The sequence below is a fragment of the Penicillium antarcticum genome (assembly GCF_028974205.1).
Source record: "Penicillium antarcticum strain IBT 31339 chromosome Unknown utg000003l_segment0_segment0, whole genome shotgun sequence".
In the NCBI taxonomy this organism is placed as follows: domain Eukaryota; kingdom Fungi; phylum Ascomycota; class Eurotiomycetes; order Eurotiales; family Aspergillaceae; genus Penicillium; species Penicillium antarcticum.
Genome location: NW_026695301.1, coordinates 1 through 430,488, shown reverse-complemented (window position 1 = coordinate 430,488; position 430,488 = coordinate 1). Strand labels below are relative to the sequence as shown.

Below are 430,488 nucleotides of genomic sequence, written 5' to 3'. Positions count from 1 at the left end.
TCAACCACTCTCAACTGTATTCATCCATTTATTTCACTCAAAATCTCGATACTCAATAAGACCTGGCATTAAACCTGAAGAGGAAAGCTTCTGGTCTCTTTCGTCAGAAGATGACGCTTTCGAGCTTGAGAAAATACGCTCCTAGGTAGTAAAACTACACCCATATGCTCGGGATGTTGTCAAAATTAGAGTTGGATACAGCTTACCGGCGTTTCCATTGTATGAACAGGCTTACTAGTAGCCACTCACTCGTTGTCCCCAAGTTGTAGGGCATCTAGGCCTCAAACGACTGAGGTACGTTGGTTACAGGGATTCGCCCTTGCTCAAAACATCGGCCGCCAAGTGGATCTTCTCAGCTCTTTAATTGAGCTGGTTTGGTAATGGCGATACTGTATCAACAACTGTATTAGGGGCTGTGGCGTGGAAAATCTCACATCGTTCAATATCCACTTTGCAAAGGTGCAAACAACATAAGATTTTCTATTATACTACGTGTATTTGTATCGAATCTACAGAATCCTCTAAGAATGTCTTATTGACAATTGTAGAGGCATATAAAACGTAGACAGAGGCAATAAATGTGGCTGGTAATACCGCGCCCCAAGCACATTTCATGCTTCTTACATGTCCAAGCCTCGTTTTAAGTGCTTCTATGCACTATGCTGCGATATGGAGCAAGATAAAAGAATTCATTAAAGTATGAGTACCGATATCGAAGTCTCAAATCAAGCATCTGTATTGTGTCAATTCAATCTAAGGACGTACCAGACTATAAGGTACTATAAATTTATCATTTGTATCCACGGGGTGTGCAACATATCATTACATAGTATGTATGCGTATCTTTATATCTGTTTGATCATGCTGTGATGCCCTCCTTTCTAAACCGGACGATTGTTTGCTAATTCCAAGCCAGAATCTTGGGGCCACCCAAAATATAAAGCCTGCCTCCTGCACCCAGCACACTCTTCTTCTTGATATCCCGACCCTATCCCACTTTTATAGACATGTCACACTTCACTTCATCGTCTTAACTTGCAGTTTGAATTTGCCGTACAGATGATCAGATATGGGCTTAGATCACATCAGCGATATCAATGTCGTTGAGATTCTCAAAATCCGCTCACATTCTGCGGCACTGCTTTCTCGAGGAAGGTGATTTTCCCAGGATGAGTTTGTCAACAAGGGCATGAAGGACGGTCAAGAGAATCGCGGGCCTTCTGGAATTGAGGAAATTTTCCCAAGTCATCTCTGTACTTGACACCGAAGGTGAATCTAGACAACTTTCTGGCCTCTTTAGCTTGGTGCGGCCCGATTAGTCAGTATATGAGGATGTTAGTAGAATCCTCTACGCTTTGACCGACGCACGTAGGTCCTGGAATCGCCTCGGTGACGACAACCGTATTTCTCAAGCAGACAATTTCAGAAATCGCTCTTCATCCATGCCAAAACACCCGCCAAGCCCCTTCAGTCCAGCCTACATTTCTCTAGCAATGATTCTCAAAACAGGTGAATAATACTGACAATGATCTGTTTCATGGATGTCTAGGCTTTCGAAATCATACCTCAACGTAATTGGGAATGCTTTATGCCGAGGAGAGAATGTCGTGAGGTTGTAAGCAGAAAGGTGTATGAACGCATTACCACGCTGGTGAGCTGGATGACACTAGATCTGATGAGGCGTAAAATAATTACAGAGCGTAACATGTTAGTTAACTTATATGTACGGGCCTTACATAAGTTGACTTTGATATATCAAAAAAAAAAAGCAACTAAACTAGATCCAGTGGGTCAATTTGGGTTCGATCACTACAACAGCGAGGCATAACAACAAATGAAGTCGACAGTAAACGAGAGGACAAGTAAAGAAATGCAGATCGTAAAAGTCATCAACCAATCTGAAGTCGGCAAATCCAGAAATGGCGCCATCCGAACTAAAGTGTTCTCACGAGAAGCGGTGAACAGGGGAAATCTGGGGTTGAGACGCTCTTCCCCTTCCTCTTTCCTCTTCTCTTCTCCACATCCTTGATACCATGAGAGCCCATACTACGGAACTACCTCACCACAACTGTATCCAGTCTAGACCTTCACGGCAAATGACTTCAGATACAGGTAGTCGGCCATGGTGTCATCGACAGTCTGGCGGATAAGAGCTGCATGCTTCTCGCCGTACTTTTTGACCCATTCGGCATCAAATTCTGCCTCGGTCTTGGCGGCACGTTTCTAAGTCAGGTTAGCAAACCTACTCTTCTCTCCCGTCACTATCAGTTTTAAAACTCACATGCATACGCTGCTCCAGAGCCTTCGACTCAATAGCATCATTATGGAAGCCACGCCACTTCTCAAAAGCAGCCCGAGCAACCGCATGATCAGTCTCAGTATCCCACTTGAGCATCTCAGGACTATACGGCAAGCCAATACTATTACAGAAAGCCTCCATAGTCTTAGCAGGCTCATCGAGCATATCATCAGCATCGATGACGCAAATCTCAACAGAACCAGGAGCAACCACGGCGTCGCGAGGGCTAAGCTCCGGCCGAGTCGAAACACGCGGCCCAACCAGTCCTGCCTCACGCAGGTAGTCGAAGTGACGGCGCAGCTCGTCGTATCCGGCTTCGGTGGGGTCGTAGTTGTGGAATCCAGTCACGTCGTCCAGTGGGGGAATCGTGCAGCGCAGGTACGAGGGCACGCTGTAGTGCGGGTCGCGGATGAGGAAGGCCCAGTGGAACTTCTCTTGCAGTTCGCGGGGCATTACGGTTGGGTTGCCTGGCTCTGCGGGGGTGTTGTATGGATATGGCTCTTTGTGGCCGTTGCTGTGGCCGTTACTGAGACCGTTCGTGTGACCGTTGGTCTCGCCGGTACCATTGGTATAGCCATTTGTGTGGCCGTTCACTCCGTTGCTGTGACCGTTGGTACCGTTGCTGTGGCCGTTTGCGTGGGTGCCGTTGACAACGTTCACACCGTTGGCCTGGCCTTCGCCATTCGTCTCGTCGGTGCCGACGCCGCGTTTCAGGCGCAGCAGGGACGGAGCTAGGCTAGCGGGCTTGCCACTCGGGGGAAGTAGGTAGTGGTCGATATCCTTGATGAAAATTCTCTTTCCCTGTTGCACGGTAAGTATCCCCTCGACGAAATGCGTGTTTTCTATTCCGCACTGCGGATCCTGACTCATCAGAGGATTCGGTGCTCGGTTTGGTTTACAGGTGTGCAGAGGGGAGGATATATGGCACTGGGCCAGCACACTAGGCGCAAAAGAAACGCAGAGGGTGTAAACAAAGCTAGGGGGTCTTCCCTCGTGTTCGATCCACAGACGGAGAACACGAGGAGCATCAAGGGGAATTGGCAGAACGCAATGAAGGACAATCTCGCAGAAAGAAGGGTCGGACCTGAGTAGCTTCTCGTTCGAGTCTATCCATCACGGTGCTGTACGTAGATTCGCTGAATCCACTCTCCAGACGAGCTTGTTCGTCGTCTGCGAATCGGCCCGAGAGGCGCTCCGGGCCGTAGTAGAAAGCGTCGCCGAATGGCTCGTGAACACACTGAATGGTGTCACGCTGAGTCATGAAGACCTGGGAAACGTCAATTTCAGGTCAAATATCAGATGTGGATGTCTCCACTCACGCGCTCAAAGGCCGTCGAGCATGCTCGCGGATGCGTAGCCACAAAGATCGGCTTGTTCGACATCCTGGTATGTAAATCTAAGATGAACGGGGGAACTGCGTTTCTGCACGATTATCCCAGATGAAAATTCAAGTGTAAAGTCAAGTGTCGATAAACTTGAGTGGATCAAGTCGATCAATTACAGCAAGAGTAAATCCAATCTCGGCTGGTATAACCGTGGCGCGAGAAATCTCTGATCTGACTAGTCAAGGGTATCCAGTCAAGGCCCTCAGCAAATGCGAGTGCAGCTTGATGGTGTCAGAGTATGCAATATGGTGTGAGAATTATGAAGGATGCAGAGATGGGGCCCGAGAACTCTTTATATGTCTACATCCACTCGGGTTTCCAAGATTAAACCGGGTTTTTCTTTTTCTGGAGCCGGGAGGCGGAGAGCTTACCACTGCCAACCATGGAAAATAAAAGAATTATGGAGATGTGAATTTTATGACTTTCGTTATCGAGGGAATTAGGATCTACTACGGGTGAGGGTTACTTTTGGGGTATAGGGTATAGCCATGGCCCCTTCTCTCTGACAGTAGTATATGTGGTAGCGCATAGAAAGGTTAGTCTCGACCCCGTGCCCAGCATTAGCTCACGCCCAGCTGGAGATGTCTGGAGTCGAGAGGCAAATCATAAAAGACATAAACTATTTTGCCCCTCTCCTCCGCTTGCCCCGCCGAACCTTTCCGCTTCTATTTTTCCTGCCCCTCTTCAGGCGCCTCCCAGGTCAAGCCAAGGCAAAAGTCAAAGGCAGAAGTAAAACATATCAGGAGGGAACCCACCTGGGAAGCCAATAGGCTCTCGATTAGTGGACAACCGGAGGGATTGATCTCCATGTATGGAAGCGTCGTCTCGGAACTGCCCCATGGTCCACTGTCTGAGGTCCCAACCTGAAAGTCCCAGGTCATTCTCCGAGGCAGTGTGATCTCGATTCCCGGAGGGGTAGCATGCATGTCAAGAAATATCAACACGGAAGTCACTGGAGGGTCTGATCCCAGTCAAGGTTCATCCAATGCTTACTCGGATTCTCATTGCTCTAGATCGCCCGCTTTGACGTCATTGACTGGGTATTTTCCGTCGGCTATCGTGGAAGACCAGTTAAGTGCAAAGGCATAGCAGCCGTGTCTTGACCAGTGCCTGTGTACACACAGGGTCTCTCGTGAAGAATCGGAGCCGTGCCTGGGCTGGCGTCAGTGGCACATCGTAAGGTCGAGAGTCTTGATTTTCAACCCAGTGTCCACTTTGTTTCAATGCTCCACTGCAAGGCACGCCGGTACGCAAGCTCCAGCTGAGAACCCACCAATGAAGGCGTCAGGGTCAAATCATCTCTCCAACGTGGGGAGCTTGGAGATCAAACCCTCGCCGGTTTTGCGCGATTTATCGGGTCACGTGCGATGAGGTCAGCAGTCACGTGAAGAAATTGCTCAACCCTCTCGTAATTCCGGTGTCTCACGTGGAGCTCACGTGGTTTGGCGGTGCTACACGGCAGATTGTTTGTTCCGTTTGGTTGGGAATAAACTATAAGCGTCAATCAAGAAATGTACCGTAGTTTGCTTGATGATTTTACCTGTTCGTGCGAGTCAAGAATTACATGTCATCCTGTCATTCAGTGGACCTCCCCACCATTCCCTACTTTTCCTTATCATTCATGAGTGTTGACATCATCTTCACTATCCAAAGTGGGACAATACCCATCTGACAGGCCACGTGATCGCATCATCGGGCTAGACCCGGCAGCTTCTGGAAGGCGGTGGAAGCTGGTAGTGGCGTCATGGACCTCGAAGCAGCTTCGGGCAGCCCACGCTTGGGAGTATATCAACTTGCAGCCCGCCTTGAAAATCTGCCACATCACTATATTACCTGCTCACATACCAACTTTAGTATATTCCTTGACAACCTTGTAGTCATTTTTATCTACTATTCAAACCCTCACTGATCTCACCCCACTATCCCGTTCAAAATGAACGGCGCCCAATTTACAGACCGGGCCAACAAGGCCTTGCTCGACTCCAGCGGCCTGTGTGAACAGTACGCTCACTCCCAGATCCTGCCGCTTCACCTGGCAGTCTCCCTACTCAACCCATCCCCCGATGAGTCGGAAGACCAGCAGCCCGTGGGTCATGCATCTCATGATGGCGCTGCCGCACCCCTCTTCCGCCAGGTCATCGAGCGCGCCCACGGAGACTCCCAGCTTCTTGACCGGTCGCTTATGAAGTTGCTCGTCCGTCTCCCGAGCCAAGATCCTCCACCGGAGAACCCCAGTGTTTCTCCTCAACTCGCGAAAGTCATTCGATCCGCCACCGATTTGTCCAAGACCCAGAAGGATAGCTTTGTCGCTGTTGACCACCTGATTCAATCGGTGTGTCAGGATTCGCAGGTCCAGCGCGCGCTAGGCGATGCCAACATTCCAAACCTCAAGTTGATCGACACTGCTGTCCAGCAAATTCGTGGTACGCGCCGCGTCGACTCCAAGACCGCCGACGCTGAAAGCGAGAATGAGAACCTTAAGAAGTTCACCATTGATATGACCTCGTTAGCTCGCGAGGGTAAGATTGACCCTGTCATTGGTCGGGAGGAGGAGATTCGACGAGTTATTCGCATTCTTAGCCGACGCACAAAAAACAACCCTGTGCTAATCGGTGAACCTGGTGTTGGTAAGACTACCATTGTTGAAGGCCTGGCCCGCCGCATTGTCAATGCCGATATTCCTGCCAACTTGGCCCAATGTCGTCTTCTGTCTCTTGATGTCGGCTCACTTGTTGCTGGCAGCAAGTACCGTGGTGAGTTCGAAGAGCGTATGAAGGGTGTTCTCAAGGAGATCGAGGACTCCAAGGATACTATCGTTCTATTCGTCGATGAGATTCACCTTCTCATGGGCGCCGGATCCAGCGGTGAGGGCGGCATGGACGCTGCCAACCTTCTCAAGCCCATGCTGGCCCGTGGTCAGCTCCACTGCATTGGTGCTACCACTCTCAGCGAGTACCGCAAGTACATCGAGAAGGACCAGGCCTTTGAGCGTCGTTTCCAACAGGTTCTGGTCAAGGAGCCCTCTGTTACAGAGACCATCTCCATTCTCCGTGGTCTGAAGGAAAAGTACGAAGTCCACCACGGTGTCAACATTCTCGACGGTGCCATCGTGACTGCCGCCACTCTTGCCTCACGTTATCTGACCGGTCGCCGACTTCCCGACTCTGCTGTCGATCTTATTGATGAAGCAGCAGCAGCTGTCCGTGTCACTCGTGAATCCGAGCCTGAAGCTCTCGACACACTCGAAAGAAAGGCTCGCCAGCTGCAAATCGAAATCCATGCATTGGAGCGCGAACAGGACGAAGCATCCAAGGCCCGTCTTGAAGCTGCCAAGCAGGAAGCTGCCAATGTTGGGGAAGAGCTCCGGCCCATGCGCGAGAAGTACGAAAGCGAGAAGCAGCGCAGCCGGGAAGTTCAGGATGCCAAAATCAAGCTTGACTCCCTTAAGGTCAAGCGTGACGAAGCCGAACGCTCAGGCGATACCCAAACAGCGGCCGATCTCGAGTACTACGCCATTCCAGAGACCAAGACCCTCATTGAGCGTCTCGAATCCGATCGCGCCCGAGCTGATGCCGAACGCCGCGCCAACTCCGGCGATGAAGGCGAGGCACTTCTTGCCGATGCCGTCGGCCCCGATCAGATCAATGAGATCGTCGGCCGGTGGACTGGTATTCCTGTCACCAGACTCAAAACTACCGAGAAGGACAAGTTACTCAACATGGAGAAGTCCCTCAGTAAGCTCGTTGTTGGCCAGAAGGAGGCCGTGGTTTCTGTTTCCAACGCCATTCGTCTCCAGCGCTCTGGTCTCAGCAACCCCAACTCCCCTCCCAGCTTCTTGTTCTGTGGTCCCTCTGGTACTGGTAAAACACTCCTTACCAAGGCTCTTGCCGAGTTCCTCTTCGACGACCCCAAGGCAATGATCCGGTTCGACATGTCCGAGTACCAAGAGCGACACTCCTTGAGCCGTATGATTGGTGCACCTCCCGGCTACGTTGGCCATGACGCCGGTGGTCAACTCACAGAATCTCTACGCCGCCGCCCCTTCTCCATCTTGCTCTTCGATGAGGTGGAGAAGGCCGCCAAGGAGGTTCTCACCGTCTTGCTCCAACTTATGGACGACGGTCGTATCACCGATGGCCAAGGCCGCATCGTCGACGCAAAGAACTGCATCGTCGTCATGACGTCCAACCTGGGCGCTGAGTTCCTCGCCCGCCCTACCACTAAGGACGGCCGCATCGACCCACAGACCCGCGAGATGGTCATGGGCGCTCTCCGCGACTACTTCCTGCCAGAGTTCCTCAACCGTATCTCCAGCACCGTCATCTTTAATCGTCTCACCAAGCGCGAAATCCGCAAGATCGTCGACCTGCGCCTCTCCGAAGTCCAGAAGCGTCTCGATCACAACGGCCGCAATGTCTATATCGATTGTTCCGAGGAAGTCAAGGACTACCTTGGTGCGGCTGGTTACTCTCCCGCCTACGGTGCCCGTCCTCTCGGTCGTCTCATCGAGCGCGAGGTTCTTAATCGTCTCGCTGTTCTCATCCTTCGTGGAAGCATTCAGGATGGTGAAAATGCTCGTGTCATCATGCGCGACGGCCGCATTGAGGTCCTGCCTAACCACGTCCTTGGTGAGAGCAGTGACAGCGATGATGACATGATGGACTCGGATGACCTTGAAGCCGAGATGGAGACTGACATGCCCGATCTGTATGATGATTAGGTGGCATGCCAATCTCCACTTTGGAACATGAACAAAAAGCTGAGCATATTGAGCGATGAATGACTCACGATTTTATTTCCTTCTATGTTTTGGCATGGCGTTGGTCCTAGCATTTTACCACCTACATTTCTTTGCCTTGTGTCTATCTTTTATTTTATTTTTATTTTTTCTTGTCGCTTTCTATTTTTTGCTTGTGAGCACGAGCACATACGACTCAATGGTCACTATGACTATGTTAATTAAAAGCAGGTAGGAACTGTGCATAGCTTTGAGGCTATACATGAATTGACTCCATCTATGAATACATATTCTTCCATTTGTTTTATTCACTTTTCAATTGTAGACATGCGGTAGAATCAATAGTGTCGCTAATAACGCATTGAATACAATCACACCAAAAGCCTCGAAGTGAGTATATTGTTTGATGCAGTGTATTGTTTCTTCCTTGATTTAGCGCCTCTGGTTTTGGTCGTTCCCAAATGCTATGTTGATAATTGTGTGGAAATAGTGGTTTATTCATACAGGGCCATGAATACTATAGAGGGTGCATTGGAAATGAATTAATTTTTGCCCGAAATGGTCATATCCTATTCTATTATAAAAAAAACGGAATTTGCTCAGGCCCTTCTCCTCCTCCTCCTCCTCCTCCTCGAAAAATCGCAACATGGGTTCCATTTTTCATCCCGAAATGACTTCTCTGGAGTCCTTGAGTTGTTGATCAAGATGACTGTTTCAATTACTGTTTCAATTAAGTTCCCAACTGATCTTTTCCCCGGTTCCCTTCTAGCCAACGATCCTCATGACCGGGGCTCTTTCGCTTCCGTGAAGCATCATCGTAATTTGAAGGTTGGACACTTCCAATGGCTCGTAGGTGAAATTGACGTTTTTAAATGTGGTGCCAGGGTAAGACTTGTAGATGGGGGCGTGTTCGATGAGGCTCTACACCTGTTTCTCGAATTTTGTTTGTATTCAAGGAAGATGACCTTCATGCGATGTTCGCTTATTGGGTACTTTCCATTGATATTGCGGAGAAAGACCGATGCGTTACCGGGTTTGGTCTCTGACGCTCTTGTTCCCGTTGTGAAAAACACAACACATCTTTGTGTTTCTTTATTTTATTTTGATCACCGTCTTCTGCGAGATAATTGATCTTTTGTAGATAGATACGTGTTAAGTAACTCGGCGTAGACACCGGTGCTCTTGTGGACCAAGGGAAGGTTGTAGGTGTCGTTGATGTTGTGGTTGTCTTGCAGAATCACCGCAGCCTAGTAATGGTCTCTTTAGTGAGCTTTTTCGGAATGATAAGAACCGATTTCTGTACGTACCTTGACTACCGGTCAAGTGTAAGGATGGTTTGAAGTTTGCTCACCATGGAAGGCATGGACGACACTGTGGCCCGGTTTAGAGATCAATGTTGTGGATATCAAAAGCGGAGAGATAGGTGAGAGGTAAGTGGGATATATAGTGAGATAGGGAGAGAATAGGAGAATTAGCTTACCTATATCTCTTACCGAATGATCCATGGGGCTTGTCTTTTGTTGCAATGCTAATATAGTTCGGGGGTTCGGGAGAGGGCTGGTGGGGGTGATAGTGATGATGAAGATTAGTGTGAAAAAGAAAGAAGAGTAACAGGATGATATGCAGCTGTTTAGGACCTACAGCGACTATCCACCACTTACGTTCTCCAAGGTGGGAGGCATATATCTTCACTATACTCCGCTGTGTTTACGGTCCTATAGGAGATGGCTTTATATACACGCATCACATAGAAATGATTCAAGAAACAAGAGCGAGATATGAACCAATTTTTCTTCAGCAGGACATCTAGAGTCTTAGTTATCAAAGGGAGAAGTACAACAAAGAATCACGGAAAGCCTAAGGGTGCTTGAACAGGGGGAACACCATAACTCCTATCTACTGTTCTTGTTCGTTTCCTTTATCGTGTTGGCCTCTTAGGGATATTCAACGGTATCAAAGTGGCGTGACGTATGTTTTGGCGAGCTTCTACCATTATGTTGCTCTAGAATTGCGTGTCCGATTCTAGAAAAAAAGCTGTATTGAAATTTCTTAGAGATCTTTCATAGTTTGCTGCGGTGAGGATAAGAGCAGTCATCTTCTTGATCTACCTACAAGGCCTGATTTTGTCTTGTTCATTGGCTATTTTGATGGCATAATTTATGTAATTGCGTCCAGCTTCAAATACATAATCAAATTTTGATTGAGAGATATTTGCGGTCTGCCTGGGCTTGCGATCTCGACTGAACGCCCACATATATTATGGGACTGCTAGGTAGCTTATCGTATTATTTTGTCTATTCTGTAGTCAATAGAACATGGGTTCGTCGCAACCCTTGAATTCTGTGCCTGGATCAGCCAAAGGTTGCATTCCATTGCTTTACACCTGCATAAGTCTAACCTTAAATCCAGGAGATATGTCCGTAATCCTACAGATACCTCGAATCATTTCCACTACCTCCGTTGATCCGAAACAACCTCCGTATTTCCTTCTTCCAAATCGAATCCAATTCCAAATCGGTAAGAAGTTCCGTACGCGGTTGAGTTTCAAAGATGACTTCGAGGCTGCGCCCTGTGGGCTTGAAGTGTCTGTGTGGCGGACCGCGGCCAGATCGCCCAGACAGGATGTGATCAAAGTTTAACAGTGACCGGGATCTGGTTAAGATTCAATAGTCTGAGCGTATTAAATTTCTCGGGATGTACAGTTGTTGAGTGAGTATATTCATGCACGTTGAGGTGGTAATGTAAAGGGAATGAATATCAAAATGAACAGGTTTGTCAGTATGAGGCAAATACATCATTGAGCGAAGATTCTTAAGGGATTGTACTCGGTACCTCACCTGACTAGGGTACCTGCATAGAACTACAAAACCGTTTTCTCGAATGTCTCACTCTAGATCACGACAGCAAATCAAATGCACCTCCTTTGTGGCAATCGGACAAACTACGAGATACAGCTAGATGCGACATAAGCCAGCCATACAGAAAGCCCATGCCATGACCAACCGAAAATAACGCCAAAAGACAGAGAAGCAATCCCAAAATGTAGACTACTCCAATCCCACATGAACTCTGAACTTCGAATCCAGCACAATAGGGAGTCATATCCCACAAAGGGACAATATACCCGAGCCCGAACTAGTCAAACGAACGCAGGTCCGAGCCCCAAATCCCGGTGCAAGTAGCAAAGCCAATCGCGTCTAACCCCAAAGCATAAAATTCCATTCCGTGAAGAAAAACCAGCACTCGGAAAACCCTTCGTACTCGGAACACAAATTCCGCCAGGACGACCGACCACCAACCAGCGGGGCGAGGTTGCACGAGCCAACGCGCACAGGCAAGACTGCGATCCAAGAGCTCGAGTATTGCTTCGCAACGGGGATGTGGCCAGAGAAGGATTAGATCATCATCCAGTACAACAGTGCATTTACATGGGAAAATGACAGAAAGGGAATAGGGGGGTGGAATTCGGGGTGGCTTACCACCATCCTGACCGGGCAATGATAAGCGTGCCTCGATACTTGCATTTACAGTCTCCGTATTGGTTGGGTTTTTGCTTGCCAAGGGCTGGGATTAGGGGGTCCACTTGCTTTACAGTGTACTTGGGGGACTTTTGCTTCTTATTGGCTTGCGTTTTTGTATATTGTCTTCGCTTACATTGTCGCTTCCCAGGGTTGCATGTTGCACTATTGATTGCCTATCCATGGGAATGGCGATGATCTGTCGTTCCGACTCTTGCTTGAATGGGATGATCGCCTGCCGGGATTGCCGCACTGTACCTGTATACTGTGTCAATATTGTACAGTGTTGAAGAATAAGGTCAAAGACAGTATGAGGCGGACCGTGTGGGTCGCCGAAACTCTGCTTAAACTCTGATTTAGTGTGGTTGCGTGGCCAGTGAGACTGTTTTAGATGCTTTCATTTACTGTAGTAGACTACAATATACTATACCTTAGCGAAATTGAACAATATATGTGAATATAAAAAGTTGCTATATTGGCCGACATATGACCGATGGATATTGATAATACTCCATCCAGACTTATCATGCCTCTTCGGTCGATCCCGCGAAAATCCCAATCCCCAAGTCCAGAGAGAGCCAGTCCATGGTACCCAAAAAATGTACCGGCAAGGCATCCGTGGCTGTTGATGCCAGTTCATTCCATGGTCATGGTCCCCGGTGGAGTTCCGTTACATGCAGACAGGCCAATGTCAATTTTGAAATTTTCTTACAAAGTCACCGATGTCGGTGTCTGTGCCAAGACCTGGTATAGGAAGTCGGATAACGGCGATTTCCTTATTGAGTACTGTAAATGGCTTAGAACGGTCGAAGGATCAGCCATGGATTATTTAGACCTAGTAGAAGTGGACTGCTATGTGCAGGGCGCATATGCAATCTCCAAGCAAGACATCCCAAGCCAGTGGCTTGGAGTCAGGGGTGAGCTGAGGTCAGCTCAGGTTTTCTGGAATGGTTCCATAGGTTTCACCTATCCTTGGCTTGCAGGGATTATGTTCAAACCAGACACAAGATGTTCGCATAATGTATTGACCAATCGTCTGCTTGGGACTACGTCCGATGGCGATAAGATCAACAATTGACGCAAGGAGGCGGGAGATCGGCGGGTCGCAAGAATCTTCTGCCTTTTTGCCTTTGCCTTTGTAATCTCAAAATTGAGTCTCTTTGCTTAAGGATTTGGAACTGGTGGTGGGGGTGTGCCGAGGATTATCCAAACTATATACTTCTAGAATGCTGGTAGAATAATTGTAGTTGTATTCAGATTGCATCTTCAAAACTCTATGTCTATGAACGCCGGTGTCCACCGAGGTCCAATGCCAAACGCACATCTAGAAGTTAATATATACAGGAGAAAGAAATTAGAGGGTATCAAGTCCTCCCGGACTTCGTGGGATCGTAAACAAATAAAAGAAGATAAAAAAGACTTTTCGACCAAAGTGGATTAGACTTCCTCGTGGGCCCTGTGGGCGACGTGAGAGGAGTTTGATTGATACTCCATCGGCCGAGAGTCGTGCTGCACGGTCACCGTGATATCTTGACGAATGCGCAAGGCGCGTGCTGATCCATCGTCGCTGCTGGCATCGCGCTCCTCACTGGGTTCCAAGCTGATATCCGATGCAGTGGCCTTCTGTGGCGTAATGGTAGCACTGCGCTGGAAGTCTTGCATGCTGAAGTCGCCTGATCGGAGATGGCTCGGTGGGCCGTATGGTGGTAGGTTGGAGCCGCCCTTGCTGGTCCAGGGCCCGGACTTGTAGCGATCGGTTCCGCGCTTGGAGCCTCCGGTCCAGCTCTTGAGGGCGGGGAATACGTCGCGCAGTAGAGACCAAATCAAAGGTAGGTTGGTGACAAGGATGGCGACTGTGGCTTCGCGGAAGTACCAGTTCATATAGACGTAGGAAATCAGTGAGGGAACCAGGCAGTACACCTTGTTCAGGACGGCGGCGACAATGACGAATACTCCCATTCCGAAGAGGATAACGAGAATCAGCTTCTGCTTAAGCGGGACGCGGACTTGGACGAGCATTGGGATGGCGATTAGAAGCATGAATATATCGGCGGAGATAGAGATGCATCCTTGCACAATTTCGTAGTATTGGTAGGATGAACATTGATAGTTGTCTGTTGGGACGGCCCAGTATTGTGTGATAGGGCGACAGATGAGGAAGAGTGATAGTTCCGTGGCGATGAATCCAAGGCCAACATAGATGGCGATGTAGTTAATCCACTTTCTTTGTTTGAGTCCCTCACTGTTGATGTTAGTTAGTGTAATGGAGAACGGGACTTGGTGACATACGTGATACGGGCATAGATCACCAACATGCATGCCTTGAGGCCCCATACACAGAGAACAAAGGAGTGTTCCGAGACGAAGACCCATTTACTGCCACTGATTCGCTCGGCCGTGGTTTTCGGCGTCAAGTTTCGTCGGTCATCGTCGGTCATCAAATTGGATCCTCCACCAGAAGCGACTTGATTTAGAGCCACACATAATAGTGTGTACCAGACCACCGCGAACATCATAAGATAGTCATCAACTTGGAGGCTGCGAACGCCGAGACGTCGAATACGGGCGGTACTATCAAGGAAGGGACTGGTGTTAGTGGATGACCTTCCACATTGAACGGTGTATACTCACAATCGCAGGACGGCGCCCAAGACGCCGACGGCATATAGAGCCCATGTTTCGCGGGCGAACTTCACCGCAAAGTCACCACCTAGACCTGACATTGCCTGTGGCCTGTTCAAGGATTAATGAGAGGATAAGGTATGCAAGTCGAGACACGCACATTTTATAAAATCGGCCGGGGGAGATGAGCTGCTAAGTATTAAGATTTTCCGATAGGCTCTTCATCTGCCGAGGATCACGACAGGGGCGGGGGGGCAGAGTTCAAGCCCCAAAACGTATGTGATAGGTACTATTGGAGTGAAGGATGCAGGTGTAAGAACTGTGGAGGATAAAGGCTTATCACTGGCGAACAAGAGAGATCTCCGGTGACAGAGCAGAGCCAACGAAAAGATCGGGGTGAGGGTCCTCATCGACAGCAGGTTCCATGGATGAGCCTGCATTTCCCTGGATCGGAATTGTTTGGGAAATTGATCTGATTGCGCTGCTCTGATTTGTACCTGACAGCAATTGTGCTACTGACCGGTCCACATTTGCCCGGGGCGAACCAGCTTCAGCTGTGCCTCCGGAGGTCACTCCCATCCCACCACCAGGTCCGTAGGTGTTTTGACATTGTCAAATGCCTAATTGAGCATGGACTACCGAAACTTTACTGGCGAACTTGGCAAGAACACCTTACTACACTAAGCAGGTGAAATTAGGGACCTACGTAACCTAGCCTCATATGTTCCCAAAGCGAAGACAGGCTGTGTGTGGTTTCCACAGTGGAGGCTTAGGCGAGGATAGGCAATTAATGTGAGATATTAGGCACTCATTTGCTGATCCGAAACCCAAACTGACAGGGATTACGGTCATCGGCCAAGATCATTACTCGATGCGGGATAAGAGCCTGCAAAGTTAGGTGTCGAGCTCTAAGTTTGCCACTAGCCATAGGCGTCTAGAGTGGGGTTACCATTTCCGGACGCTGAGTGGTCAAGATCTTGGATGAGGTATTTTAGAAAGTGGATCCGAGGATCTTTACTCCGGCGGTCCCGTCTCCAACCATAGAGAAAATGGGTCTTGGGGATGGAGTAGACGGGGTATGAGGGGAGATACTGTATGCCTCAATTTTGGACTTCAGGAAGTGCAGCGAATGGATTCATAACCAACTTTGAAAATTATGAAGCGCAGAGTACAGAGAAGAATGCGTCATTTACGTAGAGTTGTATCGGAAGCTCCGAACCAAAAGGGAAATTTAAGATTTCTAGTTTATTCAGTCTCAGTCTCGCATTTTAACCCAATTTAATAAATTTTGTACACTCACAAGTAAATTGTACTGCAAATTGTACTTTGCGCTATCTTTTAGTGCCAAGTTCCCGACTCCCAGTCTAGATCGGTGCACACGCCACCTTCTAGATCTGAGGCTAAGGAATTCATCCACCGGGGCCAGGCTGTGGCCACGCCACTTCAGCTGAACTATAGATTTCTGGACCTTCGATTAATATACTTAGCGGCTTGCATCTCATTTATGGTTTTCACTTGATGAAGCCATCTGGACTTGATACTTGTTTGGGTATAGTCGCAAACTGCATGGTCTTAACTTAAGACCGCCCCCAAACTTTCAACGCCCGGTCGCATTAGTCTTCCAGACATAGATTAACTTATTGTGTCCACATTGATTGCTACTGTCTCTTATGACTGGATCGCATTGTTAATAGAAAAAAGGTCCCACTATGCTCCGGTGCGACCATATGCCCGTTGAGCTCCAGTAACGATTCAGCTAGCCCACTATGAGTATAGGTCCTCCGGTTTACATTGGACTTGTTTCATCCATATACCTTTCTATTGCGCCTTGAAATTAAGACGGAATGTCGGGGCCGAGGACGGAGCAGGAGTACGTACTGTAGCTTGTACTATGTGGAGGGTCTATAGGGGAAGGGGAAAGGTGGATGTGGAATAAGTCTTGCATCTATGCAAGTGCATCGAATATCTCCGAGATGCATCGAGTTCCAGTTTCAGTCTCACTATGCTAAGCCTAAGGTGGACATTGGTTTAAGGTATTGGATACATCACGACAATGCAATGGCCACAGTTGGGGGGTTCGCACATCACCCCCACCAAACAAAGTGCCCCGGAATCGTCAATCTCCCGTTGAGTAGACTCGAAAAGGCAAGATACAGAGATGCCAGTCTGAATATGAGTGTGCCAAGAACAGGCTACAGTGATGGGAAAATTCTTTCTGCTGAAGCTCCCCTTCTAGGTAAAGCGCAATGCACACCCTCCGCGTTCCAGCAGACTTTCCGTTGGAGTTTGGCTCCTTTGCCTCCGATTTCGCCCAATTGCATTCTCGGGGCGACCCACTATGAACAAGTTAGCCACCGAATGATGATCATTGCGAGCTGCTATTGGTTGGAGATTGACAATATAGGGGGTGGAGTCGGGATGGATTACATGGTCGCGACAAGCCGACTGTTCGGCTCATGCTTGTCTTGTACTCCCCATATATCCACGGGGTCCCTTTTGTTTTTGATTCTTGCACTCCGACCCTCCATTCCATACCTTTATAACAGGAGAGCGACCGGAACTCTTGACTTTCGCTCACCGTTAATTTGGAAAGGTGTATTGTGGACTCAAGGGATATATCAACTCTCGACATGTCGATCGAAATGGAAAGGTCCGACAAGCAGGCCTACTCCGGCCCTGAGAAGGAGGTGGCACCCTCTCCGGATCACTCCTACGACCATGATGCCCAGGATGGAGAATTGGTGAATGCTTCTGGTCATCGCCAGGAAGTTGAGCGAAACTTCAGTCTGATCAGTATTTGTGCTGTGGCCGTGACGACTGGAAATACCTGGATCGCCCAAGGTGGTAGTGTTACCGTTGCCCTGACCAATGGTGGACTTTCCGGAACTATTTATGAATTGTATGACTTCGCCCCAGCCATACTATAGCGACATCTAACCTTTGCAGTATTGCCGTCTCTTTCTGTTATTGGTTGGTCGCCGCGTCTATTGCCGAATTGGCTTCGGGTATGCCCTCATCTAGTGGTGTCTACCACTGGGCCACTGTCACCGCTGGCAAGTACGGTCGCGTGTGTGGTTTCTTTGCAGGATGGTGGAACTGTCTCGCATGGATTCTTGGTGCAGCCTCGATGTCTTTGATCATGGCTCAGCAGTGTGTGTCAATGTATATGATGACCCACCCCGACTTCACACCTTCTACGTGGAATACTTTCCTCGCCTTTATTCTTTGCACGTGGTTCTGCTGCTGCATCGTGCTTTTCATGAACCGCTTCCTGCCATACATTGGTAATCTCGGCATGTTCTTCATTCTCGCTGGTGTGTTCATCACTATCATTGTGTGCGCCGTGATGCCTCATGTGAATGGTACTCCCTATGCCACCAATCACCAGGTGTGGGCTGAGTTTGATAATGGCACTGGCTACACTCAGACGGGCTTCGTTTTCGTCGCTGGTATGCTTAACGGTGCCTACAGTGTCGGCACTCCTGACTGTTCATCCCACTTGGCTGAGGAGATTCCCAAGTCAGTATTCCTTCTATATCCCTTGATACTCAAGCTGACTTGATTTATAGGCCAAGCCGTAACATTCCCAAGGCTGTCTTCGCCCAAATGGGTGTCGGTTTCGTCACTGGTATCCTCTACATGGTCGCCATTTTTTACTCTATCAATGACCTTGAGGCTGTCACCGGCTCCCCGTACAACTTCCCCTTGGCTACGATCTACCAGCAAGCCACCGGTTCTCGAGGCGGCGCTCTTGGTCTCCTGATTGTCGCCTTCTTGCCAACCTTGATTACCGCCTCTGGTTGCTACATCACCGCTGGCCGCACACTGTGGACCATTTCTCGTGACCGCGCTACCCCCTTCTCTGGCTGGCTCGGACGTATCAGCCCAACCTTCGGTAACCCCTTCAACGCCACTTTGACATGCGGAGGTGTCGTCACCATTCTGGCTTGTATCTACCTCGGCTCGCAAACTGCTTTCAGCGCCTTTGTTGGTTGCTTCGTGCAGCTGTCCAGTCTGTCATACTTCTTGGCCATCTTCCCTCACATTATGACTCGCCGTTCGTCTTTCGTTCCTGGATATTTCTTCATGAACAACCTTGTCGGTTATATCGTCAACACTCTCGCCTGTATCTATATTCTTGCCTTCGTCGTCATTTTCTGCTTCCCCTTCGCCAAGGAGGTCACAGCTCAAAACATGAACTATGCCAGTCTTATGACTGGTGGCTTGTCCATCCTCGTCGCCATCTGGTGGTTCATTCACCAGGGCTCATACGAAGGCCCCAAGTTCGTCCCCTTGACTGACAAGGCATTGGCGGATGATGCGAAATAAATCGACTGGGAATAGAGATTGAGAGGATTGTTTTCATATACCACTTTGTTTGACATACTTTTACTTCCCTGATGATCTTTGCACGATCTGATGCTCCTTTTCATGATGCGCCATTGACGTTTGATACACCCCTTTGTACATTTCTAATTGTGTAGAGTTCGACTCTATACTTAGCTAAAAAGCATAATTTCCATACATTTGACTGAAATACACTCTTTTAGTCTGAATATCCACTTTCCATGCCAAGACTTGTAGACTCCATCTTAAAGAGTTAATTCTATCAATCTGGTGCTGTTCTAGACCAGTCAGTCCCTTGCAATCCGAGATCTATTAACATGGCACGTGACCACGCGTCCCGCGACTTCGCGTTTCCCGACGCAATCTTCACAAAGACAGTACAACCATGGTGTTCAAACCCTTTAAGTCTCCTTTGATTAGGCAACCAGTCTCAATTACAACAGAGAATATCGACGAATCCGTCCCTCCCGCAAAAAAGCCCCGCCTGCTTGGCGATGAACCCACATCCGACCCAGACGCGAAATCAACACCGCTAGTCAGCCGGAAGCCCCTCATACAAGTCAATAATAAACGAACAGGCAGCTCAGCATCATCTCCGGTAGAGTCGCTTAAAGACGAATTGCCAGACGAAAAATATTTCAATGTCCTTTGGTAGGTCTCAACCCGCCGTAAAGCCATGGCCACCACCACGGGTCCAGCCCCCAATATGGAATCGAGCTAACATATTCAGGCGCAAACCAACCGCTAAGAAGCACAAAATATGGGATGGAGATGGAATTCTGTCTGCGCGCGGAGGATTCGTCTACCTACGAGACGCAGCAGGGAAGGAGATGGGACGCAAAATGCACGAATCCAAACTCGGGCCAGGAACAATGCTTTCGATCTCCGGAAAAGAAGTCGAGATTGATTGCGAGATTTCTCGCTCGGAATACCTCTCTGGTAGGGGTTTCCTAGAAAGCAGCAAACCGGAACCAGCGCCTGCACCTACACCTGTGGCGGCGAAGGTAGAAGCACTTCCTGCTCGGAAGAAGAGTCAGGCGCAAAAGCATGTGCTTACTGCCGCCGAGCGGACTCAATCTCTCAAGCGTTCATTGGCATTGGTGACTAATCCCTCTGCGAACCCTGGCAATGCACCGGCAGCATTTTCGGCGTACAAAAAGCCGTTGCTTCAGAATACGGTTGTTCCCAAGGTTGCTGGGAAAGTCATTCCACGCCATGATCCTAAGGCATCTGGCGCCTTGGTTATGCCGCGGCCGAAGTCTGTGCCTAAAGGGAGACAGGTTGTCGACGTGGTTGTCGACCCGATTTTGTGTAAGAACCTACGACCCCATCAACGGGAGGGTGTTCAGTTTTTGTATGAGTGTGTCATGGGTATGAGGTCTTTCAATGGTGAAGGTGCTATCCTTGCTGATGACATGGGATTGGGTAAGACTTTGCAGACTATTACGCTGCTTTGGACTTTGCTTAAGCAGAATCCTGTCTTTGAGGATGCACCTGTCATTAAGAAGGCGTTGATTGTCTGTCCAGTTACTTTGATCAACAACTGGCGGAAGGAATTCCGCAAGTGGTTGGGCAATGAGCGCATTGGTGTCTTTGTCTTTGATGACAAGCAAAAACGTTTGACCGATTTTACGAAGGGACGCGCCTACAGTATCATGATTGTTGGATATGAGAAATTGAGGACGGTTCAGGAAGCTTTGGCCAATAGCTCTGGAATCGATATCATTATTGCGGATGAAGGGCACAGACTGAAGACGTTGCAGAATAAGAGTGGTCAAGCGATCCAGTCACTCAGCGCTGCGAAGCGTGTCATTCTATCTGGTACACCTATCCAGAACGACCTGAGAGAGTTCTTTGCAGCCGTGGATCTAGTCAATCCGGGCATTTTGGGCAATTTCAAGTCCTTCATTAAGGAGTTTGAAACGCCAATCGTTCGGAGCCGACAGCCAGAGGCTACAAGCAAAGAGATCGAGAAGGGAGAATCCAGAGGCGAAGAGTTGAGAGAACTCACTTCCAAATTTATGCTCCGTCGAACAGCAGACATTCTCGCCAAATACCTCCCACCGAAAACGGAATATGTCTTGTTCTGCAAGCCAACCCGCCCCCAAGCAGCTATTTACAAGAGCGTTCTCGCCTCTCCAGTCTTCCAATATGCCATGGGCAACACAGAGAGTGCTCTGCAACTGATTACTATCCTTAAAAAGCTGTGCAACAGCCCATCCCTATTGACATCCAAAAATAAGGACAATTCTCCAAACGAAACAATCTCTACCCTACTCGAATCTATCCCCCCAAACCTGCATCGACACCTCTCTCCTTCTGCTAGCGGGAAAATTCGCGTTCTGGACCAACTCCTCGACAGCATGCGCAATACAACAGACGAGAAGATTGTCCTAGTATCGAACTACACCTCCACACTCACTCTCCTCTCCACTCTCTTGTCCTCTCTCGGCCTCCCCTATCTCCGTCTAGACGGAAGCACCCCTGCGCAAAAGCGCCAAGGTCTAGTCGACGACTTCAATCGTCTCCCCGCAAGCTCCTGTTTCGCATTCCTCCTCTCAGCAAAGGCGGGTGGTACAGGTCTGAACCTCATTGGTGCAAGTCGTCTCATCCTGTTCGACGTCGACTGGAATCCCGCAACGGATATTCAAGCCATGGCTCGTATCCACCGTGACGGTCAGAAACGGCCGTGTCGGATCTACCGCGTTCTACTGAAGGGCAGTCTCGAAGAGAAGATCTGGCAGCGACAGGTAACGAAATTGGGTCTTGCGGATAGTGTGATGCAAGACAAGAACAATAGTGTTGCGCAATTCTCTGCGGCGGAGCTGAAAGATTTGTTCCGTCTTGATGAGGAGAGCCGCTGCCAAACTCATGACTTGTTGGGCTGTGATTGTTGTGGGAAGGGGCTGCCTCCTGCTTCTGGGGCTTCTTCTGGTGCTGCTACTCCTGCCATTGGTGACGGTGATGGGTCTGAGCTGTCTGAACTTTCAGAGCCCCCGTCTGATGATGACTTTGACTTGCCCGACCCTAGTACCCTCCTCAAAGCTTCCGAGGTTGATATGGAGAAACAGGAAAAGGCAATCCGAGATCGATCCCGGAAGGGAACTTCTAAGGACGAGAAGGGGACTGGCAAATCCCGAAGCCAGAAAGACAAGATGCATCAGTCTCTTGCGCAGTACTCGCATATCGATCCCACTTTACTCTCCGGTGAAGCTGACGCTGCCGGGGTTGATGAGGATCTCGAGGCTGCTGTTGATGATGATGTTCTTGTTTCTTTACTGAAGGACGAGTGTAACATGATTGGGTATGTCTTCAAGAAGACCAATGGTGCGGAAATCAGTACATAATGTTAAGTCAGTGGGATTTCATGGGTATCGGCATGGGTGTTTTGTTATGGCTGTTTCTGCATTTAGAGATTATTTGTATAGTTGATATACAAATGCAGATTTACATCAATAGGATTACAACAGGGGCCATAAATCTGTTCACAGTGCCATGAAGCATTAGGCAGGTTCTATTCAAATACTTCGAAGCGAATGTACTTTTTGTTGCATTTTTGTGCCTTAACTTGACCTCTCTTTTTTGATCTCTTTTTTGGCCAATTTTTGAGTGTCTTATGTCGATCATCTACATTGTTTAGAGGTGTGGGTTGCGAAAGGACTTACGGCCACCGTCGTATCTACAGTCAACATTACGCTTACTGCATGGAAAGTTTTGGGCTCTCTATAATTTAAACTGCAATTTTGTTGAAGCTATACAAATATTGCGTACGACCTCGAGAATACAAGTCGCAGTTGATCATGTTGGCCCGGTTTCAAGATCGAACTTCACAAGAGATACCCACTGATCGCTACTGTGTGTCATCAGTCGGGAAATGCAATTGGCCGGGTCGTACCAAGGGCTGCTTTTGCTATGAACAGTGATAGCGGTTTCGATGGTCCCTCCAGGCCTAGGACGAATATTGCTCTTCACATATCTAGGCTGTCCACACTACACAAGCAATATTACTCTTCGGTCTGAGGAGGGAAAGTTGTATACAGTTGACGGGGTAGAGAATGTACACAGCATATCTAAGAAAGATCCCTGTATGGGGCGATATAATATTTATGAAAGAAAGAAGCCATTAAGTGACTGACGATATACAAGAGTGATAAAGAAAACGAAATAAATAAAGGAAAGATCAAAAAGAAAGAAAGAGGCCAGCCAACAGTCACAATACACCACCCAAATACAAATCCATACCCATATCCATGTCCATATCCACATTCACACATACACATTCACTGGATCATATATCCATACCAGACTCATCTACCGTCTCCGCTAATACCTAAGCTTACCAACAAGCCCAAAGGTATAAGCTGCTTCAGCTTCACTCTTCATTTGGATCATGAAAATTTTGCCAGAGCCCGTAGCAACACCACCCTTCTTAGCCACGGACCCGTCTTCATTCTCTTCGCGAATGGAAACAGCAATACCCGTACGAGCAATACGCTCAAAGGCACTTTCACCTAGACAGACATCTAATAGAGTCTCGCCGCGAGTCTTGCCACGAATGACAATACGCCTTTCGGTCTCCATGCCGCGGCGTGGAGATGCTGCGCCGGAAGCTGGTGGCGAGCTGCCACTCGCACCGTCTGTATCACCCCTCTGCAAACTGCTATCGCTGCGGCCACTGACGGCTGTACCCGGGCGGGATGGGTTCTTGGGTGGAGCAGGCATGATTGTCATACGGGCGGCGCCCATGTCGCGCCATTTGGATGCGGATTCACGGGCGTACAGGCGGATTTTGGCGTTTGAGAGACCGATACCGTCGGCACCCTTGATTGCTGCTGCTATGCGGCCGATGCCTGAGTTCGGGGATGGGTTTGTGCCAGAGTCACCGGAGCCGGAGTGGATGCTGTCTTCGCGGCCGGTGCGGGATTCGATTGTTGAGCGGGAGATGTTGAACATCTTGCTGCCGGCGCCGAAGCGCTTCAATGCGGAGAAGGCGCTACTCATGGTCCCTACGCTGCTTTCGGACCCTTCGGCCAGAGAACGGGGGGAGCTGGAGGCACGGTAGCTTTTTCTACGGCGGGGCCAGCCGAAGAGGCCTCCGCCGGTCTTGGTGGCGGGCTCGAAGGATGCAACAGGGTGACCGTTGAATGGTCCGCGGGCGTTTTGGAGAGCGATGTAGGTCGGGTTGTTGATTCTTGCTTGGTTGATGAGGCCGTACAGGGTATCACAGTCATCAGGGCTATGCGAGCGGAACATAATGTTATTACTGGATGTGATCTTGGACCGCTCGGTGGGAGGAGAGCGAATGCTGATGTCAATGGCAGTGCCACGACGAATAGGAACGAGTGGTGTAAGTTCGAGCGAAATAAGCGGTCTTGATGATGAATTGGGATCGGATCCCATCTTGAAGGCTTCGATCAGACCAGGACTGACAATAATGTCGCAGTCGTCAGGAAGCAGAGTCTCCCAGCTTCCTTTTTCGGACCAGGCAAAGACACCGGCAACTGTTTTGGATGTCTTGGTTGGCTGCAATGGCACAGCACGGTACCCACCTTGTGAAGCAGAGTTGGAAGGCGAGAGAGAGCTACCCTCGAGAGTGGATTCGGCCATTCTAGCCTTGGGGGTGTCTTCATAATCTTCATCTTCGTCAGATACCGATGAATATTCGTCCTCGGAATCAGATGAACCAGCGGATCGAGAGTACTCCGATGAGGAGTATGAGTAGTGTCGGACAGTAGACGCGTCCGAATCAGTCTCTGTGTAGTCCGAAGCGGTCGAGGGCTCATATTCGTGCTTCAGGGGAGAAGAGCCGCGACGCTTGAGCCCACCATTGCTAGAAGTGAGGACTGGAGTACTCGAACGCTTGCCGGTGGAAGGGCTAGGGGAGCGATGAGGCGGGGGGGGGGGAGGGCTGTCATCAGATGACTTGTGCCTCCTGCGAGACTTCTTTCTCTTGGATCTTGTCGGGGTCTCTGGGACATCGCGCTCTGGTAGAGCATCAAGCGGTGGATAGTCTTCTTCATCGTCGTCGATGCTTGTGGGAGTAGACAGGTGGGTCTGGCTACTGGGAGTTCGGATCTTAGGGATAAGAGGCAGAACTGCCGAGGGCACGGACGATACCCTTGGGGATTCAGGCTCGGGAGACTCTCGAGCAGGTGTCTTCTGCGGCGACTTCTGTGGGGTCTTCTGGGGGATTCTCGACGGCTTTTGGCTTGGAGAACTCGCGTCCGCAGAGTCAGACTTCTCGCCACCATAGAATCTGCCCGCCGTTGGTGTGGTAGCAGCCGGCGTGCTTGGTGCCGGTGTAGCTACTGGTGGAGACACAATGGGACTGTCATCGGGCTTGTCAGATACGACAGTCTGTGGGCATGCAGTCTCTGAAGCTGGGCTTTCGCCATAGCGAGAAAGTCTCTTAGCCTTGGATCGCTTGAGTCCTGCGGAAGACTTTTCGGGGCTAGAAGGCGAGTTCCGGGGATCTGTGGATGGAAGTAGAGGCAGATCAGACCGGGATGGCTTTGCTGACAACTCTGATTCTCCCGTGGTATAGTCGGTTTCCCGGGTGGCAGAGGAGTATATGGAACTTCTTGCGTCGGTAGCAGAGCTGACAGTACTGGGCTCAGAGTAGTGCTCCTTTGGAGTCAGTGAGCGACGTCTTCCGGTGGCCTTCTCGCCAATTGGAACATCAACATCATTGGGATTTGGCCTAGGGGGAGAGCCACTGGCAGTAGGCTTGCGAGCCCTATTCTGCTTGGCTCGGCTGATGAAGCTTTGGCTTCGACAGATTGATGGTGGAATAGGATCCGAACCAAGCAAGTTGATCCATTCAGCTCCGACCTCTTCTTCGTCAATGCGAAGTGAGATCAGTTCTTGCCAGTACTTGGTGCTATCCCCGGGCGCACTGCGCAGCATAAGCACAATCTCGTGTTTTGATTCTCCCCTGCGTGCTGAAACACATCGCACATCCATGGGGGGAAAAGCAGCCAGCGATCAGAGTGGTCGATCTCACAAATGAGCAGATCACCTCCCGGGCCTTTGCTCGGGGTGTTGTCTCGATACAGCAGCTCGGCTCGGCAATCTACCAGCTGACCACTCGAGTGGTATAGAGATAGGTTAAAGAAATCACGAGCTCGGACACGGCGGGTCTGATCAACAGCTATACCCCGAAGGACACCCAACGTCATGGGGTCTCTGGTGCGGGTAGGATCAATGCTAGCAGCGGAGTCATCTTCCAATCTGGCTCTTTCGTCTCGAACACGTTTGCGAGCATCGTAGACCAGACTTTGGTAGGCGTTGGCCATTTCCTCAGCTTTGGTCGAAGGCTCCAGCACATTGATACCCTTGAAACTCTTTGCCAAATACTTCAATCGCACTAAGGGTCTTTTCAGAAGATAGGCGACATCGACCTTTTCTCCATCACTGTCGATGATATCTCCATTCTCATCCCGCTCCAAGCCTTCGTCTAGACTCTTAGTGTCCGCATTTTGAGAGGCCTCGTCCTCCTCAAGAGGAGCGAGATTGACAATGACATCCTTGAACCCAAGTCTCCATGCCTTCAGGTACTCGCGGTAAACTCTCTGAGCACCCTGCGCCCAGGTAAGCAATGCATCCGCGTTATCCTGTGGAATCCGCTTGTGCAGGTTCTTCAAGCGCTCGATAGCAACGCCCATGTTGACAATGGGCTTCGAAAAGTTTACATCATCTTGAGGATCAAGAGAAGGGCGGAAAAGACCTGCAGCAATGGCCGAATCGGATCTGGAGAGCACACAAGTCAGGAGCACCGGGATGACACCACCGACCAATGTCTTCAGTTCCCGCATATACTTTGTCTCATCGCCCACGAGCTCTTGCAGCAGGTCGTCAACTGTCGCATGGGCCAGGCGGCTCTTATTGGTACGGATGCTGCGGTTAGATCGAGTGCTTCCCCTTCGGGATGTCGAAATTGATAGAACAGACATAAGATCATTGTGAGTTGTGAGCCGTCGTTTCAGCTGTGACGACACCACAGGGAGGGATTCAGGATCAAATTGGTCGTCCTTCTCCGCTTCTGCTGCTTCTTCCGCTTCTTCATCGATCTTCGACTGGCGCTTTTCGGCCGCTGCCTTCTTGGGTGCGGGTGCAGTTGCATCTGTGAGGGTCGTGCTGAGGGTTTCGACTGAAGCAATCGTAGATAGTCGATGGTAGCCGGTGCTGGGGAAAGGTTTGCTACGGCCCAGTGGCACAGGTGCATTATGGCCCGAAACTTCAGAGTCTTCAGACAAGGGCTGTGTTCCGGACTCCGAGGGTACGATGCTTTCCTCGTGTGGTTTTTCCTGGACCGGCTTCTCTTCTTTGCTTTTGGTCGATGACTTTGAACTCTTGTCTATGCTTGATCGTTTCGACTCGTCACCTGTATCAGGCTCTTGGGACTTTGAGGGCTTATCGCTTGAAGAGATGCTCTCCTTTCCTTTAGAGTGTCGGCTCTCGGCGCTCTTCGGGCGAGACTCGCTAACTACAGATGGTTCAGACTCAGTGCCAGCCTGAAGCTCTCCATCTGCAAGTCTCTTGGACCGCCTTGCTCGACCTGATTTTAGATCGAGGGGGGCTGGCAAATCACTCTTGTTCTCGACTTCGTCCAGAAAAGGGTCTGGTGTCTCAGACAACCACGCCTCGATCTTGGCCCCACGGCCTGTGGTTGGAGTAGGCGTAGGTCTGGGTGGTTCTGGCTCAGGCTTCCCAAACATCTTCTTAGACTCATCGATCATATGCGCGAATATACCCCCTTTTGGCGGTTTTGGCGCACCGCGAGCACGTCTCTTTGACAATTCGGAAAAGTCTCCTTCACTCGCTGCCCATGCATCCTCAGGAGGAGGCGATCGGTTCCTGTGCCTTTCTGAGAGTTCTGAGGCCGCCTCGGGCCTGCCGTTGTCTGTCTCATAGTCGCTCTCGGTGATTATATGGATATTGCGAGTGCTAGGCATGGAGTCTCGAACCGGAGATCTGGGGCCCGCCCCAGAGCTTCGCTTTGAGAGTCGAGGTATGTCTCGCTCGTCCTCGCTGTCGTTGCGTCTCGATCGCGATGATCTCGGCTGTCCATCGTTCGTGGTGTATTCGGATATGCGCTTGGGTGGAGGTAGGTTACGCGACGAGGATTGTGTCGAGGCTCGATTCCGTGTCTTTTTCCAGTGTTCGTCGCTGACCACTCGTTTGCGCGGCGTGCTGTGGCTGCGCTTCCTTACCGCGGGGGAGTGTCCTTCGGTCGCTCTAGCCTTTCTGCCTTGGCTTTGGCTGGCTTTGGCTTTGGCTTCGCGGCAGTTTCATCTTCATTCGCGCAGACGTCATCGATCGTGATCACTCCGCCGCCTTGTTGCTGCCATTTCCGTACTCGAGATCGAACGGTGTTTGTGTCGTGGACCCCCAGCGGCTCCCCAATGTCCAGTGGCTTGGCTTTCGCAGTGCCTCCACTGTTGGGGGGGCGTTTGGGTGTCGCAGGAGACGGCATCGGTATCTGTTGGAGGGAAAAGGTCAGCAAAAGGTCGAATTACCCGAAACGCGGTTTGTTGACATCCACAGATGCGACGTCACTGTTTACTTACCAGGAAACCTGACCCCAAGTCTCTGATCAATCCAGATGGGATCAGTGAAAGTCAAGCATTTGACGATCGCAAAGCCTTCAGGGATCATAAACAAAGTTGGAGCTGACTCGATAAGCCCCTCTTAACTGGTTGCTGGGAAACGGTGATCGATGCCGAGCACTGCCCAACCATCTCTTAAGCAAGGATTTGCACTTTGCACCTGACAGCTCTCAAGTCTGAAGACTCGATCTTCGATCACAAGAGGAGATCACTCGGATGTTTAAGGAAAATGGATTGCGCGTCAGGTGGTTCTGCCTGCAGCGTCATAGGTAACGTACGCGTTGCTCTTTGTACTGAGGTACTGTACTATTGTTCTTTTCTCGTTCTCCCTCTTTCTATTTGTACATGTTATTTATATACATATTACTTTATCGCTTGAACCTCCCACTACAAATCTGTATTATATCCAACATTCTCTCCCCCTTTTCAGCCTAAGAATTCACAATAATCCTTTTGTGCCGCTGTTCTGGCCCAACCCTGCTCCACAGGGCGCCTCCGCAATATAAGCTATGACGAAAGAGAAGCTACTTGGTCTTATATTCTTCCGGTTCTTGTCGCTTAATCGCAGCCGAGATAGTGGTGATGCTGACATACAGGTAGTCTATAAAAGTCAGCACTCGGGAAGGGAATAACGGTCTGCTGCACAACATACAGAACGGGACCACAATCCAGATGAAATTCATAAAGAAATAATACAGCCAGAAATAATACTGCTCCGGTCGGGAATACGGCCGTCCATGGGCATGGTCAAACAGACTGGTCGCATAGTACAGCGTGTCGCCGTAGAGATGGCTCATGCACACAATGACCTGGATCGGGTGGCGCAGGGAATGCCTGGTTGCGGTCAAGTATGCAACAGCAAAGCACAGGGGTCCCCACAGAAGCTTGAGTTGAATCAGCGGTGAATCGGTGAATCGGCGAATCGTCGTGTTGGTCTAACTCACCACCGTCATGGTCTCCATGCAGAGGACCAACGTGTCCGAAGTCATATATCGGGAATCCGACAGGGCATATTCTTTCCACAGTTGCCCGAACAGGTCTTGGGCAGATGCCATGTGTTCATGGTGGACTATGAAATAGCCCTCGAAGAAACAGTGCAATGTTCCGGCTAACCCTATTGTCAGTGTTGATTCTTCGGGGCTGCAATTGGCTTCTTACAGAGCACAAACCACAGGATGGCGATTCGATCTGCCAAGCGTAAGGTCGGTCTTACATAGCTGGCCAGTGCAAAAGTCACACCGAGGAGTACAGTACAGGCTCCACCGGCAGAGAAGAGGAGCTCCAAGACCGGTGTTTGGTTGGGCTCATAACCCACAATGTTGGCGTCAAGGGGGTAATAGGGGTGAGAAGAGCTCTCATGCATTGTGTCGAGTCAAGATGACAGAGTCAGGTCTAGACCAAGGACTCGAGATGTATAAATCTCAATATAAATATAGAAAGTTAATGGGAAAGTGTCAAAATGCTGCTCGGCTGGGCGGTGGAGAGTGGGAACAAACAAGCTCAACCACAGCTTGGCTATGTAGTAAGGTGAGAATATTGGACTAATCAAAATAGATATAAGAATTGACCCTGAATGCTCTCTGTCTTCTAATCTCTTTTGACTACTTCAAAAAAAAGTTGAATTGTGACATGTTTATCACACAGCTAACCTGATATAAATTATGTATAGCTACAGTGTGTGTTAGACCAAGTCACTGAAACAAGATTGAAAACCGAACCAACTCGTGGGTGCTTCATTTTTCCTAAATTTGACTATTATACTAAATTTCTTATGCATCATAGCCACAAATCAACAATGAAGTCGATCATAGCAAAGTATAGATCCCGAGGTTCTGCCTTAGGCACCCTATACAGGGACCTTACGAGGTTCACCCCTCTCATTACCGTGATTCTCCGACCTCCTTCAATGGAGTCGCGCTCTATGATTTTTCCTCACAATGGCTTCTGAATCTAGGCCCTTGGCCATTGACGTCCACCGTTCCTCCATGGAGTCACCCCCCGGCATCGCTGCCCTGTTTGTGATAAGCTTCGACATCAGGACCGGGTAATTTTTACTCCTCCCCTAGGATCGCAGCTACAGCTTGGGAACTCATCGCTAACTGGTTGCGAAAATAGATATGTGGTCTCGTGGAAACGAACTGCTCCTGGAGGTGAGCAATCAGCCATCTAACCGAGGTCGGCGCGCATTACTGACTTGTCCGTAGTCGAGGTTGAAGGGGTAGTGGAATACAAATCGCTGCCATCGGGACTACACAATGTGACAGAGGACCTGGTGTACGTCCAAAGATATCTCACGGCTTCTTTTTATGGGCCTACTGACGCGCTCCAGGTACTTCGTCCATGAGCAATGTGCCGGCATCAGCGCGTTCCTCAACTATCCCGCGACAGAGGCCGAGCGCAATGCGAAGATGTTCGCTATCGGCGTGCTTGTCCCTCTCAGCACAGGAAGACTGGGCAAAAGTTGGCGGCACGCCCCAAAGCTGAAGGAGCTTACGCAGTTCGTATCTCCAGACACCTGGCGGGTGGGGATCCCGACTGACACATGTGCTTGATAGGAAATATGCCGCGAACATGGAGGACATGCAGCCTATGTCTGACTACTGGGAGTCATATCGGATAGGAGGACCTGACTCTTCAGCCCCCGACTCCCCAATGGACTCTCCTTCGAGTCTCCGATTCCGGCCCGGCGAGCGGCCAGATAACCCGAATCGCACCCGCGCCTTCAGCGATGCAATGGTGTTGGAGACGTTCAGACCGGCCTTGACGCCATTCCATCCTGCTTCATCGCTTCCTGGCCTAATGGATTCCTTCGGACCCTTGATTTTCCCTCTGTACAGAGCAGCTTTGCTGCGAAAGCGCATCCTCTTCATGGGAGAGGCTCCCGTGCATACACCATGCAACTATGGTAAGTAAGCTTCCTAAGCTTTATGATACCCATCAACTGCTAATCAGCAGTAGTATATGATCTATCTCTCCTAGCCTCATTACCGAACTCCCTTCTCCAGCTACTCCCCTCAGATCGCATCCCACCCCTCCGTCCACGCCCCCTCTTTAACGTCGGTATCCACGACATCCCCTACCTCTCCACCTTCGACCCGTCCAGAAGCATGATAGACCTGGAAACAGACCCAAGCTGGATCGCCTGCTCAACAGACACAGTCCTAACAATGAAACCGGACCTCTTCGACGTTCTCATCACTCTCCCCGCACCATACACACAACACGCCAGCGAGCGAAGCTTCCCCAAGATCTCTCTGGTCCACACAACAGGTCCAAAACCAAACCAAACCCAACATATCCCCCTGAAAGCAACGCAGCGCGACGCCCGCCGCTTCTCCATGCTCCGCCGGGGTCTCCGCCAATTCTCCAATAGACCCACATCCCCAGATTCAGACCCAGACGCCGACTCAGACTCCTCAGACGCAGACTCAACTTATTCCTCCAGCCCAGTCGTCGAACCCCTCTCCTGGACAAGACTAGCCTACACCTCCTTTATCTGGTGGGCGTCCGCAGGCGAGAACCGCGACGGCCTCTCAGAGGAAGAAGAACAACAACAAATAGAACAAGATAGCCGTCTCCTCGCCAGCGTCGAGTCCCTCGCTCACCCCTCTGCCAATCTTCGCTCTTTCAACCCCGAAGACCCAGCACAGCAACCGGTAGAAGTTGCACTGGTGGCTTACTTCCGCCGTCTAACTTCTCAAATATTCGTCACGCTCGCCGGCGCAATCTCCCGCAATGATAGTGAAGTCCGCGGTGACGAAGACGACGCTTCGTACAATGATGCGCCGTACATCGATGAACCCGCGGAGGATGATACGGATCTATCGCTGTCCATGTCGCGCCAGTCCATCTACGGCGATGGTGGATACAGCCCACTGCTGCGCCAGCGGTCTGGTGCGTATACTTCTTCGCAGGCTGGTTCTAGAGCCAGTTTTGAAGATCGTGGTAATGAGTTGGTTACTATCACTGTTGCTGATATGGCGGAGATGGGGCTTGATGTTTGGAGTGCTGCTGATCGTATCTTTGTTGAGGAGTTGGTTTCTTTGTGGTGGGGTCGTGCGGCTAAGGTTGATAGTGCTAGGATTCGTTGCTGTGGTATTTCGATTTTGTAGATGAGCTGGCTCTCTATCTTTGAATATACCCGTGCACTTATGATTTGATATCTTTCGATTACTTGTTGGTTAGGCTTGCAGATATCGTACGGATTTACCATGCTGGTATCTCATTCAACATGCACAGCAATGTGTGGACCTCAGGTTATGGCATGACGGGTGATGGAGACAATGCTTTGGAAGTAATGTCCATGAGAGGAAAGAATTTAACCGAATAGTCTAGAGTAAAGAGTATCCACAAGAAGAGAAATGACACATAGGAAAGACAAAAATGAAAGATACTCAAGCCGAAATGCATCGAGGGAAGGAGAAAAATTATGGAGAAAGATGATCAATCCATGTGAAGTGTGAAGTATGAAGTATAGTGAGACTCGTGAAGCAAGCATAAGACATCCATAAGACCAAAACAAAGAAAACAAGAAATAAGATTGCTTCCAATCGCCATGCAAATGAAACACAAGCAAATTATGCAGCGCCGGGGGGTATTGAAAACGAGAAGCACCGGCAGACTATGCAAAAGTGAAGAAAGACATAACTATGCATCCTGGACACCAGGACATCATTAACGTCGGAACATCCGAACAGGAGCACTCATATCTCGGCGTTCGCTAACATCGTTTTCGGTTTTAGAATCAGGCCGGAGGTTGGGAAGACGTCGAGGTCCCCGAGTCGCACTGGGGTTTGTACCGGCGGAAGTACGAGCTGCACGACTGGCCTCGGTGGCACTGACTGATCGTTGCTGGCTACGAGCACGGCCGCGTCGAGCTCTGATCTGAGCGAGAGCCTCTTCGCGGTTGATGGGAGTGTCAGGGATACCGGGGTGAGAGGTGCGCTGAGACTGTGGCTCTTGACGACTGGGGGCTCTCTTGACGGGCTTAGGGTAGGGTTGAGACTGCTCTCTCTCGACACGTCTCCCAGGCCTAGCTTCCGAGGGCAAAGGTGCGTTCGAGCGATGAGCATGCGCGTCTCTTTCGACCCTGCGTGCCGGTCTGGCTTCCGCAGCTTGGGGTGCTGTGGACTGATTTCGGGAGACATTGGAGGGTGGAGCACGGTGCACTCTCACAGGGGCGGGTTCTCCAGATGGGGTGAAGGACTCGACGTGAGGGACCGACGCCGAGGGATCAATGTGCTCCTCGTGGGAATCCTCCTGCGGCTTGGGAAGATCAGGCGTGGAATCAAATCGTAGGGGTCTGACATTGTCTCGAATAGGCGATGGGAATGCCTTGAATGTGCCGGTCTCGGGTGAGAATGTAATCACAGGCTCCTCGGGCATAGGCATCTTTGGAGGCTCCGTGGGTTCAGTCTTCACGGCAGGTTCGAAGTGCTGATGGACCGGTGGAGTAGGTGGCTCATGGACGGGAGTCCGACTTGGTTCTTCACGCGCAGGAGGCTGAGGAGAGATAACCTGGTCGATGCTAATCTCAGCGCTGTTTCGCTGAGGAGTCACTTCGCGGACAGCCCTGGCCTTGGCTTTTTCGGCCGCCTCAATTCGAGCCGCTTCCGCCTGGGCAACTTTAGCGGCTTCAAGACGAGCAGCTTCAGCCCGAGCGATTTCAGCAGCAGCAATTCGGGCTGCCTCTACCCGAGCAGCTTCAGCGGCTTGAATGCGAGCAGCCTCAGCCCGGGCCGCCTCGGCCGCCCTGAGACGAGCAATCTCGGCATGCGCAGCCTCAATAGCCTCAATCCTAGCAGCCTCAGCCTGCGCATCTTCGGCAATCCTAACACGGGCAGCTTCAGCTTGAGCAGCCTCGGCAGCCTCAATCTCCGGCTTTTGGAACTGGTTGTAATAATCCCGATCGTAAATGTAGCGACGACCCTGACTCTCAGCAATGCGGCAAGAGCAGCGTTCGAATTGACATTCGATGTTCAAGAAGTGGACCATCTCTTCTGCGGCAACCCTGCGGCGGCGCTCGAATACAAGGTCTTCCTTCAGTTCTTCCAAGACATCTTCGTCGACCTCAACGGGGGCCGCTTCGGAGGGACGTTGCTCACTCTTGGTTGCAACGTCAGACAAACGTGGGCGCTTGGGAGGTGTAGCTTCCGCTTCGTCTTCTTCTTGTTCAAAGGCGGGGGATCGGACAGAGCCTGCAGCGGCACGCTTAGGTCTCCGTGGTGTAGTCAAAAAGGCGAGGTCGCCCTCTGCCAATGACATTCTGCCGAAGTCTTCTCTCCGAATCTCGTGGGCGCGGACTTCGAGGTTGCTAGAATGGTTGTCCGTTTCCAAGGACCGGAGTTTCCCTTTGAGAACTTCAAGTTCCTCGGTCAGTCCAGCGAGGGCGTAGGCGCGTTCGAATGCCTCCTGTTTGGCTTTTTCTTTGGATTCTCGTTCTAATGACACTTCGTCTTTGAGTGTCTTGACTTCTGATTTTGAATGCTTCAGTTCCTCCTGAAGTTTTACCAATGTCGATCCGGCCCGGAAGGCCTCTTTGCGGGCCTTTCGAATTTCTTTTTCGAAAATTGATCTTTCATGTCCCTGGCGTTCTTTCGTTCCGTGTAATTCCTCTAGCAGGGATTCGAGGCGTTCGCTGATTCGGCGTTCTCGCGATTCGGCTTCTGATAATTCTTCCTGCGCGGTGGCTAGGGCTGACTCGGCCTCCTCGCGACCGAGGATAGCCCTCTGGATGGCTGCATTGTTGGCAGCAGAACCACCAGGACTAGCGCCCCGCGATAGACCGTTTAAAAAAGCCACTTTTGCTTGGACTTCTGAGACGCCTCTGGCGTTTTTGTGGTGTAGTGTTAGGAGGTCGGCTGGTAGCGAAGGCGATGCGGGTATGGTTTGTTGATTCATGCGTTCCGGCGACAACGGATGGAGCGCCTTTGAGGGGCTCGGAGGAAGACGCGTTGGAGACTCCATCGCAGATTCTGAGTTCGTAGATCCAGCCGATGAAGGTCACAGTGTCAAAGGAGCATCACAGGAACGAGAAAATAAGGATTATGCCACGGGGGAAAATCACTGTGGAGTTTCAAGAAGTGACGCACCCACACAAACATGTTTATTGCCCTCTTTGGAAGGTCATGTGATTGTTGCTGTGGTGACAACCTGCCCCTTCCCCAATGAAGTTAGTCTCTCACGTGCAAACCGCACCCATATCGGGTCTAGCGCCCATCGTCATGTCTGTGCGCCGTTGACTCGCATTGCCAATATCAAAATTTACAGACGGACGACCCTGGACAGTGTTTATTGCTTGCATTAAGATGCATGAAATCGTCACTCTTCAGCTAGGCCAGCGGGCCAACTATCTGGCCACACACTTCTGGAACTTACAGGTAATGCCAATCTCACCTGGTGCCCAACTTTGGTCTAATCCATATCAGGAATCATACTTCACATACAATGAGAATGAAGAGTCCACCGTCGATCACGATGTCCATTTCCGACCGGGTGTCGGTGTTGATGGCTCTGAGACTTACACTCCTCGGACAGTAATCTACGACCTCAAAGGTGGTTTCGGTACCTTGCGCAGATACAATGCACTCTACGAACTTACCGAAGACTCTAATGCCGGCCAAGGTCTATGGTATGTTGTGCAAGTTGATGAAATAGATTGATGTAATAACCAAGCTAACATTTGACAGGGATGGTCAAGAGATTGTTCAAAGACAAACTCCAATTCAGCCTAGTGATTACCAGAGAAGCTTGGATTTGGGTACTCAAGCTCCTCGTCTAACATCGGAGTCTGTACGCTACTGGTCGGACTACAACCGAGTGTTCTACCACCCACGCTCTATAGTTCAGCTGAACGAATACGAGCTGAACTCTCAAACTATGCCTTTTGAGGATTGGAACGTCGGAGAAGACCTCTTTCATAACCTTGACAAGGAGCATGATCTGATCGACCGTGATGTGAGACCTCTTCTTGAGGAGTGTGATCAATTACGAGCACTGCAATTGTTCTCCGGGTCAGATGATGCCTGGGGTGGATTTGCGGCCCGGTATATCGAGAGACTCAAGGACGAATACGGAAAGAAGAGTATTTGGGTTTGGGCTATCGAGGATGGTACGAGGTCGCAGAGGGTAAGTATCACAGAAGTGCCGTTCCAAAGAGTTGTTAAGTTGGTTGGCTAAGTTTTGAACTTTGAACAGCATCACCAGTTCAAGAAAGATACGAACAAGGCTAGGTCGCTGTACTCGATCTCACCACAGGCATCCCTTTACGCCCCAATTATTGACCTACCACATAAGCTTCCCAGCTACCTCAATGTGGATCGCCAATCAGAATGGCAGAAGACGGCCCTGATCGCTTCGGCCATTGAGACGGTCACGCTGCCCTCCCGGCTGCGGCCGTACCAGCATTTCGAGGCCTCTCTGGCAGGCGAGGATGGCACGCACACCATCTTCGAGTTGCAAACATCGATCAACAAAGTCAATGACGGTCATACTAAAAAGTCCTCCAATGAAGAAGGATCACCTAAAGCTGAAACTGAATTCGACATTGACTTCGCCTATGACGGGGAGCACCAGGGCGCCCACATCTTCAATCAAGTCCAGGTAACCCGTGGGAATGAACCGGAACAAGAGGGAGAGCCCACTGGCGAGAGGGATATTGGGCACCTCAGGAAACTCAGGCTCTACAACTCCGAGGCCATGCTCCAAATGTAAGTCCTTTTTTGGCCTTCGCTTCCCAGTCATTGTCTCAGCGGGGAAAAAGCTCACGCTGTATATACTCAGTTACCACACGCCACTCAGCCTGCCTATGCTTGACAGCTTCCCTCACGATATGTTCCCCACCCCCAAAACAGGTACTGGTATCGACGTTTTTTCCGCATTGACCGCCTCGACCCGTACAGCCCAAAGAATCAAGGCCCTTTCGGCAACTGCCGCTCGCATGGTCTCCGTTGATGAGCGCGAAGACATGATCAACGGTCTCGGTGAGATTCGAGAATTCTACGAGACCGGGTGGAGCAGTGGCTCGGACGATGAGGATGACTGAGTCCACCATGTCCTTATCCATGACCAGTGTTGATATCATTGCAATTAAATAAATGCCAGGGTATAGCCGGCTTCGGTCGACTATCCCATTATGTCTCTATTTTCCCTATTTCCTCCCCGCTAAATGCCCCATTCCTCAGGACCAGACCTAGCATGGGTGGCTTACCATATTACTCCAAATTTAGTATCTACGCCCGTTATGTGTGGGTTGGATCCCGGGGGGGGGGGGGGGGGGGGGGGAGGGGATATGTCCGTGGCCGTGGCGTTGACTAGGAAAATGTGACAATCCCGGCCCAGCCTCCCGAGAATCATTATTCGCTGCAGATAATAACGGTTAGCGTCTTGTAAACCCCAACATGTGGCGGCAGAGTTTGAGACATCACAATATGTAAGACAGAATCATTGCCCTGGGAATGTGACTCCCCGCATTTACCGTCTGACAGGTCCCCTCTGTACTTGCATGTATACTGGGGAGGTCTAAGGAGGCTGGTTATTGCTGTAAAGTACCCCGCCATCTTATGTACTCTGTACATTAATGTGTTTTCTTTAGGGATCATCAGTCAAATTGACAATTCTAGACAATAGTACGAAGTATGTGTTGTACTCCAGGGCAGTAGTATCACGAGTTCCGAGACATTGGACAAGGCCAAGATGGAAGACAAAGACATCATGTAATACTTAACAAAATAGAGACACATAAAAAAAAATAAATAAATAAATGAAAGACAAAGAAATCAAGAAATCAATAAATACAGTACTGTAGAGAAACCGCTGACATCATCGGACGAGGAAGTTCCTTGGGGGGCAAAAAACCCTCAGGGGAATTCCACTCCCAGTCCACTCTCCTGCATGCTCGGCAGTCATGTAACGTCACCATCTGTGCCGCTCAGGCACACTTGTATTCCACTTCCAAGTTCTCTCTATATTCTGTGAGGCACATTCTCATCGAATATCCTTTCCACATCAGCTCCGATCGGTAATTTCTTTTTGACCCACCGTGGACCCTGCACACTGAGCAAGTCCAGACCAATGCACGGGAATCACAAAGTTCCGTGTCTTTCCCGGACCCTGCGATGGGTCCTTTCTTTACAATTGACTTCAATTCGGTAAAGCGTGGTCAATGTCCCGTGGAACGAGTCGCCAATTTTCATTCTCATTTGCGAGGTTTCCCCACACATTTTCTTAACACATGGAGAACAGGGACCGAGCTCCAGGTTATTCTTAGGATGTGGAAAAGGGTTCCTGGATTGACCATGGAACTGGATGGATCCCAGCATCATCATGTTTCTCTTTCCACTTGGTATGGCCAAGAAGCTAAGTAAAAACATGAATGAAAGGAAAATTCTGAGAGGCCCGCATCGGGTACCTTACCAAACATGGGTACCATGACTGTCAATCGCAGAGCTACACATCGCTTCGCCAAGGTCTAACCTGCATCGACTTCTGTTCCGCTTAAGCGTCGGGCTCTGAAAGTCTTTGCCTTTTGCCATTCAGGACCCCGGTCGACTGTTGACGAACCAGACGCCATCTCTGAGACCGAGTCAGCTGTTCATTGGTTCAACCCCAGTACCTGTCGTCTAGTCAACCGGGCCCGTGTACATGCACTAGCTCCTTCTTGCACCCGGCAGTACTATACCCTACCTCATGGCCCAGCCTCTGCGCTGGAAAATACGCGGGTCGACCGCTTGATACCGATCGTTCATGCTGGGTCTGGTTGGCTTTCCAAGATCAGGCGCCACTTTTCATTTCCACCCTGGTCTGTTTTTAGTGCTGCGTTGTACCGTCGGTCCCTACCAGGGAAATGGCCGGGAAGCGGAGTCTAAGTGAGTCAGGCAATCAGGATTGGCATCCTGATCGTCCTGCACCAGATTGGGCTCTTGGGGGGTCCAACCCAGAGGACATAAATTAACCCACGCCTCCCCCCGTCGTCCTAGCTCGCTTCTGAAACGATTTCGATTCCATATATTGCCCGTTTAGGAACTCTCTCGCTACGGTTCCTATCGTCTTTCGTTTCAAGGGTCCTTTCAGCCCTATCAAAACAAACGAGCCCTACTTTTATATCAACCACTCGTTTGCTAGCCAAGATGCGAGGCGCTCCAATCGTTCTGCTCTACGCCGCGACCCTCGCGTCCGGCATGGTCATCACTCCCCGAGAGGCTGAGGCTCGCATTGCCATCCGCGGCGGTGGTGGTGATGAGCACGGCGGTGGTGGTGGTGACTGGTGGGGTCACGGTGGTGGTGATCATGGAGATCATGGAGACCACGGTGACCACGGCGGCAACCCGGAGACTACTCCATGCGAGACCGAGACTCCTCCTCCCGTAGAGACCTCGACTCCATGTGAGACTGATACTCCTACTCCTCCTCCGGTTGTCACTCCCACCTCCACCCCGTGTGAGACTGATACTCCCACTCCTCCCCCGGTCGAGACATCTACTCCTTGTGAGACTGATACTCCTACTCCTCCCCCGGTTGTGACTCCTACTTCAACTCCTTGCGAGACTGATACCCCGACCCCGCCGCCGGTCGAGACTTCTACTCCCTGCGAGACTGATACGCCTACTCCTCCCCCAGCGTCATCTACTCCTTGTGAGACTGATACGCCTACTCCTCCCCCGGCGTCATCTACTCCTTGTGAGACTGATACTCCCACTCCTCCTCCCGCGTCATCTACCCCCTGTGAGACGGAGACTCCTACTACTCCTCCCCCCGCTAGCTCGACTCCTTGTGAGACATCGACTCCTGTCGTTCCTCCTCCCGCTAGCTCTACTCCCTGTGAGACCGACACTCCTACCGCTCCTCCCGCTACTTCTACTCCCTGCGAGACTTCTACTCCTGTCTCGCCAGTCTCGCCCCCTCCTGCTAGCTCCACCCCCTGTGAGACTTCTACTCCAGTTGTCCCTCCTCCTGCTAGCTCCACTCCTTGCGAGACAGAGACTCCTACTGCTCCTCCTGCCAGCTCCACTCCCTGCGAGACTGACACTCCCACCGCCCCTCCCGCCTCGTCTACTCCCTGCGAGACTGACACTCCCACCGCCCCTCCCGCCTCGTCTACTCCCTGCGAGACTGACACCCCCACCGCTCCTCCCGCCAGCTCCACTCCTTGCGAGACTGACACTCCTACCGCTCCTCCCGCCAGCTCTACTCCCTGCGAGACTGACACTCCCACCGCCCCTCCCGCCACTACCACTCCCTGCGAGACCTCCACTGTCACTCCCCCTCCTGTGGTCGTGACAACTACCTACACCACTACCACCTGCCCTGGTATGTAAACTTGAATGATTGAAGAAAGACAATTGCTAATTATATCAGTGACCTGGTCTACCGTCTCCAGTGGTTCCTCAACCTACACTCACCCCGTGACCCAGACTAGCACTCTCACTGTCACCTCTGTGTTCACCTGCACCGAGGGTTGTGAGCAGCCCACTTCTCCCCCGGCTGTCCCCACCACCCCTGTTGTTGAGCCCACCACTCCTGCTGTTGAGCCTACTGCTCCCGTTGTGGTGCCCAGCTCTTCCGTCGAGGTTCCCCCCAAGGCTACCTCCCCCGCTCCTCAGCCTTCTGGCGTTGAGCCCACCGGAACTAGCCCCGCCCCCGTGGAGTCCTCTTCCGTCCCCGTCAGCTCTTCCACCTCCGCCCCTCCTGCTTCTTCCTCACCTGCTTTCAACAGTGCTCCCGCTCAGTTCCAGAAGTCCATCGTGGCCTTCATTCCTGGTCTGGCCGTTCTGTTCGCTCTGCTTTAAGCGATCACCAATGAAGCCAACCTGCCCTAGGAGATATATCATCTCTACGGACAGCGGCTCAATGGAGATTGGACAGACAATTTCGAAGAAAAAATCATCATGAAAAGACTAAAAAAAATTGTATTCTGGATATCCGGTCTTGGGGGATGCTTGAGTTTTTATTTTAATTTACACGAGTAATCTGGCAGGACGGTTATTAATGGGTTGACGACTGACGCTCCTTATCCATGAGTATGGAACCCTAATATAGTCATACATAAATTAGTCAATTGATATTTATTTCATAATTACACTCTGCAAATCCTTCGACAGGCTGTAGCAGCTCAAATATAAGTACTTTGTGAACAATGCCATTCCGCCCTGCGAGTGTCGAGTTAGGGCTCTTATGTAATATGATAACGATAAGCAGTGCAAACATGCCAATGTTTGCATGATGACCCGTGTCCTCATCCAACAGCTCTTTCAGGCTTCACGTTTCAAGTGGCCACAGTATCCCTTTCCGGATGGCTTAATCGCTCTGACTCAACTGCTTTCTCTCCCCATTCTCACCAGTCGACCTCCCTGACGTCTCCTCCATCTCGACGCCGAACTCGAGCTCTTCCATAGCTCCATACCTCTGGCGCAAACCAGCGTCCCACTCGAATCCCGACACATCACTCGGCAAGCCGGTGGAACGTTTAGATATTCCCTTAGACACCATTATAAACGTGCTCGAAGTGGGTGACCTGCACCATCTATTGGAATCCGCAATCCCGAATCATCAATTTGGCTGACTCCCGCAGCCGGAGCACGAAAACACACATCATGGCATTCAATCGCCGACGATTATCTAGTTCCCCAATGATATCCCTCATCGTCCTCCCCTTCTTCGTCTTCCTTCTCAGCTTTGCTGGGCCAGCATCAGCCGCCGGATCGGCCGTTCTGGGCATCGACGTTGGCACAGAATATTTCAAGGCCGCACTAGTGAAACCCGGTATCCCGCTCGAGATCGTCCTGACCAAGGATTCGAAGCGCAAGGAGTCCGCCGCGATCGCCTTCAAGCCTACACGAGAGAGCGATGCACCTTTCCCCGAACGGTTCTATGGTGGTGATGCGCTCGCCCTGGCGGCTCGGTACCCGGATGATGTTTACATCAATTTGAAGACGCTTTTGGGTGTTCCATTTAACGATGGAGCCGATGAGACTGTCAAGAGCTACTGGAGTCGGTTCCCCGCATTGAATTTGGAGACTGCGCCTGATGGCCGTGGCTCCGTTGCTCTCCGCAGTAACCGTCTCGGTCAGGAGCAGAAGAAGGAGGCTTTCTTGGTTGAAGAGGTTCTTGCCATGCAGTTGAAGCAGATTAAGGCTAACGCTGATACTCTGGCTGGTAAGGGCTCTGATGTCCGTGATGTCGTCATTACTTACCCTGCGTTTTACACCGCGGAGGAGAAGCGGAGCCTTGAATTGGCTGCCGAGCTTGCCGGGTTGAAGATCCAGGCTCTTGTCAGCGATGGACTCGCGGTTGGCTTAAACTACGCCACCAGCCGTACCTTCCCAAGTGTTTCTGATGGCGAGAAGCCCGAGTACCATGTTGTTTACGATATGGGTGCTGGATCGACCTCCGCTAGCGTTCTGCGGTTCCAGAGCCGCAAGGTTAAGGATGTTGGCAAGTTCAACAAGACTATCCAGGAGGTTCACGTGATTGGTGCTGGTTGGGATAAGTCGCTTGGTGGTGACTCTTTGAACGATCTTATTGTCAACGATATGGTTTCCCAGCTGGTCGAGGACAAGAAGCTCAAGGACAAGGTCACGGTCGCTGAAGTCAAGGCACATGGCAAGACCATGTCGAGACTCTGGAAGGACGCAGAGAAGCTCCGCCAGGTTTTGAGCGCCAACACCGAGACTTCCACTAGCTTCGAGGGTCTGTACGACGACGATCTCAACTTCAAGTACAAGCTCAGCCGGGCCAACTTTGAGAAGATGGCCGCCGAGCACATCGCCCGTATTGGAACCCCCGTCGAGCAAGCCTTGGCTACCGCCGGCCTAAAGTTGGATGACATGGACTCCGTCGTTCTCCACGGTGGAGCCATTCGCACTCCTTTCGTCCAGAAGCAGCTTGAGAAGCTTTGTGGCTCTTCCAAGAAGATCAGAACTAATGTTAACGCCGATGAGGCAGCTGTCTTTGGTGCTGCTTTCAAGGGCGCTGCCCTTAGCCCCAGCTTCCGTGTTAAGGATATCCGTGCCAGTGACGCGGCTTCATACCCTGTCTCCTTGAAGTGGAACTCTGACGGAAAGGATAGAAACCAGAAGCTCTTCACTGCCACTTCTCAGGTCGGCCTTGAAAAGCAGGTCACCGTGAAGAATCTGGAGGACTTCGAGTTTAGCTTCGCTCAACACGTCGCCGAGAATGAAGAGCAGGCTATACTCAGTGTCCAAACTCAGAACCTCACTGCTTCCGTTGCCAAGCTCAAGGATACCTTCGGCTGTACCACTGCCAACATCACCACCAAGTTCGCTATTCGCCTCAGCCCTGCTGACGGTCTCCCCGAAGTTGTTGGTGGTAACGTCAGCTGTGAAGTTGAGTCTGAGAAGAAGGGAATTGTTGAAGATGTCAAGGGCTTCTTTGGTCTTGGTAAGAAAGATGAGCAGCAACCCCTAGTCGATGAGAATGGTGAGCCGCTCGAGTCTATTACTCTCGAGCCTGAGACCGAGTCTGCCACCACAACCTCCGCCAGCTCTTCATCCACTACCACTACCAAGGACGCCAAGGCTACCCCCCAGATCAAGACTGAGATCATTCCCATCAGCTTGAAGTCGACTCCTCTTGGAACCCCAGCTCCCTCGGCCGCAGAGCTCCTTCGTATCCACGCCCGCCTCTCTGCCTTTGATACCTCCGACAATGACCGCATCCTCCGTGAGGAGGCTCTCAACGAGCTGGAATCCTTCATCTACCGCAGCCGGGACCTCGCCGACAACGAGGAGTTCGTCAAGGCTGTCAAGGCTGATCAATTGACCCTCCTCTCCGAGCGCGCCTCCAAGGCCAGTGACTGGCTATACGAGGAGAGTGACAATGCCAAGACCGCCGAGTTCCAATCTAAGCTCAAGGACCTCAAAGACATCGTCAACCCAGCATTGAAGCGCATGAAGGAGAGCTCCGCTCGTCCTGCTCGCGTTGAGCTGCTCAAGGACATGCTCAAGAACGCCGAGTCGATGAAGGAGCTGATCAAGAACCAAATCGAGAATGACGAGCAAACCTACTCGTCTTCCCTCTCCGCCTCGAGCGCCACTTCTACCGAGTCTGAGACCAGCACCCCCACCCCAGCCGCCTCCGATGAGGGTCTCGATGACCTCGATGAGGACACCTACTCCACCTCCACAACATCCACCAAGACCGCCGCTACCGCCAAGCCCACTGGCCCCAAGTACTCCCTCTTCACTCCCACTGACCTTACTGCCCTCACCCAGGCCTATGAGTCCACCGCCCCCTGGCTGGATACCCAACTCGGTCTTCAGGAGAAGCTAACCGAGTCCGACGACCCAGCCCTGACTCTGGTGGAAGTTGACTCCCGACTGCGCGATTTCGAGCGCATCCTCAACCGTCTCTACGAGCGGATGACCGCCGCGGCGGGACAACAAAAGAAAAGTTCCGGTAGCAAGGGAAAGAAGGGCAAGTCCGACTCTGAGAAGAAGGCCAAGGCCAAGGAGCAGCCCAAGAAGGAGAAGGAAGACCTTCCCAAAGATGAGCTGTAAAATATTCATCGATTTTGTTTTCTTCTTCTCTTGGCCTGTTCTGCATTTCCTTTTTGTCTATGTTTTATCTTAAAACGCGCAGAGCATTGTCATTCTAACGCATCCCATGCATCATGCATCCTACATCGAAGATAGAGAAGAATAGCAATGGAGTTTGGGATGAGCGCCACTTTCCCGTTTAGTACTACTTTGACTAGCCTTGACCCATTCCATTTTGTTAATGTATAACCCCACAGAAACGACTAGACATGCCACATCCAATAGCCATGTCATATCCAACTCAACAAAATCAAATTTACCATCCACCCTTGCCCTTCCCTTTACCCTCTCCAGCACCGGCACCTGATCCGGCTCCAAGACCAGATCCAGATCCTCCACCAACACCACCTCCAAATCCCCCGGAAATGCCAGTTCCAATGGTTATGCCGCCACCGCCACCGCCCGCAAGGCCTGATCCAGAACCACCACCTGCACCGAGGCCGCCGCCGCCTCCTCCGCCCCCGGGGCCGGTATATCATTCCTTTGTTAGAAGGGTCCTATGCTTGCTTTGGGTGTGGTTCTGTATGGAATGCAGGTGTTACGCACTAGTAGGAGCGGCCATGGCGGTGAGGGCCATGCCGAAGAGGACGACGATGTAGTAGGCTTTCATTTTGGGGTGCTGTAGATTGGATCGTTAGTTTTGTTGTTCTAAATGTAGGTGGCAGGGGATATGCAGAGAGAGCTTGTATAGTTCAATGGACAAAGGGCTTACCGGATAAATTGAGAGGCAGCTGGATTGGATTGATAGAACGATTAACTAACGCCCTGAGCACCTAGTGTATGTCTCCAATTTATACCCCGGACTCGGCTTTAGTTCCTTCGTACATTCTCCGATTAGATGGCCTCAGGTCGGAGATTGAGTGGATTCCCCAGAGTCAACTGTAATGTTTCATGCGCATATTCCAGTCAGCTATGTTACCCGAGCGTTGGATTTTGAATTTGTAGGGGGTTGTGCTGCATTTTGCATTTTATTTGCTTGTTCGGTTGAGATGGTTGAAACCTACCTGGCAGCTGGTAGTCATAGCTTGAAAAGCTCCAATGCCGCATGGAGTGATCATAGACTTAGACCTCGGCAATTGGCCGTCACAGCCTTCTAAAACTCACAGAGCTTCTTGTTTCCATCCTCCATGCTAAACTCATCCCTCAACCGAGGGATGAAATCTCAGCCGCACTGAGCTCCCTTCTATCCTTTCAAGTTAGCCTGGCTACTTTGAAAACAGGCTCCTTAATCTGAGGTAAGCTCATGCAGTTTGATCGGGAGACGCGTGGCCTTCATTTTCTGCGGGAGGTTATCCCATTTGCATTGGACAGTCACTTAGATCTTTAAAGGAAATTACAGCCAATGCCAGACCTGAATCTTGGCTCTCTCATGCTAGAAATGTTAATATATAGGCTCTGCACTGCTCATAACAGATTCAATAGTAGTAAATATCCTAGAAAATGGGTCTGAGTAGCTTGAGATGCACGCTTTTGGCCTGGTTGAATATGACATTGTATCTGAAACCCACCCAACGAGATAATTGTCGCATTGGTATTCTCTCCGGGTGGCTGTTCTATAATACCCTTCGCCCTAAATGGCTGTATCTAAGCTTCAGCTCTGGCGTCTCGACTACCGTAGACCTCTCTTGTAAAAATCCATGGTGGTATGCACAAAATGATACTAGGCCTACTCGGCCACTGAGATGTTTACCGCATACACAGTCAAAGTTGAAAAATGATATAGAATTCTCAAGTAAATGTGTATGCTAGACATGGAACTGCTCATTGTAAACTGCAGTCACATCAGCAGCGAGCCGTTATACCAAGCACTTTGTCGAAATGTGCTATGACTGATCAGGAGTCATTCCCAACGATACCAATCTCAGACCTAGCACTCCCCAGTGGCACTTCCGCCTACACATGGAGTACCGGTGCAATTGAATCCAATTGGATTTTCAATGTTCCCACACAGATGAGCCTCCGCCGCAGTCCCATTACTAAGGAGAAGGGCAGTGTCACTGATGGTGATGTTGGTACATGGCGCAACAGCGCTGCACTGCAGGCTTGCAACCCGTGTTGACTTGCTAGTACCAGACAGACCGTGAATCTCCACCTTCTTGATCTGGAACTCTGAGTTTGTACAGTTGCCCTGGCCTGGCGCGCCAGAAAATCGCGTGCACTGAGAGATTGCGAACGCAGCTCCACGGAGTCCTGTCGTGGTGAGGTTTGTGAGTTTCATATCGGATGCAACTGGTAGATGTGTAAGCCAACTTGAAAGCACAGCATAAATAGAGCGTGGAGACGGATCCAAGAAAGGCTCGGGAGGTGAGCTTACATCCGAGTCCTCCACCACCGCCGTTCGGTGGGTAGCCATTCTGGTCGGCCGTCCAGATCTTAATATAGAACTACAATATTCAATAGTTAGTATGTCTTTCTTATAGTAGTATTACTCAGTGGTAGTTCTAGGGCACTGTTCACTTACGGCATGTAAAGTGTTGTAGTATTCAATGTTTTTGGCCGTCACCCTCTCAATTGTCTCGAATTGGTCTTTATATTGCCCAATGCTTCCCATGGCAATACCTAATCCATTGTAGAACTTGCTGTTTGTGATGGTTATGTCAGTGCTATTAGCCTTCATGGATAGGCTGTCATCGCCATTGTAGACGGTCCAGTTATTGAATGTGATGTGTGAAGATCGGATGGTATCAGCCCCATCGGTATTAGCTGCGGCAGGTGAGCGTTCGCGTTCTTTGCGAATGATGTCAACTTTGATCAAATTACTTACAGCTCTGTGCCCAGTTTCCGGTATTATTGACGAGAATACTGTCCAGCAACACGTTGTAAGATTCAATGATTGACATTGTCCTTTAGAATTTTTGTTAATAAAACAAGGCAAACTAGGTAGTAAAGACACTCCGCTGTTCACATACCACATCTGACTCCTCAGGAATGTGAGGCCACGAACCGCCGAGTTTTTGAGGTTACTGAAGGTCACAGCGTGCGGCCGGCCTGGGTAGTTGGATGTGTTTGGTTGCTGTCTGATCCATTGATACCAATAGTCACCATTGCCATCAAACGTGCCCTTCCCATATCCGTTGATTCGGACATTATTACCACCTAGTCTCAAGGCTGTTGATTGATTTTGATATCCAACCTCCATTGAGTTGTTCAGCCAGTATGAGATATCAGTGCTCCACTGACCAGAGAGATAACTCATCAGCAAATCCGTCTGTCAGGGGGTATATTCAATAATATAAAGTCTGAAGAGAAAATATTCATATACCAGAAGAGTACCGTGAATGTCAATATCGACATTTTCAAGCCAGGAAACGTTCATAGCCGAGTGGACATAGTATGTTGTAGGCTCGAATACAACCCTTCCATTTTGGCCGCACTTTTTGAATGCTTTTAGAATTTCTGGGGCATCATCGGTCGCATTGCTCCCGCCACTCTTGATTGTACAGCTCTTTTGGGGGTCTTTGGCGGCCACTGGGCCGAATGAAGCCACCAAAACGGCCAGAATAACTGGGATTGACTGCCACATGGTGAAAGCTAATCTGGATCTGTAATCTCAATTTTTCTTTCTATCGCACTATTTAATATGCCGGTTCTGCGAGATAGCATCTCTATTTTGATCTGTCTTCGTCCGACTTGTCATTGCCCGTGCAGAACGACACAAACAAAATGATGGCCAGTTAAGTCCCTGAACAGGCATATTTTTCTGGATTTGACAACAGTAATTTTGCACCAATGAATGATAGCTCACTATAATGCCATTTCGGTTAAGCAATGTATGCAGGAGGTCTCTCAAATGGCCCACGCTGTCGGCTCCATTTTAGCCGAAGCTATATAATCTCCGGCGCGGGATATTATTGCGGGGGTGCTTGGCATTCATGGGCATTGTTCCACGCTCAAAGAAAATCATACTTAGATTTCTAAAGAGCTTGTTTAGTTTTGGCCAGATAGAACTTATCAAGACCATGAATAACCGGAAAAAAAGCGTGCCGCCAAGTACCTACTCTAATTTGCATTGCAAGAATGTATAGTGTGAACTATACATTCTATATTCAAACAGACTATCTAACATACACTCACTAACCCAGTCTTTCCGACATATAGGCAGCTGTAGCGACTTTTACATGCGCTTATCGAAGCTTGTGACAAGAATCTCATTACGGTTTATCCGCCGATCGATCTTCTATTGTATTTGCTTTTGCTACTGAGACCAGCTTTCGCCTCCGCTTTCCAGAAACCTAACCCATACTGCAAGGGGCTTCTGTATATTATCAGAACCAAGCTACTATAAGTCATGCGAAGTGCACGCACCTAATATTCTTCTTCTACCCCGCATTGTCGGCACAGCAGAGACCGAACGTTGAATGACAAGGGCTAGCTTATAAATTTAACCCTAAGACATGATAGATCCCTGTTATACCGAGCCAGGATTTTCATCGGCATAACTTACACCGCCATGATGTGGGCATCGTTGGCTTTTCTTACGACCTTGGTCATCTCGGCAAAGGGCAAGTATATTGTCCCTGGAGGTAGATGGCAAGACACAAATGGCTCATTGATCAACGCACATGGGTCTGGAATCACTTTCGATCAGGGATCAGGCCGCTTCTGGTGGTTTGGCGAGTACAAAACAGAAGATCAGCCGGAAGGCGGAGGCGTATCCGTCTATAGTTCCGAAGATCTGAGCACCTGGACTTCTGGGGGACTGGCATTAGGTACATGTTTGGACTACAAGATTTGATTGACAGCGAAAGGAAGTTGACAGTTGAAAATTCATAGCTCCAATTGAGGGACACCAATATATCTCTCCCGGTAACATTATTCAGCGACCTAAAGTGGCCTACAGTTCGGAAACAGAGGACTATCATGTAAGAACACCGTTCTCCTTACGTCGCATGAACAGACAAATCTGATCAAACAGATGTGGTGGCATGCTGATAATTCAACATACGGGCTTCTTCTGCAAGGCCATGCGGTGTCTTCCAAGATCGGCGGGCCATACAGCTTTGTCGATGCAACCGCACCCCTTGGAAACTGGTCACAGGATTTTGGCATGTTTACTGACTACAAGGACGGCCGATCCTATGCTCTATACTCGAACGGTGATAGTGTAGATGGGCGAGATGTATACATCTCAAGCATGAATGACAACCTAACGGCACTTGAGAAAACGGTGTATCGATTCCCCAAATTTGATCTTGAGGCACCTTCTATCATGCAGACAGACAAAAGCTACTGGGCATTCATGAGCCACAAGACTGGTTATAGGCCTAACAGTGAGAAGACTCATGATATCCCATGTTTTACAAAATACTTAGCTGACGATGCAGACGTGGTGGCATTCCGCGCCGATTCACTGAGCGGTCCCTGGTCCCAGCCGTTCATTATTTCAGCATTGAATACACGGACTTTCAACTCGCAGTCCGGGTTTACATTAAGAATAAAGGGAACAAAAAAGACAACATACCTCTACATTGGTGACCAGTGGGACTCGAACTCTGTCTGGGATAGTCGCTATATCTGGTTGCCGATTCAAGTTGACGAGAAAGGCAAGAGTGTATCGGTAGAATGGCACGACGTTTACGATCTTGACGTGTATGTCCTCCTCAATACCTGGAGCAGACCTAGTCCACTAACTGGATATTAGGAAAACCGGCGAATGGAAAGCCATCAAGGGCAAGACTTATAGTGCCAAAGATGCAAAGACGCAAGGTGGGGCTTATAAGCAGGAGGCTGTGAGTACATCCATATTCTGTATGCTCAATACTTGATGGCTGACTGTACGAAAGAACTTTGCCACCGACGGAGTCATCCTCACCGGAATATATGGAAATGATAGTACGGTCACGTTCGAGAATATTGAGGGCTCTGGCAAACCACAATGGGTCTCATTTTACTATCAAAGTATGTTTGCTTTGTTCCAGTGCTACTCGGAGGATTCTGACTTATTATTAGACACCGACGATATGGGCTTTGGTGATCAACGTAAGTACACTCAATATGTAGACTTAAAACAAACTCAGTTCTAATGCATTCAATAGCTGGAGGTACCCCAGACAGAATCGGCGGTTCGTGGCAGCTGCGTCGGATTAGCAGCGTGGTGGTTAACGGAGATTCGACAAACATCGAGACTCTGTACCAGAGAGACACACACAAGGGGATTATTCTCTCCACTCCAATCCAGTTGACATTGAAGAAGGGAAAGAACAACAAAATAACCATCGGAAGTCTTAACAACGGGTTTGATAATAAGGGCGCAGATCTGGATCGGATAGTTGTGTATCCTGCGGAGGATTAAATACTCATACAACCTAGATCACTCTAAAGTGACGTATTTGTTAGAAAGATCTCAAACTTGAGGAATTCTCTAGATCAATCTTATAGATGCAGTTGGAAATACTTCCGAATCAGGTAATAGGGCTTCCCCGCATTGGCCCTACCGCGCTATCCCCAATCGGTCAAGAAAAGTTCCTGGAGCTCGACCCTGTATCTTCCTCCAACCCCACCCTCTCCAACCAATTGATAATGGAGAAGCACGATCTCGTGGAGTCGCCGCGCAAGCGCCAAAAGACCAGCGATGCTAGCCCAGAGAAGATGGTGGTTGCTGGTGACGGCGCCGCAGATGTCCCGACCACTACCGCCGTGGTTTCGGACGCCCAAGGTGTCAAGGAAGTCGAGGTCGGAATCACTGAGTTTGTGAGCTCTGACAATGAAGGATTTTCGGGTATCTTGAAAAAGAGGTGAGATACTAGTTGTTGCGCTTTTTGGGGCCATGCTGAGCTTTGCGCAGATACACCGATTTCATGGTCAACGAGATCACGACCGCCGGCGAAGTTGTTCACCTCCGCAACACGAACGCACCGGATGCCGGTCCCAAACTCAAGCCTGTTCAGAAGGCCCCAGAGACGGGGGTCAAAGCTACGGACCCGACTGAGGAAACTCAGCCAACGGCCGAGCCAACGGCCGAGCCAACACCAGTCGAATTCCAAGTGTCGGATGAGGACCGCGCGCTTCTGAGCGAATTCTTCGGCGCCGAGAATGCCACCACAATCATTACTATGCACAAGGAAGCTATGGCTAAGCCCAAGGCCCGGCCCAGCGAGTTCGGCAAGGTCACAGTTGCTATCTCTGACCGCGACCTGCGCACCAAGATTCACCAGAATATTCGTCGCATTTTCAACTCTGAGATCGACTCGACCACAGACCAGGATGGTAACATGGCTATTACCGCAGCGAACAACCGTTTCAAGCGTGCTCCGAACAAGGGAGGACGCGGCGGCGATAGCGGAGCCCGCGGTCAGGGCCCCCGTATCAACTGGGAAGAACTCGGAGGACCCTACTTGCATTTCACAATCTACAAGGAGAACAAGGACACCATGGAAATCATCTCCTTTATCGCTCGTTCATTGAAGATGAACCCCAAGTCTTTCCAATTTGCCGGAACCAAGGATCGCCGCGGCGTTACCGCGCAGCGTGCTTGCGCCACCCGTGTTCTTGCTGAGCGACTTGCCAAGTTGAACCCGACTCTTCGTAATGCTACTCTTGGTGACTTCAAGTACAGCAAGCAGGGCTTGGACCTGGGAGATCTGCTGGGCAACGAGTTCCATATCACTCTGCGCGAGTCTGATATTCCCGGTGTCAACTTGAGTGACCCCGAGAGCGCAGTCGCCAAGGCCACTGAAGTTGTTGGCACTTCTCTGAAGAACCTCCGCGAGCGCGGATACTTCAACTACTATGGTCTTCAGCGATTCGGAACCTTCACTACTCGGACTGACACTATCGGTCTCAAGATTCTCCAGTCAGACTTCAAGGGTGCCTGCGACGACATCCTGTCTTATAGCCCTCACGTTCTCGAGGCAGCAAATCAAGGCGATGCCTCTACCATGAACATTAGTAATGATGACAAGGCTCGCGCTATGGCCATCCATATGTTTGAGACCAAGATTGCGACCGGGGCCAAAACCCTCACCAACGACATCTTGTCGAGACTTCCGCGCAAGTTCTCTGCCGAAAGCAACATCATCCGCCACCTCCTTAACTCACGCAATGATTACTTGGGTGCCCTGCAATCCATTCCCCGCAACTTGCGGTTGATGTACGTTCACGCATACCAGTCCCTCGTCTGGAACTTTGCTGTCGGTGAGCGCTGGCGACTCTACAGCGATAAAGTTGTAGAGGGTGATCTTGTTATTGTCCAAGAGCACCGTGACAAGGAGACCGAGGCCCCTGAGACCAAGGAAGAGACTGTTGATGCAGACGGAGAGATCATCATCGTGCCTCAAGGGGAAGACAGCGCCACCGCAGCGGAGGATATGTTCACCCGCGCCCGGGCTTTGACCGCCGAAGAGGCAGCCAGCGGCAAATACACTCTGTTTGACCTGGTTCTCCCCCAGCCTGGATACGATATTATCTACCCGGCCAACCAAGTGAAGGACTTTTATAAGAGCTTCATGGGCAGTGAGCAGGGTGGTAAATTGGATCCTTTCGACATGCGCCGCAAGTGGCGTGACGCGAGTCTGAGCGGCAGCTACCGCAAGATCTTCAGCCGCATGGGTGACGACTACTCCTTCGATGTCAAGATGTACTCCAAGGATGATCAGCAGTTTGTCCCCACTGACATGGACAAGTTGAAGCAGCGGGAAGCCGATATCAACATCGCCACAGATGAGCAGCCCGATAAGCTGGCTGTCATTCTGAAGTTCCAGCTTGGATCCAGTCAATACGCCACCATGGCTCTTCGCGAGTTGACCAAGGGCAAAATGACTGCCTACAAGGCGGACTTCGGTGGTGGAAGATAAACGAGCACGATTCATGCACCGTCCATCGCCTTACATAAGCGTTTATGTGAAATAGCATTGACCGGAATGATATTCTGGTCAAATTGATGTAATCCAAGCAGATAGTGGATAATAAACATCTATACTCTGAGATACCAGTCCAAGTAAATCGGCCCTTGCTGCCAATAGAGTCACTCCTTGCTATCTCCGAAGCGGTGCGGGGAATCTGCCCACGGTTGTCCGGCTATACTTAACCTTAGCGAATATCGCGCAGATATACCGGCAAGTCTTAACCTAAGCAATCATCTGGTGTCCACGGACGGTTCAACATTTGATCCCGGCTATTTCCTTACCTTTGCGAACATCGCCGCAGAATTTCCAGTACACATTTAACGGACTGAGGAAATACTATCTCAATCTTTTCTAGCCATATACACTGCGTTTTACTTGGGACATATCTTACCACTGCACCGTTTGCAGGAATTCCTTTGCGATCCTTCCTTTCATATACTACTATATCTACCAGCTCATGCTCACTATGTCTACCATTCACCCTTTCGATCCTCTGTCCCCGCGGGAAATCGCCAAGGTTGGGCCTTTTGATTCAATCTTCTGTCCATTGCTTACATGATGGGGGAAACAGGCTGCCCAGATTGTCCGCCGAGAATTCAACGGGCATGATCTCAATTTCCGAGTGATCACTCTCCAAGAGCCGCCCAAACAGCAGATGGTTGCTTTCCTTGCGAAGGAGCATCTTGATGAGACCCAAACATCGCATCCCCCCCGAGCTGCAAGAGTTCAAGTCACTATCCCATCTGCATCGAAATCGTATGAGTTCGTTGAGCTTCTCGTGGATCTTGATTCTGCAAGGCTCATAAAGAAGGACCACTTGGTGGGAAAGCATCCCTATATCGACAGCTCATACATGCAAGCTGTTGAGAAAGCTTGCAGAGCAGATTCAAGAGTCCAGGGAGAGATTCAAAAGCTCAAATTGCCCGAGGGCGCGTCTGTCGTTATTGAACCATGGGCCTACGCAACGGATGGCATGCGAGACATGGCCGAGCGAACAACTATGGTATTTATAACAACTCGATATTCTTCGCTGTCATGTCTAATGGCAGCTTCCAGTGTTGGTTTTATATGCGTCTTCTTGACCACCCCGATGCAAACTTCTATGCCTACCCCCTTGATCTCTGTGCCGAAGTGTCGGAGAAACTTGAAGTTACTCAAATCTACCACTTGCCATCCTCCGAGAAAGAGTGTATTCGCGGACATGCACGACCGTATGACCATGAAAAAGTCCACTCTCCTGAATTGAGCGAGTATCATCCTGATTTGCGACCTCCACCGCGCACAACTACGAAACCCTATCAGGTCATCCAGCCGCAGGGTCCATCTTTTCAAGTTGCCGGGAATCTGCTAAGCTGGGAGAAATGGACGATGCGCGTGGGCTTCAATTACCGCGAGGGCTTGACACTCCATGATATTCGCTATGAGGGCCGAAGCCTGTTCTATCGTCTGTCTTTGTCCGAGATGTTTGTGCCATACGGCGATCCACGATCTCCATACCCCCGGAAGGCAGCCTTTGATCTTGGAAATGATGGTGCTGGTCTCAATGCAAACAATCTACGCCTTGGATGTGACTGCCTTGGCCTGATCAAGTACTTTGACGGTTGGCACAACACTGCCTCTGGTGATCCTCTGAAGCTTCCAAACGTGGTCTGCTGCCATGAACAGGATGACGGTATTTTGTGGAAGCATACAAACCACCGAACACAGAATGCTGTGGTCACTCGCTCACGGATTCTGGTGTTGCAAACGATCATCACAGTCAGCAACTACGAATATATATTTGCATTCCATTTCGGTCAAGAGGCTTCAATTCATTATGAAGTGCGAGCCACTGGCATTTTGTCAACTTGTCCAATCAACACCAGTGACAAGGTCGGCTACGGCACGATTGTTGCACCTGGTGTCCTTGCACCATACCACCAGCATCTATTCTCTCTTCGAATTGACCCAGCAATTGACGGAAATGAGAACTCGCTGCAAGTCGAGGAGTCTCATCCCATGCCAATTAATGACCCGAATATTCACAATCCCTTCGGCGCTGGTTATACAACAAAGTCAAAGATCATCACTGAAGAAGGTGGCCACGATCTGGATTTCGCGACTAACCGCACTTTCAAAATGATCAACGAAAACAAGCTCAACCCTATCACAGGAACACCAGTTGGGTTCAAACTATTGCCATGCTATAGCCAGATGTTACTCGCCCACCCACAATCATACCATTCGAAACGATCTGAATTTGGCAGCCATGCCGTCTGGGTGACTCGCTACCAAGACGACGAGCTCTTCCCGTCTGGTCGGCATACAATGCAGTCTCTAGGCGGCGAAGGGATCAATTCTATGATTGGGCAGCGCAAGAAACATCCCAATGGCAAACCGGATGTCCGCAATGAAGATATTGTCGTCTGGCATACATTCGGGTCTACACATAACCCTCGCATTGAGGATTGGCCCGTGATGCCCTCTGAGAAGATGATCGTGGGCTTGAAACCTATTAATTTCTTCACTGGCAATCCTGGTCTGGATGTCGCTGTCTCAAGCCAAGAGAAGAACCGAAGTGTCCTTGTTGAGGATGCTGCAGCAGGCAACTCGGTTGCTTACTCGCATTTGTAGATTTTTCAAGAAGACATTCCTTAGACAAACATTGATTGTAGCCGAACTTTTCTTGCTCCCTTGTTCAATGGCAGAGTTCGATAATCCCCATTCGCAATTGGCAACACTGATTACTCTGATCAACAGCTTAGCGTGTAGTAATTCTCTTAATTGACTGATTTGGTGAAGGTGGCACATGCCGTCACCTCCAATCATCCAATGGGACGATAACTCAGTTGGGAGAGTGTACGACTGAAGCTTAACTCAGTCCGAATTCGTAAAGTCGCTGGTTCGATCCCGGCTCGTCCCATCACATTTTTGATGTTTTTTGATGTTTTTTGATGTCTGTTGGTGCGAAAGGTGGCGAAATGGGGCATTTACAGACGGGAAGTCTCGAAGTGGGCCGTACTCATTTCATTTATTTGACCCACAATCACGTTTTCGTATGTCTGTTAATTGCGCAATGAATTACTACTCGCAAAGTGTCGTCTAGCATTTTATGAAACTAGAGTTCCATTGGAGAAAGGAAGAGACTTGTGAGTTGGATTGTAGGTAAATGAGGTATGATGTTGAGAGTGGTGGTATAGTTGGAGTTGAAGGGATGGATATCGGGGTTGTAAGGAATTCTATCCAGGCATATAGAATGAAGCCTACTCGTGCTGCCTGATATGGATAGAGGCCGTTTAGCTATCCTCATTTGATAGTCGATGCGTGACAATAAAGAGGATGAGGGATAGAGTCACTCTAGCACGAATGTAGTAAAATGTGTGAGTATTGAAGTGTGCAGCATGTATTTAATTGTACACTGAACATAACCAGTTGTAGTATAATCCAAATACCAGACCAAAGAAACTACATGAAACTACCCTACTTTCAACGCCTCGTTATAATCATCCCATCTATAAATACCCTCAGCCGTTCCCAATATTCATCGATACTGTCTCCTTTCTCCACCCCTAACTGGCGAAACAGTGCCAAAGGATGAGACATCTGATACTTCATCGAACTCTGTATCCCGCCGCCCACCATCCAAATCCGAGACTTCAGAGACAGCATCGTCATCCGGAGCATAAGAATTGTCAAATGGCATTCGAGCCAACTGCATCGTTCCCCGCGACGGCAACCTGAAATCTTGCTCTGTAGCACTCCTCTGGTGATCTAGTGGAACAGCAAGGGCAACTCCAATCTCGGTCCTGGAGTCATTCGGCCCAGAAACCCGAGATACCGACATACGGCGCGTAGAGCTGGGACTGGGAGTTGGATCACGACTTTGTCCGCCTGCAGAGGAAGGCGGAACATTCAGGATTGGCAGTCTAGATAGAGATACTGCTGCTGCTGGTGTCTGTGGCTTTGGCGAGACCATTAGCTCTTGGGTTGAGACGGCTGTTGTTTGACTCGTTGCCATATCATAGGGTGGGGGCAGATTGTGGCGTTCTTTTTCGCGACGGCGGCGTCGTGTGAGGAACAGTATCAGTGTTATTATTAGGGCTAAGCCTATTATTGACACTGGGACTGCGATTGCGATTTTCGCTTTTGTCGAGGTGCCGCCTGAGTAGGAGCCTGGTTCGCTGATTGATGTGTCTGATTTTGTCTGGTCGGTTGTCTGTTCAGGTGCTAAGGAGATCGTGGTGGAGTATACAGCGGGGGTTGATAAGGTCGGTCTAGAAGACGAACTTGTTGATATTGTTGAGGCTGTCGTTTGAGATGCAGTCGTGGTTGATGGCGTCCAAGGCGTTGATTGGTCCACTATGGTAATTTGTTCTTGCGTCGGACTACTCTCCGCGCTGGTCTCCGTAATTGAGGTTGAGCTAGGTGGAAGCGCAGTCACAGGCTCACCAGCAGGAAAGTTCTCCTCGCTTGATGGTAAGATACTGCTAAGCAAGGCATGATCTGGTGCCACAGTCTCCGTTGACGCAGCCATATTGACATATTGATCAACCGATGTTGTGACCGCCAGGTCTGTCACTGAATTCACAGATTGACCGGCGGATTCCCCCTGTTTAGATAAGTTTTCGATTTTGGGCTCGTAGAACGTGGGTATAAATCTCACCATCGTTGCTGGTATAGTACGTTGGGCAGCGCAATTTCCCGGTACGGTGAGTTTATGTGAGGACTCGAAGGCGAATCGGACAAAGAACCACCACCGGAAAGAAGGCAAAAGCCAAGTGGTACTCGATATATCCCATTCACTACCACTTTCAGTAATGCCAGCCGTACTTTCAGGCCTTCAAGCAAATAGTTTCCAACGGATGCGAAAGATTACAAGTGAGAGATCAGGTATGGGAGAAGTAGATTGTAAATTATCGCAGAGTCGTTCACAGTCCACCAAATTCCTTAAGGCTCCAAGGCGGGGCTTTACAGGAAGCACTGCCCTCAAGGAAACCGGGGTCCAACAAAGAAGCGCTACGAGGCGCTTCGGTCGGCGTCAATGGACCTTGCAAACTCGATTCTTCTTGAATGTAATCTCTCCAGGCACCGCTCTACAAAGAAGGATACTTGGAATATTTAGAATGAATACTCACAATCTTGAAGACACTGAGAAAATAACTCTCCATGAGGCTCAGATGAAAATGCTATTTTTATGACGTTCGCGCTAAACTGGGGCCACGTAGGATCGGCGTTAGCCCTAACTATTTTGCGTTTGGTTGCAGCGCGAAGTACATGTAAGGCATACGATGTCGCTATTATTATTGGATTGTGACTGCTTTGACGCTTACGGATACACGAAGACATGAAACCCAATTGATGACTCGGGTTCACAGATCCTGGGCCATCATCACAACCCTGCCGCAGCTCACCCTCCATTGTTAGTTTTTTTTTTTTTTTTTGGAATTCCAATTATGCCATAGATTCTTCCTTCTATTTATTGATTGAAGGTACTCTCAAAAATTAGAGGCTAATCCATTAAGTATCCTGTAGAATAACCGGTAAAGGTGAGAGTTTCCAAGTGGTACCTTGGATCCTGGGTGTCCCGGTGCCCAAGCCCAAGCCCAACCGCAGCTCGACAGCTGGGCACCCCCGAAGAAGCATCAGGTGCCTTAAAGTTTAGGCACACTGAAGTTTCGGTTTCCCCATAGTTCGTACCGGAAGCATGACGTTATTATGTATTTCCTATCCACCATTACCATTTCAATATCCGTGTCATCAGTTTCCTCCGAAGTACATGTTCTCTGTACGCATTCGGGCACTATAATTGTTGATCCTCCAGATCCCCAAGGTCTTTCGGACTGAGCGCAGCTCTACTTAACGTTTCACAATTCTTTCCCAACGCTCAATTCCGGGGTTTGATGGAAAGGACTCCGGACAGTTGAGCGACTTGCAGGGTCAGACATCCGAACGGGACTCGGAGAGCATACCCTGTCGAAATGACCAGGCTTGGTGAGGTATCTTCTGAATTTCTGACTGCAGGGGCTAAGTTGTATTCAGTGATCGTTGTAGCAAAGTGAGATACATCACAACCATTCTTAGTCAGTCTGCTTAGTAGATGTTCACGAACAGGAAAAAGATAAAAGGTGACGGTTCTTTCCCCACGGGAGATTGCCCAGGACAAGAGCGAAGTTGAAGACGAGAAATGTTCAACCAGATCGATGAGTTAGTAATGCTGTCAGAGTTGGAGATCTATCTATTGCTCCAGGACATCGTACTTAACTGGGTTAGTTATGACCAAATACAAGAAGTTCTTCGCAGAATTTTCATGGTCAACCCCAAGATTCTGAACGAGTACTGTTAAGTACGACAAGAGATCTGTCCATATTCAAGTACAGAATATATCAATTTTCACGGAATGTGTCCAAGTGTGTCTCATGTGGCAACGGTAGTGTACCATGCCCGGGCCTATTTCCTCCAAGCGCCCGGGACAAGGCCTTATTCCGTACAGCACATCATATCTCAATTCGGCCCTCATGTATGCCGACGAATTATCTAATAATGAGACCGGCTGATAGAACGGGCTAGAAATCTCTCTTTACTAGTTTATCCTACCGATTATACCTCATCCGCCCATGGCTGTCTCCGCTCTCGAGTAAGGTCCTCCAGAACTCACTAGACATGTAGGGTTCAGGCTAACATAAGTGCAATAGTAATGACCGCCTTGCAAATGACACTGACATAGTCGGGTTTCCTGTATTTCCGTTCATTAAGCAATTGGTCGAACGGAGGCCAGAGCATCTTGCTATGTATATTCATTGGGGAGCGACAACACAGGATATCATGGATGATGCATCTATGCTTCAGATCGGGCGCTGTTTTTCTGGGTGGAGAGAGAGAGAGCTTCATACTCTGAAGGATGTTTTGAAAGGGCTGGCAAATACCTACCGAGATACGTGGGTTGTACTTGTTTGCTGTTTTATATAACCTGGATGAACAACATCTCCAGGCCAATGGCAGGCCAAACACAGTTGGAACATGCGCTTCCCTGTACCCTCGGATACAAGTGTGCTGTCTACCTGTCTAATTTCCTTCGTCGAAATCAAAGAGCGTTGCTTGCTTGTTCAATTTGGTGGTGCCGTGGAAACCATCGCGTCACTAAGATCTGATGAGACAGGTTTTCAGGTACGGGAGCAGCTAGCTGCAGAGCTTGGCTTGAAGAATTCAGGTATCAGTGGGCATGTTGCCCGAGACAAAATTGCTGAGATTCTATTTACCTTGGCTCTTGTGGTTAATAAATACGCTAAGGAAGATCGCATTGGACTTCATGATAATGTTCTCGGACGAATTGAACGAAGTATCGAGGCCTTTGTTCCCCATCGCGGGACCTCCTCAACTATGCCGCAAAAGCGCAATCATATTTCAAGCGAAGTGATTCTTGCTACGTCCAAAATGCTATTTGCGAATGCCTCGTTAAGCTTGGACGCATTCATAACTCACTTTGAGCGTGCCTCTGGCCTGGCATCTTGAGTAGATGGCAGTACGCTCACGATATGGCTTACGGGATTTGCAAATCTGCTATCGAGAACAATCGCAACTTGTTCGATGTTCTAATAGAGACACCTGCTTTGGATGGTATCTTGACACCAGAAAAAATTGGCGAGCTTTTGTGACCCTCTTTAGTATATGGAATGAGCTAATTGAGGGTCGATCAGATAGAGCGGGCTACTTATGTCAACTAATGCAGTTTTCACATATCCAAGTTTTCCTGAAGTAAACGTGCGCCAGAGACTCAAAGTTTCACGGATAATCAGCTCTGGAAAATCAGTCAACCCCGATTTGGCCCCAAGTCTAGACTTCAATGATCTGCTTAGCGCCTTCGAATCTTTGGTTTCATGGGGCCAAAGGATTGCGAGTGCAGTGTGAATCCTCCATTCTCGATGAAAGGAGTGGATACTGATACGTAATCAGCCCCAGAAAATATTGATGCAGGCCAGTAAAGTTGACGTTCGAGACCGGGGTGTGATCGGGGCTGTACTTTGGTCATAACAGGCAAAGAAAATCTGATCACTGTCTCTACCCAGCATTCGCCTGGTGTAGAAAGTCAATAGCAGAACGACAGTACTCAGAAGGCTCATATTTAATGGGATATACAGCACATTTGTGCTTGTTTTCAACAGGCTTGTTGGGAGGTCTTTCTCGCACCGGTTTGGTAGCGTGAGTCAAGTGCTGCGTCAAGGTCCACACCGACAATCTATACACGAGAATCGACTACTCAGTCGTTCCAAGTTGATTGGTCCCCTTTCCGCCCCGTTAGCTTGATATGCCCGTGTAATGGTGGTAAGACAATATGTTTTAGCAAAGTCCAGGCCAAACAAGAGGGAAAGCAAGTTGCTGTGGGTCATGAATTGATCGAATAGGAGCCTCTTTGCCTGATGCGCCACCCCTAGAGCCTGTTTAAAAGGACTTCCATTCCCTGCCCCTCTTGCTTTCTTTGGGAACTATCCCCATTCCCACCCCCTACCTATCATTGTTGTAAGCCTTTTACCAACAATATGATTGAGATTCAAGATTACACCAAGGCCCTGGAAGTGCTCAAAGAGTATCCTTCCGGCGATGGCCTCCACGTCGACACCCTCCTCAACTCGGACGGCCATGGAGCCTTGACCTACAATGACTTTCTTATTTTGCCGGGATCTATCAGTAAGGCAATCGACGGCGTTACTGTAGTCGCTAGGTCTAATCGCATCCGTCAACAGCTTTCCCAGCATCCGACGTCTCTTTGGATACCAAAGTGACTAGACGGTTCACCATCAAGGCCCCTCTCCTGTCCTCTCCTATGGATACTGTTACTGAGCACAACATGGCTATTCACATGGCTCTTCTAGGTGGTCTGGGCGTAATTCATAATAACTGCCCGCCAGAAGAGCAAGCTGAAATGGTGAGAAAGGTGAAACGCTATGAAAATGGCTTCATCCTGGACCCCGTTGTTCTGTCTCCCACGACGACAGTTGGAGAGGCAAAGGAGTTGAAAGCGAAATGGGGATTTGGCGGGTTCCCAGTGACTGGTGAGTGAAGTTTCTTAGTTTCTCTTTGGAAATCATTATTTCTGACCTGTGATATACTACAGAAAAAGGCACCCTGCACTCAAAGCTTCTCGGTATCGTCACGAGCAGAGACATCCAGTTCCATCAGACGCCCGAGGACACTGTCACGGCCGTTATGGCAACCGACCTCGTCACCGCGCCGGCAGGCACTACACTTGCCGAGGCCAACGAAGTCCTCCGAAGCTCAAAGAAAGGCAAGCTGCCAATTGTGGACAAGGACGGATGCCTGGTTTCATTGCTGTCTCGGAGCGATTTGATGAAAAATATCCACTACCCCCTGGCATCAAAGCTGCCATCTAAGCAGTTACTGTGCGCAGCAGCCGTGAGCACGCACGAGGCAGACAAAATCCGACTCCAAAAGCTTGTCGATGCGGGATTGGACATCGTCATCGTGGACAGTTCTCAAGGCCACAGCACATACCAGATCAATATGATCAAGTACATCAAACAGACATTTCCCGATATTGACGTGATCGCGGGTAATATCGTCACACGGGAGCAAGCCGCAGCCTTGATTGCTGCCGGTGCGGACGGGCTGCGTATCGGTATGGGCAGTGGATCTGCTTGTATCACTCAGGAGGTTATGGCTGCTGGTCGTCCTCAGGCTGCTGCTGTTCGTAGCGTGTCTGCATTTGCTGCCCGATTTGGCGTTCCTACCGTCGCCGACGGCGGTGTTCAAAACCTGGGTCATATCGTGAAGGGTCTTGCTCTAGGTGCCTCGGCTGTGATGATGGGCAGTCTGCTCGCTGGTACGACTGAGTCTCCTGGTGAATACTTTGTGAGCAATGGCCAGCTGGTTAAGGCTTTTCGCGGCATGGGCAGCATTGCTGTCATGGAGGATAAGGGCAAGAGTGTTGGCGGTAATGCCGGTGCTTCGCGTTATTTCTCTGAGAATGATCAAGTTAAGGTTGCGCAGGGTGTTGCTGGGTCAGTTGTTGATCGAGGATCTATCACTCAATATGTCCCTTACCTTGTCGCTGGTGTGCAGCACTCTCTTCAGGATCTCGGCGTCCAAAACCTTGATGCGCTCCATGAAGGCGTGAATAACGGTTCGGTTCGGTTTGAGATGAGAAGTGCTAGTGCGCAGACTGAGGGGAATGTGCATGGCTTGCACAGTCATGAGAAGAAGCTGTACTCTTCTTAAGGAGGATATCTGTCGTCTTACCTTGTCTAGAGGTTCACCTATTTTGTATAGAAAAGCATTTCATGTCACACAATACACTCACATAGTTCTTTGCGATGCACACGATCGCACATAATGTGTAAGAAATGAGGTAGTCACCGAGCTGCTCCTAACAATGTAGACCAGCTCCTTGTGCTTCGGGAGGGCTCAGTAAAGGTTCAATTGCATGACATAGAACGGACAGATTAATAGGACGCCAAAAACGATGGTTTACACAGTAATTTTGTGAACTCGTTCAGCAGAGATGTGATACTGGGCAGAGAAGACAAAATGTTGCTTGGAAATGTGGAGCATTCCTAAATTTGAGCTTGGTATACAGTAGTGTTGAAGATATATCCAATCAGATTACGATGCCTGTAGGTCTGACAGTTTCACAGTTTCCCCACTGCCATCACAATTGCTCTACATCTATGGAATACATATACGCCGTACACCTCTCTGCGCGATTAGAATTACTATTATATCGACTTCTTCCATCTCTTTCGATTCGAATATCTTGCCCAATCGGGGCACCACGTGACCGAGTGGGGATATTGTCGTCACAGCTGCGCGGCCACCTGGAGACTCTCACCCCACACTCTGCAGCACAATGAGTGGCTTTCGCAATGTTATGAAGGATGGCTGGCATCCAAAGGGCAAGGAAGGAGGCAAGGAGAGCTGGCGCGGTGATTTCAAAGGACTCAACCAAGTGGTAAGCCAACCCCTCTCTTGCTTGAATCTCAGCCATTGACGTTCTGCTAGGCTGGATGGATGGGAAAGGGCAGAGACCCTGACTCCGAAGGCTCCGAACATGTCTCTCAGCCTCTGTCCGCCCTGAAAGATCCCTCGTCATTCGGGCCTCCCCCAAAGCATATCAATTACCACGGCGCTGCCGCAGTGCCAAACGAGACGACACCCGATCGACGGGGTATGGGAGCTCCGCTGTCCCAGGATCAGATAAATGCCCAGAATGCCCACCACCAACAGGCAGTTCAAGAAGAAGAGGAAGAGGCCCAGAAGCCCCCACCGCCTCCGGTACCATACCGTGTCAACACCACAGGCCTGTCTACAGACAACCTCCCCCCACCGCCCGTTCGCCGAATGGACTCACCTGCAAGCTCGACTACCAGTTCGGCCTCGAAGCCGAAAGCACCCCCGAAGCCGCCGCCCCGACTTCCCGCTCGCAACGGTTCCCCCGCGTCCCAGAGCTCCGACCCACCCCCAGCTTATTCCCCCGCACAGCAGCCGCTTTCACATGATTATATCAACCAAGATGCTACATCCCGTCTCGCAAACGCTGGCGTTTCGGTTCCCGGGTTTGGCATTGGAGGGCAGGGTGCTCAGCAATCTCAAACGCCCGTTAATGAGTTGCAATCGAGGTTCTCCCAGATGAGAACAAACTCGGGGTCCCCCGGGCCTCTCCCGCCGCCCCGGGCATCAACAAACTCGACAAACCCAGAATCACCTGCAAGTGGTAACTCTTCGATTCATAACTTCCGCGACCGCCATGCAGATAAGATCGATGCTGGCAAGCAGAAGTACAGTAACTTCCGCGAGCAGCATGCCGACTCTATCGATTCAGGGAAACAGAAAGTAGGCGACTTCCGCGAGCGCCACGCTGATACCATCGACTCGGGCAAGCAGAAGTACGGTGATTTCCGTGAGCGCCATGCCGACAAGTTCGATGCTGGAAAGCAGAAGTATGGCGATTTCCGTGAACGTCACGCCGACTCCATCGATGCCGGCAAGCAGAAGATGAGCGGTGCCGCGTCCAGTATCAGTTCCCGCTTTGGTGGCTCGTCCGCAACTCCCCCGCCGGCCCGGGCCTCGACGGATCAGGGCATGAACCTGGAGCCGGCGGAGCCCGCGCGGGGCACCTCTTCTGTGCAGAGTTTCCGTGAACGCCACGCAGACAAGATTGACATGGGCAAAGAGAAGTGGGGCGGTGTCACTTCGCGATTCAACACGTTTGTCGAGGATCGCAAGTTTGACGCCAATGCAAACAGGCGTGTCCCACGACCGCCTTCGCACTCTATGGCCCAATCGCCTTCCCCTGCGCCATCGCCTACAGATCCAGATATTCAAACTCAGGCCCAGCGCAAGAAGGCCCCTCCCCCGCCTCCACCGAAACGAGCGGAAATTCGTGCGCCAGCTGTGGACTCCCCGTCATCCCCGGCGCCTCCCCCGATTCCTCATGGCACCAAGCCCCGCTGAGAATGTACTGTTAGCTGTAAATACTTGGCGCCGAGATCTTAGATAGGAGATATGATACAATGGCGAACTTGCCAATCACCAGACTCTCACATTCGTACAACAGTGGCCAAAATTCCTCCCTTTCCCGCCTCCCCACATATATATGATCTGCATTGCTCTCACCTGAGGCACTTGAAAATGGACAAAAAAGACGTGTAAAACGAGGCGAAAGAAGGGAGGCCAAATACGGACACCAATAATGCATGTAATGGCACCCTCTCCTTGAGACATTTGTTCTGAAGTTTTACAATACTTGATAGCACCGTGAATAGACCTAGTTCACGCAGCCCTATCTTGGAAGTATGACCGAGGCTACATGTGATGATCCGCTCCTCCGATCTCATGTCAATGCTGTTGGGGAATGGCCAAGACAATCCCAACAAGATGATCCTGATCGGCTTCGAGTGCATTAACTTTCGAGACTGTGTTTACATGCATGGACTACGGAGTGCAGGGGCTGTATAGTCCAGTGCACGATGGGATGAGTCAGCAATTCTCCCCACCTGCACCTGCTGGTGAGGAAATTCTCATGTTGCGCAACTATCTATTCCGATCATTTGGAGATGCGGAACATCTCAGTTTGGTTGTTTTCTGTGTTGCATTGACGATCCGTTCTACATCCCTTGAATCAACGGTGTGGTTGACTACGGCAATGCCTGATTCAGCAGTTGGTTGAGTCGCGTGGGTCTGGGGAAGCGGAGAGAAGACGTTATTCACCATACACCACCAGTGAGATGAGAGAGATGAGAGAGATGAGAGCCGAGAGCTGAGACATGAGATACCAGGATTCGAGAATACCCTGATATGATTCATCTCTCGAGTACTATACAACTAACTGGATGAGACAGCCTCGGCTCACCAAAATCCCAACAAACTCGGGGCTCCACCGGGATCGGCCGCAGATTGCCTTGTTGAGAATTTAAACATGGCAGTTTGGCTGGTGGATCCTTGGGAGGCGGTTTTTTTGGTCTTTGGTCCTTTTGCTTCCTGGCTTTTTCTCCCTTTCTTATATTCCGTGCAACCCTTCTCTTCATTTGAATCCTTATACGCGCGAAAGGCTCCGGAGAGGGCATCATGCACGACTTCCACGTCCCCACCGAGATGGGCCAGGCCACCGTTCGCATCGGCCTCCCTCCTGCCTCCCTCCTCAATTTTCCTCCCAACGAGCTCCCCGTGACAATCCCCGCGCCTCACGCTGCTGCGCCGACCTGGAAGCAGCCCTTCAACATTCCCAATGACCTCTATAACCAAGTTTTGGACGTCCGGGTACCAATCACAATCGCCACCGTTTACGCGCTGACCGTGGTTTTGGTCAATCGCATCAACAAGAGTCGCGGATACAAGCCATATGCTTTCAGCAACACACGCCTATTCAAGCTGTTCGTCATCCTGCACAATGTCTTCCTGGCCGTATACTCTGCATGGACCTTCGCAGGCATGCTCCAGGCGTTCAAGAGCTCCTTCCCCGACAGCGATGATCCCCACGGCCTGGTTGGTGTTGTGGACTCGCTCTGCAAGATCAATGGTCCCCGCGGCTACGGCAATGCCGCTACCTACAGCCCCATCACCAACGAGTGGTCTATTGCCAATCCGGCTTTCCACCTGACCAACGGTATGCCAGACTCGACTGATATTGGTCGCCTGTGGAACCAGGGCCTGGCTTACTTCGGCTGGCTCTTCTACCTGTCCAAGTTCTACGAAGTTGTTGATACCGTGATTATTCTGGCCAAGGGCAAGAAGAGCTCCACTCTTCAGACCTATCACCACGCCGGCGCAATGATGTGCATGTGGGCCGGTATCCGCTACATGGCAGCTCCCATCTGGATCTTCTGTCTGGTCAACTCGGCTATTCACGCGATGATGGTAAGTCGAAATGTGTGATTAAACAGTAATACTGCATACTAATCTTTTTTTTACTAGTACACTTACTACACCATTACGGCCTTGCGCATTCGTGTTCCCAACCCCATCAAGCGTAGCTTGACCACTATGCAGATCACCCAGTTCGTTTTCGGAACTAATATGGCTGCTGCATACCTCTTCGTCCACTACACTATCCCCTACCCCTCTGGCAGCCCAGCTCTGAGCCAGCTGACCCAGGCAGCGGCCTCCGCTGCCGCTTCGCCCATCGAGGCTGGCATGGTCCCTTGGCTCAAGAAGCTGGCTTTCCGTGCTGCCGGCGCCGAAGGTCTCGCTGAGAACGTCGGTACCACTGGCACCGCACCCATCCAGGAGTCTGGATACTCTCACCAGATGGTTACCTGCATGGACACTACCGGCCAGGCATTTGCTATCTGGCTCAATGTCTCCTATCTCCTCCCCCTGACCTACCTGTTCGCGCGCTTCTTCGTCCGCTCTTACCTGAACCGCAAGGACACGGCTGTGAAGCAGCCCACGCACATGGAGGCGGCTGAAAAGGCCGGCATGGACGCTCTGAAGAGCCTCAACCGCGAAATCCGTCGGGCCGCCATTGAGGGTGACAACAGTGAAGTCACCACCGATGACGAGGTCATCAAGGCCCAGGTCCAGAAGATTGTGGAGAAGTCCGTCACCGCGGACTCACCGGTTCGAACTCGCTCGGCTGCTGCTACCAAGGCAAAGTCTTCCTCTGCTTCTTCTAGCCGTTCGGAGTCTGAAGAGGGGTTTGCTACTGTCCCTGCCAAGAAGGGAGCTAAGAAGCAGAAGTCTGAGAAGTCATCTGCTCCCAGTGCCCCCGAGACCAAGGGTGAGAACCCCTTCGGAGTTCTTGGTAACAATGCTTAAATGCCTTTTGGCTAAGCATTGCTTTACAGGACCGCATGACTTTGGAGTTTGGGTAGGGGGTTAAAAAAATCACGATCTGATGCCCAGCGTGGTGGGACTATGGCTTGTGCTTTCGGTATCCCGTTCAGTGATTTCCTGCAGGTTTATGGATCTCACTGCATCGTACTTCGCCAATGACACGCCTGGAAACTGGTCAGTGTCTAGGCAATTTACAGGGCAATGTCTTCTCCCGGAACTAGCTTATCCCTGGTTTGTTAGATTTGTCAACGGCTTTTGGAGGAATTGATTGTTTTTCCAGCGTGTTCTGTCTTTGATGTTTGGATATATCTGTAAATCGTTTATTAGCAAAGGATCCAGGTTGTACATTATAGGTAAAAACCAAGAGTGACTCTCACGAAATTTTCCAACCGATCCATTGATCCACAGGGGCAGTTAGCTGCTTCTAAATCGCGCAACCTGAATGGAGGAAAAACCCCGGAATTAACACCGGAAATTCGACAAATGCAGCACAAGAGGGGAAGACATCTTGACTCTAGAATCGAGTGGCTGATTTTGCATATACCCTTGCTGAGGCGAAAACAATCCCAAATCCCGGAGTATAAGTTGAGCCAGCATGGTCGATTCAGTTCCACTCGCCATCGCAGTCCCAGCGGTGCATTGGCTGAAATGGCACGCATCCTCAATTGCTTGCTCCTTCTTCTAGCCTGCCTCGGCACTTCAATTCAAGCAAAAGACCAAGATGTTTCCCGATGGCCCCTCCAAGACAACGGACTAAACAAAGTGGTTGAATGGGACCACTACAGCTTCCAAATCAACAACCAACGCATCTTCATCTTCTCCGGCGAATTCCACTACTGGCGCATCCCAGTCCCAGAATTATGGCGCGACATCCTGGAAAAGATCAAAGCGGCAGGCTTCACAGCCTTCGCCTTCTACTCCAGCTGGGCCTACCACGCCCCAAACAACGCAACAATCGACTTCACGACCGGCGCTCATGATATCACTCCCATCTTCAGCCTCGCTAAAGAACTCGGTCTCTACATCATCGTCCGTCCAGGTCCCTATGTCAACGCCGAAGCCAGTGCTGGCGGTTTCCCATTGTGGTTGACAACCGGCGACTACGGCACGCTGCGCAATAATGATACCCGCTATACAAAGGCCTGGACACCTTATTTCACTAAGATGTCTGAGATCACTAGTAAATACCAGGTTACTGATGGACATAACTCGATTGTGTATCAGATTGAGAATGAGTATGGGAATCAGTGGGAGAGTAGTGCTTCTCTGCGTGTGCCTAATGAAACTGCTATTCATTATATGGAATTGTTAGAAGCTAATGCCCGTGCTAATGGCATTACCATTCCTCTCACGGCGAATGATCCCAACATGAATTCTCACTCGTGGGGAAGTGACTGGTCGAATGAGGGTGGGAACGTTGATGTTGCAGGTGTTGATTCTTACCCTTCGGTCTGTATCCATTGCTCTACACCAACAAGAGAAGAGAAAACGAAGTTGCTAACACGTCCCAGTGCTGGACCTGTGATCTGAGCCAATGCACCTCCACCAACGGCGCCTATGTCCCCTTCCAAGTCATGGACTATTACAGTTACTTTGAAGAATCCTCACCCAACCTGCCAAGCTTCATGCCCGAGTTCCAAGGCGGTTCCTACAATCCCTGGGGCGGACCGGAAGGCGGCTGCCCAGAAGACATCGGCGACGATTTCGCTAACCTCTTCTACCGCTGGAACATCGGCCAACGCGTCACAGCTATGAGTCTGTACATGCTTTTCGGCGGAACGAACTGGGGAGCCATTGCCGCGCCTGTTACTGCCAGTAGTTACGATTACTCTGCTCCAATTTCAGAGGACCGTTCGATTGGATCGAAGTACCATGAGACGAAGTTGCTCGCTCTGTTTACTCGCTCTGCGCGCGATCTTACCATGACTGATCTCATTGGAAATGGGACGCAGTATACGGATAATGCTGCGGTCAAGGCATTCGAGCTGAAGAATCCTGAGACAAGTGCTGGTTTCTATGCTACGTTCCATACCAACACTTCCCTCGCGACGAATGAGGCTTTCCATTTGAAGGTTAATACATCGGCTGGATTGCTGACTATCCCGAAACATGCCAGCTCTATTCGTTTGAATGGGCATCAGTCCAAGATTATTGTTACGGATTTCGCTTTCGGGGAGAAGAAGTTGCTTTACTCTACTGCTGAAGTTCTCACATATACCGTTTTCGACAAGACGCCTACTCTTGTGCTTTGGGTTCCTACTGGCGAGTCTGCTGAGTTCTCTATCAAGGGTGGGAAGAGCGGCTCTGTTAAGAAGTGCCAGGGTTGCTCGAGTGTTCAGTTTTATAAGGAGAATGGGGGTTTGACGGCTTCGCTTACTCAGGGTAAGGGGTCGACTGTTTTGGATGTTGATGGTGCGAGGGTTGTTGTGCTTGATCGGACATCGGCTTATGAGTTCTGGGCTCCTGCTCTCACTGATGATCCTCTCGTTCCGGAAACTAAGGCTGGTATGTATTTGCCTGTCAACTGTGATGTGTGAATGCTAATCAATGGTATAGTTCTTGTTCAAGGGCCTTACCTTGTTCGTGGAGCCAAGTTGACTGGTTCCAAGCTTGCTATCACCGGTGACATCGTCAATGCGACTACACTAGAAGTTTTTGCTCCCAAGGCTGTCAAGTCTGTCACTTGGAATGGAAAGTCGGTTAAAACGAAGTCGACTGAGTACGGCAGTCTCAAGGCCTCGCTTGATGCACCGGAATCAATCAAATTGCCATCGTTCTCCTCGTGGAAGGCAAAGGACAGTCTGCCTGAACGGTTCGCTGATTACGATGATTCAGGTGCGGCTTGGGTTGGTAAGTTACCCTTTTAGGCGAAAGTCACTGGCCAAATCATTCATACTCATCATTCCTAGATGCCAACCACATGACCACACTGAACCCTCGAACCCCGACATACTTGCCCGTTCTCTACGCAGACCAATACGGCTTCCATAATGGTGTCCGTCTCTGGCGCGGATACTTCAACGGAACAGCAACAGGGGCATTCATCAATGTGCAAGGAGGATCCGCCTTGTAAGTTCCACCCCACACCAAGTCCAACATGGCAACCAACTAACATCGAACCAGCGGCTGGTCCGCCTGGCTAAACGGCGTATTCCTGGGCTCCTACCTCGGCGACGCCAACACCGCCCAAGCAAACCTAACTCTCTCCTTTGCCAATGCAACCGTCAACAAAAAGGCCCCCAACGTTCTCCTCGTCGTCCACGATGACACAGGCCACGACGAAACAACTGGAGCCCTCAATCCGCGCGGAATCTTCGACGCCAGCCTCACTGGCTCCACGTCAGGCTTCACGCACTGGCGTCTGGCCGGCAACGCGGGAGGTGAATCAAACATTGACCCAGTCCGCGGCGCCTGGAATGAAGGTGGTCTCACTGGTGAGCGTGTTGGATGGCATTTACCCGATTTCGATGATTCAGCATGGAAAACCGCCTCTTCAAGCAAGAACAGCAAGGGAAAGAGTATCCTTTCCTTCGAGGGTGCCACAGTCCGTTTCTTCAGAACAACCATTGACCTTTCTCTCCCATCTGAACACGATATCTCGATTTCCTTCGTTCTCTCCACGCCATCGGGAACGACGAATCTATACCGTGCTCAGTTGTTCGTTAATGGGTATCAGTATGGTCGTTACAATCCCCACATTGGAAATCAGGTTGTGTACCCTGTTCCTGTTGGTATCTTGGATTATACTGGGAAGAATACTATTGCTGTTGCTGTTTGGGCGCAGAGTGAGGAGGGAGCTAAAATTGGTGTTGAGTGGCGGGTTGATTATGCCGCGGAGAGTTCGTTGGATGTTGCTTCCTCTAAGACTGGGGCATTGAGGCCAAGGTGGAGTGAGGAGAGGAAGAAGTATGCTTGATTTCGGGTTGTGATTAAAATGGAGAATGAGAGGGAATTCCTCTCAGTGGAATCATGTCTCAATTTGAACATATCATAAATATATAATCTTTGGATTGTATAAGTGATATAAACCATGCTTATGTAGGCTCCTGTATGGAGATTACTATGAAGTGTCATAAGAAAGCTGCTCCGTTCTATCTAGACAATCTAGTCCTATTCTTATAATATAGGTTCTGAGCATGATATGAAATAGGCTTGTCCTGCAACGAGACAAGCAACAATGAAACACAACCCAAGTTCTCCATAGACTATAGCCATAAGTCCACTTATACCAAGAACCGGAATCCACGACGACTCCCCTCACCAGGAACAGCCCCCTCAACCTCCTCACCGCGATCAAGCTTCTTATTAAGACGAACCAACATGAACCTCAGCACCGTAGCAGCAACAATGGCAATAAACGCCGTGGCGCAGTTGACAGACATGGCAGGCACTGTAATCAAAGTCAGCAATCAATCGCCCAAAAGGGTCAATTTCAAGAGCAACACATACCAAACCGCGGCTTATCACTATTGGGATACATGTAACTAGCATAGATACTGCTAGCATTGCTAACACAATTAATAGCCGCAAGCGCAGCAGCACGCTTAGCAGCCGGACGAGGCAAAGTATTCGAAATCCACCCAAGAGCAACAACATAGCCAGAATAGAACGACGGAACCATAAGCATCATGGAAAGATATCTTGGCGCCGTCCCCATCGTCGTGGCTGCAATGATGAATGCCACGACCGAGAGGTAGAGAGGCAATGTAACATGGAAATAGCGCTCGCCGGTTCGATCGGCGTGCCAGGCATTTGCGAACGCACAGAAGACGGCGAGACAGTATGGCGGGGCTGTGAGGAGGAGAGTCTCGATTTTGCCGTAGTTGAGTGTTTCGACGACTGTTGGGAAAAAGTTTGTCACGGAGGCTGAGGAGACGATGCAGAGGATCATCAGCATCAGCACCCAGGTTTTTATATCTGCGAAAGCGAGTTTGGCGCCGTGCAGGAAGGTCTGCTGTTCGCTGTCGACCCAGTCGTCTTCGCCGATATCTTCTTCGAGGCGCCAGACGGCGAGTTCTTTTTCTTCTTCGCTGAGCCAGCTGGTTGTTCGTGGGAAATTGGGCAGTACGAAGACTGCTGCGAAGGCGATGACGATGGTGATTGCGCCTTCGATTATGAAGAGCCAGCGCCAGGCGCGGAGACCCAGGACGTGGTCCATGTTGCTTGTTATTCCAGCTGCGATCAGGCCGGAGAATGCGCCTGAGAGGAGGGATCCTGAGTATAGGGCTGCGGTGCGGAAGCCTAATTCCTTGCGCGTGTACCAGGCGCTGAGGAAGTAGAGACAGCCGGGGAAGTAGGCCGCTTCGACGAAACCGAGGAAGAATCGGATTACTACCAGGCCGGCGTAGCTTGATGCTGCTGCTGTTGCTGTAGAGATTATTCCCCATAGCATCATTGCGGTTGGGAGGTAGAGGGCTGGTTTGCCAAATTTGTTCAGCATTAGGTTTGAAGGGATTTGCATTAGCAGGTAGCCGACGAAGAGGATGCTGACGCAGGTTGCGAATTGGTTTCCAACCAATCCCAGGTCTTCTTCCAGTCCTGCTAGGCGGGCTGAGGCGATGTTATTTCGGTCGAGGTAGTTGAGGATGTACATGAGGATGATCATGGGTAAGAGGCGGATATCGATCTTGCGGACGAGGGCTTTCTCTGCTTTGGTACGTTCTCCCGGTGTGAGAGTGGCCACCGAGGCCGGGGCTTCCTTTTGGGGGTTTGGCTTGTCGGCGTTGGCGATGACTTCGACATTGTTGGCATTTGCCTTGTCAACATCACCGACCTCGATGTCTGAGTTTCTGGGAGACATCATGGACCAATACTGCTCTAAGAGCAGGAGAAAGGCAAAAGAGAAAGATATGAGTAGTAAAACACCCAACTAACTCTCTGGAAGTATGGACAAAGTAAATAGCCAGATACCAGCGAATGCAAGGGGTATAAGAATGAAAGAAAAATGGCCGCAAGAAGGACAAACCCAATCTCGGCAGCAACTCGGGGTGACTTGCACCCTCAGACTACTTGACTCCGGAAGTATAAAGACATGTGGCGTGCATGGCCAATAGCCTGGAGCAAACACCGGGCTTGAGAGGGATGGGGGACTGGGGATCGGAGAGAGTCAAGACTGATCCCGGCTATGGCATTGCAACCTCGGTCTTGATAACGCCCCAGACCGGGCTCGATTCGCTCGGAAAGACGAGCTAGTCTGTTGAGGATAGGGTCATGCAACGCAGGGCCAATGGCTACGATACCCCGGCATAGAGTGGGGATCAAAGACTGGGGAAATGCAACCCCCAGATATAGCCCAATTGTACTTTTTGCGGGGGGGGGAGGGGGGGAGAGAATTGGAAACATGGGTTGATGAAGGAAAGATCACCCCGCGTGGGGGTTACCGCTTGTCTTGGTATCTAACCGTGTTGTTTGAGGCTTGACCTGTTGTAGGTAGCATCTCAGCCAGCGTGGGGGTCCTGGAACCGGACAATTATTCTCTTCGGGTTTGTTTCTGGAAGTTCAAGGCGATGGAGATGAATGGTTTCGACTGAGTTGGGAATGTTGGCATGGCATCTATGTTAACAGGAAGTATAAACCGACGAGCAACCGACATGATCCAGACCCAGACTACGAGTATGCTTTGCAGTCTAGGTGCATATTGGTATTTGTCATGGACTTCATTGTGAGCAGTCAGTCCAAATAGACAGCAATCAATGTAAAAATGAATTAATGTTATAGATGGTCAGATACTAACTTATTTTCATCTACTTATCCAAAGTTCAACTAACAAGATACATATACTTCCAGCACAGATCTCAAATCCAACCACCACGCATTCTATCAGAAGTATGCAAATACTCCCTTCAAATAAGGACTAACCCGTCGATCATGCCAATCACAGGCATGAATGACAGATCCCCCCGATGTTTTGCCGATATTTCGGTTTCCCGATCCCTTCATTCCTTTCGGGACCTTTCTTCATACCTTCTTCCTCCGATGTCTCGGGATATTCGTGCCAATTATCTTGGAATAGGCACCAGGAGGGTAAGAATCCTGCGACATTTTCTGTTTCTGTTTGGATTTGAGGTATGTATGTATCACACTTTTTTCATGGAGGGTATGGGTCTGGGGTAATTGTGCAAACATTATGTTTTGTGAAGTTTACACCAATACACACGGCAAATGGCAAACAGTAACTGATAGAGTATCTACATTACGTCTTGACTCGACTACAGTACAAATGGACGGAGAACAAGATCCATTGTCGATAGTCACCGAGATATCCGCCCATTAAAGACAATTACGAAACAAACGAGACAGAATGCAAACGAAATGCAAGAAAAGGCTCAGATGTGGATTTCAAAGTAGAGCTCAAGAGGATAGATATGAAAGGGCCCAGACATGACCATGACAGGAGAAACAATGTGCTAGAAGACAAGAGAAAGGAGAGAGAGGATGGAAAATGAAAAAGAGAAAAGAACTGCCCAGTACCCACGCTCCCAATATTCAATGACAATGATTCAGATGCACGATGCAGAAAGAGAGGAATGAAGTGAAATAGAAAAGGAAAAGGAAACAGTGAGGAACGAGGACTGCCACGCCGATTAGATGGCAGGAAGTTTCATTAGATCAAGATCACCAGGAGGCGAAGCTCGAGGTGAACAGTCCTGATATTGTTTTGGTGCTGGTACATGCAGTAGAGACCATTAAGATTCCAGAAAGCCGCACCGTTTTTTGTTTTGTTAGCGGGTTGCCGCCGAAGTACGATTGTTATGGTCAAATCGCTAGAGTGAATCCTTGGAATCAGTCAAGACCCGGTCGGACCATCTCATGCTCGCGAGAAAAAAAAGCATCAAACACCATTCGCCGGAATTAATGCATGTCTATGGATAGATGCGAGCTCGGTTGCTGCCTGAAATCGCTTGCTGGACAGTACCGAGCCATGCAAAGAAACTCCCGCCCAAAACTTAAATGAAGTGCGTGTAGATCTTGGAATTCTCATGAACTTCCATCTCCTGCGAGGTTGTTAGCATGCAATATAAGCAATATGTAATTGCACTCACCATTTTGAAGTTGTTGATCTCCTCCCGAATCTGCTGAGCAAGTAGGGGAGTGAGACGGTTGCACGTCGCAATCTCTCCACGACGGTCGTACTCGCCGCTAGGCCAGGTCTCGTGAAACTGAATGCGAGGGCTGAAGACAATATTTCTACCAGCAACACCTTGTGGGGTGATAGGTGCACTCTTGGCCTCGGAAGCCGAGAACCGCCCTGCGGTTGAGAGGAAGTAGTCCTCGCCGGCGATCTTGACGGAATCGGTCTGGTGAGCTGGGGAGCGAGCGGCCTCGTCGGGTGTGGGGGGAGCACTGGAGTGCGGCGAGTCACTGCCGTTGAGTGCATGTGAAGGCGACGAGACACCGAGGTCGGAGTGAGTTTCTATTACATGTTAGTATATCACTCAGGACACTGAGGATTGGAATACATACTTTTCAGAATACCCTTGTGGACAGCTTTCAGGATCTCCGCACGCTCGCGTTCTCCTCCCACGATGCTCTTACGCGACTGGGAGTTCTCGGATGCGGCTCGTTCCCGGACGGAAGTAGACCGTCGGACCTCAGAAGCGCCCTCAACTCTGGGGAAGACTGTACCTCCCCGGGGCATCTCCTGGGGATCTGGGTTGACAGCGACACTCTCCCTCTCCGCCTCAACGTTCACCACGGTGATCTGCGGGGGTGGAGTCTCGCCAGCGGGGGCCTCGACGGAGCCGATGCTGGCGACCGATTTCGGCCGGAACATGCCCACCAATGAACGGGTTGACCGTTTCATACCCTTGCCCATTTTACGAAGCATCATGGAAGCAGATGAGGCGGTGGATGAGACGGAGAGGTTGTCGGTAGATCCAGTGAAGAAGTGGCCTTGGTTGGAATAGATGCTGTTACCCAGTCCACTCAATTCCTGTTGCTCGGCAATTGCGGCCTGCTCAGGTCCCAGCTCTTCCTTCAGAGCTTCACGGCGCTCCTTCTCGAGCTGAATGGCTTCTCGCTTGGCGGCATTGGTTTGTGCAGAGTTTTTGAGGAGCTCAGACGCACTACCAAATGAGAAGGCCCGTCTCAGGCGTGATTTCCCGGGGCGCTTCGATTCATTTTTCAGATCATTGAGACGCTTCGCAGCGGGGGAATCTAATGGTGGTGTGGTTTTGCGTGTGTCGGGTTGAGGAGTAGTTTTGGGGGGTTCGGGTTCAGTTGAAACGGGTTGTGACAAAGGCGATGGCTTAGTCGTTCGTTTGTCGTCGGACTTTCCGGTCTTGCTTGTCGCAGAGCTGGAGTCTGGCGTGCCCTCACGGGTCTGCATAAAACGTTAGTAGGGGTTCGTTTACACTGCTGCGGGCGAATATTCCTACCGAGGAAGTCGATGATTGGGCCGAGTGATTACTACCGAGGCTGTCCCGGTGAGAGTGTGAAGACACTGGCCGTTGGTTGGTGTTGGTGTTGGTGTCAAAAGCAATGAAATCGTAGGGCCCTGAGGCAGGTCTCGATGCAGGTCCCGATGCAGGTCCCGATGCAGATCCCGATGCAGGTCCAGTTGCAGTCGACTGGAGGTCTAGTTGCAGGTTTGGATACGCAGAGGAGTCCATATTGCCCAAGCTTCGACGCCGATAACGTTCAGGTTGTGTTCTCTCGCCATGTGACACATCATCTACACTGGCAACTCGACTGTGCATGCTCGGTCGAGGCACGGTTGGAGTGCTGTGATCATCAACCACCACGGTCGGAACTGGAGCAGAAGTAGCAGCCGATGCGGCGGCTTCAGCCCGTTGGTTGGCACGTCGATACCGGTTCGGAGAGGGCTTGGGAGAGTTTATGTTCATAACGGAAGGGGGAGGGAGGTTGGCGGTGGATAGGGGGCGGAGCGGCTGATCGCTCCTCGGTTGCCTCGAGGGAAGTGCACTGTCGTCCTTGGAAACATGGGAACGGAAGGAAGAATTGGAAGAAGAGGAATTCGATACAGAGCCAGCTGCAGTATGGGGGTTTCGGGGGGTGGCGTATGCCTGATTCCCGGGGACTTGGGGAGAGGTAGGGGTGGAAAAGGTGCGATGTTCTGGGCGGAGATGGGGGGACCACGACTGGCGGTTTTGGGAAGATTGCCCCAGGTTCGGATAGGCGTATGGAGCCACTACCGGATGTCCTGCTCGATAGTTCCCAGAATTGCCATTGAATGAAGTCCAAGACATGCTCTGGATGTGCGAGGCCTGATTTTGGCTGAAAGTGCCGGAAGAAGAGGAAGGACGCGTCTGGAGCACAGGTACCGTACTACTTTGCGGAATCGTCTGAACCAACGCGGCCATATTGTACTCTCCACCAGTATGTCAAGGAATCACGAATCACGTCCGGGAGGCGTGATCGAGGAGACAGGAAAAGACCCGAAGGAAAAGGTGATCTCGTCAAAGGGGAACCGAAGGAACAGGATGCTACCATCAAGAGAGCTGTCAGAAAAGAGAAGGGAAAAAAAAGAACGTTGACAGGTGGAGATCAAAGAGAAAAGGGATGCAGGATGAAGACCGACCGCGTCAGCCAAGGGGCCATACCTGTAACGACATAAATAGTGGTACAACGATTAAAATAAAAAAAAGGACGCTGGAGATGCAGAAGGAAACTCGAAACCAGACGAGGAAGAAACGAAAGTCAGGCTAGAAAGCCATGAGAGGGAAGAAAAGTGAAGGGGGAAGGGGGAAAATAGGAGGGGTCTGAGGTTGAAGATTAGGGGGATGGATCGGGAATTACGGGCAAAACATGCGTTATATCGATTACTAGTCCTGTACAGAGTATTGCTTTATTTATCCAGTTCTATTCATTCTATTTTATTCTATGATATGTATTCTATGTTTTGTTTCTCTAGATGTTGGATGTTCTTTGATCAGGGGCCATACCACATCCCTTCACTGTATTAGACATAAAGTCTCTTGAGTCAGTGCACTGTATTGTATATTCCTGCACCGTGTGCACATGCGTTAGTCTAAGAACGTGGAGGAGAAGAGTCCGATCGGGCTAGCACTGCAGCCAAGTGCAACTTTCCAGCACGCCACGTCTGCCAATTTGAAAGATAAAGGTGGGAATGGATAACTTCTATGTCCATACCCCGTAGCTGTATAATGTTCGTGGGATATCTGGAGAACTGTTGAACCTTGGAACTTGGAATAGGGCACGGCCGAACAGAACCACGGTTCAGTTAATCCATGGCCGGTGCATCTGAGACACATATCTATCTTGACCACTAACGTCGCATGAGGCTCATATTCTCTAGTAGCTGACCGGTGCACAATATCTGACTGACCTTACTAGTGTACTATGACGACTCGCTCACTTTGCCCTTGACGTGCGAGTTCGGGGCTTATCGGTGCCATCCGAGTACTGCGATTGTACTCCTATAACTGATCTGTACGGAATAACTTATATGCACACTGTACTGTACTATATGCACAGTCTTATCTATCTCCACGTCCCCTCTCGATCCACAGAGTTCCCGCGTGATCGACACACGCCAAACCCGTTCAGCAGGCTGTGCTTCACATATAATTCTCTCGCATCCATATCCAATCAAAGAACCATCAGTTTGCCGATCGCGGCTCATTTGTACGTTTTACACTTATACTTACAATTACAACAATATGTATATGCATCCTTAAACATCATACCATGAATGGAGACTCGGCATGATAGACCCATCCGGCATTAGCGCGCTGTTAGATTGCATAAGTCAAGCAAATCATCAATCCGCCATCCTTGGTTTCATTACCCCAGTACAAATGCCTGTGCGTAGACTATGTTCCATTTTCCCTTCCCCTTTTTGTCTCTGGGCGTGTGCACGGAGCTATGTGGCTGATCCAGGGGGTTACTAGGATACATAAAGAAAGGGAAATGAAATGCAATGGAACTGCGGAGAAATTGGCTCACACGTGGAGTTGAGTGCGCTGATCCTGTCTACGGTGTTGATTGTCCTGTAGGGATTTCCAAATCCCGAGTCTCATGGTTAGATGCTCTTCCCGCCTATTCGTGCGGATCTTACTCCGGACTGTTAATGCACATGTGCTTCCAAAGTACAAGCTTGGTTTTTTCAGGCTGCACCATTAGTACCTACAGTAGCATGGTATTGGCATACATGGCACACTAAATTTCGCAAGGTACATTTTCTGCGGGGAATTGTGGAGCCTCGCTTGTGCCATCATACCATCAACGGCAGTTAGAACTTTTAGCAGATCTCATTTACTATTGAAGACTTTGAATGTAAAGAGTTTGGTTCCGGCTGTTTGGGCTTAGTTTCGAGTTCGAGAGGCATTTCCTGGATCGGATTTATCTGATACACTCGAGCCGCGGTGGATAACTTACATCTTGAGAGTTCTTCTTTGAAACGCTCCCCACTAGATTTCATGATCGACTCATTGCTAATTCAGAGGTCAATTAGTGTTGTGGTATTTGCTCGACTCTACGATACATATATTTGGGAAGAGCCTAGGTACTAGAGTATTTAAGCACGAAGGCTCATCTGTAGGACTACCGATGAAAATTTTCACGTACAGTGTAGACCTCAAGCCTGGTGGATACGAATCTTGAAACTTATACGAGCTGCCCCAAGTATGCGAAGAATTCGTATTTCACACCAATTGCCCTATCCATATACCCGGTGAGGAACTACGGACACAATCTTAAAGCTACACCAATTATGACAGACACAGGGGTATAAGTAATTCTATTCTTTTTTCCTTGTCATGAACACATATCGAAAGAACTAAATCAAAGCCCAAGGAAGTCACCCGGAACATCTACTGTATGTAATATTCAGTAATCATAGCTCGTCCTGGTCATCCTCGAAATCGTCATCCATGTCATCATCAAGACCCTCGAAGACCATGAACTTTTCATTCTTGGCGTCCGTCTCATCAGGAACAACGTTTCCATCTTGAACCTCGCAGTCCTTCAGCACACATTCGCTGCCGATCTTGGCTCGTCGGCCGATAATGCATCCTGTAAGAACTGCCCGCGGTCCAACGGTGACTCCGTCCATCACCACACAACGGGTCAATCGGGCACCGCTGGAGATGTGGGAGTTTGCTCCGATCACACTCTCCTTGACTACGCACTTCTCCTCGATTGTGACGTTCATGTCAAGGAGACAGTCGCTCTTTGTGACAGTGCAGCGCTGGGCAACACCAGCCGGGTAGGAGACCTTGTGGTTGTGGGCGAAAGCAGAGGCGGACGAACGACCGACTTCCTCGGTAGATTCTAGCTTGGCAAGGCGGAGAGAAGTGGATAAGAGCATAGCTGACGAATCGACACGTCGGACAAAGGGCGCTGAGCCTCTCTGGACATACGCAAGCATGGGTGGCAAAGAGCTAGCCTTCAAGCTTTGAGATGCTGTCGGAGCCTTGACGCGAGAAGCGTATTGGGGTTCTGAATTCCGTGTTGACTCGGCGATGGCCGATGTGGCCTTGGTAGTGCTCATGCTCTGTAGATCGATTTCCTCCTCGAGTGATTCGCCGTCGTGGCTTGCGTCCTCACCGGAGGGTAGAGAGTGACCCTGTCGCTGGAAAATCTCGTTCATCTTTAGTTTGGCGCCGAGTCCTTCTTGCCACTCGGCCTTGGCCCACCAGCCAACTAGATCCTCACTGACGGACTGGAATTTTTCGTTCAGACGGGCAAAATCCTTAACCCAGTAAGGTAGGACGTAGAGGTGTGCATCGCGGTAGCTAGACAACATCTTAACCTGTGCGTGCTTGTCCACGAGGGAATGACGCACAAGAAATCCCTTGTCGTTTTCCATCTTTTCCTTCAGTGTTGACATTGGCATAGACATGACCAGCTTGGAGAGGTCTTCGGTGTGTCCGGCGGGGGCTTCGTCCTTCTCCAATGGTGCGATGGCCACAAAGTCAGTAGCCTCACCCTTGACGCTCTCCTCACGTCCTTGCGTCTGATAGAAGACACTTAGACCACCGCGGCGTCCACCCTGTTCACCACCAGGCCCCGAGCTCGTGGGGCCATGCGCATTGCGCCCTTCCCGAACTGTGCTGCTGCCGCCGAGAGCGCTCTGGAAGATCATCCACGACTCCAACAAAGTCTCGCCGGGGATTTCGCAGATAAGATCACAGGGAAGAAGAAGGAAGTCGGACTTGATGCAGTTTTGAACTTCGGGGAGGCGGAGCAGTTCTGCGGTTCCGGTTGTCATGTCTAGGTCCTTGGGGGCAATGACTGAGGGCGAGGGCGAGGGTATCGAGGTAAGGTGAGGGTTTTGTCGCAGAGCAGCCTGGAGAGGTGCGAGGGACGAAGGAGGAGTGACCAATATGATATCTATCAAGGTTAGTCTTTCATCGCCCAGCGATCAGAGGAAGCTCGTACCAGTAATTCCCATGCGTTTGCAGAAGTCGATAGTATAGAAGATCATGGGCCGATTGGCGACTGGAATAAGACATTTTGGGTACCTTTACCACCATATGTTAGCGAGAATTGCGCGGTATGGACAAAATATTTGAGATACTGACTCTTCGGGATTTGAAGTGAAGGTGTTGAGCGAGACACCGGGGCCACAAAGGACCAGGGCTTGAAACCCAGTGTGGGGTACTGGAAGAGGCATTTCTTTTCAGTTCAGACCGTACACCTCATACACCTGGGGTCTTGAGAAGTTATGAGGGCGAGCTATGCGAAGTGTCGAAGCGTGAATCACATAGTGGGACAAATTATCTGCCCGGTTGACCCGCCTTTGATTCTGCCGGTACTATCAGACAAGAAGTAAATCATTACTTTGACCGGAAATTGTGTTTACTTCTCCTAAGACCTTATAGCCGGTAGTAGCCTACTAATTACAATTATTAACCAAAGCAGCTACACCCAGCTTAAACTAGGCTTTGCAGCTTCATTTGACTACCAGAAATGATGTTGTACTGGTACGTTTATAATAGGCGGTGTGTGCAATCTGCGAGCGGTGAAATATAGAGACTAGAAAATGAAGTCTTCTCCAGATACCTGTCTGATGATATCAAGCATTTAAAGCGAAAATGACCTATTTAGCAGAGTACTCAATTGGCCTGTGTGATTGTCTACCGCATGTTCCAGGGCTAAGATTACATAATCCCAGCCCCGGGTCAGCCCCCAGATTTATCGGACGCAAACAGGACAAACAGGAGTAAACACCGCGGTAATGCTCACCAGCCACATGTTTCTGGGCTCCGAGGGCCAGGGACTTCATCCTTCCATCCCCTTTCCCCACCCTTTTCTTTATCACAAATGATATGCGACCTGCAAGTCATTGCGATCCCGATTAATTGATGTGCCACCTCTAATCTACACCGCAATGTCTTTCCCCCAGGATCCTCGGCAGCGCCGCGGCGGAGCCGGGAGAGGCTTCAGCTCAACCGGCGGACGAACTGCCATGGGATATTGGTTACCCTTGGCCTTGACCGCTGGAATTGCAACTATCAGCATTGCCGCTTGGATCTGGAGCGAACGAAACGACGATGACGACGAAGACGATCAACCCCACGACGGCGATGTCCCTTATCCTCCCCCTTCTGTTCCGAGCAGTGACTTCCCCCCACCTGCATATGGCGCTGGAGATTATGCACGAGGTACAGGTGCAGAAGTGCTCCCCGGTGATGCTTCGTATGACCATGGTATGATGGCGCGCATGCAGGGCGCTCTGCGCCGCACCCCAAGTCCTCAGCAAATCTTCGATGGCGCCAGCAAGAGAGTTGTAGCAGGTGTTACTGCTGCAGGAGCTTTCGTTGGTGGTGCCCTCACCTCTATTCGCGAAGAGAACAAAGGCGACTTCGAGGACCACTCCAGATGGTCGGAAGAAGCTCAAAATAGAGCTCATGAGAGGAGTCAACAAGCAGCAGTCGCGCCAACTATGAGTGGTGGATTGCCTAGTCGTGGAGTCAATGCAGGCCAGTCCTTCGAGAAGAAGAAGAAGACTGTTGCGATTGTTGTTTCCTCGCTTTCGCCGGCTGAATCCGATGACTATGCCTCTGAGCATGCAGTAAGCTTATCCACCCGTAATATTTACCCAAGCTTTTCTGACAAACACAGTCTATCCTCTCACATCTTCCTGAACACATTGACTTGGAAACCTCCAAGGTATTCATTTTGATCTACGCTCCGGACTTGAAACACGCTATCAAGCAGGGAGGCTCCTCTGGGCCCACGCTCTCTCTCGCCTCGTCTTATTCGAATATTGCCACGGAAGAAGCTGCTTCTTCTGGAGAACTGGCCTCCGGCGAATTGGCTGCCGTCGAACCTCGCGAAGATGGCTTGGAGGGCACAAGCCACTTCTTCAAGACACTCTACACACAGGCCCAAGCGCTGGTTGAGAAGGAGACTATGATCATGCCCTTCAGCACAGCTAGTGGATATGTGCACCTCGTCCGACACCTGTCTCCCGATCTTGTCTATGTTCAGGAGTCTCTGACCGGCAATGAAGGCGATGCAGTCCAGCACATCTCTGGATGGGTTCGCCAGGTCATTGTTGTGGTTGGGGACGAGGGTGGCCGAGGTGGGCTCATCGACAGCGATGATGAGTCTGCTCTTGGTGAGAAGGGAGAGAAATGGTGGCAGAAAGAAGGCACAACAGGCATCGGTAAACGTATTGACGTCGTCGATGTCCTCCGAGTAGGCGATGACTGGCGACGACGCGTGCGTGATCTGGACTAGATTCCGAATCGTTGCCCCATGACTTTGATGTTGTTGATGTTGATATTTGATTTTTATTTTCCATGTGTATACCTGTTTCTCTACTGCCCTGATGATTGATTGACCCTATTCCCCTGTTTGATTGTTCTACTTGGATTTGATATGTTTGTTTTCTGACAGCATAGAGCTTTATTGTCACGTGCGGCAATAAAGATATCTCACAGAATTAATTTGTTTTTCCTTGACTTCAATAGACCATTCATAAGCATTATTCTGTTGAGCTGTATCCCAGCAATAACAGAAACTCACGGAAACAACCTCAGTATTGATCTCATTCATGTTGATCGTATGTTAGGGCAGAGCTGCTAGTCCTATTGCGGGAAGCTTCACGTGACTTATTGTCACCGCGGCTTGGCATCATTCACCTCCCTCTGTAAGACCTCGCCCAGCGTCTTCTCCGAGCCTACCCCTTCCCAGCAGCATTATCGGGGCGCTTTCATTCTTTCATTCTTTTTACCCATCTGGCTTGTCTCGGCCAACATTTTCGCATTGATTCCAGCTGTGCTGGTGACCGGTGCTACCCTATCTATCCCCACATGTCTCGCGCATCGACCCTAGTCATTTCCCGGCTTCCATTCAACATCATCAGATCGGCATCCCGATCAGTCGCATTCCTAAACTACTAGTCATACCGAATTTGCGCAACCGGTACAGACGACATGGCGACTGCAATTTCCAAACCGACCTCTCATACCCCGAAGATGAAGCGGCCGCCCCCGCCTTTCGGCCAGGCCGCGGTCAACGGGGTCAAGGGCCAACAACTTTCATCCTCACCCACCTCCGCCTCTAAACGTCCTCCGACAAGCGCTTCTGTAAACGCGAATTCCAACTTCACAAATGGCGCCGCCAATGTGGCGAGTTCGCTCAAAGGCCCCCTTAACCGGACCCGGAACCAGTCGCAAAGGCCCGTTGATCAGCTCTCGCGATCTGGCCGGCCAATCACGAGAACAGCTATGATGGACCAAGCTCACAGGGTTGGGAAAAAGGCACCAGAACCATATGGTAAGAAATTGCGCGCTGTCTGCAATGGCAATGGCAACGCGCGAACGCTAACTCGCCCGGCATAGTGAAAACTACATCATACATCCTTAAGAAATATTCAAAGTCCCCTCCATCTCTTATTGTCCATTTGCATCCCACACATTTTCGATTTGAGCAGCAAGATGGCAGCTTCCCCTACAACTCCGAGATGAAAGTCATCATTGAACACATTCGCGCTGGAACTGTTCCACATGATCTGATCGAGGAGCTATTACGAGGCGGAGTGCAGTTCTACGAAGGTAGCTTCGGCAGTGATTACTTGCCAACTGATTCTTTGCTAATGTTTCTTAGGCTGCCTCATCGTCCGCGTTATTGATCACAAATCCGTCTCCGCGCAAGCAAGGAAGACCTCCGCGTCATCAACCACCGAAAATAATACGCCTTTCTCTCTTCACAATTACAACGAGCACGTCACACCATCGGCCTACGTTCCATACCCGAAGCAGAATCATCTCACCTCCGATGCACAAGGCGCGAAGACCGATGGAACGCCAGCTCCAAACCAACAAGATGGCCAGGCTGCAAGTGAACAGGAAGGTCAGAACGGCACTCAATCGCAAAAAAGTCCTCCGTCTAAGCCTCGAGTGTTTACTACCGTGCTTCATCCAACCGCGCGAACTTTGCAAGCGGAATTGACACTGCTTGTCACGACTCCTGACCCAAGAGCCAACAAGGTAAACCAACAGGCCTCTTACGCGACAACCCAAGGAGGCCTGCAGGCAGATCGTGGACAAAGTGCGAAGAGACAGAGGACTATTGTTGCACCGGAAGATCTCGTCGAGTGCGAATCCAAGATGATCCAGGCGATGGCTCCCCCACTTTTCTTGGAACCTGTGCATAGCCTGGATGGTGCACAGGGATTACTCAAGTTCCTTGAAAGTCCATTGCATTGCGATCCGCCACCTTCGCCCAAGCGCCGCAAGAGAACCATCGCCGAACTTGCCGCAGACGAGGCATTGGCAGCCGAAGAAGAGAGATTCATGCTCATTATGGACGAGCGTTTGGAACCTACAGCTTCTGGTACTGGTGCGTCGAAGGCAGCTGTTGTGGATGACACTGGTGGCGTGGCACCATTCGAGCCCCGATTCTCTCGATTCAAGACGATCGAAACTATTCGCATGCAGCATGAGGAGAAGGCCAAGCGCGAACACGAAATCAAGTTGAAGCAAGAGCTGGCAAAGAGACAGCAGCAAGAACAGGAGCGAGATCGACGCCGCGTGGTCGAGCAGCGACAAGCCGATGAACACGCAAAAGAGGAAGCTCGCAGACAGCAACTGGCCGCCCAACAGGCACAGGCTCAACTCGCTGCACAGCAATCAAACAGACATGTTATGGCTCAAGCCAATGGCATGAACCAAGGACAGCAGTCTTCGCCTGTTGTACGCAACCAAACTCCGCACGTCACTTCTTCGCCCCTCGTTGGCAACACCATGCCGGCACAGGCCGTCCAGATGACCATGTCTCAGTCTGGATCTGGCAGTCCGCCACGACCACCATCTGCCTTGCAACATGCGCACCCCATGGGTCACCCGATGGCCCCTTCGCGAAGTCAACAAGGTCCAAGTCGACACGGCACTCCCCAGATGACCCAGGGTACGCCGGCCATGTCGCACGCAACTCCCATTATGCGCAACGTGACACCGACCCAGCGGATGAATCATGGTAGCCCCAATCACCCGAACATGGCTCAGACCCCAATGATGAACCAGGGCATGGGTATCACACCACAGATGAACGGCGCAAACATGCAACACCTTAATCCACACCAACAGCAGCTCATGTTGCAACAGCGACAGCAGCAGTTGCTCGCACAGGGACATCTTGGCCAAAACCAAATTACGCCTCAGCAATTCGCCCAAATGCAAGCCAATGCTCAGGCCAACGCGCATGCGCAGCACAACATTCAATCGCATCAACAAATGCTACAGGCTCAGCAACACCAGCAACAACAACAACAAAACAATCAAAATGCCCAGAAAGTTCCCCCGCAGAATCAGCAAGCATACCAAGCTGAACTTATGCGTGCTCAATATGCGCAGATGCAAATGGCCAAGCAACAAGGCCAGCACGCACAAATGCAAGGCCAGCAAAACCAGCCACAGCAGGCTAGATCGCAAATGACAGCCCAGCAACAGCAAATGCTAATGGCCGCCGCTCAAGCAAATGGTGGCCAACCTCCCCAAACCCAGCAGGCCATGCAACAACGATATGCCACGCTCTACCAACAGCGACTGCTTCGCCTTCGACAAGACATGTCGCAGCGACTTTTGCCACAGTTTGGCCCACCGAGCCAGTATCCACCCAACATTGCTCAACAATACACCGCCGGACTGGAAAAGACTGCCAAAGCATGGATTCAAGAACTGATCCGACGAGAGAGAGAAGGTATACCGATCGGTCAACAAGGTCAACCAGGCCAGCCAGGTCAGCAACGGATGAACCCGAACCAGGCTGCTATAATGCAAGCTCAGCAGGCTCAGGCTGCCCAACAAATGCAACAACAAAATTCGATGCACGGCATGAATATGAACAATTGATGCCAGTCCGACTGCTGGCATTAATCGCACAACTAACATACAAGATTGATGATACCCGGTATGGCAGAGACAGATTTGCAATTTACTCGATGGACAATATGGCGCAAGACTGATTCACGTTTTGACATTTACGCGGCCATGTGACTGGCTGTTAACAGCTTGATTTGCAAATTATCGCTGTTTAATATTGCCTTTTTGAAATTTTCCTGCACTTTCTATTTATTATTATCGTCCTTTTCATATGGGTTTTGGAGATTTGTACAGGAGCCTGGCATCGTGGAGATGAAAGGTCGGCGTCTTGCAATTTTTTTTTCTTCATTTCTGCGATTTGTACTATCTGGGCACGGTTTCGGCGGGAAAACTGGGATTTATCAGACTCGATACCATTCTGTACAGGAGTTTCTTTTCTTTTCTATGAGTCTGGGGGCTTGGAATAATCTTTGTGGAAATTTTACAATGCAATGACAAAATGCAAGAACTGTTTCACTGTTCCTTCGAATTGCGAAGATAACGTGCGTAGTTATCAGTCGCAGGCTACGAGTATGCTTTGAGATTATTTATACGACTTGCTAATCGGATCACGGAAATGAAGAGAGATATTGAAGAGAAGTGCATTGTAAAAGTCTAAACTATGTAATAGACAAAAACTCTGGTAATCCTGAACTCAGACTGTTGAGCTTGATATTTTTGAACACTCATGGAGAACGTCATGTCAATTTAGAAAAGGAGATCATCACAGTAAAGGAAGACCAGAGTTTGTCAGTTTGTCCTACGAAATGGCAGAGAACTGAGATAGCAAAAGCAAAATCAGACAACATGAATCCATTGAGCAAATGCTTTCAAACAGCCCGACTGCGAAGTGCAGCGGCGCGTGGCAGACTATGCCCGAAGTTATGGGGTTCTCGCTGGGTAACTTGCAGAGATTGACGTGTTGAATTTTTTATGTCGTGTGATTATGTAAGGAATCTGTCAGCGCGGCGTTGGCCGGGCCGGGGTGTGGCTCCATGCATTGCCTATTTGGGACAATTATCAACAGTGAAGTATAGACTACCATTGAAGGGTGGAAAAAGACTTAGATTTGAGGAGGAACTAGCATGTATGATATACCCAGTGGGTGATAGCAAAAAGTAGTAGAAGGGCCATGGATAAGACCCATGAGCGGATTGCAAAATGGATTGTAAACTTAAATGTCTCGCACGCGATTCTCAACATGCGTCACGGCCCTCAAAAGATATTCGAAAGAGTTCTCAACTTGTACGGCAGCTTGATACGGTATCGAAATATTGTTGCCATAGCCATGACATTAATCCCGGCTACATCTTGGCCCGCAGTTCAATGACATGGGCCCCGGGCTCGACTTTGCTGCAAACTTAGGCGGAGAGGCTATTATACCACAACGCTGATCTGCGTATCCTAGTATCAGCTTTACGCAGAGGGAATAAAACTCAGAGGTGAATCATCATACCCTACACCGTCTATCTTAGTACCTCGGTCTCCGGACTCAAGAAGGTGCCAAGTTTGATTCCCAACAGAACACAAGGTACTATATCATCGTGCTTTCCAATCATATGCAGGTCAAATGTGACACTGCGTGGAAAGTCTGCATCGAACGAGTACGTTCTAAATCCAAATTTAAAGACAGGAACAGGGATCATGATCGCCGTACATCACCGATAAAGTTAGCAGGGAACACCTAAACTCAGTTCTGACATGACAGCAAAGTATGAAATCAAAGATCTTTAATAAATGTACATATGCACTGCATCGCACGCTAATGAATAAATGGCTCATACTAATCCTCGAGGTCCTAAATCTAATGCAGAATTGATAAATAGAGCATTTTCTCAAAACTTGAGTACCACATTCCAATGCATGTAGCCTCTACAGAGTACAGTAGTAAGCACCCATTAATGTCAAATTAGTCCCGATGCACATAAAATGTCTGAGATTTTAAAGAAAAACATTGACTTCGACGCTCAGATGACTGAAAGTCCATGCAGTTATGCAGTTTCAAACTTTGAAAAATGTCTCATTCACCCAGTGTGTCAATGGCTAAATGTAGCTGTACAATGCGCTTAAGGACTAATGTCCATGCGCACAGACATGCCAATGTAATGAGCTAAAGCGATCTTCCTACTGGCAGGAACCTTCTCCCTGGAATGTTGGGAGATGTTGAGGGTACATGCATGCTGCGTCATTGTTGTAATTCCGGACGCTACTGTAGCGTAGCTACTTTGACCGAGTATGAACGAAGAAAATGGAATAAAAATACCAACTGGGAAAGTATAAAGGAAGATGGAAAAAGAAAATTAAAATGTAGAAATGCAAGAGAGAGGAAAATACGGAACTATTAGCCACGCTGAATGCATGCCGCTTAGCCACAATGTACAGTATCGTCCCCAGGAACATCACATCGCACCCAGCGCACATCACACATGCAGTACAACTGCCTCGGAGTGAATGATGATGCCACGACACTGTAGAAACGGCACAGAACCCAACGACTCGGGATCCAGACACGAGAAGAGGAAAAAAGGAAAGAAAGTGGCACATGAACAGTGCCTGATTGGATGCATTCTAGAACGTTAACTCATATCTCACAACTCATGTACGGTGATATGGAGAATTCCGAGGCAGCAAAAGAAATTATTGGATATCACTTTCAGATCACCCCACAAGGGTCAAATCACTTCTCGATTCGGCCTGCGTGGCATATACCTAGCATAGAGAGCGCGGTGTGACAAAATCATCCGGCAATTGGTCAAAGACCGAGTTATGTCAACGTCGTGCAGAGTGTACATGTACATGATCGGGTTACTTGTGAGTAGCGGTGGACCGGATGATTTGTCACTGGCATTTGAAATTGGGGGATATTTGAGGGGAAACGAGAGCGACAGAAAATGGAATGGGTGAATGTGAGGTCTAGACTTGACTGCTTGAATATTCGAATTCTTCAGTGTGGACAAATGGTGGCGGTGGGATTGCCAATGATATGGAAATGGTATAGGGAAATGGCTTGCCGAATCGCGGTGAAGAGGGAACTCAGCCACCACGACAACTACACATGTAGGTATGCCTTAGGCTGGGAACTACAAGAGGCGCAGGCTTTGACTGATATTCCATGCACGAAGATCACTCGGGAAAGCTAGAAGGTGCTGCCTAGAAGACTGAGGTCGGGAAGGCGGGAAAGAAGATAGCGGTGATAGGCGTTCGTTAGATGATCTCACATACTGCAGAAATAGAAAACAAAAGCAATAGAAAAAGCAAAATAAGGAACCACTGAACGCCCTCAAGCCCCAGTGTCCAAGTTTCCCAGTTTTCAAGTTCCAGGGTCCGGGAAATGGGGAATGGGGAAGACGGAATGGAGGTACAGACGCATTAGACCCGATCTCGACATTGTGGCGAGAGTCCAGGCACAAGTACGCCGCTCTTGGCGGTTGTATAGTGTGTAATCTTTGCTTTTTGGGTTGTTTTTTTTTTTAGTCTATGGATAGGAGGTAACATTGTCTTTGCACCCATGTTGTAGACTCCACATGCTTCAAAGCCCGTGTTGCGCTGTCGAAAGTGGCGTGGCGGAGTTTCCTCTTTGGGCTGCATGGTTCACGGTGTTGCAATGCAGGACATGAACGTATGTGCTCGGGAGTTCGTCCACATTCGCAACTGGGTACCGGATTACAGATTTAGATACATAGAGAGATTATCAAGTCGATACTTGGGAGTAGATCATGACTCGCGTTTCGGAAACAGGGGAATTGCGAATAGGGAGACAGGCTGTGGGTGGAATGTGGAGAGTAGAGTGTAGAGAGGAGTAAATAACAATTGTATGGCGCGCGTCTGGCGTCTCTGATTTGGCCGGAGGTCGTTCCCAGGTCCACTCAGCTCCACTAGAGCAGATAGATCTGTTGGAGAGATCCGACTAGACGCGAAGTGATGTGTAACCTTTCGAGTCTCCACGGAGCGCCCGGGGGGTGGAAAACCAAGGGAGAGGTGAAGGTAGGATTGAAAAGAATTCAATTAATGATATTATAAGGGTATAAATGCTTGTAGATGCAACATCGAATGTAGATCTTTTTGTATATTATGCCACAAAAGTGCTAATGGGTGGTGGTACAAGCGGAAGAAAAAAAAAAAAAATAACATCACGTTGTAGCGGATTGTACACGATCGCCCACCCCTGAGGGCTATTATGAACGATCCCAACCTGTAAAAAATCATATGCAACGCCAGATAAACACCGACGTTCAAAGTGTCCCTCCCCAACCTGTGGCACCGAACAAATTATGCAAGAGAAAAGGAAAGAAAGGGGGGAAAAAAAACCAAAGTCTCCGATCAAGAAGACATGTGCAACGCCGTAGTCAGAGGTCAATCTGGCCTGTAATGCCTCTGCCCTGTGGGCAGCCGATCCAGAGACGGGGTATCAAATATCCTGGGCCAATGTTGGCGCGTTTCTGTTTATAAGAATCCATATTTTCTTTTGGAGTCGCGTGGAAAATACTTTTTTTTTTGTCGTTTTCGTCATTTTTTGCTTGGGTTTTCTTGCTTTTCTTGCGTTGGGACTAGTCATCCCAGCCATCGACGCTGAGCTCACCGCAATCGGGCATAGAATCTTCAAGTTTGCTTCCGTAGATGGGGCGACCGTCAGGAGTCAGCTGGCCACGAAAGTCGGGATCATAATCTTGACTGGTATCATCGAGGGTCGCGACATATCGGTTACGACCCCCCGCTTGCTGTGGGTCTTGGTGTAGTGTGCGTTGAGATTGTCGCTGCGGGAGAATGCGCGATGGCAGCCAGGGACCCAGCAAACATGGGGCTTCTCTTTGGAGTGGCTCTTCATATGACGCTTCAGGTGCTCCTGGCGCTTGAAACGACCCTTGCAGCCAGGCTCCTTGCACTTGAACTGCACCTGCTTAATAATGGATGGCAGGTTCTCGAGGCTGAGGTTGGATCGAAGCAGCTGCTTTTTCGAGGACTTGCGAGAGGGCTGACGGTGGCGTTGGATCAGACCATCGCGGTAAACAGGAGAAAGTTGGAATTCTTCCTGGTAGTCATGTCCGGACATCCGGCTCACTGGGGTATCGGTGCCCGTAGGTGTGCCCAGTGAGACTGATCGGACAGGAGTAGAAGGAGTGTGGGTTTTAAAGGTAGGAATGTTCGTAGGGAATTCGGAGTAAGTGGAAGCAGGAGGCGTAGCAGGAGGGTGAGGGAAAGCCTGGGCTGGGGTAATAGTCTGGGGTACCAATGACTCGTGCGATGGCATCCAGGGCATCATGTTGGACATGGAAGCCGAGTTGGGCATCCGCTCAGCGGGCTGGTTGAAGATCGGGCGAGAGAGACAAGGGTTGGAGGCTGACTCGGGCAGATATCCAGCCTGCTGGGGACGGTGATAGTAGTTACGTGCCATTTGGTTGTACTGAGGCATCGGGGCCTGGTAAGGGAACGATTGTTCATGGTAGGTCTTGGGCACATCCTGAGGAATCCAGAACTGCTCAACATTCTCATCGTAACCCGGCAGGTACTCGGAGATGGGCATCTGTTCCTGGCGATCCATGTTGCCGCAAGGCATACCCATGCCTTCACCGGAAGTGAGATCGGCCATCCGGAACGCGCTGCGCAGTGGCGTTGCTGAAGTCCGTCTTTCCATTGGCATGGTGTGGTAGTGCTGGGCTTCGTGCCATCCGGGAGAAGCCATTGAGCCTTGGCTGTAAAGACTGGTTGGGGTTGGGGTTGGAGAATCCAAAGGAGAAAAGCTCGAAGTCATCGAGGGGCATTCACTGGGGCCCAAAGAACGGCAGTCAACCTCGACAGTCAATTGATCAGAGATTTGCTGTCCGTGAGGTCTCATGTCGTCAATATCTTCTGTCTTGAAAGATCGTGGTGCAACAGCGTCGATAGTTTCGCCTGTCCAAATCACTTAGCGTTTGAAGCAGATTGAATGATAGAACAAGGTCAAGATAGTAGAGTAGAGCGAGGGACGATGAGGTCAAAAGAAGGAAGACACTCGAGGGAAAGAAGGAGAGAAGGAACACGAACGACAAGGAAGGAAAACGACACAAGAGAATGTATTAGGAGTATAGGAAAGGAAAGAATGTCTGAAGGATGGGAATGGAGGACAAACGGGCAGAAATAAACAAATTGGTCGAGCATAGAATCCCGAGGGGGTGGGGATCGGACTTACAGCTATACGCCATGGTCAATGCTCAGATCAGATCCTATGGTCTGATTAGAGGCGCGACGCGTACCTAAGCAAGGCCAGGAATGCAGACTATGGGATCCTATGTTACCACAGCAAAGGTCTGCGGCTGGATCTGGGCTGGGATCGACCGGTAATGGAAGTAGTGTCGCAGAGTGGTGGTGTTTCGCGTCAGAATGGAGACCCAGATTGCCAAAATGGGACTCAAGGACCGTGGCTGGATTAGAACACGGTCGAAGTAGGCGTTATTGGTGTCAGATGGCCCTTAGACGCGCTACCTTGTTACTGGGAAACGAGGTGCTGGGGTAGCAGAAGGGGAGGCTGGTCTCAGTTTGATTGAGTGGACCGCAGGGGGAGGGGAGATTATAAGAACAGGGCTCAGTAAGGAGGAGAGGATAAGAGCAAATCGAGGGACGGTGTCTTACAAGATATAGGAAGTGGAAGCTTGTTCCTGGTACCTTTTTGGGGGGAAAAGAAGTTGATCGACACGATTGATTGCCTCATCCCTCACTTTTCTTTTTTTCGGATTTTGCTTATTTTCTATTCGCCTCTGCCATTTTTCCTTTTTTGACTTTATTTCTCAATATTCTCTTCTTCATGCATCTCTCCCGAACCATCCACCGTCTCCACCATGGCCAATCTGATCTCGCAGGTTGAAGCATGCAGCATACATTGGAATGTCTAGGCGGCTGTACCACTTGAGTTCCGCACAATGTGAGCGAAGTCTATTTGCCATTTGACATGCAGCGCGGATCCTAGCTGATTCCCCGGACTTTCTGGGTTTCGTCGATCACACTAACCACCTGAGACCCTGATCGCCCTCTCCACTTGGGGTCTCAGGTCAACTTAGACATTGAGAGATTTTATTGTGCTATGATCATGCGTACACTTCATAATGTGTAGCTGAAAGACTACAGAAACCATAAATCGGCAAAATATGAGCTCGCTCGGACGGTGGAGGCTTGGATCGATCGCATCTGTACTTTTGCGATAGGTCAGACGTTGGCCTCAATTGGTCTGTGCGAGTGATCTTCGGATCCCCAAGCATCCCAGATTCCATTTGTACATTCTCCTATTACTTCGCTTTCTGAACGCTATGAATAGTGTACTTTTTGAGTGATTGTCGTATGATGTTCGATCTTCGGTGCTCGAGTGAACTTCCCCGTGCCAAGATTAGCCCTAAGTCAGACCAAGTCAGAAAACACGTCACCAAGAATGCGAACACGCACTTCACTTCCATACTTCTGGGACCCAACGGCTCGGTCGTGCACCTGCGTCTGATCCATCACGGGTCAGTCGAACCTTTACTGTTTCGCACTGTTTCGCACTCAGTTTCGCACTCTGTTTCGCATTCTTCGTCTGTACCCGCCCAGATAGTGATCGGCCTGAATGTCGGGCCAGTCTATGATAAGTGCTTTATGCAATTTAGATTACTTTCACCGATTTGATTATATTCTTACGCATGAAATTGGGACTGGAAACACTGAGTGGACTATACTAGATAGTCGAGCGCTTGGACCGAAGCGGCGGATTTCTGACAGCTCTTACTCTAGAGCCGCTCTTGTTCGTAAAAGAATAAAACACTACTCTGTAGCCATTAAGTTCACCCGAGTCAATAGCCAGAAGTCCGCGTATCGTCTACCGTTGTCGATCCTACCCACAGTCAGATCTGATTTCACTCTTGCACTCTGAAATCGCATGCGTCTCACTATTAAATATCTCCCACGTGAAACATTCACCATCGCGCCTATTGATTTTGATGCATGTGTTTCTGCCATGAGCAAAACCGGTTTTAACGTGCTTCTTCAGATGCATAGCTCTCAATAGTGCTGTTCTCAAACCCCTGGGGATTACCCCAGAGTTCCTGGGTGTTTGGTGTGACTCCCATGTATAGTTCAACCTTCCGTACGGCCTCAACCTCCAGATAACCAACTCGATCCTTTTTTTTTTTCTAGTCATACGTCAAGTGTGGAAAATTACTTTAATCTCTTTTCTGCACTTCTCGCTGGTCAATTTCTTGAAGCACGGACCGGAAGCAGCAAGGGCCATCTACAAATCCCGACCACCACAAACAGACCCCAGATCTCGGCAAGCCCCTGCGTTTCAAGGGATGACTTTCACCTGCGTATATGGCTAAATTTTCCCACGAACTTGCCAAGCCAAACCTATAACTCTTCCCGGCGCTACGGACCACCATTATTAACCAGGATCCTCTTGGGGTTGAGAAGGATCCGAGATCTGAAATCAAATCCCAAGCTCATACCTGAAGAGCTCAGACGCTGCGAAGTATCTATTGACTTAAATGCCATGATCGTCGACCCTGGAAGGTTTCGATAGTGGCTTTGGGTTCCAGGTTTTGTTGCACTGAGTCATGCCACAAATTGTGCCACCGTAGCTCATACAAGGTCTCCGCCACTTTGATCTGGTGGCGCGAACTGTGGCTTTTGTGGAGTGATCGTCCAGGCATTTATGATTTACATGCCGCCCCTGTCTGGGCTCAATCGGTTGTCCTCAGGGATCTTCATCCTATCAGCTCGCCACTCAAACGACCTGCGGGTCTTTTGCCTCCAATCCCATGGCAGGCGAACTTGAAACTACAGTAGCTCCTGACAGCCTCTTTTATCTAGTATTGCCACATAACTTCATTTCAGCAAAAGCCGGTGGCGACTGAAACGCTTAATCTTGGATGCTCGAACCCTGCAGCAGGGAGCACGAAGAGAAATAATCAAAAATAATACCACACTAGTCCCCGGATAATCAATCTACTATCCTCAACATAGCTAGATAGACCAGTCACTTCCAATTAAACCTTATCTTACCTCAATGGTATGGCTGCATTAGCACGACCGCCATTGATCAGGAGCCAGGTACTCGGGGTCAGCAAACGAAGCTATCAACCGTTCAAGCTTCTCAGATCCCTGTTTGTGGCATTCCACCAGCTTGGGGATTAGATGCCCAAGAGTCCCGCCCACAGCTCCAGGATCTTGACCATACATGTAACCCCGCCCAGGCCAGATGATCAGCAAGACATGCAAGCCACGACAAATCCGTCAGTTCAGCGGTTTTGCGGAGTGCTTCTAGAGTGGTCTGTTCATGCAAGATTGTCCACTAGACCTCAGCCTAGCATACCTGCCTGTACTATTGTGCTAGCCTATCCTCACCGATAGTCACTGACATTCCTCGGTATGCACCGCTCAGTTTCCGGTCCGAGCTGTTGATCTGGTCGCCGCTGCAGTCTTGCAGTGATGTGGTGATACAGGGCTGCAGGTCCGTCGTTCTGTGCTCCGTGCCACTGACGCAACTGCGAATGCCATTCTTCGTGCTAGGCGTTCGTCGTTCATGCCACCTCTCCTACTCACCATTGCCCGTACTCTCCTGAATATGGTGCCACCTACTGTAATCCCCCCACAAAAAAAGAAACGGCCAAAGCGTTTATCGCTATGCTTATGGTCTGGTCTCACGTCCATAGACCAAAATATAAATCTTATGTCAAACCCTACATGAACCTGAAAGCCAGCTCCAGCCAAAAATTGTTCGACTCGGTGGAGAAATCCGCCGATCGACTCTTTCTCTCTTCAGTGAAGCTGAGGGTAAGCATCGATTTGGACACCCGCAGACAATGATTTGTCTCAAAGCTTCAGTATCTTCGCAATGTACCTGCAGGGACGAACTGACCCACCAATTAAAAAGTCCCACCTGAGCAGATCATCGTAGCTGCAACACACGGATCAATAATAGCGACGCTGCACAAAACCCGAAAAGGTACGGTGGTTCCTGGGCCTGGTACCTGAGCGCCTCTCCACCCCCTTGCATATTGCAAATCTTCGTCCTTTTGGCCTTTTGTCAACGGTTCTGGCTTTGGCGTGGCTTTATCTCATTTCTTTTTCTTGTTTAGCATCCTGATAAGATACCTTGGAGCAGAACCTTTTATTGCTTTTTTTAGCCACCGGTCACTGGGCGGTCGCTTTGTCCTTGACTTGCATTGCAGCGCGTCACATTGCCTTGCATTGATGAATCCCGACTTCCAGGTTCTGACTGTTGTGGCAAAAGTTAATGTTCCGCCTTACTACCCCAGGGAGGATTATTTGATCTACGTTGTCACTGCGATCAGTGGATCAAGGATACCGTGTTCTCATATTTGGCCTGTATACCTTCAGGGGCTCCCCAAGGCTTGCCCTTTTGCCCTCGTGTCCTTGTAACTAAACATGTCAATCTGTTTACAGGAGCGCGATGAGTCGCGAAGAAGGAGAACACGCACACGCAGAGTTCTCCAGATTCCTGAAACCAGTCGCGCCTGAAACCAAAAAAAATGCCTTACGTGTTCAATTTCCTACTACGTTTAATTCTCATTACGATCAGATTGAATAAGCTCTAAAATATAAAATAAAATTCTTTTACAGTGTCGCACACTGACAGCGTTGCAATCAATCCGCCGTCTCACATACCAGCGCAAGCACAGCGGCGGCTACGCACTCACCTCTTGGCCCGGACTATCTAGACTATTCCAAATGAACTAAAAACATAATCTGCCATCTAACTGGCTCAACCATACATGAGCCTAGCATACTAGCAAAGATGGACAGCCTTAGCCCAGGATCGGCCCTGCACATCAGGGCATCCGAGGAATGTCAGACACGGCTGATTTGCAGGAAGCGGAGCCCCATGCACAATATAAACCTTGTCTAGACTGTGAGGCGGGCGGTTGCTAGGATGCGTTGGAGTTGACGTAAATCCGACTGATATCATATTATCGGACCCTTGCGCCTGGTGTTCTGGCTAGGCTGGCGGGTGATAGGCGTTCACGTACTTTGGGGATCATGCATTTAGGTCATTGCGTGATTTCAATCTTATGCTGGCTCTGCGCGAGCTACATAGTATTGGGATGTACGGGCCGTGATTCAATATTGGTATAGATTAGTATAGTCTTGCTGTACGTTACAACGCATTCATGGTGTGGGGTAAGGTTATGCTCTGAAGCATTGTGCTGCGCATGTGCTTGAGAAGCATCAATCATCCTGTGACGCGGATCATGCTGCTTGCCAGAGACATTTGCTGTTCACTGCGACGCGGATCATTGAGACATGCTTGGTCGACGCCATCCGCCCGAGCTCCATGATCCGCGACTTGGGCGATCAGTATGTGCCCCGTGCGGGACCGAGTAAAGAGCACGGGCTCTCCAAGAAAGGGATTGCTGTGGCAAGCTCATTGTGTAGGTTTCTTGGCAGAATGGGCGTTGATTTGGAGGAGATAGTGCGGAACTCTACGGGGTGGCGAGGAACGCTTTGGCAATCTAGACTTGGGCAAAGGCGAGTGTTCTGTCTGGGCTATTAGTTTGAAGCAATAATGCTGAACTAGGGACTCGAGGACATGTAGTAAGATCTGATGTAAGCTGATAGCGTAGGCCGGGGTAGTTCTGTGGTGTATACGGCGTACAGAGTAGTTAATCGGGTATTGGCCAGCATGGCCAGCATGGCCTATTGGAGTTGAGTATGACTCATGCGTATCTAAAGAGCGGTAAATGTGATTTCGGTGCGGTTAGAAAAAGCATATAGTCTTTGTCGCTAATATGCGCCGTAATCTTGCTTTTTTGTATATTTATTCCGCGGATATATATCCTGGTGTGATGATAAAAACCGACACCATCATTGAGCATCCATAATGGGAGTTGTTTCCCCCAAATATATTACCGAAAAGTATAGAATTTGGCATTGAGTTATTCATGTTTGTTCTAATAGTGCCGACAGTTCATCGTGGTCATGTCTTGCGGAGGTCCCTAGCATGGACAAAATGGACGGCTAGACATCTATGCACCTGGGACCAATTCCCACGTTTTGAATATGAGCATGGTAAGCAGCGAGCATGACACGAGCTGTGCATGTATGAAGACGAGACACGCGAGATGCTGTCCCACCAGCGATTTTGCAACCTACCAGTCAGTGACACCATAAACTGCGAATGTCCAGCTCCCCGATTGGCCCAAGTACCTTCATCCTGACCTGTATGTATGCCAACCACAGACGTGACACCAAGAGAAAACAGCAGGAACAGGTTGTACGAATCCCTGAAGCAGCCGACACTGACAAACACCTACCAGCACCACACGAGGAACCAAGACCCCTTGGCAAGCCATCAGCTCAGATAGAAATCTTTCCTCCGAGAGCAAGCCCAGCTCCGAACACGGCGGACGCCACGGCATGGTCGCTGGATCCGTTTCGTGAAACGGAATCCTGCAGATGGAAGCCACAATCCCCGAAGAAAATCCCCGGTGTCGCTTTAGGTTTCCAAATTGCGATTTGGACTCGCCGGGTTTTGAATCGGACTGTTTGGCTTGAGATCCTAGGGTAGAGATTCGGGTTGTTGCAGGGGTCTGCTTTCTGTGCAAAGAAAGACTAGACGGGTAGTTGCAGGCTCGTCTATGTTGGTCAGTTTGCCATTGTCAGCTGCTGGTTCTTTCGTCGGGATATGTATCATGTCCGACCGAGCGAAATTTTGCGCTGATGTTCTTTGGAGACGCAGGTGGTTGCCTCGATGTTGGAGGGTCAACTGATTGACGCGTCATGACCAGTCTGATAGCAAGGGCAGCACGAGTGCGGATCTGCGCTTGCAGATTCGAAAAATGTAGTGTACAAGGAAACAAGTTGGGTGTGGCTGAGCGCGTGAGTCAACGGTTGAGCTCCTTGATGCCACGTTGCTAGCCAGAAGTGGTATATGATGTAGCGCCGAATAGAAGAGCGTCATCGTACTCTCCAGTTTTTGATTGCTTTCAAGAGCTCCGAAGTCTGAGATGACATCAAAAGGAGACTCGATCAACTTGGAACACGTCAAAGTTGAACTCCGAACTCCGAGGTCCGACCTGGAGATAGCGAAAACATCAAAAAATGCTCTCATCACAGTCAGGAAAAGAAGCAAACACAACTAGATGTGGGCATGTTAATAGCTTAATCATTCAATTGAATCATCTAGTTGGAAGAACCGTGAATAGTTGCAAGAACAATGCAGTGAAGTTATATTGTCGGAACAAAGAAAGGATTTGGCAGGGGGAACAAGGATCAGTCTGATTGAACGCCGACGCCCAACCGTTTAGGGGCTCTGATAAGCAGGCTGCAATTTAAGAACTCAAGACTTCCAACATTCCAGATGTCTAGGGAGATTCTCTCTACCTCGTAACGTCCACACATCCATCACCATGACCACCAGCACGCATGAGACGGAGCCGCTATTGAGCGCGGATCCCACTATTTCGCCCACACGCAAGTCAAAGAAAGTGTTGATTCTGATCGTGTGCGCTGTCTTCCTCTTATCGGCAGAGTTTGGATTCTTTATGTCAACCGCGCCGCAGACTGCTGTCTTTGAAGATATCATCTGCCGCAACTACCAAGCTGGGCTGCACGGCACGGAAAATGCCACTCAGCCAGATCTCAATCCTTGTAAATCAGAAGCTGTGCAGGGCGAACTAGCGATCGTCATTGGCTACAAGGACACTTTTGATACAATTCCGAGTATGTCGCCCGCTGATAGGGGTCTACTATATGCTAACGCGGGACATTCTAGGCATCGTGCTGTCGCTTCCATATGGGATTCTTTCCGATCACTGGGGGCGACGTCCTGTCCTGTACCTCAGCATGCTGGGTATAATTCTGAGTGAATTCTGGATTAGGATGGTTTGTGAGTTGATTTCCCCACCAGTTTGACTTATACTGACCAACTTCAGGCTTGTGGTCAACTGTCTTTCCCCTGAGGATGGTCTGGTTATCATCTGTCTTCAGGATCATCGGTGGTGGTGATTCGGTGCTTACCGCCATTGCTTTGGTCATTGTAGCCGACGTCTTTTCGGAGGATGAGAGGTACTGTCCATTCCCCTCTCTTGCTGATACAAGTCTAATAACTGCAGATCAACTGCCCTCTTTCGTCTTCAGTCCTGCGTGCTCCTCGCAGAGATCCTGGCTACTCCCTTGAGCGCCTACATGATGAGCTTCGGCCCCATGTTCCCCTATCTCGTGAGCATTTGCCTCATTCTTGTAGGATGCATCCCGGCGTTGTTCCTCCCCGAGACTCTTGAGGATGCAAAGGCGAAGCCATCATTACAGACCCACTCAGAGGAGCACGATGAGAATGGTCAGCCAGAGCGAATGGGGAACAAGTCCTTCTTGGAAGAAGTGAAACGGCAAGCTCGCGAGTTCAAAGTCTCAACTCGGTTTATATGGACGGACTCCAATGTCTGCATTATGATCCTCGTGTTTTTCGTCACTATCATGACCCGACAATCGACGAACCTGCTTCTGCAGTATGTGTCGAAGAAATTCGACTGGAGCATTGCTCGCGTATGTCGATGCCTTCTCACCATGGATATCAGTCACTAACAGCGCTGCAGTCCAGTCTGCTAATCTCACTGCGTGGGATATTTTCCATGGTAACCTTCATGGTCTTCATGCCAGCGTTATCCTTCCTAACCGCCAAATACTTCAATCTTCACGGTAAACAAAGCGACCATGTCATGAGCAAAGGCAGCGGAATCCTTTCAGTCATCGGTTTCGCCGCCATCGCCCTCGCCCCAACACCCGCCATCCTCATCTTCGGCCAGATTATCCTGTCAATGGGCATGGCGTTCATGGTGAACACTCGCAGCCTTGCCACTGCGCTTGTACTCCCCGACCATGTTGGCACCCTGTACTCGGCACTGGCCATTACACAGTCTGCGGGTATGCTGGTCGCAGGTCCGTTGTTCGCCAACCTCTTCCGGTTAGGTATGCACCTTGGCAACGCTTGGTTGGGTCTTCCGTTCTTGCAGGCGTCGCTCTTTTTCGTTATTGCCGTGGTGGCTGTTTGGCATATTCGACTTGGACCGTCTCGGGTTAGTGACGAGGAGCAGGAATCCTCGGCTGAGTAGTTTTTGATTTTCCTCTTCTTCTTCTTCTCTTTCATCGTCGTCCAAGCATTTCACCACGCGTGGGCCCAAGTGGAGAATCTCCTGCAGCAACTAGCAGACCTAGAATGCCCAGCAAGATACAGTATAGAGGCAATAATAGCTGCAGGTTCACAAGTCCAAGCATTGAACGTTGTGGTCAGCGGATTTCATCTCGCGGGGTTCAATCATATATCGGAGATCCGGCGCAGGCCGATGCAACCCTAGAAATGAAGCATATGAAGCATTTCCCCTATTTGCGCTTTATTTGTTGCGACGGTTTTCGTCGGTCGTTCGCTTAGCTTGAAGGACGCATCTCGTTTCATCAGTAGACACCATTAAATCCCATTCGTCTCGGCTTCCCCGGTCGGGGATCGTCCCTCCACTATGCCCACTTTTGGCCTCCACTTTGCTGCACTACAAGGCTCAAACCTGCCCTTCACGCGATGATAGGCTGCAAGCACTTGCAAGCACGGCGACATCCGATCCGCAAAGCGACAAATCAGCTCTCTCTTATCGACGCATGTGCTGCTATCGATCACTCGTGCCTGAAGATTGTCGATGCAGAATTACGGGGCTTCATCTGGGCTTCCCAGACTTAAAGCGTCGCTGAAATCCGCTCTTGTAGATTCTCCAGACTCAGTCTTCTTTCTCTCCTCCCAATCGCCACTATGTTCCAGTCCAAGCCTTCAAAGGGTATGCTCGCCCTGGCGGCGATGAACTTCATCACTGGCACCACTGCCAACCTGAAGACCTGTGCCGCCAGCTCAGGCTTTAGTTGCCAGAGTTCCTCTTCAACCCCGACTTGCTGCTTCAACTACCCCGGTGGCGCATTCCTGCAGACCCAATTTTGGGATACCGACCCCGTCACTGGTCCCTCGGACTCGTGGACGATCCATGGACTGTGGTATGTACTTGCTCTCCACAAGGAACATGCACCGTGAACTATGCACCATGAACTATGAACTAAAGATGTCTATCCCAGGCCGGATAACTGCGACGGCACATACGAGGCCAACTGTGACTCGGCGCGCGCATACACCAACATCACCGAGATCCTGCAGGCCCAGGACCGCTCCGATCTAGTCTCGTACATGGACGAGTACTGGGTCGACATCGATGGCGACAATGAGTCGTTCTGGGAACACGAGTGGGCCAAGCATGGTACTTGCATTAACACCATCGAGCCTAGCTGCTATACCGGCTATGAGTCCCAGGAGGAGGTTGGCGATTACTTCGAGAAGACGGTTGAGCTGTTCAAGGGGCTTGATACCTACCAGGTATGTGTTCTGTGCTTGTGGCTGTGTACCTTGGTGGGATGATGATCTGACCGTTTGATAGGCTCTTGCCGATGCTGGCATTACCCCTTCCAACTCTAAGACTTATACTAAGAAGGCCATCCAGGCCGCGCTGGCGAAGGTGCACGATGGTGCTGAGGTTTATATTAGCTGCTCCAGTGGCAAGTTGAACCAGGTTTGGTACTTTTTCAATGTGCAAGGTAACATTATTGATGGCAAATATGAGGCTGTTGACTCGCGTAAGTTGCTCATCCGTTTTCATTGGCTTTTCTTCTGACGATCTTTTTACTTTAGTCACCACCTCTGGATGCTCGAGCTCTGGCATCAAGTACGTGCCCAAGTAAATTCAGAGCCAGGGAACTGGGTTAGGAGGAGCTGTTCTTCGGATGGCTTGTCTTTGATGCTTAAAGCATGCTGATTTGCACACTGAGTGTGTCGCTGGATTGGTATCTCTGAATTAAGTTATGGTACATATAGATATGACAGGTTAGGTTCTCATGAATGAAATGAGGCAGATCGATTTGATCACCAATAGTGTTTCACTGGACGTAAAGGTCGACATGCGATTTCACATAATGCAGAATGAAGTTGCGAACCGCTTGCTCGTGTTCGCATGCAGCCTTGTGAATTGCGACAGGTAATTAGATGGCTGCTCTTGAGTGCTAGCCATCGACCTTAGTGACCAGGGTGGAACCCAAAGTTGAAGATCCATGGGTGGATAGAGCTTGGGCTCCAGGAGCTTCCCGTTCTAACGTGAGAGTGTGCAGATGAAGAGCAGCCTAGGGCGAAGCTCAGGCTCTCACCAAGCGAATGTATATGGATGTTGATCTTGGGGAGCATGCAGCGGGCAGTTGAGCACAACTGATAGTACCAGTAGCTTGAGATAGTGGAGATAACACTTCACATGCCCTTGAGTCGTGCGGCGCGCCTCTCTTCCTCCCGCTTGTCTTCCATGCGACCCAGGAAATCCATACGGCCCATATAGCCCTCCTTGGCTTTGCTGTGGGTACGAAGCTCGTCTTTGATACCCGCCTGGTCGACATAATTGGCCCAGTCGAGCCTCGATTTCTCCACCGTATTGATTTTGGGTCCGCGCGCATCGTTGTCCTCTGGAACGAGCTGCTTCTCCCAGCTTTTCTTGATCGTGCCTGTTGGGTTGGGGTCGAACCTAGAGATCTTGCGAAGGGGTCGGCGTAGGTTTAGGGCGGCTTTCGCTGTCGCGATATCATCGGCATCGGCATACTCGACATTCTCCCCACTCGATAAGAACGCCTTAGCCTCTGCTGAGTGTTTGGGTACCACCTTCTCCTCTGTGATCCATTCTCCGGCAAACTTGTAGGTCCGCTTGATCTTGATCATCTGATCGGCGTGCTGTTCATGACTTGACTTGACTTCCGTATCCGTGATATTCTGGTCCTGCGCTTCTGTACTCGTGGTTGGGTTGGGTTCGGGTGTAGGATCGGCTTCGGGGATTTGGGATGGCTGTAAACCAAGCTTGCTGTCAGGGGCGTTCATCTGTTCCCACAGGGCGTTCACATCAACGGTCGCGCCCTCGATCTGGGCAAGAGGTTTGCGTTCCGCTTCCTCTTCTCGCCTGTTCAATAGCAGGCATTAGCATCTGGCGTAAAGAGGCATTACAACATCCGAACGTAAAAACTTACGTGTGCTTTTTCATTGCGCGCGTTCGCACAAAGCCCCCAGATCCTCCTTCATCGTCATCAAGATCAATGTCATCGTCCTCATCGCTGTCGCGCGCGCGTTTGCCTTTGGACTTCTTTCCTTTGCGCTTCTTGTCTTTCTTCTCTTTCGCTTTGCGGATTGTGGCTTCATCTCCAGAATCGAGTTCCTTGTCCTCTGGTATCTGAGATTTCGTAGTTGTCTTCCGCTTCTTCTTTGCTGGTTCCGCGGTCTCGTCAGCATCGGAGGATAGGTCGGAGTCGTCCTGTGCCACATCTAGCTGGAAATCTTCATCTTCAGCAGAGTTGTATTCCTCATCATCTGGATCCTGGATTGGCGCTGAGTTGTTTGACATTTTGAATCGCTTGCGTATTGGTGAGAAGATGGACTAGGGCGAGACGCAGGTGATACAGTTATGCCGGGCGGTGTACAGAGTGGATCCAGACTACATAGTGTTTCTATACATATAGTTAACTTAAGCTCAGTCAACAAATGTATAAATTGATATCAAATACTTGTCAATTAAATATTGAGAAGGATCACTAATACCTCATGCATACTAATAGCCACTACTCTGTAGATATCTAGACAAGCTAAGTGTGTTCAATTTAGTCGCTAAGCAAAACGGATTAGCAGTGACAGAACATACTCTATTGAACAGGCTATGAAGATAGAGAATTTCCAAAAATCATTCCAGAGTCCACAAAAGAGCAGTTATCTCGACATAGCTGCTAACCGAAATAGAATAGGAAACAGAAGCACGACATGACCACAAATGAAAGAAAGAGCACACCAGTATTTCTCAGAATATTTGCGCTCAGAGTCAAGCTTATCTCAAATATCTTCAAAGATTTGACAGATTTTCTCATACTCCTCCGTGCTTATCCACTTCACACAGTGAAGTCGCCTATAGAGCTCCATTGTTTGACGCTTCCAATCTCATTCCTACTGCCAGGCCGTATTTTCAACAAATCTCACTCTCGTGAGAGGGGAGAGGGTTTGCAGCTGATGCCCTATACATGTGTTAGAAGAAGTCTCGTTCTCTAATCTGGGCCATCGCATGGGATGAACTCATCCGGTTTGGAAGATGCTGACATGAAGTAGGCTCGACTGATCCATCAGGAAAATGCAGGCACATATGTGTCATTCTTCTTTGGGAGACTGGAGTATGACTTATAAAATATTAAATCGACAATATAGCAACAGAAATCGGTCAAAAGAAAATAACATTAAGAACTGAGATACGAAATAAACGCCAACAACGAGTTATGCCCAGCTTAAATAAGAAATATACATCATTCGTTCATACGCAGACATCAATCCAACAATACCACGCTTACTCAGCATATGTTCCCATCATGAACATCTTTGAACTCATACACTCAAGTCCGAGAATTCTTGGTAGCAACCTCCATCTTCTCAAGCTGGAATTGGGCTGCACGGCGACGAGAGACGTCCCGCTGGAACCATGTACCCAGAGCAGCAACGACACCCATTAAGACTTCCATCCCGACCAGCACGCACAGCAAAACAAATGCAGCGTGGGTATTGATACAGTCACGGTCAAAGTGGGTGGGGGTGTTTGTGGTGCTTGTTCCGGTCTTCCATTTGCAGGTCCAGCTGTGGAGGGTTTCGTTTTTGCTGAAACCTGCTGGGTAGTTTGATGATGGGAGGTATTTGATAAAGAGAATTCCGACTAGAGCTGTGACAAAGCCTGCTAGTGCTGAGGTTGAGGCGTAGATGTTTAGTGGCTTTATGCGGGAATAGGGCTATCTCTGGGTTAGCGAGTGTGTAGGTACGGGGTGGGAAAGACAAAGACTTACCGATGGTAGAAGGGCAGCTGTAATGTATACCAGATTTAGTACGGTGACTATTGAGCCACAGACTAAAGCTGCGATGGATGGGCGTATGTCGAAGTTCAAAGGCCACAGGGCAAGGCCGGCACTTGCCCACTGGGAAGTCCTGTTGTAATGTCGCAAGGGTGGTGCTTCACAGGCAACGACAGCAATTGCAACACCAAAGGTCAAGAATGATAGACCAAGACGAACAAAATGGATGACCCGATTGCGTTTCAGGAATGTTGATTCCTCCATGTCTGACGAATAGGCACGGCCTGATCCGGCGAGAGACGAGGTAGAGTTCATGATGGGAGAAAGAATGTCGGAACGCGTGAGACAAGAGGGGAGAGTGAGCGTATGTAACTTGTATACCTCGCCGGCAAGGTCTAGAATATCGGTATGGAAATCGAAACCCCTCAGGGGCGATCAAAAGAAAGAAAGAGTAAGACAGGAAAATGCGTCAACTTCGTCTCAGAAAGTAAGCAACGGAGACAAGGTGGTATATCTATATTCATAGGCAGATGATGCTGGACTAGTCCAGGGACTGTTTTAGCGAGCGCTACTATCACAAACGGGGCCATCGAATGACCGTCGTTCCTGAAGACGATATTCCACTTCGGTTTCCACATAAAGCCATGCAGGGCGCCTCGACGGGCCCTCGTCTGTGCTGATTCGCCTGGGGTGCAGAATTAAATTCTCAGGACTGTCAGTGCAGAATTGTAAACTATGGGCTTGCTGGCTTGTACAACCCCGTAGTATGAAAGTCTCGGCGGGCGCCAGCTTGCAGACTTGGCAGAGACTATGGGTGGACAAGCACCGACGAGCCGCCTTTCAGAGTCAAATATAGACATCCGAGCGGGGTCATGTCACTGGATAATGGTCGATGGGCTAGTTTCATTGGTCTCTGTCAGATTTGGGTTTCTGAGGGTCTGGCGATCATGCTGTGTGATAGGACGCGCCGAAGCGCCCGGGATTGTGGCAGCGAGCCACCGGCGGTAAATTTGATAGTCCAGGCACAGTCGTGATGAGCCTGCTTACTAGAGGCGTTCCTGCAACCGATGAAAAAGGAATCTGGACCTGGATGATATGTATCTATTTACTGTAGAGTGCTCCCCGAGTACTACCCCGGAGTATATTCGGGCTGTTTTTTCGGTACTCCCGATTAGGTGTATCGAGAGGGCTCGTCGCAGAATGATTCCGGTATCTCTTTTTAGACCAGCCTGGCTTCATATCTCCCAAACTCCCATGTATACTTGATACACTGAGCTTGAAGATATGTGATGTCTACGAAGGAAAGATGGCGGGGATTATCGGACGGAACGGAACCGGGGTCACCGCCCGCGGCAGAATCTAGAAAAATTGGCGGGGCAAAGATCAACTTGTGCGTTCGAAGTGAACTTGATGGATTTTGCAATTGGCAAGGGTCTCTCGAAATAACAAATTACAACTCACAATGCCTCTTTCCAAGTTGCAGGGAGTCAAGCTCCCCGCTTCGGCTGACTTCCACGGTACTGACCATTCCGGGGAGAGGACTGCATGATTGATATCGAGATGCATGGAGCTGACCAAGGATAGTCCACCTTCGTGATGGCCCTATGATGGAGCTGGTGACTCCCACCATTCGTCAGGGAGGTGTGAACACCGTTTTTGTCATGGTAAGGGCATTTGCTATTCAAACAGGTTCATTCATCTCGAGCTCTATCTAATACAAGTGATAGCCTAACCTGGTACCACCCATTACCACCGTCGACCGTGCCTTGGACTACCAGAAGACCCTGCAGGCCCTCGAGCCTAATGTCAACTTCCTCATGTCGCTGTACCTCCACGAGACCGTGACCCCGGAAACCATTGTCGAAGCTAAGAAGCGTGGCATCACCGGTGTCAAGAGTTACCCGGCCGGCGTGACCACCAACTCCTCTTCCGGTGTCGTCGACTATACCCAGTTCTATCCCGTGTTTGCAGAGATGGAAAAGCAAGAGATGATTTTGAACTTGCATGGCGAAGCCCCCTCCGGCGAGGATGTGACCGTGTTGACAGCCGAGGAGCGTTTCCTCCCTAAGCTCTTCGAGCTCCACGAGAAGTTCCCCAAGCTGCGCATCATTCTGGAGCACTGCACCACTGCTGCGGCAGTAGAGGCTGTCAAGAAGTGTGGACCCACTGTTTCCGGTACCATCACAGCCCACCACCTCTCCATCATCATTGATTCGTGGGCTGGCGATCCGTTCTGTTTCTGCAAGCCTGTCGCCAAGACCCCCGCGGACCGTGACGCCCTTCTCCGTGCTGCTGCCTCGGGTAACCCCAAGTTCTTCTTCGGCTCTGACAGCGCCCCGCACCCTGCTGCCTCCAAGCGTGGAGGCGAGAAGATTGCTGCCGGTGTTTTCACTCAGCCATACACCACTCAGGTTGTGGTCGATGCCTTCGAGCAGGCCTGCGACAACGGGGTCCTCAAGGAGGAGGATATCACACCAGAGATTGTTGAGGGCTTCATGAGCAAGTTCGGACGTGCCTTCTATGGCCTGCCAGAGGAAAAGAAAGAATTCATCACCATCGAGAAGAAGGGCGAGAAGATCTCAGCAATCCTCGAGTCAGACAAGATCGACGTTGTGCCCTTCCGGAAGACCCAGGAGACCTGGAGCGTCTCTTGGTCTTGAGCGACCATGAAATATCCAAATAATGAAGTTATAAACCAAGATACATCTCACATACACATCATCTTACACAGACTTGTCTTGCGTAAGCATGTTAGCCACACTTTCAAGGGCATGGGCTTCGCGGATGTCAATTCTGCGACCTGCGACAACAGGATTACCGTCGTCACCCATGGCAAGCTGACCGGCGCGCTCGAGGTGGAGTCGAATCCGGCTTTCGATGTATTCTTTCCTTTCGACTCTCTTAGACTTAGTCTCCATTGCCACCGTAGCGCCTGGCAAGGTTGCCAACTTTGGCCGAAGCTGCACAAGTGTGGCCTGCAATGCAGGAAGCTGAGAGAGAATAAAAGTTGTGTTTGTTGTAAGGGGCGTTGATTTGGCGTTGGGTCCGGGATCGACGCCGACACGAAGCTGGCGTGCGGCTGGGCTGGAGGTCAAGAAAGACAAATCCAGACTATTCTCAGACGCGCCAGAGCCATTTGCCTTTGCTGTTTCCACCTTCGACAGAATAGACCGTAGTTGTGAGATGACCGCCTCGTTTCGACCGCATTCATCTTTAAGAGAGCGGTTCAGTTTCTTAGTCTCGAGTAATTTCTTGCGCTGGATGTGGATGGATTCGGGCGTAGGTGTATCTGGCGAGGCGCTGAAAGAGAGACCCTATAACAAAGCGCATTAGTATACCGCTTTTTCCCGCGGGTTTAATACGCATTCATCTCGCCCAGACAACTTCACATACCTCGTAATGCTTCAATCTCACCCAAGAGAGCAAGTCCTCCGGCACCGTGAGGATGTTCCGCAATACGTAGATCTCAAACTTGTCAAAGGCTTTATCCACATTGGCCTCAAGCAGTGTTTCCAACTGATGCAATCCATTCTCAATCTCTAGCTTGGCCTCCGGGTAAATAACGTTCCCATCCTCGTCGGTCTCGGGAATAGTAGAGCCGTCGTTGCCATGCGCAAAACCAAGTCGCTCAGGAGGCGTAGCAAGCAATCCAGATTCCAAGCTCGAGATCGCCTGGTATATTAAATTGTTGATCGAGTTGATAATGTCATCTATGAGAGACTAGTGACCTGTTGTTAGCGATATGTCCACGAGGTGGGTCCCGGTCGCAGGTCGCGCGTGCAGCGCGAGTCAATGCGCGTCGGGGAGATCGCGATACATCTTACCAGGGGGGTGTAGCTGAAATGCTCAGTGAGCAATGAGGTCGTCGCATCGTTCATCGCGAGAATGTTGGTTCGAGTTGGGGTGACGCGCGCGCTGGAGAGGAAGCAAAACACGGGGGAAAATCCGATGTTACCGCCTTCTGTCCCACTCCCACATTCCTTGCCCTGTTTTGTATAAGTTATACATGCTGACTTCACGTAATTGGATTTGATACTCCGATGTACCAGGTTGCACGGAATTCCATGTCAGACTAGAACACGAGTGCCATCCCGACTTGACCTAATCACCAGGTACCTACGTCGGCAGCTGAAGTCCACTCTACATGTACACGCCAGCCTCAGATATGAACTGTCACGCTGTGGCAGATGACCACCGAGGATTGTTTTGGTTTTGACCAATTGTTTTAGTTTTGACCAGTAGACTGTTGGCCCATTGGAAGGTTCCCCTCCGGTCCAGGTAGACCCCGAACCTCACCCAATGTGGTTTTTCAATCCATGTGTCTTTGAAATGTATAGAGGCTGTAAAAGAAAGCCATATAAAGCCTCTGCCGGCAAACTGTAGAAGTCCACAGCTGTAAGCGTCTTTCAAACAGAACATGGAAACGAGGTCACTGCCCCCGGCTCAATATTCTTATTGCTCGGTATGAGATCCCCTGGACCAGATATATATCTTCAAGGGGCTTGTCTCACATCTCACATTTAAAGTCACAATGTCAAGAGTTAATCCCCTTCGTGTGCTGGTCATTGTTTCCCATCGGAGTTCCCGACTACCCAAAGCCCAAACCAACCCAGAAGCCCTCTTCCCAAAAGCCTTCCGCCTCCTCAAAACAAGCCATCTCTACACTCCCCAAGAAACACGCCCAGCAACAAGACTGGTAGCAATGCAGAAGTGGCGCACACGGGTGTTTTTCGTCTTCGACATCTGCCATACAACCTACGACGCCAGGCTAGGCCACCTCCCTGAACAAAACAAACTCCCTGTCGTGGTCGTCCACCTCAGCAAGAAGAACACAGCATATCCAGCTAACGCTTGGCTAGCCAAGAGGGTGAATCGAGATATTGCACTCTTCCACAATGCCCATGGCTTTGATGCCGTGCCACCTTTTGTCGAGGATCATAGGTTTGGAAAACCACCGGAGTATGTCAACCCGAGGGATATTGCACTGGTAAAAGCGACCTGTCTTTGAAACAAATATTGCTGCTTGTTTTCCGCTGCTATGGTATCTTGAACAAAACAATAAATCTTAATACATGAGTCTGATTTCGAACGCTAGAAATCCATCGTAAGTTGTGGTGCCATCTTCTCCAGGTCTTCGACCTATGTTGTCGGTTAGTATACCAGAACGGCAAGAGTGCTGCGAGGATAGATGGACATACCTCAAGGAAACCGTCCCCAACACGTCTGCCGCCAGAATTTCCATCCGTCTCTGCCCTCTCATATGCAGCTCGAGCGATAGCCTCCCGCACAAAGACATCAACGTATTTCGCCACGACGCCATTGGCATCTTTGGCAACCTTCGTTTTCTCGTTTTGGAAATGTTGATGTAACAGCCGTGTGAGCAATTTAGAAGGTATCGTCGGTTCACTAGAAGTTACATCTTCCACCGGATTTGAATGTGTAATTTCAGCGAGAATGTAATCCGGTTCCTGAGAGACGGAGCGCGAGCGACTTTTGCTCGATTCATCAGATCCAGACTCTGAACCGGATTGTGAGGCTGCATCGGATTGGGGAGATTCGGCACGGGGACGTTTTTCAGCAGCTGTAGATTTGCCTTTGTATGCTTTTGAGGTGGATGTGGGTGCTTTCGTGCTAGTTTGTTTGGCTTTGCCTTTGGTCTTAGGCGCGGATGATGGCCCCGCAGTGGCAGCTGTGCGACTGGGAGGTTTGAAAGGGAGGCGTGGGCGCTTTTGTGCTGGCTGAGATTCAGCGGCCATTTTGTGTCCCGGATTCAGGCGTGGAATTGCGGATTGGAGGAAGTGGTGGTGAATTTGGGATTCGGGGATTTGGTTATCGCGAATCAACACGCCGGATCTACGCGTTGTCAGGTGACGCGCTGGCCCTAGTTTATTTCGAACATACACCTCGTTAGTAGATACTATGTAACATCGGATATGGTGATTTTTGACTTATAATCCCGGTCATTGATACAATAAAATGTGCTTCTATTTTTGTAGCATCGGTGCAAATATTCTACATCACGCCTAGTTCACGAAGCCTCTCTGTTCTCTTTGTTAATTACATCTAAGACCGAACCAAGGAGATCCTTACTCGGATTTTCTATGCCCGTGGCTTCACTTTTGTGATCAAACTCGTGTCATATTTGCTAGTGGGAGACTAGATTAGCCTCCATCCACCCCCCTCCTTTACAAATTGCTTGAAAACATGCTTAGTTATGCCCAGTACTCTGGCCACGGCGGCCACGGCGACCACGGCGCACACCTCCACGCATACTCCCACATACACCTCTGCGAGAAGCATAGGCCATTCTTCCCGGTGCATGCACCACCATTCGAATGCTCATCTGGTCAATCAAGCGGCGGGTTCTAGCCCACGGCACGCCAAACAAGCCGGAGTTGAAACGGCAGGCATGTAGACCCTGAATCTGCCCCCCAGGGCCATCATGTTGGTTAATCTGGTACACTTTCCTCTGCATATCATGCAGGGCTGACCACGTCGCGTTCAAAATCATCTCCCGCGACATGGCGTGGCGGCCGTAGCCATGAGAAGTGAACAGACAAACGATCCAGTGCCGACGGCCATGGATGGTCATATCGCTTTGTTGGGGTAAGATAATGAGGGCGGTACCAAGAGGGCGACGGACCTCCACAGTGTTATTCTCACTGTGAGAGTCGATATCCATAATGAGGTAGGTCTGTCTGTTCTCGGCGTGTTGCTGGCAATGGCTGCGGTAGATCTCGTAAGCGGCGGGGTACTAAGAGCAATATTATATAAGTATAATTCTTGATGCTGAACTGTAGCATGTGACATACTTGATCTCGGAACTCACTGGCGATACCGGCACCCCACACTCCCTTGCAGTTGCAGGCATCTGATACACCATGTCAGCTCGTATTATTCATTTTGCTAGACTAGATATACATACGGATAAGAGCGGAGCCATCTGGCGCGGTAAATATATCACGGGAGATCTCGGTCACAACGCTGGCTGCGTATGGGACCGTAGAGCTCAAATTGTCTTGGCTTTGGGCGGTGGTACTGGCAATAACATCGCTGGGAGGAGGAACTTCGCTGTGTCCAGACATTATGGAAAATGGTGAATATGGGTATTGGCTTGAAGGAAACGAGGCGGCGATCGAAGCCGCGCGTGAAAATGGGGAGTGGTGTTGGGAGGAAGAGGAGAGAAGGGTGGTAAAAGTGTGAATAAACAAATGCTGACGAAGAATCAAGATTTTGAAAGTGCGTCCTGTGGTCGATGCTCCTCAAATATATCCTCTCTATTAACGTGGGATATACCCCAGAGATACAGGATAGTTATATGGATCGCGAAACGAGTTTCTGTCGAAATCGAAAAGCACATGTTTGAGCTTGAGAGTCGGATCAGACTATCTAGCAAACTCATTTTTAGGTTTCCCCGCATATCTCTACGAAAATATTGTACAAAGCAAGGTATATGAGGTTTCATGTTGTCAAAAGTGGCCTTGAGGCTCTTAAAAAACTTCAATTTGTGGGAATAGACATCATGGTTCAGTGCATGAGCAGGCTTCAGAGATATGAAATGCAACGCATTCATGCTACAACTAACATACAGGAGTAATTTTAATTAACAATATTCTTCGACTCGAAATCAGTTTTTCTTTCGCTTGGGTGTGGGTGTAGAAGCTCCTCTTGGACCAGTCAATTCGAACAAACGGCGGTTGACAAAGCTTTTCAGGCTTTCTCTCTTCTTCAAGTTCTGCTCTTTTTTGTCGTCCTTGGAAGACACCTGGTTGAGAGCTTCCTCGTTGGAAGATGCGAAGTTGAGAGACTTCATTGTTGGCGACTCAGCATTCGAGGTAGCTTTCCTTTTTGCAGTATCCGACTGAGAAGATCGGAGTCGAATGGCGTCAGGCAGATCAGAAGAATCCTGAAAGGTGGTTGGAGATCCAGCACCATCGGGGCTAACCATAGTGCTGAGAGCAGCGAGGGACATCGGAGCACTGTTGCCACTGCTCGACTTCAGATGGCGACTCATCGATCGTGAGATGCTCTTGAATAGACTGGGGCTGTTGCCGTGATCAATTCGTTCAAGGCGACTAATCTCTCCCCTGGCAGTAGCCCCGTTTGTTGCAAGATTGTCTTCGCCCACCGCGACAAAAATGACGACACCTCGGTCTGGTGCAATTCCAAGATGATTCAGTAGTGCTGTTTGGATGAGGCTTGTGTTACGTTGATTGGTGAGCGGTGCAATCAGACTAGGAAGAGCGGAGATTTTGATCAGGTAGGCCGAGTCTGGAGTATTGCCAAACGTCAAAAGAGCATCCTCGCTGAAAGCGACCAAAACCGAGTTTTCGGGACACTGATACGTCTGGGCAAAAAAGAGGGCTAGATCCGACAGAAGTTTGGGTGTCTTCTCCTTTGCCTGAGAGTTGATTAGCGGAAACCCATTGACTACGACACGACACACACCGTGATATTGGTTTTGAGTTCCACGACGACAACTGAATTCTGAGAAACACGATCTTTTGGGGAATGGCTTGGGCCACGGGCTGTGAATGCGTCGTCGTAGTACTTTGTCGTGATGGGCTTTGCAACAGGCGAATCGGGCACACTTTTCAGGGCAAGATAGACGGGCTTTGGCTGTGCAACATACGCAGTAGGTGCCACATTCTCTTCTTGGTTGTCTTCTGCGAACAATGATGGGCGAACCGGCCTCTCGGGCATGATAACCGAGGGTATGTTAGCATTTGGGAGGGTCTTGGATGCCAGAGGGTTGGGAACTTGTTCCAGAGGAATGTTGGTACTCAGACGAGGCAAAGGGGGTTTAGAGGAATCCATTTTGTATTGAAGTGATTGGGAATGGTGAGATGAGAAAGGAAGAAGTAAACAAGCAAATTTTGTAAACAGGGAAGGTATCACGCAAGAAAGGCAAGTTCGCTGAACGCCGAGTTTCCGCTGCTGAAGATCTTGTCAATCCGTCTCCTCCGGTCCCACACGATTTCGCCATTTATGTGTCGAATATAAAGCACTCGATGTTGCGGGATGAATTCCTCATGAGTGGTTTCTTTCTTCCAACTATCCATGCCGACCTCCAGTTGACCTTCAAATCGATCCACGAACCCGATGATATAGTTGTTGCGCTCAAAGTCCGAGTCCCAGGTTATACGGTTGATAATGTCTGATCTTGTCAGGCTTGATACATATTCAAGGTGGTATGTTACTTACCTCCTGCCGGGCGAAGTCTGTTTTCGCCAGCCTTGGGGTCATATTCAGGTGATGGGCTCCGATTTTTAATCTCTAGGGACTTCGGCGAAACGGAGACTTGGTTCTCTACGTTTTCGCAGGTCACATCTGTTTCCTGCAGGGGTAACGCCATTGCTGACTTGTAAAAGGGGTTGGATATGGTGGTAATTTGCTTTGCCAATGCAGATATATATTTCCATCCATCTGCATCCTTTTGTATTATTTTCTACATGGCAAGCAATCTGAAGCTAAACAATCGAATTGGAATGATTCATGTTCAGTCATAGCAGAAACCCAACAATAACCTAATATGACTCAAATCCGTGTTATTCAGCCTTGTTCAGCCCCTTTGTGACTCATAGGGGGCTTACTAGCCCTATACAGTGTTGGCGCTAAGCCACCCAGTGCGACAGGGGTCATTTTGCATTTGGTATTAAATCCTCACTGTCTGAACAAAAGTCTACGATAAAAAAAGAACTTGACAATTCACCTAAAATTTACTTGAATGAAGATTCAAAGTTCAAAAAATAAAAAATAAACTCCGATAGGGGGAATCGAACCCCCGGCTGTCGTGTGAGAGACGACGATGTTAGCCACTACACCATATCGGATGATTGGATAAAATGTATATACACTTAGTGTAATATGAACCAGGACAACAAGTTGAATCTTCAAACCCTGCATGTCAAATCTCATAGATGTCGCAGGGTTCCGATGGCAGACAATAATGTCTTCTCTTTCCCTATCTTTATAGTTGAGACCAATCAAGATAACACACTGAGACAGTAATGAAGGCGAGGATGGATGACTCAGCAGGACTCAACAGCTCCATAAATAACTTCCCGCGATGAAGAATCCTCATAGAAATATTGGTGAGAAAATTGACTATCTCTATTTCCCATGACTTCAAACCGGCCCCTGCCAATCTCCAGGGCGTGGGAGCACCCAGATGCCTACATAGAGGCCCTTCTCGGCTTCTCTACCACGTCGGTGCTCTTTATGAATCTGTGCGGTAGCGTGCATATGGTCGACTTTCTCACCAGGGAGCCCGACCTCTATACAACAATTCTGCCAAAAGATTGGATTTTTTTCTTCGAACAGCATGGAACTCAAGATATTATCCGTCTACTCCTACGAGAGGACATCGAACACTTACGAGGCGCCGGCAAGCCTTCCGTAGATCAAAGCAGCCGTACTTGGAATGGAGGAGCATTTCCCCCCAGAGCCTCTTGGACTACATTTTCAACATCCGTCGACTGACACTCCAACGAGAAATGTGCTCCTCATCTTCAGAGAGCATCCAATTACCAAAGCAAGTTGCTATGCATATGAACCGAAAAAAAGTACACGAGGTTGAATGCATTTCTCAACATGTCGCATCTCTATCAGCCACTGTCAGTAAGCGCCGAGGTGAGCCCGTCACTCATATTGTGGATTTCGGGTCTGGGCAGAACTATCTTGGACGAACGCTGGCCAGCTCGCCTTACTACAAGCATGTCATCGCAATTGAGCGTAGACATCAGTTCATCAGTGGTGCCAAGAGCATGGATGTTCGAGCCAAGTTGGCAAAAGACCCCAAAGCTCAATATTCCCGCAAGGGAAAAAGTTCATGCGATGGCTGCACTGGAACTCCGGAAGTGACTGTCTCTGAAACGACGGGTGCCTCTCAACCAACGATAGAGGGCTCGCAGGTTTCAGATGCCCCCTTTGTCGAGATGCTGGGCGATATGAGTGTTCAACCTGACGAGATACTCGCATCCACCACCAAATGCCCACTACAAGAAAAGATACCCAAGTCAGAAATCCATACCCGCGGTACTCTCAGCTATGTTGAACATGAAATCCAAGATGGCTACTTAGAGCCCATTATTGACCACGTTATCCATCCGTCTCCTGCTGGAGCTTCTGGTAGGAAAGACAAAGAAGAGAGCGATGCTAGATTGATGGTCGTTTCCCTTCACTCTTGCGGAAACCTTACCCACCATGGTCTACGATCCCTGATTCTAAACCCTTCGATTGTGGCTGTCGCTATGATAGGCTGTTGCTACAATCTTTTGACGGAACGCCTCGGTCCAGCTACACATGGCCTTCCTATCCTTCAATCCTTCCATCCTCGACTCAAAGAGACTGGCACATCATATGATCCGCATGGGTTCCCCATGTCGAAATACTACGAGAATTACCGAAGTCCCGGAGCAACAACAGGCATGAAGCTTAACATCACAGCCCGTGCGCTGGCAGTGCAAGCTCCATACAATTGGGGCGTCAATGACAGTGAATCATCCTTTACCCGCCACTTCTTCCGTGCTCTTCTCCAGCGTATTCTCGTTGATCGAAATATTCTTGCTAAGCCCTGTGTGTCAGAAGACGCTTCCTCTGATGGAGCTTACCTAGAAGCTAGAAATAGCTCTATTGCCATGGGAAAATTGCCTAAAGCTGCTTTTAAGTCTTTTACTACATATGTTCGTGCTGCGACGATCAGGATGAGTCGAGACCAGATATATGGTTCCAAGGTGCAGGAGCATATTGCTGCCATGACTGATGAGGAGATTCAATGCTACGAGACTCAGTACTCCCACGCGAGGAAACATATGAGTGTTGTGTGGAGCTTGATGGGATTCAGTGCTCAGCTTGTCGAGGCTATCATTGTTGTAGATCGGTGGCAATTCCTTCGCGAACAGGACTTGGTCAAAGACTGCTGGGTCCAACCGGTGTTTGACTACAGTGAGAGTCCGCGTAATTTGGCGGTCATTGGACTCAAAAAGTAATGAGATACGGAAAGATAATATTTTTTGATGTGCATTCAACTTGAATTATGTGTAGGTACATACATAGGAGGTCATAGCAGCAAACCAAAGTCAGGTGAAAAATAGTTCAATCATCATCGACGAGTAACTACCTCAGCGCAAGCTAGAGAGCACACACTCACTAGCTCCTAAATTGATATAGTATCGATACTTGCGCAATACTAACTTGGTTATAATGCCTATGTGAAAAACGCCTACCCTCAGGACTTGTATGGTACTTTTTTTATTTTGTCTTCTCTTTTTCTGTAAATACACAAGCTTGATATATGTTGATTGTCACGTCTTTGGGGATCATTTATTCACCTCGAGGCCTCAGAGACAGGATAAACTACTGCAGTGAGGACTGTCTAACAAACCCTTCAACATAACATTTCCTCAAAGACATGGCTAGAAGAGCAACTTTCAGAACCGCAATGGCGCGAGATTCGGTGAGGCGGTAGTAAAACAGTTATATAGGCAGTCAAGCTAAATTGGACAGAGATCGTTCAAGGTCCAGAGGCCTCTTTAAAGCTCAAACTCGTTAAGGCTCGGCCACAAGCAATGCGGGTTGTGGCTATGCTTCAAGACACGAGCCTGCTCGTGAGTGATATAGAGGGGCTTAGTAGTTAAATAAGGGCCACCGGCGGACCTAGTCAAGGCCTTGCCTTGGGCAACTCGTCAATCCTGTTCACACATGAAGGACCAAGCTTGATTCCTAGGGAGAGACAAATAACACTGCCGGATATGGGTAAATAAGGGCGTTATACAAGACACGGCTGGCATGGTAGATGGAGAACTCCTCAGATAACGCGAAACAAGAGTGGGAGCTCTTGGGGAGCGTGGTAAGCAATAGCAGCCACTGTGACAGGCTGGGGCTTATCAAAAGATTCTCTGTATGGCCCGAGAGGATGGATACGCTTGTTGGTGCACAATGAGCCGAGACTCAACTACCTCACTCGCACTAGAATCCTGAGGCTGGTATTGATCGATTGAAGCGGTGTCGTTCTAGTTGAATTGCCCGTGATGTGTGCTTAAAGAGCAAAATAAGAGAAATCCGGGGTGAGAGGCGTGGTGAGCCTCAAAAGACCAGAAGCCTCAGTAAGCGGCTTATGCAAGTAGGCCTGTCGAAGCTAATTTATGTCTAATGACCACACACCGTCTCGCGAGCCATGATGTTCCAGACTGTGCTGGACTCCGCCGAGGCGTCACAGCGGTTTCGCAGTCGCGCGCCATGAGGGCAGCCTAAGAATTGGAGCGGCAATCTGGTCACAACTGGCCTTGGCGAGACTCCAAGTTCGTTTTCCGGAAGTGGTATACTCGACTTGTACGTATATGGAGGTCTATACTTGCTGCATCCTGCATGTCGCATTCAATTGCGAGGGGTCAGGATAAGTGGGGATTATTTACATAGCTGTATCATTATCATAGGCTGTTGGCTTACTTGTGACGGGCTGTGTTTCCCTCTCATTGACAGTTGCCATAGGTGTCTGTACTGGAGCATTATCAGGCGTTCGTACAGCAATTTCTTGCCTCAGTTGGAAAGACGCGCCGCCAAAAAGCCATCAAGATACGAATCACACTCCAACAGGCCAATAGAACTTTGATTGACTGATTGGGTGATTGACTGATTGATATATTAGGCAGTAGAATTAAGTTAAAAAGGTTTCGAGCTCGCTACAAGTTCCTGCGAATTTAACATGACTGGGCGTTGTCTTCCTATATCAACTGTCATACGGAAGTTCGAGGACTGATACCAAATTAAAGAGGGTCTCAGTGAAAGCAGAATTGGCCCACCATTTGCTTTCAACTTTCATTCACTTAATGGACCAAATACATTTGTCTCTACCAAGGCAGAGTGATGGTGAAATGAACAGAAGATCCCCCCTTTACATCGCGTACAAAGTCATGAAAATCAGAACATCCGGGGCGAGAACTCAGTTCTGGACAGACCCAAAATTTTCGCAGTAATATCCTACCTTGTGTTCCTGCTGGAGATTGGACTCTAACCCTGATTTGGTTGGAAATTGCAAGCAAACCTACTTTGATATCGCCATACGGGGTAGGAACAGTTGATTCGACCTCATCCAACCCAAATCCCACATATGCCGGTTCAACGATCCATGATTTGTAGCCAAATTCGGTTGGCCTTATTCCCATCACATTTTGGGTCAAAGCGTATGTAGCAGCACCACCCCATGGGTGACTGAGTGAAGTATACTGGCCTAAACCTGGATTGCTTTCCTGGTTCACATACTCCCAGCTTGCACCTGAGTAAGTGGCATTATTGGATACCATGGCACCCCAAAGATTCTCTAGAAGGAAGCGTGCTTCTTCGGATTTCCCCAGCCGAATCAATGCCGGAAGCAGAAATCCATTAGTGTTAGGAGACAAATTTGCACTTGTGTCGTTTGGTTTGACCGTACTAGCGTCTCGATAGCCTGGTCCAAGTCTCAAAGTAGAGATATGTTCAAGAGAAGAAAGAGCCTGAGACTTGTTGGCAACACCGGAAGAAATTGCAAATGCTATTCCAGAAACGGAGAAATCATTCGGGTTAGAAGGAGCTAATGAGTAGACTCCTAATTCTTTATTCCACAGGTTCGCATTGATTGCAGTCTTCAATGATGCCGACATAGCTGTCCATCTAGCAGCAGAAGAATTATCCCCCACAGCAGCTGCTACAGAGGACATACCGCTGAAAGCTTCAACTGCAGCTGCGTTGACAGCAATTCCATCAGTTGGGCCCAGAAAAGCGTTCACATAGCTCGAAAAATCGATCAAGCCAGTCTGATTGTTGAGTTGGGCAGATAACCATTTCACAGCATTCTGTAAAGAAACCCAATTCTCCTTTGCGAACTGAATATCATTCCAGGATTCCATGTAAGATACGAAAGATATGAGGGCCAAGATATGGTAGTCTGGCAAAAGATAGATGCCAGAACCAAGGTTACCGCCAACTGCGAAGGTTTTTGGAACAATGAGTGGTGAGTACCCAAGAGACGGTGCCATCGGAAGCTGGCCAGTTGCGAGCTGATAAACGAAGAGTTGAGAAAAAGTTCCTCGTATGTGATCTGTTCGGCCAGTTGTGACCCCGACAATCCGCACTGTGTGGAGAAAATCTCCCAGCCATACCAGTCGGTCTCTTCGGGCACCATCAACACAGGTGGAATAAAAGTTATTACCCACACCATACTCGGATAGGACCCGTGAAGCATTTGTGAGGGGATTTTTGTAGATCGGTCTTCCCGTTGTATCAAGGGCAACGACATTGCGGATTAGACCGGACTGGTCCTGCCAAGCGCCAAATCCAAATGACCCATCAGTTGAGATTGAACGGCCACTACCAACGTAGTAGTTGCTCAAAGAGACATTAAAAATGGTATGATTGTGAATTGACACAGCCAATCGTCCAGCTTGGACAGTGCTTGAGATGCGATACCAGACTCCTTCTTGGACGTCAAATGTAACGGGGAATGTATCGAGAACATAAGATGTCAGGGTCGTTTGATTCACAAATGCCACGCCATAGCCCATGACAATCGTTGATGGTGGAAATAGTGTTTTGTTGGTGTTTGCAAAAGTGGTCTCAACAGGATAATTACCTGCCAGGTTCAATTGGATTGCCCCCCGTGAGCGGATGCCGAAATTATACCCCACGGACCACTGAATGCCACCTCTTAAGACTTTCGCATCGAATTCAAGAGTATATTCGGTGAAGTTGTAGGCCTCTGCTGTATAGCTTGGTACGCTGCTTGTGACCAGTGCACCGTTACCGGAAACATCCCATATCGACTTCTGTGTCTCTGCATCAAAACATGCAAGGGACACGGCGCGAGCACCCAGATTCCATATATTATCATATAGAGCGTTTGAAGACTTGAATGTTCCCGGAAGCCGTGAAATGTTCTTATGAGCGACGGTTGGCTCAAAAGATACAGATCGGATTGTCACAGTCCCATTCGTTATCAGGTGCACCGTCTGCCAGCGTTGTCCTCCTTGAATCAATGTTGACCGTCTATGTCCAGGACTGGATACATTGAAAGTCTCGATGCGATAAGAATTCGCGAGGCTTGACACAAAAGTGCTTGGTCCATCACTAAATGATTCGTAGAGACCTGAGAACTGCTCGCTGTACTTCATCTCAATCTGACAAGGGCCAGATAGAGAAGCAATCTCAAATAACGGTATGCCCGCTGCGTGAGTTTTATAGTCCAAGGTTGCCATAGGATGATTGGCGTCGAGAGTGAACTCTTGGAATTCGCGGGTTGGCATCTTCGGTACGCTTCCAACATGGAGAGTAGCTGGCAGGAACCCGGCATCAGAAGAGGACCTGAAAGAGTATCTGTCATTAGGTTATCGAACCAAATAATATAGCAATTTGAGATAGATACCTCTGTTGAGATGATGCCTCATCCGCCCAAGCGATTCCTTGACATATATGCAAGTATATGAAAAATGCCAGCATTTTCGTTCATAGAAGTAGAAAGTCAAATAGATAATAATGAACCTAGTTGTGGGCCAGATTTAAGAATGAACAAGATTTGGCTTCCCAGCAGGATTCTCGTGGTTATTTATACCTTGCGATACATAGCTCAATTAGATTTTCGGGTTTTCTGGGGCTATTTTACGAGAATATGTCATTGCCCCCGCATTTGAGGCGAAAAAGGAGCAAATCAAATCTTTAGCTTATAGTCATATCCACGTATACATTGAACCTCATCAGGAACTACCTTCATCTGTCGGCCTCTAATGACCCGAAAGTTACATAATTTATCAGGATGATTTGCCGTAAGTATTCATCTGAATTATTGTGTAGGACCTGTCCACAATTAGGATATAGATACTGTGTTCCCAAATTTTTAAATCATTTCCTAAGCGAACTGCATTTTATAAGTTTTGTTTGCATATTTACAGCAGTGCAAAGATATATCATTCAAGTTTTGTCAGACGTATTTGGTGCGCATTTTTGTATACAGATGACCCCCCAAAAAAGACCGTTATCAAATAGTCATCAGATAACTTCCATGGTATTTGGGTTTATGCATGATCTTACCCCCTCGAACTCATACACACCAGGCCGACCAAGGACGAAAGCCCAGACTTATCTCGGTCTCTCTTCTTCCAGCTAAAATTATTCTGTACCACAGCCCCACCCAAGGATCTAAATCCGGTCTTTTAGCTCGGAGACAAGGGTCGCGAGGTTCAGCTAGCCTATAGGTAGTCATTACCTCATGGTAATATTTAGCGGTATTTCTACGGGGGCATATTACATGTCCCGCAGAAAGCATAAAGGTAAGCGCCTGCTCTTGTACGGCATCTCGGATGAAGGCCACGGAACAGGGTGATTTTCGGATTGTATCACAAAATTGAATACGCCAGGAAGTCCAGAAGTAGATATGGAGTATTCAATTTCAGAATCTTGAAATTAACATTTGAATTTGGGCGAGCCGGAACCTATTATGACTCAAGGTTGGCTCCATTTCTGAGATCAAATCGCCTATATTATTACAGTAAAAGGTAGAAAGATAGAAATCTCTTTGCTTCTCCCTAAGTGCTCGAGAAAATCAAGTATCAAGATTGGGACTAAGGGGCGCCCGGGTCCTTGAGGTCGACGCATGTTTGATCAGCATCGATCAGTTAAATGATGAGCTGGTAGAATCGACAGTCTTATCGACAGTCTTGCGGTAGGCGGCCTCGAAGTTTCGAATGATCGTTTGGTAGTTTTTCCGACCTTTGCTTGAGTGTTCTGCTAGGTACCTTCCTTCTTGAATTCGCGCCTGGAGAATGCGCTTCCGTGTTTTGGAGTGCGTTGCAGTATACAGGCTTTTCATCATTCCATGGGCAGGATAAGCCACCAAACCTAGCGCGGCTGCGATCTGTTGGTTAGTATTTCCTATCTGGAATCGGCGACTTCAATACACGTACCAGATGAAACTTTGGTCGTCACGCCAAGAGTCCCCTTGGCTAGTCCCTTCACCACACCCTTTGCCCCTTCTTCCTGACCACCTTTGTAAGGCTGAGTGAAGATGTCGCTGAAGCCGTCTGCCATCCCATGAACAAAGTTCTTCCCTGCAAAAGTAGCTCCAGATTTCCAATCCCGAACGGTTCCGTGATCTCTGACTTCATCGCCGTATAGCCGGGGTACAGCTCTGAGACCATCACTCACTGCCAGAGGCATGTCTATGAGCATGCCTTTGTACCAGTAGCCAACAACCTTTCCTAAACTTTTTGCGGAGCCCTCTATTGCGACGCCTGTAGACTTAAGTTTCGAAGACTTTTTCACACTGGAAACGGGCAGAGAAGATGCGTCTGTTGAAGAAGCAATGCTAGGGGATCGAGAGCCAGACGGAGATGGAACAGCAAGCTCTGGTTGGCTTTTGGGGACACGACGAAATTGCTGGTATGGTTTGTAAACAATATCACCTGTCGCTTTCAGCATGTCAGTGCCAGTACCTATCAACGAGGAAGCTGTGCCTGTGACTGGATCCCATCGCCGATTTTGAATGAAAATTGGTTGAACAAGGTAACTGCTTCTTGTTATTAATGTTTCAAACTAGGAAGGTACCTTGAAAAGTATACTCACGGTTGAAGATCATCGTATTTTAAACGATGATGTTCGATTAGAACCTCGGCGGCAATTTTCGATAGATGGATTGAGCGCTTGGAAGATTTCCTGAACTGCCACACCGCTGGTTCTGAAGGAAGAGCATTGCATTGCATATCATTCACCGGTAAATTATGATGGAACGAGGCAACTGCGGCGGCAACGCCATTCTCGTGGCTCATTCGGCTTGCGACATCATGAGCTGCAGACTGCGCGTCAGGTTGCAAACAGAATTGAATAGCTTCCGCCAAATTCTGTGAAGTCAGAGACCGATAGGGAATGGGCCGAGGTCCTAGTCCACAAGACGCGACCAAGTTACCCCAGAATAGTTGACTGATACACATTAGTATAGCTCATTAGCTTGAGAATAGTACCAGAGAATTCATACTCTCCAAAGAACGGAATGATAGTAGTAGTTCTTCCAAAACGTAGGCCACATGCCGTGGTCCCTGCACCTCCATGATGGACAACAGCGGCGACGTGTTGGAAGAGCCATTCGTGCGGGCAGTCCCCAAGATAGAAAACCTGATCATTGGATGAAGCTTCTCCAATGTTACTCCAACCACGAGATATGATTGCGCGAATACCAAGTGATTTGACAGCATGGAGGATCATATTCGTCATAGCAACCGGATCTTCGATTACAATGCTGCCAAAGCCAATGTAAACTGGAGGGCTACCGTTTCGAAGAAATGAATTGAGATCAGGGGGTGGTGTATAGTCTGGGAGCGCACGAAAGAAGAAACCACAGACATCTATGTTTGATGTCCAGTCTGATGGTTTCGGCATAAGACTTGGAGACCAACAGTAAGTGAAAGGCACTTTCAGAGTCTCAGCCAGACATGGCCCTTCCGTCCCCGGTATAGGCTCCAAGCCAAGCGAGGATCTCCATTCATTAATGACATCACCAAGTCTAAGTTCAATTTAGCATGAGTCCAGGCAAGAATACTGAAATCGAGTGGAATATTACCCTTGCCATGTCATCCATTCAACAACACCGTAGGATATGTAATTGGCCATTTTCGGCTCCGTAGTTGAGTACTTGAGATTTGCCAACGGATGCGGAAAAGCACGTGTGCTGCTCCATGGCATAGTGAACATGAGGTGCAAGGGAATGGACAAGGCTTGCGCACAGTGAACGTGGGCAAAGCTGGGTGGGTTGGCGATGATAGCGTCAGCGACAAAAGGCGCTTTGCTGATTGGATCATCACTGATGCATGAATCCCAACAACCCTGCAGCATTTCGGCCACCATAGCCCGCTTGCGTTGAATCTCTCCGCTTCGCAAACTTTTCATTTGAGGTATCAAGCCCGGGTTTTTAACCATATAGGCCATAAGCTCGGACGGGTCACCTCCGATAGGATAGAATTCTAGACCAGATTGAAGAACGAAAGACTCGAATACTGGGTGAGTCGCCAGTCTTACACGATGGCCATAGAGTTGAAGCTCATTACCCAGTGCAATAAAGGGCTGGACATCGCCTCGACTTCCAACGACCTGGATAACAATGTTTAACTGAACATCACAGGTGACAGGCTCTGTATAATCCGAGACCGACGCGGGTATTTGCTCCTCGTGTGGGATCGGAATTAGCTTTGCGACAGTCCTACAGACCTTGGAGTCAAGGTCGACCTCAATGCGACCATCGTCTGCCAGAAATCAGCAATTTATCTTGTGGCAGGGGAAAAGAATGTCAGTGATACCGTTGACATTGCCTCCTTTCTGAAACCAAGATTCATCTGACCAGCCAGCGGCCTCCAGCATGGAGTACCTCGGAGGTTGGTCTTCCATGAGGATTGTGTGGAAAAATTGCCACTGTGAAAAAAGTCAGGGTCAAAATCAAGCCAGCTTCGGATTTGTCCAACCTCTTCAAAGTATTCGGAACCGAAACTACTAAAAGTTGGTTTCTCACGTCCGCAGTCGATGGAAAGGAACTTGGACGAGTGTGAGGGACTATGACGCCTATTGTAAAGGTAGACAGAATTATGTAAGCAGCCACTGCTGATTTTACCGCCAATCCAAGAACCGCCAATTAAGAACTCGAGGCAGAAGCAAAACTCAATAGTCAATTTTCAGGAACTTGAAGGTCCACGAGTTACGGGCTTGGCGTGATTATAGGTGTGAGGTATTGGCCCACCCAGGCGTTTCGGCTGATCCGGTATGTGTATTGTTAGGAGACAGAACCAGTCTATACGGTGAAACTAGCACAAAAGAAATTCTATTCAAGGCAACTCAGAACCCTTTCGTAACAGAAATAGATACGAATACGCTAAGATATTACAGCAGGATCTGAAGAGTGATTCAACCACCGTATCATCTTTCCATATGAATGGGCAGAAAGTAACCAGCCGTAACGCACGACCCACTACTGAACTCTATCTGATATACGCGTATAGTCGCCGTTTTGATTGGTCGCTCTAAGTATACCGGTCGGAATCTCACTAGCCACTCCGCCAAGGTAAATTCGGAATTTGGTAGCTCAATCTTTTTGACTCAGACCAAATTAACAAATGTGGGGCTCATTTGGGTCTACTTTTCCTCATTTCTGGACCGCCTGACTAGATTATGTTAAACGTTGTCTCATATTCTCAAGGCTGAAAAATAGTGGGAAAACTTACATCGGGTCCACATCTTAACCTGGTTCTAATTCTAGTTTACGAAAGCTATCGTGTTCGGGTACTTTCGACAGCTACTCTTTTAGCTTCTATTTGTGGTCCTTGATTCCTTGTTTAGTTGCGTGTTATAGTGCTCTATCGTTTGCTTCTTCTTTGACACCTCAGTCAAAACGTTTGGGTTGTTCGAATCGAATAGATCACCTGGCTCAAAGGAAAATACGTTGGAATCTAAGACTGTGACGATGCAGCCGCCATCGAATATAGAAATCATGACCGCTACACCAGTTGTCTCAAATCAGCCCGTAAGAGCCCACCTTATGATCCGATCATTCTAATTGTCACACACCAGGGATGAGATCAAACATTTATGCTGATAAAGAAACAGGGTCAGCCCCAGTCAACGGACGTAAATATCCGCGGAGGAGGCGCAGGTGAAATATGCTGCGGGGTGTGAGTCTTCTCCTAATCGATTAGGTCTAATTTTAATCTGATAGCTTTAGGTGTATGGGCCTCGCGTGCTTTGAATGCTGTTGCTGTTGCTGTTGCTGTTAATAGCGATTTCAGTTATACTGGTCTTAGATCGGTTGAGTGTGTATAGTTATTGGACCCTGATTTGATGTTTTTCCTTGTCAGTGAATGATAGATAGGTTTTTAAATTACTATGTTTTCATTGATATTGCAGACGTGTTTATTGTCCTTTGGCTTGGAAATATTCTCTACTGCTACATCAACTCCATTGAATAGTATTTATTTGCTTCATCTCTCTATTGAGTCTTCATCTAGCTCTAGACCTGCCCCGTCCGTACATCTTCTGTCGTGTATGCGATATTCCCACGAAATTCAAGTGAAACAATTCGGTACAAATAATTTACAGCGTGAAGAGTTTTATTCTTAGATTTACCTTTCGTGAATAAACTGGGTCTTGGCTTGTCAGTAATTCTTTACCTCTCGGCACCATGGTGTTTGTTCTCTGTATGCTTATGACATAAATTAGTTTTAATATCACAGCAGTTGAAGTGGAAAAGTGAATAGTGGGGTTCAGAATGATTCATCTTTGTATATGCACATGCATTTATTCTTTTCCTAGGTTTTTAATGTCGAATACCCAGTTTCCTCGGTTTAGGATGTTTTCCCTTGATTTTGATGTTCACCTTTCCTTCGTCATGCCACCATAATAGACACTGTATCCTGACAGTATTGAACTCTTGTTCGACAATTTCCCATTCCCCCTCACTCACTGTGACTGCGATATTCCCGACTTCAAAGTGAAAATGTGGAAGATAAATCTCACTTGGAGAATGGGGCACCGTGGCCTTCGCAGTCATGGCCATAGTGAACGTGCATTTCTTCAAATCAAAATCATAGCTGTGCAATTGGCCTCTGACACGGATGGGACTGGGACGGAGGTATGCCTCTGCTGCGCGGTAGCCTCGCCTCCTAGTACTGACATCCTCAGACTGATCACAATCGCTTGACGTGTACCCCAGAGTCAGAAGATCTTGGACATGCGGATCGACTTTCGTACTTTGCTCAGTATCATGATCCTCAGAGAGAGTCAGGTACCTTGAACTAGTCGAACGCGAAGTGATATTCTCAGGCAGCTCCAAATCATCTAGTGAGAATATTGAAAAGTCCTCACCATTCCATTGATCGCCATATGCGTGATCATTCTAGAAAGAGTCAGCACAGTTCTCCTGATGAAATTTATGATGCGTACCTCTGTCATGTAGGCCCACAAGGTGAATCCATTGGCGCTGCTACCTTCCAAAGCGAAATGGTTGGCGTCCATTGCTTTAACTTGACTCCTGTAGTCTCCAGTCTTATAGGCATGTTTGTTATCTAGGTCATATGGAATCCCGATCTCCGTAAAAATAAGAGGATGGTTTCCAACATTCCTCAAGCTTTCGTCACGGATAAATGTAAGCTGATTACGCAGTCCATTACGAATAGATGTCTCCCCGAACTTGACCGCCAACACCGGTAGGGAGTGCCTGCCTCGAAGAACGCCAATCACATCGATATTTAAAAAGCGACTCCTGCGAAAATTAGATTTGCAGCTAACAAGCGGTTTAGTGGTACTTACCAGTGTTTCCTCAAAAGTGTCAGACCATCGTAAAAGTGGACAGCATGAACCATATTTGGATCATCATCGGGAGTACCTTTTATGCTTGGTGGTACTTCCATGACAGGAGGTTGGCAGAACATGATCGTGCCCGCACAAACACTGCGAATTGCGTCTCGGTAGGCTCGGTAGTGTGCGAGAAAATAGGTATTGGTGAACTTTTCGTAATCTAGCCCTTCATTGGAGCCGGGGCTTTTTGAGAAGTAGTCCTTTTGTAACAGGTCATTGTTGGTCGGATCCCAAACCCCATGCTGCGCCCAGAGGCATTCCCCGAGTTTCCAGCCAGGATCTCGCTTCCAGCCATATTGGCTACACTCAGATTGTAGCCAGACCGACTTGCTCGGATTTATTAGCTTCTTACCAGTCCGTCGAGGCCCAAATCTTCCAAATCGCCATGTCATTACTTCACAACCCCTTCCGACGCCGAGAAGCATACCCTGAAAGGCAGTTGGGGATGTTCCGAGCTGAAGATGCTGCTCTTGTGGAACTTTTGAGATATCCTGGATACCAACAAGTCCCTTGTGCGGTTCATTTAAACTTTCCCACCCGATAACCACATCGTGTTCGAGGCCCCCTGCATCGTGGATTTTTTGCGCGAGATATTTGCACGCCGCAATGAAGTGGCCTTGCAAGAAATCCTGAATATTCATGCCATCAATGACTGCCTTTGGCGCAAAGTCTCGACCAGCCCAAAACAAGGTGAACATAGTCTGACATGCCAATCTTGTGTAATTGGTACACCAGAGCATCTTGGGAAAGTCTGCGGGGTTTTCTGACGTATGATGAGAAAGAGCGGCCTCCGTATTCTGGAAGCATCTTGGATTCAGCCCAGCTGCATAAAAGGTCCAGGCAGGGGCCCCTGAACCTCCGGACAGTCGGGACCACTTTGAACGATTAGCATGTAACCCGGGACAATTTGGATGTCTCAAAGTTAGTCTTACCACGTCTTGATGAGGATCCATAAATATATAGAACTGATACTTCTTTGCGATGCCAAGTATTTGAATAGTGAAATCCACCCATTCCTCGTCGTAGACACCGGGGCCAGCGTGTTCAATGGCCTCCCAAGTAAAGATATATCGAATGGCATTATATCCCCATTTTCTAAGTCGCTGGAAGTGGGCGTCGGCGTGCTCTAGAGAGAATGGCCGTCCAATAAATGAGACATTATCCGCGTTGAAGAAATCCTCGGGATCATGGGATCCCAGGTTTAGCACTTTCGGATATTTTGCGTCACCCGCCACGTTGATTCCCCTCAGAGTGACTTCTCGATTCTGGGGATCACGAAATGACTGCCCCTCGACGCGCAGTCGTAGTTGAGTCATGCTGATATGTGCGAACTTTGGCCACAGTCAAAGTGATTGATGCAATTGAGCCGAGCACGGTGATGGTGGTCGAGAAAAGATTGAATATGAAGGAAATACCGCAGGATGCGGATGTCTGAAGTAAATTCTGAAATGAAAGGCAAGAATGATTGTATCGATTGCAAGAATCTGGGTGCATTTGTTTAAAATACGCCTGTATGTCCATGACGCCATCAACCTGAAATCGTCTCAGCGACTAGGATATAAAGCAATTAACGCCAAGCCAGGGACCAAATAGGTGTCCAATCATCACCTCAGTAGTACGCGTACACGATGCTGGTTACGCCACTCAATTGAGGTCGCTAGCGCCTACAGTACCAAACTAAGTTGACGATATACTTTGTTTGATAAAGATTGCGGGGGGGCACCGACGAATCACAGATGGCAGTATCCGCGTACAGCACGGGCCATGGAAGTCCCATTTGTTTTGGGGGTTTGGACGGACCCACTACTCGGTACGAGTACGAGTACGCGTACCGCAATCAACACGATTGGTTTTTGAAATTCAAGTAGGATACTCCATTCGATATGGCTCCACCATGTTAAAATTCACCTTCACATTAAAGGTATAAAATGTTTCTTAAGATATCTTTATGGACTATTCATTGCAGTCTCCACTGATCATATATCATTTTATCACCTTCAAATACTTCAAAATGGCAAAGCTGGAGCCTTTGAAGAGCGGCTACTACGTCTGGCAATATGTCCCCTCGATGGTTGCGGCCGTCATTTTCTTGGTGGTTTTTCTTCTCGCGACTTTTTTTCATTTCTGGAAGATTTTCAGGACAAGGGTACGATTTACACTGCCGTTTGCTATTGGCGGCGTATGTAAGAGGTTCCCTCGACTATATCGCGTGTTTCGCTTGTTGACCTGTGTCTTTAGTCGAGATCATTGGCTATGCGACCAGGATTGATTCTCACAACAATACTGGCAAGCTGATGCCGTATTGTATTCAGGCAGTCTTCATTCTCCTTGGTCCCGCCCTTTTTGCTGCATCGGTCTACATGGTGCTCGCCCGCATAATTCGCAGCGTCCACGGAGAGACAAAATCTGTCCTGCCACTGAACTGGGTGACTAAAACATTTGTCCTGAGTGATGTTGTCACATTTGTGGTTCAAGCAGGCGGATCGGGCATGATGGTCAATAGCAGCCTTACCAACATCGGGCAAGGTGTGGTTATTGCTGGCCTATGTTTGCAGGTGTTGAGTTTCTGCCTGTTTATAATCACTGCATATGTGTTCCAGACACGTATGCGTCGCAATCCGACTGCAGAATCACTTGATATTGGTATCCCCTGGAAACAGCACCTGTATAGCCTCTATGCTATCAGTGGCTTAGTGCTCATCCGATCCGTATTCCGAGTTGTGGAGTACGCTTTGGGCAATGAAGGTTATTTATTGAGCAATGAATGGACACTTTATGTCTTTGATTCTGTTCCCATGTTTGCCGCCATGGTGATTTTTGGAGTCTGGTATCCTAGCGATTTGAAGCCTTTCCTGGGGGATAGAGCTTCTCAAACCAGTCAGACCATCGAGAGCAAGGCATGATTATGAAAAACACATTCACGCTAGGCCGATTCCAGCGTTCTTGGTCTTTCTTTCTTTTTTTATTTTATTTTATCTTTTTCCCTTTGTGATTTTCTCACTTGATCGCTTTGCTCGTCATTGAATACTACACATGGCAGTATGTTACGCTTATATACGAATTATCTTCATGTTATATAGAATTATCTAGTTAACCCACACAGTTCCTCTTTATATTAATTACCGTTCCATGGATGTAGTAATTTTCATTAGTTATATTGGACGCAAAATATACTGGAGTCTTGCGTCTTCATATTGGCGGCTGGTCCTAGATGCTAAGAGCATACATTCTCCACGGAATGCAATGCGAAAGACTATGCTTTGTCAGCTCTAAAATATTAGAGGAACTGAGGTAATTCAGTCAATCTTCTAGATTTGTGGAGCTTTGGGACCTGGGCCAAATGATGTTGAGCTCGTTATGTACGAAATCATGATCTCGGAGACATAGGCAGCAGAACACGAATGTGGGCCCCAGAAAATACTTTGCGGGGCTGGTAAATTGGAGCCCGCCAAGGAGCATGGGACCTCCACACTGATAGAACGTATTCGTAACTATGTAACTCTCTTAGAACCCCTTTTACTTCCCTGCCGAGGCTGATCCGAGCATTAAATAGCCCATGATGTATCCAACCAAATACACACTATCTTTCGCCTTCGAACTCTCTCTCAAAAAATCATTTCAAGGGTGAACAATATGTTTTTCACACTTCGAGCGTCGATTGCGACTGCTTTATTCGCCATCAGCATATATTCTCAGGAAGGTTTGGCTTATGATGCTGGTAGGTCCAACGAGGTTATATCCTCAGTCTTGACCAGCTAGACATTCCGAGCTAATTCTGATCGGCAGGAGACGATGCGGTCCATGCCACCAAATGGGCTGCAGCAACCGCCAGAGCAAACCATTTGATAGCCAAATTGAATTTGACTGAAAAAGCATCTATGGTGACTGGAACTGCCAACGGACAATGCATAGGAAACATTGCGTCAATTGAACGTGTCGGATTTGGTGGCCTTTGCTTATCGGACGGCCCCCAAGGCTTGCACCTTGCCGACCTTGCAAGCGTCTTTCCATCAGGCTTGACTGCGGCAGCAACATGGGATCGAGACTTGATCGCTCGACGGGGTGCCGCAATGGGTGCCGAATTTCGCGGAAAGGGTGCCAACGTGATGCTAGGGTTAGTTCTTCTCTTCTACATATAGCATTTTTCACAGACTAACATCGTCCCCTGCTAGTCCTTCCACTGGGCCACTTGGCCGTAGCCCATGGGGTGGCCGCAACTGGGAGGGATTTTCTCCGGATCCTTACCTCTCTGGAGTTGCTATGCAAGAAACGATTCGGAGTGCTCAAGCGCTTGGTGTGCAAGCTTGCGCCAAACACTTCATTGGGAACGAACAAGAAACCCATCGGACCAGCGAGAAAATAAAGGGCGTTGAAGTGGCTGGAGTTTCAGCCAACATCGACGACCGCACTCTACATGAGCTCTATCTCTGGCCATTCGCGGATGCAGTCAAAGCTGGTGTGGCATCGTTCATGTGCAGCTACAACCGAGTCAACATGACATACTCCTGCGAAAATGCTCCGCTTCTCAAGAAGATTTTAAGAGATGAGCTCGGTTTCCAGGGTTATATGATGTCAGACTGGTTCGCAACACATTCAGGCGCCCGTGCGATCAATGCCGGTCTTGACCTGAACATGCCAGGCTATCTTAGCGAGACTGACTTCACTAATTCATATTTTGGACCTAATGTGGTCTCTGGTGTTCAAAATGGAACCATATCTGAGCTCCGATTGAACCAGATGATCAAGCGAATCCTTACGCCGTACTTCTATTTCAATCAAGACACTGACTACCCCTCGATTGACCCATCTTCATACGCCGTGAGCGAAGCTACTTATGGTCTGCTTTCTGTTGGAGAATCCACTCCGGCAGGTCGAGATGTACGTGGTAATCATTCAACATTGATTCGAGAAATGGGTTCGGCTGGCACGGTTCTCCTCAAGAATGTGAATAACACTCTTCCCCTGAAATCACCCAAGGTCATCGGAGTTTTCGGAAACGATGCCCCAGATGTCTCCGCGGGTCTCCTCTATCCCAGCAACAATGCCGGCTTCAAAATTGGGACCCTCACAGTCGGCGGTGGCTCCGGTAGCGGTCGCAACCCGTACGTTGTTTCTCCCCTCGATGCTATCAAGGCTCGTGCGGAGGATGACGGATCCCGCGTGGTGTACCTCACAGACAACGACATGATTGCTGAAGGCGATTTCAAGAGTATTTATCCTTGGCCTGATATCTGTCTTGTTTTCCTCAAGACTTGGGTTCGCGAAGGAATCGATCGAACCACCCTCGAAGCCGACTGGAACTCCACTCAGGTTGTCAATAATGTTGCCTCGATCTGTCCTGGAAAAACTGTTGTAGTTACCCACACTGGCGGTGTCAACTCAATGCCATGGGCGAACAATGACAATGTAACTGCCATTCTCGCTGCGCATTACCCTGGTCAAGAGTCTGGTCATTCGATCGTGGATGTTCTGTGGGGTGATGTCAACCCATCTGGAAAGCTTCCTTACACTATTGCCAAGGAAAGCTCTGATTATAACACCCCTATTCTCAATGTTACTGGTTCAAGCGCCACTGACTCTGCCGCATGGCAAGTCAATTTCACCGAGGGCTTGATGATCGATTATCGGCATTTTGACAACCAGGAGATCACACCATTGTACGAATTTGGCTATGGTCTCAGTTACACTTCTTTCAATCTCTCCTCGAAACTTTCTGTGCGGTATCATGACCATGCTAAGAAAGAAGTGTCTGCGCTGTCCCTTTCCAACAAAACGACACCAATTGGCGGCAACTCCGATCTTTGGAACAAAATGATTGAAGTTACTACAACTGTGGGTAACACCGGTAATGTGTCTGGAGCCACAGTTGTCCAACTCTATCTTTCTTATCCAACGGACTCGATGCCATCGGGAACTCCTGTGAAGGTACTTCGCGGTTTTGAAAAGGTGACTTTAGACCCTGGAGCTCGCCAGAACATTCGTTTCTCTCTTCGACGTCGGGATCTCAGTTTCTGGGATACCGAAGCTCAGCAATGGAGAATTCCTCACGGTCGTTTCCACTTCAGTGTTGGCTTCAGCTCCCGAGATCTGCCTTCCTCCGTTTCTGCGCAAATTCTGTAGGACTGATGGGCCGTTTGTGTGTGACATAGTTTTTTTTTATCAATTTGGATCGTTGAACCTGTCACTCTGTCTCTTGTCTTTGTGGTTTCCTTCGTTATTTCTGAAATAATTTATAATCGTGAAGAACAACGAAATTCAACTTCGCCATATCATTGGTTTCTGACTATTGCCAACATTTCCAGGATCCGAGCCATTGTCATAGCACCTGGTTTCTCGACTTATAGAATGCTTTTTTCTATCCCGAGCTGTATTCACATATCGTATAGTTTTCTAAAAATTTCATGGCAGTAAATAAGCATGCTTGTTTCAAGGTGGGAATTACAACTAGAGAATCCACAGAAAATAGATCTATCGATACCAAGTGCAAGGCTCAGGACAATCCTTCGGCGTGCCCAACCCAGACAGGAAGGGCCTAGTCCCTCTGTTCCACTTTAGCAATAAAACGGCGTAATTCCAGGAGTTCAGATACCCATGAACGCGCCAATCATGGGCCATTTGGTCCGCGTATTCGGGTAAGACTGACCAATTGAATCCTTTCCGTTCCACGTATATGCAGCCTGAAATCTTTTGGTGTACCGTCACAGGTCATCGAAATAGCATGCTTGAAACAGTATTGTGGTGGATCATCGACACAGCCCTTAGTCTAGCAGTCAGTCTTCCTAACGTGCGGTTCACGCTTCTAGTCCACTTAATGGCTGCCTGCTGGATCATCTCCAGCTTGTGGGTACGTATTAAACTAAATATAAAGCTATATATGTATATAAATATTCCCTTCTACACAAATCAGTTATCCCCATTCTCGACTTTCGACAGTTCTCTCTTACGCTCTTTGCCAGAAATTCGATCTTTACCTTCACAATCTTTTCTTTCCATTTACTCTCCCCTCCTGCGAGACAATCAAGTATTCAGTTATCTTTTTGTTTCTTGTCGAAAACTGGCCCAGGACGCTACGGTGAGCGTCCTTGGACACAATGGCGTCTTCAGGCTACTACCCTTATGAGCCTAGTAATGCAGGTGCTATAATTGCGATGCTGTTGTTCGGGGCAAGTGCATCTGTTCATCTTTGGCAAATGATAAAGACAAGAACGTGGTTTTTTACCGCTTTTCTCATCGGTGCTTTTAGTGAGTACTCCCCTTCGCAAAAAAGAACCAGAAACTTACTAATGTATCACACCAGTGATGACGCTGGGCTATATATTCCGATTAATCTCCGCACGGAACGCGGATAGCCTTGTCGCCTACATCTGCCAGTCCATGTTCATTATCCTCCCTCCGTCTCTTTACGCTGCCACAATCTACATGACTTACGGTCGGATTGTCACATTTGTCGGTCAGCCTCATCTATCCATCGTGGCACCTCGCAAAGTGACCAAGATATTCGTTTCGGGAGACACTACTGCCTTCCTCCTGCAACTAGGTGGCGGCGGTATGCAGACTATCAATAGTATGCGCAACATTGGACAAAAAGTTCTAATTGTTGGACTGATCGTTCAACTAATATTCTTCGGATTCTTCCTCTACGTCTCTGTTGCCTTCCAGCGTCGAATGCGCAAGGCTAATCTCAACATGATCGGTGGTCCATGGCGTCGTCTTCTACATATCTTGTTCCTTGTATCTGCACTGGTCATCGGGCGATGCGTATTTAGGATTATTGAGTACGTCGGCGGAACAGATGGATATGTGTACTCGCATGAGGTTTATATGTATATTTTCGATGCGATTCCGATGTTCGTTGTACAGTCAGTTTTCCACTTTATTCACCCGGGCAAAATCCTGGTGGGCAAGGGCCCTGTCGTTGATGACTATGTGAACCTCCAAGATGTGTGATTGGAAAGGATGCCCATGGGAAACAAAGTGATCAACGCTCAAATAGATGAGCCGTTTCTGGTTGAAAACTACAAACTCACAGCTACCAGACAGTGATATTGATCGTTCAGATAAAGATACTTTGTTAATATATTTTTGTTACCATGGAAACGAATATTAAGGTTGAACCGGGCACAGGAAACTTCGCCAAGTATTTCTGAACGAAGAGGCTTGGAAGCTGGCTGAGTCAGCAATGTAGGCATCATACACGGTAAAAAATTTCAGTGGCGAACGGTGGATGTTATCCCTTGCCAATACCAGAAGCCTCCAGGGCTGGATCGCTCGGTCATACTCACCCCGTTTTCTATGGTCGAAGTTAACTCACGTACTACATTTCCCGGATGCTGATGTCCAAAACTCAAAGCTTCCCAATTCGATTTCAGCTGGGAAGAACAAGAGTATGATTCAAGCAAGAAAGGCGCACAAGAAATCAAGGAACGGCTGCATCGAGTGCAAACGTCGCCACGTCAAGGTATAGTACCCTATCACCATAAACAAAACATCGGCTGGGCGATAGCATGTCCAGGTGAACAAACTGTTCTAGGCTGACCTGTGCGAAAGTGCGATGAGACACGCCCAAAATGTGTCAATTGCCATGTTTCAAAGCGTCACTGTTCATACGAAGATATGGTGTCGAAAGCGGCTGGTTTAGTGCCGATTTCACGACCGAAGTCAAAGCGCACTGCCATGAACAATAAACTGTCCCCGAATTTTTCACATGTTGCTGATCCCGGTGTCACAAATGACAGTCCTCCGGTTAATAAACTGCATCTAGAATTATTCCATCATTTTGTCACCGACATTCTGACGTTTCTTGGCCTCGACAAGTTCTCATCTGAGGGTTCTGCTATCGACATGACTAAATACGTATTGTCTGCGCCATTTCTTATGAACCAAATCCTTGCATTCGCTGCATTGCATCTCAGCGTCGTTCACCCGGCAAGACGGGAGTTCTATCAATATCATTCGTCCCAGCTTCAAACACACGCTCTTTCTGAATTTAATGGCGTCAAACTGGACGTATCCGCCGACACTTGCGTCCCCATGTTTCTTTTTTCTTCATGTCTTGCGATGCATGTTCTCGCCGACAAGCTGTTGTTTCGCCCAGATAGCTTCGAAGAGTTTCTCGATCACTTCATTCAATCAATGAGGATGCATCGTGGCGTCCGTGCAGTTACCAGTCAATCGTGGCAACTGCTTTTGCAGTCACCGCTTAAATCTTTGCTTGAAAATGAAGGAATGATATTAGATCAAAGTACGTCCGGCAATGAGTGTCTCGAGCTCCTAGCTCATGTGGATGCTATGTTTGACCCAGCGATCAGCTCTATCTACCGACAGACGATTGAGGACTTACAAAAAGCTTATAATGCGAGTCGCTCCCCTTTTTCGAACTTTTCCAGAATTGGCCCAATCATTTCCTGGCCAGTCATTATTTCTCCAGATTATATAGATCTGCTTTCGGCCCGTCGACCAGAAGCACTTGCTGTTTTGTCTCACTTCGGAGCCCTTCTGCATATGCACAATGAGATGTGGACTTTTGGTGATAGTGGTCTTTATCTCATTTCTTCTATCAATCATTACCTTGGGCCAGAGTGGGAGAGTTGGCTGCGCTGGCCGAATACGTTGATTCAAGATGGGTGATGAAAACACACGTGCTCCGCGTTTCTATTCCCCTGAAACAACTTCCAATGTTTTTTTTTTTTTTTTCGCACCAATATTGTATTGTAACTGATGTGAGGCTCGTGAGATAGTATGCAAAACCTGAATCACAACTCAACTTAAAGACTATTTCTCAAATGTCTGTCAAAGATTTCAACGTTCGTCTGATAAAGCGACTGTGTTGAGATAGATTATGAGAGCGGCAACACAGAATGTGCAACAGCAGCATTCATGTAGGTCGTAACCTGATTGAGCTGGCTCACAGTAGCGGATGTTGCTCCCACGGAAATCAAAATTGCCTTTACTATCACGAATACGTAACTGTAAATCCGAAAGTTGTAATGCTATGAAGATCAATCAACGCTCAATACTAGTATAGGAATCACCAGTACCATTTAATGTGGGGGACTGGGTATTTCCCTTCAGGCTGATAATGAAGGAATAATTCTTCTGGTTCAACAATACGAGGAAAATAGACATCAATTTTGTTGACTTAGATGAGGTAATAAGATTCTTTGCCTTAGAATTGCAATAACTAAGTTAGTAGTCGAGTTATTAAGTAACTGAATCTAAACAATATCGTGGGTCTCGGTATTACGATAGGTAACAATGCCGAGATGCTGATCAGTCAATTCGAAACCATAAGTTCCGCGTATTTGGGACATTCTGATTGGAGGATCAAGGCCAAAAAATGACAGGTTCGTTTCGCTAGCTTGAAACTTTACTGAAAGAAATGGCCGCCAAAACTCAAGAAACCGGAGTTTCTTGGTGTATATTTGGAAGTCTTGACTAATTTACACAGAAAGAAATCTGACCGAAACAATACGTATGAAGCTGCTCAACGAGGAGGTCTTTTTTTCTCACAGATGAATATGGAATGAGGTTGGTCCTGGCCCAAGTAAATACAGAAACGGACGTAGCGCATCAAGACAGAGCTATTGCCACCATCTGATTCTCGTCTACCTCGGTGGCTTCTTGGAGGATTGGGCCCTCAATCAGCTTTACTTTTCGCCCCTCCCACCAGGTCAAAATCCCTGCCAGGAGAGAGCTAAAACAGCCCAGACCAATAAAAAGGCCGACTCCAAAGTTCGGACGAGTATGTCGGTTGTATTCCCACATGAAAGTCGCCATGCCAATTTGGAAAAGGCTGTTCAAGAGCATGTTGATCACAACGAAGTCCATTTTCCACGTCTTGGTTGCCGGTGCAGATTTGCCTGTCAGGGTCTTGCGAGACGTAGTTTCGTCGCAGCTTCCGTCTATATCACAATCAGGCAATCTAAACCAACTTGCGTTTCGCTTTGCAAGCTGTCTTATCGAACTTTGTGATCTTTTGCCTGATCCAATCCGCCACATCAATAACCAATATGTGTCACGGATCCGCCAGGGTGCCAGTCCCCAAGAAGTTAAACAGAACAGCCCATTGAGAATCTGCGAGTCGATTTCAATCCAAACTTCCTTTCGCTCTTCGCTCATCCGACCAACCTTCAGCAGAAGAAAAAAAAGCATGGCACCCCAAGCAATCACGTTGCAACCGTAGAGAGTTATGAAAAGCCCTGTAGGTGTACGGATGAAACGCCAGATCGCAATGAAACCTTTTTTGAAAGCTTTTCTCTGAGAACGTTTTTCGCAAATTTCTTTGGAACTCCCAGCATGGTAATACTGAACACCAGAAGGTAAATCATCTGATCGACCGGCTTTCTCCTTATCTTCCGAGCTGTGCGCCTCAGACGCAGGCGCAATTGCGCTTTGGGACTCCCTGACATCACTCGCAATCTGAGTGCTCACTCGACGTATAGTTCGACCGTACACGTCAAATTGTACTGCGCCGGGTGATCTCAGGTCTATGATGTTGGGAGCATGTGCGATAGCAATGCCGGTCGCTTGCCACATGCCGTTTGCGGGATTGTAACCGAGCAGTCTTGTGGCAGTCGAGACAGAGGCGGAGCGAATCGTTCGTCCCGTCGTCCGTAGAATTGGCAACGTACCATCCATTTTGTCTTTGATCTCGTGCACTGGCCGCCCAACAGGCTCGGTGCTCATGTTCTGATGCTGAATTTTCAAGTCACCGTATCAAAGAACTTCAAAATAGGGTTGAAAGCAGGAATAAATTTCTTAAATAGTAATTTCCATTGGGTCTGTGGATGGCCTTCGTGAATGTAGGGCCCACAGTGGCAACCCAGCGGGCGAAATCTTGGGGTTGAATTTGTATTGACCGGCAAGAACCAATAATTGGATGCGCAATGGGATAACTTCCCAAGGTGCGGCCTACAACGTCGTTGGATTGGATGCTTCCCTTGAACTATATTAGCGTTCACCCTTTCCGAGCAAGCCTTGTCTCAGACACGCGATCTTCATGCTACCTGTACTTGTTTGTCTTTATTAGTATGATTATGATTATTAGTATTAGTTTCTTTGCAAACCAGATTGACAAAGTTAAATTTGGCTCCTGCCTGCCAATGCAGGTCACCTAGTGAATCACTCCCTACAAGTTTAAAGATCAGATACCAGTGATTGTTATATAAAGCCTCAACTTCTTCGATCCTAAAGTACGCATTCAGCTATATATTTGCATCTCTTTGAGTAAAACAAGAGCTCCTCAAAATGTACACATGTTGAGTCGTTCTGAACGTAAGAGTTCATTTGGCTTCAACATTTCGTTCCCATGCCCAAGTATCAAAGTCTAAATCACGATGCGACCCGGCATAGCAAACCAGAGTTCAGATCATAATTCCACAAGTCGCTACCAACACCACTCCAGACAAATAGGCTTTCGCTAGGATCAAACTTGCGTTTAATGGCAAGGAGTTTCCCGTAGTTCTCACCATAGAAATCCCTCTTCCAGGTACTACTGAATGGGTTGCCTTCGTTCATGTAGGACCCGGTGTTAGGGGCCCAATTTCTCCAGACAGGCTCTTTATTAGCCTCATACCAATCCGCGGCAGCTTTCAGGGACTCGCTGGCATCACCTGTCGTGTTGACTGATGCACCCAGGGTGAAAACGTGAGCGTAGGCGGTACGCCAAGCAGGAAGAACACTTCCATGCATATGCATTGGGACTTGTGCAGGCCCGCGGCCGCCTTGCAATCCAAACAGTAACATTGTTCCAGCTTCTGGATTCTCAGAAACCAAAGCTTGTCGAAGATATTCCGTTAGGTCGTCCCGAGAAATGTCCGATAATTCCCTTCGGCCCATCAGGCGGCTGGTCATCAGGCTGAAAGCTCCAGCAGAGTTACTAGATAGCGGGTTCGGCTTTACAAAAGACCAGTAACTCTGACTGAGCGTCTGTTGCAGAGAGATGTTTAGATAGCTGCCGTGGCCCATGGATGCAACTCGGGCGGCGAGCTTATTGACGATATGATCCATGCGATCAGTCGTCATGTTTAACCCAACGAGACCAACCACTGTTGCAACACCGGGCGGTGCTTCCTTGAGACCCAATGCCATTGCCCGTGTCTTGGTATATGCGGTGATGTTGCCATTCAAACCAGCGTCCATTATGTCTGGTATCGAAGAGACCACTTCCGACAGTGCATTCCATGAGGCAGTCTCGCTGATTTTTGACGTGTTTGCCGCGTAGAAAGAAAAGCCACCCATGGCCACGTTTGAAGGAACAGGGTATGTCTTCAGAATAAACTCCGTTACCACCCCATACTGGCCTCCTCCACCGCCACGAATAGCCCAAAAGAGATCCTCATTCTCCACACTGTTTGCAATAAGATGTCTACCATCGGTGGTAACAACTGTGACTTGGTAAACTTGATCCGATGCAAGACCGTGGTGGCTGGACAAAAATCCATGACCGCCATTTTGGATTAGACCTCCGAGACCAACAGTAGCATCTTCACCACCAACAACAGTCCTGTTCATGCGATGAACTGCAGTGTAAACAGAGCCCCAATTGTTACCGCTCCCACAAATAACAACATCGTCGGTTTCATTGCGACCTGGCAATTTCCAAGCACGTCGCCGTTCGATATTATTGAAATTGTGTGTCCAAATAGAAAGCGCAAACGCTCCAGTTGATCTATACAAAGATTAGTAACTCATGCGGAAAACATAATCAACACATGATCACAAACCGGCCGTTCAGGTCATGCCCGGTCCCTTTCACAACAATCCGAATCTTCCGTTCAGAGGCCCATTTCATTGCTTTGGAGATATGTTCGATGGTCGTAGCATTCACAACATACTGTGGCAGTCCACCAACACTGCAGCCTTTTCCCTTAACGTAACCAGTGGCACCCTTGGGAACACAGGAGTTATTCGTGTAGATTGGATAGTCGATGCTCTCGGGCCAGACAGCATGGTACGCCGCATAGGACCATTTGTCTTGTACGCTGGTACAGTCTTCCGGCGAGTCGAACGGATTGCCAGGGTAGCAAGATGATGCAACGGGGGAAGTTTCAATCAGAACTCCGTCGATGGAACGATTGAATGCAGACCATTGGTTCGCCGAGGGCCATGCTGAATCGGTAGGTGAAATTTTGCATTCCAGGTTTGCATATGAGATAGCGACGAGAGCCAAGAGCCAAAATATGTAGTTCGGTAAAAGCATTGTTTTGGTATTGCGGTCAACAAACTTGCAGCATTGAGGTAGAGACTGTTATTTATAGGGATAAAGGGGATGAACAATACGAACACGATTTAGTGTGATGATGCTATAAATGGCACCTGATCATTGACAACATCATTTCTGTGGAAAATTTACGACTATGTAGTTATCAAAGGCTTCTCAAGTTTACCGTTACAATCGTACGCATGAATGACCCGTCAGGACCTGTGGAGACGAATTTTAAAAACCAATCAGCACTCGAGAAGTCCGCGTATACAGCGACTGGTATGTGACAGTACACCGCCGTTGTTTACCAAGACAGCTCTGTTGTCGATCTTCCGTATTTCGTCCGCCCCTTTTCGTGCTTCCAATCATAGCGCCACAGAAATAGTGTCTCTCCGCAAGAAATCGGCCGTGACATAATAACCCTTTGCTTGGCGAAAACCACAAAAAAAAAAAAAAAAGAAAAGAAAAGAAAAAAAAAAAGAAATTAGCATGTCAAAGCAGCTCGGAAAAAGAGGAAGGGATTACGTCGTGGTGCTAATGTAGCAAATTGTTAATCACATGAATTTCCGCATTCAAGCCAAAGACTGGGTCAAATACGCTAAATACGCTAGTCTAATGCGCCGCTTGAAACCAACTTTCCTCCATGTAAACTACTCTTTACAAAATTAGAAGAGGGTAGAAGTGAGAGAAGAAGTGAGATAAGATTTAAGATTGGCATTTTCTAAAGCTAGTATTACATTGCATTTAATATAGTTCAATGACTCGGTAGAGAGTGAGTATCATTTATAGCTTGTACCGTGATCAACTTTTGAGACCTAGAGAATTACATATCATACGTAACTTTGATACATAGGCATAGTAATTTGCCGATCGATTACTAGCAGAATTCATTCTGAGCCCGAGGCCGCATCAAAATGCCATAGCCAAAACTCTCATGGCAGTTTCACCCATGAGTTTTCCGCGTATTACGCACACTTGCGTATACGAAGCTGGACTATACAAAGTGCCACTCGACACTCCAGAGCGGCTACTTCGTTACATATAAGTCCAAGCTTGTCTGTACTCTTCGCTTTAGGTTTCCTTTCTCTCTCATCGAAGTCATAAAGCCTGCGAGCGAGTTTCGGCACAGCGCAGTACATATCTCACACAAGTTCAATCTTTCTTTGGTTATTGTGATACCTCTACAAATAAAATGACTACGATTACGAGAAAATCTCACAAGAAGTCAAGAAAAGGCTGTGTTCAATGCAAACGCCGACACATCAAGGTATGTTGCTTCTTCCAAGAAAGATAGACGATGATAGCAAGATAGTCAAATATTGACATTACCTATCAGTGTGATGAGGGTCGTCCAGTCTGTGGCTATTGCAATATCATCAAGCGTCACTGTTTTTATGAAGAAGTACTGGCGTCACAGTCCCATATCTCCGGGTGTGCATCATTGCCAAATTCATCCAACACCACGATCACAAGTGAGCATGATGGTGATGCAAGCTTTTCTAGTGGATCTACTCCAGACAGCCATTATGGCGGTCCACCGGTCAATATGCTTCATCTTGAGTTGCTTCGACATTTGATCAACAAAGACCTGGCGCTCTTTGGTTACGATAAATCCAACTTTGGAACTTTTATTCCGGAAACCATGGACATATTGTTTACCGCACCCTACTTGATGAGCCAAGTTCTTGCGTTCGCGGCATTGCATTTGAGCGTCATTTGCCCGACCAGAAAGCAAGAATTTCAAGATCACGCTACTCAGCTTCGAGCCTATGCTCTCACTTTATTCAGATTGGAGGAACCAATAAATGATATCGAAAATTGCCTTACCGTCTTTCTCTTCAGGTCAATTAATGCTTTTCATGTTTTTTCCGAGAAAAGCACTATTTGCCGAAAGAACAGTGACGAATTCCTCGACGATTTCATAGAAATATTTCATTTGCACCAACATGTCCGCGAAGTTACCAACCAATCGTGGGATTTGCTTCTCAAATCACCGCTCAAACCACTTCTGGAACTAGAAGCAAGCGCTTTGATGCAGAAAGAATCATCTATGGAATGCTCGGAGCTGTTAGCACTGGTGCATTCGGCATCAGTCGACCCCTCGGTTAAGAACACCTATCTGGAGGCGACCAAGTCTCTCCAGGCGGCTATCGCTGGAAGCCAAAACAGGTCCTCGGGCCAATCTACAATCGGATCAATCATCTCATGGCTAGTTGTGGTGCCCTCCAGATACATAGATCTTTTGGCAGAGAAACAGCCCGAGGCACTTGTTATTCTTGCCCATTTCGGTGCCTTGTTACATTTACATCGTGGAATTTGGGCACTTGGAGACAGCGGATCATATGTTATTGATTCTGTTTCCAGCTACTTGGATCAAACGTGGAATATTTGGTTAAAGTGGCCGAAACACGTTCAAAAAGCGGTCTAACGAACAATCAAAGACCCGGTTGCCCTCGGTCGATTGCGACATTTACGACCGAAACACATAAGATGGCCTTGTCAAAGTATCAAATCAAATTTTGTTGTATGGGGCAACTTACTGATGGACAACCGCGAACCAACCGATCTATCTGAGACAGGCGCCAGTTCCAGTCGCCTTTGTACCGCTCCACCAAGATTACACCACTGCTCTAGGTGATGATAAGGCTATTTCCGGTCGACGACTCATTATGACAAAGAATACCACACTATCCTTTGAGACGACAACCACGTGATCATGCAAGTACTAAAAGGTCGACAGTCAACGAGTAGATCTCGGCAAGACAAATATACTATTCTACTTTTTACGTTCTATTTATCTATCATAGAAAGACTTAGATAGATACATTCATTCATATATCTAGTTTGGTTCTTCGTGTTCAATCCTTATATTTTACTTATGTTTCCCTTTTGGATACTCGGTGACTCTTTACTCTAGTATAACTTAATAACATTCACAAATAGACTAATACCCCGGTATAGGCCTCGTCAACTTTTCCACAGGCTGCTACGGCTCGAACTCGCCTGTTGCTGCTAGCGATGCAACAAAAGGTATGTCAAGAAGATCGCGTCTGCGGTTAACCCTGTGAGCATGATTATAGCTTCTCTTCAACGACTATTCCAGCATTTTCATGATGTCTAATTCTTCGGATCTACTTCCACTCAATCGAGTATCCTAGTCATCGCAAAGTGTTTAATTTCTCAGAGCGTGATTCATTATGCTAATCTGGTGTTGCAAGGCACCATGTGAGCAAACGGAAATCACCATCCCGTCAGGTAGCCTCCGGAGTAGGAGCAGCAAGTCCCGACGAAGGAACTGCCGGAGTAGCCAAGGACTTGCTCGCCTCCGCCTTGTCCGTAGGTTTGGACTCAATGCTACCGCTACCTCCCAGAGGCACTAGACTGACCGGTGGGATATACCAGGACCGGTGACAATTGGTCCACAGAGGATCAACCTGCGTCATAACATCTGGGATTTCAAGCCACGGAAGATAGTCATCGCGAATCATGCTGCAACCACCACCTCCGGACAAACACTGAGACCCGCCAAGGTATTGTTCCCATGGGATGAGAGACATGGTATAATTTCCGACTTGATGCGGCTGATATTCAGCCAGATTGAACGGATATGCGGTTCCAATCGTGGGATATTTCGCGTTGATATGGTGACGGAATGATGTAATCGCTTCTGGGGCAACAGAAACAATCACATTTTCGTGGTCATCGCCACAGGGGCCACCAGGGTGGGCACGCTGGTTACTGCGTGCGTAGATGCTGGTAAAGGAAAGGTAAAGGCTTGGAGAAATAAATGTTTTCCCGTCGACAACGGCGGTATTGGGCCCATCTCCCGTTGGTGTGGCAGTGACGGTGGTTCCGCTTTGCAGACATGTTTCTCCAGTGGTCGTCACTGGCCAGTAAAAAAGAGTTGCTGTATCCGGGAGGTAGTGGCAATTATTGCATACATCAGGATCAGAGTAGTCTCGTGTGGTAGTTGGGCAGCTTTCTGGTCGGATAGGACTGTGAATGTCTCCAGGTACTTCAGTCGTGATAGAGGAATAATAGGCACTCGAAAGCTTGCTATAGGTCTTCCAGATGGGGATACAGTCCTGGGTATTTAGTTTACATCCAGGAGTCGCTGCAGGCGATCGATAGACTAATGTAGTTGTAGTCTCGGTGAGCATGTAGGAACTACAGGGACCTGTTCCCGGCCAGTAGTAGGTTATAGATTCTTGAGGGCCTAGAGCGCGTGTCACTCCATCACAGAGAGTCGTAACCGGGCCGGTATGCGTATCATGTAGATCTTCGCCCCGGACTTCAGTGTGACAAGCTCCGGTGCTGGTGACATAGGATGAATAAACCGTGGACGTGGATGTTGCACCTAGGGACTCTAGTTCACTAGCGCGCCCATTAAATTGGACCCATTTAGCATTACAAGTGACGGCAGACGCCTTAGCGCCTTTGGTCGGGCCGTAAAAGTAGTTTGTCGATGTTGGCCAGAAAATAGTCGTGTCGCAGATGCTCAACCACTGGCTACTGGTCGAGCTGGTGCATTTACCAGGCTTACCAACCTGGGCTATGGTGGTAGTAGGAGTTGCATCCTGTCTTGGAATCACTGCGGAATTTAATTTACATGTGAATTGAAGGATCATAGAATGAAAACATACCTGGATTGGCAGAGACCCCTATCAGAAGAAGCGCTATCCCGAAAAACATCTTACTCAAAAGCCTATGTTTGATAAGAGTAAAAAGAATGAAGCCGATTAATATCAGGCTGTTACTCACATTCTTATATTCTGAGCAGTGGAGGCTGTCCTTCAGGGCAAAATGCTAATGAATTCCCCGCTTAGCTCCCGAAAATCCGGCTATACGAAGCAATCGGCAGCCATTCGCTTTGTTTCAGGTAAGCTGCATGAGCCCTGCAGATTCCCCATGCAAATGTTACCCCAGCAGAGCTGTAAGCGACGAGTCTCGCACAAGATCCCAGGCACCTGGCGTACCTGCTGATGCAACGGCGGGATAATTATCCACAGATGCCAAGAACCTTCGGTTTGAATACGAGGATCATTGTTGCGCACACCGAATCTCCACGCACTGAGTACTGTTCAATTTCAAACGACTTTCAAAGAGAATGTTAAAACAAGATTGGTGACGTATTCAAAAATATGTCCTGCCAAACGACATATGATCAGAGAGTTAAGCATGAAAGCCCCGCTAGCCAAGGCGATAAAAAGCCGCATTAGACTTGGCGAAGACTGATGAAAGCCAATTAATTCTGCTACATTCCTCGTTCCCCAACACCACATTGCCCTTCCCCTGTTCGGCTCACTGACGGCATCGTATGTTGGATAGAAAGAGCTCAAGCCCATTGCATTATGAGTCAAAGTGAGTTGGATGGCATGATTTGTTTGATCTACTGCTTTTAATGGTTTAGCATCTGCACTGTAATTGCTATCTGCTGGCCAGATCCTCCGAGGCTGTTACTGCATCAGGCTCCAAAGCCATGGATTACGAGCGACATGATATTTGCACCGCTGCCCCTTAGTAGGGAGACACATTGAAATGAGGCCTTTCAGGTAAGAGAAATTACCGGAGGTTATTTAGGTCCCCAGACAATACGGGGTCAGATCAATTGTATTTGTACGTCAAGGCTTGAACCAAGTGTCTTGGCTTCAAGAGCTTCCGGTAGCTCCAGGAGACAAGACCCTGTTGAATTCAGCCAGCATGCTGCGGCTTAAGTAGCCTCAAAATCCCTAATAGTGGACACGGTCAAAAAGCTCCGAATCGTTGCGGTCCGCCAAGCCAACATTATTCCCGAAAATCTCATGTACTTTGCTCCGGGCCACCGTTCAATGTGAGTACTTCAGTATACCTTTCACTAACTCAGCAGATCCAAAGTATCTCATAATGCAAGAAAATAGTTGCTGCATAGAGAAAGTTTTAGAGAATAGCACCTCTCCTTTTTCACATGATCCAGATACGTTTTAGTGGTTGAAAAGGTAATCGAAATTGGATTATTGATGAAGGTGCATTATTTCCGCCAGTCATTTCCACAGACAGACTATGCAAAGTTTCATGTGAATGATTGTTCAATTAGAAGGTCTCTCATAGTATTGTTGGTTTATTATTCCCGCTGATTAATTTAGTAGTCTCAGGTATTATAAAATATAGCATAATTGATAAAGCAAATGCTTTTCTCCACTCAGTCAAGAGTATCAACAAACTCATGGCAATTACCGATGCAGCCTTTTGATGACCACTAGTCACTTACAGCACATGACCAGCTGTTATGGGAAGCAGTCTCATCAAGAGCCCGACCAGAAACGTAAAGACCGGCTCCGCACTAAGAAATATTAATATTTAATGAAAATTTCAAGGTCAATATGGAGACAAACCATGAAACAACCAATTGCAAAGATGACAAGGTTGAGGATAGTCAGACAAGACTTCGTCATTGTGGAGAAGTACCGGCCTTTGTTCATATAGAGCCAGAAGATAGCGGGAAGTGCGACTATTTGAGATTGTAATGTCAGCATGACTTCGTGGTAAGACAGCTGCGAATGGGGGATCAAACGTACAACTAAAGATACTTCCAAACAGTGCACTCTGTTGAAAAGTCAGCAGGGTAAGCTATCACGCAAACGGGCGAAACATACGACAAAACTGAGAAGATTGTTGAATCCGGGAATTGACTCGGCAATAACCCAAGCAATTACCCAAAGAACGCCTCCAATTCCAATCCATGTTCCAATGCCCACGAAGCTTCTCTTGTGCATGTGCGCAGATCCACGCAGGACCCTGACGTAGACATATTTACAAGCAACATGACCAACAACGATACCAGCAATGAAAACCTGTATTATATTAGTAAGACCCAAGGTTTATCTTCATCTGTGGCAGTGGGACAAGACAAACAGTTGGAATTGCGAGACCATAGCAAATCTTCTTCATAAGCGGACCTGCCGAGGAAGGAGCAGGAGATTTGACATCTGGGCCAGCAAATCGATAGATTATTAAGCCAGAAACAAGGTATAAGACACCATCTGTAATCTGAAGCATAGCCAAAGATTTGGGGAAGGTTTTCGGGTCTTGTGTTTCTGAAATCAGAGCGAAAAAGGTCACATGCGCAACTGATCATTGAAGATTAGCCATTCTTGTGCCTGTCAAAGAAAGGAAAGAAAAGACATACTGAATCCAAACATAATATTGCAGAACGCCAGGAATCCTTCATAAAAGCTGACCTGTCGGAAGGCATGAACTTCAACGGGATCCTGGGATTGGACTCCGATGCTGACCATAGTTACGATTGTCGTTGTAAGGATGCTTGCAAACGCTAAATTCCAAATAATTAGCGAGGCTGGTTATGTAAATGATAATATTATCCCGTAGTTGAACTCACAGATAAGTGACAGCCAGTACACTTTGGCCATTGTGCGTGGCAGCGCACCCAGGAAGCAAATCATTAGCGAAACAACGCCAAACACAATGCCACAGGCACCGTTATCAGTGATAGTGCTGAGAACGATTGTTCCGGTCAAGATGTGACTTGACATGACAAAGACCAACAGTAAAAGCTGCCCGATCTCCAGCACAATGCGTCCGGCGCGACCGAATAAGATTTCCCCGGCATCGCCCATACTATGGACATGCGGGAAACGAATCTTGAACTGACCAATAACATAGCCAGTGTACCAGGACAGTGTCGATAGAAACACAAGCAAGATTGCAGCGCTGTGATTCCGAGTTAGTTGTGCATGAATGCTGCTTAAGGGTACATAATACGTACGGAACCATTCCTAAGACTGCAACAGTCGATGGGATGGAGAGAATTCCCAAAGAAACATTCTCAGCGATCATGACTACAAAGCAGTGTTAGAAAGTAGCATGACTGTTGAAGACATGTCATCTTACGCATTCCACATTGCCTGTTTATTTGTTAAATCTATACTGCAGTCCTCATCCATGGATAGGACTAAAAACTTACCACCAATTCATCGTCCGATATTTCACCTCGGCGACTTCTTCAGATCCAAACGGGTCATCGCTTACTGGCCCTTGGCCTTTCCCCTTCCTTTTGGTATCATCTTGTAGATCTGAGCCATTGAACTCGACATCAGAGGACAGCACGCGTGATTCCCGGTCTTCACCCATTTTCCGTGACTCAGAATGAAAGCGAATAAGCTTGGTGAATGCGAAGGAGAGAATGACTCGAAGTTTTCTGCTGTCAGGGTTTTTTTTTTAATCTGAGTGGACCTCTCTACGAACACCTAGGCTATTTTTTTGATCGAGTTAAGTGGGACATCTCCTCACTGTAGATCTTTATTGCTAGGTATTCTTTCACAAGTACGCTCGATCTTGTCAACAAAACTCAGAGCTGCGACTATAGTCTCTCCACCCTATCAAGTAGAGCTTGTCTGACTGGGCTACTGGATTGATTAAGCATTCCACAGTGGTCTTTCGGCAGTTTGTCTCAGTTTCAGAGATTTTTGTACCGTACCATGTTTGGCCAAGCCATCTGCCCCTTTCTGCCGATGGGGTTTTTTACCAGAAGTAGCGCCATCCAGAGGTCAATAAGGTATGTGTGACTAATAAATATCACGTACTAACTTGATTTGACCAATGATATTTGGTCCTTTTGTGGGTATATTTCCAGTGGCAATGGAAAACACGATCCTAGCGTGGTGTCGCGGTGGAGAGGTGAAGAATTGGTGCGTCTTGGCATGCCGATCCTTAAAATTCAGGCCTGAGGCATCATTTTCGCTTCCATGCTCGACATTGTATGTTTCAAGATTGTTTCTTGATAAGATGCGGAGGAGATATCGTTTGGAAGGGTCCAAAGGGTTATTTGTGCCATTATGCTACAATTGACGATCTCCTACCCGTCTTGTTCTCGTTTGCCAAATTGACCTACGGTGAAGTGGGAAATATAGACACATATTTCACGCAGAGTATGTTGAGAGAAAGTATCTTGCACAGCATTGTGCTCTAATCCGACTATTCAAGAAGCTGGAGCTAATGGTTTCGAGTAAAGCTTTGCTTATTGCGACTCAGCTGCAGTGCCCGCTGGGACTGATCTTAGGATTTGTTGTGATCAACTGTCAATTAACCGATGACTATTCCCAGACACCAAAAGATCAATGCACGAACCTGCCAGACTCAATCGAGGCATGGGCCCGTACCAGTATACAGTGTACTGCGACTATATCGAAAAGTGTGGCCATGGCTCTGTTCCAAATTTGAGAATATATTCTCATCTGTCAGTTTTGGCACCAGAAGAGCCCAATTTGTCTTTAACTAAGCTGGATAAAAATGCGTCTCGGTTGCTTTCAACCTCTTTCAAGTCAATAGTTGATACCCATCCATTCACCTTGTCCTTGAGATCATTGACCGCCTCCTGTGAGTCAAAATTGAACGAATTTTGATGCATGTCATCAAGCCAAGTCTTTAATGCTGGACCCAGATGGTTCATGAAATGGCTGAAATTTCCACCTCCTCCAAGTGTGTTTGTCATAATAGGTCCCGAGAGTGCCCAACGAAGGCCAAGGCCAGAAGTCATTGTTTTGTCTAGCCAGTTTAGAATGTGTGCTGCAAGGTGTCACATGCGATGTACATACCAAGATCTTCGGCTGAAACAACCCCCCTCGAGACAAGGCTGTATGCCTCAGAGCAAACGGCGGCCTGGAGTCGGTTGGCGATGAAGCCGGGTGTTTCTTTCTTGACAACCACAGGGTCTTTATCCAAATCTCTGTAAAATTCGCAGGCAGCAGTCACGTATGCATCACTCGTCCCGGGATGAGGAACTACCTCCACTAGAGGCACCAAGTGTGGCGGGTTGAAAGGATGACCAATCAGAATACGGGATGGGTTGTTCTTGCATTTAGTGATAAAAGCTGAAGAAGGTAGGCCCGAAGAAGAAGATGCAATGAGCACATGACCGGGGGTATTTGCGTCTAAGTGAGCAAATAAACGGCGTTTAAAGTCCACTCTTTCCGGTCCATTCTTGAATCGGAAGTCAGTACAAAGTGTAAAGCTTTTTTGAAGGGTGAACTGACCTCCTGTATTAAATCTATCTCTCCAAGATAAGGGTCGAGATCTCTGACAAATTTGAGATTTTCCAAGAATGAGCTTGTTGTCAATTTTGATTTTGGGACGGAGGAACCGTTCTTCTGCAGATATTCGAGCAGCTTGACCTCAGCATCTGGTGCTGGATCGGTCGCAATGACCTTTAGGCCCTTGGAAAGGAATAGTGCTGTCCAACTAGCGCCAATGACACCAGTGCCGATGACACCAACAGTTTTGATGGGAGATGGAGTCATAATCGATGACTTGTGAATTTTGTTCTCAAACATGGAAAGCGATCCCTCAATTTATATACATGCACACCGGTCCAAGCAGATAGTCTCAAAGCTTAGCTCACTGAATCAACAGCTTCGGAACAGGAGCCCAATTACCAAATGTGGAAAGAAACACCTCGGAACCACACCGACGACAGTCCGTGCCGTGGTCAACCGGTTGCTTTTGAGCCACGTACGTCGGTAAAGTCCCGGAACTTTCTCGGGTCAGGCCAAATATTATGGCTTTTCTGGCTCACCAGTTTCTACCCACCGTTATCAGATCCATATCCCTGGGTTCCGTGACATCGGCTTGCCGAATCGCGGCTTCTCGGGATCCCAATTAGGAAATCTCGGAACCAAAACGGACCTGTCGATCTTCGGCATAGATGTTTCACGTTTTGATAGGTATTCAATTTCCGGTATACATGAATCTCAGAACCAACGGATGTGGCGACAATCCGATAAGTTGCTTGCTCATACTGCTTCTACATCCAACCCTAATCTGCGACACTTTCCCACCACAATGTCTTCCCACGAAACTCTCCCTGGGACGGACATCTACGGACCTGGTACATTTGTGGATAAAGAGTTCACTCCATCACCCCAAGATGCTGGTCGTATCTTCGAGTATATTGCCAAGGGCACTCCTGGTTTTACCCAGGACCAAGAACTTATGGAACACAGTCCAGTTTGAGGGAACTTCTCTACCTATCATTCCCGGTCCAACAAAAGCACCTCTCATCGCAGCTGCACTTCATGCTATGTGCCCTGAGGTAGCCCATGAAATTGTCGAAGATCACGATGGCACACCGGCGAAATCCCAAAACGTCACAGTGAACACCGACCATGCCGCTATCTGGCTTGAAACTATCTTCACGGCTTCCATTTAGGGCATAGACATGTCAGAGCTAGTCAGAACACGTCCGGTATCATCCCTTTTCAAGGGAGCTTTCGAGGGCGACTTCATGTCCTCCCCCATGAGACAACGGACCACTGCCCTGTACAAGACCAAGACCCTGGGCGTTTGGTACCAGCTTCACGGCTCCTTGAATGCTGCTCCAGTATTGCAATCTATGAGTATGGATCCAAAGTATCCTGCAAAGACAGCGGACGAGGCCTATAAATACATTGCCCACCATGTTGGACAATGGACTGCAGATGAGTTGGAAATGCACAATGTCAAGAACGGCTTTTGTGGTAGTATCTGCTTTACTCCCCAGGGGTGGTCAGAGACATTGATGGGAAAGCGACTTGCGGATCACCCGCTAGTGGGCTATGCGCAACAGTCGCATGCAATCCCCACCCCTGCTATCTCATTCACTCCAATCCCCAGCGATAAGTGACCTCTCGCCGGTGTCAAGGTCGTGGAGCTGGTTTGTATCATTGCTGGTCCTGTCATCGGTTCCACTCTCGCTGCTCTCGGCGCGGATGTAATTCGTGTCAATTGTAGTAGCTTGACGGATCTGAACGTATGTATCAGGCTTCCTCCTTGCGTTGAAATTGCTTTGTGCCAAGTAACCCCGATCAGATTACAACTCGATGCACGGTGGTTCACTTGTCGTTGTATCTTTCAATTCCAACGTTTCCGTGGCTAAGATACCTTCTCTGTACTGCAGAGAGTGAATTATGTTGTTAAGTTCACGAAGTGGCCTTTTGTTATATTTGGATGATATTTGGTGAGATTCAAGACTGAATATACATGAATCATCTCACTGAGTGAATTTCACATCGAAATTCCCCATCCGTCAACGGGACTTGCTGTGTTGTCCAACTGTGCAAAGAAAGTTGGCCATTCGTTCCAATCAAAGGTATAGTTCTCAAACCAGGACAAGTGACCCGTCGCGTTTTGAGGCTCTTGTTGTATCGGTACCTGGTCCTGCATAGTCGTGTAGTCATTGTCACTGGCGCTTTGCCAAGTTTCAACGTGGCCGGCGTCTCCCGATCCACGCCTATCGATATTTCTCTCAATGAGTCCAAGGACAGAGCTGCACCGCGACGCCAGGGTAGTATGCTGTTCATAGTTCTTGAGAATGTCACGAGCCTGTCGCAGAAGGCTATCCAGGCGAGCCCGGGAAAAATGATCCACTATCCACGCTGACATTTTGGCTGCTAGTAAGACAGTCACAGCCATGTATACGTCTTTTGAAACCGTTAGAAACAGTATTTTGATCTGTGTATAAGATGACTCACATGAGACAGTATACCAATTTGATGGTAATATGTGGGCTTGTGTTCGCTCCGGCAAATTTCGTACGATGAAATCAATTATGTCGGCAGCGGCTTGGATGCAATGGATTTGGCATTGCGAGACAACATGGGGTAGTAATTGTTCATCTCTGTAAATACAGGCAGTTGTAGCAGTATCCAAATTATGCTGCTGGATTTGAAGGAGAAACGGCCTGAAGAGGAGGAGTCGAACACAGAGATACCTATAAGGGGGATGAGCTCATGTTTCAATTTTACAGAGCCATTGTACAAACCTGGCCCGTAAAACGTTTGCCTCGCGAATGATATGCTTGGTGGGCGTCGGGTCCGCCGTGTCCGAAGGTGATTGAAAGAATGGGTGGAGGCTACCCGCCCAGTTGTTCAAGTCTACCTCAAGTCTGAACAGACTAGCAAATTTATCAAACGATAGTGATGATGCCAAGCCTATTCCAGTGAGGCTTTTGTCAGGACGGCAGTCACTGGGGGATGTATAAAACGTTTCCAACACTTCACCGATGATGTGATGCAAATGACAGAACGATATATAGAAATTCACATTGGATGGCAAAGCTGGATTGTCAGAGCTGTCTACGCGTTCTGTAGAACTGAGTAGCAAGGATTCTAGTCCCTCTTTTGCAACAGCTTGAGAAACTTTGAGCGAGCAGCCAAACGTCATTGAGGCAATCCTAGGGGGTCTTAGTTTGGGAATGAGCACGAGGTTATCTCAACATACCTATCCATGATAATACATCCATTCCAAACCTGACGAGCAAGACCTCGTTCACGTGGGTCTCTGATAGCTTCAGTTGTTTCACGAAGATGCAAACCCAATTCTTGAGCGATATGAATTGCCATTCCGATGTTTCTGAAACATTTTTGAGGTACCCTTTCATGTTGAAGATATACCGCAGTGAGCAAAAGAATCTGGATAATTTCGAAGTTATAAATGCTCATCAGCTCGCAGGACATGAGTTGCTGAGCCCGGTCAAAAAAGACACTCGAGGACTCATAGCGAGAAGCAAGGGATTGACCCTGAGAGGCCACACATGATGTAGCAAATATGAGATTGAGGATGCAATGGAGGGCTCGCTCATTCATAGGCACTTCTCCATCCTTTGTCCATAGCGTCTCGTACGCACTTTCTATAGAAGGTCGGTCAAGCCATGGGTATGCGCTGTCCACATAGTCCCAATATGAATTCAGCATCTCATCTGCTATTTTCCTTGGGGGGATGGCAAACTGCATATCCGAGTCTTGTGCCAAGTGCCGTTTTCGTAATTTGGGTAGCTCCTTGGGTGGTTTTGTCAGAGCTCCAGCACCTTTATCTGTTGTACTATCAAAGAAACTTCTCGAAACTGTGGTTTTTTCAGTCAATGGTATGATGTGCGCGCCACTAGATGCACCGAACAGACTCCCGGTGGGTACAATCTCTTGGTAAGAGCGGGATTGTTCTGCGCGGGCTTTTGGAGAAGTTCTAGGCAATTCGTTGCTATCTCTTAACTGGCCTGCATCTTTGCCAATAGTCCTTCTGCAGTCAGAAAAGTCCCAATCATAGTATGAGTCATTTTGGATCAAGTGAGCAACAAGAAATGCTCAAGTAGGATTCGGGCTTGGGAAATTTCGGGCACTCACTCTACACCCAAAGGTGAGGCTTCCTCAGCTTCACGATAGATGCAAATCTGTTTCCTCTTCGAACAGGCACCACACACTAAATTGGAAATTATGAGCACTGTGTCAATCACATCATAGAGTTGACCTTTTGGCTAACCTGGTCTGACACCGTCACATTTTGTCTTTCTGGCCTTGCAGATGTTACAGGCTACGCTGATCTTAGCACGCTTTGCTTTGGGTTCTCCGGATTCCTGCTGTCGGGCCGGCTTGCCGATCTGGAATGATAGCATCATCTTGCGGGATGAAGATTGCTGGATTGAGAGCTCCCCGAGCTCTTTCCGAACGTTGTGTTCCCGAGGTCGGGACTTCGGAGCGGACCGGATTATGTCATCAGTTGTCCCACTTCAGTCTTCGGAATGAGATCCGACACTCCTGATTGGGAAATCTTCCGGTGACCGGAAAGCCGACTCGGGCCGTTGTAGTTATAGCTCCAACGTGATCATTTGACTGGTTTAAATGTACACACAGGCTACTTACCGGGGCTTCCGGCTGGCCTGTACCGAATATCAGCCAATTTCCCTTTTTCCAAGACCCACTAGGTGATGTAGGCAATGCCAAACTACTTAAAACGAATGCTGTAGCCACTAAACAAAGCTTTTAGCTCGCTCATCCAAAAACCAAATCACTAATTCCCTCTTCTTTCGATATTGACCTAAATTACCCAAAATGATTCCGCCTCCTTCTCTGGCATCTGCCACAGGTCGACTCTATTTCCTCGATGTTGGCATCTCAACCTCAGACCTGAATGGCCGGATCCTTACCTGTCAGCCCGATGGCTCCGATTTGCGCGAGCTCATTACACAAATCAGAACAATGCCTGATGGTATCGCTGTCGACAAAGCAAACCAACACATCTACTGGACGAACATGGGGTTTCCCTCTGCCAACGACGGAGGTATCCAACGCTCTGATTTGTCCGGAAGCAACATTGTGACAATTATCCCCAAAGGCTGGACACACACACCCAAACAGCTGGTCATTGCACCAGGATCAAAGAAGCTGTATTGGTCCGACCGAGAGGGAATGAGAATCATGCGGGCGAATCTGGACGGCAGTGACATCGAGCTGCTCTACCGGGCCAATCCCGGGAATACCAACAAGCAATCTTCCTTAGATTGGTGTGTAGGTATTGCCGTTGACGAGGAGTCCAACACTATCTTTTGGTCGCAGAAAGGACCGTCCAAGAGCAACGAAGGAAGAATATTTCGAATGGGCCTCGACTTAAAAACCGGTGAAGCACCTGGGAACAGATCAGACGTTGAGTGTCTCTTGGACAACCTTCCAGAGCCTATTGATTTGGAGTTGGACCACGCAACATCAACGCTATATTGGACGGATCGGGGTGATCCACCGTTTGGAAACACGGTCAATTCGGTTGTTCTTGCCGATCTGCCAGTGAGCGAATTACAGCCAAAGATCCTGGTTCGCAAGCTTCACGAAGGTATCGGAATCTCGTTGGACCTGAAGAATGGACGGATGTTCTTTGGTGACCTTGGGGGATCTTTGTACAGCTCCAACTTGGATGGATCGTGCAAAAGCACTTTACTACACGACATGGGAGGTGCGATAACTGGAGTGGCCTACGTTGAGCTGTAAGTAATTTGGACTTGAAACAAGGACCTCTGAAACTTGTCTGTCTCTGTATGATCAATAAATCACATTCCATACACACCTTATAATATATAATGGTCTACCTTGGACCCATCAAGATGATGTAATTTCCATCCCCCTTGTATAAACGTCACAGAAGTCATTTTATGCAGATGTATATGCAGATGTATTGAACTTAACGGAGTTTCTCTAGGAGCGAAAACATTTTGCTAGTTAAAGTGGAAGCTGCGTATACAGGAAAGCGGAGGGAGAGTATGTTTATGCAGAGAGATGCTAGGACGAAGCGCCTGATTTGAATTGCCAGGAGGAAAGTAGAGCTTTTACCTACCCCCAAAGCGTAAATATGAACTTTGAGTCTGCTTGCCGTAAAGCGATTATTGATGAAATACGGTGAGTTGTTCGAAACCATAATCACGACAATGTTCTGGAATTTTTTATCCCAATTCAAGAGTATCCAGGGGCTTGCCGGTTTAAATATAACCTCTAAAGTAAGCCATGCAAAAGCATATGATTTCCCAAGGGCATACACACTGGCCTTTTTGTGAATTTTTTCTCCTTTCTGTCATAAGCCAAATTAATGCTTCTTTAAGTGCAGGTGATGGTTTTGCATTGGCATGCGCGGATGCCCATTCCATCTCTGTCTGAGCGCTCCATTCTGATGTAGCACAGGGAATTCGAAGATGGATCTCACCACACACGACAGCGGGAGGATACTTATACACAACTGCCAATGTGTGACTAAAGCAAAAGCCAACGAGCTGGGAGCGGCAGCTGCATTTTGCTTTTGCCTAAGCACCCCAATCATTTGGGGTTAAGCTGATATCATTTTCTTTCATACCGATGGTTTGCAGGCACTCGATGAGCAAACCCTGGATGCATATCCGCGAAATTCTGCCATGGAGCAGTCTTCAAATTGTGTTGTGGGGAGAAGGGTGAAGGGCATATGAGGTTGAAATCACTCCTAAGAGAGTGTGAGATATCTTGTCAAAGCATGGCGGGATGGTAGAACAAACTCCGGAATAATCTCGTTATGTTCCCCAAGCGATATTTACGTCTTTCTGATATATTGTAGAAGGGCGAGCGTGAAGTTGTTTGATGGGGGGAGTGACAATCGGTGACAGACCCTAAAACATGGCCTCCAGCTGGAGCTGATGGTAACTAAGACCCAAATGATGATCCGTATCGTGTATCACCTTTCTGCTCATGGCATTCTGTGTCAAGTTGGCCGTTTAGCTCAGGGTTGTTATTGAATAAATGACATGGTATGAAATCAAACTCGCAAGGATCGAACTTCACGTATTATCGACTGGGACCTGCATGTGCGTTCTCTTTATATATACATTTCTTGGCATTTTCGTGGTCACGACTATTATGTGGAATTGCATGGATCAACCAAACTGGATTTGTCAATTATGGCGCCAGGGATAGTGTATCAATATAATCAATAATAAACGCTATGCAAACAAATAATCTATCAACATTTCGCTGTTTTGTACAACATTTGTCATTCACTTGGAAGAAAAAATGTTTCATATGCATCGATAATTCAGCGACTTCATCCGCTCACAATGCGATCCGGAGTGAGCGCCTCAGTTGGGTTGACAGTACCGTCGCCAGGGGTGACTGTGCCCTCGGAGGTAGAAGCGTTGGCATCTCCTGATTCTTTGGCTTCTTCCTTTTCGCCCTTGGAAACAGGCTTGGAACCCTTCTCTCTGAGCGCTCCAGTTTCGAATGCTTCCTCCGGCAGAGGACGAACATGGGGCTGGCAGACCCACCAAGGCCGTCCATATTCAGCAATAGTCGCTTTCGATCCTTTCAAAGTCTCGTTTGGTTTGGCCTCAAACTTCTCCGGACATGCTTCATACTCCTGGAGGCCACCTTTGATCGCTTTCTCTAAGACAGTAAGAGTATGCTCGAAAGCCGCCATGTCGCCCGGTCGTGATCTCGCAAGCGCATCGCGGACGTCAGTGTGAGTGGCAACCATGGGGCGGAGAACCTGGAACAGATGTGGCTGCATGAATCCAAGACTGGCAGAGTTGGGCCTCTTAACCTTGTCAGCTTTGCTGCGCTTTTGCTTCTTCTTAAGGGGACCGTCGTTGTGATCATTATCTTCCGTCTCGGGTTCCGCAAATTCGTCAACCGGGTCGGATGGAATGTACAGAGGCTTCCGTTCTGGGACAGGCTGCTCCAGGACGTATTTATAGATGATGTCGAGGTATCGTCGTAGAATGGCATCGATGCGGTAACCACCCTTGCCATCCCGCCCCCGCCAGTATTCTCGTCCTTCGCTTCCAACTGGGGGTGGCTTGCAAAAAATCGAAGGGTCTGAGAGGTTTCCTTCCGCGCTCATGACGCCGTCAGCACCAGTCGCTTCGAGGCATTTGTCGATGTCGTCGTAGTTAAGGATATTGCCATTGGCGAAGATCACAGTCTCTGAGGGTAGGTTGTCTCGGAGATAGCGCAGGTATTCCCAGTCTGCCAGTCCAGTCATGTGGCCCTTCTGTTCCCGTCTGCGTCCATGAACGGTGATAATGCTAGCGCCAGCAGAGAGAATCATCTTGGCGTATTCGAGGGTCTTTTCCTTGGTTTCTTGGATACGGAATTTGGCAGTGACGGGGATTGACAGCTCCCTATGCAAGCGGTTAATGAGCTTGTAAATCAGATCCCAATCCTCCTGGAGGAAAGATCCGTAGTGTCCCTTGCGCGCAATACCCTGAGGACATCCAAGGTTCAGATCAACGGCATCACAGTATGGTGCCACATGGCGAGCGGCTTCAAGAAACTCATCGGGGTTGTTTGAGCAAAATTGAACGAAGAGCGGGCGGTCGATCGCGGGGTTTCCATCGAGGTACAGATCTTCCTTCTTTCCTCCGATGATCTTGCGAGTGGGGTGAAAATTCTGGTTTCGGACGCGCTCTTGTTCGCCAAACAGCCGAGCATGGTACATCGGCGAGTATGCGAGCATTGGCTTGGGTTCGTCTGGGGGCATGAAAGATCGAGTGAGCATGCGCCATGCCTTTGTAAAACATTAGTGTTGGTCCATAATGCTGGCTTAAGATGACTCACAAATTCAGATCTGTCGACCATCGGCGCAACGACATATTTGGGGCTGCCAATGCTCTCGTAAAATTTCCTGCCGAACAGCTTTTCCTTCTGTGGAGTGGGTGCGGAGGTCTGCTCGCCGGATTGCGGAGGGGTGTCGGAGGCCATAGTGGAGGTGAAGCGGAAGGAGCGTCGGAAAATATGGCCCAGTGAAGGGCTAAAGTACTTCAAAATACCTATTTTGACAGCTGGAAGGAAAATCCAGGGACTGCTCATGGATCGCCTCGAGTCGCAAAACTTCAAAGTCGCAACTTTCTGAAAAGCGCATTATCGCGGAGCGGATATACCTTGGCCCGTCTTATCTTATCGTCTCTATAAAAAACCATATACAATGACTCAATGAGGACTACTCTAGACTCTTGATAGACTATTTGAAGTAGGTTTCTGATATGGGTAAAAATATATATCTAGACTAGAGATATTTTATTGTTGGGTAACATCGAGGTATTACCTGTACCATCCTTGGGATAAAATAAGGACTCGTGTTGTTGAACTCTCCTAGCTCTCTTTCTGACTTTGTTTCTGACCGTCTTTCTTTTTTTTCCCAAGTTTCTATAGACTCATCTTCTAACAACCACAGTGCAGCCACGAGCGTTTATCAACATGACCGACACAGAGGCCCTCTTTTTGCACTGCCTAGGTACGAAGCTATTGATAAAATTGATAGTACAATCCACTCCTTGCAAAATGTCTTCAGATACCTTCCTTCTTCTGAGGGCCGAACAAATCTCACGAATGATATTACCGCTTTTCCTGCAGATACCCGCCAGCTGGTCAATAGCATCTAGACTGGTCTTTTACGCCCTTTGCTTGGCAGGAGTCAGACTTCCTCGGTTATAGATGATGGTTCTTTCAATAATACCGACAGATCTCTCATTGATTCGGCTACAACCCTTAAACTTGCCTCCGTCGGGATGGAGGAAAGTGTGCCATAACCAAAGCATATGAGATACTGTGGGACTATCCTTCCGATGCACTCACTGCTCATAATATGTGCTGCCATATTTTACTTCGCGCTCTCGGTTCCTTGCCCAGCGAAGACAAATTATCTAATTTATGGGTTAACATTTTCGCTATTTCCCAAATGTGAGACTACATCTTGTAGCGGGATCTATAACCTGCGTAGACAATATGATCACGCTCCGGGAAGACTTCGGTAAATATTTCAAGACGTTTCGATTTGTTCTCGGGACCACTTCCACTCCACATATCTGTATGATGGAACGATTTCCTCATTCACCAACGATCCTGAGCTCATATTGCTCGAACAGCAGCAAAATTACACTCAAATTTTCCGATTCAAGTTACTCTTTAGCAAACCCGGTGTTTTTCCAATTCCATGTGGCAATTGGTAACATCTTGTCTTCTACCGGCGAAGGACAGGTAGTTCGAAGATTACTTCAAGAGTACGAAGATTTTCCCGGACGACTCGCTCAAAATTGCAGTACAGATATAATGAGTCTGCTCTCCGTTAGTCTCTTGTCCCTCCTATCTACCGATTGGAGCCCGCTTCCAGCCGAGATGCTCGATTAGCTGAAGCAAACTACAACAGAGACTGTCAAGACAGTCTCAGTTTTTGCACAGACTTATTATTGAAAAGTATCCGGCATCTTGTTTAAAAAAAAAACGTAAAGCATGCCAGCCCGCATTGGTGGCTTTCTTTAGGGCTGATCTCGAGCTCGCGGAGATATTATGTAATCTGATATGAGGCTTTCGAGAACCCGGGCCATTCAAACACAACACTTCAGATCTCATGAATCTGCACGCTACGATATCAGTATAACGAATTATGGTCCATTAAAAATCTCTACCTCTCATAGAATACCGTTTGTTTGGATCAAATCCCCGCAAAGCATTTCATTATCGACTGTCAACAATGGACGCGTCAACGGGAGCAGGAGGTAGATTCGCGAAATCTTCCCTTTGATCAAGTCTAACAACATGCTAGGTCCCTTGAGCTTTCATTTATCCGAAGACGGTCTATATGCTAGCCATGTAAGCGGCAAGGCCCTGGTTGTTCACTCAAAAGCGGCCTCGGAGCACAAGGAAGTCCAGATCGCAAGGATCAAAGAGACTGCGCTCAAATTTCTCAAATATTCTCGTTCACAAATCAAACCTGGTGCTATGACTGAAGAGGATTTATCCCGTCGGCGTCTTCTATCCGCGAACGATAGCAGAATTTCAGTCTGGCAGCTCAACCCACTAGAGATACTTGCCGAAATCGAAAATGTCGAGCCTGGCTCATTAGCCGTGGAGTTTGGTGCTGATGAGAATGAAGTGCTAGTGTTTCACTGCTGGAACACCAAGCTGAGCATCTACTCACTAGACACGGGCCGCAGTTCGGTGATTAAATCACCAAAACTCGCCCATCATCTTGGCTTTGGCTATCGACTTAAAACCAAACAGCTAGCCATTCTCCTCAAGCCAGAAACTTCCGATATCTTGACTGTCCATGAACCCCGATCTTACGAACTTCTCAACCGAACTGTGCTTCCCACTATCGATGCACAGGGTTTAAAATGGAGCCCGGATGGGAAATGGATTGCTGTCTGGGATATTGCTAGTGCAGGCACAAAGGTGCTGATCTTCACAGCTGACGGTCAGCTTTTCAGAACCTACTCCGAGCCATCTGGAGTGGACGACACTTTCGATTTGGGAGTCAAACAGATCGAATGGAGCTCTTCTAATCCCCAAACTGGTGTTTGTGAAACACTAGCTGTTGGCAAAGTAAATGGCAATATTGACTTGCTCCGAGCCCGCACCGTGAGTCTCACATATCAAGATACGCTTGATTTACTAACTAATTATGGCAGTTCTCTTCCGCTACAACCCTCTCGCACATCTTCCCACTCGACCAGCAAGCCCCCACTATGTGGCGGGAGAGATACATCAACGCAGATGGTGATGCCGAATACGCCGAGGCATCAAGCTCCTCTGCACTCAGCATGAGTCCGGAGTCGGCAGGGTCACCACGCGGTGTCTTGGTCATGGCTTTCAGCCCTGACGGGCATCTTCTAGCGACTGTCGATACGATGCGGCAGAATGTCGTTTGGATCTGGTCCCTCGAGGTTACTCCAAAACTCGCATCTGCTCTAGTTCACGAGCAGCCTGTTCGCCAGGTTGTCTGGCATCCTTCGACGCCACAACTCTTGATCAATACCATCACGAATACTCTACCTGCTATTCGATGGTGGTCACCACAGGATCATCCTGTTATTGCTCGTGTTCCCGTTGACCGGAGCGAAAGTGGGAAGTATGATGTGAGGTGGGAAGGTTCTGACGCTGATTCAGCGTTCTGGTTTGGGTCTGCAGAGGAATATGCCATTGGCTACCTGTCTGCTGGGGACAATGGTGTTGAGTTCGAATTGCTGAATTCAGTGAGCAGCAAATCTGGAGGTTGTGGAGCCAGCTTAAGCCGGTAGTCACACTTATGATACCTTGGGCAGTTTTGAGCTTATTTGAAATCACTATAACTAAGTCTTCTTTGGAAAACCGTAAGCCGAAAAATCTCATTTCGCGCTCCTGCATAGCCCAGAACATTTTATTCCATGTTGACACTCAATTAGATTTCAATGTCAGCTCTGCTAGCCGCTGCATCTCCAAATAAACATCTGCAAAAGAAAGCAATTAGTCCAAAACATTGACCCTCCGCTGATGACGCCGAAACTGAATCAGACTTACCTGCAACTTCCCACCTACTACTAGCAGCGTGTAACATATCTTCGCAAATAGACTTGCTCTCGTTATAACGAGGATTGCCCGTTTCCACTGCCATCCATAACATGTTAGACGCACAGGTATAAATGCACTGCAAGACCAATGGAGAAACATTCTCCAAGTCATGCGGTGTAAGACTCTGCTCAATTTCCCTGACACACGATACAACCTGGCCGCAGAGCTCCTTTGTCATCTCGATACTTTTCTGCATGCACTCACGCACACGTGGTGCAATCTCAGGGGCCATCATTTGGCTGTCTTCTATTTGCATATCGCAAGAGTGGTGATTTGCTAATTACAACAGGGCGCTGTTTGTCGTTAGTGGAGATTGGTATAGAACATGCGATTGAGGTTAGCGTTATCACCTGAAACATATTGCTGTCGCAGCATTCATGTCGCTAAGCGTCGCATCTTTCCCGGTAGCTGACAATTCTAAAAGAGACTTCAAAGACCGTGAGAGAATCTCGAAATTTCCGAGCACATATTCGAGGTCCATGGACGTGTCATTGCAGCGTCTAATGACAAGGCCGAGTAGATTAGATGCTTGCGCCATCCGAGCGAAGCCACTAACTGTGCTATTGGTCCCTGATGAGAGTGAAACACGTTCTGGGGACATCATTTCCTAGAATGGTAAGAAAGAATGTTAGATTCCAAAAAGCAAGGAACGCATCTTCGAGCCACTCACCACACGCGCTGCCTCTCTTCCCAATCAACCCAGCTACGGGGAGGTCCAGCCGATTGAGGTGCCAACTTTTTGTGTAGACCAAGGACAATACCTTGTCTCGCACAGTAGCTGATATTGAGGAAAGCTGCGGGGAAGATTCCGTGTCCCAGTTCATAGACAGAAAGAAGAAGCCCGGCTTGAACTGTGCGGAGAGTGATGACGCCTTTCAGCTCAAGCTCTTTGCTAAATTCTTTTGCCGTAGTATAGAATGTGGACGTTCTCGCAGACTGCCCGTATGAATAAGAGAGCTTCATACACAATAGCAAAAGCACAGTGTCCGCTTTCAGAGGCCCCGTTGTACTTTGAGTGAGTCGATTAAAGCGTAGCTTGCTCACGATTAGCATCCAAGAATGTATGGAAGAGAAATAGCGGAGCTTGAGGTTCTCAATCTCGACAAAGGTACCGACAAGAGATAATATTTCCGGTGGAGCGTAGACAGGGTTTGGATGGTTCGGTATATTGCAGGAAGACCAGACCTCAGAATCAAGATAAGATGCCAGAACAGATATATTTGCGATGGATGAATATTGGTTATAGTTGCTGTATGTTTCTACAATGAAAGCTGGGTACGGTGGTGGATTGGGAGACGATGCAATCAATTGTTCCAGCCTTTGGAGTCGACTGCGCAAATCGACAATCTCATCTTCTTGGCTGGGCTGCGAGGATTCTGAGTAACTACAGATTCGGTTAGATCTGCCAGTCAAGAATCGTGGCGTGAGTATAGCGGCTCGAAACATCGAAGCTGAAAACGTACCGAAGGCACAAGTTACAACTGGGTAAACTTTTGTCACAACGCCGTTTATTCTTTCTGCACGATGCACAGGCTCGCGAAGCGGTCATATCCATTGAATCCTCCATGGTGTTATGAAAAAGCCGAATTTAAAGATAGATGCGGAGTCGAGGGCAGAAGCGTGAGGGTTGAAGAGGCCGCAAGTACGAGCGGAGACTAGCGGGATGCCTGATCATTAAGTCCGATTGTTAAAATCCGACAGTCCGCACCAATCAAAAGCAATGAAAAATATGGGCGAAGAAGTTGAAGTGCGGATTTTGCGGCCGCAGCGCCCCACTAGTCCGCTAGTCCGCTGCTGACGTCGATGTATAGATTTGTTATGGCTACTCAATTGGACGGCTTTATGTATAAATGGGAGCAGAAATCACTTTAATTCTTTCATCTCAATTCACATCGAGTTTTCCAACCCTCTTCTACTATTTTACTTCTCCCTCGCAATGACCAGAATTTGGTTCATCACCGGCTCGTCTCGCGGTCTTGGCCTAGCTTTTACCGAAGCTGCTCTCAAAAATGGAGATTCTGTGATTGCGACCGCTCGCAAGCCAGAGCAGCTCAATCATCTGCTGGAGAAGTATGGCAGTGATCGCATCCTGCCCGTGGCTCTCGATGTCACAAACAATGACCAAGTCCTTCACGCCGTCAAGACAGGCCATGTCAAGTTCGGCCGCATCGACGTTGTCATCAACAATGCGTGATATGCCAACATGGCTGCCGTTGAGGACATTGATGTTCAAGACTTCCGCGCCCAGGTTGACGCCAATCTCCTGAGTGTAGTCTATGTCTCCAAGACCGTGCTCCCTATCCTTCGCCAACAAAAGTCTGGTCACATTTTCCAGGTTTCTTCTCTAGGTGGACGTCTTGGCGCCCCTGGTCTTTCGGCCTACCAATGTGCAAAGTGGGCAGTTGGTGGTTTCTCGACCGTCCTGGCCCAGGAAGTTGCACCCCACAATATCAAGATCACCGTGCTCGAGCCTGGAGGCATCCGAACCGACTGGGCTGGCTCATCTATGCAGACTCCTGTGGTGAGTGAGCCTTACCAGCAGACTGTCGGCGCTTTCATTGAATTCTTGCGGAGCTCTTCTGGAAGCGAGCCGTCTATTCCAAGCAAGATTGCCGACATCGTTCTCAAGTTGATAGATGAGAAGGAGCCCCCTCTACGTCTCTTGATTGGACCTGATGCTGTGGAGTATGGAGGCAAGACTGGCGAGGCACTGACTGCTTCTGACAAGAAGTGGCAACCGTTGAGTCTTTCTTCGTCCTGAAACAAAGGTGTTTCTTTGGATAAATTCTAGGGCTACATCATTCCTGTGTAAGATAATTTTCATAGAAGCTTGAACTCTTTGTGATGTCCTTGATTTAACGGTCAAACTAACCGATATTAAGAATATCAAGAATATCAAGAATATCGATGGGGTCACAATGGAATATTTGCTAAGGCGATCACTGCTGACATAATCTTGGATAACCTCGCGATAAGACGATAAGGGATCGGCGATACTCCGCCTTTGACACCTTCTTTTCCTCCTTCACACTCTGCGAACTCGTCTTTTCTAAATCCTAATTCCTCCAGAACGAGAAATCTCGGCTTCCTTGACGCGCTAATTGTGCGCATTGCACTGCTGGTGCCGATCGTGCATTGCCTTGCAGCTCCGGGCTCCAACCCCCGCATTCCGCATCGCAGGGTAGCTCAGCACCCCCGACCCTATTCACCGATTAAATTCTGAACCCCTAGGAGGATGATACAGGCTTGACTGCAGATACCCAATTTGTGCCACTATTTGTTCAACCGGGATCTGTACCGCTTGCTTCTTGGTCGAGATCAGCACATGCGGATGTCAACAGTCAGTCGCCGTTAAATTGAGCTCGTCCAGTTCATTTTGCCATCTTCCTTTGTTATTGCGGATAATCTGACGGTTCACAAGTCCGCTCACCCCTGTTAATACAATCACACAGTGAGTATACCACCCATTGCTATGTTCACACTTGACTTGAATTTTAACCCCCCGCATCTAGATATTTGCCGATCCAATGGAGGTAAGAGTCTTCCGTTTTGATTATGCCATACCCAAACGATCCCCTCGCGTATACTGCCCCAAGTCACCCTCATGCTATTCTGTGAAGCTTGGCTGCCCCGTGCCGCTGCAGCCATGCACGGGCCGTTGTGAGACTGCTGCTTGGTTCCGGGCACTTTTTCTTCCTCGGCAGATAAAGAAGCCCCGAAGACCTTTCCAGGCTGTCAAATGGGCTTCTGTAATAAGCAAATAACTGCAATCTCCAACCTGTGGGTGTCTGCTATTGTTGCTATCTGGATGTGTTATCACAAGATGGGACTGTACTGAACCCCAGGAGCTCCCTGGATATTGCTCAACAGCCTCAGCCTCAGCTCGTTCCTTTTCTTTTTCTGTTCCCCCTAACGATCTCAATGTGATTGGGCTCACTGTCTGCCCAATGCAATTTTTGTATCCTGACCTCTGTCATCTTTGACCTGAACCTTTGGCTTCACACTTGTCTTTCGTTCTTCTATTTGCTCCCAATATGCACGGCCCTTTTCATTGATCATTCATGTTTCATCCACCAATTGGCCGCAAGAGTCGACCTCATGCTCCTTTTCTTGGGCGTCAGGTCGACTTCTTCGCATCGCGTGACCATCCATGGCAAAAGGCTGGCGCAGAGCTAAGTCTTGTGAACAATTTACAGGGAAGCAATCAAGTTACGACGTCCACTCAGGCCAAATCGGCCGAGGTGCCGAGCACCAAAGGCCCCGATGCTAAACCCCGTCTCCTTCTAATGGGACTCCGCCGGTATGTCCTTCCACCACTTCTTGAATGAACGAGAAACCGACTTTTCTTAGGAGTGGAAAGTCATCCATTGCGAGTGTGGTCTTCCACAAAATGCCACCTAACGAAACCCTATTCCTTGAGTCTACCACCCGGATTCAAAAGGACTCTATCCAGTAAGTATTTTATATAGACTCATTTGTACGTTCTCTGTCCACCTAACATCTGCAGCTCTTTTATGGATTTCCAAGTTTGGGATTTCCCCGGTCAGCTCGAGTATTTCGAGTCCAACTTTGATCTCGAAGATATCTTCGGCAGCCTGGGCGCCCTAGTATGGGTCATCGATGCCCAGGATGATTATCTGGACTCGGTCGCGAGACTTAACCGCACCATCTTGACCGTGCAGCAGTACTACCCCGGAATCAATATCGAAGTATTCATCCATAAGGTTGATGGATTGTCCGATGAGTACCGCACCGACACTTTCCAGGACATTGTGCAGCGTATCTCCGATGAGCTCAGCGATGCTGGCTATGAGAACGCGCCCGTCCACTATTACCTCACCTCAATTTACGATTACTCTGTCTTTGAGGCATTCAGCAAGGTCATTCAGAAGCTTATCCCAAACTTATCCACCCTCGAGAACTTGATCAACACCCTCGCCAACAACTGCGGCTTTGAAAAGACTTATCTGTTCGATGTACTGAGCAAGATCTACATCGCATCTGACACCCGTCCTGTTGACATGGCGTGTTATGAAATGTGTTCTGACTACATTGATGTAATTGTCGATGTCTCTGAGCTTTATTCATGGGACCACCCACAGCGGAAGGCCTTGGGCGATCAGATCCAGGAGGCTGAAAGCCATGTGGTATTGCACGATCAGACCATGATTCACCTGATGGAGATGAACAAGTATGTACCTGTGACCCGGGTGACTCCATATATCCAGCTAACATGTCTTGCAGATACCTCTGTCTAGTCTCTGTCATCCGCAACCCCGAAGCAAAGGACAAACGGGGTTTGATTGATATGAACTGCCGCACTTTCCAGGACGCCCTGAATGAAGTGTTCTCGCGTAGCTGGGAGCAGGAAGAAGCTGCCCAGCAGGAAGCGGCAAAGAAGTGAGATATGTGAAACAGATATATTAAACCCCCTGCGAGTTCTTAACTTGCTGGAAATGACCCAGATGGGAAACGAGAACACATTCTCGGCGATTACGATGCTTGATTTCGGTGAAATCCAATCGAGAAATGAAATTCAATTGTATCGTCTCAATGCGAGGGCTTTTGATGTTCTCCGTAGCCATAATTGTTCTGCGCCGTAGAAGAGCAGAGCGCAACCCCAGTATAGGATACCATCACGTTTGTAGACAACACCATGTCTAGATGCAGCGTAAGCCCTTACAACCCTAGCCCTCCTCCCGTCTGGCCCCATATTTTACTCCATATATCGGATGACAGGCAACTAACTAGCTAACCATGCGACGATATACTCTTGCGCTAAGACACAGTATGCCCGAGGGTTCATCAACATGACAAGTCGGTTCGTTAGTCATTTAGCTGACTAGTTCATGCATGAAGATTCCCAATGTTGTCAGAGATTAGAGGAAGCTCAGCACTAGCCACGGATAAAACCTTCTCACGTTCCTTGGAAGGGGAGCATGAGATATATATAGCCGTTCAGGCACGGGATCCAGCACAAGATGCTTAAATTATAGCACTGTATTGTCATCACCATCCAATTGATTATATGTGAAGAATCTAGAGCCCGATTCTCATTAATGTTAGGGATACCTATGTTATATACTTCGATCGTCGAGGATCTCGAACCCCAGATTTGTCAGCGGCTCTTGAGCCCCAACAACAACATTTCAGATGGTCATCTAACCTCACTCCTTCATTCCCACAATTAACAAGGATGCCAGAACTCCGCCATCGACAAACAGCTGCAAAACCTGAAAAGGTAGAGTCGCCGCAGCGCAGACGGTCATCCGACAATGACAATGATGAAGGCCGCGGTATAAGCTTGCTGGACATGATCCGGGTTGTTGTGACCCTGATCGTAGCTTCCTGTGGTCTGTCTTACTACATGACCTCGACCGAGTCCATGCTCTGGGGATATAGACCGTGGTTCACACGGTGGCCAGTGGTGAAGCAGTGGGTGGTACGCACATCCCCTCACAATTTGATCCCCCACAATATGCCTACAGAAAAGGAAATCAAGGTGAAGAACAAGAAAACTAATGTATACTCGATGAAGAATGGCCCAGTAAACCTCACACCAGCTCAATTATCCCTCTACACTGGGACAGACGCTACACTACCCCTCTACGTCGCCGTCAACGGGACCATCTACGACGTCTCCGAGAACCGAATGATCTATGGACCGGGTGGGAGCTATAATTTCTTTGCTGGGCGCGATGCCACGCGCGCTTTTGTGACGGGCTGCTTTAAGGATGATCTTACGGCTGATATCCGGGGCGTGGAGACTATGTTCGTGCCGGTCGATGATGTCGTTGATGAGGCTATTACATCTGCGCAGAAGAAGATCCGTCGGGAAAAAGAACTACGGACTGCCAAGGGGAAGGTCGAGGCCACTGTCCAAAGGTGGCAGAATTTCTTTGCGAATCACAAGAAGTATTTCGAGGTCGGAAAGGTGGTTAATGGGACTGTCGAAGGAGAGGAGTGGCCGCTCTGTGCAAGTGCCGAGAAACAGCGACCGAAGAGAAGTGCGATGAAGGAGGAGTCGTAGACTACTTTGTATCTGTATCTGCATCTGCATCTGCTAAATAGTCGAGGCCAATTCAAAAGCAATCTACGAATCGGATCACGAAGTTCCTTTCAAGAAGTTTTGTAGATTTTTTGATTCAGTTCGCACTACTTGGAGTAAACCAGAAGTGCGAATGTTCCACACTCTTCGAGAGTCAGACGTTAAACCACTATGCATCACGCCCAGCCGAGCTTCCCATGGTGAAATGATATCATTCGTAGCAAGGAAAAAGAGAACCGCGAGAGAAAAGACGAGAGACGAGACGTTTACTCGGCGGTGACGGCGCGGGCTAATCAAAGTTAGTATTGTGGCGTCGAGGCGGGGTATGGAATCTGGGAACGTACTGTAGATGTTCATGCTAGAGTGACCGACAACCTTCTTGATCTGACCGTTGGCCTCAAGGTCAGCAAGAGCAGCGCGGGCAAGGCTGCCGTTGATCTTGAGACGGTCGACAAGGGTGGCGACGGTGATCAGACGGTAAGACTGAACATCCTTCTGGAGCTTCTCGGCGGTAGGCTTGTCGAGAACGACGGCGTGCTGGGCCTTGTCCTTGACTGTAGGCGAAATATAAGTCAGTACACTGTTCTGTCGTATCCCACGATTCCTCTGGTCGATGGATCGCGAATCGTCACGGTCGCATGGATGGAAGTTGCGTACCCTTGCCCTTGGACCACTTCTTCTTTTGCTTCTTGCCACCGGTAGCTGCTGCGGGCGCCTGATCACATTTCCATTAGCTGTGTTGGTTGGTATATTGGGTTCTGGGTACTCACCATTTTGATGTTTGGGTGGATGTTCAAAGGAAGAGAGCGACAGCCAGAAGCCGCTCAAGTGCGAAAATGCAGTGGGGCGTGACTGAATCGAGCCCTAAGCCCTTGGTCGGTTAGTGTCGGTAATTTGATTGGTGACTTACTGATTATGTCATGACTCGATGTCATCCATATTTCCTGCCTCAGGTATCCGATATGTTCAACTCCTATGAACATCATCCCCTTGGGAGTTTCTAGTTTTCGTTGGAAAATTATAGTAATTGAAGGACTTTGCTTGATACTCAATTTTGAACAGATGTCCTTTTTCCCTGTCATGTAGACAATGGATACCAATCGCCTTGAATATCATTATCATTTGTGTCTGAAGCTAAGAACACACTGGCTACGTCAATTGTGGATTCATGGAGAAGAGTATCGAATCCACATGTGTTTCTACTGAGCTTTGGGAAAAGTCATAGTGAATGATGCTTGAGGCTCCTTTGATGGCCTTGTTCCGAGCCAAAGGACCTGGAAGATGGTTAAACGGCCTTGTGATACGGTAGGGCAGACTGGACTCGCGCGCATCTAAGAGTCTCTGATCTTCATTCAACTACAGGTTACAAGGCCATTCATAATTCTCTTTGTTCTTGATGTAGCTCCCACGTTTTGAGCCGCAGACCATGCTATTGTGGCTGTCAAAGGCTTTTGTTTGTAGAAAGGTTGAACGGATTCGAATCGACATGGCACTGCCAGCTTTCTGGACTATTTAATTGCCCTCGTTGCTCTACTTTCCTAATTATCACAATCATCCACATTAACATCCACATCATCATCATCATCATCATCATCATCAATTACTACACTATCTATAAAGACAAGAACAAACAAACATTCAAACTCATCCTCTAATCTCAGCCATGTCTGAGCAAACTGAGCGCATTGAGCATACCGGGCATGCCGAAATGGAACCGAGTATCTTTACCAGCAAGGGAATCGTCGTTCTGGACGACCCAATGGATTACTGTGCGGTTCACCGACGTAGAAAGTAATCTAAATGATGAAGGAATACTGATACTCATGCTGCTTAGGATTCAAGACAAGCAAGCTCAGGTCAGTCTAACCTGTCTTCGTCACTACTGTAGGTGGTGTATCTCGGTTCCGGTTTCAGTGCATGGGCCTTTTGTTATTCCTTCGGTGCTACGCAACGGACAGATATTGCTGAATGGCCTTATCACAAAGGCCTAGAAGACTGAGCTTGCTATAAATCGGCCATTCTTCAACAGTCTCACGCGAACAATTACTAACGGACTCTGATTGTTCTCACTGTGCTTAATCCATTTCATGCATTTAGCATGTCGCATAAACTAGCTTGGTTTCAATTTGCTTCAGTTTATTATTTCCATATTTAGTTCATAGGCTCGTAGTTCCGAAAAGTAAAAGAATCGTCGAAAGATACCAGGTCATTTGAAGCTGAAGGCTAGGAGATGTTCTATATCCTTCATTCTGTCATTATAATACGAAAAAAATGCTTTTTGTTTTTAGTATCGACGCTTAAGCCGCAATCATTCGGCCATGTCCATGAGAGTGGGCATGCTTATGGTCATGCTTGGGACCAAGGTGCTCGCTAAGACGGTGCTTACCTTGCACTGGTGCCTCCTCCTCTTCCTCTTCTTCCTCAGCCTCAAAAGCAGGCCACTCCTCCCAGCCATCTTCCCACATTTTAGCCAATTTATCACTCTTCTCCTCCCTGCTAAGCTTCTTGTTCTTCATCACCTTCTCCCACTTCTTCATATCCTTGTCATCAAGAAGACACTCATCAAGCAAAGCCTTAATCTTGTCCTCGTCAATGCCCTCGCCAATAAATACAAGTTCCTGGCGCCGATCACCCCAAGGCCCTTGGAAATCATCCTTGATGGATTGCTGCACATCCTGGTCTTCAGGCCAGGCTTCATCAGGAACCTCAGCGAACCAAGGTCCACCACAGCCGACTGTCATCATACCGCCTGCTTGGCTCCATTCGCCGAATTGCCATGGGCGAGTGGTCAACCAGAAGAAGCCTTTGGAGCGCAGTACTGGTCCGAAAGCTGGGTGTGCTCGCTTGTTGTTGAGGATGTCGTTTGGGTCTGGTTGGTCGAAGTCTTCTACTGATTCACTGTCTGTGTCCATTGCGTCCTCATCTTCCTCTTCACCTTCTTCCATTTCGTCGTCGTCTTCTTCTTCTTCAACTTCGTTGTTTTGAAGAATGATGAACTTGTCATGGAGAAGCGCGAAGATACGACGGGGGTGGAATGGTCGACGAGCCGTGTAAACGAAGTTGTTGATGCCATATCTGTGAAAACGTTAACGAATGTATAGAGAAAAGGTGGCACAAGGAATACTGACTCGAGTGTCTCCGGTTTTGGCGCCATACGATCACCGTTTCCAGTCTTTTGCATAGTCATCTCGTGCAAACTACGAAGCCAGCCAGCACCGGATGCAGCACGAATAAAGTCGAACTTGTTTGTGTCGATGATCTGACGAACATCCACTTGCGAGTAACTTGATTCGAGAATCTTTGCATCTGGGTTCAACAGCTTCAGCAATTGCATGATCTTGTCTCGAGTGGCTTGGTCAACTGTCTCGACCTTGTTGAGGATCAAAACATCGGCAAACTCGATTTGATCAACCATGAGATCGGAAATTGTACGTTCGTCTTCAGGGACGATTTCCTCTTTTCCGTATCTATCAGAAAGGAACTCTGTCGTGTCGAAACTGGAAAGCAGGTTGAATGCGTCGATGACAGTGACTGTTGTATCCAGTCTGGCCATGGTGTGTAGGCCGCCTAGTTCCACGCTATATCAGGCATGTCAGCTTGTTACACACGGGCAAGGGATGGTATCCAAGGACGTACATTTCGTTCAGAATTTTCTTTGCATCGGCATCATTTTCGGCAGCAATTTGACCCTCGGCCTCCAACATGGCTGAACTGAACTCGGCTGTGAAGGTCTCGGCGACTTGCATCGGTTCACTAATACCAGTGCTCTCGATGATGACATAGTCAACCTCGTTCTGCTTGGTCAAATGTGCCAATTCAGATAGCAAGTCCCCTCTGAGGGTACAGCAGATACATCCGTTTTGGAGTTGGATGAGTTTCTCGGTTGTTTGGGAGACTTTGTGGTTTTGAATGAGAGCAGCGTCGATGTTCAGACTAGTGCAAGGCACAGTAAGTATTTGGTCTGTGATGGTCATGAAATTGTGTACTTACGAGCTCATGTCATTTACAATGACTGCAACTCTCAGCCCATGGTCAGGGGATTTGAGGATGTGCTTGAGGAGCGTGGTCTTACCGCTTCCCTATACAGGTGACATTATTGTTAGCCATACTTTCATACCAATTGAATTTGAATCATACCAGGAAACCCGAAAGCAGAGTCACAGGCATCTGCCGAGTCTTAGGTTGTTCCTCGGGAGTTGGGACAGGATAGGCGATGCCATCTTTTCCAGAATCGATGACCATAATGACAATGTTTCTCAGCGTGTGTACCAATTGAAAGAGAAAGAAAAGGGTTGAAAGATCAGATACTCATGAGGCTAGGGTATGCTACACTAAACACCTTGCGGGCAAGTCTTTTTATCTCTTCCAGGACATCGTCTCCAAGTTCCTCATCCCCTGACGCTGTTAGTTGCACTTACTATGTAGTACAGATATCAATACAAGTCCCTCAAGGTGGAATACATACCAGTGGGGTCATGTCCAGTCCAATGAACAATAGTATGCCAAGTACTGATGATAAATGCTGCATTCTGTGTGGCTGGCGTAGATAGTCCGCAAGGTACCTAATTGACGCCGCTGACTTTCACGGTCCTCATTTGACGATATGGTTTTGAAATTTAGTATTAGGTCTTCTATGATTGGACTGTTGTGTATTTCATGGAGGCTTGTCTTGGTAAAAACGGAGTATATGGGGTTGGTGGCCCGATGTAGGGCTAGAGAGAGCTGGCCTGGAGAATGCACCACATGTGTACTTAATTGCAATTCCAGAAACAGGGACCCAAAGCTATATCAGGGGCTATCTGTTTGAATCAAGAGCCAATGCTAAAATTTTGGCCAGTACACAAAAGCCTCCAAATGAGCATACCGCTTCCTGCACTGTTTTCGCTCTACTTCGGCCTCTCCTTTTCACCCCTTTTAGTTCACGTTTGAATGTCTCGAACTGAACATACATATTCCATGGGCTTGGGGATGTGAAATAAAATAAGGCTATGACTTTGGCACCATCAACTAAGCAATGGTGTTGAGGCATCCCATTGGACATGTTCAACCCCTGCAATCGGTAGCCTCGGTGATCAAATTATAACCCCGAGTCTCTCAATCGGGATAATACAATCATGCGAAAAGGGAACCCAACACACCTTCATTCTTTGCTCTACTCAATATGTATATAAAAACAAAATCAGGCCAAATCCTTCTGCATCGGCGTTCGGCCCAATCAAGGGCCGACATATCCAAGTCGCCTCCGACGACAAAAGCGCAATGAAGGAGGAACTATAAAAGAAGCAAGATATCCCTCGAGTGAAGATATCAATTACACTCAATTTCCCAATCCTCAATTACAGACTCAATTGCATCTCATTGCATTCAAACCCATGATATCATACCCACGATAAGATCCATCAACAAACTCCGAACTTGACAACCTCGCCCAATTGCACTTCAGTTGTACCCCAATCCCACGCCAATTATCCCCAAAATGAACATCAACCTCGATTTCGGCACCTACACAACACCCCTAGCTCTCTTCGGTCTAGCAGCCCTAACAAAAACAACCTACACCTATACGCGCCAAGCAAGCAACTATCTGCGCCCAAGCACACTTCGCACACGCTACAATCCCACCTCCACAACCCCAAACTGGGCCCTGGTAACCGGCGCCACAGACGGAATAGGCTTCGGATTCGCGCAGGAACTATGCGCGCGCGGGTTCAACGTTATCCTGCACGGGCGCAACCGCCAGAAATTGAATGCGCGGAAGGATGAACTCGCTGCCGAGTATCCGGATGCGAAGCTTGGGATTATTGCCCGTGATGCTATGAGGCTTGGTAGGGATATTGATAATGTTGATGGGGAGGTTAGGGGGATTATCGCTTCCACTGAAAATGGAGGGAAACTGACTGTTCTTGTTAATAATGTTGGTGGGGAGACGAAGCCGTCGACTCTTCTCAAGGAGTATTCTTATGAAGATGTTGAGGCGACGATTGCGCGTAATGCTACATTCGCGATTCAAATTACGCGTGTGCTTGCGGCGCAGTTGGAGGAGAGTGCGCCGGCGCTTGTTTTGAACGTTTCTTCTGTTGCTGCTTTTGGGTTGCCTTATATCAGTGCTTATTGTGCTACCAAGGGGTTTGTGGATTCTTTTACTATGTCGCTTGGGGCGGAATTTCGGGCTGAGGGGAGGGAAGTTGAGGTTATGGCATTGAGGGTTGCTGAGGTGCGGACTGCTGGGTATGATGTTAAGAGTAACTTGTTTGTTCCGGAGGCGAGGGTGCTTGCTGGGGCTGGACTTGATCGGGTCGGATGTGGGCAGCAGTTTGTGTGGGCTTATTTCTGGCATTGGTTGCAGGGGTTGTCCTTCGATATCTTGCCTAGGTGGGCTTTGTTGAAAGTTGCTTCGATGAAGCTCAAGGCCATGAAGGTGCAAGAAGATGCTAAGAGGAAGAGCAGCTGATTTGTGTCTTGTCCATTGTTGATAGTCAGAATGTACACGAGATATCTGCATTGAAAAGGACGGCATTAAGTAGTCTATGGAACATCTAGAAGCCAGCCTGGGACCGCTCACGATCACCAGGGCCATGCAGGCCTGCGCCGAGGTTCTCTGTGCACTCGGTTTGCCAGTTCTTCGGTGTGAACTTATCGACAATTGACTTGAAAGCATCCAGGGTACAGAATGTCTCATCGCCAGGCAGGTGGTTCTCAGGCTTGGCAGCGCAGCCGGGAATAGTGACAGGGCGGTCATTATAGCGGAGGCGGACATAGTGGTTCTGAAGAGACTCACGGGAGGAATCGGAGAAGGACGAGATAGGTGTGCGTGCTGTGTCGGAGGGGGTGGGTTGCTTCGGTGCGGACTTACCGAACAGCGAGGAGAGCACGCCGGGCTTCTTGGAGACAGGTGGGTTGGAGAACTCCTCAAGCATAGTTCCAGCGTTGGAGTTGGAGCTAGGAGCCTGAGAGAAGAGCTCGACTGCAATAGATGAGGTGAAAGGCGGCCAGGACTCGTTCTGAAATCCACCAACACTAGATAGAATAGCTGCGAGGGTGGTGTCGTGACACCCGCTCATGGCGAACTTGATCGCCTTGCCAGCCTCGGGGTTACCAGAGGGAGCACTCTCACTGCGCCATCCACCTTCGACAGCAGTGCTGACCATACGGTCAACAACATCACCCATGAGAGCACCAATACCCAGCTTACGGTACTCGGCACTCTCACCGTAACCGGCAAACCACTCCTCGACCGAGATACGGTCGAGAACAGCACGACCCTTCTTGTCATAGAACTCAGATGGAAGTTTGGTACTTGGCCCATGGGCATCAGTGGCATTGATGGTATCCATGATACCAGAAAGACGGGGGTGAGCATCAACAGCAACCTTAGGCGAACCCTCGGGCATGTACTTAGACCAAAGGCCGTTCAAGTATGCCATTTGTTCAGAATCGTTCCCTATAAACATTATCAACAATCATCCGCCATTAGAACCAGCCAATCAAGACGTACATCGTTCCGCGGCGCGATCGGCAAAAAGCCGAGCCAGCTGTCTGAACCGTTTGCAATTGCCCTCATTAGGGAAAAGAGTCTCCTCGTTAACCTGACGGGCAACAATAACAGGAGGTGGGAAGTTGAGAGTGCGCGCACTTGCAGGATACATTCCCCAGAACGCCTCCTGGAGCGACTCCAGAGCGCGGGGGATCGGCGTAGCGCGCAGGTACATGTCCTCGGCATCGGACTTGATCTCAGGCATGAAGCCAAGCTGATCGACATACAGATGGCGTAGTCGTTGTCCGAGAGCATATGTAGTCTCGCGGCCCTTGTCTGTGAGCTCGCCGTGCAAGCTTTCAATTGGAACTCGTCAGCATGGCCGCACCCGGACCTCGGTCTCCGGTTGAAGAGCTCTCCCTGGAAGATGTACATACCACATAGCCTCAATTTCCCCTCCTGGTCCCGGTGCTACCACCGACTGATCATTGCTACCGAAAGCTTCCATTTTCCGGCGCCATTGGAATCCATTCCATGATGAGAGGTCTTTGTTGCTAGATGCCATCTGCACCATACGTCTTGCGACGCCACAGTATGGCCAGTCTGATGGTAATCAGTTCATTGTTCCTTATATCAGATTGGGAGGTTCGCATACATGGACTCAGGCCTGTCTTGGAGCAGTGTTAGCGGAGACCGTCGGAGATCGGGATTGGGTATCAAAGCATACATTTGTGAATCGGGAGGAAACAGGTGTTCGTTCGCCTGGGCTCGGTTAGTGCTGTTCTTTGGAGGTGTATTTGGATCTGGGAACGAGCTTCTCACCATGGCGAAGGAACTATGCTGGTCAGCCGCGGTCATTGAATCAATTGGGGTTCGGTGCACGTACAACCTGGACTAGCCGGAGATTCAAGCTCTCGGGGTAGAGACGAGCGAGCTCATCTTGAGTGTATGGCTCCCGGGGAATGAGAGTGGTCATCTTGACCAGTTGGAAGTAGGTATGAAGTACCTGGGTGGTTTACAAAGTGTACGGAGGGAAGTCCGGGGAGTATGAGTGTCTAGGCCGTGGGGCGGTGAGGCGCTAAGCCGTTGGGATAAAGCGATAACCGATAAGTGCCCAAGTATATAAACACATGTAGAACTATATGGTGAGAGAGATATATATGAGTAGAGTCAGTGGTGCGGACATTTTTGATTTTTCTAAATAGATCTATGACAAGGATCCCTGATATCCGCACCCCGGCAAATATTTGCTCCTTGCATCAGATGCTAAAATGCAGCGTATTCACAAATGGTATAATATGCAGAATCTCCAGAAATTACATCTCACAGTCGCTGGTCTCCCATCCATCCTCACTTTCACTGGCACTCCAGACAGAGTGGGCATTGGACTCGGCTGGAACATCAACGGTTTCAGCCGTCGCTGCAGCTGCAGCCGCAGCTGCACCGGCAGCAGCCATTTGCTTAGCCCACTTCTTATTGGTCTTTGCCTTGCGTTCATTCTCTTCCGCCTGACGGATCTTCTTGGTCCGCTCTGTTTCTTCGATGGTTGCACGTTCCATTAAATCGACGAGTTTCTCTAGCGCAGGCGCGTAAGCCTGAGCAAGTGCGAAGTCTCCGACCTTGATACGCATGTAGTCCATTGCTCCAGTGATGAGACCACCATAAGGCTTAGCTTCGTGTTTCATTTCCGGGCCGATGTCATCTGACAATGGCGTGTCGGCAGCAGCTTGTTGGTCTTGGGGGTCGTCGAATGGGATATCTGCGTCGGCGGGTTCCTTTGCGCTTGCGTCACGGGCAGACTGGGGTACATCTGCCTTGCGGTTGTCGACAAAGGTGAGCTTCTGGTAGCGCTGACTAAAATGCGTGAGCAGGATGGCACGCGCTTGCATGCGGCGACCGACTTCTATGGCTTCTGCGGACGTCGAGTGGCGCTTGGCCATGGCAGATCCAACCATGTCGGGGCCGAAGGTGGCTTCGTGGATGAGGACAGTAGATCCCTGACCAATGGAGGCGAACTTGGCAGATGGTCTGCAGTCGCCGGAGTAGGATATCTTGAATCCATGCGGGAAGACGAGAGACACGGCGAGTGCGCCCTTGCAGTGCTTCACTCGGCAGGTGAGGAGGTTCTCAAGGCCGGTGGCAGATTTGAGAAGAGAGGTGAGGGGAGAGCATCGGTCATTGAAGGACATTGAGGTGCGACGGCCAGAGAATACATTATCAGGTCGATGACGGTATGTAAGCCGGGTGATTATTTGAGATCCGGAGACTTCGGGGTGTGCAGTCAGAGGAAGGACTTTATCGAATCCAAAGTCTTCAACGGCGGAGTACTCCTCCAGCCAGGAAATCATCGCATCATCCGATACGACGGATAGCCGCTTCTCTTGGAGGATCATTTCAAGATCTGTCTCACGCTGAGCAGGCGCGGTATTCAGACCGTAGTTTTCCTGGTACCAGGCTTTAATCACAGAGGCCGTTCCTAAGTGATGATCGGCGTGCAAATGACTGATCCAGATCATGCGCAGGTTCTGGAACACTTCGCTGAGCTCCTCGGGCTCGAACACTCGCTTCAATTGACCGAGTGTGTTTTCACCACAGTCCAAAAGGTAGTAGCCGTAGCCAGGAACCTTGACCAGATTTGCGGAGACATTGCGGTATTTGGACGGAATAGAAGAGCCAGTGCCTAGAGCAATAATCTCGGCATCCGAGCCAGGCCATTCCGTCCGCTGGGCTTGAAGCATGTTTTGGAAGGCAGGCTTGGCAATGCGCTTGCGAATGACATCCATCCGTTGCTCAACAGAACGTGGGATCCTGTGCAGGGCCATTGACGGGTTGAAGCGAGACATCACCTCGTCCTTGTTGAAGCCAAAGTTGGGCTCCATGTTGATAATGAAGCCGGGCTCGAGGGGCTCGAGGGGAGAGGTCTCCCGGGCTGCGATTGCCGATGCTGAACCGGCATTCGGAGCTCCAGGTTGTGGCAGGGTGACATTGTCATGCACGGGAATTGAGTAACTGTCACTGTTCAGACGTGCGAATCGAACGGTCGAGCTAGCGGCGCTACCCAATGCCAGGTAGTTAGGTGTGTGGTCTGTACCCGAGACAGTGTGTTTGCAGTCGGGTAAGCTGGCGACGAATTCCTGGAACTTGGGATGCTCTGCAACACCCGGCCCAAGAATCCAGATGAAGGCTTTCAGCTCGGTCGTCACGGCTCGTGACTTCCACTCAGGTCTGTTCACTAGGTCTTCAACATATTCGGAGGAGGGGACTTCCATGATGGCAATACCCTTTCCAAGTCGAGGAGCTCCCAGTACCATATCGGGAGTAACAGTCTTTCCGTCCAACGACTGAACACTCTCGCCCTTTGTCAGAGCTGAGTACTTAGCTCCCTTCTCCACGTTCAGTTCTTTCGCCTTGTTGGGATCGAACTTTCCGCGGATATCATGGTTCCGCACGATATAGCAGACTGCCTCCCTGGCAGGAGAGGTAGGTGGTAGACTCTCTACCGTAGCACCAGGCCAGGGCTTTCGAACGAGCACCTTGATATCAGGGAGGGGGCCCTTGTCCCCAGGCGCCGGACCCTTGTATGGCTCAAGATCCTTCGTCTCGGGATTGCGAACAAACATAGCAGCAGGCATCTTAACCTCAGACAATTGGGTTTCGAACAGAGTATCCATCTTCCATGTTGAATTGAACATATCCTGTACAATGGATTGTCTCACCATTTGGTCCTTGGTGCGTTGATCCAACTCATCTTGGGGTTGCGCAAATTCCTGAAACTCGTCCAAGCTGCGCTTCCGTGGGCTGCGAGACCTCTCTGAGAGCATAGGACTAGCCTGGCGAGGCTTCAGAGCCATAGCCCAGACCTTGATGTTGGAGTCTTCCCATGAAGGCGTCTGGAAGGGATCTTCAACGCCGAAAATTGCCTGCTTAGCAAGGCTCTCAGAGTCATACTCTTTCAAGTAAACCGGCATGCCCTTGCGAAAAACAAACCGCCGGGCTGTAGCCAACGTATGCGTAAGATTTGTAGGTCCATGGATGGTCAGGTTACCCTTCTGTTCCACGAGCTCACCATCCCGCTCGACATAAGCCACACCGTGCCTCTCATCCTTGCTGTCTGGCTTGTTCTCCGGTAATTTCTGAGTCTTCTTGCTTTTCCTCGAATCCTCAGCAGCCTCTCGTTCAGCCCGGCGGCGGGCTTTATTCCGGTTCTCTTCTTCAATGGCCGCAGCTGAAGTTGCCACCGTATCGGCCAGTGTCAAGATCATGCCAATCAAACCGCCAGTGTTGGCCCATTCGGTCTTTCCGGTGACGAATACATCAGAGAGCAGACCGAGCTTCACGCCGCGTTCTGTGCATGCGCGCTGTGTACCTTCTGATAGCTGTCCGAAGAAGTATCGCTTGTCCGGGAAGTTGAGACAGAGGACCGTACCGGGCGTGTCGGCCGTCGGGGTCGTGATGACCTGATAGAAAAACTTCATTGGATTGGCGCCTCGCCGGTTTGGGGGTGAAGAGACGATTTCGAATTTGGACGGTTCGCAGATTAAGTAGTCTTTGGACTTGCGTCGATGGTGGGCGAGTGGGGCAGGGAGAATCAACGCGTTGGGGTGCACCGCTGGTTGTCTGATTCGGAGAGGCTGTGCTTGGAGGATCGGTGCCTGGTGTAAGAAGTGTCTCGACCGTAGTGAGTCACTGTTCTTGTTCGTGACACGGCTGGTGCGATATGTCTGAAGGGTCAGAGGTGACGTCCGAGGGAGCGCGCTCCGGGTGATCGCGCGAGTGGCCGTGGTAAACAGGGCACCGCGCGCTAGAAGGGAAGCCAATTTGACTGGTAGATAGTGAACTGAGGGGAAAGAACAAGAGACCCCGTCGCAACTGGCAACATTGAGGTTGGTGGATCCCGTTGAAAAAATAGCGACCGATTTTGCGCGATGGCCGCACTGGCTAACTCAACGCCAACCCCTATACTCCATAGTGACCAGCTACTATAGATTACCGTTTGTATTCGCTGTGTAGCTGAATTTGTTGCAATAGGATTACAGCAGCATCAATGGGCTCTGGAGCGTAGTGTTGGGAACTAGGTTTATGGATGCTATCTCATACTATACATCTACAGTATGGGAGATATTGACACAGGTAGTAATAGTAAATTGACAAGCATTCTATTGGGCTAAGCTACATTCAAAGAAAAGGAGTACAGGCTATGCAAAAAGACAATCATATGGCCGTAGATATCAAGGGTTGGACTTTTGCTCAATGCCTTGTGTACGCCAGGAGTGACCACTCCAAATATTCCACCCAGAACCATCGCGGGAGATACACGATATAATGAAGATAGGCGCCTTGAAACTCCCCGATATTGAAAAAAAGACCGATCCGCAAAATAGGCTAGTATGGTATAGTCACAAGGCGATGACAATAAGTCAGACTGCCGAGTAAAAGAATCACATGTACAAAGAAAAGAAGGCCAGAGAGGCAGGACGCGAGTGGGGAATCACTGGAGGTGGGAAGTGAAAGCGGAGACACGCTCGAAGGCGGCGTCAATGCTGAGGCAGAGGGAGTCGAAGCGTCTCTTGGCTGCGGTGCTGACATCAGAGTTGTCGACAACCAGTTCGAACTGAGAGGCCTTCTCGCTGGGCACACCCTCGAAGGTCAAGTCAGCATTGGAGGAAGCAGGCGCAGGAGAATCGACGAAGAGAGCGAAGGCAGGGTCAGACTCGTCAATCTCGACATCGGGGTTGGCGACACCAATGTCAGACTGGGGCGAGTCGGAAGTGGGACGACCAACAACGGGGGCATCGTTCTTAGAGTTCTCGGAAACGTCGATGGAAGAAGATTTGCCGGAGAGAACCTCGGCGTCGAGAGCAGGGCCCTCGGGGACTTCCATGACGGCGAAGACGGAGGCGTTGCCAAAGTTCATGTCGATGCCAGAGTTCCAGCCAGCGTTGTTCATACCCATGTTAGGATCCATACCCTGGTTGGGGACCATGACCATGTTGGTCTGGGGGTTCTGCTGCATCTGGTACTCCTGGCCGCGGTTGGCCTCTTGAGGCATAGCCTGCATGGTAGGCTGGGGCTGGGGCTTGGCCTGCTGAGGTTGTTGCTGTTGCTGGGGTTGCTGAGATTGCTGGGGAAGAGCGGGCAGGGTGTCGCCCATGTCGTTGAGGAAAGAGGAGAAGTGGGGAGATCCGAGGAGCATGCGGGCCAGGTCATTTAGGCGAGCATTCTCTTCATAGAGAGCGCGGTTCTGGAGACGGACTTCGTGGGCCTCGTTGGTGCGGGCAGCCACCTCGCTTTCGAGCTGACCGATGTATTCTAGTAATATATGTTAGCGAAAGAAAGTGACAAAACCGTTAGGATAGTCGTACCCTTGCGGCGAGATCGGAAAGCGCGAGCAGAAACTTTGTTCCGCAGTTGACGACGCTCCTTGCTGCTGAGCTTCTTGCCTTCTTCACTAGCAAGGAGACGCTCGTCCTCATCCATATCGGCTTCATCCTTGCGGGCCTTAGCCATCTGAGGCATGCCGTTAGATGGAGTGGGGGAGCCCTCGCCGTTTGCCATGGCGTTGGCCCGCATCTGCTGGAGCAGGCGAGAGATGCGCTCCTCGACGACAGGGTCGGGGTTGCGGGGACCGCGAACCTGGGGCATGGCAGCGGGAACTTGTTCCGGGCGCTGTTGCATCTGGTGACGGACCATCTCGCTCTGCTTTTGTTGCTGGGCCTTGGCCATGGCGGCCTGCTGGTGCATACCAGGGTACATGCGACCGACCTGCGTCGACGGACCAGCCTGAGCCAGCTCCTGGCCGCCGATAGCGCTAGGGTCAATGTATTGGTTCTTGTTGCTGGGTTGAGCCTGGTAGAAGTAGGGCGAAGAGTTCATGTTGTCGGATTCGATATCCATCTCCGACGGGTTCCGGCCCGGTGCGGCGTTAAAATCGAATGGTGCCTCCTCACGCTTCATGTGATGACCAGCATACACATCACCGTTCATAGGGAATCCCTGGCTGTTGCTGAATCCCATCGGGACCTGGCTGTAGGTCATGGAAAGCGCACCGGGCGGCAGACCAGTCTGTTGTCTGTGCTCATCGTACTGGTGACTAGGAGCTTGGAAAGCGAGGGGGGACTGTCCACTTGATGCGAAGCTGGCACTGCGGGCATCACTAGCGCTGAATTCGGTACTTGCGACCGAAGGTTGGCTGGTCATGGCAATCTTAGAGCGGGCGGGGTCATTTGTGTAGGTGAGTTGATCCATGTTAATGAAGGAGTCGAGATCCTGATCGTAACTGCCGGTCATCATGGGCATAGGGGAGGCGGAGGGTTGCATAGGATGCTCTGCGAGTGTTGCCATGGTGAGAACAGCCTGTATCCCAACTACTGCAGGAGAGGCTAGATAAGGTGTAGGTGTGGGTGAATAAATAGACTCGTGACTTTGATGTGTAGATAAACGAGGGAACGGCAGATAATAAAATAATCCAAACGAGAGAAAAGTAGGATTTTGTGATAACGAAATTGAAGCCAAAGAGATGAACCAGGGAAACAGGGGAAGGCCACCGGAATAGAAATCGGATTGCGCGTCCTTTTGGCTGAGTCAGCGGGACTGAAGAATGTGGTGCCGTGATTGGCTGCAGCGCCACCTTGAAACAGGCCTTGTTTACAGTACCGTATCAAGGGATACTCCTATTCTTGTGTTCCAGCATCTACTGACATTAGCGATTGTCTAGTGATTCCTTCGATCGCTATCAAATAGACAATTGAGCAATTTCATATCTCTTCATCCTATTTATCAATACTAACTCAATAGTTACACTATATCCGACTGTACTATGTAAATGGTGGATCAATCCCGCAAAAACCACAGTCTCCCATTGGCTCGGGCATGTTGGGGCTCGGAGATTCTTAGTTTTGTATTGTAATGAGTTCCTGAACCAGTTCATTCATGACGCAGGTGGCTGCGTGCTGTCTCTGTTTACATCTATACACTTTTGTATAAGGGACATTCCTCAGACAACACAAACACTGATGCAAATGCATAGCGACACCTTTTGTATTGAACTCAATCAGATAACTGGTTTGCACTAGGGGTGACTATCAATTTATTTAGTGTTTAGCGTCAATAGGGAAACTACTCGGCGCCGTAGTCCTCTTTAGGCAGACTATACGGTAGATAACCCGCTACAGTACTCCGGGGCTTGCCTTTCTCACTCTGGTGAGACAGAGCCAGTGGTCCAGAACACAGATGTGCATGCACCTCTGTCACAGTGAAACTAGGGTGTGGCCACTCCAATGCCACGGAAGTGATCTGTTTCATCACAGGGATCTCTGTACCGGCGACTCGCCCTGTACGCGGCCAACTAACCACGGTATACCGGAGCAGCTGGATCCGTCTGAAAAGTCCAATAATAAGCTTTAGTCGAGTTCAAGCGGGTCGGCTATAATAGAAAAGTCTTAAACTATTTAGGCCAGCCCCGTTTCACGTGATGTTGCTATTCCTGATGTGGTTAGCTTGTCCGAGTTTATCAGAGTCTATATTTTCGGTGGACTCAAATTGTTGATCCTTTTACTTGGTGCGCCCGGTATTATCGTATCCTGTTACTCCAGGTGGATGTCTCATGGCGCCTCTAGAACCTTCGTCTTCCAATCCTTCAACCTGCCTATTTCTATCGCCAAGACCCCTAAGGCGAGGCGGAATAGATCATACCCGCCTTTTTTCCACTGTAAAGTCTCGAACCTCGGAAAATCCGCTGCGCCCAGTGATCGTCTAGGGCTGAGGCGGAGTTCTAACTGATCTCCGGCCGCGTCAAGTGACCGCGTCCAAAAGAGGCTGAGTGAACTGCCACAACCCTAAGTTCGTCGTATTTTCATATTTAATAATAGACCCTACAAGTCCCTGTGGCGTAGCTCTGGCGCCGATATAACCGATAATTGATGGCTTGGAACACTATGATAAGTGGTGTTCCTGTTCCTGGACCGATCAAACCGAATACCGGTGAACAACGATTAGGGCTTCGGTTCGCGCCCCCGGCCAGCAATTCTTCGCTGTTTCCACATGCTGATATTTATCAGACTGACTCCACGCGTTTACTGATGAGTTTTGCAATTAATGTCTGCTATCCGTGGTTTTGTCATAATCCACACCGCAATGTCTGCAGTGTCCTACAAATGCATATAATTACATTGGTCTAGATCGAAGTTTTCCCTATATCCATAGTCTGGTTGTCTGACGACTCCCTCATTTCAAGACCCGCCCTTTTCCCTGATCACCCAGGCCCCAAGACCCTTGATCTTCTGCTTCTTTGGTTTTCTGACGAGTCTTTGTAGACCCATGTTTCGAAGTGAGTGGGTGTGTTCCAGGCTCTGGAACCTTTTGATCTAGATGCTGTGGGTAGATCTAGGATTAAGGTCGAGATCTAGATTGTACCTTATCGTGGACAATGGAGTTTCTAGTTCAACTCCACTGTTGATCTGGACTTTCTTCTGCCTTAGGACTCGAACTAGTCTTCCCCGGCCATGTAGAATGTGTTGCGAATGAGCAGATTTCCACGTGTCGCGAATGATCTGACCGTTCAGGTCTAAGACAACAACATCTTCAATAAATTCAATTTCGCTGGAGAAATTCTAGGCCTTTTTCCACGGGGAATAATTGTGAATGGTATCATAGCGATAGAATTCTAGATCTTAATTTCAACGTCCACTATCAGAATTGCGTGTCTTTTATGTGCAGATATTACTCGAATGTTTTCTTCCTCAAGAAGAGTCCGGGCGCCTCGATCTTTCCAGTCACGGAACCCTTCCAGGAGAAACCCCAGTTTTTGATCATTATTCAACGTCTTACCGAGGATCTCAAAGAGCCATGAACAAGATGGCAGGTCGCTAGGGAAAGAATTTAACTGAGACCGTGAGTCTACGCATTTGTTACATTATGTAGTACTTCATGAGCTATCTAGATTGATAATGATTTTGTATCTGAGTATCTTAATCTCAAGCAACGTATACAACCACCGGCTTTGCATACTATATTTCGTTCGATATATCCTCACATTCAAAGTCCAAAACAAAAGAGTCAATGACCAAAGCCAAGACAGTGACTCACCACCATCCACACATATGAATGACAATATAAGAACACGCGAAAGTGCAACTTCCGAAGCGAGCGCGGCTCTCCACGCAAAATGACCAAGCAAGGAATGTGAATGTCGGAACTTGCTGTCTTCCGTAACTTGCTCAGCCAATGAGGGCATTCAAATCTCTGTCTTTTACTTGCTATTTCTTGCTATTTATGCTATGCTCATCATTAGTAATCCGCTCATTCGGAGTTACTATAATTCCGGTTCTCAATCCGTATTCATGAATGCAGCACTGACAGTGAATATTCGCCTCAGGCACCAACTATTTCCCCTTTGGGACCCCGCCACATTCGAGTTGACATCAAATCGATCATTTTGGATTTCCATGACTCAACATAGTCATTTTCTGTTGTGGCGCTGGTTTTGCAAGGGGCTGTGCCGAGGTAAGCTGAATATCTTAAAGGGCCTGATGTTCCAGGACTTCCACTCCTGATAATTATCCCTATGGAATTCGCCTCTTGACACTCGGACCCTTTTTGACATAACATCAAACACAAACACAAACACAAAAACTGCATCTTGGCATTTGAAGTTATGATGTCTCTACCTGCCATCCTCGCAACATGCAAACAGACTCGGTTTCATCTGCTAGATGATAATCCTTCGAAGGAGGTATGACGCCCTTGATATTTGATCGATCTGATCATTAACATGTCAACTCGTGCCAGATCGACGTAGATGGATTGAATATTGTTGTCAACTCTTCTGCGGCCGATTTGACAGAAGATACATCCAAGGCCAAGACCAAGGGCAAATCCAAAGCCAAGGCTGCGGGACGAGAATTGATCTCGGATGCTCATTTACGATTGAAGGCTGGGATTCATTATGGATTGCTTGGACGGAATGGAACTGGAAAGTCTAGTGAGATTGACCTCGGAACATCAACATATATGGATATTGACATTTGCAGCGCTTCTCCGGGCTATGGCTGAGAAACTTATCCCTGGCATTCCACATGCCACTCGCATGGCGATCTTGCAGCAGACTGATGATCAGGATAATGAACTTGGTACAGTTACAAACCAAGACAAAACTGTTTTAGAATCTGTGCTTAGCAGTGATGAGAGTCGGAATGAGGCCGTTCGAATGGCTGATTGTGAGTATCTCAATAAATTCCCAGTTCACTCAACTAATTGTGATGATGAAAGACCTTTTAAAGAGCTTCGAGGGTGAGGATCCGATGGAACCCGTGCGAGCAATTCGCAAAATCCGACATCAGAAAGCCGAGAAACATCTCTTCCTGGCTCATAAAAGTGCAAGCTTGAAGAGTGGTGCTCGCGGTCTCCAGGCGAGAAAGGATCTAAAGGCTGCCGAGGTTAAGCTTGATACCACAGCGGAAATGTAAGAGGTTCGGTTTCCATATGAACGACCATATCTGACATTACCAGGCTGGCACAGGATGTAGACGCCATTAATGCGGAAACAGTCGCATCAGATACCCAAGACGCCGTTGAGACATTACAGAACCTACAGTCTCAGCTTGAAGACGTAAGCATCTGTCCAGCTACACCCGCTAAATTCACTAACATGAGACCAGATGAAACTAGCCGACATGGAGCACCAAGCCCGACGAGTTCTCCTCGGCCTCGGCTTTAAAGAAGATGGGCTCGGAAAGAAAGTCTCCACACTTTCTGGTGGCTGGCGTATGCGATGCATGCTAGCCGGTGTCCTAGTGCAAGATCCCGATATCATGATCCTAGACGAGCCAACCAACTTCTTGGACCTGCTTGGTGTGGTTTGGCTAGAGAATTACCTGAAACAGCTACGGGACAGTTCGGAGACAACTATCGTATTAGTTTCTCATGACCGCGACTTCATCAATGCCGTCTGTGAAGAGATTGTCATTCTCCGAGACCAGAAGTTGACATATTTCCGTGGAAATTTATCGGCTTATGAGCAGGATCATGAAGAGCAGAAGCTCTATCTTGGTCGTATGAAGGAGGCGCAGGAGCGGCAGATTGCTCATATGGAGTCTAGTATTCGGGAGAATATGAAGCTTGGAAAGAAAACGAACGACGAGAATAAGCTGCGACAGGCTAAGTCTCGACAAAAGAAGGTCGATGATAGGATGGGTCTGCAAGTTAGCGCGAACGGTGGACGTTTCAAGCTGAACCGTGATCTTGTGGGCTATCACTTGACCAGTCGAGCGGAGATTGATATCCCTGTGGATGAAAAGGGCGCGACCATGAGTTTGCCTGATGCAACTGAGTTGCGATTCCCTGGTCCATTGGTTTCACTTGAGGGCATTGTGTTTCAGTACAAGAAGACCGAACGCGTCATCCTGGACGATGTGAATTTGGTCGTTCACTTGGGTGATCGGGTTGGTATCATGGGTCTGAATGGATCAGGAAAGACAACCCTGGTCCGTATTTTGACAGGGCAGCTCTCTCCCTTCAAAGGCAAGGTGTCGACTCATTCGCGGTTAAAAGTGGGCTACTATAGTCAACACTCCGTGGAAGAATTGCAAGAGCTTGGTCGAGGACAGCCCAGTCTGACTGCACTGGGTTTGTTAATGGCTGAAACCGAGGGAAATTTGAATGAAGGTGTTGTAAGGGGTTTGCTTTCTTCAATGGGGTTAGCAGGTCGCATTGCATCTAGTGTCCCCGTTTGCAAGCTATCGGGCGGACAACTCGTAAGTGGAACACTGATGTCTCCTTTGAGCAAGCTAACGTCAATCTAGGTTCGCCTTGCCTTGGTCCGGATTGTGTGGAGTGCACCGCAGCTTCTCATTCTCGATGAAATCACCACTCACCTGGATTTCCACACTGTCACTGCATTAGCCACCGCTCTCTCCTCTTTCAATGGCGCTGTTATCTTGATCTCCCACGACCGTTTCCTTGTACGGTCTGTGATCGAAGGCAAGCGCGATACAGAGCACAAGCTCGATGAAGATTTCGAAGGCTTGGAAGAGGAAGAAACTGAAGAGACTCAGCGACGGCGGTCAGTGTATGTGATCAAACAAGGCAAAATGAACGAACAGAAGAACGGTGTGGAGCAGTTTGAACAGAGCCTGGTGAAGCGGGTACAAAAACTGCTAGCAGTGTAAGTAGAGTATGGCCAATGGAAATTCAACGCCGGGGTCAGCAGAGACATACTGTCTACAATGAAAATCAATGGACTGTGAGGTAAGATGAAAGCATCTGGTAGAGACAAAATATATGACTTTATCTGTGCAGTGGTAAGAATTACTCCCGGGCCACATGGTCAGATCCCTGGCCTGGCCGTGCGACATTCATCCTCATAACAAATGCTGTAGTCGATAGTACATGGAAACCAGGACATGCTTCCATTGAATGCCGCTTGTAGACTCGGTGCGTGAGAGTTCAAAGGCCTTCCCACATCGCGGAAATTGCATGCTTGGTTGTCTTCTTTAAACTCAATTATCCCTGCTTTCCAATCGATCAATTTGCTTATTGTAAGAACCGATTGTGGTCCCCTGAGAATCCATCGTGGCCTGGTTGATATCGAGTCTGCGTCTCTGCGAAGTAGTCAATGGGTTCCGTTTTGGTTTCTGATGCACTCCTTTCTGTTCGTATGTGTGATTCCCTTTCTAGCCCAGTCCCTCTCAGGCGGAATTGTGCCAGTTCTGAAACACCTTGATTAACCAGCCAGCTGAACTCCAATAGTCCGATCTCTGGAACATCACATATGGCGATGTCCCTCAAAGTCTGTCTGTCCATGTCGTCGGGGTCGAGGTTGGAGTTTATCTGTGATCAAGCGCTTGTCCAAACTCAGAGAAGCGTCTTCTTTTCCCTCACCTCTGCCGTTGTCATCATCGGATTCAAAATCTTCCTCGGAAGGCTTATCTTCTGCATCGTTCCCATTATCAAGCATGCCTTTTTTGCTTCTCTCGGAGGGATTGGTCGCCCTGGTGTTGCACTCAGCGTGCCAAGTTTGCGTGTGGTCGTAGATCCGTCTAGGAGCTTTCCAGATATCAACTGTCTGAGGATTTTGTCGGAGTCTTTGCCGGGTTGGTCCAGGAACCGAATGCTTGGAAGATTAAAACTCAGACCGTCCAATACTGTGTTGATGTAATGCTTCCGTAAGATCGCACTTTCGGTTGATAGTAACATCCGTTCCTGCATATGTTGAAATGACTCGACAGACTTTTCTTGCCGGGCCCTCTCATTGCTTTCGGCCGTCTCGCTTCTAAACTTAGAAGGGCTGTTGTCCAAGCTGTCCAAGAGGGGCAGTTTGTGGCCCTGTGGATCTTATGAATCCATCTGAAAAGTCACAAAGTAGGGTAATCCGTCGTCATCTCTGGTTCTGCTTCCACGTTGGATACATTGTCTTCGGCGGTTATCGGTGTTAAGCATATCCTTCGTTGGAGACCAGCGAGTCTCCCACTCCATGTCTCTTTGTGAAGCCACAGCTTCGCCCATCCTGTCTTATTTCCCTTTGCCAGGTCGCACTTGTTCTCTTTGAAATTGTCGACATTTCCAGAAATCGGGGCATCAAGAGCACTCGCTTTGGACTTTCTCTATGGATATTTCGATTGACGATGTATCAGCGGACATTGCCATCGGAATCGAACTCCAGGCAAACAATGCGTCGGTACCGCGGCTTTTCCTCAATGCCGCTCTCCTTATTGACAACAAAATAGTGCTGCCGTTAAGTTCCGATACTGAGACCTAATGGCAGCACGCTTCTGTTATGTGACTGGTAGATCGTACGTGAGAGGGTGTAGATCGATGGAGGCTGTTTCATCGTTTCGATTTCTTGAGATGGGAGAGGTTCGTCGGTCTTTGAGCCACTGCCGACTTCTGAGGAATGATTTCCTCGGAGCATTTGGTCTGGCTTTCGACTTTTCTCAGATTGGCGAGGGCTTCCTGTTAACTTAATGATTACGACTGCGAAAGACTTCATTCTCACCGGGGACGTCTGCGGACTGCTTCTGGCAGTAGAAGATCCACCGTTCCTGGATGAAGAAGCAATCTTGCCTGTGGTGCTTATTTGCTGGTTTGATCGAGGTTGAATCGCCAGTCTGCTTTGTCATTTCTGCGGAAGCATGGAGTAGCCTGGGTCAAGACAAGCAAGATGATGAGAAGGGAATGGGGTGGAAGAGAAAGAAGAGATACGAGGGAATGGACCAATGGGACGAGAAATAAGAATAAGTGGAAGATGCGGGTTATCATATTAACGCGGTCGTAAGTGAGTATAGAGTGCCATGGAGACGGAATCTTGGATAGTTCCCTGCAATTTTTTCGCCCAATTTTGGTCTCTCTTTTCTCCCTTCGTTTTAACCTTCTTTTGAGTGCCTCAGGTCAACTACCTAGACGAAATAAACGTAAGGTTGTAAAAGGACTGATGTCCACTGCTGTCAGATCTAGTTGACCAACGAGATCTTGACTAACGACGTATGTAAAGCAGTTCTCTAATATCAATCGGGTAGAATTCATTTGAACAAACTTGTCCGTAGAGCCAAATACAACTTGACGAATACAATAGAATGTTATAAAGAAATATCAAAATGGAGTTAAACAGTCCGCGGAGCGGGCGAGGCGGAAATTGATAAGCCACCGAGATACGTGACTCAGCGCGGAGTCCGCCGCTCTCATTGAGAGGAATGTCCATGCGACCCCTCACATTCTCATCTTCTGCATATATTTGCCAACTATGCCACTTTACACCCCTTGAACGATGATGGCTGGACGGTGCAAGCAGATCTTGTGCCCTAGAGTTCCCTGGGGCCCAACCAAGGCGATCGCTCGACTCCAGAGTACCGCCGCAAGACCCAACGCCACCGTCACATCTGAACTACCTCCACACTCCAAAGTCTCCCCTCGGCTATCCCCGCTCAAGGCTGCGAAGCCTTTCTCCGATTTCCTCACCGATACCTTCAATCGCCAGCATGACTATCTCCGCATCAGCGTTACGGAACGATGCAACCTTCGGTGCTTGTACTGCATGCCTGAGGAAGGCATAGACCTGTCGCCCTCTGCCAAGCTCCTCACATCCCCCGAGATCCTCTATCTATCTTCCCTTTTTGTTTCACAGGGCGTTACCAAGATTCGACTGACGGGTGGTGAACCGACAGTTCGGAAGGATATCGTACCGTTGATGCAGGACATTGGCAAGCTACGGCAGAACGGACTCCGGGAACTATGTCTCACGACCAATGGAATATCATTACATCGGAAGCTGGATCTGATGGTCGAGGCCGGTCTGACGGGAGTCAATCTGAGCCTCGACACACTGGACCCATTCCAGTTCCAGATCATGACGCGACGCAAGGGATTCGACGCTGTGATGAAGAGCATCAATCGTATTCTGGAAATGAATAAGGTTGGAGCGGGCATCAAGCTAAAGATCAATTGCGTTATCATGAGGGGGATGAATGACCGTGAGATCCTCCCGTTCGTGGAACTAGGCCGTGAGAAGCCCATTGAAGTGCGGTTCATCGAGTACATGCCTTTCGACGGGAACAAATGGAACCAGGGCAAGATGTTCTCCTACCAGGAAATGTTGGCTGTCATTCGGGAGAAATATCCCACCTTTGAAAAAGTGGAGGATCACAAGAATGACACTAGCAAGACATACCGTGTGCCTGGGTTCGAGGGACGCGTCGGTTTCATCACGAGCATGACGCATAACTTCTGTGGTACTTGCAATCGACTCCGCATCACTAGTGATGGTAACCTCAAAGTTTGCTTGTTTGGTAACTCCGAGGTATCCCTGCGCGACATCATTCGCAAAGAGAACGCCGGAAACCCGATCGACTTGGATGCGATGAACGATCTGAAACTACTGGAAACAGTCCAAACGGCATCCCGCCTCAGCGATGAAGGCGTTTTGGTCAACGAGCGAGAGCGCGAGATCCTCGATATCATCGGCATGGCCGTGAAACGCAAGAAGGCGAAACACGCTGGTATGGAACAGCTGAAGGATATGAAAAATCGTCCTATGATCTTGATTGGTGGGTAGCCGTCTCCTTCTCTCATGATTGGAAATGTTTTATGACTTGTAAATTATCCATTGGGTGGATAATTCTTTTGCTGGATATGGCGGGATTTGGTACCATGTACATACGCGACTTATGAATTTTGGATATCATTTCTTGAATCATCGGCTGATAGACGAACTAGACAATAATGCGAATCAACAACCAGCCTACCCTTTGACGGCCAGTACTAGTCCTCCCTGGTCGAAGATCCCAGTCCACATGTTACCAAATCTACCAATTTCCCAAGCCCGTCTCTACCACAACGGGCGCTCTGCTACCGATTTCAAGGACCAAGACCAAAAGCAAACCACTACTCGCCCGTCTCCATCTCTCCCAACAACCTCCGACGCAGACCTGCCACACCTAACCCCCTCCAAAACAGTCCACATGACCCAAATCACCTCAAAACCAGAAACAAAGCGCCTCGCCACAGCAGCATGTACAGTCACCTTCTCAAATGACCGGCCCTGGTCAATCCTACGCAAAGGACATACACACAAAGGTGACGTATTCAGCGTCGCCCGGATCGCCGGTATCATGGCTGCTAAGCGCACCCCTGACATTGTCCCATTGTGTCATCCTGGTATTGGAATTACCGGGGTAGAGGTTAGTGTCGAGTTAAATGAACCGGAGAATAATGGATTTGGTTCTATGAAAGTTGTTGCGAGTGTTAGTTGTTTCGGTAGGACGGGTGTTGAGATGGAGGCTATGACTGCTACTATGGGGGCTGCTTTGACGGTTTATGATATGCTCAAGGCTGTTGATAAGGGGATGGTCATTGAGGCTGTTAGATTGCTCGAGAAGCAGGGTGGGAAAAGTGGGCATTGGCTTAGGGAGGAGAGAGTCTGATATCAGAAGTATACAATGCACGTCGAAGCCCTACTCGCAGGACCCGTTAGATTGTTCTTCACACCGTATTTTCCTCTTCTTTCCTTGTTCTTCTTCGTTGGCAGGTTTTTTCTCTCTCTGATCATTGAAAACATTGTGCACTCGCTTGTATTTCGTTGTCTTTTTATCTCAAATCCGATCTCAGCTCAGCCATGACCTCTGGTGGATAGCATTTGCAGTTCTTCATTGCGATTGCTGAATCGGATCACTATACTGATAGCCCTGTGGCATTCTCGACATTCAATATTATTTTCGAGGTTGTTTCTGCTTATGGCTGTGTTAGTGTTAGTCTTGGATTCCCTGGAAAGAATTATACGTTCTGTGAGGCGTGGCATACTATTAGCAAGTTGATTCTTGCTGCTGTTGCGCTCAGAGGACGGCATCGTGGTTTGACTGTTGCTATTGATAAGGCTATTATGTTGCCGAGTGAGTCTTTAGCTTGGGCTGAAGAGGAAAGTGCTGTTTTGAGGAGGGAGAGGGCTAGGGTTGGTTCTGCTGGGTCTGTTTAGTTGCATTTTGCATTTTGATACCCATTTCTTTTGACATGATAGATTTATAGAGTATAGGTTAGAGTAGGATCATGAGATATGATATGAATGGATTAAGAAAAATGATTCTTTTGTGGGATTGAGTTACTACCCAGACTGTATCCTGGTGACCAAAGTCGACATATGCAATAAACCGTTCGAGGCAAGGAGATATACAATAAAACATCAGGAGTCTACTCATCCTCCATCTCAATCTCGTCTTCACTTTCATCTTCGCCCTCGATCTCGGGCTCCTCCTCACTTTCCCATTCCTCTTCTTCCTCATCCTCACTGCCAGAGTCGCCGCTGAAACCACCCATCACCTCGTCATCGCCACCGTTCTTCTTCGCCTCCTCTCTCCTCTTCTCCTCCTCGCGACGACCCTCTTCGAGGATAGCAGCGCGCTCCTCGCGGAGCTTGCGCTGTGTCTTGACGAAGGCGCCGAGAGGTGTAGTCTCCCAGTCGACGTCCTTGAGGAAAGAGTCAACCTCGGTGCGGTTACGGGGAGCGTAGGAAACGGTCAGACGGCGCTCCTCGATCCAGCGGGCGTTGGCCTCGACCTTTTGCACGAGAAGCAGGATCATCTGGTTGATCTTGGCGTTCTTATTTCCGCCAGAGCGGGCAGAGACCTGCTTCAGCCAGCGCTTGAGGGAGACAACGACGGGCACGGACAATTCTGGGAAGGCGATGTGCTTGGACCACAGGACGAAGAACTCGGAGAGGAGCTCGGCGACCTGCTCACCCACGCCATCTTGGTAGGTGCGCGAGCGAAGGTAGGACTTTGGCGCGCGGATGGCTGTGTTGAAGTCCAGGGGCTTCAGGGTGCTGGATCTGGGGTGCTTGCGCATCTCGGCGGAGGTCAGGACCTCCAGGAGTGAGGATGCGAGCGGGATGTAGGTGCCGGTGGCACGGGAGATACGGAGCAGGGAGCGCGTCAACTGGAAGCGCAGGGGGAAGTACTGGGCGGTGGGGATAAGGCGCATCGCACCAAGGGTGATCTGCACGACGGGGTAGATGAGGGGACGCAGAGCAGACTGCTTGCCGGATTGGGCCTCGACGAGACCATCGCAGTGCTGGGAAAGCACACGGGACCAGAAGTCCAGCGAGTGCACGTATTGCCAGTTGTAGATGGTCTTGTAGGACTCCTTGGAGGTGTTGGTGATGCTGGAACGCAAGTGCATGGCCAGCTGGCGGATGAAGGAGAATCCGGTGGTATATGAGACATTCTGGTCAATGCCCCAAATCTCGGCGGCGGAGTTCTTCATCAAGTTCACGCCTGCAAGTGTGTGCACAGTCGTGTTACGGCTGCCCTTGACAACACCCTCGTAGGTGGCCTTGAGCACGCTCTCGCGGATACCAGCATCTCCGAGAACCATAAGGCGGCGCAGAAGCAGGAAACCAGTGATACGGGTTGCGTCGTTGGTGGCGACATCAGCCCAGATACCGACAACGGTCTTGACGAGAGTCTTCAGCACCTTACGGAATTGGAGAAGGTATGGCAGCATGGGCTCAATTGACGAGAGGGTCAGCTTGAGTGTAGATGCATCAGACAGGTTGATCAGAAGCTGGTGAACCGAGGATGTGTGAGATTTAATCAGGGGCGTAAGGGTCTTGAACTTCTTCGAGTCCAATGACACGCGGATCTTGCCCCCAGCAGTCTCCTTGACGGGGAGGTGGTGGGCCAGGACCTTGGGAACGGTGTTAAGGGCCGTGACAAGAACCTGGTGATAGACGTTCTTGTCGGAGATGATGTACTTTTGCTCTGGGGCGTCGGCATCGTTGACGTGGGCAGCGGCACGGAAAGCGAGAACAACCTGACGCATAGCACGGATCGAATTCTGCTCCTCCATCAACTTGTGCCACTTCTGAACGGTCTGGATTGTGAGGGTGGTGCTCGTGGGCTCCACCACCTCCTCGTCCTTCTTCGACTTCTTCTTTTTCTTCTTGGCAGGTTCCTCGTCTTCAGGCTCATCGCTCTCACTCAAAGCGTCGACTTCTGAGAGATCGCCTTGTTCACCGAAATCGAGTAGTTCCGCATCGTTCTCCTTCAGGTACTTGTAGAACTCGGGGTCCTTCTCCTTCAGTGACTCCAGTTGCTCCTTGTGTTCGTCGTGTCCGTCGACGCTGCTTGCATCGTCGTCTTCATTGTCGTCCTCCTCGGGAGCCTCTTCGGCCTGTGCCTTGTCTTCTGAGCGCTTGCGCTTGCCGATCTTGGGAGTGACGTCCTTCTTGGACTTGTTGCCCTTCTCCTCGGGAATTTCGAAGCCACCGGCGAAGAAATCGTCAACATTCATTTCGGCGAAAGCATTCTGCTTCTTCGCTTCCTCAGGGCTGATCTCATTGGCCTCTTCGGCTTCGGCGCGTTTTGAAGCATTTTTTTCTTTGCGCTTGTCGTTCAACTGGTGTCTTTGCTTCACCTTGGCGTGTGACTTGCGGCGTTCGATAACATCCTTAAGATGGTTCTTCTCGAATTTCTTCGTGGACTTCTTGGCTCCAGCCATTGTGAGGTTTGCAGAAAAGAGTCTGCAAGTATAGCTTGGTGCTGGAATCGGCCGTTTGACAAAAAAAATTTGGGGAGAAAATCGGTCCCACCGCCTTCTCCACCGCCTTTGTGTCGGGCGATAACAGCTCCAGCTACGAGGGCAACTTGCGACATTCACACTCACGATTTGATGATACTCCGGACTTGTACACAGCATGTACTCCCAGCGGCCACTTTCATATGCTCCCACACCATACAGCTATACCCCCAACCCCGCCCGGTCGGCCTCGATCAACCTCGATGAAGTACGGACCCGTCTCCGCATTGATAGACAGATTGGCTTACAATTGTCCAGGAAGTCAAATTAGCATCCAGCTCAGTCGAGCGCGATCTATATGAATCCCTAGCCGAGATATACAGCATCATTGTCACCCTTGACGGACTCGAGAAGGCATACATCAAGGACGTGGTCACCGAGGCAGAATACACAGAGACATGTACTCGCTTATTGAAGCAATATAAGTCCAGTCTCGGCGATGAGACTGTGTCGCGGGAGTTTGTCGACTTGGAAACGTTCAAGCGGACGTGGGGTGTAAGGGTACCCTGCTTACTTCGCCGACGTCGACATTGCTGACGCTATACAATACAGTTGGAATGCCCGAGAGCTACGGAGCGATTGCGCATTGGTCTTCCTGCTACGGTTGAACAGGCTTCTCACGGTGCGCCACCTCTTAGTATGGCGGCGGCTGCAGGGCCGGCTGGGGCATCGGGCAGCCTTATTCTGGCAGCGACTGAGAACTTTATTACATTCCTCGATGCATTGAAACTGAATATGGTCTCAAAAGATGCATTGCATCCTCTCCTGTCGGAAGTCATTCAGTCTGTGAACAAGGTCACAGATGGAGACTTTGAGGATCGCGGCAAGATCATTCAATGGTTAATTGCACTGAACCAAATGAGAGCTACTGAAGAATTAAGTGAGGACCAGGCGCGAGAAATCGCATTTGATATTGAACAGGCATATCAGGGATTCAAGGCGACATTGAACTGATGTCTCTTGACAAGCGGTGGAAGTCTACGATTTTGTTCTTCGATATTGAAAATATCAATGAATATACCCATTTGCTTCTTGGAAACTATTCGGCTCTTCAGTATATACTAATTGACTGGTCTATCTCTTCTAATCGGATCTAGTCCGTCTGATAATTATAGATTTATGCCTGACAAGTTAGGCCAAAAGGGGCCCGCGGAACCATCAAATCCGCCTTTCCTTTTTGGGAATTTTTTATTTTTCTTTACCGCGTGGCGGTTCAAGATCCCCCGGGGTCGAGATAAACTGTTGCCTTTTGCTCTGGATTTTCTTACAGCACACAGCAATTCACCAATATGATCAGTGCCACGACCGACGAGCCACTTCACGGTTAGTCCCCAGATCTACACTCTCGGACCAGTCGGTCCACAAAAGATAATGGAACTGATAAGCCAGTGCTCGATCTCCCGCAACTCTACGAGAAGCCCTCCGGCACTGATCTTGTAAAGGCGCTGGCTCTCCTGAGTTTGCAGCCACGTACTTTCGGCACCAGCGCTGATGTCGTCAAGGGCCCTGCCGTGCAGCCCGCGGGCGTGACTCGGTATCTCACATCCATCATCTCAAGCCCGTTGGCATGGCTCGAAACCGATGAACTCCGCGAGGCAATCTGGGATGCGGCCGCTGCACGGCTCAGTGAGCGGTCTGGCCGATGTGGTATGCATTGTTTCACTCTCTTGCTGTGTTCGCTGACTGACTCATTGCAGCAATGCCGGCCATGTCTCGCACTTTCGATGTGCCCGCCTCCTCCGGCGAAGACTACACCCTGACCCTCCACGAACCATCACTCACGGCCGATAACCTCGGTATGAAGACCTGGGTGTCATCCTACCTTCTTTCCCGCCGTCTCCATATCCTCCTCGAGTCGCCTCCGGCACTGGTCCCTACTGCCTCGACTGACCCCTCCACATCCAATACTGAGAAACCTCTGCGGGCACTTGAACTCGGCGCTGGCACTGGACTAGTCGGTCTCTCGTTTGCCGCTCTCCAGGGTAAATCGGCCACCATCCACCTCACCGACCTGCCCGAGATCGTCCCGAACCTCGCCCACAACGCTGCCTTGAACGTAGAGCTCCTCAACCGGACCGGAGCGACTGTGACAACTGGCGTGCTCGACTGGTCTGTCACGCCGTCGCCCCTGCCATCAGCAGAGGAGCGGTTCGACGTGATTCTCGCGGCTGACCCGCTGTATTCTCCCAGTCATCCGAGGTTGCTGGTTGATACTATTGCGCCTTGGCTTAGCCATGGGCGTGATGCGCGCGTTGTGACGGAGATGCCTTTGCGAGATGCGTATCTGCTACAGGTGCAGGAGTTCCGGCGACGAATGAGTGAGATGGGCCTTGCAGTCGTTGAAGAGGGTGAAGAGGTTGGATATGACGATTGGGAGAGTGCAGATGGAGGCGCCTTGGCTGTCAAGTGCTGGTGGTCCATTTGGGGATGGAGTGAGAAGGTGTAGAATGGGTTACCATGTTGTGGTCCAGGTCGTTGGCACGATCAAACGACATCACGAATAATAAACGATAGACGAGAGATTAGCATAAGATTTGTAGAACTTGATTAGCAATGCATTGATTTAAAGTTATGTGATGATCGAGAATTAGTAACCAGTAAATTTGAAGCAGGGAAACAAATGATCCAGCCGATGAAGAGATTAAAAAAAACAGCAACACGTCAAGCCCCATCACGTGGCCATGACGTCGGTGTTCAGGCGGACCATGGAAGTTGCAATTTACTGACTTGTCTCTAATAACCTGCAAAGATGACTTCTGCTCAAGAATCAGACATATCCTACATATATCTAGTCAGTCTCGCATACTCAACTTTTATCTAACTCATGCTAACTCACCAGAAGACCTGAATCCAGACCAAAACGCCACCAGAACAAACTAGGAGACATCCAGATCTCAGATCCCAGGCTGGAATGCATTTCCAACCTACCTAATGCACTGCACAATCTAAGCCGTCTACTATAATAACCTTCTACCCACTGAATTCATTCCTTCGTCTCGAACACCAGCTACCCAACGATCTAGCTGTCAAGCATCCCTCAAACCCCACTACCCCAGTGCATACTCCACCAAGAACCTGAAAATGGTCATCGGACTCTTGGCCATTACGGCCATCCCGACGGTGACGGGTATATCTCTCGCATCAAGCGAGCAGCGCAAAGCAAACCAGCGCAAGGAAGACAATCGGCGCATGATGAAGTTCAACATCCAAGCTGAATGCAACGGCGATACGGATGATGATCGCGAGTTGAATGGGATGAGTGTTGTTGTTAGGAATGAGAAGGTACTTTCAATCTGTAGCCAGGAATACAGAGACCGAGACGGATCATACTAACCAGCTACAGGTCTACCTCGCAGATCCTAACCCATCCAATCGCTCCATTCCAGCCTTCACAGCTCTAGCCTTTTACATTGAATACCCCGAACTAGATGAAACGAAACATCTAGATCGGGGTCTTGGGCTTCCTACTTATGTACAGGAAACGCCACCGCTGCTCAATTGGATCTATGCCGATAATGAGACATACGAGCTGCGCTATGGGAATCGGTCACAAAGTGTGGAGCATATAGTTGGGCCGTGGGATTGGGATAAAGAGGAGAGGATCATCTCGCTGGATAAGAAGCAGAAGGCTTTCTATGCAGTTGAGGAAGAGGAGGGTGAATGGGCGCTTTATTTCGATCGTGATGGAGATGAATTGGAGGGGGTTTTGGAGGAGCAGGGTTTGTTGGATTGTGCGTTTGTCCCTGTCACTTTGGTTAGGAAGATTGTTGAGGAAAAACCTCCTCCTGCTCAGCCTCAGTCTCAGCCTCGTGGCCAAAGTCAGGGACAGGCGCAAGGACAGAATGGAAAGGCTGGGCAGAAATGAGACACGGCGTATATAGCCATGACTTGATGTATTTATTAAATGATCATGACTTGAATATTTTTCCTTGTAACAGACATACGGATATGGAATATGGAATATGATCCTAGTAGCATACTGTACAAAACATCAATCTAATCATCCAACCCAGCCCAACTACCAGCATCACTAACATTACCATCACCACCAGCAGCAGCCTTCCGCTGCCGACTAGCAGCAATAGCACCCTTCTTCCGATTCTCCATGCGCCGCTCAAATCCACTCTTAGTACTAATCCGCATGCCACGCGCGCTTTTCCCATCATCTTTCACATCCAACCTCGGCATCTGCCGCGCCTTAACGCCATGCCTCTTGAGATCCTTCTTGCTATTCTTACTCAGATTAGGCAGTGCATCGAGGAGCCATTTCTGGATGGATTTGTCGCCATCACCACCGCGTAGCTTTTCGCTCATGTCGATTATGTTCGCGATGCTCTTCACGTAGGGGATGTCTTCCTTTGTGTAGTATGTCACTGCGATGCCGCCTTCGCGTCCTGCTCGTCCCGTTCGGCCCACGCGGTGTACGTAGACTGCGGCTGAGTTTGGGATGTCGTAGTTTACTACGCCGTTTATGCCGCGGAAGTCCACTCCACGGGCGAGGAGGTCTGTTGTTACCAGGATCCAGATCTCGCCTTTGCGGAAATCGCGCATGATTTCTGAGCGTTGGATGTCTGAGAGGTCCGAGTGGAGGACTGCGATTCGCGATGAGCCGCCTGCTTCGGCCGGGATGTCGTATTTGAGTTCCGAGTGCAGGGCGATGGCTCGGGGGATGGTTTGGGTGAAGATGAGGAAGGGTGGTCGGAGGCGGATGTCGGATGCTGAAGCCGCTGTGGGACGAAGGAGTTGGCGGAGTCCAAGCAGTTTACCCTGCTCTGTTGCTGCGTAGACGAGTTTGTGCTCGATGTTGGGGATGGCGGAGTCCTTCAAGCCAACGACCAGACGAAGTAGGGCATGGGATTCGCTGGGCTTGATTCCGAGATCTTCTTGTCGCTCTTTGATTGTCGACTTGGTGAGATCTTCAATGTTGGATCCCATCGTAGCTGACCAAAGTCCGACTCGCATTTCAGGGTGTGTGCATGCTTTCCAGATATCCAGTGTCTGTTCACGGAACAAGGGGTCCAATAGAACATCCGCTTCATCCATGACGAGACTTCGGACTAGAGGCAGAGTTGCCATGGTCTTTGTCCGGTTCGCCGAGAGAGCATTGACCAGCATCAACGGTGTGGTAACAAGTATATCACTCTTGGTAAGGGGGATATTGGCACTGTCTTTTGATGGCTTGTTGTCATCCTCATCGTCGGATCCAGATGACGCATCACTCTCTTCGAGGACATTCGCATTGCCTTCTTCGCTCACGCGCATTCCCTTTCTCATCAATGTGATCTTCACACCAGTTCCAGAAACCAGCTTCCGGCCCTCGTTTACAATTTGGCTTGCAAGTTCCTTGGTAGGAGCCACAACTACGGACAGAATGCCGTGCTCGTCGGGGCTTGAGTGGTGGTGTCGCACAATCTTGTTGATCACAGGAATCATAAATGACAATGTCTTACCACTGCCAGTTGGGGCCACAATTAAAAGATCCGGCTCAGAAGATTCATCGAGAAGCAAAGGAAGAGTACCAAGTTGTACCTCAGTGGGCACGGTAAACCCTTGGTCCGCAACATTCTCTGCGAGACGCGAAGAGATCTGATATTTGGACCGAAGCTCCTTGAAAGAAAGCAAAGGCTCGGGGAAAAGACGTCTAGCGCGCTTCTGCTCTTTCTTGCTGAGAACAGGAGCTTCTTCCTTCTTTGACTTCTTCTTCTTCTTGGAGTCCTTGGTAGAAGCTGGCTGGGGCTGAATCTCATCCATGTCGCGCAAGTCAGTCACCTTGATCTTGTGAGAGTTCAAGATCGTGCGACGCTGCACGTCGTCCATGGAGTCGTCCTCAGATGCGACATCTTCAGTCACTTTTTCAGCACTGTGCTCGGTCGCAGCAGCGGGTTCCGTCACGCTGGTTGCAGGGCGCTTGTTTGAACTGAAAAAGTCCAGCTCGGGAACTTCATCTTCATCCTGCTGAGCAGCAGTGTTTCTCTTTCTTTTTTTGCCGCTCTTGGCAGCCTCGAGCTTGTCGGCGTCGGCGGTGCGGAAAAGCTGCGGGTTGGCTGCTTTTCCGGTTGACGGCAGACGAGAAGAATCTGATTTTGAAGTAGTAGGCTTCAATTTTGTTGACCGAGTCAATAGCTTGAATGCATCCATGTTGTGGTGAGTTGAAAGTGTCGACTTTGATATTTCACGAAGAAAAAAAGTGGTCCGCCGCTTTCATCCCGGGCCAATCAGATGTCATCACAGATGAGCGTATATGTATTGGGCTTCAAACCACAACAGCATGAGGACAGCCTGAGGTGTGAGGATCCAGATGTGGGAGAGGAATAGGACTAGGGCAGTGAAATGGAGTAATTCAATTAACCACATTCCTCTTGATCTAAGCCAAGCGCTTGAGGTAAGATGTCTGTACTGCGCAAAGAGGCTGGAACAGATCAAGATACCGAGAGGACCTGGAAGAAGACTTGGAGACTTGGAAGGAAGCAGGTGGCAAGTAGAAATAGCAATAGCGAGTGAGCTCACTCTACACATACACAACTACTTGCTAACTATGGACCCGCGCTCAACAGGCAAAGCTCAAGACCTCATTTATACAGCTGTCACACAAATGGCAATTGCTTCTATCTCAGACAACAGTTTATATTCCATCGTCTATCATACAAAGTAACAAAGGAAAATAAGGAAAGGACGACTCTCTACCCCTTAGTGCGCGTGCGCAACCTCACCCCGGTAACCAACAATGTTCATGCGACCGATCATCTCACCAACAGTGAAGAAGCCAATGACCTCAGCAGCGGTAACACCAGCAAAGGCAAGCTCCTTGGGGCTGGCGTTGCGGACACGGGCGAGGATGCTCGAGGGCGAGGGGAGGTTCTTGAGGGCGGCAGGGTTGTTGATGAAGGGCTGGAAGTAGGACTGGAAGGTGGCCATGTTGCTAGACATTGTCAGTTGAGTTGGCGAGTTGGGTGTTCTTGCGATGGCGACTTACGGAGGAGCCATGTTCTGGCCACGGAAAACCAGCTTGCCGAGCTCAAGGCCGACCTTGGAGTAGTAGAGAGTCGGGGGGATCATGGCTGATTGAGGTTAGCTGTGCACTTTGGTGATGTGTTTTATAGAATGAGTTGATCTCGAAATTGTATGTTAACAAGGAGGTTGCTCGGAGGTCGGATGGCACGATTCCACCGGGTCAATCGGACGAGGATGATATTCTCATCTGATTGCAATCCAATCATGGCACTCCATTTCCTCCATTGTAGACACCAAATCAAAGAACGCGGGTCTCCTTACCATCGACGAAAGAGATGACCTTGCCGGCGGGACCACCGATCTTGCGCAGGGCGCCGGCGGCGTTGGAGAGGGCAGGGCCAGCGGAAGCAGAGACCTTGGAGAGACCCTCCTGGGCCTTAGAGGCCGCAGAGGAAGCAGTCTCGCCAGCCTTGGAGGCAGCCTCCGAGGTAGATGAGGCATGTCTGACGGCGGTTCTCCGGGTCAGGAACTGCGATTGCCGCAGGACAGCACGGGTGACAGGCATTTTGAAGGGAGAAAAGGAGTGGACGAAAGGAATCAAGCGAAAGACACAATCGCTAATGAAGCAGTATGGTCCAATGGTCCTAAGTCTCGCGCAACGGCAGAACCAGAATCTGCGGATTTGTCGCTCGGGAACTTCAGGGAATTCAGTCACGTGAGCTGGGCCTAGTAAACAAAAATCAATACTGTAATCCTGGATGTAGATCAGTTGATATTTAGTTGAGACTTTGAATAATTCGGTAGATTGTGCTTCAAAAAGATGAGTTTAGTATGTTTGACGTTCGCTATGAATGAGTGTAGTATGTCTATACCAAGCACTGTACCGTACCTGCAGGCCACTAGAAAATACATGTATTTATGCCTCGTTAATAGTCAAGGATGATATCACTATTTTGGTTAATTTGACTTGTTAGTTGCGAGTGTTGACCGTTTTAAACATTCTAGAGCAGTGCACCCACTCTACATATATATAGCACCACCATCTTCAAAGTGTTCATTCTGTAGATAGTATTGATCTCCAATTGCTTATTTTTTGCTTCCAGTAACAAAGGCAAACTTGATTAGAGCTCATGAGACCATCTAATATTCAATTTACTCTATTAGGCTCTGATGTGGAAATGACCGATACGGTAAGACTACCCCGGTGCAACGGGATGCCACTACCCCGTAGTGGCAACCTCAGAGAATAAATCTCGATACATTTGGTACTTTCACCCATTTAACCCATTTTGACCAGGTTCGGAAATCCAGGTCTATACTCCTGAGTTGTACACAGCAGCGGTCATCTGATAGTGTGTTGTACAGCTACGGTGAAACATAATGCTACCTAGACAACAGAGTAGTAATCCACCTATATACAGGGCAGACATCTTGCAGTCATATCAACTAGGATAGACCAAACCAACACTTTTAAAAAATAAAACATAACGTTAACTTAAATTGTTATGTGTAAACCTGAGGAACGAGGCAGCTGTTTGCACAGTTTGGTCCGGGAAAAGGGCCAAACGCCTCACGCTTTTCTCCACAAAACTCCATCAACCAAAACGCTGCAATTCCGCCGGAGAATTGCCACTCTCGGGTGATAGTGAGATTGACTATCGGCATGTCTACAGCGCAAGATGAAGCATTCTATTCTGTCTCCTCCGCATATCAGGTGGAATAATATCAATTCGGGCTGGGAAGGTCCAAACCGAAGGCATTGAACAGATGCAACAATTAACCGATAGCCGATCATCATTCGGCCCGGGGAATACAAAGTTGGCGGGCTTCGATTACCATAACGGGCGAAAGCGAGCAATTGACCCCCGCGCGGTTAAATCCAGGGCCCCTCCACTCCACTTTTAAGTCGTGGGGTTGTTGCATACATCATGGCCCCGGGCCTTTGCTATTAAAGAGCCTGTTCCCTCCTGGCTTTCAGAAGGCATCTTCTTCTTCTTTCATATCCTTCATTATGTCTTCCGCAACCACAGTCACCAAGACCAACATCGGTGTTTACACTAACCCCAAGCATGACCTCTGGATCGCTGACACCCATCCCACTGTCGAAGATGTCAATGCGGGCAAGGGTCTAAAGGCTGGAGAGGTCACAGTCGAGGTGCGCAGCACCGGTATCTGCGGGTAAGTAAAGCAGAGCGCGTTGAGATAGGAAGAGGTTAACAAGCATAGATCCGATGTCCACTTCTGGCACGCAGGTTGCATCGGCCCCATGATTGTCACCGGTGACCACGTTCTCGGCCACGAGTCTGCTGGTCAGGTTCTCGCTGTCGCTCCCGATGTCACCCACCTCAAGGTTGGCGACCGCGTTGCTATCGAGCCCAACGTTATCTGTAACGCCTGCGAGCCCTGTCTGACCGGTCGCTACAACGGTTGCGAGAATGTCGCTTTCCTGTCCACTCCTCCCGTTGATGGTCTGCTCCGCCGCTATGTCAACCACCCTGCTATTTGGTGCCACAAGATCGGTGATATGGCCTATGAGGATGGTGCCCTTCTCGAGCCCCTCAGTGTGACCCTGGCGGCTATCGAGCGCAGCGGTTTGCGCCTCGGTGACCCTCTGATGATCACTGGTGCCGGTCCCATTGGTTTGATCTCTCTACTTAGCGCACAGGCTGCCGGTGCTTGCCCCATTGTCATTACCGATATTGACGAGGGTCGTCTGGCCTTCGCCAAGTCTCTCGTTCCCAGCGTGCGCACATACAAGGTGGAGATTGGGAAGTCGGCTGAGCAGTGTGCTGACGGTATCATCAACGCCCTGAACGATGGCAAAGGCTCTGGCCCCGATGCCCTGCGCCCCAAGCTGGCCCTGGAGTGCACTGGTGTCGAGAGCAGTGTCAACTCCGCCATCTGGAGTGTCAAGTTTGGCGGCAAGGTCTTTGTCATTGGTGTCGGCAAGAACGAGATGACCATTCCCTTCATGCGTCTCAGCACCCAGGAAATCGACCTCCAGTACCAGTACCGCTACAGCAACACCTGGCCCCGGGCTATTCGCCTGGTCCAGAACGGTGTCATTGACCTGAACAAGCTCGTCACTCACCGTTTCTCGATTGAGAATGCCCTCAAAGCCTTTGAGACTGCTGCGAACCCCAAGACTGGTGCTATCAAGGTGCAGATTATGAGCTCAGAGGAGGATGTCACAGCGGCGACTGCTGGCCAGAAGGTTTAAGAAAAGTGATCAGCGGGTTTCTGATTGGGATGGTTGACGATTTTCCTTGTAATATCCATATCTAGAGGATGCCCATAGGGCAATAGAAAGGCCAATAGCCATTCAGTTCAGTTGATTCTTGTAGAACGTAGGATGAGAGAGTAGGAACACGGTAGCGGTAGGAGTAGTATGAGGACCCTGTGCCAAGGAACCCCCACGTCATCTTCTTCCCTTGTCCCTCGCTCTATCTTTCCCTCAAAACTCATCCAGATGCAACAAATCTCTCGTAAATGGAGCAAAAAACCCTGCAGGCCCCTAGACCCTACAGACCCTGCGATGAATCTCCGGCATTAACCCTGCCGACCTCAGCCACCAACCGCGTCCGATAATTGCCCGTTGCTCCGCACATCACTTTACAAGCAATATACAATGCACCTCTTTCACTTCACATTGGCTAATCACTTCGTACACTATGTAACATTCACATTGCCATGACCCCCACATTCCCCCTCAATTGCCGTGCTTCCCCAGATCCCCAAGTTTAAAAGGCTGCACAGGGCCACTTTCAAATCTGCCCACTTCTCCTGTTGTGCTTTGTCCAACTGCAACTATGAAAGGGCTGTTCTTCCTGGCTCCCCTCGTGGGCGCTGCTGTGCTAGGTTCACGGTCACAACTTGATGATTGTCCTGGCTACAAAGCTTCGAATGTTAAACAGCTTGGTGAGACCCTCACGGCTGACCTGACTTTGGCTGGGGATCCTTGTAATACTTATGGTTCTGATCTGCCGAATCTTAAGCTTCTAGTTGAGGCTCAGAATGGTGTGTTTACTTTTCTACACAAGATCTGAGTTATACTTATGCTTGTACTGATGCTTACTACTATACTAGAGAACCGTCTCCATGTTATGATCTATGATGCCGATGAACAGGTCTACCAGGTTCCCGAGTCTGTCGTGCCGCGTCCTACCGGGCGGAAAGGTCACCAGAAAAAGTCTACTCTGCGCTTCGACTACAAGGAGAATCCCTTCTCGTTTAGAGTAATGCGCGGAAAAGAAGTCCTCTTCGATACTACTGGTACGAATATCGTCTTCCAATCTCAGTACTTGAATCTGCGCACTTGGCTCCCGAATGACCCCAACCTCTATGGTCTTGGTGAACATACTGATTCTCTGCGTCTGCCGACGACGAATTACACTCGGACGCTGTGGAATCGGGATGCTTATAGTATTCCATCCGGGACAAATCTCTACGGTGACCATCCGATCTACATTGATCACCGCGGGGAGAAGGGTACCCATGGTGTTTTCTTCTTGAATTCTAATGGGATGGATATCAAGGTCAATAAGAGTGATGATGGGAAGCAGTATCTGGAGTATAATACTCTTGGTGGTATTCTCGACTTTTACTTCATGGCTGGACCGACGCCTAAGGATGTTAGTGTCCAGTATTCGGATGTTGTTGGACTCCCTGTCATGCAGAGTTACTGGACCTTTGGTGTGAGTTTGCCCTATTTCTCTTTAGCTTTCCACATTCAAATTGGGGCTGACATGTACAGTTCCACAACTGTCGCTATGGCTACCAGGATGTCTTTGACGTCGCGGAGGCTGTCTACAACTATAGTCGTGCTGGTATTCCACTTGAGACTATGTGGACTGATATCGACTACATGAATGGCCGACAAGTATTCACACTTGACCCTGAGCGGTTCCCCATTCACAAGATGCGGGAATTGGTTTCGTACCTGCATAAGCATGACCAGAAGTATATCGTCATGGTTGATCCGGCTGTTAGCCACTCTGGTATGTCCACAACTCCCATCCATCATCAGCATCTAACACTCAACTATTAGACAACGGCGCTTTCAATCGAGGCTCCGATCAAGGGATCTTCCTCTACCGTGACAGCGACCAAAATGAACTCTACGAAGGTACATAACATCTCGCAAGGAACCCCTACCGTCCCACAAACTAAGAATAAATAGGAGCCGTCTGGCCCGGTGCTACAGTCTACCCAGACTGGTTCAACCCCGAAACACAAGAATACTGGAATGAGGAATTCGCTCGCTTCTTCAGCGCATCGGATGGCGTCGACATCGACGGTCTCTGGATCGATATGAACGAAGCTGCTAATTTCTGCCCATACCCTTGTGAAAATCCGGCTCAGTATGCGCTGGATAATGATCTTCCACCTGCGGCTCCGCCTGTTCGTGAGCCGCCGAGGAGGATTCCTGGTTTCCCTGAAGATTTCCAACCGGACTGGAAGACGAGGCGGGCTAAGAGGGGTGTGGATGTTCAGCGGAGTTTGGGTTTGAGTTTGAGTTCCCGTGGCCATCATGGGAAGAATGGTGTTGGGGGGAAGGGGATGAAAGTTGGTCTTGAGGGTCGCGATCTAATTAATCCTCCTTATGCGATTGCGAATGAGGCTGGTGGGATCAGTAATAAGACTATTGACACGGATATTGTCCATGCTGGTGAGGGGTATGTTGAGTATGATACTCACAATCTCTATGGGACTAGTATGTTCTCCTCTTCCTATCCAATACAGAGTATATGTGCATGGGTGGCTAACGGAACCAGTGATGAGCTCCACATCCCGTGAAGCAATGCTCAAGCGTCGTCCTAATGTTCGTCCTCTCGTTATTACTCGCAGTACCTTTGCCGGAGCGGGGTCCCAAGTCGGTCATTGGTAAGTCATCCATCCACTATCTCGTCCCTATATCCCACTCTTTACCCCATACTAACGGCGGATAACAGGCTAGGCGATAATCTAAGCGAATGGGGCAAATACCGCATCTCAATCAGCCAAATGCTAGCTTTCGCATCAATCTTCCAAATACCCATGGTAGGAAGCGACGTCTGCGGCTTCGGCAGTAACACGACGGAAGAACTCTGCGCGCGCTGGGCCATGCTAGGCGCTTTCAACCCCTTCTACCGCAACCATAACGAACTCACCTCCATCCCGCAGGAATTCTACCGCTGGGAGAGTGTTACGGCTGCCGCGAAGAAGGTTATTGATATTCGGTATCGGTTGTTGGATTATTTGTATACTTCTTTCCATAAGCAGACGTTGACGGGCGTGCCGTTCTTGCAGCCGCTTTTCTTTGTTTATCCTTCTGATGGGAATGTCGTTGGGAATGAGTTGCAGTTCTTTTATGGGGAGGGGATTCTTGTTTCGCCTGTTTCTGAGGAGGGGAGTACTTCTGTGCAGGCTTATTTCCCTGATGATGTGTTTTATGATTGGTTTACCGGGGAGAAGATTGTCGGGGCTGGTGCTGTCCAGACTTTGGAAGGGGTTTCTGTTACTGATATCCCGGTTCATATTCGTGGTGGAAGTATTCTTCCGCTGCGGGTTGAGGGTGCGATGACGACCACTGAGCTGCGGAAGCGGGGCTTTGAGATTCTTATTGCGCCTGGTGTTGATGGGTCTGCTGAGGGTGAATTGTATCTTGATGATGGGGAGTCGATTGAGGTTGAGAGTGCGGCAGAGATTCGATTCAAGTATCGCGATGGAAAGTTGAAGATTAGCGGTCGCTTTGGGTATCATCCTACTGTGGCTATTGAGGCTGTGACTGTTCTTGGACGGGATTCCCCGAAGAACAAGAAGGCTGCTCAATATGATGCTGCCCGACGGAGTGTCACTAAGAAGGTTGAGATTAAGTTGACTGGTCCGGCGGAAGTGGAAGTATAAGCAGGTTTTCTAGATTTGTTCTTGATACCTTATGGTTTATGATTTAACGTTATGATTTACTTATGCAGTGGTTTGATATACGCTTTGACCTTCATCTAATATATTAAAAACAGGGCCATGCGTTGATAATTGGTCCAACGGCTGTTCCTGCATTTCCCCATACTGTGTGGCCAAGACTCGAAACGCGGGATCACACTGACCTGTAATTTATACGGATGTTTCAAGAGAACCTACTGTAAGCGCTTTGGATAAATCTTGACCCCTTGCATAGATCAAGTGAGGGGTGGTGACATTGAAAACTCTGCCCAGCCACTCTAATAATACTCGAGCATAGGCTAGCGTGGCGCTATACCACGTCTCACACAGCCGCCTTATGGTCTCATGGTGAGCAGTGGGTAGCATCGGCGCTAGGCAAGTCCGTACTCCGAACCACGTTCTCAGCACAGACACCAAGTTCCTGAGTCATTTGATTCCGTTTATACGAAGTAGTTGAGCTATTATAAGCGAGGAACTCATGCCCAGCTGTAGCTGCCTTCGTATTGCCAGACAAAAATAGACATGTCCGATGGTAAGATCCATGTAGTACCCGTGGATGGAAACCCCTTTGATCCTTGGGTAGTGCACCATGCAATCTGTGATGTCCCACGTTTCACGTCTCCATTGTTGTCAAGAATTAATCAGTCATAATTTGTGGAATAAGATTTCCAGGGACAAAGGAAACCTTGGAGCCTGATGTGTCTTGGCTCGCTTACACAATTTGACTCGGCTCATCGGCGTTACGTGTATTGTCAATGCATGTGGAGTTCCTAGTATGTATTTTACTTCGATCTGTCATGGCTTCAGATCCGCCCGGATCGGCAGATCTTGGCTATTACACCTGCCAGTATTTATGGGTAGCTAAGAAGCAGACAAAGGCTATAGAGAGACAATACATAGATTATCGAACCAAGACACATGATGCATGCATGTCTCCTCAATAAGCCCTTGTAAACGAGACTACATGTCTTACCAAGCTTTAACCCCAGCAGCTCAGGGGACGGCAGGGTCCACTGGGGCCGTGTCTCACCCCGGTCTTGCCACCAGGTGATAGCCCTGTCCCTGAAGCCAATCCCGCCTCCTCCTTTTTTTAGTCTACAGTTAGCGTCTGATCCATACAATAGTTTGGAGTACCGCAGTAGATAAGTAGCGTAGCCCACAGTAACCGAGCTCTTTCCTTCTGCATGTCCCAGGGATCCATTCGTTTACCCACTTTTCTCTGCTTGGGCTTTTAATCCTCTCCTCTCCCACTTTCGCTTTCTCTTCTCACAAGTCTCTCATCTCACAATGCCTTCCTTCATGAAGCTCCTTGCCACGGCTCTCGCCGTGGCCCCCGCTGTCGCGCAGACCTTCACCGACTGCGACCCTCTGCAGAAGACCTGCCCCGCTAACCCCGGTACCACTGAGACTGACCTGAAGTTTGACTTCACCCAAGCCAATGCTTTGGGCAAGTGGAAGACCACCGCTGGCACCGTCAACACTGGCGGCAGTGATGGCGCTGCCTTCACCGTCGCCAAGAAGGGCGATGCCCCCACTATCCAGACCGACTTCTACTTCTTCTACGGCGAGATCACCGTCGAGATGAAGACTTCCCCTGGTCAGGGTATTGTCAGCTCCATTGTTTTGCAGTCTGATGACCTCGATGAGGTTGACTGGGTGCGTAACTTTCCCATTACAACAACAGAATTGGGACACTGCTAACATATCAACAGGAGGGTATTGGTGGTAACAATGGCGAGATTGAGACCAACTACTTCGGCAAGGGTGACCACACCACTTATGACCGTGAGACTTGGGTTCCTCTTGCTACTCCTCAGGATACTTTCCACAAGTACACCGTCAACTGGTCCAAGGAGGCCCTCGTCTGGTCCATTGACGGCAACGTCGTCCGCACTGTCAACTACGCCGATGCTAAGGGCGGTACTCGCTACCCCCAGACTCCCATGAACCTTCGTATTGGTATCTGGGCTGGTGGTGATCCCAGCAACGGCCAGGGCACCATCGACTGGGCTGGCGGTCCTACTGACTACTCTGCTGCTCCCTTCAGCATGTACATCAAGAGCGTCGAGATCAAGAATGCCAACCCGGCTGAGTCCTACACCTACTCTGATATGTCTGGTTCCTCCGACTCGATCAAGTTCACCGGCTCCAATGCTGTCAGCGCCCGTAGCACCACCACCTCTGCTGCTCCCACCTCTATCACCGAGGCCTCTACCGCTGAGACTTCCTCCACTGAGACTTCTACCACCGAGGCTTCCACCGCGGCCTCTTCTACCCCAAGCACCATGGTGACCTCCACCCAGAGCTCCTCTGCCGCCGGTGCTGGTTCTTCCACCGCCGCCAGCACTGATGCCTCCAGCTCCGCCGCCGCCGGTGCTACCCAGACTGGGTCTGGCTCCGGCTCCGCCAGCTCTGGCTCTGGCAGCATTGGCTCCAGCACCAGCACCGGCTCCGGCTCTAGCTCTTCCGGCTCCGCTGGCACCAGCACCAGCGCCTCGGCCTCGGCCAGTTCCAGCCCCGCTTTCAACGCGGCTTCCACCGTCGCTGCCAGCTACATGGGCCCCGTGTCCATCCTCGCTCTGGCAGCTGCTTTCTTCCAGCTGTAAATGATATTCTGAGCGCTTGTTTTCCGTCATGCATTTTTTAATAAAAAGGCACCTCATATGAGGAATACACCTGGGCTGGATCCGGATATGGTAATGGTTTGATGGATGGTCTTCTATGATGTACTCTACTTTTTTCTTCTTTGTCTTTATTTATTTTCCCGACGCGTTCTCTCCCCGGTGCTTTGTGCTGGTGGACCCTGGCGTTTGTTTGGGCGGACAATTCTGTATCTAGCGAATACCACATCAACGTTGAATAATTCGTGTCTTTTGACTATGACTACACTTTTTTTTCCTGTCCATTTTACATTAGATACTGTTATGCATTCCATGGTACCTAGGTTCTAGACCTATACACCGCTCCTTACCCGTTCGGCTGATTGAGCTCTATACAGTAGTTAGCTGTAGTTCATGCATGTGCATACTTTATTGCATCCACATTCCACATTCCAACCTAAAACAAACCTACACATATCGACGTTTACATCTACATCTACATACAGCTAGCGAGCTACAGCAAGCTACAGGAACCCCAAACCGCATAATTAACTCATATGCAAACCACTCTCCCCGTTTGCATATACGGATAGAATACCTCACCGTGAATCAGCCCACAGAACACCGGCCGAACCGGACATCAATACCGATCCTCTCTGTCCAGCCCAGCTCAAACCCTGGAACTGACATCTTGGCTGGGTCTGGATTGGCCGTGGATGCTTTGAGACTGTTTAGTTACAAGAACTGTAGCCGGATTGGTGGGAATATATTTGTTGTATTGGTGAACCGTGGTTGCGTGCTTGGTTTTTTGGTTCGTTTGTGTTTCCGTGAGTTTCGATAGTACAACACCGGGTTGTGGATGTGGATGTCTTTGTCCGATTTTTTCAGAGAGGTAAACGAAGTGGAAAGCGATGGAAAATTGGTTTTCCATTTAGGATTTCAGTTGTAATTGTAATATTGTCATGACTCGTTATTGTTTCTTCGTTATTTCCAGGTTCGTTGGGCTGATTCTCCAATGAAATGAACTCCCGTTTTCCATGCGTATGCTTCCAAAATTGCAAATATAAATCAAATCAAAATCAAGTCAAAATGCACTGGCACCTGTTACTAGTACGAACTCAATTCTCAATCCTTCGGCCAAGATAATCCAAGATAATCCTCAAATTTCCCATACGAATCATCCAACTTGGACCCCAACCCAGTGGGTCGAGAGTCAGTCAGGGTCGTCTCGGTCTCACTCAATAAGTGGACCCAAACCCAGCACGCTGCACATCCCTCAATTGACGTGCCAGCCTCAACACCGAACCAGCAACAGGACGATGGTGCGTGGCCGCAACACGGAGCAGTGCAAGAGTCGCAGCGGGGCGTGGCGACGTGGACTCGGTTGTGGATTCATCTGCAGGGACCTGAGCCGGAGCTGACGACGACGATACAGCTCCTGACGATCGCGCTCGGAAGAAATAAGACCCGATCGTGCCGAGATCGAGCGAGTCGAGCACGGAATGAAGACGGTCTCCGGGACTGGGTTCTTGGTTGATCACTCGGGATGGGTTTCGTCGTTCTTCGCGCGTTACTATCCCGTCTACCGCTTCCAAGTGGTCGTCTAGTGTTGTGAAGCGTGTGTTGAGGGAGTCGGCTTTACTGCGGATTTGACTGCGCAGCCTGTCTAGGTATTCTTCGCGTCGTCGGGTTTGGATTGCCAGTCGCGTGTCGCTTGCTACTGTGCCTGCCGTTGGTTCGGTCGGTCGTGTTGCTAGTAGGCTGTCTATTGCTGAGCGCAGGTCTGCGCGTAGGGAATCGAATTCCCAGACTGCTGCTTGCATGGCTGAGGTGCTGCCTTGAAACTCAAGGTCTAGCGCATTTTTGGCGTCTGGAAAGGTTGTCTTGAGTTGTGCTTCTAGGTCGGAAAGCATGCTTTCACTTTGTTTCAGAATTCCTGATAGCGGTGTTAGGGTTTCTAGGGTCGTGTCGAATATCAACTCTAGTTGTCGCTGTGAGGTTGTGAGGGAATCTTCGGGCGAGGCTGTTGGTTGGAAGGGTATTCGCGGTGGGTATGTCGGTTCTAAGTTGATACAGCTGCTTGGATAGAGAGCTTTGATACTTGGCAGCTGGCAGAGGTCTTTGGCTTGGTAGACTAGCTCTGGGAGGACGAGCATGTGGAGGATCAGGGCGATCAGGACTGCGTTAATAGACCCCCGGAGGAGAGTGCTGTCCATAAGCCTGACCTTGATCTTTGCAGGGGTGTTCTCGGTTGCTGGAGTAGACGGGCCAGCGTCTCCAGCTTTGATGCTATTCCGGTCTTGCACCGCGTGTCCGCTCGGCATTGATAATTTGCGTCGTTTCTTTGTATTTGGCGTGGCAGACTGATTTGGGGATCGTTTATATTCAACCCATGACTTTTCTGGGTTTGGCGCCTCGCATATAGAGGGCATGATAAGCTCCGGGCCAGATATCCATGACGACTCGGATGACTGCTCGATCTTCGATTTGCTGTTCTTTCGAGGACTTTGACTCGGTGTCACCGAGGCTTTCTCTTTCGTTTCTCTCTCCTTGATAGACGATGCGATCACCCAAGATTCGCCCAGGGCTGGGTGATCTGGGATGGGTTGTTCTGTAGACATGGCGTAAACATTTCAGCTGGACATAACGGTGCAAAGTGTAGCGCAGACTCCGACAGTCCTAAGTTCGTGTTGCACATGAAGGTATTCAACTGGGCTGACTGTTGTGCCCGATTTGCAAAGCGGTGGGGAATAATCAGATCGGCAGGAAATGCGGCCGAGAATCTTCAGCGTAACCAACAATGCGCCCACTGCTTCGGTTACCATTGCTGGTTCCCAGAGCTCTGCCACGGCATCTCCCTCGGTCGCGATTGCTATCAACAACAGCATTTCGCAATTGTTCGTGTTCTGACCCCAAACACGAAACTCCGATACCTCCTACCGACCATCGAGCTCTCGGAACCGCCCAAGAGCTCTTTACTTCCTCCGTCTACAGCCCCGGATCTCCTCTCTTCCTACCAAATGGCACCCACGTCGTCAACAAGCTCATTTCTTTCCTCCGCACTCAATACCTCCAATACGGCTTCCGTGAAGTCCTGACGCCAAGCATCTACAAACGATCGCTCTGGGAAATATCAGGCCATTGGCAGAACTACAAGGATGACATGTACGAGGTCACTGGCCGCGGAGCCAGCGGCGAAGTAGAGGGTGAAGTTGGCGAGGATGAGTCCTACGGATTGAAGCCGATGAACTGTCCGGGTCACTGTCTGCTTTTCAAATCGCAGAAGCACTCCTACCGTGATATGCCGGTGCGCTATGCGGATTTCAGCCCTCTTCACCGTAATGAGGTGTCTGGATCTTTGACTGGTCTCACGCGCGTGCGCCGTTTCCACCAAGATGACGGGCACATTTTCTGTCGCCCGCAGCAGATCAAGGCGGAGATTGCTTCGGCGTTGGGATTCGTTGATATGGCTATGAAGACTTTCGGACTCGGTCCGTACCGGTTGGTGCTGTCTACTCGGCCCGAGGCGGATTATATTGGGACCTTGGAGATGTGGGATAATGCCGAAACACAGTTGCGGGAGGCACTGGATAGCACTGGACGTGAGTGGGCGTTGAATGAGGGGGATGGTGCTTTCTATGGTCCCAAGATCGATATCCAGCTCCAGGATCAAGCTGGCAAGTTCCACCAATTGTCTACTATTCAATTGGACATGAACTTGCCGCAGCGATTTGAGCTTGAGTATCAAGTTGCAGAGAGTGAGCCCGACTACAATCCAGCTACGCCCGGAGTCGCAACTCCGGTCATGATCCACCGTGCTATTTTTGGCTCATTGGAACGCTTTTTGGCGTTGTTGATTGAGGAGCACGGTGGCCATTGGCCATTCTGGCTCTCTCCGCGCCAGGCTATCATCTTGACAGTCAACCAAGATGAAAAGGTGATGCTTCAGGCTAAGGAAGCGGTAGCCAAGTTCTCTGGATTCCGCGCACTGTTGAACGATGGCAGTGCCCAACCGCCGCGCCCACTGTCGTCTGTTGATTCTACATTCCTAGTCGATATTGATACCAGCGCGCAGACTCTAGGAAAGAAGATCCAGCGCGCCAAGCAGATGAAGTATAACCTCATCTTCATCCTGGGAGCGCGCGATATTGCCGATGGTAGTATCACCGTCGACGTTACTGGACAGATGCAAAGCAAGACCGACAAGGATAGCCAGCAGCTGCAAGCGCTGATCAAAATCAGACTGGGCGACAATGCCCTGCACGACCCTCGAGCCGTTAAGCTCAAGGTGGATGAAGTTCACCCGCTATTGGTGGACTTGGAGAAGAACTTTGTATAACATGTCATTGTTGACTTTTGAGCGCTTGTACTACACACCATATTCCCATTTCCAATTCGACTGTATAATTCACTACATTCCATTCCACATTCCTCCCTCTGATTGATGCACAACGCCGACTCTTCATATCATGGCGCGGCTATCCTCGGAACAGATGCCTCAGGCCTGACATGCCTCCGAGTTCGGGCCCCTGTAGGATTACGAGAAAAGCACATTCTGGTCTGCTATGACTGCAAAGTGAATCTTAATGAATATCTAAAGCCTGACAAGCAGAGCAAAAGTCCCGGCAACTCCTCCATCGCTCATCTCCCGATCTTCACGCCCTTCGCGCGACTTACATGTCACGTGACTCCGCTGTCGGCGCCGAAAACTCGTCATGATCGACTTTTTGAGTCACAGCATATTCCCCATTCTTCATTGGCTTCGTTTTTCTTTTCTATAAAGTCTTGTCTATCCTGATCTTGGAGCATCCAAGTTTATTCTCCTGAGCCCCGAGTCTGCCTGGCCGACCATACATCTATATCTCTTATCAATTCCCCCGCGGTACCCCGCCACTCCGCCATGCCGATGTATGTCAGGTCTACAGGTTGATGTTATGCGTTGCTGACTAGTTTAGGCTCAAAGATCCCTCAAAAAAATACAAGGCGTTCAAGCCTCTGAACCTGCCTAACCGTCAATGGCCTAACAAGATCATTGATAAGCCTCCTCGCTGGATGGCCACCGATCTGCGCGATGGCAACCAGTCTCTGCCTGACCCAATGGTATGACATACGATTCGCCATCGAAAATGCCTGCTGACGACTGTATAGGATGTCGGTGCCAAATACCGCTTCTTTAAGATGCTCGTTGAAATCGGTTACAAGGAAATCGAAGTGTCTTTCCCCTCCGCATCCCAAATCGATTTCGACTTCACACGCCGTCTAGTCGAAGAGCCCGGTCTCACCCCCGATGATGTCTGCCTGCAGGTCCTGTCTCCTTGCCGTGAGGATCTCATCCGTCGCACAGTCGACTCCCTGAAGGGCGCCAAGAAGGCTATTTTGCACATCTACCTCGCCACCAGCCCTTGTTTCCGTCGGATTGTTTTCAACATGGATCGTCAAAAGAGTCTGGAAATGGCTGTCCGCTGCACTAAGTATGCCCGATCTATCACCAAGGATGACCCCTCCCAGGCTGGTACCGAGTGGCAATTCGAGTTCTCCCCCGAGACCTTCTCCGATACCGAGCCCGAATTCGCTGTCGAGGTTTGCCAGGCTGTTAAGGAGGCCTGGGAGCCTACTGCCGAGAAGCCTATTATCTTTAACCTTCCCGCCACCGTCGAGATGGCTACCCCCAACGTCTTTGCCGATCAGGTCGAGTACTTTTGCACAAACATGACTGAGCGCGAGAAGTTTGTCGTTTCAGTTCACCCCCATAACGATCGCGGCTGCGCTGTTGCTGCTGCTGAACTTGCACAGATGGCTGGTGCTGACCGAGTCGAGGGTACTCTGTTCGGTAATGGTGAGCGTACTGGAAACGTGGACCTGGTCACCCTGGCCCTGAACCTGTACACACAAGGTGTCTCACCCAAGGTCGACTTTTCGGATATCAACTCCATCATTAAGGTAGTAGAGGAGAGCAACAAGATTCCCGTCAACGAGCGCTGGCCTTATGGAGGTATCTTGACCCCGGTGGCCTTCTCCGGAAGTCACCAAGACGCCATCAAGAAGGGCTTCAAGCTCCGCGAGGAGGGCCAAGGCAAGGACGAGGAAACCGAATGGGTTATTCCATACCTGCCCCTGGACCCTCAAGATATCGGCCGCACCTACGAGGCCGTCATCCGTGTCAACTCCCAGAGCGGCAAGGGTGGCGCCGCCTGGATCATTCTGCGCAGTCTGGAGCTGGATCTCCCCCGCGCACTCCAGGTCGAGTTCAGCAAGATCGTGCAGGAAAAGACCGAGGCAGTCAGCCGGGAGCTGAAGCCCAGCGAGATCGTCAACCTGTTCGAGGAGGCTTACCACCTCAAGTCCAACCCCCGCTTCAACTTGGTCGACTACAGCATTACCACCGACCGCTCGCAGTCCCCTGCTCCTCCTGAGCCTGGCAAGGCCCTTAACACTAAGAACCTCAAGCGTCGCTTCACTGGTGTCATCGAGATTGATAATGTCCAGCATGCCATCACCGGTGTCGGCGCTGGTGCCATTTCCTCTCTGGCTACTGCTCTGTCTTCTCTGGGCATTGACCTGGATGTCCGCGACTACAAGGAGCATTCTATTGGTCTTGGACGCGACGTCAAGGCCGTTACATACATCCACTGCACAGCAGCCGGTAGCAATGAGCAAGTGTGGGGTGTTGGTATCCACCAGGATGTGGTCCAAGCCTCTCTGATTGCGCTGCTTAGCGCCGCCAGCTCGGTCAGTCCACTTTCACTAAATTATATTGATATGGATCACTAACATGAACTAGTTCCTCGCCTCCCGCGCTGGCTCTCCCGCTCCTTTCCGTCCCATCCGCTCCAACACACTCACCAATGATGATCTCCACGCTCTCGAGCAGCTGACTGGTACCCCCGAGGCCGCTACCTCCAATGGTGGTCTCAGTACCAAGGTTAACATCGAGCAGCTGACGAAAAAGGCTGAAAGCTCTTAAATTGTAAAGAACAAAAGTGAAGTCGAAGTTATTTTCGGGCTTTAAAAAGTAGCAATAATGCATATTCCGGACCGTGTCTGGTGTTTTCCATCTCCATTCTTTCTATCTATGTAGTTCCAATTAACAATGCCAGTGTGCGAACCGAGTTCACATTCATAGTCATATCCGCTAAGACGACTACACATACGGCTACCTGTAGATAGAGCTACCATCCCCCAAAAACATCCTCCCACCGCCAACCCCAACTCCTCTTCCCAGCATTCGTAGCCCCGTAAACATGATGCTTCTGCGGGCCCTCGGCAGAAATAATATAGCCCTTCTCACAAGACGAGAACGAAACCTTGGGCTGATTCTCGTAGAACGTGTCAAAGCCGGAATCTAGTGCATCTGCCAGACTGTTGACCTTGCCTGCTGGATGTAGCTGGCGCCAAGGGTAGCGGCAGGCGTCACCTTCGCACGATTTCAGGACTAGCATGAGGGTATCGAGGCGGTTGAGGATTTGGGGGAGTTTGCGGTTTGCGATTGTGTAGCTTTGTTTTGCAGGGTGTGTTCCTAGATTTTTGGTTTGGTGGGGGTCGCCCTGTTTTGTTAGTTCCATATTCGATGATAGGATGGGAGATGAATTGGGACTTACCTTTAGGTCGAAGAATTCTTTCTCGTTGGAACACCATACAGAGTAGTATATACTATAGTTATCGGAGTGGAGTCTGATGGCTTTGTAGGTGTTGTTCTCGTAGGTGTTATGAGGTTGCTGGGGTTTGTCACTGGCATATCCATAGATTCCTTCAGGGACAGCCTGCATTTATTGTTAGCAGTTGTATAGACCTTTTGAGCACTTGACTTACGATTCCCCAGTACTCAATGGCAACATGTTCAGTCCTGTTATCCGCCGTGCTGGCCGCAACAGTCGTGGGAATCTTCTTCCCATCCAGGCCCTCTCTCGTCGCACCAGCCAGAGACAAGAATGTAGGCGCAAGGTCTGTGTGACTTGTAATAGCATCCAATGTCTGGTTTTTGCCGATACCAGGTCCACGTACGATCAGAGGGACGTTAATGTCAGTTTCTATACACCGGTGAGTCCCATCCAAACTAAAAGCACAGAGATAGACTCACCATAACCACAGTTTTTCCCCGGCTGCATTCGATGCTGCCCAAGATGATACCCATTATCCGTCGAAAAGAAGATATAAGTATTATCCAACTCCCCCAGGTTATCCAACTTCCCAATCAAGTCCCCAATCATATCATCAACAGCCTGCAACGCGCGCAACCGACACCGCTGGAACTCATCAATATAATCAATATGTGTCTGATTCAGCTCAGGCACATTATCAACCCAGCTAACAGCATTCTCAATAAGCGTATTGAAACTCTCGTCTCGCGGCGCCTTGATATCCTTAAAGAGATACGCGTGTCGAGGCGCAAACTCAGGCTCACCGAACCAACTCGCATCCCGAGTCGAATCATGCGATCCATTCGAGTGCGGCGCATTCGGTGCAACGGTCAACATCCACGGTCTATCCTGCTTGACAGCTTCGTCGATGAATCCGGCTGCTTTTTCGGCGATTACATCGGTCGAGTAATTGCCGTCGTATTTGACTGGGACGTTGCCGTTTCGGGCCATGCGCGCGGACCAGTATCTGTATGTGTATGGATCTAGGAGAAAGTCTGAGCCGTTGAAGCCGCGTGCGTAGGGTTTGTTGTAGTTGGCTTCTGTGTGTGCGTTCCAGAGTTTGCCCACGTAGTAGGTGTTGTAGCCTGCTTCCTGCATCCAGAGGGGTAGGTAGTTGTCGTTCCAACCTGCTGAGACTACTTTTTGGTAGCCGCCGTAGGGAAGTTCCACATCTGTTACGTTGGTGTTGTGTGGCATGCGGCCTGTCCAGAGGTTGGCGCGGGAGGGACAGCAGAGAGCGATTGAGCAAAAGTGTTTGGAGTAGCTGGTGCCTTGTTCGACTAGGGCTGACTATATGGATATTGGCAAGTGTATGATAGTTTAGGTTGATATAATAAATACCTGTAGCTTGGGCATGTGTTCCAGTCCACCGACATACTTGCCCTGGTCATCGGTTAGGACGAAAAGGATATTGGGTTGCTTAGCGACAGCGAGGGTCGCGAGTAGTAGAGTTCCCAGCTTCAGCGGCATTTTGAGAGGTTTCCTTTGGCACTTGAGCTTCCACGATCGGGACTTAGGGTAGCTATATAGCCCGATTTGACCTGCGTCATCGTGGATTAGAACCTGAGGTGAGCTCTTGTATCATTTATCCACAGGATTGCACATCGACAATCATCTGCAACAAATTGCAATCGTATGAGAGAAAGTGAGTTGTGGCGATCATCATAGGTTGTGTCTGTAGTAAGATCGGCAGTCAGCAAAGTAAAGAAGAGGGAAGATGGACACTATGGGGAGGATAGACGGGATATGCGGGAGGGGTAGTCAATCAATAACAATAAAATGCTTAGGACTAACTAATCATGCAGGGTTATATTGACGTGAAGTAAAGTAAAGTTAAGTGATTGCGAGCTTTGGTGAATGGATGATGGAAAGGTGGGTCTCTATCACGTCTTGTCAACTTTATCTGGATTACCTCATGTGGTATGTAAAATTAAAGTATGTTACACCTGTAATGATTCCAGGGTTGAGATGCCAAGCTAATCTCTACAGTATGTATCAATCTTGGAACCGAAAAGGCTAATAAAGTCACGTCATGCTAGCCACGGGACCATGTTTATACTTCACTGGATGTTTGTCGTAAAAAAATACAAAAAGTTAACGCCTGGTTCGATCAGAGATCAAGCGGCACTCCATGTTTATCTATCAAAACAAGTCTAAATCCACTCCAATCTAGCTTCTAGCTCTGATCAAATCGGCTGCCTTCTCTGCGACTGCATACACAGCAGCCTGAATGTTTCCACTAGGCTCAAGAGGGAAGATACTCGCGTCAGCAACTCGCAAATTCTTCGTTCCATACACCCTCAGTTCGGAATCAACCACACCTCCACTCCCCTTAGGCAACATGGCACATGAACCCGCAGGGTGGAAGCAGGTAAACAAGCGCTCCTTGACAATCTCCTTTGCATGGTCCAGATCACTCAGGTCTTTGGTGTGCTCAGGCATCCGCTTTCCTGCCTTGAGAAGAGAAGAGAAGGGTGCTGTCTTCACCACAAGGTCCAGGTACTGCAGTTGTCTTGCCATAATCTCAAGGTCGAGAGGGTGCGAGAGGAAGTTCGGGTCGTAGGTTGGCTTATCTTCGCTCTTTGCAGAGGAGATGTGGACTGAGCCACGAGAGAAGGGGTGGCTGTTCAAGACCAAGATGGAGATGTAATTTTCTGGGAAGGTTTTAGCCAAGACATCAGAGAGAGTTGTCTTGCCTGTATTCATCTGGAGCTGAGAAGGCATGTAGAGGTAGTGGGAGGAGGTGTCATCGTTCCGGAGAAGGATCTCGCGGAGTTGGTTGTATTGCACTCGCAGGCTCGTTGGGGCATGTTCCATATCGAGGTGCGTGGAGAGGAGGTTGTCGATTTGCTCTTTAGGGACAGCGCCCTTTCCATCCACCAAGGGGAGATAGGCCATACTGAGCGGCATGCCCGACAATGGACCGCCTTTTGTCTCTTCGTAGAGTTTGATCAGCGCTTGGACAATTTCCGGATTGCGCATGATATCACCCGAGACCTGGTTATCTGCAACCTCGAAGTTGATGGTGGAGAGGGCATGGTCTTGTAGGTTCTCGCCTACAGCCGGGTTGTCAATAATGACTGGGATATTGTGATTTTGGAGGAGATCTGCACTTCCGATGCCAGAGAGCTCAAGTAGCTGAGGAGTATTCAAGCTGCCTCCGCAGAGAATCACTTCCTTCTTGGCGGTGATCTGGTATGAACTGTCTTGACACTTGACCTGTACTCCTGTTGCGACGACAGCTCCATCTTCCTGGGAAAGAAGAACATGCTCGACAGTTGTCTCTGTAAGCAGTCGCAGGTTTGGTCGCGCCGCAACCTCGGGGGAATAGTAAGCTGCGGCATATCCTCTTTTGCCCATATTTGAATCAACAGTCAGCGGACTGGTAAATGCACCCATTTTTTGGCCCTGGATTGGGTCGGCATCGGTTTGCCAGCCCAATTGTGCAAATGTCTCGTCCCATGCCTTGTTGAAATCACCATACACATCGGGCAGAGACACTGGCACAGGGCCGTCAGATCCTTGATTCTCAGTCCTCATATAGCGATTGATACCAAGCAGCTCTGCTGTGGCCTCGCTCGGTGGAGTAAAGGTATGGAACTTGCGAAGATAGGGTGCCATATCCTCCGCGCCCCAGCCTGCATTGCCCAGGGCCTTCCAGCTCTCAAAGTTCGATGCAGTGGGGTACACAGATAACGAGAAGTTCATGGCAGAGGATCCACCAACGACCCGGCCGCGGGGCTGGCCAATCTGCCGGTTGTTTACATGGGCCTAGCTATTGTTTAGTTTTGTACATGGAAGAGAGGTAGGTGATTGGAGGATACCTGGGGAACACTCATATAATCCCAGTCAAAGTCTGGATTGCCATACATTGTACTCAAGAAACCAGGAGTGTCGATACGGGGATCTCCCATACGATTGGCACCGGCTTCAATGAGCAGGACATTAACAGAGGCATCTTCGCTCAGTCGATTGGCCAGAACAAGACCGCCAATGCCTGCACCGACAATGATATAATCATATGCATCCATTTTGAAGCTTTGAAGACAGATTGATAGTTTTTAAAAAGAAAACTTCCCGAAAACGACAGGGGTGGACTTCAGGACTCCGGAATCACCCCGGCTGATGAAAAAAAAAGCCCTAACCTGCCGCCAATGACACTTAGTTTCCTACTTAGCCTCCTGTCTAGAGCTGACTAGAGCTGACATGGCGGGGACTATCATCTTAACAAGGGCATTGTCTCGCATTTGGCCCCTACTAGTGTTTTAGCTCATAATCGTGCCAATCATAAGGGGATCTCCGAATCCTTCGGCTCCATCGGGATCAAAAGTACGGCCCGAATCACAACGGCCCCTGCAAATCGCCGTAGAATTGTTTGTAGCTTGACGACTTGTATGTCTTAAATTATCCTGGTCGGCTTCTTTCATCCACTGTGTTCTGTCGAGGCAGGGATGTCACCGCCTTAAACTATGCATCTATACAATGTCTTCACATTCCCTGTCGTCCGCGACGGTCTCATCGCCAATACAATCCTTGTGGCTGTTGCTACGATTTTGGTGATCTTACGATTTGTGTCGCGTCATATTCGAAAAAGCAAAATATGGTGGGATGATGCATTCTGTGTCGCTGCCATGCTGCACACATATGGAATGCTAGCAATGCATTACCTCTATGCTCGCCTTGGTATGCGCCATAATTTCAAGCAGATTCCACCGGAAAATACTGTGATCATGTTGAAATTGCTCATCGTTTACCAACTGGTGTATTACAATGCCATGGTCTTGGCGAAATTCTCCTACCTCTTTCTCTATCTGCGCATCTTTGTGACACCGGAATTTCGCATTTTGACGTGGGTTTGCATGGGCTGCGCTGCTGCATACTGGACTGGAAGTGTGCTCCAGGTATTTCTCCTCTGTACACCCTTTCAGAGAAACTGGAATCCGACTCTACCAGGTCATTGCGGGAATCAGAATGTCGCTTTTACAACAATCGGAGTATTCAATCTTCTCACGGATGTGATGATTATGATCTTGCCCATCCGCTTCATCTGGAAGTTGCAGATGTCCATCGCAACTAAGATGGCATTATACAGTATCTTCGGACTAGGCATCTTGTGAGTTATCTCTCTATCCTATCATCACAAATACTAATTGATTAGTATTTCTTCCATTACAATCATTCGCATTAAAGTCCTCACCGCAGTCGACTTCCTCGATCTTCCATATTCCATGATCTGGGCTGCCTTCTGGAGCGTCACTGAACCTGCACTTGCCACTGCTAATGGATGCGCACCAATGCTCCGACCTATTCTCAAGGCCGCATTTCCGTCTCTGTTTAATACTGCCAAGGCTGAGTACGCCACGCAACCGGCAAGTGGTCCTATTCTGAGCAAGAGTAATACGTCGAAACGAATCGATGAGATGGATAGTGAGTTTCCACTCACTCGATTGGAGGAATCGAGATCTAGGGACGATGATTCATTGAATTATCATTCGCAGGATGATCGCTCGCATGTACATCATACTCCCAGGAGTGTTGTTGGTCCTAAAGGGCAAGGGCTGTATACTACTTAGCTCGTCAATTCCATATGTTTAATTCATAATCATCAAATAAGAGGCAGCAGTCTCTACTAAATCTCCGAATAGGTGCAAGAATTGTAAACCCGACGTAGATATCTCAACAAAACATCTATAACTAATATGAATTATTGGCCTGACAAACCAGGCACTAACACCAATCTCACGTGGGCAAAGATTGACAACTTGGATATCGACTGGACTTCATCTTCAAAAGGCTTGCCCCTATTCCGCCATGGACAAAACAAAATATTCAAAGATCCCAGAGGTCCTCACTCTATATGCAATCCACTGTCTACTACCGGCAAGCCTATTCCTAACCACACCAAAGCGATCAACCCTCCGCTATCTCTCAATTCCATGCTCAATATGGATTGCCTACAGAGCCATAACCCTAGCCGCAAAACTAGGTCCTGGCTTTATATGGTGTGAATTCGCCCGTCTGACCTTGACTATCGTCCTCCAATCTTTCAATTGGTTACTTCTCAACCCGAAAGATGTCTCTGATCTACCCGTCGAAGCTGGCAACGGCTTTTCGCGTATTTATTATGTTGTTCGGCTCTTTTATCAGCCGAGGGGCATTAACACACCCTGGCAGATTAGAAATGCGCCACAGCAGCCGGCTTATTATCACCGTAGGGGTCTGAAGGAGCCCTCGCGAGGTCGCTTCTTGCTTCGACAGCTCGTTATTGCTCTTTGGCAATATCTGGCGCTGGATCTCTTTGCTACGCTTGCTTTAGAGCAAGCGCTGGAGCAGGAGAAACATGGGGCTCTGCCGTTGGTTGTTCAGTGGGATTTGTCTGTTGAGCAATGGATTGAACGGGTTATTTCGAACCTTGTGGCTGGGTTTGTCGTCAGTCGTATTCTGATTGACTTTCACCATCGGGCTTTCTCTATCATTGTTGTTGGGCTCTGGTTTGACTCGCCATCTAACTGCCCTCCGTTGTTTGGGAAGGCTGGGGATGCTAGTACAATGCGAGGGTTTTGGGCGTAAGTTGCGCTCTGGCATTTGAGTAGAAGGAGAATGCTAATGAGATATAGGAAATTCTGGCATCAGTTGCTCCAACAACCTCTTACCTCTATGGGTACTTTTGTCACCCGCGATTTACTATGTCTACCATCCAGGTCTCCATTAGAACGCTATACGAACGTATTCGTTGTGTTCTTCCTCTCAGGAGGACTGCATGTCGTCCTTGATTTCGTGCAAGGAATTCCCATGCGAGAATCTGGAGCCGTTTTATTCTTTGCCATGGCTCCACTAGGACTGTTGATTGAAGATGGAATCAAGGCACTCTGGAAATCTCAGACCCTATCAGGGAAAAGTACACCTCGGCCGATGTGGCAGAAGACTCTTGATCTTCTCTGGGCTATGGCTTGGTTGGGTGTTACATCGACTTGGTATTTCTATCCGCAGATGCTGAGACCGCAAAACCAGGCGCTGGTTCCCTTTACTTTGGCACATCAGGTGCCGCTTCCTGTGTTGGCAGGGGTTGTGCTATTTGGTGGTGTTATGATAGCATTTGTTTTTGAGGCAGAGGTATAAGTTGGAGACTGATCATGTTGCGGCGGCTAGCGTCTTGCATTTGTTTCATATCATAGCATGGGCCCAAGCCGGGCTCTTTTATATACCCCTTTTCATGTAAGTGGCAGCAGATGAACTTGGTTAAATATCGATTAAACAATCATAAATCAGGTCGCCTATAGGTGTCTTTAATTCTACCCGTGAACCAGAGAATGGCATTAAAAACAGAAGATATCAAACGCAGTGAAAATCGGGTAGTTATGTATGTACAGAGCGCAACATGCAAGAAGGGCGAAGTAAACACAAGGCTGATCGAGGTATTTGGGCAAAAATGAGCACTGAACAAACCAAAGCGCAATGCTAGGTGAGAAGAAGAAAAGAAGGCCACAGAATCGAACGACCAATGAGTATACCCGGGACATTTGAGCAATAAATGACGGAAACATGTATAACATACGCGCTCGACTTAAGCATCGTAGCCCGTTCCATCGTAGCGTCGCGCAGCACTATTGCTGCTTGTTGTGCGGTGGAAGTCTTGATGACCGTCATCCCCCAGGGCAGACTGGTACATCAAGGCTTCTTGAGGCCAATCGTCAATAATTCCGCTGTCCTGTGTTCTGGGTCGTATTGGATCGGCATATGCTGTACCAATTGTTGGCGCATTGCTATAATCCCATCCCTGCTGGCTAGGAAGCGACTCTCGTCCGGTTGAGGGCCGCTCACTACCAGGGGGGATGAACCCTTGTGATTGCGGTGGCATGGCAGTGTTGCCCATTTCAAAGCTGAAGCGGAAGTCGCGCTCAGCGCCGGCGTTGCCATCCACCTGGTCCAGCGTGTCGTAGTGTGAGTCGTCAAACTCGGTCATTAAAGTAGCAGACTGGGGTTCCTTGATGTGAGGCACGGCTGGATTAGGCTGTGGAACAGGGTTTGCCGCCATGTTATCGGTGGGGGTGTCAAGCTCATGCGGCATTGGGGGGGGCACGTCGGTATTATACGTAGCTTCTGGGTGAATGGTTTCCTCCAGTGTCACTCCAGCGGGAGAGCGGGGAAGAGGTTCTATCTCGGGGTTCATGGTCGAGTGGCGAATACTGTTGCCCATGGTACTTCCAGGCTTGGAGATTCTGCTCATACGGTGCTGAGGCAGTTCTCCGAAGGGGTTGCCGGAGCCCTCCATATCGCGAATGCTGAATTGAGCGATTGTTCGCAGCTTCCGAGTTACCCAAGATGCCAGGACCTTTCCACGCTGCTTCTCTCCCAGACGAGAACGGGGGAAGTCGCCGTGAGAGACGAATGCAACAATATCGGCCACAACTTGGTGCTCGTTAAGAACAGCATCAACGATAACAGGGACGAGAGAGGCCAAGTATGCCTTGCGAGTGACTTCAACCACGACAACAATCAATCCACCAGCTTGGAAAATGGCGCTATAGATTATGTTAGTATCAAGCAGTTCAATGAAGTGTGAAATACTTACCATCCTCCATTGACAATGTTTCGATGACACCTCTCCACAGACGATTCAATATCCATCGGGAAATGGTTCAGTCCGTTGACTTCAAAGGTTTCACCAATGCTTCCAAGAAGGAACAACACCTGCATCTCGACCGGCTGACCACCAGGACCAATCGGCCGAGTGACAGTGTGAAGGAAGCCGAGGTCACCAGTCCGGACATAAGGCACGCTGGGATCACCATCCGCAACACGGCCATTCAAACGTTCGGAATCAAACTCTTGCTTTGACTTGTAGAATCCCTGAGCACAGGCATCGGATTGAACCCAAATCTCACCGTACTCGCCGACATGAGCCAGTGTGCAGGTTTCTGGGTTCACAATCGCAATCTGCGTATTGACTGGCACCATACCCGAGTCTTGCAACAAGAGCGCGGTAGGATCTGCGTCTGGGTCGACGGGGTAGATGAGGCCTTGACGAAGACTGCGTAGGTCGAGCCAGAGTTCAATCGGTTCAATGCACATGTACGATCTTGTGGTAACCATGGGGTTGAGAACGTGCGAGTAAACGACGTTGATCGCAGTGCGGTCCAAGCTGGCATTGGCAAAATGCAGGCGTACTTTGCCGTCTGCGAGATTAATGTCAGCTTTTATCCAGCCCTCCACATGGCGCTTATACATACAGATATCTACTCTGGGTCTTCCCTCTGCGGATATCATCAGGTTCTTCAATTCCTGAAGCTGAAAGCCCTTTCCGGCCATGGCACTCATAGCATAGTCCAGCATCTGGCTAGTGGCGTAAGTATCCTTGATCTTGTATCGAGCAAGGGTGACGAAAAGGGTCATTGGGTTTTGTGCAAAGTCGACGGGAGAAACAAGGTACGTGGGGGCGCCTATTTCATTAGAATGGAGGGCATCCAACAGGAACAGCAAACTTACCGACGAAGATACCCATCAAGCAGGTGTGAAGGAATCCAAGTCCCAGTGTACTACGCACACTTCCAAGTACCGGCCTCGAGCTGGTCATCTGGCAAGTCTCCTTCTGAACCTTGCACATACCCATGATAGTTTCGTGGGAGATGCTCACAGAAATTCTGCGCTGATCTGGTGTCCAATAGGTCCAAACAAGAGCTGGCAGGCTCCCTTGGAGCCAAGTATCTTTCACAGTATAACCAAGTTCACGGCATCCGTGAGACTGCTTGGAAGGTTTTGTAGTGTTGTAGATTGCGGGAACGCCAATTCGAAGAACCTGGGCAGATTGCTTGATGTGTTGGGAGACAAGCTTTTGTCTCATGACATGGTCAACTTCCGTGTTAACGATGATCGCCTTGACGTTGAAATCGCTGATTATGTGCAAGAATGCAGGAGCGTCCTCGGAAAGACGGTTCTGATCGATGGGTGCCATGGGGATTACAACAGCACCCAAACAGAAGCATGCGTGGATAGCATAGATGTAGTCTTCCGAGTGTGTGTACATCAGAACGAGATGATCTCCTGGTCGTACCTTGACCTTATTCTTCAGGTAGGTTGCGACCGCAGAGACCTTCAAGTCAAACTTCTTCCAAGTGATACCCTTTCCTTCCTTTCCACGGCCATCGATAGAGCAGTAAGCCAGCTCTTCCGCTTGACGGGAGACACGCCAGTGCAGAAGGTCGACAATCGTGTTGAAGTTGTTCAATGGTGTGGATGTGCGGTCATCCATCACAACGTCGCGGTAGTCTACACCGGAGTACTGCTTCTCCTGGTATGCAAGCATGTCCTGTCGTGATGACAGGGCAAGAGGAGACCAAATACCTCCCTCGGGGTCAACGCCAACAGGCAAGTTCATCACCGACCGTTCAACTCCAAACTTGACGTGTACTGCTTGCAACATACCAGCCTCGAAGTCTTTGCGACAGAGCATGTTACCAATCTCCTGTCTGCCGTTCTTGGTGACACGAGGGAGAGTGTTGGGTGCTGTGAGAAGAACACAATATACCCGAAGGTGATGCTCCTGGTACAAGACCTCCATACACCTGTCTGCTAATGAATCCAAAAGGACCATATCAAGCTGCCTTGGTGGGCCACCAGAAGTGGTTGGCGCTGTCGAGGCTGAATAAGACTCCAACACAATGACCGGAAGATGTTCTTCATTCACAAACACGTCAAAGGCAGTACAGTCGTGGATCTTCGGCACCTTCTTGAGGATGCTGACAGTTAAATGTTGAACGAAGAAATATCGGTGTTCGACAATCTCTTGACCGTGCTCCACCCACTCCACCTTTTGGCGGAGGCGATCTTCATAGAGACCAAGGACGAACAGTCTGCCCTCAATCACACAGCCGAGCAGACCAGTGCGCAGGAACTCAGGTTCCACAAGGATTGGAGTTGGGTTGGCCTCTTCGAATTTATAGGGGCGAGCATGGAAAATTGCCTCAGTGTGCTTTGGCAATGCCCAGAAGCCACCAGATAGAGATGGCGAATCAACCCAGATCTCTCCAACAACATTTGGTGTGCAAAGTAAATTGGTCTCGGGGTCAACCACAGCAAGGGTTGCGTCAGGAATCGGGTAGCCAAAGGCACCAACGCGAACAGCATGAGGCATACTACTGGCATACTTCCGGGCATCCTCGCCCATGGCAAGCACAACAACTTCATTGCTCTTTAAGGCCTCTTTATCGAGAAGAACTTCGCTAAGCTCGTTCTTGTCGCTCTTCTTGGGCGCAGAGACACGTGCTCCACCACCTAGAAGACTGCTTCCGAAGCCAGTCTTGTGCTCCGACTTGGTAAGGCTTGAGTCTTCTTTCTTGTCATCATCACGGCTGGCAGGGTCCATTTCGTGTGTCAAAGCACATCCCATTCGCTCTTCGCCACCCAGCCAATCACGCATACTGATGACCATACCTCCATGCTCTGGCAAGCAAAGCATCGGGGCAACAATTTCTCTGGCCCGGGGATTCCTCATTGGACGAAGCCATCTGTCTGCCAGGATTTCATGGAATTCAGGGTCGAGAGTAAGGGTATCGATCAAACAGATTTTAACGCTGCTAAAATTAGGCTCCGAGTTCTTCTTGAAATGTCTGGTAGACATCGGATCTTGTTGGTAGTTGTATGTGGCAATCTTCAAACCAGAGTAGTCGGTTGCCATGACTGTAGCCTTGTATTTGGTGATGAGGTGGGCATATAGACCGGGGGTCTCAACAGCTTGGTTCTCATGCCACACAGTTGTGTGCCCACCGTACACAGTAAACAGAATGGCCATGATCATACCGATGCCCTGTCTCGGGTCGAGATAACTGATAATCGTCTCGCCCTTGGTTCCATATTGCCTGGCGCTTGACTCTGTGGGTACCGTGGAGATGATTGCACTCAAACATGCCATTTGGTGCATAATTGTCCGGTGGCTCATCACGACACCGCGCATGTCACCCGTGGGGGCACGGGCGAACTCAATGTAGGCCAAGTCGGGGACTTGCAGAGCTGGCGTCTCATCCTTCTTCTTCGGGTGAAAGCTGCCAAACTCGTTTGTTTTCCACCATTCAACACCTCGTGGCCAATTCAATTTCTGCGCTGTGATGTCGCGTTGGAAGTTCTTCAAATTGTTTTCGGTGGTCAAAGCCAAGTGGGCTTGCGTCGATGTAAGCACGACGTTGAGACTTGTGTAGTCATCCAAGCTGTTGATGGGCACTGCAACAACTCCTGCAATGAAGCACCCCATGAGAGCAACCGCAAATTCAATTATCTCAGCCTCGCGGTAAATCAGAGCAACTCGGTCTCCGCGGTAGAGGTTACTCTTATCGCGAATGACTTGAGCAACCTTCTCCGCACGGCTAGACAGCTTTTCCCAGGTGATGGATGCAATTTCCTTGCCTTTAGGATCCAGTACCCAATATGCCGGCTGCTTTGGGTGGGCTCGAGCACGGTGCCGTAATACCGTGGGTAGGTTGTCAAAGTTGGCCATAGGGATATTCTTGTCATGCGGGTCGTTCAGTGCGAATGGAATCTCTCGAGGTTCAAGGGGCAGGAGATGCTCAATCGCCGGTCCATGCTGAAGTTCATGTGCGGGGATTAATGGCGGCGCCATGTTTGCTGTGGGTGAGAAGGCCTCTCCGGACTGAGAATAGCGGTGGAAGCCACCTCCATAGCTATCCCTATAGTCATCATGCTGTTGCCCCGCAAAGTCGGAAAAGTATCCTTGTTGGGAATCAAGCATTGTAGATTGTCTGGTGGGCCCGCCAGACCCAGGATCGTAATACCCCATACCATCATCCGCATACTCGGCTTGGGCATACTCTGGTTGCGTATACTCAGCCTGAGACACATACTCGGGCTGAGAGCTCGGATTAAAGGCATAATTTTGGCTCATTAAAGTTGCGGTTCTGGAGTTATCTAGACCTTGCGAGCCGGGGATCGGTGGCCTTGGAAGGAACAAAGAGTCGTAGGAGCCCGATGAGGGCATCCGGTCCCGGGCTTGGAGCATGCCCGCGCTATCTCTGTCATGAGATCCCGAAGTTATCAGTGATGGATCATGTGCGTCGGTACCAGCGCTATATCCGAGACCTCCGCTTTGCATGTCGTCGTAGCCACCTGAGTAGGTGGGGGATTTGATATGTTGTGAAGAGTCGGCAGTCGGCGGGCGAACACTCAAGATGGCCGGCGGGGCCACGGATCCGGACGCGGAGCCATCGTGAAGGGAATTGGCGTGGGTATTGATATCAAGAGGCTTGTTTGGACCGAGAAACTGGGAAAGCAAGACAGTCCGTCGCTTTTGGTATCTTTGATGTTGTTAGCTCTCCATAATGTGCGGCTGCGGGTCAAGACTGCGCAAATGACGGTTCCAGTGTCTCGGTAATGATTTGGTTGAGGTGAGGGGATCGTGTCCTAGCAAGGTACTGTCGCGTGTCTTACCCTTTCTCGGTGATATCGCCCTCCTGTCATAACGTGTGAGCGAAAAAAAAAATTGACAAGCGCATGCCATCACATACCTCCAATTCCCGATCTAGGTGCCGCAAAGCGGCCTGGAGCTCAGGGGACTCTTCCGCCATTTGGACAGAGTATCGAAAGACCGCAATTCGGGGTATGGTAGAAACGCGGGGGAGGGAGATGGAGTCAAGGACGCCTCATCGCATGGGCGTCTCAAGGGCGCAAGTTGTGTAGAAGAGACAGACTCAGAATTGCTGAGGATTGCCTGGTCGCAAGTAGTCGTTTTTAGCCGGGGAAGATCAATTGTTCTGTCTCCGCAAAGGCCGCAACGTCACCCGCTAAGGCTAAGGGCGGTCAGACGAACCGAGTGTTGAGACATGTATACACTTGCTATATATAGGATGTTGGATGTTTTATAGGTGTTTCTCGTGTCTACGTTTGTGTTGTGTTGCTGCGGTTCTAGTGTTCCACTATTTTTGTTCTCTTTTGAAATTAGTAGAATGTAGCTGTCAGGTACCGTCTTGTCTTGGACTTGGGGCAATAGATGCCGAGGAGTCTGTAGGTACAGATAGTGACTAACATGTAGACTGGGGCTCAATTCCATTCATGGTAAAGATATATAAGGTGTCAAATAGGCCAATTGTATACAAACTTCCAAGTGAAACTGATCATCGAACAGTTCATGCCTGAGGTGTCACAATTCAGGCACAAAGGCAAAAATCAGGTGACCCCACATACTGCCCTAAATCACATGACCCCCGCACAACCTAAGCGAGTCCACCAATTTCCTTCGTGGATATCCGGAACCTCATCGACGTTCAATCACCAAACGACAACCCGGTCAATTTTCCCACGAACCCCTCCGAACAGTCAACATGTCCGACAACGGGGACGTCGAGGTCGCCGCCTTCCCTGTCCTTCCCAAGGAGGTTTTGGCCGAGCAGGGCAGCGTTAAGCTGTTCAACAAGTGGAGCTACGATGATGTCGAGATCCGTGATATCTCCCTGACGTGAGTGCTTCTCTGCGATCCTCTATGCGCCAGGTGAACTTTTGTTGTGTGCGAGAAAAAGCGATACGAATTGGGAGGATTTTGCAAGAATCTTTGGTGGAGGAAGGGAATCTCGAAATGTCTGAACGCAGGGCCACAACACACCATGGGTCAATTTTTTTTTCATCGCACACAACAGGATCGCATCAGTGCGCTGGAGGATTGGACAATGCATGGATATCAAAATTTGCAGAGGTGCTGACCCGCCATCACAGCGACTACATCCAGATCCGCTCCCCTGTCTACCTCTCCCACTCCGCTGGTCGCTATGCCGCCAAGCGTTTCCGCAAGGCTCAGTGCCCAATCATCGAGCGTCTCACCAACTCTCTCATGATGAACGGCCGCAACAACGGAAAGAAGCTCTTGGCCGTCCGCATTGTCGCTCACGCTTTCGAGATCGTACGTGCCGCTTCGCCCTATTCGAACGTCTCAGTCACTAATATTGTATCACACAGATCCACATCATGACCGACCAGAACCCTCTCCAGGTCGCCGTTGACGCTATCGTCAACTGCGGTCCCCGTGAGGACAGCACCCGTATCGGTTCCCAGGGTACCGTCCGTCGCCAGGGTATGTAGCAATCCACTCCGACAGTATTATCAATTTGCTAACCCACTTGCAGCCGTCGATGTGTCTCCTCTCCGCCGTGTGAACCAGTCCATCTCTCTGCTCACCATCGGTGCTCGCGAGGCCTCCTTCCGCAACATCAAGAGCATTGCTGAGTGCCTTGCTGAGGAGCTGATCAACGCCGCCAAGGGTTCTTCCAACTCCTACGCCATCAAGAAGAAGGACGAGCTCGAGCGTGTTGCCAAGAGCAACCGGTAAAGGGGTTGTGTTGGATTTGTTCTCCGTTTGGTCCTCTGTTTACGATTACTGGAATGGACGGGGGTTTTTAACCGGGATTCAACGGATTTGCATGCATCTGCGGGGCTGTACATATTATACAGTCAAGGAGAAAGCTCGATCTAAAAAGGGAACGAAATCGGAAGTCTTTCTTCAGTAGTTGATATGCGATCATGAAGACCTTTGGTTGTAATGACCAATTTCCTAGGAAAAAAAATTTCTTGACTTCAATTTGAATCGAGCAATTGTATTCTGTAGTTTGTAAATCAATAGATTAAGTATTAAATGTTGGACTAATGGACTTGAATTGTATAGTTCTAGCTTGACATGATTGATATTGAGATTTTTCTGTCGCTTATCGATACGGAGAAAAAAAGTTTCGGACCTGGAGTCGACCGCCCGCCAAACACATCTTCTCCAACCACCCCCTTCTCATTTAAATACTGCCAAGATGGTGAAACGCAAGCTTGGAGCCTTGGAAAAGGTCGAGGCTGATCTGTATGTGCTTTTTGCCAGTCGATCCGCCCGTCGATCAGAGCTTTCAGTCCGAGATACTAACGTCTTTCTTTGCGCTCTACAGGCCCAATTTACAACACAAGATTCGCAAGGATCCCAAGTAAGTCAACGAGGGGAGTTTCTGTGGTCACATTCTGCTAGATCAGGGCTAATATCGCTTTGCGCTGCTCAGGTCTTACATTGAGGATTTCCGCGCTCAACACTACCAATATGAATCCCACCGTGAGATCTTCATGGCCTCGCCCTCGTCCGCTACGGATACCGGTGTGATTTCTCTGCGTGACCTCATTGACTTCATCTCCCATGTGGCCGACTGCTATCCCGATATCCTGAAGGACTTCCCGCAACAACTCATTGACATGCTCATGCAGCACCACTTGGTGTTGGAGACTGAGTTGCGCGAGAAGCTGGTTGGTAGTCTGGTGCTTCTGAAGAAGAAGGATATCATTGACTCCGCTACGTATGTTGATTCTTCTCCGAATCCCCTGTTTTTGTTCTAACGATTTTAGCCTACTGCACACTCTCTTCCCCATCCTTGTCGCCACACCTAGCAAGACTCTGCGTGCTTTGCTATTCCAGAAGATCCTTTCGGAGCTTCGTACTTCAAATTCCAAGACCACCAACCACAAGTTGAACCGGACTATGCAGACCGTTCTCTTCAACTTGGTCACGTCGGATCGCACATCTTCTAAAGGTCTCTGGGCCATCAAGATCACCCGAGAGCTATGGAAGCGTCAAATTTGGACTGAGGCCAAGGCCGTTGAGGTCATGAAGGAGGCTGCTTTGTCTGAGAACGAAAAGGTCATCATTGGTGGTGTCCGTTTCTTCCTCGGTGGTGACAAAGAGCGTGAGGAAATGGAGGATGAAGACAGTGACGAAGAGGCCGTCAGTGTTGGTCAAGTCAAACACCAGCTGACTATCAACAAGAAGACCCGCAAGAAGGCCCGTGCCGCCGAAAAGGCCATCAAGTCAGTCAAGGCCAAGGAGAAGAAGAAGAACCAGCCCCACCCTCTTAACTTCTCGGCACTTCACTTGCTGCACGATCCTCAAGGATTCGCCGAGTCTATGTTCTACAAGCATCTCCAGAACCAAAAGTCCAAGTTGAACTTGGAACAGAAGCTCCAGGTTCTCCAATTGGTGTCCCGTCTCGTGGGTCTACACCAGTTGCACATTATGCCTCTTTACTCCTACTTCCAAAAGTACCTTACTCCCCGTCAGCCATCTGTGACTTCTTTCCTGGCTTCTTTAGCCCAGGCTTCCCACGACTTGGTTCCTCCTGATGTCCTCGAGCCTCTCATTCAAAAGATTGCCAACGAGTTCGTGTCTGAAGCCTCCGCTGGTGAGGTTGCCACCGCTGGTCTCAATGCCATTCGTGAGATCTGTGTGAGACAGCCCTTGGCCATGGATGAGACCTTGCTGCAGGATCTTGTCATGTACAAGAAGAGTAAGGATAAGGGTGTCATGATGGCCTCCAAGGGTCTTCTCAGTCTCTACCGTGATGTGGGAGCACAGATGCTCAAGAAGCGTGACCGTGGTAAGGAAGCTTCCATGGGTCTGCGCGCTGGCACGAAGCAAGAGAGACGCTTCGGTGAGCAGCAGGCTGGTGGCATCGAGGGTCTGGAACTTTTGGCCAAATGGAAGGATGAGGAGCGCCGCAAGAGGAACGTGGAGAAGGGTCTTCCTTCGGACGCTGAAGAAGATGACGAGGAGGCCGACTGGGCTGCCTGGAATGTCGAAGATGATGACGACAGTGATGACTCTGGTGAATGGATCAACGTGGAAGAGGATGTTGAGATCGAAATGAGTGATTCCGAGGATGAAGGCAAGGCGCCGCCCTCAAAGAAGGCCAAGGCAGATGCCGAGGCTGAGAAAAAAGACGGTGAAAAGGAAGCCGAGAAGGAGGAGGAAATGGACTTCATGAAGCTGGCCACCACCCGCATCCTCACACCCGCTGATCTTGCCAAGCTCGCTGAGCTCCGCACCCAGGCATCTGTCGATGCTCTTCTTCCAGGCAACAAGGGCAAGCGTGCTGCTCCCTGGACTTCGCGTCACACTGATGACCCTCTTACTGCTCAAGAGATTGAGGGTCTCGCTGCTCTGTCTGCTGCTAAGGCCACGCGTGAGGAGAAGATTGCCCACGCCAAGGAGGGCCAGCCCGACCGCTCTGAGCGCAAGTCCAAGGAGGCTAGACGTAAGGAGCGCAAGGAGGAGCAAGGAAAGAGTACTACCAACAAGGAGAAGGCTCGTCGCAAGAACTTCCTCATGACGCTGGGTAAAGCCCGCAGCAAGAACAAGAGAAGTTTGGTGGAGACTCGCGCAGTGCTCAAGGCTCATCACGATCGTGCCAAGCGTGGTGGAAAGCGTGGAAACATTGGTCAATGATAGAGTTGAGGTCTGTCATGTTTAAAAATAAGGATTGTTCGTTATACATTTGCTGTCTTTTGACATTGATATGTTCGTCCAAGCATAGGATATATAGTGCTATTATCGGCGTACACATGAATCTACATAAGTTAAAATTACCCATTGACTTTAAACCCAGTAGTAACTTCCATCAGACTGTAGAGCAGCAACTTTGAATATAATCACCTCCACCAGATTGGCTATACTTCATGATGTCACGTGGCCGTTATCCCGCATTCGGACTAATTGAAACGTCTGGTCGCGCGTCCCGCGAAAAGGTCGCGTTGCCCAGCGACCATCGCTCATTCTTTTTCTTTCTTCCACCCCTCCCTCACCTCCCTACGTCACACTTGCAGCGCACATAGTCGAATATCGAGCCATCAAGTCCTCCCAAAATCAAGCCTTCAGAAGACAAAATTACAGTGTTCCCCAACAATGCCGTCTCTCGTGGCCTCCGCCCCCTCCAACAGTACGCTGTCAAAGAAGCGCCGCTTCCAACCTCCCATCACGGGATACTTCACAACCGCTTCCCAGCCAGTGCCTAGTGGGACACCTGCCGTCTCACACCATCACCATTACTCCGCTGCAACATTCTCTGCTACACCTGTCGTCCCGGCCAAAGTGCAATCTTCTCTCCTATCCGTCGGAATGCGGGTTCGGAAGTCCGTGGCAGAGGGTTATAGAACCCACATGGCTAAGACTGAAGAGAAGGTTCCACTTCATGCAGGTGTCGCTCAGACTCCCGCTGCTCAACCTTGCAGCGCCGAACTTACTCCTTTCTCTGGCTCTACCAAACGGCCGTTCGACCACGATGAATATCTTGTGAATGATGACGGGGATGCCTTTTCGATTCCGCCGAGTAGTCAGCAGTCTACATCGTCATATACGGGGGCGTTGGGTGGCCACAAGAGAGATTTGGATTTCGACAGTGACATGCTTGACGATAAGGATTACTATCCGCAATCCAACACTTTCAATGACGAGTCCTGGCAAGATAACTCGTCGGGAGTGGGACAGAGCCGTCGAATCCTCGCTGTGCGTCGCAACATGGTCCAACAGCCTGCTATGGACTTGGATGACTTTGAGGAAGCCTCTTTCCTTCGCCGCCGAGAAGAAGTTGATGCAGACTATGCCCATATGGATTGCGCTTAGGCTTCTTGGTTTCCTTGACTTTTTCCATTTTCTCTTTCGCCACTGTGTGGCATGCTACAATTTCCCTTGCCTATCTTTGGGTCTGCCCGACTCGATCTACCACATCGTATTATACCCTTGTTCCTCTATGTTGTACCATATCACTTTGTATCATTATCCTCCGCCTGCAGTCTGAATATGCTTTTCAAGCCAATGTACACTCATTCTCCAATTTTAAAATCCTATTGTCTGGAATAAGCCCCAAAGAATAAAGTCACCACATATCTATGCGATGCTCAAACGCCCAATAGGAACAGTATGCCCCAAACGCCTATGCAACCCAATCCTAACCGAACAACCACTTCCTCCAACTCTGCCTCCAGGGCTTCCAAGTCCCCCCAAATCGATGATTGATACAAGCATGATGGCTACTAAACCCCTCAGCCCCACTATGCCTCTGTCCATTCCCCCAAGCATTCAAAGGAAGAACACACAGCCCGCCAAGCATCTTCCCATCCTTCGCCTCACTACCATCAATACACAGGGTCTCCTTCAGCTGATAAAACGGTGCCCACGTCACCCGCTGCACAGGAAACGCCGAATAAGAAGGAATCAAATCACCCAGTCCTTCATCAGCATCGACGGATTTCTGAATGAGTCGATGGTCTGATGGTAATGTTTCAGAAAGAACATCTAAAACGGCATCGGTGAATACACCCGGTCCCGTTATCTCCAACGTTGTCATTTCGTTGTATCGCGCGCCCCAGATGTGACTCTGTGCTATGTGTTGTTTTGTGTGTGATAGTACGCGCACAATTATTTCTCGTAGAAGGGGACTGAATCGTTGTGGTGCGTACATCGTGTATTGCAGGAATCCGTATCTCCGTACCCAGTGCCAATCTTGCATTTTCTCCGTTGAGGCGAAGGGTTCGTCGATTTCTATTCCTATCACCAGTGAGATGTTGCTATTGCTGTTGGGTATGGCGGTGTTGGGGTCCTGGTTGAAGAGTGTGTTTTGCATTGATGGACAGGTCCTTATGCTTGTTGCTGGGTATACATCGACGTCTGCGTAATAGCCGCCGTAGTACCAGAGGATGAGGTAGCGAAGGAGATCGCCACGGAGGACGTAGCCTGGGTAGGATTTGTAGAGATGTTCAAGTTCTGGGATTGAGGCCAAGGTTTCGGTTATGAATTTGTCTGCCCATTTGGCGTTGACGAGCTGGTGAGGGTTAGTCTTGTCAACGGTTAGTGGGGGAGTGCTGGGTGTCTTACTGAATACTTCCACTCTGGGTTTTTTTTCTCGAACTCGAGGGAATCGTCGCCTCGCTTGTCGTTGTCCATCAACATTATCTGCCACACTGTATCCGGAGCTCCGACATCGCCGCCTAGTTGGCCCTCGATCTCGAGGTCGCGTAGCGCATTCGAGAGTCTGGTCTCATATTCGTAGTTGGGATTCGTGCGAAACGGGGATTGATGGAGATACTGAGGTCGGTTTTGTAAAGGCTCGAACCGGGCATCCGGTCTGGCGCTTGGCAGCGGTAGGTATTCGAAGAGGACAAAGAGAACCACGATAGCGGTTATCAGGGCTGATCTCTGTCGGTTCAGAGACCCCAGGTATGAGCGGCGCCACATGGTAAGTGATTGAGAGCCATGATGCGAATGTGGGAAACGTCTTTGTGAAACGCGGACTTGGGCATTTTCCATTTTGGGAAGTTCTTCGAATATGGTTTGACCGGGTTGGACCCTGTGTGCTTATTGTGGAGATGTGTGGCTTGGCTGCTTGGCAGATCAGCGTTCTATTCTTGGTCTATTTGAATAGACGAGTATACAGTAGCTATGAAAGACTATATAGAGAAGATCAGAACCGTTGTCGACTATTTCATATCTATAAACGTGCAGCCCTACAGTTGAGATCAGTGGGTCTTGGCATCAGAGTGGGACCAGCCACGTTCTGTGAAGCTTGATTCTACAATAGGGGCATTTCGGATGTTGGGCAGTGGCTATGCAATCATTGCATTAGAACTACGGAATTTCCAGCATCGAACAAAAATATACAATTGCACAACAGCCCTGGCAAAGTTGTTCTTTCTCATGGACGCTAGCTGCTTCGAGTCATATATGGGTGGGGACACCTCTTTGTACGTGGCGTCCTCAACATGATATGCTTGTCTAGGATATTTTACCGGCAAGGCTCACAATCGCTGCAATTTTTGATTCCAAAGCTCAAGCTCAAGCTCCAATACCACATCAACCATGCAGCATTCTGACTCCAGTAACCGATTTCCTCCTGATTATCGCCCCCCCCAATCATGATGCATCTTCATGTCTTCTATGTCCCTATCCTTTGCGGACTATGTGATGTCCTTGCCATTCTGAACGCGGCTCACCTCTACATCATTGGCCCAATTTGACACCCTAATCGCAATGTCCCGCTGCGCTTCCTCAGGTTGCGTTCATGAATCACTTGTATCTAAGGATCGCCACCATGCCATTGACTCTGTCTGTTCTCGCTGGCTATAACAGTGTTCATAATCGAGGATGGACGACAGGGCTGGTTTTCCCCCGTGCTTCCCTTTACCAAGACAACTTTGAATTTCGCCTGATCATGTCTTGTGCTGAGATTTGAAATAGTTTCGGCTTAGTTTCGATTTACCTCGGGCCATGAAGTAAGTAGGAGGCGAGGATATAGGAGACGGATTGCAAAATGGGTTGCGTTGAAATTATACACAATTGTGGAGACCAAGAGATGAGAATATACGGATACGAAGACATAGTCGGGGGATGTACATAGCTTGTAGTCTGATCCATCTGGACCACGATACTCTTTTTCTTTCTGCCTGGATCATTTCTTTATTGTGTATACATCTATCGAGACACAAGTATATCTCCAACTCCATCTACTGATCTCAAAGTAACTGATCATATTCTCATTGCAATCCATAACACCTAGCAGAGCCAGTACAATATCACCGTCTCTGTCCATGTAGCCATATTCTAGCCACAAAATGTAAACAAGCCCCGAAAATGCATAAACCATCAATCCATCCAAACTCATCTCTATCACGCCAGTCGCAAAGCCAATGGACTATGTCCCTTCTCATCCTTCTCAACCTCCTCCTCCTTCTTGATCGTAGAGCCCTGCCACGCCCGCTCAATAGCCTGAACTTCATCCCAAACCCGCTTCCTCGCCTCATGCCGCTCAAGACCCTCATCAAGAAGCTTATCATAGTCCGTCCTCACATGGCGAATATGAGCCTCAACAGCCAAATGTATCCGATGTTCATCAGATATCCGAGCCGTCCTGCCCACCCGTCCAGATCCTTTCAAGAATGCATGGTCGAGAATAATCTCCAGGCTTGCCTCGGGCATTAGAGGGAATTCTTCCATGAGGAGTTTGCGGTTTTTGCGGGCATCGTTTGCGTCACGAACTTTTACTGCGTCTGCGCGTGATTCTGCTGTTGCTTCTGCTGACTCGAGGACTGTTGTGTGAATTTCTGATGGGACTCGGATTCCGAGTGTGTGTTTGCCGTTTGGTTTCTGGGATGTATGTTAGAATCGATATCATGTTTTTGGAGAGGGGAGGGGGGTTGTCTTACGTAGACTAGATAGACTATTTGGTTTGATTCTTTGGTCTTACTGCGGCAGTGTCGTGTGATGTACACATCGCCTTTGGGGACAAAGATATATTCTTCGGGCATAGGGACACGCTCGACAATATTCTGCATGGGATATGTTACCTGGATGATCTAACCATCGAGTCAGATGGAACTTACTTGTTCAAGTGGATCATCCGAGACAGGCACAACAGCAGTCCATGGCTTTGCTGTTCGCTTCTTTGGTTTGGTCTCGTTGAGCACTTCTGATAGTGGCTGAGTCTGAGCCGCATCTGGCGCCGCGGGGCGGGCCTTGCCACCACGATTCCGTACACGCCTCTTCTTTCCTTTGCGGTGAGGCTTGCCCTTGCGGGCTTTGGGCTTGGTTACATCCGCCATGTTGGGTGGGATGGCTCAAACAAGGAGCGTCAGGGCGATGATTTTGACGCAGTTTTGTGATATGTGGAGGATGTTCAAGTCCAATCAGATTAGGTCAAGGGTTGTTCATCATATGTTGTATTTGGACATGTTTGAAGTCAACAATGAATGATCTTTGATGCTTCACGCCAGGCACCCTGTGGCGTTGTGGCGCTGTGGCTGAGTTAATACCTAAATTGACAGGCCAATATCCCTTTCGCTTTAACTAAGCTGAATAAATTGACAGTGAGATGATTATAAGTGAGTATCTACTACAAGGTATATTGTACTATGCTTGAATGCCTCATGAGATAATTCTCTCCTATTTGGTACTTATGACATTTGGCCCCAATGCACGTTCCCGGTATTTAGCCGGCCCTTTTGGGCTTTGTCTTACTCTCTGACAGACTTTACGCCGAGCAAGATTTTGCACGCTACTACTCCGTGCACTGTAGGAGATGATATGATATAACATAACATGGAGTAGAGTAGTGGATTAGAGATCTATATATGATATGGATCACCCCAGAAACAGCAAATTGAGATCCGCCGATCTCAAGATTGTGTTAACTCCGAGCCGAGAAAGAAACCTGGAAGTGGGTAGGGGCATGCCAGGGGTAAGTTAACGTTGAACTGTACATGTTGGTCACGTTACAGAGGAACTTATAGAGTTCCCCCTTCCTGCCTTCTACAACTTCCCCAACACCACTCTGATTTCTTTATGTACTGTATACGGGGTGGCCGATGGATCATGTCGTCATTGGACTGGCTACTCCGGAACTAAACCGCAAAGAACAAAGCGCAGCAAATCAAGTTCGCCGAGTGGCTCGTCTTCAACTGCCCCGAGGCTGGATCTCGTTTCGGTTTGGTCTGGATCGGCGCCCCCAAGGGCAAGTTTAGCGGCCTAAGGAGGTGATAGGCGCACTTCCCTGCAAATGTGATCCATAACAGGGCTCAGATCTAGGCTGTACACTTTGTAGGCTCCAGGCTGTAACCTGGTTAGATGTTATCCGTTCCTGCATAAAGTCCGGAATAGCTGTGGATATCAGTGGAGGTCAAAGAAAAGTCCCCACGTAAAAAAACGAACTGAGAAAAAGAAAAACATTCCGTTCATCCCTTGATCAGCATTTTACCCTTCAATGCTCCCCTCACATTCTGCTCATTAAGGTTGCCAGGGACATTCAATGGTGCTGACATGAGTTGGGATCCTGTTCACAGGTATGCTTTGCGGGGTTCTCTTGTTCTATAGTCACTCATGGATTTCTTCAGCTTCAGCTATCCCGAACCGCAAACGCCGACGAGGACTCCGGCTTCGTTCGACTTCCCCCGAAACTCGAGTCCAGCTTCTTCGATCCGAGAGTGACCTGGGATACCTCCGACCCTTATGCCTCCAGTCCGGAGCTGCATCGTACACCCCAGAGGTTCGGCCCCAACTCGACCTTGAAGGGACAGGCGAGTCATGGGGAGAGCTACAAGGGGAGGGATCAGAGGGCGGAAACCGATACGGCTAGGCGGATTCGTGCAGTGAGGCCGAACCAGAGTGCGAGCGAAGACTACCCTCCAATGGGCTCGGCCAAGTCAGCGGCGTCGATGCAAACACCCCCTCCTACCAGTGCGTCGAGGCGGAAGATCCCCGAGTTCGATGAGGTGGACGGCTCAGGGGGCATGGGTCACTTGGAAACGCCGAGTCGTCTTCTGGGGGCGTCTCCTCGCATGTTTGGCAACCTGCAGTCCTCGCCCGACTTGTTCCAGCTGGCTTCCTTGGATCCCACGGGCTCTCCTTTCTTCCCACAGCAGCGGTTGTTCTGGGATCAGGATCTAGAAAACGCCGGTGAAGTTCCTCTGCCCAGCAACAATGCCTTCGATTCCCGTCAAAACTCCGACACACACCACATTCCTCAGCTACCAACCATCGATAACTCAATTGATCTCCCTGAGTTTGGGAACGGGTTTGGGATTTCGGCAGCACCGCCAACAGATGCTGCTCTCTTCCCTGCTCCGTTCTCGACTTCTCCCCGGGTCCCGGTCACCAAGGCGGAGGATCCAGCCTTGTTCCTGAGCTCTCCCGCCCGACGGTTTGGTGGTCCGCATCTCACGCCGCAGATGAGGACTCTGCATGGCATTCGGCAGCCCTACCACCACCAGGCGGAAGAGTCGAAACGGGAGGAGCTTCTCCGTGCTCAGGCACCAGACGGGCAGCGACCTCCATCGTTTGTTGGTCTGAGCGAAAGCGAGGAGGAAGATGACGATTTTACACCGAGGGGCACACGACCAGGGCTGACCCGCAGTGTAACTCACACTGCTATCACTAGCTCCCACCGGCCACTTAGCCAAGCTGGGGGTATGATGGCATCCACGAGCGGGATCCGCAAGAGCCCCTCCAAGGGGCGTTCGTCTCCGGCGAAAGGGATGCGCCCTACCCCCTTGGCTCGGGCCAACTCGGTTGCCACGGGCTTGCCCACGCGTTCCTCGTCTGTGGTGCTTCGTATTGGCCGGGATGGCCGTGCAAAGGCTGAAATGGAGCCTGTCGATGAGGGTGCCACTGGATTGACTGATCCTCTGACTGGGATGGATCTTGATGGCTCTGCAACCGAGAGTGAAGCCGACCCGGCTGAGTACTCAGATTATCCTGTTTTACACCGTGCCCAGTCTTCCTTTTCGATCTTTGACCTCAACCGGCGTCCACTTTCCCGCAGCGATTCCGGCTCTCGACCTCTTTCAAAGGGCTCATATGCTTCTACTGTCGGCTCTTCCCATTCGGGTCGAATGTCGCCTTGGGCTGGCTCTTCAAGAGGAGCCGGGCGAGTGAACCGCCGCGGATCTCCTGATATCAAGCGGACCCCCAAGCGACACTCTTCTTTGCTTCACTCCGACTCTACCTATACCCGGGGCAGCGCGGCATCCGACTCGTTGCCCGGAGAGGACGACGATAGTGGTGATGCCACACATGCACTCCGACAGGTCCTTAAAGAACGTGGCCGTGGGCCTAGACCTTCTTTGAATACCTTTAACAACCGGCTTTCCCGATCATCCCATACCTTCACTCACCTCCGGTCATCCCCTCCGCGCCTCGGCAGCGATTTCGATATTCACCCCAGACACAATGCCTCTCCTACCACTCTGACCGACCCCGATCTTGCCACACCCAGCACAGATCGTCATAGCAATCCAAGCAATGGTACACGATGTGTCTGCCGCTCGATGGATAATGGTGGCCATCTCATGATTCAATGGTGAGTCTATTTGAACATGTCGAGTGCTGCTTTGTTCTAACAAGTCACAGTGAATCATGCACACACTGGCTACACACCAGATGCGTCGGATTGGAGCGAGCAAACTTGCCCTCTGTATACGTCTGCGTCTTCTGTGCCCAAACACCATCAAGACAGAAGCGCCGTGTCCGAACCTCTTACGTGCCCACGGGAAATGCCCCTCCCTCTCCTTTGGCCCACAAGTCCTACCGCTTCCGGTAAACATGATAATACTGGATCAGTGGAAGACTGCCTTGTTTCTTTTGTGTCATTCTTGCCCACCCGGGCTCTTTATACGATGCATTAGCCAGGCCACCCTGCCCCTTCCTAATCCTGTGGCCCCTCATGATACCTATGTACTATTCCCTCACATTCTGGACAAACCAGAATAAAATCACTCTATGCTTATACATTATTTATTCGAGTACAGTAGTCTACCAGAGCCCCGCATATCGGCGTGGCGACCCGATCTCGGGAGAGGGGCCGGCATAGATGTAGTCAGACACGACCTATCTAGTCTTGAGTCTGACCTGCTCATTGAAAACCGAAATATTGCTTGCTTTGGCTGTCCTCCTTCCCGCAAAGATACCCCATAGTTCGACCAGCCCTCTCATGTTGTTCGAAGGCGCCCTGAAAAGTTCGAATTAGAGTTCCGACATAGATCAGATCAGACCGCTGATTGGCCAATCTATACTTTATCGCCTCACCGCCTTTTATTATCGAAAAACCACTTTCTCCCCGCGGAATCATAGTCTTCTCTCTCAGTACACTCTATACACATTCTTTACTCGGGTGCTTCATTCGCTATGTCTGCCTCTCTCCCTGGCAGCCGGGATCTCCCTGCTTCACAATACGACCTTGCCACCTACTGGGGTCGTGTGCGCCATGCCGTCGACATTGCTGATCCTCGGTAAGTTGTGAATGAGAGGGTTGGCGTTGCATACATACTAATCCTCAATTGCAGGACTCTCTTCGTCTCCGGCGCTGGTCTGGAGAATGCCAAGAACCTCATTGCTTCCTACAAGCAGAACCGTATCCCTGCCATGACGCCTGAGTTGTGGTCCGCGAAGAAGGTCGTCGATGCGACTTTGCACCCTGGTTTGGGATCTACTTTTGTATATGCTGGGCAATTGGCTAACGGCTAGCAGACACCGGCACACCTGTCCTCCTCCCCTTCCGCATGTCAGCCTATGTCTTCTCGAACTTGGTCGTCACTGCGGGCATGTTGACTCCAGGACTCGGAGTGAGTATTTCCCATATCTCCATTTCCTATATCTCCAACCCCGTTCGAATAATGGAATAAATACTAACAATGGTATGATATGATAGACATCTGGCACCCTCCTTTGGCAAATCGGCAACCAATCCCTCAACGTCGCAATCAACAACGCAAATGCAAACAAATCTACCCCCCTCTCCACATCCCAGATCGCCCAGTCATACCTCATGGCCGTCTCTGCTTCCTGCTCCACAGCCCTCGGTCTGAAGGCCCTCGTTCCCCGTCTCAAGAGCATCTCCCCCAACACCCGTCTCATCCTCTCTCGTCTCGTCCCATTCGCGGCCGTCGCCAGTGCCAGCGCCTTGAACGTCTTCCTCATGCGCGGTGAGGAGATTCGCCAGGGTATCGACGTCTACCCCGTCCTCTCGGCTGAGGAGCGTGCCAAGCGTGAGGCCATCGAGGACGCTGAGCCTGTCCAGAGTCTCGGTAAGAGTAAGAAGGCCGCTACTCTGGCTGTTGGTGAAACTGCCATCTCGCGTGTTCTGAATGCCACGCCCATCATGGTTCTGCCACCTCTCATCTTGGTTAAGCTTGAAAAGACGGAGTGGTTACGTGCTCGTCCCCGTATGGTTATGCCTGTCAACCTTGCGCTTATCTTGGGTACTTCGCTCTTTGCTTTGCCGCTTGCCCTTGCTGCTTTCCCCTCTCGTCAGGCTATCAGTGCTGCTAGTCTTGAGGAGGAGTTCCAGGGTCGGGGTGGTGCTCAGGGTATGGTTGAGTTTAACCGCGGAATGTAAATATTGGGTTTCGGCGTTGAACAGCGTGCTTCTGCATTGTATTGGTTGACGGATACTTGTTACTTTTGGTCGTTCTTTTCGGCTTGCATCTTTACATTTTGATGCTCTTTGCTTTATACAAGCTTACATAGATCTATACATGTCATTGTTGATATAGTAAATTGCGTTATCACATAGAGTTAATCTGAACTACCTAGCATCGCGAAATATCCCATAGCGGAACTAGCTATAGGATGTCAAATATAATTATGAACAGTGTATAGTGATCGGCTACTTGTATAAGTGATTTTATGCCTATCAATCGGACCAGGCGTACAAAAAGAAGTCTGCCATGTAGGCAATGTAGATTAGAATCAGTTATCTAAGTAACTAGATTTTAAAAAAAAAATTTGAAGAAGAATAAGAAAGTCGTAGGAAATATAATCTAGAAATTGGAAAAGCAAAAAAGTAGTACTCGCGCCCGGGATCGAACCGGGAACCTTCTGAGAATGGGATGATTCATTATGTGAATCAGACGTCATGACCATTAGACCACGCAAGTGCTGAATAAAGATCTTAATATTTTTGGCATTTATTATTGAAAATGCATAAGGCACACAAATGCTCTTCGTATCTATCTAACTAACCCCATGGGGCCGTTCAAAGAGAAGCCGTGCGTGCACACATAGATAGGCTTTATTGTACCTTGTAGAAGATTCTGATAATATGTGGCCCCCTATATTATCTTTACAGTGTTCGTATATATTATGGCTTTATCAAAACCTATTGCTTATATTCTAGTCCTATGCAAAGTCATGTTAACTAACTTGCCACTACAGCATAAATGAACAAAAAGGAAATGTAAATTTCACAAAACGCACAATTTGTACATTGATTGATGGATGAATTTGGAGTGCCAATCGATCAGAGCCTGGTCATAGAAATAAAAGGCAAAAAAGGAAGTACTCGCGCCCGGGATCGAACCGGGAACCTTCTGAGAATTGTGAGATTCATTTGTGAATCAGACGTCATGACCATTAGACCACGCAAGTAATCGGATGATTACTCATTCACATTTGTGCACTCCAAATCAAGGTTCAGATGCCCAAAAATGGCATTCTAGCATTAAGCCATGGATGTCGCCAGTATACTCTTACTTTTCTGCGACAAGCCATGCAGGATATTGATACATGACTCGTCTTATTTTCTGATTATACTTATAGACAGTCATCTGATACAACTTATCATTGGATCGTATAGATCATACTTCTCGTCTTCTGCAACAACAGCCAACCTCTTTCCTTACCATTTATACTTGTCTCATTCAATCAATTCAAGTCAGGTGCTATTCTAGCCTCCAAAATTCCCTCAGCTCGCTCAGCAATATCAAGTAACTCATCATCCTCCCACCGGCGACCCATGAGCTCTAATCCAACGGGTACACCCAGAACAGCACACTCGGAGCTGGGGCTTCTTCCAGCTAATCACACAATATTAGTAAAGCCAAATTGTGCACTATCCGGATGATCAAATGATAGATAACATACCAGGGATACAAATAGCAGGCCTCCCCGTCAAAGCAGCCAAAACTCCATTCCGACCAGGCTGTATCGTAGTCCCAATTTTCACGGGCAACTGTCGTTGATGTGGATAAGCTAATGCATCGATATCATATGCATCGAAACATTCAGCTAGTGATTCTTTCAGTGAGGCGATATACTTCAATCGCTCTTTATGAGCCACGCTGCCGGGCGAATATGTTTCTGCGTCTTCGAGTGCAGCTGTCAAGACATACGTCGAGGCTTTTTGATTATAATCTCCGCTTCGGATGATTGAATCGAGGGTGCAATGTGGCGTTGATTTTATACATGGTGATTGGAGGAATTTGTCCAGGTAGTGCTTGAATTCGAAGGCTTGGGTGTCGGCTTTTTCGAGGAGTGTTGTGATGCTCCAGTCTGGGTGGCTGGATTGTGGAATTGGGACTAGGATTATATCCTCATCTTGAGATGCGACAGAGAATAGACTGTTTCGAATGATATCCTGTATGATCTTGTTCTCAGAGAGCAGCTCCGACTCTCGACATGATCCCTCGAGTGGGAAGTATGCCTCCAGGACTCCGATTCGAATTTGGCGGCGTGGTCTGCGAGAGGATATCGATGTAGCAATCGATCTATCTCCATCTTTATCTTTCATAGCCTCATACAAAGCCCTCACATCACAAACACGCCTCCCCATAGGCCCTGCAACATCCTGCGTCTCAGAAACAGGTACAAGACCAGTACAAGAGATTCGCCCTGTCGACGGGCGGAATCCTACAATTCCACACGCTGATGCTGGAGAGCGGAGCGAGTTCATCGTATCTGTCCCGCAACCCACGAGTCCCAAGTTACATGCCAGTGCTGCTGCTGTGCCACCGGACGAACCGCCCGGCGTGCGACTTGCATCGTATGGATTGAGGGTCTGGCCACCCAGGGAGGAGGAGGTTGTCCCTTGTAAGGCGAATTCGTGAAGATTTGCTTTGGCGAGGATTATTGCGCCTGCGTTTAGGAGGCGGGTTACTACTTCGCTGTTGGTTGTGCGAAGGGTTTGGAGGGCTGATACTCCTGCGCTGGTGGGGAGCTTTTCTGTACCATAGTTGTCTTTGAGGATTATGGGTATACTGTGCAATGCTGGGTAGGGGGTGTTGTTTTTGTTGAATGTTTCGGTTTCTGTGGCCTTTTGTTCGGCGGATTGGAGGGCTTCTGGGTTGACTGTTATAAGGGTCCTGAGTATGCTGTCGTGTTGCTTGATTGCTTCCAGGTAATATGCTACCAGTGCTGGACCATTGGAAGGATCCTGGCGCAGCAATCCGTGGAAGTTGGAGATGGTGATTTCGTGCATGTTGGGAGTTGATGAGGGGTATATTGGAGTCGTTCGAGATGTGTAGATCAGATGGAAGAATGTGAGATCGACATGCAGGAACATTTGATTTCCAGGTACAAGTTGTACTGTAGAGCTTGCTATCTATACCCTGTCCTGTTCCATTAGATTCTATCAGATACTCATCTGCGCTATACATGCAGTTCGGGTTATTCCGCCCCGAAAGAGCAAAAGACAGACATCCAGATATCACAGAATGGAAGCTGAGAGTAAAACTCCCTGAATTGAACTTATATACACCCCCATACGATTAAACCATTGGACGCCAAAATCAAAATGGTATAATCATCCGAACTTAGCCTATCCTTCCAAGCTTGCCGGATTCCTCAAACGCGAAAAAAAAAGCAATAACATGTAACCAGAGCCTTTAAGGCATAATAGATAAACAAATAAGGTTAGGATATGAGTTGCACCCAGAGCCATGCAGGAAGCCGGGCTGATGCCATGTGGTGCCACAAACCGGTATACAGCAAAGACTGCATGAGATCCTGCGACCCAGGGCCGAAGAAATAAAAAACATCGTGATCATGATTTTGCCAGTGAAAACACCTTTCCGTCCCATCCATAGAAACAAAGATTACCCTCGAGATATGAAGCTGTCTATCCATAATTGGATCCTTTCACGCCGGTGAATTCCCTTCCCATGCTGACAAGGCCGAGTATTGGCCGCTATACCTGTAAACCGAAAAAGAAAAAAAAGCTCAAACCCGCTGTTGCTGTTGCTGTTGCTGACGAGCAAGTCCCTGGCCAATGCGGTAGGCTTCGGTGCCATCATCAACAAGGGTTTCCTTGAACCAGGGGTGCTTGAGTGCCGCCTTTGCGGTGATCCGGTTTTTCGGGTCATAGACGAAGATCTTCTGCAGCAGGTCCAGGAATGAACGGTTGAAAGGTGTGGTGGTGGGGATGAACTCCTAGATAGTTGGGTCAGCGAGTGAGCTAGTATGAAGATACGAGTAAACATACCGTCAAACCCTTCATTGCGCGCACATACTTGCGCGAAGCCCGAGTGGTTTCATTATTGGGGTAATCAAGCTTGCTCCGGGCGAAGTATCTAAGCAAAGTCAGTGTCTGTTATGATGATTTTGGGGGTGTCAAATTTACTTTGAGGCAGAGTTGCTACCACCTGATTTCCCCCCCGCCATTACTCTCTTCACCAACGCTTGGTCGATGCGGCCGCCAATTACAGCCTCCATCATGGCAAGGTGTTCGAGATTGTCGTGTGTCTGGAAGAGGGCGTCTCCGGTGAAAAACTCCACCAAGATACATCCAATACTCCAGATGTCACATGGGAAGCTCCAGCCGAGATTCAGAATGATTTCGGGGGCCCGGTAATGGCGAGTGGAGACAACAGAGGAATGATATTCATCGTCGAACGTGGCCGAGCCAAAGTCGATGAGGCGGATCTCGCTATCGAGGAGTACCCGGCGCTGTCGTGCGTTGCGAGCTGAGGCGTGAGAAGAGGTGGGGACAGAACGGTTGTAGGTAAATGTCTGGTAGGCGTTGCTGACGAGAAGGATGTTTTCGGGTTTGAGGTCGGTGTGGATGAGGTTAAGGTCGTGAAGGACTAGATTGGGTTAGTTGGAACGTGGGATGAGAAGAGCGAGAGGCTTACAAGCAACACTTGTAAACAGTTGCCGGGCGAACTGTTGGATCTGGCTGCTCGGAAAAGGTACAAATGCATTTGCCTTGAGGAAGTCGAACACGCTCTGTCCAAGCAAATCTGTGACAATGCAAATGTGATTTCTGAAGTCGAAGGTATCACGCAGGTGGATGCATTTGTTGCGGTTGGTCTTGTCGTTTGAAGATAGAGTTGACAAGACTCGCAGCTCAATTCGGGAGGCATCGCGGTACTTTTGAATCGAGCGGATGATTTTGACAGCACAGCGAGACTTGCGGTGCTTGTCGTAGGCCTCCACCACCTTGCCAAATGTACCTTGGCCCAGGAGCCTGATAACAGAGTCTAAAGAGTCAGTATAATCTTGAGACCAAGAGAAATTGGTACTCACATCGATCCGTCAACGGTGTATCGGGTGTGACGATGTAGTGACCATCGTCATCGTCGAACTTCTTGTTCTGAGCGCTTGTGCTCTAGAAAAGTAAAATCTGTTAGTAATCGCATGCGAAATGGGACGAAAAAAAGGGACTCACATCGCGAACGACCGGCACATGGACATCCTTGGCCTTGATGGGTGGTTTCGGAGGCGGTACGTAGCTCAGGAAGGCATCGCCCGTGGTCTCCAACTCTCGTTTTTTCTGCTCATCGCGAGTCGATTTTCGCGTGGCGACGCGCTTCCGCTTTTGGCCCACGGTGGCATCCTCGTAATACACCCCGTTGGGAGCACCAGAGCTGCCCTGCGAACCGAGCGATGTAGGCGCAGTTGTGTGTAGCGAAGTGGTGCGATCTGTGGACAGTGAAGCCGACGAGTTGTCGCCATATTGCTGTGGGTTGATGGAAAAAGCTGGACGGTCATAATGACCCAGATCGTAGGCGGTTTCAATTCCCGTTCGTCGCCTCTTGCCGGCGGGTTGCGGAACAGCAGGAGGTGCTCTCGCAGTAGACGTATTGCCCGAAGGAGCCGCCGCGTTGGACTCTGGTCCGGGGCTATCATCAATCACAATGACCTCCTTGGGAAGACCATTCTTGTAGAACTCAGTCCAGTCTGGCTTCTTTTTCCGGCCTCCCACCGAGGGAGCCACGCTGGAGCCGCTCTGATGGGTCATGGCCGAAGGGGTCGATGTCGCCGGAGGGAGTCTCGGAGGTTGAGTGTACGGGAGGTTGTTGGTCGTTGGAGAGGGGACGGAGTAAGCGTAGGAGTTCGCGAGGCGAGCTCCTGTAGTGGGAGTCGGGTAAGAGGTGTTCGGTTGGTAGGGGTGGTGAGGGTATCCGTAAGCCTGGTGATGGGAAGGATGGGTTGCAGTGGCCGTGGAGGGGGTGGACATGGTGCACGAAGTCCGATCCGTCAGATAAACGGTAGAGGAAGAAGAGATTGGAGGAATTCACGGCCGATGACCGATGGTCGTTGTGCGCGACTCTCGAGAGAGAAACGGGCAAGATATGCCAAGCAAGAGGAAATCAAATCGAGGGGACGCGAAGAAGTCACAAAGTGTACCAAAAGTGCACTTCCTCAAAGGAAAGCTGAAATCATTGAACGAGGCGACATTGGAGGGGGAGAAGGCGAGAGATGGGAGAGTCGGAGAGTTGGGGGACGTTGCCGATCTACGCGGTAACCTCACCTTGATAGCCTATTTTTTTCTTTACTTTTGAGACTTTACCTCGTTTTGGATTGACTTGCAAGACATGAAATATCTCTTCCTATATACCGGACAGCCTAATAATATACCTATTCTTTTTTGACCCTTGGGACTGCTATACAGACTACTGTGTCCGGCAGGCGGACGGGCCTCCCAGACAGGATCAGCGGGATATTATGGCCTCATTCCAGTGCCAATCGCACATCCGGAATGAAATCAAAGTCTGGAGAGGGTCTTGGATACGCCACCGGGGAGCACGTCCAAGCCCTGGCTTTAACCGAACGCTCCAGTCCAGCTCAATCCACACAGTCCCCATCATAAAGAACACCCCGTAACATGATTGATTCGACGGGAATACGTCAAGCGCCAGGGCTTGTGGGCGGAATATGAAAAACCAGCGTGAAGGGCGGGTGTGGCTCCCCGTAGACTCTCCGCATCATCCTAGGTGACATTCCAGCTGACCAAGGGATTCAAGTCCTTTGAAGCAGAAGAATAGATAGACAAAAGCATTCTAAGGAGTGCAAGAAGAACATGTAAAAATATCAAGAAATATCAGTGGAGAATGGGGAAATAGCCACCTCGAGACAATCTAAGTATAAGCAAGAATCAAATATTGAATGGTTCAACCGGTGATCCTCGGTTTGCCTGACATGTAAAAGTGCCAAACATCTCAGCGCGAACTGGTGCAAGCTTCTGAGACTAGGCATTGCAAATTAAAAAATATAGTGAGGCATAAATGGGGGGACATGCTGATCTAGGAAGTGTAGCCGCGTAGGTCCACGGTGATGATCCCAATATACGAAGTACAGTGGCATATCTCGGATAGAAAAGGAGGTTTGTGGATCAGATGAGTCGCTTGAAATTAAAAAAAAAAAAAGGCCTAGTCTTCTATGGACTGGCTAGCATTGCACCAAAAAAAAAAAAAAAACGAGAGGTCAATAACTTTAAAGGAACTGGCACAGTATATATCTTCAGGTTATACGATTGTGTTCACCGCTTCTTGCTTGTCACTCTTCTTTTTCCAGTTAAACAGCATATATTTCGGATAAAAATTACTCTTACACTTTACCTTAAAAGGATTGCATATACATCGTTCATGCCGTCGCGGTTCTGAAGTCCGAGCTGCCTCGGGGGTTATTTCCGAAAACCAAAACCAAAATCAATTTACCGGAATAGACAGGTAAAAAGAAACAAACGAGTACATGTTTCAAGCTATGCAAATCCCCACAGCAAAGCGGCAAACTCGATACTCCGGGCTTAGCACCCGGTCGCAGTGTTGCCCTAATCGGGTGTGGCTGTGAGGCCTAGTTACCCTAGTGTATCTCTGCCTTAGACCACTACAGAGTATTACATACATTGACTTAACGTTAATTCTTGTAGAACCATAGCCACTCAGCCCTAAAGTCGAGCGGGGGGGGGGGGGGTTTCTTTTGGGCCTAATTTTTATCTACCAGCTGCATGCCTATAAAGGCATGCTTCGCGACTGGCGGACGGGAGTGATGACCTCTGGGCTGAGTATAACCTCACGGTCCTATATAAACTGCTATTGCTCTGCTGTTGTAACATTATATTTTCCAATATAATAATTATTTTCTTGACAACTTATACAAATAACGACTTTGACGTCATGTCAAACCTAGGATCCAAAGCCGTCAAAGGCCTTGCAGCAGGCATAGGTCTCGTCTCGGAATCTATATCCGCGCACAAGGCAAAGAAGCAGGAACCACGAAATATTCCAAACAAAGAAGAGAAAAAACCAACAGGTTCCTCGGAGAGCAGCACGCGCAACCTAAATGAGCACGACGACGGACATGTTCTCTCCGAGAGAACCGCGATAGGCTCCTTAGAAGAGCAATGGAAGCTCGACGAAGCCCAAGACGAAATAAGGCGTAGCCCTGGAGACCAAGAAACTCCCCCAAGATACAGCGAAGCTCAAGAAGCCCTTGACGAAGCAAGTCTGGCTCACCGATTTGCATCAGAGTATCCACCTCCAGCATACTCGCCGACTGGTGAAACTCACCTACCACAACTCCCTGCACCAATTCTCTTACCTCAGCGTAGACCCAAGAACCGCAAGCGCGGCTTCATCCGTGCCTATGCACCGGACCTTGCTGGCTTTGGCATCGACCAGCCTATGTTTTCCGAGTTCCTGGATACGGCTGAGAAGGCTTGTCAGGGTGCGCGTTGGTTGAATGCAATTAACTTGGCATCGATTGGAACGATTTTTATGCCTACTGCCACGGGAATTGCGGTTTCTATTGCCATTCAAATTGCTACTGATGTTGCAATTGCTGTTGATGGGGCCCGGAGGTAAGTCATATTGTTTATCACTGAAAGATCTACTAACGTGTTTCATTAGGTCCAACACATTCTTCGATAAGATGAATCAAGAATTCTTCCAGCCTCGTGGTCTCTTCTGTCTGGTTATGACCTGGAATCCTGAATTGCCGGATGCACCGTCTACTACTTTGGATTTGAACTCTATGATCTTCAAAGCCACAGATAGAGGGGGTTCAGACATGATCGGTCGTCTGCGGCACAAGTTCAAGTCCTCCGATGGACAAGGCTATGGCAACTTATTCCATGAAGTTGCTCCTCTAGTATTCCCAGGGCTTGACCAGCTAGCTTCGGACGAAGATGCAGAAAAGAAGCTATCAAAGACCAAGAAGAAGAGGGAGTTCGTGAGCAACTACTGGGACAAGCGTGCCCAAGCTGAATTCGTGAGTGAATGTAACGGCTACATAAAGTCTCATTGCTAATGCAACTAATCTAGGCAACAAGCAATCCCGACAGCCATTTGACACAAGGGCCAAAGCCGACATTTACTTCGCGCTATGCCGATCCCAATCACCCTGCCAGTAGCGGTGACCTGCTTGCCCTGGTGACTGGAGGTCATTTTTCCACTGAAAAATTGCAGAGCCTGAGGGGTGTTCGTCCGGGTCTTGGACATACTCGCAGTTCATACAGCCAGGATTCAAACGCCAGTCACGAGTATTACTTGCAAAGTGAATCACGGTCTAACCCTCCTGCTCCTTATGCCCCTTACGGTAGACCTCTGGGGAGAGGTATCATTGGGGGGTGGAGGGAAGCTCAAGACTCTCGCTCGCCCAGACAGACAGGGTTTCATGGCTCGAGTGCACATGAGGCGGGAGGTGAAGACAGAGTGCTTGATCGACGAGCCCGTCGTGGTGGCTCCGGGCAAAACATTGGTCTTCTTACGCCGATTGCGAAACTGCGGCAGCAGAAGGTTTTATACTTGGCCATTGTCAATATGCCATCTGAAGCGGAAATAGCCCAGGCCCGTGAAGCTTTGGGCCAATGAGTGCACAGATAGTAAGGCTATATTGATACATTTCAATGATTAAAGCGAACTCTACGTAGAAAGAAATAGCAGATCATTTCGAGTACGTGTAATTTGAGGAGTTGGCATATCAAAGGGCGACAAGACATAAGAAACGAGGTACAAGAGTCCCTCTATCGCCACGAACGATGTATGCTCAACCTGTAGATGAAGAAATCAAGAAACATCACCTTTCACCCTCACAACCAACGCCGCCCAGAACACGCAGATAATGCAGAAACTCCTTGTCGAAGCCACAATGAATATAGCCGCGACGAGCATAGGAAAATTAGAGACACAAGAAATAAGATTACAAACGTTATGACCGGATTAGTTTCCGCGGTCTCGATCCTCTTTGGGATCCTTCAGATAGCCCTTTTGCACGTGCTTAGTACCCCTTCCATCCGCCTCCAGCATGAACAACACATCTCTGACTTGGATACCCGCCCCCTTCTCTTGGTCTTCGCGCCATGTTCCAAGACGACGGTGGGTCTGACTGGGTGCTGATTCCCCAGATCCAGACTTTTCTGGACCAGCAGTTGGCGTAGAAGGAGCTGGACGTGAAGGCGAGGAAAAGCCACTGTTGGCAGGACCACCGGACTTCAGCCATGAGTATGATTTTTTGGCACCGAACATGCGACCAGATAGCGCCATGCGCGCTGTCTCCACTGACTGCTGGTGCTGTTGAGCCTCGCTTGCTTTCGAGTCTACCATCTTCCTCGACTCCTTCTTCGTGACGGATTTCTTGTCGAAGCCGGGTGTCTTATCACCCATAGGGGTCGAGGGTGCGGACCCGTTGAGGTCGACGGACTCGGCTCGACCGGCTTCGCCAAGAATAGCATTGCTATTACGCTTGGCACGCTTGGCTGCACGTCTTTCCTCTTGCAAAGCTTCCCTCTGGATAAGTGTGCGGAACCGCTCGGGGTTGGGCTTTGTGCCGGATGATTCGACGGCAGAATGGGGACCTGTAAACAATGTCAGTATGACCAATGATGGACTAAAACCAGCAAATTATATGCCATGAAGGGTAGCGTACGCTTCACAGGTGTTTGTACGTTCCCTGCAGTCGGCCCAAGAGGTTGCGCAATGTCCTTCCACTCCACAGGAACTGTGCCATGAGAATGCGCCCGGCGACTTCGAGCGAGAGATGAGGAATAGTCAATGACACCTCGTAGTCTTTCTTCGCAGGATATCGATAAAATGTTCAGGATATCGACGAGAGGAGCACCATCCTGGTTGAGAATGGTCTGACCAGTGCGCACCACAGAAGACCCATCAGGACCAGTAACTTCAATAGGCTGGGGACGACCAGGAACGGGATGGAAAAGACCCTCGGCTGGAATTCGGACACCAAGATCAAAACCTCGCTTTTGGAGCTTCTGCTCAAGAAGTTTCGTCAATAAGAACGGTTCTTGGATGTGGTATTGTGCCCGTCTTGCTGCCACAGTATCCTCGCGGGTCGGTTCGTTAGGATCCTTGAATGGGACAGGTGTTTGCGAAGACGGCTCGGAAATGAAAGAATCATTGGTGATCGCGGGCTTAATCTGAGGCAATTCACCGAAGCTGTTGGAAGCGGAAAGTGTCCCCGGAGTAGAAATCTGAGAATTGAAAGATGTGTTGATGGGTGGAGGGTGAGACATCTGAAGACCTCGCTGGGGTGGCTGCGCCTGCGCATTTTGCCCTGAAAAGCTCCGTGTGAGGAATGCTTCTTCTTCTCTCACATCGATTCCAGATGAAGCCAAGACATCAGTCAGTTCAGCTGCATCAGTCGTCTTATCCACCGGACGAGAAGGAGGTCCCATGGTACCAGGAGGTGCCGGGGGAGGAGGGGCGGGTGAAGTCATGTTAACATTCATATTCATGTTAACCGGTGCTCCGTTCATTTGAGCTTGATTTGGTGGAAGCTGCATTGCGCCAAAATTCGGGGAACCGTAAGGAGACTGTGTCTGAGAAGGTGGAAGAGGCGATAAACGGGGTCTTTTTGATGGAGGGGGAGCAGCGGCTCCATTCACGGGCGAGGCAGCAGAGTTGGGAGATGGCGAGGAGACAGGCGGGGAGAAGGACTGAGTAGAGAACGGCGGAGGCGGCGGCTGCTGCTGCTGGGGATGCCGAGCTTGCGCCATAGTGACGGCACAGTGAGATTAGAATTGAGTTAAAGATGGGACTGGTTACTATTGCGGAGATCCGTGGCGGTCTTCAATGTGAAGAGGCGTCCACGCGTGGCCGTTGAAATGAGCAGATTGCTCGCACCGCCAGCTTCCAATAGCTGTAACCATCTCAATAAGCGTACTGGGCCATAGAGGCGACGCGCATATTAACCAACAGTTGAGTATAACGCGAAAGTGACGGCTTCTGAAGGGGGAGGGTGGATGGGGTAAGGGAGCTTTTACTGCGTGGCCGAGTTTGCTCCGCGGATCGCGACTTGCACGTGACTTGACTAAGCGCCAAAACCTCCTTGCTCTTTCATCCGAGTCGCGTAACATCACTTCATTGACCTCTTTCTTTCAATTACCAGCCTGCATATCTTATTGCTGCGTTGCGCAGGCCGTGGTTGTTGCGCTCAGCGCATTCTGAGATCTAGCGCCTCCAACCTCCGCGGGCCCCAGCGCCCAAAAGGCTGCTTTTCGGACTCTACCAGGACATATTGACCTACAGTTTCCCTCATTTGATATACTTACGACAAAATGGCGGCCAAGCGCAAAGCATCAGCTATGGGAACAGCGGTGGATGACGAACCCGTTGATCCATCAGACGAGCTCGCATTCTACTGCCTCGGTGGTGGAAACGAAGTCGGCCGAAGTTGCCATATTCTGGAGTACAAGGGCAAGACAGTCATGGTAGGTCAAAACTGCAAATAGCGGCAATTCAAATAACTGACTCTTGTCTCATTCAGCTTGATGCGGGCATGCACCCGGCGAAAGAAGGCTTCTCCGCGCTTCCATTCTTTGACGAATTCGACCTGAGCACAGTGGATGTTCTCTTAATCAGCCAGTACGTGTTTCCCTTGTTCGCTTTGCATAAAATAAAGTCTCTGGGAAAATGTCGGATATTATGTGCAGGCTCTCACATTACCCGATGTGAAGCTTGGGTTGATCTGGGAGTCAACTGTCGGGACCTATCTCGATTGAAGCACATATTTTCTCCCTTGATATATATGATAACCCCAATACAATTGAATGTCATGAAACTATTTCTTGTATTCCTGTATCCTTCTATCGCTGCATTCGAGTGCTTTGTGTTTCCTTATACCCTCACGGTGGCTAACGGTGTGCTTTTTCCATAGTTTCCACGTCGACCACTCCTCAGCCCTTCCATATGTTCTCAGCAAAACCAACTTCAAAGGCCGAGTCTTTATGACTCCCGCCACTCGCGCAATCTATAAATGGCTCATCCAAGACAACGTTCGAGTCAGCAACACATCCTCTTCCTCTGATCAACGCACGACGTTATATACCGAGCGTGATCACTTATCGACCCTTCCATTGATTGAAACTATCGACTTTTACACTACACACACGATCAATGGCATCCGGATTACGCCGTACCCTGCTGGTCACGTCCTTGGTGCAGCCATGTTCAAGGTTGATATTGCTGGACTTGTGACCCTGTTTACCGGAGGTAATTGTTTCCCACGAACGAAGTCATCTATCAATTTACTAACCTCTCATAGACTACTCTCGCGAGGAGGACAGGCATTTGATTCCTGCTGCAGTGCCCAAGGGAACAAAGATTGATGTCCTTATCACAGAATCGACATTCGGTATTTCCTCCAACCCGCCACGGTTAGAACGTGAGGCTGCATTGATGAAGTCAATCACCGGTGTCTTAAACCGCGGCGGTCGAGTTCTGATGCCTGTATTTGCCCTTGGTCGTGCACAAGAACTGCTTCTCATTCTCGATGAATATTGGGAAAGACACCCCGAGCTTCAAAAGTTCCCCATCTACTACATTGGAAATATGGCACGTCGGTGTATGGTCGTGTACCAAACCTACATTGGTGCCATGAACGATAATATCAAGCGTCTTTTCCGGCAACGCATGGCCGAGGCTGAAGCCAGCGGCGACAAGAGTGTCAGTGTCGGACCATGGGACTTCCGATTCGTCCGTAGTCTTCGCAGCTTGGAGCGCTTCGACGATGTTGGAGGATGTGTCATGCTTGCTTCTCCCGGTATGTTACAGACTGGAACAAGCCGTGAGCTGCTCGAAAGATGGGCACCAAGTGATCGCAATGGTATTGTCATGACCGGTTACAGTGTTGAAGGAACTATGGCCAAGCAATTGCTCAATGAGCCAGATCAGATCCCGGCTGTTATGTCCAAGGTGTCTACTGGTCATGGACGAGGCCGTGTTCCTGGAGCGAACGACGAGGACCAGAAAGTTATGATTCCTCGCCGATGCACTGTTGACGAAGTCAGCTTTGCGGCCCACGTTGATGGTGTTGAAAACCGCACCTTCATCGAAGAGGTTGCTGCGCCAGTTGTGATTCTTGTTCATGGCGAGAAACATCAGATGATGAGACTAAAGTCAAAGCTGCTCAGTCTTAACGCCGACAAAGCAGTCAAAGTCAAAGTCTACACACCCGCAAACTGCGATGAAGTTCGCATCCCGTTCAAGAAGGATAAGATTGCCAAAGTTGTCGGCAAGCTAGCAGAGCTTGCGCCCCCATCAGAAGAGGCTGATGCCCAGCTCATGGCTGGTGTACTTGTTCAGAATGGGTTCAATCTATCGCTGATGGCTCCTGACGACTTGCAAGAGTATGCCGGTTTGACGACCACAACTATTTCCTGCAAACAACACATCACTCTCAGCTCTGCCAGCATGGACTTGATCAGATGGGCTCTCGAAGGCACATTCGGAGCTATTGAAGAAGTTGGCACGATCAAGAAATCGCAGAGCAGTACCCAGAATGACGACGACACCGACGAGACCATAAAGCCAGAGGAAGCCGATGAGGAAATTCCTTCTGACGAAACGCAAACATTCCTTGTCATGGGATGTGTATTCCTGCATTACCATTCGCGGAATCGTGAGGTCGAGTTGGAATGGGAAGGAAACATGATGAACGACGGTGTTGCGGATGCAGTGATGGCTGTTCTCCTCACAGTCGAGAGCAGCCCTGCCTCTGTGAAGCGTAAGATCCAAATCACCCTCTCCATAAGCTTTATACTAACCAGAATTTTATCAGAATCCGCTAAGAACAAGCACCACCACCATCACCACGACGATGAGATGGAGGTGCCTTCCCTTCCTAACCCACACAACCAATCCGGGCCTCAGGAAAAGCTTGCCCGTATGCTAATGATGTTGGAAGCACAATTTGGTGGTGACAACATTGGCCCGATTGAACGCCCTCGAGTTCCAGCCGATCTCGCACTCGGCCCAGAGGAAGATGTAGACCAGGCGAACGAAGAACGTGTTTCCGACATCGAGACTGTGGAAATGGATCGTCTTATTGCCATGGGTATTCCAGTCCCTGGTATTGAGATCAAGGTGGATAAGCACGTTGCGCGTGTCTGGCTTGAGGACTTGGAGGTTGAATGTGGCAACCCCGTTCTACGTGATCGTATTCGCGTTGTTGTTGAACGATCTGTTGAGACTGTCGCTGGTCTCTGGGCGGAAAGCTCGATGCCCCGTGAAAATGCTGCCAATGGGCAGCTTGAGATGGAAGCTGCTTCGAAGAAGGCGGCTGCCATAGAAGCTTAAGAGTAATCTCTGGTCTGTTCTGTCACATACGTTCGGTTACATGTATAATAACGAAATTCCACCAAATGATTTGACCTGGTGCTCTGTATTTGACTTTCCGCATTTATTTGATTCAGTAGCTACTAAACTCCAGATTGACGACACTGAAATTGATGCACGTTTTTCAACATTCTCATTGTTCTCGTAAATAAACGCCTACTTCTGTAGCGTAGCGAAAACGTCCTCTAGAACCTTCTCGAGGGTGTCCACAATAATATCAATCTCCCCCTTAGACACAATGTAGGCCGGTGCAAGAATCAAATGATCTCCTTTGATTCCATCCACAGTGCCGGAACTACCATACAATGAGACGCTGTATTGCGGTTCCAGACCCTTCTCCTGGATAAGGAAAGACAAGCGGTCGCTGGGATCAAATGGCTCCTTCGTAGCCTTGTCTTTGACAAACTCAAGCTTTAATAAAAGTCAGTAATAGGTTTAACCATCCGATCAATGAGCAATGTGAGATGTGGCAACGTACACCCCAGAACAATCCCTTTCCTCGAATATCTCCCACGTAAGGATGGTTCTCAAATCGCTGTCTCAGTTGCTTCTCGAGATAAGCACCCATTTTGCGGACGTTTTCCAGAAGATTTTCCTTCTTAATAGTCTTCTGCACAGCTAGCGCAGCAGCACATGAGATCGGGTGGCCCTGATATGTCTGTCCATGGCGGAATATTCCACTGCCCTTGTCCATAATCTGGACAATAAAATCATTAATTAGGAGACCCGATACCGGAGCATAACCTCCACCGAGACCCTTTCCGATAGTCTGAATATCAGGGACGACATCTTCCTGCTCCCAGGCATGCAGGGTTCCGGTACGACCCATCCCACTCATGATCTCGTCGAGGATGAAGAGTGCGCCGTACTTTCCACAGACGGCTTTCATTGCTAGGAAGTATCCCGGTACTGCTGGAACACAGCCAAGGGCCTATGGTTCCGTCAGGAAAACTTTCTGGATATGGTTGAAGAGAATCTTACCGCACCAACGACCGGCTCTGCAATGAATGCACACACGGTCTGGGGACCAACACGCTGGAATTCGGCATCTAATTCAGCAGCAAGACGGGCAACATAATCTGCGTCCGATTCACCATCAAGCTTATTGCGGTATGCATAGCAAGGAGAAACGTGGGATGTGTTCTTGGACAGGAGAGGCTCGAATGGTTGCCGACGTTGGACATGCCCGCCAGCAGACAGAGCACCTAGAGTAGTACCATGATAAGAAGGTAGACGTGCAATGAACCTTGTACGCTCTGGCTGAGGCGTAGGAAGTTCTAAGAAATATTGACGTGCCAGCTTGAGTGCAGCCTCGACAGCCTCAGAGCCTTGAGATATGTCAGTTTGTCATATCTTGTGTGATCCATGTTACTGGCTTCACTCACCGGAGCTGATTACAAAAAGCTTGGATAGAGTCCCATTCGTCGAATTAACTAGAAGTGTAGCAAGCTCCTCGGCCACTGTAGTGCCAAAGAAGGCAGAGTGACAATAGGACAGCTGGTCCATTTGATCCTTGATTAGTTGAGTGACTCCCTCATGGCCATGTCCCAGACATGAGACAGCAGCGCCGCCTGTAGAATCCAAAAATGTAGTTCCGTCTTCAAGAAACAAGTAACTGCCTTTACCGCCCACGCATTTCTTTGGGAGGAAACGAGTATCGCGATGCAGAATGGCGCTAGTATTAGCTTCTGTGATATGTCAGAATGACAGCAAAACTGAGCACTAGGGGGAATACCAGTAGTCATGATGAGAGATATGGAGAGAAGAAACAAAGTAGGAAATGAAGAACCTTATGTACCCAGGGATACTTACCCGAGGCAATGCAACTGTGGGTCTGATATCGGCATGCCGAGAGGAAGCCGAGCCTCAGATTGGACAACGCACGGACTCACTTTGTGGGGTCTTTCTCCTCCGACTTTCCTATCTTGCTCAGCGAACCAGATGTGACTCACTTGATAAGCATAAATGAACCGCCGGCGGATTTCCTTTCATACTATAAGATCATATAGATATTTGAGGACTTCATACACCCATTCTAAGGGGTTGTTCCTTCATGTATAAAATTATCACCCCTGCTTTCTTTCTAAACAGCATGGGTCCCCCGAGAGAGATTGTTTATCTTGAGTAAACCCCCATTCGTGGCTGTAAAGTGACCCTTGGTGGTGATGGCTTCGGATATTTCCTAGTTGATCGACACTAACTACAACCTTCTGCGCTTCATACGACAAGTCCACATAGCACGATTAGCAGACATTATCTTTGAAATCCTAAACTGAGTGGCTTGTTTGGTACACCCTTGACCTATATTGATACAACACCATTTAACTGAAGTCGGCATGGATCTTACGGTACTTCGCTCCACACACAGAACCTCTTTTCGTTCTTAGATCTAGCCCCTTCCCAACAAAGCATAGAGGTGCCTCTTCAGTCTCGTGGTAAAAGGCTGTGTCTACGCAGCAAATTGTGATCATGGCGAGAGAAAGACTCAGGGCTGGAATACTGATCGTTGAACAACGAATAACGTCATTGTTTCGGAATCAGCGATTTCCAAACCACTCAGAAAATTTGAACCCAGTCAAATGAAACAAAAAAAAAAAAAAAAAAAAAAGCTTCAACAGGTCATTCTACATCTCACATAGAGCCCCAATTGTGGTGCTCCAGGGTGAGCACGAAGTATGCACTAAGCCCTCTGATCTACAGTTCCTGCCAGCAAGGTATACATAAGCATGTACTGATACTTAGTTTTCATCCAGCGGCCCTGATGTCGAATCATTCCGAGGAACACCCATAAGGTATCCTCGACAAGAAAACCCTCAAATTATTCTTCTCTATAAAGGAGGATGAGAATGACACTTTGACTTATATCCCTGACCCTGAGCGAATTTCTGACGATTGGGACCGCCGACCTAAGGAGAGTTGGCAGAGTATTCGTCTGTTCGCCGCGGATCTCATCCAGGCGATCAGAACAGGTAAGAGGCTGTTCTTGTCGGTGGAAATACTGGTACCGTCAATTCATTCGCCGATATTGATTTGGGTAACATTACCGGCGGTGCATACAACACTTTCGACTTGCTCAACCCCGAAGAAGTTCTCTTGCTTCTTCTGCCAACTGATTCTCGCCGTCGTGCCGGATGTTCTGAGTAGCCGATTGCACGGAATTGTCCTTGAATTAGCGTTCTTTAATTTGATAAGTTGAATCCATTCATTGACCCAGAGTGTGCAAAGATTGGTAAATATGATCTTCAAAGTATAAGGATCCGTGCTAATATACGTGACAGCCAACATCAACGATAATTTTGCTGCTCAATCCCCCAGTGCTGCCCTTGGAAAGCATTAATCACTTATAATCAAGAGAAGACTTTTGTAATGTAACATTCCTCAACAGTGATTTGCCTTTGGCTCAGCATTGATAATATGTTTGAAGACCATAGAGTCGATACTCGACATGCCACTCTTTTGATACTTGATTTTTAACGGGTTCAACAAGATAAAAATAGCATAAAGCAGAACAAAACGTATCAAAGACCTAAAAAGAAACACCACAAATTTTAATGTAGCTTGTAAAGTGATGTCCAAGGCGGTCACTCAACCCCCCTCCGCACACAACTTTCGATTCTGCCACTGGCCACGATCTTCCCCAGACATCAGACATCAGTTCCAATCCATTCAACCAACATGTCGCACGCTCGCGTTGAGGAAGTCTCCGACTCCGACCCTGAGGAGGTCGCTCCTGACTATGACAGCGACGAAGACCTCCCCGCCAATGCCATCATCTCGCCCGCAAACATCCCAAACCGGGCTCCAGCACCCCAGCCGCAAGCTCAGCCCCAGATGCAAATGCCTCAAATGCCTCAAATGCCTCAAATGCAAGCTCCTGAGCCCCAGCGCGAGATCCCCAGACATTTCTCATGCCTGTATCCCGTTTACTTCGACAAGACCCGATCGCGCGCCGAGGGCCGCAAGGTGGGCGCCGAGCTTGCGGTGGAAAATCCTCTTGCTAGAGACATTGTCGATGCCGTTCAGATGCTTGGTTTGAATGCTGGCCTGGAGCCGGAGAAGCTGCATCCCAAGGATTGGGCGAACCCTGGTCGTGTGCGCGTGCAGGTTAAGAATGAGGATGGCAAGCTGGCCAACCCCAAGATCAAGAACAGTACGTGGCCAGATTTTAGATTTGGATTTATTATCTGTTTTGGAATATATACTGACTTTGTTCGTTTAGAGCACCACCTTTACATTCTCGTTGCGCAGTACCTCAAGGCCCACCCGACTAACGAGCAGTCTCCTTACCGGTTACGCATTCGTGGCCTGCCCATGCCCGAGAAGCTCCCAGCTGCCCCGGCCGCTCCACGGGGCTGGAAGATTGGAAAGATCCTGCCGATCCACTCCCCCGCCTACAGCGGTGGTGGTGTCAGCGACAACCCTCTTAAGGACGCGATGGCGGAGATGCAGAACATGCAAGGAATGCCTGGTATGCCTTCAATGCCCGGAATGCCTGATCTTAGCATGCTGGGTCTGGGTGGTGGCGAGCCTGCAGGCCCGAGTGGTGCTGGCGGCGCCGAAAAGAAAAAGAAGGAAAAGAAGAAGGGCAAGGCATGATTCGGCATTGCTGTCCTTATTCTATCTACCACTTGCATTGTACGGCGATGGGCGTTGCTTTCTTCTCTTTTATATATCTTATGCACCCGAGGATATTAATTCCTTGATACCACAGATCATATGGTCTGACCCTTGGGGTTCTATATGCCCGCTGGTGTACATCAAAGCCGATCTTGTACATTCATAAATGCATGTGCAAAGATATTCTTCTTATAGTCCATGGTAGCTCATCAATACTAGGGTTTCCTGTGTCACGAGGTTTGCGTTGTCTGCCCAACCTCCCGTGATACAGCCTCCCCAACCCCAGACCAGTAGAGGCTATTGACTGCAAGGGGCTGTAGATTATATCAACCAACACGTCGCGTCCCTGGAAATTCCATTCACTTAACATTGTTCTACATCATCATGAGTCAATTACTTACTCCCAGACAAGCGGGAGAACTGTAAGGTTTCTACCAAACCCATCAGCACAGTCTAACTCTCAGTAGCCACAAAGCCATTATCGCTTATTTATCATCGATCAACGTGAAAAGCACAAATATCTTACAAGATGAACTGTTCATCGATGGAACTTTCGACGATGCAACTCGCAAGAAATACGAGGGGCTCTTAGAGCGCAAATGGACATCGACCATGCGCTTAACCAGGCGGGTGCGATATCTCTCCATACACCTGACTAAGAATGCATACTGATGTAAATATAGCTACAAGAGCTGGAAGCCACAAATTCAAAGCTAGAGACTCAACTACAATCTGCTGTGACTGTCAGGTCTCATCATGATTCTACGAACTGGCTACCAGATGCCCAGCCAAGTCATACACTCCAATCTCACCGAGAAGGTATTACATGTATGGCTTTCCACCCAGTCTATTCATCTCTGGCATCTGGATCTGAAGACTGTACCATCAAGGTCTGGGACTGGGAGTATGGCCAGCTAGAGCGGACGCTCAAGGGTCACAGGCGACCTGTTCTGGGATTGGACTATGGAGGCCCGAAAGATCAGATACGGCTTGCGTCTTGCTCGAGTGATCTTACTATTAAGATATGGGATCCGAGTAATGAGTATGCTAATGTTCGCACGCTGTGTGGGCACGATCATTCTGTTTCGGCTGTACGCTTCTTGACACCAAATGGGAACTTGTTGGTTTCAGTCAGTCGGGATGCATCAATTCGCATTTGGGATATATTGACAGGTTATTGCGTCAGGACGATAGACTCTCAGGATGAGTGGATTAGAGACATTGCACCATCTTTAGATGGACGCTTTTGCGTCGCTGTGGGCGACGCCCAAACGGGTACCATTTGGGATTACTCGTCGGGGGACACCGTGGCACGGTTATTGGGACACGAAAACAAGATTGAGTGCTGTGTTGTTGCGCCCATTGCAAGTCATGAGTATCTTGCTGCTCTGGGGCCGAATAAATCACAAGAAAAAGGGCTGTTTGTTGCAACTGGGTCAAGGGACAGCACTATCAAATTGTGGAATGAGCGAGGGCAGCTGATCAAGACTTTGGCAGGTCACGATACTTGGATTCGAGGGTTGGCCTTCCATCCTGGGGGAAAGTATCTCTTGAGCGTCAGTGATGATAAAACCATCCGATGCTGGGATTTGTCCCAAGATGGGCGATTAGTGAAGACGGTTAAAGGAGCCTCTCACTTCTTGAGTTGTATTCGCTGGGGGCCCATTTTAAAACAGTCTGGAGGGACTTCACATGTGCTCGCTATTGGGAGTGCAGACTCTAGTGTGCGCGTGTGGATGTGAAAAGAGTAGGAGTCTGAGGTAATTTCAGGAAGAACGTTGATATGTATGTATACCGAAATATGACAGGTATCTCATCAATCTGTGTTTCTGCGTACATGTACTTCCGGTGATCTTCCATTTCTGTACTGCCAAAGCCGGCTAAAATCCTTGACACGAAGCACCCCATCTACGCCGTTTGTTTGCGTTTGCTGGCTCAATGCAGTGAGGAAATCTTTGTCTCGGGCTATAGGTCGATACTTGGCTCTATGGGAAGAATCGATGTATGAATGTATTCCAGAGGCAAATGGCTCGACCTCCATATCCATGAACTGGTTTGACTCAAGGACCTTTTTGTCAGGACCCAGAGTGAACATGTTGTCCAGGTAATGTTGGTTCAGTAGATGTCCCGAGCTTGGACGAACAAACAAGCGACCCATGTATCGATTTGGAATGTCGACGAAATGAAGCACACCCCCTAGAGCCACAATATCAGCCGCATTAGCGTAATGCTCAATGTAGCCAATTGAGTTTCCATGTTGATGCACCAAATCAGTTGTTGAGATAATGTCAGGGCTTGCTAGCTTCGTCCATCGGGGGGCGTTGAAATGATTTGCAGCAGATCCGAATGTGAAAATCTCTAATTTGCAGAGGATATCATGTGGTATTTCATCCAGAAGCCAATCCATCACAAGTCCGCCTTCGATGCCACCTTGGCTGTGAAGAAGCAGGACCACTTTATCACATTCTGGATTCAACAGCGCTTTCTTGATGCAGGAATAAGAATCCCTGATGTCTCCTGTAGCATAAGAAAAGTCTCGCTGAATCAGGCATTCAACCAGATCAAAGACGACTCCAGCGCTGAATTCCTGTTAGTATCCTGTCCTTTCTCTGAACCAAACATCACTTACGTGCGATTATGTATGCCGATTATCCTTCGTCCAAAGGTACTAGATAGTTGATCAACATTCATCTGAGCCCATCGACTTCTATAAAGAATTGAGTTAATGAGCAAGAGAATTGCCAAAAGAGCATCTCACCCAGCTGCAATTCCATTGATATAGAACCAAGACTCCCGCTCATGACCCGGCCGTTCAGTTACAGGCACTTGCGAAATCAATATTCGCCGAAATCCATTCAATCCAACCATAACAATCACATAGTTGAGTAAAAATGCACCGGCAATATAAATTAGAATCCAAAGAGCAGGTATCATGAATAGAACCATGACTGGCAGCGAAAACAGAAGCGCAACTTGGTAAACCATAAGAAACATATGTAACACCACGATGAGCCCATTGCGCAACGACGGATAGAACTCATCCCATGGCCCGGTGCGACTTAGATTCAGGGGCAGAAAGATCCCTGGTAGCGCCCAAATCTTGTTGATGAAGAGAACCAAGTCGCTCCATAGTAATCTCACGGGCGATGCGGTATACGGTAACGGTGTACCCTCCTCACCTGGACAGATCATGGTGAAACGTTGCCAGGTGTGACATTGAAGAGAAACTGTGAGACGGTGAGATTATTTCAAGGTAGCCTAGTTATCTGTCATGTGATTGCCTCGTGACGCACTTTCCCATGTGATCAACTACTCTATACACCGAGTACATCAACTATATTTTTATATTGCTTGATCTTGACTTATTAAAGCCGATAATATCGGTAGTTTAGATCATAATAAGCCTTTGGGGCTGTGATATAAGCTTATCATAGGTCTACAATCCTGCCATCGCTCGGTCCTCCGCTATGGTCTCGTCATTTTGATCCCATGTCTACACAATACTTCGAAAACCGATTACAAAGTACGAGTTGAGGCAGAAACCCCCAGAATGAGAATATTCATCTGCCTTAGATATAGATCAGTCTACAGATTTGGTGAAATGTTTAGTGCAAGCAGTGCATCTTCATTTCCATGCCAGAGCTACTGAAACCCGTGATCCAAGAAGAATGACTGAACAGGCTTTCTTAGACCTCGAATAAAATAAAAATAGCCCTTTACACACTTCTTTACTCTCGATTATTTCCACTGGCCCAAGATCATGAAAGACTGTCTGCGTTGACTTGCGGACAAAGAAAGAAGGTCTAAGGAAGTAAAGAGCCCTATTAAAGTCATTAAAGTCAATGGCTTTGTCGATTAGACGGAAATGATCAGAAAGAACAACATCTTTTTTAGGATTGTCTTAAGGACTAAGCACAATCTGCACGCCGCTAAACATATACCACAGATGCAAGACAAGAGTAAAAAAACAGTCTCTTTGTACTGTCCCGGCAGATAAATAAATAGCAAGGCCAAGCCCGGTATACCTCTCCTCTACTACCCAGTAAATGTCAAATCCCGATGATTAACAAGGCTAACCGTTGCCGAAGAAAGAACTCAATTCAACAATTAGTCCCAATGCCTAAGATTCGGATCCCCGACTACTTCAAGGGTAAGGCCAATGCACCCTTTCCACCATTCCCCGAATACGGAGACAAGCACAATAAGCAACATTACCGAAGCCACTCAGTCAGTGGTCATGGCCACCAATTCTCACGAGATAAACACCCGCGGTATGTCACTGATCTGTCAAAAGAGGAATTGAGAAAATTGATAGATATCCTTCGCATAGATACAACAAGGACAATGAAGCATGAACAACTAATCAAGAAGCAAATCAATGAACTGCCTAAGCGGATACGCCGTGAACGGCTTTCGAGTTTGAATCGACACATGTGCAACCTGCACTATGGCGTTAATGCGGATGTTGTTTGCGATATCATGGAACTGATCATGAGAGAGGTTGAATATCACCCGCGCTGGTTTAAATTGTTCCCTCACTTGACAAAACCGCTTGATAGACTCATTTTGAACAAAGTGAGTGCCATTGGCGGCATGTGGATTGAGTGGCCTGACAAGCCTGTTATCCCCGATCTCTGGTCCTACCAGGAGAACAAGTGTCATGCATGTATGGTGGCTCGTGTGGCAAGTAATAAAAACGCGTCGCGCAATATGCGTGTTTCTCTGCTGTCTCGAACTCCAACCCGCAAGCGTCATCAGCCGCGCAGGCTTATGAAGTTTGTGGATATGTGCATTGACCAATTCCCTGAGTATATTGACGAGCTGTATGGCACTTCTAGCCAGTTTGCATATATCCTGAAAGACACTCGCAAGAAGTGCATCAAGGCCTGGTACAATGATCCCGCCAACGAAGGTAAGAGAAGCCGACGACACAGGCACGGTAGTGGTCATCCTAAGAGATCAGATAGTAAGTATGACCCAAGAAAGGTCTCTGCCCAAGCACCGCCAGACATTGCATCGCGTCACCCCTCTCAGCAGGCCGAGTCTGATTTGGGCGGACCGCCTTCATGGATTCTACGTGCTGGATCAGAAATTGAAGAGCACAGCATGCATCGAGAAAGTTCGATCCGGGCGAATGATTCTATTTCTTCACGTCAGAGGGAAGACTCTGTTGCTTACAGACATACCTCACGCTCGCTCCATGGGACCAAAGGTTATGAGGCTGGTCGTCACCATTCTCGATCTTATGGACAAAGCATCAAGGGCCATAAGCACAGCACAAGGGAGCACTGCAGAAGTGACTCATCGCCAGCACCGAGCTCTGCCATTCGACCTCCAGATGAAGTAGATAAGCTCATTGCCATGTATCGAAACATGGGAATGGATCCCTACAAAAGGAGGGCAGAGGGATTGGCGACATACCACAATGATCATCAGGCTTCCAGTTCGGTTGAAGTGCCGCTGACCCATCAGTACACCGCATCGGAGTATACTCCCTCAGTCTATTCCGTGGAAAGCGAGTGGATCGATGACGAAGTCATAGACTGGGATGCTCATGAGAAGCAAATGTCAAAGGCCGAGTCTGAGGCCATGACCGTCTGGTCTATGGTGTGTGGCGAGGCGAATAGGAGCTGATCGTGAATAATGTCAGCATTTCTTTTGTCTTTCTTTTCTTTTGCATCCCCCAAAGGATTATCACCTAGGTGAAGCAGTTACTCGTATTTCACATTCTATGCACTTGAGTTCTTTTCTGTTTCTTTTTCCTTTGTTGCCTAAAATTTTGCAAATTGAAATCTCACACAACACAAAGAAACCAATACAGATGGCAAATGGAATAGACATTATTGACAGTAGCTCGTAAAGCAAACCATGTACAAAGCATTGACTGGCACATTCTGAGGTATTAATACATTGGGATCCAGAGCCCCTTATACAAAAATGATGTTTGAAAAGCCCCATAGTCTGGCGGAGGCGACCAGCAGCTCCAGGAACGGAATCGGGGATGCATAAAAAAGTGACACGTGCTTCATTTCATAACGGCTTTAATTGTGGAGAACGCTTCCAGGAACTCCATGGCTTGGGCCCTTCAGACTATCGACAGTCTTCCGGCGCAGACGAGTGCGAGTCGCGGGTCCCTCAGGTGAGACTATCACGCGCTCGTGTTCGCGTTCCTCTGTCACCGTCACGGCGGGAGCGGCTTCAGCTGCTTTGATAGCATCAAGGTCCACCTGTTTTTGGGCGTTCTCACGGGCTCTCTCGTAGCGCTGCTGAATATCGCCAGTCCACTGGGTGCCAAGGAGGCGGTCCCAGAAGATGAAAAAAGGCTGGGAGAAGTTAGACTTGATACCCCAGCTTTGGTGGTGGATATCATGATATGCGGCGTTGTTCGACGTGAAATGCTGCAATGGATCCCAGGGGAATTCATAACCACAGTGATCATCAACAGTCTTGATAGTCGACATTGTGAAGAACCACATGGCCTGGCGGGTGTTCATGCCGGAAACCAGGAATCCAATTCCAGTGCCAGCAGTGTCCAAGAGGAACCCCTCAAATGGATGATTGTAGAGAGCACCAAAGGCATATGGAACATAAAGACGGTGATGACGGGAGTGGAAGGTCACTGTAGCTGTTAGATAAGAGATAAGCGATAATGTCCGAATAAACTCACCATACAACCACCGGTTCAGATGCATGGCCCGGTGAAGGAAGTACTGCCAAGTATCCACAATGCAGATAGCAAGCATGAACTGCAGAGCCGGCACGAAGTACCAAAAAATGAAGCCGGCCACTGCAAGCTCCCAGCCCATGAAAGCGGGGGCGAGGACTTCAGCGCCACTTTCGAGAATCTGTGACTGTGTCGCACTTGGATATGAACCGCCGGCTAAGGCTCCGGCAAGGATCGTGTGGCCGCTTTGGGACATGGACTTAGAAAGACCAACCGCATCCACCCCAACAAGAGCCAACAATGACGGGATGGCCTTTTGGAAAATCCGCAATCGCTGCGCCCACACGGCCACATCGTACTCCTCTCTTCCAACAGTCTCTTCGGCATCGAAATATACAAACGCCAGACCGGCCACGGTCTGGATGATTTGTTGCAGTACGACATCGCGGACAACTTCCCAGCGGGTCACGCGATTCCGCTTCAGGACCTCTGCGGGGGTGTGGAGTCGGTATTCAACGAAGTAATCATTGACATCCAGATAATGATAGACCATGGACAGGGCCCAATAGGCGACAATGGGTAAAAGGAGCGCAAGAACGTTATCGGGAAGAGGATCAAGTAGGTTCTCTCGCGGTTGAAGTGTATAGGTTGGCAAAGGCGGGAGGTCGAACGCGATGGAAGAGTTTACAGCCATGATGGCAGAATGTGCCTTAGGCTTATGAGGTCGAGATCGAAGTCGAAGAGGTAGAAGATTGAAAGAGATGGAGATAAAGAAAGCAAAGAGAGTGGATGTCAGCAGCTTCCGCGGAAGTCCGGGGCTGACAGGAGCAGCAGGCGCGACGCAAAGATACCTAATATGAGGATATGAGAAGCCGGCTGTATAAGTGTACGACAATAAGAATAAAAGAAAGAAAAGGAAGGTGATGATGATAAAAGATCGCGAGTTCGATCAGGAGACGGATGCAACGGGTGGCGCCAGTCGGAAACGGACAAGGGTGACAGTACAGTACTGTTATCGAAGGATCTGCAGTGGGAGAATGGGAGAGATACGGTATGGTACTGTCACTCATTGATTGCTGACTCAGGTCTATAGTTCTCCGGGGTTAGGCAGATCATCCACGATCAAATACCAGAGTAACTTGTATGAAAAGAGATGGAAATAAACAAGTCAAGAGACAGAATGTAATTGAAACTAGTGTTTCATCACTATTTCCAATTAACTTATTGAAGAACAACTGTCAGGCGCTAAGGCGGCCAGACCCCATTGGGACAGAAGCAAACAAGCCAAATTCCCCCACTCCGCCACTAAAAAAAACTTCTTCCCCTCCTTTATTTTTCTTTCTTCTTTTCCCAGCGCTTCCCTTTCACTTTCTAATTCTTTTTTTTGAGACGTCTCTACTACCGCCAAAATGATTATCTACAAGGTATATTCATATGTGAATCTGCTCTGGGTCAATTTATCTAACAATGCCTCTAGGACATTGTCTCCGATGACGAGATCATCTCCGATACCTTCAAGCTTGTCCCCTCCAAGGACTGCGACATCTTGTGGGAGGCTGATTGCCGCAAGTACATGAAGCGCAAGAACGAGGACTTCGCTCTTGAGGGTGCCAACCCTTCCGCTGAGGATGCCGATGAGGAGGGTGGTGAGGGTGAGGCCGTCATGGTCCACGACATCGAGGACCAGTTCCGTCTCGTCTGGCTCAAGTACGAGGATGGCCTCAAGCCTTCCAAGGAGAACTACAAGTCCTACCTCAAGGGTATGCTGATCCGCTTCTCCATGACCTGTACCGATGGCTAATCCACACTCTTTCACAGGCTACATCAAGAAGCTCAACAAGCGTGTCGCCGAGACCAAGACCCCCGAGGAGCTCAAGGCCTGGCAGGAGAAGGTCAAGGTTGCCATGAAGAAGGTCACCGCCAACTACGACAACTACGATCTCCTCATGGGTGAGTCCATGAACGGTGATGCCATGTACGTCCTCATCGATTTCCGTGAGGATGGTGTCACCCCCTACGCTACCGTCTGGGCCGACGGCCTCAAGGAGGAGAAGGTCTAGATAGTTGTGGATCTAATGCAGGCGGCAATAAAAAGAAATGCATCTCACGAACAAATACCCTGCAGGGAAGAGTGAGACTTCCAGACCAGACGCAACGCAATTACATACCCATCTTGGGTCTGCGTCTGGTCCTTAATGCTCTCATGTTCTTTATATCCTGATTGAGTGATCCATTGGGTCAAGAGTTACGCCTCATGAATTCATCATCTACTTACGTCTTCATTTTGGACTTCTTTCGTATTTCTTTCAATTTCTAGCCTTATCCTTGTAATCTCCCAATAGTGCACCACCCAACATAGACACCTCAACCATCCGTAATTCGCTGGTGGGGATAGCCCCGGAAACCCCTGACAATCTTGCCAATCCCGCAACTGATCAAGTGGAACCAAACAGACGCATAGACCACAGAGCCACCCACGTGTTTACTGCATCTGCCATATAAATCTGACAATGCCTAGAGAGTCGAGAAATCATATCAATATCTATATATTTTCGGTCCTTTTAGGTGTATAACATCACAAACATGTTAATATATGTCCAAATGACACTCTGTGTTTTTGTATAGTGATATTATCCATAACCCGACCAATTTGAGTGCTCCATACTAGGGCTATTTCCATTCCAGGACGGTGGGAAATTCATATTACCCGGAGAAGGAACAGGTGGAAGATCATTAGGATAGACATCAGCCATATCCCCTCCGGAAGCATTGTTGGTGTTTGATGCATTTCCCATATTGGAAAAGTCAAGACCCGCAACGGGGTCTAGTTCCATCAGATCATCTGCTACCGGGAGATGTTGCCCAAACACAGCATCCCATTGGTCCCAGTCGAAGTTTAGATTGGGGTCGACCATGGAAGGCGGGGTTGAGTCGCCCATGGGCATGGGATTTAGAGTTGTTTCCACGAAGGGTAAAGCGGGTGAAGGGGCAAGGCTTGATGGTGATTGTTGGGTTTGTTGTAGGGGAATAGTCGAGGTAGAAGGCGGCTGAGCCAGGGTTGGAGGAGAGACGCCCTGGTATGATGCAAATTCCGGCGAGGACGAAGGGATATAAAGACCAGCTGTAGGGGGTGGCATGGGGCTGGATGTAGATTTAGGATTATGTTGCGAGGATGTGTTGAAGGAAGACAAGGGTCTGTCCTGCGGTTTCTGTGAATATCGCAACGGACTGGGCCGCGGAGAGGTTGATGTGAGGTTCGACAGATTGTGGGAGCGAGTAATGTTGTAGAATGTTTTGTTGAAATCGTTGACCTTAGGATCATGTGCTGGGGCCCGAGAAGCTGTTCTCGACGTTGCTGGAGACCCGGAATGGGAGCCGTAGAGCGGATCACTAGCATCGGCTGGCGAGGACACACCTGCTTGAATTTGATCCTGCTCAGTCCAAAGAATTTGAGGGTTGAGGCCCGCCTTCTGCCAGGCCTTTTGACGAAGACGGCGGATCATATCCCAAGCTTCACGGCCTCCGTCCTTTAGTGGTCGTTGAGTCGACACACCATCCTCACCACCTACGACTCCTCCGTCTGGACCAGATAGAGCAAGTATGCGATCGATGAATGCCCGTGATCTAGATGCCTCGGGGCTACGAGGTCGTTCGTACAAATCAATAAGCATGATCCTGAATTTCATTAGCGCCATGAGCGACGGAGAGGTAGGGGGTGATACATACATAGTGGCATGCATAGGTTGATGATTGCTTGAAAGAAAGTTAGTGCGAACATTGACTCATTTATGATGAAGACGTACCCAGGCCAACTCCATTGGAAGGGCTGGAAATCGGGATCAGTTGCGAGTTGGATAAACTTCTTCATGAACCCATGACAATGTCGAAGTGCACTATGAATATTAGAATATCAAGTATTTTGAATGGTGCGATAACGAACCTCTGACGTGCAGCAGGCCAAATGCGGCTTCTAGCGTTTTTGAGAAAAGGTTGATAGGCAACACAGAATGCCTTGAATCATGTCAGCAAGGACAATACCATGGACTTTCAGTAAGCGCACCTTGTCAATATACAAAGACAAAATAATTTTGGCCCACTTATGGAAACAAACAAGAACCGGAGAGTGGTACTGTTCGGGGCATCCTGTCGGTCCCTCGCCTGGGAGCTCTGTATCAGAGGAGCGACCATCCACAGGGGACTTGGACATGGATAGAGCCCGACCAGAGGTTGAAGAATAATCAAGATCTTTGCCCTCTGGGATTCGCTGAATGATTGAATTCAGCTTCAGCTGTAATTCTAATAGTATAGTTCGAAGTTCTTCCATGTCTTGTCTGAGAAGAGGCTTAGTTCCAAGCTGAATTTTAAGTATGCGTCGGACAGCACCTGAAGAGTTGATTAGCTGCTGCACGTCTGATAGGGAACTCAAACTCACGAGCCATAGCATATTTTCCTCTTGCAGTAAGGTAGTACACATTGACCATAGATGGCCCACCACAAAGGTTGGGGTCGTCCGGGTTGTCAGGTTGGCGTCCATGAGATGCGACGGATTTCTCATACTGTTCAGCCACTGGAGTGCCTAACAAGGTATCTTTGATTTCGCTTGTCTCGCATACATCCCAATAGTTTTCGTCACTGATAAGAGGAGGCAAACCACTTGACATCGCAACGACACCATCCATGTGCATAATATGCCACCATAACCTGCGTCGGTATTCTGCCTCGGACGGCTTGATGCCAAATTTCGCTGGATCTCGATGTAATCCCATGGTCTGTGCCACTCTCATAGCCAAACTAACGAAAAGACTGCTGGTCAAAGGTTCTTCCTCTTTTGATACGATGGTCTGTACGATGAGATAGGCCGCAAGTCCTTGAAGAGAAGGGCTGCGCGGGAAAGATATCTTTGTCAACCAACGTGTGACCTCTTCGCCGTACATTGTTGAGAGTGCAAAGCGTGACGACACATTGAATTCGGCTTTGATTGCTCGAATTGAAATTGTAACTGAGCCGCCATACCAAATGGCGTACAAAAGTGGTATGAACGATGGACTTGGGCAAGGGTCACCAGAGTAGCTGCTGTAGTCGTACCAGTCCCAGAAGGAATTGTAGAGCTTTAGAATAGTGGGAGGGTGGAGAACAGGACTGATGGCGTGTACACCAGACATGAATCCTTTATAAAGGATATGACTTTGTCGCTTGGTTGGAATATGATCAAGCATTTCCGGCTCCACTACCTTCTCATTTGTGGAGGGTGAATCGCCAGAAGGAAAGATGATAGATTGCTGAAATGACCGGGAGCGTGGGGTATCTGAAGGTGTTGAGCTACCTACTGACTCCCTCCATGACAGTTGGACATTGGTAGCTGGATCTGGCGTTTGTGTGTTCCTCTCTGGGGCTGGCTGATCATGCGAGCGATTCTGATCTCTCAATAATTGATTAAGCTCATTTATCTGGAATGTGTTAGCTACAGAATATTCAGTCTTTAGGTGGCCATTCATCACATACCTCATCCGAGATATAGGCCCAATACGTGGTGCCGACATATCTGTCTTTGTTTAGGAGATGGTTATTGAGTAAATTTGAAGCTCACCAACCTTGACCTTCCACCATCTTCCAAGCTCAAATGGCCCAAATTCAGACTACCAACAGGATCGACCAGATCAGTAGCTCGGCCTGACGGGATCGGAAACTCGTCGCCGCTCGATTCTGCGGCGATGCGCCGCGGACTGGCAGGTCGCGATAGTGTAGCATGTCCATTTGAATAGCTTGACCGTGGCTCGTTCGATGCCGTTGGTTCCACCTTGGTATCGGTTGTTGTGTCATTCTCGCCCACAGCTTCCAGGGCTTGATTTGTTCCGCCGAGACGCTCAATCATCGACATGAGCTTGTCCAATCGTGACTCAATCGCGCGAGGGTCGGATTTTTCGCTCTTCGAAGCCTCAGCTTGTTTCAAATGCCCATAAATTGATTGGAGCTCATCCACCCCCTCCTCCAATGTTTGCGCATTCTCTCTCCTCCGCTTGACCCCATGCGCATGTTGAGAGGTGTCGCGCGCATCTTCACTCTTTTGCGCCGAAGCATCGTATATGCATTCGGTATTGTTTTTTACACAGTTGCCACATGTCGGATGTACCTAACGAGCGGGATCAATTAGCTATGCTGTATCTCAAGCCATTGCAGAATCACATAAAATCACCTTGTCACACTTGACCTTGCGCTTTCTACAAACCCTACAGCTGTAACTCGCGCGATTCCGAGTAATCTGGCGACTGGATTTCGATCGTGATTCAGGAGGGCTAGAGCCCGGCAAGGGGAAAGGCAGGGGGTTCATAATCCCCGCGATATCTGGTGGTGAACAACGTGCGGGGAGTGCCGATCTAATCATTCAATGGATTATGCCGGACCCATTCCATTAGTCATCCCCCAATCACAGCAGTTTCATTTTATAGGAGCTTAGAAGTATGTCGAATTGGTGATCGTTCGTAAAGCACGAGGTATTATGTTCATATAGACCTATAACCAATATCCAGATATAGTGACTGAATTTGACCCATCACTCGCTAAATTTTCAGATAAACCAATGCTATGGTAAAAATTTGGACTACTAGATATTCTGTCACATTTCCAGCGCAATGGTATGTGAAGCATGCTACTACATTCATTGGTGAGACCGTGTAGAGTACCCGGTCAAGATAAAAACCCAGTTACGAACGGTCTTTTATTTTGTTCGCTTTGAGCTTTTGTCTCACTCCAATACCTTACTTCAAGCATGTCAATGATAGTAGAGGATGACTGAATCCTCTTTCTACCCGAAGAAGCCAGTTTCTATGACCAATATTGGCGCAATGTTTCACGAATTCTTTAATTAAGAGACCTCCTTTATTTGAGAAATGATTTGACCTGCCAAGAGATCAAGGTGATGGGGCTCGTTACGTGGCTATGGGCAAGCGCCAAGTACATGTTTATATCTTGGACTTGGATCGGCCCGACTTGGTCATCAGTCGAACAGCAGACTAGTGAGAACCTGAATACTGCATATTAGAAAACGTTCAGTTTCAAGCTTCGTATCGCCCTCTTAAGTCATACTTATTTAGATCCACGCGGCCAGCGGGGGTTCCCCTGAGTATACCACGCGTCTACCCCTTGCCAAGCAACCTGGCTTTGAAGCTATTCACAGGCAGCCTAATTTTACTATGTGCCCAGCTTGCCCAGCCTTGGCGTTTCGTTTCTCTGAGCCAGGTATACGTGTATTGTCTGCTAGATATCCCCTACAAGCGCTGGCGGAGACAATTCCACGCCCTCTCCCCCATTTTGTTGGTCTCGGGATTAGACACAGCCGGGCTTGGAAGCTCTTGGATTTCTGATTATTGACTCTGTAACTGCCAAGCTACGAGCAATGGGCCTCAAGTTCCTTTAGGTATGGGGCACCTTTTTCTGGAATTGGCTCGTCCAAAGTCATTAGTATCCCCTTCTGGCCCCGGCTTCGTCGGAGAGCCCTTGTGATAGGAAGTCTTTCTACTTTGATTTTGAATCTTCTTTTACTATACAGCAACTCCATATAGTGTATGCATGCTTTGATTTCACAAGGCGGAATCGTCCTTGATGTTACTCCATTTCGCTCGCTCTCTCACATATACATCATGGATTGTCATTTCAACCACTATGACAGGCCTGAACTCACAGGCTGTCGCCGCTGAAATCTCTCTCGATATTGACAGTCCTGGTAAGTTTGGATGGTTATTCAAAGATTCACAGCAACTTCTCACCCGCGCCACTTAGAATCTATCAAATCGGCAGCGAGCACAGTGGCCTACGACCTCGTGAAATTCTATACAGGCAACAATACAGGCGATACACCAGGAAACCTACCAGACCCGTACTACTGGTGGGAAGCAGGGGCATTCTTTGGAGCTCTTGTTAACTACTGGTCATACACGGGGGACACGATATATACTGAAATCACACGACAAGCACTTGTTCACCAAGCTGGCGAAAAAGGCGATTTCATGCCAACAAACCAAACCTATACAGAAGGTAATGATGATCAAATGTTCTGGGCCATTGCAGCAATGGCAGCTGCAGAGAGAAATTTTCCAAATCCCGAGTCCGGCCCTGGGTATCTGTCCATGGTTCAAGCTGTCTTCAACGAACAAGCTGGAAGATGGGACCCGGAATGTCATGGCGGACTACGCTGGCAGATTTATACTTGGAACTCGGGGTATAATTACAAGAACAGTATTTCTAACGGTGGCTTTTTCAATATGGCCGCTCGCTTGGCACGGTACACTGGAAATGAGGTATGCGCGTACTGTGTTTCAAAACCCACGCCTATATCTTGAACGCAATGCTAACAGCCAAAAAGACCTACGCAGAATGGGCTACAAAGTCCTACGAATGGTCCAAGAAAGTTGGTCTGGTTGGAGACAAAAACGAAATCTTTGATGGAGTTACTACAACCGATAGCTGTTCCAGTCACGACCATAATCGTTGGTGGGCATATTTCACTTTACAAAGGATCTTCAAATGCTTCATTTTAGCTGACCACGGTACCCAGGAGCTACAATGCTGGAATTTTCTTGCACGGAACCTCTGTGATGTATAACTATGTGAGTGAAAAATTTTCCGTCTGGATAGTCTTTATGCAAACGTGTATTATTGTATAAATGCCGAGGGCTCAATCACGTTGCTCACCCCTTGATAGACTGCTTCCCTTTCATCCGATTCATCGACAAACACATCCGGCGTCTGGAAAGAAAGAATGGACGGGCTGCTTGCAGCTAGCTCTCATTTCTTCTCCAAGAACGAATCCAGCATGAACGTGATGTTTGAACCCCTATGTGAGCTTACTGGCAGCTGCAATGTTGACCAGCTTTCTTTCAAAGCGTATCTATCTCGATGGCTTGCAGAAGTGACCCAATATGCACCCTACACCTACGATCAAGTGATGGCATATCTACGCCCAACAGCAGAAGCAGCTGTGAAACAGTGTCAGGGTGGAGAAAGAGGAACTAGCTGTGGCATGAGATGGTCTTCTGGGACGTATGATGGCACAACCGGTGTTGGGCAGCAGATGGGGACACTGGAGGTTTTGCAAGCGCTCCTTACTTCTGATGTCGGCGGAGCTCTGACTTCTACAACTGGTGGGACTAGCGAGAGTAACCCTGCTGCGGGCACTGGAGATAATAAAACAGACACTGATGTGCCAGAAAGGCAGCTCACTACGGCTGATAGAGCCGGGGCAGGGATTCTAACCGTTGTGGGTGTTTCTGGGATATGTTCGGCTGTATATATGATGCTTTCTTGATAAGATATCGAAAATAACCCTTTAAAAATCATCTGAACGAGTATTTAAGACATCATAATCATTTGTTCACGAGACGGATATATATTCTCAGTTACAGCAAGGGAGCCATACTTTGATTCAAGCAGATTCATGTCCCAACTGTGGGATTCCATGCCTAGCGACGGGGACTAATCACAAAAATTTCTCTAGGGCCTGGAAAACAATTTCAATCCCCCATGGTCAACTTTGCCGAAATGAAATTCAAAGGCCGGTGCAATTCGGAGTTGTTTCGGTGAAAGGCCGCCGCCCCGCATGCAGATCAACTATGTTTACCCGGATTCAGGTTACATGTCCATTATCTCTGTACTATACGTCGTGAGGGGGAATTGTGACGCTATGAAATGTGATACACCCATCATGCGCCAGTGTAGGGGGAACAGCTAACAGGGAATGCTCTTTACCCTTTGATCATGAAGTTTCTCAATTTCGCACTTTCAACGCTATTTGCGTGTATATCCACCACTCAAGCGGTGATTTTCAAACCACAAAACGAAGATAAGAATCTAAGTCCCAGTAATGCCTCTGTGGCGATTGACCTAAGTCCCTATTTCAACAATCGAGCATTTGGACTGAAGCCAAATGATTCTACTTTTGATGGCTCGGGGAGTGAGTAGTAGTTTAGGTGTATGCACATGCAGTAGATTGACTGTCAACAGATTCCTACCCAGCGGACCGAATGCCGCCCTCTCAATTTACATACGGAGGCATCAACTATCGGTTTTCGAAATTCAACGCTTCAGGGTATGACAATGTGCTGGTACAAGGACAAGAGATACCTGTCCCGAGATCAAAGTATTTCAGCTACCAGATGCTTGCAGCTTCTGAGTCAGGCATGGCATCTGCATCTATCGAAGCAAAATATAGTGATGGCAGTACGTCATCTGGGCCTCTCTTGGTTCCAGCTTGGTGGAGCTGGCCATATCCCGCTGGAGCAGACCTCTCGTTCGGACATTACTTGACAGAAAATACCATGAATTTCAATCGGTCCAACATCTTGCAGACCATCAACTGGCTTGACTCATCGAAGGAGCTTGTGTCTCTTTCCCTCCCAAATTCCTCGACTGGTGTGTCAAATGAGCCTGCGGCGACTCAGTGAAAACCAAGCTTCACGTCTTTGCTCTGACAATGCTCCCCCATGCCTGAGTCTCAATCAGATATCCCACGACTTGAGATTCAATATGCTCGCTCCACTCAAAAGTGGATTGATGGATCCGACAAAATTCAGATCATTGAAGTTTTTGTGAACAACGTTGGGTCTTCCTTCATTACACAAAAAGATAGTGTGCGCATTCAGGTTCATTCACCTGGTCTCAAAATCGTGACTGAGGGTATCATCAAACGGCTGGGTCCTGGAGATCAAGCAACACTTGAAAACAAGAAAGGGGGTCCCATCAGCCGTGGTCCAGCAACAGTCACTATCAGCGAGCATAAGATTATTTCGGCGCCATACTCCTTCAATTCAAGCTATGGAATTCACCCATATGAGGCAAATTACGAGTCCATTTACAGCCATGAATCACCTAACTGGTATAACAACGCCAAATTTGGGATCTTCATACATTGGGGGGCTTACTCCGTGCCAGGCTGGGGAGACTCTGGATCTAAAGAAAATTATGCTGAATGGTGATTTTTTAAACTGAAGTAGTTATGTTCATCTCTCACAAAATTAAGGTACTGGTGGTCCTTGAACACAGCAAATGACCCTACGAATACCTCTGGTTACCACTTAGACAAGTATGGACCAAATGTTGTTTATGATGACTTTATCCAGAACTTCACGGTGGACGCGTTTTCCCCCAAAGAGTGGGTTGATCTCTTTTCAGATGCTGGTGCCAGGTATTTTGTGCAAGTGAGCAAGCATCACGAAGGCTATGCGTTGTTTGATCTCCCAGCAAACGTCTCCACGAGGACATCCGTAGCCCTCACACCCCATCGAAACTTAATCAGAGTATGAAAGGTCTCCATTTCACCGTTATATAAAGCTTATCTCTTCAGGAACTGTCCGACGCTGCCAAGAAATATCAGCCCCATCTGCACCGGTCCGTATACTACTCACTTCCTGAATGGTTCCACCCAGACTAAGAAATACGGATTTGGACAATGGCCAGGAGGTAAGATGCATATGAGAGGCCTGCTTTTTGTGTATCTTTGAACGCCCTCAGAGAATGCCACGAATCCATTTACGAACAAGACCTTGCCATATACTGGCTATGTGCCACTGACAGACTTCATCGACGACAAGATGCTGCCTGAGATGAACATCTTAGCAGATATGGGAACTGAAATGATGTGGTGTGACATCGGCGGACCCAATAAGACTGCTGAGTTTGCTTCTTCCTGGTTCAATCGAGCCATGATCCAGGGTCGTCAAGTGGCTCTGAACGCCCGTTGTGGACTCCCTGGCGACTTTGATACCCCGGAATATGCGCAATACAACGGCGTTCAACGCCAAAAATGGGAAAGCAGTGCTGGCATGGATCCGTACAGTTATGGATTCAATCGCGCCACTCCTCTGGCCAGCTACATGAATGCATCGGCGATAGTCACGACGCTGGTTGATATTGTGTCTAAGAATGGTAACTTTCTTCTCGATATCGGACCGACGGCAAATGGGACCATCCTGGATATCGAGCAGCAACATCTCCGGGAGGCTGGTAGGTGGATCAAGAGCCATGCGGAAGCTATATATGATACGTCTTATTGGGTTGTCGCACCGGAAGAAGGACAGCATATCCGATTCACGACTTCGCAAGATGCTTTCTATATTCACTGCTTGATAAGACCAAACGCCACGCTCACCTTGTCCAGCCCGATCCCCTGGGTGGAAGGCGACAAGTTGACTGTTGTTGGCGGCCACATGCATGGGGTCGAAATTCCATCAATCAAGACAGGAGATGGTAGTGTGACACTTGTCTCTGAGCAGTGCAATTGCAATGGCAGATCAATTTGCATGGGTTTTCAAGATTACATACTGAGCCCTGCAAACAGAAAGGAGTGTATAAATATAGGTGGGAGATGGTGATTCCGGCCGCAAAGTAGAGTTGTTGAATTAACGCAGTATTCTTTTACCTAGAAGTCTATGCCGGCTTGATGAAGCTTCGATCTTCATGCAATATACGTGCCTTCGTCCCCCTATCGCCGTAAGGCAATCTGCCAAAAATTGGTGTCTCCACTTCGTGTATGCTTCTATTGATTCTTTACTATCCTTAGTCACTAAGTATTTCTATCTTGACAAATTCACGAAAGGCTCCTCCTGAGAGGTCCGGTAAGGCTGGTATGATTTGAGGAACTGAATGTATATAAGCGGACAGGCGCGACTGAAGCGTTTAGAGGGAAGGAGCTAGTGGTCGTAGTCCATTGATTAGTGGTTGGGGGAAAGAATAAAGGGAATATTGATCGGGTTTTCTTTGTTGACATCTTTGTTTCTCTTCACCATCCCATTCTCCCCATTCGTCCGGCTCCGACCACGAAACAACGTACCTTTCTCTTTGCAAATACCTTGAAGCACTGGCCATCATGGGCAACTCTCCTTCTTATTTGTCTCCCACTTCGCCATCACTGGCAAACCCCTCTCCTGTCAAGCGCTGGTCGCCTATGGCGGACCCTTCTGTGGCCCGGTGGCACGCGCGTGATGGTCGCCGCGAAAAGAGAAGCAACCAACGAGATGGAAATCTGAACACCAGGACCCTCTTGAACCAGTTGATTCTCTCTTGGTCATGTATTGACAAACTAGCTGGAGCTAACAATCTGCCCTCGATACAGAAGCTTCGCAGCCTTGGCGTGGATGGTGACCAGTTCTCGGACCACATGAGGTATCTAGAACCAACTACACACTCCATCTACATTCACATATTTTTTCTCACGGAAGCATCGAGCTACTGACGATCACTGACATTTGAAGATTGCAAGGACAAGGTATTGACAATCATCACCAGGACCGTTTTGCTACCCGCGTTTATCTCCACTGAACATATCTTTTCACTCGCATTGATCACACATATCATCATTCGAAAGGCACATATGACATGTAATTAGGCCTACAAGCCTTGATCGCGTCTGTATAGCCTAGATTGCCAAGTTAGAATACTATTATAAACCCGCAACCTACCTTACCCATGGAGATCTCGGACTTAACGGCAAAATGCACGATGCAGGGCTTCAGCATTAGGAAACCGAATACCGAGAACGTAGAATTTCGCATATTAATCAATTAGGCAGAATAGAAAATGGCGCCATTGAACAGCCACTTTGGAAGTCCATGCAAGGGGAAGCGGGGAAAGGGGGAAATCTGTTAGTGTCATCAGCTCCAAAGTCATTCTATTCTATACTTCCGCGATATTTCTAGTCTTCCAATTTTGAGGCATGCTCAATGTAGCGCTCCCTCACGTTTAGTCGAGTGGTACTGATAATGTATTGAATCTATTCACAAAGCCCTCAAAGCCAGCGTAGTGTGTGATGCAGTGTTGAAGCCATTCTTGCACCTTCTTTTGACCCTTACAGTACCTCCAATTATAGCCATCTCAAACCAGGATAGGCTGTATACTGTGAAAGGCAGGGAAAGCCGCGGGGCGATCCTAAGGGGGGGGGGGGATGATGTCCGAGTCGGCATCAGCCGTATTGAGTACTCTGTTATTGCATCACCCGGTCCGCAATCAACAGGCAGACCAAGGCATTCCCGTTTGTAACCTGCTTCAGGCTAAATAAGCCTCTCGGGTGGCTTGGGATGGCTTGCGCCGAGCAAGGCCACAATCGTACACCAGGCCGTGGAATGGTCGTCATCAACAACAGTCCATTGAACGACCGTCAGACGTCAGGGCATTTCAGGCTAAAGAGTTGCTGAACAACCCGGGAAACCCCGCGTCACAGCAATGCCGGGGTAAACTTCGGGGGATTGACCCTGTTGATTGCCCGATGCGGTGTTCTATGTGGGGCGTTTACATCCGGCTATACAGACATCAACGGCATATAAATTGGTTTGAACCCGCTGAGTCTGTCCAGGAGACTGAGAACATCACGCCTGTTTTGAATATGAAGTCGGTGCTCTCGTTGTTGGCCTTTGCGCCCACCGCGTTGGCGCAAGCCCAAACAAGTTATGTCGACTACAACAAAGAGGCCCAGCCTAACCTGACACCTCAGTCAGTGGCGACCATTGATCTCTCTTTCCCCGACTGTTCCAATGGTCCATTGAGCAAAACTCTGGTCTGTGACTGCTCCGCCAGGCCTCATGATCGAGCGGCCGCCCTCGTTGCCTTGTTTACCCTGGAGGAATTGACCAACTCCACGGGGAATACCATTCCTGCGGTTCGAAGACTTGGTCTGCCACCCTACCAGGTGTGGTCGGAGGCCTTGCATGGCTTGGACAGAGCAAACTTTACCGACTCTGGGGAGTACAGCTGGGCGACTTCATTTCCATCTCCCATTCTCAGCATGGCCGCCCTGAACCGGACCTTAATCCACCAGATAGGCGACATTATCTCGACCCAGGGTCGAGCGCTGAACAATGTCGGCCGATATGGATTGGATGTCTATGCGCCAAATATCAACACCTTCCGCCATCCGGTCTGGGGCCGTGGCCAAGAGACCCCCGGCGAAGACGTTTTACTTGCGTCGGCATACGCCTACGAATACATCACCGGAATCCAGGGAGGCGTGGACCCTGAGAAGCTCAAGTTGGTTGCCACGGCAAAGCATTTCGCGGGTTACGATATTGAAAATTGGGGAGGTCACTCTCGCCTGGGCAATGACATGGACATTACCCAGCAGGATCTCGCAGAATACTACACCCCTCAATTCGTGACTGCTGTCAGAGATGCTCGGGTACACAGCGTCATGTCTTCATACAACGCCGTCAACGGTGTGCCAAGTTCCGTAAACTCCTTCCTTCTTCAGACTCTTCTCCGCGACACCTGGGGCTTTGTGGAGGACGGATACGTTTCCTCGGATTGCGACGCAGTATACAACGTCTTCAATCCCCACGAGTACGCTGGCAATGTGTCTGCAGCTTCAGCTGACTCTTTACGTGCCGGGACTGATATTGACTGCGGAACGTCATACCAGTACTATTTCAATGAGTCCATTGCGCAGGGCGAGATCTCTCGCAGTGACATTGAGCGTGGAGTCATCCGTCTGTATTCCAATCTGGTCAGCTTGGGATACTTCGATGGCAAGGACAGCAAGTATCGAAACCTTGATTGGTCCGACGTTGTCAAGACCGACGCCTTGAACATCTCCTATGAGGCTGCAGTGGAGAGCATTGTTCTTCTCAAGAATGACGGCGCCCTGCCACTGGCGAAGAACACTAGCAGTGTTGCCTTGATTGGGCCATGGGCAAACCTCACTCAAGGGCTTATCGGAAACTACTTTGATCCTGCACATGCACCATACCTGACCACACCGCTCGCTGCCCTGCAAAAGTCGAGTCTCGATGTGAACTACGCTTTTGGCACGAACATCTCCTCGGAGACAACAGACGGATTCGGGGCTGCCATTGCTGCTGCCAAGCAGTCAGATGTCATTGTTTTCGCTGGTGGAATTGACAACACTGTTGAAGCCGAGGGCATGGACCGTATGAATATCACCTGGCCCGGTAACCAGCTTGATCTTATCAAAGAGCTGAGCCAGCTAGGAAAGCCCCTGATTGTTCTGCAGATGGGTGGTGGCCAAGTCGACTCATCATCTCTGAAGACCAATAAGAATGTCAACGCCCTTGTGTGGGGTGGTTATCCTGGACAGTCCGGTGGTCTCGCATTGCTGGACATCATCACCGGCAAGCGCGCACCAGCTGGCCGCCTGACAGTGACCCAATATCCCGCCAAGTATGCTTTGCAGTTCCCGGCAACCAATATGGACTTGCGACCTGGTGGTGATAACCCAGGTCAGACCTACAAGTGGTACACAGGGAAGCCAGTCTATGAGTTCGGACACGGCCTTTTCTACACCAAGTTCAAGGCATCTCTCGCACGCTCCCGATCCACCAGCAACGGAACCTCCTTCGACATCGGCAAGCTTCTGTCGCGATCTCACGCTGGCTACAATGTGGCTGAGCAACTCCCCTTCATGAACTATACAGTGGGTATCAAAAACGCTGGCCGTGTCGTGTCCGATTATACCGCCATGGCCTTCGTGAACACAACAGCCGGACCAAGTCCCTACCCCAACAAGTGGCTCGTTGGGTTTGATCGTCTTGGTTCTATCAAACCCCACGACTCTCAGACATTGTCGATCCCAATTTCGCTGGACAATATCGCTAGAACAGATGAATTTGGCGACCGTATTGTTTATCCTGGGAGATATGAGCTTGCACTGAACAATGAGCGCTCCGCTGTGATGTCCTTTACCCTGACTGGCAACGCGACGACTATTGCTCTATGGCCAAAGGAAGAACAGCAGATTTCTCCTGCTTAGAATGCTATCATAGTTATGGAATTAGCAACAACCTCTTCTCCCAACGCAATTGTACAGATTCATTTTGAACGGATGTTCCCTTCATGCCAGATCAGTTTCCCCTCTGGCTAGGAGCCCCATTTATCATGTTATGAGGTACTTAGTAAATTCCATTTCCCCCACTCTAGCGTCCAATTACTCTTGAAGGGAACCATGCTATCAAAGCTGGGCATTTTGTAAGCCGGTTTCCCAGCTACCCTTCGTACCGTATTCCCATTCGTATGCCTATAATTACCCTTTTAATCTAGTATATTGACACCTTCTTTCCTGACACTCTGAGTGAAGTCCTTTCAATCCAACGTGAATTTAATGCTCATTTTTGTCGAGGCTAATCCATAACGGTCAAAACAAGTAGGAACAACCAGGAATATATTGGGGTAGAAGAACGGTATGCGATGTGGCATTAGGCGCAGAGTGGACATTGCATGTCGTATATATTATGTAGTGTGTAAGGGAGGACTAGGACCGCTATGTACAAAGAGTTCCTCGGCCCAGAGAGAAGGTTGAAGGAAAATATTGGCGTAACGGGTGTTTGGAGCAAGCGGGACAGAAGAGATTGTAATGAGAGGTAGAGGACAGATAGAAATGGGCGACACAGTATTCTCATTGCCAATAATGTGGACTCATCGATAACCGCGAGATGTGTTGGATTCACGGGATTTGGGCGCAGGTGGTTTCTTAGGCCAACTCCGGGCAATATCAATATTGGCACGGGGAAACCACATTTCCAGAAAAACATAGATCAGGAAGTCAATCACAACACAAAGGCAGAAAAGCTTTCCAGCCCAGACGCCACAACCATAATATCGCTTCAAACGATCAATGAGTGCAAAACTGCGAACGCGATCGCCGCTTGCTTCCCAGCCTTGGCCAGGATAGTATCCATAGAACTCCTCTGGCCTGATGTCACCAATGATTCCTTCATAAACCCGCTCGGTACGCTCGGCCACGTCCCGCCAGGAGTACATCATTTTCACCTGGTCGTGAAATCGGTCGGTCCGCACTCTATTTGAGCGTAAAGCTGAAATGGCTTTGCTAGTTGCAAGAACAATGTCGTCTTCCTCTGGCTTGGCAAACGTCGTCATGTGTTGGGGCAAGACTTCGGGGATACCACCGACCCGGGTACACACCACGTAAAGACCGCAACTCGCAGCTTCGACAATGACTGTTCCGAATGCCTCCGTCAAACTCGGATGGAGGTAGATGTCTCCTCGTACCATCACGTCTCGGACCTCCTCATGTCGTACTGAGCCTAGCAGCTCGACTTTGTCTTGCAGCACGTTGCGTTCCAGCATCTGCTCCAAGTCGATTGCTTTAGGCCCCGATCCTGCAATAATGAAACGCGTGTTGGGATTGGAGGCAAGAATGCGTGGGATAGAGGCAATAAGTAGATCTGTGCCTTTGTTGTAAAAGAGGCGAGAGATGACTACAATTGTAATTGGGTCATCTGGGCCAATTGGCCGCGGTGATAAGGGAGGGTCCGGGGATGAGCTTAGGGTCTGATCTGGCAGACGCGTGGTGTGTGATAAAGGACAAAAGTTCTCTGCCACAACGGCATTTGGAATAACTGATACCATCAACGGGTCCAGTGAAGCTCGAAGGACTGTGTTCTCCTTGCTGCGATTTGTTAGTAGAATATCACAGCAAATCCAGGGGATGACTTACCAAGTATGGCTAACACAGATTGCATGATCGACATCACTCAATGTGAACTTGAGTAGCTTATTGGTGAGAATAGATGCTGCGTCGGCAAACCCAAATAAGGAATGATCCGTAAAGACGGTCCGCAGACCCATAGTGCGTGCATGAAGGATAGCTTCTCCACAGAAGCTGCTCAAACTGGCGTGTCCATGTACGATGTCAATCTCCTCTCGAATGACAATGTTTCGGAATATGGGGAAGAACGAGAAAACGGTAGGGAATGTGGTTTCGCGGTAGATGACGAAGAAAGGAACGTGGTAGATCTTCAGCCCATTGGTGAGATAGCGGACTCCGGTGCGTCCTTTGTATGCATGTGTGATGACAATGACTTTGTGTCCTCGGTCGATAAGTTTCTTAAAAGCGATTAGAATGAGACTAGATAGAGATGGCGACGAGACCAAGCGCTTACGGACGACAGTTGGTAGATGTGACTCTCAATCCCACCTATCCAAGTTAGACGTTGCGATAAAAGCATCGGAGCGCGAGCAGCACATACCTGACTGCGGGAAGAAGAAGTCACTGACCATACTATAAGCATAAGAAGCAATGTTAGCAAGGCATTGCGACTGAATGGGGCAGTACTGACGCAATATTATACGGCATCGTGGTGGTGGTTCTCGGGTTGAGAACTCCGAGATGTCAGTATGTCCCTTTGTAGCAGCTTCCTTTCCATGGCTAACAGATCTCACTGCAGCTCAAAGTCGCATTCACTGCATGTTGTCGCCAAAGGAGAAGCTGTTGATTGTCGATAAGAAGGGCGGTCCATGGGGCGGTGGTATTACTTTATTTTCTGCCGGCATAAAAGATTCAGAGCAAAGGAATTTGTTCGTTCCCCACGCATTCAGCAACTGCAACCAACAGTCGCAAATTTCCGGAATCATGGTCGGCCACAAGACGAGGGAGTCGAAAGGCGATGTGACTCCGATATCAGACAAATCTCACAAACGTAAGAGAGACCAAAATGTCTCCCAGGTTGCCACCACTCCCACGCCGACCAAAAAGCACAAGAAGCGCGCAAGCTTGTCAGCCGAACAGCCAACCGAGCACGATGATGGCAGCACGAAGAAGCGGAAAAGAGTCAAGGATGCACTTCAAGGCGAAAATTCTCCGCAAACTTCCAAGAAAGAAAGTGCTGTCCCGCCAAACCGCAGCAAAGAGAGTACTACAGACTCGCGTCGCGACGTCGGTGAAACGGAGAAGAAGTCAAAGAGTGGCAAGCGAAAGAGCTTTAGCAAGAACGACAATCTGGATGATGGCGCTGCAGCTGTGACTGCAGATAGCGACGATGAGGTGGAAGCTGAACCCAAAACATCCAAGAACAAGCATTCGGGGATTCTGTCGAAATTCGAGCGCACCAAAACTGTCGCCAGCTCCAAAAGCAAGAAGGCAAAGCCTGAAATTATCGAAGACGAGACACCTGCTGTGGAACCTGTCTTTGCACAGGGTCTTGAGCCGTTGCCGCAGCCTGAGAATCCCCCAGAGCTCGAGCAACTACCAACTTATTCCTCCCTCCCTCCCTGGCTGGCAAACCCTCTACGGAAATCAGCCGATGACAGATCTAACTTTTCTGAATTGGGAATCAAACCAGACCTTCTCAAAATCCTCCAACAACACAACTACAAAGAAGCGTTCGCGGTACAATCCACTGTTATTCCTCTGCTTCTTCAAGGCGAGCAGAACCACCCTGGCGATCTCTGTATTTCTGCTGCAACTGGATCTGGAAAAACACTCTCCTACGTTCTTCCACTGGTCACCGCTCTAACTCCAAGACCTGCCTCGAGACTCCGGGGTTTGATTGTGGTTCCCACCCGAGAACTGGTGAAACAGGCCCGCGAAGCCTGTGAACTTTGCGCCACTGGATCACGACTTCATATCGGAAGCGCGGTGGGAAATGTGGCCATCAAAGATGAACAGAAGCAGTTGATGCGAGTGGATCAAGTTTACAACCCAGCCATTCATCAGCAACAACGAGATGGACTGGCTGGAAATGACTGGATGAACCTGAGTCTTGAAAACTGTATCAGTGAAGCAGTTGACTCCAATGGTTCTCTTCCCGGTTATATCCAACGATCAGAGCCCAACGTTGACATTCTTATCTGTACCCCTGGTCGCCTGGTTGACCACATTCGTTACACGAAAGGGTTTACATTACAGCATCTCGAATGGCTGGTCATTGATGAGGCTGATCGTCTTCTAAATGAAAGTTTCCAAGAGTGGGTTGATGTCATTATGCACTCGTTGGACAGTCGACAGGCCCCAGAGACCTTTGGCCCTGGCGGCAAACTTCTATCAGAGCTTGGACTACCTATTGAAGCCAAGCCACCTAGAAAGGTGATTCTGAGTGCAACAATGACTCGCGATATCTCGAAGCTCAACTCGTTGCGCCTGGCCAACCCGAAGATGGTCATCATCGGATCCGAAGATGCTTCAAACGAGGAAGACCCATCTGCCACTCATCCCGATGCACACTTCACCTTGCCACCAACCTTGTCCGAGCATATCGTTCAAGTCGGCGATGGATCCCTCAAGCCACTTTACCTGCTGCGCCTCCTTCTGTCTCACATCGAGATTGGCGGAGATAATGCCCAGAGCATCGATTCCTCCGACTCTGATAGCACCAGCTCCGACGACACGAGCGATGATGATACTAGCTCCGATGAATCTTCCGACGATGATACCTCTTCTGAATCTGATTCGGAATCTGATTCCGACTCCGACTCTGATTCTGACTCTGATTCTTCGTCAGATTCGTCGTCAGATTCCGATTCTTCAGACGAGTCTTCGGCCTCTGATTCGGAATCAGATTCCATGGAGCTTGTACCCCAGCCAACGCGCAAGACTGTTCTGATCTTCACCAAATCATCAGAGTCTGCTTCACGTCTCTCGCGCCTCATCTCACTCTTGCACCCACCACTGGCCAACTGTGTAGGAACCATCATCAAATCTAACAAGTCTTCTGCATCTCGCAAGACACTGACGGCTTTCCGTCAAGGCCGTATCTCGGTCATTGTAGCCACCGACCGTGCTTCTCGTGGTCTTGATCTCCACTCCCTCACTCATGTTGTCAACTACGATATCCCAACAAGTGTTACTACGTATGTCCATCGTGTGGGTCGTACCGCACGTGCTGGTCGGGCAGGTTCGGCATGGTCTCTGGTGGCTCATCGCGAAGGTCGCTGGTTTGCCAACGAGATTGCTAGTGTGGATGGCCGGATTACACGTGCCTTGAATATCGATCGGGTCCAGATCAAGTCGGATTCACTCAGCTCGCTTAAACCCAAGTACGCGAAGGCCTTGGACAAGCTCGAGAAGGAAGTTAAGCGTGGCTAGTCAAGTGCAGCGAGTCGTAATTGAGATCTGGGTTGTACTCTAGGATTTGTTAGTGGTCTGCATTTCAAGCGGTCTGTCATTATACTATAATATTGAATATCAGGTGCTTCGTAGGCTCGCTGAACCACGCGTAACGCTTTCCACTTTACTTTTTCTGTACTTTGCTACTTGAAATCGATTGTCACTTCACGACCACATTCAGCAACCACATTCGTCAATCGCCCTTTCAGATTCTCACTTCTGCAACTCTCACTTTCTCCACTACCATCTCCTGCTACAATATAAACTCGTACCCACTCCTGCAGGGTACCATCAACACTAACCTCCGTCTCTGGCTAACGGCTGCAGACCATGGATTCCCCCCCCCCAACAGTTGGAGAAGCCCGCAGTGCCTCCAGCAAGCAGCAAAACGAGACTGGGTGAGTGACTTTGCTTCATGATGCTGATGACATGAATATCCATGCTAACGACGAAAGCCCTTGCAGCATTGATGAGGCGTCCAACCCCCAGTCAACTCCCAGCGCTATCCCACCTGCGGAAGAGGGAGCAGTCAGCGATCACTCTTATGCTGCTACAGGTGGGCTGACAACTCATTGCTACAGCAATACTGGACTAAGACGCCATACAGGATGAAATGGGCAGCGAGTGGACCATGACCGCGAGATCTAACTGCGTCTACAGCGGCTGGTAGCAGCTGCAGAGCGCCTGACAAATACCAGCAGCGTCGACCACCGAATTAGTCGCTCGCCCGTTATACAGGAACCGCAGACGGACAGCACCACCGAGTAAGAGGAGTCTCAGCAGTGAAAGAACCGTGACCAAGGATATCATACGGAAAGATCACATTTTCGAAGATTGTCGTTTGCGGGGTGCTTGAAAACGTAGCAATTAGATAGCAAATGAACTTTTTCGTAGGCTTACAAAATAACGGATTATGGAATGAAAGCCAAGCGCAGCTAGATAAATCCAACGATCCATGCTTGAGGTATAACCTGTTAGTGATCGGCGATTTAAGCACTCTATCATTATACCAAAATTTGAATCATGAATATATCCCACCTGCTCACCAGTGGAATGAATATTCCTACTCCTGTCAGGGCAAATCATAAAACGTGAAGTTTGCAGAGCTCGCAAATTATAAATGAGTACCACTCTCAGCTTCGAATATGCCTCTGATATGCCCTTCAAGTCCCCTCGTCTCGTGGCGGCAATAGACCTATCTTGGGCCATACGGCCTAATTCTCCAAATGTTCAGAAATAGGAAGTAGAAATATAAAGGACGATAACAAATACGTTTGTCCCAAAAAGATGTCATGAAGTTTGGGAAGCCATGTATAATTATGTGCACTACCTGAGGTATAAGATCAAATTGTCTATAAATAATACCTAGAATTGATATAGTATAGATGTTGATTTTGTTACTTGGCCTCTCTTTTTCATCTCTTTTCTTATCTTTTTTCTTTACTGGTTTTGTGCATCCCTTGCTACTCAGCTGGATTATATAAAGGTGAGGGGCGCGAAAGGTCGTGTTGGCTAGACATGATCTTGCTGGCTAGGCATAAAACATGGCCACATTTCCGGCCATGGGGTTCTCCAGATGAAGTAATCCGAAGTAACAGGGATCTCACACTACTACGCAGGATCAAGACATCACCGGGATGAAATCCAGCCAATCCAAAGCCACGGTTGCCAGAGACTTGGCGGAGACCCACTTATTTGATGTCACGGCCCGTTGATAACCCTAACATTGACTTCACTGACTTCATCTGTAAAACAGGTCTCTTTATGTATACGTTCCAAATTAGCTTGTATGTTGATCATACAGAATATTGCCACTAGACAGAGCTACGTAGTATGGTTATGAGATAATGCGTTGACGTCACTCCTGGTTTGCAGGATGAAGTATACCACGAGAACACATATAAAAAGGGTGGCTGTAAAACTTCTCCTCATCTACTTATTCAATCATCTCTATCCTCAAAAGCACCGTTCCTCACAAAAGCATTCATATTTCACCTTCATCTCACTGCCACAATGAGTACTCTCCAGAACGTCGATTCCGTCGCCAACCCCAAGCAGGGCAGCTTCAAGCCCACTGTCGCGCCCGAAGGCCCTATCACCACTAAGGGTGTATGTTTACCCGAATAAGTGTTATAAAGGATATACACCTGACATCACATACAGCACCAACCCGGTCGCAAGGTCAATGAAGCCGACCAGCGTCCCGAGTTCCACATGGAAGCTCACCCTCGCGGTACCGCGCCCGCAAGCAGCTCCTACACATCGAACCCGATCTCTGAAGTCGGCGGACAGGCAAACAACCCCAATGTAAACGGTGGAGAAATCAAGGAGCCTACTTTCACCTCCGCCGCAGACACCCTCATGGGATCCACCTCCGCAGATGTCGACCAAGGTTTCGGCAAGCCTCTACAAGGCCAGACCAACGTCGAGCTCAAGCATGATGGCCAGCACGGTCGGAAGAAACAATCTGCCGGTTTGGAAGGTATGGGCGCCACTACTCAGGATCGCGGAATTGAGCGCCAGTTCCCCGACCAGCGTGGCCTTGAGCGGGAAGAGGGTGGTGTGAGTGGTACTCGGGGCAACAAGTCTTCGCGTGCCACCGCTGAAGAGATGCAGCCTGAGTCTGCCGAGACTTTGAGCCAGGAGTGGAAATATGAGTCCAGCACTAAGCGTGATAAGGGACAGCAGAGCAAGCACTGAGATATGTTTTGAATGATGTGGAAGCTGGCTTTCCCATTTATATCATGACACAATAAAATTTACTTTACAATTTCAATAAACATCAGTATGCAATTTGAATTTTTGAGCTCGATGCTACAATGTGTTTATATTGTTCTTTTGTGCCGTAATATTCAGAGAGACTAAAAAAACACTTTCACTTTCTGATATTGCATAACTTATTGTAAACACTGTCAGAATATGTCGGAACATCTATCTCAAGAATGTTTCATTTGCATTCAGGAATTCCGTGGCCGCAGCCTTACAACCAAGAAAGAGGCATAAAAAGAGGCCATAGCAGAGCTGAATATACATAAAACCGACCATATCATGGGAGAATTCCCGATACTACTAAGGTGGTTATTCTCAATGGAAGCACATGGATGTTTCGTTGCACGTTTAGACGAGTGATTGGCTTATTTCCAGTGATCTAATATCAAGTCCATAAATGTGTAAAAATCCTCGAAGTTGGTATATTAACAGAAAATGTAATCATTACGAAACGCCATAATGCATCTTAATATGCTGCGCTAGACATAAATGCGCGGGAATAGGAGGCTAACTCCCCAAGTCAAGAATCAACGCATCACCGGAGGTCGACCCTCCTTGTTCCATTTGACGCGGCTTTGCACCCACTCAACAGCAGCCTGGACTCCTGATCCAAGTAACGCGCTGACCGGCAGCACGCGACTGTCACGGACGCCGCCTCCTGTCTCTCCCTCAAACACCTTGCGGACCAACCCTTCTTTGATGCGAACCACTTCCACACAGTCTTCGCGATCTTGTTTGTTTGCCAGCACTAGAATGGGAACGCCCGCGACGTCTGCGTTTTGTAGGACTGATTCGAGGACCTGCCGGCATTCATCCAGACGTCCGAACTCACTGCTGGCCGCGTTGATTCCGACATTCTGTTCTGAAAATGCTTCCGCACTTGTACTTCCTCGTGTATTATTGCGCGCTGGTCCGGCCACCGAGCTTGCGCGCCGCGATGATGATAACAGTCGAGTAATATCGGGGTCCTGTCCAACATCGGCACTGTCGACCACGAAGATAATCGCGTGGCAGCTACTGTAATAGCTCTGCCATAGACCACGCATCGAGATCTGGCCACCGACATCCCAGATCTTCAAGTTCATATCGTGTAAGGGTATCGTTGAGACATTTTGGCCGACAGTGGGGACGGTCTTTCCGGGGTTAGGCGCGGGGGCGCCATCAGCACGGGGTTGATAAAGCGCTTTGATCTGCGACAGGAGAGTGGTTTTGCCAGCGTTGTCTAGGCCAAGTAGGAGAACGGAATATTCTGTTGAAGTTGAGAGGTCAGTCGCGGGTCTTGCGAAGGCAGTTGCAGGTTTTACCCTCTTTGCTGGTGGCGTATAAGTACAGCGACTTGGCCAGATGGTACATGGTCGCGATCCCCAGACTTCAAGACCGGCAATGCATGAGAAATCGAAGAACACCGCAGATCATGACAGTCGCAGCTTGAAGCTGCGAGGCTCACCCGCGTTCCAGCCCCATCCGCATTAGGAAACTAGGGCTTAGGGTTGAAGCCGGGAGAACTGGGGGCGATATTAACGACGCATCAGCTCTGACAAGTCAAGCATTGGAGGTCGTTCAGAGCTCAGAAAAGTTCAACGAAGCCACTGACCTGTCGACCTGTTTATTGTACTGCTTTCATTGCCCGGAGACCTCCCCCTTGAGTTCCATCGCAAAAGGCGTCTATTTCCGGTGAATGGAGAATGAGGAGACATCTCCCCCACTCGTGTTTTGTCAGCTTGATTATTGATCGGTAGCCGGGGAGATTGAAGATCGAGGACTTCTTACTTCCCATCTTCTTCACTTATCTATCTCTAATGGCAGGTTCTTCATGGCCTTGCCGTTCCTACACTCCCCGGCGTGACAACCCTGTGCTTTGAGGCCTCGGAATCACTTCCCTGTCGCATGTCTGACCCAGTATGCCCCGCGCCGGATCGATTGTCTGATGCAAAGGCGCCAATGGAGACTGACACTGTCATTGTCGGTATGTCGAACCTCTTCTTTTTGCTTTGAGTCTCTCCCCGCTACCCCGCGGTATCGGAGGACTGCTTTCCGAGCTCGTATTGACAGCTTACAGGCAATGGGCCGTCTGCCATGATCCTTTCCTACATACTGCATGGCCATATTCCTTTCTATTCGTCCGAACCTCCACATCCCGATCATCTCTTGGACGCTAAACTAAAAGAGGCGCCGGATCTTTTGAATGCCGACGTCAATTCCCTTACTGCGCATTTTGACGCCTCGCGCCTATCATATTCAACACAGGCGCTTCCAATCAACGTCTTATTTGACACGCTTGTACGACCAAGCGTAGATGTGGACGAACCAGGCTGTATCTCCAATGTAGAGTGGCGCTCTCAACCTGAAAAGGCCGTGCCGCACCTGGTTTTTGGGAACTCATCGAGCCCGGGTGGTCAATGGACAGAAGACCCATTGGGTGCTAGTTGGGATATCCAAACCTTGAGCTATGCGGCAATGCTGTCTTTGCCCGGCTACTCCTTTGCCGACCACCATAAGAAGACAACGGGCCAGGAGCTCCCTGCATATACGAGGCCCACAAGACGCGAGATTGCGGAGTACTTTGCAGCCTATCCGCAAGCTGCCCTGATTGATGATTCTTTCCGATGTGGGGAGGAGTTGAAAGATATATCCCGCACGACAGATGGATTTTACATTCGGTCTCATAATATTAAGTGCAAACGACTTGTCCTGGCAAGTGGTATATTCTCCGAAGTCCTTCCACCGGAGCCGCTGCTACAACCTATTTTACAAACCACTTCTATACCCTCCCTCCCGCTTCTTGTCGTCGGATCTGGTTTCTCTGCTGCAGACTCGATCATATCCGCTTCCCCAGATCAACATATCCTGCACATATTCAAATGGGCCCCAAACGATCGCCCATCTCCTCTTCGAGGCTGTCACCAGCAAGCGTACCCTGAATACGCTGGTGTCTACCGTCTGATGAAAAGAGCTGCACTTGCAGCCGAAAAGCCAGGCAAAGACCAGCGGCCCAAATACCGGCGCGCTACCTCGACCCCGTTCCTTGAAAGTCGGAACTGGGAAGAGTTATACGAAGGTGTCCCCAACGTTGAAATCACGGATGTGGACATTCAAGATGGCCTAGCTACGGTCAAATTCCGCGACCGGGACGGATCAGTCTTTTCTCGGTCTGTACGCGGCCTTGTGTACGCCGCCGGTCGTCGAGGCACGCTGGATTATCTTGATCCCACGCTCCGCTGTGAAGTGCTGGGGCACAACGATCAAGATCCAGTAGTCACTGGTCAAACACTCCGCGCAAAAGCCATTGAGGACCTAGAAGTTACCCATGGTGTTTATATCATCGGGAGTCTAACAGGAGATTCTCTGGTGCGCTTCTCCTACGGCGGCTGTGTCTACGCTGCTGGGCATCTTATTGAGGGCGAGCGAGACACACGCAGCGTCTGTAGCAGTGTCGTCTCGGCTGCTAAACCACACGGCTCCTCGCTGTCCGTTATGAACGGCATGGATGGCCACCTTGTGTATCCCGCTGGAAATGCTTCAGAATTGACCCGCGAGGACACATTCAGTAAGATGTCTACGGTCACAGATCAGCCTGCTGTACCTGGTTGGTGGAAAACACTCACACGCATGTGGAATGACATTCTACGATAAGTCATTTGGCAACATTATTTTATTCTTATATGTATATATTTGACTGCAAATAGAGCTACTGAATAGCTAATGGCTAGACATAATTTTTATGTGTTTTCGGTCTCGTCCTTCAGTCTTGTTCTTGGACACCGATAGGCATCAGGCGCCCTACCGCAAGGTCAGGACCGATCAACATGCTTTCTACGCACTTCAGGCAAAAGAAACCAGGAACAAGGTGTCGGTCTTGATGATCTGCCCGGGAAGTGAAAAAGGCAAGGTCTATTGACTTCGGCTTGCCATAATGCATCGTCGTATTGGGGTAATTTGGATACGGGCAGAATCACACGTCAGCTGGGATTCTAACTCAGACTGAAAGATCAATACAGCATGATCTGAAGAAGGCGATTATGGAATGCATCTCGAGGCGAAGTTATAAGACTTCATTTCTTCCGAGGAGAAGTTCGTCCATCATAGGTCGAGAAGCCTAAAGATACATGTGAGGCCGTTTTACTGCATTAAGTTGAGACATCTGCATCGTGTTGCATCGTGCAATCCATCCACCTCTCAGGCCCGACGATTTTGACGCTCAAATCGCACTATGAATACCTTTGCCACGCCCAGGTATTTCCGAAGCTAATTTATTCGCTTCAAATCCCTACCAATGGCTGAATCTACTATGATCCTCTTCGCCCCGGGAGCATGGCACACCCCAGTTTGTTTTGATGCGGTAGCACATCGCCTCTAGGCAGCGGGTTACATGACCGATTCAGTCTACCTACCCTCAGTCAATCCGTCACGGTATTATACGGACTTTTCAGCTGATGTGACTCAAATTCGGTCTCACATTAAGTCTGCAGTGGATGCCTGGCAGCATTTTGTCGTGGTTGTCCATTCTTACGGCAGAATGCCCGCAAGTGAAGCAATCCAAGGGCTCGACATCAAAACACAGAGGCAGAATGGCCTAAGTGGCGGTGTTATCTACCTATTCTTTTGCGCTTCATTCATTTCGTTGGAGGGACAGTCTCATGAGAGAAATCGGTGGACAGGATCTCTCTTGGTGGAAAGTCGTAGACGACAAATCTCAGGCCCTCCCATTGACACCGGAGACGATTTTCTATAACGACTGCAATGTTGTACAAGTCAAGAAGGCTGTCGCAGATTTGAGGCCGCACAGCTATCAGACCTTTTCCTCGCCTTGCACTTATGCCGCCTGGAAACATGTTCGAAGCACCTACTTATATTGCCTTCAAGATGCAGCTATTCCTTTGATAGCATCGAAGAACATGGTGGAGGTGACGGCAAAGGGATATGGAATTGAGACAGAGACTCTAGATGCATCGCACAGTCCCTTCTTTAGTCAACCTGAACAATTGACCGCAGCAATTCGACGAGCTGCCAGGCGAGAGTTTGTATCTAGACATTTCATGTCAGTTCTGTGATCATGTGAGATATGCATAGACAATGATTCGAGTTTATTCAATCTTATACAGTAGAAACTATCTCCGCGGAAATACCAAATGCTATTGTAATAGCTAACAATATTTTCAAAGCCCGAAAGCTGTCTTTGATTTGCCAATCCGGTCGGGCAACACTTTCTCGGCCATTGACAGTGAGTCATGATGTATTCTTATAGTTCTAGGATGTGCACGCTTACCAATTCTGCAAATCCCTTGACAAATCCCTAATGATTCAGCCTGAACTGACACAGAAAATAGTAATAAGCAAAGCAGAAAAATATACGGCTGCGGCAAAGAATCGCTACAGATGTAGCCTAAACTTGAAGTGGATCTGTAAGAAATGCAAGTATAAATATCAAGACTCGGAGACTTTATTGTAATATCACTCATCTTTCCCACTCATCGAGATGTGTCCTACCGAATCAATCTCAACCTATGGCTTTACAGCCGTGCCTTCATCGGCCAGTGCTCTTCTCGCGACTGACCCTCCGAAGGTAGCAGCACCATTTGTCCCAGTATCGCAAAGCACAATCCCACCCACGCCACTCTCCCAGCGCATCGATGCATACGCAAAAGCGCATCTCCCGGAGCCAACCTACAACCACTGCCTTCGGGTATATCATTATGGAATCGCCATCAAGCAATATCGATTCCCAGAGTGGAATTTCTCGGATGAAACATACTTCCTGGCTTGCTTGCTTCACGATATCGGAACTACAAAAGAAAACATCACGGCTACTAAGATGAGCTTCGAGTTCTATGGAGGCTTCGTTACCTTGGACGTTCTGCAAAACTTGGGAGCTTCCGCTACAGCTATTCCAGTAGTTGTCGCCCCGAGAGATCAAGCAGAGAGTGTGGCAGAGGCCGTCATTCGTCATCAGGACTTTGGCGAAAAGGGCAAGCTGACAGCTCTCGGCCAACTGCTTCAGTTAGCAACAATGTTTGGTATATTCGATCATCACAAATCACCCCGAGACACGAGCAATACTAACTTGTCTCTCTGCAGATAATATTGGGGCCTGGGAAGACCTGGTTCATCCGTCCACCATCGAGGATGTTTGCAAGCATTTCCCTCGTCTGAAATGGAGCCACTGCTTCGCTAGTACTATTATCGAGGAAACCAGCCTGAAGCCTTGGGCTCATACGACAGTATTGGGAGACGCTCCAGCTAGGGTAATGGGCAACAAACTCATGGCGCCGTATGAGTGAGCGGCCTCGGAAGCCGCGAGGGATATTTGGCAATTGCTCTCCGCATTATCTGGGAATATCAAAGTTCTGATTTTCAAGCTGTGCAATGTACACACAGCAAGTTAGCAATACTTGCACATGGAGCAGAAGAGTAGAAAATGCGCATCTTCCGTACGTAGCGCCCGGACCTGAACAACACACACATTTCATCCGATCCCAACATGTTCGCCATCATCACCACGTTTTGCCTTCTGATACCCCTATATTGCATATACAAACCACCAAAGATTATTATCCGCTACTTCCAACGTCGGTGGCCCGACGTGCTCTTCCACATCCCAACAGAGAAAAAGGTGGTCGCGCTCACTATTGACGACGCGCCATCCGCACACTCCACTGAAATCCTTCGTCTATTGCAGTTGCACAATGCAGCAGCCACTTTTTTCGTGATTGGATCCCAGCTCCCGGGATATGAAAACATCCTGGTCGATCTCGTACGAGCTGGCAATGAACTCGCCAACCACGCGATGTATGACGAGCCATCGCGTGCGCTGAGTGACGACGGGTTGAGAGATCAAATCCGTACTGTGCATGCCCAAATCGAAGAAGCGTATGCTGCCTCTGGGATCCAGACACAACCAGAAAATTGGCTCTTTCGTCCTGGATCGGGGTTCTTCAGTTCTCGAATGAGAATGGTTGTGAAGGAATTGGGTTATCGCTTGGTCCTTGGGGATGTGTATCCACATGATCCACAGATTCCATACTGGCGATTGAATGCAAGTCACATTCTCAGCATGGTCAAACCGGGAAGCATTATCATCTGCCATGACCGCAGAGAATGGACGGTGCCAATGCTACGGGAAGTTTTGCCGGAACTAAGTCGAAGGGGTTATAGCGTTGTCACAATCTCTAAATTACTTGCAACGGATTCTAGCCTATGAAATTACATGTTTCCATGTTCAAAGATGAGACATTAATCTGGTTACGACGAGCTTCGCTTTGCCTTTGCAAGTCATGCACAGCAATCGCGTAGGCGCTTTGGGACGAGGTTCCATAGCACTTGTTTGATAGCAGGGTCTAGAAGTAGGTCTTTTTTCTTTCTTTAGCGGTGAACCGTCAATTTCATTTCACTAGTTCTAGGTAGGAAGCGGGAAGAAATCGGCGGTAAAAGCGAAGAGAGAAGAACAGGATGACATGGAAGTCTCGAAAAGGTAGGCGAATACGAATTCTGAGGAGCCTATCTCAGGTCGATTTGTACCGTTTCATGAGACGTTCCTCGGCTTTTGCTTTTTGAATTCACCTTGGGGGGGGGGAGCCTGGAAGCATAACCACTCCGTGCGTAAGTGAACCATCCTGTGCCAAGCAATCTGATGCAGCTACCAGGTTGCGGAGACGGGTCTTTGAGAGTATTAGCTCCATCGCGTTGCTGTTCTCTGTGACATCAGCTGCGAACATCTTTAGAGAAACGTTGTGACCGTCCTGGGTAGCGCCTGCTAAACCCGCCATACAGCTTTCATCTGAGGAAGCCTCTGCCTTCCATCTTGTCACCGCTAGCGTTGACTTCACATATAGCTTCAACAACATCCCAGTGGATTAGTTCCTGTGTCATCATGCCAAGCATCGTGGCTTGGTTTCACTATCCGTCAGAGCCCTTGTAGCAACAGCATTATCGTCCTCGTCCCCTTCGATTATCTTGACACAAAGATCTTTCTATTCAGTGCTGGGCTCCTTCACCTCCTTCTCCAAAGACAGGATACTGTTTGTCGTAGCAGCCGTTGGCTTGGAGAAGCGGTAACAGTCTTGGTTGCTCTCTTTGTAGTAGATTTATGGATGCGAGGAGGCTTCTTGGTGGAGGGGGCATCATTTTTCTTCGTAACAGTGCCGCTGCAGCACGGAGTATCACGATTTTCAGAACGATGTTGTTGTGATGAAGGCAGCTTGCTGCTAAGATGGAAGAAAGGTTGCTGTGGTGGCAGAGGGTGATGCTGTTAGGGTCGAAAGGTTCTTCTTTTGTGGTGAGAGCAGTTTGCGATTGCCACTGAAGAAGGTTAGTTTGTTGTGATAGAAGGGTGCTGCTGCTGTGAAATTAGACTGCTGCTGCGACGGCTGAGGAGGTTATGCCGAAAAGAGAGATTGTAGGTAGCAGTTCGGTTGTTGGCAAACGGTTTAGGCTTGGAGCAGATTATGTTTTATGAACCTATGGCTTTAGATAGAATTTCCTGCTATAGTTAAAGTGTACACACGTGGTATTTGAACGCTATGGGTATATTCACATAAGACGCCATTTTGACACTAGCCCATGATCTGCAACTGGTCCTCAGGAGGCCAGCGTACTTGCGCAAAGCTCAAGCAACGTTTGATACTTTGCAAGTACTTGCGTGTAATTTCATCACTTAGAATGTGTGCTTGTTGATCGCTCTGGTGCAGCTTCTCTCGAGCAGATCGCTCGTGAATACCAACCATGGTCACACCAATGGGCCACGCTCTGTAGTTGAATTAGCATAGATTTCAAGATTGTAGAAGATGAGGGGGAGGGGCTTACGCTTTTCCAATACTGACTCGCAGGTAGGCATCATTTGCGTCGACGTATCGTCGCTGCTGCGCTTTGTGCACGATTTCAACAATCGGTTCCAGCAATCCGTCTTCCAGGTCTGCCTTTTCAAAGAGGCGGAACAACGGCGTCATGTTCTCACGAGATTGAGTCATAGCATTGTAGGCCTGCTTTCCCTGGAAACTCTGCCGCACGGTCACATCACGCTTTGCCAAAGCCAACTCCCATTCTGACAAGACCATGTTGAAGTATGAGCCCAACTGCCGGAAAAGGAAGAGACGGATTTCTTGATCCTTAGGAATCGTTGCTGGAATGATCATCTGTCCACCAGACACGGGCTCCAATGTCGTAGGAATAGGTCCATCCGTAATCTTTTGCTTGGGCATGGCTGCCCGTTGGACCAGGCGGCGGTATCGTCGAAGTCGAGCTTTGTAGTCCTCCCCAAACAATCGCGCAGGTGCATCCATTGCCCGCAACCTTCCAATGAGCTCGTCCTCCTCGATATCTTCCTCCTCGGGAACCTCCTCTGGCTTATCCTCAGGCAAGTCAGGTAGACCAAGCCTCTTCCGCCGCTCACGCTCTTTGGCCAGCTCTTCCTCCTCTCTCCTCGCCTTCGACTCCTCTGCCAAGCGTCGCTTTTTATCCTCTCGTTCACGGTTTCGGTCCGCTTCTTCCTCGTCAAGCTTGCGCTTGTTCGCTATGCGCTCTTCGCGCTCGCGTGCTGCCCGCTCCTGCTCCTGCTTGTAGGCCTCAACGCGCGCAGCTTCGACATCTCCTCGGCGCATGTACTTCTTGGTTGGCTGTGTCGAGCTTTTCTCGGTCTCGTTGCCGGATGACTTTGTCTCAGGGCTCTTGGCCTTGGAGATCTCCTTCGACATGAGCGCGGCGAAATCCATGGTGGCGGGGCTGCTCGCACAGCGAGTTTCGAGTTTCGTAGAAGGAGGTGACTATAGCTCAAGTATAGAGCAAAATGTGATAAAATAAACGGTGATTGTCAAGTGTAGTTGCGAGACGGTGGAGTGGAGGGAAAGAATGTCGAACGTCAGAACTCGAGCTCCGACGCATTTGGGCTTCCTCCATTCATCTCCCCTCAATACCCCAACTTTCTCTCCAACCCTCGCTTGAGCTTCAATTTGATCCTCACAGATTTACCTCGCTTGACTCTTTCTCTCTTTCCAGCTTATACCTTTCAATCTCTCATCATGTCCGGTCCTTCGCGCGAGGGCCTCAAAACCTCGATCGACCGCGAAACCACCACACCCTTTCACCTCAAGCTCTTCTACCGCGTCAACACATTTCACTCGCTCGCGGACTTCAGCATTCCCTCTCCACATCGCCGAGGAGGCCCAGGCAGTGGTCCCAATGCTATTCGCGGAATGTCACCTCCAGCTGCAGCACCTCTTCCACCCCATCTAGAAATCTACACATGGCAGTCATGCACACTACGCGAGCTTTCGCTGTGCCTCACTTCAGCTCTTCCCTCCCTTCTTCCCGATCCACCTGTCGGAACCCGACTTTGTTTCCGCCTTATTTACCCCGACGCGCGCGGCGCAGCAATCATGGGCCCGGATGCGCGTGGACGATACTTGAGCAGGGATCTAGGGAGTGTGATTGTCGCACCGAGGGATAGCCCTTTCCGCGCCGAGGGCGATGAGGAAGACAAACAAGAGACACGACCCCGCGGCCCGCTTCGCTTCCAGGGCTCAGAAGCCGACAAGCCTCTACAGGATGCTCGGTTTATTGTCGGAGACTATGTGGAATGCGCCATTCTTCCACCACTCGAGGATGGATCTGTCGCGCCGGCAATTCGTGGTGCATCGGGACCGCCCCCTGCTGGCGGAGGTATGCGCGCGTTCCGTGACAATGGATTTGGTGGACGTGGCCGTGGTGGTCCTCGTGGTCCTCGTGGTGATCGTGGTGATCGTGGTCCTCCTAACATGCCACACGGCGACTGGAACCGCGGAGAGCGATTGCCAGATGGTGGCCGAGGCGGAGGTCGTCGTGGATGGGCACCTTATTAGGGAGCTTGGATGAATTTAAAAATAGGGAGAGGTCAAAAGATGACTACCCAGGGCGGAAATACCCACGACAAATGTACGATTGAGCAGTATAGGACGAATGGAACCATTGGGTTTACATATTGTCAATTTTGTACCGACAAGAACTGCGACAGATGTCGCGATAGGTAGCTCCTACGTAGGCATTGAGTTGGAAGTCGACCGTGATCCAGTCGTGACATGGCTCAAGTGACCCTCTGGATCCCATTAGTCCGGTCGGTCATGCTAAGCGCCCTCGATTGACCAATGACGAAAGTCAAAAAAATAAAGAAATTCATGCGGTATATGCTTGTAGTAGAGTACACGGCCCGCAGGCAGGCACCGGCACAGAAACGAGTCGACAAAATCGATACAAAATGCCCAATTCCGGGTTCCCACGCCATATCACTTCGGGTTGCGGCACGGTTCGGGATGCGGATTTGAAGAGAAACAGTATTTCAGGTTTTCGATTGATCGCTAGCTGTTTACCACTCTTGGATGGTGTCACCCTTGCGCTTGCCACGGAATTCGTATTTGCCCTGTATGTCGTCAGTATGTTCCTTCACATGGCGTGGAGCAACAATTGCGGTCCCAGCGAAACGACCGGTACATACCTCAGTCTTATAGGCAATGTAGCCGAGAACACCGGGGATCAGACCCATGTAGACGAAGGAGAGCCAGGCGTGGCGCGGGGTCCATTTCCAGTACTTGTAGCGGTTGGCGTTGAGTTCTGCGGAGAGTCAGTCACGGTGTCATGCTCGGTGTTTCGATCTCGTTCAGGGCAGAAGTCGTAGTATTCAGCTCCAATCTAGCCCAAAAAGCATGTTCTCGGTGGGGGAAATGCGCGATATCCGTCGGGATGGATTTGGGAGATGGGGTTGGGGATGTACCATAGTATTTCTGGAGGGCCGGGTCGAGGACCAGAGCTGGACAATGAGTTAGCAATGGAAGAGGTCATGCTGAGACAATACTTACACTTGCTAGGACCGGCCATGGTTGCGGAGAGCTTTGGATCGTAGACAGATTTGGCAAGTCGAGCATCGCCGGAGTTGAAGTTGGAGATCACATGACGTGCGGGCTGATGTAATCACATGTTTGATTCACAGAGTTACAGAGCAAAAGGCAGTAGATTATTAAAATCAATTGTTATTATTGCTTGAATTTGTATTTTAGATCTCATTTCTTCCAAGTCCAATGTAATATCATGTCATTATATCAGCCGTTGCGGCTCTGTTGCATATCCGACTCCGTCCAACCATATTTCGTGCATATCACATCAATGGGGTATTACAAGTGAGAGTAATTTACAATCCATTCTCTTACATCGAAGCAGAGAACTTTCCGTCAATCTCCTCAATCTTCTTGACGGCACTCTTGTATCCGTCGGCCTCTTCTAGTCTTTTGGCGTACGCAGCGAACAGAGGGTACTTGTCGCGGTTCTTCTTGTCCTTCAACATGCGACCACTGACTGCAATCACCGCGAAGCTCATGAGAATATCGGCGGCAGTCAATTCCTTTCCGCAGATGAAGGGACCGCCGTCGGGAGCAGTGTGCAGCTGATCCTCGATGAATGCGAGGTTGCCCTCGACATTGCGAGTGAGGAATTGGTTCTCCACCTGCGAAGCAACAATGCTGGTGATGGGGCGAACAAAGAACGGGGGAGCATTCCGAATGGCTGTTTACGAATGTCAGTCGATCTGATTTAGATCATGGCGTAGCGGTTATAAGCCGAAGGCACCACTTACAATCGTTCACCAGAGTCATCACCAAGAAAGGCATCAAACTGCCCTCCACGTAGTGCATGAAATAGCGATAGCGCATCCATTCCTCGGTCTCTCCACCCACTTGGCCTTCACGGTCGGCCAGGTACCGTTGCGGAACTAGCGTCGGTCGCGCGGCACCAAAGTGGTCGACAAGATATTCCATAATTGCGCCAGACTCGGCCAGCACCAGAGGCTTTGTGGCGCCAGGAGCCTCGATAGTAATCAACGGTGATTTACCAAGAGGATGAATCTCCTTCAGCTCCGCCGGAGCGAGCTTGTCGGCGCGACGCTTGAAGGTCTTGAGCTCATATTTGAGTTGCAGCTCTTCCAAAAGCCAGAGAATGCGGTGGCTTCGAGATTGCTCGAGCCTAGAGGTGTTAATATAATTTTTGCGAAGCAGAAAATGTCACTTACCAATAGAGAGTGATCTTACAGCCTTTATTGTTATCAGCCATGGTATGTTGATGAGGCGAAGTTACAGAACGGGCAAAGCTCTTTATAAGCACATGGATGATGTCAACGCCGAGGTACGATCTATAAGAGGGCAAACCCCCGATCTGCGGTTCATGTGAACTTCGTTGGGAACTGTACTTGTTTTAATTCGCTCAACTCCTCGTTTTCGCGTGAAGCTTATAGTCCTGTTTTTTTTATTCCAGTACATGTACATTTACACTGTGCACGCTCCAATGTCAGAGGCCACCGCTTACCCGACTTTAGGCCCTCACCAGGGCCTCGAGGTGGCTTGCCATAGCCATCTCCGATTTTGGTATACAGTGCGAAAGAGCCCAGACTAGATAGCCAAGCTATGAATATCACACATTCATCCTCGGAAAGTCTATCCGCGGATCAATAAGCTCAATGTTCCAGACCTTTGCATCCCCACTATTTGACCGTTCGGCTAACAATCTCATCCCAAGCTAATCTAGTCGGCGTTTCTCGGCGTTCCAAAGAGAGACTGAAGAAGAGGACAGTTTCAATTACTCAAGTACTGATACTGCAAAAGGCTTGGTCTCTTGGTCTCCTGTAGACCCACATTCCGCGCAAGTGTCCAGTCATCAGTCTGTACAGAGTAGGGTCTGGAGTTTCATTTCTTTGAACGATGCTCGGTCAATACTTCTGTCGGCCCTGCAGTCACCTCTTCTAGCAGTATTTGCTTCTAAATGATTAACACGCAATCCTAAACAGGAAGAGGCTTACTTACTGGGCCAGCAAACGATTTTCTTTTTCCGCTATACCAGAGAACTACAATGGCCAGCAAAATCCCGAAAACCACCACACTCGCATAGTTCATGCTCCCTGTTGTCGTTGGAATGGATGTTGGGAAGCAGAATATCACGGAGATAAAGGCCACCCAGAGAGTAGAGAATCCATTGCAAAACATCCCCAAGTGATGCCCCAGGCGAAAGTGTCGCTCGGGGAGGACAGCTCTTCGGCCTCGGTAGAGAACGATTGCCTGAGGAGCAACATAAGTGATGTTCAATGATAAAATCGACATAGATATAAAACTGTTAAATGCCGTGGTAGATCCAATATAGATCAAGCCATATAGTATAATGAAGATAAAACATGCCAAAGTGGCATTGACGGGCACCTTCTGACGAGGATGAATACGACTGAAAAATGAACAGAATGGGAGACCACCGTCTCGACTGAATGCATAGATAAGTCGACCTGTTGTCACCATACAAGACACTAAAGCACCAGAGTAGACAAACAAGATCCAAGTAGTGAAGACTGTTGCCGCAGTCTGGTTATTGGTTGCTTGGAGGTAGACAGTATGGATGGGAATAGCGGAAGATGCTACCGCACTATTGTCGGTGGTCGTGAAGAGAAAGGCCAAAGTCCAAGGTATCACAGTGATCATGCCTACCAGCATTGTCACTCCCATCGCTTTAGGAACATTGCGACCAGGCGAAGGCACTTCTTCTGCAATATGGGTGGCTCCATCGATGGCAAGATATGCGTACATGCAAGTCCCAAGTCCGATGATAAACGCAGTCGGGTCATTCCATCCAGATGGGTTGTCATAGTGTATAAAGATCTCGGTTGCAGTCTGCCGGTGTTTTTGAGTAGCAAGGACTGTGACTAAGCTAGCAAGAAATCCAATAAAGCTGCACCAAAATAAAATGATCTCTCCCTGTGGAATTTCATTGGGGCATAAGCAGACAATAGATGTTGCAAGGGTCATGATCAGTAAATAGATGAGATATGTCTGCCAGGCTTCGACTGTGTATTCGGGATTGTATATCGTCGCAAGCCTGCTCGCCATTTGAGCTAGAGATTTAATCAGCGGTATTCAGGCAGAGAAAATCATCTTTGTAGTACCACAAACAATAGCAGTAGATGCACTTGTAAGACACCATGCGGCGATACTCATCCATCCGATCAAGAAAGCGACCAAAGCACGGGAGCGAGGCGATGCCACCATATAGGCAAAATGGTATTGCCCTCCGCTCGAAGGAAATGCGGATGCAAGCTCTGCTAGTCCCATGGCTGTCTCGTATTAGCTGCTGCTTACTGTCTATCAAAGAGATGCAGCCTGGGAACACTCACTGATTATACAGCACGCTATTGAAGCAGCGACAAGCCCAAAACCCCCTAGCAATAGGGGTGTTATGAATGTCGCAGAGTACCCCAACCAAGACTTTGTCATGCTAAATCCCAAAGCTAATGTTGAAAATAAAGAGAAACCCTTGACCAGCTGGGGCTCATTGGAAGGCTTGTGATGATATGCATCGTCGAGGTCATGTAACGCATCCATCATGATAATATTGTATCCAGGCATGTGTTTGAAAGAGGTGAGCAGCGTAGGGCTGTTCATTTATGTTGTGTATTACAGCAGGCATACTTTATCTCACTGGTACCAGCTGGAGATCACTTCCACAAATCCAAGTGTTGATAGCCCCATTTCATGAGTCGGCAGCTTGGTCCAATAAGATATAATAGAATGCAATCAATAATATAGTGTTTTGATATGCCGAAATCTGAAGTTGAGCTATTATTTTCCCCCTAGCTTTACGTTCAGCTCCAGGCTCAGATAATTACCCGAACGGGAATGGTCTCTCACCAACCTGCTTAACGCAGCATGCCCACGCGGATAACGTTCAACCTCATTTCTGGAAACATTCTTTATAGATTCCCTGATGGGAAGTTTTGGCATACTCTTATAGCAGGCCAGCGTCCACTTACCGGGGCTCAATGGACTCACAAAAATCACACCTTAAATCATTGAAAAATCAATCATTCCTAGTCTTTTACTCTGAGAACTCGTACATTACCTTGACACTTAGCCAACAGGTGGCGACGTGACGATTGCAATTGTGGGGAGATGCTCCTTCCCCCGCCGACGTAAACTTCGTTTTATGGCTACTTTTTTACTTTCATTTCCCTTTCATCTCTCGCAGTATTTGGAGGCTAGTTGGTAATCGTTGGATTGGGAGGTCAGGTGATCATCCGGACTAGACAGCTCTCTCTCTTAGACTGCGCCAAAAACCGCAAAACCGCAAAATCGAACCAACCCAAACCGCAATTGGGTCGGAGTTACTATAATTCCGGTTCTCAATCCGTATTCATGAATGCAGCACTAACACACCCCCTCAGCAAGCGCAGTGTCGCTGGCTTGCTGCCACTGGGAATAGCTTCATGAATCAACAAGTCCTCCAATTGGCCCGTCTAGACTTCCGCAGAACCCAGCTCAACCCGGGCTGGGTTGGGTTCTGGGCCGGGTTCTCCAACCCGATATATATCATTGTTCGACGCCTAGCGTAGCGCCTCCTCGGCCTCGCGCTATTTTGGCTTATTGCGCTTGTTTCGTACTTGGCTAACATAGTACCTATATCTGCGTTAGGAATCTCCCTATTAACGCCTCCGGTACCGATATACCTTAGTGGGTCACTCACCTTTTCTATCGACTCTCAATCCGTTCTCGTCGTTCAATAGTACCCGGTACTTTGTCAAAATCCTCGGGGATTTCAGAGAGATCAACCCCACCTTCATCCAATAGGTCCTCGTAGAGCTCTACAGCATTATAAGAGACCTCCGGCTCCAAGGCAAGGTTCTCGTCGGGTCGGAGACGTTTTCGTGGACTAGGAACGTCTTCTAGCTCCGTCAGATCCGTCTCATATGTAGCATCGCCCCTGTCTGAATCGCTAGAAGTAGCCGCAATAATGTCATCCCGCCAGAGTCGCTTTCTAGCTTTCTAGTCCGCTGGCGTCGAGAATGCTTCATAGTCGAACTCAACGGAATTGAAGGGACGGCGAGGGTGCGGAGGTTGAGAAATGAGACTACAAGACCGCGAAATAATGAAGTGGCTGGTAGGTCATGAGTCGTCGGTCGGTGACTGATTTCTTTGGGAGTGGGCGAGCAAAAATGACAGACCAAGGAAGCACGAACAAAATAAGAGAACAGACGACGGGCAAAGAAGTAGTCTCGGTGGAGGGAGAGGGGAAGCTGGGGGGATATCCCGATCGCGTTACATGGCGTAGAGTCGTGGCGCTGCGATGTTGAGCCGTTTTTCAGCAAAAAGTAGAGCTGATTGCCACCCTCACGCAATAGTTGCCTCTCTCGCACTTGCCATTCCAGTCTTCATGGCTCTTATTTTCTTGCCAAGATTCTAGCTCTAGCTTCAGTCGTGTGGAAGCTCGGTCATACACTTACAAGTCAGCTTTTCTGTGTAGGTTCCTAGAAAGAATCCTGGCCCTAGTTGCTCCTGGAATCGTAATTGGTATTCCTAGATTCCTCATGCCCCACCTCTAAGAATCGTTTGTTAATCTCGGGATTCACACTTAGGAAGCCAGGAACAGAGCTGTCGGTTTAAATATTATCCGATAGGTGACCCCACTGATCCAACGGGGACCGGGGGCTGTGTCCGAACACTGCCTTTTCCATTCTACATTATACCTCAAAACAATGCTGCTCACATCGAAAGATAGAGGTTTTTTTTAAAAATGTCGCTCGCATCTTTGTCACTATGGTCCTCTGCTTTGGTTAGCGTTGTTCGGTTTGTTGACGACGTGTCCGTCGTTACAGATATCCCAATGACTGTGGCTGTAACAGCACTCATATGTCTTTGTGTCTTGTTGCAGGTAAGGTGCATGGAATTCTACGGAAAAAAAGCTGATTTCTTTTGAAGTTCGAATATAAACAGGGAATAATAGCCGCGCTTGCAGTCTTGGAAGTCTCAAATCCCCAAGACCCCGAGGCCAACGCATTAGAGAAGGATGAAACATCAGACCCTCAAAGTGACGTGAGAGTTCCAGACGAAGCGGGTCCATATATCAAAAAACAAATTCTTAAGTGTGTGAAGGCACATATCGGTTATAGCCTTGGTGCGTTCGCAGCCCTCGAGTTCTTATGGCGAGCTGGATTCATTTCAATGAATTCACAAATATCCGGGGTTGGTATTTCGTGCACATTCATGGCATTCATATCCAGCATCACCCACCCACCCAAGTCCAATGCTGTCACTGGTGACTGGGGTCGTGCTCGTCGATACTTGAACAGCCAAGGGTTCTTTTTGACGGGCCTCAGCATTTTCTTGCCATATATGGTGACATTTGTGCTCATGGCTCTTATCACACGCTTTGACTTAGAGCCTCGCTTCCCGGTTTACATCGTATCCAAATTGTCTTTGGGGTTGCTTCTGACGAACCTTCACACGGCGTGGGTTCATGCTGTCATATCCAAGTCCAGCAATTCGATCTGGCAGAGACTACCTAAGGGGAAAGATTGGCTTGCAATTATTCCAGTCGCCTCTTTGGATATTGTATTGCCGCATGGTGTTTACTATTTGACAAAGACTGCCTTGGCTTTCGCTCAGGGTATAGTCTCTGTCAAAGAAGATGCTTCACCAGCAACATTCGGGTTTTTCGCTGTTACTATTGTCCCAATATTCTTGAGCTGGTTGACAGCAACCTTCACTCGCGCCATCTATGTCAAGATAGCGGCATCAATGCTACCCATCGATGATCAAATTGTTCTACCCTTTGACCATAGAGGCCCGACAAATCGTCTGAACATCCGTGATGCCATCCGTAAAATCACAATGCAGAACTGGCACCGTTACCTACGTATTGTCTATGAGGTGGCTGTGTATGAGTATCTCTGGGTGATTTTTTCGGCCGTTGTCATCGTGGCGGAGCTTTATTATATGGCGCCGTGCGCTTTTATCGATATAATTGGTTGGTATACCCGGGATTGGTGAGGTCATCTCAAACCTCTCAGTACTGGCTGCATGATTGAGCAAACACCTTCTAAGCCTCCTGACAAGATGTCAAATGACCTGGAATTCGCCACACGACAATCTGCCAAATCCAAGAATGAGGGTCATTGGGGCGCCAGACATATAAGGATATCTCTTGCCACGTAAAATTCTCACACGGTGATCAGTATCACTCGGCAGGCCTGACAGCACTCCCGCATAGCAGCATATAATTAGAGCGAGCTACATCGGGCAAATGAATTCATTATTATCATCATCATCGATATTCATTCAACCTTAGTTCTACCGAGTACCTGAGGTGATTTCGGGCGTTTCATGGACGTTTAGCGCCGATATATGGAATGTGGGTTGCATGGTAAGACTAACAGCTAGATCATGATTACCCTAGAAGAAGTGAGTATAGAAAAAGAACGTGTCAAAACTATATAGGAATATCCCATCCCTAAATATACGTTCGATATCTAGTAGTTTATTGGGTATGCCGGGTTCTACCGCTATTTTATTGAATACTTTTTAGCTATCTATATACCTATTTCGGCTACTACCCATAGTAGAACAGCTAGGAAAGCTAACCGAAAGAAAGACGGGTTCTAATAGACTCGGGAAGCGTAAGACGCCTTCGAAAGGCTAAAGAGGGCTTTTACGGAAGAGCTATTCCTCCGACACTTCGACCCTAAACTAGCCCTACTAGTCGAGTGCGATACGTCGGGCTTTAGACTCGGGAGTATACTAAGCTAGTTATTTACGGATAAGGGATAGCACCCTATTGCGTATTAGTAGGCCTCGCCCGTACCCGTTCGTAAGCGGGTTTTACCCGACCCATACCCATTTCTTGGCGGGTTTGGGGTCCGAAGTTCATACCCGGGGTCAGGTATAGGTTTTGATATTAGACCCGTACCCGACCCACGGGTTACCTACGGGTTGATAAATAGTGCAAATATAGAGAATCTCGTGATTTATATAAATTGTGCATTTTTTGACTATATTTATATATATTTTGCTTATAGGCGGTTTACGTTTATAGATACTAGATAGTAAAATAAGTGTGAAGAGCTTTCATTTTATAAAGAACTAATTGTCACGGACTCCATGGGGGCATGTATCACATCTTCTTGCTAGCGCATCCTTGTAGAGTCGTTAGTGCCGACTCACCGCCTCTTTGGATCATATTAAATAAGTAATTCTTGGTGAACCTAAGAGTTCCCTAAGAATTAGTCTCAGTCATGGGTTCTTTCACCCCACGCCGTGTCGAGTCCCTTCCCAGCGACTCCACCCCGGTTCGATTCTCAACATCTTATATCGTGATGGGGCAGTGGTTCTGAAAAGTCTTGTACCTCTTGAGTCATTCTCCAATCTCCGAAATCAATAGCGAAATCAAACCGTATATGGATGCCGACTACAATAGCGGGCTTGAAGTCTTCGCGAAGCAAACAAAGACCGTTTGTGGACTCGCTGGCAAATCGCCAACTGCAGTAAAATCTATTCTGCAGAATCCGAATGTCAAAGCTGTTGTCAATGATGCTCTCAGCGTTACAATGGAAAGCTGGTGGGGAGATACACGCAACAAGTACGAGTCGCCTCCGCTGTCGAATTCCTTCTTTACGGTGCGTGTCGGTCCTGGTAGTGCTCGACAGGGATTACACCGTGATGACCAGGATCACCATGCAACACATACGCATGGAGACCCGAAGGAAACCACCAAGCTGGGGTGTTTTGTTGCCAGTAAGTATTAGATTCCAAAAAGTCAGAATTACACTAATTCAGGGATCCTAGCCTCTAAAGTGACCAAGGAGAATGGTGCTACTGAGATTGTTCTTGGTTCCCATGTCTGGAATGATGAGCGTAAGCCCGCAGTCGAGGAAGTAACCTATGGAGAGATGGACATTGGAGACAGTCTTCTGATGCTTGGAAACTGCTATTACGGTGCCGGAGCTAATGCGACCGCCGACTCTTTCCGAAGTATTGTTATCACTCTATTCTATGAAGGTGTTTATCGCTCCGAGGGGAACCAGTTCCTCGCAGTAACTGTCGATCAGGCAAAGGAGCTACCTCACGACGTTCAAGATCTACTTGGATGGCAGGCCAGTGCGCCTTTCTGTGGGTGGCACGATCTCTCTCACCCATACTGATTGATTCGTGATGGGGACAATTTGAATTCGGATTTGTTTTAGACAGGCTATTCGGCGTGGCTAGATAGTTTCATATAGTTTTCACGGTGTTCATGAATATGAGACTCGGCATGTGCAGTGTGAAAACATGTCGATCATCCCCGCTCATCCATTACCGAGGCATCCCTGTTCTATATAACCACATCATGTTAGTTGCATCAGATCAAATAATATTCTAGACGATGGCGCCACCTACAGCAACAATCGAAATACCAAACTCTTATGAGAGTCTCGGTCTCACTCATGTCAAAGTGACTCACTATCCATTGGGGAGACCGACAGCAACTCCAGTTGTGATAGTCACCTTGAATCGCCCAGAGAAAAACAATGCATTTACACCGCATATGGCTGATAGTCTCGAACTGGCTTTTCGAGCCTTTCATCTTGACCCCAGGGTGAAGGTGGTTGTTTTAACTGGTGCTGGGAGGATGTTCTGTGCTGGGTCAGATTTGGAGATCGGATTTTCAAATGAAGGGAGGGCTACTGATTTTCGCGATATGTAGGTTTGATTCTGTTGAGGTCGATCGCTTGCTAATGTGCTCAGTGGGGGTCGAGTAGCGTTGGCAATGCATAGGTGTCATAAGCCTACGATTGTTGCTCTGAATGGCTCTGCGGTAGGAGTTGGAATGACCATGACTTTGCCAGCTGTAATCCGGTGATTTCATCTTATTTTCCTGTATATATAATACCGCGATTGTTGCTAATCTGACCAGTATCTGCCACGAAACAAGCAAATACGGATTCGTCTTTACTAGACGCGGACTAACCATTGAATCCTGTGCCTCGTATTTTCTTCCTCGGCTCATTGGTCTTTCTCGAGCCATGTCCCTTATATCGACTGGCGGGGTCTACCCCGGCAACTCGAAATACTTTGGGGACTTGTTCACTGAGGTTCTGCCGAACGCAGCGGAGGTTCTACCCCGGGCTCTGGAATTGGCTCAGGAAATGACCGAGAATGTCAGTCCGTTGGCATCATCGATGAGTCGAGCGTTGATGTGGGAGGGTCCTAGTTCGCCCGAGGCAGCGCATCTCCTTGAGTCTCGGGTGTTTCACCATATGGCTGGTCAAAGGTGAGTTATCCTATCGAGTATAGAATAGTATGGGTCTAACATGCAACAGTGACTACCAAGAAGGTGTCAACTCTTTCCTTAACAAGCGCAAAGCCAGTTTCCAGGCTGATGCTCATGAGCACAGTCCTCTGGACTATCCATGGTGGTCTGAAGCAGATATTAGAGTCGAACCGAAGAAGTTTAAGATATGAAAAGGCCTGGTGATTAGCTCAAACTTGTCAAAATGCACTCGGACATGAATATGATTGGACGTTCCAACTAAACCATCTATTGGTAATATTGATAGTGAAACCCTATGTGAAGCAAAAGAAGGAAGATCACGGTGAGAGTATAAAGGGGTGAAAAGATCACCCCCTCCATGTTTGCCATATTTGGCTGGCATACCACATGACCCCCTAAACCAGTGTTCCCTTCAAAAGGCCAAATTGACGCACGCTGTGAATCGTTCACTGCGACTGGCCGCCAAGCAACGATCCTCAGCGGGCGGATGCGGCACGTGCAGAGATCATCTACACTCTATACACAACTCAACTCTTCAAAAGAACTCCTCCCCCTGCCAAATTTCTCCATTATGTATCTCTTCATGTCTCACAATGGCCGAATCTACGCCCCTCCTCTCCTCACAGGGTGAGGTTTGTAAGGTCCAACATTTCCCCAGTACCCTCCACGGCAAGAAGATCCTCCTCGCGACTGAATCATGGGGTCCCGTCAATGGAGTCAGTCGAACGACCCGCAGTCTGGTCGAGTACCTGCGCGACAATGGCGCGGATCTGATTCTCGTCGCACCTCATTTCAAAGGTGACTCGAAGCAGATGGCGACTTCTTGGGAGCGTCGTTTGCCGGGCTGTGCGTTGCCTTACAACCCCGATTTGACGGTCGTCTATCCGTTCCAGTTGGCAGAGGTCTTTGATCGGTGCTTCGAACCTGATCTCATTTATCTGGCCAGTCCGGCTTCGCTTGGTTTCCAGATGCTCTTGCAGATCCGTCAGCTTAGATCTCCGCCGCCGGTCTTGCTCAACTTTCAGACAGACCTGTCTGCATATGCGGAGATCATGCTGCCTGCGCCGCTGGATCAATTCGGTGTATGGCTCTTGGCTACTGTGCAGGGGTTCTTGTTCCGCACCCGCGCCGTCCATACCATCTTTTATCCCTGCAGTGCCATCCGCCGGTATCTGGAGCGTGCAGGTGCGCCGGTCGACAAACTCGTTCTGTTAGGCCGTGGCGTGGACACTCTTCTCTTCTCGCCGACACGGCGCGATGAATCATACCGGCGACAGATCGCACCCAACGGCGAGATCATCTTAATCTGTGTCTGTCGCATCGCCCCCGAGAAGGGATTCGAGTTCCTCGCACAGGTTGCGCAGCGGCTGGCCGCTGACAAAGTGCCCTTCAAGCTGTTAATTGTAGGCGGGAACCGCAACCCAGCAGTCGAGAACAAGGTGCAGCGCCTCTTCGACGGCGTCCGTGATCACGTCGTGTTTGCCGGATTCCTCACTGGAGCTGCTTTGTCTCGCGCCTATGCCTCAGCTGATCTCTTCCTCCACTGCTCTATCACTGAGACGTTTGGGCTGGTTGTTTTAGAGGCCATGGCCAGTGGTATTCCAGTCATTGCGCGCGACCAAGGTGGCCCCTCGGATATCATCCGTCATGGACAGACTGGGTACTTGGTTCCACCGCGCGATCTCGAACGCTTTATCTCATTGGTCAAGGACGTTTCCCATGATTCACTAAGGCGAGTGACTCTTGCTGTGGCTGCGCGCGAGTATGCCGACAACACCACCTGGGAGAAGATCAACTGTCGGGCAGCCTGGCAAATGGCAGATGCGTTGTCGCATGCCGATCAAGAAGCCCAAGTCCCCCGGCAGGCCGCCCGACGTGGAGTGATGGGGTCGGTCTTTGAGCAGCTTCGACTGATTCTGGCCGTGGGTTTGGTGTATTTCATGTGGTTGATTTCAGTAGTCCCGTTGATCGTTCATGGCAATCGATTCCTTCCCCGAGCATGGCAAGCAATCCAGGGACAGTTCCAGGGGACTCGTCCCTTGCGCAGTTGAGCCTTGAACACTAGTGATGATTTACTTAATACTCATGATGAATGATTCTTTGCAGCGTTCCATTAAGTCCATATCAATACATACGCAATCAGTTAATCTTACAATCTCACGGGCTCTGTATCCCGACGAACCAGTACATGTCCCTCTGTAACCAAAGAGTTCTTGCACGAACGGGCATTCACAAAGTCCGATAGATTGCCCAGTGTGACCTCGGCAATCTCCGACAGTGCCTCGCGCGTGAAGAACCCCTGATGACCACAGATGAGAACATTGTGGAATGTCATCAGACGCATCAACACATCGTCTTCGATGATCTCGCCTGAATGGTCATTGTAGAAAAGCTCGCCTTCTGCTTCGTACACATCCAAGGCCAGTCCGCCCAGCTGCTGTGTCTTTAATGCTTGGATAACAGCCGTGGTATCAATGAGACCCCCACGCGAAGTGTTAACCAACAATGACCCAGGCTTGATCTTGGACAGCGTCTCCTCGTTGATGAGGTGCTTTGTGTCATCTGTGAGCGGACAGTGCAGACTGACGATATGACTCTCCTGCAACAGGGTCTCCAGATCGACCAGCGTCCCATACTGCCGGAACTCATCCCCAACGAACGGATCGTGCGCTAGAAGCCGGCATCCAAAGCCGTGAAAGATTCGCGCGGCGGCCAGCCCGATCCGCCCCACGCCGACGATCCCCACGGTCTTGCCATGCAGGGTGGTTCCCAGCAAGCCTTCGATGTTGAAGTTGCCTTCGCGGACGCGGTTGTACGCGCGGTGCGTCTTGCGGTTTAGCGTCTGGATCAGCGCCACAGCAAACTCCGCCACAGCTTCGGGCGAGTAGGCCGGGACATTCGCCACGAAGAGGCCTAGCTCCTCTGCAGTCGCCAGATCCACATGGTTGAACCCGGCGCAGCGGAGGAGGATGGCTCGAATCCCGTAGGCGTGGAGGGCTCTCAGGACGGGCTCATCTAGTGTGTCGTTTACAAAGACACAGACGGCGTCACAACCCCGCGCGAGTGGCACGGTCTCCTCTGATAGGGAGAAGGTGTGGAAGTCAATGGTGCATAGCGAGGAGAAGTGTTGGTCGCGCACTTGATCTAAAAAAGTGCGATCGTATGATTTGGCACTGAAGACAGCTAACTTCATGATTGCGTTTGGGATTAGGTTGGGGAATCCCCGGGTTTGATGTATTAAGTCATGACGACATGGGTCTGCAAGCAGCTATTTTTGTTTGGAGGTAACTGTACTTGCATGTCACTGGTACATGGACGTGTACATGCACACCGTTAGGGTTTACCGTACTTGTAGATCTGACAGATTAAGTCTTAACGGAGTCTGGATTTGGGGTAGACAGGCAGTTGATCAGTTGGAGACCGAAGAAACACCGGCCAAAATAGCGATCAGACTAGTACTCCGTACATGCAGGCTCAATTTCTAGAAGTGTTCAAAATCTAGTCAACCTGCCACAGCCGAGGTCGAGATGCAAATAAACTACCCGAGATGTTCCCTCTAAATTGTCTCGAAATTACACTAGAACATTTCCACTCCTTCCTTCCCCTTTGGGCTGAGAAGGGGCAGGAATTGGGAACCGCTACTCTCTGATTGGTGAGGATGTGTCAAGTCCGCGGCCCTCCGGAAGCGGACTTGGCCCGAAAGGTTAACCCGGCCCGATGGGTAATCTGACTGGCCAATCAGATGGCTAGCAATGGTGGCTGGCCAATCACATGGTCATGATAAGACTTAACGCCACGAACAGCCTGATTGGTCATTAGCTTCCCGCTAGTGAACCTACGGGAATGTAGATATTCAATATGCCGGTCATCCTCAAGAATGTATAGCGATTGAAGAGAATATAGGTCTAGGTCTAGATAGGTACAGTGTATATTGTAGTACCTGTATAGGTATATCATAGCATAATATTATAACGTGTTACATCTTTGTCGAAAGATACACTGTAGTGTGAAGAATGCATCCCCGTCAAAGTGGGGAGTGGAGAGACCGTATGAGGAAAGCCGTCGTGCTTCATGGATAGTGACCGGTCTGAATCCAAGCATCTAACATCATAGTATAACCAGTCAATATTTACTAGTTAACACTATCTATAGTTCAAGTAAGAGTAAGAGGCGGTCAATGATTTCATGTCTGTGCCGTGCACAAAGTACGAGGTACCTGTAGATGGCCGGCCAGGTAGTACCGGGCGAAGTATAGATACACGTTCATCCCTTCTCACCTCCTTTTGATGTTACATGTACTTATTGAGCCTCTCCTCCAGTATTCTCCTCCTCCTTTAAAACTACTATTCACTGGCTCGACTCTCCTCCATACACTTTTTCATACTTGTCACTGTTCAATAGTTCAACAGTTAACTTAACGTCCCGTCCCCACTGTTCTCGGCCACTTACCGTGCATTTGTTTCCCCGGCTGAACGGTCTTTTTCGCCTCCAATTGATCGGTGGCCGATTATTCGAATTCCCGCTTTTTTTGCCCCTCAACTCCATCAGGGAAATGTGCTGGGCGTTTTGCCGCTGCTCATCATAAACTCACGACCTCCGGCTTTCTGCCCAGAACTCCAGCCTCCAAATATTTCACCTTCACCCTCACCTGCATCTTCTTCACCTTCACCCACATCCCTCCCTTACTTGCATATCCACCAATCATGGCTACTCACGTCTTGACCTCGACCAACCTCCCGGCCAACCAGATCTCGGTCTATGGCCAGCCTTCTCCTACCAACTCGGCCACCAACTCTGTCAACAACTCTGCCAACAATTCTGCCTCCAATACTCCTTCCAATAATTCTCCCACTTCTCCCCGCCTCGCCACGGCTTCTCTGCACCAGCTCCCTCTGCAGTCCCGCCAGTTGCGTCCTCCCAAGGGCCCTCTTTATGTCCCGGCTGCTCTCCGCCCGACCGAGCGTCCTCAGAAGTCATCTCCCATTACCCCCCGCGCAGCGTGCATGGTTCCCTTGACAGCCTCAGTGAGGACTCAGTTGAACCCCTCAGCCGTCGCTTCACCATGGAAAGCCACACCAGCAATATCAGCAAGTCCGCTCAGCACGAGTGGATGAAGAACGAGTCCCTCGGTGAGGTGACTGGTATGCCAACTCGTGAACACTGGAAAGTGAGTATTTGTCCATCCGTTCGTCCCGGTCTCTTTATATGCAGCAATTCGATGGCGCATGTACCATCACAAATGTCGTGTGAGCTCGTCATTTAATGGCGTGCTCAAGTCTGAAATGAACACAGCTAACATCCCTCAGGCGGACTCTGCGTCTTCCAACTGTGATTCTCCTACCTGTCGTTCTTCATTCGGTATCTTCCTTCGTCGCCACCACTGCCGTCACTGCGGTCATGTCTTCTGCGCCTCTCACACACCTCACCTTGTTCCTCTGGACCAGAATGCTCGCTTCCATCCGGAGGGTGAGCCCTCTCGTGCCTGCGACCTCTGCTGGAGTGCCCACCAGCGCTGGGAGGAAAATCGTTCCGATCGCCTGAACCAGATCCAGAACAACATGGACGCCCAGCAGACCGGTGTCGCTGTCCCCAACTCTGCCGAGGAGGCTACTTCCGAGGGCCCCAAGGGTCAGACTGCCGAGGTCGCTGCCTCTGTTCCCCGTGACTGGAACTGGAGCACCTTCTGATTGCATTTCGGTTGTAGCCAGCAGGCCTGCTGCAGCGCATCTACTTTCTCTTCACTTCTCGTCATGCGCTTGCATGGTTTCCTTGATTGGCGACGGTTTTCGGCGTTCAACGGGCCCTTGGCCAAGGGCATTTCTTTTTTCTGCTTTTCTGCGGTCTCCGATACGCATCATGTCTAGAGGGCTTCACACGGGTTTTTTGAGACTCGGTCGCTTCTTGCTTTTTTTGCCTTTGCTTGCGATGTTCCGGATACCCAGCCGACTCACTGAGCGGCCATCTCATTTGATTTGTTTTACTTGTCTTTGAACCATGCGAGGGACTTTTGCCCCATTGATCTAGTTGAATCTATTTGAATCCAGCTGTTGAACTTGAGATTTTTCTGGTAGTCTTGTAGACTGTTGGGTATCTCCTTTATGCCTAGTGTAGAGATAATCTACGAAACATTCCACGATGCTCTATACCCTCCTCATACCAAGTCCCCAACTCCTCATTAGTCACAAACCCCAGTCGCGCATACATCCGCTCCACATCAACCTGCGCATGGACAAGCACGAGACCTTTCCACAGCGGAGCACTCTCCCGCTCCGCCCTAGCGACCAACGCAGCAGCCTCGTCTATCTCCGCTGCATGCACAGCCGCCCACTCCAACGCCGTCTCCACTAATCGTCGCCCAAGTCCGAGGCCGCGGTACTCTGGCATGATTGCCACCCGAGTCAATTTGATACACGGCTCGTGTGCCCAGTCGTACACCGCTTCCCCGTTTGTCTCTGAATTGGTGACTTGGGAATGTGGCGGTTGTGGCGGGGGAACCAGTCGAATGACTCCCACCGGTGTGGTCCCGTCGTAGATGACCCAGTGCCAGCTCCGCTTGTCGTCGCTGTCGATCTCAGCTTCGGCGGAACAGTTTTGTTCGTCTACGAAGACGCGCATGCGGATTTTCATGGCATCGTTAAACACGGGTAGGTTAGCGTTAGGGATGTCGGGGATGTCCAATTTGGCGGCGGGGCCTGGTGGCGGAGGTGGTTGGATTGATGTGCTGAAAACAGGATTGGATGCCATTGTTGGGGTCAGGTTGGATATTATGGAGATGTTCAGGGGTGGTGTGGAAGTGTATGTGTGGATTGGAGATCTGAGCGGAGCTGACCCAGATATATATTGAAGCTGAAGATTAGTGAGATCAAATTTAGACATTTAGCACGAAGCACTATAATACAGTCGTTGACTGGCAGCTTATCGTAGCCAATAAGCCAGTCAAATTGTTATACATATGGTATAGAGTACAGTAGAGTATACCAAATCCTTCCCAGAGTTGAGTTGAATATATAGACAATGCAAACAGAGCAAACAACGTCAATTTGTCGAAAATTATCGATTTTCTCTAATCAACATCCCACCCAATGTCCCTCTACTTTGATGCGGCCGCTATTTTGACCGCGCCCTCCTCTGGCGGCTCGTTCAAGTCGAGAATCTACAGTGCCCGAAATCTGCGCGCAACTCCGGCGCAGATCTATGCGCTGACCACCGAGACCGCGAAATGGGATACAGTATTGGCAGAGGTTATCGATAAAGCAGGCATTCTTGCCCTCGAGCGCAAGGTGGGATGGATCGCAAGAGACCGCTGAGATACCTGCTGACTGACCAAGTGATTCTCTAGCTCTCTCCTCTTCTTGCGCTTCTCCTCGTCCATGATCACCTACTCTCGAAAAAAGGCATTGCGGCCCCCGCGGCGCACCCCATCCGCCAGGCTGTTGAGCGTCACAAGGTTCGACTGAGAGCCGAGTTTACCAAAGCTCGTGTTCGTCGTGGATGTGCTTCGGTTGAACAATTAAAGGCCGCGGTGATCCGTGAGAAACGTGAAGCCGATGGCACCATTCATTTTGTTTACCCGCGCTGGGTACGCATCAACAATATTCGGACTACCTTGGAGGAGCAGCTCAGCACGACATTCAAGTCTTATCGACGGGTAGACAGCCTGGCAGCATTGGCTCCGGAGGACGAGTTGGAAAGCCGCAAGCCGGAGCCCAGGTTGTACATCGATCCTAATATCCCGGATTTGGTGGCTGTCCCCTTTGGCGCGGATTTTACTTCCTCGTCTGCATACAAAAATGGAGAGATCATCCTTCAAGACAAAGCGTCGTGCTTCCCAGCATATCTCTTGCTGGGTGATCGTGGGCCGAAAGACCCATGGCAGGGCGATTTGGTGGACGGCTGTGCTGCGCCAGGCAATAAGACCACCCACATGGCTTCGTTGCTAGCAAAACAAAAGAGCAAGAAGAATAAACAAAGAATCTTTTCTATGGACGCATCAGCTATGCGTTCCAAAACCCTACAGAAGATGGTTGGACTGGCTGGGGCTGACTCAATGGTCAATGTGCTACCGGGTCAGGATTTCCTGGCTCTCGACCCAGAAGATCCTCAATTCGAGAACGTAACCGGGTTACTGCTTGATCCCAGTTGCTCTGGTAGCGGTATTATCGGCCGTGACGATGTTCCTCAACTCACACTGCCTGCTGCACCACCATCCTATGCCCCCAAGTCACAGGGCAAGAAGCGTAAGCGCCAGGACGACCAGGAAGCAGATGGCGAACAGTCAAAAGCTACTCCCGGAGTCCCGCAGGCCTTACCCACAGATGAAAACGACATTCCTGATGGAACAATCGACCCAGAACGACTCACTAAGCTATCGAGCATTCAAGCTCGAATTGTTGAACACGCTTTGAGCTTCCCGAATGCAACACATGTCACATACAGCACTTGTTCCATCCATCTTGTCGAGAACGAAGGTGTTGTAGCTCGCATCTTGGCGTCGGAGGTTGCTCAAGAGCGCGGATGGCGCCTTTTGCGGCGAGACGAGCAGCCAGAAGGTATGCGCCGGTGGAACAAGCGAGGTGTTCGAGAGGAAAAGTCCAAGGAAGGGGAAACCGGGCCATCAGGCACAGTCGATCTCCCTGACGAGGCGCTCGAAGCCTGTATCCGCTCTTGGCAAGGTGATGCCGAGGGTCTAGGAGGATTCTTCGTTGCTGGATTTATTCGGGACCCCGATCATGCTGTGCCAGCTCCAGCTGCTACAAAAAAAGAGTTTCAGACGAAGAAGAAACAGAAGCAGAAGCAAGAGAAGAAACAAGAACAGGAAAACGACGACGAAGATGAAGACGAAGAATGGGGTGGATTCTCAGATTAGATTGAATTATATTAATGCAGGCACCCAGCACCAAAAGCTGCAAGGTCTGCTTGATACCACATTTATATTGTAAAGTGCTTTGTAGAACAGATTTAAAGGAACGTCCGCGACCGATTCCGAACTTGCTGCCTGGTATATACGTCCAGTTTAACAGCAATCAGAATAGACTCACGCGCACCGCTAGGTCCGGTTTGTACTTCTAGTCGCCATTGTCCTGTTCGAACAATCCAGGCATCAAGGGTATGATCCGATCGCGGACGTTTGGCTGGAGGCGTGCCATCACCAATGTCAACCTTGTGCCCCAACAAGGCGACGTACTGGGAGTCTTGTTGGCCATCCACTGTCAAGTCAGTTTCTCGATCGATGCGAATATTGATGGGACCCTGTCCCAATGGCGGATGGGAATCGGGCAATTTCATCTTCTTGGCTATGGCCTGTAATAGACCGGCGAATCTTTGTTTCGTGACACCTAAAAAGTTGGCGCGCATGTTGCCTGCATCGACTAAGCTGGACTCGTCGCCGATTTCTACCACCAGATCGGCCGCCTTCTCGTCCACAAAGGGGCGTGCATACGTGACTCTTCCACCGGTCTCGGAAGTATTATAGACAAATTGAATGCCGGAAGGTCGCACATCTTCAAGTCGGATGGCAATTTCAGATCGCTGACTGAAGGGATTGGTCGTGATCTGATGCGGGATCAACTGTTGCTCCAAGCCGCGCAAGTGGAAATAACGACAATCGCGCAGGAGAGCTGCCCGATGATCTGCGTTTCTAATATGCAGAGGATATCCACGCAGCATATGTAGCAATTCATCGAAGACATCTGCAGACCTGTTCGGTACGCTGGGGGGTACGATGGCCGGAGGGCGCAAAAGACCATGGCGGTTCAGACCGGGGAATACCTCAGACGGGGATGCGAAGAAGGCAGCAAATCCGAGTGTAAAGAAATTGGGGGAGTCGCCAGGCCTAGAGAAGATATCACGGGGGATCTGGAAGTGTCGGTCGCCGATTTGGATAAAGCATTCGGCCTCGAAGAGCTGCGACATCAATCGGGGTACTGGCTGGTGAGCTCGTGCATCTGAAAGAGTTGTCGCCGGAGCTTACATGTATAGAATTGCGCATCTGCGAAGAGCTTCACGAATTGCGCGCCATCCTGTGGCCGGACGTGGTAGCCTGTCGCGGATCAGTCTCCGTCACCTCTGTCCACGAAAGCGCATGTACCCTGGAGATGCCTCGCGATCTCACGAAATGTGGTAGGATCACGATCGATATAGAGAGTCCTGATGTTGGCGACATCGTGGTCCTGATTTAATTGTTCTTCGAAGAAGCGCGAGAAATAGGACGGAGCTGTTCAAGTCAGCTTGAGCCAGGCGTATTGAAATGGACTCGACCTCACCATCAGAGGCAATGGAGGCACCCGAGAGACGAAATAGCTCGGAGCCAATCTGTATAGGGAAGACCTTTTCCGAGGGGAGCGTGCATGCCATGATGTTGAAGAAGAGAAGCCGGAGAGCGGAGAAATTCCCCTTGCATCACGTCAGAAGTCCAATGACTTCGATAGTTCACTTCTTCTCTCCATAGCTTCCTCTACAGTCTGTACAGTCTATCCATTCTATCATTCTATAGTGTACTCGTTAAATTAAACCTCATTTGGTTCGGCTCTTTCAGCTCGGCATTTCACATGGCTCTGGAGCTCGGCAGCCGCACGAGCCTGTGAGGTTCGCCGAACCGTCAATCTCTCCAGGAACAGACCACAAAGATTGCGCTTGAAGCAGTTCAAGCCCTTTGACTGGGCCAAACGGACCCACTGAGCTCAAAATTGAAGATGTCTCTCCACAGCCGAGGCTGCCCCAGATCCCGGGTTGTGAAGGGTTGAGTTGGCGTGGAGTTTCTGCCAATGACAGCGTGAACAGCCTGCACTTACACTTGTGGGGGAGAGGGGAGAAGCAGGTCTTTCTCACTATTTATTCTCGTCCCACCAGTCCTAACCTTTGAACCTGAGATTCAACAATGTCTCTTGAATTAGCTACCCCCAAGGAGGTACCGCTGCCTCCAGTGCCCTCTGACAGTTATTTCTCGGAGCTGCAATGGAAGACACTATTTGCCCTGGCTGATACTGTGATTCCCTCTATCCACAATGCTGCAACGACCAAATCACCGTCCGACAGAGTCATCACAGATGCACAGTGGAATTCAACAGTGTCAAACCTGTCTAGCATGATCGGCGGCCCCGATGCCACAAAGATCGCGACTCAATATCTACAGGAAGATGTGTCCTCAAACCCAGTTTTTTGCAGCATCGTAGTCCGCATATTGGGCAACTATGTGCACGACGAGGGACGGAATGGGTTTGGCCTGATCATGAATGCGCTCAACACCCGCGCGGGCTCGTTGATCCTGACTGGCTCAACAATTCCCATTCAAGACCAACCGATCGAATTTCGGGAGAGGATCTTCCGTGGATGGGATACTTCGCGATTGCGTCCTATGCGTACGGTCTACCGAGGACTTTCGGCCATTGTTAAGAAAGCCTGGGCTATGAGCAGCCCGACACTTGGACCTGTTCTGGGTTTCCCACGAGTTCCTGTCCACGGCAAGCCCGCCGATGGCTTCCAATATGAATTTTTGCAATTTCCTCCAGGCAACCAACCAGAAACAATAGAGACCGATGTAGTCATCATCGGAAGTGGCTGCGGCGGAAGTGTAACTGCGAAGAACTTGGCCGAAGCAGGTCATCGCGTGCTGGTCGTCGAGAAGTCCTACTCTTACCCATCCAGCGCCTTCCCCATGGAACCAAGCGAGGGTTACATCAATATGTTCGAAAGTGGAGGTGCTGTCTTCAGTGATGATAGCTCCATGGCAGTCCTTGCAGGCTCAACCTGGGGCGGTGGTGGCACTGTGAACTGGTCCGCTTCTCTACAGACCCAGGGATATGTTAGACAAGAATGGGCCGATACCGGTCTGCCCTTCTTCACCTCTCTCGACTTCCAGAAGAGTCTCGATCGCGTTTGTGACCGCATGGGCGTCAATACCGAGAAGGTGCAGCATAACCACCAGAATAATGTCATCTTAGAGGGTGCCCGAAAACTGGGTTATGCAGCCAACACGGTACCTCAGAACACTGGACACGATGAGCACTACTGCGGGTACTGCACACTGGGATGCCCGTCAACGGGCAAGAAAGGCCCAACGGAGTCATTCCTCGCAGATGCAGCTCAAGCCGGCGCTACGTTTATGGAAGGGTTCCAGGCCGACAAGGTGCTCTTCACCAAGGTCAAGGGCAAGCGGGTTGCTTCTGGCGTCAAGGGAGTTTGGAAATCGCGGGATTCCTACTTGGGACTCGGTGGCCCCGGTGTGGTTGAGCGCAAGGTGATTATTAAGGCTAAGAAGGTTGTCGTTTCCGCTGGTACCTTGCAAAGTCCTTTGTTGCTGCTGCGGAGTGGTCTGAAGAATTCTCAGATTGGCCGTAACCTTTATCTTCACCCAGGTAAGTCATTTCACTTTTGACTCGTTTTACATTGCAAATACTAACATTTCCAAGTTGTCGGAGGTGGTGCTATCTTTGATGAAGAAACCCGCCCTTGGGAAGGCTCCGCGCTGACAACGGTAGTCAATGAGTTCGAGGATCTTGATGGACATGGACATGGTGTCAAGATTGAGTCGGTGTCAATGATGCCCTCTGTCTTCATCCCGGTATTCCCCTGGCGCGGAGGATTGGAGTATAAGTTGTGGGCGGCCAACATGCGTCGCAGCACAAGCTTCATCACACTGACCAAAGAGCGTGACCCCGGAAGGGTGTACTCAGATCCCGTCGATGGAAGAGTTCGTGTGGATTACACCGTATCTGCATTTGACCGCAAGCACATCGTGGAGGCCCTGGTCGCTAGCGCCAAGATTGCTTACATTTCGGGCGCCAAAGAATTCCACACCACCTACCGCGACCTTGATCCCTTCATCCGACCAGAGGCTTCAGATCCAGATGCCCCTGAGGGCACTAATGATGCGGCCTTGCAGAACTGGATCGCAGAGCTTCGCCGGAAGTCGCCCTTGAACCCCGAGCGTGGCTTGTTCGCCAGTGCACATCAGATGGGTACCTGTCGTATGGGCAAGTCACCCAAGTCGAGCGTCGTGGATCCGACCTGTCAAGTCTGGGATACAGACGGCTTATACGTTGTCGATGCCTCGGTGTTCCCAAGCGCCAGCGGTGTGAACCCCATGGTCACCAACATGGCCATTGCGGATTGGGCCAGTCGAAACCTCGCAGAGAAGATGGGATCCGTTCAGGGTGCCGTTATGGCTCGGCTGTGAACATCTCTAGGCCCAGTTGATTTCGGTACCATTTTTTACTTGACTAAGCGCTTCACAGCCAGTATTTGTACTTACGATATCCAAAGCATGATGATCCTTATTGACCCATGATTCGGTAAACCGAAAACGTCTAATTTCTTGGCTATGCAATCATTGGTATCTTTTAGTATACTATAGTTGTTTAACCCTGGTAAGGCTGGCGCTTCTCAACAAAGTTCTTCTCGCCAAAGGCCTGCTTGATACCCTCAGATTCGATGGTGCGCTCGTACCAGCCGACGGTGATGGGGTACTTCTGGCGCATCTCAGCATCGATGACCAAGGAGAAACCCCAGACAAGAGCAGAGGCAACGGTGATGTCAGCCAGACTGAGCTTATCTTCGCCGGCGAACCAGGTGCGGCCCTTGAGGTAGGTCTCCAGGCAAGACAGAGAGCGTTCCAGACGCTCGAGATTAGTCTGCTCAACCTTCTCGTCGTAGGCGCGAATCTTGAGACGCCACAACGCCAACTGCGTCACAGGGTCCAGGATCTCACCCTGCGCATAGCAGATCCACTGGCGGATCGTGGCACGCTCGGCAGGGGTCGCACCAGTCAGCTGGGCGGCGGCGGGGCCACTCTCGGCGATGTACTGGGTGATGGCATCGGACTCGAACAGGTTGGTGCCATCGGCGCCCTCGAAGGCGGGGACCTTACCGAGAGGGAACTTGGCTAGGAACTCGGGAGTACGGTTGGTCTGACCCATGGCGAATGCGGGGATTGCCAGCTCCAGCCCGTTGAGGTTGGCAGCTGCCTGGGCCTAAAGTGGGGGTTAACTCTGATATTTTCGCAGGGATACTGGCTAGCTTACCTTCATGACCCGAGGGCTGGGCTGATAGGAGTAGATAGTGCCGAATGGTGCCATTGTGTGTGTGTATGAGGTGAAGTGGCTGAAAGTACAGTACTCGGAGGATGAGTACTATTTATCAGAGCGGGGTGGAACCAAGTGGAATTTGATTTCTAAGCGGAGACATGTGTTGTAAGCAAGACATGCCACTGGAGAAGGCCAATGCTATAATGAAGTCCATGGTGTATAGAGTAGAAAGAAAAGAGTAAAGAGTAAAGAGTAGAGAGAAAGTGTAGAGACCATAGGTAGAGAAGTGAAGGAAGTCGTCGGCTGCTGACTTCTCCCCATCAACCGCTCGATGTCCAATGCCAAACATCTTCAACCTCCCACCAGAGCTACACAGGCTCATAATTGATCAATTATCTATTCCCGATGTGCTTTTACTCAGGCTCACTTGCGCTTACTTCTATACTTTAATCCAACCGTCTCACCAGGAGCTTCTACAGGCCGAATCAACCGACTGGGCCCGCCACCGAGACCTTTACACCTGTCGCTATTGCCTGCGCCTACGACCACAATGCACTTTTGCCGATCGCATGTTGCATCGACGACGCAGTCGAGCGAGCCGTGACAGCGACAAGCGATTTTGCATCGAATGTGGGCTGAAGCCGCGGGAGGGGACTGCGCGATATGGACCCGGAGCCCTGGTGACGGTCCAGGGTGCCCATTTCGTGCTCTGTCTCGCTTGTCGACAGTTTCAACCGGGTGCGCAAGACCGACATGGACGCAGTGTCTTGCTATGTTTGTCATGTTGGAGGGATTCTCAAGTCGACAGGGTCCCCGAAGATCTGCATTAATTCCGTCGTATTGGTTTACTCCACCAAAACGCCAAATTCGATTTCTGATCGAAGTACAATACAAAATGCCAATATATTACATCCAGGCTTATGCCTAGCAAGCCTCACCAAGGCGCATGTAGTTCCAGCAAAATGCAATTATGTAAGCTTTAATACTCTCAACGGGGTATCAGAAACATACTGGTATTTCCCATGTCCTTCCCGAACAAGCTTGCCAGAAGATCCTCACCATGGCGGGTGCCCTCACTCGGAGTATAGCTGACAGCCTTGTGGCCAACAGCTAATCCCATCACAGACGGGAAAGGCTGCAAGGTCAAGAATTCTGGCTTTTCGCCTGTGCATTCTGCGGTCATGTGTCGATGGATGTTCATGGCGGCATAATGGCCCATGTGCATTGCGCCACCGCAGCGCTTGATACCTTCCCACGCTGCGAGGTCTCCCACTGCCCAATGGTTCTCGGGGTTGGGAATTGGCCCCGAGAATTGAAGTCTGCCTCTATCAGTCTGATTCCTTAAACATCTGCAAGGGGATATCTTACGATCGGTGCACTTTGATGTATCCTTCCTCATTCAATACCTCCTTTGGCAGATATGTTGATGTCGGGACGGATTGAGAGATAGCGCTCAACACATAGCCAGTTTTGAGCCGTCGACCATCACTGAGCGTGAGGATCCAGGCTCTGTCCTCGGACTCTGTTTCCACGGCTGTCGTGTCCGTGACGCGTTGTCCTAGGATTACCTCAACACCGGCTTCCTGCAATAGCAAAAGTGCACGCTCGGCAAAGTCGTCTGGCAATGGCTCCGAGGAAAGCAAGCGGTTTCGAGAATGGATTAGAGTGATCTTTTGTTGAGGATGAAGAATCTTCAATTCTGCCGCCATCTCGACACCCACAGCACCTGTTTATACCAAGGTCAACAGAGCAAAGGATATATGATTGTGGTCAGACGCGTACCTCCACCAACAACGACGGCGCCATCACGGGCGTTCTTCACATTTGCCATGTGCTCCTTCGCTTCGCTGATGAATTCATCTCGTCGCACGGATTGAGGAACCGTGGGGAAGGTTCGTCGCAACCCCGAGCTTGCAATCAGATAGTCATAAGACTCTGTCCGGTTGGCCTTTGTTTCCGCATCAACGATATGAGCGACCTTTCCAGCGAAGTCGACTGAACTGACGCTTCCCTGGATAAAGCTGAGATTGGGAGATTTCAAGCCGGGGATGTCGCTGAATCGAGTCCATGCCTGTGACGCAAATTTGTCACAGGCCAGCGCCTTTGGAGATCCGATGAGATGGACTACAAAACATCAGCGGGGCTACGCGTGTCGATTACTCGAGAACCTACAATAGCCATCTCGTTTATCAACAACGGTGATCTGGATTGGAATGCGATGCGCTGGGGCTTTGGTCTCTGGGTTGCTGTTAAAGCGGGCAATGCGACCCTGTGAAAGATCGATCAGGGCTAAAGCGGCAGCCAGACCGCCGTAAGAGCCACCGATCACGAGCACGCGGAAGCTGCGAGACACCGTTCGGACAAAGTCGTTAGAGGGCATGGTGTATAGATATGATTGAGAAAGGTGAAGAGGGAGAAGAGTTAAAGGAAAAGAGAAAGGAAAGACAAGATTTTAGGAGCCAAGAGCCAAGGAGCAAGGAGCTACAGACAAGAGAAAGTAATCTCGCGTCATATTCCCAAGATGCGGGTCTGATCTTATCAGATTGGCAGCGACATCGGATTTACGGTAGAATGTTTCACTGTTCTCTTGGCTTGGCTATCTGATCCGACCACCGCCGAAAAAGGTGATGCGATGCGTATTGGTCTTCGGTTAATAACGCAATGACTCTTGATTTGGCACTCAAATACAGTGGCTGCTCTGGTTTCTGTGACGCATCTTACGCAGGAATCCTGCACGCTAGTTCCCCCAGTATTCTATGCAAGCTTTAGACTGAAACCACCTACTGGTTGTGGACTAGCCTAGGTCGTCCCACATGGTTGAATGTTTGGATATTCCAGGTTGTACAAAAGTACATTACCCTTATAAACTTGCCTGTCTATATCAGTTATTGTACTAGAAGACAATATGTCAAGCGTATGTAATGTAATACATAGTTTCATTGAAACCATGGAACCGTAATACACTACTAGCCCAAGCAAGCAGTGATCAGCGATCAGACAAGATTTCGCATCTAATCTGATTTCGGTAAATTGCACCGCGGTCAGAACCGACTTACAATAATACAAGGCTTGCATGTATGCACATCTGATAACTCGCGAATCCGGTTTTTTAGAGTTTTCACGGGGTATTGAAATCTAGACTCTATTAACTGTGTACACTGTCTGTTTTTTAGTGGCGCGCAGCCAACACCTCCGTCGCCAACTGCCGTAGCTCCACCTTCCGGACTTTTCCGCTTCCTGTTACAGGCACCGTTCTCGAGATTCCTTCCTCGCCAAAGACAAACACGTGTTGGGGAGCTTTGTGCCGACCGAGTGTTTCGCGTGTCCATGCGCGCAGCTCATCATCGGTGGGTCGGCTGGTGCCTGCGATCGCGATGAAAGCTCCGACAACCTCGCCATACTTCTGATCGGGAATTCCAATGACGGATGCAAGCTCGATCTGAGGATGTGCTGTCAGTCGCTCTTCGATTTCGAGGGGGTAGATGTTCTCGCCGCCTATCCAATGCCATTGTTAGCAACTTTCCATCCATGGAGTGAGGCCAAGGGTTAGAATTACCGCGGATGATGATATCCTTGAAGCGACCGGTAATAGTGCAGTAACCCTGGTCGTTGAAGGAAGCTTCGTCGCCGGTCTTGAGCCATTTGACCCCCTCGGAATCGGTGATGAATGTTTCGGCGGTCTTCTCGGGGTTTTTCCAGTATCCTTTGGTCAGTTGGTAACCAGCCATGCAGAGCTCGCCTCGCTGGCCAACAGGAACGATATTGCCCTGCGCATCAATAATCTTGGCACGTGCATGTGGTAACACCTTTCCGACGGTGGTCAGTCGTGTGTGGATGCTATCTGTGGTGAACGCATTGAAGCATGTCGGCGAAGCTTCGGTGAGACCTAGACAACCGGTTAGTTGAAGGCCAATCGCACGCCACCAAAAGAGGTTGTACCATAGCTACTAGTATATTCGGTCATGTTCAATTCCTCGAAGAGTCGCTTCATAAGTGGTCGGGGAACAGGAGCTCCCGCGATGATACCAGTGCGAAGGTTTGCAGTGTTGAAGTTGGAGGGCTTGGGAACGCTCAGAATCGCCTCAAACATAGTTGGAACGCCGTGGAGGGCTGTACACCTCTCGTCGGAGATCGCATGCAAGACAGCCTTGGGGTCGAAGGTCTCACTAGGGAAGACAATCTTGGCGCCGTGAGTTACCACCGCCAGCATGCCTAAGACCAGCCCGAAGCAGTGGAACAACGGTGGTGGGCAGCAGAGAACATCGAATGAGGTGAGGTTCATCCGATCGCCGATAAATCGCGAGTTGTTAACCAAGTTGCTATGAAAGTTTTAGCTTTCGTAATCAATTGATCGCAAGCCACATACTGGTGAGTCAACATGGCAGCTTTAGGGTTTCCAGTCGAGCCACTGGTGAACTGCAAATTACAGACATCATCTGGACGCAATTCCGCCTCGCGGTCCTGTAGGACGTGTGGGGCTTGCGACAAGCCGCGAGCAACGACATCGTGGTAGGTGGTAAAGTTCTTGTAGGTTTCGCGCAAGATAACAATTTCCTCCAACGAGTCCGACTTGCCAGTTTTCTTAGGATTAGAACCGAGCTCGGCGAGGACTTCCTCGAGATTATGGCGGCCAATTCGCGGAGTCATGAAAAGTAATCGGCATTCTGCGGAGAAAACAATGAACAGAGATTAGTACGGAGCCGCTAATACGCCAAGTGGACACCTACCGCTGTGATTAAGTGCGTAATATAACTCGGAGGGGGTGTAAGTGTTGTTCAACACCACCAAAATAGCTCCCACCCGAGCGGCCGCAAAGAAGACTGAGATGTACTGCCCGCAATTGCCTGCCATGATTCCAACCCGATCACCTTTCTGAATACCCGAGGCTAGCATGCCTCGTGCCAGACGTTCGGTCTCATCTTTCAACTCGCCGTATGTCCAGCGCGCATTGGTCCATGGGAACACCAGGCACTCAATGCCCCCATACTGCAGCGCTTGAAGTGTCAGTAGCTCACCCAAGGTGATATCCAACAATGCCGGCTCCGTCGGACCAGCGACAAGAGACAGCTGAGTGTTGGGAGGCTGTACGTGCGACAGCGTCTGCTGCAAGCGCTGAACACTTCTTGGGGCAGCCATGATTGAGAAAGTTGAAAAAGAATGGAGCCCGGAAAGAGGGCTCATAGATGTACCCGACAAATTTCGCACAACCTTCAATCAGATATGAAGCGACTCCACTTGTAATCTCGTTCTTTGGCTTTTATGCTTGGTTGGTACGTAACCTTGGCAGGCCCACCCGTGTAAGCGAACCTTGGCTGTATTTTTCATTTCTGCAGTCGACATCTATATGGATGCTTTTCTGAATTCAGGTTGTATTTAGTCGCTGTCCTATTCGATTGTAGTATATATATTGTTTGTGTTCTGCGTTTATGTCAAAACATCCTGTAGTGGTCGAATGCATCCAAAGTCTTGTCACTTGGGCACCTATATATTACACTGCCGATCAATCCAGAAAACCGCCATGTCCGAGACATTATTCTCACAGGGAAATGCTTGTAAAGAATTTGGTTCTTTCGCGCCAAGCTCGGCTCCATGGTGGACTGACAACGGAATCTGCTTCGTCCGATCATTTATTCTGTTTTGTTGAAAAAGGACCCGAGCAGCAGTCAGACCCTCCGGCAGCCTCGGTCGTTGCCAGAGATCGTCTGGTATAGTTCCCGGTCACGGTTGCATAGCCGGTAGAGGATGTCACGCCGGATCTCACCATCTTCTTGATCCACCGAAAGACGTTGAAGAATGAAACCTCGTGGCATCATGCTCCACTCAGGATCAGATAAATTCTGCAGACATGTTGGTGCCGTGCGTTATCAATCAGTGTTCTAGGGTGGAGTCTTCAAGGAGACATGGTTGTCGCGTCTGGTATCGGGCCAGTTTTCCGGGTTAGGGAGCTGGCGGGAACAATTGGAGACACTGAGTCTTGGCAGATCCCGACATTCCGAGCTGACTCTCCATTCTGGGACAGCCAGTGGACCGCGAGTTGTGTCCCGGATCATCTAGACATTGATCGTCTCTATCGAAGCCTGCTTACCGTAGAGGGTCTTGCCAAAATCTATTTCCTCCTGCGAGAAAAAACCTTGAAAGTCCCAGCCCTTGCAGTGCTAACAACTGCAACAGATCTAATCAATCGGGCTGATCTAATCAATCACACCCGACATCGGCCAATTCGTAATGGACCCACCCAAGATTACCGCTTGAAAGATTTGGCGTCGGACTCCACATATACCAAAACAAAACAGTATTGTATGTATTCCTTCTTTACACAACCACCTTCCATTTCCAGGCCATGACGCTGTGATGTGATGTTGGTAATTATAGACCGATCATTAATTCCAAGGGATTCTGATTTAAACGGCTGTTGACCAAGTTGCTAGCCTACATTGACAGACCCTGAAGCCGCTCTCGTCCCTACAGTTCTATCACAGTAAGGTTGATTTAGGGCAGACGTCAGACTAGGATTTTCGATCTTGAGATCCCTGACAGCTCCGGATTTCTGACCGTGTCTATGTATACTCCCTTCTTAGCTCTGAACTGCGCTCGCCCATCTAGGCCACGTGGACCCCAAGGCCAGCTGCATGACCTGATATAGTCGTGACTACTATTAATTCACTTCAGTTTATCAATACCTTAGAAGGCTTTGATGGCCGACTACTACTAAGCATCCGATTGAGCTCCTGGCATTTACGTTCCCGGCGGGGTCCGTCGACACACCAGAGGTTAATGCTACTGCTTCCTGTTTAAATTTCCTTCTGGTGATTAGTAAAAGTTGAGAGAAGATGTGGAATTTTATCTCATATATTCCAATTGATATTATCACTGCATTCTGAAAATCCTTGGGCTCTCTTACTAATTTTTAAGAATGGATGGATCCATTGTTGCTCGTCGATCAAACAACAATGCTTCCCCAAACGACTAAATTTGTATCGTAAGTCAAATTATTTACTCCCTTCCATGAAGATATTCGAGAGCGGAGCGCTCGCTGCTGAAGGCTCGAACGTGTGTTTTGCCGATAGAGCAGGAAAGCGTCAAGCCCAGCTCATTCTGTAAATTTCCCGCTCTTCGGGATGTCAAGATGAGGACAACCTTTCCAATCGCAAGTGTTCTGATACGAGTTAGCTTTGTTGATAAATTGGGGATGATACAACATACCTTGTAAACCTCTGTTCCCCACCAGTTGAAGTTTTTACTTGCACCAGTAAAGAATATGGTTAAGAAAATCACCACACCCGCAATTCCCACGGACGAGTCCATGGCAGAGCTCAGCACAAAGTTGTACTTGCTCCACCAGCCATGCATTCTACTGCGGATCACCCAGCCAAATGTGAGGCCAACAACAGCCCAACTACCGTAATTCATTCCGGTCGCAGGCGGCAGGTAGTTCAATCCACCTAGGAACAATGGGATATGAACCCTTTTCCAGAAGGACTTCGGGTAGCGGCGACTCAAATAATAAACCGGAATTGGCAGAATAGCACCTAGGATGAAGAAATACAGAAAAGCAGAGTAGCCAATCTGGTTCGAGAAATAACGACGAGGACCGACAGCGCCCCAGATCAAGGAAGTATTAAAATGAGTGCTGGAGTATGGGCAGCTGAATCCATTGACAGCGGCACTGGTGCAGACACCTTTGATGTGACCCAGTGCCCAGTTCAAAATACCCAGGGATGAAAGCGTACCCACGACCATACCAACACATTGCACCAAGAACAGCTTGCGTTGTGGGATCTTCGAGATATTAGTACAGTGAGAATAAGTACAGTGAGGAGGATACTTACATGGCAATAATAGGCCAACTTCATGTCCTGCGCAAAGTAAAGTCCCTTGATGGTCGTAATGTAACCGATATCAAAGAACCAAATGTTGGCAAGAACCTTGCCCTCGAAGACGAACCCGGCCACAATGCGACAGAAAATGTCAATGTTGATCTTCAGATTTGAAGTCGCATATACCAGCGCCAGCTAAGATCGGTTAGGAATGAATAGTCGCACGAGATATTTCCTAACTTACCGGAGGATAGAACACCAGTGCAACAAGACAGGCTAGCAAGACACCATACCACCTCAGTTCAACATTCCACCATTCCACTGCGAAGATTGCCATGCACAAAGCCAGAATGCATCCAATCAGGTACCACCACAGAGGAACATCGGGGTCTCCTCTCTCGTCTTCACTGTACTCCCTGGAGCGACCGGGCAGAGATTCGATAATCAGATGGGGAACACGTCTGGCGGCATCGGCCATGACATGACGCTTTTCGAGAATGACCCAAACAAGTAGAGCACTCAGAGTTGCAAAGGACAGCCCGTACATGTTCAGTGCGTAAGTGATAGGCATGTAGACCTGAATGTTTTCTCATATTAGCACTTGAATAAAGAAAGAGAACAGTTACGATGATACCGGGGAGTATGCAAGGTACTTCTTGACGTCGAGCTTGTAGCCTGAAGCTGCATTGACAATCTTTTTGACTTTGTAAACACCACCGGTGTTATCGAACACTTCGTATGTCAACCCTCATCTTATCAGGACTTGTAAGGGCATATGTACCTTTAGAACTCTGGAAGGGCAGGTATCCGGTATTCCAAACATTGGTATAGTAACAAGCAACGGCCACAATCCAAATCCAAAACACCAGAGAAATAAAAACGTTGAGAATTGCCCACGAAGGAATGAGCAATGGAGAACCGACATAGGATATTTGGCTCCCTATGCTTAAATTAGCGCTTCTTCGGGCGTCCGGGGTACTAGAATACTCACAGTCAAAGGTGATAGGCAGCAAGCCCATTCCGGAGCTCATTCCAAAGATCTGATTGACAACTTTGCTCTCTGGTTTAATCCAACATGGGAAGCTGAAGTAGCTCAGTGCCGGGAAGATAAAGTCTGGGAACCAATACCAACAAAACGAGATGCAACATGCCATGGTGAAGAATGCGTAGCGAGAAATCTTCCATGTCTCATAGCTATAACCATTAGCCTAGTTCAAAAAAGTGTTCCTCTTGGCAAATACCGCGACTGCACTTGCTCTTGCTTGACATGGTGCAGAGTTGTGGTCAAAGCAGTAACACTTAGCACTCCGGGCCAAATCAGCTCCTGTGGCACGACAATAATTGCCCGGAATATGCCAGCAAGACAAAAACCGACGAGGAATGTGGCAAGAGTGATCAGGATCTGGAAACCCCATCCTGCTTTGTAGCCGTAGAACATTTGCTGCTCTGTTAAGACATCGGCGCCAAGGCGAACGTAGATACTGAGGTTGGACATGATGTAAATCAAGGTGTGCTCCTATGATTCGGTGGTTAGATGAGTATCAATAAAGGCGGCTTCAGGGGACTTACTTTTGTGTTAAAAGGACCAGGATTGAGTTCAAAAGAATATATCCCCAGCGGAACAACCCAGTTGGGAATGGTCTTTTCCCAAAGTTTACCCAGAGGGTATGCCAGCAATAGGACAACCGAGCCCGAGATAGTCAAAGAAGGAGTACGAAGTGTATAAAGCGTATTCAGTCCACTGACCACGATACAGAAGGCGATTCCCAGCACCCACATACGTAGGGTAAGCACAGGCTCAGTCGGATCATCTTCAGCAATGCCTATGCCGGCAGCTCGCAACATATCAATCTGGGAATCAACATCTGTAGCAATGTGAGTATGGCAATGCAAGCAAGATCAACGGGGGAGCCTACCGGAGTCAGAGGATTCCTGAACCTCCTTTTCACGAATGTTCTGAACATCCTTGGAATTGGCCTCGTTGGCCTCATTCTGCCTGGTCTCCTTGATTTCCATGATGAGAGATTTGGAAAGATTAAAAGGAGACCGGATCAGATAAAAAGGCCATCAGATAAGATCGGCAGAAATCAAAATCAAAAGCCAAAAAAAAGCCAGGTGTAATGTCTCATCAGTCGGTCATACCTCTCAGCCCTACAGGGCTAAAGTGGTGGGTGGGGGCTAAGCTTCGACCTCCACTTTTGATTTTTTTCGTGTCTGCCTAGAATGTTTTGGTATTTCCTCTATACTGTTCATGTGCGTATGCTGTGTCTACATAGAAGTATTAGCATGTTTTTTCGAGATTTGACGGATTTGTCGCTGTTTGTTCTGTCTCTGTTTCTGTCCCTTTTTATTCCCCTGTGTTATGTGCTACTGCCAATATGGGAAATCAAGCTCTCCAGGGTATCTCGGCAACATAACCTGGTTTGTTGGCGCATCCAAGTGGATCCATATCCTGCGAGTTCTCCCGACCCTGGGGTGGACACTGGCCGACGCGAACTGGCAGAGAATGATACAGTCAAAGTCTTTCTTTTCCGTATCCGAGCGGGTCATTTGCAAACCAGGCAGCTCGAAGGATTATGCGTGGCTGTACATATCTATGCTACATGTACGCCAAGTGCACGCGGCCAGTACATGGCTTATATCCACTCATGCGGAGAGTAATAAATCCTCTTCCACCACTGAGACACGGACTTTAATGCCCCAGCCATCGCGTCCACCAATCCAGTTCTTTCGCTTCCCGACCTTTTCAATTCTCTGCACGTCATGTTCAAGCTCCTCTTTGAGGTGAGTCGGGTCGTACGCGACTTTTTGGATGGAAATCGTCAAGTCTAGGCCATCTTTCTTCCCCTTCTTTCCTAGCCCGGTCACCCATTGTGCTGAGGGGACGATCCTCGGCTTGGAGGTGTCGATAGACCCGGTTGGGTACAGCTGGCTCAAGACGAGGCCAAGTTTCCCGAGATAGCGGGTCCACCAGACTTCCTCGCGGGTCAAAATCCCCTGGAGATGTGTCTTTAGATCAATGTCTCGAGGTGGCAATTCTCCGCCATATCGCTCCTGAAGCATTAATGCCAAGAGGGCCCGGTGAGCGTGTGGAATGCCGTGGGTAGAAGCTAGAATTCCTGTACTAGTGCTGTAGAGTGCGGCACTAGAGGACAATTCTTTGGACATGGTGGCGTGAACGTAGAGGGCATTGGCAAAGGCCTGGATGAGGTGGAGACTGATGGAAGATGGGAATGATCGAGTGTCCGACGGCCGAGGAAGGGCGGCCAGCAGCAAATCTGCGAGAGCCTGAGCCGAAGACGGGGCATAACGGGCAGTGGCAACCTCGAGGGGATCCTGCTGACGCACGACTGGGAGCATCTCACGGAAGAGTACTCCTTCCCGCACTCCACCCTGGCAGAAATGAGCTTCCTTAATCCCATGCGGCAATGACTCGGCCAGTGTGTTCACTAAAAAAGCAACAGACGGGACTTGTTTCCGTCTCCGGTCAGAGACCCGGAAGATATCATGAGCCGTGCGAGCTACTTCCTTGAGAGCTTCGGTGTCCTCGAAATCTTTCTTAGGCGCGGAATATCCATTGATAATCGAAATCGGGTAACTTCGGCCCTTAGTCTGATGCAGATACAGCAGGAGATATCCCCATCCCCGGAACCCTCCACCTGACAGATAAAGGGGGAATCCACCTTGTTGGCGTGCCTTTTTCACGAGGTGCTCGGGAACGTCAATGGTCTCAAATGCAGCGCGAAAGTTGTCTGCCATTTCACGGCGGAACTGCTCCTGGGCCTTGTGAGCTTCCTCTTTGCTTTTGCCCCGTTTCAGGTCGGCCAGTTTCTGGGTTAATGCGGCTGCTCCATATGGAAAGCTGACCGATCCCTGTGGACTCATTTGAACGTTGCCTGCATGCGAAGCGATCCAGGTCATCTGCATGCTGCCACCTCCCAAGTCTAACGCGAGACCCTCCACATCGGAGAAGCTGCTTGAGATTCCCCATGCTCCAATGACTCCCTCCTCTTCCTTGCGTAGTGCTTCCACCGAAATCCCTGTCTTGTTGCGGATCGCATCAAGAAAAACAGAGGCATTAATGGCGGTGCGAGTCGCTTCTGTTGCAATGATCCGGATGTTTGTAGTGGGAACGCCGAGCTCCACACAGACGATCTGGAAGCGTACTATAGCGCTAACGATTCGGTCGATGACATGCTGTGGGATGGGGATTCTGGCGCCCGTGTCGGGGTCGATTTGAGCTTCATAAAGGGAGATGTTTACTCGATGGAAGTGTACAGTAGGGATGACTCGGGTACTGGGGGGTGAAAGGTCTGAGATCGAGCAACGAATGCCATTGCTGCCAGAGTTAGTGGGTTGTCAATGGAGGGGCAAAGAAGAAGAGCCTACCTGCCCAGATCGACCACGGCATGAAGATATACATTCTGCCCAGGTTCAGAGGTCTCATTCATAGCTGGAATACGCTCACCTCCTCCCATGATAGTGCAAAGGGAATGGATGCTACAAGAGAAATGCCTGACATCATGGCTGATCGACCTCCGTTCTGCCGATTAAATCCTCTCCGCCTTTACCATCGCCTCTGCAGGTGGGCTTCTAGAGACGTTCATAGGACAGTTTGCGATTTGTACTTCGATCATGACACTTGTACTTTTTATAAGCCTTGGCCCTGGAAATGCTACGTGTGAGGAGCCACAGAGATTTACGTGAGCGCTGTTGTAGCCAAATAGACTCAACAATGTCCGAAGTCGGGCCGTGATGATTTGGTGACTCTTGTAGACATGGTTGGGACATAAGAAGAATATTGATTGAGACTAACGTCGAGCCACAACGCGACTGTTATTGAGTTACGATCTATCTGTCTCTTATCTCAATTCTACGCAAAGACGCGTCCATCGAGAATGGCCGCCCGGCTGCCCAAATGGAACAGTGGGATGTGTTCCTTTGGTGCTGGGACTATAACTGTCTGGCCACCAGCATAGGTCTCATTGGACCACCAATAAGTCCATGGTTTTGATGTGTTATCGGCCGTTTGGGGCAGGTATACCGACCACTCAGTCACATTTGGAGTCGTAATAGGACTCACCAGCAATCGTGGGCCAAACATGTACTGCTGTGTGGTGACGTTGGTATTTGTTTGTGTCCACCCAGCGACATGACCATCTGATTTCTCAAAGTCCATGTACAGGGGGCGCATGATCATCCGACCGGTCTTGTTGAGTTGGGCAAAGACGGCTCGGAGATAGGCTGACAGCTGATACCGGAGGTGGATATATGAGACAATGATCGGAGTGTTTTCAGCGCCGTATGACCATGGCTCGTTTGCACAAGTGTATGCGTCCTGGAAGTCGCATTGTCGTGAGCCATGCGTTCTCATGAAAGGCAGGAAGGTAGTCCATTGCAGCCATCGGATGTAGAGCTCCCTATATTCTGGGCGGTCGATGCTAGAAAGGTCAGCAACGGCCAAAGGCAAGAAACAAGAAGTACTTACTTCGCGGACCACGGGACTGTCGGATCTTCCTGGAAACCACCCGCATCCAGTGTCCACCAACCCCAACCGGTCGCTGCTGCGGACAATCCGCTGGCAACCTGTGCGCCTAGGGTCTCCCACACGGCTGTCGTATCACCAGACCAAATCATACTGCAGAATCTTTGAGACCCAATGTATCCAGATCGACTCAAGGAAAGATAGTCACAGGGGGAGCCGATATCCGTCTTGGACGAGTTGCGGAATCCCTCCTCGATTGCCTGCTGATGGGCCCACGGATAGAGCTTCCCCACACTCTTCTGTGTGCCAGCCGCATACAAAGCATCTGGCATGGGGAAGGGAAGAGACTGGATATAATCACTCTGACCATTGTTTTCGTAGGCCTCACCAAGCGACCCACCATCTGCCTGATCAATCCAAAAGTTCTTGATGCCCTTGTCATAATAATTCTTTTTCAAGGTTTTCCACAAGAACCGACGTGCACCTGGGTTGGTAGAGTCATAGTTGCGAATGTAAGACCCATTCCAGGAATCAGTCGTACCGGGACCGGAACGAGTCGCCGACAAATATCCTTGCGCCATCATTTCTAGATAGTTCACGCTGTCATCTGCCACACTGGGCCAAAGAGAGGCCATCATTTCGGCGTCTGTCAGCTCTTTGACTTGTCGTGCCATTTCGGCTACATCGGGCCAGAGGTTTGGGTCAAGACCCCAGTCTCCTTGATGGGCCCAGGACTGGTAGTCAATGACAATCATAGACACCGGGATCTGGTGGTCTTGGAACTGCTGAGCTAGCGAGACTACTTCGCTTTGGTTTTCATATCGAAGCTTGGATTGGAGATAACCGAGCGACCAGTCTGGCGGGGTGGGTGCGCGGCCGGTGAGTGCAGAGAGACGTTGCTGGAGCGTGTCGTAGTCACTGGGATGAGATGCGACAATCACATAGTCGACAACCGATGCAGCATCTGCAGTGAATCTGTTGCGCAGGGGGCCAAATTCCATACGACCGGTGGAGGCCATATTCCAAATAAATCCGTACCCTTTATTACTCATGAACACCGGTGTGGGGATGTGGGTGTTATAATTGATGAGGTCAATTGTCAGGCCTTTCTTGTTGACAAGATGATCCTGCTGGGTGCCTGTGCCGTAGATTTGCTCTTCAGGTGTCGTGCTGAAGGAGAACTCGGCAGCAAATTCACTTCCTGGACCGGTCCAGGAATAGTAGCGCGGGTTGAGTGATTTGAGTGGCGCATACTCGTTGGTCAGGAGAGTTTCCGAGCCATCGCCCTCGACACGATAGAAGGCAAGACGGTAGCCTCCCGGGTTACCACCCCACCCGGAGGTGCGAACAACCATGTTACCATTACGCAGCTCCTCCGATCGGTTACCGTTGAACGCGATGTCAAAGGTCATTCCGTGTGCCTCTCCATCCTCTGGTCCTTCGAGGGGAGGGTCATAGACAAACCCAACCTCTTGGCCCGTTGGCTGCCGGAATGGCCAGGCTCGCACCCGGAACCCATCATAGCCAAATGGCTGCACCAGGACGGTCTCAAAGCCATGCTGCATGCGAAAGCCCTTGGAAGTTGGTTTGCGGTAATTGGATGGCTGCGCTGGAGAGGCCAGGGAGCTGGAAGCCCATATGGCGCCGAGGGCAACCAGAGATAACCGCATTTTCACCCGCAAATTATCAGTGCTGATCAGTTTGCAAGTGATCCCGTATCTAGAATGACCTCTTCGCACTTTTTAATCCATCCATTGTGCAGAATTTAGGCTGAACGTGCATGCTGTAACTGGAAAACTCCGTGAGGCACGTCATATTCCATGGGGGATCGACACAAACAGCTGCCATGTTGACGGGTAATAGTCGTTACATGGAAAGGTCTCGCACAACGAGTGAACCTGCACAGACAGCAGGGATCGGAGGGGAATGACCCGAGCAAAGCCCGATCAGCATCAAACACACTTATTTATCCGAGTAGATTGGTTCATGTATCGGATTGCGCCGCTGAGTGGAGTCCAGAATTGGAAAGCTAAACAACCTCAGGTCTTGAATGCGGAGGTTCTCGACGGTTCCCCGATAGTGCTCTTCGTCATAGGCATCGTGGGCTGATGTTCGATGCACTTGACGTGCAAAGCGGGTCAAGGGTCCTTATGCCGGTGGAGCAAATATGGACCAATCCAGTTAAAGCTGCCTGGAAGACGGATATGAAGACTCACATGGATATGTCGACAAATTACACGGCAATGTTGAAGCCAGGGTATCGTAGCTCTAAATTTGTAGGGTCGGGTCTCGAAAAGGCATGTTGGAACTTGCTGTCTTCCGTAACTTGCTCAGCCAATGAGGGCATCCAAATCTCTGTCTTTTATTACTTGCTAATTCTTTCTATTCATGCTATGCTCATCATAAATCCGAATAAGCGGAGTTACTAATGATGAGCATAGCATGAATAGAAAGAATTAGCAAGTAATAAAAGACAGAGATTTGGATGCCCTCATTGGCTGAGCAAGTTACGGAAGACAGCGAGTTCCAACAAGGCATTCATGCCTCAGGCGTCTTTTCGATCACGTGAGGAGTGTCTGTTGATTCTGTCCTCAATGCCAATTCTTGTGGGGGAGTCTTGAGAAACTATTCAATGTTACTTTTATGGTCTTTACAATTGAAGAGAGCCAATGTAACAACAAGTAAAATCTGTGGTGACATTTCTGTTCTTTCGTAAATACATATATCTCAACAGAGGTCTACCCAAAATCTGCCATTACGCAGCAACGAATGTCATACCCTTCAAATCCCCAGGCTGGGTTAGTTGAGCCACCTGATATAGACTCGGCTGACTTCTTCACCTCTATGTATAAATTTGTATACCCAATGTATTTCCCGGATCCCATGACTTGACCACGTTTACCATCACATGGACTTATCTAATCAATCCGATCTGATAAGATGGAAAAAAATTCGCAATTTTCGTCTATTTCGTCTTTTTCGACTAAATTCAAGACCTGTGGGGAAATAGATAGAAGATTTCGCTTTACTTTCCTAATTTCTGTTCTCATACCTCCCTTATTGGCAATTTCTACCTGTCGACAAAGCCCATTCAGAGAATTTGCAGGCCCACATGGGCCCACATGATCGGTAGCGATTATCGGATCCCTGCCGGTGCTCCGCCCTTCCTCCTCACCCGATTTCTTCCCCCCCCCTCCAAATTGGAGATCTGAGAATTCACCATGTTGCTCGGATGGCTGGTCCTCACACTCGCCCAGTCTGTCTGGGCGAACCACCAAGAAGAGCAATGTGTGACAACAGTCTTCTCGGCATATAACTACATCAGTTTTGCCGGATTACCCACAAAGGGCATGTGGGACACTCGATGTCGAAATACCCTCGAAGTTGCATCCATTTACGCTGCCACAGAGATATACTGCGATGATATAGAACGTGCGGCAGGCCTAACTCGGTTAGCTGCCGAGTGCCAGGAATTTGGCCACCAGGAGCTGCTGCCAAAGGATGCAGTCGCCGAAAACTTGACCGATGATGCCATTCGGAATATGAGGAAAGTGGATTACCAAGAGCTGTCTCGAGCCTTGCCCGTGAATGAGCCCGTTATTATCTCCCAATCCTACTTTGACTTGGTGTTCAACACGATCGTGAGACAGGTCCTCCATACTTGACGCCCCAGAGCTAACCATCTGTAAGAACTCCTGGGAATCTGTGAGTTGGTTGCATCATGCATTTAGGTGAGTGTATTTAAGTTATTAAAGATGAAGTGGACGTTGACCAATCAGTTATGCCGGTTATGCCTATTGGGGCGGTATAATGTCTCTAGGGATGGCGCTTAGGTTATCCGATTGGAAGTTTCATCGGCGACAACGTCAGACAGAACGTGTGATTGAAGCCAATGTATACCCGTTTCTGAGGACATTGGAACATACGCCAATATTGGGAACAATGATTCATTGGCTCCACACTCATATCATGACTCCAGCACCGCTGGCAACGCGTGGTCGACACCTGTTAGGTTGTGCATTCTCAACCAGAGCCGAGGCACTTGTAGTATTGGGATTCTGGGTTCTCAGCACTGTTTTCAGTATAGTAGGCTACCACACATTCACTGGAAATATCTAGTGAGTTTTCAAGACCCATCATAAAAGAAGTGAGATCGCTGACGGACTAAAAGTTATCCAGATATCCCAAGCCAGGTTCTGCGATATTCTGCGGACCGCACTGGGATCATGTCATTTGCAAACTTTCCACTTTTGTGGCTCTTCGCAGGCCGGAATAACATCTTCCTATGGGCCACCGGGTGGAGCTTTGCATCCTTTAATATTTTTCATCGCCATGTGGCTCGAGTGGCCACCTTGCAGGCAGTGGTACACTCTGTCTTCTACGTGATCATGTTCTTTCAAAGTGAGTTATCAACAGATGCGTTGCAATTACGCTTTAAAATGCTTATCGTTTCTTCAAACGACAGCCGGAAAAGCCTGGAGAGGAATGACCAAGACTTACGTGCTGTGGGGAATTTTGGTAAAGAGCATTCTTTGGTTTTGAGTCACGGTCCAAAGGAGCTAACATTAAAACAGGGCACGATTGCCATGGTAATCTTGCTGATCACCTCGTTGGATCGGATCCGCATCGCAACATATGAACTATTTTTGATTGCTCATATTGTGCTTTCGGTAATAACACTCGTGGGATGCTTTTAGTAAGTAGCTCCAATTCCGTTGTCAACATTGGTTACCACCTAACAACAGCTAGTCACACGGTCATATTTGAAGGGAATGAGTACTGGAAATACCTCTGGCCTTCGGTAGCTATATGGGTTATTGATCGCTCGTTGCGAATCATGCGACTGTGTTACTGTAATATACATGTGAGCCTTTCGCATAAAGGTCTCATGAAGACCACAGTGACGAGCATGACATATGACGAACGGACTGACGTGGTGCGAATGGAGGTCACTCCTGGAGCATCTTCCCTCCACCCTTTACCAGGACAGTATTACTTCTTGTATCAGCCATTCAGGCTTACCGGCTGGGAAAGCCACCCTTTTACTATCGCAGCCTGGTCCTACGAAACAGGAGATCACTCCTCATTGACACCGACATCATTGCGCCATCCCGGCAACCTGTCTGAAGTATCCCATATGCCGCTCCTTTCAGGTTCATCCTCCGACCAAGCTCCCCTTACCATTCTGGGAGATGCATCTCCTGGGGGAAAAGAACCACAGAGACTGAAGTTGATATTCTGGGTTCGTCCTTACGATGGCTGGACTCGACATCTGCGCCAGAAATGTCTAAGTGCTCCATCCCTGGCAACAGAAACAAATGTCCTCCTTGAAGGGCCTTATGGTGATACATTCCCAATCTGGAGGTATGAATCAGTGTTGATCATAGTTGGTGGAACCGGCATCGCGTCAGCTGTTCCTTACATTCAAGATCATCTTCGCCGCTCGGTTCAAGACTGGGAACGGGATTCCCAGAGTGAGAAAACCCGAGTTCGAGACATTGAACTTGTTTGGACCGCAAGACAAGCGGCGTTCATTCGAGATGTTTCTTGCCGAGAACTAAAAACTGCCTTTGACCGAGACGATTTCAGTGCCTCTTTTTACACGACTGGTGACTCTACAACCTGCACTGAAAATTTGAACGAACTTGAACTCAATATCCAACGAGGGCGACCCCACCTTCAGTCTCTGATTATGAGTCGGGCCGCTGATGCATCTTCAGCTGGGTCTAGCCTTGTGATCTTGGTATGTGGCCCACCTGGAATGGCAGATGAAGCGCGTGCTGCGACGCATCTCGCAATGCGACAGGGCTATCGATCCATTAAATTTGTGGAGGAGTCTTTTACGTGGTAGGCAGAGGGCATCGTAGGCGATTTCTGAGGGGTATAGAACGACCATGCATACTTTATGTCTTGTATACATAGAACATGACCCTTTTTTTTATCTCAGCATATACCGAATAGAATATTTGTCACGGGCCTTTTCCCCTGGCAACTCCCAGCTTGTTTTACACCAAACTAATTCCCACCAAAATTTGTCCGTAGCATCGATCTTCGCGGGAGTTTCTCGTTTGAGCTTGAGGATACAGCTGAAGCCCGGGGCCTTTGGTGGCTTACAGGGGTACTCATGCACAACGCAGGAGGGTCCTGCAGCCACCGCCACGTATCGGCGACTATTGAAATTCAAGCGTGACAAGTTCAACAAGTGCAGCAATTGCCCTGACTCTGACCAGTAAAACATAAGAAATTATGGGAACAATTCGCGAATTACGATGAATCGAAAAATTAGGAGGTTGTTGTTAGTGCAAGGCAAACCCCAGATAATGGAGATGTGATAAGTGATGTGATGGGTCATAATGTCGATCAACTCGGGGAAGCCAGACGTCACATATAAAAAGCAAAAAAAGGGAAACAAAAAACAAATAGTGTCGCTTCAAATACTGAAGTCCTCAATTATCTGACCGTAAATATGCAGTAGTTCAGCCGTAACATGCATATTCGCTCGCATCTGGGGAACATGCAGCCAACACACAATAGGGGCCGTCGATCGCCAGGGGAAAGCTTGGACACGTTCATGCAGGTTCAGCCTCTCGTTGCATCTGTATCAGTCAACAGGTAAGAATCCATGTTTGCCAAGCCATATAATGCTGGCTAGAAGCCCTCTGACCCCTGCCAAGATGCAATATTCCATGATCGCCAGTGACCATGCCATTTGAAGCTATCCACTTCCATGCATTATAGTGAAGCCGGGACGCCCATTTTAAAATCCGCGTGAGAGATCAGAGGCAAGAAGGTGTGGTATAGGAACAAAAGCAAGAAATAAGAGAGAGCGAGAGCGAAACATGATCGCCGCAAAAGTTATAAAAGACACGAGATTCCCTGCTCAAACTATCTTTCATTCATCTTCTCTTCAATTCTCTACTTCAAAGCCTCTCATTCAATCCATATTCAAACACCTCACGCGTTATCAACCCAACCTTACAGAATGAAGTTCTTCATCCCCACTGTTCTGCTTGCTGCCACTGCTATGGCTATGCCATCCGCTCCGCTTGGCGGCAACAAGCTTGAGAACGCTGTCAACCAGTGTGGCAACGGTGCGAAGATGTCCTGCTGCAACAAGATTAACAAGAACGAGGGCGTCACCCAGAACAACGTCGGGGTCTTGTCCAACGTTCTCGGTGCCATTGGCAGCGATGGCCTCGGCATCGGCCAGGGTTGCACTCAGCTTGATATCCCCGTGTCTGGTAAGTGACGTTTCAAGAGAGATAGAAGTTTTAAGCTAACATAAGGAAAGTTCTTGGCGCTGCCGGCCTGACCGACTTCCTCAAGAAGAACTGCCAGCAAAATGTTGCCTGTTGCCAGGACACCAGCTCCGAGGCTGTAAGTGTCAACCCCATCGAAGATCAAGGAACGAGCATCGATGCTAACTTTAACAGAATGGTAACCTTGTTGGTGTTGCTCTACCCTGTGTCAGCTTCGGCGGTCTTCTGTAAATTGTATCTCGGCAAAAGCAGCCCTTTTCCGTCATGGAAATATGAACAAGAGCCATCATCTTCGTCAATTCAGGTGGCTTCTGCGGGAAAGGTTGACGGTGTATACGAGTACATATATGTACACTTACAAGCCCTCGCAAGGGCCTTTGTTTTGCGATCTCATTAGACCAGTATCCAACTTGGAAGACTGGTCGAAGGTGGATCGAGCCATTCGTTTGTCTTCCGTTTGCTACCAAACCCCGGGACGTCTTTACTGTATTTATTTATACTCTTAATAGAAGGTCCTTGCTTTAATTCTCTCCCCATTAAACTTTGCTTGATTTCCTGTGATTGACTGTAGAAGAGGAAAAAATTGATGGCTATCTCAGCGTTGCTAAGTGCCAGCCTAATCCAGTAATTTCGCGTCTGTAGCTGTTGGCTGATCTTCAACGCCCCACTCAATATGATCATATCCATGAGCGACCAGGTAGTCTTTCCATTCTTGATCCCCATGATCCAAGATGGTATCGCTATCCTGAATAACAAACCATGCCAAACACGCCCCAAGGACCGCAAAGCCCGAGCCAATTAAAAAAACAGCTTGAGTACCGTGGGTAGTATCATCGCCCCAACTAACCAAGATTGGCTTGAAGACCTGCGTTCCAATTGCTGCTCCGGCCTTGCTCCATGCGGCGGCAAGGCCCACACCATGTCCACGAATTGCGGTGGGAAAACTTTCACTTGCAGTAAGAACAATTGTGGAGCCAGGGCCGACCTCTCCGAGTGTCAAAAATATACCATAAAGAACAATGAACAGCGGCAGCTTGGTTTGGATTGGACCCAGGGCCCCCCCCAAGATAAACCCTAGGATGGCCTGGAGCCCAAAGCCCAATGCCATGGTGCGGCGACGACCAATTTTGTCTGACAGCAGACCTCCGATAAATGCTCCTGGAATATAGAAACAGTTGATCACTGTTCCCCATGCCATGGTGAGGGCCAACGAAGATGTTGGATTGACCCGTCCGACGATGGTGGATGAGAAAAGGCCGAAGGGATAAGAGATGTAATTATATCTGACAAAAAATTAGTCGAAGCTTCAAATCATCGTGTTCGAGAACTCACATGAACCAGGAGCCGCAAACTCCCAATAGGGATCGCCAGTACTTCTTCAATACCAGCCAATACGGAATCCGCTGCTTTTTCATAGAGCTCTTTCGATACGCCGAGCTCATGACCATCCGATATCTAAACCAAAAGATTGATAGTGGAGGAATAGCACCCATGGCTAGAGATATACGCCAAACTGTCTCATAATGTCTCACCTGTTGGTGGAAACACAGCAGCAAAATCAAAGGGACGAGCGCACCAAAGGCAAACCCAAGAGAAGCGGACAGGTCACCAATCATAGCAAATATGAAGCCTCTGCGCTTGCGAATACCCGGAGCCTCATCGGTCGCCTCTGCCGCACCAGCACCAGCCACAGGATATTCCCTATGACGTATAAGTGTGTGTCCATAAGTATTCCGGATTGAAGACAAACCCTCCTGCACCAACTCCAGCAATCCCACGGGCAATGATGAGCATCCAAAACATGCCATTCTCATTGATACCACTGGCACCTGCGCTGAGGGCAATCCCCAAGACCAAAATGACCGTAGTAAGTACTGCGCCCGTTTTCCGACCTAACTTGTCCGAGATGTATCCAAAGGAAAGCATTCCAATAATCATGCCAACCATGAATGCGTTTGAAAGTCTAGCGGCAACTGCAGTCGTTAGAGTCTCTGGGTATATCACCCCCATGATCAGTTCCAAGTTGCCGATGATCGAGGCGTTAAAACCATCTGAACCGATAGCCAAACCGCTGAAGATCACCATGAATACCATGGAAACCCGAGAGTACCCCCGATCGCCATTTAACACATTAGGTGCTTCTGCGTTGGCTGATACAAGGGCTTGAGGCTTTTCTTTCTCTTCCATCTCAGACATAGTGGTGTTTTCGCAGACCGTCTCAACTGATGTTTCCCCCCTTTGGCAAGAGACCGGCCATTATATAGGAGATAGTACAGTGTAAGCCGCTAGACAGGTTAATCGCACCAATCTGCGTGCGGGGTTTGAACACCGAAGCTAATGTATAGTTGACGCTAAAGAGCGGCAAGGAAGAAGTGAAGGAAGGCCCACGCGAGAGAGGGGGCGAACTCGGGAGATAAAGTCGACGGAATAGGATTGGATCATTCTCTCTTCAACATCACCATGTCTAAGCTAGCATGGCAGCAGCCAAAGCGTGGATTTTCGAGTGTCTATGTTGTCGCCAGCCTGGGCTTATTAGTGACTGGTTATTGTTATGGACGTCATCACATCTCGCGGTCGCTAACCAGCCCGCCCGACCTTCAACAATGCGCAATTGACAACTTGCTTGGAACTGGTCTTCCTTTTATGACTGCGTCTCCTATCAATCTTGCAGACTTCGAGGAGCGCCGGGACCGCCTGGCCAAGGCTCTGGTGGCTGAAGATGCCGATGCTTTTGTTGTGGAGCCGGGCTATACGTTCAAATACTATGGCAACGTGAGCCAGCCGGAATGGGAGGTTTGGGAGGTAATATACACTTTTGAACCACTATGTATCAGACACTGATGTACCTATAGCCCGAAGAACGCCCATTCTTGATGGTCGTTCGTCCCCAGGAGGACAAGGCAGGCAACATTAAGGCCAACACAACCTTTCTCTGTCCATCATTTGAGGCCGAGCGAGCCCGCCTGCTTGGAATGCCTTTCAGTGATTCTATTCAAATAGTTCCATGGGAAGAACATTGGAACCCATATAGAACCCTTCAGCAGGCTAACGTGTTCTCTGGTCTTCAACGCCCTCCACGGTTGATGGTTGATGAAGAAATGCGCGACTTTATACAACGCGGGCTAGCTACTGTCGGCTTCGATGTGGTTGGCCTGAAGGGTAAAGTTGAAGAAGTGAGACAGATCAAGAGCGACAAGGAAGCCGACATTCTCCGCGCAGTCAATACCGGCACCGTGGAAGCCGTAAGGCACATTAGGAATTGTAATATACTGCAATAGTCCCCTTTCACATTCATGGCTGACAGTTTTAAAAAGGTCTCTATCCAGGTCTCACCGAGAATGACATCGCCGTCGCCCTTGATAATACTTTGCGGGTTGCAGGACTGGAACCCTTCTTTGATATTGTGCTCTTTGGTCTGATACGCCTGATAAACCTTGCTTTCCAAAGAAATGCTAACCAATTTTAGATGAAAATGCCTCCAACCCTCACGGAGGAACGAATGGATCTAAAGTTTTGGAACCCGAGACATTCATCTTAATTGATGTAGGGTGTGCACTCCTTGACCAGCTCCATGATCCTGACTGAGAGCTGACAAGATCAACAGCGCTCATTTGTATGGCTACTCCTCGGATATCTGCCGCACGTTCTTCCCGCCTTTCCTTGAAAAACCATCAAAGGGAGACACGTTGTCGTCTAGAATGTTAGAAAAACTTAAAGTATGTCACAATGCACCCAAACTGGCCTACTATCATTGACTTCACATAGGTTTGGGACATTGTTTTCGAAGCCCAGACACAATCTATTCACCAGATGCGGGAAAATTCAACAGCATCAAGCGTGGATATCGCTGCGCGTGAGGTCATCACTGATGCAGGGTATGGCGAAACTTTTACACATCGTGTGGGACATGGAATTGGAATCAAAGGTCAGTATACAGCCAGTATCCTTGAGTAAAAAGCTAAGCTAGCTATCTACACAGCCCATGAAAGCCCTTACCTTAACCAAGGAAACTTGAACAGCCTGCTCAAAAGTGGCATGACCTTCACTTCCGAGCCGGGTATTTATCTAGTCGACAAGTTTGGTGTCAGGCACGAGGATGTGTTCCTCGTACAAGGGGATGAAGAGCCTGAGATTTTGACTGGGTCGCGTGCTGTCGGACCTTGGGACCCATGATGGCCGAAGTACAGAAATTCACCTGGTCTGGGACATCCTCACACTTTCATAATCCGTGGGACAGCAATAGGAATAAAGTCATACATTGCAGCTTGCGAGATGCAAAATTGCAATTTTGCTAGTCTAAAGAATGTAGCGCAGGCCATATGCCATCTCGGTCACTCTATTTCTAGCCGAATCGCATCGTATTGCACATACACAGTGGCTGGAAGAATGGCAGTCTCTGTATCTGTTGCGTTAAAAGGCAGGTGTAGTCGCAAAACATTGTCTCCTACACGAAGCCAATCTGCAGGGAATTCCATTTTCGTTCCAACCTGATAACAGCTCACGGCAGACCGCACGATGCAGCTGCTTGATTGGTTGAACCCAATGATGAAAGTGAGTGGATCTGACTGGCCATTGATATAGCTTTCGAGCGATACATTATTGTATGGCTCAGCAGGTTTGTACACATCAGTGTTGCCGGATGCAGTCTTTGCACCCGCTAATTGAAGCGTCAGTGTGGCGGTCTTTGCCTTTCGCAATTGCTTTGAGTTGAGGGTAAAGTGGATATTCCAGTCGTTGGTTGTGTCGTACTCAACATGAGAATCACTCGCAGTCGGTCCGAAGACTGACCAGTGCACAGCGCTCAAGTCAGTGGACGAATCGCTAGTGCCGATGGTATAATTGACACCGTTTGGGAAGTCGGCACGCCAGTCATAAGCGCCCCAATAGATGAGATATTCGGGAGGATGGAGGGGATGAGTCGGATCTCTGGCATTTCCACGTCGGAACTCCCCAGATGACTTGTCTGGAGTACCAATTCGCCAAAGCTCGGTTCCCGCCGACTCCTGCTCCCATTTTTTATGCAATGCGGTCTGCTTGTTTGCATGTACAGTGATCCCGTCCAAAACAAAATCACCGAAGATGCCCTCTGCGTAGACAGTGAGTCGATATCTCCCTTCTTTAACCCGGTCAATGCTGAAGGTGCCATCCGGATTAATATCTGTCCAGTACTGGTAGGCGCTCGGGACTACACTGTTATCTTGGAAGTATTGACCGTCGACCGTAAGAATGGCGATCGGGCGAACAGCGCCTTTAGGAAGAGTAATGACTCCTTGGACGCTACCTCGCTGGCTAGAAGGGGCATAACCAATGACGTGTTTAGCAATGGAGTCATAAAATGCAGCATTCCAGTGAGGATTCGCCAGTTTTTCTGCCTCGGATCGCAACTCTTCAAGCGTGGCCGACCCCTTCCCACCATTAAAAAGATAAAATTGGGGACCAAATGTTCGATCAAATCCGTCTGTGATGTTAGGCGTGCCCTCGCCGTGATGATTTGACACGATGTAGTTGTAGACAATCCCATCGACTGTTAGGTCGGAGTGAAGTGGGCCCTACAACAAATTAGCCTCTCTTTTTCACGGCCTGGGTTGTGACCTACTCCGTAGTACGTATCCTGAAAAAATAAGTGTCAGAAGACCTGCAATGGAAATTCAAGTGAGATTAGCGGGACTCACCTTGGTGTTCATGACTAGCCAGGCTCCATAGGTTGCACCATCTGACGTGCTTCCATCGGCATAAAGGCCATGAACGCTGTTGTTGCGCCATTCTAAACATAACTACCGGTTAGTATAGGATAATAGTTGGACAGAAAGGGGCATTCATACGGTTTGAGAACGTGTATTTGGTGAAATAGTCAGAGAATTGAGTGACATAAGGATCGCTGGGTGTGTTGTTGAATGTCCATGTCGCATCTTGAACAACGATTTCTTTGGAAATGGCGTCTTTGCTTGGCAGGGGGGCAGTTTGGACTTCGCTGGAGGTAAGATGAGTCCAGAGATTAGAATTCGGGCGGAACAAGGTTCGGAACTCTTGAAGATTGCGGAGGAATGGGGTGGTTTTGTTGTTGTACGTCAGTCGACTAAACATATGCAGACCAGTTTCGCCGTCTCGCAGGAACCAATACTGCTGGAATTTCTGGCCCGTGGGTGTGTAAGTGTCCGTCAGAATCATTCCTCCGTACTTGGTGCCTGTTAAATCTGTGCCCTGAACTACTTTCATGCTCGGGGTCGTGGCCCCAGCAGTGTAAAAGCCCGAAGGGATACAGTAACAATCAAGATAAGGGCCTATTCCTGTCGATCCAGACTGGGGACCCAGCAAGTCTTGGCCATCAAGAGAGAGGTCGATAATCTGTCCAGCACTCTTTTTCAGAACGGCTGTGAGCCGATCATTGCTGAGTGTAATATATGTTTGATTTTCAGCAACATGTAGTGCTGCTGCAGCCGTGGCAGCCCACGCCGACAGAACAGTCACCACCGAAGTCCGCATATTGAACCTATGAATTGTAACGAGTTAATTCTACATGGTGAGCAGTGGGATGATAAAGTAAGGAACAAGCAATGCCGGGTTATCAATGGCCCGAAGCAGCGGATTTCTTGAGGTCAACTTCATCTTTTTGTTTGTACGCGGACATCAAAATCCGCCAATAGCTGGGGAACTTTTACCCTGATACTAAGGAAGCAAAGAAATCTACGAATCTAGGGTGCGGGGGTGACGGACAAATTTCTCGGACATTGTTCGCCCGACTTGTTAAAGACTAGAAACATAATGGGAGGATTCCCCCGCAGGAGTTAGTACGCCGGGACCTCGGGGGAAATGAGGGATAGAAACAAGTCAGGGGTCAGGGAGACATGTGACCATTTTGGCCTTGATTTCCAGGCCAAGATCCCGTGATTGGCAAGAATATCAAACTTCCGACCTCACTTCCGAAAGACTTCCCGTCTTTGAATACTGCATCCAGTGGAGCTATTGCGTTGAAATTTACATCGGCAAGGGGATTCATGGCCAGATGACGTCTAGCTTTTACCTTGGTGAGCTTTTCATTGGTACCCCATGGGGACAGGAATATCCGATATCTGGGGATGTTTGCGGGTCTCATCCCGAACGCCCTCCGGGTCAAGGTCCGAAGTGGTTACCTCGGGGCTTTTGTACTACATCGGCAATCTCAACGCGGAATTGGGTCGAGCCGGTACAGAAGAAGTGGCCCCTTCTCGGCAACTGCTCCAATGAAGAAGAGAAGGCCTTTTACGAAGCGCATAGAAGTGCGGAAGTCAATCCGTTGTTCAATTCCCACACCAAGCCAAACTTTCAATGCGGGCCTGGAGAGGCGTAGCTGAATTTAAAGATGGATACTTTCCCTCGCTATGATATGTATTGCCAACGACGCTTTTTCGTTTATCAACAATCGTCAACCGGCACGACAATCAGCACTTTATTTCACTTTCTGGGTGTGATATTCCATCCCTTGTCTGTTCAGCCGTGACAGCATAATTCCCAGCTTTAATATGACGCTCAACGTTGCAGAGCATGTTTCCTTTGAAAGGGCCAGAGAAAATCTCGATATGAAGAACCCTAGCTCTGGAAGCCCTGTTCACTTGGAACACGTCGTATCGATTTTCCCCGACCACCAAGCTCCAGACGACACAATCTGGGAGAATAACTCTCTTCAAAACCCCCGCAACTGGTCTAGTTCGAAGAAAAATGCACAAATTCTAATGGTGGCTTTTCATTCTATGATGGGAACCTTCATGGCCGCCGGTATCATACCGGCTTATGACACTTTTGCGGAAGACTACAACATAACTGTCCCCGATGCCAGCTATCTGACCTCATTTCAGGTATGTGCTGTCTCGGTTCATCAAGTTGTGGCGCTTTGCTCATCAGAAGCGATAAAATCATCTAGATCCTACTGCTCGGCCTATCACCTTTGATTTGGAACCCAATCACCGCAATCTACGGCCGATATCCAGTGACTTTATTTTCGGTTTTCGGAAGTATGATTTGCAATATTGGCGGCGCACGATGCACATCATATGGTGCACAGATGGCGACTCGGGTTATCACAGCGTTTCTGATCTCTCCTCCCATTGGAAATGGCAGCGGTGTCATAACAGAGCTTTGTGAACCTGAACATCGGGGCAAAAAGCTAGGGTGGTGGACCTTGATGACCACAATAGGTACACCAGCAGGTCCGTTTTTCATGGGATTCGTGATTAAAAATATCGGGGTTCAGTGGATCTTTTGGATCTTTGCCATTATCAACTTGTGCCAGTTCTTATTTTACCTTGCTTTCGGCGATGAGACAATATACAATCCGGAGAATGAGCGCCAGACGACTGGAGTTTGGGGCAAGATGATTCCCCGAAAAATCAGCTCACATTCCTTGAAGCTACAGGATATTATTGCACCATTTTCTCTTGCTCAATACCCGCGCATTTTAATTGCTGCATGTGCCCATGCCATCACCTTTTGCTATGCAAATATTGCTTTGGTCGTCGAAATGCCCATCGCATTCGGTGAAAAGTTCCACTTCGATGCCCAACAGATCGGGCTCCAGTTCATTGCCATAGTCATTGGTTGTGTATTAGGCGAACAAGTTAGTGGACCAATGTGTGATTGGTTTCTTGGCCGTGTTCGTAAGAGCAGAGGGAGCTCGTGCCCAGCCGATCGCCTTTGGCTCTCTTACATTGCTTTTGGTACTATATTCGCTGGTCTACTAACCTGGGGCTTTCAATTAGAGCATGCGACAACTTGGAATGTCACTCCTTGTGTCGGTGCCGCGATTGCGAGCTTTGGTAACCAAATGCAGACCACTATTCTCACAACCTTTGCCGTCGAGAGCAAGAAGGAACGTGCGAGCCAGGTTGGAGTTTTTGTCAATATCTGCCGACAAATATATGGATTTGTAAGATCTTCCTGATATAAATGTTGTTTATGCAAGTTACTAATCGTGTCTCAATCAGCTTGGGCCCTTTTACTTCCCGGATATGTTTACCACGTTGGGGCTGGGTGGAGCTTCGGGTGTAATGGTTGCAGTTATCGCTGGCTGTGCCTTGTTTCCAATCATGGCGGTTCAATTTGTCGCATCTCGCTCGGACAAGCATTAAGAAGTAGGGCAAGATGTGGCATTAATCTGTTTTGTTGCGCCAGCTTTCGTTCATCTGGCCCAGGCCATCTAAGTTTAAACAATGTGCATATTTCCTATCTACCTTGAGCATAGCTGAAATGACCCTGAGAGTTCAGAGAAACGTCATAAACTAGAAAAGATTACTTGGGACGCTATTCAACCAAGACATATCCTGAAAGTCGGGAAGTTCAAAGCTGTCTAAGAAGGCTGCATTCATGCCCTCTCCGAATGACATCTCATTGAATGCATTTGCCGAGTTGACAGAGACTTCTGGACGAGGAGTTTGGTTCGGAGGCGGCAATCCCTCAGATACAACTTGTTCATAGAGAATTTCAAGGGCAGCCACGCAGCGTCGAGCAGACGTGCTGTAGCTTTCATATTTGCGGAGAATTTCGAGTGCACAGTGCCAGGAGCGTGTGACGGAGTCTTCTGTTACTTCAGCAAGAATCGCAGAGCACAGGCGACCCGCGATTAAAACTGTGGCAGACGTATAAACATCTACAAAAGTCAGGATGAAATGAGAAAAAGTGAGAAATGACCCATACGAACAGAGTATGTTGTACCACCAGGCTGGAAGCGGGCCACCGGTGCCATCCGCAGGAACGTTATTGTAAATGAGCTCAATTGATTCCTGTGCAGCCTTGACGCATATTGTAGAGCACTGAAGTGCAACACGATGGGGGAATGAGTGGTCCATCGATATAAATGGATCTGCTGATGAACTATCTCGGATAGCGCAATATTTGGATAGAGTCGGCCGGAAAAGCAACATCCGAACGTGTAAAAACCTTCAATAACTAGTCAACACAGGACATTGGGTAGACAATGGAGATAATTTCTGACCTTGCGCGTAAGACAATACTTTGGCGGCAAAAAATAGGATTATCAGGTAGCAATGGGGAATTCCCGTGTAAATGGGGAGGAAGGCTTCGTGTCCATCGCGTCAGAGAGCGGTCGAGCTCGAAGATAGTCCTATCACCTTCGCTGGCAACATTGTCAAAGTAGAAATCATGAATGTCATCTGAACCTTCATCTGTCATAGGCTTGTAAAGGTTTAGAAGAATGTCGTTCATAATCTCGTATAGTTCCAACGACTTCCCAAAGAATGCCATAATGGACGGCAGGTTCGATGGTTGGGATACCTCCACATTTGATCCAGGGGGGATATATTCCTCATCCACGGCTGCTGGAAGAGGCACTGCACCACTAGAAGTCTTCGAGATCATCGCAGGACGTCCAAATGTCATAGATATGACTCTGCAGGAAGTCACAGTCAGGACCAATGCAAACCATGATGACGATGGAATATAAATCATTACCTACCTGTCCATCAAAATACAACCGTGCCATATTTTGCACGCCAATTGCCGTTCTCGAAAGGTCTCGAGGCGGTTGATAGTTTGAGGCAGATGAAGCCCCAAACTTTGTGCGTTTCGGATTGCGAGTCCAGTGACAATCCAGCATTGGTGTGCAGAATCAGTGCTTTGCAGGTATTGAGCCATAAGTAGCAAGCATTGAATCAGGCCCATGGAGCCAGTGTCCCATAAATTAAACTGAAATAGACCTTTGGCGCGAGAGAAGAAAACATCTGCGGAGGTTTCTCGCTCTGTCGGCGGCATGAAATCAGCCAACTGACTTGCCAGAGCGAAAATAACGTTTAGAGTGCACATTAGCATGCTTTCATCATACTCCAGACTATCACCCTTCCAAATCTTTTTGTACTCTTCCTTCATTTCGGCTGGAATCAGAAACGGGTATAATGGGAAAACATAGTCCCAGTACACCTGCATGAGGCTGTCTGCCATTTTCCGCGGCGGTAGCACATAGTTTGCAAATGAGGACTGTGGTCTTTCAGACCTTTTCGGAATGATACTGGACGGAATAACAGTATGGCTTTTCGATGACCCCTGGTGAGGAGACGATACTCTCTTGTCGACCGCAGTCCTAATTTGACGCATAAACCCTGCAGCGCTAGAGCTTCCGAAGAACCCTTGGCTAGCACGCTCTTCCTCGACAGCACCCATCATTGCATTGACACCGTCGCCATTGCCAATAGGTGTGGATATGTTCCGCTCGCTGGGAATGCTGCGTGCATGACTTTTGGATGTATTGGGCTGTCCGGCGCCAGAAGCCGGTGTTGGTGGATTAGTGCACTAATATAAATTGATTAGCTGTAAACTTGGCGTTGTTGGATGTACGAACTGGTGTGTGGCCTGATCCCTGGGCATTTTCGGAACCCTGGGGGCTTTCGAGTTGTCTGATGCGCGATTCCAGATTGGAGATATAACTACGGACACCAAACAAATATTAGCTTGAATTTAGTGATACACCAAGATTGCGTTAAAGCTTGCGTTTGTCTTGCTCGTTTTTTCACCAATTCGCCTGTATAAATGCAATGAACTCCGCGTTCGGTTCTTTTACTGCATGGCCCACACACTACGTGGAATCAGTGCGGGTCGCATCCCGGGTCTCACCAACAACATACCGGGTTGCACCCCATCACAACGGACTTTCCTGGCCCGACAATCATCACATGCGACGGAGATTTTCCGGCGCTTCATTCCGTCATGAGATATAGAAGACCGGCGGTTCATGGTGGCAATATGGTCTGCAGGACGTACTTTCACAGCATGGACTAGAAAAGGCTCGGGATAAGATCCGGGAACCAGTACGGGTGATATTTGCGACCAAAAGCGCAGCACCGAACACGTGACTCGAGATATTGAGGAGGAAGAGTCGAGCTTAGTAATCTAAGCGTCTGCATTACATTGGCGAGACTCGAGTTTGCTATGGTCAATCGATCATGTGAAGTTGACCCATGCCAGCCATGATTCAGACATTTGTGCCATATTCCCATCAAACCAACTGAGAAATAAGTCATCATCGGCATTCATATCATGAACCAAGTTGTCGTCCTGAGCTGGTTTATTGCCTTGGGAAGTATCCGTTGCTATGTTGCAAGGACCACTGTTCACAGAGAGCACTTGGTTCAAGACATGTCGGATTGCCCTCTGTCCCTGTTGTGCAACACGATAGTTCCCGTCCTGAGGGGAAACCATGCCGTCTAAGTATGAGGCAAAAAGGGTAAGATTCTGAATAATCTCCGAGCGAGGGAAAATAAGCGAAGTTGATCGTAGCGCGGATCGAGTTTGACGCAGCAGCTCCACAGAAAGTACACCGGCCGAAGGCAGGCCCGACAAACACATCTAGAATACAATCTGGAATGTTATTCATTGTGGGATTAGTCAAAGAGCAGATAGGGATCATCCTACGTTTCCCATGCGACCATTAATGGATTGTCCGGAGCGAATCTTTCTCGATACCATAATGATCACTGCACTCAATATTTCTCGCGAGATATCGATAATGGCCTCGGGTTCGGTCTCCGTGCGTTGTGCTAGGGTCCTATATAGTAGGAAATCATTATAAAGGAACTCCATATATATATCGAAAAGAAGCTCTTCCTCTACTCCGAACGCGGCGGATCCATCGCTGTCAGAGTTCCAATGAAGGAAGTCAGGCAACGATTGTCGTTCTTGGCGGCATTCTTGTGATAGGTTCCTGTTCAAGTTAGAAAAATCCTGCGTTTGACAAAATGAACTCCATACTTGACTCGAAGACTTAGATCAATCGTGCGACAGCTCAATGAAAGCTCGAGGACTTTCTCGCGAAGAACACCCGTAATAAAAGCAACTCGAGGCCAAGCGCCTTTCATCACACTTGCTTCTTGGCTCCATCCGGTACGTTGATCCAACCTACTGATTGCAGCGTCTCGAAAGGAAGGATCGGCGAATATTTCCTCGACGCTCAAATCCAGCGGCATTTGTATGTCACAATAGCGCCAGCTGATGAGGGGTGGTCGACCAAGGAAGGTGGCAAGAACCTTATCGACTGTATATGCTGCGACCATCGTTCTTTTACGCATTTCAGCCAGGAAGAACGGGGCATCTGCGCTTGAGTCTTGGTGGAGGCCTAGGGCAAATACTGTGGTCGAAAGCTCTCCGAGCTTTCTCCAAGGCCGGAAATCTGCAAGTCCGTTAAGTAACTTTCTCACAGGAATGATCGAGTCTACATACCGCTTTCACCATAGACTATTGCAAGGAGCGAAGTCTAATGCAACAAAAGCCAACTTACAATATCGTTGAGTATGCCGCTGCTATCGCAGAATTCCAGACATGTGTCACCCACCGCGGTGGCTGTGATAGCGAGCCTTCTCGCATCCATCGCACCATGGCGTGTAAATAGAGGATCGTCATGAGGGATCCAATCCGTGGCGATTCCCGTCAGAACGAACAGGAGGCCAATGACTTCCCATCTGCCAAATGATGCAGACTTGAAATCTTCCCAGCTCATACCGGGCTGTATTTCCAAAGGCTGGGTGTGGGTTTCAAAGAGTTTCCCAGACATCAGGAGAGTTTGTTGAAAGAGATCCATGCCGTCGTAGTCCAGGTCATTCCACATTTCTTCAACTAAAGTAAAGATCATATTCGCGATTGGCCAACCGATAGTCCATCCTTTCCATATCTTGAAACGTGCAGTCACCAGATCCCTGTAGAATGGAAGATTTTCTAGGAGCACAGTACCTGAGCACCGAGATTGAGTCGTCTCGTATCGACGGGCGTCCCCGTATCATGGCCTGGCATTGACAAGTTTTCAATATGCAGGCCGCTTTGGGTGTCTGTGAACACATCAGAATAACTAGTTTGACCTAGAAACCCCGGGGCGGAGACAGATGACTTTTTTTGAGTCCAGCCATCTTTTTCATTTGCCGATGAGCTTGATAGGTTTGATACATCCTTTTCATGGGCTACACGGCGCTTTTTCGTTTTTGGGTGTATGGCGGGGGGCTTGTTCGTCAACGGCGCTGGATGGTAGACACAACGATGGTGAAGACCACGGCGCGAGCAACGTCCACAGACGGGACTTGTGTGGTCACATCGCAGTTTCGATGTGCGACACGGCTCGCACGATGATAGCTGACCATTACGACGAGGGGTTGCCATTGCACGAATGTGACATTTGCTCACTCATGATAAGCAGAAGTAAGAGGTGTTGGCCGTTCGGAGCTCGGAGCTCGGAGCTCACATGCACACATATGGAATCCGCGGAATATGCTTACTAACCTGCTCTGCCCGGGCCGCGATTTAGGCGATTTATACAGAGCTATTTATTGGATACGAGTTCTACTAGATGGCTTAGTACGGATTGAAGCAGAAGATGAGTTTCAATTTGAGAAATTTACCTATCCATAATTCTCAATATCATCACGGCACGGCAACGGGCAGTCCTAAGAAGTTATTGGGTATAACTTTTCGGTGACCAATGTTAGTTACTCAGTACGGATTAATTCGTTTCCCAACATGGGCGAACGTTGCAGCATGTGAATGGCATAGACTTGGTATTGTACTCTGATAGTCCGAGCTCCGAACACCGAGCTCTTTGGCGGAAGACACTTGGCAACGAAGTACATACGAGTATAAATAAATATCCAATACTCCCAGAGTGAGAAGACATCACTCATCCTTTTGTGTTCTTCTGGAGAAGAAAAAAAAACACACCTACACATACATACACCGTGCCTAAAGTGTATCTCTTTTCAGATTTCTGATAATGAACTCACTCACATTGTTGAACAAGCTACGAAGACGAGTTGAGAGAATGAAGGTATTGTAATTACCTCATATTGTTTTCAGCAGTTTTCCCTGTGCTGAATAAAAAGCAAAAACAGGATAGCCGAAAATTTCACAAAGGAGATATAAATTCAACAGTTCCGCTATGCAAGCGCAGCATGGACGATGAGCTAGGCAAGAAACCCAATGTGGGGATTGAACAGCTCGATTTGAAACAAAGCAGATACAGTGAGAATATTCATTTCCATAAATGAAAGTTTGCTCACGAAAAATTAGCAATGATTTCCACGACGTCCCGAGTATAGGATCGCTAGACCCGAGGTTTCGTACAGAATCAGTTGGTGATATTGCACGATTATCTCATTAAAATTGATGATTGATTTGGAACTAGTGGAGCAATAGAAACGTTCATCAATGACATATTACTGAGCTAGTTGATAGTTTTTCAGATATACCTCGCAGAATTTACTCAGACTAATCTCAGCTTCAATTATCCGCATGACTTCCAGCCTAGTATATTTAATGCGACAGCACAAATATTAGAATTGCTCTTAAACATATAGATAGAAAACAATCCAAAATGAAAATATGGATTCCCCTTGGTGGTTGATTGAAGTTGTGTTGGAAGAGTGATTACTTCACTTCTGTGGTAAAGGCTTTGATATGTCAATTCACAAAGGCCGAAGAACAGGGCTTTTGGTCTTTTGAGCGACCGTGAAGGGGTTTCTATTACGAATAGGCAGACGAGCAAAATGAGCAGAAAACAATCTAATCCGTAAATGACATAACCTCGGAAATTCATCAATATCTAAGAAACAGCAGTGTGTGCAGCGCTCCGATTCACCCTTTCTAAGTGTTCCACCTCCGATATCTTCGTTGTCTCTGGCACCTGGGTTTTGACAGGAACATCTTTCGGATAGAAATCAATCTTTCCACCCTCCTGGATAACTCCCATCCGGTCAAGGGAAAGGCGAGCTCGAACGTAAGGGTCAAGTTTCCAGTGGTTGACTCGCAATCTCTCTACCAAATAAGCCCTCTCACTTTCACTGGCTTGAATTTTACTGGCATCCTTTGCCTTGGAGGCATCGATCCATGAAGAGGTTGCAGATAAGAATTCTTCACCAATGGCTTCACGCTCGGCTTTCAGGGCATCGCGAGTGGTAGTATCATTCATCCGATCATTTTCGTGGGCATTGGGCTCCACATATTCGTATGACCATTTCTCGTCGCCACCCATCTCTTCCACAATCTGGTCACGAGGAATAAATTTCTCGAGATCGGCGACACTATTTGTGAATTGAACTTTGGCGGCAATCTCGGGGTCCATCCATCCTCGGATAAGTTTCCAAATGCCTAGAAAAACAAGAGGGTTAGTGAGTTATCTTGCAATGAAAGAGATAGACTGACCTGAGAACACCCATGGGGCTTTGTGAATGAGCAAGATGCCCAAGGATTCGGGGTAGTTCGCCTCGAAACACTTCAGGATGAATTTGACGGGTGGGTATTCCTATCACAAAACTTGTTAGATCTTCAAAGCTAAAGTTGATTATTTGCCTGGGTCCTGGTAATATACCATGTTCGATAATCCGAAGTTGGTCATGTCGAATAACACAGCCTGATGCAGGGTCAGTATAGTCATTGTCCGCGAGATCATCGTATACTGAAAACTTACAGCAGTTTCGACTGGGGGAGACAAGGTCAGTCGTACTGACTCAATAACATGCACAATATAGCGTTCCAATGACTCTTCAGTTTGAGCTCCTGGCTTGTGCAGGCGAACTCTCACCACCACAATCGGGCGGCCGACCTTGTCAACACCATGCACGTAGCTCTTTCCCATGCGCATTTGTGACAGGAAATCCTTTCCAGCTTTCTGATCACTCGTGCTCGATGTATTCTGGGTCTGTCGGAGGGCATGGAGTTCTCCTTTGGCCATGACGTCCTCATCCACATGCATTTCCTTCACCCTCCATACAATTGCGTCCATCATCATGGCAAATGCCTTTGGCACATCCCATTTTCGGGCTCGCAAGAATCGCAAGAGCATCGCATCTGGATGATCATGCTTAAGGGTATCGAGCACTCCTAGGCGGAGCTCCGTGGGTGTGATGTTGGAGAGTGCCTTCTCAATTGCTTTACACTCGGGTACGCCTGCTCCAATCTCACTGAGATATTTCAAGATCTTTTGCTGGTAAGGCGTAGCAGGTGCGGCGGTCGTCTTGTCGGAAACATTGCTTTGCGTGCGGCCAAGAAGTGATTGGCGTCTTTGGGGCTGGGCAGGGCTGGCGTGCTCCTCCACACAACCGTTCGATGCTTCCTCGCCTATGGACGGCTCGCCGGCCTTGAGCAGAATTGCCCAGAGCTTCTGAAGCTTGGCCTCCTGGTCCTGATTGATGTTCCCAAGGAACCCAGGACGCGGTCCATCGGCAGCCATTGTGGAAATGCAGTGAGGTTGTAAGATGGAAGGACAAGATGATCAGGGATTGAGAATGAGTTGACTGGTAAAACTTGGAAGGGTCTCTGACCTATCTATACGAAAGTGCTCAAGATCCTCAGGGGGGTGGTGGTGCGGGGTCGATGATATAAATTCGCGCCTCCCCAGATGATCGTCAAAAATCCACATGAAACCCCTCATTAGGGCTAAAGCAGCCTCGGTCCCCCGGATTGTTGGGGAACAGGGTCCATGCATTTATCTTGACTATGGAACTGACGATCACTTCAAGCCAAACATACGTGAGATAGTCCCGTTCTTTTGAGGTTCACTTAAGTGTGAAACCTCGGGGCCTCGGCCGTAACTCATTTGAAGTATCATACATGTGGTAAGCTCAGAATTAGGGACTCGTGGACTCTCAATTGTCTTAACAAGTACACATCAGTCGATCCTTCAAGCTCTGGGGTCGAAACCTGCAATTTTCAAGCGCTATATGCTTGCCCTTGTGCTTAACGGCAGGGCCTTAAAATGCTAAGTGGTGAGAGAGTAGTGTTGACATTGGGAATATTGATGTCGATCCTTTCTTTGAAACTCGGAATCAGCTCAGATGTTTCATCATTTAGACGGCGATTATCTTGAGGATCATCGCAAACGTGCAGGGTTGGGACAGTGGGACCTTATTTACCAGCGTCTAATTTGGTGAAATTCCGGAGGGCCCAGCGGCTTGTGTGATTGCGCGGGGTCCTCCTTTCGCCGAGGAAAGGCCGCATGACGTGCAATTTTCGAAGCAACTTGAGCGATAAGACATGCACGGAGAACTATCGTGTTTAAGTCCACAGAGCTCACAGTTGTGTTCAAGTTCACCTTGGCACACCCACCAGCACCTCTTACCTACTTTCTCTTTCTCCTTTCAAATGTGGAAATCTTTTGTGGAGCGTTGACACGGGATCTCAAGGCATTGATTGAAACGACATGCTTCAAAGTAAGCCTAAGAGCGTTTATCCTCTGAAGTGCGACCGTAAATCTCTTGATCTAGTACTTGAATTTGTGATGTCTCATATATGCAGAATACTGTGACCTGATCCTGGGCTTCTCCTTTTTTTGGATAAAGAAGAAAATCTTCACATTTTTACAACATCATAATGCTAGGTTCTTCTACCGACTGGAGGAATTCAAACCAATATCATTTTCGACTCGCTGTCCGTGGCTGGGCGTAGTAGTGTACAAAGTAGACTTTTCAAGCTATGGAAAAATTGACGGATCAGTGATTGTACAATAGATTCAAATTGTGAGTCTACAAAGGACTCCAAAGAATGCCCACAAGATAGCGAGACCGGCAGTTTGTATGTATGTCGCGCATTTCCCACCCGCCTTGCAGAATGCTTGGCTTCAAACGGGAGTGGGCCGAAACCGATATTTATGATGGGTTTTTTTTCCAGCACTAACGTACTCATGTTCCGAAGTGGGAGTCACGACCAATTTGCCATTACTTGGACTTTTACCCGTTCATCCTCATGCTGGAGGTCTCGTTATGCTTGTGACTTGGTCATTTATACCGCGAAGCTGCTTTCACGGACAAAAGGCGACATTTCCACTTCCAACAGCTGGGCTAATCATTCACAATATATGACTTGATTGAGTGCGCTATATATTCTAAGGTGTCGGAAAATGCTTTTAGAATTTGCGAGTGTAAGGTTATAGTAGCCAGATGCGTCTCCCCGGACCGTTCTGTTCCATAGATCGTTCAGTCAATGTGGTGTAACATATCGAACACACAAATATCCGATCTATTTGGGGGCTTCATTTCTCAGATATTTTACGCATCTGGTACGCTGATAGCGGCAATGTATCTATTATCCTAAAGACAGCGAGGCAGATGGTCGGTGCAGTATGAAGTACAATGCCAACTTCTAGCAATACAAGGCGTGAAAAGCGTGGGAGAAGGCAAGGCATACTCTGGAAATAACGTTGACAGATGACATCGAAGTACTCTACTTCCTAGGACCAGTCCTACGAGTTGGACTAGGGACTCCAAGATAATCGGCTAATGACAGAAATGGTTGACAAATTGCGGGGCTTCTAGCTACGTTTGGATTGATCCGATCTTGATAATTCAAGGATACAAGGTCCAATTAAAGTATTCAGTCTGTGATTAAAGCAATACCGGCCGAAAGGGTGGAATTTTATGGTACACATAGTACTATCAACAACTTTAGCATGTCAACCTGTGATTTCTAAACGAACTGGGAGTGTTTGGTCCAAGAAGAAAATTTCGGAAAGCAACCAAGTTTACGGAATGTCTCAGAGTAAACGTGAGGATGCTTTAAATGTTATCGGCGAGGGCGCAGCCTGTCTCAGAGCGGTCTTATTTTCTATCATATATGGTTTGTGTGTCATTCAATCGGCCAATGCTCAGATTGGCGATGCCCCTGGGTCAGATAGGGGATTTGGGATTGGGGTTAGCCGTGACTCCACCGAAATTTCCCCGAACATCGCATTGTAGACAGCTAATTGGCGAAGGCTTATCAGCCAAGACTGCCAAGTACATAAATACTTAAACCTTATTAGCGTTATCTTTCCAGGTTCGTTTACCCGGCAATCTATATAGAGTCGACTCCATCTTGAGAGAATATAGGAATGGGTAATCATGACTGCATTCAAAGCCATGCCGAGCGCAGAGATTGACTCAGGGCGTCTTTCGCCCTCCAAGGAGGCGCCAACTATCGCGAGTGCTAACATTGACCTCCGGGCAGAGCGTGCGTTGGTCTGGAAATTCGATCTTCGCCTACTCCCTGTCCTTGCAATCATGTACCTGTTCAACAGTTTGGACAAGTCCAATCTAGGCAACGCAAAGACCGCTGGACTTGAAGGTTTGTGCTTTTCGAAGACTAGGCAAGATCTCGATGTGCTAACATAACCCCACAGACACACTCTCATTGAAAGGGAACCAGTACAATCTGATTCTGAGCATATTCTTCGTACCATATGTATTGACTGCTCCCTTTCTGGGTCTTCTTGGTAAAAAGTATGGGCCTAACATCGTGCTACCCTGCATGATGCTTGCCTTCGGCACCTTCACCATTCTGGTAGTCGCGGTTTTCAACTTCAGTGGCCTTTTCGCCATCCGATGGTTCCTCGGAATGGCAGAAAGTGCCTTCTTCCCATTGGTGATCTACTACCAAACAACGTATGTTCCCATTCCGTCGTCATTTTGGAGCTGTATTCTAAGTCATAAACAGCTTTTACCGCCGAGGCGAGCTAGCCCGCCGACTTGCTATTTTCTACGCTGCTCAAACGATTGCCTCGGCATTCTCTGGCTTGCTAGCTTTCGGGGTGTTCCAAATTGAATCTGGTCCCTTGGCCCCTTGGCGATATTTGTTCCTGATTGAAGGTGGAGGAACCATTATCTTTGGACTCTTTGCGTTATGGTATTTGCCTCGTTCAGCTTCGGAGGCTGCGTTCCTGACCCCAGAAGAGAAAGAACTAGCATACCTTCGACTGCAGATTGATAGTTCTTCAGTGGTGAACGAAAAGCTGGACATTCGTGACGCGTTCCGCGTCTTCAAACACGGAACTAGCTGGGCAATCTTAGCCATTCAAGTTTGCCTGGGTGTTCCACTGCAATCAGTGCAGCTATTCCTGCCAGTAATCATCAAGCGGCTTGGTTATAGCACCGTGAAGACCAACTTGTTCACTGTAGCGCCCAACATTTCCGGCGCTGCAGTATTGCTTATCTTGGCTTTTGGCAGTGACTGGACCCGATGGAGGTTTCCATTCATTGCGCTGGGATTTTTGTTTACGTTTGTTGGATTCATGATCTACGCAACTATCGACGTCCAGCATGATCTGAGCGTTGCATATTTCGCCTCCTTCTTGATGACTTGGTTAGTCCTTATACGCTTGACCGAGGAAGTCAGCTTACACTTTCCTAGGGGAACATCTGCGCCTTCTGTGCTTCTTGATACTTGGTACAATAACAACATCGCAAATGAAGGGCGACGTGTCGTTTTGACAAGCATCGCTGTTCCTGTGGCCAACTTGATGGGAGTCGTCAGCTCCAACATTTTCCGCAACCAAGATGCACCAAATTATCTGCCCGCCTTGATCACTACAGCATCTTTTGGTGGTGCTGGCATTGTTTTAACACTTTGCCTAGGTGGTTGGATGATAGCAGATAACAAAAGGAGAGACCGAGCGCAGGGGGTTCATCTGAAGGCGAAGAATATTCCAACCGAATACCTTCAAGATGGCCCAGCCTGTGAAACATTCCGATGGTTCTATTAATGGCTGCTGCAAATTATGACCGAGCGAAGAATGAACTAGGCTATTAGGAGTTAAGCAATTTCACTTCAGAGAGATATATACAATCGATGTTCTTGACTATTTCAACTAGACCTACTGACATGACTAATTAGCGACCTAATACTTCAAACACCCACATAAACCAAACCATTTACCTATAGCGTACTTCGAATTTAAGTCGAAGTATGCATGTAGTTCCTATGAATCTAGTAAAGTGGACCTGTGGCTGATGATGTCATTAGCCCAGAATTCTCGGATTGCCACTCGCGCATCTGATTGGGTGACGTCTATACCGTTTCTGCAAACCGGATTTCAACTTCAACTTCTACACTCTACTTCTGGGTGGATGCGACTTTCTTTCCTCACCATCGGTTCTAATCATGACTGCGCTTGGGGGTTCTCATCAGTCGTACTACAGATTGGCTCAGGAACGAGAATTCTACAAGTAAGGCTTCGTTTGAGCCCCACATAATGGATGCTGATGATTTGGTGGGGCAGGTATTTCCCTCGTGAACAGTCCGCGTCGCATTACGCCCCCTTCGACAATGCTAGCCAAAATACCTTCAAACCGCAGCCTTCCCGCGACACTGCCCTGAACTCGTTTGCCCAACTAGGCGCTATCCGGTTGGGGGCTCGACGTGCTTTTATCTCACTCTTTGATCGGACCCACCAACATGTGGTCGCAGAAGCCACCCCGTCATTGAGTCTGGTTGGCAGCCATGCTCGCGATCAGCGCGACCAGCTTCGACTTGGGTGCTGTGTGCTGCCCAAAGAGAAGGGTCTCTGCCATTGGGTGGAGGGTCTACCCTCCGAGCACGCTAAGGAGTTTGAAGATGTTGTCGGCGATCGCACATTAGTCGTGCTGGATCTGAGCAAGAACGAGCGATTCGAGCATCGTCAAGTACTGAGCGCATTTTCCGACGTCAAGTTCTACGCAGCAGTTCCCATAATTAGCCCTCGAGGGTATACAATTGGAGCTTATAGTGTGATGGACACTGAACCGAGGACGTCAAATCCCGACCAATATGATTTGCAGTTTATGAGGGATATGGCCGGAACAATCATGGAGCATCTGGCCGTGGAGCAATCTGCACTCAAGAATTACCAGGCGGAGCGAATGATCGTCGGTCTAGGCAGTTTTGTGGAGGGCAGGTCCACTCTTCGTGATTCGTGGAGAGAAGCCAACGCACAGTATGCTGCATCGGAGCAGTCCGGAGAGCCTATTGAAGGGCAGTTGAATATTCAACAACAACATCTGCAAGAACATGCGACGAAGAAAGACCAAACGGACCTTGCTTTCCGCGACACACCAGTGAAAGCCAAAGATGAATCCAATCCTGAAATAAACGGCAATGAAACGCGGTCAGACCCCAACCCAAAATCTAAGGTCGAGGTCGAAGACAATACTGTTAGAAGCGTGCTTGCAGGAGACAACCTCCAGGATGATAGCCTTTCCTCCGGCATAAAACAGGTGTGCTCGCGAGCGGCTAACTTGATTCGGGAATCGATTGGAGCAGAGGGCGTGATGTTCCTTGATGCCAATAGCGAGCGTTTTGGAAGCCTAATCAAGCAAAACCATCGCAAAGTATCGGGGCCTACCTCGAAAGATCTTAGCTCAAGTGGCGACGAGAGCACCGACTCAGCATCTTCGTCAAAACGCCCTATGCCTGATTTCGACAGAGAATCCGAAACGGAAAATCCACTTGTCTCTGAATGCTTGGGCTTCTCAAGCTCCAGAACATCCAGCATTAATGATGGGCCCAGGGCTGGTCAAGCCATTGTGGTCCCAGAGCCCCTTTTCACCTCCCTCATTCGTCGATATCCCCGCGGGAAGATTTTCACTTATGACGCGAATGGATTCATTTCAGAAGACAGTGACACAAGGAGCGCCGGGTCACAATCCAACATCTTTGCTGGCGCCCCTCGAGGGGATAAGGCACGGCCCAGGAGCAAGAAGCGACGCAAGCCACACTTCAAACAGGATGCCGATAATTTGATCAAAATATTTGCCCATGCCAGGAATATCCTTCTTCTACCAATTTGGGACTCCGACAAAGGCAGATGCTTTGCCGGGACGCTTGTCTGGACTAATGATCCAGGTCACATTTTCACGACGGAGAATGAACTAGTGTACATATCGGCCTTCACAAATAGTATTATGGCCGAGATACGTCGCCTGGATGTTGAGATAGCGGAGAAAGCCAAAACCAACCTTGTCAGCAGCATCACCCATGAGCTTCGAAACCCGCTGCACGCCATTTTAGGAACAGCGGATATCCTTAGCGACACAGCCATGAATGCTTTACAACACGGCATGGTTCATACCATCGAGTCATGTGGGCGGACACTTTTGGATACTATAAACAATCTTCTCGATCTCACGTTCATTGACAAGTACCAGAAGAAAGCTCCGCGCCCAAAGAGGAAGTCAAGAAAGAAGCAGCAAGCAATGCCTGCAGGTGCGAAGGATATGAGCAGCGGTTCTACCCAGGACAGTGGCCGAAGTGTTTCGTACACGCATGTCGAATTGGATACAGTGCTTGAGGAGGTTGCAGATTGTGTCTTTGCGGGATATAGCTTCTACACTCATCCACAGGCACCCCCTCCAGCCTTGACTGGGGATTCCTCGAGATGGGCTGGTCCAACGAAAAAATCCGACGCAGTCGGCCCTCGAGCCAGTCAAGTGACCATCATTTTCGATATCCAGCCAGACACTGAATGGGACTTTTACACCCATGCTGGAGCCTGGCGTCGTATCTTGATGAACGTTTTTGGAAATGCTCTCAAGTATACCCCGTCGGGGTACATTTACCTTGGATTGAAATCTATGCAACGTGAAACTGGGTCTGCAGACGATAATCCCGAATTTGAAGTCACTCTCACTGTAAAGGATACTGGCAAGGGCATTGGGGCGCAATATCTCCAAAATGACGTATTCACTCCGTTCAGCCAGGAAGACCCTCTTGCGTCTGGAAGCGGTCTGGGACTGAGCATTGTTCGACAAGCGGTCGGCTTCCTCAGTGGGTCCATTGAGATTGAATCGACTCAGGGGGTCGGAACAAATCTCTCGATTCGAACTCCACTCACTCGTTCCTCTGGTACACCGGACGCCTCCTCGTCAGACTCAAAGTTTAGCTCTTTGCAGAGATATACGCAAGACAAGACAATTGGCCTGTTAGGTTTTGGATCATCCCTCCACTCCCAACGAGACACAGCCCTCTATTCATCCTTGGAGCGACTATGCTGTGATTGGTTTGGTTTGAAGGTATCCAACGTGTCGCCCATCAAAGACGAACATTTCCTATTCGACTTCTACTTGGCAGTACAGACTGAGCTGGACAGTGAAGATACTGAGGGGAGAAACCTCTTTGCCCTATCGTCACAGCTTGCTTACAAAGATGGATGCCGCTCACCCGTTGTCGTTATCTGTCAGTCTCCCGAGGAAGCCCACAGACTATTCGTTGCAGCTAAGAACCGTGATCAAACGGCCTTCTTCGAATTTATCAGCCAGCCGTGTGGACCACGGAAGCTAGCTCGTGCGTTGAATATCTGCATCAAGAGGCAGATGGACCAAGAAGCTGGTCGCCCCAGTGCTGATGAGCCGACTCACTGGGTGGAGATGCCGGAATCTTCTCACCTGCCCATGGACCTCGGAGCCGTTGATCCTCCCAAAGAACGAATGAAAATCAGCAAGCGACCAACAGCGGAGACAATGGCTGATTCAAATCGTGAAGGGGCTAAATCTCCACCAACCGAGCAATACCAACAAGCAAACCCACAGGGTGGCGCCCAAGTAATGTCTTCCAGCAAGACGGCAGAACAAGAAACGCAGGCAGATACAACCGGATCGAAAGTTCTCTTAGTTGATGACAACGACCTGAATCTGCAGTTACTCTGTGCCTACACTAAAAAGTGTGGTCGGAATTATGTGACTGCAAAAGATGGCGCAGAGGCGGTGGAGATCTACAAAGCCGACCCCGGCAAGTACCAAGTTGTGATTCTCGGTACGTCCTTTGATTTTACTACATCATTTGCTATATAGCTCCATATGTCGAAATTTACTAACAACCCTAGATATATCAATGCCCGTCATGGATGGATTTGAAGCCTCCCGACAGATGCGCCGTTCAGAGAAGGAGCACCGGGCTGGCTTGAGCGAAGCGGCTCAAAAGTCCCTGCCACACACAGTCATTGCCGCATTGACTGGACTTGATAGCCCTAATGCTCAGAAAGAAGCTTTCGGATCAGGAATCGACACATTCCTGATTAAGCCCGTCAAGAAAGGAGATGTACAGGCTATCTTAGAGTAGATGAACACGTGATGAGATCTTGTATACGATTGAAATACCTCAAATTTTGAACATTCTAAATAGACGACAGCGAAGCTGAATACTCTAAACAAAGTTTAGCTGATCAAATCAATTTCTGATATCAATTATGCCTCCTCCACTGTGATTTTCACGGCGAATGTTTCCCGTAATTCCATGGAGTAAGATATCTAACAATGGGATTAGGATAATGGAGCGACAACACATAGTAAGACATAACTTGAAGGCGAAAGACATCATGATCCATCCCATAGGTCATGGCCGCAGAACTTCTAGAGCATGCGTCCGTTTCCGTTTTTTTCTTTCTCAGCGCCTTTTTACGTCAAAAAACGTGTTATCATTAAAAAATGACATAAGGGTCACTATTTATGCTTTTCCAACTCGCTTTGGGAACACCTTCAACCCTGAGAGGTAGCGTACCTAAGGTAGCCTGAGCGTTGATCGCCACTATTAAGCGGTGCTGAAACGTGGAGTAGTATATGACGAAGAGCCGTAGGAAATGATCATGTGGTTTGTACGAATTTTAACCCCCATCAAAGTAAACGTGAAAGTAGAGAGAAACCTGAGAGAAGTTGAGGCCATAAGAAATCCTTGTTACCAATACCTCTGTTGATGAATTCCCAGAAAAATTCATAGCTATTCGATACTAGATAGACTGCAACAGGTTAATATAACTTTGATTGATTGACTGGTTGATTGATTGATTGATTGATGAATTCCCAGAATCTTCTTTATCGGTTCCAAAAACTCCAGGCCATTTGAAAATGATTCAACCAGCTTCCATTGCTGTCAATTCATTCAAAAATGCAGTTAGATTGTCATTTCAACATGAATGGTTTATTTAAATTTCAATTTTGCCAGTTATGGAGCTGCACGATTCAACATACTCTCTATGTTTGGATTTCGAACGCAAGAACGGCAGAGAAAACGCAATGGTGACATAAAGCTGTCTCGCATGCTTAGCGAGATAAGGTTGTTTTGGGGTTGTTCGTTTTTCCGTTTCTTTCTCCTGTCCTCCTGTGGCAATTGCTACCACGCTACAGATGCGCCACTGTTAATTCAAGATTTCAGGGCAATGCTTTCTTCACTTCTCATACGACGCTGTTTCATATCGGCAAATAAGACATGCGATACGTTGAAAAGCAACATTGAACAACTTGTCTTTTCCTTAAAAAGGAGACGCGCATGGGCCAGCATTTATTTTGGGAGTCTCATCAAGGCATTGACTCCGGTCTGTGACGTCTTAGCTTGCTTCATCCCTCGGCGGTGGTGTGGCGCTCTTGGCATAAATGGTCCAAGAGCTGCACGCTAGAGAAATCCATTGAGGATTATTCTTTTTGGCCTGGTATAATGGGCATATTCTAACCAATCTGTGACACATTTGTAACACATTTCTCCAACAACAAGTCCTCCGATTGGGGTAAGCTGCCGGGTGCTTTCCACGAGAGTTATAGGTAGGTCATTCTGTGGTCCTTACATGTTCCTCTTCCTCGCTTTCACCCAAATTATTGGGGGCGAAGCCGGTTAAATCCGGAATGAAATAGAGCGTAGCATTGTGGCATGTTGGGAGATTTCCACGGGGTAAGCAGCCGCCAAGATGTGCCATGCCGCTGCCAAGTGATACTATACCACCGCGGAGGTGTTTGGTCTGCATGCCAAGCGTTTCCTACGTAGGCAGCACAGCCGCATGGGTCGTATCGGAAAGAAGGTGTCCTGTTGACCAGTCAGATTCCGGCCGATTAGCCGCCCCCAAATCCTACATCGGTGGCACTTCCCATCCCCACTACGCAGGCCTCCTTCCCCATATCTTGGCCTTGCCAATGCACCATGGAAAGGTACCTTTTTCGGAATACCGCATTCGTCGATCCGGGGGTGGGTCTAGGAATCGAATGCTATATAACCCGTGAGTCGCTATGTTCGTGCATTCCCTGCCCGCAACGCTCCTTTCGATTTCCGCAATTTGTGCAATCCAAACACAATGTTCGGAATTCCGAAATTTTTCGGTTGGAGAGGCAGAGCCCTCAACTTGGCGATTAGTTCCCTAGGAAGTCTTGATTTCTTGTATGGTTTTCTACATCCCATGGTTATATTGCTTTGTGACTGACCATGACAAGACTTTTTGGATACGACCAAGGCGTCACTGGGGGACTACTAGATCTTCCATCTTTCACCAAATACTTTCACGATATTGATACCGCGGATCCAGCCATACAAGATTATCCAGCAATCAGATCCCAGCGCAGCTTGAATCAAGGCATTGCAGTTTCGTCATATAATCTGGGCTGCTTTTTCGGTGCTATTCTGACGGTGTTCATTGGAAACCCACTTGGCCGACGAAGAACTATTTTCTGTGGCTGTGTCATCATGGCTACAGGTGCCTTATTGCAAGCCACTGCTTTCCACCTGCCTCATTTCATTGTTGGACGTATCGTAACCGGGGTGGGAAATGGAATGAATACAAGCACTGTGCCAACATGGCAGTCAGAGTCTGCAAAATCCCACGACCGTGGTAAGATGGTTATGATCGAGGGAATGCTCATTACCGCAGGTATCACCCTTAGTTATTGGATCAATTATGGTAGGTCAAACAATCATCAATCATGTACCAAGTTGCACGTTCTGATGACCTGGAAACAGGATTTTCATTTATCGGGGAAAGTGAGGTGGCCTGGCGGTTTCCGCTTGCCTTCCAGATTCTTTTCGCTGTCGTGATCTTCACTTCTATTATTCACCTTCCTGAGTCTCCACGATGGCTTGTAATGCAAGGGCGGGACGATGATGCTTTGGAGATCCTAGAATGTCTCAACGAAAGATCTCGCGATGACCCTTATATCAAAAATGAGCTTTTAGCCATTCAAGAAACCGTCAAAGAGATGTCCAAGGGATCGTATAGAAGTCTTTTCGATATGAGCGAGTATCGCGAATTTCATCGAGTGGCCCTTGCCTATATCAACCAAATGTTCCAACAGATATCTGGAATCAACCTCATTACTTACTATGTGAGACATTTCTTCATACTGCGAATCCATCAGTCGCATACTAATCCGAAGTTCCCAGGCACCATCCCTCTATAGGGAGATAGGTCTCGGGGAAGGTAACCTTCCCAAGTTGCTAGCTGCTTGCAACGGCACAGAGTATCTGATGGCTGCCTTTATCCCTATCTTCATCATTGAAAAAGTTGGACGCCGTCCACTTATGCTTTTTGGGGTATTTTGAGAATCTATAACTTACCTTAGGATTGAAGAATTTTGACTAACCAATTTCAATATAACCAGGCTGCTGGCATGGCAATCTCCATGGCTGTCCTTGCTGGTACCAACTATCGCCTGACCGTGCTTGGTGACCAGCAGGCGGGAATCGGCCAAGCCGTGTTCTTATTCGTATTCAACACATTCTTCGCCATCGGTTGGCTTGGAATGACCTGGTTATACCCGGCAGAGATTGTACCTCTGCGCATCCGTGCCCCGACGAATGCACTAGCCACAAGGTAAGTCGCTACCTAATAGTCAAACCTCTTATAACACCTTCTGATTTACAAAATTCAAGTGCAAACTGGATTTTCAACTTCATGGTCGTCATGATTACTCCTGTCGCCTTTGATAGCATTGGGTACAAAACTTATATCATATTCGCTGTTATGTAAGGCCCCTGTCCTTCCAAATCTGGTGAGAGGAGCTGGCCCAGAGATTCCACTAACACTCGTAGAAATGCTTTCATCTTTCCTTTCGTGTACTTCTTCTTCCCTGAAACACGCTACAGGTCTCTTGAGGAGATGGATGCCATATTCAAGAAGTCTACAAACGTATTCAACGCCGTTTCGATCTCCATCAAAGAGCCCTACCGCTACGATAAGCATGGTCAGCTGAAACCTGAGTATCTCGAGGAATCCGTTCTTTACGAGACAAATTCTGTGCACGATGCAGGACATAAGCTGGATAGCGATGAGAGTGGACAGAAGATGAACGTGTGATCCAATTAAAGGCAACAACGGCCGTGATAAATCGCATCCAACTCTGCGTTGTCTAGAATTTCACCAATGCATGACTATTAACTTACTGAGGAGAAATAGTTCCAAGTCCTTGATACTATCAAGTTTCTCTCATATCTCACAAGACTGAGACCAAGAGTCAAGCGACAGGTTCAAAGTTTAAAGGATCCACAATTCAGTGAGCTTGCTTGATCTTTGTTGCCCTTGCGTACATATTCGACATTACCTCAGAATAATGTTCAACATTGTCTTCTGTGTTTCGCAAAGTATATTGAAATCCAGTCAACTCAGATTATAGTAAAGATACGTATCAGCATGCTCGACGACGAGGTAGACAGACTCTGCGATATCTATCTTAGTCGAATTAACCGCCGAGGCATAAATAATACCTCGGTATTATCATTCAGCAAGATTTGAACACTCAAACTAATAGCCTCTTGTAGGTGTCAGAAAAACCAGTTCTACCAAAGTTCGAAAGTTTCAGTGCTAGAGCTTTACAATTCATGGAAATGGCCATACGTAACAGATTCAGACTTATGAGAAGATATATTTATATCAATTAGGACGATCGTGTGATCAGGAACGTAAGCAAAGTACTTTCCATCCCACGTCCCACCAATAATGAAATAACCCTGTGAAACAAATCCTAGACATATGCTATAGGGCCACTAGGTCATTGGTTCGATTGGAAGTGGATGGGGCTGTCACTTTAGCATTGGAGTATAAAAACGAATAAACATACTATTACTCCATTTATTCCATTTTCAAGGGTCCAAGAAAATGTGTCATATGCACACGATGACGATCAATTAGGCTTTGATCATTTTGCTCCTCGCAAACTTTCCAAATTTCCTCAACCATTACATCGGTCAGATGCACATGTGGCACTGATTTTATATCCCTCCTCCACATAGAACTTCCCTTGTCCCCGCTCTCTCATGATTTTTAATTATCTCTCCCGTCCGTTGCACCGTATCCAGCGCAGCATAGTGGACTATATTCTGTATTCGACTTAAGAGTGAAGGTTCTCCAACGTTGAATGATTTCCTTGGTACTAAAAATCGACAAGAGTCGACTAGAGCCACTAGAAGATGGCCTATGATTGATCGCAAAGCCAAACAGCGGAGATTTTCAGGTGCTCCCCAGCCAAGTGTTTATGATTTACGGGGTAGAATTAGAATCTAGACCACAATCCACAAGGCTGAATGCAGATTCGTATTTTGGTCTAGATGGGAAATCAACTTCAACAAGGGGTCAGGGTTAATGAAGTTATTCATCCATCCATACTGTATATTATCTATGAGCCCCTCACTTCATCATGGGCTCCAAATATTTCTTTCTAGCGACCCTGAATCTTGGCTCTTTTGAAGCGCCTCAAGGCTATGCCCAATTGAGAAGCCATCATCATAATGATTGTAGAGTTTAAGGGCTTCAAAAGTATTCGAATGAATGTGCTAGGCAAAAATGTCATGGCTTCCCTCGAAGGAAGTATAAGTCGGTCTATTACAAGGGCATATACAACTATCATTCATTATCGCTATAGAGACTATGCCGAGCTTCTCTTCCGACTCTTGGAGATAGATGCATCTTGGAAGATCACGATTAAAACAAATGTACCCTCTCTCTTAGGCTGCTAGTCCGGCGCTCACAATGCAAGGAGAATACTAGTGGAAATGAAAGCTTTGGTCAATTCATTGGACGTTATGTGCATGTCACCCTTGATGTGGCTGAACTACGCTAGATACCCTGATTGTAAAAGTCTGCCAGTCACCAAATGGTATCTCAAAAAGGATGGGTCAACCACAGAACAGTTCAAAAAGGTCTGGATTCTGCAGAAGCTTGGGTTTATCTGAGTGTCTAATGGGGGATCTTCTATAACCTTTACCGGTTTATTCCTTCTCTATCGTCGCTTTTTAAATGGGTTTGCGACGTTAGAAAGTATGTAATGTCGTTCCGGAAGGCTCTAGTTGCTCGTCATGGAAAGAAATCTATGCTTTTTCTCCCTTGTCTTTCAGCACTAATATACGTCCTCAATAAACACTTTATCAACGACTATGGCGCTTTCACTCCGGTTTCTTTACCAGTCCATATCACTTTTAGGATAAAAATAAAAGATTGCATTCCTCTGACATTTTCACAGGATATTTTTGGAGTGCCTCGTATCAAAGCAGCATGGTACCGACCAAAAAAGCGGCAGAGACCCAGGTTAAGGTTAAATAGTCTGATAGGCACACCAGCTGCGGGAGAAGTAACTAAACGAGGCCACCAGGGTCCACCCAGTAGACCCGATCAGGTTCCACAGCCCAACATGCCATCCCAGAAGATATGGCACCGAGGTCTACTGAGTCAGCTGAGTCTCCAGCATATATAGAACCGAGGAAATAATAAAGATGACACCGCTAACAAAATCCGTCATGTAATGCAAGCCGTCAATATTACCCAAGCTTAGGCTGTTATGGATCTAGGGGAGCGTACAGATACCGCAATCATAGAATATAGTAGCACCGGCAGACATTGCAATCGAAGCCATGAATTCTATTTTGTGAAAATGGTACGTCTTGAGCTCGTGCCAGGTAGGGCACTAGGCCTATTGAGGTTTTGGCGGGGTTGGTTGGTGCGGGGCTGGCAGTAGCAGCTTCACTGAATTAGGCTTGCATCTCTGTTGGTGGTGATGCGGGCAGCTATAAGCGTTAGCTTTGGCAAATAATACACCAGCAGAACCACTGTCGCCTCTTTCGAGAGCATGATAGACTGCCTGGTATGGTTTTTATTGCACGCTTCAAATAAGAGAAGAACCGCTCTGATCTGGAACAGCGTGGCTCCGACGAATGAAAATATGTCTTCAGCTGTGGTCTCTGGGGAAAGCTCGGAGGCGGGAGCTACGAGCGGCAGTCAATAGAAAAGGCCACTAATTACGAAAAGCAGATATCCGACTTAGAAGGAGATGGCGACCAGGCAAGAAAAATCCTATTACGGGTATTTGGTACACATGCGCAATAGGTCACGGCTGACGATGCGGAAGTTCGCTGTTGAGTCCGGATGGAATGAGTCGTCACCCAGCGGGTGTAGCCTTTTGCGATTGTCTTGAGATCTCCAATTGTTGACCACACTAGGTATTGCTACTTGGGCTGTGTAGGGATGCGGAATCCTGTCGTCGCGCAATTGGGGATGCTGCTGCGCCTGTTTGTCAACATGAAAGCACGCCTGTGTTGGGTTGAAAAAAAAAACAGCGGTCCCCGAACCGTGTCATCATCGAGGCGGATACCAGCTTGTCCAGAAAAAGGCGGAAAACGGGCTAGGGATGAAAAAGAAGCATTAAGGGGCATGATAGCTTTGCTCTAAAGGTCGGGTGAGCTGTATGATGTATGGCAGGTAGAACATGAAGGACATGTGCAACGACGGAAATTCCGGGGACCGCGGTTTAGTTCAGCGCGATAAAGCTTCAATTATGGAAAAATGACCAGGGCGAAACTGTGTATGGCCTTAGATTATGCCAAGTTCCAACAATGGGAGCTGTTCCCGCAGATATTAGCCACTTACTGTAAATCTTCTTATAGGTTACTGTAGCTCGGTAAGACTGCCTCAGAGTCCCAATAACCGGGGCCAAGAACTCCATATGACCCTGTGAGACACACTAACCCAAGCAAGCCCTAGCCTAAGGATCTGGATAAACTAGATCCCTGCCAAGCCGGCCAGACCGGCAGTTCGCTTGGCTAGCGAGAGTAACGGAGGAAATTATCCATCGAAAGCAAACTACTTCAAGCCTCATTTGAACATCTCCGATACCACTGCCAGGGATGGTAATTTAACTATCCAAATTTAGTTTCTCGCTAATACCCACAACACCCAGCACTAGGATGCGCGTGGGCCTTTAAAGCCCACATAATGCTAATTGCAGGGGCCATTCTTTTTGAGAAATCCTTTCTTTTCCTGCTAGGAGCCCAAAAAACGTCGCAATCGCATAATATTTTCCAAAATGACTACCGCAATTGTTGCCGGCGGATACTGGACATTCGAAAACTACGGCCCCATAACAACAACATTCACCCCTGCGCCCAGCTGTACCGCAACGGACAGACTCTCTCTCGCCCTGATTGATGAATATATGACCCAGGCCCAATTCCAAGTCGCCTGTCCTACACCAACGAGTGACTGGGACTGTATTCCGCCTGGCACCACCACGTCGGCAACTTGGTATGATGAGACAAAATGGGTCGCTTCTGCTGGATACTATTCGCCGGGATTGTACTGTCCCTACGGTTGGGAGACGATTGGTATGGCAGCGCGTGATGATAAGTCGCTGAGTACCTCTGGATTTTTAACCACGATGGAGGATAAGATACCGTATTATGAGGAGCCTGCGACACTTTTGGCGAATCTTTTGGAGCCGAGTCGGACGATGGCGCTTTGTTGTCCCAGGTAAATCGACATCGCTTTGATTACAGCGCAAGTAGGCTAATTCATCCTCTAGCTCCATGACGCCAAATGGTCTCGGACAATGCATTGCTCAAGTCCCAACCTATAAGCCCAGCGTCGGCTGTGAGGTCTACGTGGATAGTGACTACAGTTGGGAGAAGGTTACCAGGACACACGTGCATTCCGGCATCACGAAGACAAACACCTACGACGTGAATTCGTTTGTGAGCGCTACTACGTCGACTTCATCTACATCCTTTCCTCGTGGAATCGAGGGTGTGCTGACGGCTATGTCTTTTGTGCCTATGGTTACCATGGTACATCATCAGTCTGATCTGGAGGCAGCTGGGTTTACGGCTAGGTCTACCAGTGCAAACTATAGCGGGACTGGGACTATAGCTAGCACTGCTAGCTCTAAGTCCACGGGGAATGCTTCTACGTCTAATGCTGCGTATATACTTGGTAGCAAGGCGTCTGATTGGAATGAATATGGTGCGATTATTGGGAGTTCGGCTGTTGCGATAGCACTGGGCGTGGCTTTGATTATACAGTATTAGACATCGCAGTCCGCTGAGTCTTTGCCCGGTGCCTAGGCGTGGCGCGCAGCGTAGTCACGAAAGATCCGGGGCGAACCAGATATACCACAACGGCCCCGAGTACGCAGAGATATGAAAACAGATCCAATTGAGATAGTGCACCCGGGTACGAGCGGCCTTTGGGGGCTAATTCCGTGATAGTCTCGGGGGTAAGGGCAAATGGAGCGACGGCGTAAGCTGTGTTGATATGCCGTATAAAATCAGCAATACGTCCTGGCAGATCAGAAAAAGAAATATAAAGGCATAGCGTTGTATACTTACTTTTTGAGTTCATTGCTAGCTTTTCCTGGCAATCTATATAACATCCCAGATGTTCATGCATCTTCTGCTGCCCCTCGCAGCCGGCATCTTGCATACCTGCAGAATGACGGTCTCGGCGAGCGCCGTACTCGGACAAACTTCAGAACGTGTTTTTGACTATCTCATTGTTGAAAGTTGCCCTGTGGGTCTGAATGTAGCAAATTAACTTACGGAGAACCCAAAGGTGTCACTTGCAGTCATTGAGGCCGGTAAATGGGCCGAGGATGTGGTGGGCCATCTCTGCAATGCGCCTGGCTATAGCGGTAAGCATCTTCTGAAGAGCGTCAATCAATTCCGACTGCCGTTGAGTGGGACTTTGTGACCACCTTACAGACCGTAAGGCTCCGATTCTTTGTTGAATGAAATCCTTTTGCTCAGTGCTACTCCAACTACTTACACAGCATCTTACTAGAGCATCAATGATCTAGTCGTTCGCTACCCGCGAGGAAAGGTGGTACGTGTATCTCGTATATCGAGCCTGGAGGGATCCAAAGTGGTCAAGGTATGGAGTTCTCCACTGGCAGTTTAGGGCATTATCGAGGCAGAATAAGTGTGATATATGTAGAAAGTCTTGTTATTTGGGGTATTTTAGGCTATTTTGGGACATTCATATGGGCTTACTACAAACCGCTACTTAGTGTATCCATTCCGAATTGGAAATTTGACTTCAATAGACATTTGGAACCCTGGGACAATCAACTCTATTTGGCGACATCCACACTGTTAGTCACAGAACCGGACACGTCTACGGCATTTCCGAGATAGTCCAGAACGCCCTTGAGATGAGGGGTCATGCCACTCCCCAGCGGAAGAAGCTTCTCGATCTGTTTGCCTTCGCCGATCCCCTCGTCAGCAACGACCTGGAATACAGCCTGCACCGCCTTGTCCTTGTCACTCTTAGGCTTGATATTGCCACTGACCAGGAGTACCTGGACCAGCTTGGTTAAGGTACCCTTGTAGTCTTCTAGCGGGGGAGTTTCGCACGAAACCACCGAGTTGGGAATGTTGGTGTTGAAAGTTCCCAAAATAACAGTCAGGGTGCGGATGTTGAATGGGGTAACTTCCTTCGCGAGGATCTTAGTGAGAGCTATCAAGTTGCTAGTCAGCTTATTCCCTTGACAAGAGCCTCTTGGATATTACTACATACCATTCATGCCAGCCTTTGCACCTGCGTAAACACCCATAGCGGGAATGCCGTCGAGCGAAGTACCGCTGCTCATGTTGATGATCGCGCCAGACTTGCGCTGGCGTATGTGGGGCAGAACAGCCTGGATAAGGCGCAAGGGACCAAAGTACATAGTCTTCATTTGGCTTCGCACCTCTTCTTCGAATGTCTCAATTGGGGAGGGGGAGGGGGTAATTGGAATAGCCAGCGTTGTTGACCATGACGTCAATGTGCTCGCTACTGCTTTCAAGATCAGTGGTGACGTTGCCGCAGCCGCGACTGTCCACATCAAGCTGGACCCATTTGCCTTCCTTGGACTCGATCTCGGCCACGAGGTCAGGAGTGCGCGATGGGTTGCGCGAAGTCGCAATAACCTTGTGACCGGCAGCCTGAGCAGCACGGGTCAAAGGAAGGCCGACCCAGGGTTCATGGCCGCCGATACTCAGACCACTAACTAGTATTGCCATGAAGCAATGCATTTTTACCAAATAATGCATTGGAAATGAAATTACCTTGGCAGGACTAATTAGGCCTAGCGTTATCTGACCTGGGTCCAAATGCTAAGAATGGGGTTCCGTATAATATTGACCTATATATATATATATAGTGTCTATATAGGATACTGATGTGATACATGTCCCCCACGGAGTCCGCGACATTTTACGTACGTTCAAAATATAGGTTATCGAATAAGTCATCTATCTATAATTTTAATACCCCAAGAAACAGAGCAAAAATACACAAAATTTGCAATAAAAAGGACCCACCTAGTTTGTCTAGTTTCACAACCTATAAGGGCCCCAGGAACCATTGCGGTTTGAACCCAAACAATCAAAAACTGCAACAGTTTCTGAAACTGGCCCTAAAAACCGACCTAATTGCGGTTTGGGTTGGTTCGATTTTGCAGTTTTGCGGTTTTTGGCGCACTCTAGTCAATAGCCACACTAGAATGTCGTAAATAACCCAAGGCACTCTATTTTCGAGATCCAACAACCTCAGTACACCGCTCGAGGACAGTTTGAAACCCTTGTTCTATATCTTCTTTATACCGCACAAAATTCCGTCTAATTAATGCCTTCAACTCAGAGAACTCCTCGATAAGATTCAAGTTAGGTAAGTAAGGTGGTAGATACATGAGCTTTACTCTTGCTTAGATATATATTTGCAACACGATCAGAAAGGTGGAAAAATATGTTATCCACAACTAGAAAGGACTTTGTTTTAGGCTATCTCCCACAATGCCGAAGAATCGGATCAAGAAATTCCTTGAAGACTCTAGAATCCGTGGAGCCCTGGAGTACATAAGAGAGTACAATTCCGTCTTGGCAATATACGGGCAGTATCTGGTATCGCTGGTCACGATGAAAGTCGCCTACCTTAAATGGTGCCGAGGCACGCCAGCTAGTCCTTCGGAACCCGATTCGTTTGTCACATCCAGACTCATCCACGTAAACTAAGTGGTACGACTGAAATTTCGAGGGGTTGTATATATAGAAATCATGTAGATTCGCATTCTGTTCCTTTGCTCTCTGTCGAGCCACCTTCTTCGACTTTATATAACGATATCTGGGCCCATCACAGTCCAGTTATCATGGATAATCCGGCGCAGGTCGATGGAGCGTCAAAAGACTCAATTCATGCTCGCTTTCGGTCATTGGTGGATTTGCAGGAGGGGCGACACCACACAATGATGTATCCAATATGTATAGTGATTGATGAAGAGTCGGCGCGGGAATTTCTAGGTGCTCCACTTCCGGGAGGGAATTCGGAGTTGGACAGTATAAGAAATCACCCAACCCGTCATTTCAAGATGATACCGGCATTTTCGGACGTCGGCGAGCATGATAGTTTCATGGGTGCGGAGTATCCCGGGGAAAGGTCGTATAGGACAGGCGTACATGCGATCCTGCATGGGAAGGGGGTAACAGCATTACCGCAGTCCGACGATGACGAGTATGATAGTTTTCTAGACGGATGAAGTACATAACACCCGTCACGAACCCCGTCTCATCAAAGTTCCAGATAGCAGCCGGAATAGTACCATATTTTTGGATGGTATTTCGGACGAGATTAAACCACCATTTTATAAGTTTAGGGTCTTCAGATAGAGCTCTCTCATAGTTATATCGACGAGAATGATAGGAGGCAAGAGAATCATGGCGTTTAATAAAGTCTGTGACCCGATTTTTGCCAACTTTCAGAAGGGGTTGATTCACCGGCACGGAGTAGTAAATTAGCCATATCTCGACACATCCTATGTGTAAGGCCATACCCTCTAGGATCCACAGAGATTTGCCATTCTTCCATCGATTCCCCTTGAACTTCAGAGAATTTTTCGTGATGGTGGCGGCATACAACCCAACTTTCATTACCATTCATCTAATCTTGTAACGTTGATCGCGGCATAGTGAAAGCTTCGGCAGCAGCTCTAATAGAGCTGTATTTCCCATTTCCTATAGCTTCAATGGCTAACATAAGGCGGCCCTCCTGCTCAACCAGTTTTTGAGTTTTTTGAGAACGAAGTGGGGGCATTTTTGATGTTCAAAAACATCCGTTGCTACGGGATCCATTTTATTCTGCGGGTGGCCGGAGTAACTGGGATCCACGTTATCGCTGTGGCTGATATCAACCAACAAGTAAGAAGGGCACTTGGATCCTAGGCCTGGGGAATATGGGAACCAGGCAATAGGTCTTAGGGTGAAATAAATTTTTGCATCCGACTTGGGGGGAGCCTGAGTATTAGGAAACTCGCGTGGAATTGAGTGGAGAATGCTTACAGACCAATGATATTCAATAAACACCCTACTTCTTTCACTGTTCAACAAGAAATGGAACGAATGAATCTGCTTGGTTTTATTTTTTCGACCAGAAAACCCATTTAATCACCATGATTTCTTTCATCTAACAGTTAGTCATTAATGTTTCGTTTATTCTACCGATATGTGTGGTGGGAAGCATCGTTCGGGTGTCCAGCTTCACATCTACAAAACTCGCAAGTCCCCTGGTTGGATGGAGCAGTTGATCGTACCGCCAATCTTGATGTTGTTTTCCAGGAAGCTGAGGCGCTATCCTTCGCTAATGGTGGCGCCTTCGATCTCCTAGGGCAATTTGTAGCTCTTGGGTGAGAACTTGTCGGCGGACTTGCCGCGGTGTTTCTAACCAGGGCATTTCCACCCACTAGGGTAGAATTCAGCTTTTAGCAGCGGTATTCCGCTCTCCGGTACGAGATGTTCAAGAAAACCCCCCTTGAACGCCCAGAGGAAGTTATTCTATGCTTCGTTTTCCCTATCTTGCAATGCGGCCACCGTTCGGGGCGGGGCCAAGAAGTGCTGCGTCGATCCAGAGTCTGTTGCGACCGGACTCTGCGGGGTTCACAGCTAAAGAAAACATTTACGCGGAATATTCAAGTGGTCTGGTTATATATTGTATAAATGGATGTCTTCATGGATATTAATACGCTGCATAAAAAATATGCGGATCGCCTCGCCTGGTAGTGGCTGAATGTGGAGATACTGATAATGTCAATGAAGAGACGTTGAGAGCTCTGTAGGATTTCTAGGTCACATTATTTTTTACTCGTATGAGCAGTATGGTCTGCGCAAAATTGCTTCTAGTCAAGGATCCAAGGTTGTTATCAGGATGCCGGGGCTGGTTGTCACACCAGGAATAAGGGCTTCTTAGCTCGCCTTAGTAGACTTTTGTTGAGTCAATATGCAAAGATCAGGCACTGGATACACGTATATTAGTGGACGCCTAACCGTTGAGATTTGTAAGACTGTGAGTCATGTTCAAGATTTCTGCTTTCTGCCTATAAGTAACGGTTTGGCCCCCTTTTCCTCTTCTCTTTTGCAACTCGCTACCAACATGTCTTACGGTTGCTTCTATCTACAGGATGCAGATGGCCAATTTGTGAGAAATTCTTTGCCTCAGATTGGACTGGATGCGCACGCAAATATTATCACTACCAACTCGCGAACAATTTTCACGCAGACCTTCGTGAATCCTTCGTCCACAGAATCCATTTCTGAAGTATCCTACTCATTCCCGCTTTATGAAAGCTCGAGTATTGTCGGCTTTACTTGCCACATAGGTGACAATGTCATCGAAGGTACGGTCAAAACAAAAGCGAAAGCAAATGAAATCTACGGAGAAGCAAAATCCCAAGGCAAGTCTGCTGCTGTCCTCGATCGCTCGGTCAGTGCTGCCGATGTCTTCAGCACACGACTAGGAAATATTCCCGCCGCAGGTTTTGTTATCATTGAGATTACACTCATCGGAGAGCTGTCTCAGGATTCTCAAACCGATGGGATTCGGTACACTATCCCTTCTTTGATTGCACCTCGATATGAAAGTCAAAGTGCCAGCCAGGATCCACCAGAAGGTTGTCTTCTGAGAACATCCATCGTAGTAGATGTTCTTATGGAAAAAGGCTCCCATGTTCGCAACATACGTTCACCGGGCCATCCAATTCAAGTTGAGTTGGGCCGCGTATCAACCATGGAGGAATCTACATTTCAGTCATGCCTCGCCTCTGTGAAACTTCAAGAGAATGTAGTCCTTCACGAGGACTTCGTCATCACTGTCAACGCAGATAAACAAGACCTGCCCTTTGCTCTCCTAGAGACACATCCTACTTTGCCAGACCAAAAGGCATTGATGGTCTCGCTGGTACCAAAGTTCAGTCTACCACCGGACTCCTCCGAGATCGTATTTGTCGTCGATCGCAGCGGAAGCATGGCGGACAAGATATCAGCGCTGCGATCGAGTCTGGAACTTTTCCTCAGATCCTTTCCATTGGGTGTACCTTTCAATATAATATCTTTCGGCTCTAGGCATGAAGCATTATGGTCACGAAGCAAGACGAGCAACAATGAAAGCCTTGGGGAAGCCCTCAAGTACACAAAGAGCTTTAAAGCCAATATGGGAGGCACAGAGATCCAAGAGGGGCTCCAGACAGCCGTGAAGAATCGCTACCTAGACAAATTTCTCGAGGTTCTGGTCCTCACTGATGGCGCAGTTCGGAATCAATCTCAAATATTTGATCTTGTCAACCAAGCGAACCAAAACCATTCTGCAAGGTTCTTCACTCTCGGCCTCGGGAATTCTGTATCCCATTCTCTCGTCAACGGTATATCCAGAGCTGGCAAAGGATTCTCACAGACTGTCCTCAAGAATGAAGATATGAACAAGACGGTAGTCCGGATGTTGAAGGGCGCATTGATGCCAAGACTTCTTGACAGCAGGCTGGATATGAATATTCCCAATCTTGAAGAGGATTTCGTGCAGTTTGAATTGCCCGAAAGTGATAAAAAGGAAACAGAAGCTACCTCGAAGCTGATCTCTCTGTTTGACCAGAGCCACGACGATGAGAAGGAGATTGGGGATTTGAGTGAGCCTCTTCCAGAAATTAATATTCCGAGAATACTACAAGCTCCAGCCGACCTCGCGGGTCTTTTTCCCTTCGTGCGCTCAAACATCTATCTTCTCCTCTCGCATGCTTCCGAAACCTTCCCAGAAACAATCACCCTTCGTGCCAATAGCAAGCATGGTCCTTTGGAGCTAGAGATCCCAGTTCAGGATATTGGCAAAGGGCAAACAATCCATCAGCTCGCTGCCAAAAAAATCGTCACCGAGGTCGAAGAGTCCCATGGCTGGATCTACTCTGCAAAAGACACCCAAGGCAAGCTAATTACGAACAAATGGGAGAGCCGAGTCAACGAGCTGAACCAAAGAGAATGCGAGCGATTAGGAGTCAAGTTCCAAGTTGCAGGGAAACACTGCTCATTCGTTGCGATACAGGATGAGAGCCCACTGGATTTAAGCAATCATAGATATGTCGGCTTACGGGGACTAAGGGGTCTTCAAGCTGACCGCAGAATGGTGGATCATGGAGATTTCAAAAATACCAAGATAGATTGCGCGATCAAGATGAACAAGACCAGAAGGGTGCCTAGTTTTGGCTTTGCTAGTCGGGTAATGGCAAAAGTTCGAGATGTCCGCTCCCTCTTCGCCAGTGCCTCCTTTGCGTCTGCAGAATCTGTACTTTCGGGTCCACCATACGGTGGTCCCAGCCCTGCTTACGCCCCCTCGAGCCCGGCATATTTGCCGACAAGTCCAGCTTATTCACCGGCTAATCCACAGCCGGATCTCGGATCCGACGATAAGGAAGAAGACGCTGGAAGCGTGGAGTACAAACTCTTTAGCCTACAGAGCTTCGAGGGCTACTGGGAAATGAGCGATCATCTACTCCAGACTATGGGTCTTGATCCAGTCAGCACCCGGGACAAGATACACAGCGATTACGAGGAACTGAAGGGAGCTGAGGCGGGCGAGGTGTCCCGTCTTGAAGTATGGCATAGTCTACTGGCTACGTCCCTTGTGTGTCTTTTCTTAGAACACGAGAAATCTGAGTCTAAAGAGGTCTGGGAGCTGGTGAAAGCCAAGGCAGATGGCTGGGTGCAAATTGAAGTGGACGCGCTTAGCCCTGCCGATCGACGGGTTGTAACGAAAGTCATAGATGGACTGGCATCTTTTTTTGGGACTTCATAAGTCAATCAATCAATCAATCAATCAATCAAAGTTCTATTAACCTGTTGGAGCCTATCTAGGATCGGACTTCATAAGGATGCCCTGTTCTGGAAGAGCAGGACTACAGTGTTGTAATAAATTTGATGTGGTTCTATACTCAAGATTGTCACAGCATAGTGTGCGTTCATCAAAGCACATGTTAGCTATATATAACTTCCGAATATTGGATCTATTTCTTACAGGGGTATTTTGTTGAGATTCGTGGCACATCCAGGCTGTTGGAACTTGCTGTCTTCCGTAACTTGCTCAGCCAATGAGGGCATTCAAATCTCTGTCTTTTATTACTTGCTATTTCTTGCTATTTAACGTATTCGGTAAGCGAGCCGGCCATGTAAGCCAGCCGGCCACCCAACGCGGAACGCGTCAATTAATTAGACCTTTTCTTCTTTAACCACCCACCATGCCACCAATTCGTACTCAATCCTCTCGAAATTCAATTGAGCAAGAAGGCAGGGTCTTATTAGCTATTCAGGCTATTAAGAACCAAGAAATATCTTCTGTTCGTGAAGCAGCGCGCTGTTTTAACGTACCTCGTACAACTCTTCAAGACCGACTACGCGGCCACTAACCACGCGCCGAAACCCGCGCTAATAGCCATAAATTGACAGCAATTGAAGAGGAATCGCTTCAAAAATGGATTATCTCTCTTGATGACCGTGGAGCAGCGCCTCGGCTATCTACTGTACGAGAAACTGCGAATCTTCTTCTCGCGGCCCGCGGAACTATACCAGTTCAAATAGTCGGCGAGAAATGGGTTTATAACTTCGTGAAAAGGCATCCCGACCTTTCAACCCGATTCTCAAGGCAATATAACTACGAGCGCGCAAAATGCGAAGACCCTAAAATCATTCGTGAATGGTTTTCTCTCGTCCAAAAAACGATCCTATCGTTAGGCCTCGCCCATACCCGTGGGTAAGCGGGTTTTACCCGACCCATACCCATTTCTTGGCGGGTTTTGGGTCCAAAGTCTATACCCGAGGTCGGGTATGGGTTTTGATAGTCATACCCGACCCGACCCACGGGTTACCCACGGGTTAATAAATAGTGCAAACATAGAGAATCTCGTGATATACACAAATTGTGCATTTTTTTGGCTGTATTTATATGTATTCTGCTTATAGGTAGTCACGTTTATAGATACTAGATAGCAAAATAAGTGTGAATAGCTTTAATTTTATCAAAGACTAATACTCTATAAACTGATCGTTATAAACCTATGGGCGTTTTCGAGATCTTCCTAAGACACGCTATTAGGTCTTAGGTAGGGGTATATTATCCTCTTCTAGCTCTTTATTATCCTTACGGCCCTTAGTATCCTATTGCAATACAATACTCCTTCTCCTCTTTCTAAGAGAACCTTCTAAATAACCTTATATAGCTGCTTCGGTTTAAACAAGAATAACAACCGATTATGTATTATCCTCGTTCCCCTCCTTATTATCACTAATTAGCTTAATTGTATCTTCTAGCTATTGTCTATCTAGACTATCTCTCTCCTTATAATCCGCTTCTATATCGCCTTTAGAAAAGTACTCCTTCTAGATAGCAATCACGTCTTCTTAGACCTTAAACTCGGTCGTGTAACAATATAATATGATTTCCTAAATTGTTGTAGCTTTTAGTGAGCCGCGACAATAGTGATAGATATCCTACGCTATATTAAATAGCCGCTTAACGCCCGCGCTAGTCGTAAGAATCGAGAGAATATCTTGTGCGAGCTTTGCAAGTATAGGAAATATAGCCTAGTGCTCCTTCTAGAACGCGCGAACTAGCATAGTAGTAGTAGTTGCTAACGAATATTGATTAACCTAAGTTTGACAATATAAAGACTAGGTATACTTACCACTATCAAGATATATTGTAAGTTCGTTCTGCTAACAAGCTTGAGATACCTGGTTAAGGCTAAATATTTGATCAAGATCTAGGCTTAAGCCTTGCGTAGTAGGCTCTTAATCACTACTAGTTTGTTCTTTTAACCGACGTTGCTTATACGGTTCAAAATAGTCCTTAAAGCTCTATCGATATCGAGTAACTAACTTAGGCCTACTACCCTATTCTCTATTTCGGAAGAACTAGAGCTTTAGGTGCGGAGCAAGCATTATACCAATAGCAAAGATATCACTATAGATATCCTCCGTCTTACTATAGTACTACCTTAGTTTTTCCTCGGCTACGCGGAGAGTAGTGAGTATAAGCTTTTTCTAGGCGATATTCTTCCTTATAAGCTGCCTAATTGACTTTTCAAGATAATCAAAGAGCTTATTGTAGATTGCAAAGATTAGGTGGATAGTGATATCCTTTGTCTTTGATAGTGTAGTCGTAAATCGGAAGAATGGCTATGTAATTAGGAGTAGATAATCAATCTAACGCTATTGCTTATAATCAAGCTAGAGGTAGGGATAGCCATACTTTGAATAGAATTCAATTAAGTAGGATTGTAGTCGTTTAGCTCGGCGAAGTATTAAGAATGTCGAGTTCTAGCGCGTATAGACGTCCTATATTAGAACAAGAGCGTTCGAACCTATCTGAAGAGATAGGAAAGCTTCACGACGTTAGGGGCTCGCGTTAATAAAGAACGCTAGGCCCCGAAGCTAATGCGATATTAGAATTAGATATCTACTAGATTAATCAGGGGCGAACCTTGTTTAGAGTGTCAATAATCTCCCTTTTCTAATGCCTAGCCCGAACTAACTATTCCTAGGATTTAGTCTATTCGGCCTAGGCAGTGTTGTTCTTTGGTTCTACCTTTATCTATCCGAGAAGTTGCTTCAAACTTAATTGTATAACGTAGGCCATATATAGAACTCGAATGATTGCTGTACTATTACCGAGATTAAGAGACTAAACCGATTCTTGAATACTTGCTACTAATATGTTATTGTTTGATGTATTATCGGTAGTGATAGTAAGCACTCGATCGGCTAGATTATAATTCCGTAGAAGCCGAAGTAGAATAGCACTAAGATTAGCACCAGAATGTGCTCCACGAAGTGGTTCAAATCTAAGAAGCAGCTCTCGATAGTTCTAGTCTTTGTCAATAAAATATCCAGTGACTACTATGAATGCTTGGGCAAAAGGGGACGTCCAATAGTCAAGGGCAATTGAGATTTTCCTATCTTTGGGCAAGCTCTCGAGTATTTTCCGATAGCGTTCGAAGACTATAGTGCGTAGTCGACTCCGTGCTACCTTTGTAGACGGAATATTGATATCCTTAGGAGCTCTTTGGGCTATAGCTATAATATCCCGGAAGCCTACGTGCTCTAGGAGCTAGAATAGTAGTCTTGATTTAGTAATAAATAGACCTCGGCAAGGACCGCAAGGGACCGGACCAGACCGCGGACCGGACCGGACCATGCAGGGCTTGGTCCTTACTATAAGGACCGCTGGGCGGTCCCAACTTTTATAGGACCGCACCACTGCGGTCCGGTCCGGTCTTGCGGTCCTACAAACGGGACAAACATGTAGAACCCCGTGATTTACATAATTTATGAAGAATCTATTGGTATTTTTTAGTATTTTACTGTCATACTTTGTTATATGTAGCCTAAACGTATTCTTTCCAGAAATTTTGAGTACTTTTCTAGAAATTACTTATGTGCATGATTCATGTTGAAAGGATCAATTGTCCTTTATATCTATTAATTATATACAAAATCCGTATCATGTCTTAGTCTCTTTGGAATACGCCCTAACGAACGCCTCTAAATATCAAAATTAGGTAGAGGGATCTTATTATTATTAATAGCCCTTCTCTTCTCTAGCGCTCGTAGGCTAGGCTGCTTAATAAATACTTCTATAGAAGTTTCTATTGTAAGATCTTCCTCGTTATCGCTAATAGGATCAAACTCTTTATCCTCTTGCTTAGTATTATCCTACTCCTTCTTCGAATACTTCTCTTGGGTAGAGAGGAACTTATCCACTAGCGCAAGCTACTTAGACTATATATCAAATCTAGTTATATATATAAACATTATTAGGTCCTAAATAGTCTATAGTCTTAATAAGCCCCGGCGATAGTGGTATATATCCCGAGCAGAGTTAAAAAATCTCTCTACCCTAGAGCCGCTAGCTAGAGTTATAAGGATATCTCGGGCAAGGCTTGCTAAGATAGGATACTCTGCCTTATAAGCCTTCTAGAAGACTAGGGGTGTTAATTAGATAGTACCTAGAGAGATATAAAGTTAGCAAAAACAAAGATTTAATATATAATAGGAGGGAGGGATATTAAACTTACTACTTCTAAGATACCTTGTGAGTTTATCTAGAGTAGTCGGTCTTGACTAGATAGAGGTAGTAGGTCTTAGAAGTATATCAATATCAGAGATATCGTTACTTATTGACTAGGAACTTAATATTGTCTATGCCTCTATATAGCGCTTCTAGTAAGGCTAGATATAAGTCTCGAGTAGGCTGCGGCATATCCGCCGACTTGGATATCAGTTCCATATCCAAGTCCGCAAATTGCGGATGTTGGATATCGGTCAGATATCCAAGTCCAACTTGCGGACATCCAATGGATATCCAATGGATACTTGGATATCCAAAAAATTATCCGCACTTGCATAAATCTCGCTAGTTTATCCTATTATAGACTACTATGTGACGCTTATGCCGCTGACACACACTTGTTTTTAATGTTAATATACATGTGTTCTCGTTATACCAGTACTCTTTAAGAGATTCTCCTACTTCCCCTCTGAAATAATAAGAAACATGCCTGTATTAAGAAATAAGTTATATCAATTTGCCTTGTTGAACCTAAGATATTAGACTAATGCGTTGTGGTTGCTAGTAATCTTAAGTTTGTTCCTTTATCTATAGTGTTGTTGTAGAAGTATATATTCTATACAGAATGAGGTCAGTCCATTTCCTATTGAACACCCATAAAATAATGTAACTCTATAGAAAATACACTAATCCTTTCGGATTTAGTGCTAGGAGATAGGGGTACGCCTAATTAATATGATTATTTTATTTAATTGCTATTATATTATACAAAATTAGAGAGAAATTTCGGTTTCTTTTTTTTATTTGACGGACTTAGAAGTTTTAGATTGTTGTGGATATACGGATATTAGTTAGATATCGTACGATATCCAACGGATATCTATTGGATATCCGCACAATATCCGCACGATATCCAACCGATTATCTAACACTTCTCCACAGCCCTAAATATATATCCAATTAGCACATAGTATCGCCTTTTAACACGTCGAAATCGCGTTCGTGACGCTGTTTACCTCTGCCCCTATTTTTTTTTTTACCTTAGCTCTCTCCGTAAGTCTCTCGCTTGATATCTATAGACAACCTATTACCATGTCTCAATCTCAAGCATCTAAGAGTCAATATAAAGCATCTCAATTTGCTGAATCCTTTATTAACCCTGACCTCCTTCAATTAGACGATTTCCTCGAACTCCCGAGTAGTGAGATAACACGACCTTCGATTAGTATCTTAGATATCTATCCTCCCTCTCGAGAGAAAAAGCCTTACGCCCCTACTTCGCTTGAACGTATTAGCAAGCCCTTCTAGCGGTTTTACATCCTCTACCCTAGCGACGATCAAGATACTTAAATAGAGGCTTCGCGAAGGCAATTCGTGCATTAGTGGTTAGACACTGAATATGGCCTAAAGCCAGAACTCCGCAAGAGTATTAGATAGGCTAGTGAGCTCAAAAAGTCTGATGCTTGGTTGTCCTTTGATTAGGTTGTATATAAGAGGACCGGCGAGCCAAAGGTAATGTGCAAACGCTGCTAGAATGTTATTGTTTATCCTAGGCACTGTCGTGTAGGTCTCTCTCCGATACGGGCGTATCTTAGTAGTAGCGTTTGTACTAAACTATAGCCTCTTAAGAAGCAAGGTATAGACTAGTTAATACGGAACTCGGTTAGTATTAAGCTTTCTCTACTATTATCCTATTTATACTTAATCGCTAATCCTAGATATTATTTAGCCATAATGGCTGAGATCTCAGGGTTTTAGCTAGGTGCTCCTCCTTAAGAGACTTCTTTAGTTTATTATAACCGCCCGCCTCCTGTTTCGCATTGTTGAACGTCTAGAGTTTAAAGAGCTAGTAGAGATTATACAACGGTTAGAAGACCCGATTGATATACCTTCGCCACGGATTATACGACGTCTCTTAGACACTATAATCCACGAATAACAATATGGTGTGCTTAGCAAGCTTCTAGAGGGAAGCCGGCTATCAATCGCACTTGATTGCTAGACGTCACCTTTTCGCTAGGTATTTATGGCTATCATAGGCTATTTCCTTGACTAGGACTGGAATTACTATGAAGTGCTTCTTGGGTTTAAGCCCTTTTATAGCTCGTATACGGGTGAAAACTTAAGCAAGACTATCTTATAGCTCCTCTAAGACCATGATATCACCGACTGTGTGCTATCTGTTACTACTGATAATATAGTAAGTAATGATAGTATAATAGAAAGTATCTAGGAGGTAATTTAGTCATAGACCCTTACCGATACCTCAATTTTCCGGATCCTATGTATTTCCTATGTGATTTAGCTTAGTCTAAATAAGCTACTTAGGAAATTAAAAGTAACACCGGCTAATAAAGAGGCCGAGTCTAAGTGGTCTAACGAACGAACCTAGTCGCTATAATCAAAACGCCCTATAATGTAGATCGTGGACACCCTAAAAAAGGTATATTCTCTTAATATTTTAGAAAACAAGCACTAATCTTAAGCACTTTAAGATTCGAGAGCTTGCTGTCTTTGTTAATGTAAGCCCGTAGCGCCGGGAAGTATTCCTAGCTCTCTAAACCAAGGAGCCTCGACTTATTCCTATCTAGGACGTTCGTACACGCTAGAATTCGACCTTTTTGATGCTTAATCGTGCCAAAAAGCTGTAGCTAGTCTTTAATAAGTACTGCACAACTTATCAATATCTCTATTTCAAACTAGATTAGGAAGAGTGGCGCTAGATTGAGTATCTTCTTTTACTCACGAAGCCTTTCTTTGACTTCACTAACGTTTTGTCGAAGACTAGAGATATTATAGTTTATTATGTTTTCAGTATCTACAACCGCCTCTTCAACCACCTTAACGACGCTGAAAAGAAACTAAAACGAAAGGGTATCCCCTAGAAAAAGAGAATGCTTTAGGCTCTCGCTGCAGCGAAGAAAAAGCTAAACAAATACTATTCTGCGACCGACGATAAGCTATATAGTATAGTATATGCGATTGTAACTATCCTCTGTCTATCAAAGAAGCTACGCTATTTTAACAATAAGGATTAGAGGGGAGAAAATGAGAATAGGGAAAAGGTTGATTTTATGAAAACCTACTAGGATGCCCTATCCCACGGGGGGGGGGCAGTCGGGGCACCCTGCAGGTGTGGGTTATTTCTTAACTATGGCAGGAAAAGTGGGCCCGACCCCCCACTGCAGGTGAACCAGGCTTACCCCCGACTGCCGCTGCCAAGCTTGAACCGATCAGTCTCAGAATTTGCTCAGTTCTAATATAGTATCTAAAGTACCCCCCATTTGAATTACAGCCCGATTGGACCGCTAGATAGGGTGTGGTTGGTTGGCAAAGAATTGGAAATTATTTTGATGGGGTGCGACCGACGGGTGTCAATACCGTAAGCACTGTATTAGCCTTAAGTATGGCGGCCACTACTAAATAGATTACGCTGTATTCGTATCTTACACCGGACCATTCAGTGATTCAGGGGCTTTATACAGATGATCAGTCTTCACGATTTCACCCATTCCATCTACGTACAATATCTCTGCGAGTACTAAACATGGAACTCGAAATATTTCACCAGCCTTCGACTGCCCCAGTCATCATTTGTAAGAAATGCAAGGTCGCAGTCAGGCCGCAGTTTATTACCCAACACCTCCGGGGATCACACCATCGTTTAAACAGCGCAAATGCACAGAGTATCTACACTCAGATACAGCAATGGCCCAGTATTCAGCAATGTATCGAGTGGGACGTTCCCGCTATTATAGACGAGCCAATCCCCAATCTACCAGTTTACTCCGACGGTCTTTGGTGTAGAAAAGACCCAGCTTGCCAGTTTATCGGACGAACCGTTAAGACTATACGCCAGCACTGGCGTGATCAACATAGCTGGACTGCACCCATCAACTATGGCGGTGGTAGAAAGCCGCCAGGGCCATCGGCCGCCGAGCAGCAGATTCAGCAGTTTACGCTTACGGTCCAATGCCAGCGCGCGTTTGCCCAGGGGCCAGGGTCTCATTATATCCGCGTACGTATAGTCGGAGCAGAGGTAGTCCCCGAGGCCGAATCGGCACCGACCGTACTCAGTGATCAGGTTTTGGATCAGATCGAACAAGCATTCATCGAAAAACAAGAACAGCCCCAGTTGATCGAGGCTAGTCAGCGTGACGACGCGAATCCATGGCTTCGACGGACCCAGTGGGCCGTGTATCTACGTGGAATCGACCCCCAAGACTTGCGAGACAGCGTTATAGCACCCGATACCGAATCGGCCGATTCGACCGAATTAGCTGCTTCCGCTATTTGGGATTCAATGGCTACAGTAGCCCGAATCAGCCAGTTGATTTGTACGAAAACTAGCCATTCCATTCGCACCGAGGCCGTCCGTACGGAGCGGGACCGATTGCCGCATCAGCCATTGCAAGCGTACATAGATGCCGAGAATATCGAGAGACATACGATCCCATGGCAGCAAATCTTGATGTTTTTCGTACGTACGCAGGCGTCGCACGAATGGGCCAGTCCGTATTACCGGTTTTCGAAACGCCAGCGTTTAGCGTGGAATACGCTTTGGAAACTGGCCTAGCCGGGATTCAGCGCGCCAGCCAGTCCAGCCAGTCTAGTTAGTCCAGTTAGTGCTAGTTCCGACAGGGCCAGTCCCAATAGAGCTAGTTTCGATAGGGCCGGTTTAGATGATAATAGTCAGCGAATCGCCAGCGAATCAATAGCGAATCGACGCATCAATAGCAATTCGCCGTTTCAACTAGCGCCTATTGACACCGCGTGTCTAGACTTTTGTATTAAGCTTCTGAACCATCGGACCAAGGTGGAAGACTACGAAAGTGCCTTGATTTGTGCCGCGGCAGTGCTTGGTCAGGGCGAGGCTGGCTGGCGTACCGCGCAGAGCTATCCACCTATTTTATCGAAGCTTATTAAGATCGCACGGTTTATGGTGGTCCACAAGGCGTTGAAGCTCGATCCGACAGCGGAGGCAATGCTGTCACAGCTTACGGAGCATCAAATGGCAGGTGAATGGGATACCGAAAGTCCACTAGATTCACCTGAATTCGCATTTTTGACGCCGCCGACGTCGGACGATGACTTTTACAATTTCGAGACTGGCCCAGTTCCAGTATCGACCCAGTCATCCTATTTTGTCCAATTCAGCCAGGCTCAGCAGGGCCAGCGGTTATTTCGTGAGTGGGTGGCTGAAATGGTCAGTCAATTTATGGTCCGTGGAACGAATAGCCCGATGCAATGGCTGTTGGATCTCCGTACTTACGGCTTAAAGATCTATTATAACAGCACGACAACTGGCCACGTTGGCTGGATGAATCAAGACCAGCTATTGTATCAGCAATACAACTTTTCTATGGGGGACTTCCGGGGTTTCGTCCACGGGCTGATTAGTTCGACACGGCAAATACTCCGTGACGAGCTATTATTGAGCACGGAGACTGGGTCAGTTCCCGCGATTCCGTGGCGGGATATCTGCGATGATCCCACAGAGACGGCCTAGGGATAGAGTTTTTTGAATGACACCCGTACGCCGTGGCCCGTGGCTGGCAGTGAATGGATGATGAATCGAGTACGGCAAGAAGGGCTGTTACGGCATCGTTTTATTGAACGCAATATAGGCCGGCTACGAATTGCAGCGATTGACGTGTATCTTCAACGGGTGGCCCATTTTCGGGAGAAGCTTGCTATTGCCGTTTATGTCAGTGGGGGCTAGCCAGCACGTGCCCCAGAGCTACTAAGTATTCGACATTATAATACGAATAGCGGCGGCCATCGCAATATTTTTATCGAGGATGGGCTAGTGGCATTTGTGACGCAGTATCACAAAGGGTTTTACGTATCGAATGACACCAAGGTGATTCATCGGTATTTACCCTAAGAAGTCGGTGAATTAGTGGTCTGGTATTTGTGGCTAGTACTGCCGTTTGTCGAGAGATTGGAGGCGTACGTGGAGAAGGTGCGGAGGATGGGCCATTCCGAAATTGAAGTGTAAGTCATGTGGTCCATTGGCCACGGATCCGTTATATATCGGAATTACTGGGTTTCCATTATATATACTGAGTTTATTAGGCCACTGGCCACTGATCCGTTATATCACGTTTCGATGCTAATTCCAATCAGTCATCAGAGACAGGCGTTTTTATGGTCCCCCGACCCTATCCCACGGGGGGGGGAGTCGGGGCACCCTGCAGGTGTGGGTTATTTCTTAACTATGGCAGGAAAAGTGGGCCCGACCCCCCACTGCAGGTGAACCAGGCTTACCCCCGACTGCCGCTGCCAAGCTTGAACTGATCAGTCTTCAAATTTGCTCAGTTATAATAGAGTATCCAACTTATCCGCCATTTGAGTTATAGCTCAATCGGACCGCTAGATAGGGTGTGGTTGGTTGGCAAAGAATTGGAAATCATTTTGATGGGGTGCGACCGACGGGTGTTAATACCGTAAGCACTGTATCGGCCTTAAGTATGGCGGCCACTACTAAATAGATTACGCTGTATTCGTATCTTACACCGGACCATTCAGTGATTCAGGGGCTTTATACAAATGATCAGTCTTCACGATTTCACCTATTCTATCTACGTACAATATCTCTGAGAGTACTCAACATGGAACTCGAAATCTTTCACCAGCCTTCGACTGCCCCAGTCATCGTTTGTAAGAAATGCAAGGTCGCAGTAAGGCCGCAGTTTATTGCCCAACACCTCCGGGGACTACACCATCGTTTAAACAGCGCAAATGCACAGAGTATCTACACTCAGATACAGCAATGGCCTAGTATTCAGCAATGTATCGAGTGGGACGTTCCCGCTATTATAGACGAGCCAATCCCCAATCTACCAGTTTACTCCGACGGTCTTTGGTGTAGAAAAGACCTAGCTTGCCAGTTTATCGGACGAACCGTTAAGACTATACGCCAGCACTAGCGTGATCAACATAGCTGGACTACACCCATTAACTATGGCGGTGGTAGAAAGCCGCTAGGGCCATCGGCCGCCGAGCAGCAGATTCAGCAGTTTACGTTTACGGTCCAATGCCAGCGCGCGTTTGCCTAGGGGCCAGGGTCTCATTATATCCGCGTACGTATAGTCGGAGCAGAGGTAGTCCCCGAGGCCGAATCGGCACCGACCGTACTCAGTGATCAGGTTTTGGATTAGATCGAACAAGCATTCATCGAAAAACAAGAATAGCCCTAGTTGATCGAGGCTAGTCAGCGTGACGACGCGAATCTATGGCTTCGACGGACCTAGTGGGCCGTGTATCTACGTGGAATCAACCCGCAAGACTTGCGAGACAGCGTTATGGCACCCGATGCCGAATCGGCCGATCCGACCGAATTAGCTGCTTCCGCTATTTAGGATTCGATGGCTACAGTAGCCCGAATCAGCCAGTTGATTTGTACAAAAACTAGCCATTCCATTCGCACCGAGGCCGTCCGTACGGAGCGGGACCGATTGCCGCATCAGCCATTGCAAGCGTACATAGATGCCGAGAACATCGAGAGACATACGATTACGTGGCAGCAAATCTTGATGTTTTTCGTACGTACGCAGGCGTCGCATGAATGGGCCAGTCCGTATTACCGGTTTTCGAAACGCCAGCGTTTAGCGTGGAATACGCTTTGGAAACTAGCCCAGCCGGGATTCAGCGCGCCAGCTAGTCCAGCCAGTCCAGTTAGTCTAGTTAGTGCTAGTTCCGACAGGGCTAGTCCCAATAGAGCTAGTTTCGATAGGGCCGGTTTAGATGATAATAGTCAGCGAATCGCTAGCGAATCAATAGCGAATCGACGCATCAATAGCAATTCGCCGTTTCAACTAGCGCCTATTGACACCGCGTGTCTAGACTTTTGTATTGAGCTTCTGAACCATCGGACCAAGGTGGAAGACTACGAAAGTGCCTTGATTTGTGCCGCGGCAGTGCTTGGTCAGGGCGAGGCTGGCTGGCGTACCGCGCAGAGCTATCCACCCATTTTATCGAAGCTTATTAAGATCGCACGGTTTATAGTGGTCTATAAGGCGTTGAAGCTCGATCCGACAGCGGAGGCAATGCTGTCACAGCTTACGGAGCATCAAATGGCAGGTGAATGGGATACCGAAAGTCCACTAGATTCACCTGAATTCGCATTTTTGACGCCGCCGACGTCGGACGATGACTTTTACAATTTCGAGACTAGCCTAGTTCCAGTATCGACCTAGTCATCCCATTTTGTCCAATTCAGCTAGGCTCAGCAGGGCCAGCGGTTATTTCGTGAGTGGGTGGCTGAGATGGTCAGTCAATTTATGGTCCGTGGAACGAATAGCCCGATGCAATGGCTGTTGGATCTCCGTACTTACGGCTTGAAGATCTATTATAACAGCACGACAATAGGCCACGTTGGCTGGATGAATCAAGACCAGCTATTGTATCAGCAATACAACTTTTCTATGGGGGACTTCCGGGGTTTCGTCCACGGGCTGATTAGTTCGACACGGCAAATACTCCGTGACGAGCTATTATTGAGCACGGAGACTGGGTTAGTTCCCGCGATTCCGTGGCGGGATATCTGCGATGATCCCACAGAGACGGCCTAGGGATGGAGTTTTTTGAATGACACCCGTACGCCGTGGCCTATGGCTGGCAGTGAATAGATGATGAATCGAGTACGGCAAGAAGGGCTATTACGGCATCGTTTTATTGAACGCAATATAGGCCGGCTACGAATTGCAGCGATTGACGTGTATCTTCAACGGGTGGCCCATTTTCGGGAGAAGCTTGCTATTGCCGTTTATGTCAGTGGGGGCTAGCCAGCACGTGCCCCAGAGCTATTAAGTATTCGACATTATAATACGAATAGCGGCGGCTATCGCAATATTTTCATCGAGGATAGGCTAGTGGCGTTTGTGACGCAGTATCACAAAGGGTTTTACGCATCGAATGACACCAAGGTGATTTATCGGTATTTACCCCGGGAAGTCGGTGAATTAGTGGTCTGGTATTTGTGGCTAGTACTGCCGTTTGTCGAGAGATTGGAGGCGTACGTGGAGAAGGTGCGGAGGATAGGCCATTCCGAAATTGAAGTGTAAGTCATGTGGTCCATTGGCCACTGATCCGTTATATATCGGAATTGCTGGGTTTCCATTATATATACCGGATTTATTGGGCAACTGGCCACTGAAGCGTTATATATCGGAATTACTGGGTTTCCATTATATATACCGGATTTATTAGGCCACTAGCCACTGATCCGTTATATCACGTTTCGATGCTAATTCCAATCAGTCATCAGAGACAGGCGTTTTTATGGTCCCCCGACCCCAGTACCGGCCGGGATTGGTCATCCGAACGACTCCGTGAAGTGCTAAAGCGTGAAACCACTATTGGACTCAACGGGCACGCCATCAATTTGAACGCGTATCGTGATATTGCTATTGGCATTAGCCGTCGGTTTATGCGGCTATCCAGCGTATTCCCGAACAACACGCGTCAGGATGTACGAGCTGAGGCATCCTAAGAGGATGACGAAGAGAGCATGAATGCGGAGCAATGGATGGGCCATATTGCCGATTTGCAAGCGGCCCATTCATCCCACGTGGCCGGCATGATTTACGGCCGTGGGATCACCGAACAGCCCGGTACGACGGCCCACCGGCGAGAGATGTTTCGGCTTAGTAGCACCGATTGGCATCGGTTTTTAGGGTTTGTGTCCACGGATGACGGGGGTGCCGAGAGCGCATTAGGACTGGGCTAGTTTTCGCTATGGCAGAAAGAAGCCGAAATTGGCCGTACAGAACGTCGATGGCAACTGACCCAGGCGGCTATAGAGCCCGAAATGCAACGAATGATGGGGAATCGCGCGGTACGGCTTCGGGGGGTGCAAGCACCGGCGTTGGAAGCTATTTAGTAGGGCCAGAGTCCGGTAGTGGCGGTGATGCCAACAGGGGGTGGCAAAAGCTTGCTATTCATGCTACCCGCGTGGATCAGCCCCCGTGGGGTGACGGTGGTGGTCGTGCCGCTAATCGCATTACGCGGAGACATGGTCCAGCGGTGCCAGCGACTCGGCATCTCGTGCGTAGAGTGGGAGAGCCGTCGGCCGGCCGATCAGGCATCCATCGTACTCGTGACGCCCGAATCGGCCATTACAGAGGATTTTATGACGTTTTTGAACCGACAGCGTCTCGGCCATCGGCTTGATCGGATCGTGATAGACGAATGCCACGTGGTGCTCAATGATCAGGCCAATTTCCGGCCCGCCATGGCCCAGCTAGGCCGTTTAATCGTGGCTCAGGCTCAGATGATATACTTGACCGCTACGCTGCCACCCACCGCGGAGGATCAGCTTTTACAGCGATTACGGACGACGCGAGAGAAGGCCCATATATTTCGAGCACGGACGAATCGGACAAACGTGGCATATCGGATCTGGCAGCCCACGCTGTCGAATCGATATCGTAATAGCTACGATTGGATCGAGAGCCCCGACGTGACCAGCTTTATCAGAGACCGTATCACGCGCGCGCGTGTGCAGACAGGCCGAGTTGTGATTTACGGGCCGACCACCAAGACGGTGGAGCAACTGGCCCAGCTGATTAACAGTGAAGCATATCACAGCCGCACGTTAGACCGCAAGGGCGTACTTGCCCGTTTTCAGGCCAATGCTACGGGGGTAGTAGTGGCGACTAGTGCGCTAGGAATGGGCGTGGATATCCCCAATATTCGGAGTATCATTCATATTGGACTTCCCCGGAGTTTATTGGATTACGCGCAAGAAAGCGGACGGGCTAGCCGAGACGGGCTACGCAGTGAGGCCATTATCATCCAACCCGACGGGTTTGAACGGCCAACGTGGGATCCCATTCACGAAGACCCAGTGAAGGCGGATGTCGAGCAAGACCGACTAAACCGATATATATATCAAGGATGTTGCCGACTGGTTATATTGGATGAGTATTTGGATGGCCACGTACGGCAGTATTGTGATACTACGGAGCAGCGGTGTGATCAGTGTGATCAGAACTAGCAAGTCAATAAAGAAGTGATAAGCGAGACGGCTAGTGAGACAGCTAGTGAAATGGCCAGTGAAATAGCCAGTGAAATAGCCAGTGAACGTGAGAGTGACAGGAATGGGCCATTTCCAGCATCGGATCCCATGGTTTTGTCCCATGTTTTGAATCAGTCAGCGGAGACCCCCGTGCAAGCATTATGTACGGAGCCCATGGAAGACGTCCAGTATAGCTCCGTGGAGAGAGGTCAGGGTGTCGAAGAACTAAGCCAGTTTCCAGCCGATTCGGAAGCGAGTGGCCAGCGAAGTGACAGCGAATCCATTGGATTTCGGTCCCAAGTCGGATCCGTTAGTCCGATATATCGCCGGAGTATTGAGCCAGTGATACGCCGTCAGCCAGTGATACGCCGTTAGCCAGTGATACGCCGTCAGCCAGTGATACGCCGTCAGCCAGTGATACGCCGTCAGCCAGTAATACGCCGTCAGCCAGTGATACGCCGTTAGCCAGTGATACGCCGTCAGCCAGTGCAGTCAATTCAGCCAGTGGCAACGCAGTCAATTCAGCCAGTGGCAACGCAGTCAATTCAGCCAGCGTCAATACAGCCAATTCAGCTAATTCAGCCAACGGCAATACAGTCAATTCAGCCAGCGGCAATATAGTTAATTCAGCCAACAGCAATACAGCCAGCGGCAACGCAGTCAATTCAGCCAGCAGCAATACAGCCAGCAGCAATACAGCCAGCGTCAACTTACGTGCCAACACAAGCTATTGAACGTTTCCAGCGCCAGGACCGAGAGAGACAGGCGGCCCGAGTCGTATACCAGGAAGCCCATCAAGACATTGCTAGTGAACTAGAGTTTTTGCAACAGCAGGCCCAGTTATGGCATGAACGATGCTGGTTTTGTACGCAGCGTGGACTCGATGACCGGCATGATTTGTACGAGTGTGGGATCCAGCCCCGAACTAGTCAGGATTCAGCCAAGAACTGGTGGATTCGGGTACGCCGGCAGATCAAATTTGCCGCATTTAGTGGCTGTTACGGGTGTGGAATGCCGCAGACGATTTGCAGCCGTTTTATCAATCCAGGGAGCCAGGGGCATTGCGTTTACCGGGGGTTATTGTTATCGGGGCTAGCTGTTATGGTGTACGGCGAGGGAAGTGAGGAGATCAAGGAAGCATGGGCACGCCGGTTACGTACGCAGGGGGTTTATATCGATGACGAGAATGGGCTTGTACGGTTTTTGGGGTCACGGCATGACGGAGACACGGTGAAATTGGTACACGAGTATATTTGGCTTCGAAAGCAGTGGATCGAGCGTGGCGAGAGGGTATAGTTTAGAGGATTGGAATATAGCAAAGGGACGGTAGTAGTAGTAGATATATAGGCTTAGAATCAGAGATATATATAGTGATAGCAATTAGAAAGTAGTAAGAATAGGGTATTATTATAGAAGAGATCATAGGTGACAGCAATTAGAAAGGAGTAGTATTAGAGGATTGGAATACGAGATATATATAGTGATAGTTATTAGGAATAAGTACTAGAAGTAGGGGACTAGAATATAAGATATATATAAATAGTACCGGCCATTAGAAATAAGTAGTAAGAATAAGGAACTATTATAGAAGAGATAACAATTAGTAGCGATTAGTAGTATAGAGGGTGAGGGTTTGTAGTCAAGGGTAAGGGTTTGTAGTCAAGGGTGAGGGTTCGTAATCAAAAGGAGAGGGTAAGAGTTATTATCAATAGGTCAAAAAAGCAATAAATTATGACGGCTGTTAGAATATAGTAGTGAGTATAGGAGCTTTAGAAAAAGTGTACAAGTAGTAGTAAAAGGGTGAGGGTTAGGAGTTTAGAGGGTAAGGGCTAGCGGTATAAAAGGTAAGCGTTGTAGTAGTAGATTGGAATACGAGATATATATATATGATAGAAGTTAGAAGTAGTAGAAGTAGAGGATTAGAATAAGAGATATAGATAAGGCGTGATAGCAATCAGAAAGAAGTAGTACGAATAGGGTATTAGTATAGAACTAGTGACGGGTATAAGGTATAAAGGAGAGAGTATAGTAGCTATATAAGAATTAGTAATAGGGTAGTAAACGGAAGAGGGTGAGAGTTATTATGAATAGGTCAAAAAAGGGATAAAGTGTGACTGCTGTTAGAATTTAGGAGTGAGTATAGGAGGTTTAGAAAAAGCGTATAAGTAGTAGTTAAGGGGTGAGGGTTAGTAGTAAAGGGGTAAGGGTTCGTAGTCAAGGGGTGAGGGTTAGTAGTCAAGGGGTAAGGGTAAGAGTTATTATAAATAGGTCAAAAAAGCAATAAAGTGTGACGGCTGTTAGAATTTAGTAGTGAGTATAAGAGGTTTAGAAAAAGCGCATAAGTAGTAGTAAAAGGGTGAGGGTTAGGAGTGTAGAGGGTGAGGGCTAGTGGTGGAGGGTGAGGGTTACCGGTGTAGAGGGTAAGGGTCAACGGTATAGAGGTAAGGGTTGCAGTAGTGGATTGGAATACGAGATATATATAATGCGTGACAGCAATCAGAGAGGAGTAATATTAGTAAAGAACTAGTGACGGCTATAAGGTATAAAAGAGAGAGTATAGTAGCTATATAAGAAGTAGTAATAGGGTAGTAAACGGAAGAGAGTGAGAGTTATTATAAATAGGTCAAAAAAGTAATAAAGGGTAACGGCTGTTAGAATTTAGTAGTGAGTATAAGTAGTAGTAAAAGGGTGAGGGTTAGGAGTGTAGAAGGTAAGGATCAGTGGTTTAGAGGATAAGGTTTATAAGTATAAAGGGTAAGGTTAGTAGTGCAGAGGGTGAGGGCTAGTGGTGTAGAGGGTGAGGATTAGTAGTATAGAGGGTAAGGTTTAGTGGTTTAGAGGGTAGGTTTAGTGTAGGATATTTGGAAAAGGCGTATATAGGATTTAACGAGAGAGTATAATAGATATAGAAATCATAGTATAGAGGGTGAGGGTTATCGTAGTGATAGCAATCAAAAAGGAGTAGTAAGAATCGGGGATTTGTATAGAAATAGTGACGGCTATAAGGATTAACGAGAAGGTATAGTAGACGTATCCGAAGTAGTAAAAGGGTAGGCTTAATAGTGAAAGGTAAGGGTAAGGGTTATTGTAGATAGGTCACAAAAGGTATGAAATATACTAGTAGTCCGGATTTAGTAGTGAGTGTAGGAGGTTTAGAAAAGGTGTATATAGAATAGGAGAGAGTATAATAGACGTATAAGTAGTAAAAGGGTGAGGGTTTTAGTATAGAGGGTGAGGGTTTTAGTATAGAGGGTGAGGGTTTTAGTATAGAGGGTGAGGGTTTTAATAAAAAGGGGAAGGGTTATTATAGGTAGGTCAAGAAAGGCATAAAATATGACGGCCATCAGAATATAGTAGTAAGTGTAGGCGGTTTAGGAGAGGTGTATATAGAATATAAGAGAGTATAGTACACGTATAAGTAGTTAAGGGGTGAGGGTTAATAGTGTAGAGGGTGAGGGTTAATAGTATAGAGAGTAAGGGTTATTGCAGGTAGGTCAAAAAAGGCATAAAAGGTGACGGCGGTCAGAAAATGGTAGTGAGTGTAGGAGGTTTACAAAAGGCGTATATAAGATTCCAAGAGAGAGTATAGTGGACTTGGAAGTGATAATATAGAGGGTAAGGGTTTTAATGTAGAGGGTGAGGGTTATAGTAGTGGAAGGGTAAGGATTAGCGGTGTGAACGGTCAGGGTTAGTAGTGTAGAGGGTATGGGTTATAGTATTATAGGATTTGCGTTATATAGATAGGTCCAAAAAAGCATAAATTGTGACGGCCGTCAGAAAATAGGAGTAGGGAGTATAGTAGGCGGAGAAGTCATAGTAAGAAGTAATAGTAAGAAGTAATAGTAAGAGAGTAATAGTAAGAGAGTAATAGGCGGAGAAGTAATAGTAAGAAGTAATAGGCAGAGAAGTAATAGTAAGGGAGTAGGAGACGTATAAGGTGTGAAAAGGCTGGGAGAGGGGATAGGTAGAGTATTTAAGTACGTAGGTTAGATATTTCGGGGTAGAAGCCCGTAAGGGGGGGCGTATAAAACTAGTATAGCGCCAATATATATCGGTTAAGTAGTGATTTTATCGTTTTTCGGGTATCGCACCGGCTTGGTGTACGGGGTTAGTCCCATCATATAGGATAGTATAGTCGGAGGTTTGGGGTAGGTAGGCCCAGTGTCCAAAGTTCGGATTTCGCCATCAGTCATTTATATTTAGGTTTTACATTGAGGTTTTTTCCGGAGTATTTTGTAGGTTGGCGGAAATATATATCACGGTGTAATAGGTGACGCAGTAAGATATATATTTGTTATAGATATATCAAATATTGGGATTTGAATATTTTGTATTGATATAGCGGTAAGTGATACTGTAGAGCAGTAATAGTATATCGATATCATAGGATATATAAGTTAGTGAACCAAATTCGATTTAAACAGTGGTTAGAGGGTAAGGGTTAGTATTATTATAAGGGAGGAGTTTTGAATTCGGAGAGGATAAGAGTAATAAGTAGAGGTAAGGGGTTTATAGCGAGAGTATTGGTATATATTCCAGGGATATATTGTATAAGGGATTAATAAAGAAGGGAAGGGTTATAAGAGTAAGAGGGGGGAGGGTTTAAAACAATAGAGGGTAAGTGATATATTAGTGGAAGGGTAAGGACTAGTGGTATAGAGGGTGAGGGTTATAATAGGTAGGTTCGAAATAATATAAAATATGACGGCCATCAAAATATCGTAGCTAGTGTAGCAAGTTTCGAAAAGATTTATATAGGATAGAATAAGAGAGTATAGTAGACGTATAGGTAGTAGTAAAAGAGGAGGGTTCGTAGTGTAGAACGTAAGGGACATAGGAATATCGGGATTTGTTTTATATAGATAGTTCAAAAAAGCGTAAATAGTGACGGGTGTTAGAAATTAGTAGTCGGGAGTATAGTAAGGGGAGAAGTAATAGCAAGAGAGTGATAGGTAGAGAAGTAATAGTAAGGGAGTAAGAGATATATAAGAGGTGAAAACCCGAGGGGGGGTAGTGTATATAGCTAAGTAGGCCGTATATAGCGTATTTCGGTAAGGGTAAGGTGTTTTAGTGTAGTAGGGAAGAGGTTCCAAGGTAGAAGCTAGTAAACGGGGACGTACAAAACTCGTAGAGAGCTGATATATATTATAGTATAATCGGGGTTTACGCAAGATATATATTTATAATAGACGGGTTCAATTTTGGGATAAGCATTTTTTGTATAGATATAGCGGTAAATGATAACATCGAATAGGGATAATATATTGATCGTTTGTGACAATATCGTAGTAAGTGATATAGTAGAGTAGTTATAGTAGATTCATAGCATAGTATATATAAGTTAGTAATTTAGATTTGATTTCAATAGTAGTTGGAGGGTTAGGGATTATAATAAGAAGAGGAGGGGTAAGGGTTGATTAGAATCAGGGAGTAGATTTGAGTTCGGAGAGGAGATAGTTGATAAGTAGAGGGGAAGGGTTTGTAGTTATAAATAGGGGTAAGGGTTATAATTATAAGAGGGGGAGGGTTCAAATAGTAATAAAGGGAAGGGAAGAGGGGGGAGGGTTTATAATAGAAGGAGGAAGAAGGGATTATTATAATTCGGGAGGAGTTTTGAGTTCGGAGAGGATATAGGTAATAAGTAGAGGGGAAGGGTTGTAATAAGTAGAGGGGGGAAGGGCTTCGAGTGATACGAGGGGGAAAAGTTAAAATAATAAAAACGGTAATAGTGTGAAGGGATAATAGGTTTATAAGAGTGATCAAGGGGAAGGGTTTATAATAGTAAGATAGGGAAGAGGTTTAGTTAGTATATAGGGTATAAGTATAACTTAAGTAATAAAGAGATAAGGTAGATAGTAAGGAGATAAGAGATATAAGATTAGTAGTTAGATATAGGTTAGTGATTATTTTATAGATCAAGAGGGGTATAAATAGGATTATAAGTCGATAAGGGGGATTGATAGAATTAAGGGTATAATTATAGTCGGAGGCGTAGGGAAGATATAATACGGGTAGTAGATATAGAAGAGGTGAATCGGGATATAGTAGTAAGGGTTTTAGAATGATTAGATAGGACAATTGGATAGATAGCTTAGTAGAAAATTCGAGGATATTCGATAGTGTAGTAGAAGATATATATTCGTGTAACTAGATTAAGTTATATATTACATGGTTGAATATATATTCCACATTGCAATTAGAGGGTATATATATAGATTGAATATCGGATCGGAAAGGATTATATAGGTGATTTAAATTGGGATAAGATTGGTAGGTAAGAAGGAATATAAGGTAGATTTGTGTTAAGGTAGGGAATATAAGATAATTAATAAGCGGAGTAGATAATAAGGATAAGGTCGAGGGTAATAGAGAAGATCGAGTGGGTAGAATAGAGGGGGAAGGTAAGGGTGAGGGTGAGGGTGAGGGTAAGGTAAAGGGTGAGGGTGAGGGTGAGGGTAAGGTAAAGGGTGAGGGTGAGGGTGAGGGTGAGGGTGAGGGTGAGGGTAAGGTAAAGGGTGAGGGTGAGGGTGAGGGTGAGGGTGAGGGTGAGGGTAAGGTAAAGGGTGAGGATAAGTAGTATAAGGGTGAGGTGAAGGTAAAGGCTTAGGGTTAGGGCTTAGGGCTTAGGGCTTAGGGCTTAGGGTTTAGGGTTAGGGTTAGGGCTTAGGGGTTTAGGGTTTAGGGTTTAGGGTTTAGGGTTAGGGCTTAGG

The 430,488-nt window shown here is 48.7% G+C and overlaps 162 protein-coding genes across 162 annotated transcripts; 84 read left to right on the top strand and 78 right to left on the bottom strand.

The window, feature by feature from the left end:
* Positions 1–2,079: 2,079 nt before the first annotated feature.
* On the bottom strand, positions 2,080–3,681 carry N7508_002871 (uncharacterized protein; the record flags this gene model as incomplete). The annotated part of the gene is made up of 4 exons (XM_058460937.1): positions 2,080–2,223; positions 2,282–3,100; positions 3,384–3,566; positions 3,619–3,681. 4 exons carry the CDS (start codon positions 3,679–3,681, stop codon positions 2,080–2,082), a joined length of 1,209 nt encoding a protein of 402 aa, XP_058321514.1.
* Positions 3,682–5,617: 1,936 nt separating this feature from the next.
* N7508_002870 (ATP-dependent Clp protease ATP-binding subunit) lies at positions 5,618–8,404 on the top strand (the record flags this gene model as incomplete). The annotated part of the gene is made up of 1 exon (XM_058460936.1): positions 5,618–8,404. The coding sequence occupies one exon, from the start codon at positions 5,618–5,620 to the stop codon at positions 8,402–8,404; it is 2,787 nt and encodes a 928-aa protein (XP_058321513.1).
* A 4,973-nt stretch (positions 8,405–13,377) lies between these two features.
* N7508_002869 (uncharacterized protein) lies at positions 13,378–14,663 on the bottom strand (the record flags this gene model as incomplete). Its single annotated transcript, XM_058460935.1, has 3 exons — positions 13,378–14,182; positions 14,230–14,511; positions 14,572–14,663. The coding sequence occupies 3 exons, from the start codon at positions 14,661–14,663 to the stop codon at positions 13,378–13,380; spliced, it is 1,179 nt and encodes a 392-aa protein (XP_058321512.1).
* A 2,541-nt stretch (positions 14,664–17,204) lies between these two features.
* On the top strand, positions 17,205–18,891 carry N7508_002868 (uncharacterized protein; the record flags this gene model as incomplete). The annotated part of the gene is made up of 3 exons (XM_058460934.1): positions 17,205–17,461; positions 17,509–18,081; positions 18,132–18,891. 3 exons carry the CDS (start codon positions 17,205–17,207, stop codon positions 18,889–18,891), a joined length of 1,590 nt encoding a protein of 529 aa, XP_058321511.1.
* A 403-nt stretch (positions 18,892–19,294) lies between these two features.
* N7508_002867 (DEAD/DEAH box helicase) lies at positions 19,295–22,256 on the top strand (the record flags this gene model as incomplete). The annotated part of the gene is made up of 2 exons (XM_058460933.1): positions 19,295–19,560; positions 19,640–22,256. 2 exons carry the CDS (start codon positions 19,295–19,297, stop codon positions 22,254–22,256), a joined length of 2,883 nt encoding a protein of 960 aa, XP_058321510.1.
* A 976-nt stretch (positions 22,257–23,232) lies between these two features.
* Positions 23,233–28,384, bottom strand: N7508_002866 (uncharacterized protein; the record flags this gene model as incomplete). The annotated part of the gene is made up of 3 exons (XM_058460932.1): positions 23,233–25,843; positions 25,867–28,101; positions 28,122–28,384. 3 exons carry the CDS (start codon positions 28,382–28,384, stop codon positions 23,233–23,235), a joined length of 5,109 nt encoding a protein of 1,702 aa, XP_058321509.1.
* A 657-nt stretch (positions 28,385–29,041) lies between these two features.
* N7508_002865 (EXPERA domain-containing protein) lies at positions 29,042–29,880 on the bottom strand (the record flags this gene model as incomplete). Its single annotated transcript, XM_058460931.1, has 4 exons — positions 29,042–29,118; positions 29,170–29,401; positions 29,462–29,625; positions 29,676–29,880. 4 exons carry the CDS (start codon positions 29,878–29,880, stop codon positions 29,042–29,044), a joined length of 678 nt encoding a protein of 225 aa, XP_058321508.1.
* Positions 29,881–30,454: 574 nt separating this feature from the next.
* N7508_002864 (uncharacterized protein) lies at positions 30,455–32,629 on the top strand (the record flags this gene model as incomplete). The annotated part of the gene is made up of 6 exons (XM_058460930.1): positions 30,455–30,561; positions 30,633–30,667; positions 30,722–30,791; positions 30,847–31,014; positions 31,073–31,422; positions 31,476–32,629. The coding sequence occupies 6 exons, from the start codon at positions 30,455–30,457 to the stop codon at positions 32,627–32,629; spliced, it is 1,884 nt and encodes a 627-aa protein (XP_058321507.1).
* Positions 32,630–33,191: 562 nt separating this feature from the next.
* N7508_002863 (uncharacterized protein) lies at positions 33,192–35,483 on the bottom strand (the record flags this gene model as incomplete). The annotated part of the gene is made up of 1 exon (XM_058460929.1): positions 33,192–35,483. One exon carries the CDS (start codon positions 35,481–35,483, stop codon positions 33,192–33,194), a length of 2,292 nt encoding a protein of 763 aa, XP_058321506.1.
* Positions 35,484–35,824: 341 nt separating this feature from the next.
* On the top strand, positions 35,825–37,560 carry N7508_002862 (misato family protein; the record flags this gene model as incomplete). Its single annotated transcript, XM_058460928.1, has 4 exons — positions 35,825–36,147; positions 36,206–36,644; positions 36,714–37,225; positions 37,299–37,560. The coding sequence occupies 4 exons, from the start codon at positions 35,825–35,827 to the stop codon at positions 37,558–37,560; spliced, it is 1,536 nt and encodes a 511-aa protein (XP_058321505.1).
* Positions 37,561–39,643: 2,083 nt separating this feature from the next.
* N7508_002861 (uncharacterized protein) lies at positions 39,644–41,302 on the top strand (the record flags this gene model as incomplete). Its single annotated transcript, XM_058460927.1, has 2 exons — positions 39,644–40,823; positions 40,872–41,302. 2 exons carry the CDS (start codon positions 39,644–39,646, stop codon positions 41,300–41,302), a joined length of 1,611 nt encoding a protein of 536 aa, XP_058321504.1.
* Positions 41,303–41,810: 508 nt separating this feature from the next.
* On the bottom strand, positions 41,811–42,002 carry N7508_002860 (uncharacterized protein; the record flags this gene model as incomplete). Its single annotated transcript, XM_058460926.1, has 1 exon — positions 41,811–42,002. The coding sequence occupies one exon, from the start codon at positions 42,000–42,002 to the stop codon at positions 41,811–41,813; it is 192 nt and encodes a 63-aa protein (XP_058321503.1).
* A 104-nt stretch (positions 42,003–42,106) lies between these two features.
* Positions 42,107–45,031, top strand: N7508_002859 (Hsp70 family protein; the record flags this gene model as incomplete). Its single annotated transcript, XM_058460925.1, has 1 exon — positions 42,107–45,031. One exon carries the CDS (start codon positions 42,107–42,109, stop codon positions 45,029–45,031), a length of 2,925 nt encoding a protein of 974 aa, XP_058321502.1.
* Positions 45,032–45,326: 295 nt separating this feature from the next.
* N7508_002858 (uncharacterized protein) lies at positions 45,327–45,680 on the bottom strand (the record flags this gene model as incomplete). Its single annotated transcript, XM_058460924.1, has 2 exons — positions 45,327–45,523; positions 45,617–45,680. The coding sequence occupies 2 exons, from the start codon at positions 45,678–45,680 to the stop codon at positions 45,327–45,329; spliced, it is 261 nt and encodes an 86-aa protein (XP_058321501.1).
* Positions 45,681–46,937: 1,257 nt separating this feature from the next.
* N7508_002857 (putative exo-polygalacturonase) lies at positions 46,938–48,593 on the bottom strand (the record flags this gene model as incomplete). Its single annotated transcript, XM_058460923.1, is given in 6 exon segments — positions 46,938–47,299; positions 47,385–47,454; positions 47,532–47,815; positions 47,835–47,914; positions 47,980–48,278; positions 48,333–48,593. 6 exon segments carry the CDS (start codon positions 48,591–48,593, stop codon positions 46,938–46,940), a joined length of 1,356 nt encoding a protein of 451 aa, XP_058321500.1.
* A 927-nt stretch (positions 48,594–49,520) lies between these two features.
* On the top strand, positions 49,521–51,362 carry N7508_002856 (uncharacterized protein; the record flags this gene model as incomplete). The annotated part of the gene is made up of 7 exons (XM_058460922.1): positions 49,521–49,779; positions 49,844–49,932; positions 49,986–50,659; positions 50,712–50,799; positions 50,854–50,968; positions 51,020–51,049; positions 51,106–51,362. 7 exons carry the CDS (start codon positions 49,521–49,523, stop codon positions 51,360–51,362), a joined length of 1,512 nt encoding a protein of 503 aa, XP_058321499.1.
* An 86-nt stretch (positions 51,363–51,448) lies between these two features.
* Positions 51,449–53,862, top strand: N7508_002855 (pseudouridine synthase PUS7; the record flags this gene model as incomplete). Its single annotated transcript, XM_058460921.1, has 2 exons — positions 51,449–51,804; positions 51,855–53,862. 2 exons carry the CDS (start codon positions 51,449–51,451, stop codon positions 53,860–53,862), a joined length of 2,364 nt encoding a protein of 787 aa, XP_058321498.1.
* A 517-nt stretch (positions 53,863–54,379) lies between these two features.
* On the top strand, positions 54,380–56,526 carry N7508_002854 (amine oxidase; the record flags this gene model as incomplete). The annotated part of the gene is made up of 3 exons (XM_058460920.1): positions 54,380–54,430; positions 54,485–54,916; positions 54,970–56,526. 3 exons carry the CDS (start codon positions 54,380–54,382, stop codon positions 56,524–56,526), a joined length of 2,040 nt encoding a protein of 679 aa, XP_058321497.1.
* Positions 56,527–57,433: 907 nt separating this feature from the next.
* N7508_002853 (uncharacterized protein) lies at positions 57,434–58,426 on the bottom strand (the record flags this gene model as incomplete). The annotated part of the gene is made up of 1 exon (XM_058460919.1): positions 57,434–58,426. The coding sequence occupies one exon, from the start codon at positions 58,424–58,426 to the stop codon at positions 57,434–57,436; it is 993 nt and encodes a 330-aa protein (XP_058321496.1).
* Positions 58,427–60,909: 2,483 nt separating this feature from the next.
* On the top strand, positions 60,910–61,401 carry N7508_002852 (Fumarate lyase; the record flags this gene model as incomplete). Its single annotated transcript, XM_058460918.1, has 1 exon — positions 60,910–61,401. One exon carries the CDS (start codon positions 60,910–60,912, stop codon positions 61,399–61,401), a length of 492 nt encoding a protein of 163 aa, XP_058321495.1.
* A 1,025-nt stretch (positions 61,402–62,426) lies between these two features.
* On the top strand, positions 62,427–64,122 carry N7508_002851 (uncharacterized protein; the record flags this gene model as incomplete). Its single annotated transcript, XM_058460917.1, has 3 exons — positions 62,427–62,574; positions 62,631–62,939; positions 63,002–64,122. 3 exons carry the CDS (start codon positions 62,427–62,429, stop codon positions 64,120–64,122), a joined length of 1,578 nt encoding a protein of 525 aa, XP_058321494.1.
* Positions 64,123–64,750: 628 nt separating this feature from the next.
* N7508_002850 (uncharacterized protein) lies at positions 64,751–66,354 on the top strand (the record flags this gene model as incomplete). Its single annotated transcript, XM_058460916.1, has 2 exons — positions 64,751–64,852; positions 64,903–66,354. The coding sequence occupies 2 exons, from the start codon at positions 64,751–64,753 to the stop codon at positions 66,352–66,354; spliced, it is 1,554 nt and encodes a 517-aa protein (XP_058321493.1).
* Positions 66,355–67,467: 1,113 nt separating this feature from the next.
* N7508_002849 (elongation of very long chain fatty acids protein) lies at positions 67,468–69,156 on the top strand (the record flags this gene model as incomplete). The annotated part of the gene is made up of 2 exons (XM_058460915.1): positions 67,468–68,256; positions 68,314–69,156. The coding sequence occupies 2 exons, from the start codon at positions 67,468–67,470 to the stop codon at positions 69,154–69,156; spliced, it is 1,632 nt and encodes a 543-aa protein (XP_058321492.1).
* Positions 69,157–69,822: 666 nt separating this feature from the next.
* N7508_002848 (glycoside hydrolase family 35 protein) lies at positions 69,823–73,090 on the top strand (the record flags this gene model as incomplete). The annotated part of the gene is made up of 5 exons (XM_058460914.1): positions 69,823–70,623; positions 70,686–71,679; positions 71,731–72,024; positions 72,084–72,243; positions 72,298–73,090. The coding sequence occupies 5 exons, from the start codon at positions 69,823–69,825 to the stop codon at positions 73,088–73,090; spliced, it is 3,042 nt and encodes a 1,013-aa protein (XP_058321491.1).
* Positions 73,091–73,397: 307 nt separating this feature from the next.
* N7508_002847 (putative MFS transporter) lies at positions 73,398–74,974 on the bottom strand (the record flags this gene model as incomplete). Its single annotated transcript, XM_058460913.1, has 2 exons — positions 73,398–73,564; positions 73,624–74,974. The coding sequence occupies 2 exons, from the start codon at positions 74,972–74,974 to the stop codon at positions 73,398–73,400; spliced, it is 1,518 nt and encodes a 505-aa protein (XP_058321490.1).
* A 2,146-nt stretch (positions 74,975–77,120) lies between these two features.
* On the bottom strand, positions 77,121–79,496 carry N7508_002846 (uncharacterized protein; the record flags this gene model as incomplete). Its single annotated transcript, XM_058460912.1, has 4 exons — positions 77,121–77,168; positions 77,217–77,587; positions 77,638–78,496; positions 78,552–79,496. 4 exons carry the CDS (start codon positions 79,494–79,496, stop codon positions 77,121–77,123), a joined length of 2,223 nt encoding a protein of 740 aa, XP_058321489.1.
* A 2,495-nt stretch (positions 79,497–81,991) lies between these two features.
* On the bottom strand, positions 81,992–83,773 carry N7508_002845 (translation initiation factor eIF2B subunit gamma; the record flags this gene model as incomplete). The annotated part of the gene is made up of 3 exons (XM_058460911.1): positions 81,992–83,490; positions 83,539–83,621; positions 83,682–83,773. 3 exons carry the CDS (start codon positions 83,771–83,773, stop codon positions 81,992–81,994), a joined length of 1,674 nt encoding a protein of 557 aa, XP_058321488.1.
* A 717-nt stretch (positions 83,774–84,490) lies between these two features.
* N7508_002844 (uncharacterized protein) lies at positions 84,491–85,845 on the top strand (the record flags this gene model as incomplete). The annotated part of the gene is made up of 2 exons (XM_058460910.1): positions 84,491–85,174; positions 85,225–85,845. The coding sequence occupies 2 exons, from the start codon at positions 84,491–84,493 to the stop codon at positions 85,843–85,845; spliced, it is 1,305 nt and encodes a 434-aa protein (XP_058321487.1).
* Positions 85,846–86,543: 698 nt separating this feature from the next.
* Positions 86,544–89,462, top strand: N7508_002843 (uncharacterized protein; the record flags this gene model as incomplete). The annotated part of the gene is made up of 3 exons (XM_058460909.1): positions 86,544–86,886; positions 86,952–87,164; positions 87,217–89,462. 3 exons carry the CDS (start codon positions 86,544–86,546, stop codon positions 89,460–89,462), a joined length of 2,802 nt encoding a protein of 933 aa, XP_058321486.1.
* A 4,645-nt stretch (positions 89,463–94,107) lies between these two features.
* On the bottom strand, positions 94,108–95,650 carry brlA (C2H2 type transcription factor BrlA; the record flags this gene model as incomplete). Its single annotated transcript, XM_058460908.1, has 2 exons — positions 94,108–95,360; positions 95,638–95,650. The coding sequence occupies 2 exons, from the start codon at positions 95,648–95,650 to the stop codon at positions 94,108–94,110; spliced, it is 1,266 nt and encodes a 421-aa protein (XP_058321485.1).
* Positions 95,651–102,838: 7,188 nt separating this feature from the next.
* Positions 102,839–104,539, top strand: N7508_002841 (uncharacterized protein; the record flags this gene model as incomplete). Its single annotated transcript, XM_058460907.1, has 5 exons — positions 102,839–103,151; positions 103,204–103,317; positions 103,364–103,496; positions 103,544–103,973; positions 104,024–104,539. The coding sequence occupies 5 exons, from the start codon at positions 102,839–102,841 to the stop codon at positions 104,537–104,539; spliced, it is 1,506 nt and encodes a 501-aa protein (XP_058321484.1).
* Positions 104,540–105,225: 686 nt separating this feature from the next.
* N7508_002840 (T2 family ribonuclease) lies at positions 105,226–106,196 on the top strand (the record flags this gene model as incomplete). Its single annotated transcript, XM_058460906.1, has 4 exons — positions 105,226–105,461; positions 105,540–105,834; positions 105,896–106,091; positions 106,147–106,196. 4 exons carry the CDS (start codon positions 105,226–105,228, stop codon positions 106,194–106,196), a joined length of 777 nt encoding a protein of 258 aa, XP_058321483.1.
* Positions 106,197–106,752: 556 nt separating this feature from the next.
* On the bottom strand, positions 106,753–107,884 carry swc5 (putative Swr1p complex component (Swc5); the record flags this gene model as incomplete). Its single annotated transcript, XM_058460905.1, has 2 exons — positions 106,753–107,446; positions 107,514–107,884. 2 exons carry the CDS (start codon positions 107,882–107,884, stop codon positions 106,753–106,755), a joined length of 1,065 nt encoding a protein of 354 aa, XP_058321482.1.
* A 1,027-nt stretch (positions 107,885–108,911) lies between these two features.
* On the bottom strand, positions 108,912–109,673 carry N7508_002838 (uncharacterized protein; the record flags this gene model as incomplete). The annotated part of the gene is made up of 2 exons (XM_058460904.1): positions 108,912–109,298; positions 109,353–109,673. The coding sequence occupies 2 exons, from the start codon at positions 109,671–109,673 to the stop codon at positions 108,912–108,914; spliced, it is 708 nt and encodes a 235-aa protein (XP_058321481.1).
* Positions 109,674–110,820: 1,147 nt separating this feature from the next.
* On the top strand, positions 110,821–112,018 carry N7508_002837 (dihydroorotase; the record flags this gene model as incomplete). The annotated part of the gene is made up of 3 exons (XM_058460903.1): positions 110,821–110,875; positions 110,943–111,022; positions 111,086–112,018. 3 exons carry the CDS (start codon positions 110,821–110,823, stop codon positions 112,016–112,018), a joined length of 1,068 nt encoding a protein of 355 aa, XP_058321480.1.
* A 63-nt stretch (positions 112,019–112,081) lies between these two features.
* On the bottom strand, positions 112,082–113,236 carry N7508_002836 (MIND complex subunit MTW1; the record flags this gene model as incomplete). The annotated part of the gene is made up of 3 exons (XM_058460902.1): positions 112,082–112,672; positions 112,752–113,078; positions 113,183–113,236. The coding sequence occupies 3 exons, from the start codon at positions 113,234–113,236 to the stop codon at positions 112,082–112,084; spliced, it is 972 nt and encodes a 323-aa protein (XP_058321479.1).
* A 653-nt stretch (positions 113,237–113,889) lies between these two features.
* N7508_002835 (uncharacterized protein) lies at positions 113,890–114,366 on the top strand (the record flags this gene model as incomplete). Its single annotated transcript, XM_058460901.1, has 1 exon — positions 113,890–114,366. The coding sequence occupies one exon, from the start codon at positions 113,890–113,892 to the stop codon at positions 114,364–114,366; it is 477 nt and encodes a 158-aa protein (XP_058321478.1).
* Positions 114,367–114,449: 83 nt separating this feature from the next.
* On the bottom strand, positions 114,450–115,114 carry N7508_002834 (CENP-X/MHF2 family protein; the record flags this gene model as incomplete). Its single annotated transcript, XM_058460900.1, has 2 exons — positions 114,450–114,497; positions 114,557–115,114. The coding sequence occupies 2 exons, from the start codon at positions 115,112–115,114 to the stop codon at positions 114,450–114,452; spliced, it is 606 nt and encodes a 201-aa protein (XP_058321477.1).
* A 452-nt stretch (positions 115,115–115,566) lies between these two features.
* N7508_002833 (uncharacterized protein) lies at positions 115,567–116,443 on the bottom strand (the record flags this gene model as incomplete). Its single annotated transcript, XM_058460899.1, has 3 exons — positions 115,567–116,112; positions 116,171–116,229; positions 116,284–116,443. 3 exons carry the CDS (start codon positions 116,441–116,443, stop codon positions 115,567–115,569), a joined length of 765 nt encoding a protein of 254 aa, XP_058321476.1.
* Positions 116,444–116,985: 542 nt separating this feature from the next.
* Positions 116,986–118,175, bottom strand: N7508_002832 (MIF domain protein; the record flags this gene model as incomplete). The annotated part of the gene is made up of 2 exons (XM_058460898.1): positions 116,986–117,759; positions 117,807–118,175. The coding sequence occupies 2 exons, from the start codon at positions 118,173–118,175 to the stop codon at positions 116,986–116,988; spliced, it is 1,143 nt and encodes a 380-aa protein (XP_058321475.1).
* Positions 118,176–118,252: 77 nt separating this feature from the next.
* Positions 118,253–118,713, bottom strand: N7508_002831 (DUF504 domain-containing protein; the record flags this gene model as incomplete). Its single annotated transcript, XM_058460897.1, has 2 exons — positions 118,253–118,515; positions 118,563–118,713. The coding sequence occupies 2 exons, from the start codon at positions 118,711–118,713 to the stop codon at positions 118,253–118,255; spliced, it is 414 nt and encodes a 137-aa protein (XP_058321474.1).
* Positions 118,714–119,854: 1,141 nt separating this feature from the next.
* Positions 119,855–121,348, top strand: N7508_002830 (uncharacterized protein; the record flags this gene model as incomplete). Its single annotated transcript, XM_058460896.1, has 1 exon — positions 119,855–121,348. One exon carries the CDS (start codon positions 119,855–119,857, stop codon positions 121,346–121,348), a length of 1,494 nt encoding a protein of 497 aa, XP_058321473.1.
* Positions 121,349–123,300: 1,952 nt separating this feature from the next.
* N7508_002829 (uncharacterized protein) lies at positions 123,301–125,635 on the bottom strand (the record flags this gene model as incomplete). Its single annotated transcript, XM_058460895.1, has 2 exons — positions 123,301–123,374; positions 123,403–125,635. 2 exons carry the CDS (start codon positions 125,633–125,635, stop codon positions 123,301–123,303), a joined length of 2,307 nt encoding a protein of 768 aa, XP_058321472.1.
* Positions 125,636–126,996: 1,361 nt separating this feature from the next.
* Positions 126,997–129,758, bottom strand: N7508_002828 (putative sterol glucosyltransferase; the record flags this gene model as incomplete). Its single annotated transcript, XM_058460894.1, has 6 exons — positions 126,997–127,232; positions 127,289–127,890; positions 127,947–128,300; positions 128,356–128,880; positions 128,938–129,616; positions 129,671–129,758. The coding sequence occupies 6 exons, from the start codon at positions 129,756–129,758 to the stop codon at positions 126,997–126,999; spliced, it is 2,484 nt and encodes an 827-aa protein (XP_058321471.1).
* A 1,915-nt stretch (positions 129,759–131,673) lies between these two features.
* On the bottom strand, positions 131,674–134,029 carry N7508_002827 (uncharacterized protein; the record flags this gene model as incomplete). Its single annotated transcript, XM_058460893.1, has 4 exons — positions 131,674–132,252; positions 132,300–132,618; positions 132,666–133,588; positions 133,646–134,029. The coding sequence occupies 4 exons, from the start codon at positions 134,027–134,029 to the stop codon at positions 131,674–131,676; spliced, it is 2,205 nt and encodes a 734-aa protein (XP_058321470.1).
* A 695-nt stretch (positions 134,030–134,724) lies between these two features.
* N7508_002826 (RTA1 domain-containing protein) lies at positions 134,725–135,616 on the top strand (the record flags this gene model as incomplete). Its single annotated transcript, XM_058460892.1, has 2 exons — positions 134,725–134,896; positions 134,952–135,616. The coding sequence occupies 2 exons, from the start codon at positions 134,725–134,727 to the stop codon at positions 135,614–135,616; spliced, it is 837 nt and encodes a 278-aa protein (XP_058321469.1).
* A 730-nt stretch (positions 135,617–136,346) lies between these two features.
* On the top strand, positions 136,347–138,833 carry N7508_002825 (beta-glucosidase; the record flags this gene model as incomplete). The annotated part of the gene is made up of 3 exons (XM_058460891.1): positions 136,347–136,431; positions 136,500–136,827; positions 136,886–138,833. 3 exons carry the CDS (start codon positions 136,347–136,349, stop codon positions 138,831–138,833), a joined length of 2,361 nt encoding a protein of 786 aa, XP_058321468.1.
* Positions 138,834–139,804: 971 nt separating this feature from the next.
* Positions 139,805–140,660, top strand: N7508_002824 (RTA1 domain-containing protein; the record flags this gene model as incomplete). Its single annotated transcript, XM_058460890.1, has 2 exons — positions 139,805–139,955; positions 140,011–140,660. The coding sequence occupies 2 exons, from the start codon at positions 139,805–139,807 to the stop codon at positions 140,658–140,660; spliced, it is 801 nt and encodes a 266-aa protein (XP_058321467.1).
* Positions 140,661–143,282: 2,622 nt separating this feature from the next.
* N7508_002823 (DUF2985 domain-containing protein) lies at positions 143,283–144,398 on the bottom strand (the record flags this gene model as incomplete). The annotated part of the gene is made up of 1 exon (XM_058460889.1): positions 143,283–144,398. The coding sequence occupies one exon, from the start codon at positions 144,396–144,398 to the stop codon at positions 143,283–143,285; it is 1,116 nt and encodes a 371-aa protein (XP_058321466.1).
* A 645-nt stretch (positions 144,399–145,043) lies between these two features.
* On the bottom strand, positions 145,044–146,913 carry N7508_002822 (FAD-dependent oxidoreductase; the record flags this gene model as incomplete). The annotated part of the gene is made up of 2 exons (XM_058460888.1): positions 145,044–146,382; positions 146,438–146,913. The coding sequence occupies 2 exons, from the start codon at positions 146,911–146,913 to the stop codon at positions 145,044–145,046; spliced, it is 1,815 nt and encodes a 604-aa protein (XP_058321465.1).
* Positions 146,914–150,167: 3,254 nt separating this feature from the next.
* N7508_002821 (uncharacterized protein) lies at positions 150,168–151,608 on the bottom strand (the record flags this gene model as incomplete). The annotated part of the gene is made up of 2 exons (XM_058460887.1): positions 150,168–151,507; positions 151,560–151,608. The coding sequence occupies 2 exons, from the start codon at positions 151,606–151,608 to the stop codon at positions 150,168–150,170; spliced, it is 1,389 nt and encodes a 462-aa protein (XP_058321464.1).
* A 1,408-nt stretch (positions 151,609–153,016) lies between these two features.
* Positions 153,017–155,043, bottom strand: N7508_002820 (uncharacterized protein; the record flags this gene model as incomplete). Its single annotated transcript, XM_058460886.1, has 11 exons — positions 153,017–153,025; positions 153,164–153,235; positions 153,288–153,403; positions 153,471–153,498; positions 153,549–153,746; positions 153,808–154,022; positions 154,082–154,225; positions 154,292–154,623; positions 154,679–154,751; positions 154,804–154,817; positions 154,877–155,043. 11 exons carry the CDS (start codon positions 155,041–155,043, stop codon positions 153,017–153,019), a joined length of 1,368 nt encoding a protein of 455 aa, XP_058321463.1.
* A 1,099-nt stretch (positions 155,044–156,142) lies between these two features.
* On the bottom strand, positions 156,143–157,208 carry N7508_002819 (uncharacterized protein; the record flags this gene model as incomplete). The annotated part of the gene is made up of 3 exons (XM_058460885.1): positions 156,143–156,456; positions 156,507–156,891; positions 156,945–157,208. The coding sequence occupies 3 exons, from the start codon at positions 157,206–157,208 to the stop codon at positions 156,143–156,145; spliced, it is 963 nt and encodes a 320-aa protein (XP_058321462.1).
* Positions 157,209–157,346: 138 nt separating this feature from the next.
* Positions 157,347–158,569, top strand: N7508_002818 (alpha methylacyl-CoA racemase; the record flags this gene model as incomplete). Its single annotated transcript, XM_058460884.1, has 4 exons — positions 157,347–157,419; positions 157,487–157,843; positions 157,911–158,059; positions 158,117–158,569. The coding sequence occupies 4 exons, from the start codon at positions 157,347–157,349 to the stop codon at positions 158,567–158,569; spliced, it is 1,032 nt and encodes a 343-aa protein (XP_058321461.1).
* Positions 158,570–158,949: 380 nt separating this feature from the next.
* N7508_002817 (uncharacterized protein) lies at positions 158,950–161,335 on the bottom strand (the record flags this gene model as incomplete). The annotated part of the gene is made up of 6 exons (XM_058460883.1): positions 158,950–159,365; positions 159,417–159,655; positions 159,707–159,829; positions 160,165–160,959; positions 161,064–161,139; positions 161,200–161,335. 6 exons carry the CDS (start codon positions 161,333–161,335, stop codon positions 158,950–158,952), a joined length of 1,785 nt encoding a protein of 594 aa, XP_058321460.1.
* A 433-nt stretch (positions 161,336–161,768) lies between these two features.
* N7508_002816 (YncE family protein) lies at positions 161,769–162,698 on the top strand (the record flags this gene model as incomplete). The annotated part of the gene is made up of 1 exon (XM_058460882.1): positions 161,769–162,698. One exon carries the CDS (start codon positions 161,769–161,771, stop codon positions 162,696–162,698), a length of 930 nt encoding a protein of 309 aa, XP_058321459.1.
* A 1,570-nt stretch (positions 162,699–164,268) lies between these two features.
* Positions 164,269–165,923, bottom strand: N7508_002815 (tRNA-dihydrouridine synthase family protein; the record flags this gene model as incomplete). The annotated part of the gene is made up of 2 exons (XM_058460881.1): positions 164,269–165,729; positions 165,780–165,923. The coding sequence occupies 2 exons, from the start codon at positions 165,921–165,923 to the stop codon at positions 164,269–164,271; spliced, it is 1,605 nt and encodes a 534-aa protein (XP_058321458.1).
* A 1,768-nt stretch (positions 165,924–167,691) lies between these two features.
* N7508_002814 (uncharacterized protein) lies at positions 167,692–169,237 on the top strand (the record flags this gene model as incomplete). The annotated part of the gene is made up of 3 exons (XM_058460880.1): positions 167,692–167,716; positions 167,764–168,578; positions 168,629–169,237. 3 exons carry the CDS (start codon positions 167,692–167,694, stop codon positions 169,235–169,237), a joined length of 1,449 nt encoding a protein of 482 aa, XP_058321457.1.
* A 136-nt stretch (positions 169,238–169,373) lies between these two features.
* On the bottom strand, positions 169,374–169,779 carry N7508_002813 (transcription factor domain protein; the record flags this gene model as incomplete). The annotated part of the gene is made up of 2 exons (XM_058460879.1): positions 169,374–169,426; positions 169,497–169,779. 2 exons carry the CDS (start codon positions 169,777–169,779, stop codon positions 169,374–169,376), a joined length of 336 nt encoding a protein of 111 aa, XP_058321456.1.
* Positions 169,780–171,483: 1,704 nt separating this feature from the next.
* Positions 171,484–172,308, top strand: N7508_002812 (Bcboa17; the record flags this gene model as incomplete). Its single annotated transcript, XM_058460878.1, has 2 exons — positions 171,484–171,723; positions 171,766–172,308. 2 exons carry the CDS (start codon positions 171,484–171,486, stop codon positions 172,306–172,308), a joined length of 783 nt encoding a protein of 260 aa, XP_058321455.1.
* A 1,300-nt stretch (positions 172,309–173,608) lies between these two features.
* Positions 173,609–174,951, top strand: N7508_002811 (GTR/RAG family Ras-related GTP-binding protein; the record flags this gene model as incomplete). Its single annotated transcript, XM_058460877.1, has 4 exons — positions 173,609–173,847; positions 173,898–173,999; positions 174,055–174,738; positions 174,792–174,951. The coding sequence occupies 4 exons, from the start codon at positions 173,609–173,611 to the stop codon at positions 174,949–174,951; spliced, it is 1,185 nt and encodes a 394-aa protein (XP_058321454.1).
* Positions 174,952–175,743: 792 nt separating this feature from the next.
* N7508_002810 (putative heme/steroid binding domain protein) lies at positions 175,744–176,577 on the top strand (the record flags this gene model as incomplete). Its single annotated transcript, XM_058460876.1, has 1 exon — positions 175,744–176,577. The coding sequence occupies one exon, from the start codon at positions 175,744–175,746 to the stop codon at positions 176,575–176,577; it is 834 nt and encodes a 277-aa protein (XP_058321453.1).
* A 59-nt stretch (positions 176,578–176,636) lies between these two features.
* N7508_002809 (40S ribosomal protein eS25) lies at positions 176,637–177,406 on the bottom strand. Its single transcript, XM_058460875.1, has 4 exons — positions 177,366–177,406; positions 177,253–177,310; positions 176,940–177,149; positions 176,637–176,884 (listed from the first exon to the last, which is right to left on the bottom strand). Exons 1-4 carry the CDS (start codon positions 177,366–177,368, stop codon positions 176,862–176,864), a joined length of 294 nt encoding a protein of 97 aa, XP_058321452.1. The 5' UTR covers positions 177,369–177,406; the 3' UTR covers positions 176,637–176,861.
* Positions 177,407–178,892: 1,486 nt separating this feature from the next.
* On the bottom strand, positions 178,893–180,837 carry N7508_002808 (uncharacterized protein; the record flags this gene model as incomplete). The annotated part of the gene is made up of 5 exons (XM_058460874.1): positions 178,893–179,670; positions 179,724–180,173; positions 180,232–180,528; positions 180,586–180,674; positions 180,733–180,837. 5 exons carry the CDS (start codon positions 180,835–180,837, stop codon positions 178,893–178,895), a joined length of 1,719 nt encoding a protein of 572 aa, XP_058321451.1.
* Positions 180,838–182,071: 1,234 nt separating this feature from the next.
* N7508_002807 (putative short chain dehydrogenase/reductase) lies at positions 182,072–183,046 on the top strand (the record flags this gene model as incomplete). The annotated part of the gene is made up of 1 exon (XM_058460873.1): positions 182,072–183,046. The coding sequence occupies one exon, from the start codon at positions 182,072–182,074 to the stop codon at positions 183,044–183,046; it is 975 nt and encodes a 324-aa protein (XP_058321450.1).
* An 85-nt stretch (positions 183,047–183,131) lies between these two features.
* Positions 183,132–185,045, bottom strand: N7508_002806 (putative acid phosphatase; the record flags this gene model as incomplete). Its single annotated transcript, XM_058460872.1, has 7 exons — positions 183,132–184,036; positions 184,091–184,425; positions 184,507–184,672; positions 184,725–184,740; positions 184,797–184,831; positions 184,892–184,904; positions 184,956–185,045. The coding sequence occupies 7 exons, from the start codon at positions 185,043–185,045 to the stop codon at positions 183,132–183,134; spliced, it is 1,560 nt and encodes a 519-aa protein (XP_058321449.1).
* Positions 185,046–185,385: 340 nt separating this feature from the next.
* Positions 185,386–188,544, bottom strand: N7508_002805 (ribonuclease Z; the record flags this gene model as incomplete). Its single annotated transcript, XM_058460871.1, has 1 exon — positions 185,386–188,544. The coding sequence occupies one exon, from the start codon at positions 188,542–188,544 to the stop codon at positions 185,386–185,388; it is 3,159 nt and encodes a 1,052-aa protein (XP_058321448.1).
* A 1,013-nt stretch (positions 188,545–189,557) lies between these two features.
* On the bottom strand, positions 189,558–191,410 carry N7508_002804 (bZIP transcription factor; the record flags this gene model as incomplete). The annotated part of the gene is made up of 2 exons (XM_058460870.1): positions 189,558–190,378; positions 190,432–191,410. 2 exons carry the CDS (start codon positions 191,408–191,410, stop codon positions 189,558–189,560), a joined length of 1,800 nt encoding a protein of 599 aa, XP_058321447.1.
* A 3,310-nt stretch (positions 191,411–194,720) lies between these two features.
* N7508_002803 (ABC-F family ATP-binding cassette domain-containing protein) lies at positions 194,721–197,232 on the top strand (the record flags this gene model as incomplete). Its single annotated transcript, XM_058460869.1, has 7 exons — positions 194,721–194,798; positions 194,855–195,047; positions 195,097–195,282; positions 195,335–195,527; positions 195,575–195,674; positions 195,724–196,818; positions 196,867–197,232. 7 exons carry the CDS (start codon positions 194,721–194,723, stop codon positions 197,230–197,232), a joined length of 2,211 nt encoding a protein of 736 aa, XP_058321446.1.
* Positions 197,233–197,828: 596 nt separating this feature from the next.
* On the bottom strand, positions 197,829–198,020 carry N7508_002802 (uncharacterized protein; the record flags this gene model as incomplete). Its single annotated transcript, XM_058460868.1, has 1 exon — positions 197,829–198,020. One exon carries the CDS (start codon positions 198,018–198,020, stop codon positions 197,829–197,831), a length of 192 nt encoding a protein of 63 aa, XP_058321445.1.
* A 777-nt stretch (positions 198,021–198,797) lies between these two features.
* N7508_002801 (uncharacterized protein) lies at positions 198,798–199,182 on the bottom strand (the record flags this gene model as incomplete). The annotated part of the gene is made up of 2 exons (XM_058460867.1): positions 198,798–199,015; positions 199,059–199,182. The coding sequence occupies 2 exons, from the start codon at positions 199,180–199,182 to the stop codon at positions 198,798–198,800; spliced, it is 342 nt and encodes a 113-aa protein (XP_058321444.1).
* A 644-nt stretch (positions 199,183–199,826) lies between these two features.
* N7508_002800 (molybdopterin cofactor biosynthetic protein) lies at positions 199,827–201,978 on the top strand (the record flags this gene model as incomplete). Its single annotated transcript, XM_058460866.1, has 2 exons — positions 199,827–201,102; positions 201,263–201,978. 2 exons carry the CDS (start codon positions 199,827–199,829, stop codon positions 201,976–201,978), a joined length of 1,992 nt encoding a protein of 663 aa, XP_058321443.1.
* Positions 201,979–202,738: 760 nt separating this feature from the next.
* N7508_002799 (mRNA-binding ribosome synthesis protein NOC2) lies at positions 202,739–205,045 on the bottom strand (the record flags this gene model as incomplete). Its single annotated transcript, XM_058460865.1, has 1 exon — positions 202,739–205,045. The coding sequence occupies one exon, from the start codon at positions 205,043–205,045 to the stop codon at positions 202,739–202,741; it is 2,307 nt and encodes a 768-aa protein (XP_058321442.1).
* Positions 205,046–205,241: 196 nt separating this feature from the next.
* N7508_002798 (ESCRT-I subunit protein VPS28) lies at positions 205,242–206,077 on the top strand (the record flags this gene model as incomplete). The annotated part of the gene is made up of 3 exons (XM_058460864.1): positions 205,242–205,331; positions 205,382–205,618; positions 205,676–206,077. 3 exons carry the CDS (start codon positions 205,242–205,244, stop codon positions 206,075–206,077), a joined length of 729 nt encoding a protein of 242 aa, XP_058321441.1.
* Positions 206,078–206,412: 335 nt separating this feature from the next.
* Positions 206,413–207,569, top strand: N7508_002797 (S-adenosylmethionine-dependent methyltransferase; the record flags this gene model as incomplete). The annotated part of the gene is made up of 3 exons (XM_058460863.1): positions 206,413–206,446; positions 206,513–206,770; positions 206,821–207,569. 3 exons carry the CDS (start codon positions 206,413–206,415, stop codon positions 207,567–207,569), a joined length of 1,041 nt encoding a protein of 346 aa, XP_058321440.1.
* Positions 207,570–208,204: 635 nt separating this feature from the next.
* Positions 208,205–208,988, top strand: N7508_002796 (uncharacterized protein; the record flags this gene model as incomplete). Its single annotated transcript, XM_058460862.1, has 2 exons — positions 208,205–208,405; positions 208,467–208,988. The coding sequence occupies 2 exons, from the start codon at positions 208,205–208,207 to the stop codon at positions 208,986–208,988; spliced, it is 723 nt and encodes a 240-aa protein (XP_058321439.1).
* Positions 208,989–209,119: 131 nt separating this feature from the next.
* On the bottom strand, positions 209,120–211,261 carry rok1 (RNA-dependent ATPase ROK1; the record flags this gene model as incomplete). The annotated part of the gene is made up of 1 exon (XM_058460861.1): positions 209,120–211,261. The coding sequence occupies one exon, from the start codon at positions 211,259–211,261 to the stop codon at positions 209,120–209,122; it is 2,142 nt and encodes a 713-aa protein (XP_058321438.1).
* A 549-nt stretch (positions 211,262–211,810) lies between these two features.
* N7508_002794 (F1F0 ATP synthase subunit g) lies at positions 211,811–212,639 on the bottom strand (the record flags this gene model as incomplete). Its single annotated transcript, XM_058460860.1, has 3 exons — positions 211,811–212,042; positions 212,097–212,181; positions 212,396–212,639. 3 exons carry the CDS (start codon positions 212,637–212,639, stop codon positions 211,811–211,813), a joined length of 561 nt encoding a protein of 186 aa, XP_058321437.1.
* A 1,446-nt stretch (positions 212,640–214,085) lies between these two features.
* On the top strand, positions 214,086–215,294 carry N7508_002793 (NAD(P)-dependent alcohol dehydrogenase; the record flags this gene model as incomplete). Its single annotated transcript, XM_058460859.1, has 2 exons — positions 214,086–214,252; positions 214,301–215,294. 2 exons carry the CDS (start codon positions 214,086–214,088, stop codon positions 215,292–215,294), a joined length of 1,161 nt encoding a protein of 386 aa, XP_058321436.1.
* A 589-nt stretch (positions 215,295–215,883) lies between these two features.
* On the top strand, positions 215,884–218,959 carry agdC (putative alpha-glucosidase; the record flags this gene model as incomplete). The annotated part of the gene is made up of 7 exons (XM_058460858.1): positions 215,884–216,091; positions 216,161–216,768; positions 216,828–217,071; positions 217,122–217,199; positions 217,254–217,787; positions 217,849–217,957; positions 218,026–218,959. The coding sequence occupies 7 exons, from the start codon at positions 215,884–215,886 to the stop codon at positions 218,957–218,959; spliced, it is 2,715 nt and encodes a 904-aa protein (XP_058321435.1).
* Positions 218,960–220,282: 1,323 nt separating this feature from the next.
* N7508_002791 (glycoside hydrolase family 16 protein) lies at positions 220,283–221,601 on the top strand (the record flags this gene model as incomplete). The annotated part of the gene is made up of 2 exons (XM_058460857.1): positions 220,283–220,651; positions 220,708–221,601. The coding sequence occupies 2 exons, from the start codon at positions 220,283–220,285 to the stop codon at positions 221,599–221,601; spliced, it is 1,263 nt and encodes a 420-aa protein (XP_058321434.1).
* Positions 221,602–222,833: 1,232 nt separating this feature from the next.
* Positions 222,834–224,216, bottom strand: N7508_002790 (uncharacterized protein; the record flags this gene model as incomplete). Its single annotated transcript, XM_058460856.1, has 1 exon — positions 222,834–224,216. The coding sequence occupies one exon, from the start codon at positions 224,214–224,216 to the stop codon at positions 222,834–222,836; it is 1,383 nt and encodes a 460-aa protein (XP_058321433.1).
* A 179-nt stretch (positions 224,217–224,395) lies between these two features.
* On the top strand, positions 224,396–225,934 carry N7508_002789 (threonine--tRNA ligase MST1; the record flags this gene model as incomplete). Its single annotated transcript, XM_058460855.1, has 1 exon — positions 224,396–225,934. One exon carries the CDS (start codon positions 224,396–224,398, stop codon positions 225,932–225,934), a length of 1,539 nt encoding a protein of 512 aa, XP_058321432.1.
* Positions 225,935–226,495: 561 nt separating this feature from the next.
* N7508_002788 (2-isopropylmalate synthase) lies at positions 226,496–228,559 on the top strand (the record flags this gene model as incomplete). The annotated part of the gene is made up of 4 exons (XM_058460854.1): positions 226,496–226,503; positions 226,551–226,695; positions 226,744–228,324; positions 228,377–228,559. The coding sequence occupies 4 exons, from the start codon at positions 226,496–226,498 to the stop codon at positions 228,557–228,559; spliced, it is 1,917 nt and encodes a 638-aa protein (XP_058321431.1).
* Positions 228,560–228,764: 205 nt separating this feature from the next.
* N7508_002787 (sulfatase family protein) lies at positions 228,765–230,702 on the bottom strand (the record flags this gene model as incomplete). Its single annotated transcript, XM_058460853.1, has 5 exons — positions 228,765–229,139; positions 229,194–229,355; positions 229,405–229,622; positions 229,673–230,522; positions 230,574–230,702. The coding sequence occupies 5 exons, from the start codon at positions 230,700–230,702 to the stop codon at positions 228,765–228,767; spliced, it is 1,734 nt and encodes a 577-aa protein (XP_058321430.1).
* Positions 230,703–231,401: 699 nt separating this feature from the next.
* N7508_002786 (GMC family oxidoreductase) lies at positions 231,402–233,263 on the bottom strand (the record flags this gene model as incomplete). Its single annotated transcript, XM_058460852.1, has 2 exons — positions 231,402–233,003; positions 233,057–233,263. The coding sequence occupies 2 exons, from the start codon at positions 233,261–233,263 to the stop codon at positions 231,402–231,404; spliced, it is 1,809 nt and encodes a 602-aa protein (XP_058321429.1).
* Positions 233,264–233,701: 438 nt separating this feature from the next.
* Positions 233,702–236,351, top strand: N7508_002785 (wax synthase family protein; the record flags this gene model as incomplete). The annotated part of the gene is made up of 4 exons (XM_058460851.1): positions 233,702–234,345; positions 234,391–234,745; positions 234,957–235,798; positions 235,850–236,351. 4 exons carry the CDS (start codon positions 233,702–233,704, stop codon positions 236,349–236,351), a joined length of 2,343 nt encoding a protein of 780 aa, XP_058321428.1.
* A 445-nt stretch (positions 236,352–236,796) lies between these two features.
* Positions 236,797–242,803, bottom strand: N7508_002784 (putative AMP binding domain protein; the record flags this gene model as incomplete). Its single annotated transcript, XM_058460850.1, has 6 exons — positions 236,797–237,754; positions 237,805–238,408; positions 238,463–238,672; positions 238,719–242,533; positions 242,667–242,689; positions 242,744–242,803. The coding sequence occupies 6 exons, from the start codon at positions 242,801–242,803 to the stop codon at positions 236,797–236,799; spliced, it is 5,670 nt and encodes a 1,889-aa protein (XP_058321427.1).
* Positions 242,804–243,556: 753 nt separating this feature from the next.
* N7508_002783 (40S ribosomal protein uS7) lies at positions 243,557–244,554 on the top strand (the record flags this gene model as incomplete). Its single annotated transcript, XM_058460849.1, has 4 exons — positions 243,557–243,690; positions 243,945–244,128; positions 244,185–244,299; positions 244,352–244,554. 4 exons carry the CDS (start codon positions 243,557–243,559, stop codon positions 244,552–244,554), a joined length of 636 nt encoding a protein of 211 aa, XP_058321426.1.
* A 469-nt stretch (positions 244,555–245,023) lies between these two features.
* N7508_002782 (SDA1 family protein) lies at positions 245,024–247,470 on the top strand (the record flags this gene model as incomplete). The annotated part of the gene is made up of 4 exons (XM_058460848.1): positions 245,024–245,070; positions 245,153–245,188; positions 245,261–245,548; positions 245,598–247,470. 4 exons carry the CDS (start codon positions 245,024–245,026, stop codon positions 247,468–247,470), a joined length of 2,244 nt encoding a protein of 747 aa, XP_058321425.1.
* Positions 247,471–247,926: 456 nt separating this feature from the next.
* On the top strand, positions 247,927–248,643 carry N7508_002781 (uncharacterized protein; the record flags this gene model as incomplete). The annotated part of the gene is made up of 1 exon (XM_058460847.1): positions 247,927–248,643. One exon carries the CDS (start codon positions 247,927–247,929, stop codon positions 248,641–248,643), a length of 717 nt encoding a protein of 238 aa, XP_058321424.1.
* A 325-nt stretch (positions 248,644–248,968) lies between these two features.
* N7508_002780 (uncharacterized protein) lies at positions 248,969–250,254 on the bottom strand (the record flags this gene model as incomplete). The annotated part of the gene is made up of 2 exons (XM_058460846.1): positions 248,969–249,841; positions 249,895–250,254. The coding sequence occupies 2 exons, from the start codon at positions 250,252–250,254 to the stop codon at positions 248,969–248,971; spliced, it is 1,233 nt and encodes a 410-aa protein (XP_058321423.1).
* A 1,428-nt stretch (positions 250,255–251,682) lies between these two features.
* On the bottom strand, positions 251,683–252,614 carry N7508_002779 (DUF2293 domain-containing protein; the record flags this gene model as incomplete). The annotated part of the gene is made up of 3 exons (XM_058460845.1): positions 251,683–252,159; positions 252,219–252,341; positions 252,396–252,614. 3 exons carry the CDS (start codon positions 252,612–252,614, stop codon positions 251,683–251,685), a joined length of 819 nt encoding a protein of 272 aa, XP_058321422.1.
* A 1,269-nt stretch (positions 252,615–253,883) lies between these two features.
* On the top strand, positions 253,884–256,105 carry N7508_002778 (PHD finger domain protein; the record flags this gene model as incomplete). The annotated part of the gene is made up of 2 exons (XM_058460844.1): positions 253,884–255,865; positions 255,916–256,105. Coding segments are annotated over 2 exons (2,172 nt in total), but the record flags the coding sequence as incomplete, so codon positions are not given.
* A 584-nt stretch (positions 256,106–256,689) lies between these two features.
* Positions 256,690–257,899, top strand: N7508_002777 (sideroflexin family transporter; the record flags this gene model as incomplete). Its single annotated transcript, XM_058460843.1, has 4 exons — positions 256,690–256,793; positions 256,848–256,981; positions 257,032–257,126; positions 257,213–257,899. 4 exons carry the CDS (start codon positions 256,690–256,692, stop codon positions 257,897–257,899), a joined length of 1,020 nt encoding a protein of 339 aa, XP_058321420.1.
* Positions 257,900–259,206: 1,307 nt separating this feature from the next.
* Positions 259,207–260,758, bottom strand: N7508_002776 (amidase; the record flags this gene model as incomplete). The annotated part of the gene is made up of 2 exons (XM_058460842.1): positions 259,207–259,358; positions 259,426–260,758. 2 exons carry the CDS (start codon positions 260,756–260,758, stop codon positions 259,207–259,209), a joined length of 1,485 nt encoding a protein of 494 aa, XP_058321419.1.
* A 740-nt stretch (positions 260,759–261,498) lies between these two features.
* Positions 261,499–263,737, bottom strand: N7508_002775 (putative protein kinase (Lkh1); the record flags this gene model as incomplete). Its single annotated transcript, XM_058460841.1, has 6 exons — positions 261,499–261,708; positions 261,761–261,848; positions 261,899–262,361; positions 262,410–262,757; positions 262,804–262,885; positions 262,946–263,737. The coding sequence occupies 6 exons, from the start codon at positions 263,735–263,737 to the stop codon at positions 261,499–261,501; spliced, it is 1,983 nt and encodes a 660-aa protein (XP_058321418.1).
* Positions 263,738–265,676: 1,939 nt separating this feature from the next.
* Positions 265,677–267,371, top strand: N7508_002774 (uncharacterized protein; the record flags this gene model as incomplete). Its single annotated transcript, XM_058460840.1, has 3 exons — positions 265,677–266,359; positions 266,409–266,769; positions 266,823–267,371. The coding sequence occupies 3 exons, from the start codon at positions 265,677–265,679 to the stop codon at positions 267,369–267,371; spliced, it is 1,593 nt and encodes a 530-aa protein (XP_058321417.1).
* A 348-nt stretch (positions 267,372–267,719) lies between these two features.
* N7508_002773 (uncharacterized protein) lies at positions 267,720–269,512 on the bottom strand (the record flags this gene model as incomplete). Its single annotated transcript, XM_058460839.1, has 2 exons — positions 267,720–268,354; positions 268,426–269,512. 2 exons carry the CDS (start codon positions 269,510–269,512, stop codon positions 267,720–267,722), a joined length of 1,722 nt encoding a protein of 573 aa, XP_058321416.1.
* Positions 269,513–270,073: 561 nt separating this feature from the next.
* ysh1 (cleavage polyadenylation factor subunit YSH1) lies at positions 270,074–273,092 on the top strand (the record flags this gene model as incomplete). Its single annotated transcript, XM_058460838.1, has 5 exons — positions 270,074–270,226; positions 270,283–270,380; positions 270,673–271,007; positions 271,060–272,520; positions 272,575–273,092. The coding sequence occupies 5 exons, from the start codon at positions 270,074–270,076 to the stop codon at positions 273,090–273,092; spliced, it is 2,565 nt and encodes an 854-aa protein (XP_058321415.1).
* A 195-nt stretch (positions 273,093–273,287) lies between these two features.
* On the bottom strand, positions 273,288–274,876 carry N7508_002771 (aminotransferase, class III; the record flags this gene model as incomplete). Its single annotated transcript, XM_058460837.1, has 5 exons — positions 273,288–273,542; positions 273,610–274,062; positions 274,113–274,459; positions 274,517–274,819; positions 274,867–274,876. 5 exons carry the CDS (start codon positions 274,874–274,876, stop codon positions 273,288–273,290), a joined length of 1,368 nt encoding a protein of 455 aa, XP_058321414.1.
* Positions 274,877–276,806: 1,930 nt separating this feature from the next.
* Positions 276,807–277,727, top strand: N7508_002770 (RNA-binding signal recognition particle subunit SEC65; the record flags this gene model as incomplete). Its single annotated transcript, XM_058460836.1, has 2 exons — positions 276,807–277,281; positions 277,351–277,727. 2 exons carry the CDS (start codon positions 276,807–276,809, stop codon positions 277,725–277,727), a joined length of 852 nt encoding a protein of 283 aa, XP_058321413.1.
* Positions 277,728–278,132: 405 nt separating this feature from the next.
* N7508_002769 (WD40 repeat domain-containing protein) lies at positions 278,133–279,490 on the top strand (the record flags this gene model as incomplete). Its single annotated transcript, XM_058460835.1, has 3 exons — positions 278,133–278,170; positions 278,201–278,378; positions 278,432–279,490. 3 exons carry the CDS (start codon positions 278,133–278,135, stop codon positions 279,488–279,490), a joined length of 1,275 nt encoding a protein of 424 aa, XP_058321412.1.
* Positions 279,491–279,564: 74 nt separating this feature from the next.
* Positions 279,565–280,940, bottom strand: N7508_002768 (uncharacterized protein; the record flags this gene model as incomplete). Its single annotated transcript, XM_058460834.1, has 3 exons — positions 279,565–280,327; positions 280,378–280,455; positions 280,507–280,940. The coding sequence occupies 3 exons, from the start codon at positions 280,938–280,940 to the stop codon at positions 279,565–279,567; spliced, it is 1,275 nt and encodes a 424-aa protein (XP_058321411.1).
* A 1,152-nt stretch (positions 280,941–282,092) lies between these two features.
* Positions 282,093–283,382, top strand: N7508_002767 (uncharacterized protein; the record flags this gene model as incomplete). Its single annotated transcript, XM_058460833.1, has 1 exon — positions 282,093–283,382. The coding sequence occupies one exon, from the start codon at positions 282,093–282,095 to the stop codon at positions 283,380–283,382; it is 1,290 nt and encodes a 429-aa protein (XP_058321410.1).
* Positions 283,383–283,789: 407 nt separating this feature from the next.
* Positions 283,790–285,106, bottom strand: sur2 (sphingosine hydroxylase; the record flags this gene model as incomplete). The annotated part of the gene is made up of 2 exons (XM_058460832.1): positions 283,790–284,367; positions 284,416–285,106. 2 exons carry the CDS (start codon positions 285,104–285,106, stop codon positions 283,790–283,792), a joined length of 1,269 nt encoding a protein of 422 aa, XP_058321409.1.
* A 715-nt stretch (positions 285,107–285,821) lies between these two features.
* N7508_002765 (translationally-controlled tumor protein) lies at positions 285,822–286,472 on the top strand (the record flags this gene model as incomplete). Its single annotated transcript, XM_058460831.1, has 3 exons — positions 285,822–285,836; positions 285,890–286,172; positions 286,231–286,472. The coding sequence occupies 3 exons, from the start codon at positions 285,822–285,824 to the stop codon at positions 286,470–286,472; spliced, it is 540 nt and encodes a 179-aa protein (XP_058321408.1).
* A 570-nt stretch (positions 286,473–287,042) lies between these two features.
* On the bottom strand, positions 287,043–290,740 carry N7508_002764 (putative C6 transcription factor; the record flags this gene model as incomplete). The annotated part of the gene is made up of 8 exons (XM_058460830.1): positions 287,043–288,087; positions 288,216–288,305; positions 288,353–288,423; positions 288,473–288,795; positions 288,845–289,859; positions 289,915–289,954; positions 290,004–290,542; positions 290,606–290,740. 8 exons carry the CDS (start codon positions 290,738–290,740, stop codon positions 287,043–287,045), a joined length of 3,258 nt encoding a protein of 1,085 aa, XP_058321407.1.
* A 1,402-nt stretch (positions 290,741–292,142) lies between these two features.
* On the top strand, positions 292,143–293,713 carry N7508_002763 (glycoside hydrolase family 76 protein; the record flags this gene model as incomplete). The annotated part of the gene is made up of 4 exons (XM_058460829.1): positions 292,143–292,706; positions 292,772–292,899; positions 292,964–293,015; positions 293,111–293,713. The coding sequence occupies 4 exons, from the start codon at positions 292,143–292,145 to the stop codon at positions 293,711–293,713; spliced, it is 1,347 nt and encodes a 448-aa protein (XP_058321406.1).
* An 847-nt stretch (positions 293,714–294,560) lies between these two features.
* On the top strand, positions 294,561–294,848 carry N7508_002762 (uncharacterized protein; the record flags this gene model as incomplete). Its single annotated transcript, XM_058460828.1, has 1 exon — positions 294,561–294,848. The coding sequence occupies one exon, from the start codon at positions 294,561–294,563 to the stop codon at positions 294,846–294,848; it is 288 nt and encodes a 95-aa protein (XP_058321405.1).
* Positions 294,849–294,887: 39 nt separating this feature from the next.
* N7508_002761 (uncharacterized protein) lies at positions 294,888–295,379 on the top strand (the record flags this gene model as incomplete). Its single annotated transcript, XM_058460827.1, has 1 exon — positions 294,888–295,379. The coding sequence occupies one exon, from the start codon at positions 294,888–294,890 to the stop codon at positions 295,377–295,379; it is 492 nt and encodes a 163-aa protein (XP_058321404.1).
* A 615-nt stretch (positions 295,380–295,994) lies between these two features.
* On the top strand, positions 295,995–296,754 carry N7508_002760 (uncharacterized protein; the record flags this gene model as incomplete). Its single annotated transcript, XM_058460826.1, has 2 exons — positions 295,995–296,652; positions 296,741–296,754. 2 exons carry the CDS (start codon positions 295,995–295,997, stop codon positions 296,752–296,754), a joined length of 672 nt encoding a protein of 223 aa, XP_058321403.1.
* A 514-nt stretch (positions 296,755–297,268) lies between these two features.
* Positions 297,269–297,720, top strand: N7508_002759 (uncharacterized protein; the record flags this gene model as incomplete). Its single annotated transcript, XM_058460825.1, has 2 exons — positions 297,269–297,564; positions 297,654–297,720. The coding sequence occupies 2 exons, from the start codon at positions 297,269–297,271 to the stop codon at positions 297,718–297,720; spliced, it is 363 nt and encodes a 120-aa protein (XP_058321402.1).
* Positions 297,721–298,780: 1,060 nt separating this feature from the next.
* xlnD (beta-xylosidase XylA) lies at positions 298,781–301,156 on the top strand (the record flags this gene model as incomplete). The annotated part of the gene is made up of 1 exon (XM_058460824.1): positions 298,781–301,156. One exon carries the CDS (start codon positions 298,781–298,783, stop codon positions 301,154–301,156), a length of 2,376 nt encoding a protein of 791 aa, XP_058321401.1.
* Positions 301,157–301,818: 662 nt separating this feature from the next.
* On the bottom strand, positions 301,819–303,499 carry N7508_002757 (phosphatidylinositol N-acetylglucosaminyltransferase subunit A/GPI3; the record flags this gene model as incomplete). The annotated part of the gene is made up of 5 exons (XM_058460823.1): positions 301,819–302,812; positions 302,861–303,249; positions 303,306–303,340; positions 303,393–303,424; positions 303,483–303,499. The coding sequence occupies 5 exons, from the start codon at positions 303,497–303,499 to the stop codon at positions 301,819–301,821; spliced, it is 1,467 nt and encodes a 488-aa protein (XP_058321400.1).
* A 111-nt stretch (positions 303,500–303,610) lies between these two features.
* N7508_002756 (putative ATP-dependent RNA helicase DBP6) lies at positions 303,611–306,226 on the top strand (the record flags this gene model as incomplete). The annotated part of the gene is made up of 1 exon (XM_058460822.1): positions 303,611–306,226. One exon carries the CDS (start codon positions 303,611–303,613, stop codon positions 306,224–306,226), a length of 2,616 nt encoding a protein of 871 aa, XP_058321399.1.
* Positions 306,227–306,577: 351 nt separating this feature from the next.
* Positions 306,578–307,015, top strand: N7508_002755 (uncharacterized protein; the record flags this gene model as incomplete). Its single annotated transcript, XM_058460821.1, has 3 exons — positions 306,578–306,645; positions 306,712–306,775; positions 306,908–307,015. 3 exons carry the CDS (start codon positions 306,578–306,580, stop codon positions 307,013–307,015), a joined length of 240 nt encoding a protein of 79 aa, XP_058321398.1.
* A 1,245-nt stretch (positions 307,016–308,260) lies between these two features.
* Positions 308,261–308,947, top strand: N7508_002754 (uncharacterized protein; the record flags this gene model as incomplete). The annotated part of the gene is made up of 2 exons (XM_058460820.1): positions 308,261–308,356; positions 308,411–308,947. 2 exons carry the CDS (start codon positions 308,261–308,263, stop codon positions 308,945–308,947), a joined length of 633 nt encoding a protein of 210 aa, XP_058321397.1.
* Positions 308,948–309,543: 596 nt separating this feature from the next.
* Positions 309,544–310,369, bottom strand: N7508_002753 (ADP-ribosylation factor family protein; the record flags this gene model as incomplete). The annotated part of the gene is made up of 2 exons (XM_058460819.1): positions 309,544–310,265; positions 310,321–310,369. 2 exons carry the CDS (start codon positions 310,367–310,369, stop codon positions 309,544–309,546), a joined length of 771 nt encoding a protein of 256 aa, XP_058321396.1.
* A 588-nt stretch (positions 310,370–310,957) lies between these two features.
* Positions 310,958–312,649, top strand: N7508_002752 (uncharacterized protein; the record flags this gene model as incomplete). Its single annotated transcript, XM_058460818.1, has 2 exons — positions 310,958–310,982; positions 311,076–312,649. 2 exons carry the CDS (start codon positions 310,958–310,960, stop codon positions 312,647–312,649), a joined length of 1,599 nt encoding a protein of 532 aa, XP_058321395.1.
* Positions 312,650–314,492: 1,843 nt separating this feature from the next.
* N7508_002751 (uncharacterized protein) lies at positions 314,493–315,294 on the top strand (the record flags this gene model as incomplete). The annotated part of the gene is made up of 2 exons (XM_058460817.1): positions 314,493–315,030; positions 315,092–315,294. The coding sequence occupies 2 exons, from the start codon at positions 314,493–314,495 to the stop codon at positions 315,292–315,294; spliced, it is 741 nt and encodes a 246-aa protein (XP_058321394.1).
* Positions 315,295–315,494: 200 nt separating this feature from the next.
* N7508_002750 (chitin deacetylase CDA4) lies at positions 315,495–316,214 on the top strand (the record flags this gene model as incomplete). The annotated part of the gene is made up of 1 exon (XM_058460816.1): positions 315,495–316,214. One exon carries the CDS (start codon positions 315,495–315,497, stop codon positions 316,212–316,214), a length of 720 nt encoding a protein of 239 aa, XP_058321393.1.
* Positions 316,215–317,565: 1,351 nt separating this feature from the next.
* N7508_002749 (mRNA splicing protein PRP18) lies at positions 317,566–318,720 on the bottom strand (the record flags this gene model as incomplete). The annotated part of the gene is made up of 2 exons (XM_058460815.1): positions 317,566–317,758; positions 317,816–318,720. The coding sequence occupies 2 exons, from the start codon at positions 318,718–318,720 to the stop codon at positions 317,566–317,568; spliced, it is 1,098 nt and encodes a 365-aa protein (XP_058321392.1).
* A 306-nt stretch (positions 318,721–319,026) lies between these two features.
* N7508_002748 (SAP18 family protein) lies at positions 319,027–319,845 on the top strand (the record flags this gene model as incomplete). Its single annotated transcript, XM_058460814.1, has 1 exon — positions 319,027–319,845. One exon carries the CDS (start codon positions 319,027–319,029, stop codon positions 319,843–319,845), a length of 819 nt encoding a protein of 272 aa, XP_058321391.1.
* Positions 319,846–320,345: 500 nt separating this feature from the next.
* N7508_002747 (uncharacterized protein) lies at positions 320,346–320,854 on the bottom strand (the record flags this gene model as incomplete). The annotated part of the gene is made up of 4 exons (XM_058460813.1): positions 320,346–320,399; positions 320,475–320,590; positions 320,751–320,786; positions 320,836–320,854. 4 exons carry the CDS (start codon positions 320,852–320,854, stop codon positions 320,346–320,348), a joined length of 225 nt encoding a protein of 74 aa, XP_058321390.1.
* A 325-nt stretch (positions 320,855–321,179) lies between these two features.
* On the bottom strand, positions 321,180–322,078 carry N7508_002746 (glutathione S-transferase; the record flags this gene model as incomplete). Its single annotated transcript, XM_058460812.1, has 3 exons — positions 321,180–321,535; positions 321,606–321,991; positions 322,038–322,078. 3 exons carry the CDS (start codon positions 322,076–322,078, stop codon positions 321,180–321,182), a joined length of 783 nt encoding a protein of 260 aa, XP_058321389.1.
* A 3,458-nt stretch (positions 322,079–325,536) lies between these two features.
* Positions 325,537–326,072, bottom strand: N7508_002745 (uncharacterized protein; the record flags this gene model as incomplete). Its single annotated transcript, XM_058460811.1, has 2 exons — positions 325,537–325,817; positions 325,859–326,072. Coding segments are annotated over 2 exons (495 nt in total), but the record flags the coding sequence as incomplete, so codon positions are not given.
* Positions 326,073–327,039: 967 nt separating this feature from the next.
* N7508_002744 (uncharacterized protein) lies at positions 327,040–327,825 on the top strand (the record flags this gene model as incomplete). Its single annotated transcript, XM_058460810.1, has 1 exon — positions 327,040–327,825. The coding sequence occupies one exon, from the start codon at positions 327,040–327,042 to the stop codon at positions 327,823–327,825; it is 786 nt and encodes a 261-aa protein (XP_058321387.1).
* Positions 327,826–329,228: 1,403 nt separating this feature from the next.
* Positions 329,229–329,972, top strand: N7508_002743 (uncharacterized protein; the record flags this gene model as incomplete). Its single annotated transcript, XM_058460809.1, has 2 exons — positions 329,229–329,565; positions 329,617–329,972. The coding sequence occupies 2 exons, from the start codon at positions 329,229–329,231 to the stop codon at positions 329,970–329,972; spliced, it is 693 nt and encodes a 230-aa protein (XP_058321386.1).
* A 221-nt stretch (positions 329,973–330,193) lies between these two features.
* On the top strand, positions 330,194–331,272 carry N7508_002742 (Enoyl-CoA hydratase AKT3-1; the record flags this gene model as incomplete). The annotated part of the gene is made up of 4 exons (XM_058460808.1): positions 330,194–330,510; positions 330,556–330,666; positions 330,725–331,081; positions 331,131–331,272. The coding sequence occupies 4 exons, from the start codon at positions 330,194–330,196 to the stop codon at positions 331,270–331,272; spliced, it is 927 nt and encodes a 308-aa protein (XP_058321385.1).
* A 402-nt stretch (positions 331,273–331,674) lies between these two features.
* On the top strand, positions 331,675–333,132 carry N7508_002741 (glycosyltransferase family 4 protein; the record flags this gene model as incomplete). The annotated part of the gene is made up of 1 exon (XM_058460807.1): positions 331,675–333,132. One exon carries the CDS (start codon positions 331,675–331,677, stop codon positions 333,130–333,132), a length of 1,458 nt encoding a protein of 485 aa, XP_058321384.1.
* A 98-nt stretch (positions 333,133–333,230) lies between these two features.
* Positions 333,231–334,274, bottom strand: N7508_002740 (2-hydroxyacid dehydrogenase; the record flags this gene model as incomplete). Its single annotated transcript, XM_058460806.1, has 1 exon — positions 333,231–334,274. The coding sequence occupies one exon, from the start codon at positions 334,272–334,274 to the stop codon at positions 333,231–333,233; it is 1,044 nt and encodes a 347-aa protein (XP_058321383.1).
* Positions 334,275–335,784: 1,510 nt separating this feature from the next.
* N7508_002739 (FYVE zinc finger domain-containing protein) lies at positions 335,785–336,768 on the top strand (the record flags this gene model as incomplete). Its single annotated transcript, XM_058460805.1, has 3 exons — positions 335,785–336,053; positions 336,107–336,248; positions 336,388–336,768. 3 exons carry the CDS (start codon positions 335,785–335,787, stop codon positions 336,766–336,768), a joined length of 792 nt encoding a protein of 263 aa, XP_058321382.1.
* A 415-nt stretch (positions 336,769–337,183) lies between these two features.
* N7508_002738 (GNAT family N-acetyltransferase) lies at positions 337,184–337,825 on the bottom strand (the record flags this gene model as incomplete). The annotated part of the gene is made up of 1 exon (XM_058460804.1): positions 337,184–337,825. The coding sequence occupies one exon, from the start codon at positions 337,823–337,825 to the stop codon at positions 337,184–337,186; it is 642 nt and encodes a 213-aa protein (XP_058321381.1).
* A 338-nt stretch (positions 337,826–338,163) lies between these two features.
* On the top strand, positions 338,164–339,947 carry N7508_002737 (rRNA (cytosine-C5-)-methyltransferase RCM1; the record flags this gene model as incomplete). The annotated part of the gene is made up of 2 exons (XM_058460803.1): positions 338,164–338,361; positions 338,421–339,947. 2 exons carry the CDS (start codon positions 338,164–338,166, stop codon positions 339,945–339,947), a joined length of 1,725 nt encoding a protein of 574 aa, XP_058321380.1.
* A 92-nt stretch (positions 339,948–340,039) lies between these two features.
* N7508_002736 (uncharacterized protein) lies at positions 340,040–341,434 on the bottom strand (the record flags this gene model as incomplete). Its single annotated transcript, XM_058460802.1, has 4 exons — positions 340,040–341,004; positions 341,052–341,120; positions 341,169–341,294; positions 341,344–341,434. 4 exons carry the CDS (start codon positions 341,432–341,434, stop codon positions 340,040–340,042), a joined length of 1,251 nt encoding a protein of 416 aa, XP_058321379.1.
* Positions 341,435–341,957: 523 nt separating this feature from the next.
* N7508_002735 (GMC family oxidoreductase) lies at positions 341,958–344,255 on the top strand (the record flags this gene model as incomplete). Its single annotated transcript, XM_058460801.1, has 2 exons — positions 341,958–343,434; positions 343,489–344,255. The coding sequence occupies 2 exons, from the start codon at positions 341,958–341,960 to the stop codon at positions 344,253–344,255; spliced, it is 2,244 nt and encodes a 747-aa protein (XP_058321378.1).
* A 181-nt stretch (positions 344,256–344,436) lies between these two features.
* On the bottom strand, positions 344,437–345,153 carry N7508_002734 (glutathione S-transferase family protein; the record flags this gene model as incomplete). Its single annotated transcript, XM_058460800.1, has 2 exons — positions 344,437–345,048; positions 345,100–345,153. 2 exons carry the CDS (start codon positions 345,151–345,153, stop codon positions 344,437–344,439), a joined length of 666 nt encoding a protein of 221 aa, XP_058321377.1.
* Positions 345,154–345,641: 488 nt separating this feature from the next.
* On the bottom strand, positions 345,642–347,482 carry N7508_002733 (putative pyridine nucleotide-disulfide oxidoreductase AMID-like; the record flags this gene model as incomplete). Its single annotated transcript, XM_058460799.1, has 5 exons — positions 345,642–345,811; positions 346,114–346,421; positions 346,471–346,828; positions 346,885–347,226; positions 347,275–347,482. 5 exons carry the CDS (start codon positions 347,480–347,482, stop codon positions 345,642–345,644), a joined length of 1,386 nt encoding a protein of 461 aa, XP_058321376.1.
* A 789-nt stretch (positions 347,483–348,271) lies between these two features.
* Positions 348,272–350,238, bottom strand: sidI (putative long-chain-fatty-acid-CoA ligase; the record flags this gene model as incomplete). Its single annotated transcript, XM_058460798.1, has 5 exons — positions 348,272–348,597; positions 348,659–348,988; positions 349,042–349,421; positions 349,469–349,766; positions 349,830–350,238. 5 exons carry the CDS (start codon positions 350,236–350,238, stop codon positions 348,272–348,274), a joined length of 1,743 nt encoding a protein of 580 aa, XP_058321375.1.
* A 1,954-nt stretch (positions 350,239–352,192) lies between these two features.
* On the bottom strand, positions 352,193–354,935 carry N7508_002731 (uncharacterized protein; the record flags this gene model as incomplete). The annotated part of the gene is made up of 10 exons (XM_058460797.1): positions 352,193–352,258; positions 352,306–352,881; positions 352,932–353,114; positions 353,164–353,496; positions 353,554–353,651; positions 353,701–353,859; positions 353,911–354,113; positions 354,161–354,435; positions 354,489–354,784; positions 354,836–354,935. 10 exons carry the CDS (start codon positions 354,933–354,935, stop codon positions 352,193–352,195), a joined length of 2,289 nt encoding a protein of 762 aa, XP_058321374.1.
* Positions 354,936–355,565: 630 nt separating this feature from the next.
* Positions 355,566–357,397, bottom strand: N7508_002730 (putative transcription regulator (RTG2); the record flags this gene model as incomplete). Its single annotated transcript, XM_058460796.1, has 2 exons — positions 355,566–357,258; positions 357,309–357,397. 2 exons carry the CDS (start codon positions 357,395–357,397, stop codon positions 355,566–355,568), a joined length of 1,782 nt encoding a protein of 593 aa, XP_058321373.1.
* Positions 357,398–357,792: 395 nt separating this feature from the next.
* N7508_002729 (uncharacterized protein) lies at positions 357,793–360,074 on the bottom strand (the record flags this gene model as incomplete). The annotated part of the gene is made up of 2 exons (XM_058460795.1): positions 357,793–358,360; positions 358,408–360,074. 2 exons carry the CDS (start codon positions 360,072–360,074, stop codon positions 357,793–357,795), a joined length of 2,235 nt encoding a protein of 744 aa, XP_058321372.1.
* Positions 360,075–361,625: 1,551 nt separating this feature from the next.
* On the top strand, positions 361,626–364,255 carry N7508_002728 (ferric reductase family protein; the record flags this gene model as incomplete). The annotated part of the gene is made up of 7 exons (XM_058460794.1): positions 361,626–362,045; positions 362,095–362,135; positions 362,184–362,522; positions 362,576–362,805; positions 362,870–362,922; positions 362,979–363,100; positions 363,154–364,255. The coding sequence occupies 7 exons, from the start codon at positions 361,626–361,628 to the stop codon at positions 364,253–364,255; spliced, it is 2,307 nt and encodes a 768-aa protein (XP_058321371.1).
* A 1,131-nt stretch (positions 364,256–365,386) lies between these two features.
* Positions 365,387–365,894, top strand: N7508_002727 (hydrophobin family protein; the record flags this gene model as incomplete). Its single annotated transcript, XM_058460793.1, has 3 exons — positions 365,387–365,645; positions 365,696–365,781; positions 365,838–365,894. 3 exons carry the CDS (start codon positions 365,387–365,389, stop codon positions 365,892–365,894), a joined length of 402 nt encoding a protein of 133 aa, XP_058321370.1.
* A 385-nt stretch (positions 365,895–366,279) lies between these two features.
* Positions 366,280–367,898, bottom strand: N7508_002726 (uncharacterized protein; the record flags this gene model as incomplete). Its single annotated transcript, XM_058460792.1, has 3 exons — positions 366,280–366,946; positions 366,996–367,364; positions 367,414–367,898. Coding segments are annotated over 3 exons (1,521 nt in total), but the record flags the coding sequence as incomplete, so codon positions are not given.
* Positions 367,899–368,123: 225 nt separating this feature from the next.
* On the top strand, positions 368,124–369,836 carry N7508_002725 (uncharacterized protein; the record flags this gene model as incomplete). The annotated part of the gene is made up of 7 exons (XM_058460791.1): positions 368,124–368,465; positions 368,516–368,924; positions 368,978–369,076; positions 369,130–369,211; positions 369,268–369,379; positions 369,429–369,588; positions 369,643–369,836. The coding sequence occupies 7 exons, from the start codon at positions 368,124–368,126 to the stop codon at positions 369,834–369,836; spliced, it is 1,398 nt and encodes a 465-aa protein (XP_058321368.1).
* A 158-nt stretch (positions 369,837–369,994) lies between these two features.
* On the bottom strand, positions 369,995–372,146 carry rglB (polysaccharide lyase family 4 protein; the record flags this gene model as incomplete). Its single annotated transcript, XM_058460790.1, has 4 exons — positions 369,995–371,212; positions 371,260–371,274; positions 371,336–371,427; positions 371,486–372,146. 4 exons carry the CDS (start codon positions 372,144–372,146, stop codon positions 369,995–369,997), a joined length of 1,986 nt encoding a protein of 661 aa, XP_058321367.1.
* Positions 372,147–373,162: 1,016 nt separating this feature from the next.
* N7508_002723 (uncharacterized protein) lies at positions 373,163–374,764 on the top strand (the record flags this gene model as incomplete). Its single annotated transcript, XM_058460789.1, has 3 exons — positions 373,163–373,495; positions 373,561–374,562; positions 374,621–374,764. The coding sequence occupies 3 exons, from the start codon at positions 373,163–373,165 to the stop codon at positions 374,762–374,764; spliced, it is 1,479 nt and encodes a 492-aa protein (XP_058321366.1).
* A 150-nt stretch (positions 374,765–374,914) lies between these two features.
* On the bottom strand, positions 374,915–377,012 carry N7508_002722 (transcription factor domain-containing protein; the record flags this gene model as incomplete). Its single annotated transcript, XM_058460788.1, has 5 exons — positions 374,915–375,282; positions 375,334–375,572; positions 375,628–376,041; positions 376,108–376,937; positions 376,983–377,012. 5 exons carry the CDS (start codon positions 377,010–377,012, stop codon positions 374,915–374,917), a joined length of 1,881 nt encoding a protein of 626 aa, XP_058321365.1.
* A 573-nt stretch (positions 377,013–377,585) lies between these two features.
* On the bottom strand, positions 377,586–379,787 carry N7508_002721 (uncharacterized protein; the record flags this gene model as incomplete). Its single annotated transcript, XM_058460787.1, has 6 exons — positions 377,586–377,990; positions 378,057–378,345; positions 378,393–378,810; positions 378,861–378,894; positions 378,919–379,333; positions 379,363–379,787. 6 exons carry the CDS (start codon positions 379,785–379,787, stop codon positions 377,586–377,588), a joined length of 1,986 nt encoding a protein of 661 aa, XP_058321364.1.
* Positions 379,788–381,222: 1,435 nt separating this feature from the next.
* Positions 381,223–382,848, bottom strand: N7508_002720 (CRAL-TRIO domain-containing protein; the record flags this gene model as incomplete). The annotated part of the gene is made up of 4 exons (XM_058460786.1): positions 381,223–381,767; positions 381,822–381,921; positions 381,988–382,029; positions 382,087–382,848. 4 exons carry the CDS (start codon positions 382,846–382,848, stop codon positions 381,223–381,225), a joined length of 1,449 nt encoding a protein of 482 aa, XP_058321363.1.
* A 2,662-nt stretch (positions 382,849–385,510) lies between these two features.
* Positions 385,511–387,129, top strand: N7508_002719 (putative MFS transporter; the record flags this gene model as incomplete). The annotated part of the gene is made up of 3 exons (XM_058460785.1): positions 385,511–385,715; positions 385,771–386,032; positions 386,085–387,129. 3 exons carry the CDS (start codon positions 385,511–385,513, stop codon positions 387,127–387,129), a joined length of 1,512 nt encoding a protein of 503 aa, XP_058321362.1.
* A 398-nt stretch (positions 387,130–387,527) lies between these two features.
* Positions 387,528–391,457, top strand: N7508_002718 (hybrid sensor histidine kinase/response regulator; the record flags this gene model as incomplete). The annotated part of the gene is made up of 3 exons (XM_058460784.1): positions 387,528–387,592; positions 387,646–391,151; positions 391,222–391,457. 3 exons carry the CDS (start codon positions 387,528–387,530, stop codon positions 391,455–391,457), a joined length of 3,807 nt encoding a protein of 1,268 aa, XP_058321361.1.
* Positions 391,458–393,453: 1,996 nt separating this feature from the next.
* N7508_002717 (sugar porter family MFS transporter) lies at positions 393,454–395,445 on the top strand (the record flags this gene model as incomplete). The annotated part of the gene is made up of 7 exons (XM_058460783.1): positions 393,454–393,536; positions 393,590–394,053; positions 394,113–394,474; positions 394,533–394,682; positions 394,751–394,962; positions 395,022–395,114; positions 395,181–395,445. The coding sequence occupies 7 exons, from the start codon at positions 393,454–393,456 to the stop codon at positions 395,443–395,445; spliced, it is 1,629 nt and encodes a 542-aa protein (XP_058321360.1).
* Positions 395,446–397,675: 2,230 nt separating this feature from the next.
* N7508_002716 (uncharacterized protein) lies at positions 397,676–398,208 on the bottom strand (the record flags this gene model as incomplete). Its single annotated transcript, XM_058460782.1, has 4 exons — positions 397,676–397,801; positions 397,838–397,913; positions 397,969–398,103; positions 398,174–398,208. 4 exons carry the CDS (start codon positions 398,206–398,208, stop codon positions 397,676–397,678), a joined length of 372 nt encoding a protein of 123 aa, XP_058321359.1.
* A 225-nt stretch (positions 398,209–398,433) lies between these two features.
* Positions 398,434–398,789, bottom strand: N7508_002715 (uncharacterized protein; the record flags this gene model as incomplete). Its single annotated transcript, XM_058460781.1, has 2 exons — positions 398,434–398,667; positions 398,706–398,789. 2 exons carry the CDS (start codon positions 398,787–398,789, stop codon positions 398,434–398,436), a joined length of 318 nt encoding a protein of 105 aa, XP_058321358.1.
* Positions 398,790–399,439: 650 nt separating this feature from the next.
* N7508_002714 (uncharacterized protein) lies at positions 399,440–400,436 on the top strand (the record flags this gene model as incomplete). The annotated part of the gene is made up of 2 exons (XM_058460780.1): positions 399,440–399,882; positions 399,935–400,436. The coding sequence occupies 2 exons, from the start codon at positions 399,440–399,442 to the stop codon at positions 400,434–400,436; spliced, it is 945 nt and encodes a 314-aa protein (XP_058321357.1).
* A 1,040-nt stretch (positions 400,437–401,476) lies between these two features.
* N7508_002713 (uncharacterized protein) lies at positions 401,477–402,082 on the bottom strand (the record flags this gene model as incomplete). Its single annotated transcript, XM_058460779.1, has 2 exons — positions 401,477–401,862; positions 401,923–402,082. The coding sequence occupies 2 exons, from the start codon at positions 402,080–402,082 to the stop codon at positions 401,477–401,479; spliced, it is 546 nt and encodes a 181-aa protein (XP_058321356.1).
* Positions 402,083–402,110: 28 nt separating this feature from the next.
* Positions 402,111–402,407, bottom strand: N7508_002712 (Short-chain oxidoreductase; the record flags this gene model as incomplete). Its single annotated transcript, XM_058460778.1, has 1 exon — positions 402,111–402,407. One exon carries the CDS (start codon positions 402,405–402,407, stop codon positions 402,111–402,113), a length of 297 nt encoding a protein of 98 aa, XP_058321355.1.
* Positions 402,408–405,804: 3,397 nt separating this feature from the next.
* N7508_002711 (VIT and vWA domain-containing protein) lies at positions 405,805–408,489 on the top strand (the record flags this gene model as incomplete). Its single annotated transcript, XM_058460777.1, has 1 exon — positions 405,805–408,489. The coding sequence occupies one exon, from the start codon at positions 405,805–405,807 to the stop codon at positions 408,487–408,489; it is 2,685 nt and encodes an 894-aa protein (XP_058321354.1).
* A 21,457-nt stretch (positions 408,490–429,946) lies between these two features.
* Positions 429,947–430,355, top strand: N7508_002710 (uncharacterized protein; the record flags this gene model as incomplete). Its single annotated transcript, XM_058460776.1, has 2 exons — positions 429,947–429,981; positions 430,112–430,355. 2 exons carry the CDS (start codon positions 429,947–429,949, stop codon positions 430,353–430,355), a joined length of 279 nt encoding a protein of 92 aa, XP_058321353.1.
* Between the last annotated feature and the right edge of the window lie 133 nt (positions 430,356–430,488).

What these genes read in the sequence shown, in the direction of transcription:
- N7508_002809 (XM_058460875.1), bottom strand. An exon ending in GAAGTGGTCCAAGGGCAAGG is followed by an intron (nt 177,150 to 177,252) that starts GTACGCAACTTC and finishes TTTCGCCTACAG; the next exon opens with TCAAGGACAAGGCCCAGCAC. An exon ending in CTCTAGCATGAACATCTACA is followed by an intron (nt 176,885 to 176,939) that starts GTACGTTCCCAG and finishes AACTTTGATTAG; the next exon opens with CCCGCGCCGTCACCGCCGAG.